The sequence below is a fragment of the Vicugna pacos genome, chromosome 17 (genome assembly GCF_048564905.1).
Source record: "Vicugna pacos chromosome 17, VicPac4, whole genome shotgun sequence".
NCBI classification, from domain to species: domain Eukaryota; kingdom Metazoa; phylum Chordata; class Mammalia; order Artiodactyla; family Camelidae; genus Vicugna; species Vicugna pacos.
In genome coordinates this window covers 31,715,497-32,292,212 of record NC_133003.1, presented here as the reverse complement: position 1 = coordinate 32,292,212, position 576,716 = coordinate 31,715,497, and the positions used below count along the sequence as shown (strand labels likewise).

At 43.1% G+C, this 576,716-nt stretch overlaps 1 protein-coding gene and 3 long non-coding RNA genes across 6 annotated transcripts; 2 read left to right on the top strand and 2 right to left on the bottom strand.

The window, feature by feature from the left end:
* The first annotated feature begins 162,022 nt into the window (after nucleotides 1–162,022).
* CADPS (calcium dependent secretion activator) lies at nucleotides 162,023–576,469 on the top strand. 3 transcript variants are annotated; one of them, XM_072941599.1, is made up of 29 exons: nucleotides 162,023–162,466; nucleotides 254,949–255,062; nucleotides 265,133–265,465; nucleotides 337,223–337,303; nucleotides 348,505–348,738; nucleotides 352,711–352,832; nucleotides 396,566–396,677; nucleotides 403,721–403,860; nucleotides 410,291–410,357; nucleotides 418,639–418,747; nucleotides 424,940–425,152; nucleotides 438,195–438,331; nucleotides 441,767–441,954; nucleotides 457,401–457,502; nucleotides 458,988–459,051; nucleotides 459,426–459,549; nucleotides 461,939–462,007; nucleotides 475,721–475,827; nucleotides 482,407–482,563; nucleotides 483,941–484,082; nucleotides 492,180–492,326; nucleotides 495,754–495,909; nucleotides 499,676–499,823; nucleotides 507,646–507,720; nucleotides 508,633–508,716; nucleotides 531,084–531,116; nucleotides 538,317–538,424; nucleotides 571,763–571,867; nucleotides 575,232–576,469. In XM_072941599.1, the coding sequence occupies exons 1-29, from the start codon at nucleotides 162,023–162,025 to the stop codon at nucleotides 575,409–575,411; spliced, it is 4,095 nt and encodes a 1,364-aa protein (XP_072797700.1). In that variant the 3' UTR covers nucleotides 575,412–576,469. The 3 variants fall into 3 exon arrangements, with proteins under 3 accessions (XP_072797700.1, XP_072797701.1, XP_072797699.1); XM_072941600.1 differs by lacking the exon at nucleotides 492,180–492,326; XM_072941598.1 differs by lacking the exons at nucleotides 461,939–462,007; nucleotides 492,180–492,326 and adding an exon at nucleotides 444,019–444,177.
* Nucleotides 198,553–201,355, bottom strand: LOC140686589 (uncharacterized). The gene is made up of 3 exons (XR_012060423.1): nucleotides 200,778–201,355; nucleotides 199,321–199,388; nucleotides 198,553–198,720 (listed from the first exon to the last, which is right to left on the bottom strand). It is a non-coding gene; the product is annotated as an uncharacterized lncRNA (long non-coding RNA).
* On the top strand, nucleotides 201,425–202,773 carry LOC140686784 (uncharacterized). The gene is made up of 2 exons (XR_012060697.1): nucleotides 201,425–201,510; nucleotides 202,356–202,773. It is a non-coding gene; the product is annotated as an uncharacterized lncRNA (long non-coding RNA).
* Nucleotides 331,243–344,988, bottom strand: LOC140686783 (uncharacterized). Its single transcript, XR_012060696.1, has 2 exons — nucleotides 344,034–344,988; nucleotides 331,243–331,723 (listed from the first exon to the last, which is right to left on the bottom strand). It is a non-coding gene; the product is annotated as an uncharacterized lncRNA (long non-coding RNA).
* Nucleotides 576,470–576,716: the final 247 nt, after the last annotated feature.

Below are 576,716 nucleotides of genomic sequence, written 5' to 3'. Positions count from 1 at the left end.
ATTTTTTTTTTAATGAATTTGAATTGAATTCTTTTGTTCCTTGCATTTGCAGTTATGATGAGTCTGGATGGTACATATCTAACCACCACTAGGCAAATGCTTTGGGCTACAGAATTGTCTTGAATTGTCATACCCACCTTGTTTCTATACCAGACACCAAGTACGAGATAGCTGAATTCGTACCCAGAGTTGTATGATTCTACAGCCCAGATCTGTAACTGTTTTGTTAGACTTGCCTTCCTATCAATTAACATTGTTAGTCATCCTACCCAAGGACGTTTGAATTTTATAAAGTGACACTTGGTTAAGAATTACATATCCCAAAGCGACATGTTCTTTTAACGGTATTTCTCAGATGATTGAAATGTCTTCCCTTCTTCTCTCCTTGTTGTCGATTGCTAAATCAAAATACATCTGAAAATCTTATGAAAAGCAACACTATAAAAGAGTTTTCCAAATCATACTGCAGGCAGAACTTTCATGCCACCCACTTACTTTTAGCCAAATATTTACAAAATGGCTGGATTTCAGGCATACAGTTTAGGAATCTCATTAATCAATTGCCGTTAGCTTCTAGTTTAGTGTGGATAAGTCTTATGAACGTAGTGCTGACATACCAGGGGTTTGGAGAAACCCCGGACTGTACAGGCCTGGCTGGAGCCCTCCATCCCTATGCCAGAGTCAAGAAATCAATCAGTCAGAGCCTTCTGATTGCTCACAACGGGTATAGCATGCCAAATTGTTTAAACACGTGGGCTCTGAAGCTGGACAGTCCTCAGGTTAAATACTAGCTCAGAAAATGAATAATAGTTGAACTTTGGAGAAGTTACTGAAGCCTTCTAAGCCTCAGTGTTCCCTTTAGTAAAATGGGTATAATCATCATGCCTATTACATAGGGCTATTGGGAAGGTTAAATGAGAGAACATAGGTAAAGAGCTTAGGAACAGTAGAAAGGCTTACTCAGCTTCAACCGTCATTAAAATACACAAGTTATGCTTAAAGGAGTCTCAGTTCACCAGAGTTGCATATTTCCCTGCATCTGATTCTTCAGAGGAGCTGAGAAGGCTCCAAGCAAGAACTGCCTCCCCTGGCCCATTTGGTGTGAAACTGAGACTAGAACCTTCTTCTCTGTACTTAGAGTTGACTGACTTTCTCTGCAGTGGAATAGCTCACCAGCAGGGCTCCTTCACAGCCAGAGAAGGGCCAGACTCCTCCAGTGTTTGGAGGTTCTTCTAAACACTAGTGGTATGTTTATGAATATACATAATATTTGCATTAACAAGGCACAGCGTACGTCAGGCAGTGGGGGCCAGTCATGGGACACTGGTGCAAGGCTGAATGGTAAGCCTTTGAATCTCATCGCTGTGCCTACATAATTATATGGTAACCATATCATCACATAATTGTAAGTGGCTAAATTTTAAACCCTTCACGAACATGAAACCCAGGTACAATGACCCACCCACCCCGTATCACCAGAAATGGAATTTATGTGTAGAGGAAAAGTTAGTTAATTAATTAATTGCATAATCCATAGAAAGCACATCCTAATATGAAGGCAACAAGGGTTTCGTCCACCACTTTGGAGGCCAGAAGGCTTCCTGGCTCCACAAGTTACACCCCTCCTCCCCAGATCTCTCTCTCTTCCCTGGGGCTTGATAAGCATCCTGAGCTTCTTTCCTCCCACACTATAGAAACTGCAGCTTGAAACACTGCAGTGTGAAATATTGATCGGATGGCAATCTCCCAAGCCAAAGCAGATCCGAGTGGGACCTGGCTGAAAATGACAAATCATCAAACAATAGGGCTGAACGAGAATTTAGGTGCCATTCAGGTCTGAGCGTCTATCCATAAATCCCCTGCGTCCTGTTTGGACTTTTCAAAAAGCACAGTGCGTCAGCTCCAGCTACAAAAACAACTTTGACCTGGGAGATTAACCTCAAAAAGCATAATTTAGGGCTGGATTAGACATGATCCCTACCTCTGGCTTTCAGGAATGAGAATCAGTCACTAGGTATTGAAGTCGTCTGACAACTCCTTAGTCACACTCAAGGTTCCATCTCAGCAAAAGGATGAGAAACGAGTTACAGACCTAGGGGTTCAGGGTACGTGCTTAAATGGATATAACCATAGGGATATTTGAGATGCCACTGGGGTCTGCGGTCTTTAGGGCCTGATGGGAGGACCGTGTTTACCGTGAACCCCCTAAGAACACTTTACTCAGTTCTGTCTGATACGGCAACAGCATGGAAAACTTCAGTAATCTTGTCTGTTTTAACCACAGTTTTCAGACTGTGTAGTTGGCGTTTGAAAGTGCACAACAGCAGCTGAGAAATCACTTGATCAACTCAGCATCTCCATGCCAAAGCAAGGCGTTCTCATTGTTATCAAAGGCAGTTTTCATTGACTTCCGTGTGGCAGACCATCTCGGATCGTTCAGTGCAAGTGTTTCGTGACCAGTGAAGAATAGGGTGGGTGGTGAGATTCGTGAGCCCTGGGGAAGCCAGTGAAGCGTACATCTGAGGTGTAGGATGTTTTAGGGAAAAGTAGTCCATTTTAATTATATCACAGATACCCACTGGGAAGAAAATGGAAAATGATGACAATGTCGAGGAAACAAGAGGAGTCAAACAATGACAGTGAGCATAATAGCTAACATTTATCAAGCTCTGTGTTATTCTAAGTTCTTTTTATGTAACAATCACAGAATATGTGAAGAAATAAGCACATTTATACACTGTGTAGATACAGTCACCCCTCGGTATCTGCAGGGGGACTGGTTCCAGGACCCCCGAGGTTACCCAAATTCCTTGGATGCTCAAGTCCCTTATATAAAGTGGCATAGTATTTGCATGTAACTTATGCATGTCTTAACTGAAATGATCTCTAGATTACTTACAATACCTCATACAATGTTATGCTATGTAAACAGTTGCTTGGATGAGCCAATTCAAGTTTTGTATTTGGGAAATTTCTGGAATTTAAAAAAGTGCATATTTTCCATCTGCAGTTGGTGGAGTCTGTGGATGCAGAACCCACGGGTAGGCAAGGCTGACTGTACATCCTTTCTTGGTGTCAGTTTGTTCTCATGAATTCAGTAGACCTTGTTGGTTGACAGTCCGGTCCCTCTCATTGAAGGGCACTGAGAGACTGAAGAAAGAGGCAGGCCACTCCAGATTGGTAGGTGGCAAGTTTTTAGCAAGTAAGGGAACTTCCTTAAAAGGTTTGTCTCAGATGCTGCAAGGCAAGTGGATCTCTGCACCCACCTGCCAGAATCTTTCAAGTTTACAGAGAGTCCTTAATGGCGTTCAGTTACATAGACTATCCAGATGGTCTCAACAATGTCTTATTCTCTCAAGACTATGTCCTCGACAATGGCTCCCACCATGGAAAAGGTGGACAGAACTTACACTCCAAGAGCAAGGGAGGGCGTGAAGAGTCTCTGATTGCCTGGGTCCCAATCGCAGGTCAACCAGTAGTCATAGTCTCTTGATTACCTCCTCCAACAGACTTTAAAAATAAAAAGCATTTAGATCCACAGGTTTTCTTAAAAGACTCACTCTAAGGGAATAGTCATACAAATGCAAAGAGATATGTGTGCAAGAATGTTCACTGCAGCACTGTTTACAAAACTGACGGTTTGGAATCATAATTGGCCAACTGTAGGCAATTCAGTGAATTATAATATTACCCAGGCATTAAAAATTATAAAGCTTATGTGCTGAACTTCCTCAAAGAACTTTCAAAATATATGGTAGAGTGAAACAGAAGATCTGTTGATAATTTGTAAACAAATGTATTTTCTTTGTGGGTATTAGATAGAAAAAAAATTTTAAGGGCATAAACAAAAGTCCTAAAACAATCAAATATTGATGTTTCATATAAGTTGTTTTCTTTATTTTCTCCCTTTTCTACTATAATCATTACTGTTATGAGTGTAACATAATGTAAGATTTAAAGTGTAAATATAATAATAATATAAACATGAACTATGTTTTCAAGCAGATAGATCTCACCTTATAGGTTTCCCTGGAATTGTTGCTAGCTTACCTAAAGGGTCTTAGAGCTTGGTGGATTTTTTCATTCTCAATCACGGGGAGAAAGCAGCTCTCAGACCTTTAACTTAATAACAGGAACTCTGAATTCATAGATCAGGTCAGTTGCTTCCTTTCACATTCTTAAAAATCTCAAGTCCTTTTGTAGGTGATACAAAGATTAGATGAGGGGGTAAGTGGTCAGAAATAATTTTGATGGAATCCGAGAACTAGAAAGGATTTTGAAGGATGCTAGTTGGACTAAAAGACTTTCAGATTAGGGAGAAAACTGAAAAACAGAGCCAATGAAATATGAAAGGACTTAAGGATGCTCATTGTTTTAAAAGCATTATTTTTATGTAATTTTTTTTTTTTACCACAACTGGATGAACTAGATATTCTTCTACCAGTCTTAAAAGAGGAAGAAGCTACAGCTCAGATCGTATAACTTTCCAAAGGTCGCCCGGTAGGAGGCATTTGGAGCTTGCATACAAGGCAAGCGTGGTAGAAATTACAGAGAAATAATAGATTTCAGTTAAGCATAGAGAAGGACAAGTAGGAAATGGGCCTGTGCTGTACGTAGGGAATTCCTGACTAGTGTATGTAGTCAGGTTCAGCTTAGATTCCCATAGGCAGTGATTCAGAGGAAGAGAGCGTAGCACTGTTGGTGGCTGTGCCATCTGAACGTACGGTTTCTTACAACCCAGAGAATTCTGTCATCTGGCCTTCTTGCCAAGAATAAAACTAGGTCCCCGCCCAACATTCAGACAAAAGGAGTTCACAACCTTCCTTAGGGGCCTGAAATTCTAAGAACTGACAAAGGAACATTCTCCATCTGTTTTTCCCTATCCCCGCTACTATAGTGTTCTTTCTCTCTCTTTTTATTCTTCTTGTCCCTTGTCCCAATTGCCTTATTCCATTTCTGCGTCCCTTCCCCTCCTCTCACTGCTCTATCTCATGCTCTACAGGAGACACATCCTAGAATGATTTCATTTTCCCCTTTTCAGTACCCTTTTTAGACTTTCAATCAATACGTAGCAGCAAGGATGCAGGAAACAGCATACAATGGGAGAAATAATGTCATAAAATACTGTGAGAACAGCGTTCAGAACTCCTTTGTTCATGGAACTCAAAGCCGAGTTCTGCTCTTTTCTCCCAGCCAATGCACCGGAAGCCATTCTTGCTACGTTAGAGCAGGAACAGTGCGCACAGCCTGCGGTCACCTTACAGTTTAAAAAAAGACAAAGGGGTAATGGCAACCAAAAAGGAAGCCAAGAGACTCACAGCCTTCCCTCAGATCTTCTCTACGGAAGCAAGAGCTCAGGGTGGTGTTTGTTCCATCCATCCATTCATTTATTCACCAGGAGTCAACTGCCAATCTCCGTTATGTAACAGATTCTACACCACAGAAACCAAGTGAGACTTGGAAGAACAAAGCTGAACAGAGAGGTTGCAGGAGTAAAACAGCCTCCAGCAATAAATTCAAAGAAACATAAATGTCACAGGAAAAGCCGCTGCTGAAAAGGTGTCATCTGTGGTCACTGTCTGAGCCATCACAGACATCATAACGTCATAGAGCGTGGTAACATGGATTCACTTGATCCTTGCAATTTTGCGAGGACAATCTTCCGAATCCCCGTTTATAGATGAATTACAGGAGACTCAAAGAGGCTAAAAAAATAGAATAAAATAAAATAAAAACCACCTATAAGTTCATATAGCCCAGAAATGGAAGGGCCTGGATGGGAATCTGGCTCCATTCTATGCTCTTAGCCCTCAAGGTGAGATGAAGGGAAAGAGAATGTCTGTCCATGCTTTCAGGGAATTTATTCTGTTGTCACCATTCTTGAGAACTGATTACCAACAATAATCCCCTTCTGTTTGCTGCCTCAAGGAAGCAGAGAAGCAAGATGAGAAAAAGGGACGGGATGGGGAGCCAAAGCAAAAGAGAGCGTGTGAGCTGGTTTCCCTTGTCCTGCAGCCCCTCCAACACACCCTGGGATGCACGGACTGGCGCACACCACGCTCATGACCGTGACCTCTCCCACCCACTCGCCTTGTTTCTCTTCCTTGAATCTCCCTCCTATATACTTCCATCCTGCAAACAGAGGCAAATCCAGATGGAAGCTCTGATTTTTCATCAAATCCATATTTAGACTCTTCCTGATTGTTTTAGTTCAGAGTGACACTATTATATGAACTAAAATTCTAATAGATCCTACGAAATCTTGAACTTATACACAAACGCGGCTCGTCTCAACAACTCCTGTTGAATAACTCAAAAAATAGAGACCTTGGTTCCTATGTCTTGATTTCGTGTCGTACAGCACTCCTGGGCACAGAGATTTTTTTAAAAGCCTTCACTGAGAGATAGGACTGAGAACAGTGGGAAAAAATCGATAGTAGAATGTGAGTGGAAGCCATGTGGCAGCTCAGTGTAGTTGGCCAAGACGTAACATTCCTAAGGGTTAGTTTCAGGCTTGTTGGATCAAAGCCATCTCCAGGAGGCACTTGATACGACTGTTAGAGCCTCTCATCCGGAGGGAATTTGACTGACAGCAGGAATGGGAAACAATCCAAGCCGTGTCGATGTCAGTGCTGGCCTGTGTCAGGTACAGCCTATGAAGCCATACTGGGGACGGAAGCCGCAGACAAGCGAGGACCACTGAGTGAAGCGGAGGCCAGTTCCCAGCTGATCAGCATGTCTCCCCTGGTGTTTTGGGGCATTTTTGTTTCTAAGTAAGCCAGGGAATTCTGAACTTGGAGGAGTTTGTGTTTGGGAGTGCAGAAGAAAATACCAATTGCCTGATCAATAAAAAAATTTGGAGTTGGATGATAGTTTTTGAATACTTGAAAGAATATCTTTTTCGAGTTTTTGGTGCTAATGCAATGCCACAGCCACTGATAGGAGACAGCTGAATTTGCATTATCACTCTCTCCATAACTTAAGTTTGAGCAGTCAACAGAACAATAACTCAAACCCTGATTTGTAGCTTCTGCCAGTTTCTGTGCTGTACGTACCCCCATCGTGACAGTCCCTCAAGGTGGAGCTGGGAAGAGATGACACCATGCATAGCCCACAGGGACAGGGGACTCAAGGCAGTAACTGGGAAACTAAGTTTTGCGTACCTACTGCTTTTGTTTTTAACTCAACTTATTTAACTCTAAGTGTATATAATTTAAATTTTAATAAAGGCTGTGTTTAACAACTAGCTTAAAAAAAGAAAAAAAACTCCTAAAAATGTAGCCATCAGCTCTTGCCAGCAGGTACAACCTATTCCAGAACAACTACTCCCTCTTGAACCAGTAACTTCCCCTCTCATTAAGATTAGATAATGGACATCATATACTTATCAAAACCTCATACCACAGCCTTTATTCCGTGCTTGGTCTGTCTCCCACGTATCCGTAGAACAGACCCTCAGGAGAGGAACAACCTTGCCGTGTTTTCCTGGATTGCACTCCCAGAACCCGACATGGCCCTGGGACCACAGTACAGTGCCCCTTAACTGTCTGTCCCCCAGCAGCGGCATGAACAGAGAACATAGCATCTCCCAGTTAATGTGAAAAAGACAAACTCATAGAAGCTGACGTAGAGAAATCGTAGGCATTTCAGGGGAAGAAATTCATAAGGCCGTCAACAGGAGATAGGCAGCCTCAGCTGGAATGAAGAAAATGTCTTTGTTAACAATTGCCGTGCACCCTGCCCACACCTGGGGACTGCCTTTCTCACCACACCTTCTCATCTGAAGGCGGTGCTTATTTGAAAAGAGCGATCCTCAAACATGTATGTCTGGAGGAGAGATTCTGACTCAGGAAGCTGTGACTGTATTGTTTTTTTAAAAAACAAGTACCTTAGATGACTCTGGTTCTGGTAATTCAAGGATCTCACAGGTAACCGTTGCAGTGTTCTTAACCCAGGCTGAGCTTAAGCGTTAACTGGGGGGTGAGCCGGGGGGAGGGGAGTGGAAGAGGGAAAGGGGATGAGAGAGGGGAGGGAGGGTACTAAAAATAGAGACACGACCTCCATTGCTTCTTCGCATACACGTTCACTGCAGATTTTTCCCTGAGCGTGATGAGGATCAGTTTTGTATCTGGGTTTCTTTGCTGCCTGGTGAAACACGCAAATACAGTTGCCTGTGGTGATGGTGAGCATGGACTGGGATGGACAGCCCCAAGCCAGCTGCATGATCTTGAACAGATTCTGCAACCCTTCCTGCCTCAGTTTCCCCCACGGGGTTGCCGTGAGGATCAAACAACTCGGCGCACGTGACGTCCTCGGAACAGTACCTGAAAATGACAAGGGCTCTGTTCGTGTTGCTGTTACGTCGCCAGTCGCGAGGCTAGCCGGGGCTCCATAAATGCATATTCTCAGAGGAGAGGAAAAGGCTGACACTAAAGAAGAAAAGCAGATGATTTTTAAAAATCTGCACCAATCCGCATCAGCCCCTGCCCACCCTAGGCCTTGCTCACTTGATAACAAATGCATTTTGGCATCTCCAGAAACCACGTGTTGCCAAGGCTCTCAGCCGCTCTGGAAAACAACGCCATTCTCTTCACGTCTTTCAAATAAGGTGAACTTCAGAGGATCTTTGATTATTCAGGAACCAGTCAAGAAAATTTCAAGCGGCAGCTAGCGCTGTCTTTCCAATGTCTTCTCAGAAAATGGGGAAATTACATCGTTTTCACTTCAAATCATTCACCACGGAATTGAAGCGGACTTGGAGAGGGAACCAGGGTCACCGAAAGAAAAATTCTAAAGGCCATTTCTATGGCACTGCTGTGATGCTGGAGACAGTTAATCAAATTCTCCCGTAGTCCCCCAAAGCATTAGGGTCTTTGATAGTTCAGTCTACAAAACAGAACAGAGATATAGTTTATCCTAAACAATATAGTTTGGCTTCAAATAGGTTTTGTACTTTATACAAATAGGCTTTTACTAGATGCATTTCTGCTATTTGTTTTCTTGACAAAATTAGGTTTGTGAGATTCACCCTTTTGCTGATTCATAAAACTAGTTTATTTCAATCATGTTTATTTTTCCTTTGTAGGAATTGACTGAAACTTATGAGTTATTTTTTGGTGGATATTTTGGATATGTCCAGGTTTTTTTTTTTGTTATTACAGCCAATACTGGTATAATTTTTCTTGTGTATACACACATGTTAAAATTATAAAGAAAAACAAGAGAATGACAGAGAAAAAAAATTAGGATAATCTTTCCTCTTGGAGGTGAGAAAGGGCAATTGGCATCAGTAAGAGGGCTGAGGGGCCATCAAAGGGAGGATAATACTGTTTCCTTAATGATAATGCTCTGTTTTCTTAAGGCCTTCCTCCTTTTCTCTATTTGTTGTTGTTTTGGTTTTTTTTTTCTTTCTCTAGTCTTTCTCAAAAATACTACAATAAAATGGATTTCATTCCTTTGTTTTGGGATTGCATTGGTACAATGTTTTTCTCCGGGAAATAGGAACAGAGGGCAGCAGACAAGGGATAAAAAGAAGAACCCTTAACCAGGTTGCTTGGGAAAAGATCTCAGCGTTTTAGAGAGCATGGCATGACGTCTCTGCCAGCGGCTCCCTTCTCAGACCCCTTTAGGTGCACTTAGCCCAAGTTCTAGCTCACTGCTCTGCCCAGAACATCTCAGTCGGTCAAGAACAATCTAGCTCTAGCCAGAATGCCCGCAGAAGAGGTTTGTGTTTTGTAGGGTTTTTTTTTTTTTTTATCACCTCTGAGCCTCCTGGGTGGCGGAGCTCCAGCTGTAACAGAGCCCGCATCAAACGATGCAGGTAGAGATAAATGCACCAGGCCACCGGCTCCGTGATTCAGTCAGTGGCAGAATACAAACCACTGGGCAAGAAGGGTTACCTCACTTGCACTTCGTTGGCCAGATTTCTCTTTTTCCAAGTCAGATACTCTTTTACCAACACCAGTATTTCTGTCTGGTTTATGGATGAAAAAAATCAAGTGACCAGAAAGGGAAGACATTTATCCAGCGTCACTGTAGATGGAAGTGATGAATCATTTCGAATAGCAATGAATTAATACTAGGAGTTTAGTACTTGGGAATGTGAGCCAGAAAACGGAAGAAGCACCTGATGCAACACCTTTATTTTGAAGATGAGGTAACTGCAGTCCAGATAGGATGAGAGTATGATCAAAGGTCACACAGAGACTGGAGCCCCTAGTCTCTCAATGGTCAACATTTTTTGCACTAAGCCAATGACTCTCAACCCTGGCTGCAAATTATCATCTCCCAGGGGAGCTTAAAATTCCAAACAAACAGAAACAAGAAGACGCCAATTGTCTAGACTCAGAACCCAGGATTCTAATAAACTATTCTGGCAGGTCTGGTCATCAGTGTTGGGTACCATCCAATGACGCCAGTGATTCTCAAACCTCAGCATATTTCAGAGTCACTCAGAGTTTCTAATTCGATCCATTCAAGGGGGGGGCCCAAGAATTTGCATTTCTAACAACTTACCCAGTGATGTTGATGATACTGATAAGTCTTCTTGGGACCACACTATGCGAATCACTGCACTGGATGAGAATGTAACTGTAGGGAAAGGCAGAACCCTTGCTGGGCTGCATAAGAATGGGCTTGGGTCTGGGGCATTCCCTCACTGAGAGACAAAACGCCCACTCAGCCTGTGCTGGGCTTGCGTAGCGTGGGAGTATCTGTCCTAGTTTAAGGCTCGATAAGCACTCTTCTGTCTCTGTTCAAAGTGTGTGCGTCATATGGCACCTGGCCAACCCCATATACCTGTCCTCTGTGGGGAGGGGACAGAGTTCCTTCCACTGTGGCTTGAGAGAGGTACATTGCCTTGTTTTGGCCACCTGGAGAGATCCCCACTGGCCATGGGGGACCAACACCTACCAGCGAAGCTGCTCTTGCTCTGTCTCTTCTCTATGGAAGTAGAACAGTGTTCAAGCCAGGGCTTGACTGCCCTGTGTTTGCCTTGGCAACCCCTGCATCAAAACACAGTGAGCAGAAGTGTTAAGAGTCTTCCTTAGGGTTGATAACCCTTGTGCGGTACTCTGCTCTACAGTAGTAGTATATAGTGGTTAAGACTGCCTGGATTAAAATCCTAATTCTGCCACATCCTAGCTGGTAGAAGATGGATAAATGATTTATCTCCATAGCAGTGTTTCTATACTAGCGTTGGAGATTAGGGTTTACTCCTCCACCACACACTGGGGGACATTTGATAATATCTGGAACCATTTTCGGTTTTCACAATGGACAGCCTGTCACCACCTGGCATCTAATAGGTAGAGCCCAGGGATGCTGGTAAACTCTCTCCAGTGACCCAGACATCCACCCGAAAAGAGAATTATCCAGCCCTCAAATTAATAGTTCCCGGGTTGAGAAGCTGTGTTCCATATAACTTTAGTCTCCACATGTGTAACATGGGGATTATGAATAATCTGCCTCATAAAATTAATGTGAAGACTAAATGAACTCTGGCACAGAAAGAACCTGGCACATAGAAAGTATTTAGGGCTAGTTATTGAAGCACCTCCCTTTTATGTATTGATGCCAGCCTTTAATTTGAATATCAAAGATTTTGATAAGCAATATGGAGAGGGGATCTAAATGTAGACCCCGGAACTAGTGTATGCAGAGGCTGGGGAGGGGTGTGGGGTTAGGGGCAGTCTGCCCCAGGTGCAGGCAATAAGGGGTACATTGTGGGCAGTTTTGAAAGAATAATAAACTAGACTAAAATCAGTCCTTTTTTTTTTTATCATCACCAAGCATCAGAAATTCTAAACAATGCCATGAATCAAATTCTTCTCCCCACCCCTGGGATTTATCACTTCCATCGCCATCCCCACCCCTTGCCACTGGATGTAATAGCTTATTAAGGAAAAAAGACAAATGGACTTATTTATAAAACAGAGACAGACTCACAGACATAGAAAACAAACTTATGGTTAACGGGGGGGGGGGAAGAGGGTGAGATAGGATAAATTGGAATTTCGAGGTTTGCGGATACTAATATACATAAAATAAACAACAAGTTTATACTGTATAGCACAGGGAACTATATTCAGTATCTTGTAACTTATGGTGAAAAAGCACATGAAAACGAATATATGTATATATATGTATGACTGAAGCATTGTGCTGTACACCAGAAATTGACACAATGTTGTAAACAGTTGATACTTCAATACAAATATATACATTAAAGGGAAAAAATGAATCAGGCACTTGCCTAAGTGCTTTACACACAGTAACTCATTTCGTAATTTGAGCAGCAAACTATGGAAAAGGTCTGCATGGTATCTCCACTTTATAGATGAGAAAACTGAGAACCAAAGACAGTTAGCGATGTGCCCACAACCACACAGCTAGTAGGTGGTGGAGAGCTGACGCCTGGACCCAGAAGCCATCTGCATTCATTGTCAAACCCCAGATGGCCTTCGGTAACCCACCACCACCGGCCACCCCCAATTACAGCTGAGTAAATCTTTTGAGGAACCTTATCTCAATTCCCCTAATACATTAGGCATCTCTCTATCAGAAAACAGAGCAGCTCCAATGTTGACTAAACTTCCCTGCAATACTAACATTAGGAGAAAGTAACCACATGGCAAGCTACTGGGGACCCAGGAATAAGCCTGTAGGTGGGAGCCCTGATTCTGTTGACCAGATTATCTCCAGCAGCCGACACAGAACAAGCACCTGAATGAATGTTTGTTGACTGAATGAATGTTTGCCGAGTTCAGGTAGAGAAATGCTCAGAGGTCTGGCTCCTACGTATGTTACTACTTGCTTGTGGCCAGAAAGCAACAGCTGGGTTTCCTCCAGATGTTTGGAGGACCCTTATCTGGGGTTATTTGTCCCTTGGTGTGAGTAAACATGTGCTCTGATTTCTTTTGTGCTGAATAATGGTTTCACGGGGTCTAGTTTCACAGAGGAAAAAAAGCAGTATCGATCATTCTATTTTAGGATTTGGTACAGAGGTTTTGGAGCAGAAATAGGCTCAGTGTAACTCCAGGGAGAAATAATTCAGATTCCCATGGAAATACTGTGCTTCTAAATTTGCTCCTGAAGACAATAGAGGGAAATCAAAAGTGTGAGTCAGGCAAGACTGTAACCAATAGCTCTAAACCAACCAAATGACAAATAAGGTTACAAAGCAAAGGGTTACACCTAGGACACTCGCTCATTAAGAAAAGACTTCAGAGGTGCCCCCACCCTCCCACCCTCCCCGCCTCCCACCCAGAGCTGGGCAGATGAGATAAATTCCCTTTCTCCTTAGGATGGAATAAAATGAGAGAAGTTTGAAAGGGCTTCCCTCTTTACCCATGGAGAGGTGGTAAATGAAAATACCATTTATCTAATATTTCGAAGAGATGAGCAGCATCATTTAAGTGTGTTTTCAGAGAGCAGAAATGCCAAAATTTTACTTTAATCATTCTTTGTGAAAATTCTTTAAAATGTATTACCCAATTTCTTACCATCTTAAAAAAAAAAAAAGGACACAGCGTTTTTGTGCTGATTTGGGGCTTAAATAATGATGATGAGTTATAGGACTGTGCGTGCTGTGTGTAACCAAACAATACTCCAGTGTTCCTGACTCATTTGTTTCCTTAAAATTATGCTCAATGGCTCCAACTTGCTGTCCTTTGAGCTCATCTACCCGTGCTGTTTCTATTACTTCCCCCATGCCTGTGGGTTTACTTCCTGTGGTCTTGCCCTGTGACAGTCTCTTCTTGCCTCTTCACTTTTGTTGACGTCTGGGAATCCAGATCACTAAGGTTATAAGAATCGTTTTGAATGGAATAGTGAACAGGTTCTAAATGAGATAGTGGAGAGCTCTCCCGTGAGTAAGGGGGGAGGATTACATCACCTTGATGATTACTATTTTCACTCTTGAGTCTTCGTAGGCTCCAGGAGGATGCGATCAAATGAACTTCAGATGAGTGTGCTTTCAACGTATTTTGTAAATAAAATTAATCTTGTCATTTAGCCTTAAAAATATAAGACATCTAGGTCACATTAGTATGCTTCTGAGTTTTACATTCAGCCTCAAATTATAAACACAGAACGCTCTTGACATGGTGAGGCAGATATTCTTATTCCGTGTTTTCAAATAATTGAAATGATGGCTCAGAGGGTTAAGTGATTTGCCAAGAGCCGGCAGAGGGTTAGATGTAGGGAATAGGCACTCAAACTTGGCTGTGTGTTAGATTTCTGAGGATGGGGCCTCATCCCAGATAAATTATATCAGAATCTCTAGATGTGGTCTATGCCCAGCGTTGTTTAAAAGCTGCCCAAGTACCATGTTCAGTAGCAGGGAAGTGTCTCAGTACTAAGCAATAAATCTAACAAAAGATGTGCAAGACTGTTTACTAAACTTACAAGCTTCTGCACAGCAAAGGAAACCATAAGTAAAACAAAACGACAACCTACAGAATGGGAGAAAATTTTTGCAAATGAACAACAAAGACTTGATCTCCAGAATATATAAGCAGCTCATACGACTCAATAAGAAAAAAATAAACAACCCAATCCAAAAATGGGCAGAAGACCTAAACAAGCAATTCTCCAAGGAAGACATACAAATGATCAAAAAGCACATGAAAAAATGCTCAATATCACTAATTATCAGAGAAATGCAAATCAAAACTACAATGAGGTATCACCTCACACCAGTCAGAATGGCCATCATTCAAAAATCCAAAAATGACAAATGCTGGAGAGGCTGTGGAGAAAGGGGAACCCTCCTACACCGCTGGTGGGAGTGCAGGTTGGTGCAGCCACTGTGGAAAACAGTGTGGAGATTCCTCAAAAGACTAGGAATAGACTTACCGTATGACCCAGGAATCCTGCTCCTTAGTATATATCCAGAAGGAACCCTACTTCAAAAGACACCTACACCCCAATGTTCACAGCAGCACTATTTACAATAGCCAAGACATGGAAACAGCCTAAATGTCCATCAACAGATGACTGGATAAAGAAGTTGTGGTATATTTCTACAATGGAATACTATTCAGCCATAAAAATGACAACATAATGCCATTTGCAGCAACATAGATGTCCTGGAGAATATCATTCTAAGTAAAATAAGCCAGAAAGAGAAAGAAAAATACCATATGAGATTGCTCACATGTGGAATCTAAAAAAAAACAAAACAAAACAGAACATAAATACAAAACAGAAACAGACTCATAGACGTAGAATACAAACTTGTGGTTGCCAAGGGAGCAGGGGGTGGGAGGGGACAGACTGGGATTTCAAAATCTGTAGATACTGACAGGCATATGCAGAATAGATAAACAAGATTATACCATATAGCACAGGGAAATATATACAAGATCTTGTGGTAGCTCTCAGCAAAAAAAAAAAAAATGTGACAATGAATATATGTATGTTCATGTATAACTGAAAAATTGTGCTCTACGCTGGAATTTGACACAACATTGTAAAATGACTATAGCTCAATGAAAAAATGTTAAAAAACAAAAAAGAAAACCATAAAGCATTATACAAGAAAATGTAAGTAAATATGCCATGTACATGAGTAGGAAGGCAATATTCTCAAGTTGTCAGTTCTCCCCAAATGTGACTGATAGATTCAATTCAATCCCAGTCAAAATCACAACAGTTTTTTTGGCCACAGAAATTGAAAAGTTGATATTAAAATTAGAATGAAAATTCAAAGAGCCAAGTGTAAATAAGACTCTCTTAGAGGAGAACTTAAACTCAGATAAGAAGACCTTTTATGAAACTGTCAGAGTTGGCCAGGGAGTGTGATATTGTGCAGACACACAAATAGGAAAATGGAAGGGAACAGAGTCCAGAAACTGACTCCCACACGTGTGGTCACCTGATTTATAGTGAAGGAAGACTAGTGAGTTGGGAAAGGCAAAGGAAGCTTGGTCAACTGGATGTCCAAATGGGACAAAATGTATCTTGACCCCCTACTTCACACTTAATATACAAATGCTGATTCCAAACGGATTTCATGGCTAAATAAAGTAGAATAACAAATCTTTTAGAAGAAAAAAGTAAAAAAAATTATTTATGACCATGAACTAGATAAAAATTTTATAAATTGACACTAAAAGCACTAACCATAAAGAAAAAAATATGATGAATCAGACTATATAAAAATTAAGAACTTCTGTTCACCAAAAGACAGCATGAAGAAAGTTTGAAAGTAAGCCTTAAGAACGGAAGAAGATATTCACAACACATAAATCCATCAGCAGCTCAAATGCAGAATGTATTAAGTACCCTCACAAATCAGGAAGAAAAAGACAGAAAACCCAATAGGAAATTGGGCAAAAGACTAGAGCAGTAGCTTCGACACAGTGGTTATATAAATAATCAGTAAGCATAGGAAAAGGTACTCAAGCTCATTAATCATCAGGGAAACACACATTGAGACTACAAAGCAATACGGCTACATATTCACCAAAAAGGTGAAAACGACAAAGATGCTCAAAACCAAGTGGAGATGAGGATGTGGAGCAACCTAAACTCTCACCTGCTACAGATGGGCATCGACAATGGTACAAGCTTTGGAAAACTGCTTGGCAATACGTACTAAGGCTGAACTTATACATGCCCTAAGACCTTGACATTTCACTCCTAACAGAAATGTATCTCAACAGAAATGTCCCTGTGTACACCGAAAGATATATCCCCAAATGTTCACAGCAGTACTATTCAAAACAGCCAAAACCAGAAAAGGGATCCGTTGCCCATCAAGATTAGATACATTTTATATTCACACAAAGGACCACTAAAAACAATAAGAATGAACATACGAATGCTCTACACAGTTTGGAGAAATCGTACACATAAGATTGAGTGAAAGAAGCCAGTTGGCAGAGTATATCCTGATTATTCAATATGTGAATTTCCACAACAGCCAAAACTCATCTATAGCGTTGGAAGTCCAAAAAGTATTTACCCTTTGTCATGGGTAATGACTGGAAAGGGGCATAGGAGGAGCTTCTGAGATGCTGGTGATGTTCTGTTTCTGAATGTGCATCCATCAAGCTGTACACCGATGATGTGGACACTTCTCTTTACGCTTGCTATTTTCAATACAATCCAAAACTCACAGAAAGTCTCTCGGTGAGTGTAATATGTAGCCACTTGAAAACCAACGATCTAGAGCTCAGATCAGGTTTCTTCCCTCTGTTTCTTCCTTCCCGCCCCCAGACCCACCCTCTCAAGTCTTCCTCTCCCTAACTCTCTGGCTCCAAAGTGTCAAGCACTCTTCTAGTTATGAAGGATACAGAGAGGAAGATGCTGTCATTCTTGCCTTCAAGAAGCTCAGTGTTGTCTTGGCTATTAACTTCCGCCTGTCACATGACAATAAGATTCACTTGTCTACACTGCAGTTGTTACCAGGTGAAGTTGTCACTAACAGTTGCAAGACATACCCCTATGACCTTCCTGAATAATTACAGTGCTAGTGTACAGGACATGAGCACATTGTGGGCAGGCTCAAATGCAACAGATATTAATTAATCACTTAGAATTGTATTGGGTACCATTTGACCCCAGGGGTAATAGAATTAATACAAAAATGAGCTCAGTTGCTGGTACGAGTTCTAGAACCCACATGATGTTTCAGTTAAATGTGGCATAAGGATCAGTCTAGTCCCAGTGGGACAGTTCTGTTCCCAGTCAACATCCCATCCTTTCCTGAATATAAATTATGATAATCCTCATTCTCTTGGTCTGTCTTTTGCAAGCAGTGTGTGAACATTAGACCTAGTGTTCCATTTATTATTTTCTCTGCCTCTCTCAACACTCTTGCTCTGAAATAAATAAATAAGCAAGCAGGCAAGGAGGCGAGCAATGTCTCTGCAGAATCTGGACTTTGCACTTCCAGAACACATCTCCATGCTCATATCTCTGTCCTCAGGTACTTCTGATAACCAAGGCACCAGCTGACATAGAAAGTCAAAGCAAATCATCTTTATCTTTCACAGCACACTCTGTCTTTTAAGAACCTGGCTATTGATTTTTTGACCACGGTCATTATTCCAAGGTTGGCCTTTATAAACAAACAAAAGATGCCACTGTAACCTTGGCCTGAATCCTGCCTTTCGTTCATACTCCCTCTGACTGCTGTAACTAGAAAGTCTAAATATTCACGTGGCAAAGGGCCTTGAGGAGTTACCAATGGATTCACCTTTGTGCATGAATTCCCTTCTGCCTGTCCCTCCTCTCTGCACTAGATAATCCACCCTGACAAGAAGACAGTGTTTCCCAAATATGGATGTTCAACGTTTCACTGACTCCTATTCGCCCTCCAGGTCCCAGACTATATGTTACTTTCCAGGACAGCCCCCCAGACTCTTCGAGGATAGTTGAGGTCCCCAGCTTATGAACTTTCACAGAATCATATATTTTCCTTCATAGCCCTTAGTTCAGTTGCAACTAATTGAATTTTGTGATGATTTGTGTCTCGCACTTCCGTAGCCCCATACTTTGAACAATGGCTGGGCTCATGAGAGATGCTCATGTTGAGTGGATAAGGGAATGAATGAAGGAATGGATGACTGTGAGCCTTCTGAAGAATGTGTGCTACTGTTTTCATTGTTCAGAGATTGCTTTTCTTCTCTAAGATCATTTTCTATTTCTCTAGACAAGACATGTTCCCTCTTGCTCCGTCCTCGGCAGAGATGAATGGCAAACAGATGGCCAGCAGCTCCCATGTCAGAGCCTTTCATATCATCATAAATCACGACAAAAATACTTATTCTGAGGTGTTTATTAAGTCTCTGGAATGTTCTCTGAAGGAGCCCTTGGTCACGGTGTCAAACTCTAACAGGAAGGGGTGGTAAGGAATAAAGTCATCTGTATCCTCTGTTCCGTGGCATTAGATTAGGCCTGGATCCTGGTGTCTTTGAGATTTGTCTTGAGATCTTGACTAAGCCCTTCCCACTCTCTGCTCTTGAGTCTCTTCTCCACATAACATGAAACTGGACTGGGTCAAACGAAGGCTGCCTTATACGTATGTAGCTCTAAACCTGTGCTCATTCATCCACTGAGTAAATGTTTTTAAGAGACTGGAATGTGCTTAGTCTGTGCCCCATTAGAGACCTGGCAGTGATTTAGAGAAGCAGGCTCCTGCCTTCAAGGGACCCCCAGTCAGGACTGGGAAGAGGAGGGCGCTTAGGGAAGTCTTTCTGACGTAGGAGTTGCCTAGACCAGTGATTTAGTATCAGTCGTAATCACCTGCAGGGCTTGTTAAAACACAGATTGCTGGACCCTACCCCCCGCTTCTGATTACCCAGGGTGGGCCTGGGATTTTGCATTTTTAACAAGTTTCCAGGTGATGCTGATGCTACTGGTCAGGGGACCACACTTTTCAGGGCACTGACCTGGGACAAAAATGAAATATTAAGTGAGAACACAGTTAGACTGAATAAATATTTGAACAGATAAATGAATGGATCAATCAATCAGCCAGTCAGGGCAAATCCATCACTACATCAATAGCATAAAGTCTCAATAAAAGGAGACGAGAGAGATGGGTTTTATAACGGCTTTTTTTTTTTTAATTGCAAAGCCATGAAAGGCTCTGTCCTTTCTCTCCCTAGTCTTTAACATGACTCATCACTAACAAAAATGGTAAGGCTGGGGTTGATCAAGCTGCTTTTCCCCCTGTTTATGTCTTGCTTTATCTGGAGTTGCAATGGGCATCGCCTCCCCTGGAGTGTAATTCAGGATGACTCATTTCCCAAGTCACTCGTGGAGAGGTCGGCCTGGCCACAGTTCACAGCTGAAGGCTTATCGAGGAGCCGTTGATCAGGACTGGCACATCAGAGAGAGACCAGCTTCGTCTGTGTTCTTTCTTGGCTGTCTCGCCAAGAGTGCAGCAAGTCAGTTGAACTAGAGGTTGAAAGCTCACACTGGCATGTTTGTGGATGGAAAATGCAGTCAGCTGCAGAGAAATTACACTAGTCCAGTAGAGTGCTTACGTGCATACATGAGCTTTGCTTGCCTTCAGACAGAGGTACCTAAGTCCTGATTCTGTCACCTAATTATCCCCATGAATCCAGAAAATTTCCCAGCCTCTTTAAAGCCTAGAGAGTTACAGGATCAACACCTCCAATCTTCAATTCCTTCATGTATAAAACAGAAATAACAGTAATAAGGTTGTTGTACATACTGTGTTTAGCACAATACTGACCTCATATTAACCATTCAACACACTTTAGCTAGCTTTGTTATTCGTTAGCTTCTCAAACTTTCTTCGTCACATTTATTAATTGTTTCATACATTATCTTCCATAAATAATAAACGTAGAGTCGGCATGTACCCTTCAATCACCTTTTACAGTGGATCTCAAGGAGGAATTTCAGGATTTTCCATTCTGAGCCAGAGAATGCAGCTAAATTCTCTTTGCCACACAGTGTAAAGGTTTCCACCCTGGGCCAGCATTCATTCCCCGTTAAAGGCACCAAGAAGAGAGCTGTAGAAGAGATAGCTGTCTTCCTGAGAATCAGCTTTAAAAGGTAAAGATATCATGCTTCCAGTTCCCCTCTCTTTATCCCCCAAACTTTTTCTCAACTCTAACAGTGTTCACTAGGATATGAACAACTGAGTGTGAAATGATCTGTATCAGCCTAGGGGAGTCATACGCCCCATGTTTCCAGTCCTGGCTCTTACCGCTACGAGCTATGTGATCTTGGAAAAGTTACTTAAGCTCTCTGTTTCTCTGTTTCATCAATGTTAAAATAATAATCTTACTACTGAAGTATTGTGAGGATTAAATCAGTCTGCATTTTCCAGTGTCTGAGAAGCACCAAGTGCTACATAAATGTCAGGTACATGAACTCTTAGCATCTTATCCTGTAGTGTGACCCTCACTTTAATACCCCTGGGTTTGTTGAAGGAATCTATGCCTTCCAGGATTGGAATGGTTTCAATTATATCCCCTTTCAACCTCCTCTTCTTCATGTAAAAGCCCTAATCCTTTTAGAGAGTCCACATTTCTTTCATTCCTTTCAATGGTATAGTTGCCTGGCAATTTCTCCTCCAGCCGCCTCTTTAGTCTTTCTGGCAATACTAAATAAGACCTTTCTAAGGTAGGCCTTTCATCTATCCGGCCAAATACAGGGCCTTGTCCTTAATAGGCACTCGATAAATATTTGTTGAATAGGTGAATGAATAAATGCAGCCTAGGCATTCGAAAGTAATCACGGTATTAAGCTAAAAATAAGGGCAGCTTTGTTCCTCTGCAGTCATGCAATAGGGCTAAATTACCACACCCTCTTCAAAGAATTGTTCCAAATCAGTCACTCATGAGGAATTGTGCAAAGCTCTATTAATCATAATGCTGTTACAGAACACAAGGGTGGGAAAGGGAACATCTCCTCTACATGAAACATCTTTTGGTTCTGATTCTGGCCAGAAATCCACATCGTCTACACAGAGCCAAGATCAAAGGGAGAACACCTCTGCTCTCATCTCCAGGTGCCTTGTTTGACTAAAACTTGGCAGAGACTCAAGTATAGCTGCAGCCCCTGTGGACTGCTAGAGAGCTTTTTAAAAAGGTAAATTCATTTATTTTACCTCCATCCAACGACATTCTGACATTCTGTGACACTTAAAAACCTCATTTCCTCACCTTGATCTGAAAGGTTCTAGATGACCTGGCTCCTGCCTGTAGTTTTGCTTAAGTATCATTTTTCTCAGAGAGCCATCCCATCATCCCATCACCAGACACACTATCTTTTAAGACAGACTTTTTCTGTGAAGGGCCAGATGGTAAATACATTATATCTCGGGGACCATATCTTCTCTGTGGCGACCACTCAGCTTTCCCGTTGTTGTAAGAAAGCATCTATAGAACATGTATCTGTTCAGGAGTGTGCCTGTGTTCCAACAAAATTTTATTTACACAAACAGGTGACCGCCTGGATTTGGCTTGTAGTCCATAATTTGCCAACCCCTTGCCTAAGATAAGACCCCCTTCCATAACTCCCTGCCCCTATATCCTCCTTTAGTTTTTGTCACGTGTTTTCACAATTATTTGTTACTTACCTGGTTCAGTTGCTAGAATATGAGTTTCATTGAGGAAGGCACCTTTGTTTTGTGGACAGCTATGTCTCCAGCACCTAGGACAGTTCCTAGCACCTCCTGGGTTTTAGTAACTGTTGAATGAATGCCTCCATCTCCTATCACTTTTGCTTCACTCACTACTCCAACCTTCCTTCAGTTCTCAGGACACTCCAGGCTCATTCTTGCCTCCTGGCCTCTGCACCTGCCTTTGTCCTCCGCCTTAGTTATCCTCCCCTCTCATCTTCACACATTTACTTCTTGCATTCTTTGAGGTCTCAGATCTTTGGAGTAGCCTTTTCCAATCATGCTAAATAAAGTTTCCCGGAAGCTCCAGCCACTCCTGTCTTATTTTCTTCTTAAAACTTATTAACAACTGGAATTTTTTTTAACCTGATTCTTACAGATTCTCCCCATGAATCCAGAAAATTTCCCAGCCTCTTTAAAGCCTAGAAAAGTATAGGATTACAGAGGAGGTTGTCAGTAAATATGTGTCTAAAACAGTGCCTTTCTAACTTAAATGTGTGTATGAATCCACTTAAATATCTTGTTAAAATGCAGATTCTCTGTTAGTAGGTCTGGGGTGGAGCCTTGAAATTCTGCATGTCTAACAAGCTCCCAGGAGATGATGATCCTGCTGGTCCATGGACCACTCTTCGAGCAGGGAGAGTCTAGTGAATATTTTTTACTGCATCACCTATGTAGGTAGGAAGTGGACCTGAGGCTGAGAGTCCAAGAAACATTTGAGATGTTTGCCTGCCTGCCAAAGATCAAAGTGAAAGATTAATCCCATCCTTGAAAGGCACATCCGATGCAAAATGTTAAGGACAGATTTTCCCGGAGTCTTGTAAGTGGTTTTGGCGTCAGGCATCTGGTCTTCAGTGGATGGGAATTGGCAACATCTCCCATATTCAATTCACCTTGAAAATGCTGAGTCACCCATGGGGAACCAAAAGGAATCTGTCTTCATTCCCTGTTCAGTTAAGTCTCTTTCTTTCAATCCCTCTGTTGCATACATTAGGGAGTTACCTGCTCTACACCTCAGGGTGGTAACCCTGAGAGATCTCACGTTTCTGTAGAGCCGTGGACCATGTTGGTGGTGTAATATGGTGGTGGCGTGACCTGAAAGAGGACTCCCCATCTCAAAGATGAAAGGAAATGTATTCAACAGGGAAACACAGTATGGCAGAGTGATTAAGAGCTATTGCTCTGGAGTCTGATTAGCACTTAATCTCTGTATGACTTGGAGCACAACACCTACAGTTTTAATGCCTCAGTTTCTTCCTCTTAAATGGGACATAATAGTATCTGATTCATAGCACTGTTGTGATAATTAAGGGAGGCAATTCTGGTAAGGCATCTTGGCATAGCTCATGGCACATGTGCCTATTAAGGAATATTCTGGTCCCCCATAGAGTATTATTATTATATTTATTGACAGTTACTTCATGTTCTAAAATGCAGCATTTCCACTTCTGGGTGTACAACCAAAGGAAATAAAAACAGGAATTTGACCAGATAGACGCATTCCTGTATTTATCGCAGCATTACTCACAATAGCCAAGATATGGAAACAACCCAAAATGCCCATCAACAGACTAGTGAATAAAGAAGATGAGATATATATACACAATGGAAGATTATGCAGCCGTGAGAAAGATGGGTATCCTGCCATTTGCAATAACATGGTGGACCTTGAGCACATTATGCTGAGTGAGATAAATCAGACAAAGACAGACATACTGGAATCTAAAAAAGTCAAAACAAAGCAAAACAAAACAACAAAAGCAACAAAAACAGGGAGTAAAATGGTGGTTACCAGGGTATGGTGGCTAAGGGGATAAAGATTGATGGTAGTTAAGGATAACTTGTAATAAGCACTAAATAAAGCATAGAGATCTAATGTATAGTATATTGAATATAGACAATAATATTGCTCTGTAAGTATGTAATGTGATAAATATCATTATGGCAACTATATTACAATATATAAATGTATCAAAGTAACACTAGGTACACCTTAAATGTACACAAGATCACATGTCAAATTTATCCAATTAAAAAAAAGATTGTGCAAATCACTTTGAACACAAAGTTCAGCAGTTATTATAACTAATAGTTAAGACACTAAATGTTTATGTACCAGGCAACATATTAAGTGCTGCTTTGCCTCATTTAATACTGAAAATAAATCTATGAAGTAGCTATTGGTATCTCCATTTTGCAGACAGGATAAACTGAGGCTTAAAATGGTGAAAAGGGTTTGTAAAAAGTCACTCAACCGGTAGCGTTGGAGTAAAGAATTGAGCCCAAATTTGGCTGGCCTCAGGGCTCCAGCGATGCGATACCACCTTGCTAGTTATATCATTCATATAAGTATAGCTTTACACATCTTGGCTCCTGAACATGAAATATTTCCATCACAGCATCAACTCCTGGGGTGGTTTTCTCTTCTGTGAACAAGAGAGTTCTAGTTGATAAATATCAGATGTCTTTCCAATTCTAGCAAGTTAATGTCCTGAGTTCTATTCTGATAGGTTTTGTTAGTTTGTTTTCCATTTGTTTGTTTGTTTAATTTTTGCTGTTGTAGATGCGTCCTGTTTGACAGAGCCTTGGCCCAGTGAACATCATCACGTCTTCAAGGCTCAGAGCTGCTCCTTGGTGGCTATGCTGTCTCTTACGTTCTAGTTATGTGTTGCTAACGATGAGCAACCATCCCCAACCATCCCAAATTTTAGTGATGTGAAACAACAGCAGATTCTGAGTCAGGATTTTGAAAAGTGCATAGTAGGGACAGCTTTTTTGTGCTCATAGCATCTGTAGCCCTAGTTGAAAACACTTGGGTCTGGGGGATGACTGCTTTGTCTAGGGGCTGGAGTCATCTACCAGTATCTTGGCCCACATGCCTGGTACTCAGGTCAGAAATGACCCAAGGCTGGATTACCTGGGACCATGGACTGCACCTATGTATGGGCTTTCCATGTGGCTCTGGCTTCTCACAGCGTGGCAGCTCGGTTCTGTAAGATGGTATCCCACGTGGGAACATCTGGAGAACAAGTGTTCTCTCGAGTCTTCCAGCTCATCTTTTGGCGCCACTTCCTTTGTATTCTATGACAAAAGTGGGTCACCAACAATGCCCAGATCCAAGGGGAGGGGAATTAGAGTCTACCTCTCGATGCAGAGAAGCAGGGTCACAATGCTAAAGAACACAAGAATGGGAGAGATTGTTGTGTCTGTCTTTGGCAAATACAGTCTGCGACAATCTTCAACTTTACACTTTCCCTATGTCATCATATTGAATATCAAACACCTTGCAAAAGGCCAGAAACTTTCCTGCCAGCCTCAAATGATCTGGCAATGAGAGGAAAAAGAACTTATCCAATGTCTTGAACACCCTCAGAAAATTTTTCTCTCTGTAGGTAGCATGCCTTAATTCATGAGCAACAGTATTTAATAGAGGCTTTTGGAATTACCAAGTGGTCTTTCTTAGGTAACGCCAAGGATGTCTTCAAGTGAGAAAAATTCATATGAAGGAACTTTAATGAATAACTCTACCATCTATTTTCATCTTCATGGCTACTCTTAATATGCATATAGTCCTCACAACCCAGTGAGGTAAATGATATTTCAAGTTCTCTATAATAAGAGGAAAATTGAGGATTAGAAACCATAGGTAACAGCTCAAGTTACACCCAGATAGGAAGTGGTAGAGTAAGGGTTCAGGCCCCACTCTTTCAGACAACCATAGATGTTGAATGACCACCTGGTAATAATCCTTGGACATCAGTTAGTCTCCAACTCTTGTTTTTCAGTCAGGACTTTTCGTTTCCAGTGACAAAAACATAACCAACATTGGCTCATGTAAGTGGTACGTTGTATCAGTTACAGGGGCTTCAGACACGGCTGGATCTAGGAGCTCCAACTGTGTCCTTGTGAGTCTATCCCTCCCCAACTCTTGGTTCTCCTTCTTCATCTTTTGCTTTCATTCTTAAGCAGTGTCCCCCCAGGTCGTGATAAAGACAGCCGCAGTTACAGGTCCGTATCCCAACATCTGAGCGAAGCCAACACATGTTTAGCTCCCCTTCTCTATAAATTCAAGAAAGCTCCTTTAATTTCTTATTTGGACTAAACTCTTACTGATCTCGGTTGAATCACAAATCCATTCCTGAATCAGTCACCTGTGAGCAGGGAGATGAAGTAAGACGGTGGGACATATCTAAGCCAGACCTTCACAAGCAATATGGGTTGTGCATAGGGGGAAGGAATATTTGCCCAAAGGAATATCAGGGTGAAGTATCTGATGGCAAAGTAATGGACATCGGGCTGGCAAAAACATCAGGCGGTAACTGTATCTTCATTTTGCAGATGGATAGTCTTAGAGCTGGAAGACTGATCCTTACTCCATTTTTATCAGTTCCTTTCCTCTGGCTCCCAGTCTTCTATTATCGCATCTGTTCTTCCCTCCTTAGAGGAAAAGAGTTGACAAACTTATTCATGCTAAGGTGTGAGTCACTCAATCACCAAGAACGCTTGCATTCTATTTTCTATAATAAGCATTCACTTATTTGACTAGGATGTATTGAGCATTCACTGTGTGACAAGCCTTTGGCAGGTAATCACTGCAGATGTAGAGGTGAGAAAAGGTACGTATGACGTACATAGATTTGAGTATGTATTAACACTGTAATGGGAAAAATAAACTATTTTCATTTTTAAAATGTTATGGTCATCAGGCAAAGGGTAAATGCTCAGGTATCTTCAAATTAGAGGAGTTCATAAACATTGCTTGGAGCTGTAACCTCTAACCCCCAGAGATTTGATTCAGTCAGTCTGGAGTTAAGACCTGGGAATCTGAATTTTTATAAAGCATGCCCAGGAAATTTTGATGAAGATGCTTCAGGGACCTTACTTTGAGGTCCCACTGGCTTACCCCAAAGGAACTATTCTCTAATGACTGTCTGTCTGGAATGTAGAAATCTCTGAATTTCCAAGATTTCAAGAGAAACCTTTCCCTTCAAATCATACTGCATATGTAGCGTCTTCTCTGGTCTTTTCATAAAGCATCCAGCCCTGCTTCCTTTGTGTTGGGATTTGCAAGGTGGATAAATGATGCTGTCAGTGCCTTGCCCGTAGTACCACTCTCTTCACATTAAAGGCTGTTTACTGTGAACACCTGAGTTTCAGTCTGAGGGTTTTTGTCTGGCTTTGGGAGCACACTTCATCCAGACATGTCCAGGTGGAAGGCTGGAGAATGAATTCCCCTAAGGCTGCCTTCAACTGATGTCAGTTGAGGAGCTAGCAGATACATCCCCCTGCTCCCCTCCTCTTTGTTGGGATATCCCATTGTTCTACACTGTTTCTCAGAATCCCCCAAATGTATTAAGCTCCAGTGGTCCACAGCAGTAACTGGCTTGTGAATGTTTCCTTTATTGGCTTTCTTCCCCACTGCTCTACTGCCTCCTGTGATTACCTTCCCTACAAATGGGCATCATTCTAATCCTTATCTCAGAGTCATCTTGGGAAGCCCAGACCCATGTATGTCTAATTGTAAAATTCCTGTGCTGTCCCTTCATTGTTGTTAGAGATATTAAGTGCTGACAGGTGCCTTCAGATTACATTAAGGAAGAGGTTCCAGTCAGGTATCTGAAAGATGCAAGCCAAGCCTTAAATTACAATGTGTTCCTTAATATCTGACACAGAAACTAGAACACGTGCCCTTCGGCTACCATGCAGAAGATGACGACTTTATTACTATTACTACTACTTTTACCATTAACTCTGGGAAAAAAAGCATTCAGCCCAGATCATGCTAGTCATTCCAAAGAAGAATGTGGGGAAGGAACAGACTGATACTAAAATGTTATTGTACTAAAATAGTCATTAAAAGTGCAAAGAGTATGTTTATTATGCAGAATGCATCCGAGCATGATTAGATGTTTGGCAGAAGAGAAATTAGGGAGGAGTGAAAAAAGCCGAGAAAAAAACCAGCCAGTCCCAAAGATTTACTCAAAATTGAATGGCTAGAAAAGTGTTTCTTGGGATTTGAATGCTGATGAATAACTGGCATCTCTGTTCTGGTAACAAGTCACCCTGATGGTAATTGCAGAATGTGTCTATTTTTGGCAATCTGATGGCCATGGAGATCCTCCCACTTTGTTTTCTATCGATTACCACCTCCACCCCAAACTGATTTAGAGGAATTCGAGAATAAACAGTAGCGTCGTCTTTTGTTCCCTGACACGAGGAGAAAAGCAAAAGAAAAATACTTGTTGAATGAATGAACACGTTAAGTAGGAAGACAAAATCAGTATTCAGAGAAGTCTGGAGTTTGTTTATATATATACACATACATATAGTGGGGAGGGGCTAGGCGAGCTCTTTCAGACAAACATTCAGAGTATCTGTTTCTGTTTTTACTAGAACCACGAGGAAGAGATCAGTTTAGAAATTTGTTTTCAGTTCTACAGTACAGACATCCATTGGGTTGCAGAGGAAAAGACACAGTTCAAAAGCTCCTGAAAACAATTGTGCTGTATTCTTTTTTTTTTTTCTGAGAATAAGATAATGCTGCTCTTCTGAAACCTTTTATTAGATATTTTCAGAAATCATGTCATTAACTCCCTCCTACACCTAACACCAGCTATTTCAGTCAGGAGTCTCAGTTTGCAAGCAACAGACATTGATGGAGTCTGTCTCACTTGAGTACAAAGTAACTCGTTGGAAGTTCTGGGGAAGACCATTCGAATTTAAGGGAAAGGCGGAAAGACAGAGAACAGGCTACCAGGAACCAGTGATGCTCTGAGAATCCTGACAGCAACAACAAACCGACAAACTCATCAGCCACCAAAGCTGGAAGGAACCATCTCCAAGTGCTTTCATGTCATGCCATTAAAGATGCAGGGTACTAGGAAAGAAGAAAAAATATTGTCAAGCTTGGGGTGCAGGCCCACCTCTTGGCAAGGGGAGAGCAGTGTACCTGGAATGTCAGTTCCACCAAAATGACATGCAATGGGGGAGAAATAGTCCTTCCAAAAGAAAATTAGGTGCTTTGACTAGGAAAAGGGAGCTATAGAGGCCAAGGGCCAGGCTACAGGTATTGATAGATGATTAAAGAGAGAAGTTTGTTTAAAAAAAAAAAAAAAAGTACCGGTCTTAGAGCTTGGTCTGTTTCATGGTCTTGCTGTTTGTACAAAATACTTCCTTTAGAGCCCGAATAATTATCACACAGCACATTAGAATTTTGGGGAAAGGCATCACTTTGGGAAGACCCCCGCCTCTTACCACTAGCATACTTTTGCCCCCAAGCCATGAGGCTTCCCTTTTCTTTCTCATTTATCCCTCCAGACTCCAAATACAGAGTCTGCTCTGCCTGTTTAGACGCTGCCTTAAAGACTCAAGTTTGAGGCACAAATTATGACTCCCTGAGTTCTAATACATGACCGGTTGTTATGTACTAGAAATTTGACATCACGTTCCTGGGTTAGGTATTTTACATTTATAGCCACCTCTATGCAGGTAAAGCCTATAGCATAAAACAGAAACTAATGATGGTAATACAGCAGCCCTTGAAAGCCCAGTGGGATATATTCCAAGGCCTTTGAAGACCACCAAATTCTCAAATACATCTCTTTGAATTATATTTCTCCCCACAAAAACACAGCAAAGCATAGCTGGGAAACTATAAATAATCCCCTTGGTCTTTAATGACTCCATAAATACGGGACGAAAGTCATTTACAAAGCCATTCGAATAAATGCTGGCTAGAGCACTCACTGAAACAATTTCGCAAATCATTTCTTCTTGTTTCCCTAATAGTAGAGAGGTCTGACTCACAGCTGAAGATGACATTCTCCTCTTTGATGTCTTCGATACGTGCAATTTCCAGATAAGAACTCCCAATTTTGTAAACCTCTGCGTGTCTACCACGGATACTGGAAGTGGGAGGGAGGCATTTGGGCTCTGGAGTTGGACTTCCTAGATTCACATCCAGGCTCTGCCACCTGGTGCTGTGTGAACTTGACAAGACCTCTCGTTCCAGAGCCTCGTTCCCCTCCCCTGGAAAATCGTGTAATGACAATCTCCACGTGACAATTGATTTTAAGTACTTCATTAAGTGCTTGGTACTTTTTAAATGCTCAATATACATTAGCCGCTACCTTTCTTTAAAGGCTTTAAAATAATTACAGCAGGAAAGCAATTGCTTTTGCAAAGATGAATAGAGAAAAACAAAGCACCTTAAAAATATATATGCTGGGTGTTCAGTGAGGCTCATTTCCCTGCAAGGTGACTCATTTCCCACATGGCTTACATTTGTGTCCTAGGAAAACTTAGAATTCCTTTATAGAATTAACCTTCAGGGTTACTTCCAAATAAGTGAAATATGAAATCCATGTGCATCCAGGATGTAATGCAAGGTTGACAAATAATTGGGGAGGAAAAATAGTAAACTTGCCAAAGGAATGTCCCCAAAATACCAACTGGCTTTGTGACAAAGACAAAAACATATTCATGTCTGTTACAAAGCAATTTAAAACATAACAGAGCTGCAGAATGTTGTGCACGGAATTATATAATCCTCGGAGTGGCTTATTAAAACTTCAGGGTTAATATACGACCAATTAGATAGTTCAGCTCACTGAAGCAATCATCCCATAATGATAATGCAGGGTTTCCCAGGAAATACATTGGAGTTACTGAAATGGAGACAGAGCATAAAAAATAAGTGAATGTCCCAAGGGTTTCTGTCTCCTTCAGAGAGGTGGCTTTAAAATGTCATGGGGAACATATGCGTGGTGAAGTCTACGTTACTACTAACACAGTAATGCCACAGTAAAAGCATTAACTGATGACAGCTATTTGGTGGCAAGAATCTCCCATTAATTTTCACGGAAAATACTCTCACAAGCTTATAAAAGAAAGTTATAAATGCTAACTCAAGCACAGAGCTTGTCTGTGTACAGAATTTGCATCAGTAGAACGTGGTACAGTTTAGAGATGGCCTTAGAGAAGATATGTAACTCCAATTAAACACGGAACCAAAAGGTGTCGAATAAATATTCCTCTCAAGGACTCCTTTCAGCCCAAGATGCCCAGGAGATTTAGCTAGAAGGAAATTTACTTGTCAGCACTTTACCCCTGTGGCAACACTACAGAGGAAGACCTTTCTCACAATAGATCTACTGCCAGACCTTCCCCACGCTGCCTGGGTCTCACTGATCCACAGCCCCTAACTCCATGTGTCATGGCACCAAAATATACCAGACTGACTCCTTCAGTCCTTTGGGGTTACCCATTCTCCTTGCAGCAGATCTTCCTTAAAATACAAATAATCCTGGGAGGAGGCAACACATTATTACTGTTGCCTTAGTGCAAATTAATTCAAAGCAACCAAATCCCATTAACACATGGGGAAAAGGCGTAGAACAGGTATCTGTGACACAGAAGGGGTGGTGGTGCCACTGGGATGCAAAAAAACAATGACGTTAAGATCGTTAGATAGATACTTAAAGAAAATGCTGTTTTACTCGGATGCCCAGTTTCCATATTGTGATGGGTGAGATTATTTTCCGCAAATATTGACTTCCCTATGTTGAGCGGAACACTGCCCGCCCGGCTGACTTTGGGCGTGGCCATGTGACTCAGTCCGCCCAACAGAAGGCGGACATGAAGTGAGTATCTCAGACGTTAGCATGTTTCTTGGTTTGCTCTCTTGAACTCCTGCCATTCATCACAAGAGGAGCATCCCCAGGTAGGCACTGACCCAGGGAGAATGAGCAGAACTGAACCCAATCCACAGCCTCGAGTGAGCCCAGCCCCGTCAACCCACCGCACAACAGGTTACCGCTCCAGTGGACCCTCGGGCCCACAGGCAAGAAAAACAAACACTTGTTAGCATGAGCCACTGAGTTGCAGGGTGATGTTTCATGCAGCATTACTGAGCAGCAGTTGGTAGATGAATAACACCAGCTAATACCATTTGCGCTCTCACGCTGTGCCAGGCACTGAACTAAGGACTTAAATTTTTTTTTTTAAATTCTTAAACCATGTGCAGGGATAGCAATGGTGCTTCTATTTAAAAAGTTAAAAGAGTGGCCCGAGGACAATTAGAAATCAGCAAAATCAAGATGGAAATCTTGTGCAATCTGACTTTCATGCCCCTGTCTTCCACTGTGCTACACCACCTCTGTAAGTGTTCATTCACGGCAGTGTTGAAGGGTCAAGGCCCCATCTTTCTACTGGTTTTGAATCTATTTGTCTTCCATTAATAACTATTTATTGCACACTTATATTCTAGACATCGAGTCTTGAATAGAGTAAGCACTCACTGCTTGAATGTCTGGTAGCTATTATCATCTTTGGCATGTGAATATGGGAAAAAAAAAGTTACACAGACAATGAGATCTTAAAACAATAAAGGGAGAAAATACTGTGGTTCTATGAATAATATATTTGATGTAATTGAAGAAAAAAAAGACCCCTTCTCATTGTTCATGTGAAATGATTGAGTGCCACCAGACAAAAGCTCAGAGACTTAATTTCACTATCAGACCAAGTAAATTTATTTGAAATGTAGAAAAAAAATATATTTTAATTCTATCACCTTACTACACTATCAGCTTTTATATTCTAAATTATCTCTTGACCTTGTTTTAAAAACAAAAACAAAAAATCTCCCATAACAACATATAATCTTCTCAATCAGTCTCTCTCTCTCTTTTCCTCTGTCTCCTGCTTCTAACACTTGGAGGAATTATATGAGGACAAGACTATTTCTCCATAGGAAAAAAATGTCTGTACCCCTAAGCTTTATTCCAGGGTGTACAAGGAAGACATTCTTCTCTCATAAGCATCTTTTCAAAGCTTTTAAGAACAAAATCTTTCTTGAATATCTACTAGGTATCAGGTACTAATATGAATTCTGGGATCCTAACACTATCTGATATAACACCTCTGTTTTACATTTAAGAACATCACAGAAATCATTCACACTGTCCCTGGTCACACCGCTAGAGACTTAGAATCAAAATTCCCCTGATCTAGCAAATCAAGCATCTTGTCTGGTCAGAACCAGATGAGGACCAGAAAAGTGATAAAGGTTCATCTGGGCCTGGAGCCAAAAATGCAAACATTTGTGAAGGTCATGGAGGTAAAGTAAGTGAGCGAAGGTGGCCAGAGATAAAACCCCTGAGGAGGGCCGCTGGTCAGGTGGAGAGCATGAATCCTGAGGCAGTCCCCCCTGACTGCCCACCACAGGTCGCTCCTGACACCCTTTCTCTTGCTAGCAGAGCCCTGACTTGGAGCAGGTCTTACTGTTCTCAGCCCCGGGTGATAAAGCAGAGTTGGTGTAAACAGATCATGATATCCCAGTGTCCTTTGCTAGCAGCGAGGGGTGGACACGTGACCCAGCTCCGGCCAATGAGATGCAGAGGAAGATTTTTAGATGGCTTCTGAGAAGTCTTTCCCTTCCTTAAAAAAGAGATCAGTGGGAACCAGTGCTCCCTGGATTGGCCCCTTTCCTTTCTTACTGGTATGATAGGGAAGAAGGAAAAACCCAAAGCACTAAGAATGGCAACAAATGATAAAAAGCTAACATTGCTGAAGCTCTTGAATGAAGCCCCCCAAACCTACCTCCAGATTTCTTAAACAAGCGACAAATGTCCTACGGTTGAAGCATCTATTGCCTGGAGCAGAGGCATCCCTAACTCCTCCAGGTCCCAACCAAAGAGGCAGCTGCTCTTCAGCGCCCGCTGACTACTGGTGATGGGAGTGTGGGGCCAGTGTTGCCACATCTTCCGTTAAGCTAGAAATCTGGATTTTTAAAAAAATGTAGGATCATTCACTTTTAGAATGCTGGCAACTAAATCAAATTAGTGAAACATTGTGCGTACCAAACAAAACATACCTGCCGGCCACTTCTGACAGCTCCAATTCTGCAGGTCTTGAGAGCTATGGATATCAAGTGTGTAACTCTGTCTTATATTAGCTACTCTTCTTTGCTGGCTGGTCTGATAGGAAACCCACAAAAGGACCATCCAAAAGCAAGTATTATGTGAGCACTAAATCCTGCAGATAGAATAAGCCAGATTTGCCTTCCTCAACTCAAGAAGAAAAGGAAGAGCTTCTCCATACATCTGGTCTTGGGTTTAGAAAGTAAGTTGAATTATTAGGTCATTGAGAAGATTGAATCTGTTCAGACATTTCAGTGGGTCTGCTTTCCAAACTGGTTTGTCATCCTTTTGATCAGATCTCAGAAACCGATCACAGAGCTGCTTGGAGCTCAGGCTTCGTGAAACGCTCATCGGAAGAGGAAGAAAAATAAAACTCTTCTATGTCAATAATCAAACCAGGGACCTGCTGCTCATCTCAGTCTTGTTGTGTGGCTTCAGATACCGCCCCAGGCTAGAAAAGAAATAGCAGGAGTGCCCTCTGTCCAGTCTAAGCACTGAAATAGATCTCTGTTGTTTTCACGTTGGGAAACTGCCCTCCCCTGCCCCGTATGGTACCAGTGGGACTGTAAATCCCAGGGGCTTGCCTACCTTACACCTGCAAGGGAAAGTACGTGCCCCAGACATGGCCAATCATCTTCCAGCCCCTGACAACAGCCCTTAATTCCCAAATCCAACTGTGCCTGAGAAATGTTCACTCCTTGGACATTCCAATGAAGTAAGCCAATGAATTCCTGGAGAAATATTGCTCCAGAGTCAGAACAAATGCAGCAATGCATGGAGCTGACAGAGTAACTAAATGTGACCTGTAATTGACTGCCTCGGATGGGTGGAAGGACAATTTTCACCCATATGCCTATCAGAAAATTCTCAGTGGAAAGACAAAGAGTGTTTATAGGAACGAAAACAAAAAGAAGTTACATGGGATCTAAAGATGACATATGATAAGAATAAAAACAAAAAAATCTCTGCTCCCTATTCTTAACAAGTGGTCTTATCTTGAACTGTCTTCTTTTTATTTTTTTTTCTTTCCCCACTGCCTCCGAATGAGGTGTGTATTGTGCAGACACAAAGGGCACGACCCACCGTGGATGCTGCTCTGCCCACAGGCATCTTGCAGGCCATAGAAAACCTGTGTCTTTCCTAAGCCTTGTTCCTTGCTCATTGTCAACAGGGTATTTCACTGACAGGGAGGAATAAATATCTCATTCTCCCTGAACCCAGCTGTGAGGGTCAGGTAGATTCTGTTCAGAATCTCAGCTCTGCCCACAGCTAGCTGTGATGCTTAGAGAAGTTTCTTAAATTCTGAGCGTCTTGGTCTTCCCAGCAGCACTAGAGGTTCGGATGAGGATCACACAAGCTCTCGTGGGTAGACGTACCCAGCACAGTGCCTCACACGTTGTTAAGAGCTCAAATCCAGAAGTGTTAGATGCTCGGTCCTCCTCTTCTCCGTTATCTTTTTTTGCCCTCAGACTCTCAGCCTCTTGGCTTTCTGCTCCTGTTATTTCTCTCTTCATCGGAGTTGTAGTGACCATATTTCTTTTGGTTCGCTCCCAGGAGAGCGCTTAGTGGAGAACGCACAGTGGGGACTCAATAAATCCCCTGCCCGAACACATGCTTCAAGCTGCCATGTTCTGTCTTCAACTGCTCTCTTGACGTCTTCACTGATGTCTTCAGCAGGCACCCCGAATTTAACACAGACAACTTAGAACTCTTGATTTCCTTCACAGCCCCAAGACGGGTCTTCCCTTAGTCTTTCCCATCCAAGGAAACGGCACCATCTTCTTCCCAGTGCCCTCTGAGTCTGCTCTTCTATTCATCCCCCATATCCAAGCCTTACTGGTCCTGCCTCCAAATACATAATGATCCCATGTTCCTCCATTACTGTCAATGCTATCACCCTCGTCCAACTCACCATCACCTCTGGCCTGGTCTCCTAGTATCCCAACTGGTCTATTACTGAGCTCTGAGTTAGCCTAAACTGATAACCATGGGACATTTCTGGTAAAGACAAAACCAGTTTCCAACATCTCTACTTATTTTTCCTTTGGACACCTTTAAGATCGTACTCAACCAAGGAGAATTCACTGCAAGCTAGAAAAGTCAAAGCGCTATGTAATGAATTCTCTCAACACAGGACGGAGTCCAGGAATTCTTGCACGTCAGAAATCTGAGCATCATGCTGGAGAAACTTGGGCTGACATAACCTGGCACCAGGTCACATATAGTCTTTCAAGCTTGGCCATTCTTTCTAGGGTGATTTTCCCACCCCAGTCACACTAGGAGGGAGACCTGGCTTCTTAAGCTCTTGAGAAGTTTACGGGCACCCGGCGAATTAATTAGACTCTTGTAAAGTCGAATCCATCACTGCCCAGAGCACTGAAAAGAAAAGCAGTAATTAATCTCAGGTTTCTACCGCTCAGACAAAGCAAGAGCATTGAGGCTGCTGGGTTACCAGACACAGAATCTTGACAATTACAGCTACCGCTTAGGAACAATAATAGTCCCTTCGACCATTTGAAATCGCCACTTTTAGTAGGTCAAAATGGTTGAATAATAGCAATTTCTGTTATTTTACCTAATAATAGCTAATGTTTATTCGTGGTTTACAATGTGGTAGGAAATATCAAATGCTTTCTATGCATTGTATGAAAGGGCGTGACGCAATTAAAGGGATTTATAATGACTGGCAGCAGTTACAGTAGTTCACAGGGCATCACTCAATCCCATACTAACCCTACCAAGTCTCATTACCTCGTTTTGTAGATCAGGAAACCGAGTGGGGGAGGCTAAGTCACTTGCCCACCTCCGATCTACTAGTAAATGGCTGGGTCAGAAACAGTGACGGGGTCTCTCAGAAGCGAAATGCCGTGAGCTTACTGCTTTACTGAGCACCTACTATGTCCTGAGTGCTATTTCTAAGTTTCACAAAAGTGCATGAAAGGTAAAGATGACTCGCCTTTTGCAGGGAAAGTAACTGAGCCTCCAAGAGATGAGGTGGTCTAAATCCAGACAAAACGTGGCACAGCTGGGATTTAAACTCAGAGCTGGTCTGAAACCATAGCCCTTACTTTTTTCCCTGTACGCCACACTGAGGTGGAAGAAACTGTTTGGGGAGTGGGGGATAGAGACACACACACATGCATGCATACACACATATATGTGTACACATAAATACGTGTGTGTGTGGTTAAGATAAATCAGCTGGATTTATAACGCAAAAAAAGCCATTTCACTGCCCCAAGGGTACAATGTCCAGGCTAAGCAGCCTGGCATTCAGGAAAGAAAGCAAGGACCCTGATGGTTCTGCATAAAAATGCAACTGAGGGCATCCTGCTCCCCAGTGAACTTCCAAGCCCTTCACTCTACGCTTGGAAGCCTTCCTGCCGCCTCCCACCTCCCCTCAGGGAACCAGCGCCGGCAGTGTGTGTGGAATGACTCACCGAAAACATGAAAATGAACAGACCTTCCCGAGGCTGCCGGCCAGCCCCGAGAAATTCGGTACAGACCATCGACCAAATGGAACTCAATCCATCTGATATTAGGGTGATGGGAATGAGGCAACTCTCAGGGGCCTTTCATTTCAATTAGTCCCAATAATGTGAAGCAAATGCTCTTAAACCACTTGAACTCAATGAGCTGCCCACCTCTTCCCATAAATACTCCACCTCCTCTCTCCCCCCGTTTCCCTTTTCACAGATGCGAGAGAATGCTGAAGTCCCAGGACAGGCTTTGACAGGATCCGTTTCTCCCCTTCACATGTTGACTGAAGTGTCTGGAGCTGCCAGAATTCTAAGACCACCGTAGGCAAGAACTCAGAAGCTTAGAATTAGGGATCACCCCTGAAACAGAAAAGGATGCTGTTTGGATAAACACATGGAATATCAAATATTTATTGTCCACTATGTGAAGACATTGGCTCCTTTTATTAATCACAGTGTTAGAGCATGACTCTGAAATTAGACAGACCTGGGTTCAAATTCTGCCTTTAGCACAAGTTCACTGTGTAGACACAGATTTTCTTAAAAACACCTCACCCGAATTCTCTCACCTGTCAAGTGAAACTTAATATCAGTTCATAGGATTTTTGTAAATATTAAATGAAATATAAAGCTTGTTAGGCGCTTAGAACAATGTCTGGGACCTAATAAGTGTTCAAAGGTGTTATGTACGATTATCATCCAGATACTAGACAATAATCTTTTTGTTGTAAGAAACATATATCCGACTTGAACAGGTTCAAGCAAAAATAACAAAAATAAAAATAATAAAATTATGAATTTGTAGATTTACTTAATGTAAAGTCTAGGGAATCATTAGGTTCAGACACAGCTGGGTCTAGAAGCTAAGCTTATATCATTAAGAATCTGAGTTCTTACCAGCAACTTATTTTTACCCTTGGAAATTGAATTCTTTCCCAATAGGTCCACGGAAAATCATAGGCCGGGCATACAGTGGGCTACAATTCCTACCTAATCATCTCTAAACTAATTGTCGTGGCTCTTTCTGACCATGCCTGAGTCATGTCTCTGAGCCCAGAGGCAGTGGGAGGGAGCCAAACCCCATCTGAACTCCATGGTCTGATAGTGGTGGGGGGGTGGTGCGGGGGAACGAGTCTCCCAAATAAAGCTGAGATGCCAGTAGCAGATGAAGCAGGAATGGGGCCAGACAGGAATGGGTTACCTGCCAGGGGAGCAGGTAACCACTCAGGTCCCCAGCAGTTAAAACAGGCTTGAGATGTAAAGTCAAGTCAGGCCAGTTTCTTGTGATTCATCACACAGAAACTAGAGAACTCTGAGGATGACAAAAGTCTCCTTCTTTCTAAAAGCTAGTCTCCGTTTTGAATCCATTCTTAATGCACTGGGTCAGTTAAATCATCTTTAGACTATTTTAAATTGTTTTCAAGCTTGCTGTACTATGATTGGCCATATACAGAATGGCATTTCCCAGGTCAGTTAAAATCATTTATAAATGTATAAAAATCTGGAGACGGATTCCTTTGTGGAATGGAAGGTTATAGCCTGCATCTCGATGCAGTTTTTTTATTGAAGTGTAGTTGATTTACAATGTTGTGTTAGTTTCTGGTGTACAGCATAGTGATTCGGTTATACATATATATATATTCCTTTTCATATTCTTTTTCATTTTAGGTTACTATAAGATACTGAATATAGTTCCCTGTGCTATACAGAAGAAACTTGTTCATCTATTTTACATATAGCAGTTAGCATCTGCAGATCCCAAACTCCCAGTTTATTCTTTCTCACCCCCTTATCCCTCTGGTAACCGTAAGTTTATTTTGTATGTCTGTGAGTCTGTCTCTGTTTTGTAAGTAAGTTCATTTGTGTCATTTTTTTAGGTTCCACATATAAGTGATATCATATGGTATTTTTCTTTCTCTTTCTGGCTTACTTCACTTAGAATGACATTTTCCAGGTCCATCCATGTTGCTGCAAATGGCATGATTTCATTCTTTTTCATGGCTGAGTAGTATTCCATTGCATATATATACCACAGTTTCTTTATCCAGTCATCTGTTGATGGACATTTAGGTTGCTTCCATGTCTTGGCTATTGTAAATAATGTATGCACATTCTTTATTTAAGTCGCATTCCTGAGAAGTAGGTATCAGTATCACCATTTTACAGATGAGGAAATTAACATTTGGCAACTTTGAGTGACTTGCCAAAGCCATGCAGATATGAACATGGCCCCCCTGTATTTCTGATCCCTATCTGTCAGATTCCAGAGGTTATAATTTCCCTACAGTAATGGGCCATCCAGCTTCTCAGCAACAGCCATGAACACTCTCATCCCTTTCTGGCTCCTTGTTTCATATTTGAGATGCTTTCTCCAAGAGAGAACATCATCCTGAATGAATCTGAGACTCTCCACACATGAGCAGTCTTTTCTATAGGGACACCAAATGCTGGTGAAAAAGCCATTTCACAATAGCTGAGGCTTTGCCACTTCTTAAAAACAAAAACAAAACACAGCCACCCTCTTCAGACTGGAATGTCTGACTCTCCATCTCAGCTCCAGGACGGGTGCTCTCACAGCCTCGGAGGAAAATCCTTTCAGCCACGTTGAGCCAGGCAAGCATGGGAAAGCAGACATGCACCTCTCCACAAAGAGCCTGTCCTGTGTGTCTGGTACTCTCATCACCATGGAAATTCCAGCTCTCACAACCACCACTTTGACATGGGCACAGATGTTGCTGAAGGGAAAAGCATCTTGCTGCAAGAAATTGTTTTGTAGTTGTCGAGGGATTATATATTTATTTACCGTCTGAGTTGACAGGCACAGTGGTCACAGAGGCACCGCCTGAATGGATCAACAGGTGTGGGATATTTCTGGGAAATTTTACAAGTGAGAGGAATTCCCTGTTCAGGAGACTGTCAGCCAGAGATGACAGCTTATCTCAGACGGCTGCTCCCCTTGAAATGTGCCTCGGATTCTTTCATGTTTATTCGAGAGGACTCCTGCCACATAATTCCTCAGTGACGTCCTCAGTTAAGATGCAGGGAGCACTGAAGCTGGATTTCCTGCCACCAGAAGAACTGAAGACCATTCTAGGATGTGTCACCCACCCTGGCTGGCTGACGCCTGACTTACCATCTAGAACAATGACTCGCTTATTGGACACAGTAACCAAAGTTATAATCTAAACAAATACATTTGCACTAAAACATGTTACAGCCAAACGAGAATCAATTAACTTTACACAATTGATTCCGGACTCTTACATTTATTATGTGTTTGTCAAAGCTACCGAGTGACACCCTGTGCCTGGCTACTGTCATCCTTGAAATAACTAAAGGTGGGGTAACAGCCCTTAACTGATGTGAAGTCCGGGTCTTTATGACACTGAAATACACCTCGGGAAGTCGTAAATTTGAGGGGTTTGTTTCTTAACTTGGGACGGAACCATCACATAGCACTTCGCATTTATTTCAAACTTTTGAACATCCTACCTTATCCTAAAGGCTAGTAAGACAATTCATTTTATTATGGAACATACATACCTGTTTTGATCACCTTCTTTTCACTCGATTGGTGAAGAAATCCCTGCTCTAGGGTCACGGAGGGGGGACCCACATGTGACACCCGACTTTGGACAGATGAGACCGACTCACAGTCTGGGGGAGGAGGACACCTCGTGCCACCCAGGGCCACCTGGGGCCGTGCCTCGGGCACAGAGCGAACAGTCAGGGCCTGTGGAAGGCAGGCTTTGTGGCATCAAGAAGGTGGGGTGACCCCCGGCCCTGAGCGGACTGTAGTTGGCTTGTTTGAGTAATTCTGTGAGCTGGCAGAGAACTGAAACCCAAGAGCAGCAGGGAAACAGCAGGAACTGACTTTGTTCCATTTGATAAGAAGCCAAGAGGACCTTTTCTATGGAGCAAAGTCGGGCCATTAGAGACCCTCCTGGTGGCACCAGGTAACAGACAGGAAGCGCATTATGTTACCTGTGAGTCTCCCGCTACAGTACCCTTGGGACATGTCCCCACAAAGGACGCAGCGGTCCCTGTTCACAGTTCCTCTCGAGAAGCCGATGGGATACACAGGCTGAAGACGCTGTTAGGTTTCAGCCAGACATGCTCTTTACCTGGAGCCAGGCCACACACCAAAGGATGCACATATTCCTTCTGCAGATCCCCTGCTCGCATCCCTTCTGGGCATAGAAGATTTGCTGGCTTGATTTTTATGCTCTTACCAAAGAAGTTCCAAGTCACCAAGTTGTCCCTCCAGGTTGCAGATGACATCAGGGACTGTCATTTGAGGAAGCCCAGGCCTGCGACTTCAGGCCTGCAGGGAGCAAGGCGGGAGGCCGTGCTGGCCTGGGCACGTTCACGGCCACGGCCACGGTGCTGAGTGGCAGGCAACCCCTCTGTGGTCGGCCTCCGGCACTGGGACAGCTCGGCTCATCCTGGTGTCCGAGGCCAACTGGGAAAACGAAGTCAGAAAGAGCAGCTCTGGAGATTGGCTGGGTACTGATGGGGAATAAAGGTAAAGTCAATTCATTAGGCGAGTTTCCATCCCTTCTTAGTCCTTCTCACTAAGATAACAAATATCAGGTACCACCCTAGTCCAAGAAGGGAGGTGTCCTCCACTGGGGTAAAACGCTTCTCAATTATGTAGTCGGAGAAACCAACGCAGGAGAGGAAATGTGCTTGGAGACCCCACAGCTGGTTAGTGGCTTTAAAAAGGGTCTCATCTTCAGGACACGGGGCAGCGTGTTAGGAGGAACAAGACATGAGTGTTGGAGTCAGTTTAACCTGAGTGTGAACCCCGGCTCTCCTGTCCACCCACGATGCCACACTGAGCACGTGGTTTGAAGTCTCTGAGCCTTCGTTTCCTCTCCTGTATGAAAAGTTTGACATAGTACAATTCGTGACACAGATTGTGTATATGTTGACCGATATATAAGTTTGTGTTTTCATTGAGATAAAATGACAGATGGTAAAATGTCAGATGGTAAAATGCCCATGATCAACGCAGTCGAGGCAGAATTTGATGCCTGGGAAGTGTGACTCTAAACTCCTGAGCTCTTTTCACTGTGTTCTCGTGTGAGAGCAGCCATGCCACAAATCAAACCTCGTAGAATGTTCTAGGATCTACAGAGTCACAGAGAGAGACGGTATTACCAGAAAAACATACTGGGAATACATTAGGACCTGGAAATTCATACTTTTTCACCAGTAACACTGACACTCTCTTTCCATCTCTTTAAGGAACACTCCCAAAGTGATGAAAGGAATATTTGTTTCAACCATAAATGCGTCTAGAGCTGGAAAGCAAAGATAGATGACAGGTTAACAGATGGATAGGTTGTAACAGATCTAAAATCATCAGAGATCCAAAGTCTTGCACCTGTAATAACACTTTATAGTTTGCCATGCATCTTCATAGAATTTAAAAAGTTCATTCAATGAATAATTATCACATGTCTACTCTGCCTACTACATGTCAGGCACTGTTCTAGGTGCCAGGAATAGAGCAGGAAACAAAAAAAGCAGAACGCCCTACCCTCCTTCAGCTTATGTCCCAGTGGACAGGTAGAGGGGCTAAAAACAAATGAAGAAATAAATTCTCTTATCTAACAGATGATGGATGATAAGTGCTATGTTGGAAACTGAGGCAGGAAGAAAGATAAGGGGCACTGAGGGTGGGGGAATGCAATTTGAAATAGGTGATCTAGGAAGGCTGCTCTGAAAAGATGATATTGAGCAAAACGTGGAAAGAGTTAAGAGAGCAAGGGTGTTTCTGTTATAGGCAACAGCAAGTGCAAAGGTCCTGGGGCAGAAGCGAAGCTGTAATGTTGTGTTCCAGGGACAGCCAGGGGGTCAGTGTGGCTGAGGGAAGTGAGCAGAGGAGAATAATAGAAGAGGCCAGTGATGTAAGGCCCTGGCAGACTGTAAGAGACTTACAGGCCTTGGTGAAGACTTTGGCTCCTATTCCAAGTAAGACGAGATGGATAGGACACAGAAGTGGCATGGTCTGATGTATGTTTTAAAGGATCATTCTGGTTGCTGGGTTGGGAATAGATTGGGAGAAGCTAGATAGAAGGAGGCAGAACCGGATAGGAGGCCAGTGCAGAATCCAGGTGAGAGATGGTGCTGGCTTAGATCACAGTGGTAAGAGTGAAACTAGTGAGAAGTTAGGTGATTCTAGAAATATTTTAAAAGAAGAACCAGCAGGACGTGGTTGTAAGCAGCTCTTCGCAGGAAACCACTCTCAACAGGAAACCCCTTTTGCTTTTCTTTTGCTACCTTGTAACTACCATTTAAATCAGGTGTGCCCTCATCCTCTACTCCACGCCTGCCCGAACACACTTTTCAAACCTTTGATCACACAATAACTTGCCTAAGCTGCTGGTTCTTTCTGTGGATCCAAGAAGCAGGAATGCAGAATAAGTGATTAACAGATGGCCACATCTCTTCCCTAGCTTCCCCTTCAGAAATCTTGCAGACAACTGTGTGAACAAGACAGCATCCTAAGACAGACCACAAGATGTTGACAAGCCTGCTCGTGGTGGGAGATGGCTACAGGTTTGATCCCCTATCTCAATGCGTAACTGAGATGACTTCCCTTTTCCCCTTTAAAAACTTTCATGGCTGAGCGGTATCCTCAGAGTTGGTTTCTAGGGGGACACAAGTCCACCCTCTGCGCAGATTGCCAGCATTCTGTTTAAAAGCAACTGTCCTGTCTACCAACATTTGCCTCTCTCCAGCGTTGATTTCTGAGTGGTGAGCAGCTGGACCTGAGTTGGGTGACACGCCGAGATAAGAAGAGTTGAGGGTGGCCCTGGAGGTTGTGGCTGGAGTGACTAGAAGGAGCGAGCAGCACCCATGAGCATGAGGAGAGGAGGGCGTGCAGAAGGCGGGGCTGGGGCGTTAGGCGTGTGCGCACATGTTTAGTTTGAAACACCTATTCCACGATCCAGTGGAGGGTTCAAGGCGTCTGCTGTTAGGAGCCTGGATTTCAGGAAAGAGGACCAGACAGGAGATTTCAGTGTAGGGATGACAGCCTGAGCTCTGGGGCTTCCAGGGTCGCTGCGGAAGGTGAGGAGGAACGTGTACTCACAGCCTCACCCCCATCATCTTCGTGACCCACCAGGCTTGCATTCTCACCAAAATGTGTTCTTTCCTGAGCTCCCTTGCTCTGCCCGGGCCAGGAAAAGCCTGGATGGGAAGACTGGCTACTGAGGAATCCTTGTTGGGCAAGACGGGGAGGACAAACCAGCAGGCACCTAGGTCAGTGTCCTGCAGCCTGCGTCCAAACCGCCACTGACCTGGCTCCCCTTAACTTCAGGCATAGCCGGAGGGAAAGGGACTGGGCTACTGGGGGCTCGGGGAGGAGAGGGAAGCCATCCCCGTCGCTCAAGCCCCCGTTCTCCCGCCCCTGCTTTCGGGACTGCTGCAGGAAGCACTGGGTACTTTTCCACTGGGGAAGCGCTTAGCGTGGATGCGGTGATAAAACTGCTCCTTGTAGATGACTCAGCAGCTCTGGTCTTCAGCCAAAGTCCTGTTCAAGAGAGTTAAAGAAGGTTCCAGCCAGGGAGGGCGGAATGCTTGCGGCAGGAACGTTCCAAGGTGTGGATGGCCACCTTTTACCTGCCCCCCACTCCCCACCTCACCCCCAAAGAGCATCTGTCTAAACACCGCTCCCGTTTCTCCAGTGCACATGGGGGGCCAGATCCACAAAATGCCATCTCAGAGGCGAGAAAGGATGGCAGGGAGAAGTCGGCGGACGCACCCAAGGCCACTCGGAGCCTCTGCTCTTGACCGCTGTGCCTTGGCTTTTCAGAGGTGGATTCCTCCTGGAGCCTCCCCTCGGGGGCTTTTATATCAGGAACTCGGAGCTCTTTCTCTTTGCCTGCCTTCCTCCTTAAACCCTGTTAGAGGCTAACTGAGGCTTCTCACTAATGGCTCAGCTGCCAACTCTTTTGAAACGAAACAGGTTCCAGCAGGGAAAGGGCAAAGCACACTTCTGGCTAAGTCATTTTTCCTGGGCAAAGCTACCTGCGATGGAGAGGAGACCTGGAACCCCAAACTTGCCTGTGTTTGGCACTCACAACGTTAGCATGACATTGCTTATTTTCCTAGGAGAGAAAAAGCAAAGTATTATCTGGAAAAAAACCCGTCTGTTTGGCTTGATACGTGGTTCACCGCTTTATCTCAACTCCCCAATGTATGTAATTGCTGCCAGAAATACAGAGGTTGTCCCAGGGGAGAGCATGTGCCATTGGAAGGAAGGAAAAGGCCTCTTAGCTTGGTCTCCCCACCTTCTCTGTTCCCGCCAGGGCCCTGAGCTGCCCTGTTCCCACATCCAGAGCAAAGAAAGATTTTTTTACCCCAAACCGGAACAATGTTTCTGTTTACAAATCCGAGAGACTCAGATACATCTGCTCATATTTACACCGCTTCTGCTGCGGCTGTAAAATTGCATATGCTGTTTTAATGAAACTTTATCTTAATTTCATTTACCAGCCCAAGGAATCATGTGATAATCGCCTGATTTCCAAGTAACTGGGCAAACATGATATTTAGGGGTTTTTTTTCTTTTCAGTTTCTCTTTTTACACTCATGACTTTAATAAAATATTCCATTTTACCTTCCTAAATGGAAACCAAATTAATACATTTACAAGCTGCTCATGTGCCTACACGTTGAGGGGAAAATAGTTGACTTTACCTTTAAGTGGTGGTGGGGGTGGGTCATTGATGGTCTTGGTGATGGTCCAGTCCAGGCACAGAGAGCCCATCAAAATGCATTTGAAGTGAAGACAGACGCTGTATAAGAAAGAGCTCAGGATCTCGCATCAGACAGATCTGGGGTGGCAGTCAAGTGCTTCACTAACTAGCCCATCATGTTATGTCAGTAACATCTAATAAGTAAATCCAATAACATCTCTGAGCCTTTTCTCATCTAGAGAACGGGATTAAAAAACTCCCACCTTCTGTGAATCTTAGTAATTATACCTACCAGGTGCATAGGATGGTACCTGGCACATTGCAGATGATTGATAAATGATAGTTCTTCCTATTTTTGTCATCACCCTCCAATTCTGTCATCACACCTGCCTATTCTGTTGTATCCAAACTGCTGGATGTGTTGTGAGAGATTTTGCCCCATTCTGGCTGGGACGATGCATTGTTTTGCTAATTTCATTACACTTCCCCTGTTGGAATAGGAAACCGGGGCCACCAGGTTGCACACCACCACTCCAGTGTGTGTTCACATTTTTAGCCCATGTGATTCTGAAAATGAGGCAGATTTGTGATCAGTAGACTTCCAAATGACACCTGCACCCCAATGTTCATAGCAGCACTATTTACAATAGCCAAGACATGGAAACAGCCTAAATGTCCATCAATGGATGACTGGATAAAGAAGCTGTGGTATATTTATACAATGGAATACTATTCAGCCATAAAAACTGACAACATAATGCCATTTGCAGCAACATGGTTGCTCCTGGAGAATGTCATTCTAAGTGAAGTAAGCCAGAAAGAGAAAGAAAAATACCATATGAGATCGCTCATATGTGGAATCTAAAACAAACAAACAAACAAAAAGACTAAATGACTTCCTAAATGTTTTCCAACTCTGTCCTTTGATGATTCTGAGCAAAGCAGTTTCCTTAGTGTTAGATCTGACTGGATAATAACTATATCTTTTATCCCACAGTAATTCCATGCAAATATATGTATGAATCTTCAAATGAATCACTCACATCACTTAGAGTGACCTAGGGCTCTCCTCTAATATTCTTTTACTGTGCAATAAATCAAAATGAGAAGACATGCAGGCATTCAGAGGTAGGAAAGAGAAAGAGAGGCTTCCAGATTCAGGGAATGGTAATTTAACTGGGTTATTCTCTAGAGGCATAAACTCTGGCTCGGTATTGTCAAGAAGATGCTGAATCCAACACGAGCTTCTTCCTAACAGTGACCTAGTATTTGAGATGGATGCTGTTACCTGCAAACCAAGGCGCCCAGATAGACGACTGAAAGATAACCATGAAGTGCCAGTAAAGATAATGACAGCTCATGTTTATTAAGTTTCTCCTGTGTGCCAGGCAGTGTGCAAAGACATTGTCACTGCGTCTCCCTGGCTCATCTCAGCAACTACATGAGATGGGCACTTTAATTATCCCCACTTAATGGACGAAGAAAGTGGGTTCCAGAAGTAGAAGGAACTTACCAAAGGTCCCTAACTAGTGAGTGGCAGAGCCAGCCAGGGCACTCATAGATCTGACTCCCGCATTCCGCATTTGCGTGCCCCATAATCTCTTGACGACGCCAGCATTAAAGCAGAGGAACCACAAGCAAGTTCCTGAAACGTGCTTCTAAAACACAGCGACGACAGAATGTTACATCAAATTAAAAGCCACGCAAAGAAAAGGAAGCTCTGCTTCTTTCCCCTTACATTTTCCCATCAAAATCCACAGTCCCATCATGGGTATTGCTCCCTTTGTTCCAGTTGCTTCCTAAAAAGGAGCTTTGATTGACAGCTTCTTGGAAGCCACTATAATTTAATCTACTTTGCCGTCTCTTTAACCATTTTACTTTGTTTCCTCTCTCAGCTGTTTCCATACGAAGGAAGACAAACCTGACTTTTCTTTTGCCTTTTCTGTGTTGTTCTATTTAGAACGTCTTGGACGGCTTTGTACATCTTTTTTTTTCCTTTTCCTCACGCCACCATTTCCAGGAAGAAAGTCATATGTTCAAGAGGATGAAAAGCAGGAGAGCTTGGCTTCCATTATTTGTTTTTTCAAACAAGAATGGAGGAACCACCAAAGGTGGCAGAATGCTTCTACTTGCTGGTGCTTTTGACTCATGCTGACTGAGCACAGAGGGCTTGGCCCTTGTCGGAACATTTGGTCTCCTGGAGGAGAGAGACGTGAGATACTCAGATAGGTAAATTTACAGTTGCATTACGAGTGTGGAAGAGGGCTCCAGGGTCCAATAACAACTCGTAACGGGGGAGCTGACCTCACCCAGAAGGCCAGGGAAGCTTTCCGAGGTAGAGACGTTTGAGCTAAGTTAACTAGAAGAGGGAAAGGCTAAGGGCAAGAATGGGTTAGGCAGAGAGGCGCTCATGCAAGGGCCCGGTGGAGAGAAGGGTTGACGAGAAGACCAAAGGGGGAGAGTGTGTTATGGCTGAAGGAGGAGACAGGGAGCCAGCCAGCCAGCCAGCCATGCTGGACACGCATGGCAGCAGGTGGATTTGGGACCTTATCTCCAGAACAATGAACACATTGAAGGAGAATAATTAAGGCGCAGGTTCACTCAGATCTGGACGGTGCAAAGGTCACTTTAGCTGTAGTGGTTTATGAAACAGTTTCCCGTAGAAAGACCTTGCTCCTCTTCTTGACTTTTGGCACAGCAAAGCAAGCCTCAGACAACTTTTTTTCCCCAGCAGACAGAGATCTTAGCCTAAGTGGAATGATCTCAGGAACCTTAGTCCTCAAAATCCTTGCTATCAAGTCGAGCAGTGAACGATCCTCCCCAAATACCATGTCATTAACAAAGACAGCATCTTAAGCTCCGAGAGGTAAGATGACCTTAGCCTGGATTTTCTTTCTCGATTTCTTGCAGTGATCAAGAACCCTGGGAAATCATCACGACTGTCAGCAGCATCTCTACATTTAAACAGATCTTCTAGAGCTTATGAAACACTTTCAGAAACATTGCTTGAAATTAATAATAATCTATACTTGTGAGAACTAATCAAGTATTCCAAACTGCCCAGATTTAATCTTGACCATATCTTGTAGGCAGGGAGGGAACGCTCACGCTCATTTTAAAGATGAGGAGTCTGAAGGGTAGGGAGATGCAGTGAATCACCGAAGGTAACTCGGCCTACAGCTGACCAGCCTGGGGCTTAACCAAGTCGGCTGACTTTGAGTCTGAAACTTCACGACTGTTTATGTCAGCAGTTTATGGCCTGCCTGAACTTAATTCTTGCCTTTACCACTTACTAACCATGAGAACTTGGGCAAGTTTTTAACTTTTTTGAGGTTCAGTTTCCTGATCTGTAAATGTGGATAATAGAACAAATTAAAAGAGTTACTAAAATAAATTAAATTATTAACTTATTAAATAAGTTAACCCATAATACACTTAGGACAACTTAATATACAGTAAAGACTCAAGGAAAATTAGGTGTTATTACTATTATATGTTCCACTATACTATGCTTTTTTTGGCTGGGGCAGGGAGGTGCCTAAAAATAATAACAATTATTTTTTTAAGTGGCTAAAATTTATCAGGCAGATATTCTTTTTTTTAACATTTTTTATTGATTTATAATCATTTTACAATGTTGTGTCAAATTCCAGTGTAGAGCACAATTTTTCAGTTATACATGAACATATATATATTCATTGTCATATTTTTTTCTCTGTGGGCTACCATAAGATCTTGTATATATTTTCCTGTGCTATACAGTATAATCTTGTTTATCTAGTCTACATTTTGAAATCACATCTATCCCTTCTCACCCCCCACCCCCTTGGCAACCACAAGTTTGTATTCTATGTCTATGAGTCTGTTTCTGTTTTGTATTTATGCTTTGTTTGTGTGTGTGTTTTTTTATATTCCACATATGAGTGACCTCATATGGTATTTTTCTTTCTCTTTCTGGCTTACTTCACTTAGAATGACATCCTCCAGGAGCATCCATGTTGCTGCAAATGGCATTATGTTGTCAGTTTTTATGGCTGAGTAGTATTCCATTGTAAATATACCACCTCTTCTTTACCCAATGTCCATAGCAGCACTATTTACAATAGCCAAGACATGGAAACAGCCTAAATGTCCATCAACAGATGACTGGATACAGATATTCTTAGTGTTTAAAGTATTGACAATGAGGTAGGCATCATTATTATTCCCTTTTTTTCTTGAACTGATGAAGAAACTTGAAACACAGAGATTAAAAGTAACTTACTCAGAGCCCCTAAGCTAAAATGTGGCAAGGCCAGTATTTGGAGCCAGATTAATCTAACCTCCAAGGCAGCAGGCATGGAAACCTTTACTGGTCTACCTGAAGGCACCTGGATCTCTTAAGTGGACCCCTAAAATGAGAAGACCCAGGTGGCAAAGGTAGCAAGAGGAAGCCAGGAGCTGAGAGCTGGGGGTAAAGAAGCCCGTTGGAAATGGACTTCCCTTCCGGCTAGCTGAGTAGCCTGAGAAAGTTCAAAGGACATATGCATCTCCAAGGGAAGAAGAGAGTGAAAATGAAAACGTAAAATGTCTTTGTCAATGAGAGATCAGACATTTTTAGATAAAATGTACTACAAGCTGAAGCTTAGGATATATTTCCAATTGAAGGGATTACCCAGTGATTTAATATAGAATTGATTTTCTTCATTTCCAATATGTATTTTTCATGTTTTTCCTTCTTTTAAAAATATTTTTAATAGAGGTACTGGGGATTAAATCCAGGACCTCCTGCCTGTTAAGCATGCGCTCTACCACTGAGCTATACCCTCCCCCAATATGTTTTTCTTTCTTAAAACCCTTTCTTGCTGTTCATCCTGGTTCACGCCATGTCGCAGGTGAGAGGATTTAATTACCATTACTTGTTCAATAGGACAGCTTTTGTTTCCAAGTCTGCATCCAACAATGCTAGTCCCAGTCTTTTAAATGGAGAGGTCATGTAAAATCAGTTTGAAGAGCAAACAGCGTATTCACTTGACTGAAGGATGAAAATCTGGCCCCTCAAACTGAGGTCCATCTGTCCTTTTGGCATTCTGACGCGGAGAGATGGTCTTGTGGAATTTCTGTCCATGCCCCTCAATTTTAGATTCATTTCCATTTTGTGCTCCATGATGGCACCAAAGATTAAGGTTTTAGATTTTGTCACAGACATGTGAGCCTCTCTTGATGGTGGGAAATGATCACTGTCAATACGGAGTGAAATAACCAGATAAGAAACAACAAGAGAATGAAACAACTATAGCCCTGTTTGAAGAAAAAAAAAGTGTCTTAGTGAATTTTTAATGCATTTTGCCCATGAGGCCAAGATTGATTTATTTTAAAAATATGTTAGGATTGGAATATAAATGAAAATGGTATATTTTCTCATTTAGAGCTTTTATAAAGACCGTATTATATGCCAGCAATGTTATCATGGTTAATTCCCTGTATTTGATGACTGTAATCATATTTTGCCTTTAAATGTTAGCTTGCCTTACTGTGAAATATGAGTATAATAAATAAACAGGCATTTCATAAAACACCCTAAATAATTCTCAATTATGCTGATAATGTAGCAGGATGTGCTTGGCTCTTTCAGAGGGAACTTACTATACATGTTCATGTCTGCGTTCATTTATCACCTCTTCTGTAGCAGATAGAATGTAAGACCAGCTCCGTTACACCTAAAATACACGCTCTTTCTTATATAAAGAAAAAACTGAAGATCCATTATTATAATCAAGACATGAGCATCGAATTTTCTTCCACTAGTAGTTATAGGTCAGAAAAATAACTTTTAATCCCTGTTAAGGTACTTGAATCTCTCTACAAAGGATTTGAATGGCCGTGGATTTCAAGATGGTGGATCAAGTTTAAGGGGGCCAGTGAGTGGTCATGAAGGTGCAGTCTTTTTCCACATGAACCTTATCAACTGTTTAAAGTGTCAAATTCAAGTTTTGACTTCATTAGAACTCACTAGCTGAGAATCATAATTCTATAGACAAGGCCCTTCTTGCAATCTAAGAAAAACCCCTGGATGTCTCTCACCCTACCCAGTAATTACCAGTTGCTAAGTTGGGTTGTATGCCTGTAAAAATAAAAAAAAATGAATTTGAGTACGGCTAAATATAGAAGCCAGGCTCCAGATTCTATTGTATTAGTATTTCACATGACTCAACCAATTCCCATAGGTTGACAACCAGTCTAATTTTAAAACTAGAGACTTTCTAGCTGTAAAAAGCATTTCCTAATTTGGGAAGGAATTTGCCTGTCATTCTCCACTCTTGGTAGTTATCATGAGGAAGTCATTTACATTTTGAACTCAATATTCAAATTAAAACTCCAAGAGTTTCCAGTTTTGTTCCAAGCCCCATTTGACTTCCAAGAAATGTGTCTAATTGTTGTAGATGTGGAGCAATCACTAAACCAGGGTGGGAGCTGAGGTGGAATTTTCACTAAGCAGAGATTTCGCTACAGTGACAAGGCTTAACTGTCACTCACACTGACCAAATCTCACAGGCATGATAAATGATAGCACCTCATTTTAATTACCATTTGTTCTTTCATGACGGTAAAAATTATTATAAATTATGCAGATAAGTAATTCATCATGGGGAATGTGCCAAAAAAAAAAAATCTAGGTCTGTGATATTAAATAATGTTGACTCAAGGCTTGGTGAAAATTAAAATTGTAGAGCAAGAGGATAAAGTTTGCCCTAATAATTAGTACAAATGAAGTCTGCCTTCTTGTTTGAATAGCTCTAGTCTTATCTACCCCTTAGTCATTGTTCACTTGTTCAGTGCAAAGAGATACTTAAAATTTCACAAAAATTTCCTTCAAACCAATTGACAAGGCATTTATTCAGTAACTACCAGCCATAAGGTGTTGAGTTAAGCTGTAGTTCATAGGGCCATTTTGGTTTCATTGGAATTCAAGGTTGTGCTGCCAACTCATTTCTTAGAAATTCCAAATTTAGAAGAATTTGTTGAAAATTTTTCTTTTACCTTATCAAAATCTGACCCTCCAGCTAGTGAATGAGATGCATCATTTCCTTCATGAATCCTTTTTCGGACCCCCATTCTCCTTGCCCCCATCCTCCTAGACACCCTGTTTTTGTGTCTTCATAGCGCTAACTACTGCTGAATAATAGTATGCCACTTATTCTGTATGATCTGCCTCTGCCAGTCTTAAGTATAATTTCTGTAAGAGTAGGGTCCCAGTCTTTTCCCCTCATTTTCCAACAGTGAGAACAGTACCTGGAACATATTAGTTGCTCACAAAATACTGAAGATTGTATGATTAAGTGAATAAGTGAGTGGAGAAAGTAAGGCTCACAGAAATTAAGTGGGACTTAATCCATGGTTCCTCGGCCAGTACAAGGTGAAGCCAGGATCAGCAAGCTAAGGCCCAGAAGGTGCCAAGATCTTTAAGTTCTAGGGAACACAGAGCTCACGGGGTCAGCTGAGAGGTGATATTTGAGTTAAGTCTTACAGAGAGCAGGATTTTGACGTGAAGTCATAGAGAGTGAAGCAGTCCCTGCAGAGGGTACAGCGTGGGCAAAGGCAGAGAGGTGGAGAGGTTCAGGGCTAGCATCTTCTGCCAGAAGGACAAAATATCAAATTGGCCGAGATAAGCAAAGAAGAGAAAGAGGTTGACACGTGAGCCTCCCACTCTGCAGCCTTCAAGCTTGTGGGAGAGTTTTTGCAACTGACACTAGAGTTAAGAGCTCCTTAATTGTGCCTTTTTTGGTTTTTTAGCTCCTCTCTTGCAATGCCTAGCCTACTTCTCTTCGGCTTCCATTATGAAGCTCTCACACAGCTCAAATTTAATTGCCGCCAGGTTGCTTTAGACCCTGACAGCCCAGTTCCAGCAAAACTGGGTGGTGGGTGGGAAGGCGTGGGAGTCGAGAGATGTGGGCTCTGAATTCACCTTGGGACCCTGAGCAGGTGTTTTCACCTCTTTATATCTCAGTTGGCTCGCCTGGTCAGCTCTGGCTGCACATTATATGTCAATGGCTTGATATGGAGAATTGGTTCCCACTCACCGCGTCCTCAAGGCATTCACTGACCTGTTTATTCACCAAGTGTTTATTGTGTCTTTTTTTTTAATGGAGAATGGGTTAGTTTTTTAGGGCTGCTTGAGTTGGGTGGCTTAAAACAATAGGAATTTACTTTCTCGCATTTCTGGAGGCCGGAAGTCCTGAGTCAGGGTGTTGATAAGGTCATCCTTCCTCCGGCGCCCTAAAGGAGAATCCTTTCTTGCCTCTTTCAGCTTCTTATTTTTTTTCTTAATTATTTTTTCTTCTTTTTTGGGGGCATGATTAGATTTTTTAATTAATTAATTTTATTGGCAGTATTAGGGACTGAACCTAGGACCTTGTGCATGCTAAGCACACACTCTACCACTGAGCTGTACCCTCTCCTCTTTCAGCTTCTAATGGCTCCAGACATTCCTAGTTTGTTGTAGCAGAACTCCAGTCTCTGCCCCCATCTCCACATGGCCTTCTTCTCTGTGTCCTGCTTTGGCTCCAAACGTGCTTTCACCACTTCCTCAGTGTGTGACCTTGGACATCGTACTAAAGGTAATTACCTGTGATTGTCCAGAGGATTAAATGAGATTATATAATACGTATATTGACTGGCACACAGCCAGCGCTCAGGAAGTACATCTTTGGAACTGTAATCCTCTTTAGTAAAGAATTTCCAATGATGGGGTTGTCTGTCCATCCAGAAAACAAATTTGGGTTCACATCAAATCACAAGGCAGAGTGAGGTGGGAAATTAAAACTCCAAAATCTTACCATAGAGAAAAGGGGCTTGAAGTTCTCAGACATTACTCTGTGCACTGATTGCATAAGCCAGATAAATATTCATTTGCCAACTTAACGACATCCAAACAGACAAAGGCTGGGTTTAAGGCTCATTCTATACCCTTGTACTTTCTAGTGGGCAATTTCAGGCTCACCCGGCTTCCACGGTTTATATACAGAATCTCAAAGATCGCCGATACCCTGATTGCAATGGTCTGGGGTTTTCTGTAACTGAAGCAGCTACAGTTAGCTTCAGAGACGCCGGACCTGGTCTCTGCTTGCTTTCCCAGCCTTCTTATTCATGAATTCATTCGGTAGGTATTCCGGAGCAACACGTCTGCTCTGCTCCGCACCTTGCAGTCTTTTAGACACCGAGCGCACTTCCAATAGCCCATCAGGTTGCTCAAATGTAGATTTTCCTAGAATGTCTGAGTTCGGTCACAGAACCCCGAGGAGCCTGATCGTGGCCTCTTTCGGCTCTTATAGGACAAGTGATGACATCTCAAGATACAGGGCAGACGTAGCAAAAAGGTTCTGTCTTCTCTGGAAAAGGACATGTTCACAATACTGCAGGGAGAGGAGGGAGAGGCAGGGTGGGGTGTCTGAGAGGAAGCGGGAGAAAGCTGCTGTTCTAGAGCTTACCAGTTGTTTTTCCTGGCATTTCATGTTCGGTCTGTGTCACTGTCCATGTTATAGGCCCTAAGATCCTGCCATAAAAGCAAATGCCTTAATTGATATGACCCCATGACTCTGGAGGTCAAGGTTAGAGCAGAGCCCTGTACCAGACCATCACCTTCATTTGATCTGAGCCTCCATCGTGATGGCAGAAGCATCTCGTAGCATCATGCCTGCCTCCCGGGATACAGTAAGTACTTGTGAAAAGAAGGGAGGATAGAAGAAAGGGGAAAAAAAGAGACTGATTATAGTGCATCAAATATTGATGACTCAGCTAAACTCCTTCCCTAGCTGTGACCTCCTAGCTTTCTGTCCTGTCGGTATTTGCTTTGTCTCAAAGCTCGTACTTTCTTGGGGTTTTTATTTTCCTCCTGGCTACAGCCCATCATGGTCTAACCTTGTGGGGGCCTCTTTATTTAACCCTCCAGCCTCGACTCCTCTTAATTGCCTCCTTCTCTCTTGGTTTCCCAGCTCAAACTCCCAAGAGATAAAGAGTCATATTTCATCTTTTCTATTTCTTAACCCTGCTGCCTCACAGGCCATTAGTAATGAAGGGCTCGACTAACTTTGTCAGCTGCTCACCTCTGGGCCAATCAGCTGCGATTAGATTTCTTGGGCAATTTGCAAGATATTTACTTGATAAACATTTTCCAAAGAAAAATGCAAAGCTTCCCAGACGAGCCTATTCAATGGTATCCTCAACTTTTAGCAGCAGTTGCTCACTACTGGATTGGCCAATATATTTAAAAAAACACAGAGGCATCTGAGACCAAAGTCATCTTATTAGAATGACAGTGAAGCCAATGAAACACATCATCCATATAGCTTAGGAGACAACGCCGGACTCATTCCAAGAAAACTGGCCCAATGGGAGTGCCTATAAAACCCTTCTCCATTCCTCTACTCGGCGTCCAGTCCACATCAGCGAATTCTTTTCCCACAATGAAAGCACCCATAGAAGAAATATTTCTGAATGTAAATATGCTCACCCCCATTTGAAGAGATCTTTGTTGGCTGCGTGATTTTACAGAGTGTAATGGACACCATTTTCCCTGTTGCTCCAGCCACTGGCACCACTGGAGAGAAGCTGGCATGGAGTTATCAGTTTCAAAGACATCACTGTCCTTTGCTTGGATAACGAAAAGGCCCAATGTTGGGCCAAAATTAGGGAAAAACATTAAATTTTCTACTTTTTTTAAATGCTGAGATATGTGTTTGAGAATTTGGGACATGGAAGGAATGATCAAAGCTGAAATGATGCAGTGACTTTGGTCCTAATCACACCAGAGTCTGTGCTCAGCACACACTGCATCCAACTCTCCAAACCTCCTTTAAGCTTACAAATGATATTTCATTTATTTTAAATCAATCAAGTGTGCCTAGAAGATTTTTACCAGAAACCCAAATATAATTACATAAACACACAGGCTTCTTAACTACACACGTGTTATACCAACAGAAAAATGTATCTTAAGTGCAATGCATAAAGAGTAATGGTTTATAAAATGCATTTTAATGTGTTATGAATAACAGTATTAGAATTAGAGTTGGATATATATACCTTAGCAAAAAAAAAAAAGAAGAAGAAGAAGAAGGAATGCACATAAAAGATATGATTAGATTCTTCCAGTGGTTTGAATTACCAAAGAGTAGCCTCTCCTCATTTAAATGAAATTTACTCTGTTTCATTTAGTCTTCATTTCAGCAACATACGTATTCAAATCCTGGAACATGGCTAACTTCATCATCACTAGGCAATGCCAGGGCCTGAGGATATAGGTCTTTTATTTATTCATTGGATTTATATAACATCTCTTTTCCAAAGAGCTCCAGGCACTGAAGAGAATGTTTAACTGATGTTAGACCGAGGTTTTCACGGAAATGAGAAGTGCAACTGTGTCTCTAAGGAGAAGTGCAAAAAAAAGGAGAGAAATTAGGAAGAGGGAGAGGAAATGGAGAAGCTTGTGATGGGGGAGGATGCAGCCCTTTTTAAAATGCCAGAATAAAACTGTGAAGTCCCATTGCCTACTCTCTGTAGTTCATCCAGAAAAAAAATGATATGATGACTGAAGTTCTCCTATGAAATTCAACACATTTGAATCTCTTTCTTAGAATGATACATAGAGTCAGCTTCTGGGAATCTCGTTTTGAACAGATATGTTACATTCACAAGCTATATGCTGAGAAAATTTGATGTTCAAATCCCGTCACATTTATGTTACCACATTTTAATACATCCTTATCCAATAAATAAAATTCCTTCCCACTTCTCCTGTATCTGATGTGACCAAATTTTTCATACCACTTAGCAAGTCCACACCACTGAGAAAGTACTGAAAGTCAGAAAGGATGACAGGTGGACAGGGGCAAAGCTCATATTCATAAGAATGTAACAGATGAAGTTAACTGGAAACTCTGCTGTGGCATGTTCCCCCCTGGCCACGGAGAGTGGGGGGGACTTGGGATGAGAGTTCCCCACATCAAAGAGTCACTGTGTCGTACGCCTCCTATGACACTTAATCTCCGCAAAACGTACCGAAGAGTGGATCCAGCCAGGCTCGTGCCAATTTCAATCCTAACAGCAAAGTGAGAGTGATGGAGTAGACTATGATGAGATGGTGGAAAATAAGTGGCATCTTAAAAATGCTATTTGTGAGAAAAGCAGGAGCTCAAATAGTTTACATGTTTTAGACCTTCGTTGATTTAAACATTATTTATTAATCACTTGCTTTACAAATTCAACACCGACGTTTCAACAAATTATGTGTAAATAATTGAGCGTAGTGCTGATGAAGAGAAACCCGAAGGAATAGATCCTGAGATTTATTTTTACTTTAACATTGAAAGCCTGGGTGGTGGAAGATTAAAAAAAAAATGCAAGGATGTACCTACTCCCAGACAAATCCTTCTTTCAGAACCGCACTGGGGACTCACAGCAAGACTAGCATTTTGGGTCAATTTAATTTAGTACATTTCACTCTTAGTTGGACGGCTATGTTGCACTTGGGGCTAAGGCAGGTCCCCAGCTCACCATTTCATTGCCTGAAATATGAGTGGTGCTAGCGAGAAGCTTGAAATGCCTACTATAAAAATACATTTTCAGTTTTTTTCTTTTAAAAAAAAAATACATGTTCAAACCAGCTCTGTTAACAGAACATTGTGAAGAAACCAGGAAAACAAGAATCTTTGCCATCCGTGAGCGTTTTTTGAATGGTTGAAAAATTTGCATGACAAGTTTTTCTTCCCATTCTTTTAGAAAACAAATTTATCTTTCGTGGCTGTCTGGAGAAAAGATCCTATTTTACTTCAAAGATCAAGAATCGAGTTCCAAATCAGAAGAATTAATTGGTAATGGTTTATTTATTGTCATTTAATAAAATACTTTTCTGATTCATTATCCGCCAGCGTACTGACCCCACAAAACAAATGTTTGAGAATATTGATGGTGAATGGAATGCAGGTCACTGAAATGAAAGAAGAAGAAAGGAACTTGAAACTAAGTCCCTATGACCAAGAGAGTCCATTAGAAAGCTCGGTTAGGCTAAACGTGGCATCCTATTACCTAAACTCAGGCATTTGGGCTGTCTGCTCCGGGTGTCTGAATCTTGAGTAAGTGGCAGGAAAGCAGGAATGGTTGATGGGAACTGATCCCAGCCAGTGTCCTGTGTCAGAGTCTCTCTGCTCCAGCAGTGATGTGTCTGAGTCCCGACCCGCTGTAGCTGCCTTAAAGTCTCTCTGTGCCCTGGATCATGCCCCTGCAACTTCCCAGAGGTTCCACAGACTCCCAGTGACCAGGAATCCTGGGCAAAATACACGAAACGGTCACCTGAGTCTTCGCTGATTTCTAAATAATGGGATGTCCAGAAGAGGGGATACTTGAATTTTGTGGGGCTTCTCTCTCGTGTTTCCTGGGGATGTTACCTACCTGCGGTTGTGTGAGTCAGAGGAAGGGAGGAGCTTGTTTATTGACTGTCAAGTGTTATTCTGGAGAATGGTCCGCGAAGGGCATGGGAAGACCGCTGGGTGTCCTTCACCCAAGCACCCATCTTGCTCCTTCTTGGTGACTGCCGACAGGCTCGCCTCTTTCAGTCCAAACTGCACCCAGGAACCTCAGCCAAGGATCAAGGCTTACCCACATCAAGACTTACTTCTCAAAAGCATTTACTCAAAAATGTCCCAGTCCAGCTTATGATGGAGAGATTGAGAACTAAGGAATGGAACCACTTGATTTTACCTATTAAATTTGGGGCGGGGGGAGAGAAAAGTGACAAAATGATGGGACTTAAATATAAATGTGAGGCTTCTGTGTTGCTCGACCATTGAAATGGTGTCAGTTTACACTCTTGTGATGTGTAGGGGAAAAAAAACAATGTCAAATCATATTAAGAAATAGTTAACTCTCGGAACATGGTTGGTGTGCCTCTGGGGGATTTAAAGACGTTTTTCACAGTTTTTTTTTTTTTAAAAAGCAATCCTGATGTTCTGAATCAAATATGGATCTGCTGCTTGTTAACTTGTGTGACCTGAGGCGACTTATTTAACCTCTCCACATGCCTCGTAAAACAGATGAGCTCCAATCTGATGGTGGTTGTGAGGGTTGGATTAATGTGTCTGACTTAGCACAGGGTCTGACCCACCATAATTACTCAATAAAACTTAACTATTATCACATTAAAGCAATCCTGAGAGTATCCTCAGGTTATGCAGCAAAACAAGTGTTTCAACAGGTCATGGATCCTGTTTTTAACTTTGACTGCTCTTACTCGCCCCCTGCCTCCACCCACCTTGTTTCCTTTTTAATTTGTTGGTGGACACTTTTCTCCTTCCCTAGAATTCCTCCTGGACGTTCCTTTCTTTTGGAGCAGAGTTAAATTCAAAGGTGAACACTGCTTTTTATTCCTTGGTTCTTCTTCGTTGCCTCTTACCTGCAATTGATCTCAGTAGAAGCTTAATTAGCCAGTTACAATCCAGCATGCTAAGATTTCTAATTAATAGTGCCTTGCCGATCAAGTTAATGTCCTTGCAAATTATCTCCTTCTAGAGATGATTACGCTTTGTAGATATAAATCCATTATTTATTATATAGGGGGCTTAGCAGACACTCGTTTTCAATCGCATGCAGAGGTGTCTCATATGGTAAGCTTCAAAGACAGAATCTAAGTGAAAAATGTGTGTAGTCAAATTTACCTCATTGACAAGCCTTTCAGTGACACTGCCCTGGAGATCAACATTCTGATGTCCATCAGTCCCACACCACTCTTTTCTCTCGAGCACCGATTCACTGGCATTTAGGAGACGTGTTGAATGAAAAATGATGACTTTTAAACACTGGAATCACATGAAGCATGGCAAGGTGCCCACCCTGGGAGATAAACACAGAAATAGGAGTTTCCCATCACAGTTCAAGCTCAATCCAAGGTAGACATTTTGATGGAACATGGCCTGATAAACAATATTTAAATTGTCCCCTTTCTCTATCACCTCCCACCCACCATCTTTCTTTGTGCCAAGCCTATAGAGATGAATTTAAGTAAGTTAGATATAGGATACAATACCACTGTGATATATTTTTAAGCAACAATAGTACTGACTGTTTCATGGCTTAATTTTGGCTCTTAGATGCTTTCCTATTTTTATATCTGTATGGCTCCTTTCATTAGTAAAAAACCTATACCCTAGCAAGAGCCTGTATGTCAATGTTTTCAGAGAAATCAAAGAAGTTTACTGGAAATCAGTGGATGGATAGATACCCAGTGGTTTGTCCAAGGTCTGAGGTCTGGTTTGTCCTCCCTCAGGAGAAGCCCAAGGTTAGTTGAGAAAATTACTTTTAAGCCCCAGTAAGTCATCTGCCTGGAAATGCTCCCTTCATCTTTTGCTCCCAGAGATTTACAAGATACTGGCTTTCTCGTAGATTCTCAGGAAATGTGTTTGTTGGATGGAAAACAAGAGAAGGGAGAGTAGGAGGGAAGGAAGAAGGGATGAAGGAAGGAAAAAGAAGAGAGAGAGTGAGGAGGAAAGGCAAGAAAGAAGGAGAGCAGTTGATGAGTTTGAAGGCTGGTTCTCCACATTTGGAACCCCATGACCTCGGGCAAGCTGCATTTCCTCTTTGATTCTCGGCTTGTAGACAGCAATAAAATGTCTGGCACATAGGGATTCAATAAATGGGAACTCTTCCTGCTGAGCACTTATCATGGGGCCACATTTTGTATTCTGATGGTTTTGAATCCTCACATATCTGCTCTATTCGTAAGAAGTAAATTTCTAAATGTTCACGTCTGCAGACTAAAGAGTTGGCCAGCAAGTAGTGTTGTTGGACAGAGTCTGCCTGCCCATAATGACCATTACAAAGCAGGCAAAATCTTCCGAAAGACCATCAAAAGACTCTGGCTTCACAGGCAAACAGCCTACAGTCAGAGAACAGTGATGTATGTAACAAAATCCTGTTAAATCATTACTAATAGAGCTGCCACTTGCTCCCACGCGCCACGCACGTACTAGTCATCCTCGCAGTCACTCAGAGAGGGAAGTGCAACTGTTCTCATTCTTCGGATAAGGAAATGGAATTCAGAGCAGTTGAGTAACTTCCCTAAGGTCACACAGGAGATAAGTTCCCCGGGGCCCACATTCATCTCACTTCCCCTGACGGCGACCACACCCAGGCTTTTGCGACCACACCGCTGGCCCTCACACGCCTGGTCAGCATCCGAACTCTACGGGAAGTATTCAGTCATGAGAAGCAAGCTGTTTATTGGAGCAGCAGCACTAGTAGAAGAGATTGAGGGGAGCTGTAGGTGTTAAAACAAAGAGCTAAACACAAAGCCCCTTCACCCCCGGGGTCCTTGGACCAGGCCTTCCCTGTTTATACAATATAAAGCATTGGCAAGTAACAGCCAAGGGCCCTGCACACGTGGGTCCTTGATTATGTATTAAGTGCCAGGCACTGTCCTCCTCACTCTTAAAGGTACAGCTAGCTCTTTGGAGCAGGTACTGAAGCCCAGAATGTTAATATAACCTGTAAGTAAGAGATAGCGTTGGCATTGGAACAAAAGCAGTCTGGCTTCAATGACTTTGCTCTAAACAGCATATGGGTTGGTGTGAGGTTTGTTTTTCTTGTGCCAGGTCTGCCTTGCAGGGCTCGTGGAGAGGTGGGATGGCACAACACAGGCAGCATGGCGTAGAGCATGAGTCAGGACTTCCTGAATCCTGCTGATGCAGAAATCAGAAAATACGGGAACTCACATCCTCCCTTCTCTAAGCCTTAATTACTTCATCGGTAAAGGGATGCTGACCATGCCCGGCTACACTGCTCCAGGGGAGATGATCACGCATACGAGAACTTGATGAGAAATGCAAAATCTAATTGTTAAAGCACGGGTGCCCAAGTCAGACTGCCTGGGTTTGAGTCCTGGCTCTACAATGTAGTGGCTGTGTTACCTTGCATAAGTTGCTTAACCTCTCTGTGCCTCGGTTTCCTTATCTCCAGAATGGGGTTAGTAATAGAGTCAACCCCATAGGGTTGTTTAGAATAGTATACAGATGCAAACAGTGCTATGGGCTACTGTTAGTATTCATTGTGAAGGCTGTATACATTTGGGAAGGGAGCACCATCATTATTTCATATATAAGTCAAATTTAGATCAGTGTAAGCAGTCCTTATTGTTACTGGAAGCTCTGTTGCTTTTTCCAAAAGCACCTGAAGCTGAGGTAACTGAGGGAAATAGCATGAGAAGGAACACAGTATGTGAAGGTCTTGCAAAAGCAGGGGATGGAGCTGGGGGTCTTCCATCTGCTCTCTGCTTTGCTGCCTGAAAGGAAACAGCGTCTGACGCGTGCTGAGCTGGTTGATGTCCGCCATTTTGAAAGCCAAGTCGACATCTTATCTGGCTCATAGTAACACATTCGTGGTTTCCCTCTTGGTACAATAAAAAGGTGACAGCCTCTGGGTTCCTCAAATGCCCTGAGCTGTTAGAAAACCATTTGCAGTGTAAGAGCAGAAGGCGCTTATAAGAAAAGGTGGGAGGCCAAAAAAAGAAGATATACAATCATTTCCTCTTTGGAAACAGCACCCCAAATTTCTGCAGTGAATGATCCCTTCCCTGCTCACAGTCAATGATTTGGGTGGAGTTAATATTACCCACCACTGCTTCCTTGATGGAGGGGTAGGAATCAACCCAGGGCTGGCCGATCAGTATATTCCGTCCCCCAGGGGACCGAGATTGGTCCAGAGATAGGCACTTGAGCCAAGTTAGGCCAATGAGAATCAGCTCTGGAATATTTTTGGATAGAATTAGCAAAGAGAGGATCTTCTGTCCACTGAGGTCACCAGCTGGATGACAGGTGGAGAGATGGGCAGCCATCATGCTACCACTTTAGGGACAATCTTATGGAACATGGAGCCAAGCAAGAAGGAAGTGGAACTTAGAGACAGTGAGATGGCCTTCATTTGAACCTCTGAATCCAGCCATAGCTGAGCCAGACCTACCTCTGGACTTCTCAGTTACAAACTCAGTAACTTCTCTTCTGCTTCCCCCCTCCCCTCCCCAGCCCACCCCCATCTTCTGCCCTCTGTTTCTCTCCCTTTCTTGCTTGCTTCTGGTTGGGATTCTTGTCAGAGTGATGTGTGTCCTCAATTTCACCGTTGTGTCTGCCTCCAGCCTTCCCAAATTTATAGAAAGGCTGCCTCTCTCAGGGACCTTCTGCCTCTCTATTCAAAAAATGCTAAGCCCAAGACGTCAGATCAATTGAAAGACTAGCTTACAGCTCAAGCAGAATCTCATTTTCCTGGGAGAATCAGTTCTCCTCATATAAATTAATAAAAATATTCATGACTACATGGTGGAACACAAACTCATTTCCCCAGGTTTATAAACCTCCAGATAGATACCCGACTCTATTACAATGCTGATGGCTTTTACAAAGCTGCGCTGAAAAGGGGGGAAACAGATGCCTCCTGTGTGATAAGCTCGTGAGGCCCTTGGTTCCCATTCATCATTCTGGAGGCAACACAACGAAGTGAGGGGAGCACAGAGGGGTCCTTTTCAAATCAGATTGCTGTTCAAGCTGAAACGGGAAGACAATAAGCCAAGTCTTCCTTGTGTCCATCTTGCCTTTAAGATGGAGAACAGACAAACCAAATTCTATTTGAAATGACAGAGGAGGGAAGAAACTACACCGAGCTGCCTAGGAGTCAGCGTCCTGCTGAGCGTTCATAAGGAAACAGCCATGGTTACTGGGTGAGGTGCATCAACTTATCTTTATAGGTTATTTTTTTAAGTTCTTGGGTGATTGGCACACGATTAAAAACTTAAAAAAACGAAAAGAGAAAGGTTTTACTTGGAAAATTCTTGGGTCTGGATTTTCTTCTTTGGCTTGATATCAGGCATTAATTTCATTTGTTCATTCACTGTTTATTGAGCAACTATTGCACGCCAAGCACAGATCCAGGTACTGGCATATGTCAGATGCCAATACAGTCAAGGCCGCTGTCTATGTGAAATTCACTTTCTAAGTGGAGACGCGTTTGAAACGGAAAACCTACAAATAATCACAAATCAAAGTAGAAGGTGACTTTCGAGAGCATAAGTGCTTTGATAAATGGGGTGTAAAGACAGAGAGACTAGTGGTGATGACATTTTTGGTAGGTGAGGTACTGATGCCTTGCTGGGCAAGTAAGAGAGAAGGGGGCCAGGCTGAGGAACAGCAAATGTAAGTGCCTAGATTTAGCAAACAAAAATATAGGACACCCAGTTAAATGTGAATTTCAGATAAACAGCACATAATTTTTTATACTTCTGGTAACAAAAGAGCTTTTTAAATCTAGCAGCTCTAAAAGGACAAAGGATCAGAGGTAGGACAGAGCTTGGTGTAATCAAGGATCAGCAGGGCTGGTACAGCTGGGGCTTGGGGGGCAGGGGAGGGTGATGGGGTGTGAGGTTGAAAATGGAAGTAATCAAGGTAAGAGGTCGGGGTCTTAGTGTTAATGTGATGGAAAGCCACTGAAGGTTTTTTTAGGGGGAATGGCCCTAATCTGACTTGCGGTTTTTAGTGATGGCCCACAGGGCCACAGGAGGTAGATGGTGGCAGGTGCGAACGTGGAAGCAGGGTGCCAGGCAGAGGCCATTGCACTGGTCCAGTTATGAGATGATGGGTCCTCAGTCGGGGTGGGTAGCAGTGGAGAAGAGAAATGACCTGCATCTGTTGTAAGACCTGGAAACTGACTCCTGACATCTTTAGGACCGAAGAGAGTTTTGGCGGGGGAAAAGGATGAGTGGGGGGGTGACACATATTTGAAGTCCGAAGAAATAAACTGCAGATTGTCAGGAACTGAAGAGATACAGGTATAAGAAACCAGCCAATGCCATGCTATGAAAATAGCTCAGGTGCCAGCAGCATGCCTTGGCCCTTCAAAAGTGCATTCTCTGGCCATCATTAAAAAATGTACAAATGATAAATGCTGGAGAGAGTGTGGAGAAAAGGGAAGCCTCTTAGAGCGTTGGTGGGAATGTAATTTGGTGTAGCCACTATGAAAAACAGTAGGGAGATTCCTTTAAAAAAAAAACTGAGCTACCGTATGATCCAACAATCCCACTTCTGGGCATGTATCCGGAGAAAACTCCAATTTGAAAAGATACATACTCTACAATGTTCATAGCAGCACTATTTATAATAGCCAAGACATGGAAGCAACCTAAATGTCCATCGACAGATAATTGGATAAAGAAGTTGTGGTACACACACACACACACACACACACACACACACAATGGAATACTACTCAGCCATAAAAAAGAATGAAATAATGCCAATTGCAGCAACATGGTTGGACCTGGAGATCATCATACTAAGTACATAAGTCAGACAGAGAAAGATAAATACATGATTTCAGTTATATGTAGAATTCAAAAAAGTGACACCAATGAACTTATTTACAAAACAGAAACAGATTCATGGACATAGAAAACAAACTTATAGTTACCAAATGGAAAAGAGAGGAAGGATAAACTGGGAGTCTGAGATTAACAGATACAAACTACTATATAAGAATAGATAAAACAACAAGTTCTTACTGTCTAGCACAGGGAACTATATTCAATATCTTGTAATAACCTATACTAAAAAAGGATATAAAAATATATAGAAAGAGGGAAAAGTATTTCTTAGAAGCATCATTTGTGATGGAGAGGTTGGAGTAATCTGGGTGTCCATCCATCACTGGCAGAAGGGATGAATGAATATGGCAGAAACCTACCTTCAAGTTTGTGGGTTTTAAATGAACCAAATGACATTCAGGGCAAATTCTTCAGTCCAGTAACATTCATGGAGATGAAAAATCCATGGACAGACAAAGCAACACTACCTGCTTTCCAAGTATTCATTAAAATACCCATTGTTACAGACTAAATGTTTATGTGTCCCCAAAATGTATATGTTGAAACCCTAACACCCAATGTGATTGTATTTGGAGGTGGGGCTTTTGGGAAGTAATTAGGTTTAGATGAGGTCATGAGAGTGGGGATAACATGGTGGGGTCAGTGTCCTTACAAGGCGAGGAAGAGAGACCAGAGCTCTCTCATTCTCCACCATATGTGGACACAGTGAGAAAACATTTTCAAGCCAGAAAGAGGGCCCTCACCAAGAACTGAATCTGCTGGCACCTTGATCTTGGACTTGCCAGCTTCCAGAACTGTTAGAAATAAATGGCAGTTGTTTAAAAAAAAATGGCCAATATCCATTACATGGATGATTGCTTTTCAGAACAGGAAAGTGACCAAAACATCATAATTCTTGGAACTGTCTGCAGTATACCGAAGAGCAAAGATCCTAACAATGAAATGGATATTTTCATAAAGCGATACATCAGCACTTATGTCCAAAAGGTCCACCTGTGTGAATAGATAAGGGAGAAAAATGAGACTTCTCAGTAGCATTTAAAAAAAAAAAAAGATGGGGAATTGAATGGCTAGTAGGCACAATCTCAGTCAAGAGTGAGCCATGGCTGACAAAACAGCATGAATCCCCTTGGAACCAAAACCAAAAGAGATTAAGGACTTAAGACAGGAAACATACCTGAGGCTCTCTGTCTGATTCATGGTTGAGCCAGGTATTTTTCCAGAGTTTATTTTTATGGCTGAAATGAATGATCTTAATGTTCTGACCATCACTGAGCTCCATTCTTCCTGGGATTATGAAGCTAAAGAATGAAGTTGCAACCTCGCAAGGAAGTCAATATTTTAGGCTCTATAGTCAGACATGCCAAAATTGGGCAAGTAATTTAACCTAAACCTTAGGTTTGGTTTTGTTTTTTTTAACATTGAAGTATAGTTGACTTATAACATTACATTAATTTGAGGTGCGCAACATAGTGATTCAGTATTTTTATAGATTACACACACTACGAAGCTAATATAAAATAAAATATCGATGATATTCTCTGTGCTGTGCATTGCATCCTTGTGACTTGTTTACTTTGGAACTGCTAGTTTGTATCTCCTAATCCCCTTCACCATTTCACCCATCCTTCCACCCCTCCCCTCTGGTTACCAGAGCATAAATCCCCTTGGAAACAAAACCAAAAGAGGTTAGGTTAAAGGAAGTTGGTAACAGACCCAAACTGATAACGTTACTGTAAGACTTCCATGAGGTAACACGTGGAAATGAAGATCGGGCGCCTAGCCTGTTGTGTGTTCAATAAATGTCAGTTACTCCTTTCACAAAGATGGTTTTGCAGTTTCTAATAGCTAGTTGTGTCTCAGAATTGAGCCCACATAGGCCAATTAATACAGATGTATTTACTGAGTTGAAAATACCTAAAACCGGGGAAAGAAAAGGAGACTTAAACACGTACACAAAGGAAAGAACCTCAATGACTCAACATGAATACATTTCTCATCTCAGCAGAAGGCTCTCTTTGCACTGACAGGCTATTATTCAAAATGTACTTATGTATCAAAATCATTGTTTCTGTGATGCTGTCACAGTTGGTGGAAACTCTACGAACATCCGAACTGGATGTAGCCACAGTCAACATGGATGCTGTACAGGGGCATTGACCTGGGCTCTGGATCACACCCCATCTCCTTCCACCTGACCTTTTCAGCCAGCTACCTGGAAATCTAGAGCCAAATGCTCATACACACAATTCACAGTTTGCCCTCACACCCCCATTTTATGAGCATTTGAGCGGACAAGGTAGAAAAGCGGTTGTTAAATTTTATGCAACAAGGAATATTTTATGGAGGAGAAATGCACCCTGTTACATGAAAACCAGAATGTTGAGAGCAGAATTTATCCTATTGATTTACTGTCTTGTGTGTGGTTTATATATTCTGCTCGATACTTTATAAAAATATTTCAGCGAAATTCTTAACTGGGTAAGAGTTGGGCTCGTCTTACACTTCCGTCTTTCATAAAAGAGAAAAACTAATCAGTAGACTAACTGGAAAAAGGCAAGCTTTTTGAACTTGGGAGCCGCAGGCATTCACTAGGGCTATAAAACAAGACACATTAAATTTTCAGGCAAAGCTCCATGAAGTGTATACATTTTTCCCCCTCAAAAAATTGTTTTATAAGAAGCCACAAGCAAGGGCGTACTTGACTTGGCTGTACTCTCTGTGGACTATCATGTAAACCATCTTTAATATCAAGTTTCTCTTTATCTCCTGCACTCAGCCAAGGCTGATACTCTCCTCCACAGGGCACTATGATGGAGTCAATAAATTGAATTTCCAGCATCGGTAAGAGGCAATCAGAAATGAGACCTAAGAAAGACTGTATTCCTCAATGCTCAAAAAGTCAGAGATGCAGTGGGAGGGAGCTTTTTGTTTTATTTGGCTTTGTTTTAATGCTTCAGGTGAACAACAAGGCATTTTATCTGCATTCAGTTTATTTGCCTCTGAACTACAATAGTCCTCTGTTATCTTGCTCACTGGCTTCTTAATGATGACTTTTTTTGTCCTGAATATAATGATTTAGTTCTTTATTCGTTTACTCACTCATTCATTCAATACATAATTGAGGACAAGATTATAATAGGGTTGTATGCTGTATGCCGGGCAGGTATAGAACGGACTGGACCCTTCCTTCCAGCAGCAGTTCTTAAAAAGTGAGTGTTTTAAAACTAAACAGTGTACTCATGATTTTATCCCCCCTGGACCTGAATGTTCTTATAGCTTTAGTCATTGAGTGGGTCTGTGGACTGGGAGTCTGGAGCCGAGTTCATGTTGTCAGATCTGTCATTACTTGCCCCTAGGACCTTAGATCTATCAGTGAGCTGGTCCAGACTTCAACATCCTCATCTCTAAAAGAAGTCGGTGGGATGAGAGATTCAGTTTTCTTACACCCTAAAATTACAAATCAGTGTGTGTTTCTAGTGCGAATCTTTTCTGTGACTTGCCCAAGCCCTCCCAACTAGAGACTGGAAAGGAGAGACTGAAAACTAAGCCCCTGGCTTTACCTACCAAGGCATCATCTTGGTAGGAAACTGACTAAATACAGCCACAGACCTAACTTTTTGGAGAGGAAGGTGGTCTGTCTGCTTGTTTGTTTAGTTGCTTGTTTAGTTGAATGAATTGACCGTGTGCAAACATGGGGAGATTTAATAAAACATATGAATTCATGGCTTCTCTTGCAAAATAAGAATCTAGACATTGAGTTACTGGTTGACCAGGGCTAATTAGCAGCAACGCTTGAAGTGATCTGTTGAGTCAAGTTTGCTGTAGTCCCCACTGCTCCCTATTGTCTTACACAGAGCTTTTTTTCCTATTTTATGTTACTTGCTTTGTCTTTAAGAGAATGCGTTTGCAAACCCTATAGGAAACCATAAACGGATATGTGAGTTTGTGTGTGGGGGTGTGTGGGAGTGAAGAGGAAGGGAATATATTTTCATACAGGATTTACAACTATAACTGAAATAAGAAAAGAACTAGGAAAAACTGGCATGGATAGGTTTTATCTCCAGCTAAAAAGTAATTAAACTTTTGGACCTAATATCTACTTACATCGCTGAATCAACAGAACAGAAATGGAAATGCCATTCAAAACTTAGTTATCATTTAAATTACTCACCAGCGGTCGCTTTATAGATATTTCTACTTTGTTTCATCCAATCCAAGAACTACAACACATATAGACATACTTTCAGATAAAACCCACGCTAACAAGGGTAGAAAGCTTGATCTTGAGAAATGATAGACTTACGGTTTGAGATTGTTTTCTTTAATGTCTGCCTTTGTAAAAAGGATCACACAGGGAATGCGATCATTTTCAATCTCCTTAAATACTTTAAACTGAGATGATCTTGCTACCAGCTCAGGTTGGTTAATTAAAGAAGGAAATACGGAAAATGTTCTCATCCCACTTTAGTTCTATAATTCTTTTTTTTTCAAAGTGTAAGCCATTTTCTTTATAGTTTTATTTAGCATTTCACTCCTGATTGCTGTCAGTGTGATTTAGTATTTATTTTCTTTCCATCTTCTATTTTTCTTTTTCTCAGTGGAAACTAAAGTGGTGAATTAAATGTTTATATTAAAGATGGAGAATGCATTTAAGAGAAGAAATCACTTTCTTCTCGTTTGAATTTGCTCCCTTCTGGACATTTTTCTTCATCGTTCGAACGAAGTAGTCATCATTAATTGCACTTCATTCTTCTTTTCTTAGACTCTCCCCCACCAAAAAAAATTATTTCTCACCTTACTCTCCACCACCATTCCCAATGTCCCAATGATGTTTAGTCTTTTCTGTCTTTGTGTTGACTAAAGAAATTAAGATTAAAAGATTGTCAGTTAACAGACTTTGTTGTTGTGACAATTTTGAGGCAAAGAACCCAGGAAAGGCACAAATTGTGCAGTGTTCCTTTCTATCCAAGGCGGAAAAGGTTTTAAGGCAAAAATACCCCTCTATCTATGTGAAGATCAGTCATTTGAATTCAGTGAAACCTTTCTCGAGATTATGACTTCTGCTCTGATGCTGAGAATTTCTACAAGTGTTATGCAAGCTCTTAAAATATCTTTGGTCTTTCCTCTCACAGTTTGTTATTTTGCATCATTTACTGCTTTCAAACAATGTTTTTCAAAGAGATGGCAGTTTTTCTAAGGAAAAGTGACAGTGCACATAAGACTTTTTTTCCCTCTCCATAGATAGGAAAGGTATAATGTTGAGATTGAGCTTCTTTCCTCTAGCGTCTGAAAGATGAGTTGCCCACGATATGCAATTATGTGGCTCAAGACAAATAACACATACAAAGCAGAGTCAAGCTGACTGAAGGAAAGATGTTGGTGACATTTCTTGAAAAGGTGCATGACGCATAAGTCAAGCAATATGACGACATCGAAAAGAATTTTAGGAAGTACAACTGCTTCTATTCAACCTTTGCTGAACCGTCCTGCCTCTTCTCTCTGGCAGTGTGTTTGTTCTTCCCTTCCCCTTCATAAAGAAGGATTTCTGGAGCAGATCAAGATCCACTCGCAATGGGGAAAAAATGTGTTCTCAAGTTTTTGGGTACCATCCCTTTCTTTCCATCCTGGTATTTAAATTCAAGGGATACTTCTTTTGAAATGGAAGTAAAAAAGAAAAGGAAGCAAATTACCAAAACCAAAAAAAAAAAAAGAATCAAGATAGTTGAGATAAACAGAATGCATAAGAAAAATAAAGACATACTCAAAATCAATGTGACTTCCAGCATACTAAATACCTAGTGTTTTATTCTATCCAAAAGACCTATATTTAGGTCTAATTTTTATATAGCATTGTTTCTAATTATTTAATGGTATTCCCTTTTTTTTACACTGTGTTATTCAACAAATTAGATTATATAAGTGAATATTTGTTAAAATCATGTTTTTTAGTTAAATTCTGACTATTGCTATTGATTCTATTTCCAAAACCATCAAATGTTTATAATTTTTTTGAAGGTGACGAGGCTGATATTTATGACAAGCTCTGTATGACTACAAAATATGTTCTCTTAACTGGTTAATTTTGTGACTCTAAGCTTTTTGCCAGGTTGTTTCTTTCTTTAAATTTCAGCTTTATTGAGGTAGAATTGACATATAAAATTATAAGATATTTAACACTCTGGTGACTTGATATACATATATATTATAAAATCTAATTAATTAATACATTCATCACCTCACATACTTATCTTTTTGGTGGTGGGGGGGTGAGAACATTTCAGTTCCATTCTCTTAGCTAATTTCAATTATACAAGACAGTGTTAGCAACTATAATCACCATGTTTTATATTAGATCCTCACACCTTTTCCTCTTATAGCTGAAAGTTTGTACCCTTTTACCAACCTCTCTCTATCTCCCCCACACCCAGCCCCTGGTAACCACTTTTCTACTCTGGATTCTATGAGTTGAATTTTTTTTTTTTTAATTTCCACATATAAGTGATACCAGGCAGTATTTGTCTTTTCTCTGTCTGGCTTATTTCACTTAGCACAGTGTCCTCAGGGTTCACCCACGTTGTCGCAAATGGCAAGATTTCCCTCTTTCTCACGGCTGAATTATATATACATATACATGTATAGATCATCTTCTGTATCCAGCCATCTGCAAAAGTTTAGGATTCTAATGGGTACACATTTTACTCAGATTTTCTTGTCCATCAATAAATATTTGGAAACACTCTTTGGAGTTCAGTTGATGGAGACAGCCAACCCCCCAAACCGAGAACCTACTCTGCTCTGCGTGAATCAGATACACTGACTAATAGGCCAACCTCCAGCTCCCTTAGTACCAGCTTTTCTGATCTCTGTGAGTTGTGCTCTGTCTGTCTTCCTTCCTTCCTACCAATGTTTATTGAACATCTACTGTGAGCCAGACTGTAAACAAAAGAAAATCCTTGCATTCCTAGAACTTCCTGTCGAATGGAAAGAGAGACATAAAATATGTAAATATTTGTTTGATGCCAGGTAAAATGTGTGATTTAAAAAAAATGGAGTTCAGGGGGCAAAGAGCATAGCTTAACGGGTAGAGCACATGCTTAGCATGCACAAGGTCCTGGGTTCAATTCCTAGTACCTCCTCTAAAAAAGTAAGTAAACCTAATTACCTCCTCACCCCAAAATAAACAAAAAAAAATCAAAAAATAATACAATAATAAATAAAATGTTAAAAAATAATTTTAAAACAGACTTCAATAAAAGAATGAGAGAGGCTGCTAGTCAAATAACTTCTGGAAGACTTCATCCATGAGAAAAAGAAGGAAAGAAAAAAAGGATTGATACCAGGAAATTGAAAAAAAAAAAGATGAGGGAAAAAACTTTTCTCAATTATATAAAAATGTCAAGATGAAGGTGAATGTTATATTGTAGGTATAGGAAAGCATCTTTCTCATAAATACGAATCCAAGCAAAATTATAAGTGGTAAATGTTCAAAAATTCTTTTAACAGACATTATTAAGGGCCTGTTTCTGGGGGGAGGAGAAGGGCACTGCCCAAGGCCCTGGAAATACAGTGTTGAGCAAAACTAAGCCCTTTGCTTTAGTGCAGAGTTGCTGTGTGCAGCTGCTCAGATTGTGTACTGCACAATTCTCAGGGGCACATTCACATAGACCATGATGTGCACCCCCTGGGGTGGTGCACCACGGCAGCTCTGATCTCATTGCCACGTACATTCTCTCGGAGGGAAGACAAAACAAAAACCAACAAATAGGAACATCACATGGAAGTGCTTCTGGGGGAAGAAATAAAGCAAGATAAGAAGGAGAAAAAGATTTAGGAGAGCTATTTCAGATTTCGTGGTCAAAGCAAGCATCTGGAAAGGCACCATTTGGGAGGAAGGCACTAGGATATCTGGGGCTGGGAGCAAGGACTCTAGGGAGAAGGTGTAGATTTTCTGGGGAAGAAGATGTGTTCAAGAAATGTCCAGGAATCCGATGAGGCTCAACCAGAGTGAGTGCGGAGGATCAAGGTGGGAGGCAAAGATGGAGAGAGAGGTGACAGGAGGCTGGATTGTGCAGAGTCTGTGAGGCCAATGGGAAGACTTTGTGTTTCACTCCGAAAAAGTTGGAAAGCCACTAGCAGGCTTTGAACAGAGGAGGGATTTGACCTGACTCATGTTCTATCAGAATCATTCTGGCTTCTGCTTTAACAAAGACTGCAGAGGTACAGGGGCAGAAAGCAGGAGACCATGGCGATAGGAGACCACTGAAATGGTAACTGTGAAAGATGTTCATGGCTTGGGCCACAGGAGGTGGTAAGTGGTTCAATGCTCATGCATTTAGAAGGTACAGTGAGATTTGCTAATGGATTAGAGATGGAACATAAGAGAAAGGGAGGAGCCAAGAATGACTCTTAAGGATTTTATCCTGAGCAACTGAAAAAGATGGAGCACTGTTTACTGAGATGGGAAGGATGGTCTGAAGGAAATTTGGAGTTCTGATTCAGAGATGGTGAAGTGTGAGATGCCTGTTCGTAATTCCAGTGGAAATGTCACCTAAGCAGTTGGATATGTGCGTAAGGAATTCAGGGGCGATACTGGGACTGGAGATGTAAGCTGGGAGTTGTTGATATGTAGTTAAAATGAAGCCTTGAGACTGGACAAGATCACCTAGAGTAATTGTTCCCAGGGCTGGTCGTACACTGTAATCACCTGGGGAACTTTCAGAAAGTATGAGAACTGAGCCTTGACTGGACTGATTAAATCAAGACTTCTCAGGGCGAGGCTAAGGCATCAATCTTTTTAAAAAGCTGCCCAGGGGATTCTTAAAAGCAGCTGGGGTTGAGAACCAGTGACCTACAGAGTCAAGGAAGAGATGAAGGGAATGAAGCCCTGGAAGACTGGACAGATTCTGCCGTTGTAGCAAGAAAGCAGCCTTCGCATGTCAGTGAATGAAGGTGGCTGTGTTCCAATAAAACTTTATTTACAAAAGCAGCAGAGCATCCCGCGATTAGTCCTGGTCTCCTAGTCAGATGACAGTGGTGAGCTGGTGAGGGGCAAAGAAACAAGAAGCCCTTGTCGTGGTGTGGGTCGCCTCTTCAGGGACACTCGTGAAGATGTCAAAGCCATTAGAAGAGCTGTCACTGGAGAATGTGGGCACCCCTTACCCATTTAAATATTTCCAAAAATTTTGTTTCATTGAATCTGTGCCTAGTATAAGCTTATAGGTTAGAATTCAATAATAGGTATGGATTTTTATAATTGCTCAAAAGCCTTTTTCAAATAAAATAGAACAGAATGAGGAAATACATAATCCGGAGTCAATCGGTGAACACGCTGGTCCGTGTTTCCCTTTGACGTTGCCTGTACTGCTGCCTTGAACGTGGAGTCAGGGTGCGTTATTCTCTCAAGAGCTCCTGTTTGGGGCTTCCCTGGAGAAGTTTAATAATCCTTCTCACTAAACTTGTTCAAATGAGGGGGAATGTATTTCATCGTATAGGTTGTCCCTGACAGTAGGGATGAATGTGTGTTGCCAATGTTGGAACCAGAAGCCTCTAGAAAATTGTGAGGAACCCACTGAAAGTGCAACTTCCCACACAAGGGGGAAAAAAATCACAAAGGAGGTGATTCTTTAGATGCCTAGACTTGCTTTTACTGTTGGCAGCTAAATCATAATGATAATCCTGGTAATTTATAGTTCTGTAGGACCTCAAATTCCTCAAAGGGTTGTGGAAACCCAAAGAAACCTTACTATTCCTCTGTGGCTAAAAAGCATGCAGTCTTCAGAGACATGAAGGAAACAGCAGCAAGGCTGACATAAATAATTATTCTACATGGTCAGAGAGAAGGACGTATGAAAGCAAATTCTAGGAGCAGAATCCCGGAAGTCTGGCCAACCCTCGACACAACTAAGGTGCCACGCTTGTCTGAGCGCTAGGATTCCATAGGTGGTCTGGGGACTCCTGCTCAAGGTCGTGAGAGGAATCGTCACACAGTAGGGCCACAACACGAATTGGCTAATTGAAAGTACACAAAGCAGGTAATCGAGTCACAACTCTACAACAAAATGCAGGTGGGTCAAAACAAGCAAGACTTGGATTCCAAATCAACGAGCACTTATTAAGCACCTACTGTGTGCCGGTGCTTAGTTGGGTTGTACTATTAAATGCTGATATTAAAACAGAATGGAGCATAGGGACTTTCAACTCCGAGGAAGGTGGAGTAGCCCCACAACAGCCAGGCTCTCCTTCTTACCACTAAACATCCTCTGGGCATAATGTAATAAACGGGATGAGAAGACTCTGAAAAGTGGAAAGGAGGCAGCAGACAGCTTAGGAACCTTGAAAATTGAGGAATGACACAGCACTTAATTCCTGAAGCTTCCTGACTGCTTCCTATATATGCAGGACAGGGCACTACGAAAGCCTTCAGCTCTGAATCACTAACCAGCACAGACAAAAAAAAAGCTTCAGAAAAGCCTGTTTTCCCTAACCGAAGGACGAGGGAAAGAGGAGACGAACAGCAGAAACACTTTTTGGTAATGCCCACCCTCCACCGACCCCAAACCAACAGAACACGTGAATCTTCCTGAAGCCCAGCCGGTCCCAGGACCCCAGCAAGCAGCAGTCTGCTTCCCCCACCCACGTGGTGGCAGCGGGGCCAAGCCAGAAGCTAGTTCTCCATCCCTCCACTAGCCCGGTGGAAGCAGGCATCTCTCACGTTCTCCGGCCAGTCGTGTTGACAACCCAAGCCGAGAGCCTGGCTCTGATGACTGACTGTCACTGTGGGTTATTTTACTTGTTTTGAGCTTCATATAAATGGAAGCACACAATGTGTATTCTTTTGCATCTCACTTCTTCTGTGTACATTTTTGAGATTCATCTAAGTAGTTGCATGTATCGGTAGGTAGCTCTTTTTTTATTAGTGAATAGTATTTTATTGTACGGATATACACAATTTGTTGATTCATTCCCCTGTTGACAGACATTTGCTTTGCTTCCAGTTTGGCAATACTATTGAAAGCTACGATGAACATTCTTGTATGATCTTTGTATGGAAGTAACTGATTTTTAAAAAATTTTTATGGGGGGTAATCAGGTTTATTTATTTGTTTATTTAATGGAAATGCTGGGGATTGAACCCAGGACATCGTGCATGCTAAGCAGACGCTCTACCCCTGAGCTACACCCTCCCCCTGGAAGTAACTGATTTTTGATTCGATCACATAGACAACATTCCAGATGTGTATCAATCTCCTGGGTGTTTTCATGTACTTAAGCCATTATCTTTTAACTCCAGTAACCACATAATTCTTAAATTTGATGTCATTCTGTGCTGTTTAAAATCAACCTCAAGAGACAGGAAAAGAAACGGAGAATTGGGTGGTGTGAACCCAGTGTGGCTAATAGATATTTTAGTTCGAACTAATTATGTAAAATAGAGACATATTTCATTGATTCAATCCACTTACTGAATCTAATTAGGTAGCGACATGTTACAGTGAGTGGAATTCCACCCTTGCCGCTGGCATGCTCACAGCCAGGGCACTTGATAGTATAAAAGTTAAATTATTTCATTTGAGGGAATCTGGGGGTTGGGGGACACCTTACTGAATTCTCAGCCTTTGACTATTATTCTTGTACGAACTTCTTCTAAAGTTGGAAGTGATGAAGTTTCATGCTGAGCAAGAAAACTGATAAGCCTTTAGGATCAATAAACCAAAGGGAATGAACAGAATTTAAATGGTCTCCATTCTTTGGAAATGCATACAGGAATATTATGTGATGGGTAGAATGTCAATGCAACATGCACAGTCCCCAAGGTGTTCTATTCTCTCCTCCATGAAAGAAAGAGAGTGGTAGGTGAGTTGTTTTCAAAGTAGACCCAATGACATGGAGAATTCATTCCTCGTAACAATTTAAAACCTAGTGTGCTTTGCCATGATGTAGAAGCTAATCCTTGCAACAATGTATTTTGAAGTAGAAATTGGAAAATTAGAATGTCTGGAAACTGTGATTCAAAAAGAAAAAAAAAGTCTTTTAAGCACATTTTAGGGAAGTGAATCCCATTATTAGCATTATCCCAGTTGCTTTCTTCATTCATAATTTTTAGTTGGACCTCTGCACCCTGACACCCCACCTCTTCCCTCAGGACCCAGTAAGCTTCCAATATGGCTAATGTGTTAGGTTTAGAATCTACCTGGCATTTCTGAAAGGCTTGGTAAACATTCTCATCTATGATGGTGCTAAAGGTCCTGCAAGAGACAAAGGGCCTCCTGTGAGATGCTGCTAAGTGCTAATCACTTTTATTAAGGAAGACATGGTTCAGCTGTCAGAGTCCTACAGGAAGGCGCCTAAGGACAATGGGCGGCATTTCTAAAGCCTTTCGACTGATTAGGCTGATTCTCCAGGGAACACCGAAGGGGGAACTTGCATTGTCTTGTTTCTGAGAAACTCTGTAGACTCAAGCCCTCAGATACTTTATCCTGACCTTCACAATATGCTTTTCTATTGATATGATGATTCTCTTAGCAGCAAATTCACTTGAAGTACAATAACGTCTTGATCAACTAAATTAAAAATAGAGGTCGCTTCCCTCTCATGCATTCTGCAAACTGCCTTTTGCCCGTCAGCTAGCAATGGCTTCCCTTTCATGTTGCATGACTTCGCAGTTTGGGGGAGCTCTCCGCATCCTCTCTGCACTCTACTTCTATGATCTGATTTTGGAGTATCACCTATGTTATTTTTGGTTTATTTTCTGGTAGGAAAGAAAATTCCCCGGTTGTCACAGTGAAAAATGTGTCCCCTATTAGACAAGAATACAGATGCCCTTTCTTCCTGTGTGAAACTTTTAAGTACCAGTTGGCCACAACACCTTAGAACTGTGACAATCATTTTAAATCACATAATCTATCATTTTTAACCCACTCATTAAGGAGTGACATGGTAGTAAGTTCCCATGGTAGTAACTTCCAAGTTGGTCATAGATCCTGTAACTGATTGTCCCTTTGAAATCGTTGGTACCTCTCAGGTTTCCTGTTCCTAGAGGTAGGACATCCCTTAAACCTTTTTTCTAAGCCAAATGTAAAGTTCACTAGCTTGACTTTCCATTCCCAGTGCCGAAGCCAGATGCGACTGTTTCAGCCTGGAGCAATCTCCTACTTCCTTCTTACTCACATCTACCAACAGATAGGCTGATGGAAACTTCAGACTGAATCTAGAATTCAGAGAGCCTCATAGTATTCTGCCCTTTTCTGCCTGCTGAGCTGGAGATCAGGACCTGAGCTGCTCCTGAAGACTAACTCATGACCAGGTGCTTGACTCCCAGCTCTGAATGGATGACTGGTTCTATCATACCCATTGTTGCCCTAGATAGAAATCCATTCTTTTATTTCTACCATGCATCAATTACTGTCGAGCTATTTATAAGAGAAAACACTATACCTGTCCTCAGGGAGCGTACATTCTGGTAGTAGAAGAAGACTATAAAGAGATAAGTAATAATTCGACAATATGCTTCTGGATTATGATAAGTGTCATGAAGAAAGTAAACAGGATGACCTGGTAGAAGATCATGGCAGGGACACTGTGATTGATAAAGTAGTCAGAGAAGATCACGGGTTATTTAGAGGAGCAAATATAAGGGCCAAGATTGTACAAATAAGGTTTTTATTGTTTTCTTATTGACATCATCTAGTACTTGGGCATTCCTCGAACACAGTTACCAAGAAACAGATGGCACACTTAAGTGGGGGTATTGAGGATTGCTTGATGAGAGACCAAAAATTTATAGGTGGGATAAAGGAAAACCAAGAAGGGTTAGTGATGGTCCCCCTACCAGTTCTAGGCATGAAGGCACAAGGAGAGGGAAGAGTTTTGGGAACTTAGAATGGGGTGCTATAGTTGTAAGAGAGATGTTCAACAGAAGCTATGGCTTAAAAAAGATAAACAGAACCAACCACAGCTGGATCATGTCTTGGCAGAGATAAAGACCCCAAACTTTCCTCCTCCTTTCCAACTTTACCCCTCTTTTACAACTTTCCCCAGTGCCCCATAATTAGTGAAATTCAGCCAGAAGCCAAAGGGCAGGGGGTCCTAGATACTGCAGTCCACAGAGATGAGCCTCCCAGAGCACAAAGTCAAGGTGAGGAAGGATGGAAATGTATATGGAGGGCCAATGGAGAATAACGGTCATAAAACAGAATGAGCCAGGTTGACGTTGCTGGATTGCAATCCACCATTGTTGAAACATGAATTAAAGGAAATATGCAATGGAAGGATGAAGGAAATTAAACCCAACTAATGCACACCATAAAACTGTTCTGGGAAGTCAGAGTTTTCATGGCATAGGGCCACCAACCTGTCTGTCTTAGAAGAAGATACAGAACTCAGTAACTAAAGTCTTTCCTGTGAAGTGTCATTCTACAGCAAATCCTGTTATAATGAGATTGCACTGTGCAATATTCTGGAAAAATCGAGGCATTCTGACAATTACCGTAACAGCAAGCATTCTGAATAAGAGGGCACCAACCATTTGAATGACTGTTTGAGACATTCAAGATGACAAGCTTTAGTAGTTTAAGCTCTGGTTTATCCTGGATGAAATAAAAATTGCCTCCTGGCTGGTCTTGCATAAATTTGGATTGCAGGTAATAAGTGACAAGATGAATTTTCCTTTCCAATCAAATCACTTGTCACCCTTCAGTCCACCTTCAATTACTTCTGCTATCTTTAGCATGCAAGAGATATATCTATTTATATACCAAATTATGGGAAACTATTTTGGGGCTAGATAGGAATTTTCTTTTCTTGATTTTTTTTTTTGGTATCCCCTGAATTTCAAAGTCATACATTTCTGGTTTATCTCAGTTGAAGTCAACTCCACAGTTTAGTAAACATTTACTGAATGCTTATTCTGTTTAGATGGAAAAGCTCTACTGTAGCCAGTGTGTTCCACACTTGGATGACTGGTGTTTTAGCCTGGTAGCAGTTGACCTATATTCTCTTTATTCAATATGATTACCAATCAATACTTGAATTTCTTTCCTTGTGGCTATTGAAATAGCATCACCACCTATTCGCCTGAAACTCCATCAATGTGTTTCACCTCTTGGGCACTAGTTGGAACTCTTTAGAGTCATCCATATATTTTTTTTCCATAGGTTTTGCCAACATGCATTGACTGTGGCCAGCTGACGTACACACTTACTCACACTGATTATTTAAAATAAAGAATATAATGGTGGTATTGCAGACTAGCAGGGCTGAGATCCTGAAAGTTGGATTTGCCTGTGTTCTGACTCCACTGTGCCATCCCAGGTACCGTGGAGACACACAGATAAGCCTTGTGCACTTCCCAAATTCAAGGAAATCTCAGCCTTTTGTGGGAGCATGATGGTACCGAATAAAGCCCAAGGAAGAGGCTAGTGAATGCCTTAAGCAGAGAAGAGAAAAGGGTTAAATCTGAGGACTGTCCTAAGGGATAGAGGGAGGAGGTGGCATCAGAGCAGAGCCTGAAAAAGGAAGTAGGATTTCACGGGGAGTAAGTGGAGGGGACGGTGAGTTCAGACAGAGCAAACACGAGCAAACTCTTGGAGCTAGGAAAGGACAGAAGTGTTCAGGGAACGTGAGGATGCTGGAAGTTGCTACTGCTGGGGTCAAGAGAGGGAGGGGGCTGCAAAGGGGCAAGAGTAAGACCAATAGGCTAAAGCAAATCTCAGTGTTAAGCCCAACTCTGCCCCTTAGATGACCTTGGACATTTTACTCAACCTTGTGGAGGCTCCCTAAGCCTCATTTTTTGAATAGGGAAAATAATATGGTCTCATAGGATGGTTGGGGGGATTAAATGAGCTGAGGTGTTCAATGAATGCTAATACTCTCCCAGCTTGCCTCATTTTTCTTCTGAAATCACCAAAGAAAGCAAAAGAATTTAAATACTGATTTTTAAAAAATGTATGATAACAGTCAGTGTCTGTTGAGTGCTCAGTGGATGCTGGACACTGGGCTAAGCATTCTGTATGTATCCTCTCCGTGAGTCATGTTCTATCATCATACTCATTTTGTAGATGAGGAAACTGAGGCTTTTGGACATGAAGTAAATGACCCAAGATTCTTATGTGATAGAGCAGGAATTTTGAGCCAGGAAGTCTGGCTCCATGGTCCATGTTCTTAAACACCACACAGAATTCTGCCCTGTTAAAGTCCATCCATTTATTCAACAGAAATCCGTTGAACGCATAGTATGCGTCAGGCACTGTCAGTGAACCCAAGAGACAAAGATCTCTGGCCTCATGAACCTGTAGGTTTTACAAGAAGAAGGGCAATAAACAAATCAGCAAGTTGCATAGCATTTTGGGAGGTAGTAAGTGCCATGGAGTGAGAAGAAAGCACAAACAGGCAGGAGGGGAGTGTGGGAGGGGGTTAGTATGTTCCAATATGGTGGACCTTCCCTAAGGAAGGTTACGGCGCCAAGGTGACATTGAACAAAGACTTGGAGGAACTGAAGGAGAGAGCTTGAGGATGTCCAAGAGACTACAAATGAGAGGGTCTTGAGGGACGAGCAGGCTGGACACGTTGTAGAAAGAGCAAGGAGGTCCACGTGGCTGGCATGGAGCGAGTGAGGAGGAGGGTGATTGGCTAAATCTTGTAACATCTCGTGGGCCCTGTAAGGACTTCGGTTTTTCTAAGCTTGAGCCGGGAGCCATGGGTGGGTTTTGAGCAGAGACATGACATGATCTCACATTATAATAGTGTCAGTCTGCTTGTATTTTGAAGACTCAGGGAGCCGTCCGCAGGAACCACCACCCCCTAGGCGAAATGAAAATGGCATAGATGGCAAGAGCAGTGCAAAAAGTGACAAGTGTGATGTGTGATGAAGGTGGAACCGGTAGGGTTTGCTGATGGGTTCCACGTGGGCTGTGAGAGAAATAAGGAGTCCGCTGAAGCCAAGGGGTTTTTTAACCCCAGGAACCAGATCTATGGCTCCCCAGTCATTCCACGTCTGCCCCCACTAAGCAGCTTACTACACCGAAAAAGGCAAACCTCTCCTAGGACTCTCACTTGGGGATAATAACCCGGGGAGAGTGGAAATACGGCTCAGAGGGACACAGGGGTGCCTGTGTAGGGGGCCAGCAGTGACTGCAAAGCAGGGAACTTTCGCTGCTGTGTTGTCCCCAAATAGAACAACAGACAGTGTCTTCAGGCTCCCTGGCCCGCGCCAAGCTATTCAGTCTGAGAGGATAGTGGGCGCCGCTGATGGAACGTAGAATATCTATCTGGGGAGTTTTGCGACCAGTTTTGCTTGAATTACTCAACATTTTTTTTTTTCAACTTCAGAAAATACAAAGGCTTACCTCCTCAGCCCAGCTTGCCCTCGGTGTCTGGGAAAAAGCCATTTCCTCCCACCTGATCTCTCCTACTTCTTCTCTACCCAATGCATGCGTATTTTCCTCGCGGAGGAGCCTGGGTTTCTGTACATACTAAGCATGTGGCTGCATAATCTTAGTAGCCACACACATCAAATGCCGGTGTTGGACCAGGTTTCTTCACACAGCTCATTAAAGGAGATGGTATATACCATTGGCCCTGGGTATCCACAGGGTCTTGATTCCAGAGCCCACGCCCCATACCAAAATCCCTGGATGCTCAAGTGCCTTGTATGAAATGGCTAGTGCAGTCGGCCCTCCAGATGTGCAGTTCTGTATCTGCTGACAGGGAGGGCAACTGTATACGGACTTGCTCTCCTGATTACCTGCTGTTTGCTCTAAGGCAAGTTACTTAGCCTAGAACTCCTTTCCTTATTTGCCCCATGAGGCCAGGGATAATACCAACCTCTTAAGGTTTTTTACAAAGAGTGGATTAAAACATGGAAATCCCTTAACTCGGGGCCTGGCACCTAAAAAGTCCTCAATATTCTTTGCTGATTTATTATGATTATGGTTATAGTGGTGATTCACCTTATTAATCAGCTTAATTAAATGCCTGGGATTAAGTAGATGCCAAATAAATGTCTATCCATTCTCTTTCTCTCTCAACAAAACTGGGATCAGAATCTTCCAAAATCAGAGCAGATTGTAATGAAACATGGAGAGAAGTGCACGGTGATATCAGACAGCAGGGGGAGTTTCAAGAGATGATGATGACTGGGCAGTGGCAGTGAGGATGCTGAAAAGCAGGTGAATCGGAGAGATTTCCAGAATGTAAACTGAACACCACCTGCTGACTGATTAGAAATGAAAAGTGAGCGTGCACACTGCCAAATAACAAAGCTTTTCTGCACATCACACCTGTTATCTGTTGCCACAGTAATGCTGCATAGTAAACGGCCATAAAGCCTCCATGGCATATAATAAAAATTAATTTCTGCTCTGGATTGTACCGGACAACCAGGTGGTCCTGGGTCAGCCTCTGCAAACCTCAGCTAGACTTCCTCACACATCTCCAGGCATGGTCTTCTGGAACCTCGATGGTCAATGATGAGGGGATGCTGACCAGAACGATGGAGTGGCAGTACCATCTCCTCGTCCGGCTGACTCACCGGACTTACACGAGTGCAGCATCATTCCAGGAGAGAAAGCAGAAGCACACAGACCTCTTGAGGCATAGACTTGGATCTGGCCAACTGTCTCTTCTACCACGTTCTATATGCCAGAGCCAGTCATTGACAACTATTGGCCATGCAATGGTCATGGATACGGGGGGGAGGAGGTTTCAAGCACTGAGGACAATTTGCACTCAATTGCAATTGATTGCACACCAACATATGCAAGTCAATGCCTGCATGGAAAGGAGAGGGTGCCACCCTCTAACCCTAGTGATGATTATGAGGGCTATTTGTATCCTTCCTAATGACTGGAAAGTGGAGTTTTCAGCTACTTTCAGGCAGGATCCCTGTCCAACCTTCACCACCATTTAGGAGACCTCCACTCCGCAGAGGCAATCTTGAAAAGCTGGATGCAGATCACACTGGTGTAAATTGATCCTATTTCCCCAGAGCCCTGTTATTTTTGTTCTCATCATTTCTGATTGATCTTGGCAGGATCTGTGAGTCTCTGCTACCCTTTAACCCCTAGCTCCGAGATTTCTCTGATCCCAGCCTCTCCGACAAGCTGATTTAGCAATGATTTGTAAACAAACACTTCCATTTATTGGAGGTGTTTCTTTGTAAAGAAATTCAGTGACAAATCCTCACTGAAGTCATTTGTCTGCTTTGGAAAATGGGAATTTTTTTTTTTTTTAATGGAGGCAGCCCTGGACATACTCGCTGCTAGATGCAGGGATAGAAATAACAGCCTAAGCACTGTTTCCACTGAGGTTTCACCTAGAATCAAAATGCCATCCTTAAACCAACGAACTGCTGCTTGGTGATTAAGTGACTAAACAGTCCCTTAAGTGAGTGTGCAGAAACCACCTTCCAAGTAGACTGACTAGGCGGGTCTCCTTACAAGCTGTAATTTTTAGGGCTATGGAAAATCCATCCACCCATCTGCTCAGTGACAGCAGAAACTGACAGCATCCGCATTTATTCCGTAATTAAATAAAGGCTTAAGTTGCAAATATCTTTGTTGGCCCTAACACAGGGACTTGCATTCAAATTAATGACATAATATGATTAAATAGGAAGCTAGGTGGATCGATAGACTGATAGTCTGCCATCTGCTTATTTATTTATTCATTCAGTCACCAAATATATTCCGAGCACCTACTTTGTGCCCAGGTCCTTTCTTTCCTCTGCCTTTTCTCTTTAAAAAAATTTTTTTCTTTTCTTTCTTGCTCCCTTTCTCCTTTCTTCTTTCATTTCTTTCTTTCTTTTTTTTTTTCTTTTGAATCCAAAGTGTCATTATGATGTTAGTTCTAAACTTTGGTGCAGAACTCTCACCAGTTAGAAAGGACCGAGTAAGGATGTCAACCAATGAGCTAGTTAGACGTGATGCAGAAAGTGTGTCTTTTTTTCCCGATACTTAGACATCTTGGGGTCTTGCTGGCACTGGAAGGACCTGCCCCTCCCAGAGTGAGTTAATTCCTAGAGAAAGCAAACAGCTAAGAGTGGACCTTTCAAATGGAAACCAACCAGTCCAGAGCCCATTCTCCCCAACCACCTCCTTTATGTAGCTATTACATTCTAAGCCAATATCTCCCCGCCCTAACCACCCCGAGCCAGGTAACAGACAACTAAGGTCAGCCCATATGCCACAGAGGCTGCTCACACTACGCAAACCAGCCAATCCTAAGCCTGTTTACCCTGCCCTGTACGTTTCTTCCTGCAGGAACGATATAAAGGCTCCTGCCACTTTTCTGCTTTGTTCCTTCTGCATCCTGACCGGTCCTGGGGCTTCCTTTTGTGCCCCTTTGTGAGAGTGGCATGCTCCCTGTTTCTGGGTATCGGTGATATTTTAAAACATCTCCCTTCACAACCGTCATTTTTGTGTCTACATGTCTAACCGCATCCAATCCCAGCTGCGTTTTTAAAAAATCTTTAACATTGGGAGTCAAACAGAAGGTGAGAAATGGCCATTTTTCCGTCTCCCAGATCCTCTTCCCAGACTCCCACGTGAGTCAGATCTGACTGCCACAATATTACAAAAATGAGCCCACTGGATACTTACTGGTGACAAAAAATATATATAGCCAAACCAAGAGATGCATTAGGAGATGCTTCGTACCCAATACCTGAGTTTCCAGAGCTTCTTACCCCATGAGAGCAAGAGCCTGCATTTCCATGTCAGGCAGAGAGCAGCGATGTGCCGAATGTCGGTTCATAATCTCTCTACACTGAAATGTTGGGAGAGAGAAAAATCGAACAAGACATATCCCTGCCCTGAAGGGGACCACCTGCTGGTGCGGGAGCGGGACAGTACACAAGATAACAGCTGTAAGCGTATTACAGCCCCACACAACTCTCAGGCAAGCCGCTGGTACAGCGGGGTCTTATACTGGATCTTGAAGGTTGAGCAGGAGATGACTTAAAAAAGGTCAGGCTGGCGATCTCAGAGAGAGGAGCATTATTTCTTTGCAAGAATACGAAGTGTGGGAAAGGGTATGTGGAGTTGGTTTTTAGAAACCTGATGGTGTCTCCGTGGTTTTACATTTTTCCTTAGCTTGTATTTTCTCCATCAGCCGTCCTGCCGCATCAGCAAATCGCCAAGAGTAGGGCAGAGTCGTGGCGCTGCAATGTGTCAGTCTCAGGAGAGAAATCATCCCTGGGGATCGTGAGTTTGCAGGTCTAGGGAAAGATCCTCCCCTCTGTCCAAAGCAGCTAGACCCTGTCTCAAGGGTCTGGGGTTGGGGGGGGGGCGGGTAGGCAAGAGAGAGGGAGCAAGGTGCATTTGCATATGTCTGGCCCTTTAAAAGTCACTGGAAATAATACCAAGGAGAGAAAAAGGAGCTGCTGGATTTTTAGCAGCTGATTTATACCCCACCATTACTGCACTTTATTCTTCACCAAACTAGTATATGTCCAACCCAAAATAATGGAAAATAAGGGTGGGAGTGCAGGGGTTAGCATTCTCAAGATGCCAGTTATTAAGCACAGCGAAGATATGTTTGCGGTGGTCCAGATCTTTGACATTCACTGGTGTTCTCCAGTTTCCACACTCCAAAGGTTTGCAAAATGTAGCCCTCTTGACAGACTTAAGGCGCTCCATCACTTTCAAATTGCCCCACCCTGTCCAGACCCAAACGCTACTCATCTCCAAAGGAAATGGCTCTTGAGAATCTGAAGATGGTTCTACATCACTCTGCAGGGCAAGCACAGGAGTAACTGGGGCCCCTGTGTTTGGCGTCGGGCAGGCATGCGGCAGAGCGTGCCATAAATAAAAACCCCGCGTCTGACCGTTGGCCAAACCTCAGCAAAGTCTGTTTTCAGCTGAGTAAAGGAAAGCCATGCCAACCTTCCAACGCGTTCTTCTGGGAGAGGAAAAATGAGCAAAATGTCTCCACTAAGTAAACAAAGCCTGGATTAGTGAAGGAGTTGCCCCCTTCCCTATGAGCCCACGAACAGAGATGTTCGCTTCTTTTCTTAAAATGTGAAAATAACGATCCTTACTTCCTGCTTTAGGGTGAGCAGTGTCTCCAGCTAAACAGCAGTCAGGGTTTAAGGTCTTGTCAGGCACTTGTCCACCAGAGGGGCTGAAAGGCCTTTGGTCCTTCGCTGGCACTTGTTTACTTGTTAATGTTTTTAGAATCTGAGGATGCTCTAAGTGGAAGAGACCTTAGCGATCTCCTTTGCAGAGAAGAGAAGTGCCCACACGGGCAAAAACATTCAGAAGATGAATCGTCATTCTGAACGTTTACCAAGCGTTCATTACGTGTGAGACACTCCGATAAAAGCCTTCTATGGCAACTCTCTGAATCCTCGCAACAATCCTGTGGGAGGCGGTCTCTCATGGTCCCCAGTTTAGAGAGGCTAAGGAAACTGTCCAGAATGATGCAGCTCAGAAGGGGAGGAGCAGGGATTCAAGCCAAGTTCCACTGGCCCAAAGACCTCTGCCCTACAACCGCAGTGCCCAATCCCACAGGGGTGCTCTGAGGACTGAAGAAAATGACACGAGCAGGGCTTACAAAACAATGCCCTGCCCGTGGTAAATTTCTCAAAAAGGTTAAATACCATGGTTGATTTTCTGTTGTTATTAATTGACTTAATGTCTTTCGATCTCCCTTGGAATAATGTGAGTTGAGAGGGGTCTACCTCTATCTCTAGCTTTGATACTACACCTGTCACCCTATCTGCCAATTTAACCTCTTAGAGATGCAAGAACCCATTCCACAGCCCAGATAAGAGGCGATCACCATATGCTCCATAGAAATGTACATCAGTCGTTTGGGACTAAACTGAAGAAGATAAGCAGAAATTATCTTACCTATGTGCAGATACTGACTACTATGTATAAAACAGATAAACAACAAGTTTCTTCTGTACAGCACAGGGAACTAGATTCAATGTCTTGTAGTAACCCACAATGAAAAAGAATATGAAAACAAATTTATGTATGTACATGTATGACTAGAACATCACACTGTACACCAGAAATTGACACAACATTGTAAACTGGCTATACTACAATTAAAAAATAAATTTAAAAAAATTATCTGACCTAAATATGGAAATAATGAGAGCGATCAATCATGATGACCTACTAGGTATTGGAATTTTATATACTTTCTGATCCTCACCACCTTAAAAGTAGACATTACTATCCTATTTTATAAATATAAACTCTGAGGTTCAAAGATCCGCCCCAGGTCACATTGCTAGAAAGTGCCTAAGATGAGTTCTGAATCCTGCTTTTTCTGAGCAAAGCACACATTGTATCATAGACACGCTTCTCCCTTGGACAGCGATTCTCAGCCCTGACAGCCCTGGGGAGGCTTTAAAACTGTCAGTGCTCAGAACCCGTCCAAAACAACTGAATCACTGCCTCAGGGGGTGGGGGCAAAACCCAGGCACCTGTGATTTATAAAGCCTTCCAGGTGGGTCTGCTGCTCTGTCTGGGCTGAGAACCCCTTATCCAGACTCTGCTATCTTCTGAAATGTGTAAAATGAAGAGTAACTTACAGCAATGCATTTCCTGTGATGTAGTCCATTCATCAGTTTAAAGTAGCTTAACTGAAGGCTCGTTCGCATTATTTACTCCCGGAGCTACTTTTCCCTGCTTGGAAAGTCATCCGTCCACATTTGGAGGAAGAATCTCACGACACTATTTTTTTCTAGATTATGAGCCATACAGTTGTTTCCTGTGACTTTTTTCAATCACAACATATTTTTGAGAGCCCCCTTTGTGTCTTTATTATCACTCCTGAGAGACATAAAAAAAGAAAATCAGCCACTGTTCCTCCCAACGAGCTTGGGGTCATCACTGCAACAAATATTGATTGAGTTTATTGACCTGGGCCATCTGGTATAAAACAGCAAATCGTGGACGTGTAACTCCTGCGTCTCAGCACCTAGAGTCTGGTACAGCGATAGGAGCTGACATGCAAACTGGTAAATAAAGATGTAATTACAAATTATGGTCAGTGTCATGACGGAAATAAACAGAGAGGGGTCTCCTTTAGACTGGGTGGTCAGCGGTCATTTCCATGAAACGGCTTCAAAATCCTGAGGTTGTTTGATAGTTGTCTGGTGTATTCAGGAGAGTTAATTTTATAACAACGAATCTACCCAGGATGTCTGACTCTTTCCCTCGGGATAATGTTTTTGAGCTGCATCCTGTTAAGTGTATCAACAGTTTCTTATTATTTGCTAAGCAGAATTCAACTGTATGAATATACCCTCTGTGATGTTTATGCACAAGAAAGTTTAAGAATCACTGAATTTGATTGTTTGTCGGCTCTTTCAGGGCAGGAAGAATGCCTGAGACATTGATTGTACTTGCCAAAAATCTTGGCCCACGGTATTGCCCTCGGCAGGCATTCAACACACATTAGCTGATTGGATGAATTTTGATGATCACGGATAAGACCTATAATTCTCTCTCTTAGTTCTCTCTCCAGTGTCCCCAGCCACAATATTCATGTGACGGCTTTTTTTTTTTTAATATAAAGTAGATGTTAATTTGAGCCAACATAAAGACAGAAGCAATTGAGCATTTTCACACAAGGCAAATGGTTCACTCAAGGGGTCACATTATCAGCGTCGAACCTGTTTGTTCTCAGGATTCTTTAAAATCAGATGTGTCCAGTGCAGACAGATGTTGCCTCATTCATCACCATGTCCATGTCCATGTCCACGGCTGGTTTTGACTCTTTAGCTTGAATGTTAGTTAATTACACAAAATTCAGATGTGCTGAGAGGTGAGGATACCCTAAGTTGCTAGGAAACCGTGGTCCCTCTTTATTCGTCTCTGCTTCCACTACAGCCCGAGTCACAGCGCCTAGCATCCAGTTGGTGCTCAGTGAAGGTTTCTGGAATTGAACTGAATGTAGACAAATTGCTTGGATACCAAATACGAATGTGCACAATCTGTTTATCCATAATCATTACTTTGGGAACATTCAAAGAAGCCCTTCCCCAGCCTGCCTTTTAATGCAGGGCGCATTTCTGAGCTGAGACTAATGTTCCGCAGAATGTCTCCCACGAAACCAGACTAACATTTAAAACAGTTAGTATGCCAGAAGCAGCCTGGGCAATGTCAGCGTGGCTTGCGATTACGAGCTGGTCTACATGAAGAAAACAAGTTCCCTTGAATAAACTGGACTGTATACAGGCTGCAAAAACCTATTAAAACAAAGGGAGACTGGCTCGATGAAGCTGAAAGGCTTGGACATATTGTTGCCGATTAAAATTTATTCATTAATTATAGGATAAAGCTGTCAAGAGGGATTCCATTTTGATAGAAGGCAGCTAGAAGTTAGTTGTTGAGTATTTGAACTCTGGAGTCAGAATTAGATCTTCCACACCCTAGCTGAGACCTGGGAGGATCCGCCTAACCCCGCTGACCTTTAGTTCCCTGACCTACAGAGAGGTGTTGATATTAACAGCCTCACTGGGCTGTACTCTGATTGAATTATATGATGCATTGTATAATGCCTTCTTAGGCAAGTTGTGGATGGAAATTCAGCACATCCCCATCATCTTGGAGCTTATTGGAAATGCAGAGACTGAAGTCCAACCCCAGACCTCCTGAATCAGAAACCCCATTTTAGCAAGATCCCAAGGTGACTTGCACGCCCATTAAAGTGTGAGAAATGCGGATCTTAAAACATGTTACATGTGCCAGGGACACAGGAAATGCTTCATAAATATTTGCTACTAGTATTGTACAGAAAATTTTAGGAATATAAATAAAATTCAGTTCTACCTCCTCCCAAGGGATAGTCAGATGCATTTCTTTACCGTATTGTATATGTCTTTTATCTTCCTAGGATTGTTCACTGTTGCAAAGATCAATGGTCTTTTAACATACGACATTCCGTGTAAACCCTGACCTTCTTGATTTTGATGATCATTTGTACAACCAGGGTTGAATAGTCGATACTGATCACCTAAAAAGCAGGCTAGGTTTCTTTGTGTATTTCAAACGTACAGCTTTATCAAAACTGGCAGGCTGATGCCCACATGAAATTGTTAATTGACCTTCTCTCCCTCCTCACACCCATGGACAGATACATCGGTTTTAAATGGATTCTTCACACTCTGACAGCTTGGTTACCAGTTTCCACACCTATAATTGACAGAAAAAGATGCAACATAAGAGAAAAAATTGTAAAAATTTTAGGAGGCAATCATTTCTAGTTTCCTTGAGCCTGTTAACAAAGATGGGAGACAATGTGTATTGGGTGAGGGGGCAGCAATGTTTTCCTCCTGGATTTTTCCCCTTTACATCAGTACACTTGTGTGTGCTCTCTGGAAACCTCTAAGAGAAATAAATGGCTCCATCTGTGTCTTTAAGGATCCTCCATCTCCCCTGAGTAGGAGCTGGGAGCACAGCAAAGACACTGCACACCCTGTGAGCTTCCAATCAAAAGTACAAACAGTCGACACGTCCCTCCAGCCTGAGAAGAGATGCTCTCCCCACCGGTCACCGTTCTGGTCCCTCCATTCCACACAGTCTCCCTTGCTTCCCTGTGTTAGGGCCCAGAATATTAGCACCAACACTCCCTTTGCCTTCAATACTCTTCTCCTAAATATCTGTTTGACTCCTCTCTCCTATTTCTTCAGGTCTCTCTGAGATGTCTCCTTATGCGAAAGGGCTTTCCTGATTACCCTTAGTGAAATAGCTCTCTCTCTCCTCCAACCCCTGCCCTAATGGATCATCCAGTCTGGTGAGAGACAGATATTAATCAAAGAATCATGCAAATATATATCCTGAAGGACCTATAATTCAAAAAGATACATGCACCCCAATGCTCATAGGAGCCAAGACATGGAAACAACCTAAATGTCCATCGACATGTGACTGGATAAAGAAGCTGTGATACATTTATACAATGGGATACTACTCGGCCATGAAAGAGAATGAAATAATGCCATTTGCAGCAATATCGATGGGCCTGGAGATTGTCATTCTAAGTGAAGTAAGCCAGAAAGAGAAAGAAAAATACCATATGATATCACTCATATATGGAATCTAAAAAAAAGGGGAAAAAAGGACACAAATGAACTTATTTGCGAAACAGAGACAGACTCATAAACATAGAAAACAAACTTATGGTCACCAGGGGGAAGGGGGTGGGAAGGGGTAAATTGGGAGTTCAAGATTTGTAGATACTAACTACTGTATATAAAATACATAAACAACAAGTTTCTTCTGTCTGGCACAGGGAACTATATTCAACACCTCACAGTAACCTATAATGAAACAGAATACGAAAAGGAATATATGCGTGTATATGTATGACTGAAACATGATGCTGTACACCAGAAATTGACACAACATTGGAAACTGACTAACTACAATAAGAAAATAAAACACACACAAAAAAGAATCACGCAAATAAATTTAAACTTAGCACTAAGGACTGAGGGAAGGCAGGCCCAGCCCTAGGAGAGTGTATCAAAAAGGGGGACTGACTTGATTGGAAGAATTGGATAGAGTTTTCCCCAGAAGTGAGAGTAGAGCTGATCATTGAAAAACGGGATAACAAAAGAATGGTGCTGAGATTTAAAACAGCCTTGAACATTTATCAACTACATATATAGAGGTTGAGTGCAACATCTCAAGGTTCTGTTTGCCTTCAATAGTCTCCATTATTTGCACTAGTATCCACAAAACACACACACACACACACACACACACACACATTTTGCTTTCTAGCTCTTATGCAACCTGTGGTATCAGCTATAATTTCTTTTTCTTACAGAAGATGTTCCTCATGCACCTTAAGTAGGTCAAGGTCTCCAGTTTTATGCTGTTGTCCTCACATTGACTCGGCAGCCTTGGTGACAGATTTTTCCCCTCCTTTTTTGGTAAGGAGTACAATGAGATTATACGGGCTTCACACACCTTGCACCACATGAATATGCAACAAGCATTAGCTCTCAGTGCAGGGATAGATCTGTGAACTCACCAGAAATCCTTTGGAAAGGGCCTGAATTAAGAACTCAATTAAGTCATTAAAAATAGGGTCTCAGTAGAACTCAGGTATATGTACCATGGAAATGAATCATTCTACAAAGATCCTACCACTGGTGGCTGCTGAGACAAAGAGCAGAACTTAAAAAGAGAAGCCATAATTCCCTCTGGGGCTACAGGACCCAGTGGATCACCTCTCCTCTTTCAGTTTGAGAGCGTGCTTAGTTAGTTAGAAATTGTGTGTTCTGGCCATTCCAGGGTAAAAATTCCAACGTTGTGAGAAGGAAGTCTGGAAATGCAGATTATTCCTCAGAAAGCACTTGTCACACAAACCACCCAGGACCTCAGAGAATTGCTTCTTTAATTGATATTTGTGTTGTTTTTTCATTTGATGAATGCTTACAGAGAAGCTGCCATGTGGTGTATACTTTGCACATCCTACCTCGTGGGAATCATTACGACAGCCCCGTGGGGAATGTGCAGTTGCTATTCCCAGTTTCCAGATAATGGAATTGAGGCTGTTTTTGCTCTGCTTTGCTAATGTATACAAAGCATATAGGTAAGACAAAGCATGATGCACTGAAGGAATCCAAGGAAACTGGGTGTCCCCAGAGGGAAGAAGCGCAGAATAAGATCTATAAGGGTCAGATCTGTTGCTAAGTTAAGCAGTTTGAATTTATCTTGAAGAAAATTAGAAGCTACTAGGGGATTTTAAAACAGAAGACTGATACGATGTTATTGCAGTTTTATAGCACATCAGCTAAAAAATCTTTTTGTTGAAAGCAAAAGAAAATCTGGTCCAAACTGGATTGGTTCATGTCATTGTGAACCAGGTGAGCTTCAGGTGAGCTTTGATCCAGGTGTTCAAAAATATGTTCCCAGGACTCAGTCCCTCTCTTTCCTGTTTCTTAACCATGATTCCTCATTGCTGGATCTATTTTGGGCAAGTCTCACTCCATGTGCTGTCAACATAAATGTCAACCCTTTTTAGACTATATGATTTCTTATCTACATCTGGTGGGGGAGAGAGAGGACCTGCTTCTCTAAGAGCTTACAAGAAATGCCTTTAAACTGAACCTCTGCCCTGATTTGGTGATGTGCCCACTTCTTGTATAGGCTAGGGGAACAGTCCTCCAACTGGTATAGGCCTGGGTCACAAGATCTACATCTGGAGCTGGCAGTGAGATCAGCTTCAGCCAGATACACTCAGTTAAGATTGGAGAAGTCCCAGAGGAGGTTCAGAATCCTGGCTTAATGTGACATTTTCACTCTTAAGGAAGTAGAAGTTGTCCACTCTACGTGCCCCGTGACAGCGGCAGGCCAGGGGTGTGGTTTTCCTGCTAGAGGTCTGATGCCGTGTGGGCAAAGCTCCAAGTTTCGATGTGACTCCGAAGGAGAATTTTATTTTTTATTCCATCTATTTTTGGGCAAGAAAATTCATGTTCTAAAAGAAGATAAATATGTAAGGTGGTGTGATGTGTCAATTAACAACTGGAGCTAAACCTTTTCACAGTGCATATATTTCTCAAATCTCCATAATGTATGCTTTAAATTTCTTACAATTTTCCAGCTCAATTATACCCATATGCCTACCGAATGTTTTGTTGAAAAGGAGTATTTTCAGAAGTAGGAAGTGTCCTACACGATCCTGTGGTTGGTTAGCCAATGGTTCAGTCAAGGGCGGAGGGAGCGAAGAATGGTACAAAACAAAGGGAAAGTAGGTTGGATATTTTTCATCATTTGTACTAGTCAGGAGAAGAAATTCATCAATGTTCCCTCAAAATTGTAGCCATGGCCAAAAGAGACCTTCCATCATTTTCCATCACCATAATTGTTTGGCCCTTTCCTACTGGCAGTAACAAGCTTTATGTTGGGAGCTCACAGCAAAATGAGCTACCATTCTCAGCTCTTACAAGAAGCAATAAATTTCAACAGAAAAAAAAAAGTATTTCTGTAAAACAAAACCAGCAAATATCTCCAACTAGGGGAGTTAGGTCTGAAAGAAAACTAGAGAAATTAAAGTTTGAGTTTCAGACTGTGAATAACATATTTTATTTTCCATGATTGATTTTTGCCGGTTAATTAGAATGATACCTTATTGACTGTACCTTTTTATCTTTCTCAACAACAACAACAGAAATTATATTTCCTTGTGGTATTATTTCTACTTTTATGCTTGAACACTTTTCATCGCAGAATCTTGTAGAAACTGGCAATTAATAAAACAGATTAAAATGAAATCTTGACAGAACACTTTCTAGAAGGATCCAAACTCTCTTGGATTGAGACGTTTAAAAGAAAAGAAATAAAGCTTAAAGTGATCGTCTTCACAGTTTTGATATTGTATTTTAGTGTCTGCCCTCATGCCAAGTAAAATACAGGTATCAAGATACAAGGGCAAAATAAACAGATTGCACCAATTTTATTGCACCTTGATGTTAAGAACATCTGCTTGATGAGGCTATAAAATTCATATTTAAATCCCACTAGACTAGAACATTAGACTGAGGAGGACGGGGATGGTTCTGCTTATTTCCACTCTATTAATGTCTTGCCCATAATAGGAGTTTAAGAAATTGTTTGAGCAGATAAATTTAAGATGAGGAAACTGATGTTCTATGAGTCAATTGAGTAAGCAAGTCTTAAAGCTATGAGAGGATCAGAATTATGCCTTGGGTCTCTTAATCTGCCCCAACCCAATGTTCTATTATCTAATTAGAATAATAATAAGAGATAACATGCCTGGACATACTACTGTATCCTCAGGATCATTTCCCCTTCTGCCTTCCCATCAGCTTCCAATTTTCATTGGAGATCCATGGGATCTTAAAAATCTGACTCCATTCTCAGCTCCGGGAGCACCTGACCTAAGTTAAGCCAGTCAAGGCATTCTACCTTCTGGTTGCAGTGATTGGTTCAGAGTAGGGATGTGACCCAGGCCAATCCGATTAGGTTGACTCTCAGAGCTTTAACAAGAAAAGTTCTCACATATGCTTTCTTTCTCCAGATAGAACGGGGTATCTGTGTGTGTCCTAGAACCCCCGCAGGGATGGGCAGAATAAGGACGGTGGTGGGTGCGGTCATTTTGGTCATTTTGGAAGCCATTCAGATGAAAATGCAGATTCACCTAGAGGGTGTAACCAAGAGAATTAAGGGAACCAGAGCCAGTGTCCACTGTAAATCTCCAGACTAATCCACCCCTAAAAGTTTGAGTTACCTTAGAAAGTTCTTCCATGTGAAACAACACATTTCCCTTTGTTGTCTGAGCTGAATTTGGGATGGAAAAGGAGTGAAGACCAACGCAGTGATATCTGCAGCACTCTTAGCATGTGCAGATGTGGTGATAAGTACTTAACATACAGTAGTTTATTTAATCTTTGCAACATTTATAAGAAGTAGTAATTGCATTATCCCATTTACCGATGAAGAAACTGAGGCTCCAAAGAAGCTACATGATGTGCCCGATTACAGAGCTATTAAGTGGGAAACTCTGGCTCAGGCAGTTAACCGCTGTTCTATAATCCCTAAAACACACTGCCTCCTTTCAGACCCTCTCTCCCACTCAGGGCCTTTTAATTTGTATTTCTTCCTGGTTAATTAAGAAGGTTGTTCTTGTCATTCATGTCTCAGGTCAGTTAACACCTCTGAAGTGGCCTTCTCTGACCACTTTGTCTAAAGTAGGACCCTCGCAGGAACTCAGTGTCCCATCACCTTGTTTGTTTTCTTCAGTATGTTCTTCTCATTGCGTGTTTATCCCCCACTGGAATGTAGACTCTGTGAAGGCAGAAACCTTGTTCACTCCTGTATTTTCTGTGCCCTGCCAAGAGCGTGGCATGGGTTGGGCACTCAATACACACATAATATTTTTGAGTGAATAGATACCTCAATTAATTAGAAATAATTATAATGATCCATTTCCTTCCTTCTGCTGCCTTTGGGGTTTTTGCTATTCTTTTTCTAATTCTTTCAGCTGGTGGATTAGATTGTTTATTTGAGATTGTTCTTTTTTGAGGAAGGCCTGTATCGCTATAAACTTCCCTCTTAGCACTGCCTTTGCTGCATCTCATATATTTTGTGTGGTCGTGTTTTCATTTTCATTTATCTCAAGGTATTTTTTAATTTCAACTTTGATTTCATCATTGACCCATTGGTGTTTTAAATAGCATGTTGTTTAATCTCCATGCTTTCCTTTTTTTCTCCTTTGTTTTTCTGTAGTTGATTTCTAGTTTCATGGCATTGTGGTCAGTAAAGATGCTTGAGATAATTTCTATCTTCTTAAAATTGTTGAGGCTTCTTTTGTGCCCAAGTACATGATCAATCCTAGAAAATGTTCCATGTGCACTTGAAATTAATGTATATCCTATTTTTGGGGGGTGTAATGCTCTGAGAATATCCACCAAATCTAATTTTTCTATTGTATCATTTAATTTCTCTGTTGCCTTATTTATTTTCTGCCTGGAAGAACTGTCTAGTGATGTTAATGAGGTGTTAAAATCTCCAACAATGATTGTATTCCCATCAATTTCCCCCTTTATCTCTGTTAGTAATTGTTTTATGTACTTAGGTGCTCCTATATTGGGTGCATAGACATTAACGAGTGTAATATCCTCATCTTGTATTACTCCTTTAATCATTATAAAATGTCCTTCTTTATGGCCTTTGTTTTAAAGTCCATTTTGTCTGAAATCAGTACTGCAACACCTGCTTTTTTGGCTTTTCCATTTGCATGGAATATCCTATTCCATCCTTTCACTCTCAATCTATATGTGTCCTTCTCCCTAAAGTGGGTCTCTTGTATGCAGCATATTGAAGGTTCTTGCTTTATTATCCAGTCTGCCACTCTGTGTCTTTTGATTGGAGCATTTAGATCATAATCTCACTCCCATTAATGTATCTTAACAAAATAAAACAAGGATGGAGAGCAATAGAGAGAAAGAGAGACAATGTAGAGCCCTAGAGACCAGGAACGCTGGTAGATTGGTTTGTTTTGCTGTGACACTCAAGCAGCTTGATGAGTCAGCAGGTCTCCATTCATCTGTGAATAGCCAAGTTATCATTTTAAATGTCCTCTGTACCCAGTCATATGCCTGGCTGCCCAAACAGCTATTTAAGGGAAGAGGGGAAGGAGTTGACTCCAGGCTGTGTGTGATTCATGAGCACAAGGAGACTGAGTGGAAGGAAAATGGAATGAAGATGAATGATTAACAAGATCAGCTCTTGGCCAGGTCCGTGTAAACTCTGAGGGCCTCTCTTTAGTATGGTCCTCCCTTAAAGCCCACTTCTGCTAGAGCAGTCTTGGAAAAACTCTTAGCCTACAGCTGTGCCCTGCAACACATCCCCCCAAGCCCCCTCAACTTCAGAACCACTGTGATGGACAGTTCCACATACATTGCCCATGCCCCACCTCCAAAGCATGCCTGGGGAAGTCTATCCACTTTTCTGTCTCTGAAGGCGAATTGGCCCTAAAATGTGGGGTAGTGTCCCAGAGCCATCCTCAACCAGTGAAGGATGGAAGCCAGAAGTCAGTAGTGCCCAGTCTCCCATTCATACAGTTAAGAATATTGAGACTCAGAGAGAATAACTTGCTTGCCCAAAGCAAAACTAGCAGGTAATCTAAGATGTGACTTTGACCCAGTCTTATGATTCCAAATCTTAAAATCTTTCCCCAGCCCAGGCAGCCTCAGCAAGCAGCTCATGAGACAACCAGGTATTTTTAGAACTTGAATACTACTGTTATTAGTCTACTGAGTTCTATAAATTTCCTACTGACTTGCAAAGTAATTTTGAGGGACAAAGATCTGGCATGTAGAACTCAATATACATTTTTTTCAATGTATGTTTAAATGATTGAAAAGATGAGTAAGTGGAAAATGGAAATACTTCCTTATTGATTCCTTAATATTGCAAATTAAAACAAAAATGATTAACTCATGGTGACAACTACCATTATAGCAAGAGACTCAAATATGTTAAAAAAAAAAAAAGATTCCAGACCAGAGCTGGAATCTTACCACTTACTAACTTTGGGATTTTGAGTAACTCAATTTACAGGGTTATGCAGAGAATTAAATGAGATAATATTTCCTCCAATGTCTAGGGCAATTTCAGAAATATAGTAGGCATTCAACAAGGAGATGTTTTAATTAATTAATTAAAATATATTATGTGCTTGTTCTATGCCAGTCACTGTGCAAGTCACAGGGGGAACCAATAAAAGTCAATACCTGCCCTCAACGAGCCCACAGCCTGTGGGGGAGCTGTGTTTAGAAATCAAAAGGCAGATGTGAAGTGCTCTTGAGTGCTGAATGTCCCCTGGCCACGTGTTACAGGAAATGTGCCCCTCGTGGCCGCATCACTCTCCTGTGGGTTCCAGGAAAATCACACTCAGCCACTGTTTTGTTCAGGGTTGTGTATGAATCATGATCTGTGCTAGGTTTCTCTGTCCCTTTCTCGTTTTGGATCAGTCTGTATTTATCAAAGCCAGCTGACTCAGGAAAGAACTGGAGCACAGAGGCAAACAGCTAGAGAATTTCCCACACTCCCCAGCTGTGGACTCTCAGAAGAGGAGTGTGTCCTAAATGGACAGAGCCAGAGGTCCTGCGTTTTAACTGCTTCCTGTCCTATGGCTCACATAAACAGCAGGTATGACTCCCAGCTTACGAGCTTAGCTGTGAAAAAAAAAAAAAAGAAAGAAAGAAAAGAAACCACGAAACAAAAATTTTAAAATCCCTCTATTTGTTTATCTTTTTTTAAATCCACTTGGTTCTAATTCAGAGTCCACACCTCCTGGCTAACTGACGGTGGACGGGCTACTAGAGATGCTGGACATCCCGGACGCTCTGTAACAACACAGCCTCAGGGAAGCTTCTCTGATCATGAACGTTAACCTGTGCTGGTTACTACTGAGGGTCCATGGTGCCTGCAGCCCACACCATCCCTCTAGTTCTGATGGCACCAATTCCTTACAGCCATGCTTGGAGCCTGAGACCTTTGGGAAGGCTGGGCCTTCTGGTGTCTTGAGGGATCCCAAGCACTCATTCCCCTTGGCCGTCTGGACGTCTTCCAAGGGCACTTCCAGGGACAGCTCAAATCTCTGCTCCTTAGGGTACACAGACACATACACACACATAACTGTCTCCAAAACTCCCCTTTTTCATCCAAAGTCAAAATGCTCTTCTTTCTACTCTTGTTTCCCTCCCTCTCCTCTCCCTGCCAAAAACAAGTCTAGTATCATCTATTCAACCGACCAAGACTTTTGAGATCAAAAGCCCCAGAGGGATCTAACTGTCCCTTCTCTTTTTTCGTTTACTTCTGACCCTTCCCAGAGGCAGGAGAGCAAGCCTTGTTGCTTATTTGGGTGAAGGAAAGGAAAAGAAAAATCCATGGGGGAACCACGTACATCAACATGTCTGTAGCTGATTTGACCACAGCTCTGTGCTACTTGACTTGCAGAGCAGTGAGCAGGGTAGTCAAGTCGGGTTTTGCCTAGCTAAATGTCTGATATCATATATCAAAGGATGACAACCATCTCATAATAGCATGTGTTTATAGATAATTAGAAGTTAGGCATAAAAGGAAATTGCCGCTGCGATGTTTGTATTTGAGCAGAATCGATAAGGGCGAGGTGTGAGAAAGACAAGGCTGCAAGAATGCATCGCAAGCCATCCAGCCTTTCCCCAGAGAGCCTAACTTGGCATCCGACAGCACACAGGGGGAAGAGATGCAGTTACAATAGCCATCATTCACTGGGCATTTACTGTATGCCAGTAACTCTGTAATATTATCATATTTAAACTTCCCAAAAAGGTGAAACGTGAGGCCCATGTGGGAAAAAAATTCGTTACTTTCACTGCCCCAGCCCACAGTCATAAACAGTGCCTGGCACATTATAGGTGTTCCATATGTATTTGTTAAAAGAATGAATAGACTGGATTATCTGAATTATCTCCACCTTATAGATTAAAAACTGAGATTCGGAGAGGGGGACGGCAATCACATAGGAAAAGAGAGAGAATTTGGACCTAGATCTGCACCAAAGATTCTACTCTTTCCAGTCTAAATCCTGGGAATTGACCAAGGAAAATGATTCAGGTTATGAAACTCAGAAATGAAACGGGAGCATCTTCATAGAAATGGTATTTCAAAATAAACTATCTGCCAACAAATCAGATAACCTAGGTGAGATGAACAAATTCTTGGACACAAACTACTGAAGCAGATTCACTCAAAAAGAAAAGGAAAATTTGACTAGACACGAAACAAGTAAAGAGATCGAGCTGGTAATTTTAAAACTTCCTCAGAAAAGAAGCCCAGGCGCCAAGATGGCTTTCCTGGTAAATTCTTCTAAACATTTAATGAAAAATTAGTAACAATTCGCCACAAAATCTTCTGAAAAAATGGAAGAGGAGGGAACACTTTCCAACCAGTGCAACCCTGATACAAAATCCTGACAAAGACATCAATCACAAGAAAAAAAAAGACCAGTATCTCTTAGGAATAGAGTCACAAAACATCCGTCAACCAAATACTAGCAAACTGAATCCAGTAGCATCAAAAAAAAAAAAAAAAAAAAAAAAGATTCAACCAGACCAAGTTAGATTTATCCCAGGAATGTAAGTTTGGTTTAACATCTAAAAATCAATGTGAAAACATCGTATCCATGGAATAAAAAAAAACACACCATAATTATCTCAATAGATATAGAAAAGGATTTTAAAAATCCAGCAACCTTTCATGATAAAAATGCACAATGAACTTCGAAAGCAAGGAAACTTCTTCAACCTAATAAAACCCACAGCTAACATCATACTTAACAGGGAAAGACTGAATGTTTTCCTCTAAGATCAGGAATGACACAAAGATAGCCATTCTCATCACCTCTATTCACCATTGTACTGAAGATTCTAGCCAGGCCAATTAGATAAGAAAATGAAATAGAGGGCATTTCTATTGGAAAGGAATAAATTAAGCTACCTCTGTTGGCAAATTGCATGATCTTATATATAGATAATCTTAAGAAACCCGCGAAAAAACCAACTGTATTCCTATACACTAGTGTAATGGACTGAATGTTTGCATTTCCCCAAAATTCTATGTTGAAGCCCTAAGCCCCAATGTGATGCTATTTGGAAGTCGGGTCTTTGGGAAGAAATCAGGTTTAGCTACGCTCATAAAGGTAAAGTCCTCGTGATACAATTAGTGCCTTTATAAGAAAAGACCCAAGTGCTCCCCTCCACCCTCTCTCTCTTTCTCTCTCTCTCTCTCTTCCGTGTAAGGATATAGCAGGAAGGCAGCCATCTGCAAGCCACAAAGGATCCTCATCAGACCCTGACCATGCTCGCACTCTGATCTCCGACTTCCCAGCCTTCAGAACTGTGACAGATAAGTGCCTATTGTATACGGTATTTTGTTACGGCAGCCCACGCTAAGACAAATAGCAGTGAATAATCAAAAATAAAATTAAGGAAACAATTACTTTAGAATGACATCCAAATGAATAAATCACTTAACAAGAAATTTTCAAAAAGCTGGGCAAAATATATCCTCTGAAAACTACAAAACATTGTTGAAAGAATTGAGAGAAGATCCAAATAAATGAAAAGACATTTTGTGTTCATGAACCAAGAAGCAATATTGTTAAGATGACGATACTCCCCAAATTGATCTACAACTTTCACACAATCCCTATCAAAATCTCAGATGTCTTCTTTGCAGAAATTGACAAGCTGATTCTAAAATTTATGCAGTAATTTAAGGCATCCACGACAGGTAAAATAATCTTTGAAAAGAACAAAGAAGACTCACACTCCCCAGTTTCAAAACTTAGTACAAAGTACAGTGATAAGATAGTGTGGTACCGGCATAGGACAGACACACAGATGGAGCAGAATTGGCACAGATGCTGAGACAATTCAGTGGCAGGGATGAAGAATTGTCTTTTCAACAAATGATGCTGGGAGAACTAGATAGCCACATGCAAAAGAATAAAGTTGTAACCCTTTCTCATCCTACCCACGATGCTTAACTGAAAACAGATCGCAGAGCTAAATGTAGGTGAGAAAACTCTTAAAGACTCTTACAAGGAAATAAAGGCATAAATCGTTGTGACCTTGGTTTAGGCAAAGGCTCCTTGGATAGAACACTAAATATTGAGGACTCTCCTTGGCTGCAAGTGATAAAGAAAATCTGTACCTGCAAGCATGGTCCACCTTGATGTTTATCAGCCTCCAATGTCTTTGGAGATAAGGATGTTCATCTCTCCTGGGTGTAGGGAGGGCACCCCTCATCTAAGTATTTTATGACCTACTGCAGGAGGGGGAAGGTCAGAGGGACCTTCCTACGGCTGCCATTTTCTCAAGCTCTTTTAGCTTAAAATATTACATACGCCAAGTTACCATATTTGGGGTCCTGGACCCCATCAACATCAAACTAACTTTATCCTTTCTCTTCACAATCTCTATAGATGGTAGCAGTCTCTGTTATTCACTTTCCCAGAAGTGATTAAATTCATTTAAGCCGTTTCAACCCTGTTCCCCGCCCCCAGTTTGGTTTGCATGTCTAGATTCATTCAAAATGGGGTAGTCAACACTTAATAAGCACCTAGTGTGTACACACTTCAGGCATGGGAAGTAGAATCCGGGGCCTTCGGTGCCTTGTGTGTACCCCTCAGGCCTGACCACTTCAGTCCTTCTGACTGGTTCCAGTGGACAGTAGTGGCTTCCTTTTAGTCAGAAATACCAGAAATTTAACAGACACCCTACAGGAGCTCTTAGCCAAAGATTAAGTGATGGCAGTTGGTGTATAAAATCGCCAGCACCCACAGCTCTCAGTGGGGTAATTCAGAGGCATATTTTCTACACGGTTTCCCAGAGAACCATAGCAGGTCTAAACTCCAGGAGGCTCCAGTGGGAATAGATGCTGCCTACCTAGTGATGACACAGTAGGACGTCACTGCCTTCTCTCCCCTGTCTTGTTTCCCCACCACCCTACTGGTTTCCTCACCTCCCAAATAAACTACAGACACTCAAATCTTTGTTTCGAGAGCAGCTTCTTAGGAAACGAAATTAATGCAAACATCATTCCTGACCACGAAGAATTTATCATCTATTAAAGATTCACTATGGGCACAAAAATCACATAAACAAACATGCAGGTTTCCAGTGACCCAAAGAGAATCTTTGGGTTTGTCCAGCCTTCCTTTGAAATCGAATAAATATTCGATTCAAATTAAATTAAAAATTCACCTTCGCAGTTGAGCACAATGGCTGTCTGTGGTTACCATAGGGGGTTGTTAGCTAATCCCATCAAAGGCTGTCCCTCTTGCTGAGAGAGCAGAGCCCCCCGCCTGTCCTCTCCACCCTTCCCCACCAGGGGCCACGTCACCATTAGCACCTCACTGATGGCAGACTCAGCAACTAGAGACACAGAAACCAGCTCGCTTTGGGAGCCAAGAACAGTGTTCCTGTTTTGGTCTTGGAATCAAAGAGAGTGTTCAATATCAGAAGCTATGATTAAATTGATAAACCTTTTAAAGTTTAAGGAAAAGTCACTTTCAGCTCTGGTTCTTTCTGAATAGCTTGGAAGGAAACACAGACACACAGTCACACAGACACACACACACACACACACACACACACACACAGTGTAAGGTTGTTCATTGTCCAGAAGAGTCCTGGAGAGTAAGAAAAATCATAAAAATATTATAATAATAGTTAACCTTTTTTTGAGTACTTACCATGTACCTACCACTCTCCTCACAGCAACCCTAAGAGTTAGGCATTTTTATCACCCATTTTATAGATGAGCACACTGAGCCTTAGAGAAGGTAGTCACTTGCTCAAATATTGGGGGAGAAAATAAATAGAAGCTCCATGAGAACAGGAATTTCGTCTTGTTTGTGACTGCATCCTGTAGCATATTGCTTAGTATGTAATCAGTGTTAGACACACGTTTATTGGATATTGGCTGAATGTTCAAACTCTGGCCAGAGGACCAAGTATACAATATCAAAGGAATGACATAGGGTGGCGACAGCAAACTTTCTCAGTAAAGGGTCAGAGAGCAAATACTTCAGGCTTTGCAAGCCGTAAGGTCCTGTCATAACTACCCGGCTCGGCCATTGCAATGGGAAAGCAGCTGTGTCACATCAAAACATTGAAAAATGCCTAGAAATATGCATACCAGGTGAACAGTAATCAATTTCAAGGAGGACTATTTTAGCAAATAGGGCTGGGGGGTGTGGGTGAGACGAGAGAGGTAGTTTTGCTTTTCAGATTTTATACTTATTACACTTTTTGTGTTGTATTGACAGCAAACACGTTTTACTTTTAAAATTACGAAGAGTTTGATAATAATGTCTTCATTCTGGTCTCGCGAGACTGGAGTGATAAGTGTCATTAAAACCAAGTAATTGCTGTAGAGCCGTCTGGACATTTTACTTCCCCTGCTCATCCACAGAGACTAGGTGTCAGAGACAGAAACTGGAGACATTGAGTGCAGCTACCTTTTTGATTTTGCCTTGAGTGCAACATTTATTCTGTGCGAAAACACGACGGGATGGCCCACGGCAACAGGAGAAGCCAATCTTTGGCTCGTTGGGGTATCACTTCCAATTGCAAATGTCACGAGGCGTTCATTCATGAGACAAATCAGCAAGGAAATGTCAAAACATCGGGAGATTGTGAGTAAATAGACTCAGACGCTTTGGTGCAAACTTGCCGAGAACAGGGGCGGTGGTTTCCATATGCCCCTCCAGACTCCACCGGTAGGAGCCCTCATGAATATTAACTACTTAGACATTTCAGGGTGAACGATGGTGGCACAACCCAGCAAGCCAGGCCAACTCGTGTAGAAGGGCCTGGCCCTTGGGTAGGAAGGATTGAAGGGAAGACAGTCCAGTTTGGCAAATCGAAGGCTTTCTCTGCGAGCCCGAGGAAATGCCCCAAGCAGAGCAATTTTCTCAAAGAAAGGTATTCCATCTCATATGATGGAACTGATGACCGTGCTTTGCAAACTGTGTAGCATCCTGTTCCTTCTTATTGTGCAAGTAGCTATGTGCATCTCATGACGGTGTCTCTACGTTTCATTCTTGGGACTCAGTGTCTTCTGTTCACCTTGTGCTTCCCTGTAGCCAGAGCTGAGCCCATTATAACAGGCACCAGGCACATTTTCTTTCTCAGGCAAAACTAACAGAGCCAACTTGCTTCTTTAAAGGTACGGGAATATTTCAGATTTTCCCTTGAGGATCTGCAGGGTGTGTAAACCTCAAGTGATCTATAGACAGAGAAGTCCTCATGGAAAACTGGAGCCGAAGGGCGTGAGCAAAACGTGGGTGCAGTTAATAAAACAAGACTGACGTGTATTGATACTTGTTGAAGTGGCATGATGGGTGTATATATAGAGACTTTTCATTCTACTTTTGTGTCTGTTTGACTTTTCCATAATGAAAGGATAAATAAAGGAAAAATAAGTGGCTGGAGGGTCTCCTGAAGAGGATGGCTGAATTCCAGCATCAGCAGGAAGGGGCTAATATATTAGCAACATTCCTGTCATTCTGTTCTCAGTTTCCTTACTTAAAAAATGGAGATAACATCAACTCACTGGCTTGTGACAATTAAAGGAAGAAATGAACGTAAAATTCCAAGCACTGTACCTGAAAGGGTGCGACTATTACTGAAATAAAATATGATAAAAATATTTTTAAAATACCAACTATTGACAGTGATTGTATTTTAATGGTGGAAACATTTTTAGTTGCTTTCTTTTAACTTTATTTCCCCACTTTCTATACTGAGCATGCAGTTGGGAACAAATGAAATCATCTTTACTTGACATGAATGTTGGGTCATCTCTATTCATATACAAAGGGGTCTGAAAAACTTGGACTACGAAACATTCAAAAACGTGCCTAATATTATAACTTTAATTCCTCCCTGTCTGAAGTGTAAAGGCTTTTTGAACAGTAACTTTGGTTGGAAGTCCCTTATAAACCAACGGAAAAAAAGCTGAATTATAACAGACCCATCTCTCCTACCTCTTGGTTCCCCTCCAAAAAAAAAAAAAAAATTTAAATTAGCTGTTGGCTATTCCTGTGTAAAACCGGTTTGTGATTTTACTTGACAAGTGATGGGTTACAGTAACTCACCCTGCAGTTCCCCAGGGATAAACATGAAATATTCTACTTCTGTCAAAGAAGCTAGATTGCTGTTGGGTTTTTTGCTCCCAAAGCGTGTATCATGAGCCTGTTGCTTCTGCTTTTATTTGGAGCATAAAATACATAGACGACTCTGACTTCCAGGAGTTTTGGTGGTTGACGCTGTTATGAAATGGTCTTATACACAGTGTCAGTTATCAGTTGTCACGGTGATGCTGCGCAAGCAGGTGAAACTGACACAGGACCACAACTTCCTTGAGAGCCGCACGATACAGTAACTGCAAGGTCAGTTACTGTAACCCTCAAACTGTCTACAGACAGAGGAAACTCAGATGGAAAACTCAGCAGCCTACAATAATAAGCACAGATGTAGCTCCTGAGTCTGCAGGGTACAGCTGATCAGGCTGGGCTAGGCTGAGCTGAGCTGGACTCACCCATTCACATGTCTGGGATCAGCTGACTCTGAGCTGCCTCAGGGTAGCCTTGGCTGAAACAAAGGGCCCAGGGGCTCTGTTCTTCTCCAAATGTTTTTTGTCTTCCTCCGGGCTATCCTAGACATATTCTCCTGATGGTAGAAGAGCAAACACCAGCAAAAATGCCCAAGTGATTTTTTTTTCCCTCATCATTTTGTTCAAAATATGTCTCATGTATTCCCCTTATTTTTTTTTTCCCAAGTGCTTTTTTAAGCATCTGTTGTGTCATGTCTACAAACATCCCCGTGGCTAACTAAAAGACAGGCCAGATTCAAGGGTGAGGAAGTAGACGCTGACACTTTAGTGAAAGGAATTGCAAAGTCACGTAGCAAAACTTGAGGCCACAGGAGAGGGTAAGGAATTGAGGCCATTCATTGCAATCAACATGCCATGTAAAATTACATAATAAGAACTAGCATTTCTCTGTGATGTTGTATATTCTGTAGAGCATTGCTATATATTTAAACACATCCTTAAGGACTCAAGAGGGTTAATTCTTTTAGGAAAGCAGCCATGAGTTTTTTCCAGGCTGAAACCTCTTTTTACTTCGAGCATCTTATCCCCTAATTTGTGCAAATATGCTATGATAGTTTGAACTTAAATTTCAGAGATCAGTGAGTAAAATTGCTTCTTTGCTTTCTGCACATGCAGTTTGTGGTTGCCTGATAAATGCCATCTAAAAACCCATCTATTATTTTCCCCTCCACTAGGAAGCCTCACTGGTCTCTCCAGATAAAATTCCTCATGCCCTCCTCTGATCCATCTTTGTGCCTGTACTTCAGCCTGCTCTCAGCCTTATGCATTGGGATCTTTCTCCCTAGAGCCTGAGCATTGAGGTTCACGGGTTCTGGGATCAGCTGAGCAGAGTTCAAATCCCAGATCTACCATTTTTCACGTGTGGAACCTTGGACAACTTGGACAACAACTTGAACAACTTATTCAACTTAGGCTAATGTGCCTCTCTTTTCTCATCTGTATCATGGGAATAATAGTTTTATTTCCTTCAAGGGGCTATTGAGAGACTTAAGTGAGTATTAAACATTTGATAAAATACAAGACATGGGGTACTAAATAGTATTACCTATTGTTAATTATAGTCTTATTATGCTGAATGCTCTTTAGTTGACTTTAGATCACGTGGAGTAAATTTATAACACTGGGTCTAGACTGCCAAAGTGCCCCTAGATCCTGCAGTCCTAATGGGGTCTTTTCAATTCCGTTGTTCAGACCAAAAGTACAAATAATAGTATAACCAGGACCTAAAAGAGAAGGGAGCAGAAAATTAAGAGCTGAGCAGTGAGTGGAACGAGCCTCTCAGGACCACCTGGCTCTGACTCTGACATGCAATTCCAGGAAGATGATGAAAATACAGGAGGATCAAAATGTACCCAATTAATATTCATCTTTATAGATCTCATTTCTAGGTACTGTTTCTTTGTTCCTCTGAGCAGAAGTTTCACGTAAGTCATTTCAATAAGCTCTGTTCGCCAAAAACCAAATAATAAGATGATGAGGGACAATGGGAAATAAAATGAAGTGGCAATAACCCATCCCTGAGGCTAGAGGAGACGATGAAATGGAATTACATAAGCCGCCCCTAAGTCCTCGGTTTGAATGATGCATTTACTTTGAGACGTCTCATCTTCAAAATGGGTGAGCGGAGGATTAGAGGAACTGAGCAGATGGCGTCTCGATAAATTAAATTAATACTCTGGAAATGAGGGAGGAGACACATTGTCTACAAAATCCAGAAAGTACTCCTGGATGAATAAAGCGTAGGCTCTATTCTGATGGACCTGAAGATTAATTTCAATGCCTGAGTCATTGTCGTTGTCTTAGCATATTTGGGGAGAAAAAGAATCCTTAACAAATGGAAAAATACACTTTAACATTTATTCACTGTGTCATAGTGCTACCAAGTAGTTCATTGAGGAGATGCAATTGGTATACAAGTAATAATCATGCTCTTGCTCGTCAAAGAAATTGACTCTGTACAATCACATAACTGGGATTTTCAATAGGTAGAATGTATACATAATAAAAGTAAAAAAGTAAAAAATACAAAAACAAAAACAAACCAACAACAAATAGTACAAAGTGATCTCCAATGAAAGCTGAGTTTCTCTCCTAACTAATTCTCCATTCTTCAAGGGAAATACTATTACCGGTTTCTTATATTTATTTTCTTTTCTTATATATGCTTGTATATTCTGATCACTCTGTTACAGCTTAAGAGAATTTTTGTCCCAGATGTGTACCTTCATTTTGCATACATTTTTTTTTCACAAAAACTGAAACTAAAGTCCTGTAGCTTAGAGAGTTTACCTGCCCCATTTACATTTGGGCAAATTGTTAAGTGAATCAGTTCGGATTAGTTTGGTTTCAAGTGACCAAAAGAAAGCTGGTTTAAGCAAAAAATATGTGTACATGTAAATATAATTAAAATTAAGGAAATAAAACATCAGCTCATGGGAAGATATCCAGGGGGTAGATCTAACAGCTTCAAACACAACTTGAGGTCTTGGCTCTCATCTTCTCTCTCTCCCTCCCTCGCTCGTTTTTTGGTTCTGTTCTCCACAGGTTGCATCCAATTTTAGATTCGCGGAGAGACAAAATAGTGGTCAGCTCCAGCCCCACATTCCACCTACTTTCAGATCAAGCAACATGAAAAAGGGTTCTTCTCTCCTCCAGCTATTCAGGGAAAGCCTAGAGCTTAATTCTGACTCGTCCCAACTGTCTCACGCGCATCCCTGAACCAATCACTGTGCCAAGTCCTTTCCCCGCTAGAAGCACACGCATCTCTCTTCTCTGCCCCTGCTCCCACAAAGCACATGATCTAAGAGGGTGGAAGCTGCATTGCCCAGAGGAAAACTCAGGCACCATTATCGGAAGAAGGATGAAATGATGGCAGGCTGCTAGAAATCACAAGAGGTTTGCAGCACTTAACCAATTAGGAGAAAGACAAGAGTAGATATCTCTCACTTTGCAGTAGAAATGAGTCGAATCAAAGATTGGGAGGCTGTAGCTTCCTCTTATAATACCACATAGTTATTTACTTTCAAATCTCATGCCTTATTACAGGATATACTTCCACTGGACGAGGAGTATACGTTCTCTCGAAAAGCCAGCCCAATGTTCCTGTTTTCTACAAAACTGATTTGAATTCAACAGCACAATAATTCAGATTTTGGTCACTTTCCAATTGCTTTCAGAATCATTCCCAGCAAACACAGGGTGATGGCTTTAGATTTTTCTCCCTTTCGGGAAATCCATTATTGGAATGCTTCTTAGCCACTAAAACTAGCAGTTAAAATTTTCCATCACCCAGAGAAGATAAACAAATACACTAAAACCGATCTGAAATAAAAGTGGTGAAAAGGATACAGATGACTTCCAGGAAAACGGGGAAATAACAGTTAAGACTCAAATAGAAGAAGTAAACCAATGGTAACACAAGGTAAAATGTCTCTTCCTTACATGTATGTTTCCAGTAACATGTAAGACTGCTTTTTATAATTAAAAAAAACTATTCACTAACATGGAAAATATATTGCTTTTAACCTCAAGACTGCAGCAGATTCAGGCAGGAACAGAGATCACCTAGTCTAGGAATGTGGATGTGTGACAGAGCAGACCCTTGGGAGGAGAATTAACTCAGGTGTTGGCTTAAACATGCAGGTGGCTGGGCAGGACCAAGATCTAATGAGCTACTGATCTGCAGATGGGATCTGAGAATGTGCATATTAATTAGCTCAATGGGTGACGCTTATGAAGCCTACACTTGAAAAAACGTTGATCATCTAACTCCTTCATTTTACAAGTAGGGCCACTGAAGTACCAGAAGGGGCAATGACTTGCCGGTAAATGGCAAAGCTGGGACTGAACCCATGTGTCTTGACTTTCAGACTCTTAGCTCTTCTCTTGCTTTCCACCTTCCTGTACCTCCATTTCCACAGGGTCACTGAGAGAGAGTCTGGCTGACCAGACTGTCCAGCTGGTAAGAAATTCTATTAGAAAGATATCTGCTGGGGAAATTACCATGTCACTGAGCTTCACCTGTCCCTTAGAGGATCCGTTTTCCTGACTGTACAAAACATCCGTCTGGTTTAATGTCCAGTTAGTTGGTTCTTAAAGTGTTCCAGATAGAGAATGGTGTTTCCTTTGGTTTCAAATAGCCATATATTCCAAAGATCCAAGATGGGACTCATTCAAGTTCAGGGTACACTGTACCTGAAACGGGTCCACCTCACTGTACAGTTGATTCCTTTTCTGCCCTTTACAGTAAAAATGAAGAGACACTAAGAAAAGTATTACATTAAAGCCTAGATTATATTTTTTCCTGGCTACCTTAGGTCTTATTTCACCATGCATAGTTTATTTAAAGTGATAATTTATCTGAAGGGATGTTTCAAACTGGAATTAAGCAGCCTCCACAATCCTTTACTTACCAATGGATAAGATTTTCTCTTCCTTCTTTTTACTGTGACTGATTCAACTTTGTATCCTTTGTATCCAGTGTAATGCCTGGTACATAATATCATGGTATTATGTAGAGGTTATACGCCATGTAGTTCAGAGAAAGGACCACTAGTGTACCAATAGGCGTTTAATTAGCTGGCTCTTAGGGGAAAAATTCCCCCCCCCACCCCAGTCTGTAGCTTTTGCTTATTTCCATGATGTAAATAGCCAGCCGTGGCCAATTTCAAGCCGCCAATGTGATGTATATAAAACTGAGCTGTGTTCACCCACAAAACGTCTCCGAGGAGGAAATGAAATCCTCCCCTCTGCGGTGCTGGGTGGATTTAATCAGCTCCTCTGCTTTCTGTGGTGCCACAGGCTTCCTACTGTTAAATACTAAGAGACACAACATGACTTGCTATTAGCAGTGTCAGCAGCCACTGAAAAAGCAGGAAAAGAAATGCCTGTAATTCACCGCTCACTCCCCCTGGGGGCACGGGAGGTAAATCCCCTCCTTCAGACCTCATTTCTGCGCGGCCGTCCGGGGGTGCCTCCTCTCTTCGGGAAAAGGGCTGAGTCTGTCTTTGCCAACATCGCACCTCAGCTAATGCCAAGTGGCACTGTTTCCCCTCCAGCCACTGCCTCCCCTCCTAAGACCACCTAAGGAAGCATCTCGCTCCTGCTCGCGGTGGACGGATCCCCGCAGGCTTAGCAGCGCTCTGTGCGAGCATCTCTCCCTCAGATGGAAAGCCTGAGGTGGGAAATGCAGTGTCTCCTCTCAGGCTGAGTAAAGCCCTTCTCCTTCAGCATAACCTCCTTCTCCTTGCTCCAGTTAGAGCTTTAGTTTGCCTTCACCTGACAGCTGTGGTTCCTGGATCTTCCGTGCGATAACGGCTCAGCAAAACCAGAAGCCGAAACCCAGTAACCAGCAAACTCAGCGTTTTAAGTCATTGAAACAGCTGCCCAGGTGATGGTGCAGCAAGCAATGAAACTGGAGACCAGCAAAGAGGCCTTTGACAAAAGTCCACATCACTTAGTTAGGTGGAGAGTGGACCACTGTCAAAAGAAAGGCTTAGCATTTCCCAGTCCTGCCTGGCTCCAAATGCCACGTCCCACCCATGACGCCTTCTGAGCACCCATGACATAGCGACCCAGGAGAGGCGAACACTTGGGATTTTTCGTCCTAAGAACAGAGCTGAGCAGAACCAATTCATGTACTCAGCCGGTCATCACCCGAGGCGAGGGAGCAGACATCCTTAGACAGGAAGAATCTGCATGGAACGAACAGTGACACTGAGAGCAGGCAGGAGTGGGCCAGTGTCTGCCCACCTGCATCTTGCAAACCCCCAGGGGTCCCTGGAGATGTTCTGAGGTTTTACATCATTAGAGACGTCAGGGCACCTGCATTCATTTTGATGTTTTAAGGCCATGAAGCAAAATAATTAGGTAAAGTGTTTTTTTCTGTTAAAGAAACAAAACAAAACAGAATACTCTTAGGACTTGCAGCTCTTATCATGGGTCCTTTTAAGGTAGGAAGTCATTTTCACTAAGCTAAAGGCCGTTGGCCAAAATAAGGGCTTCATAGCTATGCAGCTTTGTTTGGTTTTTAGTTTTATTGTTTATTTACATATTGCTTGGTTTATAATCTTACTAGACAGGATAAAGACAGAAAGTAGGAGCAAAGCAAGACAGTAATGACCGTGAAAATGATGATAAATCTACAATTTCCCCTCAAGTTGGTACCTTCTTGATTCATACACTGATTTATCTGATCAGAATTTTTAAGCCACACACGTCAGGATATCTCAATTGCCTCAACACACCTTGCTTGATAAAGGAACTTCAGTGGTGATTAGAGTTAATTTGGCTTTTGATTTATTGGAGTTAATAATAACTGCCCATGTGATGGTTTATTTGCAGAGAAATGTTGCAAAGAGAAGCCCTGGGATTTTTGTTGTTGTTGTTGTTAACTTGTCATTTGGAAACAAAACAGAAAAATATTAAAAATAAACCAGTTAACTTTAAAGTGAAAAATCCAAGCCTTCCAAACAATCGAGCCATGAAGCCATTTTTAAAAATCTATTTTTAATGCCGTAACACCTGGTAAATCCCAATCTCTATTTGAATAACCATTCGATCTTCAAACTAAATGAGGAATGATGTTCTTTTAAGATGTATTTTTGTTCCCGCATTAATTCCAAGTAGATTAACTAGTATCTGTTATGTTTTAAAAGAGAGAAGCTGGCAATTCTTTTTACATAAAGGGATTACTAACGACGGTCACTTCAAAATTTATTTTGTGATGCAATATAGACCTAAATTAAAAAATAAAATAAAATCACTTCTTGGCGATATTTCATGAAAGAAATAATGAAGTTATTTATTAACTGGCGGGGGGACTCACGAAGCATTGCTGTGTGTAGCAGACATTTGCTGCTTTGTCCCATCCAGCATCCTTTCCTCTTCTTCGGGCCATGTTGCCTGGAATCTCCTTTTAGAACTACTGCCTCCCAGACACGGTCCCATGTGGTTTAGGTGACACTGACCTGACTCCATGCCTTGTTGATGGGCACCTCGACCCAGATCAAGAAAAATCAGAATGTAGAATGTCCCCCAGTGGTTGGTTCAGCACCAGGCCATGACTCCAACTGGCCTAATGACTTTTACTTGAACCAGTAGAATAAAGAAGCTCTCTTGTGGCTGGAGCCACTGAGGTGGAAAGACTTAAGACTGGAATTCTCGTCTCGTTGCATGAGAAGAAAGCAACGCAGACAAGAGCAGAGCCAAGTGATGGATGGAGACAGACTCCTGTTGACCTTTGAGCCCTGGGAGCCAGCTATTACTGGACTCAGTTGGATTTCACTCCTAGACTTCTCAGTTACATCAGGCAGTAACTTGATAGATCAACTTGAGTAAATCATTTTATTTCTCTGGACTTTGATGTCCTCATCAATAAAATAAAGGCCTTGGACTAGATGACTGCCTAAGATTTCTTTCCAATCTTACATCTTTTGATATTATGATTGACCATGCATTAGTGACTCCACTGATAAAATTCTTAACTAGACCCAATTTCACTTGACAGATTAAGTGGTACTGACCAGCTCTGCCCTCTTCATAGATTAAAAAAAAGCAACTCGTATACAGTAGTCATAATTGTAGGGGTCTTACGAAGTCATCTAGCCCTTCTTCTGAGTCTCGGATCTAAACTGAAAATATACAGAAATTGTTTTATACACGCTATCTTCATTGTGCTGGAGCTCAAGGGCGAATGTCTGAGTTAACTTAATCAGAGATGTTATTCACTACCTGTGTTATGATCCTGAGTATTGCTGCCCCCATTTGGATGAATAAACCTAGCAGTTATCCACTTGAGTTTCATATGGATTTGATGAAATTCTTCCCATTCAACGTAGCAAACGCAGTGAAAAAGCCCTTTTGTGTAATCGCACCTAGTTTAATAATTCTTTGATCGACAGCATCCAAATCCCCTGTTAATTATTTGCCCCATAAGGCAGGGTATTATACTTCCCAGGAGATGTTTTACAGGTAGGAAGGCTTTTGAAAATATATAATATTTTGACCTTTTGAGGTAAGAGATTTGTTGTGAAACGACTCCTTTTTGTTACCAGGGTGTCATTCAAAATAAAATAATACGTTTAGACGCGTTGCAGCAATTGACTTGCTATTACTCAAATCTCACCCTCTAATTAGAAGGAGAAATATGAAGCCTCATCAGTGCATAATTTAACAAACTCAATGTCATGAAATTATCATATTTTATTCTCGCCTTGCACCAAAATTTGTGGGCATGGAGGGAAAACATTCACTTCGAAAAGGTAAGATATGACATATGACAAAAGAGCGCTGGAAAGGGGAGAGCACAGGTTCAGGCTATTCAGAGGCTTTGGCTGAGTTCCAAAAGGCAGATTTTTTAAAATATGACTCCATCTCCATATCCCATCTGCTTTGGGATGCAGTGGAAAAAGAAATGAAGTCATTTAGGGAGAGAGGGAAAACTCTGAAAACCTGGACTTTTTTTTAAGCGCTGATGGAATTGACGACGGAAACAGTGGGGAGTCCAGGAAAAATTCTCCAGGGAATTAGAATTTCACATCCAGGTAGGAGAACATGTACCCATAAAAGTGGCAGAGATCTTCCTACATTGAAATCCAAGTGTACTTTGCTCTCTCTCTCTAGCCACCATCTATCCGCATCAGGGCAGCTTCGAGGTTTTACCCGACATCCCGAAAGTGATGTTAGTGTAACAAAGTCAAGGTTATTTCGCATTCACATCACAGTCCCATCCGGGCGCTCCTGGTCAGGAAGCCTTCTACTTGGTCATTCCATCCTGGGGCTCCACCCTCCTCTAGGCCCTCGGGGTCCTCTTCACCCGGCCAGCAGTGGGGATAAGAGGACACAGGGAAAACTCATCCACGCCTTAACTCTTGGACCTAGAAATGACGCACTTCTCTACACATTCCATTGGCCAGAACTCAGTCCTTTGTCTCCATCTAAGTAAGAAGGAGGCAGGGAGGGATAGTCTTAGCTGTGTGCCAGGAGGGAAAGGGAAAGCTTTGGTGAGCGTGTCTCTGCCACACCCCCCTCCCTTCCTCTCTTCTTTGCTTTCTCCCTCCCTTCCTCTATCAACTTTGCAGAAGCAATATTGCGAAACAATTAGGAATGCAAAGAGAAATATGCCCCCAGCCAGACGACCAGGATTCAAACGCAACTTCTGCTCTTAGTAACTATGTGATCTTGAGAAATGATGTCGGCTTTCTGTGTTTACTCTTCTGTAAGACCGGAATAAATGAAAGTACTTACTCATAGCATCCTTGTGAATATCAAATAAATTAATGCCCGTAAAGAACTTAGAATGTGCCTGGAACTTAGTTACTTCTCAATATCTGTTATTAGTCAGACTTACGGGGGGCAACAGAAAAACATCTCGCTGAGTTAAGTAAAAGAGAATTTATGAAAAGACCAGAAAGGCTGCAGAAACAGACTTAGAAAACAAGTGCAACGCTAACAACCTCCGGAGGGCCAGGCGTCTGGAACCAGAGCAGTTCTCCCAGCAGAAACAGGTCCAGGCCACCTCTACTGCTGAGGTAATGATTTTCTCCAAGCCCCCCACACCCTGCAGCACCCATTCAAATTCCATGTGCTTATAAGGGACTGAACAATTGGCCAAGCTGAAGTCAAATGCCTGCTTCTGAACTTGCCAGAATGGAAACAAAGGGAATTTAGCACCATTTGCTTTTCAGTTCCCAAGAATGCACACAGTGACACATTTCTAAGAGGAGAAGAAGTTTTAATAGTTACAGTACCTTGCCATGATGGGATGCTGGACAAGCAAATACATAAATGTTTTTTCTATGACTCATCTCCTCATCCTTCCATTCATCCATCCATCCATCCGCTCAGCTACCCACCCAGCCATCCACCCAGCCAACTGCCTGCCCACGCACCCGTCCACCTATCCAGCCATTCATTCACCTACTCATCCACCCATCTAGTGATCCATCCATCAACCCATCCAGCCAGCCATCTATCCATCTTTCCACACATAGATACATATATATTTGACAAACACACATCATCAGATTTCAGTCACGTTCCTTATATCCAAGTGCCCATAAAAAATGAGTCTTTCAGAGGAAGCTTTTATGGACCTAATTCTCCCCAAGGCTTCTGTCTCCCTGAGCAGTAGATGAAAAATACTGCAGACTGAAAAGAACTGACTTGAAAGAATTAGGGCCCCTGCCTAAATGCCTAACATAGTATAAAAGAGTGACTCCAGCCCCAGGGTGAATGGAATCTTATGTTTCATAAGGCAAGATATTTGCTATGATGGCAGGACAAAATGGCCTCGGTCAGATCTTAAATCCAGGATGCATCTAAAATGAGAATGTCACTTTCAAATTCAGAGCCAAAATTTACATTAAAGGCAAAGAGTGTGTATGAATTCTATTTAAAATTCTCTTTGCAGAACCTGATTAGAGTTGCCATTGAGACCAAGCTTCTGTTCTACCTGAGATGTATTTAATGCTTTGAGCAGAGTTTAAGGCTTCCTTCTGGAACTAATCGCCTCATTTAATTTGCAATCTCTATGTTAGGAACGATGTACTCAAAATAAAAGAAAAAAAAATTCCATTATTTTCGTCAATGGAATTCTAAATTAACTGTTGGGATCTCCAACTGTGAGAGCCCCCACAGAAGATTCTGTATTTTAAGCGGGCTAATAGTCTTGGTATTTTATTTGTTTTGTTGTTTGGTTTCTTCTTTTCTTTTTTGGTGGGGGGAGAGGTAACTAGGTTTATTTATTCTTTGTTTTTAGTGGCGGTACTGGGAATTGAACCCAGGACTGTGTGCATGCTAGGCATGCACTCCACCCCTGAGCTAGACCCTCCACCCAATAGTCTTGGTCTTTCAATGCCATGTTTTTGAGGAGTTAAAATTCACTCATCCCAAATGCGCTGAAATGCGATTGTAATAGACACTTGTTTGTGTCTGCCTCCTGCATGTCAATGGTTGGGTGCCAGGCGTGGTGCTAAGATTGTTTACCTAGATCAATTCACTCAGCCCTCACAGCCTGTGGCACCGGCTTCATTGTTTCCATTCTGTATATGGGGAAATTGAGACTTGCAACATGCGGGTGCTTTCCCATCCTCACCTACCTATTACTGATGAAACTGGAAATCAAACCCAATTGTCTGATTCTAGAACCCCTTTTCAGTCATCACATAGCCTTGCAAACCCATGTATCTTTCTCTCTCATTCAAGCTGGCTCACTGGCCGCCATGCTTAGTATATGTGACCCCGTCACCTTGGTTACTGTTATATTAGGGTTAGGTGACCTCATCCAAGGTCACGTGTAATTCTGGAAATCTGGAATCGAGATCAAGAGGCTGCTGTTTGGTCTATGCTAGCTTTGAAAAATACAAGAGAGAGAATCTGGGAAATACTGGGTGGACATATTCTCCATATGATGTCAGGCTCAGTAGATGAAAAACTTGGATGGCAGCGGCTGGAAGAATTAAGAAACTATGCCAAGAGAAGTTTGGGTATTTCTTAAACCATTTTTGAATTTGTTTAAATAGCATTTGGCGAAACAAGGATTTGATGGCAGCCCCAGTGGTAACAGTGATGCTGGAGCCATCCCTTCCTAGGTTTTTTATAAACACAAGTATTTCAGTACTTAAGAAAATCTGTAGAGTCTGATAAATTAGACAATACTACTGGAACCTGTACTTGTTATTTGCGTCACAATTATGTCTGTAATTGAAATGGCTTAGCACTTCACCAACCCACGTTAGCAGTCCCAAAGGCACCGTAGTTGTAGTTATTATTCTAAGTAAAGCCCTGGTACTTAACTTACTGTTTTCTCTTAGCTTTCCCTCTTAAAATAAAGTGACTTTTCTTTATTACAGAACTTTGTGAATGGCTTCCTAATCTTTATAAATGGTGTTTCTATATTATATGTTTAACTATTATAGACATTATGTCAATCAAATACTACCCATTGTCTTTTTGGCTTTTCAGTTGTTCAAATCCCTCCTGAGCCCAGCTGCATCTCTTCCTTTGGGTTCTTTGGGTTTACCCATGTGTCTGTACAGTGTGTTTCCCAGTGTGCTCAATTGCTTTCTGTTCCTTGCAACCCCAAGTGTCCTGATCCCATAGGAACTGGGGGAGGAACCAGTATTTACCAAGTGTTTACTACCCACTAGAGTATTTCCATAAGTTTGGTAATTTAATTCTCATGACAACCCTGGGAGTAGCAAATTCAAAGCATTTTAGTGATCTGAAGTCGTCAAGATTTCGGCTGTGGCCTCCTGAACTCCAAAGCCTAAACTTTTTCTCCTACACCATGTTGTAACCTACCTCAGAAGTAAGAAGAAAAAAGAAAAATTAATAACCTCAGAAACTCAGAAATATGACTCAAATGCTGAACTTCAACCTCTGTGAATCATAAGGGTACAAATAAAATATGATGACAGTTGCTTGCTTCTAAAATGTCGCTGCCCTCTCTAGGGCATTGAATAGTAGGTGCCTACTTCTCAATGAGCCTGAGTACCCAAGGATTGTAAGAGCCTGCCCAGTTACTGTCAGAGCTCGCATAAAGCAAGAACAAATAACAAGGCCCATCTTTTTGAAAAACGTAGGCAATGAACAAGAAATGAACCAGGAACGAAGCAAAGAAGACAAAACCACAGTCGAAACTACAGCGTATATAAAGTCATACAGTGAGAATGGTGTTGACTTTCGCTCTTTGCCCATAAGGAAGAGACTCAGACCAAGTTATGCAAAGAAAGTTTGTGGTCAGTCAGGGAGACAGGGGTCTCAAACAGAAACCCAGGCACAGATGGGCCTCAGAAAGACAAGAGGGGAAGCCAGAGCATCTCAAGAGACCTTGACAGTGGACCTGTGCAAATTGTCCCACCAATGCTCCATCCCGAAGGTGACGTGACTTGACTCCTCTTTGTCCCATCTTTTGTATTTTTGCTTCTCCTCTCACTGCCACCTGTCTCTCTACCTCATCGCTTCTCTTACTCGTGGCTTCTGCTTTCCTGTGACTTCTGAGCACATGTTGCTTCTTCTACGTAGCCAGTTTCATCATGACCCAGGCTCCTCTACATGGCTTTCTTCTTCACCCGGGACAGTTACAGCCTGGTGGGCTCCATGCTTCCCTGTTCAAGGTCCTGGAGCTAGAGTCTGACTGCCTGAGCTCATCTTTACTTGGACAGAAGTTTTGTTTGTTTGTGGGCTCTTTTGCCAGCCCCTCTCTTACAGAGCTGAGAAGACCATGGATTGGCTGCTACGCTCACCCCTCCTCCAAGCATCTCTGGTAGCGTGTGTGTGTGTGTGTGTGTGTTGGGGAAGTGGTGGAGCCAGGACACAGTATAAAAATCATCCTAGCCTAAGGCTTCCTCTTCATCAGTGGCAGTGGTGGGAAAAGCTGTGTTAACAGGGAAGAACAAATCTGAATCCACATTAGATCTGCTCCTTTGGCGCTCACCCTGTGCTCTGTTTCCCGTGCTCAGTCATGCTGGTTCTGCACCTTTTGTAACAGAATGTTGCCTGTAGCCTGAAATATACAGGAGAGCCCATTCTCAAGGCTCTGATCTTTAAGGGTATAACAGTTTCCCATTCATATAGAGATAAAAAGTTGTAGCATAGAGAATCACATTTGTCTCACTGGAGGTTTACAGGGACGCCATGACCTGACCTGTGTGGACAGCTGCAAGAACAAAGGGTTCCACATCAAGAACTTTGCAACAATAAACCACACCCCGTCCCCTCTTTAGTATAAAAGGAGCCTGGATTCTGACTTGGGAAAGATGATTCTCTAGGATATTAGTCCCCCATCTTCTCAGTCTTCTGGCTTTCCAAATAAAGTCATTATTCCTTGCCCCAACACCTCGTCTCCCAATTTTTTTGGCCTGTCATGCAGCGAGCTGAACAAATTTGGACTCGGTAACAGATGTGCTTAGTCCTGGTTTTGCTTGAAGTCTCTGTGTATTAATAACACAACAGGTGATATGTGTCAGCTCCCTCTGTGAGCTTGGCACTATGCTAAATGCCTTGTGCACACAATCCTGTGAACTGCTAAATCATAACTTTATGAAGTCAGCCCCCATTTTGAAGTATCGTCCCATTTCAGAGATAAAGAAACTGAGGCACAGACAGCTTGTACTCTTAACCCCCGCTTAGATTAGGAGTTATTAGTGGAGAGACCATTCAGAACGTGGAACAGGGCAAAGGGACTGCTTGTTTTGGCTATTTCTAATCCCTGAAAATACGTGGGTATTTTTCAAGCCCGTAAACAATTAAAAGCCAAGAATGGAGTGGTTTCCCCAGTTGACATGGCAATGCCCTCAGCAAAATCCAAATAAAGGATCTGACCCCAGGGATCGTCTGGACAGAGGTCTTGTTTACAAAAGGAGGCTGGGAAAATGGATGCGGGAAAGCAACGGAGGCATAATTGACAAGGACACCCAGGTCTTCCTCTTCTAACTCGGATCCTTGATGATAAAAGGGGACAATGGGAAAAGCCAACTCAGGTTCCACCTGCCCTGAAGATGTGGTAAGTTCCCCTCCTCCAAGAAGACTTCCCAGATTATGGCAGGATCTCTCCTGCCTTGGAACTCGCACTGCCTTTACTCTGTGGTGAGCACTGAAATGTTCTCCACAAGAGAGGAAAGGAAGAAATAACCGTGGGTCCAGTGTCTGAGCTACTTCGTGGCAGCTTCAGCTGTGGCGTCATCAGGGGCCACGGCAGCTGCCACGTATTAGCATCAGCCACGCGGCCAGACGCCCAAAGCCAACAGCAGACACGGGTCTGGGGCTGTTTTTAGTCCTTGCTGCAGTGGCTGCTCTGTCCTCTTCCTTCTGGCGCTCCCAGCTCTCTCTCCTCTCTCTGGAGGGCCCGGTCCCAGGTTCAGAGGAAGCTGGCAGACGTCTGTAGCCTGGGCAAGGGTCATTATGTCTGGGTGGGTCCGCTGAGCCATCGGAGGGAAAGGAGGACAAACACAGCCAGGAATCTCGCTGCCAAACGAACTGAAACAGAACACAGCGGCATCAGGAGACGGCTGCGGTCGTGGTCACTGGGCATTTGGCGATCTGTCTGACACAGAGTGAAGAGTTAAATGAGACAGCCTGGCTCGCCCGCCTCAGCAAACGCCTCCTGTGGCGAATGGGCTGTCTCCTGTCCGCCAGAAACACACAGTCTGGTGACTGACGGCTTTCAGGCTGCACCAAAACCGCCTTAAATGAGCAGTTATGTTCAAAATCCCTCTCCTTCCCCTGCCAGCAAATAGTTACTACTCGATTTCTATCAGCTGCAATTCTTCCATCAGGGACATGCCTAGGAGGCTTCTTCCCCCCTTTCTCTCAAACTTCAGAGCACCTTTTAATGTATTTACGTGCCTGTGTTTTCAAGGAAGAAATGCCCTGCAGAAGCAGTCACACGCCTTAACACATCTGCACTGAATACCTGAGCATCAGTTACAGAACTGACAAGTGTGACGGCTTCGATGTCAAGCCGCGGTGTGTGTACGTGTGTGTGTTTCATTGAGACCAAATTCTCTTTCTGAGCCAGAGTATTTATGTATTTTAGACAAGAACCACGGAGATCCAGTAAGGGTTTTAGTTTTTGTTTTGTTTTTAATAGCACAGTGGTATTCTCTTTGGAGGAAAAATATTTTTTAGGTTTTCAAAACACAGACACCTACGCATCTTTCTTTACTTACTCCAGGGTTTCTCAGCTCCAGCACATTGATGCTTTGGGCTGGATAACTCTGTTCGAGGGACAGCCCGGTGCATTTTAGGGTGTTTAACTACCTCCCAGACTCTACACAGCAGATGTCACTTCAACTCCTCGCCAACCCCCCAAAAACTTGTGACAACCAAAAAATATCTCCAGCAGACATTTCCAAATATTCCTAAGGGGACAAAAATCGCCCTGGGTTAAGGACCTCTGACTCAGCTTAGAGGTACGAAGCTTTTTTACACAGGAGGCACTCAACGTGTGAATTTAATTAGGAGCAAAGAATACTGTTTCCCACTGCTCTTTAGGAAAATGCAGAGCTTCTAAACTTGGCTTTTTTAGCTAACATGCTCTGGCATGACTTACCTGTTCATTCAGATCTCAAACCATATGCCCCCTACTTTCTTGGCTCCAGCCACACACCCCTCTGCCAGGGGGTTTAGCACAAGCTGGTACCTCTCTGTGGAATGACATTTCCTCACCTACTTTCCATAGTCAAGTGACACTTCTTCAGGGAAATGACTGTGAGTTCCGCCCTTAATGGGTTTTCCCCTTTATTACAGCCACTCTCCACACCTCAGGTCTCTCCATCTTAGCTCTTGTCTTGGCTGAAAGTTTACATTTGTCTGTGGATTTCTGATGAATGTCTCTCTGCCCCACCAGTCTGTAAGCTCTGTGAGGACCAGACCAGGTATGTTTTTCTCTTTGATTCTCATTTTTTCGCCTCTTTGTTCCCACACCCAGCACCGTTTCTGGATCACCTCGAGGTATAAGGTATTCACATAAATGAATATATGACAAAATGACTCAAGACTGTTTCAAATATCCCACTGCCTTGTTCCAGTCGGTAAAGAGATTTGATTTCAAACAGATGCTGAGACTAAAAAAGATGGCCTTCAGAGAATACAGACTTGTGGTTACCAGGGGGGTAGAGGGTGGGAAGGGATAGACTGGGATTTCAAAATTGTAGAATAGATAAACAAGATTACACTGTATAGCACAGGGAAATATACACAAAATGTTATGATAACTCACAGAGAAAAAATGTGACAATGAGTGTGTATATGTCCATGAATGACTGAAAAATTGTGCTGAACACTGGAATTTGACACAACATTGTAAAATGATTATAAATCAATAAAAAATGTTAAAAAAAAAAAATAAAAAAGATGGCCTTTTATTTAAAAATCGTGAATTAGTACATTCAATAGCTCCCTCAAAGATGCGTGAAACAGCAAGAATTTGCACACGATAATTCAGATTAGAACCAGCTAAATCAGAAGGCCACAGAGCAGCGGTTCTCAAACTGCAGTGCATCAGAATCACCTGGAGGGCTCGTGGAACCCAATCAAATCTCTGAGCCCCGCCTCCGGAGTTTCTATCAGTAGATCTGGGGTGAGCCTGAGAATTTGTGCTTCTAACAAAGTTTCCCGGTGATACTGAGAATGCCGATTGGAGCCCCACATTTTGAGAACCACTGTCCTAGGACAAGCAGATCCATGGAAAATCCATGGGAATCTGGGCTTCTCTTAGCAGTGGTTCTCAAAGGGGGAAAAAAAACTATTCTAATAAATATTTCACAAGAAATTGGGGTTCTGAATCGTGAAGTAACCGGCCGTGACCACACAGCTAGCTAGTAAGCAGCAGAGTCGAGACAACCATCCGTTTTCTATTTGCAAAGCCTGTGTTTTTTCACTCCCATGGCCGTGCATCTCCAAGTTGCCTAATGGTAAGTACAGCTGAAGGCATTTGTTAGATACACAGGTGAAATGTCCTGATGGATCAGGCTTGGGAAACACTGCGCTAGGCCCTTCCTGCCTCCCACTCAGAGGCACCGCTCTGTGCCTGGGACTTCCTCCAGCCCCATCTTCTTCCAGAGCCGCCCCCAAGCTGTTCCCTCGATCGAGTGTGACACAAACCAACCTACTTGGTACTTCTTCAGCTGGAATCTCTCCAGAGATAAGCAAGCGTGTGTGGGAGTTATGCAAAGCTACAAGGTAAAAGGGGCCTTTTTAATTTTTCTGAGCATCGATTTCTTCCTCGGTGAGCAATTTAAGACATGAGAAACAGAGCTATTATAGACTGTAAGAGGAATTGTGTGTGTGCGCGCGTGCTTGCCTTGAACCTATGTCCCATCATAGGTCCTTCTTTCCTCCTTTTGGGGTAATTTGGTTGTTACTGAAGGCAAGTTCATGTGCCCGATGCACCACGAGGCCAGACAAACTGAAACATCAGAGTTCGGAGCAGAGAAAGGTTTACTGCAGGGTGGAGCAAGGAGGATGGGGGTGGCTCACGCCCAAGAAAACCCCGAACTCCCTGAAGGGTTTCAGCAAAGCAAACCTAAAGGCCAGGTGGGGGTGGGGGCGGGTCCCAGGGGCGGGTCCCAGGGTGCGTGATCAGCTTGTTCACGGTTCTCTGATTGGCTGATGTGGAGGTAACAGAGCGGTCAACGCTATCAACCCCTAGGCACCAGAAGTTCTCAGGGCTATATGCTCTCCATCTTCAAGTTGTTAATTTCTTCCCTTTGGTGGTGCTTTTTAGCATCTGAATAACTCAGGAAATATACATGAGATGCTGTTATCTGGGTACTTCAGAGAGGAGCTACAGCAGAGGATATGGGGAGGCTCTGACCCTGGAAGGCCCCACAGGGTCCAGCTCCGTTACAAGGTGTCAAATTTGAATGCTTTCTGGCTCAATACACAAGACGATTTTTTTTTTTTTAGTAGCATCCAGGAAGACAGCAAGGATATCCAAGGATAATTTACTCCTTTTAACGTTTTAAAAACATTATTTAAACATTTTTTATTGGAGTATAGTCAGTTTACAATGTTGTGTCAATTTCTGGTGTGCAGCACAGGGTTTCAGTCATACATACACATACATATATTCCTCTTCATGTTCTTTTTCATTATAGGTTTTTTTTTATTGAAGTATAGTCAGTTACAATGTGTCAGTCTCTGGAATACAGCACAACGTCCCAGTCTTGCATATACACACACATAGGTATTTTTAATGAGGGGTTTACAGGCTAGTTTCTTTCCTGAAAAGCAGATAAGAAGCAACTCAGACACAGTACCGAATTTCAAGAAGCTACAGTCCAGTGGAGCTTGGGTTGCCAGATAAAATACAGAACGCCTTATTAGATTTTAATGTCACATAAGTAAATCCCATGCAATACTTAGATACACTGAAAGATTATTTATTGTTTATCTGAAACTCAAATTTAACTAGATTCCTGCTTTCCCCTCTCGTATCTAGTGATCCTAAGTGGGGCCAGAATGTCAGTACCCAGGCTTTATATAATACCGTTCCAGTATTGATTAGACAGTGAAAGTTATTCCAATGGAACTACAAAGGAAGTGATTTCGAAGGAAGCAGGAGCCCCATCTGGTTGAGAAACTAAAGGAAGATGATGCAGGAGGTGGAATTGGAGTTGAGCCTTAAAGAATAAGCAAGATTTGGAAGATGTCAGACATGGGTGGGTGCTCCAAGCAGGAGGGAAAGGGAGACAGGAAAATACAGAGCCAATTTAGTATAGATTTTGTGTCAAGCAAATAAAGCTGAAAAGGGGTGCTGGGGGCGGAGGGCAGAGGGCAGAGGCCACCGCTGAGAAGGTATTTAGGGTTAATCTGTTCCATCAGCACCGGGAAAACTGATGGTTTCACAGGATCTGGACTTCAAAGAAGGTTAGTCTGACCAGGGTCTGTAGAAAGAGAAGTTCAGTTAGAAGTCTGTTGCAATGATCTGTGTCAGCTTTTTTCTGTGAGTCACAGCTTTTCAGTGGGTTGTGAAGTTAATTTAATTGGTCACGACCAGCACTTTTAAAGAATTAAGCAGGAAAAAAAAAAGATTAAGAAATAATCAGTGTATATCAACCTCCATCACTCTGAAGTGTTGCTTTAATGAGTATTTGGAGTGTGAATGTGTCAGATGGGTCATGGTGGAAAATGTGCTTTTCCCAGAGTCACAGTCCAAAATGTGTGAAGGCCATTGTTCTATGCAGAAGGCGGATCAGTTGGTCTCTTTGCCTCACGCACACCGTCTTCTCAAGAAGCCATTCTCTCCTGCTGACTTCGGCCGGGGTTGTTCACTGGGCTCCATAACCCCTAGTTCAGACCAGGGTGAACATCTGACCCAAGAGGAACCAATGTATAGACTGAAGCTGAGCCAAGCATCCCATCCCGAGAACAGGTGTTACGAGACACAGCCCGCATGTCCATGGAATTGCGGGCTGCGGTCAGAAGCACCTCCGGTCTGGTAGCTGGTGCCCCCCCGTCCACCATCGGCAAACTGAAGCAACAAGCCAAGAGGGAGATGAGCACGTGTGAGAGTCCCCAAGAGGTGGAGAGACGTGAAACCCAGCCAAGTCACTGATGGACGGAGAGTAATTTTGTGTTCCAAATTTCTGCTGCTTGTCCCTGTGTGACCAGACTATTCTTTCTGATTCTTCGATGTCTGTGAGATGACCTATTTTGTCTGCGTGCTTCTATTGGCAATACATTTCCCTTTTTCTTGAACCAGCTGGAACAGATTCAGTTCTTTGCTACTACAGTCTCCTACTAAGACACGCTACTTGGGCAATGATGATGCTAAGTAAATATTTATTGTGCAAGAAGAGGAAAGGAGATATACGCACTTACTAAAAGGACCTGTCAGCTGAATAATAATAATAATAATAACAAATTATTATTATTTATTTGTTGCCTTGGTGTGCCCCAAAAGAGCCAGGTAGATAATCCACTGGTTGTAGCCATCGTGAATGTGAATTCTCACCACCACTCTACATCTGCAAATGTCGACACTGAGTCTCCAAGTGATGAGGGAACCAGTCCCGGTCACCTTACTAGGAAGTGACAGCAGGGACTTGTGCAGGGTCATCATCCTCCATTCTTAGTGCTTGACATCCCTCGATGTGGCCAGTGAAGGGCAGAGACAGACAGCCAGGATTGGTAAATCCCCGGCCCCAGTGATCATGAAAGTAGCCCAAATTCTGGCCGTGTCTCTCTTTCCCTTTTCATTTCTTTTTCAAATTACATTCCAACAGCAGTCAGTCAGCCTTGAAGCAGGAGACCATTTCCATACAACCCCAAATGAAGTGGAAACGACTATTATATATACTTAATCTGATCAACAGCCAAGCCACACAATTCAGATTTACAAAAAAAAAAAATGAAAAAAAGAAAAACTTCTCGAGAGGTGATCTGTCTTCTCTGACTGCTAGTTTCAGTTCTGCACTAGCTCCACACGGAAGATTAAGAAGTCCCCGGCGAGGCGACCAGCAGGTGCTTAATGGTCTAACCCTTCAGCCCTCACATATTTTCTTGGTGTGGTTAGTGGCATGCCCACTCCCACCCCTTCTTCGCCTCCCGGGTCATCTCTTGCCCATCACCAGAAAAGATGATAAACGAAGTCCAAATATACAGAGAGGGAGCAGAGAAGGAAAATGCCAGTTACTCAGTCCTGACAGACTGAGTGCCTGCTTGCAAGCTGCACAGGGATACACCTACAGAAGATGACTTTAATTAGAGCCAGATTCTGTTGAAAGGTTGGCAGAGTCTCTGAAATCCTTGTTTGCCTTGAAGTGCATGGAACGCTATGCATTTATATCATTTCCATGCCATATGTGAATGGAGGAATATTAAATATTTATTCTTTGTCAGTTCCTAAATAGCACGCTGTTCAACTTTCCTGTTTACGAACACCACTCATTTATTTAGTCCATGGCTGCGTTTCCGGTGGGGTGATTGGGGGTGATAGTTGAAATACCACTTTTAGCAGATTCCTAGGTATTTAAAGAAAATGTAAACTTACAAAAGAAGGCATAGAAATCTTATACCCATAAGATAAAGGAGAGGCCTCCTCATGGGCATCTAATCCCATGGTGTGGTAGGAAGGGCCTTTGGCACCAAGAAGATGGAGGTTTGCACCAAAATTGTGTTCTTGCCACCTGTGTGACCTTGGACAAGTTAATGAACCTCTCTGATTCTTGTTGCTCATGTCTCTGAGATGCAAGATTGGTGTAAAATGAGAAGGACTGTACTGTGTCTGAAATTTTAATTTTCTTGCTAAAAATAACATCTTTCTGCCTACTTGATGCTAAGTTAGTAGGAGCCAATAATTCGTCAGTGCTTATCACATTACAGGCCACGTGGGTCTCGTTGTCACATGGTTGCCACATCTGTGTCACTTTGGGCTTCCTCACTAAGGAAGTGTCTGGGTCCCCAAAGTGAGCACCTTGTGGGAGGGGCAAGGGTGAGGGGGCGGGGAGAGTGCCAGGTGACGTGACCTGGCCTGGAAGTCACATAGCACCACTTCTGACACAGTGTATTGGTGGGGGCAGTCATGAGCCCACCCAGGTACAAAAGGAGAAATAGGACTCCATCATGGGCAGAAGAGGGACAGAGTTCTCTTTGTGGAAGATTCTGTGGGGCCAGAAACATCACTGGACCATTCTGGGGAAATACTGTCTTGCGACAGAATGTGAGCGCCATGAGGGTCAGAAAGGATGGATGCTTCGTTCTCTATGTGGTCCCTTGTCTAGGAGAAAACTGACTCCCAGAAACGCACAATGCATTTTCATGGCATGACTGAAAGGAAGTTTGTGAGACCTGTGACTTGTCAAAGCCTTGATTTATGGAAGATGAAACTGAGACCCACTGAAAAGAACGAATCTGCGCAAAGTAAAGGTTGGGCGAAATCTGAGGTTCCTGCTTCCAGCCTCATGTGCTTTCCACACCCAAAACGCTGCCTCTCTTGGATGGAGTTACTGGGAAAATCGGAGAGTTAAAAAACCAAGTTGTGATTCAATGTCTGGCGATAATGACCAATTTTGGAGCTCCCAGAGAGCTCCTGGAAGTAACAGCCCTTCTCCCAACAAAATATCAGCCCTATAAATTGCTACTTGTTAAGAAACTTGTGGGAGTGCACCAGATTCATCGAAATAGCTGGAAACCAAGAGCAATTATTATAGAACTGATCGCCCATGAGTCAACCCATTAAGATTTGGATTGTCCTGTATTGTGAGGTGCCAATGGGCCAAATGCTGTGATATTTGGAAAGGACCATCACTTGCCCTCTGAATACGATTTGAAGCAATTTGAGCCAAAAAAGCAATCTTGCATGGGATTCCTGGTGGAATTTTTTGTGGCTCCCAAGCAATACGTGTTTAGCAAGTCACTGCTAGGCTCGTTGTAACTGTCCTTGTTTCAGAAGACTGCACAGCGTTCATATCATCCAATTAAACTAGTTTATTAGCAGATTGGTATTAGATGATACTGTTAAACCTCTTCTGGAGTTCAAAGACAATAAATCAAAGATCAGAGCAATGCCCACAACATTGCACAGTTAGCGTATTAATAAGATGGAAAACAAGGCAAAAGCTTGTGAACCACAACAGCAGGACAGTGGTTAAACACACTGAATTGCCACCAAGTTCTCTGGACTCAAATAGCCCTTGCATTACCTACTAGCTGTTTGAATTTTGTGAGCTGCTTGAGCTTCCTGCCCACAGTTGATCTAATGGAGATAATCATAGCATATACTCGTGATGTTGTTTGAAGAGCATGAAAAATTAACAAACATAAAGCATCTATAACTGCGCTTGGGGTATAACAATGGCTTTGTGAACGTTAGCTGTGATTATTATTATACAAAGAATTCATCCATCTGAACATTTGATCACCTCCCAGCAAGGATGAGGGGGAGTGCTGAGACAGAAACTGCCACGTCCTGCACCTGATCTCCTGGCCTTCACATCCTCCACTATGAAGGCTCTTTTCTTCCCTTTCTTAGGAGCTGTGCTTGTAGTTAAGATCCGTTGAAAAGGTTATCCATAATTTGGTTCAATAGATCTTTTTCCTATAAACGCTGGCAGATGGAGAGGCGCAAAAGCTGGACTTCCGAGGACCAATGTCTGCGGTTCACTGAACTGGGATGTTTCCCTGAAATGAAGCTGTGGGCAGCAGGGTGAGAGGAAGGAGCCCAAAGGAGCCCCGGACCAGGAAGAATTAAAGCTCAGCAGGAAGTAGGGTCCATCTGCCTCTCCTTAGTGAAGGAAAAGGCTTACATCTGCTTCCATCCCTTGTGGCAGCTGGGTTAATGATCTCCTCTGCGTTTGCCACGTAATCCCCACATACATGGACAGAGGGCCCACCCGCCCTGAATTCTCTGCTAAATCCTCCTTTACACAGGGAAGCTGTCAAGAGTCCAAGTGTAACTTATTGCCTCTTCCTACAGACTCACTTCCAGAGCAGGGGAGGAAGACAGCAAGCCTTGACACTGACTGTGCAGAAATCCCGCCATGTTTCATTACATAAAAGTAAAACCATGTTACCTTACATAAGATTTTATGTACAATGGAATATTACTCAGCATTAAAAAAGAATGAAATATTGCCATTCGCACTGAAAATGGATAGAATTAGAGAATACTATGCTTAGTGAAATATGATACTTAAGTATAAGTATGATATCACTTATATGTAGAATCTAAAAAAGTTAGACAAATGAATGTACATGCAAAATGGAAAGAGATTCACAGACATAGAAAACAAACATGTGGTTAGTTACCCAAGGGGGAGCAGGGATGGGGGAGGGACAAATTAGGAGTATGGGATTAACAGGTGCAAATTACTATATGTAAAATAGTGGAAGAAGTTATAGCTCAGTGGTAGAGTGCGTGCTTAGCATGCACGAGGTCCTGGGTTCAATCCCCAGTACTTCCATTTAATTAATTAATTAATTAATTAATTAAAAACCTAATTAACCCCCCCAAAAAACACCCAAAAACAAAGATTAAAAAAATAGATAAGAAACAAGGATACACTGTACAGCACAGGGAATTATACCCAGTATCTTGTAATACCCTATAATGGAATCTAATCTGCCAAAATGCTGACTCACTTTGCTGTACACCTGAAACTAGCAGACTGTTGTAAATCAAGTATACTTCAATGAAGGAAAAGATTCGACATTTAAAAAGTTACTGAGCTTTCTCTCCTGCTCAGCGCTCCACTGTATTCTCGTGAACAAGCTCATGAAGTCGGTTCTATGGCTGCACCCATTTCACAGATGAGGAAACAGCGGCTCAAGGAAGTTAAGTCACTCGCCTTAAGGGAGAACAAAGCTGAGAGTCAGAATGAGGTCTGCCCAACTCCAAAGCCCATGCCATCTAGATCTGGGTGAAACTGTATCCACATGGCCTGCGATGCCCGGATGCTCCAGTCCCCACACCCCGCTCTCCCTCCCTCAGGCCATTCCAGCCCCACTGGCCTCCTCATTATTCCATGAAGATGCCTGGCCCGGCCCTGCCTGGGGCCATGTCTGTAGCTGATCTCCAGCTGGAAAGTTTGTCCCCCAGATACCCACTTCATTCACGTGCTCATCTTGGTCCTTCTTCACTCTCATCTTTCCCTGGGAATTACTTTGAACTGTTCAATACTAGGAACTGCCTCTCCATCCTCCACTGACCGTGACCTCCGTAGCTAGCTCAATTTTCTTCTCTTCTTCCAAACATACAACTTCCTAACTTACTATACAACTTTCTTATTTTCAGGTTTATTGTTTATCTATTTCTCCCACTAAAATGGAAGCCCAATGAGAGCAGGGATCCTTCTTTAATTCACGGAGGGTCCCAAGCACCTGTAACAGGACCTGGCACATAGTAGGTGCTCAATAAATAGTTCTCCAATGGAGTGAGTAGCCCTTCCCTACATGCAGATCTGCCTTTCTTCAGCCATTCTCTCTTCTTATCCTTACAAGTTTCCACATGCCTCAACTGTGTCCCACAAAAATCTTGCTAATGTCTCTAAATACTTATTTGGAATCTGAGTAGGTTCTATTGATACTTACATGGAGCATTTTCCTTCACAGTCGTTCAGACCTTCCCTTCTCACTTTCTTCTTTCTTCTCTCCTTCCCTCCCTTCCAAGATTTTACAAGCCACTTACCATATGCCTGCCAATCTTTCACTTTCTGTGGATGAGATGATGAAAACCTCATCACCTTTCACCTCTAGACGACCACTGACTGTCAGGTCAGACTCACCAGAAGGAGACCCCAAGACCAGGGTTCATTTGCAGCTGATCAGTTGATTTCTTTGGTGCTCTTAGGAGAAGCCAATGAAGGAATAGAGGAATCAGGACACGGGGTGGGGAGAAAGCCAATCACAGGTGCCATTTCAGACAAAATCTCAGCCTCACACTAGTCCTGCCAGAGACGTCTGGACTCTGAATTGCCTCTCAGAGTTTGTCTGAGGCAAGAGAGCTGGGCTTCCATACCCCACACCAGTGAGTCCTGAGCTACAGGATGCCCTGGGGGTGAGATTAAACCCTCAGGCGCCTGCATCTCTCTACCTGAAGCAGCTCTGGTAGCTCCAGGCCAAGGAGAGCAGGTGCTGGCTCACACGGCAGACCGGGGAGGGGCTCAGGTAATGGAGATTCTAGGGGCCCTGGGTGAGCAGAGGCAATGTCCACTCCCCTTCATTGTCTTTACCATTCAGTGTGGAACTTGATTGCTTTCTCTTTGGTACTTTACGGCATCTCCACCCCCACGTCTTCCAGATTTCTTCCTTCTCCCCCATGGATACATTTATCGAGCACCTATAATGGAACAAGCACTGTGCCAGGGACTGAACACAGGATCCACAGCCTGCTGCTGCTTACAGAGCCACGCTCTGTGTCTTTAACCACGTGAATGGCTGTAGCCACAGTCACCCCCCGTCTGACATTTATTCTGTTGAATTCTATTGAATATTCAAGAGGTGGGGAACTTGAGTCCATCTCTTAATGGGAAATTCTGCAAAGTCATCTTGCAAAGGTAATGGGTACCAGGAGGACATTAATGGGCATCAAGAAAATGCAATCAACCTACCACAGATACTTTCGTTTTCCCTTCTTCATTTATGTCCTCTTCCTGGCATCCAAGGCCTTCACTGCTCAATCTTCACCTTGGCTGAGCTGGTGTTTTTGCCTTTACTATTAAACAGAAGCCTTCTACCCTGACTAGCTCAGGCTCTTGGCTTTGCCTCAGTGACTCCCCGTCTCAGGTCCCTGGACCAGTGTGGTCCCCCTCCCTCTCACCCATTCAAGCCCTACTCATCCTTCTAGTCTTGGCTCAAGTCTTACCTCCCACCTGTAGCCATCCTCGACTTCTCTTGAGCTCCCTCCTGCCCCCCACCCTGAACTCTGGTTGATACTTGCAAGTCATTCAGGTCAGCCTAGGAGTTAATAAAAGTTAGATGCTCTCAGGAAATTTTTAAAAGTCCACCTGCCAACCCTAGAAGAAGATTGCAGAGAAGCAAGATCACATAGGGAAGAAATGCAAAGCCTCAGTGGTCAAACCAATCTGGGTTGAATTGCTACTCACCCACGTACCAGCTGTGTGACTTTGGACAAGTGACTCACACTCTCTGAACCTCAAATGTGTCATCTGTTAAATAACATACTGTATCATAGAGTTTTCCTGGAGAGTAAACAAGGTAATATACATAAAGCACTCAGCACAGTGCCTGACACACAGTGTTCAGTAAGTGGTCGCTACAGCTGTCGCTGCCACTGTGATAGTATCTCCTCAAGTCAGTGATTCATTCAGCGTCTGCCTTTCCTCTGATTCCTTTGTCTGATTGAATGTGGTAAGTCAGAGTCACCAAGCTATCGGTTGCCTCTTTATTTTGACGACCCTAGTGAGTTACGCTAGAAAGAACCTTTGTTTATTTGAATCAAGTGTTACTCCAAATGTCAAGATTTGCTAGCTGGGAAAGGGAGAAATCAAACGATTTTCTTGTGTGATATTAGATTTAGTCATCTTGTCTGGATTAATCACATTTCATTGGACTCTAACGCCAATCTAACCCTAGCTATTTGGCAAGATTAGTCATGATGACTGATCGCCTCCTGACACTCGAGTCTTTCATGTAGCTCCTGAATATGTGCAGCCTCTTTGTGGGATAATCTGCTTTTCTCCAAAAGATTGCCACTTTCAGATGGTTAGAAGCACATCAGTGTTCTGAGCCCAAGAAGTTTGTTTAAAACTTGATAATACGCAACACGTTTAACTTAAATCCAGGAAAGAACAAAATGATACGCAGAATTTTTCGTGAGCTAGAATTGGATTGTGTCCTCAACAGGGCTAAGAGGCACCACCAAGTAACCAAGGAACATAGATGCGAGCATCCCACATGTGTGGGATAGATGGAAGGATGGTTGGATGGATGGATGGAAGGAAGGATGGTTGGACGGAAGGAAGGATGGTTGGACGGAAGGAAGGATGGATGGACGGAAGGAAGGACGGATGGACGGACGGACGGACGGATGGACGGACGGACGGACGGATGGACAGAAAAATGAGTAAACTAGATTACAGTGAAGCCCAGAGTTTCTAATGAGAACAATATTGCAGGTCTTAAGCCCCTCTGAATCCTTTAAGGATCAAGGCAGAATATTAATTAATTTACTAAAATCCCCAGTTTACCAGGCTAGTGGCTCTTTCAAGAAAAGGAAATCAGATTATATTACAAATACTGTAATTACCTTAACAATCTTCCTCCAGGGATTTTTTTTCCCCTCTTCTAATCTATACTATAAATCGCCTCTAAATTAATCTTCTTGGAATTTAATCTTTTATTAATTTATTCCTAACACCACCTATCATTTCTTTTTCTCTCCTACTTCTTCGATTCATTCATCACATATTTCAATTAAACAGCAATAATGTTCTCTTTAAGGATGGTATTTCCTTTTCAATGGGAGTAGGTGATTTTTTCTGCTCAAGGTAGAAATGTCTTAGAAAGGACCTGTTTGATCGGAAAGTCAAATATCCCTCCCTAAAAATGTATTTACCCGTTCACTCTCTTCTTTTTGTAAGCTGTTTAAACCACTAGAGGATCTCAGGGGCAAAGAGCAGCATCCATGTTGAGATCCCCCGTGACACGTGACAGAAGAATAGACAGGTGCAGTTATTTTGAAAATAGAAATTTAGACTGATAACTGACTCTCATAGGAAGCTAAACTTTTACACGACCCTCTTCGAGTGGCTTGTTCTACAAGGAAGACCTTAAGAAATAATTAGTATCCATTTCCCAGAACATTTTATAACAATGAGAATAACACCTCCTATTTCTCGAAATCTTACTTGTCTGCCAGCCACGATGCTAAAGGTTCTCCATCTATCTGTTTATTTAATTATATTTAATACAGAGTAGGCACTGTTGGACTCCCAGTTTCATGGATGAAAAAGCTGAAGTTCAGCAATGTGGAGTCCTTCCATAAACCTGGAAAGCCAGTGCCCCGGGCACTGGTAACCACTCTGAACAACCGATCAATGAGTGTAGGCGCAGGAGACAGGGAGTGAATGCAAACATTTTAGCATTGAACACATAGCAGGCCCTGTGCTCCGTGCTTTCCAGGTATTTCTTTCAATCAACGCACCAGCGCTGCCCTTAACACAGTACCTGACTCAAAGTACCCACTTGATATATGTTGACTCAAACAGCCAAATGAGTACTTCCAACTAGAAAGCACTGGGCGTCAGGTCTGGAGGTAGCAGAGGAGTTCATTCTTTGTTCCGCAGAATTGGGAGTGACTCAACCTCCCGATCAGGAGAGCTATGACAATACTCTTCATGGACGTGGACTGTTGGATGGAAAAACAATAATGTAAAAATGTGGATACGTTTTTCAGACTGAAGATGTAGTTTCGGTTTACCTCAATAAACCACTAGAAATAATGGCCAGAAGTGTGTTAGTTAAAAATATGAAGGATGAGTGGGATCTGCGACAGGGTCCAGAGTCAAACGTTATGGATTATTTGTCAAGGCAGGGGTTCCAGAGGACAGAGAAGGTGGCTGGAATGGTCCCCTGGACACGGAGATCTGAAGGGAGCCCCACCCAACTCCAGGCAGAGAATTCAGGCATAGGGACCAGACTTGTCACACTTCGTCTGACCCAACAGCAATGGATACAAACGTGAGGCAAGATTCTACAAGACAGGGCAGACCTGCGGGCCATTCTGTCCCCTATATGTAAATTAGCTGTCAGACGCCCCTCCTACCTGCCGGCCAGTGCAGCAGCCCCGCCCCTTTCCAGATGCCCATAGGAAGCTGCCTTCTGCAAACACTTGGCTCATACTCATGCATCCCTCTCACCCCTACCCCTTCCTTTTTCTTCCCCAGGTATTCGATGGAAGGGAAAAGAGAGCCAGCAGCAGCTCCCTCTGTTTTTACGATTATTTTCTCCCTGGCGAACCTGGGGGTGATAGCAAGAGCTGCAAAGAGAACACAGCTCAGAAAATACGAAGGGCTTTGAAAATCAAATCCAGATGAGAGGCTGTGCTCCCCCATTTTACAGCTGAGAAAACGGAGGCTCAGAGGATGTAAGTAGCTCGCTTGAGGTCCTAGAGTGGGTGGCTGAGCTGGAATTTGAGTTCGGATCGCTCTCCTCCAAAATCTATACACTTATTCCATGTAAAGAGGATAAAATAGAATGCTTTCCAAAATAAATGTTCAGTTTGGAATGCAAAACAGATCTGATGGAGAGGTGGTGACAAAAATCAAGCAACAAGATTGATTATGGACCCTCTGCTTCAGCAAGGGCTTCAGCTCTAAAATAGCCCCAAACTAAAGCAACAGATTGGGGTGTGGAACTTGTAGGGTGGCACCAAACAGATTGTTTAAAGAACCTTGTTAAAGGAACTACTATCTATTCATAGAGCACCGAAGGTGGAAAGGGAGGGAAAAAAAACCTATTTCACACAAGCTGCCATGGTGGTGTAAAACTATCTGATGATTTTGGAACTGGAGTTTTAAATTATTTGTAAAGTTAAACCAGAACTAAGGTTATTTACCTAGCAAAAGGGAAGTGTCACCTGCCAGAGACATCATCTTTTTGGTGGTCACGACCTCCTGCAATCAAAGGATTAATAGGAAGAGGACAAAACTGGGAACATTATTTGCCAAGTCATTTTGTCCTCAGACGAGACACAAAAAACAAACAAACAAAAACCAAAACAAAACAAAAACCCACAGGAGAAGGCAATGGTGCAACGACTCAAGCTAAGTTCGAAGGAGTAAACTTTGATACAGTTCTGAGTAGATTGAAATCCTTTCTAAAATAAAGGAAGACTGGAGAAATTGTCACAGGATGCAGGGCGCTTGGGAGCATAACTAAAGGTTTGGGAGGGGTAATAACTAAATACAAGGGAAATTCCTAAATTGCATCCTAGAACCGACAGGGACATTAATGGGGAAACTGGTGACATCCAAATAAAGTCTGGAGCTTGGTTCATAATATGCCAACGTCACACAGTTTCTCAGTTTTGGGCGCCACACCAAGGTCATGTACAATGGGGAAAAATAGGCGAGGGTATGTAGAAACTTCCTGTAACTTATCTTTGCGAATTTTCTGTACATCTAAAATTATTGCAAAGATAAAATTTAACTTCAAATACCCTTTATAGCCCCTTGCAACAGATTTGCAGAGGTCTCCCAATTCAATGCTTTCTTGCCCTGTCACCATAGCAACGTGCATCCTATGACAAGCGATGGGGTAACAGGAGAGTAGGGAAGAAGCAAGCAGGCAAATGTGACCTTGGTTCCCAGTCAAGGCTCTTTGCCCGTAGAGGACTCCTCCAGCAAGTTTGTCTTTTTATTGTCGGTACTTGGCATCTTGGGATATTTAACACTGGCCCGTGAACTTGGGAAATATTCCAGTTTGTGCTCCTGATAGTCTTGGCATTTAGGAATGCTGCTTAGTCCGGCAGTGTTGTGCCTGCTTTGAAGAAATGATAATCAGATAATCATAAACATGATTATATGACATAAATGTACACCTCCCATGAGGACGAAGGCTGAACTTCCTGAGAAACAGACAAGGTGGGTACGCCCTAACCTTAGATACATCAGTCTCAGTATTAGTTAGAAAACTATTATGATGTCCAACTTAGAGATCAAAGAGAAAGAAATTCCTGGCTCAGCTCTAATTATTTGAGAGAGAGGAGGAGACAGGCAAAAAGCCCTTGCAACTGGGAAAAACACAGAAAGCATTCAGGATATTGGATACGGTTTCCTGAAAATTCCATTATTTCACGTAAACTCGGTAGTTAATAAATCCCCACCATGTGCTAATTGGAATCACGTATCTACATGATTCTTTTCCCCTGCAGAGTGATTAACAGTTTTTAGAAAAAGTGCCTACAATCAGCTGCCCAACAGAGGCAACTTATTGGCTGAAATGTATGGGATTCTCCGAAATGAGAGACCAAACACACAAACAAACAAAAACTATGGTGGAAGCTGAATTGAGCATAAACTGAGGAAAGTATGTAAACTTGAATATGTGATAGGCATGCTCCTTTTGATTTTAAATGTAATGTGATAGAGAATATTGTGTGGCTTTTGTGGTAACATGCCTGGGACAGAGAGGGTGCACTCCATCCTAATACAAGACAGTCATACATACAGATGGTGCCAGGAGCCCCTTGGGTACCAAAGTGCGTGGATGCCCAAGCCCCTTATATAAAATGGCATAGTCCAGTCAGCCCTCCATATCCAGGATGTGAAACCCCAGGACACAGAGGGGAGATTGTATATATTGTATATGTATATATACATACACATACACAAACATACAGATCTTCCTTGACTTACAAGGGGGTTACGCCTGATGAACCGATCATACACTGAAAATATCGTAAGTTGAAAATGCACTCGATACACTTAACCGACTGAACATCATAGCTTAGCCCAGCCTACCTTAAACACGCTTCAAACACTTAGCCTACAGTTGGACAAAGTCATCTAACACAAAGCCTATCTTATAATAAAGTGGTGAATATCTCATGTAATTTATTGAATACTGTGCTGAAAGCGGAAAAGAAAATAGTGGTTGTTTACCCTGGTGACTGTGTGGCTGACTGGGGGCTGAAGTGGCTGTCCCCGGCCCGCATCACCCGGGAGCATTACTTGCCCAGGAATAGACCACAATTCAAAGGATGGTTTGTACTGAATGCATATGGCATTCGCACCGTTGTAAAGTGGAAACATTTTAAGTTGAACCATCGTAAGTCAGGGACCATCTGTGTGTGTGTGTGTGTGTGTGTGTGGTGGGGGGTATATTTTACTATAAATCTTACTACAAATCAATGACGAATGTGATTTAAAGACTGAATAGCTCACTTCTTTCCTGCAACCTAAAAAATTAAGTCAGTTAATTTACTATTATCTCAGATTGAAATATTAACTAAATGAACTATGAAAAAAGAAAGAAGGAAAGGAAACAGGAGAAAGAGGAAAGGGACAAAGGAGGGAGGGAGGGAAGAACAGATTTGGTAACAGATACTGCCAGGGGCTTAATTTAATACACCAGCATTTATTCTCCCACTCAAAATGCTTCAAAGAGTGTTCCTTTTCCAGGAATACTGAGTTTGAGAAACACTCCCACAATTATATGATGCTTTCTAAGGTGGAAGAAATATAGTAGACTTGTGTATTTGGTCCTTGTCAGACCTTTTCCTGGGGTTTGTTACTATTTTTAGTCAGAAGATGTTGGTTGTGAAGATCAGAAGTTTATCAGTAGGACCAGTGCTAGCTTCCCAGGTGACTCTGGCCAGGAGTAACGTGCAAGGACGGCTGTTGCCCTAAGGCACATTCTCCCCCTTTATTATTGGTTTTACTTTATTGGATTTTAAAAATAAAAAGTGTAAGTATAATATGTATCTATTATGGCAAGTCACACAATGGTTAATAATGTGCCCTTGCCTCTAAGCATCTGTCCCCAGACCCTCTGGGTAACCAAGCCAATGTGAATAGGTTAGTAGATATAATTCCACACAGCATTTGTGCTCATTCATACACGTGAAACCATAAATGCTCACAAGTAGGTTTTGGACACAGTATTTTACAAAAATTGGATCATATCCATCACTCTGCTTTGAAAGTTGTTTTTTTTTTTCATTTAACGTATATATCATGAACATCTCTCCAGGCCACTATGTACAGATCTGATGTACGTGCTGTCTTTTTTTTTTAACAGCTATGTAGTACTTCATGGTATAAATGTGGCATAAATTAATTAGCCAGCCCTCTGATGGCAGACTTGGTTTCTTGTTTCATTTTCCACTATAACAATGTTACAATAAATATCTATATCCATCTCTATTTATCTATTATCTATTTACATTTTTATATAAATGATATACATAGATGCTTTATTTCTGTAAGAAAGAGACCCCAAATGAAGTTATTGGCTTAAGGAAGCAACCTCCTTTGCAATCCAGACGTAGAGGCAATTATAGCCACCAAGTAACCAATGTTCTTCTTATATTATTTGGGACTCCTTGAGGGTCATATAGTAAAATAAAAGGACAATGATCAGTGGAATTCAAAGTGAATTTATTGGCATAAACACCCTTCACATCACAGGACCAAGCAACGTCTCCATCTGAGCTTGATGGCGAGGAATTTTCACAGAGAATTCACAAACCAAAGTGTGGTGGTAACTTCTCGAGGTCCTCCCTCATGGCCCATTCTCATCACCATGACAACTTCTTAGTCAGTGGAGTAGGGAGAGCGGTTTCTAATAGCACCTTAGCCGGGATGCTTGTGTCCTCCTTGGAATGCTAAACATACCCATGACTAGTTATTCCTATTTTGAAGAATTAAAGACAACTGAATGCTAAAAAAAAAAAAAAAAGATATTAGACTCTTGGTGGGGACAGGGGCTGTGGCAGCCTTTGAAAGTAGCAGTTTTCTGAACAATTATTTAGGGACATTACAAATAACAGAGAGAAAGCCATTTTTGCCTGCAGGGTGATGCAGTGCTCTTGGAGCTCAAGAAGTCTTACTAGGAAACGGGGAGAAGGTTATTCTTTTAAATTGGAGCCCAATTGAGATATTAGGTTTCTTATAATGAATTACGATTCCTTTATAATTATTAACATTCTGTCTCAGCAGAAGCCTTGGCACAGAGATGGCTTTGAAAATGGATCCTGAGGGCTTTAAACACCCAGCAGAGAAGAATTTGTGCTGTAAAAGCCTTCCCGCTTCTGCTCGGCGTAATGGAAACTCTGGACCAGAACTCTGGAGATCTAGGTAACGTTGAGCAAGTCAGGTAAACTCTCTGAGTTTCATTTCCTTTCTGTAAAATGGGGCTGATATACCCCCCGCCCCCTTGGCTAATGCCTCCCTGCGATCAATGAAATAACACACCTGGAAGGACACTGAAGACAGAGATGGAGGTTGAGAATGCAGACTCTCGAGGTGGCTTTCCTGGTGGCTTTCCTGGTGGCTCCTGGGTCATCTTGATCCTATAACTTGCCCTTGGACCTTCAGCTTCCAAAAGGGGGATAATATCCCTGCCTTTATGACTGATTAAAGCATGAGATGGGATCATGCCTTCAACAGTGCATACAGTACCTGGTACATAATGAGATCGCAGTAAGTAAGAGCTATTATTTGTAAAGTGTCACTCGAATGTGATAGTTCTTTAAGAAAGAACTAGACTCCCCCCCTCCCGAGGTTACTTAAGGATTTCCTTCCATTCCATAGCTGCTGTTTTTCCTCTTGTGACCTTTCTGTTCTTAGCAAGACCCATTTGCCCTGTCTCTGAGAGACAAATAGGGGTCTCGGTGCTAGAATCAAGGCTGCAGAAAAGGGGTGAGAACATGAGATCCAGCTTGGAGTTTGATGGGAAGCCAACGGCAGGAGCCCCTGGGCCCCTCCGCAGGCCCCAGTGTGAACACCACATTAGCTCCCGACTGCTTGGCATCCTGGAACAAACCAAGAGATCAAAGAGCAATACATGGGATCTGACATCTGTAGAGAAATTCCCTTCCATCCACTTTGAGATGAAGGCGAAGGGGGAGTTAAGGAATCAGCAAATATATGCCCTTGGCTTCTCCCTTCACTAGCTGCCATGTCGTCTTGCTTTCTACTTGTTGTCCGCAAGGTCACGAAATAGGTATTGTTTGAATCAGTCATCCCAGGCCAAGAATGGAGGCCAATACGTGTGTGGCTGGGCTGGGGCAGGATCACTGGGCACTAGCTCCAGGGTAAGGGAGAGCTCTGGCTTTATGCTGTATGTTCAGAATAATCATCACAGGTGTGGGATGGAAGGCCCTTGTAACATGGTGAAAAGTCAGAGGACTTGGAGACCCCTCTGGAGATGCACAATCTCCAGACACTACTAATAATAATAGTTATTCTCCAATATTAAATTTTCCTCTCCTTCTTTCTAATTCCCTTTCTTAAGTCTGCTTGAAATACCACAGCCTGGTTGTCATTGTGTTTTGAAGGGCCAAGAGAAGGGCCTGTGTCCATGCTTGGAGTGAATAAAACAAAGAGAGAAACACATCACAAAATGACCCAATTGGCCCACGTTGCCCTAAAAAAAATGTACTCCGGAGCAAAGAGTGATTTGGGGGGGGCTACAAAGTCTTCAAGACAGATTTCCACCTGACCCCAAAATAACCTAGGGAGGAGATAGTGGTCTGTTGTGAGTTGGCTCAGGGTATTGTCTTGTTGGTTTGGTCACCCCCAAAGGGCAGAGAACTGTGGATCATCTGAGGTATGTAATCATCACAATAGCAACCTGAGCAGCTGCCAGTTCTTGGCCACCAGCAGATGCTAACAAGGACATCAATGCGGAGAGGAGGCAAATGGTATTAACTCCATTTTACAGGTGAGGATCTGAGGCTCAGGTCACTTATCTAAGGTCCTCTTGTAGGTATGTGGCGATCTGGGGTTCAGATCGAGGTTGGTGTGTCTCCAAAGATGGGGCTCTTCAACACACACAACATCTTGTAGGATATCAAACCAGAGTTTTATATCCAGCCCCATCTTTGCCAGAATTTCCTTCCAACAATGCAGCCAAATTCCCTGCCTTAAAACTCCAAGCAGAACTTGGGGGAAGGGTGGCATTTATGGGCTACCGACCCCTGCCTGGTGTGACTGTAGAGATGCGCAGAGCGGACAGTGTGTGACAGGAGGGGGCGTGGGAGGGCAGCCACCACCAGGCGTAGGGATGGTCCATGGATAACAGTTGGTCCCAGTCCCCACATCAAGATGGGGAACGCCGTTTGGAATTCATTTACTTCTGCCACCCAGCAGAGTTTTCTTGCAGGAATGGAATTGTTCTATATCTCTACTAGCCTCATGTAGCTCTTGAACATCTGAAAGATGACTAGTGAAGTGAGGAACTAAATCTTCATTTCATTTCATTTCCATTAAATAGCCGCACGTGGCCAGTACCATGTTGGCCAGAGCAGGTATAAACCATCTCTCTGCTGCCCAGTATGGTTCTTGTCACAAATGTGAGTCAGGGAGCTCCATCTTGCCTTCCATGTTGGCATTCAGGAAAATCAGTACAATTTCCAGGAACGGCTCTGAGGTCAGACTGCCTGAGCTTGCAGCCTGGCTCTTCCATGTCCTCCCTGTGTAACCTCTCTGTGCCTCAGTTTCTTTATCTGTAAAGTGGAAATTACAGACTGTTACTACTTCACAGCGGTATTGTGAGGATTACACGATTTGGGGTTTTAAAAGTACTTTACAAAGTACCCAGAATGCGGTGAGATGATAAGGATACAGAAATGAACTAGATATCTTCCCTACCCTCAAGAAGCTTTTGTACCACTGCTGTGCCTTTAGGATTTTTATTCATTCCACTGCCCCCAGTCTGATGAGTCTAAACAGTATGCATAGACCAGCAGCGTGGGTCTAAATGGCATGTATAGATCAGCACTATTTGCTGTGTGTGTGTGTGTGTGTGGAGAACCTAGCACAGCAGCTGACACATGGTGGGCACTCACTAAAGAACAGTTTTTCTCTTGGTGAGTGAGATTTTGTGACATGCAGAGCTAGAATGGACCAGATTTTGTGCACTCTCGGCCTCCTGAACACTGGACTCTCTAGCATTATAAGCGAATGTTACCATGATGGGGTTTTCTTTTAAAATTTTCTTCCCTTGGCCGTATTTCAAAGACTTCATGAGACGTGGAATTGCCAGGGCCCCGGGGGGTAGTGGGTGCCCCTCAGATCCAGAAGTCCATCAGGGGAACACGCAGTCATCGTCTGTGTCACCTAATCAAGTAATGCACACTGGGTAGTTTTTCTTTCTTTTTTTCCCCCAGATCCACTGGTTTCTTCTGAGGACTGAACACTTGTTTTCGCTGGGAAGCCACTCCTCCCCATTACGGCTCACGTCCTTTGGTGGGTGAGTCCGACTCTACAGGAGGGATGTGGTTTTGGGAATCAGCTAATCGGAGCCTTCAGGCCCTTAGCCGGGGCAACGGAGCATAAGTGGCTTTTGGCCCAGGTCAATCCAATGAGGTTCAAGTCAGAACTTTGGGGTTGGGGGAAACTCTTGGGAAGAAAGAATGTTTCTCCCCAAAGGACTTAAACTGAAAGGACATCATCTGGGGTTGCCAGAGGATGTTATGCGGAGAAGGCCCGAACTGTGCCATTTCCTCGGGGCAAGAGCGTTGCTCCCAGCAACTCTGCCGGGCTGGACACCAGCCGACCTGCGCTCCCATTCCCTTGGAAGCAGCCTCTGGAGCTCTTACCATGAAAGACCAAACAGCAAAAGCCACTCACGTGCTCGCCGCAGCAATTTTAAGGTTGTCCAGTGTGAGACCGACCCGAAGAAGGGATTCCCAAAAGGGCCTTGCTTATGTAATTTAAATTCTAAAAATAACCGCAGATTGAGTCTGACAGTCCCACCAGGGCTCCTGACTGCCTGACCTGGGATAGAGGGGTCAGAGATGCTCAGCGAATGAAAAACAGGCTGACAGCAAAATAGGCTAAGAACAAAATCATCACTTACCCTGGGCAGAGCAGAAGCCTGGGTCAGGGCTCCAAGTGGCACATTTGTGACTTTGCGTTTATTTAACGACTTCTCCAAGACACCTTCAGCAGCACGGGAGGAGAGCTGACCCATTCCGGGGGGTCTGGAATCAATAGACTAATAAAAGTAATCCTTAAAAATAGCTTTCCTTCTTAAAACATATTTCCCATTAAGCAGGATCCAGAAGAAAATTTTTATCTGGGCCCTGACTCATTTTCCTATGGATTGAAATGGTGATACAGAAGCCTTGGTGTACGAGATGGTGAGCTGCCTGGATACCGTGCCCAGGGGTTCCGATCCTGAGTGGAGACTCCAGCCCGGGTTTGCCAGCTCTCCTGGGTGAGCAGCTCCTCCTCCCTCAGGTGGGAGAGGGGGCCAGGCTTTAGAGGCTCCCAGGCTTCACTTTGCTGAGAGGGATGTGTCTGGTGTTCTCATCCCGTTCCCATCAAACTGAAACCAGGAACCGAAGAACAAGAAGCAGGGTCTGGCATGCTGAGAATGACACTGGGAAGAGGGCAGGGCAGTTCCCTGGGGGCGGTGTCTGCTTGCTTGGATTATCCTGCAGGTGATTGGAGAGGAGACAGGGAAGAAACGGGTCTTCGGATCAAGGCAAGCCCTTCAGGACTGGTGGCGGTTTGTGGACAATGTCATTTTCTCGGGCTTGAGTCTTTCCTCGTTCTGACTCCCTCAGAATGACCCTGTCCTGAAGACCCCATTCCTGTTGTTTTTCCCTCAAGGATTCTCTTTCCTACATATGTAGAAGGAAATATCATTCTTTTTTTTTTTTTTTCATTTTCTGCCCAGCACTTCCTGGACAAGTAATAATCTGGGATCCATGTCTCATCTCCTCCATCCACGTGTCGTAGGAATGAGAATTCCCTAAGGAGATTTTTCTCAAAGGGAGGGCGTGGACCATTTGTACCAATTATCTCCAGGGTGCCTGACAAAAACATATATTCCAGAAACCCAGTACAGACTTAATACATCGAAGACATGGGGAATGGAGCCCAGAAATTCCCATCTTTAAGATGGTTTCCAGGCATCTTTTATGCACACTAAAATTTGAAACCCCGGCCCCAGTGGTAAGAGCAGATATTTTGAGTTGCCACAAGCAGATGCAAATTAAAGGCTTTTATCTCCAGAGGAAGTCCCCACTTGGAGGAGTGGTGTTCAAGCTTGATTGGGGGAGTGTGGTGGTTAAAAAAAAGAAAGGACAGAAGAAGTGTAATCCTGCACTTTCCTTCCCACCTCGTTGTCAAAGCCGTAGGTCCAGTTTCGCTCTACACAGGGAGAGACTTACCTTGAAAATTCCAGAAGCTTCAAGCTCCTTTGTAATTTCAACTCAAAGTCAGTTTCCCTGAATCTGTGGTTAATGCTGTTCTACGGGCTTTGGAGTTTGGGCTGTCCCTTATGCCACCAGAGATGGCAGTGTGCTGTAAAAATTATTTGCTTACAGACCATAATCTGCATTTTTGGTAGGGAAGAAAATGATTATTTCACAGTCATGCTGTCTGGACTCTGAAGCTGAATAATGCCCGTGGGAAGGACAAAGAGAAAATGAAAAGTTTGCTTCAAGCTTTCTTAACTGGAATTTGGAAAGGATGGAAAGCAGAGACTGGAGGTTATCAACGTGAGATGGAGGACAAAATTATTAGCAGTTGCAAATTGAACCAAAGGGGCTTTCTGGAGAGCAGACAAGATAAGGTGTGAGTACTCCAGGATGGTATTTGAATGGTGTCTCACAGAAGCAATATTAAGGTGGAAAAGTGATGACTGATCACACAAGATCAAATATCTTTACTGAGGAACTCTCCCATAAAGTGAGAAGATTTAAAAAAAAAAAAAAGCCAAATGGAGAACCCTAAGCTCTGCTCTTGATGGTAGTAGCTATGTGTATCAGGAGCAGGGAGAAAAAAACTAGGTGGTGGGTTGATGACATCTAACAGGTTTCCTGAGCTTTACTTCTTAATCCTTGGATTGGTCCTCTGAAGTAAATACCATAGCGAAGGAGACTCGGGACTTGAAACATTAAGGAACTTGCCCAAGGCACCTATATTTGTCAGGTTACAGTGGGAAAGGATTTGACTCTTAAATTCCTTAATGATGGCCTTTGTAGAGACCGGAATCCAAAGTACAAGCAAGAAACCGTCTTAGAACCTCATTTACCTTATAGTGTATCGAGGTATCTAATAGCACAAGGTCAAATCAAGACCATGAGGTACTTGTTTGGTAAAAATGAAAGAAAACACAGGAAGCCCTTAGTGTCTGCACAGATGAAGCAGGCACTCCACAGATGGACGCCGTGTTCGTCACCATTAACATCATCATCAACATGTTATCATTACGATCTTTACCATCACTCCCCCAATAGGACAAATTTTAAAGGTTGCTGAATCATAAGACTTCTCTAAAGCTAACTATATAAAACTCTAAATTAAAAATAGAATAAAGAAGCAGGTTGTCAGTAGATTCAACAGCTCTGGGAAATTTCTACATGGTTCAGTGTGACTTAGGGAGACACGAGTTGGGATTTGAACCCAGGTCCGTCTGACTCCAGCATCCGAATAGATCTTGCCCTGTATCATTCTGCTCTTTGCCCTGGAGCCTCTGCTTACCTGTTTCTCCCTGCCCAGAAAACCCCTTCTGCCCTCCTTCTCCTTTAAAAAAGTATCATCTTAAAACCTTTCTGGCACTATCATAGGGACATTTTTCAAAATAGAGATTCTCCCCAGATCACAGTCTTTGGTACATTTTTCCATCTTTCAGACGCATTGGACTATAACCCATTGTCAACTCTGTTTTTCTAGTTCCTCATACTCTTTCATATTCCAGCTCTAGGTGTTCCTCTTAGCTGGTCCTGTAATACCCACGGCATGTAGATTTATCCTTGAACCATCTGGAGGACACTATCATTTTTTTTTCTTTTTTATTGCCTATATTCCCAACTAGACTGTGAGCTCCTTGCAAGTGAAAAACAGGACTCATTGTTCATATTCTCAGGATCGAGCCCAGAATCAGGTACATAATAGGAGTTCAATAAGGGGTACCAATAGTTGTGTTTCTTAAACCAGTGTAAAAATAATTGAACTCTAAAGTCAGGAGTTACTTAGCGAGCATTACTAGAAGTCCCCATTTACCTACCATCCATAAATGATAAGGATTCGCAGAGCCTCTGCTCACAAAATGTAACTTAAATGACAATTGATGCTGGTCCCAATGGTTAAAAAACAAAACAAAAACAAAAAACACATCCACATTTCAATTAGCAGAATGAAGTGCCTTTGAGGTCCTGGAATGCACTTTGAGGGCACATACACCAGAACTCTTGGCTCACTACGAGGTTTCACATATAATTCTTGTCACTTAGCATCCCCAGGCTCAAAAATTGGCACATGCTGAAAGGAATCTCTGGGGTAAGAGAAAATCCTGATTCCCTGATATGTTCCAACAGGGACAGAAGGATTGTGGTTTCATTTCCTGCCAATTTCTAAATTATGAATATTTTGGTATGATTATAAGGAAGGGAGACAGGCCTACCCAGGGAATCAAATAATCCAGGAACATGAAAACATAAGTTATTGTTTTCCTCTCCTTTTCCTCGCAAGTTGATTTGTTTTGCCTTCGCCAAAGAAAATAAGGTCAGGTGGCAGGAACGTTACTTTGGGAAATGTGAATCTACAAAGTCACAGCGAGAAGAGATTTGTTCTCTCTTAGTCAGTCACACCATCCAAGTGCATAACGCTGCTCTGGTTTCCTTGGAGTTACGGACAAATTATTTGATTAGTTTAAGCCCTTTTTTTATGTTAAAAAAAAATCACCCTGCTTGACCCCCCTCTCTGCCAAATACCTCTCCAGATTAGGTAAACTCTTTGGGAACCATCTCTTTGAAAGATTTGTAGTAAAATATAGACTGCTTTAAAAGAATTCCGTAATCAGAACAATAATAGAGGTGAGAGCAGACTTCTTTTTAAGTTTCTAGAGTGAAATGCAAACGCTTAAATTTTTATGGCATCTTTTTGCAGTAATCTGAAACACGATTTTTTGTTATGTTAATGAAACACATTGCTATCTGAGGACTCACCAAATTTTCCTTTCATACATAAGCACTTTCAGAATCCAGACAGATTAGGTAAGGGCAGGACTACCTTTCCCATCCCCATTTTACAAGCAAGTCTTCCAATAGCCAGCATATGTTAGTTGAATTAATGAGAGCCATAAACAAAGAAACCAAGATTAGCGATGGACGCACTCAATGGAAAACTTCATCTTACGCTAAAATCGTCTTTTTTTTTTTTTGTCCTTTGAATGTTATTGCTAAATATAAGATGAGAATGCTTTCTTGTACTTGCCTTTATGTTTCAGTCCCGTTCACAGACTTTCTGACTCACCCCTATTCATGATCAAACACAAGCCCCACAAAAGGTTTAATTGCATCCAGACTTTAATAAATATTCTTTCTGGGATCTGCAAATAAGACTATAGGAAGGTGGGGCAATCGTTTTGTTATGCAAATACAAGCTAATGGAGGCTCTTTCTGAAAGCTATTTAGCTGAGCCCTCAAAAAGCAATGTTTGAATGGCCTTTTCTTTCTTTCTTTTTTTTTTTTTCTCTTCCAGGAATGTCAAGCCTCATTACAAGTCTGGTTATAACATCCTTGTTTTGTGATCATTTGGCAAATAAGTTCTTCCTGAGATGAATTTTGCTAAAACGCATAATGATAACTTCAAGTATTTTTATAAGCTATCTCAACTGAAGTTCTTTATTCAGGGATGGAAGGTTAAGATCTTGATAACAAAGAATTTTTGTAGAAGGTTCTCCAACAGGAACTGTCATCTCTGCAGTGGGTAAGTGCTGGACACCTCTCTTCTTGGCGTTCTTCCATTCAGCAGGATATAAACTCTTGCATAACTTTGACAGTAGCTTCCATTTCCTGAGCATGTGCCAGTCATGGTGCAAGGCATTGTAGATGCGTGAATTCCATTCCCCTTCATAAAAATCCCTCTGCGTTATTGGTACTTTCATTGCCAGTTTTAAGGTTGAAGATTTGAGGATCAGAGAACTAACTACCCTTTTCCAGGTCACACAGCTGATAGAACCAGGATTTGAATGCAAGTCTGATTCCAAAGACATAACTAACTCATACCCTGTATACAAAATATGGTGTTTTAGATTCTTGGTTTGAGTTTCTTTTTTCTCTCTGGAAACAACTCAGTTAATAAAACAAGAGGTATATAGACATGTTTTACCCAGAGAGTCATGTCTATAAGGATTAAAAAAAAAGAAAGGACAATATACAAACTATGGAAATAGAGTTACCAGAGCTATTGCCCCAGAATCATATCCCTGCTCCTCCCTTGAACAGCAACCAATTATTCTTATCTAAGTTTCAGGAGGAAGCTGTAAAGAAAAATAATGAGAACCAGTTAGAATCAACTAGGCCCAAGATGGCAGAGGATCTGCCTTCCAGTGGCCCTTGAGCCTCATTATATTCTCATCGTAATGCATTAGCATGCTAGATGACACACCCACCAGCGCCATGACAGTTGCCAGTTGCCATGACAACCAGAAAAGCCCATACAAGGACTGAAAAGGGGAGATGCATCAGTTCCAGACCCAAACCACATCCCTGTTCTCAGATGACTCATGAATATTCCTCACACCCTTTCCAGTTCAGTCCCTTTTACCTTGGTCCTCCTATATATTTGGTGCCTCCATCCAAATTGGGTTGAGAAATTGATTTGTCAACTAGGTTCCTCTTCTCCATTCTTTGGCCATTGGGTAAATCCTATCCTTTTTCAGTCTCAGCATCATTTTCATTATTGGCTGCGTGAAGTGAATCCAATCAGAAATAGAACCTTCCTGGTTGGGACAGGAACTATTGGCCCAGGCTAGGACCTGATCAATTCAGTAACAATAGCAAAAGACAAAAGACCAAATATTTAACTGTGAAACTATATCAGTAATTATGGAATAAGGTTGATGTGGAGATGTTAGAATTTTTCCTTTAGCACCTAAATGCCAGTTAACCTGGGCAAACTTGGGGATAAAGACAAACTCTTAACAGGCTACAGTTTCTCTTACTTTTATAACTAGTTACTCCTGTGAGAGATTAATTTTAAAGTCACATATTTTGTATCATGAATTTGGGCACAATTTGAACATTCATCACTTTCGTCCCCCTGCTAGTAAATTATCAGTGGGGAACTGAAGACTTGGTTGCACTCAATAACCTTGAATGTATAATTGAGCCCCGTGATGAAGTTGCCCCATGATGAAGCCATTCCCACTGCCTGTGAAGTTGCCAGAGGTCATACATATGTATCAGTGGGGAAACAAATGATGACTCGGTTTTATGTGATTACTCAACCTATTGCCTGAAGGCATCATCACACACTTAGGGTCCTCCCTCTTCCACACTTTTGCTAAAGTAATCAAATAGGTTATGGCCACTGCATGGCAAATGTGCTGTTTTAATGGCTGACAGTACAAGTGACTTGGTGACTCATAGGAGTCTCATTTTGTTGTGCAGTATAAATAGTAGTTCAAGGACCGATATGGACCTATGATTTAGGTCTAACTTTTTGCAGTCTCTTCACTGTGAGTTGACTTTGAGTGTGGACTATTCCTTAAACATTTACTGCATTTCCTATGCTGAGCTGTTTGGAAGTGGAGATTGATTTTCACCAGTCTGAGGAAAAGTCTGTACACTGGTCTTTTCACAGTGTGAAGTAATGCCCTGCATGGAAAAGTTAGAACAGTATCTCTATGATAGTTGATGTGCCAATTACATTCCACGCGTTCCCCTTAGATTTCCAGCTGACTCTTCCAGCTTCACGACTTTGCCCCCATCCTTTGCTTAACTCTCTTCCTCACGCTGGCATACCTTCTCAAAATGTAAAAGTAGACTAAGATATCAGAATAGGTGAAGAGGGAGCAAGTACTAAATCTACACTGAAAGAACACACCACCAGCTTCTTCCAAGACCTGTGTCTGACTCTCACAGTCGGCCATGGGTTTCCAATGCTAAGTTGCCTTTCTCTTAAGGAGCAAGAGGTTTCTCACCGGCCTTAGTAAGCTGTGCCCCGCTCCCTGCTTCCAAAAAGTAGGGCCTCGTCTTGTTATTTGGAATAAAATTTCATAATAATTATCAACAGTCCCTCACCATCTCCAATGGCATTTATCAGGAGCTTACTATGGGCTATACTTTGTTCTAAGCACACACATGCGTTAGCTCATTATCTCCTTCACAGATATTGCCAAGAGGAGTACCAGAATTCCGAGTAAGTACAACTGATGGAGAGAGACTCACTCTTAAGAAACAAGTACGGGGTTCAGCCAGATTCTTGGTTGAAGGACAACCAGGGATCTTGAGAGCCTGAGCCACTTGGTGAAAGGTGGTAGCTTGGGTTATGATCTTGCAGAGAGAAAGGCACGCTTCTGGCTTTCTTCTGTCCCCTCCTCAAGAAGAGGGCATAGAAATCAGATTTATCAGATACTTACTGTATGCCAGTTGAAGCGTGTTAGTGAGTGGGCGGGTCACCTGTGCGCTGCAGAGCTGTGGCTGTCTTGTAAATATCTCTCTTCTCTTCTCTTTTTCCATGTGACTGGGGTGAGTAGATTCAAGGCCTGGTTTAAAGCATTTCCCCCAATACATTAACCTCTGCTGACCTGTGACCCAGATGGTAGTATCCACCCCAAGATCAGGACCCATCCTTACATTTTAGCTTACTCTCCCTTCATTCATCGAGCCTCTCTCAACCTCTTTTTCTTACTCATTTTCTTCCTCCAAAAGACTAGCTATCCAAAAGACCCATATGTTTTAGGGAAGCCTAAATTGAGGGAATTCCCCATTTTCAATTATTTGAAATTGAAATCGATTTGTTTTTATGAAAATACCGAGGTCAGCCCTCCCTATTTACAATCTGTAAAAAGCCTCCCAGTCTAAAGCCAGTGCAGTTTGTGATACCAGTTAAATATAACCAGACAGTCTATCCGGAAAATTATTTTGACAAGGTGAAGATATAATGGTAGCGGCATTTACCAAGGGAAGCCAAATTGGAGAACTGGGCTAATTAGGGGCATTATCTACCTAATATCTTACGTGGAAACAGCAGGTGGGTATTTTTTTTCCCATTTATTTGTTGGCATGTCTCCATATTACAGAGTCTGTGCAAAAGACTCAGTCCTTCGCTTTGTCCATGTTAACACCAGCATAAACTGCATTTCAGTTTACACCACATCTAGCTCCCACTTCTGTTAAAAGAAATTGCATACACAAGAAATGTGATTATCCTGGTAACTAGTTGGACTTCAAAATTCAAGTTAAATATTTATTGTAAAATATGTTCCATTTTTCTTTATCATCTTCTTAACTCATAAGGGGTTTTCCAAGACCCCTTCCTATAAGCAGTATTATTTATCATTCTAAAACATTTTGTTTTGTTTCCTGGAAGGGCCTTAGAGAAGATATTTTTGTGTGGCTTGATTCTATTATTTTAGTCTTAAGATCATGCTTTTATTCCACCCTAACCTGCTTCATTTGACTTTGGCAAAAATTGTTATATGATAAAGAGTAATGATGAACAACAGGTTTTACAAACAAACAACAACAAAAAAACATTTTCTAAGTCCCTGAAAATGCTATGTAAAACAAGAAAGAGGTCAATTAAATAAATAAGCAAATATTCTATTATTCAAGAATCTACTTCTGAAAAAAGTCTATTTCTGGATTATGTGATTTTTTTTCTTTTTCCTTCCAGTTTTATTGAGATATAATTGACATACAGAAGTGTATAAGTTTAAGGTGTATAGTATAATGATTTGCCTTACATAACATCATGCAATGATTACCCCAATAATTTTAGTGAACATCTATCATCTCCTATAGATACAAAATAAAAGAAAAAATGCTTTTTCTTATGGATAAGGTTTCTTAGGATTTACTCTCTTAACAACTTTCGTATATAACATACATCAGTGTTACGTATATTTACCATGTTACACAATACATTCCTGGTACTTACTTATCTTAAAACTGGAAGTTTGTACCTTTTGACTACCTTCATCCCATTTCCTCTTCCCCCATCCCCTGCCTCTGGTATCCACAAATTTGATCTTTTTAAAAATGAGTTTGCTTGCTTGTTTGTTTTTGAAGTGTAACTGACCTACAACACTATGTTAGTTTCTGGTGCACAACATAGTGAGTAGCTATTTCTTTATGTTACAACTACCTGTATCTATGACTCTGTTTCTGTTTTGTTTTTTGCCCTTTTGTTTTTTAGATTCCACATATAAGTGCATTCATACAGTATTTATCTTTTTCTGACTTATTTCACTTAGCACGGTACCCTCTAGATCCACCCATGTTGTCACACTTGGCAGAATTTCATTTCTTTTAACAGCTGAGTAAATTCCATTGTATATATACACCACATCTTCTTTACCTATTCATTTATCAATGGTCACTTAGTTGCTTCTGTATCTTGACTATTGTAAATAATGCTGCAATGAACATAGGGGTGCATGTATCTTCAAATTAGTGTTTTGCTTTCTTCAGATAAATGCCCAGGAATGGAATTGCTGGATGGTATGATAGTTCTGTTTTTAATTTTTTGAGAAACTTCCATACTGTTTTCCATAGTGGCTGCGCCAATTTACATTTCCACTAACAGTGCAAAGGGTTCCCTTTCCTTCACATCCTCGCCAACACTTGTTGTTTGTTGTCTTTTTGACAATAGTCATTCTGACAGGTCTGAGGTGAAATCTCACTGTGATTTTGACTTGCATTTCCCTGATAGTCGGTGATGTTGAGCATCTTTTCACATGCCTGTTGGCCATCTGTATGTCTTCTTTGGAAAAACGCCTATTCAGGTCCTCTGCCCATTTTTCAGCTGGGTTGCTGTTCTTGTTGTATTGATGTTGCGTTGTATAAGTTCTCTGTAAATTTTGGGTATTGACCCCTTATTCGACATATCATTTGCAAATACCTCCTCCCATCCAGTAGGTGGCCTTTTCATTTTGTTGAATAGTTTCTTTCTCTGTGCAAAAGCCTTTAGTTTGATGTAGTCCCGTCTGTTTAGTTTTGCTTTTGTTCCCCTTGCCTGAGGAGGAATATTGATAAGGTCAGTGTTAAAGTGCATACTGCCTATGTTTTCTTCTAGGAGTTTTATGGTTTCAGGTTTTAGATTTCAGTCTTTAAACCTATTTTTAGTCTATTTTTGTATATGGTGTGAGACAGTTGGGTTATATGATTTTTTAACGTTGCTTTTCCTTCCAATTATGTGTGTCCGATTTCTAGTCATCTCATTTATTACAAGTCTCTCTACCACCAGTTGAAAAGAAATTTTTTTGAACCTGAAATCTATTGAAAAATGCTTTTCATATAACATAAAATTTAATTTTCTTGTCATTCCAAGGGAAGTGAATACTACTATCTCTCATTTTACAGATCAGGAAACTGAGTCTGAGTCACTGAATAATTTTCTCAGACTAACTCTGCTGTTAAGTAGTAAAGGCAGAACAGCCTGGTTCAAGAGCCCAAGCATTTAACCTGACTTTAAGGATATGGTAAGCTTCAAATTTATCCGTTTTGGTGTTTGTGAGCTATTTTTAAATTACAAAAAAGAAAAGAAATATTGATTGGATGAGATGATTACTTCTAGGTAATATGAAATTCATTGTGAGATTTAAAAATATATTTAATTTGGCCAAACTATCCTCGAGGAACAAACATGGAAAAACATTAAGATGGGCAATAACTCAGTTTTATTTGATTGAAACATGTTATAAAAGTGACATGAAGAAGTGACTGTTTTTCACCAAAGTGTCTATTGATTGCCAGTGAGTCAGATATTCCCTCATAATTATGGCTTTTTATATAATCACAGCAAAGACTTCAGAAAGGAATGGGGTCTAGAAATAATCAAGGTCCAGATGATAAAACCCTAATTTATAAAAGTCATTTCCATTTCCTCTAGATTTTTACTTTAGTGGGTAGGATTAAAAAAATTCAATGTTATAACTTCTACTTTTATGATACGGTCTCCAGATGGCTGACTAAAATTTATTCCATCACCTTAAGGTTATTCAAGTTTCCTACAAAGCAGAACTGTAGGTGGGGGGCAAGCATGCAAGCACCTAAAATAGCTCATTTGAGGATATAAATACTTACATGTATCAGAATCTATGGTAGAGTTATATGTTTTGAAAGAAGAAGATGGATGTTAACAAAAGGTAGACAAATGTTAAGAGCCTTTGGATGTGTTCTTAGGCTATTTTCTTCCTTGTTCATCAAATTTGCATCTAGGAAACCCACAACTCCTAGTTTAGATGCCTAAGGAGTTCTAGTTAGCATATCTTATCTTCAGCAGTAGCAAAGAGTTACAGTATCTCCAAGGACAATGAATTGACTTTCCCCTAAGGTAAAAAATATCTTTGAAAGAATGTACATTTTGAAAGTCAGAAATATACACCTTTTGAAAAAAATTATAAAAGTTTTTCCAGTAAAATCTGCTAAAGTTTCTTTAATTGAACACTCATGGGTGTATTGCGAAGTGTTAGATTTATCTAAGCAATGTCCTATTTGATAGCCAAATCGTAGGTTTATATGATTAACAAAAGATAGACACTGAGTTTGTTTCAATGAGTAGAAATGGAAAAAACCCACAGAACTCCCTGTAAATTGGAAAAATACAAGACTAAACAGAACTTAATCACAGTGATTGAGAAATTCCAAATGGTTCTAAATACAGAATTCATAGTCACTCCTCTACCAGTGCCTAGAGGTGACACTTAAATGCCTTATCTTGCTTACAGAAGAAGTATCCAATTAGGAAGTGGCTTTGTCTGAGCTTCAAGAGTACCCCCTCCCTAGCTAACAATTCATTTCTTTGTGTGGTAAACATGCTCCCCCCCTTTGGCCAAATGTATTATTATCTGAGCTCTTTATTCCCTACTCCTCAGTTCCCTCTTCCCTTCCCACACACCACCTCCATAACACTCTGTACCTTACGTGGTCCCTTGTCCTATCACGATGGCTTTCCAAATCACTTGTTCCACTTGTAATATCTCCCCTTTTGACCACCCATTCATATGGTTCCTTTCTTTAAATTTGAACTCTCTTATTTGGGAAGTATATGATTCTTTTCCATTCCCAGCTGCTTCATTCAAACAAGCTTTTAGCAGTTTACCAACTTGAGTTTGTTGATATAGTGCCTTGAAATAAGTGCTGTCAATCTTTTTCACATGTTTATGTTGTTATCTCCCAAAGGAGATTATAGACTTTTTAAGAGAACGTCTTCTAAAAATTTCACCTACCCCAAGCACCTAAAACAATGTTCACTCTGTGAAAAGGTGTTCAATAAAGTTTTATTGATTGACTAGCCTACTATATTTCCTGTTTCAGGGAAACCAGTGCAACATAATTTGAAAATCTTTTACTTCTTTAGAAAAATTTAAAAGTGAGAACGGCCAAGATGTAACAATTTTCACATTACTGGATTACTTATCTTAAATTGATACAGAATGCATGATGACCATGAAAGTTTTGTCCTTGAGGTGAGTAGGGTGGTGAGTAGGTCAAGTCTGAGCCATACATATATTACTTAATTAAAAAAGTTAAACAGGATTGTTGGAATGAATGTGGAGCTAGATATTTTAAATTCATTTTTGGGTCTCAAACAGACTAGCTAGAAGGCTTCCCTTGAATATCAAAGCCCACAGTAAAACTAATGGTAAATTTTAAAATGCATGAAGACAGATGTGATGTAAACTTTAAATTCACACTACACTTTAAAAATAACTCCCACGAGTGTCGACGAATAATCAGAGCATTTAAAATACATAAATGTAGGAGATGGGGTGGGGTAGGGGAAGAGAGGTCTCTAGATAGCCAGAGATCCAAGGGTGGAGCGTGGTTTGTTTTCAACCCATCTGCGGGTCGCTGATTAGATTCAGCACGCTGGCCAGCTCCCCCGTCCGCCGGGTTTATTGGCTTAAGTGAAAGGTGCAGGGGAAGGCAGGCACCATCTGCTGCTTTGAATTAATAGATAACCGAGAAGCAGGAAGACAGTGCGACAGAGGCAACGCATTCGATGTTGTTGAGTGCCTTTGATCTTGGGGTCCCCACTCCTCCACCCAGGTCTTCCAGCGAGCCAGAATGGAGGAAGGGCCGAGCAACCAGAACGCTTCTATTTCTCTGGTAGGCTCACCTCAGCGTAAATTATTACCAGTTCTTGGAATTGAAGAATGTTCATCACAGCTTTTGCAAGGCAGGCAGGGGCGGGGGTTCTACTTAAATAGTTGAGCTGCACGGTCGATACACCAATCAGCTCAAAATTGGATTCACGTTGATTTTAATAAGCGTGAGCGTAAGTAAAGTAAATGTCTGGCATCAGAGTTGACACAGGTGAGGGAAATTCGCTGAGCAGCCCCACTGCCCCTATGGCCCAGGTATGAAGAAAGCTGGGGGTAGGAAATAGCCTCTTTCTTTCCCGTGTAAGATCTCGCCGACCTCCTCTTAGGCCTCTGAATTTCTTGTGTCCAACAGCCCACTTTTCGCTGGCAAGAAGTCATCACTGGTTTGCCTATTTTTTCCTCCCCCAAGAACTTTTTGTCCGTGGGAGGGGGAGAGAGGTCCAAGCCAGGAGACCTGGACAACGAGGAGGAAATTACCCACAAAGACGAGGTGGTGAAGAGGACGGGGAATCATTAGGGTCAGTACGGAAGCTCTGGGACTTTGGGGACGCTACGCGTTCTCCCCCACCTCCAGCCCTCTGCAGCCACCCTTTACGTCGCGGACACGGGAGAGTTAAGCCAATAAACACGTAAGCGCCGCTCCCTCCCCAATCGGCAAGATGCCTCTTCGGCTCTAGGCTGCATCGACAGCTTGCAACACTCGGCATCTTTTCTGGAGGCGCCTCCTTCAGCGGCTGCAGATGGCATCCGGCTGCGGGCTCGGGGCTCGCAATTGACTCTCCCCCTTGCCCACCTCGGGCCCACGGACGCACCTCTCCCTACCCCTCCTCCCCTCGTGCTCCTGGGGCTGAGCCCAGCTGGCTATCGCCGGGCTGAGGAAGCAGTCGCGGCGGCCGAGGCTGAGCAGCAGCGCTCTCGCTCCCTGATTTGAGAAGAAGCGCCCATCCGGGAGAGCCGACCCCCGGCTGCTCCCAGGGCCCCCACACCTTTTGCACCCCGGGCAAGGGGCTCCAGGCGCCCTCCTCCCCAGGCTCCACCATGCTGGACCCTTCGTCCAGCGAAGAGGAATCGGATGAGATCGTGGAGGAGGAGAGCGGCAAGGAGGTGCTCGGCTCGGCCGCGTCCGGCGCGCGCCTGTCTCCCAGCCGCACGAGCGAGGGCTCGGGCGGCGGCCCCGGGCTGGGGAGCGGCGGCGGCGCGGGCGCCGGAGCCGGGGTGGGCGCCGGCGGCGGCGGGGGCAGCGGCCCGAGCAGCGGCAGCGGGGCCGGGGGGTTGCAGCCCAGCAGCCGCGCCGCTGGCGGCCGGCCCTCCAGCCCCAGCCCGTCGGTGGTGAGCGAGAAGGAGAAAGAGGAGTTGGAGCGGCTGCAGAAGGAGGAGGAGGAGAGGAAGAAGAGGCTGCAGCTCTATGTGTTCGTGATGCGCTGCATCGCCTACCCCTTCAACGCCAAGCAGCCCACCGACATGGCTCGCCGGCAGCAGAAGGTAGGTGCGCCTGGGAGGCCCAGGATGCAGCGCCGGGACGTCGCCAGGCGGGCGGGGCGAACAATGGGAGCTGGCGGCGCAGCTGGCGAGGAGGAGCAGGAGGAGGAGGAGACCGCACCCGGGGGAAGGGGCGGCCAGGCCCTGCCCAGGCCAGCTCCGAGCGCGCCAGGAGCTGTCCTCCACTAGCCAGGGGCCGGGAGCGCAGCCCCGGGTGCCCGGGCCTCCCTGATGGAGAGCGAGGCGGGCAAGTCCCGCTTGATGGCCCGGGAGGCTCGGGGAGTGACTTGCAGCCCGCGGTGCCCAGAGAGGCCTGGCTCGCTCGCAGGGCTCCCAGCACTCTCCAGCGGCGGGCGGCTGCGCTCAGCTCCGGGCCCGCCCTCCTGGGCGTGCGCTGGGCGGGCGGGGGCGCCCGGCAGGTGGGGGCTCCGGTGCGGAGCGAGTAGAGCGCCTCCGAGTCGCGCTCAGGCTAACCTGGGCAGAGAGCCACCGCAGGGCCAGGCGGGAGAAAGCGATCCTGGAAGGCGAGGCTTCCCGTGACACTGTGAAGGGCACCCTCCTCACTCCACCCGGGTCAGCTGATCATCGATTAGGGTCGCCTCGGGGTTCCTGGACACCCCTTCCCTCTGGCCGGGCTTCCCTCCAATCTCCCTTCTCCTCCTTCCTCATTGACCCCAGAACTGGGGCGCCCCCCTGGTCCTGCCGGGGTCAGGCCCTCTATCTTCCTCTCTTTGACCCTCTTCTCCTCTTCCCAAGGTGACTTGGCCGCCACCTTCTGGCTCTCCGAGGCCCTCCAAGCCCCGCCGCTGTTAGCTTGATAAAGTGCAGCTGCAAAAAACCCCTTGTAATTATAAGCATCAGAAAAGCTTTTTGTGTCTGAGGCTGGGGCAAGGCTGAGGCGGCTCCCGGCTGCCTTTGATGTGAAAAAAGTGCCTATTTCTAAGAGCTGTTCTCCAGTTACGGAAAGGAGGGCTTGGCTACTGCAGGTTGACGGCCAGTGGCTGCAGGCCAGAAGAGAAGGCCCAGGTGGAGTGAGTGAGTGGAGAAAGTCAGCACACTGTTCTGTCTCTTTTAGATGAATCTGCAGCAGTTGAACTATCAGAAAAGCCAAGAAGCCCTCCAGCAGGGCGGTGTGAGGGGCGGTTAAAGCCAGCTCTAACCCCAGCAAGGTTGGGAGACCAGTTTCTTAAAAGAGTGGATTCCTCGGTTGCTACCAATTAAGGCTGAATTGTATGTTAACTGTCGTAGGGTGTTAGGTTTTCCTATATTTATCCACCCTTATCTCAAATTAGCACAGACTTCTCTGTTTGTTTTGCTTGTATGTGTACACACATCACCCAGAGTTGATGATTGATTTCAGCTATCACAAGCTTGGATATCAGTTTTATTGAAAATGAAACTTATTACCTGATTGAGAAAGAGCAGGTGGGCTCTACACTCCACTCTCCACCCCCTATCTGTGGTCAGTAGCTTTTTCAACCTGGATTTTGGACTACAGGAGAGCAAAAGTCGTCTCAGAACAGTAAAAGTTTTTTGGATATTCTTTTAAGGTTGGGTCTTGGGTCCACAGGGCCTGCCTGATAGTTCAAGCTTCAGGTTGGAGTTATTTTGGTAATTGTGTCTTTATAGCAGGGGAATTTCCATCTCCAAAATCTATCCCATTAGTAATTTAGTAACAGCACCCACTAAAGATGTCCTATTCCTTTGGCAATGAAAACTATTGTCACTTAAAGAAAAATTAAACAAACTTCCCCTTAAAGAAAAATTTAACTTCCCTTTGTCAGCCAAGAGGCTCTCTAGTTCTGTCCTTCAAATACATGCTGAAAACAAACACCGGAATGAGAAAGAAAGAAATCTGTCCTTATAAAGACCCAGTTCTTCTAAACGGAAACTTCAGCTGAGAAAGACCATCACGAGGCTGGTCTTTCTAATGTGATCTGGTATCTTTCACCTGTATCCATTCCAAAGCTGTGGTTTTGAGGGGCAAGTGAGTTCTGTTTTCACACAAGACCTTAACATCAGAGGGACACCAGCAGACTGATAACACTGGCATTTGGTCAAACTATTTTTAGCTGTGGCAGCAGACGACTGCTAAATACATATCTCCGAAAAGCTGCCTCAGGGCTGTTGGCTGTCCTGGGAAGGCAAATATCCATCTCCTTATTGCAAAAGAAAACAAACGCCTCTGTTACTGTATCTTTTAAGTGTTTAGTGCTTTTCTGGAAAAGGCTGTTTGGCTATATTTCTCTCCAAGTACATAGCTTAGAATTTTGACTTTTTTTTTTTAAGGAGTAATCATTAAAAAAAAAAACCAAACCTAAAAGTTTGCATAATCATTGTGGTAAAATTTAAAGCCAATAAATAAGGCTGATGAACTAGAATTAGTCTTGGAGAAATAGAAACTACTTGTAAACTTACTACCTGGTTGAGAAATTACCTAGTTGTAAACATGAGCTTGCGGTAGAATAGAAATGGATGAACTAGAAAATGAGGGAAAATGATGTGGAGAAAGGGACTAGTGTGGCATGCGGCAGGGACAGAGAGAACTGTCTGTGGCAAAGAAGTGCTGAATTGGGGAAAAGGAAAGATCGTATTGTCAAATCATCACGCTGGACACCTGAACGTTACGTAATGTATGTCAATTATACCTCAATAAAGTTGGGGGGTGGAGATCATATTGCACAGAGTATAATAGATTTTATGAAACCAAATAGTCTATAGGCTACCATTTTTCGAGTTCCTACTATGTGCAAGGAACTTCTCTTAGATCATTTTTTAAAAATAGACTTTATTTTTTAGAAGAGTTTGAGATTTACGGAAAAATTGAGAAAATAGAACAGACAGTTCCCATGGACCCCAGACAATTTTCCCCTATTATTCATATCTTACAGTAGTATGGTACATGTGTTACAATAAAAGAACCAATATTGATACATTATAGTTAACTAAAATCTACAATATGTTTCCTTAGTTTTTACCTAAATTTCTATTTCTGTTCTTAGAACATTTTAAGTTGTTCTCTTAACTTCACCAATGTAGGAATTACCATCCTCGTTTTTAGAAAAGAAAACGGAGACTCAGAGAGGTTTTGTAATTTGCCTAAAGGACTATGTAGACAGGTGTAAGTGTGGGAATTTAGGCTTGGGGGGGGGTCTCTGATTTCAAATCCTTTCTTTTGAATGCGCAACACTGATGAGGAATATTCTAAAATGAAACACAGAACACTGGCATCTGACAATGTACTTTGTGTACTTTGTTACTCAGAGTTACTTCTATTTGAGTTGAGAGAGGCCTGCCCCTCCCCCTTTGGGCACCTACAAATTACTCAACACGGGCAAAATGAACATTGAAGTACTAACTTCGTAAGGAGTATGAAAAAGAGAGATGGGCTGTTGGCTGGTAAATCTGAGCAGCAGATTTTTGTCGGTCTTTCCATGTGGTTCGAGCTGAAAGAAAAAAGAAGCATTTTAGTTCAGAAGAACAATCGGGAAGGAACACAGGGAAAAGGTGGCATTGCCGGATTATTCTGACAGTTTGTTACTTTGGTTTCACTTTTACTGAAAAAGAGAAGGCCTAGGCTTTCCAACCATCTTCCCAGTTAAAAGAAGACTTTAAACAGGCGATGTGAAAACGGATTTTATCATTTGTAGCTTTTTTTTTTCTTCTTGTGCTAAAGGCAGCTACTGCAAACAATTCTGTGTAATGTTTAGATTGATAGGGGCCAGTTTTTTTAATTAGCTAGTAATTATTCAGAGTGCTCAGATTACAAATGTCCACCATGAATATTATGTGTGCATATGTAAGTGTGTATACGTGTGTCTGTATGTACGTGCTGAGAAAGGGATGATCCTAACCTTGTGTCTCTTCTCTATGAATCCTCATGTCATCCGAGAGGACCTTATGATTAGACCAAATGTGTTCGAAGTTCAAGTTACTCATTTCTATGTGATTCAGCTTATATTTTGCCCTGAAATTATGGCTAATGTTGAGTCACTGTTAGCCACAGAAATTGCATCTTCATTCATTGACTTCTTTGACTTTGTTGTTCAGTTATGACTCAAAAGCCCATAACTTTCACAAAAATTTAGGACCCAGTGCTAGGTGGCTATATATGTGTGTGAGTGTGTGTATATTTTAAATCAATAACGGTGATTCATCCATTCAGATACGCTTTGGGGCACTTAACTACACTATTAAAAATTCTTCAGGGTTGTTTTGTCAATGCAACGTACAGTTGGCATGTAAAGAAAAAAAATTACCTTTTGAGAAAACTAAATGACTGTTAAACCAGGATTCCTTCTAAAACAATGATAGGTTTTCCTCTTCTTCAAGGAAAGAATTGAATCCTTTAAATATGCTTTTTGGCATTCCCCACCCCCCAATCTTGTTGGTGTGTTGGGCAGGAACTGTTACACACTGGTACTAAAAGAGACATTCTGAAGATGTGAAATACCAAAAAATTAATAAGAGAGGTTCTTGCCTCATTACACACTTGGAATAGCCTTACGGTCCCCGAAAACTGGACTGAAGAACAAAGGAAATTAAAGCTTTCATTCCCGAAAAATCATACCGTGAAAAGTGGTTAAAGTCAAATGATTCTGAGGTCTTTCTCCCGCAGAAGCAAATTTAACACACAATCATAGGCTATCACATTGAAATATAGCCAGTATTTGGGGCCAGTTGTTTATACAGCTTAAGTTGGAATAATTAGCAGAGTTCTACTAACTTAGACCAAAGTTCAGAAAAAAGACCAGTTATTCATTGCACTGAGGACTCTCCCAGGCTCGGTGGCAGAACCAGAAGATTGCTCTGAGATCGGCTTCTGAATTGTGAAGTTTACTTTCTCATTTGGAAGGTAACATATATACACGTCAGATTAGTTGAGAATAAGATAGTGGTTAATTGTGAGATGCTGAGTACCAGTTGTAAAGTAGGGGAGCGGGAGAGAGAATGTGTTTGCATGCACACACTCACAGAGGACTGGATATAGCAGTTGGGAAAATCTTCATGGAGGAAGTAGACTCGGGTTAGGTCTTAAAGAAATTGTATGATTTTTGTAAGCATCGGGAAAGGCAGGTATTCCAGTCTGGAGAAGAGCATGGGGTAGCAGGAATGTGGAAAGGAGTCATTGTTTCTGGGACTATTAGTCTAATTCTTTTGGTTCCAAGTGACAGAAACCCAAATGAAGTGGTTACGTAAATAAGGAAATAAGGGGGAGGGGAAAGATTTATTGGAGCATGTAATTGAAAACTCCAGTACAAGGTGGTTGACTTCAGGCATGGCTGGATCTAGGAGTTCAAATGACTTCTTTGACAGAATAAAGAAAGCTGGCTGATGAGAAAGATTATATATTGAAAACTGTGTTTAAGCTCAAACTCTGCCACTAATGAACTACTGATTGCAGGCAAGTCATCTTCTAGCTCTAGGGTAATTTCTTCATCTGCCTTATGAAGAGGGGATAAGGAAGCCTCAGATAATCTCTGTCACCTCTGCATATAATCGTTGATGTTTCTTTCTGGGTAATGAGATTACTCATGATCGAGACTTAAAATTTCATTTAAACTTGTATTTAGTATGTTTTCACATTACAAAGTAAGGCAGTGTCTTCAAAGAATCTGAGATGATTAGAGATGAAGTTAGTGTTTACCCCGTCCAAGTATCAAAATTTTTAGATGAGGAGGTGAGATCTTAAAAGGTTACAAGGCTACCAACTCCACAAGAGATCCAGCCTAGGGGATGGAACTGACCCACACATCTATTTTGTTTTGTTGACAGTGTGTTTTTCAAGTTTTTGAATTAGTTCTCAACATTTAAAGCTTTCACGACATTTCACGTAAAAAATATATACATTTGGCTTCTCCTAGAATTGGAAGATGTAGCATAGCCAAGCCTGAGTTTTTATGATTCTGCGAAAGTGATAGACGGAAGAGAACAAGTCATCACTTAAATAATGGAATGTTAATCACTTTTAACTAAAATTGTTTATTCTAAGAGGAATATCATATATACCTGGTTGGTGGGACACCAGCTATCTGGTTCTTGCCATTATGGCAGAGATAATGATGGTCTGACCCTGGCCTCTGTGATGCAGCCAAGAAAAAGATCTGGAATTGGAAACTCCGTGTTCCCTGTCTCTGGCAACAGTTTCTCTGTTAGGATCAGATTTATAGTTTGCGCAGAATTGGAGGACTGGCAGTCAGAGTTACCTTATTATTTTTTCATTTGTTAATCCAAGCGTGGGATAGAATTACTTCTCCATTGTTAGCAGGTAAAGAAAAGGAGATTAAGTCAGTCAACACTTTAAAGTTTGGTCATTGCTTTTGACATAATGATGGATAGTGAAGGACGGTGGTTAAGAGCCTGGCTCTGAAACTTGAATGCCTAGGTTGGCTTTCCTGGATGTAGCCCAAACTGGCTCTGTGATTTGGGGCAACTTACTTAAACTCTCCAGGAGTCAGTTTACTCATCAATAAAGTGGGGATAGTAGTGGTACGTCCATCATTGAGTGAATATTAAGTGAAATCCTACAGTAAAACTCTTAGAACAATGCCTGGCATGTGGTAAGTGGTATGTAAGTGTTACTTCCTGTTATTGCTACTTTGGCATGTGCAAATGTTGGGGTATTTTTGTCTGCAACAGGACTGTATGTAAAGTACTGACCACAGCAAGCCTTATATTCATTATTGCTTTTATCGTCACCATCATCATCATTATTGACGTGATAGGCGAACCCAGAATGGCAATGGTTACCACGACGGCATCATCTACCGAATAGATGGGGTATAATACGTCCCTGTTCATCTTTTGTTGAGTTACTTCATTAACTCTGCAGGCCATCAGTCTCTAGTTCAAATCCCTGGTCAGTTTTGTGACTTAGTCGCTATGTGACCTGGGTTGCATTATCCCGTCTCTTTAAGTCTTAGTTTCCTCATCTGTAAAATGGGGGAAAGGAATAGTGAGGATTATAAGAAACCATGTATGTTAATTGCTTAACAAGTCCTTACTAGGTGGTAAATGTTGAACAAACATTACCAGTCATAGTAATAACAGTGTTCTTGCATTTTCGTCCAGAATCCCCCATTGCTATTTCAAACCATAATCCCTTTGCTCATGCTGTTCCTTACGTCTGAATATCTTTCTTTCTTCCCTTGATTTGTTGGTTTGTCCTTTCATTAAATCAGGTGTTACCTCCTTCAAGAAACTTTAACCAAACCTTGTAAGGGGCTAAATGCTCCTGTAATTCCCTAGTCTGTTTCCACTTTTCCTTCTTTATAACATATTTAAATTACCTTTTCTGTATGTGCCTATGGATAGACCGTAGGACTCCCAAAGACAGGGGCCACGTCTTCTTCCTCTTTGATTCCCCATCTCCTGAAACAGTGCATGGCACACAGTAGGTGCTTGTAAACACCGGCTGTTGAAATTCTGCACTGAAGTTTTCTTTCCTAGGACGTTTCTAAGGAGAAGAAGTGAAGGGGTCTTAAATACAGTCTGCCTCTATCAAAGAGACCCAACTTATATACTTTTATAAAAGCTTCTTTAATGGAAAACAAGGAGGGTAAACCAATTAGCACATGGCCTCAAAATAATTTATGTTGCAGAAACATAACCATCAATCACTCCCAACCTGGTTGATGTGTTCCAACAATTGACGAGTTTCTAGATCCGTTATAGAGAAAGGTCTTTCAAAGACCACAAAGCAATTACGAAATTTTTGCAGTGACTGAATCCCAGTTGAACTTGAATCACTCTAGCACATGTTTAAGTGACCAAACACTAAGCCAAGGTGAGAACTAAATCTCCATACTGAGCATATGTTTTATTTGACTTAGCTCTTTCTGAAGGAAAAAAAAAAAAAGACAGTCAACAGCACAATAGTAAAAGTTAGGTTGTCAAAAAAATGATCTGTCTCAGTGTTGCCCAAGTTATATCATAGAATCTAAGTTTTATATATTTAACGTAAATAAACACTTTTCTTTAATTTTGCTCTCTTGCAAGATTTTGGCACTGTTTTTCTCATTGTAAGCTGTCTAAAGTCCTTTTCAAAGACAGGATGTAAATAAGTAATGAGTATTTGCTATTGCATTTTGGATGTGGTAATAAGCATTTAAGATGGGTGTGAAATATCTATAAAGTAAAAGTGCTTAGATATGGATTTTTCTGGCATCTTTCACTCGTCAAAGGGAAAATTACCTTTGGCAAGCCATTGCTTTTATTTAAATAAGCAGGGCAAACTTTTGAGAGGTTTGAAAAATAGATTGAATTATCAAGCCCCCAAGTGTCCAGAGCTTCTGGCTACCCTTGTAAAATTGAGAGGGATGGAGTAAACTGATAATGTACTGGTGTCCTCGGGCAGCCAATGGGAGGAAACTAACCTGTCATGTGGTGTTTCTCAGGACCACTTCATGCAGTAGGAAAGTTCTGAGATAAAGTTCTGGAGTTCACTTAGGGATTAAAAATAGAAGTCTTCTGGGAGCACATGCTAAGTTTCAAACCCTCGAGGGCCTGTCGTGTTTTCAAAAAGACAATGGGATTTTTGGCAAAAACGCAGAGTGGTACAGAGAGTCTACTGTGCCGCTTAAGCAAGCAAAGGAAAAACACTGAAAATTCTTGCAAATAATCATGCCTTCTGTTGCCCATGCAGAAGAACAGCCTTTTGGTGTGGATGGTAGGCATAGCGTTGTTTAAGCAAATGAGTTAAAATATATCTTGAACATCTACTTTGGCGATTTTATTTCTGACAAGTACAGCAACTGTTGTCTCTACAAGGCAGCGTGTCATAACATACTGTGTTCAAAACATTTCTCGGGGGCTCTTTCATATTCAAGTTTTGTTTGTTATACATCATCAGAGAACATTGTTTTAGACCACTTCTACATACAAGAAACTCACTAAATCCTGTAGGCAAACAATGGAAAGACATTTTGGACAGCTTTCCTGGTCTCTAGGAACCTATCAATCTGGTCGAGAAGCTGAGATACATTGACAGGGAACAGAGCTCATAGTATAAGGCGGGATATGGTGAGCACCTGCATCTTACGTATTAGTGTTTTTCGAGTCTCCATCCTTGGCTCTTTATGGGTTGATTGTGTGCCCCCCAAAATCCAGATGTCAAAGTCCTAACCCCAGTACCTGAGAATGTGGGTTTATTTGGAAATAAGATCTCTGCAGATGTAATTAGTTAAGGTGAGGTCATCAGGGTGGATCCTAATCCGTTAAGACTGGTGTCTTCATTGACAGGGAAACCTGGACATAGGGACAAGCATGCGAACCACCCACGTGAAAAGAAAGGCAGAGATAAGAGTGATGCTCCTGCAGGCAAGGAACACCAAAAACTGCCAGAAGCTGGGGACAGGCCTGGAGTATATTCTCCGTCATGGTTCTCAGCAGAACCAACCCCGCCAACAACTGTAAGACAATAAATTTTTGTCACTTCAGCCACCTCGTCTGTGGTCCTTTGTCACAGCAGCCCTAGGAAACTTAACACAGCCCTCTTCTCATCTCTGCCCCATCTCTCAGCAGCCTCACCACTGACGATGGCTTTAGCTACCAACATCTCTACACTTCCATTCCCAAATCTGGATCTCCAGGACACGCCTCTCCCCAGACCTCAAATTCATACATCTAGTCATCTGCATCAGTGCTGCTCAAGGTGTGCTCTCTGACTGGTGCATTCAGTTAATGTCTTGTCTTGGGTCTGCCACGAGAGAAGGAACTTGACCTAGAATGTAAATCACCTCGCAGCTTTCTTCAAGGAAGTCTTGCTACAAAAAATTGTCCGTGGAAGTGAACCCATCAGCGGTGAAGTTGCGATCATTTCCCGTACTAGCACTTGATCTTGGTGCAGACCAATAATAAGCAGTTCCCAGACCGCACAGGTCCACATAGTACACTTGGAAGAGCGTTGACCTCCATCACATCTCCCCTAGGATGTCCTCAGACCACTCAACAGTCGAATTTCTCACCAAGACTCTGCACCTCTATTTTCCAACTCATTGAAAATAAATTTATTGTCTTACAGTTCTCAAGTACAATGCTGGGGCTCCTGTGTCACCAGGCTGTTAAGGCAGACGTGCACAACTCAACTTCAGATCTTTACCGTTGGTTGTTCCCTCCTGGCTACGAAAGGATGCACATGCCTTGTTGAGGTTCCCCCTGAGCAAGATTTTCTCTCTCCTCCTCTTCATCTTCATCCCTGCAGTCCTGCTTTGGGCTCTCAAGGTGGCTTGCCTTGACTTCTGCAGTCACCTTTTAACTGTTCTCTCTGCTTCCTTTCTTGCCCACGTTCCATCCAGCTTCCAGAGTGATCACTCCGAAGCACCCATCCCATCATGTCCTTACCCTGCTCAGAATTCTTCTGCCGCTTTCTGCTGCCTACACAGAATAAACTCTAAACTCAATTGCGTGCCCTTTAAATTATATCAAATTTCAGTGACCAGTATGCTGATACATTCCTGTGCAGGTGCAGAGATACTCCAGCATACCACTGGGGAGAACATAATGACTCTTGGACAAAAGTGGTAGAGCTGGTCCTGGTGTAATTTCAGAAAATGTATGTGTTTTCTATTTCAGGTTCTAATTGACCTAAAGGATTCAAATGGAGCTCAATCTGGCCCCAAGAGGGCCTGAGCACCACAATGAGCCCAGGTTTATATCCAGCCTACAGGAGGGCAGTGGCTCGTGGTACAGTTCCGGGATCTGGAGAGAAAATTTCCGAGTGTGCCCAACCAGACTAGAGGAGATTCTTGGATTTGTTCCGACAACCATATGATTCTATCCCCGAAATTGAACCTAGGTTTGCAGTCATCTGGGTATCAGGGTATATTCAAAGTCCCTGACCTTCTTCACTCCTCCTCACGTGGGAAGATTCTGATCTTAGTGGTAAGAGTCCAGAAAAGTTATTTGACTACACTTATTAGCCATCAGAGCCCCTTACATTAAAAGGGAAATACAAAGTTCCCAACAGTGTCTCTCTTTTTGCACATTGTCGGATACCATCATCTTGTCTACCTTTCATCAGTTAATAGAGATGGCAAGATCAGGATACAAACATAGGGGTAAGGAAAGATTACATGCTCCAGCCAAGTCTTCCAAAGTCTAATAATAAACAGGGATTTTATTTTCCATTTGTCATTGTTATCCGTGTGTGTAGCTCTCCTGAGAAAATAGGTGGCTTGAGTCTGTAAGATTCAGCTATGCCTGGGTCACTAGGTCATTACACCATCTTAAAGACTTCAGATCACTACATTAATTACCAGAGAGGATCATAGCCAGCTTCCTGGAGGAGGCTGCATTGCAGCTGACGGATAGGTTTTGAATTCCCCCATTTGCATATGGGGAGGCAGGAGAATAGACATTCTAGGGACAGTGTGAGCAAAGACACAGAAGCCACACAAAACTAAAACAAAGCGTTTAGAAAGGTAACTTGGGGCCAGGTAATGGTAAACACTGAATACTAGTAGACTTTGTGTGTTGTCTTTTATATGATAGGCTGTTGGAAGCCTTTGAAAATGACTTGTACCCATGAGTAGCTCCAATGGAAATACCGTTGAACTGAGGCCCAGGGCATATCACAGATGATGTGGACATCTGAGTGATTGGCCTTGGCCTTGTCTTGACGTGATGTGTTTTCCCACAAGGCAGTTGAGGCCTCAGATTTTCTGAAGAATATTGTCAACACAAGCAGAATGTCTTATTTGCAAAGGACAAGATTTGCTCTGGCATCTTTCCGTGGCCGGGTTAGAAACAGCTTCCTGTCAGCTTTGACAGTGGCTCCACATCACTGGCCAGCTTTCCTGTTCGCCTGGCAATGGAGACAAGCAAAGGGTTTCTCCCCACCATCTACTTGCCACAGGCAGCCCGTGTACTTCCGCATTATAGACCTTCAAAGCAAGCAGACACGGGCTAAGATTTGTACTTGTTTTAATTAATCAGAAGCACATTTCCCGCACGCCATACCCCACCAAAGCAGCAGTTGTAAACAACTGTGAATCTGCCATTTAATCTGAAGAGCTTTTCATATTTTTCCCTCCATTTCTACGTGCTGAGAGCTCCAAGGTGTCTTTTAGTCAATATTCCATTAGCGCTGGAGTCGGAAGGCTGTGTTGATCTCTTTACAGAGGAGCAAAACGTAAGTCACTTGCTCTCACCTCTTTGTGTGCAGAAAACCATCAGTTTTCACTAAAGAAATGTAGGTCTTCTGCAGCTCAAGTTAAACATCATGCCAAATTAAGTGCCTGTTTCCTTCTTATGACCTGGCAACAAAAGACCAGGTTAGAAAAGACAAGGTGGAAAAGAAAACCAAATTGAACATTTTACAAATCGTATGCACCAAAATTTAGGGAGATTTATGATCTAAATTTTCCTATTCTCCACTCCCAGGAAGAACTCTGTATTTCTCTCCTGTGTGCTCATGCAAATGCTTTTATATGAGGATTTCTCTAATCACTGTCCTTTGACATCTTCTTTGTTTTCTGACAAAATCTGTTCCTCGATATTATCTTTGTCATTGAATTGTGGTTTCAGAACAAAAACAATTCACTCCTAGGATTTAAAGTAAAAATCTTAAATTTTTAAAATTTTTTTGCAAATGTGGTAGCAACAAAGATATTTAGAGAGTGCAGTAATTATTTTGATTTTATTTGCACCAAATTTAACTGCCTACTTCAAATGCCAGATCTTTGGACATTTTATTTTAGTTCTACTTTATGTATTTTCAGTACGAGACATCTGCATTGATTAGGGTGAAAATTTATACTTGTTCCATGACCCCAAACTCATTTAAGCAAAACTTATCATTATAGCGATGTGGAAAATTCTCCAGATTATCCAGTGAATTTAATCCATATGATCAGAGAATTGACACAATTCAGATGAAACTTTAAATTGTACCTTGTAAATATAAAAAAACTGTTATTTTTAGTGGACAGTAGTGGTTACTTACTTGTTATTCATGCCCCAATGCCAAACAGAATTACAATTTTTTTCAAGTAATGATTTTTTTCCCATCCCCAGACCGATACAGATTTGTCTAAGTCAATCATCACATGGCACTGTCCAGGAACTACAGTTTGTTCACGGGTGACCATGTGACCTACGTTGATCCAATCAGAGTAGAGGGAGGGGCTTGTACTCCATGCTTGGGAGAAAAGTTTTACTCTTGCTCTCCTGATGTATCTATGGAGGAAGCATGTGCCTCCTTGCTACTGGCAGCCATATTGGAACCATGAGGAGACCCAATTTAGGCTGCAGTCAGGGCTGAAAGTAGTAAAGCAGTTGAGATACGGAAATAATTTGAGTTTCTGATGACAGTAATAGGCCACGACCCGAAGTCAGACCTGGAGCCCACCTTTCATCTGGACTTCCCGCCATGTAGTAAAGTCTCTTGTTCTGTAAGTCATTTTGAGTTGGAGTTTTCTTTCTTTACAGCCCATACCAGTCTTACTCATGTTATATTTCTCTTCAAAACAGGAATTCTGGGACTTGAATTTTCACATCTTAACTCTCAAATTTATTTTGCATGTGTAGTTTCAGACATAGAGGTAGAAATACAATTTTTTTTAACTATGTGAGAAGCAGTAAGAATTATTTCCTTCTTAAAAAAAAAAGAATTAATTCCTTCTAACTCCATGTATATTTTGACCAAAAATAAAGTTTTATTGATTAGACGTAAATCATGTCTGAGCACAGGGTTAGCTTTTATTATAACTAAAATGATAAAATGAATTCAATGAAATAGTCTTTCTTACTCTGACTTCAGTTGACTTTTTTACATATTTTTCTGCAAACAAAAGTAAAATATGTTTATTACAGAAAAATCAAATAATATGAAGATACGTAAAGTAGGACTAAAAGTTATCCCCTTATCTCACCACCCAAAGACTTCCACTCTATACATAAAATATACTTACATTATCTACATGGAGATGTAAAGGTACCAATATTATATATACATGTATTTCATATACAAGTAATAATTCTGTACATGTTTTACAACCTGCTTTTTTTTTTTTTTGCAAGACAGTATGTAAAGAAAATCTTTCCCTGTCAGTAAGTATAAAAATATGTCTTCTCCTAAAGGGCTTGTAGCAGTTCAATTTATGAATGCATGTTATTTATTCACGTTGTCTATTGATTTTTGTTTCTTACTATTATATATGTTCTACAGTGAGCATCTTTCTGTGCATCTTTCTACACTTCTCAAAATGTGTGTGCCCTTAATAGAAACAGTATGTCTGTTTCAACTCCTGTTCCCAATTGTCAAAGCATCTGTAAATACTTACACTCCCTTGAGTCGGGCATAAACAGACCTGGTCCCCATGTTAAAAGCTGGCTCATTATTTTTTTCCAGCTTTGCCAACCTGATGAGTGATTTACAACATTGTGTATTTGCATTTCCTCTTTACCTGTTTATAGCGTCTTTATGTTTCTTCTTTTGCAAATTCTCTATTACAGCCCATCCATTTTTCTAAGAATTATTTGTTTTTAAAACTCTTTCTATTTTAGTGGTATTCACACTTTGTCTTGTATGTGCAATTTGTTTTGTCATTTACTGTTAGGTCTTTTTTGTGTTTCTTTGTTGTTGATCTGTTTGTGTTTAGCTGAACAGAATTTTGTAATGTAGTGAAATCCACTTTCCCATCTCATGATTTCTGGGTTTCATGCCGTGAAATACCTTTTCTACCCAAGGATTATAAAACTGTTTGTACATATTCTGTTATTTTTATGGTTTTGGTTTTTGCCTTTCTATTTTTGATTCATCAGAAATAAATAATGCTATAATAAATGAAGCATGAAACCCACTTAAGTTTCTTTTCAAACAACTAGCCATTTGTCTCGAAACCATAGAGTAAATAATCTATTTATTCACCCATTATGTTAAATGCCTCCTTATCAATACACTACATTTTTATTAATATTTGGTTGTATTTTTGAGTTCTGGGTAGGAAGCCATTAGTCTAACTTTCCCTTCCTGCACCATAACCTCTGTGATTTGATGACTGTAGCTTTCTGGTAGGTTTTAGGATATATTAATAGAGAAGCTCTTTTTATTACACTTCTTAAGAACATCCCTAAGTCTTCTTGCATTCTTTATTCTTTGGGAAAATATTTTATAGTGATTCTGTCAGTTCTAAAATAAAAGATCATTTGGATTTTGATTGAAATTCCATTCATGTCTAGATTAATGTGGGGAAAGCTGACATCTTTATGACATTGAGTAATCCTGTCTGAGAACTAAGAAAATCTGCATTAATTCAAATATTTTGGTATATCTCAGTTTATTTTTGTGCTTTTCAACCTATATATTCCCTAAATATTTGTTGTAAAATTTATTTCTAATTAAACTCTAACAAGTGGGAGGGTATAGCTGAGTGGTAGCGTGCATACTTAGATGTGCAAGATCCTGGGTTCAACCCCTAGTACCTCCGTTAATAAATAGTGATAATAATGATAAATAATAATTACCTCCCTTAATAATTATTAAGAAAATAAATAAGAATTTTTAAAAGCTTAAAAAATTTATAAAAAATCTGTAATATTTATTAGTTGAGCACCCTTAGCTAACTCCTTGCATTAACCCAAACTCCCTATTCCCTCTACAAAGCAAAGGTGCCCTGGGCTAATGGGCTGGTCTCTAATACACTTCTGCCCCCATCAGCTGAGATATTTGCTCATCAAGAGTAATTGTGCTTCTCAAACCTGTTTAGGCTAGTTTCAGTAGCTATTGTAATTCCATAATTCAATTAAATGTTATATAACTTAATGAGATAAGATTGCAAAAACAAAGGGTAGTCTTCAGGTCAACCAAGTTGATTGCTCTGGGAAGTTTCAATTACATCTGAAAATGTCATTAAATTGTAGTTGGACAAAACTATGGTCTGATTTTGGTGGAAAAGTCATAAATATCTCAAGGATTTTTTTTTTTTTTGATGAGATTGCTTTGCAATTTCTTTTAATTTTTTACTCTTAAATAAAAACTGGAAATCATAGTCCATATATCATGCTATTAATGAGGATGTCAAGCTTATACATTAAGCAAAGTTGTACCTGCATCAAAAAATCAGCAAATGAATAATTACAAATTTTAAGTAAAATTAGGTATTTGTTAATTTATGTCCTATGCTTCTCTACTTCAACTGGTTGCTTTTTTTTTAATTAACCCACTAAATACTATCCTGCTTTCATTGGATAGGAGGAATTCTACAGTATTTTTGTTTTTGTTGGCATGTACAAAAATATATTTTAAAAAATATTTGTTACTTGTCACTCTAAATAGTTTTAAGGTATTTTTGTGTTTGTTGATAATGACTTCTTTAAAATTAAAGTAGTGATTTTACTTTTCCAATAGGTTTATCTTTTCTTCTAATTTCATTGGCTAACATTGACTTCTTTATTAACCGTATACATGGCAAGAGAACAGTTTCAGCTGTATACCTTTGGAAAACTTAAAAATAGAACAGTTCACTTTATTAGAGTTACAGTTTTCTTTGAAAATAATTGGAACTTCTGTCTAGTGAAAATTGAATAGGCACCAAGCGAAGAGAGTCCAGTTACCGTGCTGAGATCTATGTCTGCTTTGAACAAAGTTCATTCCAAATACCTCATCCTAGACTAAAAGTTTAAAAGTGTATTGAATGAATATTTCCATTTTTAGCTCTTTGAAATAAAAACGTATAAAATATAAGGAGCAGTCAACTTTTAAAAGGTTTAAAAAAACTCCGTCTCCATTTAAATTTCACTATCAGTTTTTTTTTTTAAATTGAAGAATTTATCGTGCACAAAAAGGAAGTATTTTTAGGCTCAGGGTAGGCGCTTCATATTGTGAAGAAGATAAGGAAAACAGAACACCATTTTCTTAAGAATACACAATCCCCCCCCCAACCAAAAGATGTATGTGATCTTTTGCAAAGTGGTACCCAATCTTTTCTCAACCTGATCATATCCACATCCATGAAGGAAAGCAACACATAAAACTCCTAAGATAGCTGTTAATAATCGTCTTACTGATCTCCATGTTCCTTGACAGGATAGCGAACACCAATCCAAAAGGCATTTCCCAGAATCCCCTTTGTCATCAGTGAGCATCCTCCCAGAGAAAGGTGTGATTTGAAGCTTAAAATTACACTCTTTATTTTTAGAGACTCTGGAATAAAATTCGCTGGCACCAAAAAAGATGAATGTTTCTGCCGCCGGATACATTGATTGCTTGCTGTGACCTTCACAGGACAAACCTATGATAGGGACGTGCAGAGAGAAACTTACTGTTTCAACAGAAAGATGAGTAATTTTCTTCTTTCAGTTCCAACCACAAAGGTTCTATCTCTCAATTCACATAATTAAAGAAGCATTGAACTTGTGGGTTGGAGTTGTTGACAAGCGAGTCACTTTTAAAGCTTTCTGAGCTGAGATTTCTGTATTTTAGTCCTTCCAAATAAACCTTTTTTTTTCCTCTCTCTCTCTCTTTTACAAATTGCCTTGAAAATGCTGAAATGCATGCGGTGGAGCAGCAGTAGGTTGAGTGTAAAAAGACACTAAGAAAAGAGAATTCAGTCCTTCCTTTTACTTACTTTGTCATATGTATTTTAGATGTTCTTTCACAAAATAACACTGTATTCTTGATTATAGGCTATAAATACTGCAAAACAATTGATTGAGTATGATGGAATCTATTCTGACTTGACCCGGTAGAGTTATATTTTATTTTCCTGGAGGTTCTTTCTTTTTTTACTCTACCTACAGAGAGAGATGATAAAAGTGGCAGTGATCCCAGTGATGTTTTCCCCTGTTTGTTCTGTGATTCGTTTAAGAATTCAGTTCATTCCCTTTGTGCAAAATTAATATGTCAAGTTAGAGATAAAGCATTTGAATCACTGCTTAGGTAGGCTTCCTAGAGCTTGCAGCTCATTTACATATCACTGGAGAATTGGGAGAAAAAGATGCCAGAAGATATAATCAGACCAGGATCTTTTAAACAGTTTTTTTAAACGAAAGAATAATTGAATATTGAAAATATCGGTAACGTAGCTCTGATCAGAGTTATTTTGAGTTTGTAGTTATTTATGCATCCATTCAGTGCTACGTAGATAAGTAACTGACATATGAAATATTGAGTGAAAAATGCCAGAAGGAAGAGACGAAGATGGTTCATGGCTTGTGAAAGCTCCCAGAAGGAGGTGATTTCTACCCCAAGTCCTGAAATATTGCCATAATTTCAAAAAAGTGGAAATTATGGGTCATCTGAAGCGAAGTCATGAAGGTGAAGACATGCAGGACATTTTTAAAGAATTGTGATATCGTTTGGCTGGAGCACAGAATATGCTTCAGGAAATTCAAAGTACAATGGGGGCCAGCGGGGTCCAGATCATAGTAAACCTCAATCAGGCCAGTAAATTTGAACTTATTTTATGTATAAGGAAGAAAGAGCTACTGAAGATTTTTAAGAGAAAACTATGCTTCCATGAGTTTTTTTTGGGGGGGTAAGTCATTGGGTATGGGTGAGGAAAGATCAGAGAAAGGGGGTCAAGTTAAATAGGAAGTGTTAGACTCTCGATGGGGCCAAGAATTGAATTGAATTGAATTGAATTGAATTGAACTGAACTGAACTGAACTGAACTTGATTCCTGGCAGAGGAAACAGAAAGAAAATACTGATGCAAAAGTCCTCTTAAAGGCAGTGCTAGTGGGATTTTGTAACCGGAAGTGGTGGGGCAAGAATATTTTGCCATATCAAAAAGCAAATAGTTATCGACAAAGTCATCAGACTCCTAGGGTCACGTCCAAAGGACCCAGGAGCCTAGCAGAACAGGCTCTGGCTGGCCAAAGAGGGGCTGGTTGACCATTAGTCAGGATAATAACGGAGACAGTTGGAAACTCATCAAATTGATCCAAATCCATAAGTTTATAATAATACTAATAAACACTCATCTCATTGGTCATTTCTGGAGGGTGCTAGAAAACTAATATATATTGTGAAAACTGTTAAGGGAAAGAATCAAGCATTTATCCTGTCTTTCCTTATGACTGTAGTTGAGACCAACCAGGTAAGGGAAGAGGTTTCCTTACAGAATATGCCAAGTAACAAATGAAGAAGGAATGATAAGATTGCAGCCCTTAATGAATGAATAGATCTAGGCAATCATCGTCAGTGCTGACAAAATAAAAACAGAAATGACTTGGATTTGTGTGTCTCCTGATGGAAGCACAACACACTGCCTATGGAGTGGTCTTGCCAGAAGACTGAACTTGAATCTGATCAGTCATCTGGCTCGAACTATCACAGAATAGGGAGCCCAGGTGAGGGAGGAGCATGCTCCCTGACGAATGGGGAGGAAATCAGGAAAATGTGGGCTGTCGGAAACTCTCAACCCTTCTGAATAAAACACCAGGTCTCTTCAACAATAAGAACAAAATCACAGGAAAAGGTAGATGATGGAGAAGGAGGAGGAATGGGAAGAGGAAGAAACGCTGATAGATTAAAAGACATTATAGCCAATTCCGTCAAATACTTCAGGGCAGCAGGGGTTAACTGGAGTTTGGAAATCTGAATTCTCAAAGCTCATTATTTTTTTACATTGAAGTATGGTTGATTTACAATGTTATGTTAGTTTCTGGTGTACAGCATAGTGATTCAGTTATACATATATATATTCTTTTGCATACTCTTTTCCATTTTAGGTTATTATAAGCAATTGAATACAGTTCCCTGTGCTAGACAGTAGGTCCTTGTTGTTTATCTGTTTTATATAAATAATACCTGCAAATCCCAAACTCCCCCTCCAATAACCATAGATGTGTTTTCCGTGTCTGTGAGTCTGTTTCTGTTTTGTAAATAAGTTCATTTGTGTCCTTTTTTTAGATTCCACATATCAGTGACATCATATGGTATTTATCTTTCTCTTTCTGGCTTACTCCACTTAGTATAATCATCTCTAGTTTCACCCATGTGGCTGCAAATGTCATTGTTTCATTCTTTTTGATGGCTGAGGAGTATTCCAGTGTTTATATATACCACATCTTTATCCAGTCATCCGTAGGTGAACATTTGGGTTGCCTCCATGCCTTGGCTCTCGTGTATAAGGCTGTCAAAGCCCACTCTTGATGATTATGATAGTAACAGCCATGAAAGTTACCCTATTAATGTTGATGGAATCAAATATTTTTTTTCTGTCTTTCCTCACAACTGCGCATTTGACCAATGTTTTGAATGCTTATTCTGGGCCTTGTAATATACAATTACATGTATAATCTCATTGGATCTTCAAAACAACCCTATGATATGGGCATTAATTATCTCCTTTTTGGAGCTAATGGAACTGAGACTCCAAGTACCTTGCTCATGATCACATATCTGGTAAGTTGAAGATTTTTTGTGAAGGGCTACATTTTTGGCTGCCCAACATCTGAACACTTCTATTTGGGGGAAATTGTAAAGTTGCACGTCTTGAGATACGGGGCTCAGTCTTCTATGACAGAAACTCAAGAGGCCATCTGACAAGGCCTGAACATCTGACCTAAGACTGACCAGCCTGATGGGCATTTCCTTCTGAGTGTGGGGCAGTTGAAGAGAGAGAAGGAACCCTGTTGAGTTGATTCCACCCACAGTGACAGCATCCTCTGTCCAGTGGGGATGAAGGCAGCAGAATTAAAAGCCCGTCCCTGTGATGCTGAGCGTCCATGGTTGTTTCCAAGGTGATCTGCCTCTTTTCTCAGTAGCTTAGCTTTGGTCCCTGCCTGTTTTCCAAACCCATTCTGTCTTCCCGAAGACCCTGAGGCCCACCCGATATTTGTCCAATCAGTTTGTTTTCCTGTTACATTAACCAGAATTCATTTCCCTTGTTTGCATTCAAGAGCCTTGATTTGTTCGGCCAGAGTTGAACCACAAATTTGTCTGAAACTGAGCCTGTCACTCTGCCACAGGGGACTATCAGAGAGTGGTCAGCTCTTTGTCTATTTATATATTATACTAAGAATCCACTTTCTTCTTTGCATTTGGACGTTGAATAAATCCACCCACTGAGACCTTTAAGTCTCTAGTCTTCAACTAGTTCAGAGGCCAGGATAACTGGGATCTTAAAGACTTTGTTAAATTTGTGTTCACACTTAGATTATTTGCCACCCCTTCTGAGCTTGGATGCCGTGTGGCCTTGGCTTTGACAGGCATGCAGCCCGGTGTTTTAAACTTGATGGACCAAAGTTTGTGCTAATGGATGACACTCATGTTTGTTAATGTTATCAGAAAGGGTCTAATCTTAACATGGTTGTTTGGCTCTGTGTTTCCCCCCATCTTTTCCTAGATCATGGTAGAGGCTCAATGAAAGACATTTTACAAGAGCATAATAGTAACATCTACTCTTATGTATAAAATGTCTACATTTAGCTCTGGAGTATGCAATTTGAACTAAGGTTTTAGATTTTATTATAGAGGCCAAGAGCCTAGATTTTGGGACGAGACAAAGCCCAAGGGTAATGTCTTAAACTCTGGTAGAAACTTTTTAATTGTCTTCTAACAACCATTCTCCTCTTCTTGCAAATAATGCAACCTTCTTTTATTAGCTGGAAGACAAAACAAAGACACTTGTTAGCCCTCCTGCAGTACTTAGATGTTGCATTTGGACTAAGTTCTGGTCAGTGGGATGAAAGCACAGGTGTCTGAGTGACTTCTGGGAACTGTCATTTTAAAAAGCTGCCCCTCCTGTCTTCCTTTTTCTTCTTCCTGCTGAATAGAAGGCATACTCGATGGCTGGAGCTTAAGCAGCCATCTTGGATCATAAGGCTGAAGTTTGGTTTCGAAAATAGTGGAACAGCAAAATGAAAGTAACTGGGGCCCAGAAGAGGTTGAGTCCAACTCTGTACTGCTTTCCTCCAGCTTTAGTTTGTGTGTGTATGTGTGCCAGTACACATCTTGTTTACATCACTATTTTAGAATTAGTTGTGTCTGTTTGAAATACAAACATGAGATATTATCTTTGTTTAATGTAGAAAGCTCAGATATTTCTGTTTCATGGCTGTGAGTCTTTCCTATTTATTAACGTCACTAAAATGTAAAAAGACACGTAGTTTTAGCCATAAACAGAGTAAGGAAATAATGTGGAATTAATTGTTCTCTGTTTAATAGTGATTATTAATAGTCACTGAAATGTTATATGCCTATAATACTTGGAAGATAATACTTTAAACTGCATCATTTATCTCATGGGAAAGATCATTCTTGATAGAATTAACCCATTAACGTTTCTGCAGTTCAAGAAAAGAATCGGAAGTTAATTATCCATTAGAACATAGATGAAAAAACATTTTGGGATGCTAAACTTTATGATTAACCATCATTTTTATTTTAAACATACTTATCATGTGCTTTACAAAATGCCATGGCTAGGAAGACCATAAACTCTAAAGGAGGCCCTCATAGGTATTGGTCTAAGAACCTTCAAAGAACATTGGTTATGCAGCACAGATATTTGCATGGCACACATGTGTATGACTAATCTTGTGCATCATAAATGTGAGTGTAGAACTTTTACATTATCATAATTCAAACAAAGGCTATGTCTGTAGAGTGAGATGGAGGTGGCGTATCATGATCAGAGGCCATGAAATCTGGATTCCTGGCTCTCCGCCTCTTTGTTTTTGACCTTGGGAAGGGCTCTTCACTTCTCCGAACATCAATTTCCTTACCTGTAAAATGAGGCTAATTTCTTCCTTGGAAGAATTTTTATAAAATCAATTAAATGAGATAATCCAGGCAGTGTACTTGGAGTGCTATGCACATCATTGACATGCGCTAAAAAGCACTTATAATTATTGTTACTGCTAATATGGTAATGATGATTAAATGGATAATTGAGGCGATCATGCAGAAAATTAAACACACAGTCTTGCTGTGAAATTAAAAACAGTATTATCTTGATCTGTATATTGGACAGATTTACTGAAGAAAATCCTCACTCCATAGTGAGTAAGAGTACAGACTTTGGAACCAGGTGACCTGGGTTCCAATCTCATCTTGACCCCCTATGAGCTCTGTGACTTTGGGCAAATTCCTTGACCTCCTTGTGCCTCCGTTGCCTCACCTGAAAAATAAGGGTGATAGTACCTACCTCACTGGGTTCTTGTGAGAATTAGTGGAGGTGATATTTATAAAGCTCTTAGAACAATGTTTTGGCACTGGTATAAATGCTATCTTCTAGTGTCAGCTCCTGTTACTGCCCAGTGGATTCATGAACACGGTGTCCTCTGGACCAATGATGCACGAGATTCATGTAGGTTTTGTCTTCTGTAAACCATCCCCAGATGTCTGGATTTGTTTCAAGGGATTATCTGCTTCTTGGATGTGGGTTTAAATAATTTCTTCCTGTTTGGTTTTAATCTGAGGATATAGGTTGTCTAAATCTATGCTTGTGGCTAAAGTCCTTGAATAGGGGAACCGCCACAGAAACACTTTGAGTATGTGAACAGTGGCCTTCGCTTAAAGGAAATAAATCTTTTTTCTCAATCTTCATTGGTAACAGGAGAGAACCATAAGCCAGAGGGAAATAATACGTTGACTTATTTGGGAAACAGGATTCTAGTTTCAAAATGCTTTCTTAGGGAAGTCCCAGTATTATGACAGGATGCCAGGTGACTAGAGTATTTTCTATCTTATTCCCTTTTGCTATGAATTATTTTATGGCTTGCAAACCCAAGTGCCAAAATAAGTCCCCAAGAAATAAGGACTTCCTCCTGCTCCAAGGAGACAGTTGTGAGACCAAGCCATACAGCATACAGTGTTTCTTTGTTTTCTTTTCATTTTGTTTTTCTAGTGCAGCAAACTTGATGCAGGTTGTTTTATTTACAATGTCAGCGTTTAAAAGGTTACTAAACTAAAAGTAACTGGACAATAAACTAGGCAGAAGTCACTTTACAAGATGAAAGGCCCAAATGCCACTTCCTATAGAGAACCCACGGTTCAGTTTTAGAGCAAATTAAAGAAAAAGGAAACACTCTCGATTATCCTAGAAGAAACTTAGCCGCAGGTAGGGAATCTGTGTTCAAACTGTCCAAGCTGTGAGGACAGTAGGCTGCCGATGCAATTGATTTGTGGTGCATGTGACTCTGAGAACCCGGGCTGGTGGCCTGCCGTGTGTTTGCTTTGGACTAAAAGCTTTTCTTTCATCTCTTACTTACGAGACGGCAACATTTCGCGTGCTGGTTGGTGCCTAACAATGGATTTAGATGAGACTCGGAAGAGATATCTGCGAGCAATAAGGACCGTTAAAGAATAGAATGTGTTACAGGGAGAAATTGAGGAATCTCATTTACTGCCTGGAGATGGGGAATGGAGTAAATCAGGTCCCCTTGGCTCAAAAGTGAACAGGCTCTTAACATGCACGAATACAAAGCCTGTCTGGTTCTTGGAGACACTGGGATTATAAGTCCCGCAAAACAGAATTTCAGCTGGCTGATTCTATTGGGATTTCCTGACTTGGTCAATATATCAGAAAGGATTGGCAGTAATCCAGAAAATTAGATTATGCGAGCAAGTGTCTGCATCGTTTGGGACCCAAGATTCACCACCAAATACCTTGGAAAATTGCCAGTCCTTTTTTTTTTTTTTGACTATTGATTCTTTCCTTTGAGCCAGTCCTGCAGATGGAAGGTTTATAATAAAGCATAGAAACTTTTAATAAAAGCTATTCCTTCCTCAGCTTTAATTTACCAACCAACTCCAGGAACCCAGGCTGTTTATTAATAATCTCCCATCTGTACATGCGGAGAGGTACATACTTCTAGTCACACATACACACATGACATACACGTGCAAAAACATACACAATATTTTGTTTTTTAAGGAAAGAATCCTTGAAAACAGACAAGACTGATAGGGAAACTGAGTTCTCACTTATATGATTAAAATTATCACGGCAATCTTGTTGTCATGTTAAACCATGCATTTCAGGACCGTGATTGTCTTCTCATTATTAAATATCGTGGAAATCACTATTGTGCACCGTCTCATCGCTTTGAATTTAGTGCTGTTGAATAATATTATGTTAGATGTATGTGTCTTTCCCACAAAGAGCTCGATGTTTCATAGACAATTCCATTTGATACCCATATCTCTTAGGAGTTAGGAAGTGATGGGTGGTAATTATCTGCACTGAAGTGGTGGATGGACAATTTAAGGCTGAAAGAGGTTAAATCAGAACTTGTGAGGCTCATGCTGGAAGCAAAAGGCCATCATAATGAGGATAATTTGTTTTTTGTTGTTCACCAAGCAGTCCATGTGCATTATTTAATTTAATCCTGATTAGAGACCTAGTCTGGATTCGCTCACTATGTCCTCGATTTGCTCCAACTCAGTATGTCCCACACCGAGCTCGCCATTCCTGCCCATCCCCCTGAACACAGGCTGAGCCCCGCCCCCCTCTCCTAATTTCAGGTGTTGGGATCGCCATACACCTAGTCACCCAGGCTAGACACCTCAGTGATTATACTTGAATGTGTCACCCTTGCATCCCGCGTGTAACCAATCACCAAGTCAATCCATGTTTATCTCCTCAGTGTGCCGTGTATCTTTCTTCCTCATAGCATCTTCTTGGCCACAAGCCCAGTTCATACTTTGGCCTCAGTGCTTGTCATCCTCGTTTCTGTGTGTGTGTGTGTGTACCTCAAAACCTCATGTAATTGGTCTCTTTCTCTCCAGTTCTGGCCTCTCCAACCCATTCTTCACTCTCACTGCAGATTCACCCCCCTGTTCACATTGTGTAATGTTCCCTGCGGGGTTAGTCTTACCTCCTCTCTGAGCATACAGGCTCTTCCCGGTTTAGCCCCACTCTACTGCTCCCTTCTCATCTCTTCTTGTCCCATATTTTGGACTCTCGGACTGTAAATCCGCTGTGACCCTCACACTTGGAATAGTATTTCTCGTCTCTTGACCTGTGCTAGTATTTCTGCTGAAAAGACCCTGACCATTTCCTCCCTCCCCCAGAAATAGAACATCTTTTTAAGCAAAGCTTTCCCGGACGGGCACTGGAGGCTGTCTGTCCCCGCAACGGAATTGCCATCTGTCACGTGTGTCCCCAGTCCCCTCTGAACATATCTCTGTTATTGAATTTGCCAGTTGATTGTAATGATCAGTGTTTAGTTTATACTTATTTGCCCATCCCAGACTGTGAGTGAGTTCTTCCAGGGACGGACCATTATCTGACTTTTATATTTAGGGGGCCTGCCCTGTGCCTGGAGCAAAACAGGTGTCCGAAAGTACTAGAGCTGGGAGGCATCCCATTTTATATATTGGGCATCTGGTGCCCAGATTTCTCAAATGACTTGCTCATGAATTGTGGGGCAGGGTTTGCTTGTCCAGGACCCAGGGACAAGCAGTTCCTTCTTCATCCAAGATAAGGACGGTAATGACGGTTAATGAACACTCACTGTGCCCCAAGAACGTTCCTGAGCGTGTTCTAAATAGTAACTCAGTTAATTACCATCACAACAGTATGGGATGAGTTTTATTATTATTCCCAGAGAAGTTAAGCGACTTTCACGACAATCACAGAGTTAGAAATGAGCAGAAGTGGGCTTTGAACGCAGAGTCTGTGCGCTTAACCATCTTGAAAATCCAAAGAATGTAAACTTGGTGCCCCCCACCACGCGTGTTCCCATACGCTGTTTTGCCCATGGTTTTAGGGGCTGCCGGATTGCCCTAAGGACCGTGTAAAACCCTCTTGTTTCAGAACCGCAGCTAATTGATCCTAACATTGGATTTTCCATACCTTGTATAGCATCTCAAAGCTCTTCTTTCTTCCAGTTCTGGTGTGGTTTATATTTACCCCTTCCTGCTTCCTGACTTTGACTTCTTAATTTACAGAAGCATGTGAATGCTTGTCACGTATGGAGCATGTGACTTTCTCGCCCATATCAGAAAGGGACTTCCATTTTCCTAAAAGCTATTCCATGCCTGTAAGGCCGGTCCTCTGTCAGGTTTAGCACGTCCCCTTTGGAGGCTGCTGCATCAGTGCTTAATTAACCCATCGTGAGTCCCATCAGAAGAAGGGCGTTCTGTATTTGCTGACAGGAGTTTGACTTTCAAGAATTCTGTCTAGTGGTCACAGTCGTCCGCATTTTGCAGTTGAAGAAACTGAGACCCAAAGAGGGTAATAAGCCTTTCACCCCAAGGTAACTCAGTTTGTAAGTAATGAAACAGATTTGTTTTTGACAAGTGTCCATGTTCCCTGCTCTGTGACAGCTTGCTCTGTGGTCCTCCCATGTTAATAAATATCGATTACTTGGCTATATCCTTATATTTCTGGCACCGAGTCACTGGATAATTTATTGTGAAACATGATATAGGGCAGCTCACGCGATCAAAAGGAAACAACTGTATAAAGTGGTTGGAACTTTGAGTAGCCCAAGCCACAGATCAGGAGCTGTTCTACACTGTTTCTGGAAGATACAGCCCACACATAAAGCCACTGGGAAATAAACCCTGATGGGTCCACATGCCCGGACCCTAGTTAGCATTTAGAGACTCTGACAGTGTTACTGGAAGGAACCGGCTACTCTTTGTTTCTGGTCTGATTTCCGTGGGGCTGCTCTAAGTACCCTGGCGGATTATTGATGCCCTGGTTCTGTCCACTTACCCTCTGCCAAGAGGCCAGGGGGAGCAAAGAGGTTGTTCTCTATGTGGGTTGGGAACTGAAAAGTGTAAGATGAAGGAGCCCTAACTTGGCAGTCAGACGTGCGTTTTTATCCCAGCTCAGTCACAGACAAGCTGGGTGATCTTGGGCAAGCTACTTCCCTGAAACCTCAGCTTCGTCACGTGACAGATGAGAATCATAGTAACACCTTAACAAAGGTCACTGTCGGGATTAAATGCCCGTAAAATCCCTGGCACGTGGGATGGGATCAAAGTTATCAACATTATCATCATTGTTCTGCCTGAAAGAGGAGCTCTCAGCTACTCAGGCATCCCCTTCATCGTGAAGAGTTACCTACAAAATATTTGGTAAATTCAGGCGGAGCATCAAGGTGTCCACGCTGGCATAAACGTGGGCAGAGAAATTGTTCACTGTAAACATCCTGGGATGAACACGTGTGTCCTGGATTGCTTCTTTCATCAAAAGCTCTCAAGATTTACCTCCAAACCCAAACCTTAACCAGTTTAAATTCCTTCCCAGGCTTCTCCCCAGCCTTCAGGGTGACGCTTCAGCTCAAAAGCACGGCAAACGATACTTTTTAATCATCTGAATCTGGCTTCTCCAGCCCTGCTCCACACATGCGCTTTGCTTCAGCCCCACTGAGAGACGCAGGGCTCCAGAGGCACAGCGCTTTCTCGTCTTTATGCATTTGCATATGCTCTTCCCTCTGACTTGATGCATTTGCTTTTATCTATATGCAGATTCATATATACAAATATACACATAACGCATGGGCATGCAGATACTTTTTATATATATGCACATATATACATGCATACATATGTGCACACATATATTTTATATACATATACGCATATATACACATATACACACACACAGACTAATTCCAACTCATCCTTGAAAATTCTGATTGCTTTGTAATCCCCTAGCAAGATTATTCCTTAAATCTGCATTCTGGCGGCCAAAGGGACTTCCTTTGGGGATCCCTTTGAACCAATGTTTAATCTACAGTCCCCTAGAGTCTCCTAAAGAATCCACCACACTTCCTACTCTTCTTATTTATTTGTTTTTTTTTTTTTTGCCTGTGTCTCCCACCAGACCACGCACTCACAGGGAGACAGGGCGCTGCCTCTCTTGCCTCAGTTTCTGGTACATAATAGATACTAAAAAATTGAATAAAAGGAAGAAAGGAAGAAATGGTGCTAGGAGTATTTTAGCTTAATTTTTGGTTTATTTGGGTCTGAATTTGCCTTTTAAGTAAGTTCCTGGAGATCAGGGGAAATGCCTCATTTATATATATATATAATTGAAGTATAGTTGATTTCCAATGTTGTAGTAATTTCAAGCGTACAAGAAAGTGATTCAGTTTTAAGTATATATACATATATATATTCTTTTGTATTATAGGTTATTATAAGATATTGAATATAGTTCCCTGCGCCATACAGTAGATCTTGTTGTTTATCTATTTTGTACATAGTGTGTATCTGTTAATCCCAAACTCCTAATTTATCCCCTTTCCCCTTTAGTAGCCGTCAGTTGGTTTTCTGTGCCTTTGGGTCTCCTTCTGTTTTATAAATAAGTTCATTTGTATCATTTTTTTAGATTCCACAGATAAGTGATATCATGATATTTGTCTTCCTCTGTCTGACTTTACCTAGTATGATAATCTCCAAGTCCATCCACGTTGCTGCAAATGGCATTATTTCATTCTTTTTTATGACTGAGTAATACTCCATTGCACATGCGTGCGTGTATCACATTGTCTTTATCCATTCATCTGTCAGTGGACACTTAGTTTTCTTCCATGTTTTGACTATTATAAATAGAACATTGAGGTGCATGGATCTTTAAGAAATATAGTTTTCATCTTTTCCAGGTACATACCCAGGAATGGGACTGTGGGATCATATGGTAACCCTATTTCTAATTTTTTAAGGGACCTCCATACTGTTTTCCATGGTGGCTGCACCAAATCACATTCCCACCAGCAATGTAGGAGGGTTCTCTTTTTCCCACATGCTCTCCAGCATTTATTATTTATAGACTTTTTGATGATGACCATGCTGACTGGTGTGAGGCGATATCAACAGATACATGAAAAGAGGCTTCCAATCACTACTTATTAGAATCATGCCTGATTTATCTTTGAATCCCATGTGCTTAGACCAGTCTTTCTTAAACTTGGATGCACACTGGATTCACCCAGAAGCTCTAAAAGACCCAGAAGCCCAGGCATCAGGACAGTAGACAATCTTCCCAGGTGATTTCATGTGTGTCCAAGGTTAAGAATCACTGGATTAACTGGAGGCTGCTCAACAAATGCACAGTGATTGACCCATTCAATCAAAAGCCTCACCTGGGCCACATGTCTAACTAGGTCAAGGAGAACAAGGGAAGAGTGGGGAGGAGGGGGAAGCGAGAAGAAGGGCACCATTAGCTTTTGATTGAGTCACCTAAAGAGTTTGACTCCCCCGCCCCCAGGAATACAAAATGAGTTTCAAAGAGAATTTAATTTAAGCACTGTTCCCTCTTTCTCTTTCATTTCTGATTCTGTTGGTCATTGTCATGCGTAGGGGCGGGATGGGAAGCTGAATTTCCCTGAAATGTTGTGAGTGTGTCTTGAAAAGCATCACTGTAAATAGGAAGATGTCTGATGATTTCTCTGGTCAAGAGTATGCAGCTCCGTTTTGCCTCTTCTATGACTTTCCATCGTGAGGTCCACCCAGCTGTGCTCCCATCATAAGACAGCCAGGACTGGCCTGCATAATTCAGATCACAAGGCATATAAGCGTGATGGTAAAGGAAGCTGATGTTTAATTTAATGAAACTGATGTTTAATTTTAGTAGATTCTCCTAAAGAACTGAGCACAAACAAATCACAGACTCAAAAATGAAAAGGAACGAGGAGAATGTGTTTGGGTGTCATTTTACAGACATAATACAAGAAAATTGAATTTGGAAGATTATATGAATCCCTGAATCACAGTAAATTTTTTTTTGCAAATTCAATGGAAGTGTGGCATTTTACATGGAATTTTCTCAATTTGATACATCAGTTTCCTTAGCATTTACTGATTAATTTTCTGCAGAGTAGCCTGTGATACGATTTCTTTCTGTTTAGATTTCAAGGTAGCATGTCATGGGGAAAGTTAACTTGACTATCTTGAATATCTTCATTTATTTCCATGAAACTAAAAAAAAAAAAAAAAAGTGCTTTAACTTCCTTTTTTTCCAATTCAAAAGCTACCACTCAGGCATTGCTTCTTATAAAACTGGATTTGTGTTTTGCAAAGATTTAGAAAAATTTCATGTTAAATTATTTAAAGGTTTCTGCTTTATCATACTTCGTGTTTATATTCCAAACAATGAACCATGCTCCCCTCTTCCCGTATTATCCTCTCTTCCAAGCAAATGGAAGACGGAATCAAATTCTGCATTTGAACTCTGATGACAAATTAGATTATGATACTCTTCACTGCTACTTGGGTGTATTTGTATAAGAGACTTGTCATTGGGAGAACATGGCAGCCTTAGTTTTCCCAAATGCCAAAGGAGCCCCTTACCTTCCCCATGAGCTCATCTTCTATTAGTTGGCTGGACTGAACAGTCAAATTTAATTTTGATGCTTCCAGGAAGAGCAGATAGAAGGGAGGAGCAAAGGAAACATGATAATAATACTCATCTCACTGGTAGACAGTTGGTAAGAGCAGACGAGGTCTAGCTGGGCATTAGCTGACACGCATGAGATGATTGGATCCAAGCCTCGAAGTAACTCTCAACAGTAGGACCGTGATGTTTCAAATGATGCAGCAGAAACGTTGAGAAGACATGACTTGCTTGTGGTCGCAGCTGGTGAGTGGTCTGACCTCAAAGCTGATGCTCTTAACTACTATAGCCCCGCCTCAATTTGTCACTAAAGAAGGGTTAACTACGCCTAGTTGACGCAGAGGATCTCAGAAGACCAAGGGTCTAGTCCTGAATTTCCATCACCACTGTGTGTTGGCCTCAGCGATCACTTCTCCTTTTCGCTTTCTCATCTGTAAAACGAGGGCTTCTGCTCGAGTGGGTTAGACCGTTCTCTGCGTGTGAATTGCCCACTGCTGGATAACTCCTCTCCGTCCAGTTGGAAATGGCAGTTGTCTTAGGGACCGTGGGCAGGGCCGGTTGGAAGCCAGCACGTTGCCCTGAGCTGCAGAGATGGCCCAGAGCAAATGCTTCCACACCGGAAGCAGGCTCTTATCCTCAGACCTGTCTAGAAGAGGATCTCTTCGTGTTGTACCAAACTTCACACCACCAAGGAGTCCTCAAAGGTCCACATTTGTGGAAAACACGAAGAATTCTTTTACCTTCACTCGTGATTCTTTTTTCTTCTTACAAAAAAACCAAGACATTTAGGAAATACAAATAAGCCAAACAGCAAAAATATGAATTATCACTGATCCCCAGGACCTTTTTCTCTGTGCATTATAAAGGCACATGTCTATTTTTGAAAAATTGTTACTGAGTCCACACACGTTCTGCTCGCCGCACGACAGGCCAGTAAATCAGGAGATGAGGTGTTGGGGCAAGGAATAACAACTTTATTCGAAAAGCCAGCAGACCAAGAAGATAGGGGACTAATGTCCTAGAGAACCATCTTCCCCAACTTAAAATTCAGGCTCCTTTATGCTAAAAAGGGAGGGGGTATGTTTGTTTGCTGTAGACTTCTTGCTGTCAGAATCCTTTGTTCTTGCAACTGTCCACATAGGTCAGGTTATGATGTCCCTATAAACCTCCAACGAGACAAATTTTATTCTCTGTTCAGCAACTTTTTATTTCTATATGAATGGGAAAGTGTCATACCCTTAAGGGTCAGAGCCTTGAGAATGAGCTCTCCTGTATATTTCTTTTATAAAAGGTGCAGAACCAGCATGACTGAGCACAGGAAACAGGGCACAGGGTTAGACCCAAAGGAGCAGATCTAATACAGAATCAGATTTGTTCCTCCCTACTACAAAATGAGATTATACTGTATACATGGTTAATGATCTGATTTTCCCCCAATTAATTTTTTTCGTAACTGAAATAGTTTTGTCATAATCCCTAATAGGTAGATAAAAATGGAGATGCTCTCTCTTGGGGGAAAGGGTGTGGAGGGAGGGGAGTGTGCCTACCACAGCTGGAGCGCCTCTGTCCTGAAGCACTACAGGGCAAAGCCTAGACCTTAGAAAAATGAGGATCTTTCTTTGGATAAAAATAGTATTAAAAGATACTAGTAGCCATGCTTGTTACAACTATGGTTTGTTTAAAATCTAAGAAGAATAGAAAAATCTGTGCTCTCTTCCCCCCAGGCTAGAAAAGCAGCCTGGACTCTCCCTAAGACGAGACAACTGAAAGAGGGGCTAGGGACGAAAAACAGGTACCTTGTGGCTTTCCTCCTCTTCCCTAATTTCAGACATTCACGCACATCTGAAATACTCCCTACCTAGAAGAAGCAATTCCTCCACAAATGAACAAGGAGAAGTTGCTGGTGGTGGTTGTTGTTTTAAAGAAGCGGAGGGGCTCTCCGTTCCTTCCAAGTGGGGCTGGATCTGTCGCCAGCAAAAGCAGATGGCCTCTTTTCTCTGCCCTTTAGTTTTGTGACTGTGAGACGGGGAGATTTTTCGGCAGTTGCAGTAGTTGGCTTCGTCCGCGACGCCAGGCAACGCCTCGGCGACAGCAGCTCGTCTTTTTGCATTTGGGTTCTCTAGATACGGACTAAGCAGAGCTTCGTGTTTTCACATCAGAAGCTGATGATGAGCCATGGGAGGGGAGACGGAGTTAAACAGACTCTTCCCCACTCTCCATGTCTCAGTCCTGCCGCTCGCAGTGCGCTTCACGTGGAATTTATGGTGCTGGGTGAAAAGCCGGCTCTGAAATGTACCCTCTACCGTGTCCTCTGGCAGAATGAAACCACCTTCCTGGTGACATTTGATGCTGTCAAAGTAGCAGAGGCATCGTGATCTCACAATGTTCCCTGAGATCCAGGCACTGGGCTTCTGCCTTCAGTTTTAACTTTTTGATGCGTTTTCCATGTGACCTCAGGCAAGGAATTTAAGCTCTTTATTTTTCTCAGATCATAATACCACCTCATTTATCTCTTAATGCTTGACCTAAAGCACTTTGTTGAGAGATTTGCATGGATTGGCGGCTCTCCACCTTACTTGCACATTAGGACCTCTTGGGGTATTTTTTTTTTTTTAACTACCGTCACCAAGCTCCAATGATTCTAAAGTGTAGCCAGAACTTAGAAACACGAGCTCTGACAATCCCGCTCGGAATTACTCTCAACTTTCTGTGCTTGTTTTCTGTTTTCCTTCTGATAACTCCTAACCCCAACAAGTCTTTATTATTTTTTTCTTTCTGGACAGGGTTTACCTGTTGGCAATGAACGGTAAGCTTCTTAGGGAAGGAGACAGATGAGTGGTTTATCTTTGAATTCCTATTGTGACCAGAGGGAACCCGATTTCAAAACTTAAACTTAGCTCTCAGACTCAGCGGTGCAATCTCGGGCAAGACACTTAGACCTTCTGCATGTGTTTCCTTGCTTGTTTCATACAGGTAAGATACAAATACCTGTGCCGCACGGCGGTCTGGAGGCTTCATGATAATCGTTCACACTAGGCCAGTAGCACGTAGTAGGTAGTCAGCTCCGATCAGCTATGTCATAAAAGCTCGCTGAATTTAATGCCTTTGTGTAGTGATTTTTCCTTCGCTGCGTCATTCATTCACTCAGCAACAACAAAAATGTGAACACTTCTATATGGCTCTAGGTGTTTGGGAGAATATGTTCACAGGATTTACCTTCTGGAAGATCATATCTGTGACCTTGTTTAATTTTCACAAACACCTGTGTTTTCTTACATAAGAGAGCCTGAAAGTTAAGAGAAATGAAATGATTTCAGGGCTCACACTAATTTGGCGAAGGAGTCATGCCTGAAATCCAGGTTTTAAGACTTGTACCCGGTGTTCATTGAAGAGAAACCACTGTCTTGATTCCTTGCTCAGTGACGGTGACAAGGTGACTTCTGTCTTAGAAGCAGCCTCCTGCAGGGGGGTGAGATGGTAGACTAAACAGGTGTAACTAATGATTCTGTCATTGCTAAGCTGTGTGACTTTGGAAAAGTTACTTTACTTCTCTGAGTTTCAGTTCCCTCATCTGGAAAATGAAGATGATAATATTTACTTCAACGCGTTCTTGCGAGGATTAAGTGTATGTAAAGTACTGCCCACTGCGTTGCGTACAGCGCACAATTGTTGTTAGCTATTTTGACACTGACTGTTATGTCTGTGGTTAAAAGTGAGTAGTCTCTATTAAAAAACTGCCCAGGATTTGGGGGAGGCTCTACGCTCTGCCACCCTTAAAATGATGGGGTTCTGTTATCAGGCGAACATCCTGGTTATGATCTTTAAAATGCTTGTACTTGTCACCATAGTCTGTCTAGGAAGTGCCACCACCCTGACATTTGTGCATATGAAGAAATAAATCCTCCCCAGCAAGTTGGAATTGTTCCACGGGCAACAGTTGGTAAAGTCCACAATTTGCATGAGGATATGTGAGGATTTATACATCCATTTATAGAAAGACTAACTGGATAATAGAAACGTTCTATGGCCCCTCTTGCCCAGGCTTGGACCCGATGATCTTGTGTGTGTGTCTGTGGTTTTCTAATGGAAGTGAAATCTAATTAAGCCTCCACGGGACACGTGGTGGAGTCTTATCTTGGGAGAGACGAGTCGGGTCCAGCACACCCCATCAGTCAGCGTAATAGCTTTAACGTCATTGAAAAGGCCATGTCTTGAAAGATGTCTTGAATTATGTCTGTGCAGCTATAGAACCAATTTCCTGTAGGGAGGGTTTTTTATGGCTGACTGGGGTTGTGGGGTTTTTAATTAATTTACCTTCTAGCACTCAGCAAAGCCATTTTCCCTGTATTTACTCTTCTAGGGGAAAAAGGAGGAGGGGCCAGTGGCACAAACAATTTCGGCGGTTCCCTCCTGGGTGTACCAGTTGGGCTGAGAAGCATAACTAAGGGGGTAAAGGATGGCTGTCAGATGACGGTGATTACAGTGGACTCGGAAAAAGCTTTCAGCTCAGATGGGGGTAAATGTTCTCCTTTATGTTGAAGATGATCCTGATTTTTGTAAAAATGTCGGCACCTAGAGAAGCAACTTTGGTGGCTTGCTGTGCGCTAGAGGAGAGGGAGAATGATTTTCAAAGATGAGCACCGAGTTGGACCTTTCCCCAGGACCTACTAGGTGCCAGACCTCCGCCTGGCCTCGGATGGGATTGTGTGAAGATGCTTAGGGCTTCCTGTAATGAAATGATTTCAATACAGTGTAGTAGGTGCCTTAACAGAGCTAAGCATAGGCTGTTATAAGAACAAGGAGAGGGTGACCCCCAAACCTGGTGGTGGTAGACAGAAGAAAGGGGTAAGATTTTAGCAGAGGGATACTGTTTATTCACAACAGGTTGGCCATTAGGCAAGAATAGCTCTGAATCAAGTGGACAGTTGAAACAGCGTCTCCTCCAGCTTCTCTAGTCTTCATCTTGCATCCTTCTCCATATGAACTAGTTTTTGGTCCTCTATCAAAGAGACGGCTGTCACAAATGAATAGAGTATTCATTAATATTGAATGGGAAGCCTAGAGAGCTAATACTGGCTCCATGAAGCCTTGACTTGCTCATTTGTCTTGGCTCAGAACCCAAGAACCAAGAGTGTCCAGTAAACTTGTCGGCCCTCGATAAATAGTGGATGGATAGAAGCTACGCTTTGAGCTCCAGCAAAGCGTTTGCACGTTATCCATTCATTCAGTCTTCACAGTAACAGGTGACATGGATGAACTTATAATACTAGTCTCATATTTTCATGCTGGGAAACCAAGGTTTCAGAGAGTGAAAAGCCTGTACACTTTCAAAGCATTAACATCAGGCCCCTAAATCTTGATGGCCATCAGTTTCTTTAATCCTCAAACTTTTCTTCTTGTGTAACCAGTCCTAGACTATGTACCTCTACATGGCCATCTTACTCAGTTGCTTATAGGGGTCATACCTATGAAGGAAATAAAATAAGTGGGATACATTTGGGAGTGGTGGGGACTGTGGTAAAATGAATCAACTAACTATATATCAACTAAGGGAAGCTAAAAGCAAATTCTTAATAAAAAACACAGGAAGGCCAAAGCAAACATTCCCACTTACTTGTAGGATTGGGCTCATAAGCATCCAATTTGCAACCTCAACAGAAGAACTGAAATAGAAAATTTATCCTAAAGAAAATAATACGTAGAAAAGAGAATTTTAAATCTGTTGATACATATTTACATGTTATTAAAAAATATATACTTAAATAAAGATCTAATTTGGTTTCCCAGTTGTAAATGAATGAAATTAAACAGAATGTCAAAAGGCTACTGATGTGGGACATAAATCTAGACATGCCCCTTGGGTTATATAAAGCTCTCTGTGTCCATCTGCCCTTTGGTGCAGATTCTGGTAATTGATGTTAAAAGAACAAAAAAGCTTTTATGCCCAAAGTAGGATCATCTCAATGAACGACTGGCGATTTGCTCAGTTCCTTGGTGATAATCCTGTCTTTCTGCCCAGCTACTTTGAAGGGCTCTCCCTGACAGGATGGGAACTGCTTTACGGAGCCACCCAACCCTCGTTAGGCCACTACACATGCGATACCTGACATAGTGACAGAGTAGTAAAAGCGCCACCACTGCTGTCTGGAGACCAGATCGGAGCCCCTGCTCCGGCAGCGTACCCACGTGGGACCCCGCCCTGACCCGTGTCACGTAGCAGCGGCTCTCCCTGGAACGCGGGGCCTTCAACTCTCGTAGGACCCATTGGAAAACGTGGTTGGATGTGGGGTTGGCTGTGATGATGATGATAGTCAGAGCTCCGGGCCTTTCGTGGGTGGGAGGCCGGGACTCCCACACATCCTGCAGGGCTCGGGACGGGCCCCACACAATGAAGCTGTGTCCTAGCCCAAACTCAGAAGTTTCTCTTTTGAGAAATAGTGTGATTTGTTTACCCCGTGTGCACCTCATTTTTTTCTCATCTGTGAAATGTCTTACTGAGCTTATAGGATTATGATGAAGATCAAATGAGATAATACATATGAAAGTACTTTGTAAGCCGCGAAGCATTGCATGCAAGAGACGTATTATAATGATTACGCTAAGGGGCCAAGAGCAGCGAAGCTCTTTACAACAAATTGTGAACTGTACAGATCCTTAATCTCCCTCTTTTGTTTTTTTCTTTTAACACTTAATCTGAACCATCTGGGCTAACATGGTTGTTTTGATCCATTAAGATCCTCTGGTTCTCAAAAAAAAAAAAAAAAGCCCTCAGTTACAAGATACATTTGTTTTTGAAAGTATCAACTGAGATGGTCATTTATCAGTATCCAATTTAATATCAAAGCTACTCAAAAGAATAGTTTTGCGATTACTCGTAGTCTTAGAAGCATCTGCAGTTGGAAAAGTGTGCGTAGGGTACACAGTGTAACTGTTGGAAGAACGAATTTAGAGTCCAAAGGTGTCCGGTTTGAGCTGTGACCCCCACCACGTCTCCCCTGGCTATGGGATCTTGGCAAATCAATACACTTTTCTAATCTTAAGTTATCCATAAAATAGGGGTAGTAGCCTTACCTCACGGGTGTCATGATGGTTAAATGATACGTCTTCGGCATAAGGAGTGTTTCTAATAAAAACTTACTTTTATCTTGTCCAGCCCCCAACATTTGCTTGAAAAGTGGCTAGCCTACCTCAGTTTTCACACCTGCCCAACAGTGGAAACATTCATCTTATTTTTGGACTCCCTGGAAAGATATGGTTAGGGACTGTAATGTATTTCCACTTGTAGGGCAGAGATTCCTTCATAGAACTGGAGGAAAAAAATCAGGCGATAGCTCCCACCTTGCTCTGCAGTATATGGTCTTATATACTGTCAGCCATCACATCACCCACTGGAAAGCCAGGACGTCATATCAAACCTTCCATCAAAACCATTAACAGGCAGTCAGTTGATGTGACATTCTTGGCTCCCCAACACAGCTTAGGTGTATTTTTAAATATTCCGTCTGGCAGCTCAGGGGAAAACAAAAAAAAAGAAGCAAAGAACTGAATAGGCAGCAACTACCAGATTTTTTTCCAACAAAGATTCTCTCCCTACAACCTGTCCACCCCTTTCGAGGAAGGGCTAGGTTGAGAGATGCGGTACCGAAATAGCGGCGTGGCCATGTTGCCTAGCAACCACGCCTCAGGGTGGGCGCTAGACACGCCCACCGATCACCGCATCAAGGAGACCCTCCCTCAGAGAGCAGCTTCAACAGAGAGCAGAAGCGTCTGGGTTTCAGTGACTCTTGTGAAAAAATAAGATGATGTGAGAGCTTCCCTGTCAGCTGCTGGGAGCTCCAGGGATTCTAAGGTCCAGAAAGGGATGGCATTTCAGGATTTGAAATATTATAGCCCCAGGTTACTGTCTTTAGACCACTTCCTGCCCTTCTTGCATGACACCAGTTTTTTCCCCAGCTTTACTGAGGTCTGATGGACAAATAGAAATTATATATACTTCGGTTGTGCGACATGGTTTTTTAAGGCGTACAAGGTGATGGTTTGCTATATGTCTATGTATGATTTCCACAGTCAAGTTAACTTACATACCCATTCCCTCACAGTCCGCTACTTTGTGTGTGGTGAAAACACTTAAAATCTATTCTTTTAGCAAATTTCAAGCATAAAATACAGTATTCTTAGGTGACAGTCACCATTAGACCTCTAGAATTTATTCATCTTGTGATTGAAAGTTTTTACCCTTTCTTTGTCCAACATCTTCCCGCTTCCTCCACGCCACCGTGACGCCGTTTTTTAAAAAAGCTTTTCCTTTGAGATGCTCGCAGATTCACATCCAGTTGTAGGAAATAATACAGAGAGGTTCTCTATGCTGTTCACCCAGTTCCTCCCCATGGTGGCATCTTGCACAGCTATGGTACACGCCATAACCACGATGTGAGCGCAACCCATCAATCTCATTCAGATTTCACCAGTTTTACGTATGTGGGATGATACCAGTTTTAAGGAAAATCTAAACCTAGTGCAATAAACCATCCCTCCACTTAAAAAAAAAACCTTTCTTGATAACACTGATCAGTTGAACAAAGTGGTCTTGGAAATGCCTTAGGAGCCCCGTCGGAATCTGTCTGACTCTTCTTCCTCTGTCTTTTCTAGCCCTTGACTCAGAATTCTTGCCGTGGCACGAAGAGCCGTGTCTCAAGGTCACGTTAGGACTTGCGATCAAGCACGGCAGCCCTGTTTCTGTTACTTATAAGCTCACGTCCTTGTCTATAGTAGGGAAGGCAAACGTCTGAATTCTTGGAGATCAGAATTATGAAGATCAGGTTACTCTCCTGACGCTTTAAATGCTGCTGAAACCTCCCAGCTCACACGTGTGACTCTGTGTCTACTGGACTGAGGGCTGAGGGTAGAAGGAGAGTTTTGACTGCAGGTGCATGCAAAGGAGGAACCCTTGCACCTCCATGCCTGCGAAGCTGCTTCCCTTCCGGGCAAAGCCAGGCAGAGCTGTTTCCAAGTCTGAAGCAATGTTCTGTACCCACCGGTGACTGTATTGAAGGCTGCATGGAAAAAGTTTAAGGTTAGAGGCCTGAATTACCGGGATTTCAATCTCAGCTCCACTGTTGACTAGCTGTGTGACAAATATCCTCGCCTCTCTGAGCCTCTCTAGCCTCTTCTGTGAGAAATTGGAGACGCACGTGACAATTCATATTTCGTAAGGCAGTCATGAGGTTTAAATGGTGGAAATCAGTGGTTCCCAAACTAGAGCATGCATTGGCATCACCCCGAGGGCGTGTCCCAAAAGGTTGCTGGACTCCACCCCCAGAGTTTCAGACTCCATAGGCCTTGGTGAGACCTGATCATGTACATTTCCAACAAGTTCCCAGGTGTTGCTGTTGCCCATGTAAGGATCACATGTTGGGAACCCCTTGTGGTCCCCGCGTGATCGCACTTTGCAAACCCCTAGTATCAGGCACACAAAGTGCCTGATAATATACCTGGCCCTTGGTATGCACCCAGTGGTAACTATTTTTCCCTCCAAGCTAATAAGAAATGAGGTGTCCCTCTCCCCAGATTAAAAAAAAAAAAAAAAAAAAAAAAAAAAAAACCCCGATCCTGAGTTCTCTGATTTTCCTACAACTGATCCCCTGGTTAATATCTAAACAGCCAGGTAGAACAAAAGACTGTGAAATTATTAAGCATATTGGACAAGGGTTACCCAGCCAGTTTGGATATTACCCAGTTTAAAAGTGACTTCCCCCCCAAAAGCAAATTTAGGCTTCAAGGTTTCTTGCTGGATGTGTGTGTGTGTGTGTGTGTGCGCGCGCATGTGTATATGTTGGCAAGCACGTATGTACCCACACTTCTCGGCTTTTTATGTGCCAGTTTTATCCGTGACACACAATATTTCTACCAGGCAGGCCCAGCTCAACGTGCTGTTTTCTTGGCATGTGTACGTGGGAGAGGACGTGGGAGAGGGAAGACCGAGGAGACAAGCGTTCTTAGAAGAACTGCAAAGAACCTCTCGTTAGAGAAGAGAATTAAAATATTTCAGTCCCTGGGTGATTCTCTTTCTAAGTACGCCAAATGATACCAGTTTGTGATGGAATAAACTGCAGGCTATAGAATTGTCTTTTAAAAAAAAAAAAAAAGGACTCATATTTCTCACGTGCTGTGAGCAGTCTAACGAAAATCACTCTAAACGTCATTTTCTTTGCCACTGTGACTGTTTTTCGTAAGAAAGGGAATCCCAGGTGTGAACCTGAGGGCTTATTTTAATGATCTTTGGTGCCCTGGATTTCCTATCATTGCAGGTAACCCTTCATTTCTTTTTATTAGCTCGCCCTACAGACTCCTTACATGGTCTGGCTTCCAACACTGGAGACTCACGCAGCCTGTGAGAGAACTCAGATTTATTGCTGTAGCCTCAAACTTGACTTCCAGATCCAAGGTGCTGTTTAGCCCGTTGCTGCCGCACGGGGTATAATTGACTCCATTTTCAGCAGATGATAACTGTTGAATATTCATGCTCGATACAAACATCAGTAGCTTGCACTTTCTGTCAAATGTCTGGCAGGGTTTCTGAAATATATGTAGCTTTGAAAGATGACGTCCGTTTTTTTGTTGTTGTTGTTTTTTGGAGGTTATAGCAACAGGTACCAAAACACCAGCTGCAAAATGTTTCAGAATCAGGAGGTTTGAATGGTCATGGTGATCTTAGCCTTGAATGTCAGCTTGGATTTGATTCTTTGTCCGAGTCCTCCTAATCTGAGATGATTTCAGGTCATTTCCCCCTTGTGCATTATGTAACGTCTGCAAAGAGAAGTCAGATGGAGAGTAACAGCAGGAGAAAAACATGGGCGGGGTTCCTCTGGGCTGTCACGCAACTTGTAAACCTGCAACCCCCCACCGAGGTCCAGCAAAAGATGAAGCTGACAGGACTGCTGATCCCAATCGGTGCCTTCCTGGGAAAGGCAACCGGCAGGAACTGAAACAGTAATTGCTTTCCTTTAGTCAAACAAATCGTGGATGAGACGATTAAACAGATGAAGGCTTGCTTACCCCCTTCAGTGCACCAGGATGAATGTAGTCTGGCTTTCTGATAGGGCTGGAACTGTCAGTCAAAGGATTATGGCTTTAGAGGGTGGAGAGAGGAGGAGGCCTTAAAATGTATTCAAATTTGCAAACTGCAGCTGTGTATTTTAATCCTGGAAATACACATCGATCCTACCCCTCTTTGAAGTCTGCTGTTCTGTTAGCTACAAGCTGTCTGCCCCCGACCACTTTTCTTACATTCAAATAAAGGATATTTTTAAAACTTACTTAAAAATAGTATTTCATAGAATCACCCAAAGGAAAAATATAATTAAAGGTAACCATTTGTGTTACCCTCAATGAGGACAAACTTCTGAAGTGTGATTAGCTTGGAATGTACACGTCTGGTTATTTCATCAGAAATACAGCATTGTACATCTGAATTTTGGTCTCAGCCCATTCTGGATTTTGTACTTACAAGGAGGCTCTTATCCATTTAGCAGTTCAGTTGAGGGCTGAGTGTAGGTTTTTCATCTCAGCAACACAGATATGCCTGTTGGTTTAAGTCGCATCAGCTGAGTTAGTACAGCCACAAAACGCACGTTCTGTTTTCTCATTCGCTGTCATACAACTGTCTGCACCTATTAATTTTTTGCAAAGGCAGTAGATATCCCTGGAGAAACCAGCAGAAAGTGACAGAGTATATGACAGGCCATTTCTCATGTGGTAACAGGAATTCAGCATTGCAAGTTTCTGACTCTCTTCAGTCAACTTCCGGTTTCATTATCTCCACCTTGACGTCTGGGTTTTTATTCTTCGAACCCCATTTCTTTCTACCATTTTCCTGCCTGAAAACAAAAGTCCCATCAGCCAAGATTGTGTTCCTTAATGTTTCTTTATTTAATGAACAAGCTAATTCATCAACTATTATAATGAACTAGAAGAAATCCATCCATCTTTCCATTCTCCTATCCATCCATCCATCCATCCATCCATCCATCTGTCCTTCCATCCATCCATCCATCCATCCATCCATCTATCTATCCATCATCCATCTATCCATTTGTTGATTTCTTTACTCAACAAGGGCCTTCTCAGTCTCATGCTTGGTGCCCATTCACTTCCTACCCTCTTGGAGCTTACAATTCCATGTGGAAGACAAATTTTGAATAAGGATTTAGACATTTGAGGGAAAACTGCAAGAGAGACTGGCAAGGGAGATGTGAGTGGGCAGAATCACAAGAGTGACCCCCAGTGGCCCTCACCCTTATGTGATTTCCTCTGCTTTGTATGTGGATGGAAACTGTGACGATAATGTCTTTATTTTGAGGAGAGTAAATTCTATGGCAAAAGGGAAATTATTCCAGTGGACCTAACCTAATTATATGAGCCATTTAAAAAGCAAAGCATTTTCTCTGGCTGGTGGGCAGAAAGGGAGAGTCGGAGAGGTTGCAAACGTGAGAAGGATTAGATGCAACATGACTGGCTTACAGAAGGGGGTGACCTTGTGATGAAGGATACCGGTGGCTTCTAGAAGCTGAGGGCAGCCCCTAGTTGACAGACAGCAAGGAAACAAGAGGCCTCATTCCTACAGCTGCAAGAAACGGGATTGTTCCAACAGCCCGAATGAGCTTGCAAATGAATTCTTGCCCATAGCTTCTAGATAAAAGCGCAGCCCTGAAGACACCTTGAATTCCGCCTTGGGAGATGCGGTACCATGAAAAGTTATGTTCAAGTCCTAACCCCCAGTGCCTTGCTAGTAGGTACGTAAAATGTAGCAGTGTCGTTCCACGTCCTCTTCAACACGGGGTACCTATTTTTTAAATTTCAGCTCTTCCCACAGACGGGTTTGACTCACCTCCTTGAAATACTCCCCGTTTTGAAACACTTACTGTAGTTTAATTTGCATTTTCCCTCCGACTAAGGATGTTGAGCATTTTTCATAAGCTTATTAGCCACTCTTACACGTCTTCGTTGGTGAAGTGTCTGTTCAAGTCTTTTGCCAATTTTAAAGGTTGGGTTGTTTGACTGTTGATGAGCGAGTGTAGGAAGGATGGCCCTGGCTTAGCCTTTCTGGAGATTTTGATACAGTAGATGGAGTTCGGGTCCCCATGTAACTCTGAAGTCCAGACAAGTCTGAGGAAGATGTGAGCTGGCTAAGCCTTCAACCGTCCTCAGCAGCCATGATTGGAGAGTTCTCCCATCCAGAGGGCTTGCTTGGTGATGGTTTGACATTGTCAAGAAAAACATTTGCAAAAGGATTCTCAGCATGTTGTTCTCTTCTCCCTCCGGACTTGGCACTGAATTTTAATGTCAAACTTCAGCTAGAAAATGCCTGGCTTGGACCCAGTCACTTGCAGCAAACGTGGGCTGTGTGCAAGGTATCAGTACCGTGACCCCAGGGGGCCCTTGAGTCCGTGCATAGCTGCATTCTAAAGCACCACCCTGCTTCTCTCTCTCAGTGGGAAATGTGGTCACGTAGACATTCAAACGTGGAAGCCTATATGCCATTTGCTTTCTGTTCTAAGTATTGGTTTGGGAACCACATGAAATTGGTGTTAATGTTCATGCTGTACCAATTTTGTCTAGCAAACAACCTTCTTGACCTAAAATGTTAAGCTTCTACCCAAAAATCCCTTGAACCATCGCACTGATCCACAGAGTACACTGAACAAGCTACCCACTTAACGACCTCTATTTACCCTCAGAATAAAATATTAAACACTGAGTTCCACTTAGTAATTTGGTAAACCTTAGACATTTTTTCTTTAAAGGGAACTCCAGATTTGGACGTTGTTTTGACCCTCGGTTCATGGTTCTAGGGGGCTTAGGGGCTAATGAATCATGGTATTCAAGGAATCAAAAGGTTTCTACAAGCTTAGGCATCGGAAAATGTGCCGGAAGATGATTTCCCTTTTTCAGGGAGCTCTATCTACTGCCTTAAGAAGCTAATCCAAAGGTGGCCGGTGGATGACTATCCAATAAAAATGCTGATGGATGTGGCTTCCTAGAGGTTCATGCACAGGCCCTTCCCTATTCCTTTAGGAACGTGGGATGCAATTGACTTGTGATGCCCACCATCCCTGAAGAAGAAAGTGCCTTTTTCAATACTGTGTACTTGACCTTTCAAGATATGAGGTTCTGAAGTTAGACAGAAAGCAAAAGCAAACAAATTATGCAGTGTCCATCAAATCTCCTGTTATCCCGATGTTTAGAAAGGCTCCTCAGTCAACTTTAGATTCTCCACGTAAGTGAGAGGAGATGTTTTAAATCCTAGGGAGGGAAGATGCTGAAATCCTCAGAGATTCCAGATGATCTTTGCTCCAGGAGCCTCATCTGTCTTTGTGTTTATTTTCTGGCCTGGGACCATTTCATGTTATTTCCACTAGGTCAAGGCTAGGGAAGGCCAAGGGAAGTTCAACCCAGATCCTTCCCTTCACTTGTAACTCTGGTTGGAACATTTTGATCGGGAGAAAGTAGAGGAGAACCTGGGCTCTGACACAGCTTCCGGCTCTTTTGTGAATTTCCTGGTCACTGAAGACTGCGGAGATCAGAAGGCTGGGGCGATTAGCACAAGATACTGAAATGTGAACGGAGTGATGACGCTGCTTCAGCTCTGTTTGAATGGCTCCAGGAGAAACTGCATTTTTCAAAGTCCCCTGTGGAAAAAAAAAAAAAAGTGAGGCTTTCTGAACACACAGCTTCATGCTATTTTGCACTAGGGCAGGTTTCTGCAAAGGCAGTAGGGTCATCTTACCCACCAGTGCAAGGAAGTTTTCACTTAGCTATGCCTGATTTTTATTTTATTTTATTTTTTATTTTTTCTACTTGCCATCAAATGGAAATCCCTTCCGTCGTCTAACCATGGAGTACTGTGTTTGCTCTAAGTGACTCCTACACTGTGAATAGTTTTTTTTTTTTAAGTTCTCTGCTCTAATTTCTATATGATGCTCTGAAATGAGATCATTTTAACACACGTTATTTTTGTGGCAGGGGCTAATAAAATACCCACCTTTTGAAAACGATTTTGATAATGGGCAGGGGACACCCTCTAAGTCCAGAATGTATTAAATTCCTTGGTGACTGTATCCAAAACCTGCAGCGAGATTACCCTTTTCATAAAGAGGCAATGGTCCAGGAACAATTGAAATGAGAAAGGGATTTTTTGCCATCATGTATATAAATATATAGATAGATAGGTAGATTTTGGTGCATGAAACATTTTTTCGTCCTTTTGGCCTTACCTGTTATCTTATAAATATACTAAGTATTCATAGCAAGGCAGGGTCAGAGTATCACCCACTTGTTAATTTAAAGCTTTATGAAAAGCTTTATGTCCATCTCCCGTGGTCACTCTCCATGTGAGCTGGATAAGTGAAGAAAAAATGGATCTCCCTCCCAGCTCAAACTGGAAAATGAAATAAGAAATTGAAAAAAAAAAATTTCTTTTAACTCTTCAAGTTCCCCACATCGTCACGAAAACAATTTGAAGCTTTCAAGGACAGCCCATAGCTGCTCTAATTCAACCAGAAAAGTTTCCTTAATACTCATCTCTCCTTTTTTTTTCAGTGAAATTGCACACCTGAAGAAGACAGTAAGCCTGAGAGACAGAGAGACAGAGATTGAGGTAGACAGAAGGAGAGAAAACAAAGACACACAGAGGAGAGGGGAAAAACATCTTTTACTTGAAAGCCCTATCTGTTGTGTTATCTCAGCTCAGTTGGAGATACAGAGAGACGGAAAGAAGAGGCAACATACAGTGACTGATCTTTAACAGAAACACACGAGGTAGGAGTGTATGACATCAAGGTTGTCACTGTCCCCTGTGCCCAGTTATTTTTATGTAAATGATATTGAGGTATAAAGGACATGCAGAAAATTGCACAGATTTTTACACGCACACACATACAGTCTGCACCCAGACCAGAACAAGGATGTTACCTGGCCCCTGGCAGCCCCTTTCAGTCCCCTCCCCGTTATCACCCCGCCTCGCCCCATGGAGGATCACCGCTATCCTGAGTTCTACCCATGGAATAGTTTTGCCTGTCTTTGTGTTCTTCCTGGTGATGGAGAGTGTATATTTTGAACTACTTAATTGCTCCTGTGGGTGATTTGCATAATGCCTGAGAACCATCTAGACAGCATGTGTGGCCTGAGGCTGCAAATGCCAGTTGCCTGCTGCCTTTGAAGTGAGGCTGCGTGCATATCCGAAGCTGAGCCTTGCGGGATTGCATCTTTACACTGATTCTGAATGTGAAAGATGGCCTTTTGATACTCATTTGTGAGCAGGAAGAAGCCGTTTCTGAAGAGTGGTGGTTTCTGGGTTCAAACTCGAGCTCTAACAGTCACTAGGTTATTAACCTTCGGAATGTTATTTCACCTGTCTGGGTATCGCCACCTCGCAGTGGGAGGCCAACCCACAGATGAAGGCAAAAGGGCTTTTTGAAAAGGGACGTTTCAGATTATACCAGTAAAATTGTGCTCATTGTATACAATGTACTCGTGCCGAAGAGAATATAAAAGTACATTAAAAATCACCTGTATGTCCACCGCCAAAGAAAAATATGTTGACATTTTTGTGCATTTCCTTCCAATTGTTTTTGGATAATATTTTTTCATCATTCAGGTCGTACTCTATTTCCACAGTTATGTTAGTGGACGGAGGGACCTCTAAGTTAGGAAGCCCACCAAAATGTGGGTTCTTTTTGCTCACTGTGAAAGAATTTGCACAGCAGGGGCAGAGACATAAGTGAACAGCTGCTTTATTGCTCAGAAGGGGAAAAGGAAGGAAGGTGCTCAAGCGAGGAAAAGGTGTCTGAGTGGGGAGCCATCAGCCAAGATGGGCGATAGGGACAGCTCCGGCCTGGGTTGGGCCACGTGGACTTTTATGAGGTGCCTCTGCCATCTTGCCCTCCTTCCTATGTGATGGAGCCAGTCAGTCCTCGTAGGGGCGTTTCTGGTTGTTGTCATGACAGCCATCAACTGTGATGGCACTGGTGGGTGTGTCATTTCGCATGCTAATACATTACAATGAGCGTGTAAGGAGGCTCAAGGTCCACTGGGAGTCAAATCCTCCACCACCTTGTACTGGGTCGGTTCTAACCAGTTCTGGTTTCTTCTCTGCCGCTCCCTCCTGAGACTTAGATAAGAGTCATTGGTTTCTATTTGAGAGAAGGGTAGGGGTATGATCCTGGTGGGGGCAACAGCCTGGGGAACAAAAAGGAAAGTTGCTTTTAATCAGAATGCCTGCAATCTAGTGGACCCAGCGTCCATCTCAAAAAAAAAAAAAAAAATCTCCAAAGATTCTGTTCAGCCATGAAAGTCTTAAAGGGAAATGAAGGAATAATCTCAGTTAATTGCTGAGATAGGTGTTCAGAGGCATTGCCATCCCCCAGTGCCTGCAGGCTCATCCTAATTGACTTTGTGAGCCTGCTCCTCTGTGACTCAGGGACGCCTGGCAGACCATAGACAAGCGCGGGGGCCGAGGGCACAGGGTCCTGCTTCCCTTCCGTTATATAGCCTCCCTTTCATTCGACATTATTTTGTAAATAGTTTTAGAATAAAATTAAGTAAATGTTACTGTGTAAAACTGGGGAATGAAAAAAATTAACATAATTTAGATTTCATATATAATTTTTTATAATATGACCATCTATGTTGTAATCCTTTGGAGAACTTTTAGGTCGTTGAGAGGCATTTAAGCCCTTAGAGGACATTTAAGTAAATACAAGGCAGTCTGGGGACTTTAGAGCAAGATAAATATAATATTTGAAAAGTTTAATTCAAACTCCAACATAATATGTCTTTTTGACCTTTTTTTGAGGTTATAAATGAATTTGCTTAAACTGTGACACAGAGATAAAGAATGGTCTCATTTGGGAGAGAAAGATAGTTTCTAATAAAAATGAACTCGTTTGTGAGTATTTAAGAAACACTAGTCCCTGCCCTGTATGAAAGAATCCTGAATTATCAATGACAGTAAATTGTCAATAAATGACAATAAAAACATTAGGTGGCAGACCTGTGCGAGAAGGCTTCGGGAGGAGCTCGATGGGATGGGCTGTAAGCTGGACTCTGAAGGAAGGAATAAGTTGGAAATAAGTCTCTATGATGAAGGGCTTTTGACAGTCACGCAGAGCATCAGTTCATCTATAAATACTGGCTTTGGTAACCCTTTTAATACAATAAATGTTAATCCATGCTGCCAAACGCATGCATTTTCTCAAAGCTTGCAGTGTGGAGAGTGGTACTTCCGAGCGAAGTAAATGCCGAGCAGTGAAGTCTTAATGTTGGTTACGCAGTGCAGCGCACTGAAGGGAGGGGGCCGGAGAGGCTTGTCTCGAAGATTTCTCATGATTGGCAGGAGGAGTGGGCGGGCTATTGGGAAACTAGAAGAGAGAGCAATTAGGTCAAAATACTAAGCCACTCAGTTAAACATCAAAGATGTTGTGAAATATTTGACTTGATTCGTTTCAGCGCGCTTTATATCCACCTCTTTATGGAATCTACGACTCAGCTTTTTTTGGGTCATCGGTCTCCGAATACCATCTTGATAAAATAAAAATGAAAATAGAAAAATTGGAGATGATTCCCTTGTGCTGGATAGAAAATTTGATTAAGGAATTCAGTTGGCTTAATGTCATTTACCCAAGAGACGAGTGCTTTGATGAACATTTTCCAGTGTTGATTTAAATCTGGTTAGTGTTTGTAATCAAAATATTTGTGGCATTGAAATGGCAGGGTCAAACCGTGAGCTCAAAATGTCTTGTTGCCTGGAAGGCCCACCGGATGCAGTGGTACACTGTGAACACAACTGTCTGGCAAGTGCAGGGATTAATTGCCGTTCCAAAAGTCAAAGGCCCACTGAAGTCATTCTTAATTTCAAAGCCCTTGATGTGAAAAAATGAACACTTTGGGACTGCAGCCTCTCTGTGTCAATTAAGACTGCAAATGTTAGAGAGGAAATAATTATTCCAGCATCTTACTCAGGAAGAGTTGCAGATTCTTTGCCTGAACAAGGACAATTTTGGAATTAGTGTCATCTGAATTAGCGCCTTTTCAACCAGAAAAAAAGTTCTCTCTAAAATTTGTGTTTATTCTTAGGCTTTTAAAAAAAATAGTTTTGGGTTGGAATTGGAGTTAATGTTAGTCCAATTTGACTCCACTTGGATCACTAAATTCAGTAACAGACTCTGCTGTAAATGGCCTTAAACAAGTTACTTAATCTCTCTAATCTTGTTTCCTCAACCATCAGTGGTACCAATAACACATCATAGGAATATTGCGGAGATTAAGTGAGAGGAAGACTTTAAATACTTGGGTTTAAAATAGATGCTCAAATTGTCTTTACTGTCACCACTATTATTAGCATGTTGCACATTTTCTGTGCTCACGATGTGATTACTCTAGCTGCTTGTTTTGAATGATCTGTCCCCCAGTTAGGATGAAAACTTTCCAAGATAAGGGTTAGGCTCTATTCCTTCATTAGTTATTTTTATTCCTCCGTATCAGCCATCAGAGTCCCTGCACAAAACCAGCTGTCTCACTCAGATGCAGTAATTGAGGTGTGCTGAGGGAAGGGGTTATTTACAGAAGAGTGGGCAGAATGAGGGAAACCCATAAGGGATGAAGGAGCAGGGAGCCTGTAGTGCCCGCAGCGTGAAGAGGCACAGAAGGAGGGCCACACGAGGGCTTAGATACGCAAGTACCAAACTGCTATCTGCCAGGAAGGGAGCCAGCAGAACGAATACCCGAGCCTCTCTTTCATCCCGCCTTCTGATCTCTTGTTGGTGCCTCCCATTGGCTGAGCCCAAAAGGAAGCTGATGAAGACAGTGCGTAGAAACTGACATCCTTAACACACAGCAGGGAGGAGACAGATGAATGGATCCGGGAAAGAAACAGAGTAAACAGCAGAGTCATGTCATGTAGTTGCTTTACCAAGACAAGGAAACAACCTCAATGTCCATCAACAGATGATTGGATAAAGAAGATGTGATACATACACACACACACACACACACACACACACAATGGAATACTACTCAGCCATAAAAAGAATGAAATGATGCCATTTGCAGCAATGTGGATGGACTCTGAGATGATCATATTAAGTGAAGTAAGTCAGACAGAGAAAGACAAATATCATATGCTATCACTTATATATGGAATCTAAAAAATGTTACAAATGAACTTATTTACAAAACAAAAAGAGACCCACAGACATAGAAAACAAAATTATGGTTCCCAAAAGAGGAAAAGGGGGAGGGTGGGATAAATTAGGAGTTTGGGATTAGCAGATACACACTACTATATATAAAATAGATGAATAACAAGGTCCTACTGTGTAGCACAGGGAACTATGTTCAATAGCTTATAACAACCTATAATGAAAGAATATGAAAAAGAACATATGTGTATGTATACCTGAATCACTGTGCTGCACACCAGAAACTAACACAACATTGTAAGTCAGTTATAATTCAATTAAAAAAAAAACCAAATCTGATCACACTTGGCTACCCGTGAAGTTGTTGGGGTGATTTGGTCCAATAATACAGCTGCTTTATATGCCACAGGGGCCAATAAATATTTGTGGAAGAAAAGGAAAGACAAACTGATGGAAGGTGGTTCCTAAAATGTGGAAATTTCATCTGAAATGCAGATTGAGAAAGATCCTTCTTAATAACATAGGAGTTTGGAGGTCAGGTTGGGAACCCCACCAACCCCAGTCTGAATCTTGCCTTTCCCTCTTCCTAACTGTGGGATTGAGGGCAGTTACTAAATGACTCAGCCTTGGTTTCTTCCTTTGAGAAAAGAAAGATGAGGTTAATATCTACTCCACAGGCTGCTTCTGAGGAGTCAATGAGATGATGTATGTAGTCTGGCTGACATGGCAAAATGCTGAAAAAATGTTAGCAAGTGAGTTCTCAGTGCCAGGGGCTGTCACCTGGGGGCCGTTTTGCCCCTCAGTCATCACTCTGCAACATCAAGAGATGTTTTTGGTTGTAACAACGGAGGAGGGGCTGCTGTTGGCATCACGTGGTAGACACCAAAGATCCTGCTAAACCTTCTCCTTCTACCAGGACAGCAAGGAGTTATCTGACCCAAAATGCCAGGAGTACCACAGTGGAGAAAGCCTGGCCTCAGCAGAGGATGCGTTCATCCCTGTAAGTCCGTCTTTGGGTCTTTGTATTCTTGGATGCTGGTTCCATGATTACTGCTCCCTTGTTCACTCTCGGTGAGTTTGAGATTTCGATCCCCCTTCCATACAAAGATGAGGGGATGTAATGTGCATAGCGCCTCAACACTGGGTGACTTTGTCCTTCACTGTGTGAAGATAGGAAAGAAGAAGGAAGAGGAGAGAAGAAAGTAGAGAAAAAAGAAAAGAGGAAATGAAAGAAAAGAAAAGGAAAGGAATCACTGTGACATGTTATCATCTGAACTACAGCTACCCAGTATTAAAGTACTTATGTCAAATTCATATTGTAGACTTGTAAGCCAGCAACAATACCGAGCTGTTTCTAGGGGCATTTCAAATCACCAGGGAGAAATCGGTTGGAACATACTGTTATTCCTGAGCTGTAATTCCTGGTGAGGCTCTTTCCCACAGCAAACAAAAGCCACAAGCTCGTACAGCTAATCAGTCTGAAACAGACCGGCGGAATGAAATATTCACTTAAATAAGGACCACCCTTCAATATAATTTGATGGTGTTATTTTCTCGATTTCTTTTCTCTGTCCTGCAGCTCAGTGCCATTCCAGCCAGTGTGTTGCCCCTGGCAACAGTGGACCTTCCTCTTGAGAAAGTCGAGGTTATTAAAGCAGAATGCCCCTCAGCCTCCAGATGGCTCTGGGGCTTCATTATTTGTTTCCTTTCCTTCAACCTCAAAGGAAGAGTGGTCCTCCCATCTCTCCAGTTCCTTCATTCATCAGTTTTCACTCCAGTCCTCTGCTAAGGCACAGCAAGCACACAACCACTGTAGGATGGAGACGTTAATCAAGTAAGCAGACAAATTAACAAGTACCGTTTGTGACCAGGGCTGTAAAAGCAGCAGGGACCATGGCAGAAAACAAAATCAGACTCTCTTTAGGCAATCTGATCAGGGAAGGGCTCTTTGAGAAGAGGACCTATAAGGTGAGGCAAGAAGGAAAAGGCTTCCCAAGTGCAACGCAGGGGAAGGGCCTCTAGGAAATGGACTAGCGTGTGCAAAGGCCCTGAGGTAGGGGAGCATTGGGTAAGTTCAGGGAATAAACACTGATGAGTGAGGCTTCTCTGATGAGAGGATATGAGACACGGTCAACTGGAAAAGAGAGCGGGGATCTAGGAGGAGCTTGAAGTTATCCTGAAAGCAATGGGGAGATGGAAATATTTTAAACTGGGTGACTTAATATTTGTTAACATTTAGTGTGCATTTTCTGTGGGCTGAGAGCACTTTATACATAGATGATAACTCATTTAATCCTCTCATCCATTTGTGACGTAAGAAATGTTATTAGACCCACTTTTCAGATAAGAACAGAGGAGTGGGGAGAGAGCTTAAGAACTGAAGATCGTGGAGCATCTTCAGTATATACATCAGGATTTCCCAGCCTCACCACTCTCAACACATGGGGCAGGAGCTAGAGTATTGATTCTAGATTGTTTAACGGTAACCTACCCTCTACCCATCAGATGCCAGTAGCAGCCTCCCTTCTCCTCTTGTTGTGACGTCCAAAAACATGTCTAGACTTTGTCAGATGACCTTTAGTGGGGAGGGGAGCAAAATCATCCCAGGCTGAGAACCTCTGCTTTAGAGAAAGAGAAATAATTGGAAACACCTCCAATCTATCACCCAGTAGTGACTCCATTGATGTCTTCCTGGCTCCTCTCGAAGCTTTCCCTTCATTTGCCTCCAAACACCATTCTTGCAAAAGTCAACCATCTCAGAGCAATGGTTCTCTCCTTCCCCAGCTGGTGGGTACTCGACCCATCCCCACGGCCCTACCCACTGATAAACTACACATGAGAATGTGGAGTCCTGTGGCTCAGCTCTCCTGAGCATTAAACAGACTTGGAAGGTGGAAGAGCGGGCTGAGTTGGAGGAGGACACCGTTCTTTGCCGTAAAACCTCCACTTTATGAGAGCTCTTCTTGCTCATCTCAGAAGCCCCCTCCACACTCCTGAGTGACCCTGAGGCAGTGCCACCACCAACTCAGAACAAGTGCCTCTCAGCGATGCAGGGTGTGGCTGTGAATCCCTAGTTCGGAGACACAGAAGGACGCATCCTTTCTCTAGATCTGTGCTCTGGGCCAGAGAACGGTGGGAAAGAGAAGGATGTAAAAATGGAAAAAAGAATTTGGGAAAAATGTTATACCGTCATGAGCTACCTTCTGATTCTTGAGAAGTGTGACAGAACCTAACATGAGTGTCACTGCTCAAGCATCCATAAATATTTGTTTCTTTATTCAGTATATTCAATATCGGGTTGTCTTGACCACTTTTCATTTCAAAACCATCCTCCCCACCCAAGGGATCTAACTCTACCCCCATCAAAGTAAATCAGTTAGAGATTTGCTGATTCGTTCAATGAAGATGTTCTGGGCATCTCTCATGGGCTGGGAAACACCTCGCCTGTCCTCACGGAGTTTAAGGTGTACTAAAGGAGAAAGGAACCAATCAGAGTCACCTGAATAAACATAAATGACAGCTCTGACCTCCACTTTCAAGAGGAAAGTGCTTGGTACCTATCAGGAGGGCTGGTGGGGTTTGACCTAGTCTTGGAGTCGGGGGAGGAGAAGATTGCTCAGTGGATGCGAAGGCTGTTCAGGGATATGACAAATGAGTAGACGTGAATTAGGTGAAGTTAGAAACAAGGAAGGTGCTCCAGGCAGAGAGTAAAGCATGTGCAAAGGCCCAGCGGACCGGTTGACTTCATCTTAGGAAGCCCAGGATCATATGTTTTGTAGGTATGTAGGTGTGTGTGTGTGTGTGCATGTGTGTCTTAATTTGGCATCGCTGGTCAGTGCCCACACTGCACACTGCTGGGTGGGTTACAATCAACATTTGGCTGGACTTCATGGGTTCTGTGGTTTAATCGTGTTGAATGTCCTCGGATGGATAATATTTGCTTACACAGAATAAACTTTTGCTGTTCAGCTCAGCTTTGGAAGGCAAGTTTGCCCATCTGAATCTCTGTCTTTATGAACACCTCGCTGAATAGAAACCATAAAATAACGCGTGAATGCAAGCAGAGTGAGACCTTGGAGTGATGCCTGCAGGATTGTGTCCAAGGAAATAAATAACTGTAAAGAGAGAAAATTAAGATCCAGAAAGTTCTAAACAGGTCAAATGACCAAAACTGGCGATAGTGTGACATTGCGGAAATGACATCAATTTTGAGGTCAGAATTACCTGGATGATTCAAAACTCAGCTTCACTCCCCATGCAACCCTGGATGAATTGCTTCACTTGTCTAAGCCTGTTTTCTTATCTGTAAAATGGGGTGATGATACCTACTTCATAAGGAGTAAGAATGATTTATGAGAAACCCCTGGTACATGGTTGGTGCAAAATACATAGCAGCTACCATTATTGTGATTAATATGGTAATGCTGGAACTTCTGGGTTTTAAACGCTGAACAGATTTTGTTTAGAGCTTCCTGGTGTCCACAGCAAAACAGGAAAGTTACATGATTTATAATGTCAGTGGCGTCAAAGCACAGAAACTCCTTGGGCGAGATTATCTGGGAAGTTAGGCATGAAAGAAATACTTTGCCCAGGTCTTCGCTGAGACCGCACTGAGTAATCTGGAAGATAATATTTTTACCATCATTCCCATGGCAAATAAATATAAGCTGTATGACTTTATTTCTTCTTTAACATTTCAGAGTAAGCCAAAGTCAAAGAGCATTTTTTGTTGACCAGAATTATTTTTAATTCAGCCTTATATGTGCCCTCAAATTCCTGCATTGGTGGCATTTCCTAAATACATCATCTAGTCTTTTTTGTGTGTTGATAGGTACACATTTAAGTAGCATTCGTGATGCACTGTCTCTTGGTTAAACCTCCAAGCAAGTCTTGGAATTATGTATTATAATGCCCATTCTACAGGTAAGGAAGTCAGGGTTCAGGATCCAGGATTAGTCACAGAGATGGATCTAGGATTTATACCAACATCGATTTAATTCATTTAATTCTGTCCTCCTCCTGTCCCGAGCCTGCCACTAAACAGTTACAGCTAGGCTCTCTGTTTTCCCTGACAGGGAAAAACTAACAAACAAAAGGCTTTGTAAAAAAAAAATAATAGAAAAAAGGAAAATTAAATTGAGGGCTCTAGGTGTAAAATTGTTTTATTACAAAGATATCCAAGAGGAATGTTTTATAAATGAGTTTTCTAGGAGCGATGTTTTAATCTTTTTGTTGTTGTTCTGGTTTATTCCAAATCATTTAACTAAAATGACACAGATTAAAAAGGATATTAAGAAACACATTCAGCAAGATCGTGGCAGTGCAATGTATACACCAGAGTGCATGGATGGCTCTGTTTTGAACCCTGTGTATTCGAAACAAGCAGAAGTAAATGAACCTGTTTGTATTAACGAGGAAAATGCAAATCTGCAATTTGTAACTTAAACGTAATTCTGTGTTTAATTGGTCAGGTTAACTTACGTCCAGTAAACACACTCAAAGTTAACTGGCATTTGAAATGTTTGCCCAGTTAATTGAATTTCCATTTATCTACATGATTCTGAGGGAAAATGTAATAAATTAGTTATACTCCTATATTAAAGTCAAGGGACTAGTGCCATCAAAGGGACTGGCCCCCCTGAATCACACAAGAGTTTCAGTTGGATAAAGACTTTAATAACTATATATGCTTTCAACATTCGCTCCTCTCGGAAGAATGATGTTGATGGTAATGCTTCTCCAGGACGGTGACGGGTCTGAGATTTGACTCTACTTGCAGGCTGGCAGGTTAACTTGCCAGAGCATCAGAGATGCTGGCAGATGACACAAAACCCCTGTGACAGTGACGACTGTCCTACTCATGGCACAGCACTGGGGCATGCGCTTCCTTCCTATCTACACTGCTTCCCCACGTCCTGTGGGGCCAGATGGGGGGACCCAGTAGACACTGTGTGTTCAGAGGGCTTATGCCACAGCTGAGGGATGCCGAGCTTAGGAAGCTAAGCCATCTAGCGGACTTGCCCAGTCTTTGTCCTGGAGGGAGAAAATGTCTTTCTAATCCTGGTCAGGAGAAAAAAACCTTCCCTCTGCCCTGTAGAGAAACCCCATCTCTGTCTTCGAAAAATGTTTGACATAGAAACAAACTTGAAAGGGTAGCCAAGAAGTAAAGCTGTCACAAGAAGGTTAGCAATGCCATGGAGAGTTACTTCCCATCAGTGATGGTGGTGGTGGTGGTGGAAGTCGGGGTGGCAGACATTTATTGAGCCCCCTTTTCTCAGACATTGAACCAAGTTCACGTCTCATTCAATACAGAATCTCATTCTGTCCTAGAAGTAAATGATATTATCCACATTTATACATAAACATAGTGGGGACTCAGAGAGGGTTAGCAACTTTCCCGAGGCCACACAGATAGTGGCTAAGCAAACTCTCGAATGCAGGTCTCTTTGACTCCAGAATCTTTGGGGTTAAGGAATCCTGATGTTCTCTTGCTGCTTTACAAAATATACTTGCATCTCCATATTTGCGAGAGAGGAAACAAGTTGCTGTATAAAACTTGAAAAAATTGCGGTACGGTCTGTAAAGGTATAATCTGTTGTCTTAGCAGGACGTTAAGAGAGATTGGTTCACCAGTGGGCTTATTGGGAAAGTAAGTGACAGAACCCAGATGTCAATCCAGGAAGTCTGTCTTCAGAGTTGGAGCCCTTCACCGTGAGGCTGGATAGCACTGGACAGACGAACCTTCAAAGGCCAGAGCGCAGAGTTACCTCCGGGCAACTACCTCCCTCACTGGATGCTTTAACCTTCTAAGAAATGCACATCCCCTGAAAGCATGGGGGTGAAGCGTTGTCAGTCATATTGTGCTCCACCTGCGAAGTGTCGCTCTTCTTCTGGAAAGCATGGGCAGCTGAGAAACACATGACCCACGTGGGCTGTCCAGAGATGGACCATCACATCACAGTAGGATTCTGGAAAACAACAAGCAACCAGAGCTTACCCAGTGGTTCAGAGGGAAGTGTCATCGGCGACTGGCGAGTTTGCTGGCAAAGCATCTCACAGTGCCCAGAGAGATTCGTGTTTTCTCCATCCGGACCTGAGGGATTCTGATACTCTTAAGATATTCAGACAATTTTGTTCGTTCATTCTTAAGGAAGGTCTGTTATGTCGGATGTATTTGTTCTTAGTCTGGTGTAGATGCTGACAATCAAAACTGTTATTAGAATCCAGTCTGAAGTGGTACATCCTATAAAGGTGGTTTGTAGAGAGTTTTAATGGGAGAAAACAGGAAAAAGCAGCCAGCGCATCCCAGGGACGTGGTGGGGAGCTTCACACGAGTAACGCTCTTGAACCGAGCTTTAAAAAATGAAATTGAAAAAATAAAATTCTGCCGTCCCTGTTTGTGTTCTTCATTTCACTTATCTCAAACTGGAATGTTTAATTTATTCAACCGTTACTTTTATACTGGGATATAGAGAGTACCCACTTTTGTATTCACAGCCCCAGGAGAGATGCTCAGTATTTGTCAAATGAATGAATGAATGAATGCATGAATGTTAAATGTTAAATCTTGCTTGTATTCTTCAAGATGGTGTTCAGAAATTATACATGTGCATTTTGCAGTTCCCCAAAAGATTCTATTGTTGTAAGTAACTTTCAGGAAACCTTTAAGCTTTCCCTCATGGAGATACCTGTCTTCATGACAAGACAGGAGGCAAAAGTGGAAGGAGAGTTGACTGACTTACTGGTTCGTCATTCATTACATGTCTTTTACGCATCTACTGTGTGCGAAGTGCTGGATGTTAATCGGTCATATAGACGCCAACAACTTGGTCTCGCTATCCTTGAGAAATCAAACATAGCCCTGGGACACAATTTGTGGACATACTGTACAAGAAAGAGTAAAATAAAGAGGCGTAACAGAATAAAAAGTGTGGTGTTAAAAGCCTATTTCTTAGACTTTTCATTAGATCTCATACTTTGATCGTCTGAGAGGAAAAATTGGGGGTTGGATAATACAGATCCACTCTTTACATGATTAATTTCCCCACTCTGTTTCTCATCTTCATCTTAACATTTATTTTTCTCCTAGAATAACGGAGAGAAGTTACGCTGTTGGTGAAATTATAAATCTGAGCCTGCTTACAGTGTTAAGAAAAATGATGAGATATGCTTAGAAATACCCTAGGATATGTTTAATTAACTGGTGATTACTAAATACTAAAGTATTGAGAACTAGTGGCTTCATAGTAGTGGGTTGTTTATCCAAAGAATTTCACATCTTTTTGATTCCAACACTCCCTGCGTGTATTCAAATTTTACTTCTTCTCTGCAGCATGCAAGCAACGAGTTTATTAAGTAGTCTAGCTGCTTCTCAAGGATGCAGATCCTGAGTGCTTATAAAGTGTTTATGCAGGTCATTTAAGTTGAGTCCGAAGTGGTTTCCAATCAGAGCAAAATCATCTTTTAGTTTAAGTTAACAATGCCAGTATTAAAAAAAAAAAGAGTTGGAATTTATGCTCGTGCCTCAGCTGTCTCTGCCACAAGTCTTCTGCAGAAAAAAAAAAAAAAAGAATATCTTTTTAACACAGCATTTGCATCCTTTCACAACTCCTTTATTCCTCTTTCTCTTAAGTTGACCAAGTACAAATCACTACCTTTGAAGGAGATCAAAGAAAGGAAATGCTGAGGTCGCATCTCAAAAATCCAAATAATTTAATAGCTCCCCCTGGAGATTTTTACTCTCCTGAAAAAAACCCTCAACAGCTCCCCGTTACTTATAGAATCAAGTTCAAGCTTTTTAGCCCTTGACTCACGACCGTCCATCATCTGGCCCAGGCCTTCTGTTCCTCACACCTCACCATCTAATATTTAACTGCTTAGAGTTTCGCCACCATCATGATTTCTGTGCCCCTGTTCCTGCTGTTCCCTCTGCCTGGAATGCCTGTCTCAGTTTTCTTTATTTGACTGTCTCCCACTGTCTTTGAGACATCAGCCCTGCAGGAAGCTCCCCCCTCACTACCGAGGTTGGCAAAGAGCCCCTCCATAGGCCGAAGCTTCTGTTGAAATCAGCTCCACACATCTGCCTCTCCCAACAGACTAAAAATTCCCCAAGGGCCAGAATGTGTTTTATTCATCTTTGTACACCAATGCCTGGCACTTTGTGGATACTCAGTAAACGTGTATTGAATGAATAAATAAGTGAATGAGGGCCCATGAGGAAGAACTGCGATGGGAAGTCAGTGAGGCAGGAAAGGCCTTGAAAATACAATTCTAGGGAGGCAAGAGACCAAGTGTGATGGATACAGTTAATGCAGGGAGGAGGCAATTTATGTGTTGAGTCAATGTTTACTAAGCATCCACGTGCTAACAGAGGAGGTGCAGTGATGGACAAGATAAAGAAGGACCCTATTTCCTGGAACTTACTTCTAGGGCATAAGCCTAGATTATTACCAAAAAAAGTAAATGCTTTAAGGAAATAAATAGGTGAAGGTGACGAAAGGGTGATAGGGGGACAGATTTAGACTGGATGGTTAGAGCAAGCATCTTTGAGAAGAAGACTTTGGAAATGACACCTAAAAACAATGGGACAGGGACCCAGCTTTGTCAAGAGCTGCTGGGAGAGTGTTCTAGGGTGTGCAAAGGCCCTGAGGTGGGACAAAGTCAAGAGTATGAGGGAGAGAGGGTCTATCATTCTGTAGAAGTCAGACTAGGGAATTTTGAGGGACTGAGTTCAGAAGGGGGATGGTCAGCAAAAGTAAGAAGAGCTTATGGATAACTCAGAAACAAAAGACTTAGAAGCCTGCAGAGAAAGGACCCCTCGGGGCTGGTGAGGCTCTGGCAGGGAGACAGGAGTCTGAAGGCGAGCCTTGCGTAAGCTAATTACTGACCCCCATGTTCTGTAAACTGATGTGCAAGAGGAGAAGAGAGAAATTAAATTTTGGAAAATTCTTTACATAAGCTACCAAGACCACAACATTTGTAATACCCTATACCCTTTACCTCTTGCCCCTTCTTTGTAAATACAGACCACAGATTTCCTAGCCCACAAAAAGTGTATTAGCAGGGCCCTCCCCTCCCTAGGGAAGGGAGGGACAGATAATGGCATAGGGATGTGAACAATGGTCTCTGTTTTATTTTTCATTACTGTCCAGCATAGAAGTGGTAACAAAAATAGCTAATATCAGTGATGATTTTTGCAACTTACAGCACAAGGGTTAACACGTGGGCTCTGCAGTCAGACTCCTTGAGTTCAAATATTGCAGCCTGCACATACCAGCTCTGTTGCTTTTGGCAAGTTACCAAGTATGTGTGCCTTTGTTTCTTCATCTGTAAAATGGGTGCAGGAGGAGATAACAAGACATGTCCTGTGGGCCATCGTGAGATGTAATTAGGCAACAGAGGACAAGTGCTTAGAACAGCACGTTGTGCAGACTGATGTGAATACAAGCTTCCATCACTAACTTATTAAATGATCACAACCACCTTATCAGGTGGGTAAGGTTGCTGTGCCCAGTCTACCCATGAGAAGACTTCAGAGGTTTTACCCTATTTGTCAAGGTGTCATACCTACTCAGGGGGCAGAGCTGGGATTTGAACCCAGACAGACTTCAGAGCCCAAGCTTTTAATCATCACCCTCGCACTTTTGATTTAGAGTTATCATCTCGGGTTGGAAACTTGCGCATTTATTCATGCTTTTATTTTGACTGATTTTGAGTGTAGGCTTTGTTTGTTTTGTGGGTTTGTTTTAAGGGGAGAGGGGCATAAGGAGCTGAAAATCCAAGGTTCTGGAGTCTTGTTTAGATCTTGGTCTCTGGGAACAGCCCAGAGGCTCCCGCAAGCCCATTCAACAGATTAGATGGACTTGGATTTCCTCTTCTTCACAGGCTTATCCATGGGGTTACCTACAATTTATAACAACGATTCTGAGAAACAAAGTCGTCGAACACATACCTCATTCTCAGATGGTTTCAGTTTTTTCTTTAATTTTCTCTGAAAATTGGAGATCTATAAATAATAGATCTAGTAAAATTCTCTAAAAACCAGATATACTGTCCTCAGAGAATAACCCTGTCCCTAATCCGTGTGAGATAACCAAGTGTTCTGTAGGGAGGGTCAAGGTGAGTCAGGGGAAAGGCCCCAGTTTTTTGATGCAGTCATTTTCGAGCCGTGGTTTGTGTCGCAAAGGTCTGTGTTCCTGTTTTACACTCATGCTGGCAAATGAGAAAGGTTGCTTAATGGGACGGTCTGCTGCGTATATTAGCTCCAACCTCGTCCATAATTTTTAATTCAGTTCATGGATAAATTTGATCAGCAGCAACAGTGAAACTGATTCTTTATAATGTAAATCTGTGTGGGATTCTTTCCAAGAAGACTCACTTAGAGGGAGAATACCAAAAGCGCCCTGCTTCATATAAATACATTTCAGTTTCACCTTTAACAACAGCATTGACCCCAGAGAGGCCATGGAGGAAAGTGTACAATTAATACTCTTGTTCGAAGAAACAGCATATTCTATTTTGTATCTTTTCCCTAAGTGTTGTAAATGCTTGATGTCACGTGGCATTCATAAATTCTTGCAACATTTGTCTGAATGCTGAGTAAAGGAGGGACAGAAGAAGTTTGTGAAGAAATATACTTCCAAACACTTCTAAACCAGATAACTTTAAGGTAGTTGGTTTTTTTGTTTGTGTTTTTTTTTTTTTTTTGAAGTCACTTGGATACTGAGGTTTGTTTTTTTTTTTAAGGTACATGTATCTTTTTATTTTATTCACCTCTGGTGTCTTTCCAGCTTATATTTACCGAGCAGCCAAGGACCCAGCACTGTACTGAGTACTTTAAATGTCCCAACTGATTTCATCTTTCCATTGCCCTGCGAGGTTGGTGTTAACTATTGTTCCCATCTTATTGATGAAGAGACTAAGGCAGGCAAAAGAAAAATTTGCTAGTAGATGGCATAACTGGGCTTCCAATCCAGGCAGTTGACCTGCAAAATGCATGCTCTAAATCTCTATGCTGTCTTGCCTCCCCAAGATATGTTATCAATAAATGTTTGTTAAGTGAAAGAATTATCATGTGAGCCTTAGTTGGGAGAACTTACCTAGGTCCTATGATAGAGGACACAGCCTTTGAAAATTAATCAGTACAATTTTTGTTCACATTCATTGATTACTTTGTGATATTTTACTTAATGAAAAAAGGTGTGTCTGTACAGAAGATCTCTCTCTTTCTACCTGCTGGACTTGTATGAGTGCCATTCGCTGAGAATGCTGGGTGTTCGCATATTTCTGGCATGAACTGTAGTTTACATTCTCATCTGCTGCAAAGGTCCATCTCAACAAGTGGTTTAAGAGTGTGAATCTCCGGCAGCTTCGTTGTAAGGGCCTTGATAATTAAAACAACAGGAACAGGGACTGTGTTTTTGAGTGTTTGCTCTGTGTCGGACATGTGCTAAGCACTTAATGTGCATCATCTTATTTAATCTTTACAGATTGTTTCCATTTAAAGGATGGGAAACGGCCTCGGAGAAGTAGAATAACTTGCTCAAGATGACACATTTAGAAAGGGAGGTTGCCAGAAGATTCTGATCCCAAGCTCATGCCTTTATCCACCATTGCTATGCTGCCTGGTGCGCATTCTCATACCTTCCTTATGTTCCCTGATGTGCCTAGTCCAGTGCCTGGTACCCTGGACAGGTATCGGTGCCAGCTGACTGATGGAAACATCAGTTGGTTGCTTGACTGACTGATGAAATGGAAAGTTGACCAGTTGTCTCTAGACTGACGCTTCTCATATGTTAGCTTGCATATGAATCACCTGGGGATCTTGTTAAAATGCAGTATCTGGCTCAGTAGGTTTCAGGTAGGGGAATGAGATTCTGCATTCCTAACTAACTCCCAGGTAACGCTGATGCTGCTGGTCCATGCAGCACGCTTTGCATTGCCAGGCTGTAGCCTGAGTTGTCCCGTGGGGCAGCCACTAGCTGCATGTGGCTATTTAGCTTTAAAAGCAATGAAAATGAAATGAAATAAAAATTTAGTTTCTCATGCACACTAGTCACACATTTCAAGTGCTGAATAGCCACGTGTAATTCATGTCTATCGTATTGGACAAGCAGACATGGCGCATTTTCATCATCACAGACAGCCCTGCAGGACAGCACTGCTGTAGAATGTTCAGTTAGCATAGAACAATAATCTGCTTTAAGAATCCCAAATACATTCCTGTCTCATTTTATTGGTCTGAAAAAGTATCTCTCTTTTCCTCATCTCTTATGATACTTTTACCCACACATCAGATACCCCAGTCTTTGATGGGAAGTGTCAATATTGTACAAAGAATACCTGTAAATATATTTACACTTTTTTGCTTAAGATCCAACACATGTGGATCGGGGTGGGGTGGGGACAGACACTGTTTTTAAAATAACAAGCCACAGGACTTTTTGTCAAGACTCCAAAAGCACCAGGACTTTATTGAAAACATTCTAATTAGACTCAGAAAACATATGAGGGCACATCTGCAAAACCAGCCTTCTCTGGTCCTTTTTAGTCACACTTAGGACTTTTTCCCCCACACATGTCTTGTCAAAGACTCAGTTTCCACGCCTTGGGTTCTAGAGGTCATGGTCAACGTCAGCAGAGTAAGGAAAATCATTTTTGTTCATTGACAACATCCTAAAAAATCATTTTGTCCATTTCTCTTATTTTACAGATGGGTAAACAAAGGCTCAAAAGGAGATGTAACTTCCAGTTAGTGCCAGTTAGAGCTGGTCTCAGGTGCAGGGCAATATTTGCCAAGCTGACGTGAATGTAGTTTTCTTTCTCCACTTCCCCCCAACCCCCAGCAGGATAATCTGCCTTTGAATGACGTGGTGATCCCTGAAGATCACTTTTTACTTCCCCTTTCTTTGCACTATGTCAGTGATACACATGGAGACATTAGACTGGGAAACAGATTGTTCGGAATGGAAACAAATAGTGCTACAATATTTACACAAGTAATTTCTTTTTGTATCAGTGGTACCTACTCATTATAGGAACTTGGAAACTACAAATAAGAAAAGAGAATAAAATTTAAATCACCTGTAGCAGTTATTCTGCGATATTACTAGGAATTTGGTGATTATGCAGCCTTCTTATTTTTCTGTGTATGATTTATAAAAGTGTGTATCACATACTCTTTTGCAATATCATGAACAGTTTCCCAAATCATGTCATAAGATTGTGAGTCATTTCTAGTGGCCGAGGTGATATTTCACTGACTCTGAGTCACAATTGTTCAACATTTATACTGTTACTCTGTTTTATTTATTTTGAACCACCTGTGATGAACATCATTATAGGAGTAACTGACATAATTTTCTTGGTGATAAGTTCCTAAAAATGGAACTGCTTGGTCAAATGTTTTTTTAAAAGATTTGAAGCCTTCTGATGCAAATTTTCAAAGTCTTCACCAAAACGTATTCATGTATCCAAGAGAAAAACGTAGAAAAGTAAACTCCCCCAGGATATGGACTCTGGCTATTTTATTTCAGACTATTCACCATACCTAGGATAGTACCTAACAGACAGTAGCCATCAGTAAAATCTATTAGCCCAGAGCCTGGTACAGAATGATGTTGGGTAAATGTTAATTACAGTGTCAATTTCTCTGAAGTTATTACCACTCTCACTGCACAAACATTCTCGCTGCATGACATTTTTAGAGGTTTTAATTTTTATTTGGAATTAGGTCAAAAATAAACATAAAACTTGAAAACGCCAACCTAATCCCTTTTGTATTCTCCTGTGGATTATTTCCTTTGCTAAATGTCTTTGGAACACGTTCCTGGTAGAGCTGGTTTCTGCCTTTCTTCCCCGACTTTTTTTTTTTTTTTTGGACATCTTATTTGTACAATTTCTTCATGTTGTCACTGATGTCTGCTCAGGCTCAAAGGATGCAACTCTTTGGGACAAATTAGCCTGAGCAAAAGACTCCTGAATTTAGGAAAAACAAAGAAAGTGATCACAGGAGTGCCCTCTCCAATATAGGTGCTTTGTGTGTATGTGTCTGCTGGTTGGACCCACATAGTCCTCCTCTTTTCAAGGGAATGTAACAGGGTTATTAAAAACATTGGTTTTAGATTAGAACTTGGGGTCTGTCATCCTGGTTCTGTGACTTTGGGTAAATTCCCCAGTCTCCCTAAGCCTTGCTTTTCTCACTTATAACTGCAGTGCCTAAGTCTCAGTGTTGTCAGGAAGAGCCCCTGAGACAGTACATACAAGGCTCTTAGCACCATGTCTAGCTCAGAATGAACTCCCAGTAAATCATTGATGCTAGGACATGATTTCCACCAGTGATCAAACACCGAATATGTGTACAGTTTTATGTTCCCCTGGTTTGTTTTTTTTTTAAATAGACTTGACATTGGCTTTCAGATTCTGAGATTAGTGCATTACATTTTGCTGAGCTTACTACCTGGGGAAGTCTTGTAGCAGATTTTATTGAGTCCGTTTTCCACTAAAAGAAAGACCGAAAGTTGCATAGCAAATGTTTCTGGCACTACAGGGATCCAGAAAAATGTTGGAACTGGAACTCTAACCAAAGCATCGCCATCCTTACTTCAAAGTATCAGGCCACCTCTTGATAATCATGCAAATAGTGTTGGTGATAATGGTCACCACAGTGCTGATGAAAGTTTGCATTCAACGCAAATTTTTGGTTCAGAAATACGCGTTTATGCATAGTAGCTCATTGAATCCTCCACAACCACAAATGTTAAGTGCTGTTGTTCCCAGAGCTGAGAGAATTTATTAATTTGTCCAGAACCTCATAGCTGGGAACTGCAGAGCAATGAGCAGAAACCAGTGCTATGGAGAGCCAAAAGCTGCACTCTTACCTACCACAATCAGCCTTGTAAAACCAGCCCTTCAGAAGTTAGTCTCTATTCTCAGCAGAAATCAGTGAGAACTCTTTTTTTTTTTTTGATCATTGAAATAACTGCCACATCACCAGGACTGTATGTGTAGACAGATCAATATTAGAACTCCACCTCCGTTTCCTAAATTTCAGTTCTGTTTAAGATCAGTGAAAAATACCCTTAAGCCGCTAGCCTTTCAAATCTGAAGTTCAGTGGGACTTAGATGTTTTAAGCCTTCTTGGAAGACTTTTGAGTGAAAACCCACTTTCCTTTGTAAGAAGAGATTTATTTTGCCCGTATTCATTAGCTTTCTGCTTAAGCACACAGAGAAGAGCAAGACAGCAGATTATTCAAATAAACAAGTCTTCTGATTGAAAACACAGAAGGGAGGCCCTGTTGGCTGGGAAGTCTCTTTAGCAACAAGTCATGCCGTTGAGTCAGGAGCTAGAACAGGGACTAAAGGTCACACGCAGTAGCTTTGCAGGATTAAAGAACATACCTGTGTGGGTCTCCCAGGTCATTCTGATAGGTCTTGAAAACACATGGATGGCAGTCATGAAACTTACCGGGTTTTTTTGAAGTATGATTGACCTACAATGCTATATTAGTTCCAGATGCACAACGTAGTGATTTGATATTTCTCTACATTACAGAATGATCACTGTGATATTTTTAGGTACCATCTGTCACCATCCAAGTTGATTTATTACAATCTTATTGGTTACATTCCCCGATGCTGTACACTGACATACTTATTTGATAAGTGGAAGTTTGTACCTCTTAATCTCCCTCGCCAGTTTCACTCATCCCCCCCATCCACCTCCCCTCTGGCAACCACCTATTTGCTTCTGAATCTATGAGTCTGTTTCTGTTTTGTTACATGTGTTCTTTTGTTTTGTTTCTCAGTTCCACATATAAGTAAAATCATATGATATTTATTTTTCTCTGTCTGAATTATTTTACTTATCACAGTACCCTCTGGGTCATTCCATATTGTCACAAGTGACAAGATTTCATTATTTTTATGGCTGAGTAATATTTCACCATATGTATGTATATGTATATATATGGATAATGGAGAGAGAGAGAGATATATATGGATAATGGAGATATATATATCTCACATCTTTTTTATCTGTTTATCCATCAATGGACACTTAACATTTCTACTGTATCTTAGCTATTGTAAATAATGCTGCAGTGAGCATAGAAGTGCATAAATCTTTTCAAATTAAGATTTTTGCTTTTGTCAGAGAAATACCCAGAAATGGAATTTCTGGATTACATGGTAGGTCTATTTTTAATTCTTTGAGGAACCTCCAAACTATTTTCCATAGTGTCCATACCAACTTGCGTTCCCACTAACAAACAGATCCCTTTCCTCCACATCCTCACCAGCACTTATTTGTTTGTTTAATGATAGTCATTCTGACACGTGTGAGGTGATATCTCACTGGGTTTTAATTTGCATTCCCCTGCTTATTAGTGATACAGAGCAGCTTTTCATGTGTCTGTTGACCATCTGTATGACTTCTTTGGAAAAATGTTTAGGCCCACTGCTCATTTTTAAATTGATTTTTTTTTTGATGTTGAGTTGTATGAGTTTTTGTATATTTTGAATGTTAACCCCTTATCAGATATATCCTTTGCAAATATCTTCTCTCACTCAGTAGGCTGGGTTTTTTTGTTTTGTTTTGTTGATAGTTTCCTTTGCTCTACAAAAGCTTTTTAGTTTGATGTAGTATCATTTGTTTATTTCTGCTTTTAATTTCCTTGCCTGAGGAGACAAAGCCAAAAAAAATATTGCTAAGACTAATATCAAAGAGTATACGGTCCATGTTTTTTCCTAAGAGTTTTATGGTTTTCAGGTCTTATTGTTAAGTCTTTAATCCATTTTGAGTTTATATTTTTATATGGTATGAGAATATAGTCCAGTCTGATTATTTTGCCTGTAGCTATCCAGTTTTCCCAACATTATTTATTAAGAAACTGTCTTTTCCTCATTGTATATTCTTACCTCCTTTGTCATAGATTAATTACCATATAAGCATGTGTTTATATCTGGGCTGTCTGTTCTGTTCCGTTGATCTATGTGTCTGGTTTTTTGTAGCAACACCATACTGTTTTGATGACTATAGCTTTGTAGTGTATTTTGAAATCAGGAAACTTTGTTCTTTCTCAAGATTATTTTGGCTATTCAGGGTCTTTTGTGTTTCCATACAAATTTAAGTCATTCTAGTTCTGTGAAAAATGCCATAGGGATTTTGATAGCAGTTGCATTGAATCTATAGATTGCCTTGGGGAGTATGGTCATTTTAAAAATATTAACTCTTCCAGTTCATGAATACAGTGTATCTCTTCCTTTGCATCATCTTCAATTTTTTTTTTTATCAGTGTCTTACAATTTTCAGAGTACAGGTCTTTTACTTCCTTGGTTAGGGCTATTCCTAGATCGTTGATTCTTTTTGATGCGATTATAAACGGGATTATTTTCTTAATTTCTCTTTCTGATAATTCATCATTAGTGTATAGGACCACATCAGATTTCTGTACATCAATTTTGTATTCTGCAACTTTACTGAATTCACTTATTCAAATAATTTTTGGGCAGCAGCTTTAGGATTTTCTATATATAGTATCATGTTCTGCAAATAGTGTCAGTTTTACTTCTTTCTTTCCAATTTAAATTCCTTTTATTTATTTCTTTTGTCTGGTTGCTGGGGCCAGGACTTCCAACACTATGTTGAATAAAAGTGGCAAAAATGGGCATCCTTGTCTTGTTCCTGATCTTATAGGCAGTGCTTTCAGCTTTTCATCATTGAGTATGATGTTAGCTGTGGGCTTGTCATATATGGCCTTTGTATGTTGAAGTATGCTCCCACTGTACCCGCTTTGTTGAGTCTTTATCATAAACGGATGTTGAATGTCGTCAAAACCTTTTTCTGTATTGAGATGATCATGTGACTTTTTTCCAGTTTGGTAATGTGTTGTATCGCATTGATTTATTTGTAGATATTGAACCATCCTTGCATCCCTGGAATAAATCCCTCTTGATCATGGTATATGATCCTTTTAATGTATTGTTGAATTTGGTTTGCTAATATTTTTGTTAGGAATTTTTGCATATATGTTCATCAGTCATGTTGGTCTGTAATTTTCTTTTTTGTGTGGTATCTTAGTCTGGTTTTGATATGAGGGTGATGCTGGCCTTCCAGAATGAGTTTAGAAGCACTCCTTCCTTTGAAGTTTTTTGGAATAGTTTTAGAAGGCTAGGTGTTAACTCCTCTTTGAAAATTTGGTAGCATTTACCCGTGAAGTCACCTGGTCCTGGACATTTGTTTGTTGGGAGTTTTTTGAAATTACTGATTCAGTTTTATTACTGGTAATTGGTCAGTTCATATTTTTTATGTCTTCCTGATTGAGTCTCAGGAGATAATTTGTTTCTAGGAATTTATCCATTTCTTCTAGGTCATCCATTTTATTGGTATATAGTTGTTCATAGTAATCTCTGACAATCCTTTGTATTTCTGTGGTGTTAGTTGTAAATTCTCTTTCATTTCTGCTTTTATTTACATGAGCCCTCTCATTTTTTTTTCTTGATAAGTTTTTTTCTTGATAAATTTTTTTTGATAAGTCTGGCTAAAGGTTTATCAGTTTTGTTTATCTTTTCAAAGAATCAGCTTTTAGTTTCGTTGATCTTTTCTGATATTTTTTAGTCTATTTCATTTATTTCTGCTCTGATCTATTTGATTATTTCCTTCTACTAACTTTGGTTTTTGTTCTTCTTTTTCTAGGTCCTTTTAGTTTAAGTTTAGGTTGTTCATGAAATTTTTCTTGTTCCGGCATGAATCATTTGAGTGGACATTGAGAAATGAGTAACCTTCCATGAGTCACTAACTTCCTAGGTACCCTCCTAATAAAGTGACTGCTTATCTCAACTTCCTCTTAACTCAGTTTGTTCTCAGCTAAGGAAACTTAGGGATATAGAAACTGTATAATGCAGTCACAAAAGTAGAACCTGAGAGGAAGCTAGAGAAAGGATATGTTTGGGGGAAAATGCTGTCACTGTGCCCTAGTTTATTTCCGAGAGCCTGTTACTTTTCATTTGTGTACTTTGTAAACAAATTAAGGGAGGTAACCAGTGAGAAAAGGTATTGCATTCTCTGCCCTTCAGTTATTTCAGAGTTGCCTGTGTGTGTTACATACTGTGTCATTCAAAGGAGCCTTAAGGGACACCTGACCTAGTTGAGCAGCCGTGCCTTTAATAAAACTGCCAAAATAAGTTATGGAATTTCTTACCCAACTGTGAGATTCCCTCAAAGACACACTGAAGGTTATTCAAATTTTAATATTTAGAGCATCACATGGATGGTCGTGACCAGAGAGCTGGTTGCATGATAATGCTGATGACAGTGATATGATGACCATGATGGTGATGATAGTACGTAATGTTTTGATATACTTACCATGTGTCAAGGACAGAGTTGCAAAGTCATACACCAGCTTCTTTAATCTTTACAACAATCATAATGAATGTAGCATACCTACTTTACAATATAGCTTGGCTTTTCTAAGCCTTAGTTTACTTGCCCAAGACCACATAGCTGGTGGGCGATGGATCCAGAATTCAAACTCAAACAAGTCTAATTTCAAAATGAAGATCTTTAATCACTGTATCTGTGGTCTCCAAGCTATTTTTGAACACACACTCCATCTGTGAGACATTTTGAAGATACCCTCTTTTTATATTTATTTATTATTTATTTATTGATAATGAATACTGATATACTATGTACATAATAAGATATATATAAAGTATAAATGAAGAAGGATGAACAAAAGATGAAATAATGTTGGATTTTGTTATGTTTATCAATGGTACTTTGAGTATTTTTGGCATTTTTGGTCTCATAAAAAGATAATTATAGTTAATGTTTTGCTGAAAGTTATATGGTTTCATATCTTCAAAATGTTTGTCTAATGCTTTCTGAATTAGTAACTCAAAGGCTCAGTATTACATTTTTTAAACTACTTGATTCCAATTGAAAAAGATGCATTAGAAAGATCTTTAAATTCAGTAGAAGATGGGCATCTTGGGGAGCACTTCTGAAATCAAGATATCCGTGTTTCAGTTCTGCCCATCAATCATGCAGAGTTTCTGTTGAAATTCACCTGGTGAATTGCCTTTTCCAATGTCAATCTCTTAATATTCTACAAACTTTGCATCTTTCTATTTATGGTTTTAATTTGTTGAAAACATAACTAAAACTCTTAGTTTAAAACCTCTGGATACTGATTAATCAGCTTTATACATGTTTTCGCTATTTTGAAAGAGATTTTTGGAGATACATCAAGTATATGAATATGCCCTGGCATCACACAATGCAAGAATCATTTCCAAAAACAGTTCTTGCTTTAAAATCGCTCTAACACCAGTTTTTGTTTTGTTTTGTTTTAAAAGAGTTTGTCTTTATGTCCTGGTTGCTTGGTTTTTATGTCTGGCTAATTGTGATGGTTTCAAGCCGTCATGAGCTAGTATCTCAAGACCATATACATAGGGTGTAGTTCACTGTTGATGATGATTATCCATATATTACACATTTTTCTCATAATTTTGCGTCGGGGTGGGCCGATCTAGTGATAGATTTGAAGAGCTCATCTTTGTGCTTCATAATATGGCGATGAGGAGTCAGAGTGAAAGTGTTGACTCTGCCATTTTCCTATGAATTTGTACTGATTTTATGTTCATCATCTTAACCACTTAAGCAAGGATGGGAGGTGGGAACCTGATGGGCCTTTAATGGTGTTATATTCCATTCCTTCCATATGCTCTTTCAGTCTGGGGAATGGCCAGAGATCCTACCCTATGAACTGGGCAAATATTGCAATTCTGTAAGAAGGCTATTTTGGTATCAACAGCCACGACAGCAACAAAATTGCTGGATAACAAAAGCAAGGCTCAAGGTGCGTGACGTTCAAAATCCAGTTTTTCCAAATGATCAAAATACGGTACAAGCAGATTCACGGTGTTTGGAGGTTGAGACTCGCTCAGCATTATCTTGGTGGGGAAGTTAAATTGCTATAAATAGCCCTGGTCACTGACATTCTCTGCTCCTGCCCCAAACACCACTACTGCCAGAGTTAGATCTTTCACTAACGCTTAGAAAAACTGTTTGTAAATTATGGAAACATCCAGTGTACAGACAGAGGCAGAGACGTTAGTGTAATGAGCCCTAATGTCTCCATCCCTCAGCTTATTAACTCTTTCTTCGCGGCTCATCTGTTTCACCTGTACTCCCCATGCATCTCTGCTGAATTATTTTGCGGCAAAGCCCAGACCTAACATCATGATACCCATGAATATTTTAGTATGAATCTCCAAAATATTAGGACCTGTTCTTTTAAACATAACCCATGGTACCATTATTACACTTGATATATGAACAATGCTCCCAATATCATCAGATAAATCCAATCAGCTGTCAGCTTCCCTGAGGTCTCACAAATCTGTTTTAGTTTGTTCACTCAAATCAGTTTCCAAATAAGGTCCATATATTGTATTTGATTGGCATGACACTGAGTATCTTTTAATCTGTAGATTTTTCTCTTCCCCTAAATTATTATTATTATTATTTTGCTTGCAATTTTTGGTTGAAGACACCAGGTCATTTGTCTCGGAGACTTTCCCACAGTCTGGATTTTGCTGATTGCAGCCTCCTCGTGTTGTTTAACACGACCATCTACCATTCCCATAAACTGGTAATGGGATCCAGTGAACCATCACATTAAGATCTGATTCTTTTACGAGAAGATCTCAGAGGCAGTATTTGTGTTTCCATCCGTGGCCACGTGATGACTCATACTTTCCCTTTGGGGATCTTAATAGCCCTCGATGACAATGACCTAGATCCATTGTTTTGTTGGGGGTTGTGACAGGGTGATAGTCTGCCTTTCTTTTTTCATGTATTAGCTGAAATAAGTCTATACGGAAAAAGTTTCCTTTGTCAGTTGTTTACTGAGTCACAGATCGCACAAGAAATGCCAAAAAAAAACGCTTGATACTTTACAAAATAATGGATCGGTTCCTTAGCATCCTTGGAAGGCAACCAGTTGCTGGTTTTGCTCTGTTTCGTTTCGTTTGAGTGCTGTTAGGAATTTAACATGCGTGACAGCCCGTTCTGCGTAGTCATTATGTTTTACGAATTCTCAAATCACCTGCAGCCAGTGGGAGCCTCCTCTGATTGGGTCTTGAATCCTTTTAGCAAGATCCCAGCCGTCTTTGATAGCTTCCTTCATTTCTGGTAAGAGAATGGTCACCGTGTACACGTTATGCCTCAGACGGGGAACCAGCAGAGGAATGAACTTCCTTGGGAAATGGTATTCAGAGATCACAACCGAGAAATCATTTTTCATTTAAAGCTTTGGTTTATCTTCCATATTTTAAATATGTCTGTGTGTGTGTGTGTGTGTGTGTGTGTGTGTGTGTGTGTATCTCTCCCTTTAGACCAATGGTACCATACTAGACCCACATTTCTCTACCTGTTATTTTTCCTGTGAACAACATATTCTGTGGGGATCCCTGTATCAGTATCTAAAATTATTTTCCACTTCCTTTTCATAATTAAGCAGTACTCCATTGCATGGTGGTACAACAGTTTATTCAACCAGTCCCCAATAATGGACATTTGCTATTATATGTGATACTTTGATGAACAGCCTTGCATACATATTTTTTTAACTTGTCTCACTTAACTTTATAATCATGCTTAATAGCTGAAGTATGTTGCCTGAGGTTACACCACTAATTAGTGCTGAGCTGGGATTCAAACCTCACGTTGTTGTCTAGCCCTCAAACCCAGGTTTTTTATCTGCTGTCTCTTAATTATCGTAGGATAAAATGCTGGGCCTGGAATTCTATCAGTTCACTGTGGAGGTATTCCTGATTAGCTTGGCCTTTGGTTAATAAAAAATAAGGGAAGAAAAGAGTATTGGGTGATAAATGCAGAGTTCCAGGAAGGAGACAACTTTCAAGACTGGGGTCCTTGGAGGAAAAAAAAATAGAAGTTGTGGATGGTGGAAAAACTTGGGGTGCAGCATTCCCACCTGCACTTGAAACGAAGTCAGCCTTTTACCGGGGTGCAAGCCAGTAGGACACAGGTCATTGAGACTCGTCTAGATGTTAGGCTGTTGACTCAGGGCACCTCTGTTCAAGGAAAGGCACACACTCATGCACTTTATTGTTTGCTTTCTGGAACCACAGGGCTGTTCTGAAAGGATGGAAGATCGTGCTATTAGGAAGAAAAACTCCCGGAATACAGTTCGTAAGCACCAAAGACAATTTCTTTGGCTATTTTTCCCTCCTGTCCAGGGTTACATAATATGACTCTGTATGTCCTTCTAGAGAAGGAAATTTGGCTATTCTTCATAGCCGAAGGTGACCTGTGACGACTCTTTTTTCCCTTTGGAGACTACATGGAAAATTGTAAGTCAGCATTTATCTATTCTTTTAGTATACGCTAAGGAAAATGTTAGATGTGAACTCATACCATCCATTGGGTATCGTGAGGGTCAGAATGGTAGTCCCTAAAGGGCAAGATGTTTTGCTTTTTAAATTACCATTGAATCCTCAGTGTCTGGAACAGTGCTTGACACATAGTGATGCTCAATAAATGATTGAATGAATATATGAATAGATGGATGAGTGAATCTGGGCGCCAGAAATTTGGTCAGTGTTGATGTAAAACTTTAAGGATGCTACATTAGTCTGCCTTATGCAAAAATTGCCAAAGCATTTTCCCCTCTGACCTTTCTTCTCTATCTCCCACCTCTGGACATCCTCTCCTTTTTCCAGAGTTTTTCAACCAGTTCCAGAATGATGCTTCTCTTCTTCCCTACCCTTAACAAAAATCCAGATTTTTCACTAGAGCAAATGTCAGAATAGTATAGATAGGGGTTGGGGGAGATTAGAGGGAGCTGGGGAATATTAGGGTATGAATGACTAGAAATTGATATTCAGGTTTTTGGGTTTTTTTTAAAAAAGCTTCTTAGAACTAAAAGAAAATCTCAATTAATCAAATTAATCAAATCTGAGGATCAAAAGGAAATGAGGAATTTCAGTGAAGTGGAGGATGTAAAGCCTGCTCTGGTCTCTTCTCATTAATTTCTAAAATCAAAGAGGCAAACTTCCAGAAGATGGTCTCTGAGATGCAAAGATTTGGAATGCCCGGTCTCTGTATCACCTCTGCCATCTTGTGGTCTGCTTGGCTTCGTGTACTGGCTTCCCTGGGACACCTTGGGTCATTGCCACCGCCATTGGCACCAGCCCCTCTTGCCGGCACACACACACACACACACACACACACATACAAACACAGCACGTCCTGGCTCCCTGAGTAGTTACCTCTGCCCTGCCCTCCTTTGTGCCCTCCCAGCAGAATTTACCTTGCTGTTTCCAGAAGCCTTGTCCCACGTTGCCCCTCTTTATCTTTCTGCTCCAGAATTCTCGGCTACCCAGGCTGAGCACCCAGTGTGTCATTTTCCAGCCATCCTGGTGAGTCCGAAGCCCAGGAGGCTAGCATAACATACCTGCTCTCCTGTGGGTTTCCACATACAGCTTGGAAGCTGCTTGTGTTTTGAAAGGAGGAGGTTTGGGTGGCAATGGCTTCTGAATTTCTAAGTGGAAGAGTGTCCGTGGAGTGCATGTCCTGACATACTCTCAAGCTTTTCCTACCTGAAGGGTCACTGCTCTTGTGTTTGGCAGCAGCCAGCTCAGCTGTCGCAGGGCTGGTGGCTTTGTCTGCTGTGAGCCCTCAGGGGAGGGAACACTCCTAAGAGAGATTGTGAAGCCTATCCTGGGACAAGCCTGGGTTATGTGAATAGAGGTGTGTGTGTCCTTTCACCCCCAGGAGAGACCACCTCCTGCGTCCCAAGGTTCCCTGTCTCCCACAGGTTTCATTCTCATTAGTAGCCAGAGTCATACATCAAAGTGAGTTGGACCCTCATAAGCATTATTCCAACTTTTTCTTTTTATAAATTAGAAACGGAGTCCTGGAGAGAGAGAGAGGTCAGGACTAAGTAGCGCTTAACTGCCAAATTCTATGTTAAGTCTTTGCAGATTGTTAAAGTACATTTTTCAAAAAGTTAAAAACATGACTCACATATAAATACATAAGATTTATTTAACTCATTATTAAAGGGACCAGCCAGATGGAAAAGGGGTCCAAAGAGCATTAGAGGGCAAGAGATTTATATAGTCAGCCAGCAAAAGGATGCTAAAATCAGTTTGCTAAGTTAGAGTCAAAATTGGTTAGTGTCCTACAGGTCAATAAAGCTGTAACTTTTGAGATGATCCCTTTCCACCAGACAGAGATCACATGCAGTTAATCAATATTCTGTTAACCTCTAGTGTCACGGAATCTGGGTTCTAATCAACAGAAACAAGTCAGACAAAGGCGCTTCTTCAGAGCACGTGGTGACCTCAGGGTAGGTTTGTTAGGTGCTGCCCTGCAGGACAAAAAAAGGGACACAGTTATCTTTTGGTTTTATTTCGAAGCTTTAGATAGTTTGTCTTAATAAAGTATCTAATTTCATCTCCAACTACCTGGGATGTAAAGACCAGTATCTCTGCTTTAAGGCAAATTAGGTAAAATGCCCAAAGTCACATAGCTCAAAGGTGGTAGAGCAGGGAAGAACACAGAGTCGGCTTCATTCCCCACCCAGGGCTTTCAAAAGATTGTTTCCACTTGTGTTTTATGACATCCAGTTATCTAACGCAGCCTGAATACGTGACTTCTATATGCCAGGCACTCTGCTGGTGCAGGAAATTGAGTGGAGCAGACACATTCCCAGCCCTGTGGGCACATGATTATGGGGAAGATGCACCTTCAGCCAGTAAATGCAAGAATGATGAGAACTGCAGTTCTGAGGAGCCAGAGGATTATATAGCCTTATCTGGATGTTCAGGGACGGCTTCCTGGGGGAAGCGACATTTTACAGAGTTCAGTATTAAAACTGGGGAGGGAGATGGGAGGTGTGAAGCTTTGCATGTATATACTAAAGCTTTGCCTTGAGTCAGAGCTTGTACTAGAATGAATATTTCCCAGCTGCTGGATTCAAAGAAGAATTCTAAATTTTAAAGAAGTAAGGTGAATTTCCTTGGTGTTTCAGTTTCGATTCTTCCCAGTCAAAAACCATTTAATAATAAAAGGTGAAGAGGGATGACGAAGGAGGGAGAGATGTTCGGAGAGGAGGGAGAAAGAGGAGGCAGCTTGCCAGTGGTGTGCTCAAAGTAGGCTTAAGACTGAACGCTAGATTTTGGGGAATTCTGTAAGCCACGTAAGGGGCATATTGGTGGCTTGAATTCTGTCATGGTGGAGATACTTAGATCACGGAAACCTCCCGCAGAGATCTGGTTGTTAGACCTTTACCAGCACATCCCTGCGACTTTCCCAGGAGAAAATTCAAAGCCATGGATTTATTTATCATTTTCAGGAAGATAATTAGCGGCTCCTTGTCTCTGATGACTAGACATTTCTAAGAGTGGAACATACCTCTGTAGGATAAAGCACCGTGAACTCTGTATGCAAGGCTGTGGTGACCACAGACCCCAACTCTCACTTCAGTGAGGAATCCCCTCGAAATAACCGGATACTCTTGATGACAAGAAACTCTGCATCAAGGGACAATCGAATCCAGTTTTTCTAAAGTCCCAGATAATAGAAAGTCTGTCCTCATGTGGCTCCTAAATCAGCTTCCCTGTACCTTCTGCCTAGCCCTAGTTTGGTCTTCTGGAACTGTGTAGGAAAAACTATAGTGTTTATTTCACATTGCAGAATATTCAACCCATTGTAAAGAGAATAGGAAAGTACTTTTAATCCTGTGTTAAGAGTCATCATAGTCCTTCATCATAGTTCATATTCACTGTCTTGTAATAACCTATAATGCAAAGAATATGAAAAAGAATATATATATTTAAAAAAAACGGAATCACTTTGCTGTACACCTGAAACTAACCAACTTTATCAGTCAACTGTACTTCGATTTTTAAAAATCATAGTTAAACTCTTTCAGCATTCAATTTACTCCTGCAATGGCTGTCTGTGAGAAATGCTCCTTAAGTTTCTTTTTTTTTCAACATTTTTTATTGATTTATTATCATTTTACAATGTTGTGTCAAATTCCAGTGTTCAGCACAATTTTTCAGTCATTCATGGACATATTCACACTCATTGTCACATTTTTTTCTCTGTGAGTTATCGTAACATTTTGTGTATATTTCCCTGTGTTATACAGTGTAATCTTGTTTGTCTATTCTACAACCACAAGTCTGTATTCTCTGTCTATGAGTCTATTTCTGTCCTGAATTTATGCTTTGTTTTTGGTTTGTTTTTGTTTTTTAGATTCCACATATGAGTGATCTCATATGGTATTTTTCTTTCTCTTTCTGGCTTACTTCACTTAGAATGACATTCTCCAGGAGCATCCATGTTGCTGCAAATGGCATTATGTTGTCGGTTTTTATGGCTGAGTAGTATTCCATTGTATAAATATACCACATCTTCTTTATCCAGTCACCTGTTGATGGACATTTAGGCTGTTTCCATGTTTTGGCTATTGTAAATAGTGCTGCTATGAACACTGGGGTGCAGGTGTCATCCTGGAGTAGATTTCCTTCTGGATACAAGCCCAGGAGTGGGATTCCTGGGTCATATGGTAAGTCTATTCCTAGTCTTTTGAGGAATCTCCACACTGTTTTCCATAGTGGCTGCACCAATCTTCATTCCCACCAGCAGTGTAGGAGGGTAAACTTGTGCATACCTGGATCTCCACCCCCAGACATTCTCATTGAGAAGGAACAAACATCAGTATTTTTCTACAAGCTTCGTGAGTAATGCTGATACAAACTAAGAGCCCTCCAAATTTATTGAGCTCTTGGCTACTACTAGGACCTGGGGTTCAGTGATTAAAAAAAAAAAGATTTCTTCAGAGCAGTTTAGTAGGAAGGGCAGATGTAAGAGTTCATGCTTTACGTTAATGTTATAATAAATGCCAAAAGATGGGGCATGAGGGAGTTCAGACAGAGGGAATCTAGCTTAGGGACGGGAGGTGCTGTCAGAGAAAGGTGACTTTGAACATTTTGATAGACAAGTAAGGTTTAGCCAAGTGAAGAAAGTGAAGGGAGAAGACAGAATGAAAAGCCCTTAGATGACACTATAGCCAAAAAAAACCCAAAACAAAACAAAACAAAAAAACCAAAAAAACCAATGCATCAGTGGAGTTGTGAGGACTTGCAGAAAAATAAAATTCAAATGATCATTGCCCATAAGGGCAAGGTTTTAGACACAGCATAAAAGCAAGTTGTTCCCCAACTGATGACAAATATTACAGCGGGTTAAAAAGAAAAAAGAAATTTCCTTAAAGAGATCTCAGTAATAGTCCACGCAGCCTACCCACCTGCTTACCAAGGCATGAAATCAGCGCTGCCTGTTCCTGTTGTAGGAGAAGTGGCATCACTCAAGTTGAAGGAAGTTTTCTCTCTTGGCTGCTTCCGAAAGAATCCCCCACTATTTCTCTTGTCCGATAGAGCAAGGGCAATTACATTCCCGATGTCTTTAAATTATCCGTAACGCAACATCTCGGGGGGCGGGGGGATTGAGCCAATGATAAATATCATTTTAATAAGCCAGAACTCATTTGTGGATGCGGAAAGCTCTTCTGAAACCTCTGTCCGATCCAGCTGGTTCGCATTGCCGCAGGGCTTCAGACAGTGGGACCCAAGAACACTGACGGGTTTTTACTCTTTCCTGCTCTGAGTCTCAGGACAGGCTTGAGTGGGGGGATTCTGTGTTCTCCTCTGTGCAGGCTCAGGGCTGCTTTGTGCGTGTGCTGCTGTATGTGGGTCCCTTTATAGAAAATCTGCACGTGTGTAGGGCGTTTAATTCACACAGCTTATTTTTTAGAGCAGTTTTAGGTTTACAGAAAAATTGAGTGGAAAGTATAGCATCTTCCCTACCCTCTTCTTTCATTAGCATCTTGGACTAGTGTGGGACATCGCTGACAACTGACAAGCCGGCACTGATAACAATCTTACGAACCGAAGTCCATTGTTAGGGTTTGCACGTGTGTTTTTAGTGTTTCCCAATTTCAGATCACTTTCCAACGTGGTCCCATTTTTTCCCTTCTGTCACTTTGGATCACGATGGAGATTGTTACCTAAGGTCTTCCCCTTCCTCCAAATACCCCAGCAGCCTGAACAGTGACTGCCGATCAGGGGCGCGCTCTCTCACTGCTGTTGACCGACAGGACGAGGGTCTCATCTGCATCAATTTCGGTGAAGCCCCTAGTCACAGTTTGTGAGGTATTATCGTAAAAGAATCTTCTATAACCTCTACTCAGCCTGCATTCAGATTTTTTGCAGCTTTTTCTCTGGGAATACTTGCTACTGATAAGTGCCCTGTTAAACCACGTAAGGCTCAGGATGGTGTGTAGTGATGTAATGATTCCGTGTTTTGCTGTCTGGGCTCCAGCCCTGTGGAACTGTCTGTGGTTCCATTTCCAGAAGATTGTTATGACTTTATTTTTGGACTGTCCTGTCGTGGATGCTGGAAGCTTGCGCTGAGAGAACCTCTTTTTTTTTTTTTAAGTCATCATGGTTTAAATCATAAATTGACAAAAGAAATTCTTACCATGTCCCCCCACATGGGCCCCGCAATTCCTCATCTCTCTTTCTTTACTTCTTTTGTGCCCCCATCCTGGACTGCCCTTTTCCTTCATTATCCCACCTTCCCTCCCTCCTTCCCCTTCTCCCCACTAGTCCTATCTCTGCCAACTGAGATTCTGGACACTATGCAACGCTCCACCTCCCCGACCCACGTGTCATACCGCTTGCATGAAACATTCTCCTGGTTCTCCACTGTACCCGAGAGCTCACTCCTGTTCCCTGGTCCTGCATGCTCTCACTTCATGTCAGGTTGGACATGCCACGAAGGAAATGCCTTGGTGGTTTCCCATCATACTTCAAATGAAATCCCATCTCCTCGCTTTGGCACACAAGACCCTGCACCATGTCTGTTCCCTGCTTCCCTGTCCAGCATCCCGCCCTACCACTCTCCTCCTGCCTCCCTTCCTTGAGGCATATCAGCTTCCTTGATCGCTGGTCAAGTTTGGTGAGTCACTAAACCGCTCTGATCGGTTCTTAGACCGTGGTCACCATACCCTTGGGTGTCTACAAGATGATTTTCCTAACAATACTAAGACACTCTGCTTTTTTTTTTTTTGCCCCACGGTGTTAACACTGGAACTCCTGGTGCAAAAGCAACAGTGAAGAAACTGCTGGTGCATTAGGTGCACACACCAAGGCAGTGGTGTCAAACCGTGCTAGCCGTTGACTTCCTCCCCGCCACATACTCACTGTTTAAAACGGCCAGGTTCACTCGGTAACTCTTCTTGATGAAGCAGTAGGCATTACTAATTTTATTAAAATTTGACCCTGAGGACATCCTTTTGATATTCTGTGTAATGAAATGATAAATATACACAAAGCACTTAGACTTTATCCTATATGATGAGAAGGCCAGAGATGGGTGTTTACAAACATGTGTAACTCCTTAAAAAATATAGGTACCGACATCAACCTTCCTTTGTGGTCACGCAGTGGGCACGGCAGCTCTGGATAATATTGTTGTATTCTCAGCGGGAGCGGGGAGGGAGCAAGAAAGGAAAGGGTCATACTACCAGGCAGTTTTCCTTTTTATGACGATTTCTTTTTCAAAAACTTTTCCAGAAGACCCTCAATAGCTTTCTGCCTCTTTCACATGGGTGATGGGAAGAGAGTAGTTAGCTTCTGAGCCTCTAAAATGGGAAGAATAAGAGGGGGTAAATACAACTTCAAATGACTGGGTAAACAAGAGAAAAAAAGGAGCATTGAAAGAAGATAAAAGATGAATGGAAGGGAAAAGGGAAAAACTAAACCCTAACGATCATATTTCTTATTTTTGTTTACTCATTGCATCCTTTCTCTGTGCCACATATGATGCCAGGTGTCCCTTACATATATTCTCTCATCTAGTTCTCACAAAAACCCTGCCAGGCAGGTAAGATTATCTCCTGTTTTCGGAGGGGAGAGCCAAAGTTAACTCCATGCCCAAGGACTTGTTTTCACACCAGGATTTGACCTGCGCTTGTTTTGACTTCTGCATCGCCTCTCCTGAGACCAGCACCCAGAACGTGTGGTTCTCTCTGCCCTGTAGACCCCACGTCACACTTCCCCAGAACGCTGCGGGAAATCTCACACGGCCTGAAATGCAGTGGGAATTTTCAGGCCTTGCTTAATGAGGTGGATTGAACCAAGAACGCTCGCGTGGTTCTAACAGACGCTGCTGTGCCAGTTTCTTCTGCAATAATGACCTTTTATCGTTTCAGGTTTTCTGCTCTTAGCACTCATTCCTTCAGTTCTGAATTCTGATCTGATGCACAACTGGTTTCCATACGTATTGAATGCTTTTAGATGGACTTCTATTTCAGGAGAATTCTGTTTGGAAGTGGCTCATAGAAGCCTGCGTGTCTATTTAGAATTGTACAGTCAGCCACTCTGGGCCAATTATCTTGGCGTATTTGGGGAAGGTCACCTTCGGGGTTCAGTCCTTTCTAGGTCAGTTACTTTTACCCAGAGATAAATTCTGTCCTAAAGATTGGCTCTTAGACTGGTTATTTATGTGAGCTCCTAAGAGAGATTCTCATTCACTCGTTCAGTCAGTGAAAGGATGCTGAGGAATCGAAGATGAATATGATTTCTGACTCCACTGCCAGAAAACTGAGAACTAAGATTGTGCCTTGCTCATTTTGTATCTTCAGAGCTTAATGTTGTGTCTGGTATATATTAAGTACTCAGTAAGATTATGTATTCATTCAACAAACATGTGGTTACAGTCCATTATGTGCCAGGCATTAGAAGAGGAACAGTAAACAAGATAGATGTGGTTCTTGTACTTGTGAAACATATGCTCTTACGGGGAGGGAGACAATGAAGGGTAAGCAGAATTGTAACAAATAAACAGACCCAAATGTCCATCAACAGAAGACCTGATAGATAACGGTAGAGTCACACCACGTCACACTACGCAGCAATGAGCATGAACAAGTTATTGCTACCCCTACCCGTGTAACAGAATCTCGTAATGCTTGCTTGTACTGACATCAAGTTCAAAACCAGACAAAACCAATCTGTGCTGAGAGAAATCCAGCTAGCGGTCACCTTTGGAGAAAGGCGATGCCTTCGCAGACATGCAGGAGCTTCTGGGGTCCAGGTAATGGTCTTTATCTTGGTAAGAGAGTTGGTTCCTTGGGAAAGCTCACTGTGTGAAGATTTCTCATGCTCTGTACTCATGAGGTGTATTTTTCTGCGTGTATGTTATAATTCAGTCAAATAAGTTTATCTCTGAAAAGGTAAATACTGACTGTGATAATGGGTGTGGAAGAAATGCACAGGGTCTAGGACAACTTGATAGAGGATAGTTTGGGTGAGCATCGTGTTAGGTGGGGTGATGTGGGAAGGCCGTCCCGGAAGATGTGGGGGAGACTGAGCGCTAAGGCTGAGAAGTTAGCCAACGTGGCGGAAGACGGGGAGAGCAGCCCAGGCAGGGGGAATAGCAAGTGCAGAGGCTCCCGGAAAAGAAAGGACAGGGTGCATCTGAGATGGAGAAAAGAGACCGGTGTGACTGGAGCAGAGAGGGTGGAGAGCAGACTGGGCCAAGATAAAGACAGGAGCGGACAGAGGCCAACTGGGATCATTTCGTCTCTGGTCCGCCCCCTTACCATTTGACTCTTGTTTTGTCCTAGATAGTATGCTAAGATCCTTGGGGACATCACCCCATTTCCTTTTCATCTTTCCAGCAACCCTGGGAAGTAGGTTTTCTATCCCCTATTTTATACACGTAGAACCAAGACTTAGGGAAAGTCACCTTCCCAAGGTCACTCAGCTTGGAAGTGAGTGGCATCACCAGGATCTGAACCCACATTCCTTTGACCCCAAGCCCACGTTCTCAGCTGCTGTCTCCACCCCTTCCTCTGAGCGCGGGTGTTTGAGTAAAGAACTACTTCACAGAGTGATGCATGCACCGTTAGGGCTGTGAACAAAGTCCTGAACAAGTAGAAAACCCCAGCTGGGGCAAGGAAGGAGCACTTGGGCTGGATTTTGAAGACAAGGCATTCTCCCACAGGGATGCTTTCTCAAGGGAGCAGTAAGGACGCAGACTCAGAGGTGAGGGCTAATCATTGCAGCAGCGAACGTTCATTGAACGTTCATGCTGTGCCAGGTTCTCTGGTGACTATTGCACTTCTCCCAGTTAATCCTGACAACAATCCTATGAGGTCACTATTGGCCCCATTTTACAGATGAGAAAACTGAGGCGTGGAGCGGTGAGTCATTTGCCCCGTGAGACCCGGCTAGTGAGCTGACGAAATAGACACTCTGCTTGTTTAATTAGTGGTGAGGAAAGTTGTGAGCATGGGGCTGGCAGGTGTGAAGCCCAGACAGAAGCGTAGCTCTGTTGGTAGAACCCGCGTCCCAGGCTCTCCCGCACAGAGCTTGAGGTATCCAGGGAAGTGGGGGATGTTCTGCGGGGCTTCATGAAGTGTGTTCTCTGAACTTGACTGAAATGAATCTTCCTGGAGGACTTTGTTTTTGGAAGTTTTTTAATCTGTCATGTCTCTCCTCTGAAACCCTAAAGCATATTTGTGTGTGTGTGTGTGTGTGTGGTTTTGCTGTACTTTTTTCCTCTCCATCTAGATCACAAGGTCCTTGAGGACAATCCCTGATTTCCTGTGGTTCCCCAGTGCCTGGCCCTGGCCGGTGAGATGAGAGGTTGAGTGTGTTTTGTTGGCTTCAGGGCCTGGGCAGGGCCAGGCAGGTGGTAGGTGTTCTGTCAATATTCCTTGAAGGAATGAGAGCTGTACTTACTTAACAGAAGGCTGGAGTGATCATGGATTTGGCCTGGGTCAACAGTCTTCATCTTTCAGATGGTATGCCCCTCATTTCATCTCAATTACTTAAGCATTTAAGGCAAAAGCAGGGTTTTTTGGGTCTTCCTCCCCTTTCATGCCCCATCACCCCACTCCATCCCACCCCCCATGTCATGCAGAGGTGGTATGGACCCAGTCTTGGAAGGAATTCTGAGCAAGAAATTCTGCGAGACACCTCATTTGGTTCTATATGTGACAGTAGCCGTGACCAAGTAAGCCTGGCCTGCTGAAAAGAAAGTCATCATAAGATGAACAAATCAACCACCGTCTAACACTCCACTGTAAATGATTTCAAGCACATACAAAATAGCTATGATTTTCTATCTAACTCCACTGATAATTCGTGTCTTTGGGTCAGAACAGGAACACTTAAGCGGCTCAGAAGTGAGTTCATTCTGAGCTCTAGGCCTACGCTGCCCAGCGGGGTAGCCACCAGCTAGCTACATGTGGCTACTGAACACTTACAGTGGAAATATTCTAAACTGGGTTTTACTGTAAGAGTGAAGTACATCAGATTCAAAGACATAGTATAAAAGAAGAATGTAAAATGTCTCATTAATCATTTCTGTAATGATTTCGTGTCAGAGTGATAATATTTTGACACGTTGAGTCCAATGAAGTATACTGAAATTTATTTCATCTGCTTTTTGCTTTAAACGGTGACTAGAAAAAATGTAAATTGACTAGAACATGTAAAATTGCACATGCAGCTGACATTGGACGCTGCTCTACAGCTTAACAAACATGAATCTGACAAAAACCTAACTCCTCTATATTGGCCCCTAAATTCACTCTTCCCTATTTCTCCCAAAGTACAAAATTTAGCTAAAGCAATCCCGCTTCCATCTAGTTCTGTTAGCAAAAATCTGTTCTGTTTTGTTTTGTTTCCTGGTGGAATAAAAACTCAAGCCAGACTTGGTCTCCTATAGCTTTAAGCTTTATTTTCTACCAGCAAGACTTAACATTTCACTCTAATGATGAAAGCATTCTAAATGTATACAGAAATTCATTACTTAAAACAAAGAAGAACTCATGTTATGTCATTGAATGGCTGTAGCTACCCCAACGTAGCGAGTAATTAGAATTATCACCATTTTCCAAGTGAGAAAACTAAGAGATAACATGTATTTATTTGAGCCTGGCCCTATTCCAGAAAGGCTTTTAGCTCTGTGGCCAATTCAGAGAATCTAAGTGGCTTTTCCAAGATGACACAGTGGTGGATAGAACTGGGGCTGAATGATCGTCCTCTTTCTACTAGAGCAGCAGTTCTCAGACAACGTCCCATTATCAATTATGAAGTGTAACTTTGTGGAAACAATGGTTAAAACAGTAAAGTTTTTTTTTTAAGTTGAAGTACAGTCAGTTACAATGTGTCAATTTCTGGTGTACCGCACAGTGTCCCAGTCACACATATACATACATATGTTCATTTTCATATTCTAGAAGAGTAAAGTTTTTAGCTGACTTTCTTATGATATAAATTAAAACTGATTAAAGTATATTCAAAAATAATTTATCTTCCATATACTTCATTATTCGTGGAACAAACACTTTTTGAGTGCCTGCCATGTACTACAGCTCTGAGTTGGCCCTGGGGAAACATCTGTGAACAAAACAGCAAGAAAAGACAGATCATCTAACACATTTAATCATAACTAACAAGTAGTTAGAATAGACGATGTGCCCTGGAATTACTTAGCAGGAAGATGCAGGCTCGGGGTTGGGAAGGGCTTCAGAAGTTAGCACGATTCATGCTAAGACTGAAGGACCGTGAGACATAGCCAGATAAGGGCTGGAGGAGGGAGAATAAATAGGAGTCTTTTAGGAATGCTTTCCTAAGTGGGGAAGGAAGGTGGACTTGATAAGGAAGGAAATTGCATATAACCTACCGCCCAAATTATCTGTGCCACATCCTGGAAGTGTATCTTGTCCCTAAATACCACCTTTCATGTGATCATGAATGTAACAACAGTAAGGTCTGAAAACATCTGTATATTGCCATGGTGCACTTCCCCCAAGCTTTATGGAGATACTATTGAAATAGAACATATATAAGTTTAAGACATACAATGTAAAAATTTGATACATGTATATATTGTAAAATCTTACCACAATATAGTTAATTAACACTTTCATCCTCTCACTTATTACCATTTTTCTCTTGTGATAGCTTTTAAGATGATTCTGTTAACAATTTTCAAGTATATAATAGAGTATTGTTAATTATGGTTACTATGCTCTACATATTAGATCCCCAGAATTTATTCATCTTATAGCTGGAAGTTTGCACCCTTTGACCCCATTTCTTCCACCCCTTAAATCCCAGTAACCACTATTCTACTCTCTATTTTTATGAGTTCAGATTTTTTAGATTCCATGTATAAGTGACAACATAGGGTATTTGTCTTTCACTTATTTCACTTAACCCTCAAGTTTCATCCATGTTGTTGCAAAAGGTGGGGTTTCCTTTTTTATGGCTCAGTAATACTCCAGTATATGTATGTCTGTATGTGTGTCTGTGTATATAATAATACGCATGTGCATTACATATATGTACACATATATGTATACATATGCACATGTATATATATTTATGTATATATACCACGTTTTTTATCCATTCATCCATTGATGGACATTTAGGTTGTGTCCATGTTTTGGCTATTGTAGACAATATTGCAGTGAATGTGGGAGTGCAGGTATCTCTTTAAGATATCTGATTTCCTTTCCTTGAGATACATACCTAGAAGTGGGATTGCTGGATCATATGGTAGTTCTATTTTTTATTTTTTGAAGAACTATAGTAGCCACATCAGTTTACATTCCTACCAACAGTTCACAGGGTTCCCTTTCCTCTAAACCCTTGTCAGCACGTATCTCTTGTCTTTCTGAGGATAGCTGCTCCAGCAGATGTGAGGTGACAGCTACTTTTGGTTTTGATTGGTATTTTCCTCATGATTAGTAAAACTGAGCACCTTTTCATGTACTTGTTTACCATCTGTATGTCTTCTTTGGAAAAATGACTATTCAAGTCCTCTGCTCATTTTTCTTAAACACGTTCATTATGGTATGATTCCTGTACAATAATGTACCATTTGATGAATTTTGATAGATGTATACACCAACAAAACCACCGCCACAATCAAGATAGCTAACATTTCCATCACTCCCCAAGAGGTACAAACTTTGAATTCCCAGTTTATCCCTTCCCACCCTCAGGGGTTACCCCTGGTAACCATAAATTTGTTCTCTATATCTATGAGTCTGTTTCAGTTTTGTAGACATGTTCATTTGTGTCTTTTTTTTTTTTTTGGATTCCACATATAAGGGATATCACATGGTATTTTTCTTTCTCTTTCTGACTTACTTCACTTAGAATGACAGTCTCCAGTTCTGTCCATGTTGCTGCAAATGGCATTATTTTATTTTTTATAGCTGAGTAGTAATCCATTGTGTGTGTGTGTATACACATCTTATTTATCTAGTCATCTGTCAGTGGACATCTGAGTGTTTCCATGTCTTGGCTATTGTACATAGTGCTGCTGTGAACATTGGGGTGCATGTGTCTTTTCAAATTAGAGCTTTCTCCGGGCATATGCCCGGGTGTGGGATTGCTGGATCATATGGTAACTTTATTTTTAGTTTTTTAAGGAACCTCCATACTGTCTTCCACAGTGGCTTCACCAATTTACATTCCCACCAACAGTGTAGGAGGGTTCCCTTCTCTCCACTCCCTCTCCAGCATTTATTGTTTGTGGATGGCTATTCTGACTGGTATGAGGTGATTCCTCATTGTAGTTTTGATTTGCATTTCTCTAACAATTAGTGACATTGAGCATCTTTTCATGTGCTCATTGGCCATCTGGATGTCTTCTTTGGAGAGATGTCTATTTAGGTCTTCTGCCCATTTATTAATCTTTTTTCTTCTATTAAGTTGTAAAAGTTCCTTATGTATTTTGGGTATTAACCCCTTATCAGATAGATGGTTTGCAAACATTTTCTCCCATTCTGTAGATTGCGTTTTCATTTTGTTGATTATTTCTTTTGCTATGTGGAAGATTTTTTAGGTTGATGTGGTCCCATCTGTTAATTTTTGCTTTTGTTCCTTGTGCTTTTGGTGTCATAGCCAAAAAAAACCATTGCCAAGACCAATAGCAAGGATCTTTCTTCTAGTGGCTTTACACTTCATTTAAGACTCTCACTTTTAAGGCTTTGATCCATTCCAAATGAATTTTTGTGAGTGGTGTGAGATAGGAGTCCAGTTTCATTCTTATGCATGTGAATATCCAGTTTTCAACATCATTTATTAAAGAGTCTATCCTTTCCCCATTGTGTATTCTTAGCACCCTTGTCAAATGTTAATTGACCATATACACATGGGCTTATTTTTGGATTCTCAGTTCTGTTCTGTTAATCTATGTGCCTTTTTTAATGCCAGTACTGTACTGTTTTGATTACTACATCTTTGTAAAGCAGGGTATTTCAGATCATCTAAGGTGTAGGGGTGTGTTAAAAAGACATCTCTCAAAAAAAAAAAAAATGAAAACAAAAAAAAACAAATAAATGAAAAATCCAGCCATGATTTGTAGCATTTGCCTATTTCCATGGTGTAAATACTCCCGCCTTGGCTGATAACTTGTTTCCATCACTGAATGCAAAACTGGGAAGAGCCATGTGGTAGACATTCTATATCATTTCCACCCTACGAATACATGAGACGGATGTAACTGAGACAGGAGGAGAAGGGGCAGGGCACAACCACTGAAGGAATGACATAGCAACTGAGGACAGGACACACTGGTGAGAATCAAGATGGCAGAAGATCTGACTTCCAGGGGACCTTGAGCCTCATGGCACAGCAGCAGGCACCGTGACAGTTCCCAGGCTGGCCGTAAAAGGTCAAAAAGTGGACAGGGACCCGATTCCTGGAAATCCCTGTTCCTTGCCCAAAGTAGTTGGAATAATCCTCCCACTCATTAGCCCATGGAATTCCCGAGCCCATAAAACCTAACAATTCTGCACCTTGTGGTTGCTCTCTCTTGCCTTCTGAGATGGCCCGCACGCTGCCTGTGGAATGTGTATCTCCTAGGCTGTTTTCCCTTCTGAGTGAGACAGACGCCACTCTGTGTATGGACTGTGTATCTTTTTTTTTTTCTCCCCTTAGCTTTGTGGGCTTTTCTGATTATTTCCTTGAGTAAATACCAGCAGGTAACTTTGTGGAATTAATAGGTATGCACACTTTTTTTCCCCCTGTGTTTTAAAAAAACTAAGTTTAGACTTAGAGAAACATATCAAAAATAAACTTGCTTTCACTTTACTATGCCTTGTTCTTGAATTCTTTCCTGCATGAGGCAGGAACCTGTTCTCTGACAACATACCCTCAAAGACACACAATAGTAATGTTACCAAAGGCAAGTTCGTGTGCCCGCTGCACCAGGAGGCCAAACAAACTGAAACAAAGAAATTTGGAGCAGAGAAAGGTTTATTGCAGGACTGAGCAAGGACGGGGTAGGGTGGAGACTCATGTTTAAAACCCCCAAACTCCCTGGAGGGTTTCAGCTAAGCATATTTAAAGGCCAGGTAGGGGAAGGGGCATTGTAGGGTGCGTGATCAGCTGGTACACGATTCTCTGATTGGTTGATGTGGAGGTAACAGGGCGGTCAACACTATCAACCCCTAGGCACCAGAAGGCCTGGGGGCCACGTGCTCTCGACCACCAAGTAGTTAATTTCTTCCCTTTGGTGCAGGTTTTAAGCATCTGAAAAACTCAGGAAATACACATGAAATACCATTATGCGGAGCTGCAGCAGGGGGTGTGGGAGAGGGGTCTGTTCCCTGAACGCCCCAACAGGGTCCTGCTCCGTTACAGAAAATGCAGTAAAATCATGAGGAAGCACTGAATTGTGAGTGTGTGTTACCCTTGGTTTTAATATAATTTAATTGTAATTTATATTAAGTTTTAGTAACAGCTGTTTGTAACATCTGCCTCGCGAAATTCCTGCAAAGATAACCATCAGCTCTCCCGCGCCTGTCGGAGCCCGCTCCGGCACGCCGGCATCTTCCACGTACAGTAACCTTGACCCTTGTCTAGAGCAAGTCCTCACTGTCCCCTCCTTCTCTGTTTCTTGCAGATCAGCAAGCAGCAGCTGCAGACAGTCAAGGACCGGTTTCAGGCCTTCCTCAATGGGGAAACCCAAATCGTGGCTGACGAAGCCTTCATGAACGCCGTCCAGAGTTACTATGAGGTAAGATTCACCAGGCGGAATTACGCCAAGACTGTTCGTGCCTGAAGCCTGGGGTTTCTGAACACTGGTCAGTGGAACAGCAGCCTTGGCCTTCTACAGGGCCTTCCCTCCCGAGGCCAAGGATTTGGTAATTGGTTACAGTTTTAAGGAGTAACAGCATTTTATTTGGGGGGAAAAACAGTAAATAGAAGTTACTGTCTACCAGCTGATTGTTAGACCAGGCAGCGTGCTAAGCACTTCCCGGACCATTTCTAGTTTAACCTTGACAGCAGTCTTCGAGTTTGCTGCTGATGATATTATTCCCATTTTACTGACAAAATGACTGAGGCTCAGAGATGTTAAGTCAATTACTCAAGGTCACACAGCTGTTAAAATGCCTCAAACTAAGATGTGAGCCAAGGTGACTTTCTAAAGGGATGGTAACGCCTCTGAAGGGTGATGCCTTCACAGCTGCCTTGTTCTGTCTATTAAAATGGTGCTCTGAGTTCTGCAGGTTAGAACACCAGCCCAAATGCAGTGCTGCTCTTGTGAAAACCTGTAAATGAGAGACTATATCTTATCAGCTTCTTTTTTTTTTTCCTGGGGGGAGAGGTAATTAGGCTTATTTATTTTTTAGAGGAGGTACTGGGGATTGAACCCAGGACCTCATGCATGCTAAGCATGCGCTCCATCACTGAGCTATACCCTCCCTCGAGAGACTATATCCTGAGTTTATATCTTGAGTAAATTTTCACCTCTAGACCCCAGAGATTTATTTGAGTGAATTTGGAATTCCACTAGTATTTTTTTTTAATTTTGTAATTCTTTTTCCAAAATGTGCACATTGGCTATCATTTGTGCATCTTTAATGAAGTGAAAATGCCGTATCTTCCGATTGATACTGTTTACCTGGCATGCATATTTTTAAAAATGATGATTTGGTCTTTGAGAGATGCTTTACTTCGTATGACACTATTTTCAGGTCAACCAGATGTTCTCTGTGTTTGGCATCCTATGCCCCAAATGTCTCACCTATTGTTAAGACCAGATTAAAACCGTTAGAATCCAACCCCTAAGCATTAAAAAAAAACTAACAGTATCCTGCCATCTACAATTCAGCGTAATAATAAATTATAAAATAAGTGTTAGGAAATCCAATAAGCTTCTGATTCCCATCCCCCCCCCCAATTTTTTGCAATTTGCTTTGCGAATTTTCTTCCTTCCTTCCTTTTTTTCAATTATTTGGTAGAAAATTGTTTGAAAACAAAAACATAGGTGCTCCTGTTTTGTTGGTGATCCAAGCAGCTGCGTTTTCAGCCTGTTGGGTGCTCCATTCCTCAGTAGATGCTTTGCAAACATTGGTTGATTGATTTGATAAAACACTCCTTCTTATTGCTAAAGTACTTGACTTCCTCTTTCATGGAGAGAGTGGAGCAAGTTGGCAATTAGAGGTTGTGAAAAATATTATTGATTGGTTTGCTAACTAATTAGCATCTAATAGTAAAACAGCCTTTGTCTCTGGGATGTTTGCTGGGTCCATCCACAGACTCACTGTGCACACCGTTTCCTCAGTGAAATTTCTATTTGGATCTGTTTTAGAGGTCTGGTTTATTTCTATATTTGTCAAATTTGAGCTTTGTTTCATTTTACAAGTAGTATTCGTTACTGCCAGTAAGGGTCGGACTTAGTGCTTTATCTGATGTGACCTATTTTTTTTCGGTTGGGTTTGATGGAGAGTGGAGATGGGATTCGCAGGCACGGTGATGGTGTGGCTGTGAATGACCTAAATATATTGAACAAAGATTCTGTTTAGAAACCACCAGGAAATGAATTCAATTTCTCCCCCTTTTTTCAAGTTCTGAAAGCCAGTTGAGACCAGGCAGACACTTGTCAATCCTTTTCCATGTTTAGAGTCATTCACCAGTTTGTAAATTTGTAGATTGCAAATCTTAATTAGAAAGCTCATTTGACTAATGACATAAATTATAAGAAAGTGCCATTTCTACCTATTAATTAAATTAGAAAATTAATAGTCATCAACTTGCTAATGAGTCTCTCGAAATTACTGTTACATCTACATATGTTTTCGTCTGTAGTGGCTAGTTTGTTTGAAAGAACATGTATTTAGTCTGGTGAGAATACAGACATTAAGAAATTACTGAATATTTAATATGAAGATCTGAGCAACAGGAAGTAACGTGGGGTATTAATTATTTACCATATTCATTAATAGAGCTTTAGAGAGTCTTAAGATTTCCCGGGAAATCTAATCTTCTGAAGCTAAGGTCCCCAACCAGGGACTGGGATTAATACTAAATTTGGGAGTGCTCCAGGCTGACGACTCGTCCCTTTCTCTCTCTCTCCCTTCACTCTTGGGTGATGGAGAAGCTGGAGTCTCTTCCTCTGCCCTTCTCTGGGATCCGCTTGCTTTCCTCTGAGGATCTGTCTTGGTCAGAACTCTCCGGATTACAAATGACAGACAGCTAGTCAAACGGGCTTAAGCCAAAAAATGAGATTTGTTGGCTCAAGCAACTTCAGAGTCCAGGGATAGCTCTGGCTTTAGCTGTGGCTGGATCCAGAGACTCCAAAGATGCCAGGAGGCTGAGTGTCTTTCTCCCCATCCCTCGGCTTTGTTCATCCCTGTGTTGGCTGCGTTCTTGGGCAGGTTCTTTCTATGTAGAGGACCCGGGGAGCTCACATTCTACCAGCTTAGCGACTCCAGGGGCAAAGAGAGGATTTCTTCGCTGAGAGTCCCAGCAAAAGGCCTCGAGTGACTTGGTTGGACTGACATGGGCCGTGGGTCCTTTCCTGAGCTAATCACTGTAGATGGGGAGTGATGTAGCCTGGGGATCAGGCCTAGGACAGGTATGACCTCAGGAGCTGGAGAATAAGCTCAGTCCCACTGGAACCATTTGTATTGAAAATGGCATGGTTTCCATTAAGAAACTGGGGTGCTTTTTAGCAGAAGAAGGGGGAATGTATGCTTAGCAGGCAAAACCAATATATCCTCCTTCTAAATTCTCAATTTCTCTCTGTTTCTCTTTCTGTCTCACACACACATCCCACCTCACCATACCAGCACCCATAATCCCAATTTACCAGTGATCATGAAAAAAAAACTTTTTTCCTAAAGTTCCAAATTACTATATTACCGAAAGTCAGTTTCAGGCAATGGCCACGTTTTGCTAAGGCAGTAGTGCCTTGTCAACAGGAAAGAGTAGTAAAGAGCAATTTTTTTAAAAAATAAAAGGAGTGGGGAGCCACTGTCCTTTTTCCATCTGTGCCCATCCAACCTGGTCTGAACCCAGCTGGCCAGCATTCAGGCCTGGACCCAGAGCTGGGCCGGGCTAAAAGGAGAACCAGGTTCCCCATGGCTCTCGCGAGCGTGCAGGTTTATTTTGTCCTTCCCTGGTGGCCTTGATTGGCAAAGCGGATCAAGCAGGGCAGGAGATTAATCTTTTAATCTCTTTCATTCTGACTTTGACGGCTGGGCACTGAGGTGGATGCTCTGAGATCTGGTCCAGCGACTTCATTCTGTTCCCAGAGCCACGGTCCTGAGATATCAGAGAACCCACCCCTTTCTCCAGGGTCCCCATGTCTTTCTTAACTCTCAGCTCTTTTAAGACAAATGTGTAAAACATAAGCCCTCCCGTCCTCCATCCTCACCCTCACCTCCCCAGCTCCCTGCTAAATTTTGGTTCTTTCACATGCTGGTCCCAACATCAGAGAAAGGAGGTGGTGAAGAGATCTTACCAAAACTTCTCCTCTGAGATCCTGCCTGTAAGGAATCATGGGGGGCGGGCATCTGGTGGGAAGAGGGAGTGGAGAATGAGGTAGAAGACATAGCGACACCTGTTGGGAGAACGCTACAGCTGGCATCTGGACTTCCACCAGGGACACGGCTATGACTGAGTTGGTTTGGTTGTGCTGTCTTTTGATCTGACCCTCTCTAACAAAGTCCTGGTTGGTTTTTGTCGAACTAGTTTTGAATGATGTATCGGACACGATTCTTCAGTTGCTAGCACCAGAAACTGACTGTGGCTCAGTTAAGTCCTAACAATATTAACAACAACAAGAATATCAATGACTGTGGTTGTTTTGATATTAAAGGAAATAACCAAGCTGAAGACATGATGGAACTCAGGGGAGCTTAACTCCGGGAAGCCAGGTAGCAGGAGATAATGGACACCCCTTCGTTGATGTGAATCAGCTCCAAACCCACCCCGCTCTGAATCTGATCCCCAGAAGGGGAAGTCTGCTTGCTAAGCGCAGGTCCCAACCCACCACTTGGCAAAGGCAGGCCAAGGTCCTGTGATGGACAGCCCACTGAAGCTGTGTAGTGACAAAGGCGTGCTCGGACTGAGGTTCTGTTATTACAAAGGGAAGGATGGTCGACGGGCAAAAGCTGCACGTGTCCTCTGCACAGGGTGACACACGTTTCATCTTTATGATTGAACTTTAAAAAAAAAAAGTAGATGTCAAGTCATACCTGGCATTTTTCTGAAATAAAGCTTTGTATTTTCTAATGAGCAAAACCCCTGTAATTCCTCAGTGGCCTTAAAACAGATAAATCCTTAGGAAAAGAGGAACTAGCCATTCTAAAGGCATTCACGCTTGTGGGAAAAGCCAGGCACGGGAGGAAGAGGCAGAGGGCCAGGGGGTTAAGAGGATGAGTTTAGTGTCTGAAAGATGTGGGGCTGAATCCTACTTCTGTGCACACTGGCTCTGGGACCTTAGCCGTGTCTGAGCCTCAGTTTTTCCATCTGTAACAGGACCTTCCTTGCATAATTGTTCTCAAGATTAAATTACACACACACACACACACACACACACACACACACACTCAAACACACAACCTCACTGTAAATGTAGCAAGTGGAAAGTGCCCCATTGGGAATATATTACGGTTCGAGGAGAAGAATGATGGTGTAGTGCCCGCTCGCTGCGTAGAAATGATAGCAGAGAGTTGAAAGTTAGCGAATCAACCCACTCCTTACTTTGGAGCCTGGACACGGGGTACGGGAGGTGCAAGGTCAAGGCAGGGGCAAAGGGCGTAGAAGGGTCAAGGGAACTGCTTTTGCTCCTAACCTACCCCCACCTACCACCGGTCACAGCCCCAGATCTGTTCTGAAGTCTGCCCAGGATCCCTTCCTTTCTGGTGCCGAATATCTTTAAGATCCAGAGATGGATCTTATTTTATTTTAGAAATTAACCGTGCACCGTGCCTCAGTGACAGTAAAATTTGTAGTTTCCCATGCGGAAAGAAGTTTTAAGTGACTGTGAAAGTAAAACCTGCCAATTATAAGCATAGAAAATGTGGGAGAAAATGTAAATGAGATGGTTTAGAAAAATGCCTGTCGTGCCATCATCCATCCTAGACTACCTCTATTAATTGTGAGCTGTATCTTTCCAGGGATTTTTTTTTGATGTGTTTATATACATAAAGAGAACTATTTGATTTCTATGTTAAGATGGAAAATCACTAAAAAGTATTACTAACCCACCTGTTTCATTTGCAGTGTGGTTTTCAGTCTTGGTCCTCCTTCTGCAAAAGTCACACCTATGACACACTCTCAAGAGTAAAAAGCTGTATGAACTCTCATATTTCTGAGTCAGGGGTTATGTGTCTGTACCTCAACCCCACTTCACCCCTACCGTGGGAAGTCTCTGGCTCAACAGTAAATCACGGACATCTTTTGATGCTCATGAAAAAAAAAGTATCCTTTTTCATGGCTACATGATATTTTATTTTAAAAATAACAGCTGGTTTTTATTACATTCTTTACACACAGGTGCCCTGCTTCCCAGTTGACAGATATTGAGTCCTCACCCAATGCTACAAGGGAGGGTTTTGTTTTTTTTAATTTTTTATTTTGGGAGGAGGTAATTAGGTTTGTTTATTTATTATTTGATTATTTGATTTTTTAAATGGAGGTACTGGGGATGGAACCCAGGACCTCATCCATGCTAAGCACCTGCTCTACCACTGAGCTGTACGCTCCCCACCGGGAGGGTCATGATTCCCATTTGAAAAATGAGGAAACTGAAAGTCCAGAAAGACGAAGTAACTTGCTCAGCCAACAAAACTAACTGCTGGTAGAGCCAGGATTTGGTCCCAGGTCGTCTGGCACTACAGCTCACTCCACCCATCATCGGTGTGTCATTCATTAGTAGCCATCTGGATGTTGTAGTGTTTAAAAAATCTTACTTACTCTAACCTCTAGGTATTTGTCTTATTCATGTTGAAATGAGATGCTTTGGTAGAGCAGGAAAGGCTCTGTCTTGGGTTCTCCACCTGTCAGTAAGGAAGCAGGAGCTGGGCCAGCCTCCCCCGGCACCGTGGACAGTCATTAAGTACCAAGGTGCTGGCGTGTCTCTAAAACAGCCTTGAAGTGGCGGGGCTCTGGCGATGGAGGGAAGGACTGATGGATGAGGTCGAGTCGCTGAACTGACTGCCCTTCACCATTCCGTATTTATTTGTTTATCTTCCCTTTCCCATTATGACCTGTCTGGAAGTTGGCAGAGGAGTAGGGACGATTTATGGATGTGCCGTGTTGAGCTGTGCCTGGGGTTGAAGTCTCTTCCAACAGCCACCAGGAAATAAAACCGAAAACAAACTCGAAAATACCAGAGAGAGCTCTCAGTACGGGTGCATTTCAGGGGTGGTTTTAAGAGACACACGAGCACGTGGCTGGCCCAGGCCCCACTTCCCTTCTGACAGACAGAGAAGCCAAGACAGATGCGGTGCCTGGAAAATTCGTTTTCTGCTGCCACCTTCTCTCCCCGTGGCCGTCCTGCCTCCCTTGGGCACTTTGCCATCTCCTCCATCTTCTGCCTCCTTCCTCTGCCCTCTTGACCTGTCCCTCCGCTCCTTTCATTCTGGAGCCTGGCAGTCACATCTTCCCTCTGGACGGATGGCACCCTCCACTTTGCAGAGTCCTTTGAGTCGATCCTCGTCAGAGAAGGCTGGCTGGATGAACCCAGTGTGACAGCGACGGAGCGTGAGGTTGATAGAAGTTAAGTGACTTGTCTAAGGTCATCCACTGGTAACATACTTATTGAGTAGCTACTGTGGACGAAGGAAGGGACTATGGGAAACGGATCATACGTACAGGATCCAGGCAGGTAATGTGTGCGGTCATGGATGCCAGCTGGGACCAGTGTGCCAGTATCCTCATTCCTTACCTGCCGCTGTCAGGTCCCGTGGAAAATGTAGCCTCGGTCACTTGTTTTAAGAGACCACTGTATTGCACTTGCTGGTTTCTTCTTTACCTTCTTGCCTTCATCCAGATATAATCTCAGGAGGGTCTCTGCTTTGAGATGTCCATTTTGTTCGTGTTATTCGTTCACTGATTCCCTCATTCGACATAGCACCAATTATGGGCCAGACACTGCCCTGGGCACTTAGAAGAAGTAATAGGAAAAAAACACCTCAACTGCTGCCTTTCTGGGACTTCTAGTCTGGCTGGAGCCTCAGCTCTTAACCAAACAGTCACAAAGACAGATGAGAAATGGCAGCTGTGGAAAGGCTTCGGGGGAAGGGAATATGGTGCTAAGAGCTTGTGATGGGGGCCTGCTCCAGGTCTGGGGGACACTGATATGGACAGCTGGGAGGAGAGTATGACTTCACTGTTGATGAGATGTTTTAAGTCACCTCTGATGATCATTAGAGCTGACAGCCAAGAATTAACCCCTTTGCATCTCCACCACTATCACGACTCACCTGCGCTCCTACTGGTGCCTCCCAGCTGGCCTCCTGTCTAACTTTCTCTTGGCCCTTTTCAGAGCCAGAGAATATTGTTTTCCACATTAAAGCCAGACAATGTGAATCTGATGGCATCACACCCCAGCTTGAAGCCTTCAGTGGCTTCCCAGTGCCCTTCAACATGATTACCCGTATCCTTCATGTGGCCTCCCATGCCCTTGGCCATCTGGCCCCTTCTGCCCATCTTACACTAGCCATTCTCTCACCTCTCATTGCCGTAGCCACGCTGGCTTCTCCTTACTTCCTCCGATCCTCGGGGTGTGTACACATATTGCGCCTTCTTACGCTCTCTCTTTTCCTATCCGCTTTTCACATTTCATCTCAAAGGAGGTTTCCTGCAGGAACGCTTTCCTGACTGCATACTGGGATAGATTCCTGGCTCTGGGTACCCACGGAACCAGGTCCTTTCCCCTGGTAGCACTTGTCCCAGATTGTAATGGTATTGGTATGGGGTGATTAGGACGATGTCATGGAGACATGCAGGCTGGATCTGTGTCTGTTTTGCTCCCCGCTGTATCCATGGCACCCAGCATGAGCCTCCCACCTAGGGCGTCCCCAGAGAAAGGGTGAATGGGTTCAGGGAGAAGAGGATAAACCTTACAGCTGAAAAGACAACCTCATAGTTTTATCATCCAACTCCCTCAGCATACAGATAAGAAACTAGAGAATCAGAGAGAGGAGGTGACTTACCCAAGGTCACACAGCAAGTTAGTGGCAGAGCTGGGCTGGGACTATGGCTTACAGCTCCTGTCACAACGTTCCACTGCCTCTCCAGAAACTTCCTCTTTTGCTTCAAAACTTTGATATTCTTTGAGATCTGGATTTATAACTCAGGCACGGTGTGTTAGGTAGAGAAACTGTCTGCATTACGTATCACAGATTTTCGGGTGAATTCCTTAGCTCGTTAAGGCTCGTAAGGCCTGAGGATTCATTTGAAACATTTTTTTTTCTGTAATTGATTTTTCAATGAGCTCTAAGTTCTCAGCTGAGCACCAGTTCCCAGATCGGTGGAGCGGGACCCTGTGTAGCAAACCCTCAGCCCTCTTTCTTTCTAAATTAGTTCGTTCAATTGACAATCAATGGAGCCCAGCTTCCTAATAGCTCTCCTCCGCAAGGAAGGCTTTGTGATGAAGCAGGAGGACTGAGATGCCTCCCAAGCCATCGCCTAACAAGGGCGTCTTCTGAAATCTGACAGGGGAGTGAACGTTCGTTCTGCCTCCAGAAGGATATTCATGCACCTTCGGAGGTGCGACCATGACAGCTTGACGGTGTCAGATGTGTCCTCTCTGTGAATAGGAGGCAGCAGCCTCACTGCCTTGTATGACACCCCAGAATCACGTCGCTTGTGTCAGCTCCCGAATGATGGTTGCTGGAGCGAAAGCACATGGTCCTTAATGGATGCTTCGTTTCAGGACCCGGGCAGCACCAGCAAAAACAGCTGAGGCTTCTGCCCTAGGCAGGGGGGCCCCATGGGAAAGGAAGGAACCAGGGTGAAGTCCAGAGACTTTGCAGCTAGAGTCAGCCACGTTGAGTTACCAAGAGCAAGTCCCTTCCCCTCTCTGGAGTCTTGGTTTTTCCATCTACAAAATAGGTTCAGTGGAATACCTGCCTTCCTGTTTTCCCTCTCAAACTGCCAGGCTCTATTCTAGAGACGGATGGTATTTGGAGGAACAGGAAGCACATGGTCCTTGCCTATGTGGAGTTTACATTCTGCGAAGGGGAGACAGGCACTGAATACATCTTTGCCTAATCCTTGTTCAATTTTAATTGTGTGAGTATCACTGGGAGGATAAAATGAGATGTAAATAGTGAATTGCGTACTGCTTAAAGTGCTACGTACCAGACATCACGCCAGGAACTTGACATATAAAAATAATTGCAACCACAGCAACCCATATGGCATGAATAGGGGCTACTTTTCAAGTGTTTATCAGAGATTAATTCATCCAATCCTCTTTTAGAAATACCTGTGCTGGAGAGCCTACTGTTAGCCCCATTTCATAGATGAGAAAACGGAGGCACAGAGAGGTTAATTTGCCAAAAGAAATGCAGCCCCTAAGTGGCAGAGGAAGACCCCAGGCAGTCTGAGCAAGTCTCTATATTATAGGCTGCCTCTCAGGGTGCTTTCGTTCTTGCAATAATTTAGTCAAGTTCCATTGTGACTCCCACTTTCCAGGTTTGGACACAAAAGCAAAACACATAAGCGGTACTGGGGCAGGATGTGAGCCACACGGGTGACCCCTGTGATGCCCCGCCCTTAGTCCCAGGGAGTGGGTTCCTCCAGGGCCACCTTCCTAATGTCTGTCCTGGCCCTGTCCTTGCTCAGGTGTTCCTGAAGAGCGACCGCGTGGCCCGCATGGTGCAGAGCGGGGGCTGCTCCGCCAACGACTCCCGGGAGGTCTTCAAGAAGCACATTGAGAAGAGGGTGCGCAGCCTGCCCGAGATCGACGGCCTCAGCAAGGAGACGGTGCTGAGCTCCTGGATGGCCAAGTTTGATGCCATTTACCGCGGGGAGGAGGACCCCAGGAAGCAGCAGGCCCGGATGACAGCCAGCGCCGCTTCTGAGCTGATTCTGAGCAAAGAGCAACTCTACGAGATGTTCCAGAACATTCTTGGGATCAAGAAGTTCGAGCATCAGCTCCTGTACAATGCCTGCCAGGTAAGATGTCTGTCACCTGGACCCAGAGGAGGGCCACATGATGACTTCTATGTGCCCTCAGCATTGTTGCCTTCATGTGCAATTTCTTGATTTACAAAAAAAAAAAAAATTTAATTACATTTTACAACTGCCTTGATAAAAGTTGAATATAATCCAGGCTGGACTATATTCGGGTTTTTATTCTGATTTTTAAAAGAAATTTTGTGATCTCCTAAAAGTCTTGTGGGCCTGGGAACTGTGTGTGTCGTGTCAAATAGGTAAATGAGCCCATGCGTCAAAAATGCCAAAAGATCAAAATGATGAATTTTTTTTTTAAAAAGATGCTTTGTCCTTAAAATAGGTGGTATTTACCATTTGAAGGGCTTGGACTTCCTCAGTTGGGGAGACAATTGGATTTAGAACCTAGTCATCAACAGTAATTATTTCAAGCAGAAAGTTTCTAGAAGACCTGAGTGTGCCATACCCACGGGTTAGTCACATCGTTGATCTCCGAGTGGATGTGAGGTGTCTGGCTGAGACTCCGCTTGGGCCCACTTCAAAATGGGCTTACATTTTCCTCTGGATCAGAGTTCGGGGGAGTGAAGTACCCTACCTTTTCATTTCCGGCGAACCTTTCCCCATTACAGTCCTTTATTTAACAAGTATTTATTGTGTGCCTACTTTGCAGTCTTGGCCAATTTTACTGAGTGCCACCTGGGAGCATTTTTCAAAGGCCCATTTCCAGCGCCCTCCTAGAGAGTCTAGTTCTGCATTCTCAGGGCTAGGCCCGGGAATCTGCATTTTAAACAAGGGCCTGCCTTCCTGGTAATTTTACAACCCCCTTTACCTTTTAAAAGCCATTATAGAAATTCCGTTGTGCCCTGGTTTCCCTGCACCAATTCTGTCCCTAAAGTTGGTTAAGTAAAGACACTATAGTGTATTGACTAAGAGTTGTTCCTTGCTCAGAATCAGACGGGCCTGGGTAAATCTTAATATGCTTCCTCACGAAGTTTGAGGCCTGGGGAGTTAGTTAACTTCCCCGACATGAGCTTGGAATGAAATTGTTATGAGAATGCACGTGTATAAGTCCCAGAGCAACACAGGACACTTTATAAACGGTAGCAGTGAAAATAGAGTCTACCGGAAGAGGCAAAAAATCAACAGACAGCGTCAGAACCGTGTCCTAAACGTTTAACATAAGAACTATGGGATTTTGAGGCTTACTTCTTCCTACCTCCATGGATGCGCCCCCAGTTCATGGCACCATCATCTTTTATGCTGATGACCACGGTGTCTCCTCAAACGGTAACCCTGCCTCCCCTCGTGCCCCTGATGCTGCACCCCTCATGCACCAGCCAACATGATTTTTTTTAAATGTCAATTGACTCATGCCACTTCTGTGCCTAAAATTCCGTCACCCTTAGAATGACATCCCCACTCATCACTAAGGCTCAAGGCAGTACGGGAACCAGCCCGGGTCCTACCGATTTCCCTGCGTGCTTACTCACTGGCCGCCTTTCCAGGACACATCACATTGGTTCTGGGCCATTGCGTTCGCTCTTCTCTCAATTCAGAATGCTCTCTGCCAAGACCTTTGCATGAGTGGTACGGCTTAAATGTCAACATCTCCAAGAGGTTTTCCAAGACCACCCTATCTAAACTTCTCCCCGGCTTCGCACCTCACCAAGTCACTCCCTTTCCCATTCCCCTGTTGTATTTTTTTTTTTCACAGCCTTTACCACTATTTTCCATTTCTCATTCCCCCTTTTTTTAAATCTGTTATCTGCCTCACTCTCTCCACCCGTCCTTTACCAAAATGTTGGCCTCATCAGGGTGGGAATTCATCTGTGCTTTGATGCTATTATTTCCAATGCATGAAACAATTCTTGGCACATAGTGGGTATCCAGTAAATGCCTACTGAATTAATAAATGGAAGATGGCAGATTGTTTTAACTGGTAGGTAGGGTCTTGCTATCAGACATCATAGCTTACCCAGAAATTTCTGGATGTTTCAGTAAGAAGGAATCTGTTTAGCATTTCATAATATGATATATATATTTTACATCAGAGGTACACCTGACATCCTATGTAGCCCACTTCAGTTCAAAATGCTGACTGCCTGCCTGAAGGTAGAGAGTTTCTTTGATGGGTGAAGAAGTATTTTGAAATTCTCAAATAAGTCTCAATGTGCAATTCAATTCAATTGTTCCTTTTAACTAAAATATTACTGCATTCCATGTGGCACTTGTAGAATGGGGTGGCATCACCATCCACCACCACCATCTTCTCTACCGCAAGAAGATGGGCTGTCATAGCTTCAAAAAGACAGATGATCACCCACTGGGGTTATAGGTACAATGGAAATTTATAGAGATAGTGAGGTTTTCCTAAACCTGCTAGTAACACATAAAGTGATTCTAGGGATTAATATTTTTCTTATTGCAATAGCTACTTCATTGTGCATCTTTTCTGTTCTTGCTCATCCATCACTGTCACTGGAATTAATCTATTACTATGCCATTTCTTATCTTGGTGGCTTTGAACTTGTTGACTAGAGTTAAGTGGCAGGACCATATTTTACTCTTTTCTTCTAAAAAAAAAGAATTAATTTGACTCATATTTTCAATACCTTTTCTATGAGTTAGTAAAAAAAATACAATAATATAAAAGAATAATGTTATCTCTCCCCCAAATGATTGGCCTCTTATCTAAAAGAGAATTATAAGAAATATAAAGAAAATACTTCTTGGAACAGTAATAGTTAAGGCATTTAGTATTATGTTTTATACTTAAATCTACATCTGGTTGTTGCTTCAGTACTTTTACCTCAGTAGAAATTAGGACAAAGAGCATATGCAGGTAATTCACAAAAGGAGAAACACGAATTAATTCTGTAGGTATGATTATTTTTAAGTTCCATGTCTTTAGTAATCTGAGTTATATAATTGTATTGATAAACACTAAACGTATTTTAAAGGAAATATAGCATCGATCTATTTGTGACAGAAATGGGTATTCTCATAACTTACCAGTGGGATAGCTTATTATTGTAAACTTTCTGTAGAATAATCTGGTCATTTACAGCAAAATACCTTTATAACGGGCAAGCCTTTTAATCTGGCAGCTCTGCCTTTAGGAAGTTGATCTCCTTAAATGCTCAGAGATGGGTACAAGAAGATTAAGTCTAGAGATGTTCATTGCAGCATTTTATATGACAGTGAGAAAACAGAAGCAACTTTAATTCCCAACAGTAGGAGATTAATTAACTAGATTTTGATTTAACCATATGAGAAAACACTCTCCAGCCATTAAAGTAGTTGTTGAAGAAGGAAGCTTACCGCATGGGAAAAGATTCATTAGATATTTATAAGTGGAAAATGAGGCTATGAACCAGAGTTTGAAGACATACTCTCATTTTTAAGGAAAAACGTACTGGATAGGTAAAAAAATAAAATCGTAACTGTCTATCTTTAGGGATAGCATGATGGTTGTTTTTTACGGTTTTCATTAGTGCTTTCCTGTGTGTCTAAATTTTTTGCCTTAAGCATATAGGTATTTTATAAATAGAAACAAACAGCAAAAATTGCAGCCAAAAAACTATCAAAACAATGAGGTAAGAAGAATGTTATCTTCAGCATTGTATTCTTGACTTCAGCCGTCAATGTATCACCTAATGATTTTTGCCATTAAACCAACTCCTAGCTCACTTTTAAAACCTGTCTTTATCCTTAGAAGTCATATATGTGAAATGACAGTTTTGATGTACTAGGTGTTTTTTTTTTTAAACAATATGCGTTAAAGTGAAACATAATCATTAAAATAGAAGCTCTTCGCCCGTCTGCCTCTTAGATCATGTCACATCACCGGTGATGTGATAAGCATGGTTGTGGTGACCAGTGCCCCGAAATACTGACGTTGGTGGGACAGATCCCTCTGACGCCATCCCTGGAAATTAGCCCCAGACTGACCAGAACAGCTTTCCCCTGAAGTCTGCACTTCTCCTGCCCTGCAGTCAGGATTCAGAAATTACAGATTGACTCGCTCACTTTCTCGTAGATTATACTCAGCCCGGCAGAACTCTCTCAGCTCACAGGAGCAGAGATACAGAACTGAACATCATATGACTTGGATTCTCACCCTGTTTAAATTGTCTTCTGTTGTTTTCTATTTTCTGGACCTCCTTCTTCTGAGACAGAGCATTTTGTAGATGCTTCTAAGTCTGGCGATGAGCAATGTTTCTCTGAATGCATATTGACATTTTAGGGGAAACTGTAATCCGATTTCTGGGGCAGCTTTCTGATGGTTCCTGTGATGTCTCCCCGAGGTGCTGCCAGTTTTCATCTCAGATGAGAAATGAAGTTTAACAAAGAGTGATTCTATCAGTCACATATCAGTTGTCTGTCGTAACATGAGCCGTGTCTCTCAAAAACATTTTTATAAAGGCAAGGAGCCGTATAACATATGTCTCCATTTTTATGCACAGAATTTAAGGTTGAATTTGTTTATTTGAGATTGCATGGTCATATCTCATAGAAGAGTTTGCTCATACTCAACATAGTAATCCATGTAAAGTAACCTTTATTATGAAATCAGTGTTGTTCTTGTTTTCCTAAACTCTTGAGAGGAAGCCGTCAATTATGTAGCTATTTGAACATGTGAATGGAATTCCTGACCTAACTTTAAAAAAAGTAGGATAACCTCTTTGAGAATGGGTGGTATCAGCTGAGGAATGAGACTCACACAGATACGCTTTCCATTTTCATAAAGTGCAAAGATGACGATGATGATGATATTTCAAAAGTTTGAAAAACGCAGTGCACCATTTTCCCTCATTCCTTTCAGTCGCTTTCAAATCTTGAGTCAATTTGAAGCCCAATTAGGTATACCAGATAGATGCTACTTCCTACCCCTCTGCTTAAGCCAGTGAGTTTTAACTGTTTGGTTCTCAAATGTGTGGACATTTCCTCTTGAAAAACACTTCTGAGGTGTGTTTTAGAAGGGGGCCAGTCTACATTTCCCCATAGTTTAAAATGAAGATGAATTCTTCCTGGGGCAACAACCCGGCTAATTTCCAAGGGGCTTTGGATGAGTATAAATTAAGAAAGTTAGTTGTTTCTTGGTGTTTCAGTTCTGCTCTTTGAGAATGCATTTCTTGCTGTGCTATTACTGATCTCATTCGTCCCTCCTGGAAACATCAGTGGTATGACTCTGACCTTCTCCTGAGCTATCATTGTGCCTCCTGGGCAGCAGGGATAACATGCTCCAACTAATTGAAGATGACAGTATTCTCTTCGTTTATCATCTCTCAATTTCTAGAGGTTGTTCACAAAATCCAGAAGACTTGACTGGAGACACATGGGTTACAATTTCCCAATCTGTGAGCATCTTTGCATTTTCAATATGAAGTTCCCCACCATTGCGGAACTGCTCATTTCCTTCACATTTCCTTTCCTTTCCTCCAAGCCGTCAACGATGTGGCCTTTGATGAGGCGGTTATGTTATGGCAGGGCTCCGTTCCTTGGTCTTGATTAACACTTGGTACTTTTCCAAACATTTTATTAGACTCTGAAATCTCAAATTATCAGCTTTCAGCTGTGATCTGGATTCCTGGGTCATACCTGTACCTCATTATGGAGTCTTTTGTCTCTCCACGGGTACGTATCGTTTTTCCTAATCCGGAAATTTCCAGTAGATCTGTTGTGTGAGAATTTGCTTCTTGGCCAGGCTCTATTTCTTAATCACTTTCCTTAGCCCTCCGACAGCAGTACAGTTCTTTGTACATAATGGTCTTTCAATAAACGTCTATTGAAGAAGTGTTTTCAAATCTGAGGAGGTGGAAATGGCAGTCTAGGATTAAACACCTTTATTTAGCAAGAAACTTTTACTATTCATGAATTCATTCATTCCTTCATTCATTCAGCAGATGTTTTAAGTGCGTGCTGTGCACTAAGCACCACATGTGGGTACTGGGATACAGCCCCTGGGCTGTCCTGTTTTTGTCATAGAATAGCCCGTGTTTACCTTCGGTCCATCCTCCTCCCTGCTCACCACAACACGACTGCCGATGACTATTGCTTTTTCCTACTTGCATTTGTTTTCATTGTATTGCCACAAACTTAGTGACTTAAGAGAATACCCATTTGTTATCTCACAGATTTGTAGATCAGAAGTCAGGCATCACTTAATTGGGTTTTCTGATCAGGGACTTATCAGAGCTGGAATTAAGGATCTGACTGGGCTGTGTGCTCATCCACTGGCTCAGCAGGGAAGGCTCCGTTGCCAAGATCCCTCATTTTGTTGATGCATCTCAGAATCTTGCCGCCATAAAAAGTCTTCAAAGCCAGCAAGAGAGAGACAGAACGTCTCTGATGCTTCAAGTCTCTGATTTCTATACCCTCTTTCAAAAGCATCGCCTGATTAAGTTTGGCCCATCCAGGAAAATCATTCTTCTCTATCAAAGTCAACTGATGAAGGACTCCAGCCTCTCAAGGGGAGAAGACTACAGGGTAGGGCGTAACTGGGTATCAGTCTAGGGTTTCTGCCCCAAGTGTTCTTCCCCCATCCCACTGCTCTTCATAGAACTCCTTCAAGTAGCAATTTAAATGTAACCTTTTAAGAGAAGCCCCACCCTTATCATTCAGCCTAAAATAGGCTTCTTGTTTTGTTGTGGGTTTTTTTTCTGTAGCAGTGCCTTGTTAATTATACCATCACAGGAACTTTGCACAGTCCGAAATTACCTTGCATGCTATTCAGCCCCACTCCTGACCATCTCTTTGAGAACAAGGACCATGTCTGTTGCATTCACCACTGTACGGCCAACACTTAGCACAATGCTGGGCACAAAATAGATGTTCATCCAAATACTGACTAAATGAGTAAATGCAGAGGCCACGGCATTTCTGGTCTTCCGAGGCGTAAGTGCCCCTAGCCACAAAGATGTGTGTTGGGTCTTTTGTCTCTGGTTAGGTAAAGTGCAGCAACGGAACGGGCCTGTCGATCTGCGACCCGAATGGACCTGCTGATTCTTCGTTTTTATACTGTAGATTTCACCTGAGGTTCACAGTCTGTGTCTTTAGCCGTAAACTTTCCCTCCGTTCACACTCAGCCTGTCTCTCCCATCACAGGGTTGAGAAAAGGAAGAGGTACAGGAATTAAGTCTTGCCTTTCCAAGGTCACACGCTGCCTCTAACAGTCTTTAGATACTTGATGGACTGCTGGTTTTCAAGGGCTTTGCTTGCCAGATGTCCTTTAATTTCAGCATTCTTGGGACATGGAAAGCGATCCAGATGTATACACCGTATGAACATGTTCTACTCTGTTACCAGGAGCAAAATTAGAGGGCATTAAAGATGTGGAGGGCACAGGGCCAGACAGCAGTATTTAATTTCCCAGAGCAGCAATTTTCAGATGACCCCGTCGTGACTTCTCATGGTGGAGTCATCAGAAAATTCTTTCTTCTCTATCGGTTCTTCCTAGAATGTGTGGCCAGATATTTCCATCTGCCTGCACCTGCTGTTAGGGAGAGACGGACTGCAATGGAAAGTTGAAGTTGAGAGGCAGTGGGTACCCTGCATCTGAGGGACAGGGAATTGGGTATTATCTATGCAGGCTTCAGAACTGCTCTGACATTTGAGAAAGCTCTTCCCTTTGTTGTCAAAATGGAATCATAAATATGCTCCTTTATTTGAAATCTTCTCATAAGCACTGAACCACAAAATTGTAATCAGAGGTGGTAAAGAGGTACACTTTCAGAAAAGGACGTACAGAAATAGTGCTTTCTGCTTCTGCCACCTTTCCCCCAGGGACGGAAGCTATCACAGACCATCCAACACAGCGATGCAAATGGAGATAGTTTAGAAGTCTTCTGACATATTTCGCCAGCCCAGGCTCCCCATTGTAATCATTTGAATTTACCTTTTTCTTCTTCTTCAATGATGCAGACCTGCAGTTAGCAGAAACTCGGATAATAGAGCGTAGTGTGCCGATTAAATTTTGTTGTTAACCTTTTTATGTTTTATCCCTTTCTGAAAATATGCATAAAATATCATGGCCCTCTTTCCTGCCCAGCTAGTGAGTGATCCTGCATGTCTTTCATGGTGGCCTTTCAATCACGGGTGGCCTCCCATCTGTGTCCTGACTTCCCCTTCAACAGTCATCATGCCCTTTCCAGATATGAAGGCTGGACCACGTGCCAGGCACTAAACCCAGTGCTTTACATATATTATCATATTTAATCCTCATAATAAGTCTGTAAGCTAGATATTTTTATCCACATTTTAATAAGCAACTTCAAAAAGAGAGAGAAGCAGAAGTTAAACAATGTTTCCAAGGTCAAACATCCTGTCAGTCAGCAACAGAATCAGGATTTGAACTCAAGGTGGGATCACCTGAAAATCAGCTCTTTAACACAATTGCTGAAAATAATGGTGATTTTCTATCAGTATAGAAGGTTCCAGATAGTAAGCAGAAAGTCTGTTGATCCTGCCAGTTTTCTAGGAAGACAGGTATGTGTGTTTTTTGCTCAATCTTTTAGGAGTCTCCTTTTGTATAGCCTGCTCTCTTTTTTTCCTAAAATTTGTGGGAGGAAAAGAAAGATCAGCTGAGTTCTGTGTATTTCCTAAATATGATTTTGATGGGTCTGTCTTTTTTCAGGGGTGACCGATTAGATTCGTGTTTGATTCACTCATTTAGGTTCTACCATATCAGTACAAGCGTTTTCCTGATTTCATTTTTGAAAACGCGCTTAAAGCCCCACAGTGTCTGGAGGATGGCAAAGAACAGGAAATGTTCGTCCTTCTTGTCTTGTCCTTGCTAGTGTGTGATCCAGCCCACTGGGTGACTTGAACACATGATTACTTCATGTCCCATAATGTGAGCGCCTTCTGCTGGGGCTCCGTGACCCCAGAATTAGAACAGAGTTGCTCTTTGGAGAAAGAACCCCCACAAAAGCATGCATGAACAGTCACATTACAAAGGTTTGAAGTGAAGAATTAAACCAGGGCGTGGTTAATATTTTAGACTTTGTGAATCCTGCAGCCTGTGTAAGCAACTACTTAATTCTGTGACTGGAGCAAAAGTAGCTTTGGACAATATGCAGTGGGGTGGGCATGGTGATCTGTGTTCTGGTAAAACTTTATTTACGAAATCAGGCAGCTGGCAGATTTGATTCATGGGCTGCAATTTGTCAACCCCTGAGTTAAATAATATGTCACATCATAACAAAGAATTCTTTACTTTCCAAAAAGTTGCTGGGCGAGTATAAGATGTTACCTTTTCAGCCCAAAAGGTTTTCACATGAAACTTGGCCCATCCGTTCTGTGGACAGTGGGAAGTGACGGTGGTTTGCGATCTTGGCACTGGAGATAGTCATTACTTAACACTGAAGTCAAGTGTGTGCTGTCCGATTCTTTGTAGCCATTACAGTCTCTTTGTCATTTTGATTGGTTGATTTTTATAAGAGAAAAGTACATTTTAATTTTTAAAAAAGGTTAACATTGGGGTTACCTTACCACTGTGCCTCTTGTACAGGTCACTTAACTTCCTGAAGTATCAGTGTGCTTATCCGCAGAATGGGAATAACAACAGAATGTGCTTTACGGCAACTATTGTGATGCTGTGATAAGGTAATAAATAAATCACTGAGCACCATGCTTGGTATATACACATTTAAAAAAAATTTTAAACTATCATTATTATTTATTATTTTTGATTACTGCCACTTGAGCCAAGATTTTGTTCATAATTAAGGTTGGTCTTTATAGAATTTCACAGCTAAAACCTTCAGCATAGTTATAATTTAACTCCCGTGTCCTACAGAAATTAAACATTGAACACCATTGGTTGAAAAATAGGACACTAAAGTTACAGAGATTTGGGTTTGTTTTTTGACTCTGCTACGTACTGTGTGTTCATGAGCCAGACACTTAACCTCTCTGAGCCTCACCTTTTGCGTATATGAAGCAAGAATATTGATAGTACCCATCTAGTAAGATGGTTGATGCTATTATTATTAGCCACCATTAATGAATCTCATTCTTGTGTCTTAAGGAAGTTCCATTCTGATAAATAATGATGTTTAGGATTGGGCTAGTTCTCTGAAATTCGTTCTTGAAATCAAACAATTAGTCGAATCATGCTAAGGAAAAATCTGCAGAAGCCTAACGCAAGGTCCTTGCTTTCAAGAATTATACAGTGTAGTCGAAGGAGCAAAACTGATAGGCAGGCAAAATCCATCCATAATACAAAGTCAATATATGACAAAGCAGTCAATTGCAATGTATGGGGGCAGCATGATATGGTAGAGATATCATGTTTACCGACTCATCTGGGTATGAATCCAAGCTCAGTTATTTATCATCTATTTAACCTTTAGCAACTTCATTAACTTCTCTATAAAGCAAGGATATTAACAGCCACCAGGGAGAAATAAGAGCCTGCCATGTGCTAGAGATTCAGTAAACAGTAGCTTGAGTTGGTCACGGTAGTTAGTGGCAAAGGTGATGGGGCAGTGGGAATGGTGGCACAGGGGTATAAGCTTCGACAGCTGAAGGACATGGAAATCTCAGATGACAGTGGGATTTGATTGGTCAGGAACCACTCCGTGTGGAGCTACGAGGTGAGTTGGGTTAGAATGATGAGGATAGAGTTTAGGCTGAATGAAGAGAGATTATCTGAGATGTCCACTATCTTTTTTTTTTTTGTAACAGTCCAGAGAAGAGAAGAAATATTGTCATAAGGATAACAGGGTTGATTCAATAATTGGTTCCAATTTTTCACTCACTTTTATTTAGAATTAAACATCCTGCTATGCTTTATGGTCAATGAGTAAATTTATCCACCTCTTAACTTTGGGTCCAGGCATCAGATTTGCTTTGTCAATAGGCTATTAGCAGAGTTGAAAATTACAGGGCGTGAAATGTGCTTGTGTACGTGGTTTTGCTGCCATTGCACTTTGGTGATCTTCCAAGAGAAGAACATGCCTCAGGTTCACTCCTGAACACTATTCCAGCCTGGGCCTCAGTATAATAACACATGAAACAGAATTGAATTGAACTCACATAGTAGAACCAAGCTCAGCCAACCCTCAGTCTAAAGCAACCCAGAATCGTAACTTATAGTGAAGGCTAGTCTAGATCAGCAGTACCCCAGGCCACCTCACAGACCTATGAACATGACAACAAATGTTTATTTGTGTAAGTTACTGAGTTTGGGGGGGATTTGTTATGCAGCATTATTGTGGCAATAGCTGACCAGCACAACATTGAAAATAAGTATACATTATAAGTAGCAGATCACCAATAAGATACACTATATACCATGTAACTGTATCTTACAGAACCTCAAGTTGAGTGGGCTTCTGTATTAACTACTGACCTTTCTTTAGCATTTCAACTACTGAATCCAGAATCTCTGCTCTTGCCCTTCTCAATTTTCTGTTTTCAACCTAAGTTGAACTTTTCAAGACTATACTGATGTGCTGGCTTCCTGGTATCATTGCTAATTTAAAGGGCTCCTTCTACAAAATTGGAAAGAAGGAGAAGATAGGTTGGCTGGGGTAAATATTTGAGAAATAAAGCTTCATGGTTTTATCCATTATCCAAGAGTGAGGGTACAGTCTGAATAGTTTTGGGAACTGGGCAAGTGAACAAGAAATCTGAGATCCCTCTTGATTAAAAAAGGCCAAGGAAACTTAGTAAGGATTGTTAGAAATGTGCAAAGCCCTTGCCCTTTAAGACGTGCATGTATCTTAGTATGTATTTTAGCGTTGCCATGATGCCTGTGTCCATTGGCTATTGCTACATAATGACCCTCAAACTCAATAGCTTCAAACAGTAAGCATTTATTATTGCTCACAAGTCCGTGCATGAGCTGGGTGGCTTCTCCAGGCTTGGGCTCACTTAGGTGTTTATCATCAGCAGTGAGTCTGGTGGGAAGTTCAGTTCTCTTTTGGGATGAGTTGGCTGTAGATTGATTACGATGACTTCAGCTGGGACGACCTGGTTATCCTCCATACACTCTTGCTTCCTGGACTCCTTCACGTGATTACTAGACAGGGTGCTAAGCAAGGGGATGAAAGAGTAAAAAGCCTCTGGAAGTCTTAGTTCAGACCTGTCACACTGTCACTTCTCTTGGCAAAACTAAGTCACAAGTTCAGCCAGGATTCAAGAGGAGGAGAAGCAGACTCCATCTCTTGACCGCAGGAGCTGCGAAGTCACATTCCACGTAGCGTGGCTCCAGCCAGAGTGAAGGGTTGTGGACACCTTTGAATCGACCACAGCTGTTGTTCACATCATTGTTTCTGGCACATCCTAGAATTCAACCGTTTAAACCAATGTATGTCCAACATACTTTTCCTACTTCTTTTAATGAACAGGCAATAATAATATTTTTATTGCTGTAGTGAAAATAAATAACAATTGCGCCTGAAGATCGTTGACCTCGCCTAAGGAAACATGAAGTAGAATTTTTAAATGTGGAAGCATTTCTGTACTCAGGAAACTATTAGCAAATGCAGAAAGATCAGGTCGATAATGTTTTCAATTAGCAGCTGGGAGAGTCATCAACTTTTTATCATCATTTCAAATGCCCTTCAGAGGAAAGGACGTATCGTCTCTTCTGATCCTTTCGTTACTGAGAAGCATTCGCCACTCCATTATGTTGCTCTGAGATAAATAGGCGTTGCTTTTCCATCTTAAAATACTGTCTTGATGGTCATAAAATCAGCAAAACCTCATAAAACAGTGGGGTGAGAGTGAACTTAGGTGTGTAAGACTGGATGCACCATTCGTGATAAAACAGCATTCAGTCATGCATTTATCCAACATCAACGGAATGTCTATCATGCGCGAGATACTGTTGTAGAGACTGAGGATGCAGCCGTGAACGTGACAGGCAAGATTCCTGGCCTCAGGAAACTGCCATTTAGTGGGCAAGGCAGGGCAGGGTCCGTGTGCACATGACTGAAGCTGTCTCATGTGCAACGCTTTCCTGCATACCCACTGGCCAAGTTAAAAGTAACTTACCATAAAGCTGGGGCCTCAGCCTCTCCTCCTGGCCCAAACATAGAGTAACCATTTTCTGCTTTTGCTATTTATTCTTTCAATGCATTTCTTAATAGTCTCATGGAGATATATCCATACAGATGTAGATATAAATGTATCTCCATCCTTAGTAGGTCTTTAGTAATTTGGGGGCACTTTTTTTTGGGCTTATCATTATTTTGAGAGATTTATTCATATTGATCACATAGCTCTATTTATCCTCTTCTGGGTGGTATTTCATTATGGATAGATTGTTGTTTATTGACTCAAAGAAATTCCATTTTTGATATTATAAAAAATGCTATTAAGAATATTCTTGTACATGTCTCTTTGTTTACGTGTGTACAAGAATTTCTCCAGGCAACATATCAAGAAGGATAATTACTGGGACATGGGGTAATTGCATTTTAAAGTTATTAAATATTACTAAGTAATGCTTTAATCGGTTGTCCATCCCCTTGAACAGCACAAAAGTAAATACTGAACTGTTTACAAATATCCATAGTTCAAAAGTAAAATTTTGTTTTAATGGAGCACCTCGCCCTCTCCTATGTTGCTTTTGGGAAGATAAAACTTAGCAATCCCATTCCTTGGTACATACCCGAAAGAAATTAATATATTTGTCTACCAAAAGATTATCATCAAGAATACTTACAGAAGCTTCATTGCTGATAGCCGAAAATGGGAAGCAACCCAAATGTCCATCAACAGTAGAACTGATACATAAATTATTGTATATTTATACAATGTAATACTCAAGCAGTTTAAAAAAGAACATTGGTACATTCAACAAAACAACAAATTTCACAGACACTATATTGAGAGAACATATCCCAACCCAAAGAGTGTATATTCTATGATTTCATTTACCTGAAATTCCAGATCAGGAAAAGCTCATCTCCCGTGATAGAAATCGGGATGGTGCTTGCGTCAGCAGAGGAAGGAGGGGGAACTGGGTAGATAATGATCTGGAGGGACTTAAACACTAGAACGTTGTAACGTCCAAAGTGGCAGGCACCAGCCTCATGCAATGAAATTTTAAATTCAGTTCTTCATTCTCAGTAGCCACATTTCAAGGGCTCAGTAGCCACACGTGGCTTGTGGCTGTCAAAATGGACAGTGCAGACAGAACATTTCCATCATCACACAGAGTTCTTTTGGACAGCACTGTTCTGTATCTTGAGTTGGGTGGTGGTTACATGGTGCACATAGGTTTAAAACAAAAAAACAAATGCCCAGGCTGCACCCATGAAATTTGCGCTTCTCAGTATGTATGCCTCATAGATAAAATACTCTTCAAAATAAATATATTATGTCACAAAGGAGGAAAGAGCAAGAAAAGAAAGAGAAAAGAGAAAGAAAAGCAAAAAAATATGAATAAGGGATTCTCAGGTTTGAATTTGAAATTACTGTGGGACAGGAACTCAGGATTAAAAAGCACAGGAGCTTTGCACAAAAATATCAAATTAATAAGATTTTTTCAGTGGAGATTATCTCTCATTAACGTTAGTTAGGCTCCTTCTAGGTTTGCAGGTTTAGCAAATTATCAAACCAAAACTGAAAACCTTAGGCTCAGCTCTTAGGCAAGTTTCCTCAAATTCTGAGGCATCCGTGGATGCTCTTCTGGCATCGTTGCCTTTGTCACAGTTCTGTGTAACTGATCTATGTTGCTAATTACATTCCCTCTTGAAGCGTAGCTGTAATCATTTTCTGTCCAACACCAGCATAGAGATGCGTGACCCTTACCCGTGCACGGAGGCACGCAGAGCAATGGGTGAGATGAGAGTGGGCTGATTTCTGTTTTATGAAGGTTAGCTTGGAAGTGGAACTTTCATCTTTGTCACAGAAACCTGATTAGCCCCTTGCCTGTCTTACATTTGCAATAAAGAATTCCTTTCGGCATATATTTGGTTTTAGATGATCACAAAGCATTAAGAAAGACTTGTAGTCGAAACACATAGTCAGGCTTACACTGGAGATGAACACACGTCCTCCATCACGTGTCAGAACAGAGCAGAGTGAATCAGAAGAGCTGTGGGGGGACCGTGGACCACTTCTTACCTTCTCTGAGCCTCAGTTTCCCTTATTTCCTGCCTCCCTTGACTCTGCCAGGAAGAGTTGTTGTCTCCCTTCTATTTGCTCTCAGCACAAGACATGGGGACCACTGGACAGGCACAGAGCACAGTGGTCCTAGAATTTCATGCTATGCACATTGTCTCCCTCTCTGAGACCATGAGCATCTGGGGACAATGAAATCTATCTTTGCTGCCTTAGCATGGACGCCATTGCCTGGCCTGCAGGATGTCTCAAAAAAGATTTGTTAAGTAAGTGACTTGGTGAGTGAATGAATGGAAGAATGAATGCTGTATAGTCTATTGCTCTGTAACACATTACCCCCAAAAGTTAATGGCTTGTAACAACACACATTTAATATCTCATAATTCCTGAAGGTCAGGAAGCTGGGTGTAGCGTAGCTGGGTCCTTTTTCCCAGAGGTTTTTCACAGGCTACAGTCAGGGTATTGGCTGGAGCCACAGTCCTCCCAACTAGGGCTGGATCTGCTTCCAAACTCACTCAGTACTTGGAAGGATTCAGCTCCTCGCGGGCTGTTGGACTGAGCCTTGAGTTTATTGCCACGTGCGACTTTCCAGCATGGCAGCCTGCACCAGCGAGAGAGCATGTGCTAGGAAGACAGAGTCCGCTATCACTTTTATAATGTAGTCACTGAATTGCCATACTGTGGCTTTTGCTGGGTTTCATTTCTTAGAACTAAATTACCGGGTCCAGATGTCACTCACGGGGGAGGGATTACGCAAGGAAATGAAGCCCAAGGTGGGGAGCACTGGGGGCCATGTCAGGAGCTGCCCGCCACGAACGCCTACCTCACAAGACGATGAGGATGTTCAGAGTGAGGCAGTGTCTCTAGAAGACACCATATACTTACTATTTGCTCTTGCTAGATTGTTCTTTTCCCTAGAATGGACTTCTCCACATCCTGCTCATATTTCGTGGTTTGGCTTAAGTGCCACCACCTCCCAGGAGCCTTCACAGAATGTGGAAAATCTGATCACCGAACCATTCTTTTAACCAGCACTCTATTTTTCCCTCTCCGGCACAGATCACCACCCGTAATTATTTTACTTACTGTTGGTTTCCTCCTTTGGAAGGTAAACCCCATGAGGACGGGAACCCAGCCCGGCTACTCTCTCCTCTCTAACCAGTGCCCTCCACATATTCGACCTCAATAAACATGTGATGGGGAAAAACTATTATTATATCCTATTGCAGTTTATTTGCTTTGTAAAATGAGGGCCGGGTGGAGTCCTTATATTTGAATAGTTTTCAGGGACTTCGAGCGGTCCCAGGGGAGGGGACCCTGTTGCGCTGAGACGTGAGAGTATGCATCCCCACAAAGCAAACCATCTTTGGGGTGTAAGTTGTGAATAAATTGCAAGGACAGATTTAGATTAGTTAATTTGGGAGGTGAGAAAATATTGAGACACGAGCACACAAAAGCGAGTGACATTAGTGTTTGAATTTCGTCAACTCTCTTCCCTGCCCGCTCCTCCAGGCTTCACATCTCGAAAGTAGCCAAGAGCCTCACATTCCTGTGTGCCATCCGCTCCGCTCTGCCCCTGGCCTCGGCAGTACGGGCTGCCTTGTCTGATGATGGAATAGCCACCATTTATTAATAACTAGATGCCAGGAATTGTACTAAAAATTTCACATAGGTCCTTCCCAATTGTCACCACAACTTTTAGGCAAGAGACTCAAGTGTGAATAAGTTAAAATAAAAAATTCCAGGCAACCCGACTTTTAAGGCCAAGCGAATTCCATCCACGGCCCCCTCCCCAAGGCCTCTCCACTTCCAAACATATACTAGAAAAGACTGAAGATTTGGGAGTCAGAGGTCGGGGTTCTGGTCCAGGTTACCTTGCATACATCATTTTTAAACCTCTGGCAAATATGATCGTCTCTTTGAAGCAGGTCTGTTAGTATTCCAGCTCAAGCTTTGCCCACAGATATCAGACTGTCAGAAGCCTGGGCCCAGGTGGACGTCTTATACCTCTGCCAAATTCCCCTTCCGTTCCAAGCCTTTGCACTGAAAATGTTTAATGAGTCAGAATATGGCTTTTTCTATAGTTTTATCGGGAGACACGAGGCAAGTATATAACCCAGTGGCATCTCTGGCAGCTTGCAATGAAAGAAAAGAGAGATGGCTTGTTTCTCCTTCAGTGTCTTGTCTTCAAGCCTGGTTCAGCCCCCAGGGTACCCTTGGCAGGGGTGGTTGGCCAAACCCTCAAGGTGGAATGTCTGTGGGTCCTAACGGGGCTCCGTGTCCTCATGTGGTGAGAAGTGAACATGGCCCCTGTGGCCTGCACGGGCTTTCTGGGCTCATCGACTGATGAAGAGCTGGCTGTGGGGAGAGGGTTTAAGAAGGTGCAGAGTATGAGGAGCCACGGGAGTCCATAATTGGACTACAGTACTATCGGTGTGTTCAGCTGGGTAATTCGTTCTTGTGGGGGGTTGCCCTGAGCATTGCAGCATCCCCAGGTGTAACACTCCTCCATCTGTAACAACCAAGACGTCCCTGGACATTTCCAAATGTCCCCGCGGGGAGGGGCAAAATCACCACTACTGAAAACCACTGGACCCTCGGTAGAGATGTGTCATGGTCAGGACTGGCTAGCGAGAGGATGGTAGCAAACCACCCAGCATCTCAGTGGCTAAAAAAAGCAAGAAGCTATTTCTTGCTCGTGCTAATTGACCCTTGTGCGGTGACCGAAGGATTCGACTTCACAGTCACTCAGCAGAGGCTCAGGCTGATGGAACCGCCAACATTGCCAATGTCGCGGGTGCCATGATGGAGAGACTGGAGTACCCTGGTGAATCTCAAACTAGCAGTCAAACGCTTTACCCTGAAAGTTTCACACCACTCGCTCTCACAACCCACTGGTTCCAGCTAGATTGACCAAACCACAAGGAGACCAGGCAGTGTAGCCTTACCGTGAGCCCAGCAAAGACGAGGACTAGAAGTGTTTAGTCATCAGCATTAATGACCACCATGGCTGCAAAGGAAGTCTCTTTCCATGTTGACATAGAACGAGGAAGTGTTAAAGGCAGGATGTGCTAGGTTACCCAGTATTTCCAGAAAACATGAGCCACACAAAAAATAACAGTGATGCAGTAATGATGGCATTTTGGATTGTACTTATTACGTGTTGGGTAACCTGAGTATCACACAACCACCCAATGAGAGGAGTCCTTTCTGTCTCACAGATTTTGAAACTGAGCTGCAGAATGCTTAAGTGCCTTGCCTAGACTCACACAGCTAGTGAGCAGCAGGGCCGAGATGTGATGCCAGGTCTCTCTGGCAGGAAGGGCTGAGCCCTTAACCCCACTTCACAAGTCAATTCGGCTGTTGTGCCAGCCACTTCCTGCCATTACTGGGCTGCCTGCGTAAGCCGTCTCTCCAGGAACCTGCTCTGTACCTCTGAGGTTTAAGTTGGAGGCATGATGGAGGTGTGTTTGTACCAACTCGGTCCATCCTTCCACTTCCTGACAGTTTCTCTTAAAAGATCCCACCATTGTAGTGCACTTGGAAGAGAGCCTTCCGTCACGCCATCATGGGGTGGTCATGCTCAGAGAAGCAAAGAGAATGATTCCAGAGACAGCACTGAGCTCCACATTAATTTGGGTACTAAGAAAACAGACTCCTACACTAAGGCACCTAGTGGACTTTGCAACGTGAATATTCCAGGATTGCTGTTATTGCCCCACCTGATCTAGTGTTTCTAGGTCCCAGATGCTAAGGTCGAAGAGTTAATTACAAAAGCTAGCAACAATAACCGTGACTAGTATTTACTGAGAGATGGTTATTAGTGTGCATTATTTCATGCAGGTAAATGCTGTTAATATCACCAGTTTGGAGACAAGAAAACAGGAGCTGAGAGAAATGAACTAGCAGGTTTTGGGAGGGACTCCAGGTTTGACTCCAAAGTTCAAGTGTTTACCCAGACTCGTGGGTGCGTGAAGTTGCTTAACATTTTAAACATACACCTGCATCTCTTTCTAGCAACATCCATGCCCCTAGGACAAGCTGACAAAACTTATTTCAAAGAGAAGAGGGAATAAAAGACAGAGATTGATTTCATTTCTCTCCCCTCCTTGATCTAAGGGGTTACCTGAGAATTGTTAAATTCATGACGTCTAAATACAAACGTTCAGACTTTCCCAGGCAGTCTTCAGAATGAGACAACTCAGCCAGTTACTCAAGTTATTACCATTGAGAGAAGCTTTGGATTTGGATATGACGTGACACCGGGTCCGAAAGTTCCCTCAAGTTCAAAGTCCAGTTCCCAATGCTGTACTTGAGGGAGCAAGGAGAGAAGATAAGGAATAAGAGATAGGAATGAGGATACAGCAGGAAAAAGAGAAGCTCAGATGTGACTCAGTCTCTTCCAGAGAATTTAAACGACTCTATTTAAGGACAAAGTGAGATGAGTGTCAGATGTAAGAAAGACTTCCCTAATTAAGTTGGAAACTGATTGTTCAAGGTAATAAGAAGCATCTTATTCTTAACATCTCCCTTCGCGCAAAAGGCTGAGACGAGGCCAGTCTATGGAAGAAGAAGACGGCTAATGCAATAAAGAGCAAGTGAACTTTGAAGACACTTCTGGATTTGCATTCCAGCCCTGTCCCTTACCAGCAGTGTCCCCATACTAAGCCTCAGCTTCTCCACCTGCAAAAGAAAAACAGTGAAATATGCTCTCCTGGCTTTGTGGGGATATCTACGTGATCCAACAACGTAACATCTCGGTGGCCATTTATAAATTGATAAGAGCAATGCAGGCACCAGTTGAACCAAAATTGAGTTTGTGCCATTTCTTAAAAGCTACCCCTGCTCCTGGACTTAGAGGGAAAAAAAGACAAGAGCAGCAGTCAGAATATTCTCATTTTAGTTTCCCTCCAGGCACGAGCAAACGGAGCATTTGGAGGGGAAGCTTCACCAGGAGTCCCATTTTCTGTTTCCAGTTTCCACCAGATGAATCACAGGCTCCCCAGGACAGAGATAACAACGTTCACTTCTAAATGAACATCAGTCTCGTCTCTCCAGACAGTGGTTATGAAAGGTCTCCTGGGGGGTCCTCATTCAAAGTTGTGCCAGGGAGGACGTTGTGCGGGAAGACGGGTAGGATGCCCCGTGTCTCTGCAGGTGCCGCTGAAACAAGGTACTGGCCCCTTTCCCAGGCAGCTGCTGGGAATGACAGGGTCTCTTTGGTTGAAGAGGCCACCCGTTCTGAGGCCTGTGTCTGTTGCCACGGAGACAACTGTGACATCGGAGAAAAACTTAGTGTCGGGCTTTTCAAATCAGCATTTCTCTCCCAGATTGCCCAGCCGTGAAACTGTCCTTGGGGATTCGTTTTTGCCTGTTTCAAGCTTTCTGTAAATGAAATTATTAAATCTAAGTCTACCTACCTACCTACCTGTCTATGTGTATTTCTCCTCTTGTGTCTGCCTTCTTTTTCTCAACTTCATGTCTATGAGATAGGTCGCAGGTCGCTAACAGTAATTCATTCTCATTCATTCAGGTGTGTGAGTACACTGCAATTTATCCAATGTACTGTTGAACACGTGGCTTATTTCCAACTTGGGGCTAGTATGAATAAAGCGCTTCTGAACACTTTAATACGTGCTTTTTGATGAGTGTTAGAAAATCCTTTTTTTTTTTTTTTTTTTTGGTAGATACTTAGGAAGTGGAATTCTGGATTATGGGATTTGTAGCTATTCAGTCATCCTTCAGTATCCACTGGGGTATCTGTTCCAGGACCCACCCACCACGGATGCCAAAATTCCCGGACGCTCAGCTCTCGTGGTTGGCCCACTGTACTGCAGGTTCTGCCTCTGCTTGGTTGATTCTGTGGTTGTGGAACCTGCGGATACAGACGGCCAGCTGTATAGATGTGCATGTGTTCTTCCTCCATAGATATTGGCAAGACTTTTTTCCCCAAAATGTTTTTATCAATAAACTGCCGCCAGCAACGTAAGAGAATCTGGGCGCTTCGCATTGTCACCCGCAAGCAGGCCTGATCTAGGTTAATCTTAAAGCAGTGACCTTTTGTAGAAAGAGTTGCCTGTAAAAACCTGTGTAATTCCACATCGCTCTCCCAAACGCCTGCCGAGACCAGATGGAACCGAAAATAGAGCAAGAACTTGACTCTCTGAGGGATGATTCACCTGGTCTGCCTGTGCTATGAAGAATGAAAGAGAACTTTTGTTTGAGGGTTGGTGGTTTGGGTAGCAAAAGTATAAAGGAGGCAGAAGGGTTCATTACTTTGAGCTAAAGACTGCTTTTACTGTCTGTTGCCAGAATCCTGTGTTATTTATCATTGGCCATTGATCAATACACTTCATGGGTCATTTGAAGCTATGGCACATCCCCTAAATAACTAGAAACTGGGTGGTCTCGGGTCCCTGTCATTAAAGATGAAGAGAATGAGATTTCCCAGCAGAGTACGTCTCATGTCATAAGAGAATTCCATGTCTCCTCCTGTGGAGGCTGGGTCGATGGCTCCTGCCAGCAGTAGGCAGTACTCTGTCCCCCTGAAATGTGTGGTGAAAACCAGGTCTACTGAGAACCTCAGGATTGTTTTTGTTGAGTCTGTTTTATTTCATCTACAGCCAGAGTTTTATTTTGAATTTGAACATAGGAAAGTCAAGAGTCACGATCTGGGGAAAGAGGTGTGGTGCATTACTTGGGCTGTATTAAGCGCTGTAAAAGGAAATGGGTGTAATTACTCTTCCAGCTGAATGAATCCAGAAGTCCCTCTCTGGACCCAAAGTGACCATTTCTTTCACTGTCTCCCTACCAGGGTAGATCTGTGTCGGGCCAGGGTCACCAACAATAGCAGCAGCCAGCCACCATCCATCCACAAACAACTTGCTGCTCCGTCCTTCACTTATCCAAGGATGGAGCTTAAGAAATATCCACACGGCTCCTCCCTCAGCCTGCTTCTCTCCCCTGCCCATTCCTCCTTCTGGGCCTTTTGTCAGAGTAGCATCCTTCATGAGAGACATGTACTCTTTGCAGCGGAGAGTGGTGATAATGTCTCCTGCTAAGGCAGTGAGTATCAAGTGAGGTCCTGTGCGGTGGTCCTGCCACCACTGCTGAGAGTCCAGTGGTCTGTCTTTGGGCGGGCCATACCTCCAAAGCATCAATTTAGGAGCAGAGATGAGTGTCTTGTCATTAGCAGCTGGTCTAAACTTAATTACAGGCTTTACACGCAGTGAGAACCAAGTAGTGATGGCCAACACACCAGTGCTTCCCTCTGTGTTGGGCAGTGTCTAATTATTTTGCCCATATTAACTCATTTAATCATCATCCAACCCTACAAGGTGAGTGCTCTTATCAACTGTTTTACAGTTGAGGAAGTGGAGGCACCGTTGTTAAAACTTGTCCAAGGTCACCTAGCTAATTAATGCTAAAACGGTAGGGTTCAAACCCGGAGGATCTGACTCTGCTACACTCTACCTTCCCTTTGAACATTTGTGGAAGAACTTATCTGGGCTCCTGGCTATTCTAATCTCTGTTCTCACAGAGAAAGGTCTAGATCTGGGAAGGAAGGAAAGGCGGATATGTGAAACTTCCCAGGGGGCCCACAGGGCAGCCAGCCACCTGGCGAGCAGGTAGCTTTTACCGGCTCACAGCGATGTCTGCCATCACGTGTACCTGCGGTTCAAACCCAGGCTCAGTCAGGAACCCACTGTGGGACTCGGGAAAGTGACTTGACTTCTCTGTGTTTCCCCAAGTGTGTTTCACCTTATCCTGAGGATAGGGTTGTGGGTTTTCAGCATTGGAGAGGTGTGATCAGACTCGCCTTTTAATAAGGTGTCTTTTGGAGGTTTCAAGGAAAGGACTGATGAGAGAGAAATTAGTCGGGGCAGTAAGTTAGGATGGTGGTTCCCACAGGTGGGCCCTCGGACTGGTGACAGTTCTTGGCAGACATTTTCACTGATCCATCAAAAACTGAGGCCGGTAAAGACTTGTGTGTATTGCACACATGACCACGTATGTGAGAATTCCAACTTTCGCAACTGTACTTTCTTGAGAATCTGTTATTATTCAGAGATTACGGTGTCTCCTTTTTTTGGCGTTAAAATGCCTTTTTGTTTATGAAATGATGCTTATGGTATCATAGTAGCTGGTCCTTAACAGACAAGATGAAATGTATGTCAATGCCTTGGTTTGTCTTTAAATTAGTATTTTTTATAGTCCACGAAGTCCCGAACTCTGGGAACTGCTGAGTTAGTTTGGTGAAGGTGCCCGGGTGAGGGGTGATGAGTTCTTAGGGGAAGGAGGAGGCAAGTTTCAGAGTGAATGAGGTTAAGCCAGAGAGAAAAGTGGATGGGGAAAAATCGAGGAGGAGGGAATAAGGAATGGCAGCGGTCTCCAGAGAGTCTCTGGCCTCTCCCTGCCTGTGAGTGGAGCAGGGTAGCCGGGACTGACCTGACCTCCTGCTGGGCTGCCTTCCGTCCATTTCAGCCCTGTTCCATGGGTGCTCCTGGCCACCCATCCTGAGCGCACGCACATCCAGGTGAAGTGCATGCAGGGAAACAGTTGGCGCCCATCTCGTGGCACCGGAAAACCACAGACAGGGCTCCCTTGGACCCGGCAGGAGCCTTAATGAGGCCACCTGACCCGTGACGCCCTCTACCCGCTGCCCTTCCCGTGCCCAGCCCGGGACACCCGGCCCTCGGGAGAAAGCTCGGCCCAGCACCTCCGTGGATCCTGCCCCTCTCTGAGACGGGGGCCACCGTGCTGCCTCTCAGACAGAGCCCGCAGCGGCAGGCTTCTCACATTTTCCGCAGAATATGTAAATTAAATCAGTAAGGCTGCGCTTCATCTCCCGAGCAGCTCCCCCGCGCTCCCCGATAATTCCCAAGCCAAAGTGACCCAGTTTGAAATGAAAATCAGGTTTATTTTTAGCGGGATGTTTTCCCCTTGCCTCGGTCTCGGTGGATGCTGTTTCTGTTTGGCCTGATAAACATCCGAGTACATTATCCCCAGGCCTGCTGGGCCATCTGACAGCCCCTCGACAGATAAAAGGCTGCGTGGAGTCTCGCTCGTGCACATTCAGACGGCAGAGGCGAGCCCCTCACCTCGTGCTGCCAAAGGGAGGCTGTGCACCCCGTCTCCCTTTTACTCCACCTGTCTGCCCATCTCAAGGCTGCCGTCAGGGTCCCTTGACTCAGAAAAACCTTAGAGTTTAAGGTGATTTAGAGCCTGGTCACAGTCGGGTTCAACAGAGGCTACTGGCATTCATTGGAGACCTGCAACATCTTCTCTTGATAAAAATCTAGTCACTGTGAATTGCCTCTTTGCAGCCAGGTCCGAGAACATTTTTCAGCCCAGCTGAAGGCTCTGTGCTTTCCCTTGTAGCATTTTGTACAGGGAATTATTCCCAGAATTGCGCGATTAACATTTGGCTCTTTTCTCAAAACTGTAATCTCCCTGAAGGCCCCCGCCCCTTCTGACCTGCCCATCACCAAGAAATCTGCTGCCAGACCAGTGGTTCTCAGCTGGGGCAGCTTGGACACCCACCCCACCCCAATATTTTCAATGTTTGGAGCCATTTGGGGCTCAGCTGTAGGGGAAGGGTGCTACCGGATTTTTTTTTTTAAGCATAAAATGGATTTATTTCCCTGAAGCCACATCTGCACAGTGCTTGTTACCAGCCCAGAAATAAACTGATCTCTATTTACAATTCAAAGTCAAACACGCATCGTGATAAATTGACAGTTAGCATTGTTTTCTTATAACTGCATCACAGTATTTGTACCAGACCAACATCTGTCTCCCGCTTCTGATTTCATTAAATGAGTTACACTGAATACAGTGCTCAATAGCTGTTTGCGCACTCAAAAAAATAACCCAAGTTATGAACTGGATGCCTACATTTTAACCATTCAACGCCTGTAGTGTTTTCAATACCTTTATAAATCAGCAAACTGTAGAGGGCCAGTTAAAAAGTAGCTCGTTCCAGTGGCACTGTAGAGAAATCTGGCTACTTAACAGCTAAAGGCTAGAGTCGAGGTAGAGGTTAAGGGCCATAATGGTGCTAAACAGCCCACTGGCACAGGACAGCCCCTGCCGCACAGAATTACCCAGCCCCAAATTGTCATTAATGCTGAGAAATCTGTTCACATGTGGTTTTACCTAAGTTGGGCGGGCCTGCTCTCTCTGTGATTAACCCAGAACGCGGGTTTTGGAGCAATGCAGAATCAGGTTCCTCATCTCACAGTCAATCACCTTGCACAATCTCCTTGACCTCCCTGAGTCTAATTCCTGCATCTGTAAACTGAGAATAAAAACATTACCTCCCTTCTACTATATTTCTTGAAATTGCCCTAAGTGTCTAGAACCATGCCTGATGTGTAGTAAGTTCTCAGTAAAGGGTTCTCATTATTACTGTCACTGTTATTATTGTTCCTGTTACTTTTCAAGCAAGGAAGTTGGCATTCAGCCCTTCCATCAGTCAGGATGAGGTACAGTGTGCTGCAGTAACAAACCTCAGTGACTTAAAAGACAAGGGCTTGTATTTCTTTTACGGTCCGTGTCCACTATAGGTGAGCAAAGGAGCTCTGTTTAGAAATTACTCATTGATCCAGGTCAGTGGTGCAGTCCCCGGTTCAAATGATGTTCCCGCTGTGCCAGAGCAAAAGAAAGCTCTGCTGGGTCTTGCACCAGCTCTCGCCTAGAAGGGACACACGGCACATGGGCTCACAACTCACTGGCCACACCGAGTCCTATAACCCCGCCCAGCCCCACAAGTTACAAGAATTTGACTCTTCCCATGTGAGCTTAGGTAGGGAGCTGGAAAGATTTTGCTAAATAGATGAATGACTGGCGCAGACCTTAAGCATAACGGTAGGATGAACTTTTTCTTTTGGTGATGGCTGCATTTTTCAGGGTGAGTATTCTCCAGGAGAGTCTCACCCTTATTTATAAACTACCCGAGTATATTTAACAAATACTTGTAGAAGTGGGGCGCTGTGCTAGGTACGAGGTATGGAATGTTGTGCAAAACATGAAGTCCTTGCTCCCGTGTATCTTACAGACCTTTGAAGGGAACCAAGATTAAAGATCTCACCAATGAGTTTTTAGTATTAAAGTGAGATAAGAACTCTAAAGGCAAAAAACAGGTCTCTGTAGGGGACAATCTGATACTGATACAGGGGTAGCTAGTCTTAACTGATCTTTGACTTTGGTACGTAAAGGATGAGTAGCGTTCAGTAAGTGAGGTAGGGGATGAGCGAGAAAAATTTAGGACCAGGGAATGACATATGCAAAGGCCCTGGGCCAGGAAAGAGGCTAAAGGTAGGAAGGGTTGAAAGTAGATGTGTTGGCAAGAGGAGGGCAGAGGAGGGGCGTGGTGGCAGATGGAGCCGGAGAGGCGGGCAGGGACCAGGCTGTGCAGATCCCGGGTGAGGTCTGGTTGGGATCTGAATCTCTGTTTCCACTAGCAGCTGAACCCTTTGAAGCACTTAATGCAAGGGGTTGGCCTATGAACCCAGATAACGCACCCACGAGCTCTGAACTGACAGAGGAATCCGTTGTGTTTGGAAGGCCCCTGGTGCCTTTCCCTCACCAGCAATCTTTTGAAATCCCAGGTCCTGACCTTGACCTGCAGCATTTTAAGGTATACGCCCTGAGCCTCTCTCCAAACCTGAATCCCAGAGCCACCTTCTGTACAGCTGATGTGGGTCCCTTTCTGTCTGCCCTTCTCACGCTCAGGGGAGGCCTCCCACAGACTCTGAGAAGGAAATGACACATCCTCATGGCGGTGCGACTGCCTTCAGGGAGCAAAGCATGCCTCACGCCACTGACAACAGGCAGTTCCCTCCTGGGGGTGTGGGTTGCACTCAGTCTGTCAGTCGGGTAGGGTTGGGTGTGTCACCTCCTCAGCCTGGAAGGATTAGAGTTTCCAGTTTTCCTGCCAAAACTGCTGTTAGTCACCGAGCCCACCCAGTCTTGCGTCTACATCTTTACATGGATGCAAAGAATAGAGCAGCGGTTACTCAACGTGGAAGCATGCAGAATTCTCAAACTAGCGTTCGAGGAATTTCACCTGCTCATGCTTGTCGTCAAGGAGAGAGAGCCTGGCTGTGGCCCTTCAGGCTTGGACAGAAAAACAAGCAAGCCCCCTGGCCATTTCCCTTTGGGTTGAAAGATACAGTTTGGAGACTCTCTTAGGAGTAGAAATTGTTCAACCTTTGCACCCTTAGAAAAAAGTTCCTGGTTTAGAGTGGGCCCTCAGACATGTACATGGATGGATTTTTTTTTAATGCATTTGTTTGTTCATGAACATAACCATCATTTATTGAGGACCCGTGATGGGCCAGGCACGAGCTGGGCGCTGGAAATGCGACAGGTGAGAACAGGGCGGATGTGTGCTCAGTCCAGTGGAGCTCTCCTTCTGGTGAAAGAAAGTGGACAATAAAGATGTAAATAATTAAATGAGATAATTGCAGGTGGTAGTAAGTGTTATGAATAAAATAAAAGAAGACGATGGGAGAGAGGGTCAGGGAGGGGAGGAGTGACTTCTTTAGCCCAGGAAAAAATCACACTAAGAGGTGACATGTGGCCCAAGAGCTAAAGAATGAGAAGGAGGCAGCTGGGGGCTGGGCAGAGGCAAGTTTCCAGGTGGAGGGGACAGCGAGGAGAAAACTGAGCGTGGGGTGTTGTAGGAACATGGGAAACAGAGAGGAAGGTGGGAAGAAATGAAGTCGGAGAGAGGTGGGCAAGACTCAGATCTTATGGAGACCAGCACTCCATGATAGTGAATGTAGATTGTGTTTTATCTGCAACAGGATATCACTGGTGAATTTTAAGCACAGTAGTAATAAAATTTCATTTATGCCTTGAGAAGGACACTGGCTGCCTTGTGGAAAGTAAGCTGAAGGGGGAGCAAGCATGTACATAGGGAGACCAGGTGGATATCTGATCTGTGGTCAAGTGAGAGATGATGGTGGTTTGGAGATACTGGGAAGCCGTCACATTCTGCAGAAGGTACAGATACAGGAGCAGTAAGAATTACTGATGGACTGAATATGGACTATGAGGGAAAGGAGGAAATAAGGGTGATCCCCCGGGTTTTAACTATGAGCAATAGAATGAATGTAGATGTTATTGTCAGAGAAGAGAAAAGGGCAGGTTTGGGGATGGGTGGAGCCAGGGTTTCTCTTTTGTGTAAGTTAACTTTGATACTTTTTTCGGATATCTAAACGGACATCTTTAGGAGGCATACAAATAAATATGGAGCCCAGGGCTGGAGATAAAATTGGGACATTCAGTTGCATAATAAATACCAAATACCACAAAACTAGTTTGCATCGCTGCCAGAACATTTGACATTCCTCTGTTCTTTCATTCGACAAAGGATGTGTTTACTATGACAATGTGTGAGATTCTGTATTGAACTCTAGCCGATCCAACCCCATCTTGGTTTGTGATGGACAAGTAATACGACTCTTCATTGATGGTTTTTGTCTGTCTAGTCCTCGGTGCCATGGGTCTGTTGAAAGGGAGGCGAAGGAATTGGAGATACTGGCATAGAGAAAATGAAAAACCCAAAATCGATCCGTTTCGGTGTGCAGACTTTCTATGGATGTGTCTGCAGGAGTAGGTTGCCCTGCCACTGAGAAGGTCTGAAACAACCCGAGACTGAACGCCTACATCGTGGGCTTGACCGGTCCTTTCATTATCCCTGCCTGCCTGGAGCTGGTCTTCTGAGACATTAGTATTTCTAGAACCTGAATTTGTACCACCAGGATACTAGAAAAATAGGACCATCTGGGGACATGAAGATGATTTTCAGACTTCGTGATGCTGTGACTCTCTCCAAAATATCCACTAATTCAGCCAAAAAGTCAGTCAAGCGAGATGATGGAAGGTAGATAGTCAAAGCAAGCAGATGACGAGGGACCAGTCCAGCCTTCAATGAGCTGTTCTGGTAACTCATAAGTCTGATGTCAAAGATAAAGATCGTGTCGTCTCTCTGCCCCGATTCTGTCATTTTTAAAGGTTTGGTTTTTTGATACAGACAAGCGGTGGAAGGCAGCAGAAAAGCCTTCTCGTTTGGGTGACAGGATCTAATGTAATGCCACTTTCAGAAAACGGCAAAGTGCTTTGAACCGTCAGACTATGTAGCAAGCACGTGATACAGAATATTCCAAGTTCACATGAAGATCTGGCTCACATTTTTTTTTTAAAAAACTGCCCTTCAGGGACCTGGATCCTAAGCTTTCTAGATTTTTCCAGAACTTCTCCCTTCTTTCTCTACTGGATCTAGATTTACAGTAGTATAAATTGAAATGCTGTACCATGCATTGCAACCTCTTGTTTTTCTTATCTGTGAACAAGCGATACATATGAATTTGCATGGTGTGATAGTGTTCTAAGTGCTACACTGAATTTTAAACTACTAAGCAGAATGTCTTAATGTTTCATTTCAGAAGACTGTATCTTCAAGCAGCGTTTATGATATTTAATGTACATGTGTTAATATGTGGCAACGACTCCAAAGGTTCAGGAAAGCTGAACTTTGAATACAGCATGGATATGGCATCTTTTGTGACTCAGACAAATGTAATTTACTACTTAATTCTCATATTTATCAAAGTCCTTTTTCTTACAGTATTCTAAGGTGGAAAAATAAGCTTGCAAATATATAAAAAACACAATAAGCATTCAATGAATGTTGAATGAATAAATACCTCCAAAGTTCTTATATGTTATTAATAGTTATAATAGTGGTAGTTAACACCTCAATTTTTATAATATCTCAGACTCCAAGCTAAGTACTTTATAGAGGCTGTCAATATACTAGTCACAAAAATGTGATAAATGTGTGCTTTATCATTATCTTGATTTTAAAGATGGGAAAATTGAGATTAAGAGAGAGAGAGTTAAAGTAGCTTGTGCAAGGCTCTATAGCTGAGTAGAAATGAGATTCATGCAAAGGACATTCTGAGCCTAATAAATATTGCAGACATTGGCTAAATAAAAAAATTAATTTCATAACATATCTAGCATACATGCAAAACCATATATGTAATGCATATAGAGTTTAAAGAATGAATGATCAAATGAACACTAAACTTAGCTTAAGAAATACATTTCACCCTTTATATTTAACTTCTTGCTATGGAAAATCTCTCACACATGCTAAAGTGAAAAGAATAGTATAAGGCGCCCCCATGAAACTATCATTCAGCTTTTATCACCTGTCACAAAATGAGTCTTTGTCCCACCACATCCTCTCCCCTTAGATTATTTTGAGACAAGTTTCAAACATCTTATCATCTATATATATGTCAAAATATGTCTTTAAAAGATAAGAACTCTTTAAAAAAACAATTATCAGAGCCACAGAGTCATTATCACGCCTTAAACAAATTAGCAAACATTTGGTATCATGTAGTGTCAAGCGTGGTCATCTTTCCCCATTTTCTTGTGTATGTGCATGCATTTTTTTTACAGTTTGTTTGAACTGCTATGCAAATGAGGTCCAGACATTGTGTTGGGTCCTATAGTCTCTCAAGTCTCTTTTTAATCGGTAAGTAGAAACTTTACTTTTTCAAATAAAGCTTTGCTCGATTCAGAAAAAAGAGAAAGTGTCTACCTGGCAGGAGATTTTGCATCATTAAAAACTTGAAATGACGAGAATGTTGTGATCTTGGGCACCTTCTCATTAGGACTCTAGCCTAACCATATCTTGTTTAGATTTGTGAATTTGGGGTTTTCTATCTATTTAATTGGTTTCTTTGAATCACTTGATATTTTGCAGACCGGCTTTGGCTTTTTGCCTTAGAAGTCTCTTGCTTTGCATAAAACCATCTCTTTCCCCTTCTTTCCCTTCGCCTTTGGAATCGCAGCCCTGGCTTTCCCAGCATTACTTCTGGTCTCCACTCACCACAGCTCCAGAGCAGTTCCAAAGCAGTAACTGGGAGGGCAAATCCTCCCCCTGTTAGGACCCTGAAATTGGCCACTTGGGGATTCTAGTTCTCCAAATGATCTCTCTAGAATTAGGAATTTGTGTAGTAAAAAAAACGAGCAATTAATTAACCATGATATACGGCTATTGCTGTATATGCAATTCCTTCATTATGAGAAGGATTTTTAAATTCAACTACTATACTTTGTAATAGAGATGTTAAAAGACACTTCCAAAATTTGTTTGCTTGCTTGCTTTTCCTCTGTCCCACCTAACTGTGACCTTGCTTATGTCTGAGTGTTGAAGAGCTTTTTGGTATGGAACAGGATTTGGGTAGTTCCCAGCTTGTTAACTTACCAGTTGGACGAGCCTCCATTACCTCATCTGTACAATGGGACTAACACAAATATACGTTTACTCTGGTTGATTTAACCAAAGGTGAAGATGTTGCAAGGATATGGAAAATTCAGAGAATCAAAGAAATAGCCATATTAGCACCTAGCCATTTTCTAGGTTCAGAAAAGGCAGAAAGCCAGGTGGCTCTAGGGATCTAAGTAGCAGGACCTAATGAAAAGCCCCACTGGGGTCACAACCCCTGAGAAGAATCCAGTCTAACAGAAAGACTTCAGATCCCTGGAGAGTAATACCGGTCAGGGTTGGGTCACAATATCCCTCCTTGACAAGGCTCCTTAACGGACAGATGTCACCATGACTGAGCAGTGAGGGAGAAGTCATCCCCCCAGAGGAAACTGTTGCTCTTTTCCAGGAGAAAGAGGATTGGTGCAGACAAGAGAGAAAAAAATCCAGAGCAATGAAATAGATGCCCGTTATGTTACAGAGTTGTAATGAGGATTAAAGGAGGTAACACATACAAAATTCAGTGCCTGGCCTTGGTAAAAAGCTCAATAAATGGTGGCCAGTGCTATTACTACGATATAAAGGAGAAAATGAGCAACAGTCGAGCTGTGATGCAAGGCTACAGCATCATTAGCAATTCCTTCACTCCGAGGAGGTCCTGACATTACAACTCTAGGATTCTCAGAATTGGCCTGGTTTGATGTTGGCTCATTTCCATCCATTAACTTTATGACCTTGAGTCTTAACCTTTCTGGCCAGTTCCTCCTTGTTCAAAGCGATGGTGATTAATACCGAGTTATATCAGAGAACTGCTGTAGAGCACAGTTTCTGAGCAGACTGTTCAAGGACTCAGGGAAATAGGGCCACACATCTCCAGTGAAGTCAGAGAATTGAGCCAAGTTGCATTCCAACCGTAGTTTACGTATTTTTTAAGTGTCTTTATTTAGACCTACCTTCCTGCCCAAAAAAGTTTTAACTGTTCATATGATGTGTAAGTAGCAATGATTCAACTCTTAACTAATCAACCGAAGGATGCAAAATTGGTTCAATGAAATGCGGAGGTGAGCACCAAGGCTTCTGTTTTCATTCATCTAAAAAACATGCATATAACCCAAACAGAGAAGTAACCAAAGGACACAAACATTGAGTAAATACAATGTGCCATAAGCATATGAAAAAGGTTTCCGTATTGCTTATCAGCAAAGAAATGCATAGAATAGAATAGAATAGAAAGCAATGCTATGAATACATAATGTAATAAATAAGTAATAGCAAATCCTGTGCAAACCTGGTACAAGCCAAGAGGACAATCAGGTTATTCTACCCTGTGAGGAGTGTTGACGTGGGGAAAGACCTGGAATTGCATCGCCCTGACCAGCGAGCAGTGTGACCCTGGACAGTCACTTGATCTCTCCAGCTCTCAGCTTTCGTGTAGGTAATACGACCAAGCTGGCCCAGCTAATCACCCTCACTAGCTGATGACTTCTGATCCGGAAAGTCCCAGTAAGACAGAATTTGAGACTGTCTCACTCAGGGGACTTGGGAGGACTTAAGGAGGAGTCCATAAGTTGAATTTGTGAGGTCTGTGAACTCAGCTGGGACAAAAATTACATCTTTATTTTTACTAGCCTTTACCTGAAACTTAGGATTTAATTCAGTTATAAATGGAGGCAACAAAGTATACTGATATTAACAAATGCTTTCGTATTATCTTCATAGTTGCTACTTGAAATACTGTTTACATTCATCACTACATCAGAATTACCCCAGATCTTAGATTCGTTGCTAGATCTTGTTATTTAATGAGTTATTAAATAAGCACGTTTGTTACAGATGATGTTGGAAACTGTTTTGATATCTGTATATCAACATAGTTAGTTGTCTTGGTAATCCCGCGTATCTTATTGTAGGAATTTAGAAACATGATGATGAGAAGGAGTCTATAGATTTCATCAGTCTGGGCCAAGGAATTCTTGGTGCAAAAGAAATTAAGAGCCTCCACCTTGTTTCTTGTTTGCTTTCCCACTGCAGCTGATACCAGAGGCTGGCTTCCTGGGAGGGGCACAAACCTCAGAAAGGTAGCAGTTCACAGGGGGATCCTGACAGCGTGATGAAACAGGCACACAGGAAGTCAGAAGTCAGGAACTGAGGAAAGCGATGACCATGGGTGGGCAGCGATGATAAGCTTGGGTTAGATGGAAAGCATTGCATTCGTGCTTTGCCCTGATAATTAGCTTAATTAAGATTCATCCCATTATTTTCTGTTCTCTATCACCTCATGAAGAAATTACTCAAAGACGAGGTCGCAAATGCGGTGGGACGAGGCAAAGGTGGAATGCCCAATGGTCTAGAATTTAAATTAGCGATTCTCAAACCTAGCTATATGTAGATTTTGCAAATACATCCGTGAGAGGTTGTACGGGTAAGGTGTGTTACTGACTAGGAGAGGCATGAAGCAGCTTCCTAGATGGCTGGCAGTGTTTCAGATCTTGATCTAGATGGCGGTTAAATCATTAGATCTCTATATGAAAATTCATGGAGCTGTCCATTTAAGATTTGTGTACTTATACCCCAATTTAAAGGAAAAATCAATTCCCTGGCCCCACCACTGAAAAGTCTATTTCAGTTCGTCTAAAGTAGAGCCCAGGAATCAGTATTTCTTAAAAAGCTCCCCCTGCCCCCCCACCCAGTTGATTCTAATGTGCAACCAAGATTGAGAACCACCTCGAAGCATCACAGGATGGAATCGTTCACTCAATCCTGAGTGCTCATAAGGAGTGAGGAGAGGGAGAAAGATAAATCTCTGTTCTTGAGACTTTTTATGAAGTGAAATAAAGTAATAATTATCACTACCCATGTTAGCAGGGAAAGTATGGGGTTCTCCGGCCTCACTGGTTATCCTCAGAGTCACCTGGGAACGTGTTGAAAATCAGGTTCCCAGGCTGCGCCTGAGAGATTCTGATTCAGTAGGTCTGGGCTGGCACCTAAGGAATCTACTCAAGGAACAATAACACGAGATCTGGCACCTAGTAGGAGGGAAACAAATAGTTACTGAATGTCTGAATTAGTTACTGGGCCACCTGCTTCATATACAGTATCTAATTTAATAATAAGCGACAACCCTCTGATGGTATGCATTAAATAAAACTCAAGGAAACCGCATCTTGGAGACAAACAGTCTTTCCAAGTTCCGATACTTAGTAAGTTTGGGGAGTGGGGATTCAAGTCTGAACGCTGGTGAAAACGTGTAGTTTTGTTTTGTTTCCCTTCCCGGAGGGACCAGGGTTACGGGGAAGAGAAGAGGAGAGGAGGGAGGGACCTGATTTGTCACACTCTTGCTTGGACACGCCCCTCTCTGTTTGAGCAGGAGCTGGAGATAACCCCATTAAAGCCAGTATGAATGGTAGGATGCTGGAATACAGAATCTGGCCACTCTGAGTTAGCTCTTGTGAGTACCTTCAAACGCCTTTGCAGTGAAAGGGAAGGTGTATCTGGTCTTGGAGCTCATTTCCTCGCATCCCACAGAGCTTTCTTCCTGGGGGGCGGAGCCCGGGCAGAGAGAGGCTGTGAGCTAATTGTCCCGTCTGCACTTGCTCTCTGCCCCGCGCCAGTCCCTGGGGCTTGCCTGAGATGTGCTTACCACACCCCTGCCTCCTTTCTTCCTCCTGATCTGCGACTGCAGGTGCCACAGCCGCTTGGCTTTGTGCTGCATCATTGATCCCACAGTGGGGAAAATTATAGCAGGGTCACAAGTGACTCCGCCGAGTTCTCCTTCACTGTATCTGATTAGGCTGCATCCTCACAAAGCCTGGGAAGGTAGTTCCTACAGGATTCTACCTGCCCTGACTCAGGCTTTGGCTCCTTTCAGAGCTTTTGCCTTCTACAAATAGATAGCGCTCTCTCACAAAAAGGAAGCAGGGCATTGGGGAGTGGGCGTTGGGGCCAGGATGGCTGGCTTTAAATGATCACTTGCGGTGTCCTTCGGCAGGTGTCCTGATCTCCGGGTACTTCTCTTTCCTTATCTGTGAAATGGAGGTAACAGTAATAACACCCACCACATTAGGTCGTGAAGATTAAATAAGATTTTACACATACAGTACTTAGCACAGGGATGGATGCATAATAATAATAATAATTATTATTATATATATATATACACACACATATACACCCAATTGGCAATATACAGACATACATACCAATACACACAAATATTATTATTATTGTTGTTATTATTATTATTATTATTATTGTTATTATTATTTTCTGGCTACCTTTTCCTTCCTGTCCCCACTTCAACCCTTTCTCTATGCTCCAAACTCTCCTTATACCAATCCTGTCCAGTACAAATATGATGCAAGCTATATATGTTATTTTAAAATTTCTGGTAGTCACATTCAAAGTAAAAATAAGCAAGTACTTTTAATTTTAATAATATGTTTTATTTTACCCAGTACAGCCAAAACATTATTTCAACAGTGTAATGAATATAAAAATTATTTGAACGATGGACTAAGTCCCCTTGCCTCCTCTTCTTTTAATCAAGTCTTTGAAATCTAGGCTGTGTTTTGCTGTTACAGTACAACCCTATTTGGACTAGCCGTATTCCCGGTGCTCAGTAGCCACATGGGGCTAAAGGCCAATGTAACTGACAGCAAAGCCTTATCCCATCATCCTTCTTTATGGAAAATCACTAACCCAGTTCTTTGCCTTCAGGGCCCATTATCACCTTGTGATCTTTTCATTCATTCAGGAAGTGTTTACTAAGCGCCTACCACATTCCGGCACTGGGTTGTGTGTCATGGATGCAAAGTGATATAATTCTTGTTAAGGGGTGGATTGTTTCCCTGGGGAAAACTCATATTAAAAGTAAATATAACCTTATTTGGAGATAAAGACTTCACAGAGGTAATCAAGTCAAAGTGACATCACTAGGGGGGTCCCCAAGGCAGTATGACTGTTGTCCTTGTAATAAAAGGAGATTTGGGCAGACATGCAGGGAGACCACCACGGGAAGACAGACATTCTGTTAAAGCAGAGTGGGTTGGAGGGGAGTCAGGGAGGCCCCCTCTCATGCCTCTCTGTTGGGAAATGAGGAGGAACTGAGGAGAGAAGAGTGAGCGGGAGGAGATGGGTATTTTTGGACAAAGGAGGAGAATCCTTCAGTGTGCTCAGCTGCCTATAAGGATAAGGATGCTGCCTTGAGGGCAGAGGGGAACCCCAAATGACCTCACCCCAGCCAGTGTTACCTTCCTGGAATTAGAGCCCATGACACACGTGGTGAAGGAATCCTGCAAAGGCTACCATCCAATGAAGGAAGAAAACATAGCAAAGGAGACTGATTTTTACCAATTTTCTCCCAGAGCAACTCTCCTGCCTTACTCATAGAAATATGACTTCTGTCACAGACTATTTTAAATACCAATCTGGACTCCCAAACATCATCAAAGTGCAGATGTGCTGGGCTGGGTTAATTTATATGGGGCTTTTCTATGGTCTTGGTTCTTCTACTTTGCTGACTTCATTAAAAGTTATCTTACTGGACTTCCCAGAAGTGGTACAGTGAAGGGGGGAAAGGGGTCTTTCCAAGCTACAGTTTGTACACTGACTGAAAAGTTGTCAGTCTACAGGACACCTACAAATCATGTAAAAAACAAACACTATCAAGTACTGTTTAGTACCAGATCCTCCTGTGCCTGCTAGAATTTGTGGCACCTTTTCGGAAGTTCGAGAGTGCTGTGTCTGGCTGGTATTAGCTTTATACTAGAGGAGAAAGCCATTCTCCATCCCTAGCACTCATCCATTATCATTACCTGAATTTCCGTGTAACAAATCCATCATCATTAGCACCACCAGAGCGGGCAGATGAGAGAAAGCCGGGCAGATGAAAGGAAGACCAAATTAGGGATCTTAGTGGGAGGCAAAAAAGTGAAGAAAGAAAACAGTAGTTGAAATAAATTGAACCCTGATGGATACCAGCCAATTTCCTTAGGTATCATTAAAGCATATGGGAGTGAAATGGAAAAAAGAATGAGTCAAATCGAAGTGAAACATATACTCGCATGAGCATTGTTCAGACATGCATCTCCCAGCTACAGTTTGGCCGGAGTGATTGGTAGAGCAGATTCACAGGGCAGGGAAGGACTGTTCCCTGAGAGTAAAGAATGGAGTTACTCTTCATCACTCAGGTCAAGAGAAAACGTCCCTACTCAATGGGACCACAGTATCATTACATCCTATTTTATTTGCTGCAGCACAGGTATAATGATCTGTAATTGTCTTCTTGGTTTACTTTTCCTCTTTATTGCCTTCTTTCTCCACTAGAATATTAGCTCTAAGGAAGTAGAGACCTCATTGAATTCGTTCAGTACCTAAACTCTTGCCTGACACAGTACAGGTGTCCAATAAACGGGTAAAAGGAATGAATGAAGTTAGAGTTAACTCCTCCAGCGTGATCTGGCATCCCTTAGCTAAAACTTCTCCACGGTGCCAGGAATTCACTTCCGGACGCCCAGTTCTAGATGAAGGGGTCTTGCAAAGGGACGCGCTTTGCTGTAACAATGGGTCAACGGGATTGAACATTGTGCTTACGTACGCCACTGGCTCCTTGCACGTCTTTACTCATCTTTCAAATTTTCACCTTTTGCAGCTAAGGGAAAATAGGACCTGGCATTTCACCTCCGTATGATTTGCCTGCCTTTCGTCTTAGGGGCACACGTTATGTGACCTTGCCAGTTTCCCGTAGCTGCCCCACACTACCCCAGGAGCCACCGATTCAAATCTATTTTGAGCCCCGTAATTCATTCTGACTCCCTCCCTAGGGTCTGTCGCATCTACGATCCCTCTCTTCGTCTTGCTGTTACCCACTGGAGAAGAAACTGGAGTCCGAACTCAATTTCAGCGTCCCGGTGTGGGACAAGCCAAATGTCAGCAATCTTTGAGGACTGGAGGAGGATGCCCCCAGGGGCTTTCTAGCATCTATACAACAGTATCCAGCTGTCAGTGCTATTGCCCGCTCCCTGTGCTGGACATCAAAACAATACCCACTCCTTTTCCTAAAATTAACTCCAGAACCATCCTCCCTTCCCACTGAGAGATCCCTTTCTGGATTAAGTGACTTCCGGTAGCAAAATGCTTGGCATCCCTTAAGCGGTTTAATACATTATCAACATTCATTAAGTGGAGTCACTCAGCTGGAGACGTGAGCCATCTCCGCAGAGTTTTATCGATTTACCAAAACAGTTGAATCAGGATATTCACACATGAATTCATTTAAAGGCAAGCCTGCCTTAATACCTTGTCAAAAATTCTACTGTCAAAATCGCACGAGCTTTTATTGTATTTGTTACCTAACGGGGTTGTCTCAACAAAAAGGTTTGTAAGAGCAGGATGCTGTCCTGATGGTGAAGCGGGTGAGAGTTCAGGCTCTTGGGCCAGGATGTCTCAGCTCAGATTCCACTTACAGGCCATGTCCTCCTGGTCAAGTGGCTTCACTTCTCTGTGCCTCAGTTTCTTCATCTGTGAAATGGAGCTAAGGGTGGAACCTGTTGCATGGGATCATTGTGAGAATGAAATGAGAAAATTTATGTAAAGAGCTTTAAATTTACATTCATGAGAAGGATCTAAAACTTTTAACTCCTCAGTTGCACTAGCCACATTTGAAGTGTTCAGTAGGTTACCTGCGACGGGCAGCTGCCGTATTGAACCATGCAGATAAAATGTTTCTATCATCACAGAACATTCTCTTGGACAGAGATTGCCAAATACAGACTTAAAATCATCCCAGTAACTCCTGCATTTCTTTCGCTTCCATCCAGTCAGTCAAGAGGTACTCCTGGGTGCATATTTTTCCTGTGTGTTCCCTCCTCTCTGGTCTCATCACCACCAGTCCATTTATTTCTTGATACAGCTCAGCTGGTCTCCCCAGGGCCCTCCTCCTCTGTGACATCCTGGGGAGCCCCCCCACCCCGAGCTGAGCCCCACTGCACTGTCTTCATTCTCCCTCTATCAGGCTCAGCCCTTAGCACTGTCACTGGTTGCTTGAGCCGTGGTCTTTACCATCCTTAAAGGCAGAGACCATGTTTTATTTATCTTCGCGTCTCCCACAGTCCTTGACATGTAATAGGCATTCAAATGTTTGGATGAATGAATGATTAATGAATAAATAAGCCCGCCTTCCTGTGCTGGGGAACAGGAGGCTGTGTTCTAGTTCTTAGTCATTCTGTGAAGCACCTTTCTGTGCCCCAAGGCAGTGCCTGCAGGTGTGAGCCTGCAGGGATCTGCTCTGAAATTAGATGACAAGCATCTCTTTGCCCTCGGACTCTTCAGAGAGACTCCCCAGTGGTCTCATGGTCTTTTGCAGAGACCAGGAGCTGTTCTTCTATCCATGTTCTGTTCATAGCTGTGCCTTTAAGTGGGGATAGCTCTGGGCCCCTGTACTGGCATTTTTCAGTCCTGGACCCACCACTTTCCACAACTACCAACATTAGAAATGATAACTTTTCCCCCAAATAGCTGCTCTCTCTTGTCTTAGAATGTGAGCGAGACTGCAGTTTCTGGGATCCAACGAACAGTTCCCATTCTGCATCTACCACTCATTAGCTGTGCAGCCTTGAGGACATCACTTAAAAATTCTGTGCTCCATTCTCCCACCTCAACTGAGGATAATAATGGTACCACTTTGGTAGTGTTCCTGTGAGGATGGAAGGAGACTTAGCATGTGAAGTGTAAGCACGCTGCCTTGCCAGAGGCATGGTAAGAAGGAAACAGAGATTATAGTGTTAGCCCTAGAATTCCCCACGTTAATGACACCAGTGAGTCATAGCATTGGCTGCCCCATTCCTTCCTTTCCAATGCAAAACTCATCCCTAATAGGAGCGAGCCACTATCAGGGATGGAGTTATGATCGTTGAAATGAGAACCAAGATTTATGAAGGAGCCCTTACTGTGTACCAGACACTGTGCCAAATGCCTGAGCTGCATTATCGAATTCCATCCCTGGAGGAATCCAAGAGGGAGGACAATCAAGATGGGAACCACGATGCCTTTGTATGACCCAGTCTCCAAAGTCAGAAATCAGCTCTTCCGCTGAATTCTCTTCCTTAGAAGCAGATCGTTGAGCCCAGCCCGCCCTCAAGAGAAGAATTCGGCTCCATCTCTTGAAGGGAAGCCTATGAAAGACTTTGAAGACACATTTTTCCAAACCACCATAGATAGAAGTTGTGTTTCTTACTCTGGGCTGTGGTCCAGAAAGTTTAAAAATCATTTCTCTAGGTTGACTGTATTATCTGATTTCTCAGATGGGAATCATAGATCCACAGTAGGACAGAAGACCCACAGAGATCATACAGACTTTTAGGATAAGGGGTTGGCAAACTTTTTCTATAAAGGATCATTTAATAAATATTTTAGGCTTGGCCGGCCATATGGTCTCTGTTGAAACCACTCAACGCTGCTTTAATTGTGCCAAAGCAGCTTCAGAGAATATGTAAACAAACACGTGCGCCTGGGTTCCAATAAAACTGTGTTATTTATAAGAACAGCCATGGGCCGGATTTGGCCCTTGGGCTCTCGTTTGTCCACCCCTGACCTATACAATACTGATTGACCCTGGCTTGACAGTAGCCCCAAGAGGATTTTTTCTTAATGACCAATGTCTAGACCACAGCTCAGTTCAGCTACATCCGAATCTCTGGGAGTGAGAACCCAGATATCAGTATGTTTTTCAAAAGCTCCCCAGGTGATGCCGAAGTGCAGGCAGAGGAAACAGAACCACTGACATAAGAGGTGAGCATCCTCCTTGAGGAAACAGAGGCCCAGCGGGGTGAGAAGAGAAACCCTGACTCACACCCACATAGGACGGCGACGCTGGGGCCAGCTCACACTTACGAGGGAGAGGGGTCCCGGGAGCTGCCTTTGAGCAGGTATCCACGCATCAGAATCTGTGTGTGGGATGCTGCCTGCGCAGGACATCCTGGGTGGGCAAGAGGCCTGGCCCCTTGCAGCGAGGCTTCCAGAACAAGGGTGCTACTGCAAGCGTGAAGGAACTTGAGTGCAAAGACAAGTGTGAGGCCTGCATTCATCACTTAGTGACTTTGGGCAAATAAATTCACCTCCCCAAGGTTGACATCATCCGTGATGTCACAGCAGGCGTTATTGAACATTTATTGTATCAGGCAGTGTGCTAAGTGCTTTGTGTACTTCCTCTCTCCCAACCAGTAGAACAGCCCCAGGAGCTGGATGATGCTAGGGTGTCCACTTGAGAAAAAGAGGAAGCTAAGGATTAAAATATTTAAGTAACTTGCCCAAGACCCCTAGCCCAACCTAGGAAGTGATTGAGGCAAGATTCGAATCCAAGTCTTTGTGTCTCCAAAGCTCATGTATTTGACTGCCTTGCTACAACTCTCCGAGTTCTTGTGAAGACTGAATCAGACAATCTATAAAAATGTGTTGTTAACTCAAAAGCCCTGTACATATGTCAGGCATTATTATAGAAGGCCAGTTTCCACATTCAAGGATGAAAGTAGGAGGGGCCCTGGAAGTGTAATCCATCAGAATGTCCTCACTGGGCAAAGAGCCCCGTTCTGGTCGGTCAGCCCCCCTCCCCGGCCCCTGATTGATGCTAATGCCTCTCTGGACCAAGACACAGATACAGACAGGCGTGGCCCCATCTTCCCAGTGCGGTACTAATTAGCAGAGGTCATTCTGTCTCTCGCTGGGTCTCTGCCTTCCCTCTCCTGCTGCAGAACGCCTTCACTGTCGGGTAGGGGTTTCACCTCCGTCTCCTCATTGTTTTGGGTGATCTGCTAAAGAAAGGAACTGACTCCCTTTGCCAGCAGGCCTTCCTCTCTCTGCGTCACCTCCCCCCCGCCACCCCCAGCATGGTGGAGACCTGCTCCATTAGGCTGCACACCCACTGCTGTGTGGCTGTCTGCCTGTATTGGTCAGGGCCAGTCAGAAGACAGAAACCAGTCTAGGTATTTGAACAGAGAGGATTTAATACAGAGAATGGCTAAAAGTTGTTAAATAAGTAAATGTGATGATACAGAGAGAACCGGAAAGTATCATAGAGGCGGCAATTACGGGAAGCAGCCACCACACCTAAAGTTTGAGGGAACAAGGGAAACACGTTGGAATGATTCACTTAGAAGCTTAAGGAAGAAGGATACACAGAGCTGAAACCCTGACCTCTGAGGAGGGTGCTGGGCACTGATGCTGGTGTCCCCGAGCTCAGAGGCTGGTACCCAGACCTCTGAAGAGGGGACACCGGTTTCTCTGAGGGAGACGCAAGTGATGAAAACTTCACACACTGGCTTCAGCTACTGCTGAGAGAAGGCACCGCCCCTGCCAGGAAGGAGATGTTTCGCTGGGGTGCAACTCACACTGACAGAAGCAAACAGAAGGAAGCACGTCCCTTCTCTCTCTTCCACCCTGCAGCCTTCCTCTATTGTCAGAGCCTATCACAGCTGGCAAATCTGGGGGGAAAATGGTTTGCAGACTCCTAACCCCAGCATCATACAAATATGTACTGAAAATCTGCTCTGCGCTCGGTGTGATGCCTGGTGTTGGGGGTACCATTGATGGGAATGACAGATACTGGCTGTGTCCCTGTAGTGTGTAGCTTACAACTCAGGGTGAGAAACAGACAATGAAAAAAAAAAAAGTGAACCAATGAGTGCACAAAATAATCCTGGCTCATCAGAATGACCGGGAAGGAAATGAACAGATCGTGTGATAAAGAATAATGGGTGGGAGGAAATAAGTACTACTTTAGATAAAGTGGTCAGGAGGACCTCTCTGAGGAAGTGAATTTAAGCTGAGACCTGAAGGATGGAGAGGAACCGGCATGGAAATAGAAAGGGACTGAGTATTCCTGACAGAGGGAAGAGGAAGTGTAAGGACTCTGGACGGGGAAAAGCTTGTTGTTCAAGAAATGCGAGGAAAACCCAAAACTCAGCATCATTCATCATCAGGGAAATGCAAGTCAAAACCACAATGAGATATCTCCGCACACCTGTAAGATGGCTTTCATCAGAAAGACTAAAAATAATGAATGTTGGCGAGGAAGTGGAGAAAAGGGAGCCTTCATATTACTCTTGGTGGAAATGTAAGCTGGTGCAGCCACTATGGAGAACAGTATGGAAGTGCCTCAAAAAATTAAAAACAGAACTGCCATACGATTTAGCAATTCCACTTGTGGTATTTATCCGAAGAAAATGAAAACAGTAATTCAAAAAGATGTATGTGTCTCATTGTTCATAGTGGCATTATTTATAGGAGCCAAGATACGGAAACAGCCTAAGTGTCCATCAACAGATGAATGAATAAAGAAGATGTGGTGTGTGTATATGCAATGAGATATCACTCAGCCATAAAAAAGAATAAAATCTCACTATTTGCAATAACATAGATGAACCTGGAGTATATTATACTTGGTGCAGTAAGTCAGAGAAAGATAAATACTGTATGTTGTCACATATGTGTGGAATCTAAAAAAAAAAAACCAAAAACTGATAAGCAGATAAAATAGGAACAGACTCACAGGTACAGAGCACAAACTAGTTGTTACCAGAGGGAAGAGCAGGGCAGGGAGGGGCGAATTAGGTGAAGGGGATTAAGAGGTGCAATGTACCAGTGAGAAAATAAAGAAGTTGACGAGAATGTCATATATGGCACAGGAAAGATGGCCATTATTTTATAATAACTTTGTATGAAGTGTGATCTGTAAAAATATCAAATCACTAGATTGTACGTCTAAGCCAAATATAATATTGTAAGTCAACTCTACTTCAATGAAAAAAAAGAAAATATATATATTGTTTTAAAGTGAGGAAGGGAGCAACCCAAGATGATATTAGAGAGGTGAGTAAAGATCAGATTATCTGCTGAGAGGCCATGATTGTTCTAGAAACAAGAAGAGATAGTGATGGTTCTAAGGGTGACCATGACATGACTTCACTCTTCAACTCTCTCCTTTAACCCTCTGAATCTGGCATGACCCCCAAGGCATCCTCTGAATTGAGTGGTTCTGTCTCAGGCTGCAGCCTTGTATCTTGAGCTTCCCTGCGCCCCACCTGTCATCCTGCTCTGCTCTCATTTTAACTCCTTTTCTCTGACTCCTTCATGGTCTCCTCCTGGCTCCTTGCCATAGATTGAATGTGTCCCGCCAAATTCATGAGTTGAGACCCAGTCCCCCATGTGATGGTACTTGGAGGCAGGGCCTTTGGGAGATGATTAGGTCGTAAGGGTGGCATCCTTATAAAAGAGATCCCGGAGAGCTCCCGTGTCCCCCTTCTGCTGTGTGAGGACTCGGAGGGTGGTGGCCATCCGTGAGCCAGGAGGTAGGTCCTCACCAGACAGGGAACCTGCCAGTGCCTTGATCTCGGGCTTCCCAGCTTCCAGGACTGGGAGAAATCAGTTTCTGCTGTTTATAAGCCATTCAATTTATGGCATTTTTATAGCAGCTTAAACAGCCTAAGACACTGCTAAATGTCGCTCTTCCTGTGGTTCTTACACAGACTTCTGCCTTCTCTACATACAGTCTCTCAGCCTTGGTGACTCTCCTTTCAAGTGATTCCCAATTCCCCCATCCTTTGCTTCAGCCTCTCCATATGCCCCAGTCTCACATTTCCAACTAACCTGCCCAGTATCCTTAACAACACGTATTCAAAATAAGCTCATCCCTCACCTCAGCACACCGGTTCCTTCTCATTTTCCAATTTCCGATGTCAGACGGTCAGGAAGCTAAACTCAAGCCCTCAAAATGTCATCTCCTTCAGCCCTGCATCTGAGTCGCCGCCCAGTCCACCATCACGTGTCCGAGCCTGGTTCAGACCGTGTCCCTGTGAACTTGGGTCTGCCGTACTATGGCCACATGCTCACTCTGCTCTGTCTCTGAGCCCTGTTCTTTTCCATCTGGCATGGTTTCTCATGCCCAAACTGGGATATGATTTTGGTCATGTCACCCCCTCCCAAAACAGTGTTTAAAATCTTTCCCTGTTTAAAGCGCAGGGGTCATGATCTCAAATGCTGACAGTGTTCATAGAAATGAGTGAAGTGAGTCTGTTGCAAGAAAGTTCAGCTTCATTTTTCATGACCCTCCGTCTAAGAACAAAACGCAACACAACCAGGCATCTTCTGGGAGATAACGGTTCTCCATCATAAGAAAATATTGACAATAAGTCACAACTTCCTTTTTTCCCTTGGTGTGCAATGTGTTGTTGGTAGGGGTTGCGACCAACTGGAGAATAAACACCTCAACAAACAGAGACGCCAGTCAGCTCCAGCTCCAGCAGAATGATGGGCCCATTGTTGACAGGTCTTACAGATTTTTAAGCGAAGGTACACGTTTTGATTAAAAATATATATTGCACAGGACAGTCAAAGCACATCTTCACTCCAAAAGTAGCAAACAAGGGGCCCGTCTGGGACTCTAGTCTAAAGAAGAATCCATATTGGTTCCCTGTTAAAATGCTCGTGACTCTTTTTGACCAGTATTACCCTGTGGTCAAACCAGACTGTGCGTCATCCTTTGAAAGTTGCTCTGGGTTTTCCTACCACCGTCCTTCGCTTCTGCTGTTCCCTCCACCTAGAATGCCCTGACTCAGCGTGTTTCCCTTTGCCGCCTTTTGAAATCTTACCCCTCCTGCCCATCTTGGGAGCTGCTTCTTCCCAGAAGCTTTTCCAGTTATTCAAAGGGAAAGGTATCTGCCGGGAAAGATGGCCCGAGAAGCTATTAGCACGTTTGCACGAATGAATTTATCAACCTAAGACTTTCAAAGATTCCAACAGGGGTCTGATAAATTTTGGTGACTTGGCGGAAAGAAATTCTATAATGTCAAGTACGCTCGTGTCTGAAGGGTTATACAAATACATTATCAAGATAGACATTAATATGTTGTCTTTTGCTGTATGCCTTACAATCCCCCTCCTGAGAATGATGGAGAATTAACTACGTTTTATAAAGCAGGGATTCAGTTATCAACTCGGGGAGCCCTAGGGCACTGACATTCAAGTGAAGGTCTTGGCTAACGCCCAGCCTGTATTTCTGGGCGTCGGTTTTCTTCTTCTGCACTTTTACAGCAGTTGGAGGTCATTATCTCAAGATGACATTCTATCCTCTTGGCATTCGATCTTAATTGTTTATATTATGATTTTAAAGTTCATCATGTATGGTCTCTTTGGATTCACATTTTCTATTATAGGGAAGGTGTTTATAAGCCATGTAAGGTAATATTGGGAAAAAAATGGAATGGAGGAATGCATTTTTTTCAGCTCAGGCACAGCATGGGAAAATTAATTGTACTGTTTTACTGCTTGGATGAAATCTAACGTTAGCCCTTCCTTATTCAAGATGTATTTATTATTAGGACTAGGAAGTTTTTGTGCAGATAAATATCACTGAAAGTCTTAAAAGCTGTCAAATCACAGCCGCATAGGAAAGAAAGTCAAAAGATACATCACTTGTCACATTGTTACTCTTATTCACACCCTGGAAAGGGTTGTTTTGTTTTGTTTTGTTTTGTTTCTGGGATGCATTTAGGGAAAATTGCTGGCAATGTCCTCTTGTTTCTTCTCTTCCTCTCTTCCCACATCACCTCTCACTGCTCCCAGGGACCCCTTGGGGACAGTAGGTTACAGGATCCCCAGTTCTTCTGACACTAGATATTCTGAGGGCTTTGTCATCCTTTGCGCGGGTTGCTCACGAGAAGGGATGGCAGGATGACACGGAACCTCTGAGCATGGCACGTTCTAAAATGTCAGCCTGAGAAAAAGCGCTTTCAAACCTAAATGCTTCCATACAACTTAGGTGATAAGAGATGATGACTGACTGGGACAGGAAGATGTTTACCCACGGGGGAAGCAAGAACAAGGCAGGATGGCAGGCTTAGAGGAGTGGCCAGCTGGTGAAGGGCAGGGGGCACTAGAGAGAGGAGGGAGGCAAGGTCTGGAGGTTAAGGCTTGAATCTGCTGCTACCTTCCTGTTTGCATGGCACACGGAAGGCACGCCATCGGTGTCAGATGATGTGAAAAAGAATAGCAGTACAGCAACAGCATCTCCCATTACTGGTCACTTCCGGTCAGCCCATTAGCCCCAGCAAGGCTGTTAGGTGGAGACCCTTATGCCCATTTTAGAGATGAGGGACTGAGGGCCACAAGTTCAGTTATCTCGGTAGTTGTCAGCTGAGGTGACTTGCCCATCCCCAGGGGAAACCAGCCAGCGTCTAGTGACACTTCGGTTATCACAAGTCAGGCAACGGACCCCTGGTTTCCATTGAGTAGAGGCCAGGGAAGCTGCTAAACATCCCCCAACGCACAGGGCACACTCAAAAATCTTCGTAGTGCTGAGAGTGAGAAATCTGGGGGAAGTGATTGAAAAATTTTGTTACATTCTGATCTCGGCTCCCAAACATATCCTCCTGGCCACAGTACTTTTCCGCCTCCTCTCTGTAATGTGCTTGCACACCTAGCATAGTGCCTGCTCGCTAAATAGTTGTCAAATGAATGCATAATGGGATTAGATGAATGATTTACTTTGGGAGATTTTCTTTACGTTTTCGGGCCTCAATTTCCCCACCTGTAAAATGGGTATGACTGACTTCCACCTATTGCACAGCTGTCATGCAGGGGAGATAATGTCTGAAAGTTCCTTGTAAAAAAAAAAAGGATAATAATAAGGGGTTTTAATTTTTTTATTTTTAACCATAGTCATCTTAAGGTAGAAGCAAAAAAAAAAAAATTGAAGGGGTAAGCAGGAAGCAGCCATACAAACTCCTAATGCACAATGTTGAAATTGAAGGACAAGGTTTCAAAATACACGAAAGATACTTTTAACAAAAAAATGACGTAATCGTGATACCGCTGAAGGTGGAAAACATTCAAGCCAGTCCATCCTGGCCCTCAGTGCCTGGTACCCTGGGGTCTCACAGGCCCCCCTTTCTGATTATGGACCTTCTTCTCATTTAATTAAAAACAAGAAAAAATTCCTTTTGTTGGCAGCACTTAAGTGCTTTTCCTTCGAATTTATTGCCAGTCTCCCAATAAGATGCCCCCCCCCTTCGGCTGTTGATTGAAATTATTTCTACTCGAATCTGATGGCACTTTGCAGTATTTCCAGCCGCGTTTGGGACTCATTCGCAAATTCCCTGAGGAAGTCAGTGTGAACTTACACACCTATAAACCGATATTCAGGACAGTGAGCAGGGAATTTTAGCCATTTTAAAATTGCTCCCTGACATCAGTTCTCTAGAAAAACAGGAACAGATGGGAGAGATTTGCCACCCCGCTTCGGGTCCCGCCCTCAACCCTAATCTACACAAACAAGACTGTTGATCCCTCTTCTCTGCCGTAAACAAAGCTCCTTGTGCTGTTTTAAGCTGCAAGCCTTTAGCCATAAAAGAAGCAACCCGTCCCCGATGGCAGTTCCCAGGCCGTGGTGACAGCTGCTGCAGCTGAGCTGTGTGGTGGCAACCCACAGTCGGCACCGTCATCACAAACATGGTATTAAGAGATGATGAGACCAGCGTCTTCTGGGCATTACTATATGGGGAGAGGGATGAGACCAAAGGATACGTGTAGTGATGGCAAGTTCCCTAGTCCCCGATGGCCTAAGATACATTCCTGCCTAATTACCCAGTGCGTTCTCGGATGCTCCCTACGTGACAGATGCTATCAAAATGCCTAACCTTAAGAAAATGGTCACGAGGAAATACACACTAAAACATAAATGAGTTGGACTTCACTTAAACAAGATAGGTGAGGTGCCATCATGAAATACATTCCATAAACAGGACATTCAAAGAGGCGAACATAGAAAAAAAAAATAGAAATGATACAGTCTCAAGAGTATGCCATTATGAAAACGGGGGATTTTGTTTGCCTCTCCTTGTCTGCAGACTAATCCCTTTTTTTCTTACATCATGACTTACAAGGTACGTTAACTCCAATGGCCAAAATAAAAGCTTCAGAAATTCAAGGGAAATAGCTCTCAGATTCGCAGTTAACACAGAAATGTGTTCCTCTTGTTAGGGACCCAAGATGTCTTCCTGTCCTTTGATGTCAGCTGATTCACTGATTCTCAACCTGATTCTCTGAGGGATCTACAGGGAGCCCCAGGACTCAGTAGATCACACTTTGGAAATCACTGTCTAAAGGATGGTGTATAAAACACACACAGATACCGTCATTCTCTCCTACAGTCACTCCAAGCTAATAATTAAGGGGGGGTGAAGAGAGGAGATAATGACAAATTAACGTAAGTTGGATAAGAGATAGACAAGAATTAAGTGATTTAGCAACAGCAAAGAAATGTAATCCTAAAGCAGCACTAAGGGAATCTGAGTTCCCTGGGATATGCATCCTTAAATGATTCAGGAATTTGTGCCAATATGAGTCTCTGAAAGTGAGGATTTAAGAAGGAGCTAAAAGTAAGAATCGGTTGAATGTCTGAGAAGCATTGCTATCCTCAGAACTCCAACCACATTCTTCCTGGAAAAGGACTGAAGAGGATAAAACAAAGAGTCTCTGGACAGGGGTCCATCAGGCACAGCTGAGAGTGTAGTTGATGCAGTGAAAGGGGATTAAGTGGACAGAGGCCAATTAGATGTTCAGATCCTCGGCTTTCCTCTGCTGCCTAGCAACCAGCTACTGATAATTGGACCTTCATCCTCCAAGAAGGAGACAGGAAGCATATTCTCTGGGGAACCAGAAGCACTCGATAAGGCACATCAGAAGATAGTGACATTGGAGATTTGCACCAGTAAAGCACCCAGATCATCTTAAGTGATGCTCACAGTCAAAAACTCCCTCAAGGTCTCAAACTTCCAACTAGATTTTTAGCTTCCCACTCCCTCCTTACAAATGACTGGAAACAAGATTATCAGACACCTGAGAAAAGCCTCTAATATGGAAAATAGAGACCAAAAGGAAAAACCAGAGGCAACTTGGAGAAAACATCAACCATAAAGAAGAAGAAAATACCAACAGATGTTATCAGCCTTGGTGGGATCAAAGAAAATACTGCACCCATGAAACAAGAACAGTACGTTACAAAAAAAGGTGCATTTGGACAACGAAAAAGTACTCTTGGAAATAAAAACTGTGAGAGCAGCAATTAAAAACTCAGTAGAAGGGTTGGATGATAAATTGAGAAAATCTTTTAGAATATGAAGCAAAGACTTAAAGACATTGCATAAGAAAGAAGACATGAGAAAGTAAGAGAATCAGTTCAGGAGGTCCCACCTCAGAATGACAGTTCCAGAAACAGAGACCAGAGAAAATGAAGGTGAGGAAATCATCAGTGAAATAATTTCAAGGAAGTTTCACAAAACTAAAGGAAATGTGGTCCAGATTGAAAGGTCCCGCTAAGTGCCCAGTGGATGAAAACAGAACCGCACCAAAACCCTTAGACTGAAACGTCAAGACATCAAGAACAAAGAAGAATCTTCAAGCTCGATGAGGATGGGACAAGGATAGGATAGGATAACAGAGTAATTTAAATGATTTTGAGCTTTTTGATGACAACATTCTAAGTTAGGAGGCAAGGGAGGGAAGACTTCAAATTTCTAGAGATCAGTGTTTCCAGTCTAGAAAGCTACATACCCAAGCTATCAATCAAGTTTGAGGAGAGAAATTCGTATTTTCAGACGTGAAATGTGTTTCCCCAAAATTATGTTCCATGCATCCATCGTTGATTAGAAAGCTACTAAAGGGAGTGTTCTGACAAAACAGGGAAGTAACGCAAGAAAGAGGAATAGTTAAGACAAGGGAAAAGGAGAATCAGCAATCAGACAGGAGAAAAGTAAAGGAAATCCTCCCTCCTCAGACGATTGTAAAAAGGAGAATCCCAGAAGGAACTCTATGGATCAGTTGCAGAAGACAATGCGTCCTGATTGGAGAAGGTCAGGTAATTCAAAGATTTCTTTAGGAAGACGAAATTGATGGGCTAAGTAATGAATCTGAACATCCGGAGGAGAAAGTTAAGATCAGAGAAGAATGAATTTGGGATTGAATTAGTAAAAGTGGCACGCTAACTAGATTTTAACTCCTTGAGATTCTTTGGAAGGTCCTCCTGTAGAAAGGCAGTTCGTCAAAAGGCCAAACATCTGGGCGACCCACCTTCAGTTTCTTTGGAAAGCATCATAGAACTACACTTGATACCCTTGGCTTTACTGCGAATGACTATAAGAAGTGGCCTTGAATGGTCATGCATTGTTTGAGAAACCACGCTGACTGGCATCAACAGTTGTGAAGTGTAGTGTCCCCTTGGCAAACTGTCCGCTGGCAGGCTCCTCTCAGGACTGCAAGATTAGCACCTTTGAAATTGATTCTGAAAGCTAAGTAATTCACTGTGTTCCTCGTTGTTTCCTTTAGTGGTAAGGAATCAAAAGTCCTGGTTTTGCTCAATTTCAGTAAGTTTCTTTAGCCTCCATTTTTGAGTGAAATGACCATTCCGGCTTTTTCAGCTGATTCTTGTCCCATAGAGGTTTGTTGCATCCATGCCTTGTTGGAAACCACCTACTTCTTTTCTGGAAGTGAAGTAGCTGTGTTAGAAATATAAGTAAATGGATGGGGGAATTACTGTTTTTAATTGGTAGCAGAATTTTCAACTCTGTGTGATCTTAGGCCCTACTTTGATTGGAAATGAGGAGTTCAGGGACACTCTCTGCCTTGTTTGTTTCCCTCCCAATGCACTGCACAGTCTTATCCTGCAGTCGGCTCTTCTCACATTTCCCTTCACAGCAGCAGGAAGAAAGTACTTTCCCACAGCAGCTCTCTCAGAAGAGTGAAAAAGCCTCTCAACCAGAAACCCTCTGGAAAATGTCATCTTGCATGTGACTGGCGCATATACTTTATGCAAAAGTATCCCATCCATGAGCCAGTCATTGTGACAGGGTGCATGGGATCTGCTGAATGGCTTAAAACAGAGGGGACCCTCACCTGGAGCTGAGCATAGGCTCCACTTCCCCCGAAGTGCATGGGCCACCTAGGGAAATGGTACAGAATGAGGTCTGGAGCATTCTTAACAAAGGAGAATTGAGGAAAGGATGTTTGGTTGAATCTTGGCTATGTCCTTCACTTGGGCAAGTCACTTACACTCTCTAACCGTCAGCGTCCTCATCTGAATTGAGGATAAAAATCCTTTCCCCAGCAGCAGTGAGCACATTCAGTGCCCAGATCTTGGTTTCTCATACCATTCTCTCATAAAAGGAACCAGGGCTCCTTGGAAAAATGATGAATTCTAGGACTGGGGTAGGCAGTAAGCTTGATGAACCTAGAATATCATGTAGTGCCAAAATGTAAGAGGTGCTCAAAAAAAAAAAAAAGCCAGGATACTGGGCATATATATATATAAAAGGGGTATAGGAACCAATGGAAAGAATTCCCAATGGCCAAATCTGTAACAATTAGAGTAACAAATTAAATAACACACTGGGTTATTATAGTGTAACGTGTAAGTCTCCTTAAGTCCATACTGTAATAAATAAATAACTTAAGTAAATAAATGAATGAGTAAATGGAGGAAAGAGAGAAATAGGAGACATATCTCCCATGAAGAAGAATTCCAAGTGGTTTCTGTAGATAATAGTTCAGGAGGAGGTGGAGTGTAACTTACCCAATCAGTTTGGCTACAGTTGGTGGCCTGCTTTCAAAGAGAGCAGTGTGAAGCGGGCAGAGGGAAGGGAAGTAATGACCCTGGAGGAACCTGGAAGACGTTACCTTAGCCAGGTGATCAGGGTTGATATCGGCAATAAGGTTGATGTCATGTTGATATCATACACCCTCAGTACGGTACTCTTCCCATCTGTGGTTTCCCCCTCAAAACCCATAAGCCCAGTCTGTCCACGAGAAGAACTTGAATGGGGACATTCTGCAAAATACCTGACCGCTGCTCCTCCAAATTGCCAAGGTCATCAAAAGTAAGGGAAGCCTGAGAAACTGTCACAGCCTGGAGGGGTCCGATACATGACAGCAAAATGCAATGGGGTAGGCGATGGAATATTTGAACCAGAAAAAGGATGTTAGGGAACAATGAAGGAAATCCACATAAATTGTGAAGTTCAGTTAATAATATTGTATCGATACTGGTTCATTGCTTTTGACAAATGTGTCTTGGTGATATAAGATATTAGCAATAGGGCGTGGGGTATATGAGAACTCTGTACTGTATGTGTGACTTTTCTGTAAATCTAAGACTATTTTACAAGTGCAAGTTTACTTCAGTATTAAAAAGTCTTCTCTGTGCGATTATAGTCACAGTCAAATAAGTTTGTGTGCAGAACGAAGCACCTCGTCTAATGTGGGCACTTGGTGTATATCCAGCTGACTTGGCTGCACCCAGCAGGATTTATCCTTACCCGCTCTGACCTATTCTCCCCATGAGCCATATGAAATGCTAATCAGAGCTTCTCATCTCTCCTCCCCACATTTCCCACCCTACCTTTCAGCTTTAAATCTTTCAGTGGCTTCCTGCTGCTTCTAAGATAAAGATGAATAGCCCTCCCCTGACCTACAAGACCCCATGCACAACCTTTCCATGCCCCCAGGCATGGCTCCACCCCTGTCTATCACTCCAGCCTTATTCTGTATCACTCTCCCCCTCGCCCTGTACTCCAGCCACACTGGCCGGTTTCTACATTCCCTCCTGCCCCAGGCCCTTTACACATACAGTCATCGCTCACTATCCGCAGGGGATTGTTTCTCAGAGCCCGCACAGATACCAAACTCCTCAGATGCTAAGTCCCTTGTGTAAAGTGGCACAGAGAATACAGTGAGCCCTCCATATCCATGAGTTTCTGCAGATTCAACCAACAATGATTGGATTCGTGGTTGGTTGGATTCACAGTTGGGAAACCCACAAATACAAAGGATTGACTATACGATGCCTTTCAGAATGTACTTCTTCATTCTTTGCCTGGTTAATCTCTATGTATCGTTAGTTGTCAGTTGGAGAGCTCCTGGGTCAGACTTCTTTCACTGTATCTTGCTCTCACCCTTTGGAACAGTGATCTGTTTGTAAGTTTACATGAATGTGCATGTTTATTTGATAAATGTTGGCATCCTTCCCTAAGTGAGAAATTCCGTGAGGGAAGGATGACTTGGTTCATTTATGCTCATCACAGTATGTGTAACACCTAGCACGTTGCCTGGCACAGTCTATGTTTAATATATATTTGTGGAAAGAAGCAAATGGGAAGAAAAGAATCACTGCCTCTGTAATAATCTCTTTTAGAAACTTTTTTTCCCCCAGAGAGCCAGATCTCTTAAATAAGAATTTTGAAATGCTAACCTAGTTTCCTGACTTCTCAGCTTTCCACTCTGTTGAATAGTCAAATGAGGGAGAGTGTTAAAAACGGACTAGTTTGGAAATCTTATGACTTGCTGGACAGTAACAGGTTTTGGAGATGATTTCTGAAACGGTAACATTTAGAGTGGGAAATCAGCGCTTGCAGAGGCAGTGCACACAGCAGTTATGAAGAGCTGGCATCTCCGATGCTCGGGGCTTCCTTGCAAGGATTCTCAATTAAACACCTTTAGGATTTAAGCGTCTCGCATACCTGAGACTGAGCGTGTCCATCCTGGCATTTTCTGGTCATTTAGAGATTTGCTAGTTTCCTAGGAGTATAGGATCCCTATGCTAAAATAGAACAGTGAAAAAATAAGCTCCTGCACTTATCGTTAATGTAAAAAAAAAATCTGAGTTCTTTCCTTGATTCCAGAAATACTGTTACTGTGGTATCAAGGCACAGCCACAAAATCTGTGGACTGTGAAATAAGATTTCAATTATTAAAGAAGGAAGTCTCCCCCTTTGCGAACTGACTTCATCCCTTGTGCTGCCGGAAATAGCTCACTATTGTAACTTCTGATTATTTTCTTATTGCCTTTGAATTTGCTAGTTAATAAGGCAGCCCTGCAATAAATACTCTCTAATTCCTCTACAGGTGCAAACATGGTATGTCTCTTTCGATACGATTTCCCCCCACTAAGGTCCTCTGAAGATAAGAAGACCCAAAGTGTCACTCCTCTCTCTGTTTCATCCACACCCAGCATCCTTTGCTCCTCCCGCCCTATTGCATAAGTCATCCTGGAACGGAATTTAGAATAAAGAAGGGGAAATCTTAGAGATCATGGAGATATGGTGAAGCTCTTGAGTCAATGATGGAAGAATCAGAGTTCTTCAAAATAAGATTTTTATAGGGGACTTTGAGGGTAAGGTTTGAATGACAAGAATCCATCGTAGATTTTTGATCATGTCAGACAGCAAAAGTCTTGCCCACCATTTATTTCTTTCTTCAACATTCCATCAAAGATCAGAAGAGAAACCAGATATAGTTACTGCCCTCTGAAGTTTCTAGTCTCATAGGAGCATTAGATGTGTGTGCAAATAATGATAATACAAGTCCTACAGTGACAAGTGCTGCGAGGCGTCATCGGGAGGGCTCCAAACAGAAGGTTCCTTTCCTTTATTCTGTCCTCAAGAATTGATTAAACCCCCAACAGGCCAGGCTCTGTGCCAGTCTCTAAGGTTATCATGTTGAGCCAAAACAATGGGCCATACCGTCAAATGGGTAACAGACATCGATCGACAATTACACTAATGGATGTACAACTGCAGACTAACTTGGGTTCCATGATGATGGGTGCATGGTTTTATGAGAGCCTTCGGGAAAGGAGTCTGCAAGACAGGATGTGGTGGAAAGCCTGCCCTAGAGATGAAGGATGGCAGGGATGACCTTAGGGTAGAGGGCAGCAGGTGCATTCTAGACAGGGCAACAGCACACCTGAGGTGGGCTCTGTAGCCCGGGAGGTCCTAGTCATGCAGAGATGTGTTTGCATAAGAGAGACCTTCTTCAGGAATTCCCTGTCTCCTGACCACACCTCACTTCTCACCTCTGGGACTCCGTTCCAGGGCCCCCTGTTGCTGGGGTTCCCTGGGTCTAGGACAACATTACATCAAGATGGCTTTAGCTCAGCTGTCTTCCTTTGTGTGCACTTGGCCCATAAGAAACCCATGCATCTTTGCCACACCAAATAGTCGTAGTGAAACTAGACCACAGATGCTCCCCCCACCACCCTGCTGTCTTCCTCCAGTTCTCTTTGTGTTTTAGGTCTGCTCAGCTAGATAGAGATCAGCCAACTGGTTACAAGGTAGACAGAAAAAATGAGATGTCCCTCTTCTTTGCAGGTACGCCAGTCTCTCCAAGTTATTTTCTTAAAGGAGAAGCAGCAGGTAGCTCCCCAGGGAGTATAAAGAAAAGCCATTTCAATCGCCCCTAGACCAATATCCCAGGACCTATTCTCCCTCCTCTAATTTCTCAGTCTTCTGCTTCCATAGACATGGGGACAAGGTTAGTGGGGAGGGTGTTGGGAGGATGATCGGGGGCATCAAGTCAGGCTGGACAGCTCTTAATAATAAGTCCTGGAGGGGGTGCATGTTCTCTTAAAGTGTGTGTCTCCAGTTCCTAAACAACAAGAAGAGTCCCATTCAATACCCTATGGTAGACTTTTCCTTGGGTCAGTATGCTTCTTATTTGCAGTTTTGTTCACGTAGAAATGATATGTAAAAATATGCAGACATTTATGCTTAGACAGTTTTAACCAGGGAAGGGTGGGTCCCAGAATCTCAACTTCCCACTCACTGTGAGTCTTATCAGAGAAGAGAAACTGGCTTACGATATTCTTTGGTTAAAAGAAAAATGAATTCGATGCAAGCTCTTTTCTTCTGTACGAGATTAGTGTGGTTTCTCATTTCAGTGGAAGAATCCCGAGAAACACAGATGTTAGAATCAAGCTTTAATTTTTTTTTCCTTCCTTATGAAATAGTGACATTGGGAAACCTAAAAGGAGAACTGAAAATGGAACTTAGTGAGGAAGGAGAGGAAAATCTTTTGCCTGATTGGAAATGGAGTGGGGGGTTTCTACTTTGATGTTAAGATGAGTTTGTCTAAAGGGATTGTAAGATTCACTTGCCCACGCATTGTCCTCCTTACCTGTGCTTCCATCCTCCCCCGGGTTTCTTATGTCTTGGGCTCTGATTCAATTCTAGGAGTCAACTCAGGCTTTTAAATCAAGGAGTGGTGGTTGTATGTTTGGGTCACCCTTTCCCTCTGAGTGACAGGTTGGGGTCCTGGATTATGAGTATGTTACAGTCACTGTACACTTGACAGAATGTTAGAGAAGATTGTATGCATCCAGGGACCCTCCTCAGCTTTCTCCTGGAACATACACTGAACACTGTGAGGCTGATACACTCCAAACACTCATTCGAGGTTCCAGTGCTGGAATCCCCACCTGATCCCCCCTCCTTGCCCCTGTCCTACACACACCGCAATGCAGTAACCTCTAAAGCAGGGTTCCACAAACACCTGCCCAGATTATTTTTGCAAGCCTGGCATCTTCTCAAACAAATTTTTTAACCACAGCATGGACTACCAAAATTCCCATTCTCATCTCCCTCTTTCCTCGAATTATTTCTGATCCCAGCCCAGATGGTAATATTGGGAAAAGCTGACCAGCTAGAGGAGTAACATGATGAAGTTAAGCCTCCTTGTCAGTTTAGCTGCGTTCTCTTGGCCCCCGTCATCAAATGTTGTCAGGGCAAACAGCTTGCTTGCCCGAGGTCAGCGTCTACAGCAGGGCTTCTCCACCTCAGGACTGTTGACATTTGGGGCTGGATAATTCTTTGTTGTCGGGGCTGTCCTGGGTCTTGTAGGATGTTTAGCAGCATCCTTAGCCTCTTACACACTAGCTGCCAGTCGCACTCTCTCCTTCAATTGTGACAACCAAAAATGTCTCCAGGCTTTACCCAATGTCCCCTAGTGAAGGGGCCAGAAATCACCAACCCTACTCCACCTGGTTAAGTACTGGCCTATAAAGATCACAAAAAAATCCCAACCTGGTCTCTTTCAAACCTGGACCATTTTTCGGAAACTTGAGGTTAAGGAGGGACCTGACACCTTCATCTTATAAATTATGATGGTTGGTATCACGGTGTGTGTTGAGGACTGTCTCCTGAATTTCTGCAGCCCTGCTTTTATGACAAGAAACTGAAGATTGCTGTGAAATTAATCATTTCAGAAAGGTTTGCAGAGGGAGGGATAGCTCCAGTCCTTGCCTGTTCCCCAGTGCTGGCCAGTATAAATTGCCAGTGCTTGTTGACTTAGAGATTAATTTTTAATGATAGAGAAGCTTATGAATTTTTCAGAATTTTTTTCCTCGTTGGGTGCTGCAGCCTGACTTGCTATCACCAGCACGGGATCCCTTCCAACTGTCCTACATCAAAGCCACAGGCTGTCACCCAGGGCTTTATCTTGTTCCATGCAGGCTGGCTGCATATGCTGGCTCTAAATTTTTTAATCAGCCATTTTCCAACTCAACTGCACGGATCAAACTGTAGAGACAGAATCCATTAAACACCGTCTGAAACCAGCAGGGGTCTGTGGCACCGTGATTGGATACCACTCAGGCAGAATTTCATAGTAAGAAATTAGAGGAGTATACATTTTGCTAAAATGTCAGCAGAATGCCTGCAGGACTTACAAGCAGGTAAAACATTGTCAACAACAAAAGCAATGATAATAATCTCTGGACAATCCTTTCAACGTGGCGAAGGATTTCCGTGTCTCCTTTAGCATCTCATTTTCTCCAACCCCTATTCTTCTCCATTTCTCCCTTTCTTTCTTCTGTTCATTTTCAAAAGGTGTTTATTTTAGAGAAAACAAAGGAATCGACTTGTAAAAACGTGTCATTTACTCCAAGTCATGAGATAGAATGTTTACACCTTTTATTAATTAACTTTTTTTTATTCAAGTGTAATTGATTTGCAATAGGATGTAAGTTTCAGGCATACAACAAAACGATTCACAGTGTTTAAAGGCTATACTCCATTTACAGTTATTATAAAATATTGGCTATATTCGCTGCGCCGTATAATCTCTCCATTTTTTAAATCAGATCAAATGTTAATCAAATGAAAAGGCAGCTGATTCGGTCATCTCATAGAGAATAATTTTTTTGCATTTAAAAAACACGTAGATCAGCTTAGAATACTGAGGGTTCCCTGTTCCATGGAGGATAAACTATTTATAGGGCAATCACTCAATAAATATGTATTGAACACCTATTTTCTGTCAGGCACTAGCAGAGCTATCAACTTGAAAAGCATTTGGGTTTCACTTCATGTTAAAACCATTTCTCAAAAATGCGTTTTTCCACTCTGCTGCTTTAGACTACAACAAATGTCTTGCTGGAAGTCATCGTTTTACAAATCAGTTCTTCGTTGAGGAATGCTGGCATCAAAAGGGCAGGAGGGCATTGACCTGATGCATATATTTTGGGATTGCTTTTCAAAAAACACAGTTCCCGTTGTGAATTTACTTTCCTTGTTTTTTGTTGTTTTTTTTTAAGGCGGTTAATTGAAGTCCCTGACTTAATTTTTGTTTCCTTTGAGATTTTACGTTCATTCGTGAGTTGGGGAGAAATTTGCTACAATCCCTATAAGGTTGTTTTTTTTTTTTTCTAAAGGCCCTCAAAAGCATTTCTTTTGCTAAGAAAATTCAACTGAGGTGATTTTGCAAACGTCAACAAATGGACCCTCTAATCTTAAAAACTGTTTCACATAGTGTTAGTCTTACATCTGAAATGCAAATCAAATTTCGAGAGATGAGAAATCATCTGTCTTGATGGTGATCTACCGCTCAGAGGATTTCTTAGCCTGGACAGTTGTAAAGACATTAGAAATAAATTAGGTCGTGAGACCTCAGGGCCATCTTGATTTGAACCTCTTCGGTGCCTGAATTGTATATTTCATCATGATTGTTTCAGTTTACCCTGGTTAAAATGCTGTTTCTTTGCAGGTTTCTCTCTCCAAGGAGAGTACTTCTTTAATTTTCTTCCTCTAAGCCACAGCCATATTGGCCTTTCACGATGCAAATTTAATTATGTTACACCACGTGCACGTGCACTAATTTGAAATGATGTTGAATTGCCCACACGGGTCAGGTAAAAGAGTCGAGCAATTCCCAGATACTCAAGATAGATTTGTATGATAAGCAATTTCATCAGAATCCGTGGCAGCGTTTTGTGGCAGAGACAGTCGTGCTCACAACATATTTTGTCTTCTTTTACATTTTCTAGCTTCCCTTGCAGTTAGGTTAGGGCCACGTGACTGGTTCCAGCCAAGAGGCTACGAGTTGCCCCTGCTCTGTGTTCTCCTGGGACAGTGAGCCTGGAAGCCACATGCTGAGGTGGCAGAGTCAGAAAATGGTGGTGCTTCCATCTGCCTGGGTCCCTGAGTCACTGTGGAATAGTGTCCCCCGTAATCCACATGGGGGCATGCGGGGGACGCAAGAAATTAACCATGATTGTCTTAAGCCACTGGGACTTCAGGGTCAATTTGTTACCATGGAATAAATTAGTCTCTTCTGATGAATTTGTTCCCCTTTTCAAATTTACTTTTTCAATATTTACTTCTATTTTCCATATGGCAGTATACTGTGTGTGTCAGAGCAGACGGTAGCCTGGCACCTTTGCTCACCTACAGCACATGACACAGAATATTGCAAGAAGGAGGTTCTCAGTAAAGTCCGACAATGTAATTTAGGTGGGGTTTTTCTTTTTTTTTTTTTTTTGATCATTTCTTTTCTCCCATCTGTTGGAAAATTTGGAACCTCACTCTTTTTTAATACTACTTCTTTCTCTTGCCCACAGATGCTTTTAAAATAACGAACGAAAAATACATCTCCTTGGTTATGGATTTGATAGCAGGAACTAACTGTTCTCTGACAGGTCTTAATCAAGGTGAAACACACCCTTTATAAATATTTTTGTCTTTGAACAATGGTATCACCGAGGTAGACACACTCTTCAGGGCAGGCAAAATGAGATAATGATATATGTGGGTAGACTTGTGAATAGACCCAATTTCTACCAGGAACTTGTGTAATAATCAGCCTGGGACTAGAAATTGAGCATGTCTTGTATTTGTGTACACGCTACTCAGAGGGAACAGAGGTGCATGTGACAGTTACCACATACCCTGGAAATTATACCACCTCGATTTTAGTTGACGGGCAGCTCTGTGAGAGCTCTGAATGCTTTCCACTGCTTGAGATCTGTTATATGCGTGCACGCACATGCACGCACGTGCACACACACACACACACACACACAAACTCACTTGCATACACATAAAGACTCACTAAAGCCATAATTGCAGAAGCTGGAAAACTCAATTGCATTTTAACCTTGTGAATAACTTTTACACTGCTTTATCAATATTTGACAATCAACTTCACTTCCTCTTAAAATAGCGGGCATTTTTAGCCAAAGCATTTGATAATATTAATGTATAGAGGTATTTTAGACATCATTGGATGTCTTCTAGATTTCCTGTTGAGCACATTATTTCTGCCAGTTATAAATTACTTTTCACCATGATTCAGTGCTGCTGAGATAGCAGATTCAACTGCACAAAAAGGCATTTTATTTCCTATCATATTCATGTCAAAAATCTCCCGTGGCGCATTTTGAAAAAAAGTGACCGCTTTCCGTCAAATCAGCTGCCTGAACAGATTTCCAGAAATGAGCAGAAACTAAATGCAAAGCGAATCACAAGAAAAGTAATAATTTTCAATTGCATAATGCTTTACTCATTGAAGGGGTAAGCCTTCTTCTGGGGTTTTGAAAGAATCGTGGAAGCGAGCTGTTTAAAAGCACACGCTCTGGGTTCACAGGGAACTGAATTCAGAGATCCCTCTGAGCCTCGGTTTCCTTATCCATAAAGCAGTGTTGACTATAACAGTGATAGCAATTATCTCAAGGAGTAAACAAGACAATGAATGAAATATTCGATAACAGATGCCAGGCCATAGTGTATACTCAGTATTCAGTATATGTTGGCTCTCATGTGGACCCTAAGCTCAGAGAAGGCAAGTTCTGTGTTTGCCCTGCTTTTACAGCTCAGAGCACAATGCCTGATCTAAAGCAAGCGTTTAATGAATATTTTTAAATGATGAGTTGAGTATTAATATTCCGAGTTTCCAAGGAAGGTGGGGAAACTGGGCTCCCAGAATTTGATTGGTTCATCCTTCTGTTATTGACATCGCTTTCGTCATTTATCTGTCCCTTCTTAATTTCAGGGACATTCAACAGGGATTTCATAAGTTTAAACCATTTGCGTTCTGATTGCTATTTAGGCCACGATTTGCACACCTATTAAGTGTCAGACCTCACACTGAGTGCTTCGACAGACTCGTCTCATGAATTCACCAAAACAGCCCTGCCAAGTAGACGTTACTGTCAGAGTTCATTCTGCAAAGGTATCTTGCATGCCTACCATGCGTCAGTCTCTGGAGGTTTTATAGTGAACCATGCAGACAAGGTCCCCGTCTTGAAAGTATTTATACTCTTGCAGAGAACATGACCTGGAGCAAATAATGCGCATATGATGGGAGCGATAGAACAGGGGGCTCAGGATGTGGTGGGGACCTTGAGAGAGTGACCTTGGCTGGGGCCAAGAAGGATCCTAAGGAAGCAACATCGAGGCTGGAAGTTGGGTTCATGGTAAGTGTTGGATGAAGATGGCAGAGGAAGGTAGAGCAGGAGCATCAGCCTGGGGCCATAAATGAACACGTCACATTTGAGAACCTGGAGGCAGAGCAGAATGACCTGGGGCTGGAGGGCAAGACAGTGTGCGGGGTGAAAAGGCTGCCCAGGAGCCAGATGGCAGTGCTCCCCCAGCTTTGATAGGGATCTCGGATTCCTATCACCAAGGAGAATGGGGCATTATTGGAGGATCTTAAGCAGGAGAGTCATGTGGGCCAATGCATGTTCCAAAGAGATGGGCATAGAGTCATTCTTTCTCTCAGAGCGTGGTTCTCAGTATCCACATCTCCCAGGAAGGGCAGATTCTTGATTCTCACCCCAGAGCGAGTGAATCAAAACTGTGTGTCTGTGTGTGTGTATGTTTAATTGAGGCAGAGTCTGTTACAATGTGTCCATTTCTGGTATACAGCATGTTTCAGTCATACATATACACATGTATATTCGTTCTCATGTTCTTTTTCATCATAGGTTACTACAAGATACTGAATATAGTTCCCTGTGCTATATAGTGGAAATTTGTTGTTTATTTTATATATAGCAGTTAGTATTTGCAAATCTTGAGCTCCCAATTGATCCCTTCCCTCCTCCTTCCCCCCTATCCAACCCCTGGTAACCATACGTTTGTTTGTTCATAAGTTCTCTGGTTGATTTTTAAGTGCACCACAGTTTGAGAACCACTGGCTTTTGGTAAAAGGTTTTCAATCTTTGCTGCACATTGGAAACACTTCAATAGCTGGAGAAAAAAAAAAAAAAACCAATGCCTGGGCCCCAACCCAGATGCCTGATTTAGGTGGCCTGGTGCAGCCTGCATATGAGGAGGGTCCCTCATCTCCTCCAGGTGATTCTGGTGTGCAGCCAGAGTTGAGAACTGCTCGGTCAGAGAGGATGCGGGGAAACAGGTCAGTGTTCCATGATGGGAACTGTGGCCGCCTGCCTTAGGGAGGTGGATAAACAGAATAGGTGGATTCAGGCGATATTGAAGATTTGACTACACGGTTAAGAGGAAATAAACCAACCTGGTCCCATGCATCCTCATGTCACAAAACCACATGCTTCTTCCATACCCTGGACTTCGGCTGCCACGCTCCCCGCCCTGAGAGACGGTGCCCACTCCCTTCTCTGAATGGCTTCAGTTTCTTGGGTCCTCAGGGCAGTGCAGGTGACGGACCACCTACCTCCCAGCCTCAGCCGTGAAGATCATTAAGACAATCCATGAAAAAGCACAGCCTTGTCCATCATCCTGGAGGAAAACCACAGTTTCTGTCCTCAGTAGTACCAAATTCTAGCCTTGACTGTATGGCTCCACATCGTATGCAAGGCAGCACGCTACGTGCTTGAGGAGTAAAATCTTTTACTCTCATAACCAGCCTCTGCTTCTGGCACTGTTAGTATTAGGACTCCCACTTTGTAGACGAAGCAGCAGACAGAGTTCAGTGTATGGTCCAGTGTCACAGAGCTGGTAAGGGGCAGAGCCAAGATTGGAGCCCAGGTCGGACGCTTCCCAGTTCTCTGGGTCCCTGATCATTGTGCCCGGCAGCTATTCCGGCGGGGAAAGGAAGTCTAAAACGTGACACGTAGAAGGCTGAGATACCTACACGAGCTAGCCGATACATGGCGGAAGCCATCAAGGCGGGCTTCCCTGAAAGCAGGCGGACCCTGCATGATACATCAGATTTGAAGTGGGGGAAAGCAGAGAGGAGGTGATTGCAGGACTGGGGTGGGGTTGGGGTGGGACTGGTGGAGCCCTGCAGAATCATAAAGGAATGGGTTGGTTTTCTGTGCAGGGTGTATATTTGTGTATTTGCTGCTCACTCAGGGAACTGCTGCACTAGGAGCTCCTGGGATATACTTACTGCATTGGCAGAAGCCGGCTAAGACATTAAAAGGGTGACTCAGATGCACAGGCTGTCCTCATTGGCTGGCAACCTCTGGGAGCTAAGCCTTGCCTTCTGCAGTCGAGGAGAAGCCCACCCTTTAGAATGGAGACTTTGACCTGCTCAAGGTCTTCTCCTGGAGAGGAAGTCAGACCTGGTGAAGAAGGACACTCATGATCTCATTTTAACTCTTCCACCAAAGGGGCCGTAGCTGCTTGGGTGATTTTTTTTTTAATATAAAACCAGAATATAATTGAGCGTGCACAGGACACCTAACTTCACGTTTTCTCTACAAATAACCCTGGAACGGAGCCCCGCTAGAGACTCAGAGGCACGATTGCACATTTCATCAGATTCGGCCCCAGTGGTAATAATTGAAGTAACAATAAACCCGTAATGTGTTGAACCCTCCAGTGTGGAGACACCTGTTACAGTCATCATCACTATAGCCCTCTGAGGGCGTTATTTTAGAGCTACAGGTACAGATGCTCAGAGAGGTTGAGTGCCCTGGCCTTGGTCACACAGCTGAGTATGTGACAAAGATAGGGATTGATCTTCAGATTTTTCTGATTCTAAAATCCATCCTCTATTTTTCTAGGATGACGCCCTCTGTGCAGGGTCAGCTAGCTCTGAAACTGCTTCATCTTGGAAGCTTGGTTTCCTCCCTGCAAGCAGAGGAGGCCTGTTCTGCCACTTTAAGTGTTATCAGAATCAGAATCAGAGGGAGAATGAAGTCCTCAGGCTGCAGAATGCCAAGTGCTAGCAACTCCTGAAGTTTGTTAAAAGTGACTGTGTTTTCGGGCAGTCTGCTGAGTGTCGTACACGTAACCGTCTCACTTAACCACTCAGCAGTCCTGTGAGGGCCGTATTATCAGTATTATTCCCAATGCAGAGTTCAGAGTTGAAAAAATTACAAGTTAAGACCTGGAGAGATCTAATGACTTGTTCACTGTTGCTCGGCTTCAGAGTGGAAAGTCAACAACTGATCCTGGACAAGAGAGGTCTGACCTTGTTCTACACGAGAGGTGGGCAGAGGGGAGGGAGGCAGGCTGGAGGAGATAGATGGGAGGAGAGGAGTCTGGAAGCAGCAGCCAGGCACTGAACGCAGTGGTCACGTAGCCACAGTCCAAACCTCAGTGCGTTCTGGAGGCGGGAGCCCGGGTACCACACCCCCTGGCTGGGAACCGACACCGTCCCGGCTGTAACTTTCCAGACTGCAGTGCAGCAGGAAGGCAGCATTCGCCGGAGCAGTTTGTCTCTGAAGGAGGATGAAAAACATGGGGCTGCGGAGGAAAGGAGGGCCATGCCAGCTGATGGGAATGCTTTATGGGAGGCGCCTCGGCTCTCCTCCGCAGTGGCTCTTGGCAGCCTCCTCTTCCTCAGACACAAATCCCTGGGCACCAAGGGGCCTGGAAGTGGAGAGGAAACAAGAACAGAGTGAGCTAAATCCAGGTCAGCAGGTGGATTTAGCACTGCAGCTGCTGACAGGCACATCTGCCTCGGTCCCCCGTAGCCCAGAATTAAAGATGCTTTATCAGGAATGTGACTGGTTAGAAGCCAGCTAAGTTTAGTCTTTACCTAAGTGCGGAAAGTGGCACTTCCCAGGACACAGCCGCCAAGCAGCAAGACATGGTCAACTAGAAGTTAGCAGGTTGGGAACTTGGTCCCGGATCTCTCATGGATGATTGTGTGACTGTGGGCGGCTACTTTCCTTCTGTGGGTCACAGCTAATTGACTCAGTCCTTTAGTTGTCCAGGCAGTTGTCAGAGCCCACTATGTAGGTGACACCTCGTGAGGTACCAGGGATGCTAAGCATGTGTTGCGGTGCTCAAACAGGATCTGCAGGACTGATGCTCCCAGAATATAATTTTGAGAAATGCTCATCTAGGCTTTTCAGAGACTGGAACATAATTGTTTGTCATCTATCAGATGCAGGGGTTATGCACAGAGAGGTCATGACTGCAGCCCGAGGTCCCCCCAGGCTAAGGACAAATCAAGACCAGAACCCAGGCACCTCACATCTACTCCAGGGCTCCCCGTCCCCGCATCTGGTTTCTTTCATAAACTGAAAAGGGCAGGGAGGGGAGTTAACATCTAATGAGTGTTCACCCTAAAAAGGGATAATTCTAGAAGCTAGTTGCTAAGCCATAACCTACTATGGTGCTGGGCACACATAATCATTTCACTCACTCCTGTCAGCACACTGGGGTAGGTGTCTTCTCTTAGCCCCAGTTCTGCAGACAAGACACTGAGGCTTAGAGAGGTTCAGCCACTTGTTCGATCCCTTTGAGTAAGGAAACTGCAGAGCCAAGATTTGGACCCAAGTCAGCCTGCCTTCCCTTGAAGCACAAGGTCTCATTCAGGCCTCTCAGTAGCCATGCAGGGTAGAAAATGGTCCCCCACTCTGCAGTCGAAGACACTGAGACCCAGAGAGGTTAAGAGACTCGACAAGGTCCTGCAGGCAGGCAGTGGGATCGCAGGGTGCAGACTCCCTTCTGCGGGGTCCTCGACCGCGCAGTGTTTCCACCAGTGCAAACCAGCCCGGCAGTGATGCTGGTCTGAATTCTTGTATCTCCATCGACGGAAGTCACAGTCTTGAGTGGAGAAGATCCCACACCTCGGGATGGGCTTGGGTGATAGCTGTCTGCGCTAAGATGGTACTGAGCTTGGTTCTCCATCACTTTAAAAGAAAAGCCCAGGGCAATACTTTCCTTGGCTTGGCTGGCAAATCACAACGACCATGCTGCCTCTGTCTGACCTCCGCTGGTAGGAAGATTATTTGGCTAATTGGTTAAGAAGCCTTCATGCACATGTACGTATTCTAACCCTAATGAGCTGTCGACGGGAAAGGTTTGCCCTTGGTCTGGTTCACCAGCTGATCTTCCTCCAGTGGAAAAAGACCAGCGCCGTAAACAGAACCTCGTTTCCATGGAAGCTCACTCTCTGGCTTTTTCTTTCCAGCACTTGAGAGGCAATTACTTGATTTCTCTTTATTATGGGGGGCGGGGGGTTCATACAGCCAGGCTGTCGAGCTTTCTGATGGAGGTGCGCCTTCTCTCTGACACCAGGCTATGTTACGGAGTTTTGGTTTCATTTCCATTACCATCCTCCCTTCAGATCATTAGCTCTCAGGCCTTCTGGTCTCTCCTGCTAATTAAAGTCTAATAGAGCCAAGGACTTGACCCTGGAGGAGGTGGGATACACTGAGAAGCCAAGGAAACTCGTTGAGAGATGGAAGCCCCTGATCACCTCCCCTTCTGGGACACAGACTATCAGACCAAGACCCCACATCCACACCGGGGAGGGACACTAGCCCATCTAGCACCTTCTCATCTGAATCTTTGATGCCCCGTTGTGGCGTATGTCAGAAATACAGCCAGTATGGGCTGATCTAATAATACAAACACCGTTTCCTAAGGGTTTGCTGCATGTCAGGCACTGGGCAGGGCGCTTTATATCCGTGGTCTCAGTGGATCCTCATGATCGCCTTTGGTAGACTTATTATCCTGATTATTCAGATCAGGAGACCTGAGCACAGAGAGGTTGAGTAACTCGCCCAAGGTCACACAGCTACTAAGCGGCAGAGCCAGGATAAGAACATGCCATTGCTGTCATTTCTTAGGGAGGGCTCTGGCTGCTATAGCCTCCCCAGAAGAAATCAGTTATGACAGGAGACTGGGAGGGGTGTAGACATTTCTCGGCACCTGCGGTGGTGGCTCTCTGTATTAAATTGAACAAAGTAGGGGTGCTGAGTTAATTGTCGGGGCCAGTGAGAAAAACAAAACAACGCATTAAAGAAGAAAGTCAACATAAAGCAGGACAAAAGAGTTCCTGTTTGAGGCAGGGCAGACTCCATTTCAAATGGTGCGGGCCACCTTCCCATATTCCTGAACCTGACAGAGACTCAGTTTCCTCATCTGTAACATGGGGATAATACTGGTAACGACCTCATAAAGTTGTTTCCCGTGGAATTTCCCATTCTGTGGAATTCTTATTTTCGGTGAAACAGTTGTGTACAAGACAACAGTTAAATGCAGTTAAATAGGCTTATTTACTCTGGAATTTGTTTAATTCTTAATTATGCTCATAGGTATTATGAATTTTCAGGAGGGAGCAGTGTTTCTGGACCCCAGAATCCTTTTCCTGGGAGAATACATGTTCACATGTACTTCTTGGGACACCTTTGAAGAGGTTTTAAAATAGGTCCCACAGTACACAGTCTTGAAATAGGCATCAGTAAATGCTAACCCCCTCCCTTTTGTGCCCAAATTATTCAAATAACCATTCCTGTTCTTATTAGATTTAAGCTTCGTGAGGCAGGGACCGAGTCTGTCTTGTTCCTTTCTGTGTTGCAGTGTCTTGCATTGCAGGACACGCCATAAACATCGGATGAATGAATAAGGAAGTGAACCGATGAATGAATGAATGAATGAAGCTTAGTGTAGACTCAGCTTGTTCATTTTCGGTCTTTGCCATTTCTAGTTGTATTCAATGAAGCCAGTGGGAGAACTCAGACACCTCTGAGGAACTTCATAACGGGGGTGGTTCTGCTGAGCTGTGTTTTTTTTATTTTTCAGTTTTAACCCCTGCGGGCACCACATCTTCTGACAGAATCCCAGCTCTAGCCCCTAACCAAATCGTTTTGCTGCTTCCTAGTGAAGTAGTCAGATGTCTTCTTTGCATCCGTATTTGGAACATTTCTGAGTGTTCCCTGTGGGTTCGCACCCAGAGCTGAAGAAGTCTTGAGCTTCCAAGGGAACAGAATAAAATACAGTTCATTGGAGCTTAAAAACAGCATGAGAATACCATGTTTCCTGCGTATGCCAATTGGCAAGTGGTGATGGATGGACCACTGGTCAGTGTTGTGACTCCTTTCCAGGGGTTCTCCTTATTTATTTAGAACAGAAATTCCAACTCATGTTCTCTGGGCATTATGCAAAAAAAAATTAATTTTAAATTAAATAATGGTTGAATTGGTCAAAGTCTAACAGATTTCCTTACCACAGAACTTCTCAGAGACTTTGTGCAATTCGACACAGCATTGTCCAAATGTTTCTGACCACTCTTTCGGAGCTCTTCTGAACCTTTTCTTCTGGGGTATCTAATAAAATTGCTCAGCAGAACACCCTTGGGGAAATTCTACCTTCAAATATATGGCCCAAAGTCTCAATCTGTTCTTCATGAGCTAGAAAACAGTCCTGCTCATCGAAACTGTGGAAAAGAAAAGATAAAGCAACTCCTGAATTGATCAGAGTGATAAAGATGCCCTGCATAAAGCCAGAGAGATTTTCATTTGTTTTATAAAACAAATCAACCTACTCATGATGCTTCAAAACTATGACCATAAATTGTCCAGTGTTCTTATTTACATTGTATTAGAAGTAACTTCCTTTCTAAATCATTTCATAGGGTAGATGAGATTCTTTTTTCGCATGGAGCTGGGTTTTCATTTTCAAATTTCTGAATAAAAATGACTTCAAAAATAGGGACTTAGAAAATTCACTTATTTTGTAATCTGCTTTTTAAAAAAATTTAATTGAAGTATAGTTGATTTATAATGCTGTGTTAATTTCTGGTGTACAGCATAGTAACTCAGTTATATGCACACATATATATTCTTTTCATTTTCTTTTTCATTATAGGTTATTACAAGATATTGAATGTAGTTCCCTGTGCGATACAGTAGGACCTTGTTGTTTATCTATTTTACATATCATAGTGTATATTTGTTAATCCCAAATTCCTAATTTATCGCCTCCCTTTCCCCCTTTGGTATCCATAAATCTGTTTTCTATGTCTGTGAGTCTATTTCTGTTTTGTAAACAAGTTCATCTGTATCATACTTTTTTGTTGTGAATCAGTATGTTCTGAAAAGAAGAACAGAGCACTTTATTTGAATGTCACTGTTCCCTACTCATTAAACTTTTCTGTGGTAAATACATTGTAAATCACTGAACAAAGCAGAATCCATTACAGTTTGAAGGATAATGCTGCCCTTGTTTGAAAATAAAGAGAGAACTTCAATTCATAGAACAGGGATGAACAGGAATGGGCCACCACCTGTTGTACATAAAATTGTACTGGAACACAGCGTTGCTCATTCATTGACATGTTGTCCGTGTCTGTTTTCACTTCATTGGAAGAGCTGAGGCATTGCAACGGCGATCTCATGGCCCTCAAAGGCTGGAGTATTCATTGTACAGCCTTTTATAGAAGTATTTGCCAATATCGTTCATGGATTTATAGGGAGATGTGAAAGGAATGATGAGATTACGTAACCAACCCCTTGATGCTATAAATGGGAAAACTGAAACCAGAGAAGTTCGGGCACTGCCTACCAATCAGAGAAGGCAAAGGTGGATTTCAACCTAGACATCAACACCAACCGAGAGGTAGCAGCCATCTGGAGGACTGGTTGAGTAGGTCTCAGGGCTCAGAGAGGAAGGATGCAGTAACTGACTAATCTTCCATGGTCCAGGGGTGCGAGAGCAGCAGGATGTGTGTCATGAGGACTCTATGGATAATTGACTATGTTTGCTCAATTCATTACTAACAGTTGTATTACCGTCTCCCTCCTTGCGTGTCTGCCCTGTAAACACTTTCTTCATTCGACCCCAAAACGCAAAAGCTGCATCAGGCCCTCATTAGGCGCAGTGCTACCTGGAGGTTCAGAAGTGACTCTTATCCAAGCTCGTTCAAATGTCTTTCTTAGCAACGACCTGCCTACCACATCCTGAAAAGGATTTAGTTTGGGATTTCCCAGCAACTGGACTTGTCTGTCACATGATCCTTAACGTTTAGTGAACTATGTCCATGGGGGCACTAGCGGGCGTGTAAAATGGGAAGTTGTGAATTTTGTGGCTTTTGTCACCCAAACTGAACATCTCCATGTTTGTGTTTTTGTGCAGCTGGACAATCCGGATGAGCAGGCGGCCCAGATCAGACGCGAGCTGGATGGACGTCTCCAAATGGCAGACCAAATAGCCAGGGTAAGGAAACTCTGAGGACACTGGCCAGGGGGACCAGGCCAAAGCCCTGGAGTACAGGAAGCACACTGATTACTAAGGGGCATGGAAGGATAAAACTGAGGCTCAGAGAGGAAGGAGATGAGGACAGTCACCCTGATTGGGTCCCCAGCCCTCACGGCAGCTGTCCCAGACACAGCACACGTATTTCCTCTCATCAGTCCAGACTCAAACTCCAGCCTCACCTCTCTTCTGAGTCCCAGACTTAAGAGTTCCATCTGTCTGTTGAGCCTTTCCACTTGGACAGGCCCCTGCTTTTCACGTTGGGTGTGTTCAACATCTTACTCCTTATCTTCTTCCTCCCACCAAGTTCACATACCTCCCTTTACTCCTCTTCACGTGGCTTTCATCTGGTTACTGTGGATGAAGGCTCCTCGTCTTTGTCAGTTTCTGTTTCCTCCCCGCGTGGCTCCACACTCAAACTGCCACCCGGCTCACTGATTCCGCCTCTTAAGTGTGGGTCCGATCTCTTCACTGCTTTTCAGCATCACTGCTAGTGCTTCGATTGAGGCATTCATCTTTCACACCTGGATCTTAACAAGAGCCTCCTGATGGGTATCCCTGGCTCCACTTCTTCCCCTTCTCCTGTCCGTCCTTTGTCCGATTGCTGTTCTAAAACCTCGTGTACGAACCGCTCAAGAGAGAACCTCACGGTCCTTCAATAGAATCCTCCATTGTCCCCAGAACAAAACCTAACTTCTTCAGCATGATCTTCAAGGCTTTCAAGTCCACAAACCGTATCCTCCCTTATTAGTCACACCTCCCGCAACTTTCCCACCAGAACTCCCCCATTCCAGCTACACGGAATGTCTCCCTTTGAACGTCCCAGGCTCTTTCCAGCCTCGGTGCGTTTCTACCCACTAGTGTTTCCTGCTGGAATCACCTTTCTTCTCTCCTCCACTCAGCAAGCTCTCCCACTCAGCCTTCAGTCCTCAACTTAAAACCCTTTTTCTGAGAGCTGAGCCAGTCCTCCCCACTTTTGTGCTTTCTTTATGCTGCAGGTAAACCTTTATTATGACATTTCATCAAGTGGTGACTACTCATTTACGTGTCTGTCTCCCATAGACAGGATTTCTCTAGGGCTGGGATTATGTCTTCCTGTTCACGACTGTGAGCCTAAGTTGTTATCTCCTATTCTTACTGCGCTGCTGTTTGTATTATTATTAACACTAGTAATGCTAGGAGCACTTACTGAGAACTGAGTCTGTGTCAAGCATGTTAAATGGTTTACATCTACCATCTCATGCAGTCCTCCGAACAGACCTGCGGGGGTATTACCTTTCTAGTTTTAGGGATGGGAAGAATCCAGGCTGAACATGATAGGTGCTAGTGAAGAGGCTCCACCGGACCCTTAAGTCTGTCTAAACGTGATTGGGACAGGGTGACGACCTCAGCTGCAAAATTTAAAAACTAAAGGGGGAAAGTGCAGTCATCGAAGTCAATGATATTTTAATGTAATATTTTGAAAATGATAATTCATGCAAAAATATCCAGGAAGAACAAAATAGCAACACTTTAAATAACAGGATCCTACTGGTTCCTTTGGCCACGTGAGTGAGGGTAGGGGGCTGTGGGACTTGCGAGGGAGGATGCGACCCGAGCAGAGCTTGGCATTCAACGTTCCTCTTTATGGAAAGAAGTGTCTCAGGGTTTGTGCATGTGGAAAGGAATTCTACTGGAGGAGAAACAAAAGAGAGATTCCAAGAGGCAGGAAAAATCCCTGTTCCTGCTTAAGCAGTTTTATTGAAATGGTTTGCATCTTGTTTTTGGACACCTTCAAAGTCTGTAGTAGAGTCCAGTCTGGTGGCTAAAAATAGTATGCAGTTATTTGGCTAAAGGTAGTGTAAAAGGCTCTTGGGTATGAAAATTCTGCTTGATATGGGAGTAAACATCAATAAAGCTTTAGAATTTACTTTTGTAAACTCAGTGTCTGCTCAGCTGATTATCTAGAAAGTAGAGGTCATTTGGTCCATGCCCTGCCCTTGAGCAACTATGACATCCACAACAAGTAAGTGTTCATGCATGCCACTTAAAGGAAATATCTCACACACACACACACATACACACACACACACACACACTTCAAGCACTAGCCCATGGCACCTTTATTTTAGTTATTTTGTTTACTTTGAGGCTTCACATGATAATTTAAGAACCTTGTACGGGCTAATTTTAATTTTTAAAAGACATAGGTGAACAGCTGTTACTAGTGGAGCCAAGATGCTCATTTCTGAGCAGTGGATCAAAGAACTCTGTCCCCTGGCCCACACACGCCACTAGGTATTCTGATACCAAAGAGGGTGTCGTTGACAAAGTAGCACTAGACTTTCTTGGACAATGATATAGGCAATTAAAGTGAATCTTGGTCATTATTTACAGACAATGAAGAATAATTTCATAGCATATGGAGGGTATATTTAAACACTCAGGGTACTGAGGATTTCTGTGAGAGTCTGTGTACTACTGCCTCCTGTTCTCCTGGAAATTGACTGTCTTCTTTTGCAATATTCATTCATGCCAGTGGCCCCCTTGTCATAGTTAGTTGGTCCTGGACGTAAGTAAGCTCCTTGCTCACAATTCCCAATCCCAATTCCCAAGCCCACCCTGGTCACATGTGATTGGTCCAGAGATGGATGCAGCTAAACCAATGAAACCCTTCACTGGGACCTGTGGACTGTGGGCCCACAGAGCTGTGTCTTCATGTGGCAGAAGGTTGTCTACAGCCATGTTCAATTCTTCCATGGAGGGAAAAGAAGACAGAAGAGTGAAGCCAACATACCGAGAGACAAAGGGACTCTACTTATTCTGGACCCTCCACTGTATAACTGCTTTTCCCTCAGTTGAGTTGGATTCCAGGAAAAGTAAATTCTCCTTTTGCCTAAACCAGCCTGGCTGATGCTGAGGAAAAGTGAGAAATATCACATCTACTAAGAATTAAATAAAATATTAAGCTCTCAGATAGGGGCTAGTTCAATGAAGAGGTATTGAAACAAAGCACCCTGGCTTATCTTCTTTCCACATGCCCGGATTTTTCTATTTCCGGCATCACAGTGAATTTTACTGAGGGTGTGCATTTCAACCCATATGGTTGAACGTCAGTACCTATAAATATCATAACCAGAAATTCCTGGAGATAGATGTCAGCCGTCATACATAATTCACTCTGTCCTCTGAACTAAAAGATGAGTAGAGCATTTTGATTGCAAATTAGAAGCACCAACTCAAGGAAGCTTATGTAAAAGAGGGGTTCAATTCTAGGGATCAAGGAGTGTCTCGCAGAGCACACAGCCAACCCCTGGGAAGGACGTGGACCCAAGAGCCACCAGGTGATCAGGACTTTCCACATCTCTTGACTCTGTGTGTCCCATTCATTATTCCTTCTTCCTCTGCACACCATCTTTCTTTGCTTCTCAGGTAGGAAACATGGTGGTTCCACAGTTTGTATTTCCAGGACGGCCAAATAGGAAATCATTCAGCCAACCAACCTCTCTCTCTCAACTCTTTCTCCCTGCCTCTTCTTTCCCCTTTTCTCGCTACTCTCTTCAAGTTCACAACTTCAAGAGACAGGCCCCTGATTGGCTCCACTTGGTTCAAAAGCCAACCCCTGGAGCAATCGACCAGGTCACTGTGGAAAGGGGTCGAGGATCTCAGTGAACACTTGGATGCTGGAGATATTTTACACTGAGGAGGAGGGTGGTCCCTACAAGGTAGGGCCATGCGTGGGGTGGTCATTATGAATTGGGAGACACCTGAAGATGCGTACAAACATAACTAATGCTTATGTGGTGTTTACCATGTGCCTGACTCTCTTCTAACCGTTTTACACTTGATAATCCATCTGATCCCCCAATAACTTAAGGAGAAAAATGCCATCATTACCCCCCATTTCATAGAGGAGGCTGAAGCAGAGACATTAGAGGACTTGGCCAAGGTCACTTGTCGACCAGAATCTTCTTTCTTAACCAGTATGCACACTACCATTGCAAAATGCCTTCCCAAATATATTTTCCCAGTCACCCCCTTTCCCTCATTTTCCCAGTCACCCCAATCCAAGAATCTAACGTACCCTTCACCAAGGCCTTCCCCTTACCTCATCCTGACCTCTCTCTCTGCTAATCAGTCCTTTATTAAATGTTGTTGGTTCCTGGCTGTGCAATTTCACAGAAACTCTCATTTAGACCTGTGACAGACAGTCCTGGGAGTTAAGATAATTGTCCCCAACTTAGGCGCATCAAAGAGTTTAAGTGATGTACCAAAGTTCACTCAGCTAGTAAGTAGAAAGCTGAGTGCTGATTCCAAGTTGGCGTTCTTTCTTTTGAGCAGTCCGATGACAGGCAGGAAGTCTGCCCCCGGCTCCTCCCTCCCTGGTGGTCGCCCCTCCAGGAAACTGCTTTCTCTCTTCCACCTAAATTTGCTGGGTGTTCGCTTCAGTTTTTCTGCAACGCCAAATGAAGCCACAGCCGCAGGCAGAACAGGCTCTTGGAATTCTGAATCCCCTCTCCTCTAATTTCCCTGGAATCTGGGAAAGAGACGGTAGGGCCCCTGGTGGTCCTGCCTGCCAGCAGCGTTCTTATCATCACACACTTATGAAAGGAGTGTGTTTGTGTTTTCTTCCTGGGAGAGAAGGGGAGGCAGGTGTAAGGTGGCTTTCCACTACCCGCAACCCTATACTGTAATCTACCAACTCAGTCACACCAGCATCCAGCGAGTCACCAGAGACGGCTGCGTGAGCCCTCCCTGTGAACATCCCACACGCTGCCTTAACAGTTCCATGAAGAGCTCTGAATGCATTTTTAAAAAATCTGGTGGAAAAAGACTTCTTAATCCCTGCTCAAACATTGTCCCAAATCCTCCCAGGTTGATATTAAAATGTCCCCAAATTTCAACCAGGAATCAAGTTTCAGTTATTTAAATTGTGTGACTAGAAGTTGACACTGGAGCTTAAACAGGCAGATTGTGGCATTAGTGCCACTGTGATATTTGCTAATTCTTTTGGCCAAATTTTAGGGGAAAATTCCAAAATTCCTGAGCTAATTATGTAAGACAAATACCGCTTTCGTAGCATTAGTGGCAGAGGTCTGGGAGTGAGACACCATTGATTTTTCGAGCCATCATTGAAATGTGGAGCTGTCATTTAAACCCCTGCTCTCTGCAGAGGAAAATTACCGTCTCATCCCATGGTTCCCTTGCAAACACTGATGATGTGCCTAGGTGAGGAATAACATCCAAATAGTTCCCTGATGGAAAAGTTCTGTCCCATAGGTTGCCAAAAATCAGATTAAAGTGGAATCCTTTCCTACCAGGGAATGATACCACCCTTGGCTTACAAATTAATTTTGTTGTGCCGACTTCTAGCCTGCGTCATGAAGGAACGCAGTGTCTGGGAACAGAGTAGAAGTTTAGTTCAATTTTTTTTTTTTTTTTGCCAGAAAGGATGTGTGTAGGGAGCATCTGCCTGACTCTGGCCTTTTTCAGGTGGCTGAGAACCCGGGGAGATCTGAGTTCAGAGAGAAATGTAAATGCCAGGGAGGTTCATTCAAGGGAAACGAAGTCCATCTAATTCACAGAAGCTCAGGAAGTAAGACTGAGCCCCTTGAGGACAGGTTTGAGTAAAAGGGCTAGTCCGGGGAACTGTAAGACCTGTGCCCAGAATGCCTTCTAACATCTGTGATGCTGGTTTGCACAGATGACCACCAAGACCTTCTTTCTCTCATTTAACCTGCCCACCCTTCCCCCATCACTCCTACACTGTACCCCATACCCACCATCGCACTGTCCACATTGGCGGTGATGGTGGACTGGCCCCTGCCATGGAGGACTCGGCTGTCGCCAGCGCTCTGCTGAGCACGTGCGCCGTGCACGGAGGGTGCTCCGTGCTGAGAGGGTTTACCTCAGCCCGATTGCCATGTGGGGCCAGATAGTTCAGCCCTAGCAAATGGTAGCCAACCAACATGGGCTCCGGGTTTTCAACTCAGTTCTCCTAGTCATTGGTTTAACTTCTATGCCTCATTTTCATCCAGAAAATGGGAATAAATGAGAGCGCTAGCCTCATTGGTTTGTTGGAAGGATTAAATGAGATAAAGCATGTATAGTGTTTAGCTTAGTGCCAGGGACAGCTGAAAATGCCAACCGGCATCATGATCTTTACTCTAGTCACCATCATTATTGTTGGTTTTGTTGTTGTTAGAGTGGTGGCAGTAGCGTGGTGCCTGATATAAGTGCATATGCATATATGTATGTGTGTATGTATATATGCATATGGGCATGAGTATATGTGTGTATGTGCACACACATGTGTGTATGTATATGCATATGTATATACGTGTGTATATATGTACATGAGTATGAGTGATGTGTATACATATACGTATGTGTGTGTATATACATAAATGGTCAGTGGTCAGAAAGCATTAACGTTGGTTATTATCTCTTACTCTTCACAATAACTCTATGAAGTTTATGATTCACATTTCAAATATAAAAACTACAGTTTGGATCGGTGAAGAAACGTGTCCAAAGTCACACGATTCTTAAGTAGCTGGCCCAGGATTCAGAGACGAGTCTATTTTTTAGCAGCGTGGACTGGATCATGTTCCTTGGTGTCCCTTTGTACTCTGCACGTAACCTCTGTTCCTTCGGGTGTCACATGGTGACACCTGATTGGTTGCTTTCTGGCCCCAGCTTGAACACTTACCTGTCAGCTGACTCTTTCATCCCCAGGGATAACCATACCATCTGACCCGGGCTAGGACCCCAGGAAGTGTCTGAGAGGTTGTATGGAATAGGTGTGATGCTGTTGGCCAGCTCCACGTCTAGACAGAGTCCTTCTGCCACATCCTTCCTTCAGATCATCCACCACATCTTATTTGAGATTTTGTGGTCTAAGGATCCCTTATCTGAGTGGGTGGTACCCAGTGACAAGGCGGGTACCCTTGTCAGCTTTTATATGTACCCACTTCAGTCTCTATGGGTAAAAATGCGTATGAATTTATATGCAGAAAAGAAAAGCAAGTGACTGACAGAGCTCTTTGCACTTTCAAATGCTATTTTTCAAGATGTTCCAAAAATCCCTCAGTGTGGCCGAGCATCAGTAACTCTGGCAGGAATTGTCCTTGGGAGACTATCCTTGTGGTGCAATGTTATCAGCCCAAGACCGAAATAAATGGCTGGCGGAGAGTGTCTTTGGAAGGCTTCATCCATCCATATGCTTGGTCTTTCATAAAGCAATATGAATAAACAATCCTGTTGTCAAGGCTGATTTACTTTTATGCTTGGGAGTGCAGCAGTTGAGGATGGATGACTCCATTTTCCTTGTTTTGGCACAACTTCGGCTTTGAAATGTGTTTGTAACGGGTCTGTTGTGGAAGACTCCCCTTGAGAGCCTCAGCCTGGATTGACAGAATGCTGTTTCTTCTCAAGGCTTAAGTACCCAGAGCAGGAACCATGGCCTTGCTTTCCCTTGCAGACTTCAGTTTTATGGGCCTCTTTTTATGATGTCGTGGAACCATCCAAGTTCTAGGAGGAGCGATTGTTCTTTGGATTTTTCCAGTATTGTGCTGCGTAACGTTTGAGGGACACCAGCTCTGGGCTAGAAGGATGTTATCTGTAACCGCTGAGTCTTATTCCAAAACTTCAGGACTGTGGAGTCAAAAGGCCTTGAGTGAGCCCCAGAGATGGGTGTGATGAAAGGACTGTACTTGAGAGTAAGGTGTCTAGAGGCTGATTGGCAGGAAAGAACCCACATCACAGACATGGTTTTTCTCTCCATCTCCATGGAGAGAAAACTGCAGGGGCAGCAGCTTCCAGTAAAAATCATGGATACCACTTACCCTGTTCCCCCCAAATCTCATATAGTCATGAGGTCTGGGCCCCAGGACAAGAAGGAAAGAGACAGGTCAGTGTTACAGCCTTCAGGCTATTAGCTTGTAAGCTTTGCTGCTTGGCAGCCTTGAACACGAATTAACTTATCCCATTCTTCCCTTCACTCTTAAGAAGGGCCATGTTCAAAAGGAGATGGGGAAATACTTGGTGATCCTGTTCAATCAGGTAGACCTTCTTGGATTCATAGTGGCCTATTATATTTTCCACGGAGAAGAGCGAAGACCAGTGACCCTGTCTCAGTCAACCCAAGTCAATGTTGAACCCTTCCTCATCCGTCAGACTCTCAGCCCAAGGGTCACCTCCTCTGGAAAGCCCCCACTGATTGTCTCAGGAAGAGTTCACTTCTCGTCTGCTTCCATTAGAGCATCTACTTTGATGTTTCCCTGTAGGTCTTTTGCCCACTAGCTGTAAGCTCCAGAACAGCCCACATCCTTTGATCACCATCCCCCATGCCTAACACTGTGCCAGGCACAGTTTGGGTGGCCGTAAATCTCTTCTAAGTCATGGCAACCCAGCAGCCCATGGCCTTTGTCATGAAGGATACCCAGACTTCCGAGGCTCACAATTGTCCTCTGATGGAGCCCAAGGATGATAAAGCCCACTGTGCAAAATTGTCAAAGAGAAGAGTCTTGCGTTGCATCATTACGAGGTCCTGCCGAGCTCATCAGTCCATTTTCTCATTTCCGAAACACTCATCCTGCTTCTCCTCTCACATTCACCCACAGTGTGTTTAGAAAGCACCAGGCTGTAGGCTGAGCCCAGCCTTCAGGTGGGAAGTGATTACACCAGAAGGTTCTAGAAGGAACCAGCAGTCGAAGGTTGCTGGTGGATCTCAGACCCCTGTACTCATTTACATGGAAAAGCAGAATCTGACTTTTCTTCCAGCGCTTAATTTCGCCATCTCTCCACCTCCTCCTCCTAGCTGACTTTTAGCTGCATTGATATTTAATATGGACATTTTGACGGGCCATCCATATGCATTGAATGCCGACTATGAGCCAAATATTATACCGGATAACAAGAATTCACTAGGGGTGTAAAGATCGGTCTGGTCCTGCCCTGTGACTCTGCAGGGAAGAAGGACATTAAATAAATTTCACTATTGTTTCATTAATTATAATTACAATACGTGCTACCAAGAAGATGAAGGAGGTATTACAAGAAAGTATGAAAGGGGGATCCAACCTAGTGAACTAAAGTTTTGAGGCTGAGAAATGTGGAAGATGACAAGGTGGCTGAGAGTTCCCTAGGGAGGCAGGTCGTAAGGGGGAACACTGATGCTGGCCTCCAGGTGGGAGAAAGACCGGTGTAACCCAGGGGCATCTCCAAGCTCTGTAAAGGGGATCTGCTATGTGAATCTCAGTGAATCTCTGTGACTCACTGTGTGAATCTCTGTGAAGTTTCTGTGGTGGCAAAGGAAGAAACAACCGTCTAGCTAATTAGTGAATAGGGGGGAAGTATTGAAAGGGTATCCCGAGGATCCAAAATGCAATGGGAATGACTTGGCTTTATTAGAATTAGAAAACCAATTTAAAAAATTAAAATAAAAATAAATTAAAAAAAAGAAAACCAATTAAGAGTCAAAAGTTCCTTTCTGTGACTCTAGATAGCTTCTCTTCTCTTCCCTCTCTTCCCCTCCCCCCCTCCTTCCGCCCTTTCTCTGTCTCTACCTCCCTCTTTCTGTCTCTCCACCTTTTCCTCTCTCTCTGTCCGATGCTGACTCTGCTTCCACCTGATCCAGTATGAACAGTATGGCCACCACCCAGGAGTCTGTATAAACTTGCTGTTTCAGTTCCACCACTGACTGCCATCTCTGTATCTCTCAGTTCAGTTGCTTGAGACATCAAAATCCAGTTGAGTGCTGGCCACTTAGTAGAATTAGTTGGTTGAGTTTGAGTCAGGTGCTCATACGTTAGACATCTTATTTTTTTTGCCACCCAGGGTTGGCAAACCATCTCATGTTCCATGTGATTCAGGTGGAGTTCTACCCTGAGCCACAGGGATGGAAGAAATAACTCACGCCTAAACAATTCAGCATGAGGTATCATTGGCCATGGAAATTGGTCCAGAGTATGTACTTAAGCCACACTCAGGTGAGGATTCTGAGATTAAAAGATGCTCCATCTTCTGTGAGCACTTCTAAAGGAGCGTATCTTCCTTTAGATAGCATGATGTGACGTGAGATACAGATCTTTAGCAACCTTTTTGTGACATTATTGGAAACTAGACTGAGCATGGAGCGACCCCAGGGGAACCCAAACCAAGATTCGGAGGAAACACTCCATTATAGTGATATTATCTGACTCCTGAGTCCAGCCTAGCCTGAAGCTGGTTCTACCCCAGGACATTTTGAAACCCATACATGCCTTTCATTGCTTAAGCCAGTTCAAGCTGAATTTTGATGACACTTGCAAAAAAACAAAAAACAAACAAAAAGGGTCAAACAGACTTGGCTTGCCCCTCACCAGCTAAGGTATGGAGCTGGGCTAGGGAAGGCAAGTTCATGTTTCAGGTGGGAAGTGGTTCTTTGGGAAGGCGATCAATCCAAAGTACATTCAAGGTATCTAGACAACTTAGAGGTATATAGCCTGGCTAAAGCGTGTTGCCATTGCAACTTAATTCATAAGAAAGGAAAAAAAAATAGAGATCAGTTCTGATACTAAATTGCTTTATCTTCTTTTCTAAGGAATTTTAATCACGTTTTTAATCACTTCATTAACTTTTTTCAATTTTTCTTGAAAACAGTTGTTAACTGTTAACTTCTTCTTTAGAAATAGCCACAGGCCATGTTTGAAACATCTCAAATGAGCTCCTTTTGAATTATTCATGTGAGAAAATCTCTGTAGCTATCCCGAAATAGGGTGTCTTTCTCTCTCTCCACAACTTAAAAACAACTGGATGCATTTTGCTAAAAAGAAAAACTGCTTGAACAGAAAACAGATTTGAAAAGTATCATTCCATTTTTCTCTCCACAAATCAGATTTGCTGAAGAAAACTGGGGAACAAAATAAAACTCTAATAAAACATTTGATTCTTTTCTTATTATATGTCTATGTGTGTGTTTCTTACCTGGTAGGGATTATAAATATAACTGGAAGGCAGGCAGCTGTCTGCACACCTAGGCTGAACAGTTTTCTAGCGTGCTGTCTGGGCAAATTTCACTAGTGGTCAATGTCATCACCACTCTGGGCTGCGAGACGAAAAACCATCTCTGTCAATCAGGTCTCTGTTTATTCCTCTGCTCATCCCTTTCTTTCTTTCTTTCTTTCTTTTTCTTTCACAAGGAACGCAAATTTCCCAAGTTTGTATCCAAAGAAATGGAAAACATGTACATTGAGGAGCTGAAGTCGTCCGTCAACCTGCTCATGGCCAATCTGGAGAGCATGCCGGTGTCCAAAGGCGGCGAGTTCAAGCTGCAGAAACTCAAACGCAGCCACAACGCTTCCATCATCGACATGGGCGAGGAGAGCGAGAACCAGCTCTCCAAGTCAGACGTCGTGCTGTCCTTCTCCTTGGAGGTAAAAAGCCCTCAACCCCTTGAAAGTTTCCTGACATAGCAGGCACGACACGGGTGATTAGATGCATCACAGTTTGGTTTCCGCCTTGCACCCCAGGAGCAGTTATTGAAATAGCAGCTTGCCAAGGGTAGGTCAGCTAATCGGCAAGTCGTCTTCCATCTCCGGGAGCCCATCCTTTTCCAAAAGAACCACCTGCTAAATTTAGTGTTGGATTACTTTCCCCGTCTTAAAGCAGTGCGTGAGGGTTTCATAAATACCTTGTGCAATTTAGAAAGTTTAAAATTTTGGCAGCCCGTGCTACAGTTAGGAAAAAAGTCACGTAGCATCTCTTCACAGTGAGTTACCAGTTATCTCCCATTATGTCTCCCATTGCTGCCCCATAGAGAGCCCCTTGCTGCAGTGGAGCCGTATTTTAGTTTGTCTCATCACCCCAAGAAAGAGTGCATTGGTGCCAGAATTGTGGCCAAATGCTCAACGTGTCAGTGTTTCTCTGTAACTTTTACTCCCATGGTAGTTTTTACACAAATAATCAAACGAGTGGCTCTTGTCTAGCAATACCAGAATTATTGAAAACTGGTTCACTATGCTGATTCCTGGCACCACCCACAACTGTTGACCCAAATCTCTAGAGGATGAGGATATAAAATGGTGCAGCCACTTTAGAAAATAGTTTGGTGGTTCCTCAAAACGTTAAACATAAAATTACCATGTGTTCCAACAACTCCATACACATGGACTTGCGTGCAAATGTTGATAGCAGCGTTATTCACGACAGCCCTAAATGGGAACAATCTGAATGGCTGTCAGCTGGTAAATGAGTAGACAAAATGTGGTATGTCCAAATTACAGAATGCTTTTCACCAATTAAACAGAACAAGCCACTGATACATGCTTAGATCTAGATGGACCTCAAAAACATTATACTAAGTAAAAGAAGCCAGACGCAAGAGGCCACATATTGTGTGATTCCATTGATATGAGATGTCCAGAAAAGGCAAATATCCAGAATCAGAAAACAGGTTAGTGTTGCCTGGGACGGGAAGTAGAAATGGACATGAAGGACCTTCACTGGGGGAAGATAAAAATGTCCTATAACTGATTTATCATGATGGTTGCACAGCTTAGTAAATTCAACCACTGTACTGTACCCTTGAATTGGGTTAATTATGCATGTAAAATATGCCTCAATAAAATTATCAGGGGAAAAAAATCTCTCGGTGGAGTATGGCCGTGGGACGGGCATTTTAATAGGCTACCCAGGTACTTATCATGCATCCAAAGTTTGAGAACCGTTCATAACTCAGGGAAGCTCAAACCCCCAGAAGGATTCTATGATAACCCAAGATTTGGGGAAACCAAGAGAATAGATCGAATTTTCTACAGATTTAATTATAATTTGTAAAGACTAAATTAATATCCTAGAGCATCATTAAGGCTTGCTGTGAATTAACTGAAGGTAATTTGTTTGACTCACTCAGTTTGGATTGAGAGAGTCACATTGCAGTGTTTTCAACGTGTATTTTGCAGTCAGAAGAGACAGTATTCAATTAACTACAGAGCACTTGGTGTGTGAAAAAATCATCAGTGTAATTTCCCAGAAACTGCCTTTCTTTTTTTTTTTTTAATACTGCCACCTGAGGTGCTGAACACTTTTTCTTAGGTGTCTTTGAATTTGATTATTGCCAATTAAAGGTGGCAATTTATTCCCTACTGCCTCTTGTCTTCCTACTGAAAGGGGGGAAAATGGTTTGTTGATTTTCATGAAGCAGTTAAATCTGTAATTTTCTAATTCTTTATCAGTACTCAATATTATATAGCTGATTGTCTGAAATATGGATGTGGGCGAGTCCTCAACCGTACAGCCATGTGTGCATGATTCACACAGGCTGTAACTTGAAAGTACAAGTAGAGAATGAAATGCCCTAGGGTTCCCCCAAAACTTTTTAATTAGAACGCTCAGTTGTGCATCACACTTAAGACAGCACCAAGCGTCGAGCATCTATTTGTGAATGTATTTGGGAGAGACACAGTGATGGGGGTAAAAGAAGAGAGAGGACCGTCATTCCATCAGGGCACGTTGAGTTTGAATTTGCAGGTTGGTACAAGACATATTTTATATAATTAGAGAATTGCATGGCTGGAAGGGACAGCAGACAGCAGTTAACTGCAGCGAGAGGACTGAGGTCCAGGATTACGACTGGCATGGCCTCCAGTAGGGGAAGCGTGCTGATGAAAAACAATAGGTATTTGCAGAATTCTTTGCCATTATTCACTCCGTGAATCCTCGCCACCATCTTTCGAGGCATTTGCAGAGGGGGAAACAGAGCCTTGGTGGCTGAGGACCTTGCAAATACAATTCCAAACATTGAATTCTTTCTCCTCTGCCTCCTATTTCTTTTCATTTGGTGATTCTTTCCACTCAGTGGAAACATTTCCAGTTCCATACATCATCTCGTTTGATCTTCACCCAACAGCCAAGGAGAAAGAGAGAGAGAGAACACATATGATTACCCCCACTCTACAGATGAGGAAACTGAGGCTCCAGAGGTTTGAAAGAAAAGCAGAGTGGCTTCAAGATCAAGATTTGCCCAACATCACATAAGTAGTACAGTGGTTCTCAGAGTGTGGCTCCTGGATTAGCAGCATCAATGTCCCTGTCACCAGGGAAACGGTTAGCAATGAAAAGTCTGGGTTCCACCCCAGGCCTGTTTATCAGCAGTTCTAGTGGGTGAAGGCCCAGCAGTGTTTGGTTTAACCAGCCCTCCACGTAATTCTGATTCACATCAAGTTTGAGAACCCCAGGGCTGTTAAGCTGCAAAACTGACTTGTGAATTCTGGTACTTCCTTGAATCAAGCCTATTAAAGAGGTGGACACTTTTTGCACACCCTCCTCCTTCTCCTTGTGTAATGCCATTGCCTCTTTTGGAGTACAATTCAGTGATTTCTGTAATACACCTTGTTCTTTATAAATCTCTGATGCAAGTCATTTGTTTCAGATTTTTAAACCAGTGTTTCTGTCTTCTCCTCCCCTCCTCTCCCCTCCCTTCCTCTCCTCTTCTTTCTCTCTGATGAGTGATAGGGAATACCCCTGAATCTGAAAATAGCAGGTGATGGAGTGGAGTTCAAGGGTAGTGGTGGGAAATGCCAGGAATTGTAAATGATATATCTTGGTCCATCAAAACACCAGGCTTTTCCCTCAGCCTAGACAGAGAGCATGCAACTGTAGGCATTTTGTTTGTTTGTTTTTTCCCAGCAGTGTTGGCCTGCACAGAGTTCATGGATTTTATTTCTCCCTTTTAAAATTATTGCCAAAATTTCAAAATCAGATTTCTGACTTTGACTTACATTTCCATTTTCGGGTGGGAAAAACTGGAGTACTTGGGAACTCTGGACTGAGGTAAAACAAGGCAACAGAGGGCTGCAACTGAGCAGCAACTGCTTCCTTTAAATGGAGCAACCCCCCTGCAGTTTGCCACAGTCCCCACTACTCCCTATTGTGTCTCTGACTCTAACGCTGAATGGTATTTTCCCTTTATCTTGGCACTTGTGTTATCGGTTTGTTTATTATAAAGAGAAAAGTGAATTCCTTGGCCTGTGTCTCCATCAAACTCTGAATTAAAAGCTAGACTATATATTTTTTAAATAAGAGAGTCTAGTTTTTGTGGAAACGAAAAATAATCTTATGTGTTTAACCTTGAAAACAATAGCCCATTTCACATAACCTGGCTGGCCCCTGTAAGCATCTGAATGAGTGAACCTTGTGTTTCCATCTGGGAGGCAATAAGCTACACCATGAAGAATTGTATCTTCTTGCTGGCCTGTCCCAGCGTGGCTGGCAGGAACCTGATAGAAGCTATCAGATACCTGTTTGGGGTTTTTTGGTAACTTCTCAGGCGTCCGTTTTCCTCGGGGTGATGCTGCCCATGCATGGGCTTTGGCAGTAACCTCCACTGTGGATGATTCTGTTTCCAGGTGGTGATCATGGAAGTCCAAGGCCTCAAATCGTTAGCCCCAAACCGCATCGTATATTGCACAATGGAGGTGGAAGGAGGAGAGAAACTGCAGACTGACCAGGCCGAGGCTTCTAAACCAACGTAAGTGACGTTTCTCCATGGTGCGTCTTCCAAAACGTTCTTCTCATTGGCACCATTTTGGCCAACTCCAAGTTAAAGGTTTGGTTTCCCCAGAAGGTTATACAGGACATACACTTTGTTTATTTTCCAAACAAAATGACCTGACTGTATTTTCACCGGTGGCTGTAATAAGGATTCCAGTTCTTTCAGAGTGGGGAACAAGAGAGAATTTAAGAAACGATCTCCTTGCTGGAGGCTGAGAGACTTTAGTCACAACCTGCATCCTTCCTTATGATGTGAAGAGAGTTTGATATAAATTTGTTGTATTATATTTACTAAATAATATTTGGTTTATTTATAAGTAGTGTCTTTTTCAAAATCTTTCTCTGTGCCGCAGTTATGAATATCTCAGCAAAGCAGTGTGTTGCATTAGGTGCAACACGTTAATTTGTTAGGTCAACACGTATTTGTCAAATGCTCACTGTATGGGGCACTACTGCACTGCGGAAAGGAAAATAGTCACTCTTGTAGCCCTACAGGGCTTACGGTTGAATGGGGGATCAGAAAAATAATCACACAAGTATGTAGTCACAAATAGTTATCAACGCTGAGAAGGCACGAGTGCTTTGAGAGGAGACAGGAGGAAGACCTGAGCCAGTGTGCAGAGACAAGTCAGAGTAGGCCTTCTTGAGGAGCTAGAAGACATCTGGGCTGATAGTATAAAAGTTAAGCAAAGAGGTTGGGAGTAGAAAGAACATTCCAGGCAGAGTCAGCTTGTGCAAATGTCCTGTGGTCAGCAGAAACCATGCAGCAAGGAGGCATTGAAAGAAGGCCAGTAGGACTGGAGTCCAGAGAACAAGATGTGCTATGAGCTGCCGGTGAGGCGGGCAGGGGCCACACCATGAAGGGCCTTGCTAGACTGTGGAGAGGAAAGGATGGGCATACATGATTAGACATGTGTTTTGAGATTTCTCTGGCTCTGGTGGAGAGGGCCAGAGTCAATGCAGGGGACCAGTTAGGATTCTATTGCAGTGGTTCCCAGGAGTGATGGTGGTTAATTTATTTGGGTCAATAGACTCTCAGGGCTCAAAAATTCTTGAGAGATCACTGCTCTCTCCCCTCCCTACCCTCCGCCTCTCTCCTTCTCTTTTCTATCTCGATTAAACCAGCCCAGGCTAATGAGCATCTTTTTTTTATTGTTGTTAATTCAGAAGAAAGGTGTAAAAAGGATAACCCTCAACTGCTCACTGCCTCTCCTCCCTCAGAGCATTATGAGCTGTTTGGCAGAACATGAATAACTTACCAGGATGTTCAGACAAAATAGTTCAAAGACAGAACGGAATGTTTCCCTGACTAGAGAAAGTCTGAGGCCATTGTAGGCCTTTAAGTGGTTCTTTGTGTGAATAGGCGAAGGCCTCGGATGCTCAGATCTGGGTGGAATTAATGAGTGTGTGCAGGAGGAAATGGAGACCAACCAACGCAACTTCTCGCACACCCTCCTTTCTCCCTTTTTTTTAAACTTCGTTTCAAACCGAAAATGAATGCAGTTTCTTTTATTCTGTTTTACCATCATTGATAAAAATCGCCATTTCCACCCCCCCCAACTGTCACCGTGGCCTGATTGTAATCAATGCTATTATGTTATGTTGCATTATTTATATGTGCTTTTAAAAACTGTGTTGTGGAAGGGGAAGAAAAATCTCTTTGGTGTTTACGCCAACCTTTTAAGATATTAAGCCCAATATGGTGTTATATGTTACAGAAGGAAGAGGAAAGCTCTGATTATTCAAACAGGCTGCTGTTGTGTATGGGCTATTTTAACTCAACATGTAATTCATATCAGTTTATTGGGTTTAAAGGTTTCAGTTGCCAGGGTAAATGATGAGCCAATTTTCATATGCTTATGAATGTTTAAAACTGAGTTTCAGATGACAGATAAATATGGAACACTTTGATCTACCTCCTAGAAATACTCATATTTCACACGTACATTTCCTCATATCCATATGTGTGCATTATTAGTATGTCCGTTAAGAATAAACATCTCACGCTGTGAAGTGTTTTGCCTTTCTAGCCAGAAGTGTTATTTTCTTATCCCTCTCCAGTCAGTGAGCAGGCATGACCAAAACCCCAGAGAGGGTTAGAATGTAACTTTCATATGTAGCATCAAGTCAGATCAGTCAGTAGCGGCTTCCTGGAGTGCTGTGTTGAGAAGGATTCTGAAGCCAAACCTGTATTCAAAGGAAAATAGGGCATGGTTGACTGGGAAGGGGTCCGAGTGCCTTGTATTTGCCATTTCTATTGTATCTCGTGGAGATACACCCAGAGTTTGAAATCGGCCAAAGTTCATGCATCTTCCTTTATCTTCCCTTTATCCTTATTTATAAATTCTCCTTAGAACCTCTGCTCATCTGCCTTCCAAAGCCACGCTTCTTTTCCCACTTCTCTTCCTTGGCTTTTTCTTTGTCATAGTTCACTGGCGGTAGTTCTCCTCCGCCTCCGGTTTTGTCGGGTAGGATGAATGAGCCTGTCTGTGCAGGTGCATTTTCTTTCTCCCTCTCGCGTTTGGACTTACTCAGAATCCTCCCCATCATTTCTTTTCTTTGAAGCTTGCATTTCTTCTCCTCCTTCCTGCCTCTACGCACAGTTTCTCCCATTACTAATCTCTGGCTGTCATCTCTGCTGCTTGATTTTGATTATCCCCAAAAGTACCTTTGTGGGGTCATCGTTCATCCGTCCTAATAACTCCACTTCATCATCTGACAGGTTTTGCCCTTTTCCTGTCTTATTCATCTTCTGAATCTTGTCTTTGACTCTTCCCACAGCCAGCTGATGTCCATCCTTCATTCACACGTTGTAAAACCAAGATTCTGTTCAAGCCTGTTTTATTTACTGTAAAGTCTATTGCTGCTACCAAAGATTTCAGCCAGTGACTGGAACTCGAACATCTTATCCAATCACGTGTCTGCAAGGAATTTGGCTTTTGTTATGTTTTGTTTTCAGTTACAAATGCAGGGGTACATGACATAATCTAGTTTGTCCAAGGATGTTTTTCAGATCGCTAATGTGTAGAATACTCCAGGAAAAGCAAGGGCAGGGAGGGTGGTATCACCGCCAAGCAAAGTTGGGAAATGCAGGTCATCACACTTCCTTCTAAGTCATTCATGGTGTACATTGGCATTTTAAAGTCTTTGAAGACACATCATAGAACAGAAATCTTTTGAGCTTTGTTTTTTATAAGTTTCCCACACTTTGTTTTTTTTTTTTTCAGCTGACACCTATTAGCATCCATTGGAAATGCTGGTCTGTATCATCCAGACCTAACAATGGAGGGTCCACACTCTCCCTCATCTCCTTTCTCAAGGCCACCTCTTCCCTTACAACCAGGGCCCTGCCCCAAAATGGTCATTTTGAATTAGGTGCATAATATAAGACTGCTGTGTTTATGAGTTTAAATATATTTTGTGGTTGGAAAAAATGGTGTGTGTGTGTGTATGTGTGTAGCCCCCTCTCGACCTTCTTTTTATCAGTCTCTACTTCATGTGGGTTATTTTCAAGCAGACGATATATTATCTCGATTCCATTGTCTTCTTCTTCCGTGTAACGTAGAAAGACAGAATATAGGATCACAATTTTTCAAGAGATGTATTTACTTTAAAAAATACTACCTCCATTTGCAACGCACCATTTCTGCTTTTGGTGGGAAGCCAGTGAGGGAGCTGAAGCAGAGCAAGAGTAATTGAAATCCTGGTTTTGGACGAGCGATCTCAGGAAGGCATGGGGATGGAGAAGGGAACTACTCCGTGGATTCAAGACCCCAGATAGGTTTGTCCACCTCCTACGAAGTGGAGCAGAAGGACTTGTCTGGCCACAAGGCGGTGTTTTCCGAAGGGCGACTCTCTCACCTCTGCTGATAACAGGGATGATGTTAGGTTTTAGCAAGACATGGCACTGAGTGACATCAAACCATGTGAGAAGACTGTTACTCCTCTTCCGTGTAGTTTTCAGTTCTTCTGAGCAAGTCAAGGAGAAGGTTTGGATTGGTTCTGATGAATCTTTTTTTTTTAACATTTTTGATTGATTTATAATCCTTTTACAACGTTGTGTCAAATTCCAGTGTAGAGCACAATCTTTCAGTTATACATGAACATATATATATATATTCATTGTCACATTCCTTTCTCTGTGAGCTACCATAAGATCTTGTGTATATCTGATGAATCTTGAACACCTCCACCCGCCTCACATTCAGAGCCTTATGCAGGCAAAAGCCTCCGATTAGAATTTCATAGCTTTGTTTAGATCTCATTTAACCAAAAACGTTTTCTGGGTACCGGGTCCTGGAATGGCTTCATTGGAAGCGGAATGTCTTTCCTGAACGGCTCCTTTTAAATGTAGATGTAAGGGAATGATATGGAAGGCAGGCATGTACATGCTCTTAACAAGTGTATGTGAAATGTTCTCCTTATGGCTGACTCATGCTGGGATTATGGCCAAAAATAATGTATATCAAGTCTTGGCCTCATGGACCGTACCTTCTAGTAAAGGACACAGACAACAAACAAATAAATATGTAAGATAACAACAGACTGTAATGTGTGTCACCTTCCATTCATGGCTGGTGGTGCCATGTCTTTGTCTTTGGCAGCAGTGACGTAAGTTTTCCTTTGTAAAGAACTACATTAGCATTTAGAAAGTGAATTAATTTAAATAAAATATATTAAGTAAATAATAGCACAGGTGGTGCCTAAATATGAGAAAAAAAATAATGGTAACAGTATCTCATGTTGGTATGTGGAAATGGCGGAGACTGGGATAATGATATGCAAATTAACTTGGGGGAAATGGTGTAAGGAAAGCTGACATATTCCCTGCATAGAACACACACTCCCAAGGGACCATCCCTCTCAGTGGATCGTGCAGTGCCTGTGAAAGCCTGTCCCGGGGGTTAAATACTAGAGAAATTTAAGTAATTTTGCTGAAAAGAAAGGCAGTTTGAGCAAGTAGCCCAATACCCTGCTAGCTTATCTGAAATCATATTCTTCTGAATTGAAACCAAGGCTGCCACTTCGTATTCGATTATTTAACAACTTTATTACTCCCTGGAAAACCAGGGGCTTCGTGATGTATGGCTTTCATTATTGTCAGGAATTTAAAAATACAATCAAGCTGTTTCCAGACACTCTCCGAGGGAACAAGAAAATGAAATATCCTAACTGGTAAATCTGGCTATAGCCCTGGCCTTTTTTAATGGCAACTTCTCTGATAAGACCATATTTAAAAAAAAAAAAAAAGAAGAAGAAGAACAAAACACAATGACTTTCTATATTTTCTTCTAGGAAATACGTTATTTGTCCTGATGGCCAGGCTTATTATGCCCAAAGTATTCATAGAAATACAGTTCCATTAAATGGCCTCCACATTGAGTCAGTTACAAAGTCAGCCCTCCAATTTCTTGCTTCGTGTATCATCTTCTTAATGGTACTTCCTTCCTCAATTTAGCTAAAAATATTTCCTCTGTACTGGGCCTTGGAATGGTTTATATGGAAACAGCATGCATTTCCTGACGGGCTGCTTTGAACTTTTGGTATGAGCTTATGATACGAAGGGTAGGCACGTACATGCCCTCAACAGGTAAGGTGCGCGTGAGGTGCCTGACTTGTGTCCAGCTGGGGCCGGGGCTACAGCCAGGAATAACAGATCAAGCCTTGGCCGCATGTGGCGTACATTCTAGGAGAGGACACGGGCAGTAAACAAATGAACAAGCAAACACATATGGTAATAATAGAATGGAGTTTGGTTCTGTAAGAAATGAACAGGCTGCTGCGGTGAAAAGTAACCGGGATGTAGGGTACCCCCAGGGGCCAAGGAAGCGGGCCTGCTCAGAGCAGGTGATGTGTGAGTTGATACCTAAAGGATGACGAGGAACCAGCCATTAGAAGAGGCAGGAAAAGTGTTCCCAGCATAGGGAACAACAAGTGCAAAGGCTCTGGGGTAGAAAGGGGCTTGATGTGTTCTCAGACCAAAAAGAGAGCAGTGGAACTAGAGATGAGTCAGTCAGTGCTCCAGGAAAAGTCCAAAGTGCAAGGCAGGACCAGACAGCTTGGCCTTCTGGGCCACGTGAAGGGTTTGAACTTCATTCTAAGACCAGGTATGGAAGACTTTAAGCCGGGGAGGGTATGATGGGATTTCCACCTTGAAACCTGAAGCATCTTGAAGGACCGGAGTAGACTTGAAACAACAGGTGTATTGGTCAGCAAATACAGAGCACGTACTGTTTGCCAGGTACTGGTGTCAAGGCAGGGGGTAATACCCTTGCCGCTGTAGGGCCCGGAGGAAAGCTGGCTGGAAAAATCCAAGCGCCTGGGCACAGAGTGATAAATTCTTCAGGAGCCACTGTAGCTTTTGACGACTGCAAAGCCACCACGTGGGAAAAGCAGTGAAGCCTCCTGAGAATCAGCTTCTTTCTTGCCTCCTTTTCTTGAAACTCCAGCTCAAGGTCAGAGTCCATAAGGCGTTTATGTAATACTGAATGGGAGTTTGGATACCATTTCTCTCATTTTTTTTCCCTTTCTGAGAAAAAGGCTTAGCGTCTTTCAGAGTTAATTAAATCATAGACGGTACAGGCCAAGGCTGACCCAGAAATTCAATTTTGCTAGACTCCCTGAAGATGGATGGGTTGGGAGGAAGCAAAATTATAATCACAGTTTGGGATGCTCAGAGACCAGAATGCTTGGTCCAAAAGCCACAACTTTTGTGGGAAACTGCTCTGTCTTTGCTTATGAGCTGGAGGGTGAAAGTAAGCTGGCTGGTAGACGGGAGAGTAGATCGTAGAAAGGAGCAGGATGCCAGAGAATAAGTTTTGGAGAAGATGCTCTGAGTGCTGCATCCGACTCCATCCTAAATTAGCCACCCTCTCTTACGTAGGTCAGCAATCTTTTCAGCTTCACCACATCCTGATAAGTGGTACCCCAGACTCCTTCTCCCTCAACAATTCTATAGTCTTTATCATCCAGCTGATCCAGAGGAGGGCCATCATGGCAGAACTTAACACACAGTTTTCAGGAACTGCAAGTCACGTTGAGTTGGTGAAATTTCTACAGTTGGTAAGCATTCCAGAATTGGGTGATGGAGTCGTGACTAGAGTTTGGCAGTTAGACAGTGATGCTCCATCTAAACGTGAGACGTCCATGAAAGTTCTGATTTTACAAGTAGCCCAACATTGAATGGATATGAAACAAGGATGTATTTTTAATACCCTTTAAGGACTGAGTGACAGTAGGTCAATGTCCCTTCTAGTTCAGCCTGAGTACCTTGTCTGAGCTTACTTGCCAGTTATATCTGATGCTGATGCAATCTGAGAACCGGACTGACTGCCCATCACTGTTTAATGGAAAGCCAGTTCAATACGCATCTCCCCAAGTGTGAAAAACCACTGTCTTTGTTATATACTGCTCAGGGAGAATATAGGAAGGAATGCCATGTAGTTACCTGCCTGTAATCATGGGATGCAGCCCAGAAACTCTAAATTCTCACTAATCAGAAAACAAGAGAGGCTTGGTTTAGATTACATTCATCAACGCATAGACGCAGCAATAATGTTGTAGGCAAGAATGCAGATGGGAAGTCAGAGCACTGGGTGCATATCTGAACTCTGTGACCTTGAGCAGGCTACCTAGCTCTCTGGGCCTCATTTTCCACATTCTGGTGAAAATTAAGTGAATTAATATACATAAAATGCTTAGTGCCTGTCACATGGTAATCATATTGCTTCTGATTATCATGGCTTCGTTCTTGCCTGGAGAAAGAAAGGAGAGATGGGGGGCAGGGGGTGGAAAGTGACCTGGGTCCAAAATAGTAACCACTAACATCGATTCCACACTCTCCAGGTACTAGACTAAGTTTTTCAGAGTCAATGTCTTATTGAACGCCTCAGTAAAACTGTAATATAGGGGCTCTTGTGATTCCCATTTTACTTATGGAAATGCTGAGATTCAGAGAGGTTAAAGGGTTGGGCTGTAGTTGCTCAGGTAGCAAATAGTTGAGCCAGGAGCCAAACCCAAAGTCTGTACTTTATTTTTTTGTTTTCCAGGACCAATCATCTTTTTTTTTTTAATTGAAGTATAGTCAGTTTACAATGTTTTGTTAATTTTTGGTGTACAGCATAGTGATTCGGTTAATACATCTATATATATATATATATATTCCTGTTTTATATTCTTTTTCTTTTTGTTTATATATATATTTATTGAAGTATAGTCAGTTTACAATGTTGTGTCAGTTTCTGGTGCACAGCATAGTGCTTCAGTCATACATGAACGTACATATATTAGTTTCCAAAATCTGTACTTTTATCTGATTCTGCTACCCTCCCTTTCTGAAAGCACTCCCCTGGAAGAGTTAGTCAGTGCTAATTAGCACTGACTAACTGTCTTAACAGGGCTCATTTCCTCTCCATAGATTCAGTTATTTTGTGGGTTAAACCACTGCCTGTCTTTAAATGGTGATGAATGTGCTATTGCCCACTCGCACAGGTATTCGACCTCGATGCAGATGCTCAGCTCAGCAGCTCTAATTCAGCCCATTTGCCGCCACGCTGTTAGGCGCTAGCATGTGGGTCTGTCGAGATGAGCCAGAGGTGCCCCCTGCCCTCGGGGTGCGTACAGTGCTCGTGATCACCATTCTTCCTCGTGGAAATCATTATCAGTAACCATCGCTCCTGCCATTTACTGAAAGGTACAAGGTGCCAAGCACTGAGCCACTTGGTACCACGTGGTAGACAGAACTGGGTGTAAACCCCAGCTCCATCACTCACCCATTGGGTGACCTTGGGCCAGTGGATTCTACACATTGAGCTTTGCTTTCTGCCGATTTGAAAGGGAGGCAATAATACATTCTGCCCCGTGGGGTTGGTGTTGAAAATTGTATGATTCAAACTAAGGGCTGAGTCCAAGGAGTGGCAGATCATACCTCCTGAGAAGCATTGCTAATAGCCAGAACCCCACTATAATATCACTGAATCCCATATGGTAGTGTGAAGATACAGATGCTCACTTTCTTTTTATATTAAAAAAAAAAAAGAAGGTCAGAAAAGTTAGGGAGCCTGCCCTAAAATCCTATAACTCCACCCAAGTTATGTGATCTGAAGCATATGGAGAGCAAATAGCCAAGTTGGCCAAAGGAAAAGGGACACTATTGACAAAATGCTTTCTAGAGCAAGAGGACAGACCCTCAGCGTGGGCTGCCATCAATTGAATGATACAAGAGCTCATTCCCAGAGGCGAGAGGAATGGAAAAGAGCAGTATCGTCCTCGAGTCCTCATCCAGAGTCATCCAACGCACCAAATCATCTCTCCTCTTCCCGCTTGGGTCTCTTCCAGCCCCTTCTACCAGCTTCTTTCTGGATCAGAGCCTTTGTTCAAGAGAGGTAGCGTGCTGCTGAGATAATCCTTTCTACACATTGCTAAGCGTCTTATTTGTTTTACGGCAGAAACCCCCTGTGCTGTGACATAATATAGGTCACCTCACCGCAGTAATGCCGATGAGTATGGGCCTCCAAGGAAGACAGATGTTCTTCTTGGCCGGATGCCAGTCATCAGGATGTTTGGAAACCTCTGGGGCTCTGGTGCTTAAACTCTAGTATCCTTCATAGTTCCCTGGGTTCGTTGGTAAGGACGTTAAAGCTCTCGCCCCACCCCATAGCTTCTGGTTCAGAGGGTTTGGGGAGAACATGCTATTTCAGAAAGCCTTTAATAGATGGAATCTGGTTGGAAACATCTTAGTGATTCTATGGAAAAATAAGGCTCAGTGTAGGCAGGCATGAGAGCAAACGCTTTGGGAGAGACAATCCTTGCAGGAATGTGGGGTGTGAGAGGATGTTCATGTCCCAGGTCTCGGACAAGTCCCGGGGATGTGCCCCGCCAAGTGAGGGTCCTTGGCTTCGTGCAGGAAAGAATTCCAGATCGAGACATAGTAAAGTGAAAAGGAGATTTATTCAGGGAGATGCACACTCCATAGACAGAGTGTGGGCTGTCTCTGAAGGCGAGAGAGGTGGCCCCAGAGCATGGGGTCGTCTGGGAAAGTGAGGGCGGCCCTGGGACGTGGGGGTGTTTTTGTTTTTATGGGCTGGTAACATTATATGCTAACAAGTGGAAGAATTATTCTAACTATTTTGGGGAAGGGGCTGAGATTTCCAGGAACTGGGCCCCCTGCTCACTTTTTGGCCTTTTATGGTCAGCCTTAGAACTGTCACGGCCCCTGTGGGTGTGTCATTTACCATGCTGATGGATTACAAGGAGCCTATAATGAGGCTCAAGTTCTACTGGAAATTGAATCTTCTGCCATCTTGGGCCACGTTGTTTCTAACCAGTTTATGTTGTATCCTCAATGGCTGTGTCATTCTTTTAAAGGATGTGCCCTGCCCCTGTCCCTCCTGTCTCGCTTAGTGTAGAAGACTAATGAGGAAGTAACAAAGTTTATTTATATGGTTTTCTTAGCCTTCAATCCCCTAACTCTGGTGACACAGATGCTTTCTATCCCCCTGGGATGTGGAGGATACTTTCACACAGGTGATTTATTGCCCCCTGTCAGAGGGAAAGAGGGAGGTCAGAGTGCTTTTTTATATCATATTTTCTGCTACTGGCTGTTTCCAAGTAGCTTTAATTCAGAGTAATCAATATGTCCTTATGGCATATCTTGGGGCAGCCTGCTCTGAGCCCCAACAATATAGAGATGCCTTCCTCATACTTGGAAAAATCGATACATCAGGCTCGTTTTCTTATCATTTCTTACATGGAGTAGGTGGTCAATACATCTTGATTAACTCAGAGCTAAGCCTCGATGGCGGATGGGGAAGGGCTCTGGGCAAATCTAAAAAGTGGGTCCACATGATGGGCTGGGAAACCTCTTTAGAATACTGATGGCCATAATGGTGATTTCTCTGCTCAGATATCCAGTATCCAAAAGAATAGAATCATCTGCAAAATATCCAAAAGAACAAAAAAAAAAATCCGAAAAGTAAAATGAACCCATTGTGTGAGCTCTTCTTGACACCAAACCACTGTCACTTTTCAAGTAATGAACAAAATACACACACATTACACATATACCCTGCCAAGGAACCACTATAAAAAATGGGAGGTATTGACATTTAGCAAATAGGCTGCCATGCAACCTAATTAAGACAGGGTTCTGAGGTTCTGGATTTTTTCTTTTCTTTTGTAAATTTGCTAGAGAGATAGAAGGAATAAAGAGACTTCTTGTCTACCATTACTTCGCATATCAAGTAGGACAGTGGAGTTGCAGTCGCCGTACCTGAGGACTATGAGGAGAGGGGAGTTGGAGGCAGGAATCGCGATGTCTGAAGTCCCAGTTCTTCCCTGCCATGTGCTGTCACCTTGTTCTTGTCCTTGCTGTGTCAAATCACACAAACCATCTACACCCGACAACAGAACCAGGTAATCTCCTGTTGAGTCAAACGTCTCAAGACTTGAGACCCAGAAAATGCTTCTCTTCCTTTCTCACTTTCCTACTTCAGAGAAACCACCAAACACAACAAATCTCAAAGCCAGCCTGCGGTCTCCGGAAATGGCAACCTCTGGAGTTCATTGTGATCTTCTGGTCATTTGTGTTGAGAACTTATCCCATGGGTCTGCTCCTTAATGATCCTGTAAATGCTTGTCCATCACGGGGAGAATCAGATCACAGGGAGAGGAACACAAGATACTGTTCACCAGACTCCTTTGTTCATTCATTTAGCCCTTCCTTCCTTTATCTCATTTACGTGAGTGGCTTCTGTACACTAAACACTGTGCAAGGTGCTGGGGATACAGCGATGATCAAGAGAAGCAAAAATCCCACATTTGGCGCCCACAGTCTAATGGGATGGGCAGACAGTAAACGAGGCCATTGTCAATCACTGGGTAGAGATGCATCGGAGTTTGGCTGCGACCTTACTATTCCGTCAGAATTTATGTAGCTTTGCTCCAGCTTTCCCTTTGGAAGGCCTAATAGTCAAATGATATTTCAAAGTCATGTCTCACATCTCTGCCCTTTTGCATGGTCAGTGATCATGTAAACACAGAGATAACCATCATAGCCAATCAGCGGGATAATATCTGTGATACAGGCAAGGTACATCTTTCTGCTTTCTTGTTAATATCATAGCTATTTTAAAATACAGGTGAGCATTGCAAATGCATATTAAAGTCAAAATCTTTACATGTGCTTTATATGTTGAAATTCTATCAGTCAGCGGCTATATACATATATATGCACGTGTTTATTATCAAAATGTCAGCATAAGGAATAATTGGCCATTGAAATCTTATTTTATGTGAAAAAGCAAGATGTTCAGAGTTGAATAAGTAGATGAATATTAAAAGAACATAACTTGATATCTTTAGGGTGAATATTATATCTCATTTGAGCCAAAATATCTTTATAAAATTTAAGTTATAATACAGGACAGAAAAATGAAGGGTACTCCCTCTTATAATTCTAATCTCTGTAGACCCATTTGCTATCCTAGCATTCATCATGTTCTACAAAATAAGATAAGGTTTACCTTAATCTGTCACTATCTGGAAGGAGGGAAAACTTAATAATTTGCTGTCACTGTTAACATTTCCTGACACTGTCAGAGGCCGGCCCCAAAATATTCCACTTCTCCACCAAGCTCAAGGCAAAGCAAACATCTATTTGGTGTCCACCTTTGAATGAGGCACACAGCGACACCGAGGGGCTGTGTTTAGCTGGTTGTACTGAGAAATGATCGTCCCTACACCACAATAAGAAAAGTTGAAATTTCGACTATTGAAATTATAATAGTGACTAAGTTGTTAATCATTTCATTTGATTCTTACATTCTCTGGAGCTTATTTTGTGACGTCAGTACTCAGCTTTGGCCAAGTATTTGTCATTCTCTGTCCATTTAGCGTTCAGCCAAAATGTGGGTTCAGGGCCCCTCCGGCTCTGCTGTAAAGCAAAGACACGGAATGATTCGGTGGAGACTAACCAAGCTGAGAAGAAGCAGCTGTCTTAAGCAGGTTGGTCAAAACAGGTCCCCAAGAGGTGACAACTGAACAAGAAGGAGCCAGTCAGGCTAAGAGTGTGCTGGGCAGAGGGAATGGGGTTCGGGGACCCTGAGATAAGAAGGTGCCTGGCATGTTTGAGGAGGGCAAGTAAAAGGCCAGAGGGGCTGGGGCAGAGCGAGGGGAAGGGGGGACAGAGGTGGGTCACCAAGGATGGCTGAAGGCAGAGCCCACAGAGTCTGGAGGCCAAGGGAAGAAGTTTGGGTTTTAAGCCTGAAGGTAACCTGACGGTAGTTACCTGTTTAAAAGATCCTTCTGTCTGCTGTATGGAGAGTGACTTCATTCATGGGTGGTCGTGGAAGCAGGGACACCAGCTGGGAGGCTAATGGCAGTCCACGCGGGAGGTGATGGCGGCTGGTCGTGGCAGAGGAACAGGAGTGAAAGGGACAGGTTCCAGAAGGTGTGGTGTCTATATACAATGGCGTATCAGTATCAGCCCTAAAAAAGGATGAAATTCTGCCATTTGCAGCAACGTGGATGGACCTGGAGACTATTATGCTCAGTGAAATAAGTCAGACAAAGAAAGACAAATACTGTTTGCTATCACTTATCTGTGAAATCTAAAAAAAAAAATACAAGTGACTATATATACAGAACAGAAACAGATTCACAGATATAGAGAACTACCAATGGGAAGGGGGAGTGGGCAGGACAAACTAGGGGCATGGGATTAACCTGACACACACTCCTATATATAAAATAGGGGAGGAACAAGGATTTACTGTACAGCACAAGGATTTATACCCAATATCTTGTAATAACCTATAATGTAATATAATCTACAAAAAATGAATCTATGCTTTATAGTTTCAGTTGTACAGCACAGTACACCTGAAACTTATGCAATATTTAAATCAACTATATTTCCATTAAAAGAAAATGTATTGGGACCTCGAACCAAGACTTCCCTCATATCCCTTTTCTACTCTTTTCCAAGGGGAGTACTCTGCCCCCTGGCGGTTGCATGCTAGCATTTGCCATTGTTAATTACCCTCCAAACGTTGCTTCTCACGTGATACTTGCCAGTTTGTAAGCTGTGGTTCTGACAACCCTGGTGAATGACCTTGAGTGAGTTAAAGTCTGCAAGCAGGCATCTGTTACAACTTTCATGGGTAATGGATGTATCAGCTGGGAACCAGGACAGTCGGTTCCCTAGCCGGGTCTTTTTTTCTCTGCAAGGATTACTCTGCAGCTGTACCAAATTTGTTCTTTCTCCACCTTAGCAAAGACACATCTTTTACAGAATGTTACATGCTGACATGAGGGTGACATAGACACCAAACCAAAAAAGAAAATTAAGGCAGTTCACTTTCCCCCTTGAGGGTTACATTTCCTGCTTGGTTTAAAAATCAGATTGCACTGGGCTGGTGGCAACACTTGCTGCCTGGAAGGGAGGTATTAAGGTGAAAGGATTTCAAGAAATAACTTACAATGGGTCCATTGTCACTGAGCGAGGGAGCAGTTCTCTGTAAATAATGTGAGTATTGGGTACTTGAAGTCTTTCGTGAGGATAACGAATAATTATATTTAAGTAAATCAGGCTTACCTCCAACTTCAAAGCGGAATCTTAGACCAAGGACTCTCCTAACAAATGCAGCTGCTGGAAGATCTGGGCGGAAAATACATATTTTATACATATAGTATGTCCTTCGTATCTATTCTGTATAAAGCTCGGTGCTTGGGCTTATTCTTGGCTCAGTTTTAAAAAATTAGATTTGATGTTTCAGATCGAAAAAATTAATGTGTCTTTTGCCAGAACTTGAGGGAAAAATTAAATATTACTCATGATCCCAGTATGCATCAGTAAGGAATATAAATGTTTGAATTTTCTTTTTCCAGTTTGCTAGTCTGTATCTAGGAGTGTGTGTACACAGCACACTCCCCCCTCACCCACCCACAGATACAGGCACGTGATCAATAACCTTGTGTGGAAATTTTTATACTCACCTATGGTTGTTTCCTTTGGAGAAATGCCTAGAAAAATCATTCATGGCTAGTTATTTCCTATGTATTGGTGAGGAGGGTGACCATTTTCTCCCAGTATGCCCAGGACTTGCCAGTCTTAGCATGGAAAGTCTTGTGTCCTGGGGGCAAATTGGGGTAGTCAGTCACCCTATTCAAGTGAACACATATTTTCAGCTTCCTTACACCACGAGGTGGTGGGGAGAGGGCATGGCTGATTGTTACTTGCTGAGTTTATTTGTTGCAAATCCCCAGCTTCCACCATCAGGTTGCCATCCTTGTCTCTGGCAGCCTCAGAGAATTTGTGGCAGCTTTTAAATCTGAGCCTGAAATTAAGATGCGGTTCAGCTGTTTGTATACAAACAGCAAACAAGTCATTGTGCTCAAATGAAGGTCATCTTCCGGCCTCACTGAGCAATCTCAATTTGCTCCATTTGTCTGGATACATAAAAAGGCTCGTAATTAGAATTATTATGTAAACAATGGAGGGATACTTCACGTAACTAAGCAAGCAGATTCGGTTCTGGTTTTATACATCGAGGTGAGAACAATTAATTTCTTAGCTCTGTTTGTGCTGGATCTTGGGTGATTGGAGCCTCAGGAGAAAACAAAGATTAAATTATACAGGGAGAGGCAGTGCACGCGAAACAAACACAACCCATTGCTGGAACTTTCCAGGTCTTCTGCAGTAACTAGGAACAATGTTAAGTCCTTTTTTAAATAGAATTCTTGGCTTAGTCCCTTCCCATTTTTTTAACCTGCTGGGAATCTGGACACCATGTCCTCATTCGCATGCGTTAAGTTCAAGGGAAAATGGAGCTGCCAAACAAATGGTAGGACCAAGGTTAATAATACCACTGGCTTTAATTAAAGTAACCTAAGATCATCTACCAACTTTGTTACCTAATATCTAAATTTTTTTCTAGGATCTAGGAAAAAGTATTATACAGAGAAAAATATAGAGAGAGAAAAATACAGATTTATATTTTAAGTATAAATATATAGAGAAAACCGATAATATAAATTGAGAGAAATATGTGTGTGTGTGTGTGTGTATCATTTGAGGAAAGGATTCTCCCTTCCTTTTGGCTTTTATTATCTCTTTTTAAAAAGGAAACTAAGAAAAAGGATTGGACCCCCATTTGAAATGGAAAATATTCAGGCACTTAAGAAATAAGATAAGAAACCTACATAACCTTGAGGAAACTCTAAACAGAGAGAGGCAGTTAATAGGGCTCAATTCTAAACCTAGGTTGCCAGGGTGACTAAAACCATGGCTCTTGAAATGGACATCAAACACCTTGTTAAAAGCCGAGGGTAAATCACACAAAACTCCAAACCAGCAGTAGTGACACTGATTCTTAATTCTTTTCTTTGTTCTTTTCTTTTTTTTGAAACCCAGAGTGCTGATCAGAGGTACACACTTTCTCTGCAGGAGGTTACATCTAATCAAAGGACAAGTGATTAATATTTCTTCATAGGAATTTTCTTCTTCTTTTAAGAAGAAAATGAGGAAGCACACATTCAAAAATATGGTCACTTGAACCCAAACAAAGACTAGGGTTTGGAGCAGCTCTGCTGTCTGGCTGTTTGACGTCTCCAGATGCACTCTGCATCCGGATTTGTTCTACTTATTCTGTCAGACACTGCTCTAGGCACAAGGCTACAATAGTGAACAAGACAGATAGTTCCTGCCCTCAGAGAACCTATATTCTAGTGGGAGGAGATGTGAAATAAATATGTAGACAAATAAAATAACTTAAGACAGCAGTGAATACTATGAAAAAAATAAAAATGAAACAGGCTAGTATGAGGGGGAATGACTGGATGGGGGAAAATTCCCTTTAGACTGGCTGGTCGGGAAATCCCTCCCGGAGGAGGTGCCCTTGGAATTGAGACTTCAATGTCAAAGTTGCCTGGTGGGAGGTGGGAGTGTGCTTGGCGGCAAACAAAGGATCTTAGGGAGGTGATGGTTGTATTCCAAAACTGGATGATAGCTGTGTTTGCACAGTGTTGTAAATCTACTAAACATCATTGAATTGTACACTTAAAACAGATGCATTTTATGATATAGAAAGTATACCTTAATAAGGCTGTTATTTTTTAAATTACCAGGGGAAAAGTAATTCCATATATGTCCTTTTTTTAAAAAGAGCAGATATTGGGAGACTAGTGGGGAGCTTCATGCCACTGTCCAAGCAAGAGGTGATGGTGGCTTAGACTGAACTGCCAGGGGAAAAAAACAGACATGTTTTATACAGCCAGACAAAAAGGTACATGGTTAAATTAATTAGTGTGTGTGTGTGTGTGTGTGTGTGTGTGTGTGTGTGTATAAGTGATGGGGGGGGCAGGCCCCCAGGATAGGGTCTAGGTTTGGGGCTTGAGCCCCCAGGCTGTTGCAGTGTGCCGTTTCCTGAGCAGCAGCAGGACAGCTCCCTCACTTGTCACCACACCTGGTTAAGTCACCATCCATACAAAGCCTATTGCTAGTGATTAGTTATGAAATTTTGCACAGACACAAAAACCATACTCAAATAGAGATGATTTGGAGTTGTCCTTGTATTAACAGCTCTCTGATTCTCTTGCACTTTCATAAGGTCTATTGTTTTTTTTAAGTCTGGAAGAAAATGATTGCTTGGCCAGTGTGCACGGGGAATTGCATCCCATCCACATCTGACCATACCGGTGTCATGGCCCCAGCAGTGAATGCCGCTTGGGCAGTGTTCTTGGTTGTGGCCCCACAGGCTAGCACAGAGCTTTCCTCCTCCGCACACGCCGGGGACGGCGTCTTTCCAACCTGGTTTTGCCCGTGGGAGCGAGTCTCACAGCAGAACACCATCCTCATTTGTTTCTTCCTGATGGGTGATTCTGAACACAGGAAGAGAGAGAACACTTCACCTTCAATAGTGAAGACCTAAATATTTATTCAGACATTATGAGCGCGAGAAATGTTACCTGCAAACACTTCCTCAGGGCCAGGGATGGAGCAACTGTCTTACGAACACTTTGCTTACCTGAGGTTCCTCAATTCGAATTTCGTATGACAGTTTGAGGCTGCATGTATCTGCGATCGCAAATAATAATGACTTTTCAAGGAGAGAGAGAATTGTATTTCTTGCCACTGGTTTTAAAGCCACTGAATGACACAGTCCGAATGAGGGAGGCAGGGGACTAAATGCAGGTTTGAGTGATGTCCAGTGATCAAAATTAAATTACAAAAGGAGCTCCCAGGTTGGAGTCCTCCATCCCAACAGAGTGTTTAAACTACAGCTTAAATGGTGAACGTAAGCAATGTGTTTATATACTTTTTTTTAAATTCTGTATCAGCATATACTTTAAAAGAAAAAACATCAAATAATGGTTTGTTTTAAAAAGTCTCAGGCGATTCTGAGAGTGTTACTCTGTTTAGTCATTTCTATAGTTAATGGCATCCAGATAGCTGATGTCTTTTTAAAATCCCTTGGTTTGAAATTTTCAGCTCTGTAAACAGACCATAAAGTAGGTCTTATTTGCTTCCTAACAAATAAGGCAGAACAGCTTGCCCATGGGGATTTAAATCATAATTTACACTTAGGTTTATTTTTATAGACCGGCCATAAGTACGACTCGCAAAGCTGGATAAAACTAAGGCACTAGAAAATTAAAAAGAGAGATTTATTTTTCCCCTTAAAATGCAGCTCAGTTGTAATTTAAATCTAACTGCTTTAATTATGCAGAATAATTGGATTAGGCAGAGGTTTGCCTAGTTTGTCAGAATCAGAATGACAGTTCATGTTTGCTGTTCTGTCCTGTTGAAAGCAGGGTATACAAACACACACACACACACACACACACACACACACACCAGAAAGAAAGTAGAATGTAACATGGAAATGATTCAGAGGAATTAAGAGCTTACCGTTATGTAAAAATAAACCTTCATATATACATATTAATGATGAGGTTTCATAGCAAAATCTATGCCAAATTTGGCTTTGAGAAGAATTAGGACATACAGCTACTTGTAAGTCACCCTCCCTTTTTCAAATCCAGCATATTTTTCCCATTGACTGCAGTTAAATACGCAGTGTCTGGCGCTAGCTGTATCTTACTAAAACTCCAGCCGTTCCTGGCCACACTGACACGCCACCTGCACACCACCAGCATGGTTATTTGTTTTATGTATATACATTTAAAATCTACTCTCATTCTCGAGCTTACATTTTAAAGGGGATCTTTCCCTGTCTGGTTGTGAATAGAGAGAAGCCATAAAAGTAACTTCAGTGAAAACAAAACAGTGTTAGTAAATTCTAGATCTAGGCTGTTCCCTGCAGGAGGAGGCTCCGAATGTCAGCAAAACTGCCATCTCTTATAAACAAAAGAGGATAAGCAAATATAAGTCGTTCTTCTTGAGACGGTCTGCCTGAGATCATCAGAAGGAGGGGACGATAATGGCTGTCCCCGTGGCCGCTTGTTGCCCCATCTTTGGCCACCTAACGTCACCTCCGGGAAACTAGATCTGCATTTTGAGAGTCACGGTGCTCACCCTCTATTTGTTGAAGGATTTCTCTATCCTTTGAATTTCTCAGGTGGCTTTTCTAGAACATTCTGTGGTTCTTTTCCGTGCCAGCTTGCGAAGTGATGAGAAACAATTCGCGATGTTGTAGGTGGACAGCCATGACCAAAGAGGGAAAACATTTTCCTCCACTGCTGGCTTTGTGTCCCAAATTACCTGAATAAAATATCAAATGAAAGTGTTCATTCTTGAGGGGGAAGCCAAAGAACCATGGGGAAGGAAGCATTTGAAATAAGCCCTTGCTTTTCTCTGATTTTTATTTTGATATGCATTCGCCGTTTACTACAGCCTTTAAAAAAAAAAAAGATGAAGTAACACTTATTGAAGAAATTCTCAGTCCACAAATAAATAAAATGAATATTGCATTAATTCGATGAATTTCAATTGAATAGCCAGTGTGTAAAACACGCCTAGAGGCCAAAGATGAATGAAAAGCAAAGACCTTGCCCTTAGGAGTCACGCACGGGATGTAAGTCATGTGTGTTCATGATGAATGTGAAACAGAAAGGATTCCATTCTGAGGGAAACCGCAGGGTTTTTTGGGGGGAAACCAGCGAATGCCCATGAAGGAGATGGCTTTTAAAATGGCCTTTGAATGTGGCTGTCAAGTGCTTGCAAGTTCAGGAGTGTGTGGGGAATGTTGCTTCTTAAAAGATGTAAAAGGGCAAAGAGAAGAGAATGAAATCTAAAAATACAGGCTGAGTCTAGGCCAAGAAAAAAAAAAGGAGCCTTGAAAATTGCACTAAAGGAAGGCAGCTTAAAGAAACAAGGATATTAAAAGGGACAACATAAAAAACAGGACAGAGAAAGCTGGTGAACCGCCATCAGGGTTAGGACCCAGCTCCAGAGGTTCCTGTTTCATGACTTCCTCCTTGTACGTTTCAAACTCTGCAAAGAAGGAACGTGATTGGCTCAGCCCGGGTCAGGTGCTCATCCCTGGGTCAGTCAGCTGTGGCCAGGAGGGCAAGTTCATATACCAAACTGGTATATGACGTGGCTACTGGCGGCCAAACTGGTGTGCGGAGGAGGGGCCGGTGAGAAAGGATTGTCCTGAGCTGCACGCTAGTGCACACCCACCTCAGAACAATTCTGCGAGGTTGGTATTCTCATCCCCATTTTACAGCTAAGAAAAACTGAGACTCCGTACCATTAGGTACCTTGTCCTGTGGCATTGGTAGAAACTATACAAAGGAAAGGAGTTAAACAGATGTGTCTCCGGAAATTGCCAAATTCTGAGTAAAGCAGGCAGCAAGTTCATTTGAAAGGAGATGGGCAACTTAATCTCTCAACAAGAGATTTCTTAAGGGATTCTTTAAGAGGCTGGAAAAGTTTAGGAATAGTTTCTTTTATATACACACACACACACACACACACATACACACACACACACACACACACACACACACAATCTCCAGCCCTGATTTAAATGGTTCTTTGCACAGCTGTATACTTAGCAAAGAACAAGTCATTTGCATTTTTGGATTCCTCTTCCCTGGAGACAGATGGATGGGCTGATGCTGGGAAGGTATGCAGATTCACTGGGATGGCGACGGGGAGAAAGAGTGGGAAGGACAGAGATTCAGGGACCAAACATTGCATCCTATGCAAACAGTCAGAGACAGCCCCATGAGTCCTCTTCCTGACTTGTGTAATTCCTAGAACTACCTAAAATTTCCATACCATTGGATGGAGGTGAAAGATGTGGGGTAGGGCTTCTTAATCTCAGCACTACTGATATTTAGGGCCAGTTCATTTTTGGTGACAGGAGGTTGTCCCGTGCATTGTAGGACGTTTGTCAGTATCCTTGGACTCTGAAAAGTTCTAAAGGGTTAAGTTATAAAAGGGTGAAAGTAGGATAATGTCTATAAATATCAACTGACCAGATGCCAGTAGCATCATCACGCCTGGTTATGACAACCGAAAAATGTCAACAGAGTTTGCCAAATGTCCCCTAGAAAGCGGAGGGTAAAATCGGCCCTGGCTGAGAACCATTGATTTAACTAATGGTCCTTTTTTATCTGTGATGTCAAGCCATTTTATCTCCACTCACTGAGACAGTAGTTTAAGAAAAGAGATTGTTCAGCTGTGGGAAGTTAACAGTCCCTGTTCATTGGCCTTGTGGGCAATACCACTGTCGCACAACTGTATCGACGAGTCTGGCTGCCTGGTGGTTAATGCAAAAAAAAATGGCCAGTGCAAGATCTAACCCTCTTCGTATTTCTGCCAGCGAGGGACCAAGGTACAGCTAGCAAGCGAGGAGGCGAGGAATTGATTGTAGATCAATTTGGGGCTCGTTCTTGAGTCATATTATCTTCCTACGTGCCAAAAATAAACAGAAATCCATTCCAGTCTAGTTCATTTCCTGATGGTGTCCAGGGATGGAACCTGATTAGATGGCTGAAGCAGAGGACGTGGAAGGACTGTATTTCAGGATTAATGAAACACTAGGCAGTCATCAGCCACCAATAAAGACTCGTCCATTCAAACTCAGCTTACTGCCCGTCTCCCTGATCTAAGCTTCAGGTTCTCCAAGCATGAGACCTCGAATGGCCCTGCTCTGACCTTATGTCTTTGTCTGGCCTGGTCAGCTCTGGGCAAGGGCAGAGCCCTGTGGCTTAGCCAGAACGACTGGAGCCCCGTGTCCACCCCACATAGAGGAGACAGCTCCTAGAGAAAGGAGACGGAGTTTTCCTGAGATTCACTTACCTTCCACGTCACTAGCATGCTTTTGTATATAGCAGAATCCAGGTCCGTTTCTGCTTTTTTTTTTTTAAACAACTACGGTGGATTTTTAAATGATGGGTGAATGTTAACCCTAGCTACAATTCTTAATGATCAACTAACTCCACTTGGTCCAATTAACAAGGTAGTTAAGAATGCAGAGGACCTGGTGTGTTCTTGAACATTGTCAAATCAGCAGAAATGGTTCCCCAGCAGATGGAGAGGTGCTTGGGAACATGGGATTAAAAATCCACCATAGCTGAGTTTTAACCGTGTGCGCCTTGGAAGTTTAAATTCATAGCCTGGGATTGCCATCTAGTGGCTAAATGCTACCATAACTTTCTTTATCCCTGGGCCTCAAGAATCTTTTATTGGTGTCTCAAGAGCATCTTCTCAGTGAACAAATAATAAAATAAGCCAGCGTATCCTGAAGCCCAGCTCAGGGGTAAACAGCAAAGTATTGCACAAGAAGAAATGACTGGGATCCCTAAAAATACTAGTTCCTGATGTTTGGCTCTTTCCTTTTAGAAGATGTTTTCTTATTTCTTCATTAATCAAGGCCGGCTACCTACCTTTCCAGTCCTAGCTAAAATAGGAAAGCGTACAATTATCATGTTCTGGAAAACAAATCAGATGTGCATATGCATTGAGGCCTGATTATTCTGCTTTTGGAAGAAGTTTCAGTCGCCTGGAGGGGGGGGTGAAATAAAACTTAAAAACAAAGGCCTGGAGCCCAAGGAACAGTGCTGTGTCTATCCTGTGCCCTGTGATATATAAGGCCTCATCCTGACACGTGGTTGAAATGTAAGAAGTATTTGTTGTTGCGAATGGGAGGTTTGTAGAGTCAGGGACCCTTAACTCCGTCTCATCTCCCCTCCGCACCGAGCCGCGCCTCTTTGAGATGTGGGAGGGCCTGTGTAGCCCTGGGCCAGGTTCCCTGGGGATACACACCAGTGCCAACTGAAACCAACATAGGGAAGCCAATGAGAGAAACTCTGCAGGGGAGGGCTGGAATTGTTAGGCAGGGTGCAGGGGGCGAGTGGAGTTTGCATAAGAGAGGAATGAGGAGCCGCAGTCTCCGGAATGCTTTAGGAGCAAGTAAGATTAAAGAGTTGGGGGCGATGAGGTCACCATCAGGAGGGAGGTCAGGGGAGCTTGGGTCATCGAGATGCTGCCAACACGGCAAGCATTTCCATGCCTTGAAGGCTGGCATCCTGCTCTGCCCGGGTGGTACCCACAGCTCCTGGCTTCCTGTAAGCCCCTTTTGGTACATACCAGCCGCCTAGGTTCGCTCCTCTGCCACCTGCCTTCCATCCTTCCATCCAAGTCAAGGCCTCTGGACACAAGAATGATCCCAACTAGGTTCCAGAATATGATGTTTCAAGTCCACTTCCCAGAAAAACTCTGTGGCTCTCCCACATCCAGAGATTTGTCTGTACTTTGTACTCATGCGGGAGTCACAGGAAAATCTCCAGCACCTTAGGCAGAGATTGAACGACAGAAACAAAGATGCTGGACCCGGAAGGGAGTGTTAAGTTCATCCAGCCCAACTGTCTCGTTGTACTGATGGAGTAACTGGCCAGAGAGAGCAGGGAGCTTGCTCAGAATTGCACTGGACTGGAACCCGCGCCTCCAAACTCTCCATCTTGTGCTCCTTCTAATTGACCGCCCTGCATCCTGGGAGAGGCACAGGGAGGTGGAATTCCTCTTCCATTTTGGAATTCCTGCTCAGAGTCAGGGAGGCTGGGGCCTCTGCCAGAGGTACCCGTCCGGAGGCTGCTCTGGCAGATTGTGGGGCCAACACTCATAAGAGAGAGGGGCATCAGTTTCAGTGGGTGCCACATTTGTTGGATCCCAGTTTCACTTCCTACCTGTAGGGCATGTGTGGTTACACAGGTTTCTAAAAAGAACAAACAAACAAACAAACAAACAAAAAATGCTTCTGAAGTTGAGCTGTCTGGGCTGGAATCTCAGCTTCACTCCATTCCTAGTCTGGTGACCTGTGGCGAGTTTTCTGATGTTTTGAGCCCTGCTTCCCGCTCTGAACATGACAGGAATGATGGTACCCATTCTGCACGGCTGCTGCCACACGGAGACAAGATGCTGTGTGTACAGTGCTTAGCGCATACAGTGCTTAGCATATGAGGTGTTTGGTAAATGTTAACTTACTATTATCGGTATTGTTCTTTGGTTGAGTGACCTCAATCCAGTTCTCAGTGTCTTCATCTGTAAAATGGGAGCAGAACCTTACATGGATGGTGGTACCCAGCCAAGAGGCAGAGTGCTTAGCGCAGACCAGACCCATAGTGGGCCCTCAGTCAGTGTCTTTAGTGAGTGAACCGTCAGATGGCCCTAAATACTAATGGTCCGTCCCCGCCATCCCTGCCCTGAGCAGAGGCGGCTGAGTCTGTCCGGCTAAGCAATTCTCTTTTCAATAAGGTTAGACGAAACCTAACAATATAAACAGATCCCAGTTCTCCAAGAGTAAAAACCAACCAATAGCACCCAGTAAATAATGAATGCCTTCTTGTATTTCAATAACAATGCACAGCTCCAACCGCACAGAACCATCTTGCTGCCATCCGACATGCCGAACCAGTAGATAGAGGCAACCCAAGAAATCCATAATCATAACCTCAAACCGAGAGACGTCCCTGGGGGGGGGGGGGGGGAAGGGCCCAAAACACAGCAGAATGAATAATACCGGAAGGTCTCCTCTCATTAGGGGAATTGTAATGCTTCCCCAAAAAAACTAAAAAAATAGGACACCAAAAACTTCTTTCAGACCCGTGTAAATTCTCAGTATTCCAAAGAGGCGGAAAGGGGTAGCCACTGAAGCCTGCAATCGGCGGGAAGCCTTGGCCTTCCCCGACGGCTGCCATCTCTTTGATGTGGGGCAGAGGGGCTGTGGGAGCCAGAGGAAGCCTCCCCTCTTCCCAGCCTTAACTTCAAAAGTCCCCCGTGAGAGGCATATCGTTTTGAATGCAGGCCATGCTCGTCCAGCTGGGACAGGTGTGCAACCCAGAGTCCCAGGGTTCAACAGGGAGCGTCTGCCTGGCAATAGCAACTTACTGGTAAGACTGCAAACATTTTTATATTGAGACAGAAATCCACAGTATGGGGTAGAATGCGAAATGTGTCGGGTTTTTAAAATCAGTCACTGAATAAACGTGGTGCTTGCAGAGCGGCATTTCAGACAGCGCCCCCCGGCTCCTAAACGTTCAAGGATTCCCTGTATTTACCGCCACCATTGAAAAAGAACTGAATTGCAACACTGGATCTCTTGAGATCCCATTTTTTGCTGCACATGGCTTGGCGAGGAAAGGAAGGTTAGACCACAGATCATCACAGTTTTTTGTAAGGAGACGTATAGCAAATACTTCAGCTTTGCCAGTCGGGTGGTCTTTGTCCCGAATACTCAACTCTGCCTTTCTAATCAGAAAGCAGCCACACGTGATGTGTAAATGAACAGGCATGGATGTGCCCCAGAAAAACTGTTTACAAGACCAGGCAGCGGGCCAGGTTTGACGTACAGGATATAGTGTGGTGATGCCTGGGTTAGACCATTCCTGGTCAGCATTACCAAAGTAAGACTGGGTTATGGTACAGCTAATAAAGTTAGCTCCATGAGAGCAGGGACCTTTCTTATCTAGTACTCAGAGTATTTAGTACAGTGCCTAGGCCTACCAGGAGCCAATCAATGAGTCTGAATGAACAGATAAAGGAAATTTTGGATTTTCGTACTAGTCTGTATTCTATTAAGAACCCGAAGGAATAGACGTAAGGACAAAAAGTTTTGATTAAAAAGAGTTCCAAGAAATGTTCAAATAATGGAGCCGTGCCGGCCCATTTGAAAGAGCAGAATGTCAGATCATGAGGCAGAGGGCATCTGAAAGAGATGCCTGGAATATGGGAAGTAAATGGAGCAGGAACAGGCAGGTGCAGGAATACAGATAGAAGGGGCTTTGCTTTACTTCTTCTCTTGCAATTAGCAGAATCCTAATTCTAACTGAGACTGAGGAAGGATTTCATCATTGCATTTAACTGAGGAGTGAGGGGGAATGCAGGTATGGCTTGATCCATGCTCAGATGATGTCATCAAGAGTTTCGCCTTCCATCAGCTCTTTCCCTCAGGGCTATTTTTATTCTCAGGCAACCTCTTTCTTCATGGAGGCAATTTGGTCACCGCCAATAGTTCACAGGTGACATTCTATGCTTGTAGTAACCCCCCACAAAAGAAGCATCTCCTTCCCTGTGTTTTAGCCAAAGTCTTACGGCTGACTCTTACTCAATCGACTGAGTCAAGGATCCAGCCCTGAAGCACTCATCTTAGCCTAGGAAGTGCAGTGTCAAGAATGGCCACCTCGCATTTCAGGAGTGGCATCGCCTTCACCCAGACTGTAGGAACCAAGGTCAGGGAAAGGAGGTTCCCAAGGAAAGATTAGAATGCTACAGCTAGATGCAGGGGCAACAGTGTTGAGCAGGAAAACAATAATGGATGTCCATGAACTCCACCTAGTTCACTCATTTGCTCTGGGCCAACACTGCCTACTCTGTAGATAGCTCACCCATCACACCACGCCTACAAATGTCTGCCCTTTATCCAGCAGCTAAGTCCGCCATCCTCTGTGACTGCCATCACTTCTCTGTGAAAGTGGAGGACGGACGCCATATGTGTTAGACGCCATCACAGAGCTACCGAGCAGCCTTCCCCTCTCTCATCCCCGTAGCAGATACCCTCCCACGTCACACGGCCCTACTTTCCGCTTCCTGAATGTCATCACACATGCCTTTGTTCCATGTCGGCCTTCTCCACCAGCTTATGAGCTCAGGAAAGCAGGGACCACGTTTGCAATAACTCCAAGCACAGTAGGTGCTTCATGAGTGTGTATTGATTGAAGAAAGGAACCCAGAGTTTGACGTTTATCCTAAAAACAAAGGAAAACACTGAAGGAGTTTTAGTAACAATTGCTTTGAACCTCCCCTCCCCGCTATACTCCCTCTGCCCGTCCATATTTTATCCTTTCTTATGACATTCTCGTTGTACCCTCTCTGACCACCGTGGACTCTCAAATCACTGCCACCGCATCCATCTCACTCTCCTCTGAACTACACCATTCATTACCTCTATTATCCATTTATTAGCTGGCTGTATTCTGCCTTGGGACATTTCTGGCACTACGTTAAACCCTTTAGTTCCTCTGTGCCGTTCTTTCATTGTTCATGTAATTACTCAGTTCTTCAAATGAGCTAGGACAAAAACTGCGAGCCAGACATCTTTGTCACCCTCAGAACTTAACCTCGTGGCGTAAAAAGGGTAGATTATCAGTTAATGTTTGCAGAGAGATGGATCGCACGTCTTTCCCCAGGGTGGCAGGGTATCGTAAAATCATAAAATTTAAGATGTCTGTCTTTTTCTGCAGGAGTTTTTTTATACCGGGTTAGAAGGACTTCTGAATTTTCAAAAATTATTTCTGATTTTAATAAGTCTCTAAGTTTACTCAAACAATTTTAGTAAAATGTGGACATAGCAATAGATAGACCACATCTTATAATAACTACCTATGGAATTAGACAATCAAAAACTGCCTTCAGCCCTGGCAAGTCTTTAAGACATCATACCTGTAAATTAGAGGTAGTCATACTTACATCGTGGGCTTGTTGCAAGGTTTCATGCAGATTATGTCTTTACAGTACCCAGCGTCTCATCTAAGGCATAGTAAATAGTTAATAAATGTTGTTGTTGATAGGATACCAAAAAATGTGGAATTACAGACAAGATCCGCTATTACAGGTAGAGCATTGACCAAGCCAAGGTCCTCGTGATATGATAGTTGGATGAGTCTTTGGGCTTTGGGGGGAGTTTGTGGATGGAATGAATGTACTTTGCCTGTGAGAACGTCATGAATTTTAGAGGTCCAGACACAGAATGCTATGGATTGAGTGTTTGTGGTTGTGCCGCACCCCACAAAGTCTTGTATTGAAGCCCCAATGCCCCATGTGATGATGGTGTTAGGCGGCAGTTTGGTCATGAAGGTGGTACCCCTTGTAAATGGTATTAGCCCCCCTGTGAAAGACATGGGAGAAGCAGCCTTTATATGCCGTGGAAGGACATAACCAGGATAAGGTCTCTCATCAGGCACTGAATTTACTGCTAGGGGGACTTCCCAGCCTTCACAATATCCAAACAACGTAAATGTGTGTTGTTTAAGCCGCCCAGTCTAGGGTATTCGTTAGAGCAATCCGAGCTAAGACGGTGACCATACACAAAAGTGTGGAATTATATTCAAGATGTGCTACATAACATGATCCATTATTAAAGACAAAGTGTTGACCAAGCCGGGGTCCCTGGACATGACCATCAACTTTCCATCCAGCTCTTTATGATAAGGGATGAACATAAGCCAGTCATTTGTACCGTCCCGCAATACCGCTGCTGTAGGAGGGGCTGTGTATCCGTCACTCATTTGTGTCACTTACCGCTTTTTTGGCATCTTTTCTCAGTCTCCTCCAGAACATAGCTCTGTGTTTGCACCCTCTAGGAAGGAGAAGAGAAAGTTTCAATGGCCTAAGCATCGCCGGTATCTATGCCTGACATGGGACAGAAGGAGAGGGGAAAATGTCTGATGCAGACAGCTCCGCGTTTTTCATGTCAGGCGCATGTTCAATTTTTAATGATGCAAATAATTCATAAAAATTTACAAGCAATCATAATGGGTAATGAAATTATCATTCCCCTGGCTTAAAGTGATGGAATTAATGACTACAATTCTATAAATCCTCTTGGATGATTGATGGAGAGACTAAACCTGATTTTATTGTGCTCTTAGTGAACTGTCAGAGCCTAAAGCCACAGATGGGAGGGAGAGGGGGGCGCTGGCCGGCAGAGAAGAAAGGCACGTGGACTTCTTCAGGGGGGCGTACACTGGAGCTCGGTTGAAGAGCAGTGTGGTATTGAGGCCGCTCTCCTCCCTCGCAGGAAGGGATATGAAGCTGTGTGGCAGCATGCACGCAGAAGGTCACAGAGGTGTCTTATTATGTATGTAAATCTGGAAGCTATGAGATGGTTACTGAATTTTGATTTTCAACAAATTTACTTGTCGCATTTTACTTAGAGACAAATGTCTTCCTCCCCCTCCCCTATCTCCTCCTCCCGTCCCCCTCCGTTCCCCCTCCCTCTCCCCCTCCCCTCCCCTCCCCCTCCCTCTCCCTTCCTCCCTCCCCCTTCTCACTCCCCCAACTCCTCCTCCTCTCCTTTTTCCTCCTCTTCTACCTTCTCTTTCTCCACCTCCCAACCCTGGGGTTGGCCTCACGTCTATCGGTTACCTAATATCCCCACAATACTATAATGCAGTCACATTAAGGCAGACCATTCTCTGTTCAACCACATCCATTTTCTAGGAATCGGGTGTCCACTTAGGGGTCTCAGACAAGCTTCATGAACCAAGCCTTCTTGACTCTGACTGACCTGCTCCAACTCAGACAAGTGATTGTCAAGAGTTTCAATTCTGAGTTCAATGAATGAGATGATTTCATGGGAAAGCCCCCAGAACAGTGAATGGCACATAATGAGCCCTCAGTCAGAGCCTTATTATTTTCCCTCATCATTTGCTGGCTGTGGGAGGGTCCCTCATAACTTCCCACCAAGAGTCATTATTGCAGTAACTTTGACAGAATCATCGTTCTAAGAGCCACCGTTCCAGTGAGCCCATTAACAGCTCACAAGCTAGAAGAGGCAGTTCACACGTGGCCCGCATCCTGAGGAAACAGTGAGCACTCTCTCCTTCCTTCAAGGGCCACCTAGTATTGAAGGGAAATGTGTGATTGGGAGACCAAGGCCCGTCTGCCTGTTCATCTTTGTGAATCTTAATCAAAGTACTTCTTCAAGGCCTGTTTGGTGGTTTTGTATCACTCTGCTAAAGACGGTAGACTTCGCAGTAGCTCACAGACATAGCCAGACAGCAAAATCACCAAGAGAGATCATTAAAAATAAACGTTCCCGGACAGGCTACCCTCTGTGTAAATGTTTGCCTGGTTTTATTGGATGGAGTCTGAAAGTCTCTGGTTTAGTGCCTCACCCATCCTCCCTCCAACTCATGATTCTGTGACCTTTATCTTGTGCTGTCTAAACTATCCCATGCTCCTTGGCCCGTCCTTCCTCAAATCCATTTTGCACGTTTCTCCCCAAGTATCATCGTAAACTAAAAACCAGCCAGCATTTACTGAGAACTCTACCTGAAACTGTGCTGAGCTCTTACCATTCATCATCTCATTTAATCTTCTCAACACCCACCAAGAGGTAGACATTGTTCTATTCCCCCTTTACAGATGGGAAACTGGAGGCTCAGAGAGGTTAGAAGACTTACCCAAGATCACACAGCTGGTAAATGGTCTGTCATGTCTGTACCTATGTCAGTACCCGCCAACAGGAAACCCAGGCTCAGAGCTCCCGCTTCTAAATGCCGCACGATAATGATTGCATCATCGCGTATGCACACACAATCATGATTACATCACTCCCCTGCCAAAAGCAGGTGGCAGGGGTCACAAACATAAATGCTTATAAGTGCCAGTAAACAATATTGGTGCCTGAAGATGGAGGGGATAGGGAATAGGAGCTTAGCTTCTCTTAATGAACAAGATTCGTGCCTGCCCAGGTACGATGCCTTTTCACGCTGTGGCCAGGTCCTTGGCTCTTTCCTTTCTGGAAATCATCATTATGATCAACATGGAATGTTGATTGAAGTTACTGATCTATATTGATTGTTTTCAGACCTTGGCTTCTCAATTATGACAATTTCTCGGTCATAGCTCAGGCATTGATTTTTCCCGAAATTTCTCGGTCATAGCTCAGGCATTGATTTTTCCAGAAATTTCCCTTTTGGAGAAGAGCAAGTCAAAAGGTCGAGGGGCTCATGGAGCTCCGCTCAGCTTGTCTGTCTGCCCACTGCCTGCCCACCTCCTTGCGGTGTGTGGCGCACTCCAGGGTCTGTTGACCCCACCTACATCCACCAGGCGATGGCAGCCCGATTGAACTTTCATGCAACTTTTTATTACATGTTGTTTACGAGATGGTCTGGAGTCTTTTTAGTATGTTTAATATTATGTGGATGGGAGACCCAGAGTAAGTGTAGCTCGGCCCCGTGGAGGGCCCCAGTGGGCAGCACAAGGAGAGCCAGACTTGACTGGAAACATAAGTAGTGTTTTCAGCCACTAAGTTAGTGTCAGGATATCACGGACTGGCTCAGTGATGGTGATATTTCTCTACAGCTGAGATCTGTCGCTTTTCAAGAATAACTCTCTGGCTCCAGGTTGGGCCCGTGCCATTGCACTTGGCCTTGACAGCAGTTTCCCCAGTGCTCTAACACAACGCCTCAGTCCTTACTGAAGGGCATTTGGCCAGCTGGCCCGTCCACCGGTTCCCTTTGAGACCCCTGGCACTCGTGGCCACTCCCTGTGGTTTCTCACAAATGCGAATCAGAGAGAGAAAAGAACAGATCCACCAGCCAGTCCCCGGGGGAAGAGCTCACAGTGGCGTCTTCAGGGATCCCTCTCTGTGGAGTGATGGGAACCCAGCCCGTGGAAGCAAAACCAGCAACGGCTCCCATAATCCCCTCCATCAAAGGCAACGGGGAGGTCTCACAGGATGGGGCTGGGCTGCTTGGAGGGCAGCCGCAGCGCTGAATGGCCACCCCTGAGTCCCCCCACCCCCCAGTGCTGCCTCTGTGTGCCCACAGCAGCTTGAATGCCCAGTCGGACAGAGCCACAAGCGTTGGGGGCACTCAAGTGTTGCCGAGGTTGGCTTAACACTCATCACCTTCCAGGCAGGAGGCTTGATCTGGAGCGCCTTTGATGTGCTGAGGGCTTCCCCTGAGAGCACTTGACCACAAGTGGTGTGGGAGAGACCCTGGCTGCCTGCCTTGGCTTTGGGACCTAGGCAGTGCCTGTGGCCGCCTTTGCCAGCACAGTCAGGCCTTCATCCAGTTCTCACACCGTGGAGAGACTGCCTCGTTTGACACTGGCACACAGCGAGGTTGTTTTATGAGGACATAGGAGCTCGGAACTGTTTTTCCAAACCAGCAAGGTCATTAGTCGGGAGTTTATTGAGTGACAATAATAGACTTTTTAAAAGTATGAAAAGACTATGAAATGTGTCTGGTCTTTCCAGTGTGTCCTATTCTAGCTGAGGACTCCAGAACTATCTACAAGACATACAGTAGAACCAGAACGGTGTGATGAAGCACCAGATAGAGGCACTGTATCGATCAGCTATTGCCGCATAACAAAACATCTCAAAACTCAACGGCTTAAAAACCACAGTTGTTTATTTTGTTCACTCATCTGCACATTTTGGGGGGGGGAATCAGCTGAGTTATGCCAGACGTGGCTGGGCAGCTCTGTTTCAAGCTGTGGGTCTGGTTGGCCCTGGCTCCTCATTCTGGGTTGGGTTCAGGCTGCTCCAAGTGGTTCATTGTGGGGTTCAGGTTGAAGAGTTCACAGCTACCTGGAGGAAGCTCTGCTCGTGGGGATGACAGAGGCTCGGGGGAGTAACCCCAAACACTCAAGCACATTTCAAGCCTCTGCTTCCATCCTATCTGCTAATATCGTCTCAGCCCAGGAAAGTCACATGGATCATTTCAAAGTCAAGTTGTGGGTTTATATCCTCTGCCCAGAAGGACGCCCAAAGCAAATAATCACGTGGACAAAGCCCACATCAGTGGAGCAGGAAGAAAACCCTTCTCCTGGAGAAAGCAGGAGAGTGAGTCTCTTTGAATCACAATCTGATCTACCCCCCAGGGTCTAGAGAAGGCCAGAGAAGGGAGAAAAGCAGGAGGGGGTGAGAGGAAGCATCTCGGGCACTTACAGAGAAGGAAGTCTTGAGATAGTAAGAATGAATTCTCAGTTCTTACTCCTTTGCCGTCCCGTCACTGCCAAGAAATTAACCCAAATTCAAACCCCGGTTTTGTTTTGCCCAGACTGGGAAAACACAAAAACCATCACTCAGATGGTTTTGAAAACACCGGCAAGGTCAGCTCACATCTTAGTGTTTGATTCTAGTGCCGGCCCTCGGACTAAGTTGTTGAGTGTCTCTGAGAGGTCCTGAATAATTGTGGAGAACTTACCGATGATCAGGCCAGGTAGCATTTTCTCATCAAATTGTAGCAAGGAAATGCTAAGAGGGAAGCACTATTAACCTCCCCATTTTACAGGTGAGAAAATAGAGGCCACACGTCATTTAGGCAGCTGCTTAAGGTCACTTCAGGTAGAAGGACACAGCTGGGTATAGAACCCAGGCTGGCCAAGTCCTGAGCCTGCTCTCTTAGTCCTGAACCCCTCAGATAATGTGAACTTCCCTTAGTTGAGAATTTGCATTGTACATTCCTATCTGTATTACCTGGGGACAGACAGATAGGAAGTCCTACAAGGTAGAGGCTGTTAATGTGCCCATTTTATAGACAGGTAAAGTGAGATCTGAGAGACCAATAAATGTGTCTGAGATAATAAAGTTGTCAAATGGTAGAAATTAAACCACCTGACTCCAAAATTGATCCCCACTGCACCGGCTTCCTTATTTGTAAATGAGGGCCATGGCCAAAGTAATCTTCAGGGCTCCAGTCAAGTCTGTTAGAGCGAGTCCGTTGCCCTGTGTCTCCCGATTGTTTTTCTTCCTTTGGTTCATGTTTTTAGTAGAACTGGCTGGAATGCAAAGAGATTTGCAGTGCGTTTCGTAGTACCCCTGGCCGGGTTTCCTGGCAAAGTCAGCCTCCCTGACTGCATATCTGTGAGCCTTCTAGGGGCTGCATGGTGTCCTGAGGCAAGTTCAAGTTCTAAAGATGCAATTCACCGTAGCGCCTCCCAGCTGTTTAGGAATATCCTAGGTTGCCACCCTAATACCCGGCTTAGGTTACGAGAGCAAGTATAGGAAAAAGCTTAGTGTAGGAAGTTAAATAGAAGTGAGCTGGCTGAGTCACAGAGAGAAGGAGGTGAATGAACACTTTCCCAGCAACCTCTTGAGAGCGCCTTTTTAATACTGACCGGCGGTAAACAGTTCATTTTCTTTAAGGGTCCTTGGAATAAACAGATGACTACAGGAAGGCAGCTAGAGATGGAGCTGCAGGAGACCCTCAGACAGGGAGACAGACACCAGTTCCAGTGACAGAAAACTCACCGCCTTTCACAATGACAGAGGATATCTTTGGGCCACGCTGTAAACTCCATTCCAGAGAAGTCAGCACTGACACTCACGACCTGTGAGTTGCTGTCATCTCCGTGATCTGGCCCTTGACAGCTCCTCCCCACTCCACCCCAGCCCCACAAACCCCAGGACCCCCACCGCACCAGCACGGTGTACCACCCCACCCACCCGGAGCCCACGCCATGCCGTTACTTAGCCCCAACCCTGGGTTTCCCATCTAGATTTTCTGTTTGACCATCTGTGTATTTTCATATGAGTCAGTTTCCAAGGAAGAATACAATCTGAGCTCTCACAGCGGGGCCTGTCCGGGCTCTAATGGTTTTCCAGTTTCCGCTCCGGCATGTGAAGAGCTTAGAAGCTGTGGGCCCTGTCCTCACAACTAGGAAAAGGCTGACCACACTGAACATCAGTAACTCTCCCAAGATCCGTCGGAGAATTTAGGGCGCAGGGCACACCACTGCTCCCAGATTTAGAGAGACAGGCAGATACAGAGAATCACCGCCTACTGGAGCAGGAAGACCAGGAGGAGAAATTGCTCCTGGAGCCATACGGGTTCCATTTACCCCGTACCTCCCTTTCAACAAAAATGAGAAGGCCTGTGAAAAGATGGAAAATACACTTTGAAGAGACAGAGCAAGCATCAGTACCAGACTCAGGTATGGTAGAGATGCTGGAATGATCAGACTGGGGATTTAAAACGACTATGATTAATATGCTAAGGACTTCAATGGAAAAAAAGGGGGGGGCAACATACAAGAACAGAAGGATAATAAAAGCAGAGAGATGGAAACTCTAAAGAAAGAATGGAAAGAAAATCCTGAAAATCAAATACCCAGGCTTTTGTCTTTAGGATGAGAAATTATTGTAGCTCCCACCTCCTACCCCACAGCCCCATTATAGAGATAAACAAACTGGGCCTCTGCCTGTGGTTTGTCCAAGGCCACATAGCTGGTGAGAAAAGAAAGGCTGATACACAATCCCCTGTATTGGCTCTCCTCTGGCCTCCATTCGACAGGCATTTATTGAACGTTTCTTCTGCACTGGGCAGAGCGAAACATTGGGCTACAACAGTCACGGGCTTGGTCCCTGCCCTTAGGAAGTTTATGGTAGAGAATGTCCGCGTACCTCCTCCATAAACCATACCAAAGGCTGTAAGTCCCGGAGAATCCAACAGTGTTAACTTCCGCTTTCAACTTGAATCTCATCTCGAAAGGTGCATATGCGTGTGGGGGAATCCACAATTCATTGAATTCATCCCTTCGTAAATGCCTTTGGCACGTTCGCCGTGTGCCAGGCACGGCACCAGGAGCTGAGGATACAGCAGTCCTCAGACCGAGCGGGGAGCACACACCGAGCCCGGCCCTTGGGAAGCTGACATTCTAGTAGGAGGAGAGAAACCAGAAACCCAGCAAAGAGTGTAGGCAGTAATTGCTTCTTGGCGAAGCTGTAACTGTCCATTCTATGTAAGTATCCCACCCGCCCTCTTCCCGGCACATCCGATCTTCCTTTTCCCGGGTGGCTGGCGGCTCCTTTGACTAAGCTGGGGAAGCCTTGGAGGAACAGATGTGAGGGGAGATGGTTTAAAGCTGCGGTTTGGACACATTTGAGTTCAGATTGCTGGAGAGGAGATTATTTCAGTGGAAATGTCAGGTCCATCCCTCTGCCTCCCAGACAACCCAGTTTCTACAAAGCAGACGCCTCATTTATGGAGATAAGAGGTGGGTTAGCTTTTCTAGTACATTAAAGGCCCCGGATCGCATCCTATCAATGAGTTTGCATGAGACACACTGCAGTGGGCACAACTGATTTCCTGCATGCAGAATATCATACCGTCTGCCTGAAAGGCAGACCAAGAGATTTTAATGCAGCTGTCTCCAGGCAGTTATTAACTTTCCCTCTTAGCAACGGCACCGAGGGACTTTCCTACCCTGAAATGACACTTCTCCCTTGTGAAAGCTGCCTGGTTAATTTTATGAACCTCACTAACTGAACACCCAGCACACGTGAGCCAGATACCTTGAATAAATGCAAATCCAGTCTCCGTGGCATGAGTGATGGCCTTATTGCTGAGCATCGCCATGGCAACTAATGACATCATCCCCCACCACCAAACTGCACAAAATCCAATTCTCCAAGGGTCCTTATTTGCCTCCCGTGGGTGTGTTCTTGGCTTACTTGCGCACCCATTCGTAAATACCACTCTGTTGTCAGAAGTTTGCCGCGGCTGTTGACTGTCATTTTGGGAGGTATATTCCCTTTGTGGCAAATGTTGTTTTTTTTGTTCACGAGGAGGGGGTGGGGGAAGTTCTAATGAAAAGTACTGCGTGTATTTGATTAGCAACATTTGTTGATAACATATGGTCTGAGGAGGCTTCCGCAAATAAGAGGCTTTAAATAGTAAACAGAGATGTGCGAGCGATGGAGCAGATGCTCTCCAGACACACAGGATGAGGTTGCCTTGCCCGCAGATTGCTCCCCTCCTCCACCCAAGCACATCCCTCTCCCTTCGCTTCTCCCCTAGATCAAAGTGTTTGCGTTCAAAGCCCCGGTGGCACCGTGGAATAGGTTTGGAGAAATGATGTGCTGTGACTTTAAAAGTCATCTCCACCCCCCACCCCCAAATATGAATTATCTGCGACTCGTGTTCATTTATTGGACATTAATAATGATGTAGTGTGACCCGAGGCATCAGCCAGCCCAAGTGGGCCTGGAAGCAGCATTTGGGCACCACGTGTCTGATGCCGTGATACACAAGTGCAGGTTTTCCTCTACGCGGCGAGTGCCGGCAAGCGCTCTGTGAAGAGTCTGGAACGGCCCCTGGAGTCGCCGTGGGCTGAGCTGTCCTCGTAAGCGCGTGTGTACAGTTGATCTTCGTCCGTGTGCTCTGGTGAGCGCACCTCTAATCTGTTAATGAAACTCAAAGACCTCCTTTTAGACTCAGCGGGCGACTTAGCTGTGTCTCTAGCAGGGGTCGCTGAACACTGTCAGCGCAGGACCAGAAAGGAAGTAAGTTAGGCTTGTTGGCCGTCGGGTCTCTGTCGGAGCTGCTCACCTCTGCTTCTGAAGTGCAGAAACAGCGTAGGCGCTGTGTAAATGGATGAGTGTGGCTGTGTCCTGAGAAACCTGTATCAGTGGGCGTTGAAATTTACATTTCATGTAATTTTCAAGTGTCCTGAAGTCTTACTCTTTCAGCCCCTTGAAAATGGAAAAACCGTTCTTAGCTCATCAGCCCTACGTAAGCAGGTATTCAGCCAGACTTGGCCCATCGGCCTTAGTGTGCCAACCCCTGGTCTGTATTCCTGAAATGAAAGACTTTTTGGGTCTCTGATTTGAAATGGACCCGCGATGTCAACACAGTGCCTTTGACTTGGACGGACCGCTGTGGGTGATGGCATGTCCATAGTCTGTGCTTGGGTTGCTTCTGGTTGGAAAGACCAAAAGTAATAAGCAATAGTTCATTTTATAACTCAGTGGTGCTTTCCAGCATTCTACCCTTTGGCGGCCACATTGCTTCCCACCCTTGACCCCATGACCTGACCACTCCTTGACCTTCAGAGAGCTACGCCCCGCTCCTCAGAGTGCTGTTCTTGCTGCTGTCTGTCCTGGGTCCCCTCTTCATGCTGCCAGCCACTGGGTACCTGTCAGAGAGTCGGTGTGCTCCAAAAAAACATCCAATCATCCAGAAGGTAAAGCCCTCAGTTTGACTTAAAGGAAGCAGCCACACCCTTGGATATCTCCTGAGTCACATCTCTCCACAACCCCCTGAAACTGGTAGCATGATTATTCTGAATTTGTCACATCTTTCTGGTCATTAGACAAATATTTATTATGTCCCCTGTGACCCTGTGCTTGGTACAGATATTTTTTTTAAAAAGTCACACCATGCTCTTTGCCCCCTGATGTTCACCACGTAGAGAGAGAACCAGATACGCACACAGGTAATTTTCTGACTAATTTTCTAAGACTGTATTAGGTGCTCCGGAGAGGCAGCCAGGCTCTATGGTTTAATGCATGGGCTTTGGGGTCAGAAACTCAGAGGTTGAAGCCCAGCTCTGTGATAGCCTGGAACCCTGGCCCATTTACTTAACCTCTCCAAGTCCTTCTTTCTCCATCAATAAATCGGGGATAATAAGAGAATATTCCTTTCAGAGTCGTCTGAAAGATTAAATGAGGTAATCCATGGAAAGCCCTAAACCCAGGGTCTGGCAAACCGTAAACACTTGAGACCTGGTGACTATTTTTAGTGCTTTTTGTGAGCTCGCCGTACAGTGTGAGCAGAGGAGCAGATGGGATAAGATCGCGACAGTGGGACACCTCACCCACTGGACTTGAACCTTGCGTTCAAAGAGAAGTTAGTTAACCTTCCCGATGGCCGCTTGCTATAAATAACCATCAGCCTCTGGGCTTTTCACATCAAAGTGGAATTTTATTTCAGTCCTGGGAATCTTTCAAGAAGAGGTATTTATCTCAATAGCCACAGTCAGTGCACAGAACAGGAGAAGAAAAGAAACAGAGAAGACCACAACAGTGAGAAATAGATTCATTTACCCCTGGGCGGCTCCACCACGGACTGATTCGTCTGCGTGTTACGTAGCCCTCTGTGAAGTATGCTGAATGTGTGAAATACATCCAGGGCGGCCCAGAGTCCCATCCGTTTTGAAACAGAACTCTCCCTTTGAGTTACCAAGGTTAATTGGTGTTCACTGGATCCAGGCGCAGAGGAGCGAGTTGGTTGGGATGTGGGAGGGAGGAAGCATGGCGGCTTGGCTGAGAGTCTGGGCTGTGGACTCAGATTGCCATTTGCTCCCTGTGTGACATCCTGGACACGTGGCTAACCTCTCTGGGCCTCCGTTGCCTCCTATGTGACGGTGGGGTTTAGCTATAAGCATTTCACAGGATGGCCAAGAGGGTTTAAAAAGAGAAAAGACATGTATGAACAGTTAACATTTTCGAGATAGGAATTTGTGAACAGCACATAGTAAGCTCAGACTATTAGCTGTTTTTGTTATAAAAATAGTCAAGTCTTTTCCATGGCTGGAAAAAGAAACAGAGTGGATGTTTTTATAACTGTTTTTTTCGAAAGGGGAAGGGTCAGCGAGGGTGCTGATAAGGAAATCTCTTTGGGGCTCCTACGAATCAGAAGCATTGACCAAAAGAAGCTGGGAGTGGTCTTCACAGAGTCTTGCGACAGTTGTGAGGGGCAAAGGTTGGCAGCCAGCCTCCACTGTACGGCCCATCACATGGCCACACTCAACAGCCTGGGTGGCATTGGACTCAGAGCCTGATTCATGAGCTCATGACCCCTGTGGCTGCCCCGGCCCCACTCTCCGACCTACATTTGGTTTCTTGCTCTCCATGACTGTCGTGAAATTCTTCATTATTTTTATCTTTGACCTCGTGTGGGTTAAGCGAAGTCTGATGGAATAATGAGTGTGCTTTTGGGCAGAGGAAATAGAGAAAGGAAAACACAGTGTTTTAGTATCTTTACTGGTGATTTTTCCCGCTTTTTGGACAAGAAGCCCACATTTTCATTTTGCACTGGACCCTGAAAATGATGTCATTGGTTCTGGTTCAACAGGGGACGTTCTCTTTTTGCCGGCTCCCCTGGGCCAGCAGGCTGCCATTTTGAAACCTGGTGGATACATTGGGATTCAGTCATGACCTAACAGCTTGAGGGGAGCCAAGGGTCATGGTCGGAAGCCAAGAGCACAGCTGCAGGCCTGGTGGAAAAAGAAAGCAACTCACTCCCCGAATGGACAGGGGTGGTCAGGGCAGCCTCCAGCGGCCTGAACTCCATCCAGCCGATGGAGTTTTGGAGACCTCGCCCTGCCCCATGGTCTGAATCATGTTGAACATCTTAGGAGCTAAGCACCCTCGGGGAGCAGCAGGAGTTTAGGCAGACAGGGTTCATGCCCACTGAACAGGCCAGGAAATCCCTACAAACCAGTTTCAAGGACAGGGTCCCAGGGACACGGTGTGGGGGACCCCCAGGGCACTGGCATCAACACGTCTTTGTGGCTGAGTGTTTGAGCATCTCACTCCAGAACTCTCTTAGTTTCCAGCAGGAACTGTCCTTATCTCCATGACCAAGCATGATAAATGCCCAAAGAGATTCATAGCACAGTTAATCATAAATAATAGTAATGATCATGTGTTTTGCCAAAACTGTAAATCATGAGTAATCCCTGTTATTGACAATTCTGACAGTAGTAGCAGCGAGAGCTATAAAGTGGGAATTAAGGCATTTGGGTTCTAGCCTGACTTGATCACAATTCACTAGAATAAAAGCAGCAAGATCATAAGGTTCTCCTCAGTTTTCTCATCTGTGAAATGGGCACAATATGAGCAGTTCCCCCTCTTACCTTGTGTAGGGGGAAGGAGAATGTTCACCTTGCTTGCACAGCACAGGGTCAGACACTTAACAGGTGCTTAGTAAATATGTGTGGCTTGAATAACACAAAATAGAAGTGATCATCACTGTTACTGGAATGCATCTTGCACATCCTTATTTGGGGAAGGGGAGGTGGCCAAAACTTGGGGGGGCTCTGGTCCTGTCCCAAGCCTGCTGCTACATATGCTTTATAACTACTCCGTGAGATGGTATTATCTTATAGCTGAGGAAACTGAGGTCCAGGGATGTTATTAACTTGCCCCAAGTCCTGCAGTTTGTAAGCGACTCTTCAGGATATGAGCTAAGAATGCCAGGTCCAAAACCTCATGCTTTGTCAATGTCGCCTTTGCTGGAACAAAGATTCCCCTGTCTTAGAAGCTTACTGCGGTGGCTGATGGCCAACATCCGGGGCTTCTGTCTGTACCTCTGACATTTTGCTGTTGCTTGAGACCTGTGGCTTCTTGTCCTTTCTCATAGCCTCTCCCTTTCTGTCTTGTGACTGTTGCGCTTTCTCAATGACTCTCGTTCCCCTGGATCCCCATGGAGCTGGGCACCCCCATCTCCATTGTTCTGGTGCTTTCTTACAGCTCTCTCTAGATCCCCCTTGTCTTTGAGTTAAGTTAGTGGGATTTATTTGACTGAGTGCAACAGTGAGACTAGAAGTCAGGGTTCCATCATTTGCAAAAGAAATACAGAAATACAGTCAACGAACACAGAGTGAAATATTCAAGACTGCTATTAATCAAAGAAATGCCCATGAGAATGGCGATGACAAAAATCATCTAGAAGGCAAAGTGAATTGGGGCACCCAGAGAGGACAGGAAGCTGTGTGATTTGCAGTCTCGTTCCCAGATCATGGGAAGACAGCTGCCATCTTTGCAGAAAGCATTTTGGGAATAGACGTCCCACACCTTGAAAGTGTTCATTGATGGGCATGGTTCTTTCAGCATTGTAGGAGCACCGTCATGTTTGTTGATAAATGAATGAAGAAATGATCTCCCATCTATTTCCCAGGGAAATAAGCAGAGAGGAAATGAAAGATGTCCAGCCCAATCTCAAAAATAGAACAATGGTTAAATAAATTAAGATGCACCTGTAGGTGTGATATTATAATCATTAAAAATAATAGTCAGTGCAAATGAACTTATATATGAAACAGAAACAGACTCATAGACGTAGAATACAGACTTGTGGTTGCCGGCGGGGGGAGGCGGGTGGGAAGGGATAAACTGGGAGTTTGAGATTTACAGATACTGACTGGTATGTATAAAATAGATAAACAAGTTTATACTGTACAGCACAGAGAACTATATTCAATATCTTGTAGTAGCTTATGGTAAAAAAGAATATGAAAATGAATATCTGTATATCCATGTATGACATTATGCTGTACACCAGAAACTGACACAACATTGTAAACTGATTATACTTCAATTAATAATAATAATAATAATAGCTAATGAATATTCTACAGTATGGAAATTGGCCATTATTTAAGGAAAAATAAAAGACAGCTCTATATAAAATTGTATCTGTTCCTATTTCTTAGTTCTGTAAAAGATTATATGTCTGTATCATTTGTTTACTCAACAAATATTTATTAAGTGTCTTCTGTGTGCTTAGCGCTGTGGTGAGTACTTGGTGTGCAGTATAAACAAAGTCCGTGTACTTACGGAGTTTGCAGAGTATTAGGAGAGTCAGATATTACGCAGTCACATGGGTAGATCGATAATGTTAAGTCCAGTGATTGCTAGAACAGAAAATTAAATAGTATGTTCAAGAGAGTTTAACAGTGGAACCAAATTTAGACTAAGGAGATCAAGGGACATGCTCTCCAGAAAAGCACTATTTAAGCTGAGCCCCGAAGGGATAGCCTGGTGAAGAGTAGGGTGGGGCAAAGCATTGCTAACAGAGGGAACGGCATGCCCAGCCCTGAGGCGGCACAATCAGGTGGCCCGGGACCCTCGAGTAGGTGAGTGGGAGACGGTACTAAGGGGTCTGGGTTGCCCCCCAGTGCAGTGGCACAGGTGCCGCGGGACGGCGTACGGCAGGAACTCAGTGCAATCCAGTTGACACTTCCGGAAGATCATGCTGATTTCAGGTACTGAGTGGGTGGAGATGACTCTGTAAGAATCGTGATGTATGAAAAAGTCACGTCTGAAGGGCCATCAGGGGCTCATGTCAGCCCAGGATGGCACTCTACCCAAGATGCTAGGTAAGCTAGCCTCTCCACTGGGGAGATCTACTCTGATTCCCAGAGACCGGAGAGTGGGGAGGGGTGTCTCCCATGTCTTCCACCTTCCATTCCTCTTTAGCAGGGCTAAGCTCCACCCATTCCTCTAGTCAACGTATCTTTGAATGCCTAGCCAGTGGGGCTCCCCACCTCCCCACTACCAGTGAGGTTTCATTGTAAAGTCACATGTTGGCTCAGACCGAACGAAGCCCCATTTCAAAATCTGGAACCACAGTTTCCAAGAACTTGGGACTCAGAGGCTACAAGGAAATATATGTGGGGAGGAAAGAGGAGAATACTTTGTAGGGATAGCGAATGCATGGGAGAAAGTTCTCGCCAACTTGCTTTCATGCTAATTCCAAGTGATTCCTTATAGTGCTCTGTGAAGACCCATGGCAACTTTCTGAGCATCTGTCTTGCATTTGCCTAACAAGTTAATTAACACTTTTTGTCACTCTGGCAGCTTTGGAGGGGAGGGAGGGGGATGTGACAGCCAACGATGCCTCGGGTTAACCCTGCACTCACCCGGCCCAGGAAGAAGGCGGCTGAGTTTAGCATCGTCAAGACCAAGGTCTCCACACTAACGTCTCTGATTCTGTCTGCAGCTGGGGCACCCAGGGTGACTTCTCCACGACCCACGCACTGCCTGCTGTGAAGGTGAAGCTGTTCACAGAGAGCACAGGAGTCCTGGCCTTGGAGGACAAGGAGCTTGGACGGGTAAGCGCTCCCCATCCCAAGGAGCTCCGGAGAGCAGGTGTCCCCAGGCCCCAAAAGGCAGTATTGCCAAGTGGCCCAGCTTCAGGGTTTGATTATGTGGCTCTGCTCTTCATTGACTGTATGACCTTGGACAAGCCACCCCCTCACCTCTCCAAACCTCAGCTTCCCCTCTTTAAATCCGTGTGCATTGCCGAAGATCAGGAGTTCTCAACACCATGAGACCCAGATGCCTTTAAGAGCAAAGATTTGCAATGCCCTTTCTATCTTGAAGCAGAGTTCTTAGGTAATTTTAGATACCGACACTAATGATTTTAAATGAATTTAAAACCAACATGATGACATAAAGGAGAAACAAAAGGGAGGGTGTAGCTCAGTGGTAGAGCGCATGCTTAGCGTGCATGAGGTCCTGGGTTCAATCCCCAGTACCTCCATCAAACAAACAAACAAATCTACTCCCCCCCCAAAAAAACCCACTTTTTAAAAAGGGAATTAACTAATAATATGATAATTTCAAAATGTTAAGAATCAGGCACTAGAAGACCTAAGGAAGGAGTCTTTCCTTGTTCCCAAAGGGACAATCACTGTGCAGGTGAACACATTCCCTGTGGAGGGTGAGGACTCGAAAACACGAGATTTAGTAATTTATTAAACCAGTAAACCAGTCTTGGTAACCAAATTTCCTTGTGTTCCCTGGGAAAGTGCCAAAACTACTTAGAGCATATTATAAAAAAGCTTTAGGATCTAGACCCAGTTAAGTATCACCAGGCCTTTCTACCTCCATTCATATCTGGTGGGAATGTTTGAGTCAGGTGGGATGCAGGACATTCCTCCTTGGGGAGGGGCATCTCACTCGTTGCAGGATGTTTAGTATCCCGGGCCCCCCCCCACCACGACCATTCAACACCAGCACCACTTACATTGTCAACCAAAAGTGTCTCCCAAATATCTGAAACATCTCCAGGGGCGGTACCCAGCCCTTGAGCACCACGGAGATCATCAAGACGTTTCGTCTTCCATCTCAGCGAGTGACTGCACCAAACAGCCAGTATTTTCAGGACAGAAGTTGGATGTGTCACTTGCTAGCTTAAAATGGTTCCACACCTCCCCCCACCACAACTGCTTATAATAAAATCTGAACTCTGCACCACAGCACCTAAAGACTCTGGCTTCTGGCCACCTCCCCAGCCTCGTCTGCTACCACCCTCCGCTCATCCAGTATGCCGCAGCATTGCTGGCCAAAGGTTAGCCCCTCAGATACACCAGATCCCTTCCCATCTCAGGAGGCTGTCTCTCTGCCTGGAGAACTCTCCCCACCACTCAACTCCTCCAGAGGCTATTTCCTTCTCTGCACAAAGGCCATCTCCTCCTCCCAGAGCCCTTGGCTGACTGCCCATCCTCCTGCATCCATTACCGCAGCCCCCTGTTCACATTCTCCACAGAACTCACCACCAATGAGACAGAACTGACAGAAATTTTGGCTTCTGTCTCCCCCACTGCACTGTAAAAAGTGTACAGGGATAGAAACCGAAACTACTTTTTCCTTTTAAAAAAAAATTAAAGCGTAGTTGAGTTACAATATTACGTTAGTTTCAGGTGTACAACATAGTGACTTGATATTTGCATAGATTATACTCCATTTACAGTTATTATAAAATATTGGCTGTATTCCTCGTGCTGGACAATAGGTCCTTGTGTCTTATTTATTTTACCTGTAGTAGTTTGTACCTCTTAATCTCCTACCCCGATCTTGCCCCTCCCTCACCCCTCCTCCCACTATAGGGGAGATACCAGGATCATGAAGCTTAAACTATTTTGTTCACCACCCTCTACCTATACCAGAACCCAACACATAGACTTGTAATACATTTCATTTCTACTGGTTGAGTGCATAATCCCTTCTGAAAGCTGTGTGACACTAGCCAAGGCATTTAACCTCTCTGAGCCTCTGATACGTTATCTACAAAATAAAGAAAGAACACATTTTGAGGCAGGCACACAGGTACACACACCTACTGATGCCAGCAAGGACAGACTAACCATGCTTTCTTTTCCTTCTTTTATTTTTTTTTTCACTTCCTTCATCTGGCTTTCATCTATAGAATTGAACTGAAATTATATTACTAGGACATAGACCACAAATGGAAGTCAAATAAAAGTTAAACAAGGCTAATAGCAAAAAACAGTGACACCAGCAAAGAAAGGAGGAGGGGATGAAAAGAGAGGAAGAGCTTTGCCTGTTTTCTTTGAGAAATGACAAGTGTGCATTTCTGTCCCTAGGGAAAGAGAGACCCACAGAGTGGGGCAAGTGGCCTGCCTTTTCTTTTTCTTCAAAACTTTTCTCTTTCCATGAAGAATCGGGTCAAGAAGCATGAGAGCATCAGAGGCCTAGGATACGAGGGTTAAAAAGCCCCGCAAGTCTCAACCTGACTCCACTCCATGGGTTTCAGGAGCCTCTGGGGATTGTGTACAAATGTCGGGAGGCGGAGCACATGTGCCTTTTTCTCGACTTCCTAATCCAAAGCTTCTCGAAGCTGTTTCCACCGGGCTAGTGAGACCCTTTCATTTTATAGATGAGAAAACTGATCCCTGTGGAAGGCAGGAAATTCCCCCCCAAGGGGCCCAATAGTCGGGGCCCAGGTTCTGTTGCATGTTAACCACCGGCCAGGCCACTGTCCTGAGGATGCTAAGCACGGCCCCTCCCTGCGCCGTCACCAGAACCCTGAGGGAGGGTCCAGGTGTTGCTCCTCCTGTATAGACAAGCGCACCGGGGCCCAGAGGAGGTGAGTGACTTGCCAGAAATGATGTTGCCTCATCTCTAGGGCTATTTTTACTATATCATGCTGTCCCTATGCAGAAACAAAACTCTGGGTTCTGCTGTTGTGGTCAAGGCCACGAACTTGCCACAGTCCCTCCCGGCCATTCATCTCTTAACAAATGGCACACTCCTCCAGTCTCATGATCTGTTCCCCCAGATGCTAGTTGACATTCCCCTCCTGCCAGAGACACTTTCCACCTTGCAGTGGAGCGGACCTGCCTGGGCATTGTGCTGGTGGAGGCGGGCGCCCTCTGCTGGCAGCACCTCCACAGGCAGCAGCCCGGGGATAAAAGTGCTCTTTTTCAAAGTGAGTCCTCGGCCTCCTTGGGAAAGAGTTTCTATGTGCTAATTTTCCCCCACTTTAAGAAGACACCTCCACATTCAAAATCCTGGCGCTGTGTTCATGCAACAGTATTAGTTTGTTCCATTTTTATTTTTGTGTTTCATTTTTAGTAACCTTTTGAGTTAAAAAGTAACTCACGCATATTGTAAAAAATAATTAAAATGGATATATAGTGAAAACTAAAGATCCCTAGTGTCCCTTCCCGGAGAAAAGCCTTCTTTTCAATTGATTGTGTATTCTTCCCCAAATATTCTATGCATGTGCAAGCATCGCATATATGGCATATTCGTATATATATATCCCTCTTTAAAAAAAAAAAAGAGAAAGAGCACACAGTTGGAAATTGCTGGATATATACTGCCCTACACTTGCTTGAAATATCAAGATATTTTGAGATTAGTCCCTTTCAGACCATATTGGCTTCCCTCCTGTTTTCATAATTACATAGTATTCCAGTGTGTGGATGTATTATAATTTATTTAGATCGTTTCCATTCTTTGGCCGTATAAACAATGCTTCAGTGAATAACCTTAAGTTTATTTCTTTGCACATATGTGTACATAGGTATAGTATAAATTTCAAAAAAAAATCTTAATGAAATTTGAATTTTGACAGATACTACCAAATTGTCCCCTAAAGAGTGTACACCAATTTATAATTCCACAAAAGGCATGAGAAGGTGGCTGTTCCCCACACTCTTGACAACACTGCGATACTACCAAGTGTTTACTCATCGAATGTGATTACGGGACCACTGTGTCTGGTCATTCATGCTGAGCACAGAGCAAGCAGGAATAATGACAGGCGAAAAGCCTTCCCCTCACAATATGTAAGGGATATAGACATAAAACCAGAAATTACAGCGCAGTGTGGCGAGGGCTATGCGGGAAAAGGGACAACTTTTCAGGTGGGGGCATAATCTAGCCTGAGAGGCAGGGATGCCTTCCCTCATGGGGGAGAAGGCAGAGGTAAGGGGAGGCGTATCGGCTACGTCCTGGAAGGGACCGGCCACGGAAGGGCCCAGGGCAGAGCCATCCCCCCGAAGGACCTGCCTGCATGCCCAAGTAACTGAGAGACGCTGGGGCTCGCCGGGTGCAGCCTGCTGCCTGGGATGGGTTGAATTCCCACATCCGCCGTCACCACATCAAAGCACAGCACACATGGGCCTCCGCTGGGATGACAAAGTGCTCGATCCGCAGCCTGGAATGTCTAGATGCAGTGTCTGGACCACTCGTGTGCACCCATCAGGACCCTAATAATTCAGCGCGGCTGACGCTTACAAAGGGATCGCCGGCCCATCGGGCACGTGGCGGAGCGAGCATGAAGGTGGAGGAGGACTGCGGCGACCTCATCTCTCCATCCCCCGGGGAGAGGAGGTCTCCCAGGGAGCGACCACGTGGAGGAAGAAGGCTTTGTGGATCGGCCAGTAATGAGCTGCGGCCATTTGCTTGGGCGCATGGACACCGTATTGCCGGTGGGAACCGCGCCCAGGATCCATATGGTGGATGGCCAGTTAACGAGCTCCGGGTGTCCTGAGCGCCGCTCCCACTTTGATTTTGCCAAGCGAGCGGGAGCAGAAGGCGGCCCTGGGCCTTACCCGCTGCTGTTTTGGCCCTGGTGGGGTTTCTCTTACCAGCTCCTTGCCTCCCAGGACATCACTCCCCTGCCCACTTCACCTCTCAGGCCAAACTGGCTCAGGAGAGACAGCCCGCTTGACTGAGCTCGGCAGGCCCCTCCTCTCCATCCCCCAAAGGCCGAGGTCTCAGGACGTGGAACGTGATATGGGGTGACAGAGAGGGACAGGTGTTACCTTGAGGAATAACACCAGCGGTCTCCATGCATGGCCCAGTGGTACCCTGCCTTACTCACTGACCTCCAGCATCCTGCTTCACATCACAGTTCCCTGGTGAGCATATCCATCTCATGGTAGAATCGTAACTAAATTAACCTTCACAAAATGAGCAATTGGCCCAAAAGATTAAGATAGAAGAGCTGTGATCAGAAGATAATGATAGTATTTGCAAGCCTGGCATACAGCATGAACATGGTGGAGGTGACACAGGTCCTGCCAGCAGGAGTTCCGCCATCCATGTCACGAGATAAAAGCAGCGCCCGTGGACCCAGCATGAGACATCAGTTAAGACATGATGAAATGATTTACAAGACTGCTTGAACCACGGATCCACATCTGGTATCATTAACAGTGAGCCTTGCCTGCCATATATCTGGTACCTTAAAATATAGCTAATAATAGTACAAAGCCACTTCAACTAGCAAGATATTTAAAAATTGAGGTTTTTTTCATCTTTAGCTCATCTTTTTAAAACTTTGTGTTTTATGAAATATGTAATAATATAGTATATTAATACAAAGTAAACATACATAATAATGTAAAAGATCTCTGGATGTGTATTTTACTGGTATTTATACATTTATATTGATATATTTTTAGGTTAATAGTGATATATTTACAGATATTCGGCTACAGGCCTTCCTGTATTTTAATCACATCATGAGACCTTGAGAAGTCGCAGATGTTGCATTGAGCAAGAACATACAAATTTTCTTTCATCGGAGAGAGGGAATTCCATGGGGGAAGAAAGAGGGTCAGGCCTGGAATCAGAAGAGGTGAAAAATCAGCTCAGGGAAGGCACAGCAAAGTGGGCTGATGGAGTTTTTCTGCCCTGGTCTCCTACTGGTCTCAAAGCTCTTTTTCCACAATCACACAGGAAGCCACGTGCTTCCACCCGCCGGGCCAGCCTTGCGTGAAGGCAGTGAGACCAATGCAGCATCTGGAAGGCGGCAGTGCCCACCCCTGGACTCTGAGCACCCTCCATCCCCCTGCAGAGGTGAAAGAAACCCAGGAAAGGACCCTGCCCTCCCTGCACCCAGAGAAAACGCAGGCTTTGAAAACAGACCCCAGGCAACATGTGACAAACCGGGACATGCCACCATCACAGAAGCAGATCTTAGCAGGCCCAGCTTTCGTGGTGCCCCTGTTTAGTTCGTGCTCCCTTCGTCTGGGGGATTTTCCCGGTATTTCATTCCTCCTGGAGTGTACATTCCCCAGATCCATGTGGCTCCTGAGGGAGAACTCTTTTCATCGCAAAATGAAAAAGTGGATATTACTAGAGGAGTGGGTCCCCTTCTTGCTTCACCTACAGCATCTGGGACTGTGACAAGGGAGGCAGAAGACCCAAGTCACGGCGCTGTCTCTGAAGCCCCCGGCCAAAGGCACTTTCTACAAGCTGATCCTTCTTGAAGCTGCAGTGCTGGGGCAGAGTCGGGTGCTGCGTGAGAAGGTGTCGAGTCCGGGGGAAGTCAGGTTGGAATGTGAGACTCAGCGCACATCCCTTCCCGTCGTGAAGTCTCACATTTCTCATGAAGTAAAATGCCTCCATTTTCCCCTGCAGCCTCGGATGGATGGAAAAATAAAAAATAAAAAAGGCTAGAAGTTCTCTCTCATACAGAAGGCTGTTTCTTTCTTTCATATATCTGCCTTCTAATGCCAGGAGCATAATGTGGGGAGTACACTTTCTGTTCTGGGTCGCTTTAGTACTTCGGGACTTTAGGAAAGTCCAAGAGCACGAGCACAGAAATGGTAATCCGGACTCTTACAGAATTAGCCAGGGAGAGAGGGAGAGGGGAAGCAGAGAATGACGGTTCTGTCCTGAGGATGCTTGGCTGGGGTCCATAGGTAGAGCCTTGGATCTGAGTCCAGTGGCCAGACTTGTGCTTCACGGGCAGTGGAACCTTCTCACTGGCCGAGAGACCCGGATGAGACACTCAAGTTCTCAGCAGCGAAGTTTCTCATCTCTGAAAACATACTCGTTCACAGTGTTCATACTTTCTGGCTAAGATGATCGTCCTTTCTTCCCCCCGCAGGTTATTCTCCACCCCACCCCAAACAGCCCCAAGCAGTCCGAGTGGCACAAAATGACCGTCTCGAAAAACTGCCCTGATCAAGACCTCAAAATCAAACTTGCCGTCCGAATGGATAAGCCTCAAAACATGAAGCATTCTGGGTGAGTGTTCCTTCCCCGAGTGGTAACTTGGGGCACATCTCTATTCCTTTCTTTAAAAAAAAAAAAATTTTTTTTAACTGATCTTCAGAAACCTACATGGAAGAAAATAGAAGGAAATATATGAGAGATCATTGAAATACACAACTTTGATATTCACTATAAGCTTCTTCAGTTCTTAGGATTACTGCATTTGCATTGTTGCTAAGTTGTCAAGAGAGAGTCATCGCCTTCTCCTTTTCTAATAGAATTTTTAGTACAATTCAGAACTTTCCTAGAAGCGTGCTGGGTGATTCTGGTTTGGGGGGCTGTATTGGCTTCACATACCTTCTTAAAGGCATCCAGATCTTTCAGGCCCTCCACATCACGCACTCACACCTTCATTAACAACCACATCCAGGAGGTGTGAGCGGTTGCCCTAGGCGACCGTCAAACAACCTGATCACATTGAATTAGTTTTCGTGTTCGGCATAGCGTTTAATGACCCCAAAATAGAACATTTATCATTGTCTTCTGTTTCTTAAGGTTTGAGAGGAATGACCAATTGAGTAATTTCAAGTAGGATGAAAAAAAAAAGAAAGGTAAAATATAGTTTTATTTTGCAGCTCAAACAATCGTTTGTACAGGAAATGTGTCTTGACAGCTGGGTATGTGCTAAAGCTCTGTCACCTATTAAACTCAATTGCTTGGGCCTATCTCAGAAAATGCAATCACTTAACTCTGAATAGGGGGATGTTTAACCAATAGAAGGGAATGGGTTGCTTCCCAAGGGTCCTGCAGGTACCGTTTGCCAACGAGCTATCATTCTGCTCGACCCCTCTGGTTAGGAGAAATGCGTCCTTAATCTCTTTGGGAGTGTATGTGTTTTTGAGAGGGCTTAAAGTGATAAAGCTGACGTGAACCCTGAGGATCGGTTATGTGCTCGAGGTGTGGGGAATTCGGAAACGCAACACCAGGGACTAGCCACTGATTCAGACAGATTTGAACAGAAGCCCAGGAGAGGTCCAGGAGGGTGTGGTCAGGATGGGAAGTACACGTCCCATCAGATGAGCAGACCACGGCAGCGTGTGGTCCGAGAGTAAAGAATGGCACCCTGGACTCGGTGCCTCAGCATTCTAGCGAACAGAGAAGGCTCAAGGTTTGTGAAAGACTGATACTTACCAGTCATGGCACTGGAAGGGGTCAGGCATGGCGAACTCCAGAGGCAGCAAAGGTTTCCCACAAACTAGAGACCTGGTCCTGGACCTGAGCTCTGGCTTGGATTTGGAGGATTTCCATCGCATTGTCTTGAGGGCAAACTATTCCCAGAGTTTGAGATGGGATTATGGCAAAGCGCTTTGACCGGTGGCCATGTGAGGGCTGTGCGGGAGTGAGCCAAGCCCCGGCTACACACTCTGTCCTTTACCACCCGTCTGTGATGCCGGGCAGACATCTTTGCCTCAGTTACATTAGCATCTCAAGAAAATGTTCAAGCAGTGTTTCTAAGGTCAACTTTCCTTCCTTCTTATCATATTCCTGACGTATATTCCAAAAACGTTAAATGGGACAGATTTCATGTCTTAAGGAAAACACTGGCTCACAAAATACCCAGTAAATATTTGCTAAAGGAACCAGAGCCTGAGTGAGCCGGACAGAGGGAAAGGGGGAAAAATGAGGAGGGTAGAGCAGACAAGAAAAGAGAAACAAAAATGTGAATGAATATCTCTGTCTTTAAATTTGCTTTAAAAAAAAAAAACTCCCTTAAAAGCATCAGTAGCTCAACCCACTTTCCAGCCCCTTTGAAGCACCGTTTTACAAATACTCCATCAGTTAATCCCCTCAGAAAACACTTGACTCGGGTATTATTTTTCTCGCTGGACAAATTCCCATTTCCCACCTCCTCTTCATTTCTCTGTTGGCAGCTGAACTAACTGATCATAATTGAAAAAACTGAAAATAATTTTTCTTTTGATGCTTTTATAAAACTATAAACATCTTTCCCACCACCGTGACCCCCCAGATGACAGAAGACGTCTGTAACTCACTTCTGACAGCCTCCCCCCACCCCAGCTATTTCATTTTAGCGGGCTGCCATTTAAAAGTTACTCCTGCCAGGAGATACACCAGGGGGGCGTAGAGTGTTCTAAAGAGTGGACAGTGGATGTCTTAACAACGTTGTCGGACCCACTATGGCCCACATCAGGGGTAGACAACCTTAGCTGCCCGAGGGAGGATTCAAGGAAAGCAAAAATGTTTGTGGACCACATTCTTTTTTTCATGTAAACTTAAAATAGCTTTCTGAAGCCCTAGTGTGTGGGGAAGGAGGCTAGACAAATCAGAACTGTGTCACAGCTTAGAGAATGAGAAGGAGAAAGGAATTTTTAAGAAACATGGCTGAACTTGCAAATTGTAACCACTTTACTGTTTATTAAGTCCCAAAGGAAACATCGGAGTTACTGCGAATTACTCATTGTTGGCGGACTGTGGTTCCTAGAATGAGCCACTGGGCCAATCAGAGTAACTTTCTTTATTGAATAGAAGAATGTCGGTGAGCAAATCAACACTGCTTTTTGGCCTTAAGACATGAGTACTGGGGATATTTGAGAATGAGCAACTCCTCAGTGGCTTTCTAATTTTTCATGTTTTCTGTCTATACAGTGTTTTCAAGTTCAAGTGCTACATTCACGTACATTGTCTCACTGTATCCCTGAAACAGCCTCCCAAGGGTTCGGTATTATTATCCTTCCATCTTAATCGGTGGCCTCTCCCTTCACCCAGTTGCTAAGACCATCTTTGGCATCATCTTCACCATTTCTCTCTCTCTCACACCCCTCATCTCATCCATCGTCAAGTACTCTTCACTCCACTTTCAAGGTGAATCTGGAGTTCAACCTCTCATCGCTACGTCCACATCACCATTTGAGTCCAGGCCTCCCTCACTTCCCCTCCTCACTTGTGGCACTTGCCTGGTAAGCAGTTCCCCCACTGCTGTGCTTGCCCCTCTGTGGTCTATTTCCCATCCTGAAGCCAGAGTAATTTTTTTTTTTAGGCGCAAGTCAGATCCTGCCACCCGAATGCTGGAAGACCTGCACTGATTCCCCTTCTCATTCAAAATAAAAGTCAGTATTGTTTCCTTGGCTACAAGGCCCTATCTGATGAGGACTCCTCTACCAATCTGACCTTGATCACTGCTCCAGCTTCACTGGCCTCCTTGTTCTTCACCAAAGACTTCAAGTGCATCCCCACTTCTGGGCCCTTGTCCCCACTGTTTCCTGCCTCGAGTGTCCCTTCTGCCCCACCCAGATGTCCATACAACTCAGCTTAATTTCTGCATGTTTCTGCATCTTATCAGAATGCCTTTCCTGGCCCACCTCTGTCCTGTCTCTCTGTTACTGTGTTTTATTTTCACCAGAGCACCCATAGTCATCTCACATACCATATATTTCTTTATTTTTTTGTTACCTATTTCCCCACTGGACTTTGAGTTCCTGTCAGCAGGGGCATTTGTCTCCTTTCTTCAAAGTAGTTCGTACAGGACCCGCCATGTAGTAGAAGTCCAATAAATTAATTCTTGCTAAATGAGTGTGAATGAATGAATCTCCACTTAGGCAAACTAAGGCTTAGCCTGGTGAACACACTTGTCCCAAGTCAGAGTCAGCATCAGAGCCAGGTCAAGAATTGTGTTATTTCCTGCAGTTTGAAATGAAAGAAATTAACTTGACTGAGGACCTGAAACTTGAATAAAATACGGAGCTTCCCATGGCTCCACTTTGGATTCGTCCAATGAACCACAGTCCACCAAGCAGGACTAATTAAGAGCAATTCTGATTTTTCATTTATAGTTTAAAAACCTTAAAGGGAATATAACTTCTAAAACTTAGCCATGCTTCTTAAAATCCCCTTTCCTCTTCTATCTCCTTAACTGCGCCTCTGCTGCAGACTTCTTGTTCTTCAAAACCATCACACTCTCCTCCCCTCCCCCTAAGTCTCCAAGACACCACTCATACTGGCACAGACTCAAACAGAACTACCTAGAGCATTTTGGAGATTCCATTTTATTTCCCCTGGTGTCTTATTTTTCATAACTGTCAATTAGATCTGTTAGTTGATACTGTTGTTTAAATCTTCTAAATCTTTACTGGCTTTCTATAAATTACTGAGAGGTATTGAAATCTCTGACAATAATTGTGGATTTGTGTGTTTCTTCTTAAAGTTCTGTCTGTCTTTGCATCATCTATTTTGAAGCTCTGTTGTTAGATGCATAAACATTTAAGGTTAGCTTGTCTTCTTGATGAATTGATCCCTTTATCATTATAAAATGATCTTCTCTATCCCTGGTAATTGGCTTGGCCCTTAAATTTATTTTGCATGACAGTAATAAATATAGCCACTCCAGATTTTTACAAAAACTAATGTTAGCATCATAAATCCTTTTCCATCCTTTTTTTTTTTAACCTATTTGTGTCTTTAGATTTAAAGTGCATTTCTTTCAGGGAGAATACAGTTGGATCTAGCTTTTTAAATACAACTTGAAGATCTGTGCCTTTTAATTGGGGTGTTTACCCTATTTCTGTTTAATGTGATTGTTGATAGAACTAAGTTTACATTAAATTGCTGTCTGTGATCTTGTTTGTTCTCTGTTGATCCCATTTGATCTTTATTCCCTTTTTCCTCTTTTTCTGCCTTCTTTTGAAATGATTGAATATTTTTATGATTCCATTTTATCTTCTTCATTGTATTGTTATATATAAATGCCAGTTAGGTCAATTGCCTAGAATGTAATCCTCTCTGGACCTCATTTTGTTCAGTAGAAAATTGGAGGTAATGATAGCGTTTGCCTCGAGGATTGCTGTGGGGATTAAATAAGTTGATAAATGTAAAGCATTTAGGATCAGGTCTGATACATGATAGGCGCTACAGCCACGGAAGATTTGATGATGGTGTGGTTTCCATCATGGATGTCATTTGCTTTCATCCATACTTTGTATCTTTCCTCAGTCCACACTACTTCCTGCTGAGCTGATGCAAGAAGGAAGCCTGGGGCATCTGGAATGTTAACACTCTCCTTATTCTCTTTCCCTTCCCAAGGAAGGGAGGAAAGCATCCATCTAGGATAGGTGGACAGATTTGGATTAAGTAATGAAAGTGCAGGGTAAATGGCCAACCTTGGGGGCTCCCCTCATGTCAACAGGTGGACCCACTGAAGGAGTTTCATCAGAGAAAAGCATGCTAGAATTTGCAGATGGTAGGATCCGTCTCACGGCCAGGAGGAGGATGAAAATCATTCTGCTGTCCCTGAGACCTATTTAGAAGTCCGTCTATAGTTGTCCCTGGCAGTAAAATGTGGGCTGGGACTGAAGAAGTGGAGATGTGAGGTAGAAAAATGAAACAGAGTGAGGAACTCTGAGGAGGTAAAAAAAAAAAATCACCTGCACTTGGCGATTGAGGAATAAGCACGAGGAAGCAGAAGGACTCGGATGACTTGGGCTCCTGGTTCCAAGGTCTGAGCACTCTGGCCACCAGCCACTCCTACAAGCCTCTGCAATTTGTGAAACAGTATACCTTTAACTAGGTGCATACTTCATTATGTTCCAAAGTGGAAATTCTGTCTGATTCCAGGTGAAGTAGGGATTTGGAAGTCATCCAGTTGGTATTTGATAGCAGGTAAAGCCAGTTTGAGAACTCGAGGATTTGGATGGATTTGAGTATGACCAGCTCTCTCCTCACTTGGTCCAGTGGAGCCTGAGTACCACCCGCCTCACTTCCTCAATCACTGCCGGTTCAACATGTAACAGTCTGTAAGGCCAGTGGGATAATTCACAAATGAATTAGTAACACTGATCGTAAAATCTCCAGCCAGCTTTGAGGTGTGCCTCTGTAGTTCTTAACCTTTCCTTTTGGAAAAAAAAAAAAAAAGAGTTCTCTATAAAGATTCATTTCCATCCACAGAAGAGCATTTGGGGACAGGGAAGGGTGTAGGAAGGACTTCCTGTGTCGACTTGAAACCTCTTCTGTAATATACCTGCTTTTGCCAGAATTACAGCAGAAATAAATGAGGGAAGGTTTTCCCGAAGGAGACTTGACGAGACGTGAAAGAGTTGAAGTTGTGAGATTTAGCACTCTTTTTTTCTCTCTTGTGCGACAGCTTTCAGGAGTTCCCCTACCTAAAACACTTTTAGCACATAGACAAATTAAGGTGCAGTGTAACATTTTCCAAAGTGCTTTCCAGAATCAGTCAAGGACTCTGAGTCAAGTCTGATGATGGATCACAATTCTTCTAAGTGGAGGTACACTCTGCTGGCTGTCGCTTATCCTCAGCCACACAGTCCTGCATCTGCTTTCTGTTCCTGAGCTGTGTGTATTTCGTTTATACAAGCGCCCAACTCCACGGTAAAGTGAATTACACCGTGCACGCGCTCTGGCAATTAATGCACCTCTTTTTTCTTTCCTTCAGGTATTTATGGGCCATCGGTAAGAATGTCTGGAAGAGATGGAAGAAGAGATTTTTTGTACTGGTGCAGGTAACTTTTCAACTCTAATATCGTTCTTAAGAGCCACCATTTTTAAAGGTTCAATTGAATTAATTAATATTTTTAATTGATGTGACTTACATTATGTGCACAAAGCTCCAGCGTTTATTAACTCAGTGAATTTTTATATATTGGATACCCATGCAATCTCTAAATTTCTCACTACCCAGAATGGAGAGGACTCTCTAGATTTCTCTCTATTTTCTCTCCGTGCATCTCCAGGGCCAGATTTGCGAGGGAATTAGATTGGTCCAGCTCGTGTCACACACCCAACTTTTCACAGGACGGGGCCAGGCACTTTGATTCACGGTGCCACTGAACTGCGTCCAGTACAAAATCAGGATGCCATTACCAGGAAAAGAAATGGATGCTGGGCAGGCAGAAACAGCTGGTATCACCTCTAGAGAGAGCATTTAGATGGAGAGACGGGATACATCCAAAGAGGCAGTGCTAGATTACGTGTGGTTCTCCCCTTTCTGTGCTGCTCACCTGGCACTGCAGCCTGTCTCAAAATCCCCTGTGGGTCTGCCTGGCCTCCCTCGATAGACAGTGTGCTGTTTCAGGGCCCGTTACATCCCTCATTCCCCCACCACACGCGTGCGCATCCTCCAGCTGGGTGTCTGACGTGGGCATTCGGGAAATGTTTGGTGGAAGAAAGAAGGAAAAGGAAGAGAGAGAGGAAGAGCTCAGGCATTGCTTCCAGTGGTTCTGAGATAGGAAAAAAAATCTATGCCCCCGAGAGTGGCTGGTGGCACCTTCCCAGAGGAAGGGGGACAAGTGGCCTTGTCTTATGATATGGAGCTTCTCCCCCGACTCAGGGAGCCAGGAGACCAAGACTTTTCTCTGAGTATATTTGAAATGACAAACGACTTAGGGGGATGGAGCTGACCTCTTACTTTGGGGGAGATTATAGGGGAGGAAAAAAAACTCTTCAGGGAGAAAAAAAAAAAGGAATTGTGCTGAAAATATTAGCGAAGCCAGGTCTATGTGATATGTACTGAACCAAAAAGAAGAGAGTGACTGTTTTAGGCAGTGTTCCTGGAACACAGACATGTTAGGGCTTCCACGCTGAACCGTCTACCAAGAGAAGAACCACTCTGTTGCTACAAAGCATGCTCCGTGCTCACTTCTGAAAATCATAAAAGGGCGTACAAAGCCCGTCTGAAACTCAGCACCTTCCGTACGAGGGTTTCATGAGCTGTTTCATGTCCATGTGACTCTCATTAATTTTAATGTGCTCTTGAGATGCACTGGGTACATGGACCACCGCCCCCCCGCCCCCCACCAAATTAAACCTTCTGTTTCAACCCAAATCCAGTTCCTCCCTTAATAACTGCTGTGGGGATAGGACAGTGCCACCATCACAAAGGTGACAGGGGAGCCAGAATGAGAACTCAGGTCTTCTGTTGCCTTTTGTCCTGTTCACCACGACAACGTCTAAAAGCAATTTTGGCGGCCTGCCTAGAAAATACCGAGTTATTTCTGGATTCTTCACATTCTTTCATCTCCGCTGTCCCCAGTGATCCCTTTTCCAGGCGCTTTATCAGAATGATAAAGGAAAAAACTTACCCCCTCGGGAACAACCCCAAGGCCAACAGAGTTGCAGGAGAAAAGGTCACGGCCCCCGAGTCCCGGCCCAATTCAGAAGAAGCAAAAAAATGTCCCAAGTTGCCTGAAGAGAAAGGTGGCCGTCCAAGCAGGGGCAGTCGGCGTCCAGCCCCTGCCTGCAGTGTTGAATGCAGTCGTCCGTACAAAGGATTTTCAGTTTCTTTTTAGCCGCCACACCCTTCCATTGAAACTAAAAATGCAGAAGTAAAATCAGGAGGACCCGTCTGGTCAAATGTGGGGAAAAGCTGAGGATGCTGGGGAAGGAGGCACATTGCCCCCCAGCCTGCCGCCCCAACCCTGTCTCCCTGCAGCCCCAGCGGGATTTGCGTGGAAGACGGTGTGCCACCACCGCCCAGAAAGCACGGCCACCCAAGTGACTTACTCATTGTTCCTTTCATTCAGACGTTAGGTCTCATGGAGAGTTTTTTTTTATAGAGAGCTGACAACACATAATTTCCAACACAATTATGAATTCCGTTAGATTTAATATAAGGAAAATTGTTTGGAAAGCCTAAAGGTAGAACACATCCTACACTATTCTCCTCAAAAGTCATCTCTCTTTTGCCTCCCCTGTCTGCCTGCCTGTCTGTCTGTCTGTCTGTCTATCTCTCTCTCTCTCTCTCTCACACACACACATACACACAGGGAATCTACATTTTTGTCTGTAATGCAGAACTGTTACATTCTCTCTTAGTGAGATTTCCTTTTAGAGCTACTACCTTGGGGATCCACGGATAGACTGTAAATGGGCTTCCTACGAACCAGAGACAAAGGCCACCCTTAGGGGGCGTTAAGCCAAAGCAGCAATTCCCGCGTTGGAGGATGGAAGCTAAAGTTCTAATGGACGTGGCTGGAGCCTGCCCCGCCGGCTCTGAAGGGAATAAAGCAGTTGCAGGTGTTTCTGTGTCAAAGACTGCAGTGTCCCTACCCGGTGCCCTCCAAGTATGGGTCTGGACCGCCTGCACTGAGGTGTTGTTTAAAATGCAGATCCCAAGGACCATTCCGAAGCTTCTGATGCAGAGAAGCTTCTGAGGTGGAGCTCAGGATTCAGGATGCTGAACAAGCAGCCCAGGAGATACTGATGCAGGTGGTCCAGAGACCACCTTTGGAGAAACACTGCCCCAGAGTTCATTGTCCCTTTTAAACAGAAGTCTTCCCTTCCCTCTAGACCACATGCTCTCAGAGTTTATGTTCTCCAAGGAACTGAGCATCAGAGGAGCTAAACAGATGGTTATGTGCAAATGACACGACAAAGCCTCTTAGCTGTGTTCCTTGAAATTCCTATATATGCCCTATGAACATGGCTGCAGACACAAGGAGTAAGGGGAAATGGATCCCCAGCACCCTGAGTCCAGACAGGGATGAGCAAACTCATTCCAAACCCCAGGGGCCACAGTAAGGACCAAGCATGTTGATTACCATTGTTAGGAACTGCGACCAAGTAAATGCTAATGATGGAGGTGGCAGTTCCACGGAGCTCCACCATGAGCCCCCCACCTTGGGTGTGTACGGGGTGGAGTGGAAACGGCCAACTCATCCACACCAGGTTAGAAAGCCTCACCTCTATCATCTTTTTAATTTTAAAATGTTTTTCTTCTACACCCCAGAGACTTCTCATTAAGATAAGTTTTTAACTGGTCTTCAGCCAAAGTATTTTCTGAGATATTTTCCCCCTCTTAGCATCATACAAATGAGCCACAGTGTTCTGTGGTTCCTCCAGTGATGCTCACAACTGCTTGTATTTCTCTGGCCTCTCAGAGTTTGCAAACTGGTCCTCACAACCTTTCTGTACTGTCACGAGGGCAAGTCTTATCCCCATTCACACTGGAGGAAACTGTGAGGCTGAGGCTGGTTAAATGACTTGCCCAAGGTCGATGGCTCATAGGCAGCCAATGCGAAACCCAACCCAGGTCGTGGGATTCCAAATGTCTTCCATGACTCCAAGCACTCCGTTGAGACTATGCTTAAGGAGATGTATGCATTCACAACGTGCTTCTGCATCAGTCAGAACCAGCGTGGTCCCTAAATCCATATCCTCTTTCTGATTCCCTCCAGGTAATACAATGCGCGCAAGTTCTGACTGTTTCAGCTTTCAAAGAAATCTAAATCTGAATGAGATAAGATATTGTCTAATAATGTAAAATACTTCGTAACACAGCCGTTGTCACCTAGACAACAATATTAAAATAAGCTAACTGTGAAAGTGAACTGTAAGACACTGAAGTCAGTGAATGATTCGTAACTCTGAAGGAATGTTCCTTCTCTCTGTTCAACTTCACAACTGCCCTAAAGGGCATTTATGTTTATATTCTGTCTGTAAATCACAACCATCAACCCAAAGTAGCTTAGGTTTTAGAAGAGGAAGCATTATATTGGTTAGTTAATTAAATTAGTAATTCACTGAAGAGTTTTCTGGCATGGCCAGATCCAGAGTTTAAACAAGGTCATTATAACTTGGTTGCTCTATCTATATTATCTCTTGACTATGCTTTCCTCTAAGCTGGCTTCACCTTCAAGCAAGCGCTCTCCATGCAGTGGGCTCTGAAAGGTCAGGGCTGAAAACAGGTTAGCGGCTCCAGAGGAAAGGCAGCTTTTTATTTCCCACCAGTTTTAGCGGAAGCCCCGATTGAGTTGTCATTGGCCTGATGTGGTCACGTGCCCGTCCCTGCACCAATCACTGCAGCTAAGGAGATGCGATGCTGATTGGCCAGGCCTGGACTACACGTTCCACCCATCCTGCCTCCAGCTGGAGGCACGGTTAGCCTTATTGGCATACACCGTATTGGCTGGCAGTGGGAAAATCAGACTTCAGTTATCATCAGAGGCAAATGAATACTCTGCATACAAACATAAAATATGTCCTACAGATGTTACCATCATCTCCATTTTAAGATAATAAAACGGATTCCCAGCACCGTTAACTGAACTGCCCCCGGGTCACACAGCTAGAAAATCATCTGAGAATCAAAATCTTGGTCTTGATAGCTGCAAAACCTGTTCTCTCTCTGCTCTACCTGCATGTCTGTGTTAACCAGGAGTCTGGGATTTAGACTCAGTGATCCTTCCTTCACTACCACATCACATTAAAAATGGTCCTTAGTCTCCAGGAATTGTGTGCTTCACCTCATAAAATTTTTCTCTAACCTCACGTCTTGGCTCAGTCAATGCTTCCTCAAAAAAACCTTCCCTGACCACCCTACTGGACCAAATCCCCAAGCTCTCACAGTACCATTTATCTCTCTTTGGCACACTTACCACCATTAAGGTTACACATTTCTGAGATAACGTGATTAATGTCTGCCTCCCACTAGACTCTAGTTGCTAAATACAATTGAGACGCAGGGCAAGCTTGAAGCTTCCAGACAGTGCCTATATGTTAAAGTAGTGGTACTCAGACTTTAATATGCATTAGGAAATATCTGAGACAACTATGAACAGTATAGATTCCTGAAGCCCACCTTGACCTGAGATTCTGATTCAATTGGTTTGATTTAGTGGCATTTCTATAACCTACCCCCCTTACACACACACACACACAAATACACACACACACACACACAAATACACACACACACACACACTCTCTCTCACTCTAATGAAGATGACCTCAGCCCACACTTTATGAAACATTATTTCAAACCTTTTCTTCATTTAAAAAGTGGTTGGAAATGAGCTAAATGATTCCCTGTGTATCTGAGGTCCAGCCACCCAGAAAATAAAAAGGTTTGTACCCTCAGAAGTCCCATCAGCCCTTCTCACATGAGAAAGTGCCTACCAGCTGAAAATCCCAAAGATGTAAAAAGTGTAGTTCTTTAAGCTCCAAAGTGCATTTTCAGATGTCTCCTGGTCACTGAGATCACTTGATCTGTTTTCTGGTATGTAGTCCAGCCACTCTGGCAAGGCTGGCTGACCCTGTTAATGTCTAACATGTATTCCAGGCTCTACCGTGCCATTATGACAACAGCTTTCACTATCTCAGTATTTAAACAGAATTCTCCTGTGGCAGGGAAGCATGCATTTCCTTGGGAATAGCTTTCACCGATTGATGTCTTGTGGAAGCTTTAAAAAAAAATCTCAGCCAGCTCCCAAGCCCTTGCTGTTCCCTCACCCTTCAAGCGCTCTGGAAGATCTGAGGCTCCTCCAAACTTGCAATCATTAGAAACATTCAAAACTAAATCGTTTCTTCTCTCCCCCTTTTATTTCCTAAAGTTGCCGAATTTCAAATTAAACTGATCCCAATAAACCGAATCACTATGCCGTGCACCAGAAAGTAACACAGCATTGTAAACCGACTATACTTCAATTAAACAAAAAACAAACAAAAAACAGATGAGTCTAAAGATTTAATTAATTAATTAAGTAATTGGTCCTAATAAACCAATTCAAGTTTCTTTGAGGCCAGAGTTTGTCCAAAACAACTTCAGCCGAATTACCAGCAGAGGGCAGCAGCGTACAGTGCTCCAAGAAACAAGGACCTGAAACAGAAAAGGAAAAATCAGATAAGCCCCAAGCATGTAGTAACAGTAAATGCCTGAATCTTGAGATAACACCCTTCTGTTGTGATATTTTTCTGATCTCAAGTGAGTGTCTGCAACTCTCCACTTGGCTAATCATCACATTAACGGACTGTATCCTCTCCATGTTGCCAGAGAGGTAAAAAAAAAAAAAAAGTCACTGCAGAACTGTTCCAGCAATACCTGTGTTCCCTATCATGCCGGGGGCAGGAGGGTTCCTTTGTCCGTGGGACCAGTAACAGGCTGAAGTAACGTGTAAATTTGGGAGGGAGAAAACCTCTTATTGGATTACACATACCCAACTTTCTAGAACCAGTTGGACTCCATCAGTGAATGCCCACCACAAGGCAGACTTTGCTCATGGCAAGGTGAATATAACCAAGATGGATATGATCCCCTAGGCATGCCTTCCACGGATTTATAATCTAATGGGCAAATAGCTGCTTTATATTAGAATGGTAGTGCCAAATGCAAGAGACTGCTTGCATAAAGGCATATACTGAGTATTTGCTGTGTGAGTGTCACGCACAGTGTGCAAAGCCCTTCGCTGCCCGATTAATCCCCCAGCCACAATAAGACACAGGGAGAATACAGACAAGGACTCTGAGTTATACCTGTGACCACTTATGAGAGCTGCGATGGGGCCCCAAGCCAATGTGATGACCCCCCACAAAGCTTGCACTCTTAATCCTCCTTTTAAAAGGAAGATGGTATTGGTTATTCTGCTTATTACAAAGAATAATAATAATACAAATAATAATTTTGTAGGAGTAATACTTATAAAGATAATCTGAGTGATCTGGCTTTGTGTTTCCCGTGAAGCCCATGAAGACCTTGCAGGATGAGGAACAGGTCCTGCGAACTACCAGCATAAGACACCCAAGTCGGGCAGAAAGTTTTCATCAGGAACCAACAGAGGGCAGCAATAGATAAACCAACCAGTAACACATTCTCCCCTGGACTCCCTTTATCTCCTGCTGGGACCTTCACGCGAGGACTGTGCGGGAGATGTAGGCAGGGTTTGAGCGCACCAATTTCTTACCATTGGAAAAAAAAAGACAAATCTCACCCATGGAGGAGATTTAAAAAAAAAAAAATGTCCCCCGCAGGAATCAAAGTTCAGTTCGTAAATGTCTCTTTGGATAAAGGGAACCCGAGAGATGAGGGATGTGGCACTCTTTCGCCAAGACATTTGACATCCGTGGATGGTAAATATGCCCGTGAGCTTTTAGCCGGAAGCCGGAAGGATGCTTGCTCTCCCACGGGCGCCTTGCAGACAGGCCAGATGTTAGGCACGCTAAGTAGCCGCGCTGGGTCTGGAGGCAGCGGGGCGACAGGGTCCTGAAGGCCGGCCTGCAGCTGCGGGGCCGAGCCGGGCGCCGGCGTGGGCGGATGCGCGCGCGGGCCGCGCGGGCCGCGCCGTCGGGGGCCGAGGATGGTTCTACGATTCTGGCACCTAGAGATCAAGCGCTCATTGCTTGTGACAGCGTGTCACTCCGGCACTTGTCTGAGATGAAGGGAAGACTTTTCACAGCAACTGAAAGCATCCTTCCGCGGGGAGGGGGAGGGGGAGCGGAACGTGCGGCTCGGAGCTGAGAACCGGCCTGCAAACCGTAAAATAGTAAGAGAAAGGAGGGGGGCATAAAGAAAGAAAAGTCTTAACCTCTGACCAAAAGGCTTGTGTTGTATCTGAGAGCTCTCAGCCAGGGCCATAGTCTGATATTAGGTACAACCTACAAAATTGCGGCTTGTCAACCAGTTTTGACCTACACAAATGGCAATTTTGTGCAGCTTAACCCACTAAAAACAGCAGCAGTCATGATAATAGCTAAGTTTTTTTTCCACGCACCTTGAAGATTCTAAGTGCACTCCACATGCGGACTCATGCACACCTCGCCATAAGCCAGTGAGAAGATGGGGTCTCAGATTATATCCCATCTACTGATGAAGCAACAGGATCAGAGACGCTCCCTAACTTGCTCCAAGTCACACAGCCAAGAGGTGGAGAAACTCCATCTGAACCCGGCTCCTGCGTGCAGGGCCTCAGGGGAATGGACAGGCTTGAACGGGGAGGGGTTTGGGATTTTTTTTCCCCCAAGGAAGATGAGATCCAGGGAACCAGTTTCACAACCTGTGCTTTTCCTTTACAGGTGAGTCAGTACACGTTTGCCATGTGCAGTTACCGAGAGAAAAAAGCCGAACCTCAGGAACTCCTCCAACTGGACGGCTACACTGTGGACTACACCGACCCCCAGCCAGGTACCTGCTCACCCGCTCAGCCATGAGCCCGCAAAACCCCGTCCCTTCCCAGGTGAACAGTCAGCTGGTGTTTGTGGGCAATTCCTCCATGTTGAACCCTAAGTCAAGTTTCTGGGGTTACACAGCTGCCCATGACAGCCACAGCCCCCCGACCTTACAGAATCATAAGATTTACTCCATCCTGGTTGCGTAAATGCCACTTCAATCAGGGGCTTTGTTTTCGCTCAAAGGAGCCTCGTAAAACCAAAAGGAGAACATGATACATTTCTCTTTTACGTAACTGTGCCTGCATCAGATATGTCCTCCACCCTTGAATGTTAAAAAGAAATTTCTGAATGAGACGTCCTGTATGTACACCAAGGGCTGTGTGTGTGTGTGCTTGGTATGTGTTATTGTTCACCGGTGATGTGTGAGCCTGGCAGGTATTGGTGTCTCCATGTCCAAGCAAGACTGCCCTGTCCATCCACATTTGCTAAAGACAATCTGAAGCCAGCTGATGGCACTTGAAAAGAAAGTCCTCCCGAAATGGTTTTTGTTTCCTAAAAAGACACCAATCCACAGCGTTGACATCCAAGCTCCTCCGCCTTATGTAACTAAGAGAAGCACGCAAATGGTAGTATTTCTCATAAGTTCTACATTGCAGAAGTTCTATATCCTGTCCCCTCACACCTCTCCCCCCTCCACACCCATTTTTTTTCTTTTCCCAGAAAAAAATGAATAGAAATCCGCTTCAAGGAACCTTCAAAATGGGGGGGGGGTGCGAAATCATTTCAGCATATTAATGAGCAACAGGCACCAACAGCCCTCTCCCAGAGAAGTTTATTTTTATGCCAAATCTGCACAAGGGAAGCATTTCCAACCATACTGCATTATTTGGCCCAAAACCTTTTTTTCTACTCCCATATTGCTCTTCCACATGCAACAAAATACACAGAGAAGAAAAACAGAGTTTGAGAGAAGATGGGGTGTTAACCTGGAAAGGTGTGGCGAGGAAGCCCTTTGGCCCAGCCCACTTGGGAGAATTAGCATTTAGCATCTCCGTGAGACTCAGAATCCCAACCCAGCAGTCTTGGGCCAGCCACCCCACCCCACCCCACCCCCAGCCTCGGACTTCCGTAGGTAATTAGCATCTTGCCAGAGCGTGGTACAGCGCTGACCACAGAAGACATAAGTGAAATCTCTCATAATGAATGAAACAGCTTCCTGCAGCAGCTGACGGAAAGGCTGTGGTTCCTGCGTTAATGAATCTGCCCTCATGTTGCTCTATGATGGTTTGCATTCTTCTCAAACCACTGAGTTCCCATCCGGGAAATAAAGACCCTCTTTCTTAAGACCCACATTTAAAAGTGGGAGACTCAAGGGCCAATATGAGAAGGGAAAAAATACCATCTTATGCCACTAACTTCTTTTTAGTCCCGTTCACTATTCCTTGCCTCTGGATGATTGCATTTAGGTGGTACCACAATCCCACCAAGTAGGTAAGAACCAGGATTATCATCTCATTTTGTACAGGAAGATGTACACCTGTCTGACCCTTTGGTACATGCAGGAAAACGTAGCTACGTGTACAGCTAGAGCAAAGCCAGAGTTGTTACTTTATCATGTGAAAGCAGAATTCTCTTATTACAGAGGGGAGGGAGGGAGCGGGGAGAAAGTTTTTTCTGTCTACATGGAAAAGGAGTCACTGCACATATATTTTATAAAAGCTTCTCTTCTTTTTTTTTTTCACATTGATCCCCTGGGATATAATTTTATAAATTCCTTTACCAAGGATGTAAATGGAAAGTAAATTGATTATGTTCTTGAGAATAATAAGCAGCTTTTCTGCCTCTCCGTGTGCCAAGTCCTAGTTATTTTCAAAGCAGTGTTTGATTGAAAACGGAGATTTAAATACTCCCAATTGTCATGAGAGAAGTCTAACCCAGAATTTCTTAAAGAGTGCTTGTTAAAAATAGTAGTTCCTGGACCCCAAACCTAACCAAGAACCAGGAGGAGGAAGGCAAAATCCTATTTAAATAGGCGTTCTAGGGGAGTCCTTCCTACAGCAGAGTTTGCCAGCTGCAGATGGAGGTGATGCACAGTTTAGCCAGTGTCTTCAAAGAGTTAAGGAGTCTCCCCCAGCTGCTCCCTGAAAGGCGAGGGGGCACATGGAGCAGAACTGAGTCCATCTGTCCCCCTCTCCTTCTGAGCTGTATCCTGCTTGTCAGTGGAACCAACTGGGGGAGATGTTTACGGGGCAGGTAGCCTTCCCCATGGATGTCTTTGCCTTTGTGCCAGCCTAGGATCCAGCAGTCACTCAGACAAAAACATTTGCTCCAAATCCGCTCTACCTATTTAAGGGTCTTGAAAGATTGATCTGGAGAATTGGTAAATAAGTAAGTTTTCCATTCAGGCTCCTCCTTTTCATCTAAAGATGAAAATGTCCCATTTTACCTTTCCCTGGGTACAGTTCAGAGAGGATGTGGCAATCGTCTCGATTCCTATTAGATTAAGTAACCAAGTCTTCACGTAAGAGGATATTCATTCAGAATAATGCACTGGCACAATTTAAATGACTAAATTAGATCTTCGACAACTTTGCCAGCATAAATAGACCATGTCCGTGTGTGTTGTTGGAACGGCAACCCCCGGCCAGGGAGCTGGCCAGCGTTCCTTGCCTGGTCCGCTCCATCCATTGCCGGACCTGTCCTCTTGATCTTGGCAGGTCAGTCCCTGCGGGGCATTCCGTGGAGAGCCAGGCACTGTCATACATTGCGTCATGCAGATTCCGTCCCCAGGAACTGCCGCCTTGCCCAGGACCGCTGCCTTGGAGCTCGTGTTGATGTTCACGTTGCCTTCTTCCTTGGTTCCCTGCTGGTTGCTCTGCTCTCTCCTCACTCTCACTGTTGTGTCCTGGGTCTCCCGTGCTCACTGAAAAAGCTCCACGTGGCCCTCCGCTGGTGTCACTGTCACGGCTTCTGCTGCTTTACATGTTTCTCTTTGCCCCACTCACCCCACGGTACTCTCCCCTCTCTTGCTAACGATGAATCCGCAGAGAGCTGATCCTGGGTGCGGGGCGTGCTCACCAGGCTCCGGAGCAGTCTAGCTCGTGGTTCCAGTCACCAGCTATGGAGTCAGACAGCTGGGGTTAGGAACCCAGCTCTGACACCTCCAGCCCCACTTTGTGTTCATGGGCTAACCATCGCCTTCCCTGTGACTCAGTATTCTCATTTATAAAGTGGGAATAATGGTGCTTACTTTATAGGGCTGCTGGGAGGATTAACTAAAAATCTGAAAAATTCTTAGCATCTTTCCATCTCGACCTCTCTGCTTCCTTGGGCAATCCCATGAACTGACTTTCTGACAGTGGCTCTGGTGGAGGGGAGGCTGGGGACAGGCAAGGAAGAGGACACGTCCAGTGATGTCTTGCCCGGAATTCACCTGCAGTATCAAAATAGTTTATCCCAAACATTACCATGAGACTGGACTTCAGAAGGTCTCCTGACCCCACTCTTCCTTTCAGCTCCTTCGTGCCCAGTTTTCAGGGCTGAAAGGATCCCTCAAAGCTCTTCTTCCTCCCCCTCCCTGCAGAATTGTCCTCCTTATGACACCATCCATTTGTCTCATCAGGTTTTCCCGACTTGTTCACTGCACCTCATCCTACCCAAATCACACATTTATAAACTCTCTGTAAGCGATGAACCAAAATATTCCTTCATAATCATAACCACCAAAAACCTTTTATTAAAAATGCTCTCCCACGAGACCCTTCATATAAAGAAGAAGCTATTTATTGTTCTAGGATCCCTGGCAATTCTAAGTGCCAAACTGCCAACACTCCCCCACTCTTGTAGAATGGGCAGCCAGATGAATGCTCTCAGCACAATGGGGAAGTCTTAACGTCACCAGAAATTTTTTCCAACATAAATGGTTAGTGACTGGGCCTTGTTGGAAATTTAAGCATGCTCATCACTCCACTTACTCTCCTCTCATCCGAAACTGGTAATTGGGCGAGGAGGAATGATGAGGAACCTGATGAAGAGATGAGGCTTTGTTTATGGACCTAGAGTCCAAGTAACTCCAAAACACAGGCTTTTGGACGATGCGGACAGACACAGTGTAGCTCTGGCTTGGGCCCCCAAAGAGGCCTCTGCCTACTTTTCTCTAAACTTTAACCTTGAGAACTGCCTGTGGGAAAGATGAGTCTGTAGGTCATTCATTCATCCAGCAGATGTTCACAGAGCACCTACCCTATGCCACGCACTGTTCTCGATACCAGGGATGCAGCAGTGAGCAAAAGAGACCAAAAACTCCCTGTCTTTACAAAGTAAATTATAGAATTTGTTAGAGGTGATAAGAGCTATGGAGAAAAATGATGCAAGAGAGGAGAGATGAGGAAGGAGAGGCAGAGGTCGGGGAAGGCCCAAACGAGCATGGGACGTTTGAGCAGAGACAGGACGGAGGTGAGGGAGTGAATCGTGCAGATATCTGGAGGAAGAGTTCTAGGCACAGGAAATAGCAAGTGCAAAGGTCTTGAGGTGAGGATGTATCTGAAGGGTTCAAGGAACTTCAAGAGGCCAGCATGGCCACTGTGAATTGGGTGCACGCACATGCACATGAGAGCGAGCTGTAAGAGGGGAGTGTGGAGGTGGTGGAGGGTCAGTTGATGTTGGGTCTTGCAGGCCTTGTCAGAACCTCGACTGTTCCTCTGAGTGAAATGCGTAGCCGCTGGTCAATTTTGAGCAGAGGAGTGGTGTGACCTGACCCTTGTGCTAAACCGATTACACTGGCTCTCATCTTGAGGATCAGCTATAGAGAGAGGACATGGAGGCAGAGGGATCAGATAGGAGGCTATGAAAATAATCCAGGTAGGAGATGAGCATGGCCGAGTTCAGGTGGGGCAGCACGGGAGAGAGAAGAAGGGGTCAAATTCTGTTATAATGTCTTATATAATATATATAATAGTTTTATGCAATATATATAATATATAATATGAATTATATAATGTCTTATGTAACAAATGTAATATTATATATATAAAGTGTTATAATGTAGAGCCTTCAGAATTTCATTGGAATGGGCAGTGAGAGACAATAAGGTTTAAAAAGACCCCAAGGTGGGGGGCTTCAGCACCTAGAAGGATGAGCGCAGCTTTGCTGAGATGGAGAGAGGTTTGGGAGAAAGACCAGGAGTTCAGGGTTGGCAATGTAAGATTGGGGTGTCTCTCCTACCTCCATGTGAGGAAAACCACTGGGTGTGCACATCCACTGTGCAAGGGAGAGGTTCAGGGTAGAGGTAGACATGTAGGGACCCTGAACATATTCATGATATTTGGCTGGATGGCATACCCCGGGGGGGATTGGGTATAGAGGAAGAAAGGAAGAGGTCCAAGGACAGAGGACCAGGATGCTCCCACATTTAAAGGAGGAGGAACCAGCAAACCAGCCTGGGAGCCGTAACCAGGGAAGGAGGAGGAAAATCAGGTGACTTGAAGGCCACTGAAGAAATCCTTTCAAGGAGGATAGAGTAAGTTGATGGATGGAATAATATGAGACCTTTGAATTGATCATTGGCTTCAGCAAGGTGGAAGGCATTGGTGACCTTTGGCAAGATGTGTCAGCGGGGCAGCAGCCTGACTGGAAAGCCTTTGGGGACGAATACCAAGAGGAGGGAGAACTTGCTGTTTGAGGTGTAGTCCTCCGATCACCGTCATCTGGGAGCTTGCTAGAGATGCAGGAGCCCGGGTTCTAGCTCCGCTTGTAGTGAATCAGAAGCTGCATGTTGACGAGACGCCCAGGATTCACATGCACACTGACGTCTGAGAAGCCCTGGTGACGATCCCCTCACATGGTAAAGAGAAGGACAGTAGGGCAGTCGCTGTAGGGAGAGGTGGGGTCACGGGGTGTTTTGTTGTTGTTTGCTTTGTTTTTTTTTTAAGGATGGGGAGAAAAATACTAGTATGTTTATAGCCAGTAGGTAGCCCACTTGACACCTTTGCCCCCAGCAGAGCAAAAGCCAGGCTCAAAATACCTCTTTGACATTGTGACTCCCTCCCCTGGCCAAGAGGGTGTCAGACTTTCTGTCCGAAAGTCAGATAAATGGGCCCTCCCTTCTCCAGCCCAGCGAGAAACACAGAAGCTGCCTTTCTCAGAGCTCAGTGCTGCCAAGATCATTGCAGCTCCACTGAGTGGTTCTTCTGTCCTTTGAACCCAGGTCTGGAGGGTGGCCGAGCCTTCTTCAATGCAGTCAAAGAAGGAGACACCGTGATATTTGCAAGCGATGACGAGCAAGATCGCATCCTGTGGGTCCAAGCCATGTACCGGGCCACCGGGCAGTCCCACAAGCCTGTGCCCCCAACCCAAGTCCAGAAACTCAACGCCAAGGGAGGGAACGTGCCTCAGCTGGACGCCCCCATCTCCCAATTTTGTAAGTAAATATGCCGTTTGTTCAAAATAGCCTTGTAGACTAAAGTCAGTCCTCCAAAGTTGAATTAGAAAAATCAGTTGGTTTAATATTAACGATTCCCGAAATCATGTTTGCTGGAAAAAAAAAGTAGTAACTTCGGAGGTGGAAAGTTGGGACAAAAATGTCAGATGAAAGTAATTTTAAAGTGCAATACTTGACACTTTCCCTCAAGGACTAAACCAAGGAAAATACATTTTAGCTGGATTTTTACCTCTTTGTTTTCGGTGAGGGTTTGGAATTCACAGTCAAACATGTATTTGTTTGAGTCCTTCACATCTAGCAGGTTATGTATGTCCATGCCTCATTGCTTCCTATTAAAAGGAATTTTAAAATAGGGCTTGATTTGAAATAAATTTAAATCTGCAACTTAGAACCATTTAAAAATAAATGATGACATTATCACATGCAGTGGAAAAAAAAAAAAAGAAAAAAACAACACCGCGGTACTTAAAATCCCATTCTGAGCTAAAATACCAAAACCCAAAAATGAAACCGTCTCCTTAAGCAGCCCCAGTTTATATTCTAGTCTGTTCCCCTCTTACCTCTGCATCTGTTTTAAATTTCTTGCCACCTAGCATGGTTTTTTATCTTGCGACACTTCAGATGCACAGGGTAAGAGGAGAGACAGCATACACTGGGAGATGCTTATTGAAACAAAAGAAATGGAAACGTTGTAAACCTAAGGCACCAAATAAAGCCATTCATTTTGGTTATAAACATTAACCCTAAGTAGAGATGTTTGCCTTAGCCTGAATAACAGGTCAGTTAAGGACAACTCAGGTTCAGGTCACTTTTAGTAGTAACCATGGTGAGGCCTTACTTTAGCATGGAACCCATTCATTCGGTGTCGTTCGCTGAGCCACTGTCTAGGTGACGAGGCATGTGGATGAGGAAGACAAATGAGGTCCCTGCTCTCAGGATACCTACATCTCGGTCAGGGAGTCTAGGCAGCAAACAAGTTAAAAAAGAAAAAAATAAAAGAAGATAGTTGCAGACATTGAGAAATGCCATAAAGAATGTCACACAGTGGTGACTGAGTGGGGAGACGGGGTGTAAGACGGATGATCTGAGCTTAAGCCCAAATGACATGGAGTCGGCCCCACACATTTCTGCAGGAAGAGAATTGCAGCAGAAAGGAAAGCAAGTTCAAAGGCCCCACAGCAGGAACTTGACCTTTAGCTCGGTACTTGCACGTAGTCTCTCCTCTGCTGCAGTGACAGCCACTAAACAGAGAGAATCCTCTCTTCAGTGAGTAACTAGACTATGTTCTTAAGCCTTTTAACTCCTTGACGGATGGGGTTTTTTGGATGGCAACTGCCGTGCATCAGGTGCTCCCAGGAATTCCTGTCCAGTCCTGATGGTTTCTTGAAGGAAGATGCGTTCCCTGTGAAACATTGTGAATAATCACAGTCATGTGAGCTTCTATACAGGAAACCCTGCAAGGATGAGGAAGAAGTTTAAGAGGGACTCACCGAAGGAGGGACAGCTCTGCTGGCCATAACCACAACCAAGTTCTCTACTTTCTTTTTGCTCTAACATGTGTGGCTCTTAAGTTTATTTGAAAGCAAAAAGAGGGAAGACTACATCTCTTTCTAAATAGTTTAGTCATTTGTTGACATAAAGCACACCCAATATTTATTTAATTTTTTTTTAAAAAACCCTATAATGGAATCCCTTCCTTCACCTTGCCTGACAGCCTCCTTTTTCATCAATGTGGATACAACAGAACCTGTCATCTCTCTCTGAGATGGAATTATCCGTGTGTCAGGAAAAAAAAAAATGCCCAATTATAACCACCATCCAAATCAACCTCATAAAGCATGTATCTCAGGTGATATTTGGAAAATCCTGGTTTATTTCCAAATAATCTCCATTTCTTCTGAAGTCATGTCGCCTTACATTCAGTGTCTCTGTTCTGTCATCTGCCCAGATTGAGAAATTACTACTTGGTTCGTGATTAGCCCCACTTTTTCCTCTCTCATGTAGGAAGGAGTATGGACATTCAGGGATACAGTGAAATGGGGACCAGACACTAATTTAAAAACGAAGATTACTGATGGGGGCTGCGAAAGAGAGGATGGATGTCTCTTCATGGGAATAGACGGGGCTCTGGGCTTAGATTTCCCTCTGTAAGTGGGATTCATTTAGCTGTGAGATTAAAATCTAGTCACTAGGCATCAGCAAGAAGATTCAGTTGAGTACACATGAGCTTGATGTAGGTCGCTGTTCTAGTTGACATAGGGAACTTTGATTAAATGGAGTGTCCAAAGCAAAATTCTAAGGGTTAGAGTTTGAATGGCTCAGAGCATGTGAGGTGGGCTGAGAGATGAGTGAGAAGATCAGATAGTTCATGCCTCTTGGATTTATCAGTACCTGGCAGGAGAGCCACCATTCTCTTCACTGTCTTCCTTAATCACTGCCCAGGAATAGAGGTTCTCCAGACAGTGTGGGGCCCTACCGCACCTACCAGGTTCTGTAAGAACAAAGGCCACCCCTTTCAGCCATGCAGATTATGCCCTGCGGGAGGCCCTTTTCCCATAGACAGAAATGTGAGCGGTTCCTATTGACTTGTGCAGTGCCCACCCTGCACAACTGTACACTGCAACCCTGTAATAAATGACAGTCTTTACCCAGAGCTTCAATCCAATAGTGTTAAACCCGGTAATTCTGTAGTTACATTACTACCCCTGAAACCAAGCCTCAACGCTGCTAGATGCAATCTCTTGCCAGTTTGCTGGCAGTCAGAGTACCAGAAGGTGAAGTTCTCTTTCCGTACTTTAGAAGCCAGCATCAGTATCCAATCAGGATTTAACCAACCCAACGTTCTGTACCTGATCATTTACCGTTAGAGGTGTATAAAATCCACGAGAAAGATCTGAGAAGGGACGAAGAATTATACATTCTGTGGTGTCACTGAGTAATGATGCAAAGCAACCGAAAACTGGCTGGGGGTGGGAGGTGAGGGGAATATCATAATTTAGTAGAGTCTGCTGCAGAGTAGTGGTTTTATCTCAGTTACTTTTCAGCTGCATTTAAACTCTTCAGTTCAAACCTTTACTATCCAATAATTCAGTCAAACTTACAATGTTGATTTATACTTAGGGTAACCAGCTCATCCAGATTTGCCTAAGACTTGCCTCGTTTTAGCCATTAAAGTCTTGTGTCTCAGAAACCCCTTTCGTCCTGGGCAAACTGGGATGGGTTGGTCACCTGGTACTCAAAGCAAGATTACGGAGGAAATTGAAAAACAATCACAACCTAGTGAGAAACGGCAAACTTGGATCTGTCACTTATATTTGGACCTCAGTCTGTACATAGATTTATTTTAATTGTCACGACACAAACATTGTCAGTCACGGACTCTCTAACAAAAAGAGTAAAAAACAAAAAACATCAAGTATTGCATTTTAAAAAGAGTTCCTTGACTTCCCAAAGGTAAGGGCCATTGTTAAATACTTAATTCTGTGCGCATCTCATCAATCCCTGTTTTTGAATATTTGCTGAAGTATTTGGTGTTCTTGCAAGTGAATGATTTTTTAAGAGCAACTTTTCAACGGGTTAACTTTGTAATCGCTTTGTTAGTTATTTACATGGCAAAGGGAAGCTACAGAGAGATGGGAGAGGGGTTTTTTTGGGTTGTTTTTTTTTTTGGATAGAGAAAAATAAACACTCCAGTCTTGTCATGTCGCTGTCTGATCAAGGGAAACTTGAGAATGGAACATTTTACAGTTTGGGATAACTTGCGAGTAATTGTGAGTTTATTTGGGTCTTTTCTAAATTCAGTTTAGCAGACTTCTGCGTGCAGTTTTTATTTATTTATTTATTTATTTTTGCAATTTCAAAAGCTCAATTTCAAAATGCAAAGACACGTCTAAGAAAGAATGGAGTGGAGTATTTCTTTGGAATTGGAACAAACTGAAAAAAAATAAATAGATCCTGCTATTCATTCATTTGTATGTGACTCTACAATGATTTGGGGAGGGTTCCACCAAACTTTAAAACTTTTCTGTTCTTTTGTGGTTTTGTTGGTGTGTGTTGTTGTTGATTTAATTCCCTGCCCCCACCCCGTCTTTTTTTTTTTTAAGTTAAGACTTGAAAAAATTAAGTCATTGCCCAGCTGTACAACTTTTGAAAACAAATACTTGAAATTTTCCAATGTTTAAGGCCAATGTTGCTTACCTTGGAAATGACGTGCAAATCTGTAGTTGAGTGCTGCCACAATTCGTGATGCCGAGTGGCCTCTCATTGAAGCACCTGATCTCTGTCCAATCTGTTTTAGAGGAACAGGAAAAATGGGTACCTCCGTTCTCATTCGGAGTGGGAGGAGGGGGTATTCTAAGCTTTGCCACTTGATCAATGGGGTTATTTGCTGTGTCACTTGCAATGAGTCTCATTTTAATGTCTGTTTCACAACTAGAAACGGTTAATCCCATCGTAGATTCCCGAAAGCTGGATGCTTTTGAGAACTGTCCTAATTTTGCTACCACTGAACCGTCTTCAACAGTTAGGGGGAACCTTGGTGACTGTTGGTTTGTGTGCGGGGGGGAGGGGGGTTGATTTTGGTTTTTGGTTTGGTTTGGTTTCCTTTAAGTTTTTTTGTTCAATCTTTGCTCGAACCCGAGAACTGTAGCTGCTAGGGTAGAACTCCTGTCTGCTTTCCTGAGCCTTGTTGCTAGTCTTTATGTTATTCTGGTTTGTTCCTTCTTACCCTGCTAACTTCTAGCTGGACTGAAGGGTAAGTGTTCCCCTGATAGCTAGCACAGCTCAGATAATCAGACTAGATTATCTGACACCTGCAATGTGCTTCCTCCCTCTCCTCTTCAGTCTTCCTCATGTCTAGACTTTGTAGTCCAACTTCTCATGTTATTTTCCTGACCTTAGGTTGGAAATGTTAAGCTTCCATACTGAAACTAGGATGCATGTGATGTGTGCATAATTGCCTCCTCTCCTTGGCTTTCATATTGGCATCAAATGATCCTCTGAGTAAAGCCAACCATTGACATCTCCTAATTTTTTTTTTAATTCCGAGAATATTAATGAACATCACAACGAAATGGCAAGTAATGCCTTTGTTTCGTGGAATTCACAGCTACCTGACTGCTTAATGCCTGAAAACAGATCATTTTGCACTCTGATGATGTGCTGTTGGTGTTGTTTCTCCTTTCCAATTCCGAGGGTTAGAATGGTCAGCAAACCAGTGGGGTGGTACCCATGGATACCTTAACAAATAGGAAGGTGGGGTAGGAAACCCAAAGATGGTAACTGAGCAAGAAATGGCAGAATACAATTAATAAAGTAAATGCATTGTTTGAACACTGAGGAATTCATTCTACCTGGCTTGAGGGTGTGCTCTAAGACCCAACAGAGGATTAATTTTGAAAGGAGAGCTGCAATACATGGAACCACCACCCACAAAAAAAAACAGGAAATTAAGGGCACGATTGAATTCATGTAGCTTACTCACCAAAGCTGCAGGTTCACACTCTCACGATGCCATGGAGGGTTTTGACCTCTGGTCTCAAATATGTCTCTCCTCCTCTCCCAGGAACAGTGACAACAAAAACTTTTTTTGACATCATGTGTCTTGATATCCGTTTTTCTAAAAATACACCTGTAAGAGGGAAAAAAAAAAAAGACACTTTCCAACTTAGAAAAATCGTTCTCATCGCTGTTTGAGTTTAGTGGAAGAGAGTCCACAGTTCCTTTATTCATAGAGGACAAAGCTGTCTGCCAAAAAAAAAAATGTGTTGAGGGAAGACTTGACGTGAGAGGGAGCTAAAAAAATTGGTCAAGAGAGCAGGCAAATATGTACCTGAGTATTCTGGATGCTAACTTAGAAGCTGTAGGTCGCATCATTCCTCCTGACCATTTAATAATAGTTCTTTCTTCTTTTTGTTTCTTTCTTTGATTTGCTTTCTTTCCTCCCCTCCCCCCTTTCTTTCTTCTTCCTTTTATTTTGCATAAATGTGCCCCTGGCTAGCAGACAGATTTTTTTTTTCACCCCTCCAAGCAGATACTTAATTTAACTTTCCTTTCCTTTCAATGTCTGATGAGGCATTTTTAAAAGCTTACCAGAGAATGTGAACGAAGTGGGATAGGATTTTGCTATACTGTTTTTTTCAAGACTGAAAGAAAGGATGGATGCATAGATGACTGAATGAATTTTGTTGTAGCGAATACACGTGTATTTGCACAACGCATTGCTATCCTAGCAGACTTCCAAACAGTCGTTTGCCTTAATTCCGTTCTATAGTTTTGTCTCATGAGACTTTCGCTATTTTCTTCTTGTATTGTCAACTTGCAATTGCTACATTGCAGGAGTGGAATATCAGAGAATTAATTCAGTATTAATTTGCATGACCCCCAAACCACACTGGAAATGACTTTCCTTCTCACCGTCAAGCAAATGACTTCTTAAGAAAATCGACTCCCGCGATCAGGTCCCAGATTTTCCAAATACCATGATGTGATTTCAATAGACCATTTTTAATGAAAATTAAAATTCACATCTCTATTAACTACTTCAGACACATTGGACATATTATTCACTAATCGAGGGAGTATTTTCATGACCTATAGTGATTTATAGTGAGATAAATTATGCATGAGTCAACTATAGAAAATTTATTTTTGCTCATGTTGCAGGGAACTAAAAACAGCAGCAAATAAATACTCTGTAAATGAATTGAAATGTAATGATGACAGCAGGGAAAATTACAAATCATGTGTTTGTTTTGAGGTCATTGACAAAAAAATCTCTGTCAGGATTTTTCACTCAAAGCATTTGTGTTAGGAAGAATTATTTTAAAAAAATGAATACAGAAATAACCATCACATGGTTATCCCCCTGGGTGTAGTTTTAAATTCGAGATTTCCACAAAAGGCAGTGTGGCCCTTGATAGCTTCTTAAGCAACCATCCTCTCTTGGCCACGCAGGCTAGCTTGATTTAGTCAAAGGGACCATGAAAGAATGACGTCGTTTCTCAAGGGCAGCAGGCAGGGGAGGACCAATGTTTTGCTTGCTGTGCAGAGCTCAGGCAGGTCACAACATCCCCTGGTTACTTGCTCATGCCAAGAAACACTCTTCTAGAAAAATCCGTAAACAGCCAGCTGCCATCAATCATTGTCATTTCTTTATTTCATGTCTTCTGATGAGGTTGACTACTGTCATTGCTCGTTATTGTCCAAACCATGCATTCCCCCTTGTACTGTCAAGCAGATATGACAAGCACACATTTGCCATATAAGAAAGATACAAAGTCACCTTTTAATTTGCAGTTTGAGTTCACAGTGACTTTAGAGTTACATTAGCTATTCTCTTGCCTCCAGCATCCGTGAGGAGTAATGGCAGCCGTAACTGTGCTCTGAATTTCAGTGATGAAACAGCTACCTCTAGCTTATTAGAAAAGAGATTCATTAGAGAAAGGAGCGTCTCTCAGACAGTTTTATCGACAACACACTCAGCTTCATTCAACAGCAGATTTTCTTGTTTCCCTAGCCTATAAAAATTTGCAAAACGTAATAGTACAAAATAAAAAGAGAGCTTTGACCTTTTTGTCTTTGATCCCTGAGCTTTTGGAGTAACAGGAACATCTCCATAAAATGAGCATTTGAAAGCTGTATCATTTCCCCCCACTCCCAAGAAAATTCCATTTGCTAGACCTTATTGCAAACGTATTCAAAATTCTTTTCTATCGGAAACAAGATCACACAAATAAGCTTGCTATTAAGACGAGAGATCGTGAAAACAAATACGATATATGCTGTCCCAGGGTGAGGGAGAAAAAGGACGAGAATATCAAATGTGAAATGAACCCAGACCTCCAGATCAACAATTAAAAAGCAACATAAATGGTAGGATGGCCACTTGAAATTTAAATAGATTAAATGAGAGTATGAAATCTACATAATCGCATCACTTTAGAAACCTTTAATTCCCCAATATTCCTTAAATGCCAAAACAAAATTGTTTCTGTGCAAACTTGGGGGTCAAAATTTTGATTAGTTTCCCCTTGAAAGCATGCCTGCCTTCCCTAGGTGTGCACATCCATCAGCCTGCTTCCGTGTCATGGATAACCACTGACAGTGCTGTAAGTTTCTAAATATAGTCTGGGTACCAGTATCAGCTTTATTTGTCTAAGTTTAGTCCGAGGTCAGTCTCCTATGCCCATGCTATGAAGGACTTCAAAATCTTCATGCAGTTCAACCGCAGAAGTCAAACAAGTAGCATCGTTTGGAAGATGTGTTGAATTATGCCCGAGCCCCAGAGCCTAAAAAATTACGTAACCCATTTTCAACGTATTTGAAGCCATTACAGACCAAGCAGGAATTAGGAACTATTCAGCCAGGTCTGAAAAAGGTAAAGATTGATATCAATTCTTAAAAATGCCATCAATCCTTGATTTCTTAAATTTAAAAAAAAATAATGAAAGAATACACATATTAATGAAAAAAGAACATCGGATTGCATGCAACTCCCAGAAAGCAAGAGATAATCCAAACATCGCTGGAGATTTAAGCTTCTCCTTTACTCTGCTAATTCTAGTTTGCTCAGCCTAGTGTTCACATTCATTTTCGTTCTCTTGACACGTGCCGAACATTTGGCAAAGGAATTGATCCCGAGGTGTCCTGAATTCGGGGATTGACTTTCTCATACTTCTGCTCCGGGCTCTTTTCCCCTTGCTAATATCAACACTGGAGTTTTCTTTTTCTCTAATCAAACAATTCCCATTGTTTGTCCAGGGCAGAATGGGATTGCCAGGAGCTTTTTTTTTTTTTTTTTTAAACTGTTCCGCACTGAAGAGGAACAGACTGGGACAGTGCAAGAATGACTATATGGTGTTGCTTGAGAAGCACCCACAAGTTCTTTGAAACAGAATTTGGAACAGCTGGACCACTGCAGTGTTTTATTTTAAAATAGACAACATATGTAATGCATATGGTCCTAGACATGTATGGAGACACAGGCAGACAATCTGAATGGTATCCAAAGACACCTGCACCTAGAATTCTGTTTCCTTTTATAAGATTTTTTTCCCCCCAAGAGCACATGTTCCCACTTTTGGATTTGCAAGATGCCATCTGAATCCCCATGTGTGTGACTCTTAATAAAGTCAATGGGAAGTTTCCTGGGATGGAGGTGTCAGAGTAAGGCAGCTAATAAACACCTCCCAAGGAGCTGGCTCCTCTGGGCTGGCAGGGGGTATCACAGATCAGACACTTACCCTCAAGGACCATGTCATCTACCAAGGGATTTCAGTGTGTGTACATGTGTGTGTGTGTGTGTGTGTTCTGACCACAGAGAAATTGGAACATCACCCAGCAAAAACACAAGGAGTTGGTGATACAGGGCCAGAGGAGAAGCATAAAGCAGAGAGATTGGGAAGGGCTCCCAGCTTCCTAGAAACAGTATGGTTTAAGAAACAACCTATAACTAACATTAGCTATCAATGGAGAGACATTCTTGGCTCACTTAGAATGTTAAACAAACTGGCTTAAGGAACCGCTAAGAAGCCTGCCCGTTCAACTCATAGTTGAGGAGTCCTGAGTGCTTAGGAGGGGCCAGACATCTACGTTTATAGTTTCTCCTCATCCGATCCGCTCAACCACCCTCCTTGAGGGGAGACTCAAACACCATCCCCAACTTCCACGTGAGGAAAACGAGGCTCAGAAACGCTGATCGATTCTCTCGCGTCACGCAGCCTGGAGTGGCAGAGCTGGCCTCAGCGTCAGTGCTTGTGATGGGCCAAGCCTGCCCACTGAGCCACGGATACCCGAGCTCAGATAAACCGTTCCCATTGGGCTTAGTGCATCAACATTCCATAAAAATCAGGTGAAATAGAACCTGTTTGTTGAGAGGGTGAATTTGTTTATTGCCATGAGATAAATTCATTATTTGAACGCGTAGGTTTTGAGTGCCTGCCGTGTCCCAGGTACGGTCCCAGGTGCTGGGAACATGGCCGAAGACAAAAATCTCAAAATCTCTGCTCAGATGGAGCTTACAACTCACATCCCTTCCACTGACACCTTAAAATAGCACTCCCAGCCCACCACTCCTCTTTCTTTTGCCGAATATAATAAGCTCAATGAAGCTCCCAGAAATTTCATGGGAGCCAGCCATCCTGTTAAGCCCTCCGGAGCTGCTGGAACCATTAAGGTAGTGAGCCTGATGCTGAGTAGATGGTGATTTTGCGTAAGCTCGTTTTACCTGCTGGAAATTCGCACCGCATTAAGCTGCATCCCGCACACGGAAAGTGTGAAGGGATCTTAAGGACCTTAAGGATTTTATTAAATGACAACCACAGTGGAGAGGGAACTGACGGGCTCATCTCATACACAAGGAAACTGAGGCTCGGAGAGATCAACCACTCAGCCAGCATCCCACAGCTCTTTAAAAAACAGAGCTCACACCAGCCTCCGGACCTCCTAAAGCAGTCCCAAGCTTGTTCTCCAGTGTGGACTGATGGAGCGAAAGCAGGAGGAAAGGAAAAGGAGGTTTTAATGTTGACAGGGTGGCTTTCTGAAAAGGAAAACAGGTGGATTTTAAGCAGATTTTAAAAGCCCTGCTTTAAAATGTAAGTAAAAATGAAATTGTTCTTTAGATGAACTCGAAGCCAAGAATTAGTGCAGTGAAGCTGCATCGTGATGATGGGTGGGGAGAGGCGGGGAGTGGGTCTGTATCCAGGTCTCTGCAGAGGAGCCAAGCTCCCTTTTCAAATCCATTTCCTGAGTGGGCATCCAAGCAAAATAGTTCATCACAAAGTTTTCAGGAGGTTCAGCAAATAAGAGTAAGAGACTTGAAACATGGGCCTTATTTTTAACAGCTATAAGAGAGTCCCCCTTCTCTCCAAATGAAATGACCATTTGCAGCATCGTAGTTAAAGAGCAATGAAACAGCAGAGCCAAACTGGCGAAGTAAAGGGCCCGGCCCATTTGTCAGCTTGCAGCCTCTTCTGAGAAATCCGAGAGCAAGAAGCTGGTGCTAGCCCAAATGCCTCATCTCCCTGTTCAATTTGGGAGACACAGAGTGAGTGAGGCTTTTTATGAGGATGAAACAGGATGAGCAGTTCGTGGACCCCACTGTTAGTTTGTCCTGGGACTGGCAGGGTGCAGGTGAGAGGGCAGAATCTGTCCTAAGGGATGGCGAGGTACCACCTGGATTATAGGAATGCTGTCTGGCAGGGGGACATCAGAAGGTGGACTAGGTTTAAGACATTTGCCTTGGGCCAAAGGAGACAAGGACACACACACACACACACACACACACACACACACACACACACACACACAGAAGCAGCTAGCTTTTTTCCAAGTACCAACATCCTGGCCACCTCTTTTACTGGCCACCCTGAGGCAAAGGAAAAAATTAGCTTTAAGTCCAAATTACCAAACAAAAGAACCCTCCTGGATAAAGCACCGAACCTCAAACTGAAAGCACTTCCCTGAAGACAGATCTGAGACAATTAACCCAGCAAAGAGAATTCTTTCAGCTTCTCTAATATAATTCCTGCTCATGTGATATCCCTTCTGAAAGCTGGTGTTTTATCGTCCCAGTGGACTGATCTGGCTGTTAAAATCCACGTTCTTCAACTTGCCTTTTGGAAACCGTCGTTCTGCGTGTCTTGGGCATAAACAACACATCCTTTTCAAACACTGACCACTTGCTGCTTCTACGGAAGATGGCTGAAGATTTAAACATCGAACAATAGGAGGGCATACGTCTACCTGACACACTGCGTTTAGGCTGGAACGATGCACAAAATTAATAACGTGAGGAGAAATCATCTTAGCATCACACTGCTACTCTAGCCCCCATTTTCAGCCCTACCTCAAGCAGGGATGAAGGCTATGTACGGAAGTATTATTCACACACCCTCTCAAGTCAGAAATCCATTTTCCTCGAGTTCCTGACAGCATCTCTGGTCCCTGGCAGGTCCCCGTATTCCAGTAGAAGATTGCATGCAAGGGAATGAATAAACTCTTGCTCGATTTGATATAAGACATTCTTTTACTTTGCAGTCTGCATTTTGGGAGAGTGAGTGAATTATGAGGTGGAGTGAGCCGACTCCTTTAACGTCTAGGACCTTCATTCCTACCTCTTCGGGATTTGCTTGGTCTCAACCCGAGTCGAATTCTCTTGAGTTATTTTGCCGATTGAATATAGGCTATTTTAGTTACACACATATTGAGATTAATTAGTTAGCCCTTAGGAGGTTTTGCCTACAGCCTTCACCCTGTAAGGAAAAGTGTGAATACGTTGAGACTATTAATTCACAATAAATGGCAGATCGCAGCCCTTGCTGAGTAAATTTGTTTGTCTTTCATAAGGCTTTGCTCACTGAGTAAGCACACTGTAAGGCCACATCCTTGGCTATCACAGACTAAATTCCCGTTTAACTTATTCTCCAGGTTTCAATGAAAATCTTTTGTTATTATTTTCTTTTCATTTTGGAGGCTGGGGACCCAAACCTTTTGTGAAACCAAATTGGCAACGGGGATTTGGAAGGGGGAGGATATTTACAAAGATTGTCACTTTGCTGAAACTCAGCATAACCCCCATTTTTTCCCCCCAGACAATCCCAATAATTGTAGAGAAATTGCTCTAGACATAACCACTGGAATGGCAGAATCTATTAAAAACCTAAAAGCTAAATAGGCTTTTATAAGCAAAGATCCGATCTGCTTTCAGGGTTTGGTGAAACGCAGGCGAAGTTCCGGTCGTGTGCTTAGTTTTTAAAGAACAACATAAATGCACTGGAGTTGTGATCATTTGATAAACATGTTGATGCCAATATATTTTTGCCTAAATGCAATAAACTCACCAGTGAGTGATGCAAGTTGACAATGGGAGGTAAAAAGAACACGTTGGGGCTGTTGGTGGGAGGCAGCGGGGGAACAGCTAGCGTTTGTAATGCCTAGTGAATTCCTGTGTATTTGAAATGTCAAAGAAAATATGATGTGTTTTCTCTAAATTGTGTCTCTCTCTACATGTATAAATGAACAGACGCAGATAGAGCTCAAAAACATGGCATGGATGAATTTATCTCTTCCAACCCCTGTAACTTTGACCACGCTTCCCTCTTTGAGATGGTGCAACGTCTTACTTTGGACCACAGACTTAATGATTCCTATTCTTGCCTGGCAAGTATATTCTTTGGTCTACAGCAATTTAAACATGATGCCATTTTTTTTAAACGTGAAATATTTCTCTACCTTTATGTCAGAAGCTCTTTTCGCCTTTGCTGGGCCCCTTTAACAATTATAAACGTGTTCTTGATTTCCTGGATTGGGGTAGTTTTACTTACCCAAGAAACAAGACAGAACGAGAGGAAGTTATCAGTGGAGACGGATCCAATTCCCCAGCCTCCCTATCTGAGCTTCCCCCTTTTCAGCTGCTACTCGAGAAATGTTCCCAAGAGGGTAATCGAGTTTGGCACCTGCTTGTGGAGAACTTGTAAAAATTGCTTCGGTTTCTTAGTTTTTGAGACCCCCCCTCCCGCCCCACCCCACGCGATAAGACCCTGTGCTCCTGTCTCAGAAATGAAAGCGTTCTTTTTGCTTATTTTTTTAAAAGATGAAAATGATTTGTAAATAAAATTCATTTCACTTTTCATAAGCTAAAGGGGTTTGGGCTTGTTTGGGTGGCTTTTTTTTTTTCTTCATGGCATTCAAAGCATTTTTTTTACCCTTGGTGGGGGGGAATTTTTCTTTTGCTGCTTTAGACATTTAGGAGTCCAGCTCTCCAGCAAGAGCATTTCTTGAAATCCTGTCTTAAGCCTGGATTTAAATCATTTAAATGCAAAGGGCTGCTACTGTGTCCTTATTGGATTTCTGAAGATACATTTGAGGCTTTATACTGTCAAATTCGAAAGCCTAAAAACGACCCATTTCATTCCCTTCTGCAAACCGTAAATAGTTATTACATTTCTTAAAGATAAGTGCTATTAATCCCACTTTATAGATGGGAAAGGTGAGGGGAAAGGGTGAAATGACTTTACACAGAGGGAAAGCCTCGTCCCTGACTCTGGGTACTAAGGTGACTATATTTATTTATTATTAATATTATATAATTAACTAAGGATAACATATTACTGATATTAACAAAAATATAATGAAAATCTGTTTTTTTTTCTGAATGCCAGGACTATAGCCTAAATCAATTCTAATTTTTGTTTTAAATTCCTTTTTTTTCTGTGCCAGAAGCCAAAATATTAAAAATGGCAAATAAAATAGTCTTAAAAACAGAAGCAGGATTACATGGAATAGTTTATTAATCTTCGTCTCATAAAAGATTCATTGATTATCTCAGGTTTAGAATCACTTCATCAGAAGAATCTGAACTTTGCCAAATTGGAAAAGAACACATCATTTTGACTTTAAAAAAAAAAAAAAGCTTACCTTGCATTGCAAGGCAGTTTTTCGCAAATGTGTTTCCTACGATTATGTAATTATTCACATAATTATAAAATGCATTTATGAAATTTGTAAGAATATGCCTCCAAACTTAAGTCATTTGCTTTTATGTATAATTCCTAGTCTCTTGAGGAAATTTTTTTTGAGGTGTTTTATTTTCAAGACTTTTTTCAAAGCATAATTTCTTAAAACAATTTTCTTTTTCACCAAGAAATTCATCACTAAGGAGAGTTAGTAAATGTCCTCTAAAAAATTAAACCAGAAATGAAATTTTGATGTTTGCTTCCTATTAGTCACATATAGGCCTAAAAATATGGTCTAAAATCCAAAATTAATTACAAATAGAATAAAATAATTTCCTTCCCCATTTGTATACCTGTATCTATTAATCATCCTCCCAGAATTTCAGAAAATAACAGCGATTAAAAGGACCTTCTCTCCTGCCTCTATATAATCCATTTTCTCATTATTACAATCTTTTTATTTCAGTTAGTTTTGGAGACCGACCAGCAGGGATACATAAATTTTTCTGTGTCTTCGACTGAGTTCCTAATTGATATTTCTTCAACTCTTTTCAAAGCAGCTATTTTGGCATCTACAAAAGACTTGGTGTCATCTGAGTCGTAGAAAATATATTTTAATCTTTCACAGCAGTGTTGTTTCTAAGATTTAGCATTTGGGGTAGCAGATGGAGTGGCAAAGAAGTTGCCTATAGGGGCAGCCCACTGCCTCGACTACTCTCCCGCCCTCTGCAGTAACTTATAATTTGAAATAGGAAAGATGCCGTCTTCCGTTGGATGCATTGCTGAGCTGCATGTTGTCAATCGAAGATTCCCCAGATCCGCTAATACGAGACTGGAGTGTGGCAGAGGCGTCCCAGGCTGCACCGCTGTGGCCTCTACCTGCCACCCAGTCCCTCTCTTCTTTTGCCTTTTCCCTCCCAAGATGGAGTGACAGTCAAAAGATGACTCAGAGAAGACCCTCCAAGGAAAATTAAATTTATATTTAAGACAACCCTAAATTCCCAGCTTGCAAAGTACCACCTAAATTGGTTTATGTCTTGCTTCAGAAGGGTACCCAAACTGAAAGAAGTGATTTGATTTCAGGCTTGTCCCGAGGGTGACTTTGAGTGGCAAGTCCCTAGGGCTTTCTGTGCGGCTCTTAAGTGCACGGCGGAGGCAACAATTTCTACCCCGTCGTACCTCCCAGTCAGCTCTGAATCACAGATTCCACCCAGGTTCTCTTTTAGAGCAGAGTTTTGTGTGGTCCTGCGGCAAATAAATGAATAAGAAGAAAACAAATAATTGCCAGAGGAGGGGCGAGGGGAAAAGGCTCAACTAGGGCACAAGAAGCTCCTCTCTGTTTAATAGAATCATGTCTGATTCACAACTTAACAACTTAGTCATGTTATTCTCTTTGGAAAGTGATGTTATTCTCTTCATTTTAAAATCTAAAACCATTTTCCTTCCAAAGTAGAAGGATTTATGAAGTCCTGGCATGTATGTAGACCAATCCTAGTATTTCTTTATGCTCCAGAGCATTAAAAAAAAAAAGAAGAAGGAGGAAAATAAGACGACTTGGAATCAAACAGAGCTGGGTTTGAATCCTGCCTGTTTGGTATTATTTGTGAGTCACTTAACAGCTCTGATTTCCATTTTTTCATCTATGAAATGAAGATGTCTACTTTCCAAAGTTGCTATGTGGCTCAACTGAAGTTCGTTGTCATGTATAAAGCACTAGACCCATGTAAGGCATTAATATTACTATTTTTTCTTATTGGTAACCAGGACTTAACCTTACCCCCAAGTCCAATACTCTTCAAGTGTATGGTTCAGTGTTAAAGCAGTGGGTGAGGCTCTCTTTGTGGAATCATGCCCTCTGCTATCCAGATGCCATCACTTACTGTGTCACCATGTCCTTCCTGAGCTCCAATTTCCCATCCATCAAAGAGGGATCACAGTACCTACCTTATAGGGCTGTTGTGAGGGTTAAACCAGATAGCACACGTGGAGTTTGGCGCAGTGGCTGGCACTCCGTAAGCAATCAGTAAGTGTTAGCTCTGGCTATTTTTACCCGCTTCTCCAGTCACCCCCAACTCTAGCAGCTCTCCCAGAAAAACCAACCTGTATTTAAAAGAAAGTCTCTCCTTTATTCCCCAAATAGGGCTGGTTCAGTCCAGGCCAGGTGTTTGTACTAGACGAGTATTGCGCCCGAAATGGAGTCCGAGGGTGTCACCGCCATCTCTGCTACCTCAGAGACTTGCTTGAACGGGCGGAAAATGGCGCCATGATCGACCCCACCCTCCTTCACTACAGCTTTGCTTTCTGTGCGTCCCATGTCCACGGGAACAGGTAAGCACGTGTCCAGAAGTATTCTTTCAAAAAAAATTTTTTTTTGAGACACTGGCAATGGTTTATGATTGGTCCTGCTTTTAGTATCATCTCTCACTCTCTATCCATCCCCATTCCCTCAGTAGTACAGACACACGCGTGTGTGCACACGTGCACACATACACACACACACACCGGCCACGCAAACACAAAGAACACACAGGTTTGAATTTCTTCTCCTTTCAAGAGACTTAATAGACGCGGCAAACAGGACTCCTAGAGTGGTCTCTGAAGTTAGGATAGTCTGGGCTCAAATCCTGGCTCCTCCATTTGCTAGCCATGACCTGGGCTGGTGATTAAAACCTCCTCTGTGCCACAGTTTTCTCCTCTGTCAGTCAGGGCTGATAATGACCTCATAGGATTGTTGAGAGGGTGCAAGTGGTTATAAAGGGCTCGGCGCCATGCCTGGAACATGGCAAGGGCTAAATAAATGTTTGCCTTTGTTGTTATTATCATTCATTCCATAAATATTTAACAATTACTTGCTGAGTGTCAGCATCCATGGTGAGCAAAAACTAGACACCAAACGAGGGCAGAGTGATATAGAGATTGGCTCTCTGAGAAAATGGAATGAAGTCCCATGGTAGCATTTAATAAGAGAAACGCAACTCAGCTGGGATGGCAGGGTGACAGGCAGGGCCTCCCTGAGGACTGAGGACTGGAGGAGGAGTTCAGTGGTTCTGGGCAAAAGAAGCAGCATGTCCAAATGCTCTGCAGAGGAAATTCAGGATCAGACACAAGCTAGGTGAAGCTGCAAAGCAAAGCTCATCGTGAACCACGGAGCTGGGAAGAACTTCAGAGATCACAGTGTAATCATAACCCCTTCTGTTTCTAAGTTTTGCAGACAAGACCGGAACATCAGTTCTCCTAACTCCATACTAAGTATTTTCTTTCTTTAGACCTTGCCCAGCTCCTGGAGGAAAAAGATCCAGGTTCTGAATAATGCAAAGCAGCAAATAATTTAAGAACATTACCATTTGGCTTTGAAGACATGGAATAAATTTCCACAGTGCCATAGCCAGTTTACCATCCCAGTGCATGGAGCCTCACATTACTATAAAGACAAGCCTCCACTACCACCACCCCCCTCCCCCAGGAAGCCCAACCAATAGCCAGGGAAGGCACAGCCAGGGAAAACGAAGTGGCTCCAGAAACCCAGCCTGTGATGAAAAAGTTGCTACTCTGGGGAAATTCATGTGTGGGAGAATCCGGAATTGACTGCATTTTATTTTGAATCAGAATTCTGTCAGTCATCTTCATCTTTGCAAGCTATAACACTGAAATATCTGTGGGGTTCGTGCTGTGATTTTTTTTCTCTCTCTCTCTAGTACGGCTAGATTTTATGAGATGCAACTTCAACATTTAGAGCTAGATAACAATAGCATTGCGGGTTTGAATATTTAACAGGCAACAAGGTTTTCATCACCTCCCATTGTTACCGTGCTCGCTAGCCCAGCACATGACCTTTCATTTGCATCAAAGATATTCACGAAAACTCTGATACCTGGGGAGTAGCTCTGCATAATTCTGCTTTTTATAAATATGTACACTTTGATGACTATCTGTTACAGCCTCTTGGACTGAATTCTTTAAAGAGAGAGAGAGAGAAGTTGCATTATATTCTCTGGTTTGTCACACTGTATTCTACATATGTTACTGAATAAGAAAGTGTTATAAAATAATGAAGTGTTTTTGTAAACTCCCTGGTAAACATCATCATGAATTATGATACACATTGTCTGGATTTCATATTGTAAGACTGCCACTTGATTCACAGTTAGGTTTATACATCTTGTCATGGAAACAGTTTTGGATTTCTTATTTTCTTTTCAGTTCTGATTTTCCTTATGCAAGTTTGCATCCTTTTTTTTTTTTGCTTATTATTTTAGTTTGAATGCATTTGCTCTTGCTGTTTGATGCATCCTTCTTTTTCTTTCTTTTGTTTGTGCATGTATGTGTGCTCTCGATTCTCCCATGGCTGACCACACTCTGTGCATGCCCCATGCGACCACCCCCTCTCCAAAGTCAACAAATGCATGTGTACCTTAGTGGGCTGCCACCAAATACAGACCCCGAAGGGAGCCAAACTCCCTCCCCATCTGAACCAGAGGCTAAAAAAGATACCAAAAAGGAATCCAAAAAAAGAAAAAATCCCAAAACCCAGGCAAATCCAGAGCCCAAGAGGTAAGAAGTTATGTGTGTATTCGCTTGTGTTCCGCGATGTCTGTGACCTTCCCCATCCCCTCATCTCTGCTACAACTTCCACCTTAGCCAACCGCAAGCTTTGTGTATTCCCAAAGTCTCTGTCAAAAGGTGTGTGTTTAAAAATCCTAACAATGGGCAAAAATGCTATGTATTAGGACTGAATTTGAGTCAGGTGTTTAGTGGACATTGAAAACATGTTCATATTGAAAAAAACTGATTGAACAATATGTAAAGAGAATCATTAATTGCTTTTTTAAGTGGCATCTCGTTAGGGGCCTGGTACCTTACCAAGCCATTCATAATAAGCAACTGGTGCTTTATAATTTTGAAATTATGTTTAAGGAGTGAGTGAAATAGGTTGGCTTAAGTTGGGTTCATACATCTGTAGTAGGTCCAACATTTTCAGCAAACCCCCTCTGCTCTACATTTATCTCATGAAAGAAATCCAACTTCAAATAATGATTTATAATAAAGACACCAAGTAAAGTCTATCAGTAAATTAATGACTCTTAGTAGAATCATTTATATGATGAGGTCTCCTTGAAAGCACTTTTAGATTCTTTGTAAATTATGTTTATCCTCTCCTGTTTCCTGTGTCCTTTAGAGATGCTCTCTTTGTGAATTGGTAAAATGGCAAATTGGTGGCTTTTTTCCTTTTTAAACTAGATGTACAATTATCTCCAGTGTTATCCTTATGTCATTCTTCACCTTCCGTATCTCCTCCAAATTAACATTGACATTTTAAAGACTTGTTGCTGTGGTTTGTTCTGATCCTAGCATGTTGAACTACACATAGTTCGCAAGGAGGTGTGCTCTATGCTTCAGAATGAGTTTATTCATTTGAATATTTCTATGTCCTAAAATATACAGTTCACTTACAGGTAGACTGAGTGAAAATGCCAATTTTCACTTCCTAGAGAATGTAACAGGCTGTCAATCAGTGTACTTAGGTCTAGCAGTGAAGGTCAAAGAAAGCCCTGATTCCATGTGGACACCCACCTTCAGAACTTGCAGCATACAAGGGTGGAGGTGGAGTGGAGTTTTTGTGTCTCCCCATGACCGTCATTCTGTGAGGCTGCTGCAGCTTGCAGCCGGTAAGAAAGTGCTAAGAGGATGCTGTTGGTGCCGGAAAGAAGCCTCTCTGGCTGCTGTCCAAGGTGCTGCTTTGGGCATGTTCAGCGCTGAAGCAGAGCAGAGAGTAAATGGCCATAACTTGCTTGGGTCAGACCTATTCCCTATGCCTTGAAAAACTACCTAAAATGATCTTGAATGGTATTTTGAGGCTTATGTGTGTCCCATGGTCTATGTTTGCATTGCATTTTTTAAGGAAGAAGAAATCATAATATCATATATCAGTTGTGTGGTATTCTGCAGTTTATAAAGTACGTTCTGTCTCATTTGCTCTAACATTTTCAGGTTAGCTACTTTTACACCCATTTTGCAGATGATGAAACTGAATGTGAATTTAAGTGGCAAATCCAGATACTCTGTGCCCAAACTCTTCCTCTTTTTAGTACATCAGCACTGCACGTAGATTCTAAAGGTCTGAGTATTAGAGCCTGTTCTGCAAAAATCTAGGATTATCATACCTCATTTCTGTGTCTCAGTTTTCTCATCTGCAAAATGAGCACATAGAACCATGGCACCTGTAATATCCCGTCAATGTCTAAAATTTTCTTATTGGGTTATAATAACAAGTAAAATTATCTATTATCAGATTTCATAAATGAAGTTTAATTAAAATAAGGATAATTACCACAATTTAATAAGAGTTTGCTATATGCCAGGCACTGTGTGAAGTGCTGTTCACATATATTATTTCATTTTATGCTTATTGCATCGTTATGAGATCTATATTATTAGTACCCTCACCTAACAGATGACGAGTTTGAGGCTGAGATAAATTCATTCACTTACTCCGTAGCAAATACACGTATGGACCTAATTTAAACATGGATATTCTGACTGTGGTGCTTTCATTTGTAACCCCTCTGTCTTACTACCTGCCCAGCATAAGTGCTTATGTATGGTGTGAGTTGCCAATTCAGTTATCTGATACGAATTTCAAAATTTCCTGGTGAGGCATTATAGCAGTCATGTGAAGTCATTAAACATTTTTCCATTTTTGTCTTAAAGATGTCCAAAACCATTTTGGCTCATCTGGTGACTCTGGCCTTGTGGAAGAAGCCAGAGTGGATCTGGAGTTTTAGACCACCTAAGGAAGAGTCTCCTTTGAACAGTAATTAACAGCCTTTCGGTCCTGGAGGGGGAGGGAAATACATTTTCCTGCCTCCTTCACCGGGATGAACACTATTTGCATGTGGAGATGTTATCTATTTTCTGACTCAGTATAAGAAGGAATTCATGACTCATGGAAACAAATTGCCCTTTAACTGAATTTAACTGAACAATAAGCCCATTCCTGTTGTCATCTCACAGCCAACTTGACTAGGTGAAAAGTCGCTTTTTACCTAATTATTAATTTTCTGCCCATTAATAACTCAGCAGCCCGAAGGATCCCTGCCCTAGTGCAGCTGGACATCATTAGTGACCACTCAGGGTCTGGTGACTGAGTTTATCCCGCCTTCTCTGGCAGCCTGTGCCATGTCTCTGTCAAACACTATGCCTGTTTAAATTCAGAACATCTCATTCAAAGTAGACATATCTGGTCAATAGGAGGATGTTTGCTGCTCATAATTCCAAGCAGTGGAAGATATGGAACCATCCATATGTTGGCATCTTTTAGAGCAGTGGTTCTTGGCTAGGGGTGATCTCTTCCCCAGGGGACACTTGGCAATACCTGGTGACAATTTTTGATTGTCACCATGGAGAAGGGTGGTGTTATCCTCATCTAGTGGGTAGAGGCATTTAGGATGCTTCTAAATATTCTACAGTGCCCTACAGTTTGTAGGGCAGCCCCCTACAAACAAAACCCTAAAAAAAAAATCAAACGTCCAGGTGATGCGCTGAAATTTCTCCTTTTTACTTGGCTTTTGTTTTCTTTTACACAGACTTATGCTGTGTCTAAAGGCATGACAGTTGCCACCACTGATTTTTGGCCTGTGCAGGGGTTGTCACACTCTAGTTTGCATACAAATCATACGGGGAGTTTGTTAAAATGGAGAGGGCAAGGTTCCCCTCCTCAGATAATTTGATCCAGCAAGTCTTAGATGGGACCAGGCACCTGCCCTTTTAATTGGTTCCTCCCCAGGTATTTCTAAGGCATTTGGTCTGCAGATCCTGCTCGTTCAAGGTCTTGGTGGCCAAAGTTGGCTGCACAGTGGACTCACTCAAGGAGCCTAAAAAATGCTGTGCTTTAGCACTACCCGCTAAGGTTCTGCTTTCATTAATCTGGGATAGAGCCTAAGCGTCATAGTTTTAAAATCTCCCAAGTGATTCTTATATGTAGCAACATTTAAGAACCACTGATTGAGGGAACATCAGTTTGGACCAGCTCTTTAAAACTGAACCCATTTTCTCAAAGGGAGAGGAAAATAAAGGGAAAATGTGAGTACATTCAGCTGGTTGCACTTGGCGATCATCAAATCCACAGATGTAAATCGATACATCTTCTCATTTTTAAATCAGCTCCTAGGGTTGCAGTACTTAATTTTCACCATAATATTTTTAGTATTCTTTCTAGATGACATTTAGATTCACATCACTTTGGTCACTGTCCCACAGTGACAAGGCAATCAAACAGCTCCGATGATTGCAAGTTGCGTCAATGTTCCTTGGATCCATTTATTACTGGGATTGGAAATTTTTCTCATTTACATTATTATTTAACATTTCTTGAATGCCAGTGCTGCTCTTCACATATGGCCTGCGGAGAAAGTACATTGTATCAGCAATTAACAAATCCATAATGCCAACCGCCCCAATCCAAAGTAAGCTGCATGGATTAATGAGTCTACAAGCAGATGTAAGAGGGCATGAGTCCTAAAAATCTCCGAAAATGAGTCCAAGGATTCTTTAGGGAGATGTGTTTGGAGCCAAGGTGCTGCTTGTATGTGGAGACCATGTGATCCTTGTGGCTTAGATTTGAGTAACTGAACAATCGGATGGAACTCACTTTTCTTCTCTGTTACTCCATCAGGGTCCCTAAGTCAATACGTGGTTCCATCCACCCAGTTGCCCAAGATAAAAACCTTGAGAGTCATCCTTGACACTCCTCTCTCAGCACATCACAAGGTTCAATTACCATGCCCTGTCAGTGCCCTTAGGTGCCTCTCCAGTCCATCCGCATCTCCTTCTCTTCAGTGCCACTACCAGGCTTGGGTCTCTGTCTTCTCGTCCCTGGACCACAGCAGCTGCCTTGTGAACCTTGTCCTTGCCTCCAGTGTTGGTCCCTCACTTCCAATCCATGTCACATAATGGTTTCCTTTATTTCTTTTTTGCAAATACCTACCTGGAAGTGAAGGATTCATTTTGCATAGGTATATTTTTTTCCTTCCACTCCAATCTCTCCTTTCTCTCCTTCTCCTTTCCTTCCCTCCATCTCTCCCTCCCTTTCTCTCTCCCCTAGTTACACATACACCCATCATGACATTACGTCTGGTGCTCTTTAACTCCCTCCCCCAAAGAGAGAGGAAAGACCATAGCTCTTTTTTACTGACCTCTGAATACAGCAGTTCGGTGGCAGGCAGGCATGGGTAGGGGACGACAGTGACGCTTACATTCCTGGTCTCATGTCACACAGGGACACAGGCATTATTGCATTTGTTGGCAGGAGCACGTGGCTGGTTGGCCTCCCAGCTCTGAGCAGGTGGCGTTGCCCTTACAAGTGGCTGAGTCATGCTCTCTAAATTCTAGAGAACCAGCTTCACCTAATTGGAAATACTTCTAAGAAGAAGAGGGAAAAAGTCTAAACACATTTCAAGTGAACATCTGCATCCGAAAGAGAAATCCTCTTTAGAGCTTGCATTCTAGCTTTTAACCCATGTGACTCTCTTCCTGAAGGAAATTTGCCCCATGAGAACAGCAAGGTTTTCAACTCAGACATAAAATCTTATAAAATGTGCTGAATTATCTATCCCATCAGTGCGTTCATTCTGGCCCATAACAAACCATCCAGCTAATGTGCATTTTCCTTCTGAAATTCCACCGGGGTGTCCTCATTCAGTAGTCAGTGGATTCGTTGGTGCAAAACATATTTTCAGATGTCACACCCTTTTCACAGTGTGTGTTATGCCCAAAAGCCACACATATGACTGGTTAGATCACCCAGAAGTCTGTACTTAAGGTCCTCAGGTGTTCGTGGTGGAATTTAAAGCCTAATTGCCTAGGTTTGTCTAGAAATAAAGAAACACACGTCTTCTCTTCTTCCTCAAATGGCAACCACATTCTTTGAGACTGTTCGGTAGGGAGAGGCTGCTCCATCACCCCCATCCTTAGAGTGAAGACATCTCCTGATATTGTTGGGTTATAGCTACATATTTAGAAAGCAGTAAACAAATCAGAAAGACCTCACTGGTAGATTTTTGCCCTCTCCACACCTCTTTTTCAGATCGACTGAAGCCAACCTCGAGAAGCGTCAATGCACGTTTGAAATGTTGTAGAAATTGCTTGTTGTTGCTTCTTGTCTTACTCTGTGATACAAACGCTCTGATGTATTTGTTTTAGCAGCATGTCTGAGCCCCAGGGCATCAGGGCGTAATTAGAAAAGGGCATGGGCTGGAGAGGGGAGGGAGGGAAAGGGGCGAGGCGGGGTTTTCATAATGAAGCAGTGACTACGGGATATGAGAGTCCTAATTACAATGTATGATCAACCTAGAGTTGATACAGACCATCCAGAGGAGACAGTGAGGATGCCTTCTTTTGAGGCTTTGGTGCTACCTTGAATTTGGAGTGATGATCTGCTCAAGAGAGACAAAGGAAATATCCCACACTGGGATTAAACTCAAAAGTGTCATTCTGAAAGTTGTCAGGGAGAAGGATGGCTAGAAAAAAGTCAATTTAAAGAAGAGAGAGAGAGGTTAAGAGCGTGTGCTGGGTCTCGGTGTTCTCTTTAGGGACCATCGTGAGAAACGTCTATGAAAATAATTCTGTTCCACTCGGACCCTTTGAGTGCTCATATTTCGGGGCTGGAACAGTTTTGCAGCAAGGAGGATTCGGTTAGCGTGCTTGTTTGAGGACATTTTCGTGGCTCCGTAACGCGGTCTGCAGGCATGCATCCACTTGGAGAGAGAAAATATATCATGTTTACGGCGCCTGCACCGGCATATGTGGACATTTGCATTTAGAGAGAGAGTGTGTTCCCGCCTCAGCTCGGGTTTTACCCCTTGTTGGGAGCGATAGGAGCTTAAAGCTGGCTGTATGCAGACAGGTGGACCAGGCACTCTTTCCTCTTTTGTTGAATCAATCCACGCATTTCTTTCTACACCAGGTTCTGCGCTCAGTCACCAAACAGACGCAGCCTCGGAACACATCAGTCATAGTATGCTTTGAGTTCACTTAGTAACCTGACATCTTACCTTCCAAACGAAGGTTTTGTAGCCCAGCTTTACAAAATTATGTGGAGAGCCCCGTTAACAGAATAATTAAATGCTGGGACTCCGTGTGCCCACCTGGGTGTGGAGTGACAGTGTAATAACCCCAGAGAGGTCAGTTCACTTCCACAAAAACACGGTGTAGCTGGAATTCTTTGGCTCGATTGTTCACGCTTAGTTTCAAATATCGCAACAAAATGTTTCCCATTAAAAGCCTAGTGTTTAATTGGATTGGGTTAATCCTACAATAGACGTGAATTAACAAAATCCAGCTCAGAAACATTCTGGGGAAATGGAGGATTTACATACCGAGTTCTAAAGTGTGGGCAGCTGGGTGAGGGTAGTTGCAATCTGACAAAAAAAAAAAAAAAGGTTGGGGGGGACACAATTGTAGATGTATTATTATTTGTGACATGGCTCAGGATGGGAGGCTGTGAGGAGAGTGGAGATGACAGAGCTGGTGTTAACCACTGTGACAAGGACTTGAAGAGCAGCCGACCTGACATCCTTCCTCTCGTGCTGCCGAAAATGTCAACTTTGTGAAGGACAGTGAGAAAACGGTTTGCCGAAAACTTGAAAGGTGGATCCCAGAGATGCCCGCCGTGTCAGATGTGATATAGTCTGCCGTGGCCGGGGAGGCCCGCTCCTGGCTCCGATGATGGCCTGCAGGTGGCCCGGCGTCCAGTCTGCGACGGGGCTCCCGAAATGACTGCACTTGACCTGCGTATTGTCTCAGGTTTGCGGGATCTTGATCTACAAGAAGTGAGTGGTTAGCCAGTGTGCAGTTAGGTGGAACCAGCAACCGGGGACCACATTTCCTTTCGTGTGTGTGTGTGTGTGTGTGTTTCTAAAGCTAGATTCGAAGGCATCAACGCTTCTGCTAAAATTGGGAGCATGGGAACAAAGGGGCTATGTGCTTTATGAACTTCCATCAGTTCACTGTACGTACCAAAAACTAACTCTGGATAATCTATGCAAAAAGGAGTTGATTGGGACGATGCCAGGAGCCTCAAAGAAAGGGAGGGGGAAACTGAAATCAAGGAAGCTGTGGAAAATAAGCAAAAAGTACCAAAGCAATGGTTCAACCCTTACCTGCATATTAGAATAACCCGGAGAGCTGTAACATGACAGTGTGAAGGCCCTACTACAGACAGACTGAATCAGAGCTTCAGGGTGCGACCTCTCAGAGCTCCCTCTCCTGGTTCTAAGGTACAGCCAGAGATTAAGAGCTACTGACCTATGAGGACAGGCTGCTGGGATGAGCAAATTCCACTTGTCTCTTTCATCCTCGCATCATTTACTTGATGTAAAGGTCCTAGGAAGGAGCGTCCAGTTAGCTGAGTGTAGTGTCTAGACCAGCTTCGAGGTGCAGGGACCACGGGAGGTGGGGGCTGACCTGTAGGAAGTCCTGCAGCGTTGACAGCGGGAGAGTAGGCACCAGAATTTCCCCTGCCCTCCCCCCAGGAGTACCCACAACAGAGCCCAGGTCATTCCTCCAAAGCAAACTCCAGCGCTGTTAGGAAGAGGCAGTGGACCCCAAGAAGTGTAAAAATACAAGCAGAAAACATAGCACTCAGGATATAAGAGGGCTGAGGGCTCGTAGGCGTGACTCCGAGTAAAGACACATCTCGGTCTGGGATTAAAACTCCTGCTTCTTCCCTCCTCTTCTCTCATTCTTTGTGATTCCTTAAGTGTTAAAAGTATTGAGGAAAGAACACGATGCAGAGCCAGTTTTATGACAGTTATAGAATCAACCCCCAAGTGTTTCCAGCACAGAAAAACAAAAGCATGGCTTCAGAGAGACACCAGTACAATTCTTCTATTTATTTTGCAACTAGCCCTGCTTAGAATAGTACCTTGGAAACAGTGCAGATGCCACTTTGGGAAGGGATTACTGGCTTCAACAGTGGACCATTACTTCTTAGAGAAGATCTCTGGTTCCATGTTCAGTCTCTTCCAAGGAAAATTGGGAGCCCTGAAATAAAAGTACCCTTTAAGGTGTTCAGGCCACCCACCCAATATTTTCTTGCTCTAAGACAGAGCTCCTCCAAGGAAGGTTCCCCAAACCCAGCAGCACCAGAGAGCTTGTTAGAAATGCAAGTTCTCAGGCCCCACCCCAGATCTACTGAATCAGAAAGTCCAGGGTGGTCCAGCAGTCTGAGTTGTCACAAACTTTCCAGGTGATTGTCAGGCACACTCAGGTTTGAGAATCACCGTTCTAGAAAAAGTATTTCATTGCCCCGAAATATCCAACCCGGATTTTTCAGTTAGTAGACCCATAGAAATCTACCTAAACCTGTAAAATTTACATTGGCAAATTACAGGGGTCATTGGAAAAGAAATTGATGTTTGACAAGATTTTCAGTAATAATTATGAGAAATCAGACCCCTAACAAAGGGTACTTTTGCTTTCTGATTGATAGAGTGACAGCCTGTGATCTTGGATAAATTCTGTTATTCCTGCCCGTCTCTTCCTCGGTTTGTGAAATAATATTCACTGTTACCAGCATCATTTCAGAACATTTCCGGCAATTACAAACAAATCAGCGTTGGATGTCTAAGTCGTGATGTGTCTTGTCACCTGGTTTTTTTGTTGGTGGTGGTAGTGAAGCCTGTACTTTGTGTTTTACAGACGTAAGATTAGCTGGTTCCATTTATTTTAAAATGGAACTGTTCACGCTGGCATGGGCAGTCAAGAAGCAAATTTAAGAAAAGATGACGGTAATTTTTAGTTGTTCACCTTTTTTTGGATAGGGAGATTAACAGTGTTCAGAAAGTGGTCCACGGAGACATGCAAGCTGTCATCTGATACCTTTAGTAATTGTAAATGTGAATCATCAGAACAAAAGGGGGAAAAAAAACCCCACCAAACTTTATGTTTTAGAATAATAGCCTTTGTTGTGAGAATTGCAAGGTGGCCAGGCACACACTACATGTTCAGTTTTTATCATCTCAAAGCACAAATCTAAAAGCTACCTTCTCATTGCCTAATTGCCTTAGAGGGCTTGTTTCATCAGGAAGGAATGATGTTCTTCACAGAAAAAAATAATGTGACCGAATAATGGTCCCAAGCATCTCTGGGCTGCCCGTGTTACATGGTTTTCAGGCTTTTCTCTGTGATCTATAAACTCCTCTCTGAATTGTACCTTATATTTAATAGCATTTTTCTCCGGGTTAATTCCCTGCTAAGAAACAAAATGCTTAAAATGACTCTTTTTTTTGCCCCCCCAAATCGATGGTGTACGTACACACACACACACCAACTGTAGAAACGTGTGTTCAGCGCATTAGCAAGCTGGATTTTGTTTGTACAAAATCCAGAAGCCACAGCTAAAGGAAGTTGTAGATGGTTACAGCAACAGGAGACGTTACCACAGACAGTGTCACATGTATTTTGTGGGAGCCAATGAATTCGTCCTGAGATTTAACTACAGCTTTGTGGACAGTTCATGTTTTAAAAAAAATTTTTTTTAAATAAATTTTATAAATTAACATATGAGATTTTTCCTGGAAAAAAAAAAAACACGTAAGTCAATTCCAGTAGCATCCCTGGTATTTACCATTTTGCCTTTAAATTCAGGAGGGGGTGAAGAAGTGGACTGCAAGGTTTTTACTGTTTAGGAATGTTTTCTACCAAATGGAGGAGGGGAAGTTTTCCTATTTTTTAAGTAGGGCATTTTTAGTACTTAAGAAGAAGGGAAGCTGACCAATAAACCCCTAACAGGAGGTACAGTGCTATGATTTGCCAAGTCTTTTGTGCAGTCAGACTGGTCTAGTATACAGGATTTTCCCAACTTATGCTGGATCCTTGAGAAGGCCTATAAATAAGACCATTTGTTTGGTCTCAAGATGACTTGCATTTGCAAACTGAAGAATGTTCCAATAGAAGTTTCATGGTGACGCACCAATCTGCAAACTGGCTCAGCCAGTAGTCAAAACAAGTCACTACAAGATCTGGGGAGCTGAAGTCTTTGAATGGGTCAGATTATCCCACGTCTAATTTGGCACAGATAAATTTGGGCTATAAATATGCAGCCTTCCTTTGTATTTTCAACTTGAATGGGCTGAAGGAAATGAGGAAAATGTGTGTGAACCTAAGGGTGATTCAGAAACATGAGATTACTGTAGTGAAGCTGAAAGTTACTCATTTATGGTAGGGTCATTCTGTTTATTAACTGAGCAATAGTTCATTTCCGAGATTGGAAAATATCCTATTCTTTTTTCTGCCTTTATTGGGATATTGACATATACCACATGTAAGTTTAAGGTGTACAATGTGGTAATTTGATACATGTATATATTGAGATGATTACCGTAATAATCACCTATACCCCCAAGTATAATTACCTTGTGTGTGTATGTGTTGATAACATTTAAGATCTACTCTCTAAACAAATTTCAAGTAAATAATATAGTGCTGTTAATTACAGTCACCATATGGTAGATAAGAACCCCAGAACTTACTCCTCTTATAGCTGGAAATTTGTACACTGTGACCCACATCTCTCCATTTCACCCACCCCGCAGCCCTGACAGCCACCATTCTGCTCTCCATTTCTATGAGTCAGCTTCTTTAGATGTCACATATAAGTGACATTATGCACTGTTTATCTTATTCTGTCTGATCTATTTCACTTAGTATAATTCTCTCAAGGTCCGTCTATGTCATCACAAAAGACAGGACTTCCTTCTTTTTAATGGCTGAATAATATTCCATTGTGTATATATCACATTTCCTCTATCAATTTATCTGTCAATAGACACTTAGGTTGTTCACCTACCTTGGCTATTGTAAGCATTGCTGCAGTTAACATGGGGGTGCAGATATATCTTCAAGATAGTGATTTCCTTTTTTTTTTTTTCAGATATATACCCAGAAGGGGGATTGCTGGATCACATGGCAATTTTATTTTTGATTTTTTAGGAACCTCCATACCATTTTCTATAATGTCTGTAGTAATTTACATTCCCACCCACAGTGCACAAGGGTTCATTTTTCTCCACAGCCTCACCAACACTTGTTTCATATCTTTTTGTTTTGATAACAGCCATTCTGACAGGTGATATCTCATTGTGGTTTTGATTTGTATTTCTGTGATGATTAATGATGTTGAGCATCTTTTCATGGATCTGTTGGCTATTCATAGGTCTTCTTTGGAAAAATGTCTATATTCTCTGCCCATTTTTAATCAAATTATTTGGAGTGGGTTTGGTTTTTTTTTTTTTTTTGCTATTTTTTATGAATTCCTTCTATGTTTTGAATATTAACCCCTTATCAGATAGGTGGTTTGCAAATATTTCTCTCATCCCATACGTTGTGTTTTTATTGCACAGTGCAGAAGCTTTTTAGTTTGCTGTAGTCTCATTTTCTATTTTGCTTTTCTTCTTTCGCATTTGGTGTCCTATCCAAAAAAATCATTGCCCAGACCAATGTCAAAGAACTTTACCTCTATATTTCCATCTAGGTTTTTTACAGTTTTAGGTCTTATATTGAAGTCTTTAATTCATTTCCAGTCCTTTTTTATGAGTGTTATAAGATAAGGGTCCAATTTCATTCCTTTGCGTGTACATATCCAGTTTTCCCAACACCATTTATTGAAAAAACTGTCCTTTCTCCATTGAGTATTCTTATCTCCCTTGTCAAACATTAGTTCACTGTATATGCAAGGGTTTATTTTTGGGCTCTCAGTTTTGTTCCATTGATCTATGTATCTGGTTTTATGCCAGTGCCATACTGCTTTGATGACTATAGCTTTGTAATATAGTTTGAAATCAGAATATATGATGCCTCCAACTTTATTCTTCTTTCTCAGAATTGCTTTGGTTATTTGGGTCTTCTGTGATTTCAGACAAATTCTTGGATTTTTTTCTTCTATTTCTGTGGGAAAAAAATCCCATTGTTTTGATAGAGATTGCATAGAGCTCATAGGTGGCTTTGGGTAGAGTGGCCATTTTAATGTAATTAATTCTTCCAGTTCGTGAACACAAGATCTCTTTCCATTTATTTGTGTTTTCTTCAAGTTCTTTCATCAATGTTTTATAATTTTTACAATGTCTTGTAATTTGTTCTTCAGTTAATACATGAGTGCTTAAATTAATCTGAACGTCTGTAATTGTAAGCTGGAAATTGAGTCATTTAATAACATTTAGCTCTGGGAAGGATAAACACTCACAAGACTCCTGGTTTTCATAGGAGTTTGTGTGCATAATGCAGGAGTCCCACGCCTAAGCACCTACAAGACAGGCAGGTGATGCAAACTAGAGGTGTGGACCTGCCGAGTGCCTGCCTCAGCTAAGAAAGAAGCTCCTTATTGCTGCTTGCCAATTAATGCCAGTTGTTCCAAATTTTCAAGGGACTTGTATTACAAAAACTTTCCTAATTTAAAAAATGTTGGCAAGCAGTTCAAAATTTTAAGAAGCTGTGAGCCAAACAGAAGAGGTCTAGAAGCTGGATTTAACCTGCAAGCCACCACTTTGTACATTTTACCATTTCACAGTAAATGAGCGACAGTTCTGCAAATGTCTTCAAACGATAACCTCAGAATACCCCATCCCCTCCAGTCGCCGGCACTGAAAAGCGGGACTTCTCCTAAGGTCACATCGATCATTGGAGTTGTTCTTCTAAAATGGACAGTTTCCTCCTGCTAGAGATTTGATTTGATGGTGTCAGCATATGAGGTTCCCGTCACCTCATGACATGTCTTCTTTCAGGCCTGATGGGATTGGAACTGTGACTGTTGAGGAAAAGGAACGTTTTGAAGAAATCAAAGAGAGACTCCGCATCCTGCTGGAAAATCAGATAACACATTTTAGGTAAGGATCTGGGGCGAAAGGGCTTTTTAGGAGGGTGAGACTGGGAACGGGCAAATTAAGGGCTTGATTTGCTAAAACTAAAGTTATCAGGGACACACTGATAGTTAGAAATAGCTGAATGAAAAAGCAAACCAAGACAGGGTTCCCCAATAGCCAGGAGACTAGGAAATCTTAAGGTCATTTTATTTCCACTGAAAGGACAAAGCTCTCCTCGTGTAAGCTGACCCCAATCATCAATCTGTCTAAAAGAATCTACTACAACATTGGATGTGATGCTTTTTCAAGGCTTCCAAACAAAACAGTGCAAAATCCTGTGAATCAATTCACTTGAACAGAGAAGGAAGGCAGTGGTACCCAGAAGAGCATCTCCACCTTCTCCATTACCTGGAAACAGGACTAGCTGGCTATGCACAGGAAGAAATGTGCATCAGCCTTGACACACTCAAGGCAGCCAGTGGACCCAGCATTTGAGCCTTGCACAGCACAGCCCACTTCTCCCTTAGAGTAAATGACACATTTTTAATGCTGCCCTGGTGGTTTTGGACCAGAGATCTTGGAATAGGAGCTCATAGATAATAAGACCTTTTATAATAACATAATAAGTAGTTCCTATTTATTAAATCCTTCTGTGTGTTAGAGAACTAGAACTCATTTTTTTTAAATTCTCAGAACAATTTTTAAGGTAGTTATTATAATCTCCAGTTTAAAAGGAGTAAACTGAGGCTGAGAGAGGTTAAGTAACTTGCCCCAGGCCACTCAGCCAGCAAGTGGAAGAAGTGAGATGCATACACAGGATATTCTGGGTGTCCCCAGCCCATCCTGCTCCCTTTGTGCCACAAGGGGGAGTGTCCCGAAGGGCTTGTGACAGCCTGAAATAGTCATTAGAACTCTCAGTGGTACCTGATACGGTTCTATGTCTGTGCCATCAAAAACCTCCTGGATAAATCTTTATTGGCCATACACCCTATGCAACGTTCATTGCCGGTAACAAAAGATCGAATAACAGTTAAAACCTACCATCAAGGAAGGGCAATTAGTAGAATCACAAATTTGCTCAAAATACACTCTTTTATTTCCTATCTTAATTTTGGGGGTGGGGATTTAAGTAAGTGTGTTTGGATTTGTGCCTGTTTCAACTAATATTGTTTTAATGCTGGTCTCAATAATAATGTATAAATTTATATTTGAGCTAACAAATGCTTCTCCTTCACAATAGAAATCTAAACAGAGCCTCATGTCATCACTCAAAATATTCTTTTCTGTTGCAGACATTTGTGGAGTCTCTCTTCAGTCATTATTCACACATACACGTATATACATTATATACACACATATATGGTGTGAATTCAGATTAACATAACACAACGTGACAAAATAAAAAGCGCTTTCTGTTCCTCAGAGAGTTGCTATAGGGATCAAATTGCACGAAATATGCTAACATGCGATTGATCTGGGCAACCTGAACATTTCTTCTGTCTTTTTTAGGTATTGCTTTCCGTTTGGTCGACCTGAAGGTGCTTTGAAAGCTACTCTCTCACTCTTGGAAAGGGTAAGAATGAAAGTAAAAGGCAGATGACATATACACAGAGACACGGACATAATTATCATGAAATAGTGTGGTTGAATGACCTGGTTTGTAGTTTTTAAAGGATTTGTTTACCGTTCATCAAATATCAGAATAAATATGAAGAATAGTTAGGATATATTGAAGATCCGTTCCTCGCCCTTCCCTGGTTCATGGACAGGCTTTGACATCCTAACTCTGCACTGGATTTTTTAAAATTTTCTCTTTAACAATGGCTGTTGGTCAATTGAGTTGCAAGGAGGCATCCACAACAAATTTTAAGTTGAATTCTTTAAGAAGTATAAACGAGTAGCACACTTGGTTGAACCATCTTGCTGACTTTGTTTTTCCACCTGCAGGTTTTGATGAAAGATATTGTAACCCCAGTGCCACAAGAGGAGGTAAAGACAGTCATCCGTAAATGCTTAGAGCAGGCTGCTTTAGTCAACTATTCTCGGCTATCCGAGTATGCCAAAATCGAAGGTAAGGCCCCCCCTACTCTGTCCCCAATTTTCCATTTAAATTTTGTTATGCCTCCCTGGGGAAGTCTCTCTCTTTTTTGACGGGCACCAGCAAGCAATGGTCCATCTGAGTATGTTAAGCTGCAACTTGAAAGTATTTGAAATGTGATAGCTTCCTTGGCTGTGGTCAGGTAGATGAATGGAAGAGCAGGGGCTCAGGAGACAGTCTCTATAGGGAAGAAGATTGAATATAGGATGTGAGCAGTTAATTAAGATCCCTTCAAAGAGTCTACGTTGGCCCTAACTTTGCTCTGTGGCTAATGTTTTCCTCTGAAAGAGTTCTGTAGGATTGCTACCTTCTTTAAAGAGAGGAAAACAAAATATTTGCTTGTCTGCTGTTGATAGCACTGGAAGTGAAATAAGAATTGAAGGAAGCAACATCAAGATTTTGCTTAACCCTCTTCTTGCCCCTTGAAAGTATCTTATCTTTTGGTAGCTTTTCAGACTTGCTGGCAGGTTAGTATCCAGCTGTCTCTGATGGCTCCTGGTTCGCTTTAGATCATGTTCATTCTCGTTGCTCCAAACCCAGGATGGGTGTCATCACTGCCCTCTCAAGTTTTAGGCAAGCGGTCACTGATGACCGAGCAATCACCCAAAGGCACTTTGAGTCCACTCTACTTGAGAAGATATGGTTCTTTGGGACCTATTCATTTACAAAGGTATTAATCACTTTTCATTGTTACCCTGTTGGCTTCTATAGGGTGATTTGAAAGCCACACCCAACTTGACCAGTGGTGTAAGTTGTATAAATGTGGAAGTTCTGTGTGCACAACTCAGTGTGTCCGTATTCTGGAATCTGATGTTCTCTCACATGTGGAATCACCCAGCTGAAACCAGCAAATGCCCATTGTCTGCCTTCAGGACATGACTGGGAAAAATTAAAAAATAAAAATAAAAGAGACCTAATCACCTCCCCAAACCGCATCACTTACCTTGCCGAAGTCCTCGTTTCCTTGGAGAATTAGGTTAAGATCATGTCAAATTCGCAGTGTTTCGTACATTACGCGTCCTCCCTCTCTCAATTTTGTCTGTCTGACGATGCAAATTGTGTACCAGTGGTAATGAATTCATTGTTATGCATCCAGGGAGAAACACTTAAGAATTGGGCACCAAAAGGATGTTTATCAACTCTTGACTTGGTAATGAGTGACAAAAATAGAGGAACAAGAAGATCGTTACAGGGCTACGTTAGCAACTAATTATCCCAGCATTTGCCTCCCCAGGACATAATGATTGGTTGTATTTGGTAAAGTCCACCAGGCACCTAAATAATTCTAGGCAAGGCCAGAGATGGGATAGGATCAAGAAACGTTCGGTCGCCATGTCTGCTGCCTCGTACGTAGGTCTTGGTCTAGCTATTACTAGGCTTTTGGTAAGATCTGCTCTCTTCTTTCAGATAAATATATCCAAAAACAAACTTTAAGACCTGTAAGTAAAAATGCATTCATTTCCAAAGTAGATCAGCTGGTCTGTAATTTCCTTTTGTGCCTCAATTCTTCTTGGTTGTGTTAATTATCTTCTGCACTGTGACTTTTAGGTCTGGGGATTCTTTGAAGAAACCAATCTTTTTTATTTTTTTTTTTCCAAACTCTCTTTTCAGAGAAGTACCTCATTCCACACTACCTGCTCTCTTCTGCTTCTCTCCTTCCTTGTCCGTGATTGGCTCAGCCACTTTTTGACGTTACCGCTGCAAAAGTGGCTGTGACGCCAATTTCAAAGCATGCTGGGATTGTTAATTCAGACAACCCAACATCCCCTGGCTGCATGTATCAGGTTTTCTTTCATGAACATAGTCCACCATAGGCTGAGGACACTGCAGCTTTAAAGATACCACTACCAGACGGCTTCCTTTTGACGAAGGGTCTGGGCCCAGCCTCAGAAAAGAAATCTTCCGTTTTTACATTTGAGCCCCTCTGTGACCGTTAACAGCTTAGGTCCCTGCGAATTTCGGAAAGAAGTTGTCGTAATATTGCCGGGGACTATGTTTATGAAGAAATACCTCAAGAGCCTTAGATACTAAAGTCTGAAATCCTTAGTATCTTGGAGCCTTCGATCAATGAAATTCTGTTTCCCTTTATTCATGATGTTTTTGGTCATTGTATTCTTGCAAATAATTCTAAAGAGACGTGTAAAATCATGGTCACAATCTCTCTCGTGACTCACGGCATGCTGAATGGTTAATCCAGTAGATCTCCAATTTTGAAACGCCTTTTTCTTTTATCCTGTGTTTATCCCAAAATATTCTGTGGCTATTTTCCTTTGAGCTAATGTAACGTTTTCCTCTAACCTATGACCTTTGACCTCTTTACCTCTGACCTAAGCCTCTTGCATGCCCAAATCCTCTTTTATAGGGAAAAAGAGAGAAATGTATGAGCATCCTGTCTTCTGCTTGGCCTCCCAAGTGATGGATTTAACCATTCGTGAGTACCTACCACCTCCTCGCCATGCTGTCTTCACTCCTTCTGTTTTCATTATTTCAAGAAAATCCAGATCCAAACCAACTCACTCTCCTTGCTTCAAGTTTTTTAGCATTGGCTTGTCTGTTGATTCTGTCTGTGAAACCCAGTGTGAGAAGTCCAGTCACTTTTTATCAGCCTAACACAGGTTAGACAATTATGCCATTTGTTTGTGATCAACTCAGATTTGTCTGTTAAGTGTTTCAGTTATCCTCTGTCTGTGACCTGAATGCATTTTTACTTTGCTTGTGTGTAACCCCAATCTGTAAAGGGCTTGTCACTGGTACACAATCAAAAGGTAGCAGCTAGGTGGGGAGCAATGTGTCAGGTGTCAGGTAAAGGACAGCTGGGGGCAGACCCGTGCCTTCTTTTCCATGTTTTAAGATGTCCAGCTATTGTGGGTATAAGATCACACAAGGTGGTCCATTCTCTGTCAAAATTAGATCTTCTGCGCCTCCTGTCTGTTCTCTCTCAAGCTGGGAAGCTTTTCCTTGTTCTTTCTGGAGATTTTTGACTTGTCCTCGTCCTCAAAGCTCTGGCTAGAACATATGACTTAATTGTCACTTGGATGGTTCATGTATGTTTCATAGATTGATTTCACATGAAACTTAATTTTACTAATTTTCTATTTGTGCAGCATTTTCCACCTCTGTGAAGGAGCCTTTTTTTTTTTTTTGCTGGCCCCCACACTTCCGGGCGGTGGGACCCCCCCAAGGGCAACCTTTTCTTTCCAATATCATGTATCACGCAGAAGTTGGGGGGCATTTGGGTTCACTTGCTCATTAATCCTGCATATGTGTTCTTGTCTCTCTCTCTCTCTCTTCTCTCCTCGTCGTGCGCTCTTTTTCAAATAGAGAATCAGAAGGACGCAGGTGAACCCGTTGTCTATGCATTATAAACTATCAGGACTGTGGAGTTATATTCAGTTTTTGTTTTGTTTCCGTTTTTCAATAGCTCCTTAACGTATGTGCTCCCGAAGACTGATGCGGAGTTGCAAGAATCCTTAAGGAGTTAATTTGTGCTGTCTCACTATATCTCATGCCCGCTGGATGTTGACCTCCTCCTAGAGTAGAATTTCGTAAAAAAGGCCTCAGCTTTGAAGGAACAAAACTCTGATTTGCTGTGGAGCTTCATTTCCTCTTTGGTTTCAGGATTCCAGTGATTTGGCCTCACGGGCTTTTTTTTTTTTTTTTAAAGTTGCCGACCCAAATTAATCTGCCTTTTTGTTTTTCATTTCTTTTTTTTTTTTCTTTTCTGTTTTCTGCCCTATTGAGAAGTTTGTGTTCTTTGATGAATGTGTATCAGCCAAACAGAGAGGAGTTGTGTCTGTGTTGTTCTTGTGTGTGTCATGTGATGAGGAAGGATGCACGCTCAGGTGCCCGGACAGGGGCCGTTGCTGGAAGTTTCCTGAGAGGAAAGCTCTTAAAAGTTCTCTGGCTTGGGGTATTTTCTTCTCGTTTGGTCCTGAAGCTTCTGAGCATCTTCTGAGGAGAGCTCTTAACTTAAAACCTTAATCAATATCTAGTATGGGTCATTGCTTTAAGGTCTAAAGGATTCTCAAGATAATTATCATTTAATCAAAGTTGAACGTATTTCAGATCAATTCAGAAAGCATTTTTGAGCACATGCCAAGCACCAGGCTACCAATAAGTATTTGAAGACCCACAAACCTATATTCAAGACATACGAGCCTTTCTCTCCTTGGAAGGGAAGGTATTTATTCATTCACTCATTTATTCATTCATTCATTCATTAGACAGGTGCTTAGTGGGAGCCTACCATATGCCAAGTACAGGGGTAAAAGCCAGGGACTGTGTGAACAAGAGGGAAATAGCTGGAGCATATGTGTAAGCGGGTGAATAAGTGTGAATTGCAAATTCAGTACGCAGCAACACCGATCGGCAGAGTTATGTCTAAGAGGGCACTGTCAGGAAGCCATGGGAGTCTTCACGAGGGTGGTAAGCTTGAGCTGCATCCTGAAAGATGAGGTAGAATCAGTGAAAGGGAGATGGGATTGGAAAGAGGAGAGGCGTCGTAGATAAAGAGAGTGGCATGTGCAAATACCTAAAACCGTAGAGCTCATAAAAACAGCTAAAGCTTATGCAGTGTGTATTTCAGGCCACATACAACTCTAAGTACTTGACATGCGTTCATGCATTTAATCATTTTGAGTCCATAAAACCCCTCATGAGGTAGATGCTACTATTATTCCCATTTTACAGATGAGCAAACTAAAGTATGGAGAGGTTAAATAACACGCTCCTAGAAGAGCAAGTGGGAGCACCAGAATCTGAGTCCAGGTAGAGGCCACACTCTTAATGACTCTGTAATTCAGTGTGGTTGCAAAAGTGGGTGAAATGATGGCAGAAATGGGTGCTGATGGTGGCAACAGAGGCCAGAGGCATGACCTCAGAGGCCTTTACGTGCTTTCGTGATACAGAGTTCAGACTGTGTCTCATGGCCCAGAGTTTCCTCACCTGGAATCTATACCAACTTTTGCACGTGTATGGATTTTTCACAAGAAAAAAATCACACCTGTCTCCCTTCCATAGGTGACAGGGAACCAGTGAAGGCTCTTTAAGCGAGGGGACGCCTTGGTGACTTGCACTCCAGGAAAAAAATCATCCTGGCAGGGATGGAGAGAAAGGATTGAGGAGGAGGAAGAGAGTAAAACTAGACCTCAAAGTTAAGGCCCAAGCCGAGCTGGGTTTGAAACTTGATGCGTCCAAGGCCTCTTCCAGGCAAAGCAGATCTCAATCTCAGTCATAATCACTTCTTTCCTGACCTTTCAATCCTTTTTCTTACCTTCCCCTTCCCTTTTCAGTTTCCACAGAGGGAACAAAGCATGAATACATGGATAGGTATGCCAGACCAACTGTGGGACGTGGCTGGGCACAGCTGGACTTCCGTGTGCACATTGGGGTGGAATACAGACCACTAAGGGGTCCTTTAGTCAGGCCGTGCCTTGAGAGGCTATGGGACCCTGCAGATGGCATTTTGGTGGGCTTACGCTTTCTGTCTGGTAGCGTTATTAGAAATTCTACGTTCAGTTCAATGACAGAATCTCAAAAAAACAGAAAGATGCAAAAGGCTGTTACTCTACTACAGAAAAGCTGTGACTGCTGCAAATGAATTCTATTCTTTTAGATGTATTTCCGTTTAAACTGTCACACGTTCTGAACCCAGCAAGCTCTGAGAAAGTCTACACTCCTGTTCTTGAACAAATACTTGCCTAATTTTCTGAGCATCGTAACAATTCTGCTGGAACTTGAAATACGGCAAGGATTTGCAAAATTAGATGGATTGATAAATAGACAGACAGACAGACAGGCGGACATTCAGACAGATATAGGTAGCACACCTATGGGCCCAAGCACTGTGCTGAGGACTTTACCTGGGGGGCCTGATTCAATCTTTCCCTTATTTCCATAGAAAAGGCTTCATTATTGCCCCTCTTACAGATGAGGGGGCTAAGATTTGGAAAGGGTAGGTGACATTCTCAAGCAGAATTTGAACCCAGATCATTCTAAATTCAAACACCATGCTTTTTTTTTTATTTTTTTTTTTTGTCTCTTCCCACCATATGGCACTTGGACAATACCCTTTCACTCAGTGGATAAACTCAAAAGTACTTACAACTTTTAATCCAGGAAGACCACCAAAGAACAGAGCGGGCTTTTCTGGGACCAGATAATTGCCAAGATCTTTCCACTGTGAAGTCTTCCTGAGGGCAGTTGAGATTCCCTGAGATGGCCAGAGAACTGAGATTTTTTTTTATCTCCCCAGTTGAGAGAAACCTTCTAGAGCAGGTCAAATCCATCCAAAGGACTTCCCAGCAGATGCTGTAACGTTGAGGTTCTGTATCTTTCCCTCTCTCCATCAAATTTCTAGGTCCAATTCCAGCTGAAGGAGAACAAGAGAGAGCCCAGCTTGCCATACTGACAACACACAGCGTGGAGTCCCCCACGCAGGAGGCCCGTGAGGGCAAATCCCATCTCAGCAGGATCCAGGCCAACCGAACACAAGGACCATCTCGCTCTTGTCTCATACACGAGGGACTAAATGTTCCTCTTTTCGTCCTTCTGGTTTTATGATACATAAATCAGGGTTTCCAAGCCCACATTATTTTGTAGACTAGTACCTCATCTATACGTTATAAAAAGTGAGGAAGGCAAGGAGAAACATATTTCAAACACTGTCACAAAGGAGATCTTGGAGAAAAAGAGGGTGCGTTAAAAATATGCCATGAACCAATAAATATGAAACTAGTGTCTCTTCTACCAGAAAAAAAGACAAGCTGCTGCTGCTGCTGCTGCTGATAATGATAACAACTGTCATCTATTGAGAATTTAGAGGGAGGGTATAGCTCGGTGGTAGAGAGCACACTTAGTGTGCATGAGGTCTTGGGTTCAATTCCCAGGACCTCTTTTAAGATAAATAAACAAACCGAATTACCACCCACCCCTGAAAAAGAGAATCTAGTATGAGCTAAACAGACGCATGAATGTCATTTAATTTTCACAACAGTTCTATGAGTTTTATTACCATCTTTAGTATATGAATTTATTGCAATATTTCATTGACTCCAAAAACCATCAGTTGTGAGATGCCCCATTAATTTATGTACCCCTAAGAATAAAGCAATGTTGCCAACTAAACTGTGATACACCACCAAATGTAAGATGCATCCATTTACACTCCATGAAATAAGAAATCACTCTTTCGTCTATAGAAATACGGAGAAATGGAAACAGATGTTAAGTGACAGGACCCAAGGTCACACAGCTGGTCAGTGACAGAGACAAAATTGGAACACGGGCCTAATTCCAAAGCCCACACTTTGAACTTGTGTACGATGAAATAATTGTGATTATTAGTGATAAAATTCTAAGGCCAAAAAGGGGCTTCTCATTCACCTAATCCCAAACCTTCATTTGATAGATGGGGAAACCAAGGCTTACACAGAAGAAGACAGTTTCAGGTTAAGATGGGCAGTGAGTGACTCTAGTCTGGGGTCCTGCACACTCTTCAGGGCCTTCAGCCACCCCCGCCCCCTCACTGGGCTGCCTTCTCTTTCAGCCAAGAGATAACGGCCCCACTCCCAATCCATTGACTGGCCTGAGTTTCCCGTATGACAGCTAAAGGTGTCCAGCATCCATATACTAGAATTCTGTATGCACAGCTCCAAGAAAATGGCACCCCAGGGCTAGCCCGAGCAATTGACATTTGTTATATCAAAAATTTAAATCACAATCTCGGCTCCCATAAGTTGTTTAAAAACGTCTTTGAGTCTCACTTTTATTTTCTGCAAGAGGGGCTAATCATGGTTCCTCCTCCCAAAGGGTTGTTGCAAAAATTAAAAGACAGATTCCACACAAAACTCTTAACACAGTGCCTGGCACATAGTGAACACTCATTATTTTGTGCCTATATCTATAATTTTATGTATGTTGTTATTATAAAAATATAAATTATGTTATTATTTGCATATTATTATTTAAAAGGAAACTTCCAAATCCAAATGTGCAATATAGACATATCGTTTGATCTCAGAAATGGAATAGAAAACAATGTTTCTCAAAATTTAATGGGGATCTTGTTAAAATGTAGATTTTGACTTGCCTGGAAATCTGCATTTCTGACAAGCTCCCAGGTGATGCCGATGCTGATACAGGGGTTGTAATTGGGATGTCAGCAGAATATAGGGAGCAGTTGATTTATCTTTTTATCCTAAATTTCAAAGTGAAATATTGCAATCTAGTTGCATATATGTTTGTTAAATACCCACTAAGTTCCAGGAGCCGTGCCAGGTACCAGGGAAGGGAGCAATGAGGAAAGGCAGTCGAGGCCCCTACCCTTGGGGGGAGCTCACAGTAAAGTGGAGAACACAGGCATAAAGCAAGTCATTTCATTCTGGTGAACTGTGCTGTGGAGGGAAATGCAGGATGCTGCAGGAAGGCAGCACCAGGGGACTTCACCTACGCTGGGGTCTTTGATGCATGGCAGGGAGCAGGATGTCATGGAGGTCAAGAGCTGATTCCCCAATGTGTTCCTTGCCTCGTTGAAGTGTTTGTCTCTGCTCATCATCCTTCCCGATACCCCAGGATCCTGCCCCAGAGAGTTTGTGGCCATACATGTGAAAGTTTATTTGGGAACTAGGTAGACATTTAGTAGTACTATTAAATCAGTATTCTTGCCATAGCAAGTGACAAGCAAAAAACAAAAACCACAACCTTAAATAGCTTAAGCAAGAGAAGGTAATTTTTGTCTGTGTAGCTGGGAAGTGTATGGAGGAAGTGGACTCAGACACAAAGACTTTTTGTGTGTTTCGATCTCTCCAACTGCTGACAGGTTTCTTTAATGTGACTGGGGGTCATGGCTAGGATCAACATAGCCACAGATAGCACCAGGTTTTTTAATATGTAAAAAAAATTTTTTTTGAAGTTTAGTTGATTTACAATGTTGTGTTAGTTTCTGGAGTATAGCACAGTGATTCATATATATATATATATATATAAAATCTTTTTTAGATTCTTTTTCATTATAGGTTATTATAAGATATCGAATGTAGTTCTCTGTGCTATACAGTAGGACCATGTTGTTTAGCTCTTTCGTATACAGTAGTTTGTATCTGATAGCACCAGGCTTTTTTCCTAGCTGATGACCCTACAGGAAAAGGAGCTTTCCTCTCTAAGAAACTGTAGAAAATTCCAGTGAAGGGTCTCATTGGCCCAGTTTGGGTCACATATTCATTCCTGAGCCAATCATAGTACCCATGACGATGCAGGGTACTGCGGTTGCCGTAGGTGGGCTCACATGACTGCCCCTATAGGGTTCATTGTTTGGCATTCCCACTAGAGCCACATGGGGTGGAAGAGAGGCTGTTCTCCTGAGCAAGATGACCCCACATACAAGAATAACAGATGTCCACTACTGTGTCAATCTAGAATTAAGCTTAGTTTTCTTAGGTGCAGCAGCTCAGTTTCAAGGACAAGATCTGACTCGAGATCCAAAGGTACCAAATTGGAGAAGAAAAAAATCATAATAGCATTTTTCTTTTTCATGGATATTATTTAAGTACAAGGAATTTTAATGATCTTAAATCATTTTTTCATTGCCTGAAGATGCCGGAAGTTCTTCTCTGGTTTGGCAGGTTAAGTTAGAATGTTTGCTATTCAGCAATTCAGCTTAATACCTTTGTTAAGTAACCGCGGGTTCTGGGTAAGAGATAAAAGTTGCTGTATAGTTTTTATGCGTGTTGCAAGAACAGAGTATTTGGTTTTCTATGGAAGCACAGTACTGGGCAGGACCCACTGAGGATTTCCATCCACTAATATTTGAGGACCTGCCCTGGGCAAGGTACTGTTCTAGCCCCTAGAAATACAGAATCCACTGGGCACAGGGGGAGACAAGCATGCATATAATTAGCTCTTTTTGAGGGGCCATTAGTGTTCAAGGAGAGGTATGGACGGAGGAGCTGAATCTTTGCTATGAAGGCATAAGTCTTGTTATGCAGTAGGTGGGGGTGGACATCTCTTAAAGTCTTTTGAGCTGGAGTCTGACAGGTGCTTTACAGAGATCACTGTGGCTCTGCTGCATGAACGGTAAACTGCAGGGGAAGGAGGGAGCTAAAGGCTGGCGTGGAGTCTTTAGCAACAGTTGAGATGGAGATGATAAGACTTGAGTTGTATGTCTACTCCCTCGGCAAGAGTGTAGGCACACGATCCCGAACAGAGGAAGATAAAATCCAGAGACACATTGGATATAGGATGGACGGGCCATGCCACCCGTGCGCTTATGGGGAAGAGACAAAGACGGTGGCAGTGAAAAGCGTAGAGAAAACAGTGCACTATTCATCCACCAGTCTTTATTACCATCTACATTACGCTGTCCTAACGATGGAGTCTTCTGAAAGGGAGTGATGAAGATGCAAGGGGATCAGTACATGTGGTAGACGGCCCCACTAAAGAAATTATGTTGAATTATAACCCCGTGCTAAACGTCTGGTCTGCGGAACCATCATTTTAGGGAGGCAGAGTACTCTGAAAAGCCTGTTGTGGCTATCTGCTTAGCTTTCTGTTCCTACTTTAGCTTTTATCCACCCCTCCCCCCAAATCATAGTGAATTCTTCCAGACTAGTTATTTTCAGTAATAGCATCATACAAACACTGGCATCTTCAGTAATACATAAATAGGTTGGAACTTGGTTGTAAGTGGGCTTCCCATCAACCACATCCATCTCTTATGGGGTATTTCAGGGACTGGCAGTTCTCTCGCTGGAACCAGAGATGGTCAGGTTATTTAAGGGCTAATTGGAGAGTCTCTGGCTCCTGGATGCTTCTGTTCCTTGGCTTAGCTGAGCATGCAGAGGAATTCTCTTTTTATTTTTCTGCAGTCACATTTAACTCTCTCTCTGGAAGCCAAGCAGATTTAATTGTGTAAACATGAGCAGTGGTAATTGGGTAAATGAAGTTGGAAACCAAGGTATGATGTTTTTGTTTTGCTCTGTGAGGGGAAAAAAAAAACAGGGAGCTTGTTTTTCTGTGGTGGCAAACCTCACTGTCAGAATTCTGGACAGACAGTTGGCAGGAGGGAATCCCTTTACGAACTCTCATCAAGACCCATTGAGCTGAAATGTGTATCTGCTGCCTCGCCGGTTATAGATCAGCGTGGGGACATTTCATTGTTTTATAAAGCACCAGTCTAAGTGGTTTACACGGGCACCATTATCTGGGCAAGAGTAAATGAGGAGTTTCCGTGAGAATTGCACACTCAGATAACACACACTCATTGAAAGAGCCAGGAGAGGTACTTAACTGTCCGCTCAGCTGTAGGTGGAAAACCAGCTCTTAACAAAACAAAATGTGGGCTACTTTTTTGTAAAGAAAGGGTTAGTAGTTGCCTTCCTTTATAGAGCTGTCAGTTAAAACTGATTTTTCCCAAATTCTGTTTACACATGATCTTTCCCAAACAAAAGATTTAAGTAAGAGGAGTTGGGTACATAATTTTTTTTGTAAGTCCTTGATTTAAAACATTGAGATGATCCCACAAGAAAAGGATGACATCAACTTTTGCTTTTAATAGAGAGTTTTGACAGAATACTACATTTATCCTTACTTCTCATGTTGTTTCTTTTTTTAATTAATGTTGCTAGAATTGCATTTCCTATAAGCCTGCAGTAAAACTCATTTTCCCAGTTGAAAATTCAAGGAAACCAAGAAGCAAACTTGGCAACAGAGTTTGTCCCCCTCACCCGACAGGTCGCTTTATAAATGAGAACCATTAGAAAGGGCCAGGTCCAAGGTTAATAAGACACTCATTAAAGAGAGAGAATTTGAGAAGCCGATGGCGCTCAGTGCCTGTGTGGAAGGAGAGGCTATTGTTACAGGATGTTTGCTGTGCTGATATTGAAAACCACATGACAGATGGGTCAAATGCTGACTACGGTATTCTAACATTTGGAATAGCAACTAACATATTTGATAAGCTGGCAAGTTTTTATATATGATTCAACCCACAATATAAAAGCCATGAGAATTCCAAATTGAAAATAATTAAATGAGCTGGAAACAATCAGATACCACACATTTTTTTTTTTTTTTTTTTTTTTGCTCCCTGAAATGACAGATTTTGACATGTTGAAATTCCACGAAGGGAGCAAGAATATTCCCTGGCTCACTTGAGCTAATAACGGCCCTTCATCTGCTTTTGCAAAGCGGTTAATTCCCGCCTTCTCACAATGTAAGGGATAACGATAAACATTTGCAGGCGCGTTAAGTGTTACCGAGATCCATCCCGTAAACTGCTGTTTGCTCACATCAGCAGCCCCGCAAGGTATACCAAAAAGACGTTAATATTCTCAGTGTACAGAATAGGAAACTGAAGTACAGAGAGGCTTAAGTGGACAGTCCAAGGTGACCTGGACGATTAAGTAGCAGGCCGAGGGTGAGAAGCCAGCTCCTCCAACCGTGACTGCATCAAGGGCTGTTTCCGAGCATCCGGAAGGAGGAGGCAGCGATTAACGTAGAGATGTTCTTTATTGTACAAAATGTCTATGGTGCTGCCACCATCATTCATGTGTATCCATCTGGATAAAGGCATCCCATATTTGCATTCAGCCTCTGAGCGTCTCAGCCCGGTGGTGCTGGTGACGCTGGTAAGAGTCCCATCCCTTGTCAAACAACGTCACACCTCTGTCACATTGCAGTCACGCCAGGAAAGCAACGGCTCTCCATCCGCGTCTTATCATTTTTGCCTGTCTGGTTGTTCTTTTCAGAGTTTGTCATCTCACTTGTCACCCTTCGTGATAGTCACTTTGTCTCTTTACTTTTTTACCGTCTCTCTCCACCTACCCGAGCAGCTCCCCCGTCACCTCCTGGGCCTCCTCCACCCACCCAAACGCAGACCAGCATGTTATATCAGAGGCTCAAAGGCATGCCTAGGCCAAAATCAAGTACCGTAAACTTCTACCTTTCCTTTATTCGACAGCTTTCTAGTTTAGTTTGCTTTTTTGTTCATTTCTCTGGAAATTTTGTGTAGAATACTAACCTGAGGCTCAGACTCTCGAGTTTGACACCGTAGGTTTTAAGAGACTCGAAAAGAGAGCATTTATTTCCAAATGTCCACATTTTTTTTTTGTCTAGCGATGTCTGACATATGCAACATTTTCAAATCTCAGTGTCAGCACAAAATAACATTGTTGCATAACATTTTGCATGACGATTTTTTTCTATGTTATGAGCTTCAATTCTGTTGTATGAAATGTTAACTAAGTATATTGTATTTTTAATTCTCCTTCATCAGTGCTCCAGCTAGTATAAGATTGGGTGATAAGAATATTGCAGTTTGTTTCCAGACAGCAGAAGTGACCAAAAAAAAAAAAAAAAGAAAAATCATTTCTAAACACAAATTTCTCCTTGAACTCTGTTGAGGGGGAGGGAGGAGGTGCTCAAGGATTTTGCACAATATTTTCTTTAAAGACAACATCTCAGAGAGGTTGCTTTTAGGATCTTTTTTTTTTTAATTTTTAACTACTTAGCTAGTGAGTTAGCAGTGCAAGTGGAGAGGAAAATAGAATCGTGTCTCAATAAAGTAGCTCGATCTGTAGATCATGGGATTGCAGCTAATTAATAAGAAATGAAAAGTCTGGCTACATGGGTTAATTGGAAGATCAAACGTTCTAGATTAAAGGGAACTTACCCTGCTTACTTTAAATGGTTGCATGTTAAAGTACAATTGCAAAAGCTTTTATTAAACATACTGTCTGTATATATACATGAGGCATACACATATCAGCGTGCATGTGTACACACTCATAGAATGACTGTGTGCACACGTACACTTTATGTGTATCTATTGATATATATTGTAGTCAGTCTAAGAGCCCTGCATATTAAAACAGATCTTCAGGTGGTCCCAGCTTACGCATCTTGGATCTCTCCAAACACAAAAATCATCTACAGCTTTTTAAATAAAAGTACCTAAAAATACTGATGGGAATTATTTCCACTTCTACATCACGCATCGCGTACAGGCAGAATTCCCCTGGATTTGGTGAGTGTCTCTCCGGAAAGGACAACGTTCTGTCTTTTTCAAAGTAAGAGATTTCAAAGATGTGCCCCAAGTGGGATTTCCTGCAGATTTGTGTTAATGGGCAGGCTTGCCTGGTTACTAGAAAATGTATGTAAGTGTGTGATGTGTGTATGTGAGTGTATGTGTCAAATGGGTAATAAGCATAGGATGAGGAATTTGCAAATTGATGTGTAAATGTGAGTATCAACTAACCAAAAACTAGTAGCCTCTGCCTATTTACTATCAAAATGCAAATACCTCATTCTACACATATTACCCCAACATATATACACAGTATGTTTGTAGAAATGCCTGAAAGGCTACTCATGAAATTCTGTTAGTTCATTGACGAAATTATAATCAGACCAGGTACCCCAGAAGCACGGAAATCAATCTTGTCACTCATTCTTTCTCCAAATATTGATCACTCTGGACCAGGCAACGAGCTGTCAGCCCCTAAGCTCTGCACATCCCCTTACTTTGAGTGTTGGATTTTCTCCGCCTAATCTGCTGATTTGTTCCCCTGTGGATCCCACCTTCATGTCCTAACCTGGAACCCAGTCACATTTCCCACCCCCTCAAGGCTGGCAGAGACAATGGAGCATTCCATTGGTCTGAGTCCAGAAAGCCCCTTTTTCACCCCAGTCATCAAGCCGTAGTAGAGTGAGACATTCTACACTTCAATAATCTTATCCAGTTCTATCCATCACTCTTAGGACCCACTGGCTGGACCACTCTGGATACTGTTGCACTGAACTTGTTTTTTGTTATCAGATACTAAATTATGAATCATCTGACATGTTTGCCCCCTATTTAACAAACGCACAAGGGGACAATGATGAGGAGCTGTTTGTTTTTTTAGTTAGCAATCTCCTACAATTTTGTTTACTCCCCGACACACATACATACACAAAAATTAAACCAGCAACAAGAAACCAGCCCTTCCTGTGAAGTATTGAGTGACCTTCTCTAGCAAGAAAAAAACCCTGAAACCAAAGCATATCTGCTTCAGATAAAGAGATGAAAGTAAGTTTTAGCCATGCTTCTATGCATGTGTATACCTCCCTACAGAATCGGGCTAAAGGACCCTTATTTCTGTTACCCACCATGGGCTCTGAATGACTCTGAGGCATCAAAGTCTGGAGGGGTCTAAGCATGAAATACACGTTCTCCTGTGAGTTTAGACTGAATTCAGGCCATTTCATTGGCTGAGAAAACTTTTACGTTTCAAATACTACTCTTGCCCCCCACCCCAGGAAAAATAATTATAATTTTTGGTAACATAATGACATTGCCAAACCTTCAGGAATTTAGCTTCATAAAGAATACAACAGAAACCAGAGTTCAGTTTGTTCTTGAGTCAGATAAAAGCCCTTTCAATGCAACAGAAACTAAAACAAAAAATCGGGATATTTTGTTGCCACCTAACTGATAACATGTCAGCTGTACCAGCCAGTGGCACAGAGCGCTTCGTCCAGTAATATGCAGCCAGCACGCTTCATAATTCTATCCTGCCTCCTCCCTGATGGCTCGGAAAGTCCATTAATTATCAGCCTCCTCCCTGGACAACTTAAAACAGCCAGACCTTTGAGTCTCCTTTTTTTTAATAAACATTCCAATACCTATGAAACATGCAGACCTATGATGAAAAACAATTCTGAAGTATCAAATATTTAGGGACAAATTCAGGAAACAAAAGTAGCAGCAATCAAGACCAAGCTTCCGTTACATCTTCCCACTTCCGGTAGCACGGACACTGTCTAGAGAGTGATACAAGATAGTACGTTTATGCTGTCTTTAAAGAACATGGGTACAAATGTCGCTAAATTTGAAACGGGCTGTCATAGTCTTTATACAGCTTGCTAAGCACGTCTGAAGCTGGAGCACTACTTTTTCTTAATCCGTATTATTATAAATGATGGCGATCATCATCATAATAAAATGGCTTTATGGTTTGCTCACTACTAATTATGTGGCACTTAACATCTGCATGAAACTTTTTAAGAACTTGGTAACTATTTGGAATTTCTTATCCACTAGTTCTAGTGGCCGCAAAAACCAGCCTGACGCTTTTGCTGAATTGTAACACACATTCTTGTACTACAGAAAATGTAGGCCGGTTAATCACTCCTGCCAAAAAGCTGGAAGACACAATACGTCTTGCTGAACTAGTCATTGAAGTTCTCCAACAGAACGAGGAACACCACGCGGAGGTAAGCGAGCGTGGAGGGCGATGTCCCTTGGTGTCCCTTAGCTGAGGGTGCAGACCTGATTCTACCAGTGACCTTGTGAGAGAAATGCTTTAACACCCATTTTCTTTTAACTGGCCTTGGAAAGAGAACGAAAGTGGAAGCTTTTCGAGCAGGAGCCTTCGGAAGGTTGTTTAAAACAACCAGAGAGGGGTTGCATTGTTGTACGTTTCAGCGTAAGTTTTCAGATGTTCCTAGCAACCAGTCGAAGAGGTGAGTATGTTTTCAAGATGATTATTCAGGCAACATACGGTTATTGTCCGGAACACATGAAATACTTTTTGGTCTTCTGTGGTTGTTTCTGTTGCCACCGCTGTTGTTTTGATTTATTTTATTTGGTGTGTGGATTGAGAGCCATGTTTTTGAATTTATCTCCGTAACTTTAGTCCTGCCTGCACTGGAGTTGCCTTTGTTCCTGGGATGCCAAACGCAGTGACAGAACCTAGTTAACTCTGTGTTGTTCAACTTGTTGATTCTCCAGCATACATCTAGATATAGCTTACTTTTTTCCTCAACCGCTGTCAAAATGATTATTTTGATCATAATTATAAACCGAGGGATTTCAGGGCTAACTAAATCCCAAACCTGTATGGACTTAAACAACCCAACCCTTCCAAGAAAAGGTTCTACGTTTTCATTATGATCAAACTGTTAAATCACTGCTTGTTTCAAGACGGAGAGATTGAAAATCCTCTTTTAAAATCGCCTTTTGGAAAACGAATTCTCACTCTTCCTCTCCAATCACACCTACAGCAAGAGGGGAGAAAAGGAGGGGGGAGCCTTCAATACAAGTAATTTCAGAAGCACCTAAAATGATCATTCCCGTGACTAAATGAGAATTGGCAGTATAGTTAAATAGTATATAACACACCATAAAGCCAGTCGTCACGACTAATGCCTGATTGCATATTTAAATTTCCTCCCTGTTTCTCTACTGTTCCGTTCAATCTTGGCTGATCGTGGCAGGGGAAAGAGGTATGTGACCGAAACGAATGAGTCAGCCCCCTGCTGTCGTAGTCTGTGCATGCCCTTCCGGTACCATGTCTTCTAATGGGGACTCCTCCCGGTGCTCCTGCTTCCTAACACTGACCCGAGGAATGTAACAGCGATGTCCAGTGGACTGCTTGTGAAATGAGTGGGTGGCCCTCCACGGCAGGGGAAACGTGGGTGATTCTCTTGTGCGTGCATGAAGCAACTGGTATACCTACCAACGACTGCAGTTACATCCCAACACACGCCTCCTACCTGCCTTGATTCCGTCCCCTTAGCCTGTCGTGGCTCCTATGTCCGTCTGTACTTCCCTTGATCGCAGCAGATGGAGTACCGACCGTGGTAACCCGTCGCTAGCCAGAGTGACACTAATCTTCCTCTACAGCTGTCTGTATGTGAATCACATATACAGTATTTATATATAGAGAGAGTGCCAAAGAAGCACCATGTCCCCGAAAGCCCTCTGAGCCAGGGGTGAGGACCCCTCGCGGCAGGTGTAACCGGCTCCTACAGCACCCAGCAGATGCACAGCCAGGAGTGAGAAGAGGGGCCAAAATCAACACCCTCCAACCGTAGCAACATAGGACTCACCTTCAGACATGACATTAACTGGGCTAGAATTTTTTTTTTCTACTCTTTCCTCTACAATGTTCTTTTCAGGTTGAGGGCATCTGGGGTTCAAGTGATGGTAAGTGTGTTCTTTTCTGGGTGTCCACACCGTCGTCTCCAGACGCGTGGAGGGGTCTGGCCAGCCCTCCCTCGATTTGTGGTTGAGGCTTTTCCCAAGATGCCAAACCAAATTTTTGAAGATACGGGTACAAAGAAGATGGTTTCCCTCATTTATAGTTAGTTGTTCCTTAAGTGACTAGTGGAAGAAGAAAAGTGACACATGTACTTGTTTTCAAGTTATTTTCTGAAGGCACAGCAGGCTAGGAAAGGATGGATATTTTTCCAAATTACTCACAAGAGGTACCAAAGAAAAGCTGATATTCCAAAGAAGGTATTTTTTTAGCTTTTCAAAAAAAAAATCCCTTTTTTCACTAAGTCCTAATCACCATCTTAAAGTAACCATCATCACAAAAATGTTCTAATCTTACCAATTCAAAATAGGGTGGAAATAAAATCACTTCTGTTCTCCTTTGCTGGCTTTAGAAGTTAGGGATGAAAACTTCAGCACACTTTGGAATTCAGACACCCAGTTTGCTTTGAGAAAAATGTACAGGATTATTTCTTGAATTAGTCGTCTCACCCAATCACAGGATCTCATTACTTAATCGGTCAAAAACTACCCATCTGCTGAGTGCTGGGGAAGCCACCTCAGCGCTTTCTTGTTGGACAAGGAGGCACAGGCAGGCTTGGCCTCGAGGCAGTAGAATGCAGCGTGGCTAGGAGTTCCGGCTCTGGGTTGACTTTGAAGTCCAGCTTGGCCTGTTTCTTGCTTTGTGACCTCAACCTAGTTACTTAACCTCTTTTAATCCATAAATTGGAGACAGTCAGACTGCACCACAGATGGTTGTCAGGATGGAAGGCCAATAATAATGCATCTGGGGTTAGGCTCGGTACGCAGTGAGCACTCGGCAAAGCTTGGCTCTTGTCTTAATAGAAACAAATTGCTAAGGAAGCAAAATATATAAGCATGTCATCCTAAAGAGGGATAAAACCTACGTGGATAGTACCAAGCGAATGATACAGTCAGGATATGTTGAAAGGAGGTTGGGCTGGTTTCCAGGTAGAGTGGCCCAGAAAGTCACCACCCCCTGTTCTCAGCGCTCACGTACAGACTGCAACCACCTGGGAAGCTTTTAAAAATGATTCCAAAGAAGGTATTTCCTCAGTTTTCCTGATGCCCCGATGTCACCCCAGCTCAATGAATTGGAATCTCTTAGGAAGGGGCCGAAGATTGGTAATTTTTTAAATGGCCCAGCTGATTCCAGGGGAAGAAAGCCGGGTGAAGGGCCCCTGGGGCTGCAAGCAAAGAAGTAGAACTGGCCCTGACACACTGAGGACGAGGTTTTCCTCCCGAAAGGATGAAGTATGAAATGTTTTTCTCTACTGGCCAGTCCTCACTGCCATCTTCTCTGGGTGCTCAAGAAACTCTAGAAAATCACTCCATCCTCAGCGTGGATCTTGGCTGTGCGGTCATGCTGTTTGGTGGCACCATGCAAATAAAAGTGATGAGGAGAATTGCCTCCCTGAAAAAAAATAATAATAATAATAACATAATATAATAATAATAATAATAGTCCTTAAAACCATTTTCAAGTCCAATATAAAGTCATGCAATGTTGCAGGAGAAAAAAATTCCCACCAACTAAGACTACGTCATATACACACATACACAGTTTTCGCACGTCTCTCTCAATTACAGCTTAATTCTCTTAGAGCCTGAGTTATGCGCGCACACACACACATACACGCACACAAGGAATTATGCCTTCACGTCCCGTTGCTTCACTTTGCCAATCTCTCTCTCTATGTATACGTATGTATATGTATATATGTATTGTGGTACACAGGGGGTACATATATACATGTAGTTTGTGTACAGAATATACAGTGTGTTCCATGTGGTTGACTGTGCTCCAAAAGCATACATCTTTGCCTTTAAATAATGAAAAGCCCTGGGTAAGTATTTAGAAGCCAAAATACAGCTCCTTGTGTTTGGAAAAGATTTCCGAAGACATTAGACGCCCGTAAACATTGAGTTAACTCGTGTGCAAAAAATAGCATTCACCTGTATGAGCAAGGATAAAATAAATACATATAATTGTGGTGGTGGTGATTTTATTTTGAAGCTTGGCCTGGCCCAACCCAGACACACAGACTCTGTTCATTTGATTAAAATGATGATAGTGGCTTTTTTGATGGTTACTGCCCTTGCCAGAATCTTTTTCTCCTTCTCAGAGAGCCACATTTGATTATGAGGTTCTGAAAGAATTACCTTAGGTGCAGAAAAATAAATTTGGACTTCATTTCTCTGATAACCCCCTATTTAAAGTCTCTTCCTTAGCTAGGACTTCACCTGAGTTTCTCTGCCAGGCATCAGTGGTGATATTTCGTGTCACCATAGTCAGTGTTCTTCGCAGGGCTGCCTACCTGTCTGACTATTAATGCAGCAACTTAGATCATTGCTCAATAATTTATCAACTTCTAACAAGGGACTGAGTTTTCTGTAGGTAGCAGAAATGAGTGCTTCTAATGGCCTCTGGTTTGCAACTTTCCCAATAAAGCTGTTAAGAGCCAGGTATGAGGTTGGGCTGAGAAATGTTTAATTTCAGGCATTTAGGAGTAGCTGTTTTGTTTCGTTTTGTTTTGTTTCGTTTCATTTTGTGTCTGTTTTTTGTTTTTGTTTTTTTCTTTTTTCCTGTCATCCTGGAGCAAAATTGTGTCTGGGAAGGCAGTTGAGTCTCCCCAGTAACTGTTTTCTTGGACTCACCCTGAAGATGTAAAATGGATCAAATAACTAAAGAATAAGTACCAGCCAATATCGGTGTGAATTTCGCAAATATCGTGCATCAGGACTAACGAGAGTCAGCCCTCCATGTAGGGTTGGGGTCGGGGGCTGCAAGTGGAACTCCAGCAAGTTTTAATATTCGGAAGGACCCTGCCCTGAGTGACACGGCTAAGAGCTCTGGGGGTGGATGGACGGTTTCTTTCTCTGCCAGATTTAGCCAGATCACGGAGCAAGCCCCAAACCCCGAGGGCTCTCGTCCCAGGGGGTAAAACTACACAGTAAAACCTCATTGATTCAGACCCAAGTACTTGTAATTTGTGACAGTTCAGTTGCAGATCAGGCTCGTTTAATTTCTCTTAAGTGAGATGTTTGATGGGATTTCAACGTTCTCTAGAAATTCTGAAGGCTCTTCTTCCCAGTTTCATCCCAGGATCCATGAAATGAAAGCTTCCATCTCCTTGACTTCAACTTAGAGGCCAACTTATCTATGCCTATTAGAAGTTTAAAAAAAAAAACTTTTACTTTTATGGTACATTTATATGATAACCAATGAATACCTTTTTCTTTGGTGCCCAAGTACGGACTGCATTGGAAAGCAGCAAAATGATATTTCTCTTTTTTTAGAAAGCCCAGCAATTTAGGTTGTTTTCTGCTAGTGGACCAGCATCTCTCTTCTCCTATCACTCTGAATCAGTGAGGTTTTACTGTAAATTAGAACGGAAACAGCAGGTGTCTATTTCCAGCCAAGCTGACCTTGCAGAATGGTCCATGACTTGATTTTTTCCATTTAATTTGCAAACCAGCCACCTGTTGATAAAGGAGAAGTAAGTAAAATGAAGTCTCATGAAAGAAGAGAGGTGGACCCCTATTCTGCCTCCTGGTGGCTGTTAGAATATCCCCCAATAACTAATAGATCACAGAAGAGCTTGGCCATTGAGCAAACTCCCTCATTTATGGAATTATTTCCATAATCATCTTTCATGTTTCCAAATGCCTTCCCATCTTTTTTTTTTCTTTTCTTGTTTTCTTTCTTTTTCTTTTTCTTTTTTTTTTCTTTTTTTTTCTTTTTCTTTTGGTGAATGCTCCGGAAAGTGTTTCCCATGTAAATACTTTACGGCACTGGGTGGGGAGGCGGGGGACAAGATGGAGCTGGCAATTTGTTTTTTGTTTTTCTGCTCTCTTTGAAATCAGCAAAAAATAAAAAATAAAAAGGGCCTGTTGACACCGCCACTCATTCTGCATGCTCCCTGCCAGAACTGACAAGTCAACATGCATGCATGCCTTTGAACTGCATTCACATCTGGCCCATCCGATGTGAATGTCACCTCTGAGACCCTGCACAGTGATTTCCAAGGACCCACGTGCATGAAAATGAGTTACTTCACTGATATTTTTGGTTTTCAATGTACATATGTGTCCAACCCTCAGAAAAGTAAGTCCTACTCTTACTGAGTGTCTCCTAGCTTCAGCCTGAGCTTTCCTACAAACAGGATGCAAAACCAGAGGCTCCCTGCTGCAAGAGACTCCACCTCCAAAGTCTGTGACAATTGCAACCATGGTTGCCTTCGCCTTGGTCTGAAATAGGAGTAACATTTCCATCGTGTAGGGAAACATGAGTTGCTGAGCCTATGTGAGACCGCAGACAATTAAGCCCCAGATGCGTAGAGATAAGTAAATACTAATTGCCAATTTTCAAGTTAGACCAGCAGAAAACCCATAAACACAGTGAAGAAACTCCCAAATTCTAATACCTTAGAGCAAGAACTAGCCGACACGAGTGATAAAGAGCATGACTCCAAACATACTGAGTTATTGTAAATTGAACAGAAGTTCCACGCCTGTCATTTCTCCAGCTGCGTCCTCTGACCGGTAGGTCAGAAAAGGACTTCCTAAGGCAGGCCTGGAGTCATGAGAAGCATCACCTTGGGACACATCGAGGCCCAATTGTATCCAAAAATGCTGTTCTCTTTACAATAAAATGACCAAACCCTGCTGGATGCACAATGAGTCTTGAACAGCGAGGGCTTGACTTCACGTCTGAGGTCAGAGATGGATGCTCATCGCCTCTTGGTCTGTTGTTTCTCTGCCAAATTTCAAAGGCCTTCGCGTGGTGGTCAGACTTGATGGTGGAGCACGCCGAGACGTTCCTCTCGCTCTTTGCCGTGGACATGGACGCCGCGTTAGAGGTGCAGCCCCCAGACACGTGGGACAGTTTTCCACTGTTTCAGCTCCTGAATGACTTTCTCCGTACCAATTGTAAGTATCATCTTTGACTGTTTGACTTTCCAAAGTAGTGTGCAGATAAACAGATGGCCAGAACATCCCCCTCGGCAGACAAAAGGCTGGCCACAGCTCTTCGCAGTTTTCAGATTACTTTAAAAGCAAAAAACTTCAGGTGATGGAGAAACAGGGTTATATTTATTAAAACCTTTAACATCTTCAAATTTCAAACTACTTTCGAGGCTGCATCTCAGTTATACATGCTGTCTCATAACAAAATCCTGTAACTTCCTTCAAAGTCAAGGTCTCTGGAAATATACTCTCACAAGTAGATCGATCTTTTTAAATATGAATTGTTTTTAACATCATTTGTAACAAATGGCTAGACTACCATGCAGCCTTTACAATGATGCTCTTAAAATAAAATTCATGTACTGACAACAGAAAGACAGTGTGAGAAGCAAGTTAGTAAATAATACTGTTGTATGAGTCCATTTATGCATATAATGTAATTTAAATATTTGTAGGCAGATAATGTAGTGCAAATACAATTATTCCTACAGGCTACTTGAAAAGAACAGGTTATCAAAGAGATAAGCAACTTAATTTTTTTCATACAAATGTGAAGGTTTTTCCCAATAATTGTATGTTAGCTTTCCTACTGAAAGTCAAATAGCATCAGAAAAGAAAAAAAAAAAACTTACAGCTGACGAACATGCCCTTTCTTCCAATAAGTGTCCTGTTGCGGGGGGCCCTTTCTTGACGAGGCAGAAGAACCCAAGAGCAGTGAGAAGGTGGTACCCAGGCCTGTGTGTTTTATTTGCTCTCGAACGAGCGAATTGACTTAACTTCTACCCATTTTGAATTTTTATTAAAAGACGTTTCCTGGATGAAAAACAATTTCTAGCTAAGTAACAGCCCAAGCCTTTCAACGTATCTTCTGGGAACACATGGCCATAAAAGAGACTCTTCTCCCGGGGGAGATGGATGAAGAAAGGAAGGGGGACAGAATGTTCTTTCTTCCCGGTGTCTGAAGGGGAAGAAAGGGAGCAGGTGCAAAGAACACCTTAAAAAAAAAGCCTCAATTGTTGCTGCTTTTGTCGTTTTTTTAAGGGAGAATTGGGTTTTTTTTTTTCCTTTTTAGGAGAGTGATACAAATGGGAAAAAAGGGTTTGAATTTCGTTTTGCTTCCATGCAGATTTAAGCATGAGCTTTGATACTGTTCTTGTACTTTTTTCTTCTTCTTCTCTTTCTCCCCCTCCTCATCCTCTTCCTCCTTCTCCTCCTTTTTGGCTTTTTTTTTTTTTTTAGAAGCAGTATATTTAATGTAGAAGACAGTCCTCTCTATTGTGTACATAGTTCGCTGATGAAGCAACTGTGGATTCTTACCAAGCTTTTGCTTATCTCTTCTAGATAATCTGTGCAATGGAAAATTTCACAAACACCTGCAAGACCTGTTTGCCCCACTTGTGGTTAGATATGTGGATTTGATGGAGTCCTCCATAGCACAATCCATTCACAGGGGCTTTGAGCGGGAGTCATGGGAACCAGTCAAGTAAGGAAACCTCTTTTGATACCATCGGAGTTTGGGTCCCAATGGCTGGAGAGTCATGCAGAAATGGATTAACGGTGTCTTATGGTTTTCACTGTTAACATGGACAGAGAGCAAACACCGTACTTCCTTCCACCTGTGATGGTCATGGCCTCCTTGTCCAAAGAGGGGAGTGGGGGACAGGTTGAGAAATGTTTTGTGCAGTGGAATCTTGGTTTTATTATACAAGATAAATAAGCAATACGGGGTATAAACCTGGCTGTGATGTTTGTGCTGTGTGTCTTATTCCAGCGGTTTTGTTCCTAGGGATTAATGTTTCCCAAAGTGCATTCCATCGGGGTCTAGGCAAAGGGTCAGCAAACTTTTTTCTGTAAAAGGCTAGGTGGTAAACATTTAGCCTGTTCAAGCTTCATGATTTCTGTCAACTCTCAACTCTGCAACGTAGCACAAAGCAGCGATAGACAAGAGGTAAATGAACAAGTGTGGCTGTGTTCCCATAAAACTTGATTGACATAAAAACAGGAAACTGGCCTCTGGGCCAGAGTTTGTCATTTCCTGGTCTAAGCTTTTGAGACACTCCTCAGAGAAAGGATTCTGTGGCCAGATACATTTAAGACACTCTATGTATCCCACTCTGCCTACGCCCCCCCCCCCACCACCAACACCCGTCTCCGCAAAGCATCCCAGCATAATTCAAAACTCTGAGAATCAAGTAATACAGAAACTCGTTTGTGCCCATCCCGGAGTTTCCTAAATGTACTTGACCACATCACTCATTTTTTTTAATGAAGTATCTATCCTGTAGGGCTAATTACAGGAAATCCCCTAGGTTGTGAATGTGGCAATTTCCACGATTGCGTGGCAAATAGATTCCATTTCAAATGTCCGGCAGATTTGGTGCCACCTCCATCCTACTGCAAGGAGGAGGGCCATCACTCAAGGCTGCCAAGGGTCAGCCTCAGACTCCCCTTTTCTAGAGAAGTAGAGAACTCCCAAATGGAGAGCATTTTCTGGTATGGTTTGAAAAACTTCACTAAAGCCTGATCATCACTTTGCCCTGTTAGATTCTTTTTCTTTTTCCTGTAAGAAAACCATTTTATTCCTTCTGGCCCTTTCCATTTGTAGGATGGAGCAACCAGGATGGAGCAAATTGGGGTATGCACAGCACAGTTTCAGGCACTTTCACAACAAATATTCAAGAGATTTTTCTCAGTTTGGAAGCCTTGACTTGGGCCTGTCTTTACACAGTTTTCTGAATTGAGACCCTCTTTCTAATATTACATCGAATAAGACAGCCCACCACCTCCTTCCACATCTGAGCCACAAAAGAGGTTTCTTGGTTTACGTACCAAAAGCAGGTCAATAGGCAATGGCTCTTCATTTGCAAATACCAAGAAATCTAAATTTTAGCTTGTTATTCTCAGGTTTATAACATTGTATTAAAATGGCCCTGCTGACTTTTCACTCACGAGGATAAAACTGGGACCCTTAATGATAAAGCATTAACGAGTGACTGTGTTTCTTTAAATGCTCACTCTCATCAAGACAGTGGTACTGTGCAGAACAGTTGTGAAAAAGGAAAAGGTTAAAATGAGTAATATTCACATTTTGAAAATAGCTATGGTCTTAAAATAGCATTTTCTTACTTGAATTTAAATGTGGAGGCTGATACCACCAACACACATGGGAGGAAGCGATAAGCACCCTTCACTCTTTCTTAAAGGGCCCTAGAGTTAGGGCCGAGTTCTCCATTTACTAGCCAGAAGACAAGGGTTTGAACCTCTGTAATTGTCTTCTCCTCTGTAAAACATCTTTAAGAACGTCTCTACTCAGTGTCTGAGAATTGTCATGGAGCTCTGTGATGATGTCCCTAAAGTCATCTTACAACCTGTTACATTCTTCAGAAACAAGCCAATGAGTGCTATTCCTTTTTGAAGCATTACGTAGACTTGATCAGTCAGAAGTAAAGGTGGAATCAAAACCATTTTCACAATTGGAAGTCTTAGTCTGGGAATGATTTAGACTAAGACTTCCAATTGTGAAAATGGTTTTGATTCCACCTTTACTTCTGACTGATCAAGTCTACGTAAGTTTTTTTAATGAGTGAAAAAACAAAATTTGAATACTTGGATCACCCATTTAAAGATCTGAAAATTAGCGAAGGATTAATAGTTGTGAATAATAACCTGAGAATGTTTTGTGGGAATGTGTTTTTTTTTAAGTAGCTTTTCGCTGTCCCGAACTGTGCTCTTGGCTCGTGAACAGGACTGTGGTTTGTTTAAATCATGCTAAACAGTTCGTGCTTTTCAGAGTAGGTGGAGGTATTGGAGAAAGTGCCAACGAAAACATAAGCTAAGTTAAAATTCTTTGAGATCACATACATGTTATTAGCTGACTTGCACACAGAACGTGGATGCTGTGGGACAGATCTGCAGAATAGCCGGCACAAAATGAAGGGTATAAAAAAAATTGGGAACACGCTTACGTGCTAAGAGGAACGAGTCTAAATACTTTTTACTGTGCAAAGAGAAACAAAGTATGAACATCCATCTGATCGCTAGGTAGAGGGTTGATCAAGAAGCAGAGTTTTTTTTTTCTAAGTGAAGAATGATCTTTTTGGAATGTTTTTCATCAAGCTTACTCAAAAGTAAGATGCCGACTAGATAAATAGATTGAATTTGCTTCCTCTTCTCGAATGTTGCGACGTGACCCTCCAATACACAGCACAGACTTTCTCTCAAACACTTAGTATACTCAAATATTTCTGCTCTTCCACTTTTCAAAAGTGGTTCTTACGGGCACTTGATGATCGGTAACATGACTGAGAAATGCACCACCAAATCTGCTTGCAGAAAAACCAGTACAGTTGACCCTCGAACAACGCAGGTTTGAATGGCACAGGTCCACTTACACGTGGATTTTTTCAGCAGTAAGTATTACAGTACTACGTGGTCAGAGACTGGCTGAATCCACAGATACGCAGCTAAGGATAAGGAGGAACCACAGAGCCAAGGGCTAAACATAAAGTTATATGTGGATTTTCAACTGCACTGGGGTCTGTGGCCCCCCTACCCACCAACCCCTGCGTTGTTTAAGAGTCAATAGAATATTTAACATGTTAAAGGAACAGAACTCTGACAAGAAAATGGTACCAAGATATTGAAGTTGCTAAAAACGAGGTTTAAATATTCTTCATTCTTCAGATCTTCTTTCAAAATACGGTCCTGTAAAAGAAAAACAGATGCCATCATCATTTGGGTTTGATACAGTTGAAGTTATGTGATTAGGGAGGGAGAAATGGCTTAAGATCTCACTGCTGCTTTTCTCTGGAAAGATGACCTTCTGTCTCTGTGAGGAGCGGAGAAAGAAGCTGCATCTCTGCTTCCAGGAAACCAGATGATAGTCACAATTTGAATCTCTCTGCATGGGTGGAAAATGCCATCCCATAGCTTCCAATCACAGCTGAATGTAACCAGCCTCCTCAGGCCAGGCCCTTGCTGGAGCCCTTAGCCCCCATGGGGGTATCCATCAGGACACGTCACAGGGCCACCACCCACGCCGAGCTGATTGTTCACAACCTTCCCGGCAGCCCTGAGTATGAGCTTTTGGTCCTACCTAGCAGATAGACAACTTATGTACCAGCTCTTGGGAGTTGGTGTGATGCTAGTCGAGTCATCCTGGCTTCTATGTGGAAGAAAACTTAGAAAGCATCCAACCCAAAGCTTGCCAAGTCTAGACAGCCCTCTGGACCACTCTTTCCGTGAGAGATCATCTCTCCATCTCCACTTAAACGCTCCCAGGCACGAGGAATCCGCTGTTCACAGTTCCCCATTCCAGGTCAGGATGACTCTGAACTGATATACACTCTGAAAAATGTGGGTTTCTCATTTCTCAAAACACACTCTCTCTCTCTGCCTGAGATATCCACATGGAAAAAAGTGTTTTTAAAATAATGTCTTTTCCCAGATTGGCCCAGATGTCAATACCTTAATGATGATAAAATGTCAGACCACAGATACCTTAGCAATGTGTAGGTGGCCTGATATGAAATAGGCAAGTACTAGACTAGATGTCAGAACTTGTAACTCTGCCACTAACTTGCTGGGTGACTTGGCAAGTCAGATGACCTTCCTGAGCCTCAGTATCCTCCTTTGTAAAACCAGAACTTTGAATACCCAAGAGTTCCCAACACTAACATTCTGGGAAATGTGGTTTTTCCGTATTCAGCCCACATACGCATTTAATCAGCACTGCCCCCCCCCCAGCACCTAGAACAGGACCGGGGATATAACACGCATTCAATAAATACTTACTGATTCACTGACGTTTATTAAGGAACCCACACAGGCTGAGAATTGTAAGGATACCATAGGAAAAGTATGGGGAGAGAAAAGCAAAAAAAAAAAAAAAAAAGAAAGAAAGAAAAGATGTTTTCCACTGATCATGTCTGAGCAACATGCACCTAAGAAAAATGACTTTAAATGTTTACCGATGTACAAATGTACAAAGAACGTAAGAAAGAGTTATGAGCGTGCAGGTGGAAGGGAATGAACCCCCACTGAGGTCATAAAGGAAATAGCTTGGGGGCTATTTTGCAAGGGGTAGGGGTGCAAGGAAAGAGCATAAGCGTAAGGAAAATTGGGGGAGCAGGGGGTAAGCAGTAGAAACCGTGAATGTTCGGTTGGGGCCAGTATGGATTATACCAGAGGCAAGCCATAAAGTTGGAGAGACAGTTGGGAGATTCTAAAACTCCCATGAAGTTTAGAGCTTGATTCTCTAGGTCACACACTCTAAACAGGGGCTTTACAGCTCCCAAGGATGGTGAAAATTGGTTCTTGGAGGCAGGGGAAAGGCAAAGAAACAAACAAACAAAAATCTTACACTTTTTATGTATTTGTGTAAAGGTCTATGCACAGTACATGAACAGATATCTTGGTGGTATTCAACTTTCATGGAGAAGGCAGTTGTGGGGGTCTGGTGGTGATAATAGATAAAAGCTTGAGAAATACCCCCTTAAACTCTAGGAAGATATCTAAGATTGCCCCGTGCCCCAGAGTAAGGATGAGACCCAAGAGTGAGTAAGCAGTGGGAGAGGGTTCACGGTTCCGAGCACCAAGAGAAGGCGGGACGTACTTCATCTATTCAGCCAACAAATGGCTCGCTCAATGGGAGGCATTCTGTGTCTGAAGTCTAACCCATCCACAAATCTAAAGCAGAAGACTTTAAGACCCAACCGTGTCCTCTCTGCACAGAGACATCACCTTATTAGAATGGATCCTAGAAGTAAGGAATGACTTTACCGTCCATAGAAATGAGGAGACATGCACACGTTTGTGGCTTTCATCCACAGGAGAGAGAGCAGACTCTTTTAATGCAGTGCTCCGGGGTGGGGGTGGGGGGTCCTTTGACCTGAATGGGAGCGATCCTTTTTCCGCAGTCCCCAAGATGAACGAGTCTGATTTTTAACATACATCAGTTGTTAAGGTTGCAGTTTACACTCGTACACTATCCAGAGATACCCAATTATAATTTTCACAGAGAAGCATGCTGGACTTATTTTTAGGTAGTTGGTAACGGGTCCTCTAAAATGATAATTTGTTATATCCATCAGCAGCTTCAGGCCTGGTCTGACCTGAGTGCTCCTAGAAAACTCCCCCTTTTCACATGTGTATTAGTCACATATAATGCTTGAAATTGCCTCTTTGATTATTAATGTAAGTTATTAATATCCAGCTGAATTCTTAATAACATCAGTAATACGCTAACTACACTATTTTGCTAAAAGCAGAAATAGCAAGCATGTTTCGTCCGCCTTTTAAAAGTAGATCATGATAATATATCATAGGAAGGAAATGTTCCTGTGAATCCAGTGCAGCAGTCCAGCCAAAACGTCATATTTTACAAATACAATATGTTTTGATTAATATAAGTTTTTTTTTAATCTTCACGTGCAAAACAAAGCTCATTTCTAATTTGTGTCCCCACCATCCGCTAATATGTTTAAATTAAGTTGCTTTTGCATACATTTATGTGTTATTCATTCCTAGCTACTTTTCAATTTGCTCAGAATTGACATTTTAACTTTCCAGGCTGCCATCTCGAAAGATCTCCTAATTCCTTGATCAATATTCAGCGTGTGTATCATTTAATGATCACATTTGCTTATATAAGCTTACACATGTCTCAGTGGAAATCGCCAACGATTTTGTTACATAGCAGTGTTTAAGACTGAGAACCACCAGGGACCGAATTCAAACGCAAATTCCCCAGATAAACAGAGAAACATGGAAGGAAAAGTTCCATTTTCCCTTCCGCTTAATAGTCAGCTTTAGCTCATCTTCCCTTGACTGTTCCCACGAGAGCGCCCTTTTGTCCCTAGTAGAAAAGTGTCATTGGCTTTCCCCAGTCGTGAAGTGTAAAGGACCAACCTGTGAGATACCTGTTTCCCTTAAGGGAGAGAATACCAGCTTAGCACTTTTGCATTCCAAGTGTTTCCATCTACCAGCCAGGGCTGTATTCCCATCGTGAAAAGGTAGCTTGATTCTAGAGGGAGACAGGTGTCCAGACTGTGTCCAGAGTCCACAGTTTTGGACTTCTCGGGAGGTTTGGCCCCCGAAGCAAGCCCAGAGGCAGCTCCAACCCTTTCAAGAGTTGTGTTAGTCAAATACAGCTTGCCCGGGGCAGAGCTGCTTTGGCAAAACTTGCTCTTCTCCTGCAAGATCCAAAAAGAAAACCTCAACTTCTTTGCCAAAATGCTGTCAACTCCACTTAAACAGGAAGGCTCCTCTCAGATGCAGTTAGGCTGGGCTCCACTGTGCCAGTGACTTTGGCTGGATGGAACACCCTTAAAATGCCACTACAGAATCATGCGGTGCCAGCGTGCTGAGCAGTATATGGTACAGTCCCTCCCAAGAGATATGGTCGATTCGCTTGGGGGTTTTTGTTTGGTTTTATTTTCTCTCTTGACTCATAAAGCCATCCATCTCTCTTTCATCCCATCAGTTTGATGAATCTTTGTTCAAAACACAAAAAGCTGATAAGAGATCACCTTTTTAACTGTTTATTAATTTTTAACTTAAATGTTAACCTTTTTACAGAAAATATGAAGTTTGATTAATATTCACAAGTCGAACACATCCATGTAACAATCACACAGATCCGGAAAGGGAGCACCCACAGCCCCCCCACAAGCCTTTGTCGTGCCTTTTTCCAGTCTTTATCTCAATTTCCAGGGTAATTGCTTATAACAGAAGGCTGCATTTTAAATCCACTCGTGGTCAAAGAATTTATTGTAAGAGCTGAATTTGGGGATCCTTTTCTTCCCCCCCCCCCCTTTTTTTTTTGGAGTGTAAACATTTCTCCATTTTACCTGGACTTAGTTTGGAAGGGGATGTTTCCATTTTCTTTAAGTGCTCTAAAACATCGTGCAAACTTCATCATTCTTCTTGATCCAATTCCTTTATCTTGGCCGTCAACTCTGATGCTTCATCGCACATACACCTGTCTTCAGAAGTAAGCTGCAGTTGGAAAGAATTCCATTTCTGTCCATTACCATTATGTATGCATTCAAGTGGGTGAATTTCCTGTTCTGTCTTGTATCTACTATCTGACTTAAGAAATGTGCCTCTATCAAAAATCATTTGTAAATAAGAGTAAGAAAATGAAAGCTCTCCGCCATTTCTTTGTCCCAGCCACCTCACTGCAGCCCTTGCCACAGCAATGCCAAGAATTCCATGAACTTCAAGTTCTTAGTACGAGACAAGGTCTAGACCCACATGGCAATGGATCTGAAAGCTGAAGGCCCCTCACAAAGACATCTAAATAACACGATCATTGTATATAGGGGTCCATGAGTGTCCACGCTTTTAAGTCGCTCTGTGGTTCATTTTTTTTTCCCCATTCACTTTTACCTTTTCTTTCTAAAGACTGAGCCACACCACAGCTCCCCATCCGTAAGCTGCTTTCTGAAATGTGTCACTTAAGTTTTCGCTGTTGTCTTGCTGTGGATTTAGCCGGTTTATTTACAATTGTCGTGTGCTTCTGCCACATCTGCATTGTCACTGTGATGGTATTTTTTCTTTCTGTCTGTTTCTTCCACAGGAGTTTAACCAGTAATCTACCCAATGTGAACCTACCCAATGTGAACCTTCCCAAAGTACCAAATCTACCAGTTAACATCCCTCTAGGCATCCCACAAATGCCTACTTTTTCGGCACCGTCATGGATGGCTGCTATATATGATGCTGAGTGTGTATTCAGTTCACATTAGCTCTAATTTAAATTTAAGTGATCTTGGCATGGATATGTATTGTTTATTTCTATACATCCTATATAACAGAGATGGAGATGGATAATTAGACATATTTTGCTGATCATACAGAGACAATATTGTTTATTTCTGGCATCCAACGTGTTTGTAAGGCGTTTGCTATATATACAGCGCTAACAATTTGTCTTACGCCCACTGAACATTTGAGGACTGTGTTTCACTTCCTGAATTCTTTTGCAAAAGAATTCTTTCTTCCCATGTTTTGGTTTGTTTTGTTTTGTTTCTTTAATGCAGGTGACATGATTTGGGGAGTTAATCATCCAGAAATAGTCTGGGAAACCTCTTTGCTGGGCTGGCCAATCATTTCTGGCTTGATCCAAATTAGAGAGGAAAGCACACCTACCTAGAAGCTATTTTTTGGCTTGTTGGTTGGTTTTTGTTTGTTTTTTTTTTAAATAAAAAACATCCTAGAGACCATCTAAACCATAAAGCATATTTCTGGTGTCAGCAAATGGCAAGAAGTATTAACAGTATGTTCAGGGCTAAATGAAAATGTCTGAATGGACCCAACCTTAGTAATGTAAACGTTATTTAAAGATACGCTCCAAGGCCATAATTCAGTTCGGAGCCCTGAGAGGTAGCAAGATCTGTAAATTTAAGAATGCAAGATTCAAGCAACAGATCATTAGATTTCGGGGTAGCCGCATCACCTGCGGTCTGGATGTAGGGCCAGTCTCTCCGCTCATCCGTACAGATGCCAGCAATGGGAGGGGTTTGTTTCTCTTGGAGGTCAGGTCACCCCTTTAAAGCCAGCGGTTTGAAGGATAGGGGTTGAGAAGCCATTTCTTCTGCTTGGGAAATGAAGCCTTTCTCCTCCTTTCCTTAGCAAGAAGATCCAGCACCCCAAAATCCTACCTCAGGGAAATGAAATTAGAACCACATGCATGATTTAATGAGTGAAAGAAGGCTGAGCGATTCTCGACCCTCCTTTGATCCTTTTCTTAGACCACAGCTAATTATAGGCCAGATAAGCTTTTTTCTTGAAAGAATAAATTGGCACATTTTCAAAGGGAAGTGTTATTATCAAAGGAATAAAAAATGATCTGAAACTGGCAGTGATGGTTTGAAATCTCAGAATCGCATTTATCAAGATGGATTTCAACATTTTTATTTCTGCAGTCATCCAGGTAGGGGCCAGGACTTGAAAATGACGGCTCTACTTGATTCCTCCAAAGCGGCCTAATATATATATATACTTTTTTTTTTTAACCCTATTCACTCACAAGTCCACAACAAAATCATCTGGTCAATGTGTCAGAATTTTTTTTTTTTTAAAGACAAATTAAAACCTCCAAAATTTGTATCTGGAAAAAAAAAAAACCTTTTTAAAAAAAAAACCCATGAATCATATTCATGCTAAGATGACTCTATTAAAAGTTAGATCAGGTAGTCTCTGTTAAAAATTTAAAAAAATAAATATCTGAAAGCTTCTCTTACCTCCTTCTGTGCATGCTCTGTGACACTGTTTTTGAAAAGATATGAATCAAGACATTGTAATAAAGCAGATAATGGTCTCCCTTCCATTAATTAAGGCATAAGTGGGAACACATTTTGGTAACTGCTCAGCAATCAAAATAATCTTGGTGCTATTGCCTTAACATTAACAGTTTATCTTAAAAATAAAAAGAAAATATTCTTTTCCTCATGTCAAAACTTAATAATAAGCTCTTCAAAGAAAAAAAAAAAACCCTAGAAGAATTTTTTGAAACTCTGAAACCAGATGGGTGTCAAAATGTTGTTGTAATAAATACCAATTATTGCATTCATATGTACTTAATGATTTAAAACATACAACCGTGCAGTTCCAAAACGGGGTTTAGAACTAGACAAAGTTGGGGTTTCTTTTTCCCGAGCAGAGGACAGGACAAGGGGAAGGCTGGACTCTCCATGGAGAAACCATGTGTTCCCCCATTTTTGAACAGCACTGAATGGCAGTACCTGGAAAGAAGGCGTAGATTCTCGGTCACCCACCAGGAAATGCCTGATTCTATATCTTTTCATAATTTCAGTTTCCTCCTTTGCCACCTTTCATTTTAAGGACGTGTTTCCATGTTACCTGCTCCTTCGTGTCAGATACATCTTCCGTACTGACCTCAGGCCGGTCTGTCCTTGAAAGCATTACCCTGTTGGTCCAGGCCGTAGACGCCCTCCCGGCATGTTGGGAGTTTGCCCCCGCCTCCCCGCAGTAGCTGTGTATGCATTTATGCACTATAGCTGTATCTCTCTCTCTCTCTCTGAAGCATTAATTCAATGCAGCTGGCATCTGTCACAATAGAAACACCCACTCTCATCTGTTTCTATAGACGATGTCAGAACAAGTGGTAATGCATGGTATGTTGGACATTTGATAAACTGCCGTGTTAGCATTAGTGGTATGCGAGGAAGAGGGTGGAGGGTGGCCACCCCTCAGAGCTCCAAAGGGGGTTGTCACAAAAGAGAAAGCCAGCCACAGAAGGGCGAGAGGGCGCGAGGTGAGGCATTTCCCGTACACAGGCTTTCCGTCGATGCCCCTGGTAAAAGTGTCTTAGACGTCATTGTACAGAAAGGAATCGAAACCAATTTCTCCATCTGTACAGAGGACTGGGTAAGATGGTGCAACGGTCAAAGAGCTCAGGTTTTGAGCCCTAAAGCTTTGCAAATATCCCTTGTCCACTCACCTCCGCTCCCCACCGACCTCACCTTGTCCTGGGACGGCCCGTGCCACGGGCCGGTCTCTGACAATTGGACTAATCACCAAACCGAACAAGAATCTTGGATTCAAGGTCTCCAGGTGAACTCGTCTTGATTTGAGTCACCCCAGTTTCTTCCCAGCTCTTCAAGGCAGAAAGCGGGTCCTCGCCCACCACTTTGTTAGCACTGTCCTTTTAAAACTGAAAGTCTTGTGCAGTCTCCAAGAGGGAGGCCCCTGCTCTGGAGAGGAGCCGGGGGAATGCATGAAACCCTGACCTTGAATAACTGCATGTTGCCATGTAGTTATTCTCCGCTGAGACTTAACTTCTCCCGTGGTTCGTGGCCTTCATCCGAATCATCACATGTGTTAATGTGGTTATTAAAAGAAGGCTGATTTTTACCATACATGGTTCTCCTCCTGGGGCAGCACCTCCCTCGGACGTCTCTCTGGTCTGGAATCATTGGCCCAACGAAGCCGACCAAGTCATGTATGGTAAAACTCAAAATCGGCCGGTGGAGATCTCCCCCACCTCCACCGCCAACACGCGTCGTTTTGTATGTTGAAGCCACTGTTTGCCTTAAGCCCCCTAGCCCCTAGCTGTTTTTGTGTTAGCTTTCTCAGAACCCTAGGCCGGCAGTGGGTGACTCTGATTTTTCTGATTCTTATCCTGCCAGTAACGGATCAGGGACTTCAGAAGATCTGTTCTGGAAACTCGATGCCCTTCAGACCTTCATTCGGGACTTGCACTGGCCCGAGGAAGAGTTTGGGAAGCACCTGGAGCAGCGGCTGAAGCTGATGGCGAGTGACATGATTGAATCTTGTGTCAAAAGGTGAGCCTAGGTGGCTGGACAGGGCCTGCACACCTCGCGCCCGGGACCCTGACTCAGGGACAGGAAGGTGGCCACTCTGAGAGGTGGCCATGATTTGGAGGGTTTTGGGGAAGGTGACGGTTTGTCCGAGTCAGCTGGAGTGGTGGTCACCCAGTTGTAGCTTCTGTTCCAAACCCACTGTGGCTGCCAGTTTTTCATTTAGCTGCACGAGAAGAGGGTCCTTCTTGTGTCTGTATCCCCAGTATCCAGAAGAGTCTGGCACAGAATATTTAATTGATGAATATTTGTTAAACGTATGCGTGTGAGCGTGGATGGATAGCTGGATGGGAGAAAAAAAAGGCAGCTCCACTTCTGGAGCCGGTGTATCCAGGCCAGGGAGCAGGGATCCCTCGACTTCCCAGCACCGTGGGCAGGACCCCTGCAGCATCACTCACTCTGTGTCCTGGCTCGAAGTGGAGCACACACTCCGTGCCCAGAATCTAGCCAAGTATCAACAAAGGAGCAGGAGGCATGACATGTGCATTTTGATTTTCTACAAGTGGCCCATTTTATGACCATGGCATAGAGGTTTGAGGTGGGAACGCGGTCCTTGAAGTTCCTAGGTAGACTTTGCTGAGAAAGGAGAAGAAGAATGAGGGCAGTACACATCCATTCAGCAAAGCTTGTCTGGGCTCCTCCCGTGTGCCGGGCACGGGGCTAAGTTCTTGGCGAATCAAGAAGAATGAGAGATCGCGTCCCTTCCCCTCAGGGAGCGTCTCCATCTGAATGTCAGAGACAGAACTGAAATCCGTCTGATTTGACATCATTATCATCACCCTCTCTATCCCCAGACACACATCCAAGTTCTTTTCCAGTTCATAACTGTTCCATAATTTCTCCGCATTCAAAAAAAAAAAAATCCCCCAGGCAGCTCCAGCCCCTCCAGGTCTCCAGATGTTGTGTAGTTTAGTTGATGGATCATTGGTGTGTGACGGGGGCTGGGTTTGGCTGAGAGCGGTCGGAATCTGTGATTTTCTATCTTGGAGGAAGAAAAGAGAAGTAACAGCATCAAAACTGGAAACCGAAAGGGCAAAAGAACAACACGGTTGCAGGTAGGGGAGCGTCTCCGCAGGAACTAGGGCGAGAATCGTGCTGTGGAGAATCCGGGCAGGTGTCCAATGGCTCTTCTGGAAGCTTAAAGGCCCGGTGATGGAGGTTTTTGTGTTTTGCTCTTTTTCTTCCCACTCTTAGAACCAGAGGCAGGCCTCGCTCTCAGACTCAGAGGTCAAAGTCTTTCCTTAGGGGTTTGAATTTCCACCATTTCTTATATGGTCTGTATCAATTTTAGGAAAAGTAAGTCTTTCCCCAGAGCCAAACCATTCCACCAGAAACTCCTCGCAGGGCAGTCCCCCTTGATCTGTACCAGCGGCTACAATGCACTAGAATGAACACTTAGTGGCTTCTGATCTGTGCTCACAACTGTACGGACAGACATGTATGCTCTTCTCTGAGAGGCCAGAGTCCTGAGTAGGGAGTAAGAAACAGGGAGAAAGAGACATGGATGTGAAAGGTGGACGGTGACTCTCTTGTCTCCCTTACCACGTGTCTTTACAGATCAGCCATCTCAAACTGGGGGAGCCACTCCAAGGAAGGGAGTGTATCTTAATTCATTCTGAATCCTGACCCTCCCCACGCCCCAGCCTCATGCTTGGCACAAAGCAGCCGTTAAGCAACGTTTTATTAACAGAAGTTGATCAACTGCTCGTGTACACCTGGCCCGGGACACACAAATGTCCTTTTAAATTTAGGCCCCAGATAAAAGCAGCTAGGGGCCAACACAGGAGCAGGTATCACCCTCAGGCCTCCAGATTCAAGGGAGTAAAGCATGAGAAAGTCCGGGGATGTTTTAAGACTTTCAATCCACACCAAGAACCTAGAACGTTTGCTTTCCTCTTTGGGACAGAGCAAGAGGGCCTTGTTCTAGAAGGACACGAGCATGATTTCTTGGATGTAAATATGCAGTGCCAAAAAGTCAATCAGGCGCTCCTTATTTCCAGGTTTCTAAGCAGTTTAAATCATTCATTTGATGGACTCACAGAGCCTCTGGTTTAGTCCGTGTCACGCACCGTGCTCCACAGCAAATCAGGCAGCCTAACTCTGCCCTTGGAGACAAAGTAGATGAAGTGACCCCTCAGTCGTATTCATCTTGCATTCAGCATCCTCTCTTCACAGCCGCGCCCTCCCAGGCTGGGAACAGCTCTCCCGTGAGAACAGAAGACGATTACTTCATTGTAAGGGAGTGATTTAGCATTTCCATGTCTCAGATTGGGCCGGAACTGGCCCCCAAACCTCTGAAGATCAGCACAGGGACCTGTCCAACGCAGTCCCGGCCCATCAGGCCTCCTTTTCGCAAAACCAGAAAGTGATGTATTTGCGACGTAGCTTAAAATGATCATCACGATTAGAAAGCTACTTCAGTGCGCCGAGCCTTTAGAAGCCAAGATACATTTATCTTTAACATGATCATATAATATATAGGAGTGTTTTAAGGGTTGGGTTTTTTTTTTAAGTTTGTTTTTTTTTTTCCCTTAAGAGCTGGGCTTCCAACCTTAGAAATTATACTTGGCTTCCCTGCATGCACCCAGGGTGTGTTAGCAAGCTGGCATCCCTTCCTGAGCGAACTAGCTGTGTGGTCCTCCCTGTGCACTGTTAGAAAACTGCTACAAATACCTCTTAAAGCAATGCTTTCCCGGTGGCTGCATGATCTCCAGAACCCGACAGTGAACGAGGCAGAAAGGACGCACTGGGCGAAGGGAGCTTTTGCAAAACCTCTTCCCGACCAGGTGCTTTTCTTTAAAAGCACGTGCTGATGTGACCCACTTCTCCGAAACCTTTTAAAAAATCTAACCAGTCCCCTTTACGATGTTGATATCAAGGGTGAAATCTCACCCCTGTGTTACCCGCTGGCCATATGCTGGACTAGGTTTGTCCTGTGAGCAGTTAGCACATTGGTTGGGTCATAATTTGACCTACGTCAAAATTAGATCACATTAAGGTTCCACCTTTGCATATTTCTTGAAATGGTAAGTATATTATAGTTTTACTTACAAAAATAATATTTCCTTATTGCGAAGTAATACACTGACGTTGCAAAAGCACACAAACAGACCTTCTGCAAGTCCCCTAGTGTGACTGCTCCTAATTTCACCCTCCTCCCCAAGGGTAGCCATCTTATTTTTTTTAGTCTCTAAAGCAATAGAATAAGCTTGTTGGATTTTTTTTTTCACGTCACTCTCTTAAAATCAGAAAGAAAGAAAAAAGAAAGATTAACTGTCATTTAAGATATTTCCCCCCATGAGATTTTCGAAGATTAGAAGCTCCTTTTTTGTTTTTTGGGTTTTTTTTTTTTAATGAAGTGATTGAAGATAAGCAGTTGCCGATGTGAGAGAACTTTTACATGCTATAATGCTGCTGTAATTGGAGTTTTGTTCATTGATTCATTCTCCTGCAATTAGGGTTCTCCATAGCGTGTGAACTATAGACAGAAAAACGCCAAGCTACAGGTGTTCCACGTACTGCCGAGAAAGGAGGGGTTTGCGTGGCTGTCTCTGTGAATAGGCCTTCCTTAGCCGGGAAAGTCATTTGAAAAAGAACACATGTGAAGTCATTGTCGATTGAAACTGATTACAGCCTTCAATTCTCTTTTTCACTGACCTCTCAGAAAATGTCTCCTCCACCTGCTGCCATCTGAATGCTGAATTGGTCTTTTCCTACTTTGTTTTAATAGAACCAGGATTGCATTTGAAGTTAAGCTGCAAAAAACCAGTCGATCAACAGATTTTCGAGTCCCACAGTCAATATGCACCATGTTTAATGTTATGGTTGATGCCAAAGCTCAATCAACAAAACTTTGCAGCATGGAAATGGGCCAAGAGGTAAAAAAAAAAAAAAAAAAAAAAACAGATTTTTTTTTTTCCCTCCTCTTATCGATCACGTAGAAGAAAACTTCACAAATTCCTTCCATCTACCCTGGTCTGCTAGTTTCAGAAATATACTCTTAACATTTGTGGATGAAGCCACGGATGAATGTTTGGGATCTGTTTGTTAAGTAAATTTCTAAGGCATTTGCTGATGGTGATGCCAGTCACTTAGAAGTGATTCTTGGCTGGAGCTGGGGGTGGCCATAAAGTTCCTTGAAGTCAGATGAAGTTCGATGACCTTAGTGAACAGGCTGGCATCGCCAACAGATCTGTTTTCCAGGAAGCAAGTCATTTTCACATTTGAAGTGCATTTTGTCACTTGGAACATCTGGACAACAGAGGAACACTCTTCCTTACATCAGGCAACTTCCGGGATGTATAATGTTCTGTCACCCTGCTACCCAGTCCCCCCAGCCAGCAGGCTTTGAATTTCCAAGAAATCACAGACTTTCCGTTTTCTTTAGACGGAATTGATTGTGAATCTTCCCTGACCGAAAGTTTAGTCCTTTGCAAAGTTTCCAATTCGCAAGTGGTATTTAAAATGTAAAGGAGAAAGAAACAGCAACTTGGGCTTGATTAAAGACTATCGTGATCATTTTTCTCTGATGGCCTTAAGCCAGCTAGATATTCATATACCAATTTAGAATTAATTCAGAAACATTTCTGGCAACTCTCGTGTTGTTGCCAATTGGCATAAATTGCTCCTAAATCAGATCTTTCGATACCAGCCTTAACACGCTCAGAATTTTTACTAAATTATATTTGCTCCTTATTCGTTATTTATTTTCTCTTTCGGCACCTTCCATTTTTAAATGTGGGTTGGTGGTATTCTCTTCCTGGCAAGATCATCTCTAACCTTCTTTCCCCTCCAGATCGGCTTCCTCAGCCATCCCCGTTAGCTTCTGCTCCTGACTGGTTGTCTTAGTGGATACCTTTCCCCAGGGAGTGTATTCTAGGCCCTGGGGTCAAGTGCAAGGTGCTGGTGATTCTCTGCCTGGCTCCATTTGCCGCATGAGAATGAGCTGGAGCAGTTGTTCTCAAATTTCAGACTCTGTCAGTCTTATCCAGAGAGCTTCTTAAAACCCAGGTTATTGGGTCCCACCTCACGAGTTTCTGATAGGTCTGGGGTGTGGTTCAGGAAATTGCATTTCTGACAAATTCCCCAGTGATGCTGATACTACTGGCTGGTCTGGAGACCACATTTTGAGAACCCCTGGTCCAGAGGCTCAGTGTCCACAAAGAGTTAAGGAGAAGGGCTGAGGTACAAAGGACAGCCTCCTGAGGAAGGTGTGGTTTGGGTGTCCAGACACTGGGACTCTTGCCCTGGCTATGCTGCAACCAGTCTGGTCAAGTCACTCAGTCTCTTTCAACCTCAGTTTCCTCATCTGTAAAATGATAGCATGCTTCTAGTTTTATTCGGGCTGTTTTTAGTTGTGGGATCAATTCTGCAAACCTTACCAAGAAGACCAGGTTTCATTTATTTATATGAAACAAATAAAATCAGAGTTGTTCTGGATGAAATGGGGGGGGCAGGGGATCAAGGAAGAGGGAACCCAGAGCTCAAGCTACCATATTTCTCTTCACCTCTGCGTTTCTTCACTGCCCCCCAGTCCCCCCACCTACCCACAATTCTCTGCGGGACTCTGAGCAATCTCTTAGGCTTCACAGAGCCCACTATAAAAACCCTGTTTTTGGTGACCTCTGAAGTTCATTAAGACCCCACTGAGTTCAAACTTTCCTGAATCCCTTCCCTTCTAAAATATTCTCCTCTTGAGCTTCTTTTTTTTAGATTGAGGTAGAGTTCGCATATCATAAAATCACCCTTTTAAAGTGTACAGCTGAATAGTTTTTAATATATTCACAAAGTTATGCAGCCATCGTCACAGTCAATTGTAGGACATTCTCATCATCCTAAAAAGAAACCAGACCCATTAGTAGTCATTCCCCAACCCTCCCTCCCCAGCCCCAGGTAACCACCACTCCACTTGCTGTCTCTAAGGATTTGCCTCTTCCGAGCAGTCCATATAAAAGAAATACCATGTGTGGCCTTTGGCAGCTGGTTTCTTTCACGTGGCATCATGTTTTCAAGATTCATCCATGTTGTGCATGCTTTTTATAGCTACGTAATATTCTGTTACGTGGATATACCACATTTTATTTGTCACGTCATCCGTTGATGGACATTTGAGTTGTTTCTACTTTTTAGCTGCTACGAGTAATGCTGCCTTGAATGTTCCTGTACAAGTTTCCATGTGGACCTATGTTGTCAGCTTCTTGAATAGGTGCCAAAGAGTGAAGTTGCTGGGTCACACGGTAACTCTATGTTTAGCTAGTCGAGGAATAGCCAAACCATTTTCCAAAGTGGCTGCACCATTTTGCATTCCCACCAGCAGTGGGTGAGAAATCCTATTTCTCCGCAGCTTAGCCAGAGCTTCTTTTTATCTAGCTTTTTTGTTCTGGGCAGCCTACTGTGTGTAAGATGGTACCTCGTTATGGTTTTGATTTGCAGTGATGTTGGCCATCTTTTCATGTGCTTTTGATTGCTTATAGCTCTTCTTTGAGGAAATGTCTATTCATTCAAATCCCTTGTTTATTTTTTAAATTGGTTTGTCCTGTATCATTCAAGGGCTCCGTATAGATTCTGGATACTAGACCATTATCATATATATGATTGGTAACTATTTTCTTGCCTTTTGTGGGTTGTGGTTTTGTTTTGTTTTGTTTTGTTTTGTTTTTCCACTTTCTCGGTAAGAAGCACAAATCTCTTTTTTAAGTTTTACGGAGTCCACTTTGTCTTTTTCCCTCCCAGCTGCTTGAGATGTCCGCTTTAACTGAGTTTCACAAGAATGACACCGTTCTCAGTAGGGCAGGGTTGGTAGCTTTTACAGTCTCTCTTCAGACTGATTCCGTTGTGGCCGTGTTTATACAGCTCCCACATACCTGAGCAGACGGCTAAACAATCCCATCAAAGAAGCCCCATCACTCTGACCTTTTTTTTTTAAACTGGGCTTTGGAGAGAGTGGACGGGATTGGGTAGGGTGGAGGGGAGGTGGTCAGAAAATCTGATGAAATGCATGAAGCCATATCTCAGGGGGGAAATACTTCCATACAATTTCACTGTGTAATGGCAGGGGACCTGTGGGTGGACCTTGGTAGGCCAAACTATAGTTGCTGGTTGGTACTGAGAAATCACAAGTGGATATTGTCCCAGTGGACCCTGTCTGTTATCTTTGCCACTCACCACTTCTGTGCTAGAGTAGAATGACCTTGGCTTAAACTTGAAGTCTTGATTTTCTAGAATAAATTGCCCAGTGGCTTAATCCCTACATCACATGGACTCCACACCTTAGCTACCAACCTGTATGACGTTGAGCAAGTCACTTACTCTCATAACCTTGCTGTCATCGTGTGTCTCATGAGAGAGAGAGCATGCAACTTACAACCTTAGAGAGGTATGTGGCTTGTCAAATTTGGGGATAAGCCTTCCTAATTTCTGGATGTAAGATGAGAATGCTGGCTTGGATATTCCCCAAATAGTAACATTTTTGAGGCAAAACGGCAGTGACTACTTCTTTCTGGACATTGTTCTATTTGATAGAGTAGAAAAGACTTCATGAGTTACCCCCCTCCCCGATGATTCAACATATTGGGGTTTTTTTTTAATGAAAACATTAGCTGAGACTGATAAACATATCCCATGTTGCCTAAACTAGTTCACACCCCCCCCCCAGATTAAATGATCTTTGTGAAGGGCCATCCAGTACTGTGTTCTGGTCTGTGATTCTTACCCTAAGCCTATCCATTTCTCAAGCCACGCCAGAGACTTGCTGGGCCATTTCTCCTTCGTATAGTTGAATCAGAGGCACCTAAGTGACCAGCTTGTGAGAAATGAGGCCTCTTCTGACCTTAAAATGCCAAGTGACTGAGGACAGTCAGAATGAAGCCAGTACATATGTAAATATATACTTCCTCTGAAGGACCTTGCTCTGTGGCTGCGACCTTGAGTAGAACTGTCATGGAGAAGTTCCTGCAAATGGTCTCTCCTTCCCTCTTCTCACTTTGTAGAATGGGGATATTCATCTCCAAAGTCGAAACTGAATTGTTAAAATGAGGTTGGCCAAGGGTGGCTAGAAACATCATGAAACTGGGAGGAGAAAAGCCCAGTGTTTTCATGTAGTTTTCACTTTGTGATATTGGATCATAAACTCATATTATAGATCTAGTTACTAACACCTGCTCTCACCTGGGTTCCAACTCCCTCACGGTATTTTGGGCTAGAGACCAACCAGGTGGCACAGTAGTCTCCAATTTTAAGATCACTTCCTGAATTTCATCCCTAGGGTGAAGTCGCAGTTAAAGGCAGCTGTTGCAACATTTGTTAACCATACTTTTCCATCTTAAATATTTATTTGTTCATTAAAATTTGTGAAGGCACCCATAGAGGGGAAATTGTGTATTAAATAGTTTCTCACTTGGTCTAGTGTGTTTTCATCTCATTTCCAAGGTCAGATGGTCTTAACAGAAAGACAACATACACACAATCTGTTCCATGACAAGGCAAAATGTGCAGCACAGGAAGTCGAGTGGAATAATTTTCACAAAGTGATTGTGAGTTTGTTGCAACTGAGCTCGTCAGTAGCAAAAGTAAAGTCTGAAAACTTTCCATGCCATTGAAGATGAGTAGTTTCCTTGCGATCGCCAGCATGTAGTGCCCCAGAATATAACTTCAGGATATTGTTATTTTTATGAGGGTCAAGGCAACCTAAGAAGGCCAACAGAGAGGAACGGAAAATGCAAAAATAGAAAGGATCCCTCTTGGTTCCCAAATTAGAAGGCAGATAGACTGCAAGAAATATGACTGCAAGAAATTTTCTGACAAGATAGTTTAGTTAAGGGGGTGGTAAGTAAAAGATGCCCCAGTAGTATTTCTGTCTCCTTTATGGACCTTTTCATGTGCATGGAGCAATGTATCTCCTAAGAAAGAGTGGAGCGAAAGCAGAGTACTCACTATTGCTCCAGAAAAGCAAATCCCTCAAATTAAGTCTCAGGAGAACCTGATCAAGGAAATTCATGTGTTTTGCAATCACTTGAATAGGAATGGGGGCTGCTTTGACATGTACCCCTTTGCCACATGATAAGCAGAGTGGATATTACCCTGACCACCTGTCTTTCCCAAAGTAGGTTTTACTTAACTCGGGTTATAATTTACATACAATGAAGTGTATAGATTTTAGATGAATTTAGAGAAATGTATGCAAACATGTAATTACCATGCTAATCAGTTAGTAATTGTAATAGTCATTCTGACGGGTGGCACTTCTGAGTTTCTAAACCATGTTTCCATGCATGGTTTCATTACTCCATTAGGTGGAGATGATGATTGTATTCCCAACAGGGGTAATTCTAGCCACGTGGAGGAGATGAGAAATAGACCAGTAGAGATTGACAGGAGTGGAGATCATAATATTATTCACTTAGAGAGAAAGGGAGGTGCAGTGGGACCGCGTGGAGGGAAGGTGGGCCGTGTTTGGCATGGAAATATTGCAGATAGGAAGAGGTTCCCATAAACCCCCACGTCTCCATATACTTCAGTTTGGATTCCTTGGAGGATGAAAAGGTTGTTTATCTTTCAAGAAAGGGTGACCATGGTTAACTCCTCAGACCAAGAGTCTCCATCTTTCTTGGTGCATTGTGTGACCGCTCTTGGCTCCCTTGGCCACTTCGGCCAAGTGTTTCAAGAGATTTTTCCCTTCTTTGCTTGGTTAGAAGCCCCTCACCTAATATTTCATATGATATTGTTTTGCCTGCAACTAGCTTTTCTGAGTCAGTGAAGCCTCCTAATTAATTTAATAAATGTGAATCATATACAGCAATTCCAAAGAAAATCTAGCAAAGTGAGGCAGTCACCTGCGGAGGGAAGGTGATTCTGAATCTTATCTCAAGACCGAAAGATGAATTGGGAGCCCAGGAATGTGTCAGTATTTCTGAATTCTTTGGCTCTGACATCTTTCTTTGTGTTTCGGGCGCAGAATTCTGCAGATAGTTTTCACGCTGACCTTCAGGTTTCTGCCACTTACAAGTAAATCCTTTCATGAAGCCAGCAGTAGACACATGATGGGTCCTGATTCATCAGGACAGAATGTGGGCCATTTCCTCTAATCAGCTAAAAGGAAACTACAGTGAGATGACTGAGCAATAAGGCGACGCCCTCTCCCTACCTTTATCTTCTTGACCTTCAACAAATAATATTTGAATTGCAATTATAGTTGGCAAAATGCTTTCACACCTAGACCCTCAATTTGATCTTCAAAACAGATCTAAGAGCCTGAGAGTAGGACTGCCAGGAAAGGACTTCACTCTGGTTTTTAAATACTAGTACCACTAATAATGTAATGGTGATAGTATTAAAACAGAACAAACTTGCTAAGTATCTTCATGCAAGATTTGCCTCATTCCCTTTCCAAAATCAGTCATTTGTCCTGGCTTTCCTCCCCTTCTCATTGGTCCTGGGTGGTAGTAGAATTATCTGGGGGTTTTTGTTTGTTTGTTTGTTTGTTTTTTACAGATGAGGAAACTGAGCTGTATTTTTTTAGGCATCATGACTTCCCATCTTTGCCCTGGGGCTTTATCTAGGTCTTCCAATTACAATCAAAACGTCACCCATGACTTTAAATGAATTAACCTCATTCACATCCCTTTGCTCGCTTTCGATTGCCAGTTATCAGAATATCAAACCACATTACTATGGCTTATTATTTCTGTCTGTGTTCATAGCTTTTTGGATGGTTGGTTTAATTTTGATTGTCTCACGTGTCCTTTTGTCCTAATTTTTATTTGCACTGTTCCTTTTTCTTCTCCATTCCTCATTAATCATCCTTCTGAAAGTTTGCTAAAGAGTGGGTAAGTGTATTTTTCCTTTCCAAATAGCAATGTTTTGCATTGTTATTTTTTATTAAGGAAATATGGAATAATTCAAATGGATACTAAAGTGATCTTATAAATGTCAAGGAGCTGGCATACGGTATCTTCTGTTGAAATCGCTTTTTCTTTTTTCCTGGCAACTACAGCAGATTTTTGTTTATGTGGGGGTTTGTTTTTGCATTAGTGTTTAAGTTTAATTGACAGCAGCAGTTAGAGAAATTGAAAAACTTAGCAGCCGTCTCAGGAGAGGCTCTAAGCCTGGGTCTGCTTCTCCACGAATGAAGGAAATGTGTGGCTGACACAGGGTTCAGAAAGAGACACTTTGCTACCATACTGAGTCAACACCTGGAGACAGAACTGGGGAGCTCTCAGGCATTAACCAGAAAGATCTGATGATTTGAGAACACGTTTTGCAAAATCAATCAGTATCTTGGTCAAATTCCCTTTGGAATTTGTGACTCCGTAAGTCACATCCCCCAGCAGTTTCCCAAAGATAATTTTCATCCCCTCTATTAAATCATCGTGGTATCTTGTTTTATCAGACCCAGATCAGCAAACAGCCAGACCAGTAAGCCATCTATGCTTGCTGTTTGTAAATGTGTGTGTGTCTACACATGTCAAAGCCAGCAAAAGCTTTGGGTGAGGAAGAATGCGCCTGGTAATTTTTTTAAGAGCTTCAAATCTCCCTTCATCAAAAACCTGGAGTCAGAATCTTACAGCTGCTTCTGTGACTATAGAAATAAACTGGGTCTGCAGGCCAGGCTTTATTTATAAATTGCGTTGTCTAAAAATTACCGGCAGACGCAATGCCATCACCTCTCAAACATGCTAATATTTGTCTTTCTGTGTTCTTTAGCATCAGTACCATTCAAAAATAGACGAACTAATTGAAGAAACTGTTAAAGAAATGATAACACTCCTGGTTGCAAAGGTAACCTTCAGCTCCAGGTGAAATGTTTCATTGTGAACATTGCTTTGTTATGTCTGCATTTCCATTAAAATGTAACACGTTAAAAAGTTGCGCTGGGGACTTGTATTTCTCAGGAAACAAGACTGTACGTCACCCATCCTCAGCGCCGAATGATTTTTTCTGATGATTGCAAGCCGTGTGAAGATAAATTGATGAAGCGACATAGGTTACCTTAATAAGAATTTGGCCCCAAACATTGCACTCGGTTATGCGAAAGAAATTTGTTTTGTTTTTCGGCATTGACAAAGTTAGATTTTTTTTTTCAAAACAGAAAGTTAAACGGTAATAAGGAATTCTGCCATCCTGAAAACCCCCTTTCCCCTAGTTTCACATGCAGTGAGAGTCATAATAAAACAGAAAAGTCAGATAAAGCTATTTCAGTCACCCTCATGAATTATAGAATTTTAACTAAGTAATGCTGAATGGGAAGACATTTATATTTGCCAGTGCTAAACTTCTGTTTCCCCCAAATTACTGATAAAATACAAATAAAAATAGATTGGATTAAATGTAGTGCTAATATGTAACGTAAAAACTGCTTTGCGCAGTTTTGGATTTTGAAAAGTGCATTTAATATTATCGCGTGCTAGATGCAACTCAATAATATTTTGTCACTTTGCACTTCTGTAACACTCTATATTTGCAATCACATAATAATGAAGAGAAAGCCGAATAAGTCAAATATTTCTATGTGAAGGGAGTCTATTCCTTTCCCCAAAGACGGGAACCGAATAATAGAACTTGAACATGAGCGAGGGCTCATTGCTGGTCTCCGGGCGGTTGGGAAACGCTGCTCTTTATTGTGAACAGTCACAGTTTGAAGTAATCATTCTTTTTCCTTTTTTTTTTTTTTTTTTTTTGCTGTTTTACTAGTTCGTGACAATCTTGGAAGGAGTGCTGGCAAAATTATCCAGATATGACGAGGGAACTTTGTTTTCTTCCTTTCTGTCGTTTACCGTAAGTAAAGAGCTTTCTTTTCTGGTTTTTGTTCTAGTTTGGGTTTGGGTTTGGGTTTCTGGGAGGGGGGGCTGTTGTGTTGCATCATTTGGGTTTTGGTTTGTGTATTGTGTTAATTGCAGTTTTTACATTAACTACCGATGTGTAATCGTGACACCAGTAGAATGAGCAGAACATTTCAGACAATGCGTAATCCCAAATCCTTTCTTTTTCATTTGTGGCTATATAACATGTATGTATGTATAGGTATGTGCACAGATGCACGTATGTCTCTATATGTATGTACATATGTATCCAAAGAGAGGGTTGCCGGCCTGCACCCACCTTAGCTGTCTCGGGGAGATCACTTCATGTTTCCGGGGTACAGCTTTGTCATCTGCAAATGAGGAGAATTAATGTTAGAGGCTACAGATGGAGCCTTCCAAGTCAGACAGAGCTTGTAAATAGGTTTGATTTGGTCCTCACTGCATCGGGTATGCGTTCTTTCCTGAATTAGTGGCCCGCATTTAAGAATCGAGAGAACTCACAGAGATGTTCGTATTCCAGGGTGTCTCCGTAGGGCGGGCGGGCGGCAGCGCTGGGTCTGCATGGGCGCAGCGCACCAGTCCGCGGCGGCTGCGGCGGGTCATCCCCACGGACCAGACGCGTGTTTGTCAGCTCCCGGCAGCCCCTTCCTGGCTGTTTCGCTCATTCACGTACCTGCCTGGGTTTGGGGGTGCTGGAGTTTACGCCCTCTCGAGCAGATGATCCAGTCTGTACGCGTGCTGAGAACTTCTGATTCTGGGCAGAACTGGGCGTGGGGCTGGAAGTGAGTTAGGTGTTGGGCAGAAGCCCGCCGAATTGTGTGTAGGTGAGTGATCACCGGAGGTGGTCGCTGTCCACGGGCTGCTTCGTGGGGGCCCAGTTCTCCCATCGCTCCTGTGCCAGGCGGACTGCAGCTGCCTGCTGTCCTGCCATTTCTGATGGCAGGGTTCTTGCTGGCTCTGAGGCCAGCTGCTTTCCTGTGACAGCACCAGAGGAAAGGCAGTCAGTTTAGGACTCACCGTCTCTGGTCTTTGAAACAGCCTTATGGTGTGAAGAATCCCCTAGAGAGGCTCTCAGTGCCAAGACGAGGCCCAGGGAGTGAGTAGCACATCCTCATCTTCGGAATCCAACAGAACCGGGTCCAAACCCTGTTACCAATATTGTCCAGCTGTGTGATCTAGAGTAGGTGTCTCACCCTCTCTGAGACTTGGTTTTGGTTTGGGGGAGGTGTACCATTGTGTCACTTTGTTTCTGGGTTGTGTGTTCATGGTGGTCACCTAGCAATGTTGTTTGTGAGTGGGAAGTGGGTCATGTCATCCGTAACGAGCTGTTGTGAGGATAATGATGTAAGTGTCGATAGAGCTTAGCGTCATCCTAACACGTAAGAGGCTTCACTAAATGGCAGCTCTTATTAATAAAAGGTAACAAATATGATTATTGTACAGTGCAGACATAAGTGCACGTAGTTCTTTCCAAACATACCCGACTTTGGTGTTTCCCTAACCCACATGTTAAATTTCCTAGGAATTAGGGAAAATGTAGCCAGCAAACATTTAAAGCAATTTTTGGATTGTGTATATGCACATGGTCTACACGTCCAGCTTTTTCTGATACGTAGCTCTGATCTTCCCAAGTATACGGATTGAACTCAATCCTGAAAATGTGATGACCTTGGTCCCTAGAATTAATTGGTGAAGGTGGGGTAGGAAGAAGATGATGACAGTAGGAATTCTATCGAGTCACTCAGTAGAACCACCCATAATGTGTCACAGTGGAAAGGAAACCTGTCCAACCCACTCCTTTGATAAAGAAAAAACACCAAGGCCCAGAGAGGGGGAGTGAGCTGTCTAAGGTCACACAGCCATGAGAAGACTGGGGACAGGAACCCAGGTCTTCTGCCAGCTTCTCCCCACCACTGAACGAACAGCTTCCTGGAGAGAGTGGGATTCAGCTGGCAATTGCCTGGCACTAGGAGGCAGATGGGCAAATGAGTGGGGAAGAGTTATAAAGAAGGATTCAGGGCACATGAGTGGGAAATATTAGATAATCTTTCATTCTTCAGTGAAGTCATGGCAATGGTGAAATGAGGCAGAATTAGACGCAGCATCTCTGGAAAATGTTCCCCTGACACCCACAAAAGATACCACTTTCTTTGAGTCTTCACTTTAGGCAACTGTTTTTATGGTCCTGGATTTGAACCAGTACAAACCAGAAAAGCCCCTCTGCTCTTTATCTAGCAGAATTCAATCCACCAAGCCGCTCCCCCCCACCCGCCACAACCCCCCACCAATGACTGACTTACCAGGGGAACTAGTGAAAGGTGGTCCGGCGGCAGCCGTATCAAGGACCAGGGACCAGGGAGATGCTCACGGGAGGTTGGAAACAAAGAAGACCTAGCACCTTCCTGCAGGAAGGAGCTTTCCAGCTGAATTTCTCATCCTCTCATCTCCCTTCTCGGAGACATTTTGCAGCCGCACAGCAGGCCTCCTGAAGTCCCCAGAACCTCAGAACAGGGGCTGTTGCTGGGCCTGTAACTTCCCTTCCTTAGTGACACTTCTCCCACACACTTGGCTCCCCCAAGGCCAAAAGCACCCACTTATCATTTGCAGCCTGTGTTCCCATCCCCGCTGGTGTTCTAGTGTTGGAGAACTCAGGCTGCACTTCGAGGTGGCAGGAATCTCTCCACGCGTGCATTTGAGCTCCTGCCCAAATTTCCAGGGGCCTCTGAAGACTTCCCTGCAGCCCATTTGTGTTAATTACCCCCGAGTGGAGTCGGGGTGTGAGGGCTGAGCACAGGCAGCCGGTATTGTGGAAAGAGGCTTGAAGTCAAGGATAAGAGAACCAGCTGTGGGTCCAGGGACCCTGGACAAAGGCCTAGAGATGGTGCCGACACCCTGGCAGGATTTCCTTAACTCCGCTCCCATTTCGGATTTAGTTCTTCAAGTATTACTGTGCACTTACCACGTCCCCACCTCAGCAGGGCTGCCAAGTCTGAGCCATGTGCTCTGTCCCCCAGAAAGCTGACAAGTACCGACAAATATGCCACCCTTTTCCCCCTCTTTCTCCTGCTGAGCGCCTCCTTTCCTGGGTGGGCTTGATTTCATGGTCCAAGCCAGACATTTTGGAAGACGTCTGCAGTGGCACAGAGCAGGCAGGAATATTTATTTCTCGTCTCCATCTGCATTGCTTCCTCTCTTGGAGAGGAGCTGGGAGGGGGGAAGGGAGGGGTAGGAGATGTGGCTTCTGCGTGCCAGCCCGAGAGGCGCCCAGGCGCAGCCCTCCTCTCCTCCCTCTCCAGCCCCAGCAGCAGTAGCAGCCTGGGATTTCTGGAGGCAGGCGCCTTTCGAACTTTTGAAAGATCAGCCCAGTTGGAAGTCGCAATTAGCAACTATCCGCCCATTTCCCCCGACTGCAAGATGTGCTTTTGTGTGGGTTGCCTGCTTGGAAGAGTCCCTGTCTGGTGGGTTAGCCTTGCGCTGTTCTTTTAGGGGGCCAAGAACGGGGACAAGCAGGTGTCCAGGTCCCTCTCCCAGCAAGTTAAAAATCCTTTCCTTGGTCCTATCCAGGGGTTACCGAATAGGCTGTTTCTGGAATCTGTTCATTCTTTCATTCATTCCTTCACCCAGGATATATTTACCGAGCACCTGTGTGTCGTGGATTGTGCCAGGTGCTAGAGACACAGCCGTGAGCGAGGAGGACATGTTCCCTGTCCTTTGGGAGCTCACGTTTAGAAGAGGAGACTGAATTTAAAAGGAAAGGAAACTATAGAGTGAGGGCATTGCTGTACAGGCCACGAACTGGAGCGAGGGAGGGAGACGGAGAGAAGGCAGGAGCGGTGTTCCCTCATCTGGGATGGCCCTGGCCCATCTCCCCAAGGAGGAGACATGAAGCTGAAACTTAAAGGGGCCGGCCATGAGTAAGGAGGAGGGGAGAACCTTCCAGACCGAGCAGCAGCCACAATGGCCATGTGGCAGGAAAACAGGAGGCATTTTTGCAGGATATTTTGGAAGGGGCATGAATGGGATTTAGGGACTGAGCGGATGTTGAGCGTGAAGACTCAGTTGGAGGGGGCAAAGGTGCAAAGTCTGAGAAATGTGATGTATTGAAGAGCTCAGCTGAGCCCTGTGAGTCCTGAGATCCAGTGGAGTCCACTGAAAAAAGACGTTGTGAACGAGGGGACCTGGGATGGGACCCCAGCTCTTCCCCCCGCCAGTGTGACCTGGAACACGGGACCACCCCTTGGCTTTTCATTCCCTTCAGTGTAATATGGCGATGGCTGTATTAGATGAACTGAGAAGTCCAAAATAGCTTCAAATCCTGTTCTTTAAGTGCTTGCTAAGTGCCTGGCACAGGGCTAAGTGCTTTAAATGTTTTTTTTTCTCCTTGAATCCTTTCAACAATCCCACTCCAACGAGTCTCTTCTGCAGAGATGAAACTGAGGCTCCGAGAGGTTAAGCCCTCCAGCGGGACCAGTGTACTCCCCCCCTGCAATCTCTGGGGCCTCCGAGGGAAAGTAAAGGTGTAGAAGGAGCCAAGTGCCAGCCCCGGCAGACAGAACAGGCACATCAAGTCCCCTGATGCCCCCTAGAATTCACTCCGGGTTCCCCCCACCAGTCAACTACACCCATGGGAGATGGTCACAATATAACATGGAAGCCACTCAGATCAGGAAGGATAAAGTGTACGTTAGGGCTGCCGGGGACCCAGCCCTACGGTATATCCAGTCTCCTAGGTCTCAAACTACCCTCATTCACCCTTTTTTCCTTTTGCCAGCATTTTAATTATTCTGCCACTTAGAAATGAAACAAAGTAGACATGCTTCTTCCTGCTGGAATCCACGACCGGGGTGGATGTTAGTGTAGATTAACCAGCAGCACGAACTGCTTTTGGGCAGAGATCATGATGTCAGGCCAGAGAACGAGACTGCCACCTCGGTCAAAAGCCAGAACTGGATCCAGGGAGTTAATTCACTTCTGTCCGCAGAGCATTTTGGTGGGGAAGCAGTTCAAATGGTACAGTGGGGTGAGTGTTGATGGTGATCTGTTAGCGTTGTCTCTGATGGTGTTCCATTTTCACTTTGGCTTCAGGGAGTGCCCGGCATGGGAGAGATGGCTTTTGATAGTGTGGATTGGTGATGGCATTGCAGACAGAGAAGTCTTGCTCCACCCTCAGAGGGTGACCTCATCAAATTATCAGGCCCTGACTTCATGAGATTCAAGTCTGTTGGCTTCTGCACTTCAGAGTAGAGATGCCTGCCTTGGACAGGAGCCCCAACCATGGTGGTAGAGGCTTAAATTACTGAACATACTATGTGCCAAGCACTGTGCTGGGTGATCTGTGTGCATTTTCTCATCTGAGCCTCACAATCACCCTGTGTAACAGATATGATTATCATCCCCATTTTACAGATGAGGGAAGTTGAGTAATGTGTCCAAAGTCACACAGCAGCTAATATTCCACCTTAGATTTATTCCTTTATTATCGCCAGAATGTGACTCACCACAGAAGCACAGAAACCCACAGACGAAGTCAATGAGTGACTTTTCCAAGAGCCATCCACTAACCGTTATCATTCCCGAGGGAGTCACCTGTTTTTCACATCCTACCAGCAAAAATATTTTATAATTTACCCCGCCAGCCAATCAGCTTTGCAGTAAAACCAAAGGAACAGACATTCAGAATTTCCCCACTTCCTTTATGCTATCCAGACAATCTTTAGCTTCCTGCTACTCCTTCATTCAGCACATGTTTATGGAGGACCTACTATGTGCTGGGCACTGGGGCCTTAGCAGTGAATGTGTCATATATCCCCATGAGGGAGGCATATTCTCAACAAGTATCTTACAAGCACTTATTCAGAGAAAGAGAAGTTGCTGCGGTGGGACCACGGCCCAAAGTGACCCAACCTCGCCTGGGAGGCCAGGGAGGAAATGGCATTTGGGCTGAAATCTAACAGAGAAGTGAAATTTCACCTGGCAAAAAAAGAAAACAAAGGGTGTTCCAATGTACAAAGACTTGGAGAAGAAAGGGGAGGTCTGGCAAATTCTGGAAACTGTAAATTCATTGCAACTCAGGGAAAGGCCAGAGCAGAAGGAAGGAAATGACAGGGATGGAGTTAAGGAGCTGATCAGGAGCCTGATCGTGAAGGACCTTGCCCACAGTGATGGGACTGAAGGGTCTGCCTGGGGACACTGTGAAAATGGATTTGGTTGGAGAACTTAAGAGAGGTCCTAGAGAGACCAGCTACCTGTAATAAGCTGGTGTTGCGTTTGTGATCTAATTTTGAGGCTCTGAGCCACCAGTGAAAGGCCAGGCTTATTTTGTCTAATGTATTTTGTTCCCTTGGACCAAACAAAAACACCGTGCCCTGAAATCCTCAGGAACTGTAAAGCACTGATCTGCCACACCGTCTATGGACTTCTTTCATCAGCCTCCCCCCAGTGTTTCAGAACTTGACATCCATTTGCAGGTCTAAGATGGATAATTTTACCACCTAGCAGGTCATCATCCTCATTTCCAGTTCATGCCCCGAAAACACAGCCGACAATTAACGTACCTGCCATCCAAGGCAACCCTTCAGAAGCTTTCAGAAGAAGGAAAATCAGCACCCAGAGGTGACCATGCCCCTTAATACTCTTTAGTAAACAGATGAGTGTCATTCAAAGTGACCATAAGACAGACACAGTATCTTCTTCATACTCTGAGGCGCTGAACTACAGGGTCACAGAAAGATCAGTTATGCAAGAAATACCTAATAAAGTTGTCCATGGCTTCAAACAGGAAATAATTGTTCTGAAATGAGAAGTTAGAGATTCTGACCTGACCTCCAGCTGCATGTGGCAGCTCATCACCAAAAAGTGAGAGGGAGAGATGTGACTGTGGAGCCCAGACCACAGAAACGTGAACACATGATTGAGCATTTGTGAGTCTCAGTTTCTTCATCTGTAGAATGGGGATGCTAATGCCCACGTCAGGGAGTCCATGGGATAATTAGATAGAAAGTGAGCGTCAGCCTTGCATGATACCTGGCATGTTGTGGGGGCCCCATAAATAGCCATTCTGTGCCTTATCTTCAACTTAAACCTGTAGGAAGATTTAAGTGACCGACCCTAGGGCTTTTGAGCAACAATTTTTCTCACTGATTCTGTCCTTAGTATAGCAATCATTTCTCCTAAGCAACCCAAATTAAGAGCCATAGCAAGGTCAACCTGAACTCTCTCATAACTTCTATTTCAGCACACTCTTATATTCAAAAATTTGATTCATCTATTTTCCACTAAGTTTAATGTACTTGTTAGCATTTTGTGCTTTGTTTTAATTCTTCAAGAACTTTTCATTCATCCATGGTCTCTAGAATTCATCTCTGTTAATCAAAACAGCTGCTTAACTGGAATTGAATATCCCATTCTATTTAAGCATATGTTAAATTTATCTCAACATATACCAAGGTTGTCTAGTTCTGTCTGGTTCTGTCCCTTACCAGAGTGTAATCTTGGACAGGTTAATTAACCTCTGGCCTTAGTTTACCGACCTATAAAATGGGAATAATAATAAGCCCTGTATTATGTGGTATTGTTAGACATAGAGGAAGGAGAAACATGTTATATACCTGGAATAAGATAAGCCTTCAATAGTTTTTTTCTGAGTATTGGTATGACTGTGGTTGTTACTGTAGTTATGGCACCAAATACTGAGTGTTAGAATCAGTTACTCATTCCGCCACCATGTTTTAAATGACTGCTCTATGTAAATTAGTGAGCTAGAGTTGTAGATTGGGAAAGACTTTTTTAAAAAAAAATTCTTATCTCTGTCATTGGGAAGTTGCTGTCTAGGGTGTATACGACAGAAGGAACTTTTGAGATGTTCTGGTTCCAGTGTTTCCAGTGATGGGCTCAGTTCCTACCTGCTGTTGAGAGCCAATTCGTTGTAGCTGTTTTCATGTCAGCATTGAGTGACGGCACATTGGCAGCTTGAAACTGACCAGAGTCGAAGTATTTGCACCACGGAAATTGGCAAACCACCAACCAGGGCTGCTCCTCTCCTTTTCCCCCTCCTCCCCTCTCCCCTCCCTCTCCTCCTCTTTCTCCTCATCCTCCTTTTTCTTCTTTACAAGAGCCTTTTTACTTGCCTGAGTGTTTTCCAAGCGTAGGATATGTACCGAATGGTACCTGAGATGATGTTTGATGCTACAGAAACTCAGTATTAAATAACACCAATCAAATTCTGAGGGTGCTACTTCTTTTTAAATTTTATTTTCATCCTTATCTTTCTATCAGGGAGAAAGCATCCACTGAGTGCTTACCTGCCTCTCACACTTGTTTAGAATTTCAGGTCTTCATGTGTAATGACCAGAGAGACAGAGACAGGGAGAGCCATCCTCCTGTTCAGCACCCTCGGCAGGCAACCACTCTACCTAGAGTGTAGTAACTGAATTTTGTTTACATTGTGTTTATTTTTGTGCTCCTCTTATGGAGAATGATAGTGAATTTCCATTTATGGTAGTGATACAACATTTCTTTTGATAATCAAGTATTTAAAAAGCAAGCCAATTTAAAGGAGAATATTAAGTCAATAAGGAACTATAGTACAGATGGCAGATGGGCAATAGCCAAATTGGGAAGGTGGTATTGATGCCAGAACTTTGGGAAGTTGTGATACACTGTAGCTGCCCCATTTTGCGATTGGGTAAACTGAGACCAGAGAAAGAAAATGACTTGAACAGCTCCTGTAGTCCGAGAACTAGATGTCCTGTCTTATCCATGGGTTTGTTTTCCCCCCTTTACCTAAGATGAGCAGGGGGGAAAGGTGGGGGGGGGAAAGAGCCCTCCCCACTGTGTAGCAGACCTAGGCTGGCTATGAGAGGCCAGTTGTCGCTGGCAGCAGTGATGTAAGCAGTCTACACCCTTGTGTTCAGGCTGAGGCAGCTGCAGGGAGAAGGGGAGGGCAGCAGGGGTGACAGGTGGTCCCTTCGTGCAGATGCATGACTAATTGAGTAATGACAGTAGCAGCCTCATTGACTCAGCACCCCGGCCGTGTGGAAGCAGGGACACGAGTGAGACATGGCCCTTGCCCTCTTCCAGCTTGCTTTCGATTTGGCTTCTTAGAATTGAGAGATGTTTCTAAGGCAAAGGAAAAACCCAAAAATGTCAGAGGTGGGCAGAGGCCCCCACTTATAATCGGTCAAAATAAGCCTTCCTCCCTGCTTGGAGATTTTTACAAAATTAAAACTTTCTAATCAGTACTTTTGAGTTTCTCCTAGAATGAGAGGATGGCACATAAAGAGACGCATAGAAGAGCGGCTCAGAGGGTAAACCCTGCAGTCCCGTGGACCCACAGTCACATTCCAGCTCCATGATGCTGCCAGCTGTTGGTCTTTTAGGAAGTCACTAAACCTCTCTGAACCTCAGTTTCCTCATCTGTAAATGATGATAATCATCACGCCCACCGCTGTGGGCGTGAATTACTAATAAGGTGCTTAGCCTCGTGCCAGGCACGTAATAAGCATACACCCATCCTTCAATCTCAGCAGCATGCAAAGGGTGGGTTTGGAGGAGCCCTTGAGCCTTGCAGAAATGCTCTGTGGGAATGAAGGGCTGGGAAATGAGAAGTGAGGGAGAGTGGAAGGAAAAACAGGTCTACTTTCAATCGGGCATCTGCTCAGAAGCCCCAGGGGGGAAGAGAGCTGAGAACATACACTTCCTGGACCCAGTCTCAGAGCACAGTACCCTGAGCAACAGGAGACGTGAACAATTCTCCTCGTTAATGAGGCTGCAGCGCCTAAGCAGCGCATGGAACGGAATGCTTTTGCTTAATAGAGATCATCTCCCTGCCTCTTGCCCAGCGCCCCAGCAGTGCCAGCCTCTCTGTGTTTAATGAAAGGTGGGGACTTCGAGTCGAGTGGTGAGATGGGCTGGAGAAGGTATTAGTGCCCTCATTACTATGATAATAGTTTAATCACAATCAATATTTATGAACATGCACAGAGCCGTGCAATCAACCAGCAGCCCCACACCTCATGTTCTTCCCTAAGGATGCTTTCCCGGAAAGCCTGGACTCTCTCCCACCTTCCCCCGGCCTCTTCTGCAGCTTTATTTACAGTGATCCTCAGAGGTCATTTCAGAGTAACCGTGACGGTTACATCAGTCATTACATACAAGGTCTTACTGTGGTAATGAGTGATGATCATCATGGTATAACACTTTGTGCTTTGCAAAATACATCCAAAAGCCATCGTCTGGATTTCATCTTCAGATTTTGGTAAAATAGCTCGTGAAAAAGTAGGGCAGGGCAGTTGAGGGTGGGGGACAGCAAACTGTAGCAGTGGATCCTCTGAAGTCAGATCCACCTGGGTTCACATCAGAGCTCTACTCCTCCTTAGCTGTGTTCCCTGGGGAAACATCTTAACCTCTCTGAGCCACAGTTCCTTCATTTGTAAAATGAGGAGACAAGTTCTTAAAAGAATTGAATAAGATAGTGTGAGTTAGGCATTCGGTCATTGGCAAATGCATCCATATTTTTATATATGACTGCGTATCAGATATTAAGTATTTCTATGTTGCCTATGAGAAGGCTGAACAGTTGCTTTTCCAAAGTTCGTATAGCCAGTTGTAGGAAGAACAATAGTGAGAGTCCAGACTTGGAATTCAATGTTCTCTTTCTATTATCTGAAAAAGGAAAAAAAAGTTAACACTGGTTCCATTTATAGGCAATTTAGAGAAATTTTATTTTAAAACATATTGAAGTGATGCTTAACGCTTTGCTTTCCAATGTGAATCAAAGTCTGAAAGCCAGTGTTATCTTTCTGCAACGGCCATCTGATGACCTATCCATAAAAAAAAAATGTTGGTGTCACAGTGGCCACCCCTGTAAAAACAGCGCTTATCAAGCCTGGCCCTCCTAAAAAGGCAAGTGAGGGGAGATGGCCCGACGGTGGGTGTGCGTCTACGCGGCATTTACCCGCTGCTGACGGGGGCAGAGCCCTTCACCATCGGCCGGAAACACCGGTGATCTTCGGCAAACGGTGAAGACGCCTCAGCCCCTCTGACGGCAGAGCTCTGGCAAACCATCATGCTGTGTATGATTCCAGATCGACTTCAAGGGTTGCGTTTTTCTCCAGGGCTCAGAAAGTGTTGGAAGGGGCTTACACTGTAATTGTCACTTGGCCCCAAGCAGGAGCCCCCGAGGTTTGCTCAACTGCTCACCCGCACACACAGTCCCAGTACATCCACCCACTGGCACATTCTGTCTCCCCCAAGCCGTCAGTCCCTCGCTTGGCACTTGCAATTTATTCCTCTTCCCAAGATGCACTTAGAGCATCCAGATTATGTATTAAGGGAGGGGAGAGGTTTGCTACATTTTGCTTCTCAGAATTATGATTTCAGTCAACCACAAACCTTGAAGAAGTTAGCCTGGAGAAGGAAGATACGTTCTTCCCGCCAATGCTAGAATGCTAAAAATTCCATCCTTCATTTTGTTCTTTTTGCAGTAATTGTGTTTATGCAAGAAAGAGACATACGTGGTTGCAAAACGAAAAAGCACAGAAAGACTCATAATAATTTTTTTTAAAAGCAGCAATCCCCTATCCCATCCCTTTCCACCCTCGACCCCTTCCCCAGAAGGGACCCTTCCAAACAACTTTGCTTTAATGTTCCTAGCTCTTAAGTACCATTTCTTCTATTGCTATTTCTTGATTTATCCATCGTAGAGATGATCTGCCTCCCTGCTGTAGTGGACAGAGCATCACCCTCTCCACTTCTCCTCCCCCTGCTCCTGTTACAGTTCCGTCGGCATCACCATTCCTCTCTCGGCATCCTTATGACTGTACCGAATGCCCACCCACTTGTAGTTCTTGTTCTCCGCACCCCTGCCCTCTTCCTTCCTCTGCTGCTGCTTCCAGCCGATCTCCTATTCTCACATGGGAACGGAATGACACATCTCTTCATTCTTCTCACTTCAAAAAATGTAATAACCTGTATTTATGCATGTCTCTGGAGTCTAGACCAGCAGTGTCCAAGAGGACTTTCTCCGGTGATGGAGATACTCTGTATCTGAAATTTCCACCACATGTGACTCATGAGTACTTGGAATGTGGCTAGTGCAAGGAAAATTTGCATTCTTAATTGTGTTCTGTTTTCATGTGTTTCAGTTTAAACAGCCTCCTGTAGCTGTCCGACAGGGCAGGGCCAGACCTAGCTTAATATACAAGTCTGACTCCCTAGGGCAAGCTGATTTTCCAGCAGAAATGAGAGTAATGGCTGACACATAGCCCTTTCTAACTATGCTCCAGGTTATTAACTGTTCCGGAAACTCAGTTAATAACGCAGTAACTCCATGAAGAGTGCTCTTACCCCCATTTTAAAGATGGGGAAAGTGAGTCATGGAGAAATTTAATTGTCTTGTAACTGATAGAGCTGGCATTTGGCCCCGCACAATCCAACTACAGAGTTTATAGCCTCCACCATTTCCCCGCACGGCCTCTAGTCCCCATTATAATGCCCGCATCCTTTTCCAGGTACTTCCAATCTGCTGATGGATGACGCGGTCATGTTTCTCCCATGTTATTGGCCTGAGTGATGCTTATCACAGGGGCTGTGTGCATTTAGATGTAAACCCTGCCCATCCTGTTTCCACCACATACACAAATAAAAAAAAAAAGCATGAAGACTGGAGAGTGAGGAAAAATATAGGCAAATAAACAGGATTCAGGACAAGTGAGCAGACTTTGCTAACAGAAATAGATTTTGCTGATAGAAGCACTGCTCCTTTGGCCTGTGATTCCAGGAGCAGTAATAGCTAACATGTGCCGAGGACTTCCCGTGTCCTTGGGCGTGTGTCACCTTCGTTGATCCTCACAGCAGACCAAAGAGGTACCGAGGAGAAGGCTGCAGCCAAAAGGTGCTGGAGTGTTCAGTGAGGTGGTCCAGAAGGAACACCGAAAACGGTGCCTGTCACAGGATAAACACACCACACGTCCTGCGTTCTTGTCACTCTGATATCCACCCTCTGGGCCTCGCTACATTGTCTGGTACCTGTGTGAATGCTCTTTATTTATCTCTAATCCCCCCCCCTTTCCCTGTTACTACAGCTTCTCCTGGAACCTCATTTCCAAAGCTCTTATTAATACAAAAATATTAGTAGTATTTTGTTGTTGTTGTTTTACTGGTAGAATATTTATAACCTTTTCAAGGTGTGGGATGTGTTCTCTCTCCCACCCTCTTCCTAGAAACTGCCTTGGGCACCATCTAAGAGTCAGATTGCTGGAAGGAATCAGGAGAAAACACTTAGCTCTATGCCCTATTATAATAAAGACCAGAGGCCAACACGTTAGACAAGTCATCAGTCAACCAGTTAACGATCAAATTAGGGTGAGAAATTTACATTTTGTGATTTCCCACCTCCCGCCCCCACTCTCACCCCACTGGCTCCCACTTAAGTGTGGTCTAAGGCAGAGGTCAGAAAACTTCTTCTGGAAAGAGCCAGAGAGTAAGTATTTTTGACTTTACAAGCCACATAATCTCTGTCACAGCTACTCAGCCTCTGCCCTTGTAACGTGAAAGCAGCTATCGACAAGATACAAACGAATGGGCATGGCCGTGTTCCAATAAAACTTTATTTATGGACACTGAAATGTCGATTTCCTGTAGTTTTCACATGTCAGAAAATATTCTTCTGTTTTTTTTTTTAGAAAATATTCTTCTTTTGCTTTTCTTAGACTTTTAAAAATGTGAAAACCATTCATAGCTCATGAGCCACACAAAAACATGCAGCAGGCTAGATTTTTTTTTAATTTTTTTTTTCTGAAGTATAGTTGATTTATAAGGCAGCAGATTTAGATTTGACCCACAGGTCATAGTTTGCCAACCCTTGTTTTATAAACAGTAGATGGGACCTCAGCTGGTACAGTCAACTCCCAGCTAACAGCAAGTGAGTTAAACACCGGTAGTAACGCGAGCTAATACAGCTTGAGTTCTTACTGGGTACCGGGCATTGCATTGAGCACTTGGCATGATGTCAACCTGTTCAGCCTCACAAGAACAGTATCTAAAGAAGAGATACTGTTGTATGGCTGGAGATAGCTCAGTGGTAGCGTGAATGCTTAGCGTGCATGAGGTCCTGGGTTCAATCCCCAGTACCTCCACTAAAAAAGATTTTTAAAAATAAAGAAGATACTGTTTTTATCCTCATCTTACAGATGAGATTATAGAAGCTAAGGGAGGTTAAATAGTTTTTCACAAGCTCATTCAACCAGTAAGTGATGGAGCATAATTCCAACCGAGATCTGTCTGATCCAAAGCCCCCATATGTCACGTGGATAGGCTCCCCTGCTCCCCCATCCAGGTGATCACTAGGTACGAAACGGCTTTAGAATGACACATCATTTTCACAATATCAACAACTTGATGTCGTGAAAGGACTCTGCACTTAATAGCCAGACCCGAGCTCGGACTCCAGCTCCACCACTCACTGGTTCACTTCTACAGAGTTGCTTAACCTCTCTGAACCTCAGAGCCCTCATTGTGAAGTGGGGATGGTAAAAGGAGCCTTTCAGTGTTCTACAGGGATGATTAACTGAGTTAATTATACATAAGCTGCCTAGCACAGTGCCCCATACTTCCACGCTCAATAAATATCATTGAGGATCAGGTGAAAATCAGGTGACTCATTGGTATTTTTATAGCCAGGAGAGCCAGGAATGCCCAAATCCTAGACCATCAAGCGACCTCCCCACAGCATCCTCCAGGGAAATACATGCAATGGAGAAAGTTAGGAGAATATGAGACCAAGTAACACCTTCCTGAATATCCTGGTTGTCTATTGCTGCATAACACGCTACGGCAAAGTTCGTGGCTTAAAACAATCTGTTCAGTTTGCTCACGATTTTCTGGGTCAGGAATCTGGGAAGAGGTTGACCAGGAGATTCTTTGGTTCCATGTGGCACTGATGGGGGTCACTTGCTTGGCTGAATTCAGCAGGTGACTGAGCTGGGCTGGGGCTGAATGCCTGATAACTTGACGGGTCTCCGTGTGCCTTACTCCTCCCCCATACGGGGTCTCATCCTGCTGAGCCTCTCCACATGCCTTGGGCTTCTGCTGGCGTGGTCGCCTCAGCAGAAGTGAGGAAGCAAAGCTGCCAGTCCTCTCCAAGCCTAGGCTCAGGACTGGCATAGGGTCACCTCCATCATATTCTCTCGGTCACTGCAGTCACAGGCCAGCCCAGACTCAAGGGGGATGGAGGAAGAGACCCCACTTCTCAATGCGAGTGGCGCACCCACACAGGGAGCAAAATGAGTGATGGCAAGCATCTCCGGCCACCACATTGCGGACTGGCTCTCAGGTCCATGTTACAATGCAGAGAACGCTACAGAGCCATGCTGGTCTCCAGGGATCTCTTTGTTCAGTGCTTAGGCCTGTGGAGCCAAGGAGAAGTAGAATCAGAGAGACCACAACCCGGTACGGGGCCAGCAGAGAAGAGGAGGTGGGATGGCCGGGGCTCTTACTGGAGGGTTGGTCACACACCTTATGAAACATTCTAACCATGAAACAGAGCCATCGTACCTACCTGTGCGGATATTTAAGCTTTAACATCCCTGCCCACTAGCAAACATAACCCATCCTGTGCCCTGGAACCTGAACCATCAAATCAGCCCTTTGGATGTAAAAGGGAAAGAGAATGTGAAAATAATAGCCAACATTTATTGAACACATCGTATGTGCCAGGCCCCATGCACAGGCTTTTACACACATTATCTCACGTCATGCTTTGCACGCACTCAATGAATGAATGAATACAAGTCACTTTGAATAGTGTCCTGCATGTGTTAAACACTTAAAACTATCTTTTTTATTAATAATCTATACAACCGGCCTGTGAGGAGGTAATGTCGTTATCTCTATTTTCCAAGAAGGAAGCTGACGCTTAGGGGAGTTCATTACCTGGCCCACGGCTGGTGGCTGACGGAACCCAAGGCCAGCCCAGGTGTCTGACTCCTCAGCCCACCACTTAGCTCTACCCTGTGCTGCCCATAGTGTAGGAAGGCCAGAGACCCTTTAAGATCTCACAGCAGCAACGAATGCCATTTCCTTTTGAATTGATAGCGCCCAGTTGCATTTTTTCTTAAGTGATTCCTTAAGTGTTGCAGCTTAAAAACCATCTTCAAGAAAGCGCTAGAAAAACCTCTACCCTGGGTCCTGAGTAAAGTGTCCCATGCTCAGAAATTCATTCTTTCAACACATTTTTCTTGAGCCCCTGCTATACACCAGGCCGTGCAGATGGTGGGGACAGAAAAAGAAGTTCTTACTCCTCTTAGAGCCTACATTCTAGATGTGAGGATGGTGACAGATGATAAGATTCAACGAATAAAGATAAAATTATTTTATAGATGGTGGTGGCACTCGGTAGCATGCTTACACACTGACCTGCTTCAACTCTCAAAAAAAAAAAAAAAAATCCAGACCTCTAAGATCCCTAAGTGAGAGAAGTGGCGAAAGGAACCAAACAGCATCGTTCTGTTTGTAGCAGAAAGTTCACAAGCCAAACGCTGGAGTCAGAGCTGCTGGCCCCTTGAAAGAGCGGTGTGGTCTGCAGCTTGTAGGCAAAGACTGAGAAAATCAGCTCAGAGCTCTTGTGAAGTCAAATAGGCAGGGGTGGAGTCAGCTTGTGGGGAGAACAAATCATTTCCTAGGTTGGCTTTTTCCTTTTTCTTTCTTTCTTTTTTCTTTAAGGGACCATGGGGAGAGAGGAGAGCTCAGGCAGTCACTAATGCAGTGGTATCTCTTCAGACTTCTTTTTTCTTCCATCTTTGAGTCTTACCCACCAGATTTCTGTTTGCAAAAAGGGCCCTAATCCACTTTTTTTTTTTTTGTCCATGCATTGATTTAATAGTATCAAACCCTGAGGTCCTCGTGGTCTGCACCTGGGTTGCCTTTTCCCCTAATGAAGCAAGAGAAGTGGTTTAAGCCCCTGCCGCGTTCCCTATCAAAGCGCCACAGTGATTAACTGAGGTCCCCTTATTAGGACCAGGCAGAGGGAAATCCCTTAGTCATGAGCATTGTGAAAAATCCCAGAATGGTGAGTGTTCAATGAAAAGATTACCTTTGGGCACCTGAAGAATAATGGAGGACCTCAATGGAGTAAACATTAAGCCCGTCTACACACGCTAAGTCAGGTGGAGGGTCGAAGTAATTAGCTGGGACATTCAAGCCAGAGAAACTGTTTTGGACCTTCTGCCCTGACTGCGGCGGCACAGATAATTATTCACATCTCTCCAGCGTTTTTCCTGGGGAAGCCATTTTAGGTTGTGTCCACACACACAAAGAAACAAGACTTTCAATGTGGCTGGTTAATAAAGGTGGTTTGGTAGGTTTCTGCTTCGGGGATGGGAGGTCCCAAGCTGTAACTTGCTAGCTGTGTGACTCTAAGTCCAGTTGCTTTCTCGCTCTTAGCCTCAGTTTCTTCAACTGGAAAATGGGAATGTTAATAGGACCTTCTGCAAACATGGTTGTGAGGCTTAAATGGAGCAAATGCCGTCCTCCTAACGCATCACTGGTCATGTAGGAAGCACTCAAGAAATGTTACTTATAGTTATTGAATGGGTTGTTGAATGGACGTGACTCATTCTGGGTGTTTGGAGGCATTGTGCATTTAGGCATCATCCAAGGAGGGGACCAGGAATCAAGGAGCTAATGCCTGTATCTCCAGCCCCTGATGCCCTGCTCTGTATCGAAGAATTGGTCTTTGCAGCAGGCCTATGACAATACGAAAGCTGATAGCTGGTTGCTCACTGACAGCTCGTCTCTCCTTTACCCTTGGTCTCCATCAGCCTCTCCTAGTTCGTGTCTCTTTTTTGAACCTCCCTTCTGAGAATTGGCTCTGTCTGGTCGAGGGGTGGGGAGGGGTGTTCACAGATACTGCTGGAGAAGGGGCAGTCTTTGTCCCACCAGAGGGGACAGTGAGAAAGCAGAGAGTCTCAGGAAATGAAGTCTGGCTGAAGTCACAGTTCTTGCCTCTCCCTTGAAAGGAATTGAGTCCCTCCAGAGAAAGGATGCCAGACCAGGTGTCTGGAGCAAAGCCTTCTCCCTCAACCTTATTTCCTGTGCCCGGGGCACGTGGCTTGGACCCAACGAGCAGTAAGGACACGTCGTTGAAAATAACAGAGCACCCTGGCTTGGGGAGCTGCCGTCTCAGTCACACCCTGGCTCACTCAGCCTGAGGGAGGGAGCGAGGTCTTTGCTTCCGCCTCAGTGTTCCGGACAGGAGTCCAGTGCCTGAGCTGTTCACAGAATTGGCAGGAGATCGGCCAGACTGAGAACCAGCTCAGATAACCTGCTGGTAACCTGGGGAGATTCCAGCCTCCTTTTTAGGGCGAGCAATTGCCCATGGGCTAGAGGTGAGCAGTGTCACCGTGGCCACCAGGACGAGGAGCAGGTGCTTTATCTACACCAGTAAGCCAGTATTTCCAGTAAGAGGAGGTACATTTGGTAGCTTTTACCAGGTTCCCAGCTCTTTTCTACACACTGAGCTGGATGACCTCATTCAGTCCTCTCCGTGTTCCTTTGAGAAACATGACAATTGTCCCATTTACAGAGACCGTCTCATGAGTAACGTGGTCAAAGTCACCAAGCTAGAAGATGGCAAAGCCTGACTTCACACCCTGCCAATCCTCAGCCCATCCTTTTAGCCACATCACCGAGCAGATTTCTTTTAAAGTTAGGAAAGAAAATGACACACCAACACACACACACTCTTGACAACCATTGGTGGCAAAAATGCGTAACGGTGAAATTTTACAAAATAAGGGGTGCTTTTTCAGGAATTTCTGTTTTATTCCTCAAAACAGCATCTACCTGCAATAGGTACTAATCTTGTGTAGGTTGTAAGAGCTCTTGTTTATTTGATCTAGACACAGTGCCTGGTGTGCGCTTGGATTTTCTGACCCTTGGCGATCATTCCAAACCCCTAGTGGGCTGCAAGGATCTGGTCCTTCCTCCCTACTTAAGAGTATGGCTGGCAAAAAAAAAAAAAAAAAAAGAACAACAAAAAAAAATAGTCCTGTGGATACTCGAAATGTGATGCTTAAAGGTGGCACTGTTGGCATTAGGCAGGGGTGCATTCTAGGGACCAGAGCTCTGGTCCTGGTTCTGCCTGTTTATTCATTCTGCTGCATCTCGACGTGTGCTATTGAGAAAACAAAATTGAACTGATGGCAGCTTTCTACCTCCTAAGGAGTCTAGCAATAGAGAACACAGAACAGGAAACAGCCCTAGAGGTACCCTCTCACATAGGAAAGGGCTCACATTCAGAGTATCTTACACACTTTCTGCTTGAGCTCCTCCAGCAAGGTCTTGACCACCAGAGACAGCCAGTGCCTGGCTGGACTGAGATAGCTGTTTGCACCTCTTCCTGGGGCCCTGTTGTGTTACTCATTCGTCCTGATTCTCTGCCCCAGAACCACCGTGATCGAATTCAGTCCTTCTACATTGAAGGTCCTTGATTAACTACACGAAGATGATCATTTTCTTTGCCATTATCCCTTCCTTTTCCAGGCAAGTTGCCGTCTCATTTACTCTCCTTGTAGAAGGCACTTCCAGATAGCCCTGTAAACTCAACATCATTCTTGAAGTTCGATGGCACATCTTTCTAAGTAATAATAGGGCTATAATTTACTCTGAGCTGTTTTCACCTTTCATTATAGCAACTAACAAACTGAAGGCCACTGCAGATAGGAGAGGGGATGGTTTGGGTCATGACATAGAGCTTGCCTCGTCTTCCCAAACTGCTTTGACAGGAATCGACTTTGACTGGTGTCATTCTCTCTGGGTTGGAACCACATGTTAGTGGTAAGAGTAGGCGTGTTTAAAGGTTGATCATTTCAGCTGTAGCAAAACTCCTACCAACTGCCAAGCAGCAACTCTGCAAAGGAGGCAATCTGTAGCTGAGAAGCATTATTTTGTCAACATGTGCCCTGACCACTGATGCTTAAATTCCTCATACTTTCTGCCATAGGTGAGGAGATCAGGAGGTCGAAAGGGAAAATTGGGGGCGCAGGAGACCCACGTGTGAGTCCAGGCTTCTCTGCCTTCTGGCTCAGATCATGAGCAAATAAGTTCTTAAATTCTGTGAGTTTTAGTAGTCTCAGTCATAAATAGATACGACTAACAGCCCCCCTTTTGCCAGGTGGCTTAAAGAAGGAACTCTTCCTAAAAGTGCTCTGCAAAGTGAAAAACATCATACAAATGTTACATATTAATGTACACGGAGGAGACGTGAAAGGAAAGACACTTTCTTGCTCAAACTAAATTCTAGACCAGGAATAAAGAGGAGAGATTTGGGGCTAGGAATCACTTAGTAACAAGTTAATTATGCAAAATCTAGAAAGCTTTCCAGGTAGCCCCTTAACGTCCCAGAGGGTTTCTTTTACCCACCAGCCGTTGCAGCCATCCAGCTATGTACGCAATGATGCTGACTTTCAGACCGTATCATAAAGTGGCTTTTCCATCCGGTCTCCTTGTTCTTCAGTCATCCTGAAACGATCCCTGGTCACTAGCTTCTTCTCCTTCCTTCCTTCTACAAATTTTTCCTGAATGCCCTTTCTAAGCCAAGTACCAAGTAAGCCACCAGGGAGACAGCCATGGGCAAGACATGACAGTCCGCGGGAGACAGGCATTGCACAAAAATTACTGAATTGCAGTTGCAATCGGTGCTGCCAAGAAAAGAAAATGTTGAGTTCTCAGAGAACCTGTAACAGGAGAATGTAAGGATCATCTTGGGTGTTGGCGATGATTCCAGGAGATAGAGTGCGTTGCCCTTGCAATAATTAACTAATCAATGTGCGTTCCACCCTTTCAACTTTAGGACACATGTTCTTACATGTTCTGTCACTTGATGGGCTCTCACATCAGCCCTACAAAGTACACAGTGTTCTCACCCTGTTCCAGAAGTCAAGAAACCCAGGCAAAGTGATGATTCCCAAGGTCAACTCGTTCTGTCCCTTACAGAATTTTTGACTCTAAATCCTGGGCTCTTTCCACCCCACTCATTGGCTCACTGGCTTCTCTTTCTTGAGAGTTGACATTTTGGGAAAAGTGACTTTGAGAAAAAAAAAGATCAGCAGGGGAAAACACTCACCTTTCCTGGGAGACACGTGGGTGGAGAGTCCCGAGGTTGGTCTCAGTCACGTGGCAAGAGGAAGCCCACTGAGATGTGAAAAGACATCCTACGTGCTTGGTGTGCGTTGCAGTCTTCACAGTTGCCCACAGAACTGAAAACCCTCTCTGACCCCATAGGTGGACCCTGAAGTCTTACCTGTGCCTAGAGGAACAGGTGTGACCTCTGTCAAAATGAAACACACAGAATATCAGTCACCTTTCCTGTAGGAAACCTAGCTATTCATTGACTTCTCACAGCATCCAGAGTCCCCTCGATTTACATGTGAATTGATCCTCAGAGCCTCCATCTGTTCCCTGCTTCCTGTGTCCTAGGACTCTGTGTGCATTCACCCTTGTATGGACCTGCTGAAACAGGCATCTGTTTGCATCTGCATTGTGCAGATGAGATAACTCAGGCTCAGAGAGATGAAGTAACTTGCCCAAGGTCACACAGCTTGTAAATTGGAGAGCCAGGATTGGAACCCAGATCTGACTCCAAATTCCATGCTCTCACACACTCTGTTCTACCACACTCCCTCCCCCAAAACTAAAATTAAATTTCAGACCCACTTCCTGCACTTCCCTTCTGGGGTTTCTAGTATTTAAAACCAGGAGAGGCTGCAACAGCCTCGGGCCAGTTTTGAAAGACTCCCACCCACAGACATCCATCCCCCTCTGGGCTAAGGGTGCCCACCCACCACATCCCCTCCTCTTGAAGAGAGGAAAGGGAAACTGAGAACTCAAGGATTCATTTAGGACCAACCTGCAGCCAAATTACACAAAGACCCCAAGGTACAAGAAGTGACAATGGCCTTAGTTGCTTTGCTAGACTAGTGAGCCCTCGCTAATCGGTTTGGGTTTAGCTACAGTCATTTTTCTCCCTTTTAAAGGGAGGGAGGAAAATGCAAATCTCTCACGGCAGCTCCAGAATTTCAGTCAGTAAAACTTTGCTCTTTCCCTCTCCTCTTCTCCCTCCCTCCCTCCCTCCCTCTCTCTCTCTCTTTCTCTCCAAAGAAGTGGTTCTGGCTTGTGGGGGGGAAAAATAGCAAACAGATTTTAGTTTTTTAGTACCTTTCTGTGTTTCCCGGTCAACTCCGTGTGCCAGCATATTGTCCTAACTCTGACGGTGACACAGCATTGAGCTGTGAATAATTAAACATAAACACCAGCCTCACTTCCATCCTCTTCTTTCCTCCTTAGGTGAAGGCAGCTTCCAAGTATGTGGATGTACCTGTGAGTATCTGAACATTGCTTTTGTGGGGTTTTGGGGTTGTTGGTTTTTTTTTTTTTTTTCTGGCTTTCATGGGAATTTTGACTGCCGTTTTCATTAGTTCTTGCTAAACTGTATCTTCCTGACTTGAATCACCAGAAGAAAGGAAGCCAAGAATATTTCATGGTACAATTGTTTTGAGACGAGAAGAGGGTATGGTTTCTTTCAACAGGAAAAGAGATCCAATTTGAGGGTAAACCCAGTTCACTTTCGTTTTCGTCTTTGTTGGTTTCTCGGGTCTATTTCATTCTGTCACCCCTTGGGCTCCCCTCCCCTCCTGCGTGCACACCTTGGGAGTAGGGCCTTGAGCTAGAAATTTGCACAAGGGTGCCAGTACTTTTTTTTTTTTTTTAAACAAATTCTGAATTTGTTCATTTTGGGGTCGATTCTGCAGTTATTTTAAGGAAACCTCACAAAACTGCTTATAATTAGTGCAGACCTCATTAATGGAGAGAGCTCTCAAAGTTCACAGATAAAGCACTCAAAGTTGCCCAAAATTTACATTTAAATTGAGGTTAAGTACTACACATGAATGCTGGAGTGTGGGATTACCTGGGATAAATCGGGGATACACTTATAGGCCGACTTTGCTCTGCCTATTAGCAAAATAAAATTGGAGAGATTTAAATATATTCCAATAAAGGGGGAAAGAAAATGATTCTGTTTCTCCATTTCTAACAAAAGAGGTGCGAGTCTCTATTATGAAATATTAAATTTAGAGAGCTTATCTCAACAGCCACCACGGGTCTTGTAGTGAATGTTTCTCATTCTGAACGTGGTTAAGTACCCTCCTTGTTCAAATACTTATTTGTTGAAATTTGTTTTTTTTCTAAAAGGATTTATATTAACATTTAAATTTATTTCCCCAGGAAGCTAAGTGTATAATGGTTTATTGGCTTATTTCTCAAAGGAGGGCAAAATGGAAAACTGGAGTGAATTTAGCATTAGAATATATTTTGTTTGTTTAATGAAAGAATGTACAATCAACAATTATGCTTTGAATTTATATAATACTTGTCCTCGGGGGACCTCTGACTCCTTCGCGTAGATAGTCCTTAGAATGGAGAAAAGAAAAAGCGCACATACCTGGAGCAAGGAGAGAAGTTAAGTAATTTATTTTCCCAAGCCCCAAAGTATAAACTTTCATTTCTCAGGGAGCGAACAGCTCAAATACTCTGAACCTGTTTCTCCATCCTTAAAATAGAGGCAATGATACCCACGTCACAGATTCGCCGTGAAGACTTAATCACACACACACGTGGGACATTCTGCACCATACCTGGAGCTCACTAGATATTTCAGCAGCAAGAGTGGGGCCTTTGGGTTGAGAGAAGTGCGGGGCCGGGGGCGGGGTGGGGGGGCGAGTCTCTGCTCTATCGCACAGTGTGAGATGGGGGATGAATTTGCTGACATCAACCCTGGCTACACTGGTCTTCAACAATAATAGAAATTGAAATTCTAGCCTCCAACCCAAAGATCTGGTAGCTGAAGTCTCTTTTCTGTTCACCTTAAAGCAGGGGAATCTTACCAGGGAGCTTTGAACAGGTGGCCAGTAGACAAGACCCAAATACTTGGAAAAAAGTGACCTGGCAACTGGTAGTATCAACTGAAAATATTAAGGAAGTCAAATAATTTGGAGGGAGGTCAAAAAAAAAAGTCAGGTCTTGACAATTTCATTTGGTTCAGCCTAATTCCTACAAGCTAGGTGCAGAGTCATTGTAAAGATGAGATAAAAATGGACTCTCCATCAACGTGCAAGGGAACAAAAATGAATTAGCAAAGTTTCCTCCCTCTAAAGAGGCACCAGAAAATGATGCAGCACATCCCCAAATGTGGTCCATTTACCACCGATGATATACAGTATCATCCTAACAGCGACTGCAACCAAACCATATAAAGCAGCCACTGTGCACAAGGCACTGTTCTAAGCACTTTATATTTAATCTGCACAACAGTCCCACTTTAAGGATGAAGAAACTGCAGCACAGAGAGGTTCACGTGCTCAGGATCCCACAGTTGGTAAGTGGCAGGGCTGAGACTTAAACACGATGTCATCTGCAAGATGATTTCCATCAGTGCAGAGACAAACATCTTTATTTGGATAATCGAGACATTATTTTACTGAGTATTAGAAAAAAATACGACTGAAACATCATATGTGCTCTTTCACCATGATTTCACCAAGTAGTATGGCTTAGGACAAAGCTAAACTTCAACTTCATCAAACTATTTTTATAGCAAATAATACTATAATAAATGTTTTACTAAATAAATAATTTTTTGGAAAATAATAGTACATTAACTCACAGGTCCTATATGCACATTGTTTATTTCTCAAAATTCTCCTCCTATGAGGGGAGTAATGTTATCATCCTGTTTCACAGCTGAGGAAACTGAGGCACAGGGAGGTTAAGTGACACGGCCAAGGTCACCTGACAAGTAAGAGGGAGAGTGAAGATTCAAGTGTGAGCAGTTTGATCTGTAGAGCCCGCTGACACTGGCTTGGAAGAGTCAATCGTGCCCATTTCTTTCCAACTCTGCCTTCAGAGAGGGCACACTGGTAGCTCAGATTCAGCCATGGAGAGAGTATTTACACCATGGAAATTGGCAGGCACTGCAGATCAAGGTTTGTTGTTTCGTCTTGTTTTTGTTTTTGCTTTGAAGAGTCAGTTTACCAGCTCCCCCTTGACTATCACCTGATGAGTCAGTGGTCCCCAAACCAGAATGTGCGGAGGTGATACCTGGCAAAAGCTTTTTGGTTTGTGTTCTGTTTGTTTGTTTGTTTTTAAATAGAGATTCCCAGGCCTTTGCCTCTCGAGATTCTGACTCAGTCATTCTGGGGTGGAGCCTGGAAATCCCTGTCTAAAAAGCTCTCCACCCGAGTCTGATACATACCGCAAGGTTGGGAACCATGGACTAAATCAGTGATTTTTAACCTTGGTTGTATGGAAGCATCTGGGGAGCTTTTACAAGGACTAGTGTGAGGCTGTTTGCCAATTTAAAGCAAAATCTCTGGGGGTGGGAGTCTAGGCATTATTTTTTTTTTAATTGAAGTACAGTCAGTTACAGTGTGTCAGTTTCTGGTGCACAGCAGTGTCCCAGTCATACATATATTCATTTTCATGTTCCTTTTCATTAAAGGTTAATACAAGGTATTGAACATAGTTCCCTGTGCTATACAGAAGAAACTTTTTAAATCTATTTTTATATGCAGTGGCTAACATTTGTAAATCTCAAACTCCCAAATTTATCCCTTCCCCACCCCCTTCCCCCAGTAACCATAAGATTGTTTATTATGTGTGCAAATTTGTTTCTGTTTTGTAGGTGAGTTCATAGTGTCCTTTTTCATTTGTTTGTTTTTTAGATTCCACATATGAGTGATACCCTATGGTATTTTTCTTTCTCTTTCTGGCTCACTTCACTTAGAATGACAATCTCTAGGTCCATCCATGTTGCTGCAAATGGTGTTATTTTATTCTTTTTCATGGCTGAGTAGTATTCCATTGTATAAATGTACCACAGCTTCTTTATCCAGTCACCTGTCAATGGACATTTAGGTTGCTTCCATGTCTTGGTAATCGTATACAGTGCTGCTGCAGGCATCGGTATGTTTTAAAGGTTCCCATGTCCTCATTTGCAGCCAGGTTTAAGAACCATTGGATAAAATCACCTTTCTGCTTGTTTCTAGCTCCAAAGACTCTGAGTTCACCTCTGTTACCGTGTAAGGTTTTTGGCCCATGGTCTATTGGTTTAGTTCCTTGTGGGTACTAGCAGTTCGTTACCTCAGAGGTTATCTCTTAATTGTCTACACTAGTAGAAAGAAGCACTGATACTAGACATTCAAAATATTGTGTAATCCCCAGAGCATATCTCTTTGTCTTAGATGTAGTATCCGACCCTTCCGTGCAAAGCAGACTTGCATTCCTAATTAGGGCTTGCTTTGGATGCTGAAAATTTGAATTCGTTTTCCTCAAGCTCAGAAATATCCTGAGAGGAGCAAGCTCTGGTTAAAACGCCCTATGTTTTCCAAGCCACCAAGTGGCTTCCTCACAAATGATGTTTTCCATACGTGGATAGAGTTAATCAAACAGAGATTTATTTATTCGTTGTGTGCTTAATTATTTTCTAAAACCTACATCCTACATCCTGTTCCATCAGTCTCTCCAAACCACATTTAAAATAAACAGCGTAACTGTGAGATATTAAAAGCCATCGCCTAAAGTTGTTCCCATTGTGTGTAGACAGCAATGTGGTATAGAGCTTAATTTATCTCTTAGCCTTGGTTGTTTAGTCAAAACTATGTTCCGTCTGTAACTACAAGTTAGCTTGTTGGTCTGTAAACAGGTTTTAACCATTTTGGTTGGAAATCGACTTAGAATGCACTGCACAGCCTTCCCTGCCTTTTAAAATAGGAAACTGACAGTAATTTAACCTTTTTTTTTTTTTTTCTGTGATCAAGGGTCACCACTGTGACTGTGTCTTTCCCCAGTGGCCACATAGTGGCCCACTCCCCCAAGGGGCTCCTGAGGTCTAGGGAACTCTGCCCTCGATGGCCCCAGACCTCATGCTGCTGGGTCTACATGTCTGGTCTATAGGTGGGCAGCCTTTTCCCTCAAGCTCAGGGCATCAGGAAGCGAGTCGGTGCTCATTTATCAGCACACCTGTTCCCAGTAGGATCCCTCATCCCTCTTCCTGGTCCACCAAAGGCGGGAAAATAGACTTGTTGGAATTGGACATAAATCTGTTTCAAAAGGAAGATGGTTGTGAGCAGGGACCTGAAGACTCTGAGAAAATTATACACATTTTCATACCAAGACTCCGTCTTTTTTTTTTTTTTGATGTTGGTTTCTCCAAAGCCCCTTTTTTCTTCTTGGCTCCAAAGTAGATTCCAAAGGTAGGTCAGGCCATGAAGTGATATAATTTTGTGTGTTTGGTGGGGGGAGGGGGAGAATCACAGCAGCTCATGTTTGTATAGCAGTTTATGGCTTTAAGGCATTTTCACATCCATTATTTTAGCTGTTGATTATGATTATCCTCGAAGGTAAGTAGGGTAAGTCCCATTTTGCAGATGGTATAACCAAGGCCCAGGGAAATTGAAATGATTTTCACAAGTTCCAATTTGTGGGGAGATCCAGTAAAAATCCACAGTGTGACTGAGAGGCTTAGACAAGGAGATGGAGCAAGAGCTTATTCATTCATGACTTCTTTCCTTCACTAAAAATTTACTGAGCACCTACTCTGTGCCAGGCATCATTTATGTGCCAAGGATACAACTGAAAATAGATCAAATAGACTCCCTGTGTTCATGGAGCTTATGTTCTCGTGAGAGAAGACAAAAACCAAACCAATAAATATATAGTACAATGTTGGATATTGGTACGTGCTCTGAAGAAAAATAAGAGTCAAAAGATGGAGAACCATGGAGTTTTGTTTTATTTTTTTAACTATCTGGGTAAGCTGAACCACGCTGATTTTTTCTTTCAGTCAAGTTTTTTGAAATTTAAATGCCCCTTTGAGGACAGTAATTTAGTGAGAAGAGAAGGAGAGGTGAAAATAATGGTTATTGAAGAGCACGGTTAGCAACAGATCTGCTGAATTTGGCTTTGAATCTTAGCTCTAAGATGGCTGCGTGTGTCCGGGAAAAGGCTGTTGTCTGCCACTAGCATCAGGGAAGAAATGGAAACAGTAATAATAAGTTTCTCAAGTGCCCCAGGTAGGGGTCCCCATCCCTACTGAGGATGCCTTTGGAGGCAGGGCTGCCAAAGGGAGAAAAGGAGAGAGATGCCAGTTGAGAACTGATAGCTGTCACTTCCTTCTCATTGGAGAACCTCTATTGTTTCGTATCATAAAACTGCAACAATTATAGGACCATCACACAACCTGCTCAATCCATTTGCTGAAAATTGCTTGAAAGTGTAACAGTTGACTACTGTGGCTTTGGGTTGTCCTCATTGTTTTTCAAATTAATACCTTGTCATTGTTCCAGCAGGTGTTAAGAAATGTTACTAGCATCCCAGGGGCCAAGCATTGGCCCTTTGCTTGATAATTGTTTGCTTTGTATCAGGAAAGGAAAAAAAAAAAAAAACAATCCTACTGTTTCCAAACCTCCCTCATTTTCACCCTGGAAATTACACAGAAGTGTTAACTAACTTCAATTTGCAGTGCCTGACAGTCACGTCTTGTAGAGAAATGATACTTTGTGATCTAAGGTAAATCACAGTAATGAAAACTCATCTTTTTAGTTATTAGCAAACATACATCTCTACTGTGGAAATTTAAGGGGTGTATGGCAGCTCTCCTAATGACCCATATTACAGTGTTTTAATAGGTTTCTTTGGAGGTAACTTTGATTGCAACATCTCAAGCAGTGTGCATTGTTACTTTCTTTTTTTTTTTCTTACAATAAATCATTTTGCAACTACTGGATGAATCACCTGCTTACCTCTCCAGAAAATCTCTTTTATTTAAAAATCAAATTCTTCCCCCTCCCCATCTTTTTTTAATCCTTGGACTATGAGGCTGTATTGGGAAGCAGAGACAACTAGTTGAATGTCTCCTCTGAGGAAACTGATTAGGAAATTAGGAAATACTCATTATATACTCAAGTTAAAGTACCCCCAAAACTATGACTTGGGTCAGAGGGGGTACCGGTTAAAAGAGTGTTTCTTTACTTGGCACTACCTCAGTTTTTCGAAGAGGGGATCAGGGAAGGCTGTCAACTTTCTAATGTTAAGTTAAGATCAGAGAGTAGAAGACGGAGTATGTTTGAGTATTTTGCAATGGAGGTTTCAATCCAGAGAAAAACCAGAGAAATATCTCTGGGTTATCCAGTGAAGATTTATCCATTAGAGTATCTTTGGTGGAAAAAAAAAATTAATAGTAGAACAACAACAAAAAAAAAACCTATAAACATCTTCTTAGCCAGGTTGGATTTCTGGAAAGAGCAGGAGATTGGAGTTACCAGTTCTTGGACTCTCCGGCCAGGCTGTGGGTAGCAATATTGTGTGCTGTGGTTAGCTCTCAGCTCCTGCAGAGAGCCTGAAACTCCGGCAAGTGCTGTGCGGGGAGGGTGGGCTGAGGCACGGGGCGCCAAACTGCACGGGGAGGCGAAGAAGAGCCACTGTCTGAGAATTCCATTTTCATGTTTTCCTGTCTCTTTACAGAAACCCGGGATGGACGTGGCCGATGCCTATGTGACTTTCGTCCGCCACTCTCAGGATGTCCTTCGTGATAAGGTCAATGAGGAGATGTATATAGAAAGGTTATTTGATGTAAGTAAATGCCTTCTCCTCCTTGAAAGCCAAGGAGGAGACCCTCCAAAATGTGACAAAATAAGAGACAGGAGGATAAGTCACATTTTGAGAAAATGGATCGGTCCCGATGCAAGCAAAACCTTTTCCTCGCCCTCTGCCTTAGGCTCTTCTCTGTCGTGTGTCTGTTCCGAACCCACCCTGGCGTGGCCCTGTCTCAGTCCCAGTCTGTGTGATACACAGGACGGCGCACAGCCTCGCAGCAGCCAGGCTCGTTTCTGCTAGAAGCTTGTGAAGCAGCTTCCTCTCACTGGCAAAGACCTTCCTTGGTCATGGTTCTCCTCCTTGCAATCTGGCCTCGCTTTAGGGAGATGTTCCCTGTTGTCTGGGAGGCTGGGACCAGCCCCCTCTCCTGAGGGTGGGACCTCCTTGCCACCAGCTGGGGTGTGGAGCTGTGCGGTAAATGTTGCACTGTTACCACTTCCAAGATGATTCGGTTTCTGGAAGACGAGAAATCCTTACTTAGCCCTGGGTTTTGGCAAATCCTTTATGATCGTTCCTTGGTCATTTGCAGTTCTAAATTGAGGTGCCCCTCACCCTAACCCACCCACTTGAGAATTTGGGAGAAGAAGCAGGTGTACAAAGAGCAGATCCAGCAGGCTGCCAGAGCCAGACCGAACTGCAGAAAAAGCAGGTTTCTGAGGGTTAATAGTTACCAAGCAATCTTATTTCCGCTGGGACGACATCTGTACTTCCAAAGCAAGCCACTGAGGCAAAAGAGCAAAAAAAAAGGAATCTGCTTCGGTCTCTTTCAGGCCAAAGCAGGTGGGACTGCCTAATTTAGCCAGAGATTCTGTTGCAGGTGTCCAGTGTAGACCCGGCCCGAGTTTGCCAGTGTAGACCCGGCCAGAGTGCATGGACGCGGACGTATTTGTCTCCATGTGGCTCTGAATGTACAGCCTACTTCTGTCTCGTGCAGCGTGATCATCTCCTGTCCAGGTTTCTGTATTTTTAGTGCCAGCCCGAACATTAATGTTTTGGTCTACTATGGAATCCGTGTTTCTATAATTTTTCTGTGACTGTGTTCAGCAATTTACATTGAGTTTGTGTGCGTGTGTGTGTGTGTGTGTTTGTTCCGTGGCTCAGTGAGCTCATTGTTGGCACCGCTTAAGAATCTGCAGCTCCTGACTTTTATCTGCTTTGTCTTCCAGCTCATTTGCTTTCCTCGTGTGTTGAAAAGGCTCCTGTCTTTTTTTTTTTTTCCCTCCCCCTCTTTTCCAATCATCCCCTCTCTGTGCTCAATACCGCTGTCCCCTCTGCATCACCTTTCTTCGAGAAAACCCTTCTTACTTTTGAATTCCCACCCGTCCTCTCTCGGATTAAAATGGAACTTATCTCTCATGTCAAATGTTTTATCACATTATATCAAGTGGCATGAATTAGAATCAAATAATCTTCCTGTGTACATCTTCTAGCATGGCCCACATCCACTGAGAATGCCTCATACATGCATAAAGCTCACCGGCGGGTCCTCTCCCTTCTCTGCATGCGTGCCTTTTTGAAAGTACCGAGCCTAGAATGTCTGGGGCGCAATCACCCAGCCGATAGGCATTGAAAGCCGGCAGGCAGCCCCCTCGGGTCTGCAGTGTGGAGCGTGGACGCTCTGCCCATCTCCGCTGAATGAAATTCCAAGCCACTAATTTTCGAGAAGCCCGTGGGTTGTTCTTTTCAATGCCTAGGTTGCCTTCTTTTTTTTTTTTCCCCTTTGATCGGTATCTTCTGATTCTCAATTTTGTGTGGCCCTCGCGTGCATATGCGTGCGTGCTCCTGTGTGAGCGTGTGTGTGAGTAACCCCGTGCTCTCGAAAACTTCTCGAACATCTAGTCCTGAATTTGACATTTAATCTGCAGTGAAGCCTGTGGCTTCGTTGACAAATAACCCACCCTTCCCTCTTTATTTTTTTTAATGAGCAATACAAGGGGGAAATTTTTTTTTTTTAAGGTAGCTTGGTTGAAGACAGCAAGGCAAATTGTCCTTTCCTGGGGTATTTTTAAAGGCAAAGTACAACGGAGTCTTTATTTTAAAAAGTAAGAGTGTAGCCTTGGCTAGCACAGATGGTGAAACTGGACTTGCCTGACTGTTGAAGAACACGCGCAAATTCAAGCCCTCTGGTCATTTCTGTGAATTCGTAATGAAAAGAAACATCACCGAGAAGATGTTTTTCAGGATGCAAATTATGTTTAGGGTCACTTAAAAATTCACAAGAATGTCAAGTCCCTTGTGGAGTAACACTGACCGGCATAAAGTGGCTTCAGTAACATTATAGGAATCCCCACAATTTAGTCTCATGTTGTCCCAATGATGTTTGTCCCAGGGGAGTCTTAATTACGCTCCCCTGAGTATCGGATTTTAAAACTTAACCATTACAATCATTCACTGAACCTCACTCCCCTGCCCCTGGTGGGAAAAAAATCTTTCAGTAGCTTATTTAGACATAATGAATTTCTTTGCCATTTACTTCCTTCCTTCCCAAATAACCTGCTCCCCTAATTTACAGAATATTGGTGCTAGGCAACCTAACTGATGCAGTGCAAAAGAAGTTCTTGAATCTGTCATGGATTTAAAACATTTGTCATTCGAAAAAACCCAAAGCTTCTCAAAAAGCTTCATTACCATGCAGCCCCAGTAATTTAATTCAGTACTTACTGTTTTTCTATAATCTAGCGGCAAAACATCAGATTACCAACATGTTTGATTATTTTCGGCTTCTGTTTCCTCAAGCATGGTGTTTATTTCTTTGCATATTACGCTCTGCAAGGGACTCGTGTCCACCAAGCTAAACAAGGGAATCGGAATATTAAGGCGAAAAGGTTCTGCGAAGCCTCCCACCCTAAATTTCTTGCTAGGATGAGCTGATCCTTTCAGTTCCGTTCCTAATGACAGTGGTCCCCGGGCAGGTTCCTAAACAATTGGCAGAAAGCTAATGAGAAAAACTTGTTGATCTGAGAGGTTCCTCTTCCAAATTGTTGCATTTTGATAAATGGCAAAAATGAATAATAGAAAATTAGCATTCTGAGGGAGGAAAAAAAAAATACATATTCTCTCCGAGATTGTTTGCTGTCTGGGGGTTGTTGATTTTTGACTGTTGTGTCATTCCCTGGTTTTTAGTTCCTGCTGGCATCTGTCACTCAGAGGCAATGTTCTCAGAGTTCCTGTTGTGTTTTTAGCTGTGTTTCAAAGTCGAAGTTTTATTTACCTGATAAGTCCTTCGAGTTCTTGCTGTTCGGGGTTGTTCCCACTTTGTGCCTTTCTGAGTGTACCTCGTGGAAAAGGCTGGATGGCATGAGTGTGTGTTTGCATCTGAGAATATTTGGGCTAATAGATGGTCATTTAATGAGCACATCTTTGGTGAAAACCAGGCCACTATCTCAGTGTGCGCACGCTCGCTCGCTCTCTCTGTCTGAGCTGGTTTTTCCTTTGCCTCGTCATTATACTTCTGGCTGGAATTGGGTGCTTGTGGGAGATTATCGGCATAGCATTTGGGGCTCTATATTTAATGTTCTGCATTTTTATCTATTTTATTATGTAACTTAAGAGCAGCTTTCCAAATTCATCTTCACCAAATTTTTTTTTTTTAAGCAGGCATTTTTCTAGGTTGGTTGAAGAAATCCGTCAGATATAACATTGCCTCACCAGATCTTTTTCATGCACTGAAAGTTCCCCTGTTTATTAATCATTGATTTACATAGTCCTTCTATAAAATGCTAGCAACTTTTGAAGTCATGCATCTAAGAAAAAGATAAATGGTCCCAAATTAAGTGTTGCCTGGAAAAGAATCCTCAAACTGCTTTTCTTGGTATTTCAGATAGGCAGCTGTACATTTTTTCATCTGTGTTTTTGTCATTTTTTTTCCCAAAACATGACATGCCATTGTAAACTGGTTTCATTTGCTGCAAAAATAACAGTTTATAATGATTGGAAACAAAAGAGTCGGAGGTTTAGAGCAAAGGAGTGTTCCAGTATGTACCATAACAATGAATTTAAATTATATTAAAGATGCTGAATTTTTAAAAGAGAATCCTGTTGCTGTCAGATTCAAGTGGGAGCTTGGCCACTTTGAAAATTATTGCTGACTTTTAAGAGAAAATATAAAATATGGAGATGAAATAATCTCCATATTCCAAAAGCAGCAGCCCAAGAAATAACTCGAAGCCAGTGATTTAAAGCTTGAGTGTCCGTCAATCATGCAGATGGCTTTTCCCCTTTCTCTGGCGATTAATTCACCATCTTCCCCGAAACAAAAACACGCTTTTTGAAATTAGAGATCAGATCATCAAGAGAAGCACCTAAGATTTCAAGGTCTAAACAAAAATTAATTTATTTTCTTTCCTCCTTGTACTTCTTGAAGACACAGACTGAGAAGAAAATCGGGATTAAAAGAGATGTGCTTAGGATGAATTCATCTGCTTAAACCTCACAGGCTCGGGGATGAGTGATTAAAAAGCCATCTCGAACTTGGATGGCATCCACGTTGCGAGTAATACCGCGTCCGTGGGCCCCCGTGTCACTGTGAACCAGGCCCGGGGAACATTTGACGGGAGATGATACATGGATTATATAGGTCAATTATACACTTAATCTGCCTTCTGGGGGATTAAGTATTTGCAGATTGACTCTGCATTTGGTTTCTCCGTGGCAGTTATCAGATCAGGAAAGGGCCCCTCACCAAACCGCCTCGTAAGCGCTTAATCAGGCAGCCTGGTCAGGCTCTGATGGGGCTGCCTGCTCTGTAGTCCCCTGCCTGGCACAGATTTTAATTTGCTGTTCCATTATCGAATCATATATTTGTCCACTTTATGTGTCAGCACAATAACTGAGTGTGAATATGTCCCTTTAATTTGAAAAATGGAAACCTCTGCCTGTTAGAATATATTTGCTGTCCTTCCACGTGAAGCGTCCGATAAGCTTATTTTTAATAACCTGATTGAATTACAGGAGCATTACCCATGTGAACACATCTCAATCAAAGTAGGAGCCGTCTTGCTCAAGGAAGTAAGTACGGAAGAAAAGACAACAAGGAATACGTGATGTTTTAGGTGATAACCTTGTAAGGCAGATCGCTTCTGTCCAGGTGAGGGAAACCACTTCCAAAGGCACAAAACTGCTTCCGAAGGTGCAAAAGTGGGGAGAGGCACCCAAGATTCGCCAGCAGAATACAGCTTGCAGGTCTCAGGGCGGTGGGGGGTGGGGGTGATTCTAGACAATCAAGGCACATGGCATTCAAGACACTGAGACCCTGAGTTCCGTCCTCCGTAAGCGCTAAGCGGGGTTGCCTGCCGCTTACTGGGAGCGTTCGTGTGGTTCGCGCCGGCCTTGCTTCCGGAGCCTTCAGACTTCACCCTTGATCCTTACGAGCTGGGTGACCTTGGACAAGGTATTTAATCTCTCGGAGCTCCAGCTGATTCAGCCACGTAACAGAGATGGTCATAAGCAGAGCCTTCTCGTGGAGCCGAGATGAGGGTGGAGGTGCCGTGGGCTACTGCACACATCAGGCTCTGAGGAGGCGTTTGGTAAGTGGTCGCCGTCGCCGTCGCCACCACCCTCATCACCATCATCACTTTGTCATCATCATCCTCATCACTGCAATGGAAAGGCTTTTTTTTCTTGTTAAACAAAACTCTGTCCCCGTTCCAAGGTGTTGTAAGACTCTCCCCATCACTTTCAGCCGTTAACGCCAAGCTTGCTTTGAATTATGTGACGTACAGCAGCCTGGTACCTTTTTACCTTTGGTGATACGTAGTTCTGAAACAGGCAGAAGAGCAGTGGTCAGGACTGAGGCTTTGGTGTAGGCCAGACAGGAGAAGGAATCCTGGGCTTGCCACTTCTGAGCTGTTTAACGTCAGGTGAATGACTTAACCTCTCTGAGCCTCAATTTCCTCAGCTGTAAAGAAGGTGACTTCTTACAGTTGTTGGAGGGCTAAATACCAGAATGGATGTAGACGGGCATAGTTAAAAATTCAGCAAGTCTTTTATCATATCATCATCATCATCTTGTTGAACTTTTTGTTCCTTGCCATGATTTTGAAATGACCTAGCCCTGTGCCCTCAACAAAACCACAGTGCCCTGGAAAAGAAATCAGAATTGACCTTCTGAACGTGAAGAATATTTGGGAGGGGTGGGGAGGAGTAGTTAATACCTTTTATTATCACAGATGAAATAAATGTACATTGTAGACATTCAGAAAATACAGCTAAGCAAAAATAAGAAAGTCTTATGTTCCCAGCACGAAGAGATTATTACTTGAGTGTTTATTCTTTGGATCTTTTTCTATGTGCTGATATGCAGTATGTACTTTTAACCAAAATAAGTGAGCAAAAAAAAAAAAATTGCTGTTCGTAAGTTAGTGATCTTGATTTTCCGTGCCAGCAAGTGTTCATCTAATACCCTGTCCACGTTCCAAATTTCCCACTTGACCCCAAAATACTCCGTGCAGTTGGTCTGGGCAACCCAGGCTCTGAGGCCGAGCCGTGCGTTTTATGTGGCTGCGATGTACTTTGAATGTGTCTTTACCAGCACTGGCCCTTTTTTCGTGATCCTGACTTGTTAAAGGGACCGCCGTGCCAATTGTTCTGCAGACTGGAGGAGTTTATTACCATCTAAACATAGAACTGATTTGAGAAGAAAAAAAAAATTATATCAAGCTGAATTCAACCAAGTAGCTCTTTTAGACATAATTAGTAACTCAGCATAATTCAACCAGAGCTTTTTAAAGCTGTTCTGTGTGCGTAAGGAGAATTTCTAAAGCTAGTTAAAAAAAAACAACAACAACAACAAACAAAGATAACAACCAACAAGAAATCCAGAGGCCAGGGTGGAAGTTGGCCGTGTGAGGAGCCACAGGGATTTTATTTCCTGTGTTAAGGCACGATGTCTGAGCTGGGTGGGTAAATCTGAAGTCCTGGGCTAGTATTTCTTTTTCTTTTTCTTTTTTTTTTTTTTTAATAGACTTTATTCTTTTAGAGCAGTTTTGGGTTCACAACAGAATTGGGCAGAAAATACAGAGAGTTCGCACATAGCCCTCCCCACCCACACATACATACTCCCCTACCCTCAACATCCCTCCTCAGTGTGGCGTATTTGGTACAATCGATGAACCAACATGGGCACATTATTATCACCCAAAGTCCATAGTTTACATTAGGGTTCACTCTTGATGATATACATTCTATGGGTTTTGACAAATGCATAGTGACATGTAGCCACCACTATAGTATCATACAGAATAATTTCATTGCCCTAAAAATCCCTTGGGCTCCATCTATTCATTCCTCTCTCCCTCCCTCTCCCCAAACCCCTGCAAACCACGGTCTTTTAATTGTTTCTGTAGCTGGTCTAGTATGTCTTGTCTCACTGTAACTGCTTTGGGAACTTCCTGGACTAGGAAATTGGACCCTGCCCACCCCACCCCACCCTACCTTCCCCTCCCTTAGATCATTAGGAAGGTTTCTTGGTTGATTCTGCTAGGATTTTCCCTGCGGTCATCAATCCGAAATTAAGCCCTTTAAGTCAGTCTAATGCTGCGCTTTCAGTACTTTTCAGATCAAACTTTAATTGAACTATGGCCTCGTCCCTGTCATCCTCCACCAGGAGGCAAAAAGAACATGTTCTCCAGGCTGCTAGGCTAGCCTTCAGAACCTGTGTGATTTTATATATATAAAGGAAAACAAATACAGGAAATATATACAGGAAAGCAAATCCGAAATGTACCAGGAGAGGCTGTTAGCAAAGGAGAGACAACTGATTTTTTTTTCCACCTAATTTTGAATCCCAAAGCAAATTCTGACAATTAAGCCATGACCTGGGCCATCCGTTAGGACTGTAGAGGGGTCCTTCCCCAAGGAGGATATGGAAACTGGACACAGAGTCAGAGGGAGATGAGATATGGAAGACCTGTCCTCACCTTGATTTATAACATGAGAAGGAATATGTACACCCAGATACACACACACACACACACACACACACACACGCAGGCACATATGATTAGGGCTTGGGTTCTTGGATGTGAACCTTGGACTCGGGACCTTTCCAGTGCCCCTTAAAAACCCAGTGTCTTCATGACTTCCCTGGTTCCCATCATCCACGTCTGCTTTGAGCAGATTTGCTCTTTCCTTCCCTATTAACGTGAAGAAGACTTAGTACTGCCTTTGTTGGGATATTTGAAATTTTAACAAAATATTAAGCCGGAAGAGCAAGGCGTGAATAATAGAAGGTTCTGATTGTTGACATGGCAGAAAGCAAGCTCTAATCGGATGGGAGGGGATGGAAAGTCGTGTGTTTGAGGCTTCTGATGCCCCACTGCAATGAACCTCATATTCACATGTGGCTCCTGTCTTGCCCCGTGGCCGTCACAATAAGTAAGTGGTAACAACTGATTGGTTTGCTTTTGGAGCCTTAGAAACACAGTTCTTGTCCACATGGACACGGGAAGGCTTCTTTCTGTCCATGCCTGGGTGATTTGAGGTTACGGCCATTGTACACGCAGAAGAGATAAGGGGACATTAATAGATTTGGATTATTTGAACTAATTGTATCAGATGGGTTATTACCAGCCAGAAGGAAGGGTTTTTTTTTTTTTTCTTAGCATCATGCTTACAGATTTCTGTCTCAGGGAACATGTCTTCAAGCAGTCCTTTCTAATGTAGCTGCTGCTTCTAAAGCCATTCATGGAAATAGGTCTCATCTCCTTTCAGGCGAACCTTGCATAAAACCAGTCTTGAATTTTCTCTGGAGCTTGTGTGCGACGAAGAGTTCTGCTAAGAGTCTCTATCAGAACAGCTTTCTGTGTTCCAGGAGACATTTGGTGAACGCAGTTAATTTGTTTTCTTTCCCAGCCGAGAATGTTCCAATAATCATTCTAAGAAGCCAGGCTGATTGCTCTGTTACATTAAGGTCACAGTATCCTTATTGACACGACCCGCCCAGTACTTTTGTGTCTTAGAAAAGATTTGTTATTTTCTTGTGGCAGACTTACAGCACGGGGGGCAGTAAGTGACAGACATGTATACGTGCATGCGTGTACACACACACACACACACACAGTAGCCATGGCACATTTTGTGGAACAAATATTATCACACTGTGTTGCAAGGTACGAGATGTACTAAATCGTCAAATACTTCCCATTAATTAACCGAATAATGGTTTTTCTCCTTGCCAGGCCCTGTAGAGGCTACTATCAAAAAATTTCACTGTCCATACCTAAAGTCATAATCATCTGGCCCAAAACTTTTTTAATGAATGCATTTAAAATATCATCTAGGTTCTTATTCAGAATGTGGTCCCAGGACCCTCGGGCATCAGCCTCCCCTGGGAGTTGATAAGAGGTACAGAATCTCAGCCCTGACCCCGGCCGAAATGAATCTGAGTCTACATTTTAACAAGATCCTCTGTTGATTCAAAGGCACATTAAAGTTTGAGAAGCACTGGATAAGATCAGTGGCTTTCTCATTTGCCCAAGATTCACAGTAAGAAGCAAAGTTTGCATTGCAACTCAGTACATACATAGGTGTACACACACACGCACACACACGCACGCACCCAAAACAAAAGTTTACGGAACAATATTTACACTCTGTGTGTTGCAACCTTATGTCTTCTGTTCCATCTCTCACGGATCTTGGTGGTAACCAGGGAAATGACTTTATCACCCACTGTAGCATGTGTAGGTTGTAATAGAGGGGTGGGCAAGATCACTCCTGTTTGAGATGCACTGATCTGGATGAACCAGAAGAGAGGTTAATGCTCCAGATACACAAGGGAGCTCTACTCCTTTGCACGTCGCATGTCCCTCTGCCGCCGCCACCACACGCACCTGAGTATGCGCAGCAACAATAACAAAGTGTCCACTTGTCAACCCAGGAGTTAGCTTGGCGCTGTGCCCGTCTTGGGAGTAGATTATGTCTGGGGGCTTCATGTCGTGACAGGGCCAGCTTGTGAGACATCCGAGACTCTTTCTGCCTCACTGTCCCTCCCCAGTGCAGTCCCCCTCCTGCAGAGGGGCTGGAGTAGTGTGTTAGATCAGCCGAGCGGATTCGTGCACTTTGGCTTCCCTTGATTGCTTTGCTTTGCTTTGCTTTGCTTTTTTTTTTTAATCGAAGTGTAGTCAGTTTACAACCCTGCATCCATTTCTGGTGCACAGCATAATGTTTCAGTCATGCATATACATCCCTATATTCGTTTTCCTATTCTTCTTCATTATAGATTACTAAAAGATATTGAATGTAGCTCCCTGGGTATTTTCTTTTCTATTTTTTTTTATTATTCTTTGCTTTTTCTAATTCTACCCGGACCTTGGTTAAAAAAAAAAAATTTGCTTCTACCAGGAAGCTACAAGTTATTTTTGAGTGTCCAAAAACCTGAAAAGAAGGCTCAACATGAATACTTCATTCATTCCCAATTCCCAATTCAGAAGAGAACAGTTAACAGCCTCCTGTTCTGTTAAACTCCTGCCGAGTTAACGAAAAATCCAGTTAATGGAGTCTAGCGACTCGCTACCAGTTCAAATATCCCCGTGTCAGAAGGCTTATAGCTGAGAGTGTAACTTCCCACATTGGATTGCCCCTCGCCTGCCTTTGGCAAAATTTTCACTCTGACCATCCCTGGACTAATGCCCGTTGTCCCAGCAAACCTCCAGGTCTTGCCCAGGATGGGATTTTTATTAATTACCAGATCTCCATGCCAACCAGGATAGAAAAGCCCCTCTCATTTTTTGGGTAAGGGAATTTTTTTTTTAAAAGAACAAATGCTTTGTAGAGTAAGCAAAGTTAAATTCATGAGTTTTCATGTGAAATTCTGTCCATGTTTGCTTTCCTCTTGCCTTTTCTTTAAATTTTAAGAAGTTTCTATACAACTGTTAAAGGCTGTACTCCATTCACAGTTATTACAGAATACTGGTTATATTCACCGTGTTGCCTCATACATCCTTGAGCTTCTTACAACCCCTTTTAAGGAAGAGAACCATCACTTTTTTTTGTTCAGAAAATGCATTATTTGGCCTAGGAAACCATCCTGTTAAAGAGAAAAGACGCAGCTATTAGGTTCCTTGCTTGTCTGGGAGTTCAGTGTTTTTCACCCAGAGGTCCCATTGCTGAATGTCTGGGGACATTTTTGGTTGTCTCAAATGGAAAGGTGCTGTTAGCATCGAGTGAGCAGAAGCCAGGCAGGCTGCTAAAGATCCTTCGATGCACAGGACAGTCCCTGCAGCAAAGAATTATCCAGCTCAAAATGTCCATAGTTTAAAAATCCTTTGTCTTTAATGATACCACCTATTTGAGTTTAAATCATGAGCCTTGTCTGTGGCTCATTCTCTCACCGAGGAATTTCAATGACTGTCTCTAAAGAATACTCTACTTGGCAGATTTATCAGAAACTAAGTCTCAGAAATCCCTTTGACAAGCTTCATTCAAAGACATATTTTTTAGGGTCTAGAAAATAAAAACCAAAGAATCATTAACACCTACCTTTCTCAGCTTGAACTTAACACTCATTCATGTGTAGTTCCCTTGAAACTTAAGTATTGCAATAGAAACTCCAATCTTGTCGGTTAAATGAGTAAGAACAGCTTCCTTCTACAAAAAAAGTGCCCTTTGGAGTCTTTAAGGAACTGGATCTTTTACATCAAGCAGGCATTAAGAGCACGGGCTTTGCAGTAAGACATCCCCGAGGTCAGTTTCTGGGTCTCACTAGCTGTGTGCCTTTTGGGTAACTTACTTAGCCTTACCAAGCCTCAACTTCCCCCTCTATAAAAACGAAGATTAAAAACGGGATGTAGCTCTTTGGATTAGCAGGACTAAATGAGGTAATGCGTAAACCATAGTAATGGTTGGCACATAGAAACGACTGCACAAATGTCCCTCCTTGATGTTGTCATCTCCATCGGCAGCGGTGGTAACGCGCAAAGCCAGCGCACATCTTTGCCTAATGCTAAGGCAGGCTCTGCCCATGGAGAGAAGAAAAGTAGTGACACGTTCCACATGGACAGGAGTTTGAAAAGCCAGAGATGGAAACGGTCAGAGGATGTCATCGCAAGGACCAAAGAGCCCAGGTGTGCCGCAGGATCCCTAAAGAAAGTCTGTCTGAAAGACGAGCAAGTTCCCCATGGGACGAAGTCTCCAAGGTAGCGGTTCAGAAGAGGCAGCCCAGATCTACTGATCCAGGCAGCCCAGCTTGAACTGGGATCTAAGGAGGAGAAAGAGATAGGAGTCTATGCTCAGGCACTACGCAGGGAGACATCATTGCTTCCTGCAGGAGCATCCTTGACTCACCAACTCTGTAGCTTCATCAGCACTGGGATGACTTTTCTTTGGAGGGGAACTTTCAGAACTTAAACCTGGGTTATGATGACTCTAATCTATGCATCTGCATGTTTGCTTCGTAGGCATTTAGCAGCCCCACAATCTGCGGGCTAACTTCTTTTTATAGGAATAGATACTGTTCTGTCTTTTAACATGTGCTTCTGAACCAGGGGTGTGCATCAGAATTACTTAGGTAATTTTTAATCCATAGTTTAGTCATACTTTTTAAGTTTTTAACCTAATGTCCTTTTCCTGTTCCGGGTTCCTATCTATACTAACTCGTTATATTGAGTTGTGTATCACAATAGGTTCTTCTTTGATAACCTTCGCCATTTTGAGGACTTGTGGTCAGATATGTCGCAAGTACCCCTCTGTTGATAAATTGTTGGTTGTTTCCATCATAATTAGTTTGGGGTTTGGGGTTATGTGTGTTTTTTTTTTTTTATTTTGAAAATATATTCATCCCAGCTGTATGCCACAGATTCTGAGTTAGTAGATCTAAGATAGAGCTCAAGCTTCTGTATTTTTAAAACAAGTCCAAGGGTTTAATCCAATCAAGAACTGTTGATTTAGAGCAGTGTTTCTCCACTGTGGGTGATTTTTGTCTCCTCAGAGTTTATATGGAAATGTCTGGAGACATTTTTGACAGTCTCGACTCAGGGAGGGTGGGGAGGGGCGCTACTAACATCTGATGGATAGATGGTAAACATTACCGTGCACGTGACAGCCCCCCCAACAAAGAATTATCTGGCCCAAATTGTCAACAGTGGTAAGGATGATAAAGCCTGATTTAGGGGCTAAAAGATACTGAAAGAGAGGGTGGGAGGGTATAGTTCAAGTGGTAGAGTGCATGCTTAGCATACACAAGGTCCTGGGTTCAACCCCCAGTACCTCCTCTAAAAATAAATAAAATAACTACCTCCCCACCTAAAAAAATTTTTTTTTAGTTCTACAAAAAAAAAAGATAACTGAAAAGATACTGAAAGACATGTTAAATTCTCTTATTTCTATTAATATCTTCCCTACGTTGTGGCTTCTAAAACAACTTAATAATCTTGTTATTTTTTTATCTATAGCAACCATATGAGGAGACAGATGTTACTGTTACTTTCATTTTTAAGACAGGCACCGAAGGTCCTAAAAGAGCTTGCCCAGGACCCCAAAGGGACCCCATCTCTTGAAACTATGGTTTTTCCATCCCCGCCCCCAAGAGCAGTGGTGGTACCTACCTTATTTCCCATTGCGTCCGCCGTGTTCTGGCTTGTGTAAACCCTCAGTAGCTTTGTGTTAAGTAGGCATTGATGAATCCCCAGCCCATCTTGTGGACCACGTCAAGGATTTTGTCTGTTTCCAATTCTAACCCAAAGATAGTCATTAAATCCTTTAAGTATCTCACTATGGGTTTTTGCGATTGTCACTTGATTTTTTTTTTTTTTCAGAAGCCTTGAACATGCAGTGTTCTGGTAAATTTCATGGGGAATGAATTGTTTTGGCCCATTTGATTTTTTTTTTTTTGGTTAATCTGAAGATGAATTGGAAAATCTTTTCTCTTTCAACCCCTGCTGTTGGAATAGTTTCTAAAATGTCTGAGTTCTATTTTTTACCTTAACTGAGCATTTGAAACAGAATCTGATTCTCTGGGGCAAGATCTTTCAGGGCGCTGGCTTTACCATGCTGAACCCCAAGTGACACTGTCCAGTCATGAAGAGGTAAAAGGAGTGACTTTTCTGGGATTGCACTATTCATAACTTCCCTGGACTCCAAACACAGTGCTCCTCGCCCACCCTGTGCCTTAGGAAGATGAGGCTGAGATGTTTATTAGCCCAAAACGCATTCTGAAAGCTACTCTTTGATTCAGTCCCAAAGAGGACTTTTAGAGGGAGGGAAAAGGACAGCTTTCTCCTAAAAGGCAAGGACCAACAGGGCGAAAGATTCCCATTGATTGAGGGGTTTGATAAATGGCTGTTTAATAATAATGATACAATTTATTTAGACTTTCTTTTATGTATGTTTCCTGACGGTACATTGGCAATAACCACATCACCTTGTGAAAGATGTTATTTCTTTGAAGTGCCTAATGACCCCATTTTACAGGTATGGAGACTGATAAGAGCCAATCCTGATGGGGCACACTCTGTGTCCCAGGTACCATTGTTGGCACTTAAATGTAATCATTCGTGTAACTTCCATAACTTCCTTGCGAGGTAGGTTCTTACAGATAAAGATGTTGAGTCACTGAGAGGTAAATAGAGTTCTCTAAATTCGGAAGCCTGGGAAGTGATCAATCCTGGATTGAACTCCTTTCCTTCTGATGCAGAGTAGACACCTAAGCGTAATGTCTTTGGGGGAAAAAAAAAGTCAACCCTAGTCAAAGATGAGCCCCCAAACTCCCACTCCACGGAGAGCTCTGCACGCCCACCATCACCCACCGGGGGCGGTCCTGGAACAGAGTCTCTGTCTCCTGTGTGGCACCGCCACAGTATTCAAGACAGAAACTGCAGTTATGGACCCCTGATGGGAAGTGGTTTATTTAGTTATGGTCTGTCCACTAACAATGATGGGAGTTGCCTATCTGATCAGGCAGACCCTTAATGAAGCTTCAACCCTGCGTCCTCCTCAATGTGAGGACATCGTCACTGGGCTAGGGCCCCACCAACCCCAGCAGATCCTAGACCTAGAGGTGGGAGACCCCAGGAAGCGCTACTGTGCCCACGCGAGGGTGAAACCCCATCCTCAGCGGAGAGGGCCCATAGCACGGTGGGGAAGCTTGCACACCATATGTGCTGCAGAAACCGCTGCTCCCTATGCCCAGCCGAGGGGCGGGCTTCAGCTTTCCGTCTATAGCTCCCTCTGCGTTCCGTCTAAGATCTTTTATCCCCCAAGAATACAGTTTTGTGGTTTATTTGGGGCGAGGGGGAATGATGGTAACACGATACCGCTCCATCCCAGACAGTTGATAAATGGTTTAGGGTGGCAGCTTAAGTTCCTTAAGCAAATCTTGACACAGTGGTAGAATTCAACAACAATGCCCAGGATTTTCCTGCGAGGCCCCGTGGACTCGTAGCTCCGTTTTCAATGGCACTGGGAGGTTCCACAGGTCAGCAGTGCTTCACAGGAGGGGAAAAGTAATCCAGAATTACAGAATAACGCGGTCATACAATCCATGCATAATACAAATGCAGTTGCAACTAAATCATTACGTGGTCATTATCCAATCATGCCTCCGATGTCAGCGATGTGAAAATTTATGATCGGGTTTCACCAAAGTCCTTCCTTGACTTTTTTTCAGCCAAAGCTGACAATAAACAATGTGACAAGGTGATGAAGGAAAAAGGAGGGAGGGAGGGAGGGAGGGAGGGAGGAGAAGGAAGGAAGGAAGGAAGGAAGGAAGGAAGGAAGGAAGGAAGGAAGGAAGGAAGGAAGGAAGGAAGAAATTGGGTTTTTTTCCCTCTTGAAGCTTTTAAGAGCTTATCAGATAGATCATCAGCTGTCAGCCAACCCTTGAAAGTCCCAGATCCCTTGGCCAGTGGAAAAGTTCTCTCCATGCATTGTTTTCTAAAGAGTTTGTTTATTCAAAATATGTCTGTGCATTGTTTTCTAAAGAGTTTGTTTATTCAAAATATGTCTGCTTTAGGCATTCAGTTTTCTAAGTGAGTGGGGGCTCACGGGTAGCAGCTGAGGTCAGCACCGAACACGATTTAATGAAGCTCGCTCCTGCCTGTGGTTTCTGGACGCCACCAAAGAGCAGTGACCGCGCTGTGGCTCAGGGGGAATGGGGACGTGGACATGCTGGAATCCTTTTAAAGGCTCCCCACTTGGCTTACACAGCGTTAGAGACGTGGAGGCCTGTGTTGCGTTTGTTGCTGCACATCAGAAATGAATTTGGGCATTCGGCTTAAAGAGCTCGAGATGCACAAAGACGTGCCGTTAGGTGTTTAGCGCAGTCTTTGCAAGCGTGGCCAGGCAAGGGGGTTATCCGAAGAAACATGTAAATAACACAACCTGCTTGACAAAGGAAAAGAGTAAAATTAACCCGAGACATCCGTGGCGTAATACTGTCTTCTGGCCTCAGCTTTGCTTTTTATAACTTGAGACACACAGCCTCGTGGTCCAGCACAAGCAGCAGGAACTGGCTCAAAAAAAAAAATGGAAAAATTTTAAAAATCCCAAACCCAGGGCACCCTTCAGTCCCTAGGAAGGAACGCTGAATCAAGTCTTCAACTCCCCGCACAATATTATTATTACATCTAATGTGATCATAGCTAAATCATTGGCTTGGGCACAGCCCCCCCCCGCCCCCCATTCCCCCTCCTGTTTTTGGAGGGGGGAAGGGGGAAAGCATTGGGAGGGACGGGGGAAGCAAGCCAATCAAAGTTAAAATAAAGTCTCTTTCTAGCAAGACTACTGTCTATAACATGTTGTTCCTTATAGAAAGTGGGATATGGTGGCATTTGCTTGATTAACTTGCTCGACAAAAGTGACAGCTGCTGCGGGCGCCTGCGGATAAGCTGCACGGCGCAGTTCCGCCTTTGTACATCTGTCAGCAAAAAGGGAAGAATAAAGAGTGAAAAGAGACAAATTGGTCCCAAAAGACACTCCATTCAACTTCGGAGGTTTGCCCCATTCAGGCACTCGCTGTGCGCCTCAAGTACTGAGAGCTTATTCAATTTCATTCACTCTTTCGAATGAACCCACAAGTGTTTAATTTCTTATTCTGTCGCCTCAAAAAAAAGGGGGGGGTGTAGGGAAGGGGGAGGGAGCCTTGTGGACGGAAAGCATTAATGGCAAGGCAGGGGGATCCAGCCTGCACATATTAACTCATGGCTAATTTACAGTTTAACTCTTATGTGCTCAGGTCCAAGACCCATCTGAATGCTTCAATGGGGGGACCTGCCGCAGACGTCTCGTCTCCTGGCTGGTGGACCCAAAACCATCTGTGGATGGTCAGGGCACCCAGCCGGGTCGAGTGTGTGTCTTATGTTAGGACGATGGTCTGACGTTTCTGCCCTTTTTAGAGAAGAGATGGGGTGGCGGGCTCCCCAGGATAAACTTTGGGTAAGTGATCTGGCAAATGTGATTTTTTTCCCCCTCCCAGAAAGATCAAAAAAAAAATTAGAGTTACACTCAGTGAGAAGTAGTAAGAGGGGAATATGGTTTCCAGAGATTAAAAATAAAGCAAGAGGAAAGGGGGCCATTGGGAAGCAGAGCCCAGCTGTACGTGGTGAAAACACATGTTAACTTTGAAAAAGCAGCACTTTGTCTTTCTTTTCTTCATCATCGAGCCCCAGGCATCAGAACCTGTTTTCTGATCTCCTTTCTAGGGGCAGTCACTGTGCACCCCTAAATATTTCCTCCTAAGAGGTGAAATCTGACCAGTCCACCTGCCACGTTCTGCCCAATCTCCTGCCATCTTTTTCTCCTGCCTTCATGCGACTCTGGCTTCTCCTTGAAACCCAATGCTCCTGAACCAGCATCTGAGTGTTGTCCCATTGACTGCTTTTTGGAAACGTCCGTGCCGTCTCTGGCTCCTAAAACAATCATACCCTTTCCTTATGAGAAGTCATTCCGCATGGAGCCCAGGTTCCCTAAGCTGGCATAGATCTCATGTTATAACCACTTAGAGGCTTTGGAAAGGGGTTCTGAACCCAGTTATAGTTGTTGGCTTTTGTGGTCTCGGGACCCTGGGGCTCTGGACAGCGCCTTCTGGGTGATAGCTTAGTGAACTGTCATCATCTGCTTGGGAACTAGCTAGGTGATTTGACCTACAGCGTTTACCTGTTGACTTGAATGCTTTCCAGGGAATAACATGGAAACTATAGGAACGTACAGATCGTGGGGGTTTTTTGTGTGTGGTTTTATTTTTTTTTTAAATATTGAGAGTAGAGATTAAAACAACCTCAGTCCAGGAAAATAAGTCCCCGAGGTCAATGTGAATTTTCCTGCATAAGAACTTCAACTTTGACTCACAAGACTCTCATGAGTCATGACGAGAGAAAGTTTAATGTGTGCAAATTATGGAGTTAGCCTTAATGTGATTAACCAGCCCCGTTTGAAAAAGACAGAGTTGGCACCCCGCTTCATCTCTCTGTTCTGTACGTGAGCTACCACCCTTATTTTAGAGTCTGATTTCTATAATCACTTCTATATGGTATGCAAATGTCTGATTCAGTTGCTTACGTCAATCTGCTTGTGAATTAATGCAGCTAGCTCTACATGCACTTCCCTGGTCCTAAGGAGCAGTCAGGGGGTGCGCAGGTGCTGTTTGTGAGTAATCTGATTTCAGTTCATGGGACGAATCTCTCTCCTACCTCTGAAGTCCTTGTGTGTGTACCAGAGAATAGTTTTCAGATGAATTATTCCCGCTCTTCACATGGATAATAGGTGGTAGGATGTGCCACGAAAACTGGAATTTCGTTTTCGGCACAATTGAGCTGTAAGTGATTGAGATGACTTGAAAGTGGGAATTGGGATTGGAACTATACATTTTCTCAGAAACAGTGGGTTCCTTTGAGAGGACAGAGGCTGAAGGCATGGGGGTCCATTTTCTCAATGCACAGGGAGGCCCAGGACTAAATCCCCAACATATCCAGAGAAAAATAGGCCCCAGAAAAAGGTATTGTTAACGGTGGTGAGTTTGTTCACGTCCACACTGCACACCTGCCTTGGGCAGCCCAGGTGGCAGACCCAGCCTGGCTTGAAGCGGATTGGGGATTAATCACATTGGGCTCATTAGTTCTATCTCTTGGAAAAAGAAATAGCCTGAGAAAATCCAGGTACCTAAGAGAGCTTTTTCCTTTTCCCTTAAAGATCGCAGTTTCCTGAGTCCGCTTGCCGAAAGCTAGGTATCAGCTTCTGTCATTTGCTAAAACACTAAGTCCTGGACTCAAGTTTGTCCTGGTTTGTCGTGACAGGTCCTGCTGGTCAACCAGCTGTATTAGAAAACAGCTGGTGTTGGTCCCATGGTCCATCTTTCATTCAGGTTTGACCACTGCTTACATTTTTATTCAATTACTTAGATGTCCAGCAGTTTCAGAAGTCATGTTGTGTACAGGCAAGCACAGATCTCATTTTGATACCGAAATTGGATTCTTTCTTTCGGGACCGCGGGGCTTTGGAGGCTAATCAAGAGAGACAGAGGACAAAGGTATATTTCGCTGTTTGGGCACCTGAAGTTCAAAGGTGGGGGCATTTTGCGGGGAGTCAGGCCTCACTCTTCATTTAATTTGAAATGCAATAGGGCCTGGTGTTATAGGAGAAAAACAAAATCTGCATTTGGGGAGCCCATGGGCTTCATAGTTTCTGGAGAGTCAGAGCAGGAAAAATAGAGTGGACATTAAAAGCCAATTTATTACATACGGCTTAATGCATTTTCTTTTCTCTCTTTTTCATAGAGAACAAATTCCTGTAAATATGAGATGCTCTAGAAATGTAAAGTGGGGTTTAAAAAGTAACTATTTCTTGAGGTGGTTAGGAGAATTAAATGAGTTTAATCCATAGAAACTGCTCAGAATAGTGCCTGACACAGAAAAGGTGCTCACTAAATGTTTACTCGTTATTTTTTTATTATTGTTATTCGTTGTTACTAGGAATGTCACTATAAAATTTTTTTTTTCCCAAGTGGATTCAGGGGAACAGAAGTACCCTGAAAGACATTACTAGGTGGCTCATGGAAAGTGGTTCTTTAGTCAAATAGGTTTGGAAAATATGAAGCCAAGTTCAGTGGGTTTCTTGACTGCAGGACTTCTCAGAGCGTTTAATATGTTAAGGTAACCGCGTGACGCTGAATCACCCGTCTTCTTCAGACAGAGTATACAGAATGCGTAGACACATCACAAACACAGTCACAGCCCAGGGGAGAATGCAAAGCTGGAATAGTTTAAGCAAGTATCATTTTTGCTTCCTTTTTAAAAACTTGCAGTTAAATCCCTCTGGGTAGTCAGTGGTCCCGTCTGCATCTAGCCCCACCGATAGGATAAAATAGCAAACATTTCCCAGTAAAAGCCTCCCATTTTCCTCCTCCCAAACTTTGGAGCTGGAGGCCCAAGTGGGACTTTCCGTGCAGCTGGGAGGCTGCTGGTCTTTGATGCACACGTGTTCATTTCCTTATTGGCCATTGTTCTGCGCGTTCATCATGTTTTAGAAGGCATCCCACCGCCTCAAATCCATAAACTTCAGAACCACCTTGGATTTGAAAGGTGAAAAGCCCTAACTCAGAATTTCAAAACAAGTTCTGATCTTGGACAAAGAGAAGAGTAGCCTCCCTCCTGGAGCTTTCCCGTCCAAGTATCTGTCACCGTTTAAATAAATAAAAAGACACCAGCTCTTTCGCTTGGTCCGGCCGGGCTGGGAGCCTTGAGATAAGAGGTCAGTGGTGTGAGTTACTATGGTAATTGAGTAGTATCAGCAATAGTTTTGCTCTCCTGAGCATTAAAGCCCGTAATAATAGGCACACAACAGTGGTTAAAGCAAGCAGGTAGGATTACTGTGTTCTTTTGTCAGAAGTATATAATGTCTCGTAGTCAGTTTTAAAGACTTCTCAACCCTCAAACCCACCCCACCGTCACCTGCTGCGTAATTTTGTATACTTAATCTCCTGCCCTCAACTCCCAGATCTCTGCTAATTTGAGGCAAATGGGTATTTCTGACGTTAAATAGGGCAGCGAGGAAGCTCTGACCTAGAAAACCCGCATTCTGAAGCACCGAGAATATTCTTTCACCGATTTTGTTCAGAGGCTTTTGAATGACGAGGGGGAGGGAAAAAAAAAAAAAGCTCTCGCTGCCACGGGAGGTGGCAGCCTCCCCGAGGAAGGGTTTTTGCAGAACAAGAAAAAATAAAAAAGAAAGAAAGAAAGAAAGAAAAAGGAAAGAAAGAGGAACTCGGCGAGCATCCCCACTCCCAACTTCCCCCATAAAACTTGTCACTTCGCATCGCCATCCGCTACCCCAACAATAATCACTCGGTGCCTATTGCTAATTGCAAGCACAGCTGAGGCCCAGCGGGGGGCCCTTTGCACAGTCTCAGGCCTTTATACGAGACCCAATCTGTTGTATGGTACTTGTTCACACACAAAAAAATCTACCAGCAAAGGCAGAAAGAGGCAGAGTCACAGGTTTCTTGTAATCCCTCCGCCTCCCCGCTGACAGCCCGGCCCTAGAAGCATTCCTGGTTTTGTCCTCCGCTTTACAAAATCCGAAGTGACCTTAAGCTACGAGCATGTCAGCTTTTGAATGTCGACTCGCCGGCTCCTTCAGGTGCATTAAGGAGCGAGGGGGGGGTGGGGGGCTACATCTGGCTTCGGCGTGTCTGTTTGCAGCACCCCTGGGGCGAGCTGTGGCTTCCTGTAACATGTAAAATATGAGTGTGAACTCAGGGTTCATGGCAAGGAACAGGAGGTCATGCCTCCATTCAGTTCTAAGTAAAGAAACTGGGAGTTTGCAGATGTTTTTCTGTACGTGTAATGACACCAACCCCCCGCCCCCCGAGCCACCGAGCCACCGAGAGCCGTTTTTTTTTTTTCTTGATAAAATGTGCCACAATCAGTGTGCTACTTGCAGATTTATTCATATCAATTTTTGCGATTTATATATTCAGAGACAAGATTGCTATTTCGGCAACTTTATGTTGGATGTCGTGCGTTTGCGTCTCGAGAAGGAGGGAAAGAAGTATGGGGCGGGGAGGGTGGGCAGAGAAAGAAAAGAAATTAAGTCTGTTCCTCGGGCCACCAGCTGGGGTGTTGTCAAGGAGACAAAGCGTCCAACGGGAGGGTCCGTGTCCCTCTTTTGCCCAGCGGTCACTTCCTGCCCAGGCTTGGAGGTGGGAAATGTATAGCTTCTGGCCCAGAAGAAGGCCCATTCATGGCTCCTGTGAGGAGGTGCAGGCTTGGGGGCTTGGGGCGGTTGTCCCCTCGGTAGGTGAGGTCCAGGCCACCCGAAGAAAGGCCTTCCCATCCTCCCTCACGGTCAAGGACAGGCCCATGAAGGTCCTTGGCCTGGGCCCCCATGTGAGCCTGGCAGGGGGCACCCACCCCTTCCTGTCCACCTTGCCACCCTCTCAGCTGGGGAAGGAGATTAAGCCTCCTGTGAAGTTCCCGCTTGCAGAAATTTCTGTTTCCAGCCCAAAGCCTTGTACTGGATTTTCACCAGAGGAAGACATTGGTGGAGCAAACGCAGAGATTAATCCTCCTTACCCTGGGGAATAAATGCTCCTCAGTGGGGCAGTGTTAATTGCCGAGCTTGGTGCAAAGATCATTTTGAGGCATTTAAGAAATACATGATTTTTATGAGTATAACCGTTCCATGTAGGAGTTATTTCTCAGCAAAGGGCAAAAGCTTTGCCTGCCTCGCATTATTAGCCTAATTCTACTTAATTGTTTCCTAAAATAAGGGCTTCCTGAACACACATTCCAAACCGTAATAAATCTGCTGTTGGGGGAATTGATTCTGGATGGGGGAGCCGCTGCCCTTTGGGGCAGAGGGAACCGGGGTCTGGGGGAGCTGAGTGCTGCCTGATCAGATCTGGGCTGGGAACGTCGTGGGGCAGGCGGGAGGTCGGGAAGGGGACGGCGAGTCTCCGTGAGAACATATGAGGTGACGTGTCACGCAGTGTGAAAAATGCATCCTTTTTTTGCTGTTTGGACCCAGTCCTCTAGGAGGATTCTCTGTTCTCGTCTCTGGGCTTCATTTAATTCTGTTTCACAGATTTAGAAATGTTGGCCCCGTGGCATGTTTTAAATAAGCCCGATAAGTGACTGAGCAAATGCTCCCAGATTTTGTTCTTTGTTCGTCGCAGTCTCAGTACTCGGCCTGGAGGAATTGTCTCCGTCCTGGTATTAAATGGAAGTCCCAAGATTCCTCATGCACGTCTTTTTTTTTGGCTTTTGTGAAACACAGTTAGGTGTTCCAGATTAGAATATGTCCTTTGCTACATAGCCATGCTCTCTCTCAAGCAGCTTCCCTTTCAGTATGGAGAGCGATTTTTCATTTCCCTTCTTTTCGTTTTAATTGTGGTAAAATTGATCAGGTTAACCGTTTCAGAGGGTACAGTTCAGTAGCGTTGCGTGCATTCCCACTGTCGTGCAACCAGTCTCCAAAACTGGAGGTTTTCATCCAGTGCTTTTCATCTTGCAAAACTGAAAGTCTATATGCATTAAACCATAGCTCCCCATTCCCCCTTCCACCGCCCCTGGCAACCACCCTTCTTTGTTCTATGAAGTTGACTATTCTAGAAACCTTATAGAAGTGCACTCATATCGTATTTGTGTTGTTTCACTGGCTTATGTTACTCAGCATAGTATCTTCAAGGTTCCTCTATGTTACAGCGTGTGACGGGGTTTCCTTCCTTTTTAAGGCTGAATAATGTTCCATCGTGTATATATACCACTTTTTGTTTATCCCTTTCTATGTCAATAGACACTTGAGTTGCTTCCACCTCTTGGCTGTTGCGAATAGTGCTGCTATGAACATGGGCGTGCAAATATCCCTTCAAGATCCTGTCAGTTTCTTTGCACCTATACTCATAACGGAACTGCTGGATCGCCCTCTTTTTCGAATAGCATTTACTCAAGTTGTGGAAATGGTAGAAGAGGGGTATTCGAGTATAAGCTGAGACAGCCTTCACAGTTGAAAATTCACTTGGGCGCCTCCACTTTCCCATCACAGGCCTTCCTGTTTTTAAGTTAATATCAACGAGCTGATCTTTGATTTCGTTTTCTCATTCAGAGATGGTCAACTTTCCAGCAATATCTTAGCCTTGTGGAGGCTGTCCCACCTCCTTGCAGGTGACCACACTGAGACATGGGCTGGATACAAGGGGACTGGCGGCTTGTTGGGTTTCGCACAGTCTAATCGATTCAGAAGCGACAAACTTGTTTCTGATCTGGCTTTGGGTAGCTTGGCTAGCTTACGGAGATTACCAGCAAGTTCATCAAACCATTAAAAAAAAAAATTTCTTCCAAAGAGAGGTCCTTGTGTAGCCCATATAAGCTAAGCTTTGAGTTAACTCTCCTGCTGCCTAATTTGCTTTCAGAAAGGATCCTTCAGGACTCTGACTTCCCTTGTGTTCTCTCCCAGGCACCTAACAGAGATGGGCCTGACCTGGTTAGAAGGCTGCCGTGCATTACATCAGGGGTCCAAGTACGGGTTCCTTGTCTTGAGTGTCCATTTGAAATGTCACGGCTAAAGGCACCCGTTGTTGGCGCTTTCTCCGCATCGCAGCTGTAGAGAGTTGAAATTTGCTCTTGAATAGATGACTGCCTTATTTTAATAAAAGAATATTAAGGTATCATTTAGGCCCTTTCTCAGGAGGTTGAAATCAAAGTGCTCCCAAGTGTTAGGGTCTGTACACGTTCCTGTAGAAGAAGCAAACATTTTAAGCAGTAACCATTTAAATCAAAGTTTTAAAATATAATTATTTTGTTTGCACTGCATCTTCCTTGTGAAAAGAAGCTCAAGATGAAAGGGTAGCGGGGGCTCTCAGCCCTGAGTTGTGGGTAACGATGACCTCTGGATCATCCATGATCCTCTGGATCCACGGTTTCAGCAACATGCCTCTGACTTCCCATCAGTCTGGATTTCACCAGACTCGGGGGAGTTGCTATTCCAGAGTTTAGACTCTTGAGAAGCCACAGAACTAAGACAGCTTCACAAAGACGTTGATGAAATGGATTTTAGGCACCTAGGGAATTACAGATGTTAAAAACAAAAACAAAAACAACATACCTCCAGCTCAAAAAAGACATTTGAGACAGCCTGGAAGGTCATCCTGGTTAGCTGTACCCTCTGATTTTGGTGTCCGGCTATTTTTAGTGTCTTTGTGCTCTTGGCTGGGCGTCCTGACGCTGTGAATGGGAACTACCTATTTCTAGGAGCAGTTGTCTCGGTGGATCAAAGCTTTGAATTATAGTAGCGCTCGAGGAAGGCCAGAGATTGTATCTTTCACCTATGTCCCCATTTTTTTTTTTAAGTACTCAGGTGATAGGCCCTTTTAGAAAGTTTTATTCCCCTTGGGGACCTCTGACAAACCCTAAAACTTGTATGCAATGCTTTAGTGCTTGCCTACTTGGCACAGACGTCCTGAACATGCCAAGATTTCTTCGTCAAACCCTCTCTGAGTCTGGATTAGAACACCAGAGACCACCAGATCCCTCCCTATGCTTAGCCCCAAGAGACCCATGAGGCTGTGGAATCGTGGCTGAGGCTAACAAAGCTACAGGACTTTGGCAGAAGCACAGAGAAACCCTCCGTGATGTTGTTCACATGCTCTTAAATTACCCAAATTGTAAGGAAGAAATATGCATTGAAAGCTGCAAATGTAAACGATTTCATTACAGTATTTCAATACAGCAATTTAAAGAGGTTGTGGGGTTTTTTTTTTTTTCCCCAACGAATAATAACCCATGTTTGTCACCAAAAGTAAAGTGAAGAACTTAGTCACAGGGGTGTGGTCAAGGTATTATCTTCCCCTTTGACTCCTTGCCAACAACAACAAAAAATGTCCTTTCTTCATTAGACACCCCAGGCAAGTTGCCTCTGAGACAGTTCCTCTCATGTACAGCTGTGTCGAGTTGGAGAGGGTACTTTCCAAAGAAAAGATCAAAATCGTCCAGCTTTCACTGTGCTTCTTCAGTCCAGAAATACAGGTCAGTTACCAGGAGGTTACAAATTACCTGTTTGCGTAGACATCTTTGGAAGCGTGGAAGCTGCTCAGAAGGTTTTGCACAACCCTGAATAGCTCGCACTTGGAGAGATATTATCTCTTATTTGTGAAGCAGGGTAAGATAACATGGCTTAGATAATAACAGCTAACACTTAATACGGGCCTATTGTAAGCACGCCACACATTTTAACTCATTTAATCTGCACAAGCCTAAGTGGTTTTTATTATCATCCCCATTTAGCAGATGAGCAAACTGAGGCACAGGGAGGTTAAAGGATTCATCAAGATTCAAACACAGGACAGGCTTGATTCAAATCCATTCTCTTAGCCACTGGGCTGTACCGCCTGTCAGTTTCTTGAGTCCAGGCTCCATCACTTGCTAACCGCTAGATCATTTGACTTCTCTGAGCCTCAGTTTCCTCTTCTCTGAAGTGAGACCATAGATGATAATAAAGGCTCAACTGTTTCAACTTTAGCCATGAACTGCCCAGGCATTTAGTGCTCTGCCTGCCTGGTAGACATAGCATGAATATGCTAGTTTCAAAGGAAATAAATATATTTGGAAATGAGCCAACCATAGAACTCAGATCCTTGTGAATTTCAACTATCATTCATGCTTAGGCTCTGCTGGACTGAGTCACAGATTTTAATCAAAGAAGGTATATGAAGATCTGTGTTTGTGCATGGTGTGGCTGTTGGTCCTTAGGCTAAGAACATAATCTCTAAAAGAGCTCAATTTCACCATATTGGGCTAAATATTACCTTTTGCTATAGGCATAGGGCAGCACGCCTTGTTCAGCATGTGTGTGTCTGTGTGTGCGTTTTGCTGAAAGAGATACACTGCAGTATGTGTGTTAGACTTCAATACAAGTTCTTCTTTAAAAGAAAAAAGCAACACAAGAGCTGAGTTTTGAGCTAGACTACTTTCTTTGGATTCATGACTCTGCCTCAAATTGTTTCTCTTACAGCACTTTCTGATGACATCTCCTTTCATTTAACATGAAACCGTATTTCCCCAGGGCTCTATTTTACTCTCCCTGTTCACCAAGAATTGTAAAGCTGATGATGTATCATTTTTCAGAGCTGAACTTTTGATCAATGTCATAACTTTTGTATCTCTAAAAGTCTGTTAGGAAAATTCAATCCATTGTGACAAAGGCAATTTTTTCTAGTTGTGTGGCTCTTTGAAAACGCTAACTGCCGACAGTGAGAATTTCCTCTCAGTAGCAATTGCTGAGTTATGAACCTAAAAGAAAATAAGAAGAGTTTAGGTAGGGCTACAGGGGAACATTACCGATATGCTGATGCTAGCTGAGAAATGGCATTCTTGCCCTGGTCCAACTTTCTCAAGTCATTTCCCTTGTCAGCAATGACTGTCTCTCATCCATTAGTTCGTTAAGGCTGGTGAGTGGTTTTCCATGGGAAAACCCATAATTTCCCCAAGCACACTCTGCTTAGCAACTCTCTAAGCTCATAAAAAGTAGAATCTTTTCAACACCAAGCCAAGCTCGGGCTCTGGGGTAGACAGGTTCAACAGCATTATCCTACCCACACCCTTCTCCTTTGAGAAGTTCAGAGCTGAATGACTTTGCTGAAAAGGCACCTGGATGCCAGAGGTGTTTCTACACAAGCAAGCCGTTGCTTTTTGAAATTTGGGAGCTGAACGTGACAAGTCATACGGACCTAGTGGTAAATAACCAGCTTGAAGCCTGTCCCACCACAGGCTACCTAGTGAACCTACCCACGTGCCTTTTTCTCCTCTGCAAAACGGGGCTGTTCATACTGTTGCTACTCTTAAGTGTTCAGCTGGATGATGCAATTAGATAATTCTTGTCAGATGCTGTGCACAGTGCTTGTACATTGTAAGGACTCGGTGTTCAGTGCATTGGTAACTATTTTTATTAATGTTGCATGTGGTGTGTGTGTGTGTGTGTGTGTGTGTGTAATCCTGGACGTACTGTTGTCCTTTGCTAAAAACCGTAGACTCTAAAGTCTTCCAGAGTGGTCTAGTCTGATGGGGGGGTTGTGTAAGTTGAGGGAACATGTTGTCCTTGTAATTAGCCAGTCTGATACCGCACTGAATAGTTCTGCCTCCTTTTCAGCCTCTGTTCCTTGCTTCCATTGCCACTCGTGGATGCGACATGGCTGGCTCTGAAAACAAATGAATCGTGAATAGTAAGGTCCCTTTAGGACATCGAATTAACATCAAGATGGGGGGAAGGGTCTGGGAGTTTAGACTCATCTAGGGGGCTACGATGGTGGAGGCGTAAAGGCAGCAGCAATAGCAGTGGTCACACTCTGTCCTGCTGATGAGGGATTATCCAAACCCAAGTGAAAGTCCATTCTCTGTGAACCCGATGTTGTCCGGTGAGGTGTGAATTATTCATCCTATCTCACAATCCTGCAGCACTACCAGGGGATAGAATTCCCCGGGGGAACAACGAACCCAGAGGTGCGGACTAGGAAGAGGTGAATGAATCACTTCTTAGTTGCAGAATTTAAGGGGGAGCCAAAAAGACGGTTATTGAGATAAGTATTTTAATATGGTTTAAAAAATCAAAATGAATGCCAAAAAAAAAATCCGTGAGACATAAAATATGAAAATACTAATTAAAGGCTGCATCCAATCCTGCACTTGTAAGATCTTGCCTCATCCTAATCCTAGCTGGAGTGAACCCCCACGTTATAGAAGAGACACGTTATGTATAAGAATTTCCCTGCATGAAGTCGGAGTAGTTGCAGGGCAAAATGTGGGACCCGAGTGGATCTGCATGTTAATTATCTAAGCATCGACTGGAAATGAATCAAGAAGATTCTTCCGTATTGTATGTTTAAAGGATGCGTGTTGTGTTTCTGAGAGCAAGATAACAACAGTGGCTAGATTTTATTGAGCGCTTACTATGTGACGGTCACTCTGCTAAATACTTTCCCTAATTGTCTCTTTTAATGCTCGCAGTAATCCTATGAAGTAGGTACTGGTATTAACCCCAAGAGGAGACTAAGGGTCAGAGAGTTAAGTAGCTTGCTCGAGGTTATCCAGTTAATAAGTAGCCAACCCCAGCTGAAGCTGTAATGTAGCCACACAGGGTTTGAAAAAAATCACTCAGTATTTGTCTGAATCCTTTTAATCCAATATTTAAGTCTAGGTCCATACAGTTTCAAATGTGTATAATGCACCGAGGGTGGTTTTTCTAGGTTTGGGTGGGGACCTGACACGAAACAGCTCTACAGTGGAATGGCTTTGCTAAGAGCTGGCCGTGTCCTGGAAGACTTACGCTTGAGATTCTGGAGATCCTCCAGCAGGAATCATTTCTTCTCCCAGAGCATGGCTTTCTCTCATCCTGTGCCCTGCTTTCTTCCTTTCTTTGCCGCATTTCTTAGGTTGAGAAAGAGAGAATAGATGGTGACGGTGATGATGGCGAAGATGTTAGGGGTCATGGTGACAATTGTGATGATGGTGGTCGTGATGATGATGGTGGTAGCTAAATTTATTGAGGTCTGATTATGTGCCAAGGACTATGACGTGCACTTTTGTAGCACTACTTCATTTAGTCCTCAAAAAGCCCGTGAAAGCCTGATTAATTCCCATTCGCGGATCAGGAAACTGAGTCTCTGAGAATGTAAAGTAACTTGCCCAAGATCACAAGCCCAGGTGACAGTCAGGTGAGGCCTGTGCTCTTAACGACTATGTTGTGGAAAGAAAGAAAGGAGAATTAAATGGCAGAATTTTACATCATCTTTCCACGTTCTCTTAATCACAGCTTCCAGATCTGGTTGTAGCTACTCAAGAAGTTTTCAGCTTTCCAAGGACCCGAATTACCCTGCGGGCCCTAGCTGTGATGGGCATCCTTTTGGCTTCCAGCTCTAAACCTTTGCAGAATTCTCCCCAGAGAACATACTTTAGAGGTGCCCAGGGTCCTGGGGATTTTATGTCTCAAGGGATTTTATAGAATTAAAGTAACCTTATATGAGAAGTTTCCAATTACTATACCTGAATTCAGGCAGGACAGCCAAGGAGTTCTGATTGTACTGAAATACTTACTATATTTCATCAGTTTCTAGTTCGAAGCGTTTAGTGTGCATTTCACCAAAATTTAAGTGCCCAGGTGTCAGGATATCTCTGGAAAAGGCGTATCTGAGCCAAAGACAAAACAAAATGGGGAGAAGTTAAAATGTTTTATGAATTTCCCCTTTTGAAGAATCATAACAAATCTGCTGTATTCGCATCGATCTCAAATAAAGCAAACCTGATTAATAAGCACTGTGAACTGCACGAGGAGAGGCAGGAACAACCCAGACAGCCAGTAATGTGCCGGTAAAATGTTTTCACGACTGGCGTTCTGGGAGGGAGAATGCCCTGGTCTGTGGCATTTGCCAGTCTCCGTGGGGTAAAACCTCCCCGTAAGGCTTATTTCTGGCTATCAGTGTGATATCCCTGAGTGTAGAGGTGGGCAGAGACCCCCAAGATCAACTCTCAGGCCCAGCACACGATTACGCCCTCCTAGGGGGGAGTAATCAGGTGCTCAGCTGTTTCACTCCAGTCCCTAATCCTGGAAAGCTGCCACTTCCGGATTCACTAGCTGTGTGCCCTTGGGCAAGTCTCTTCAGCTCTCTGGGCCTTTGTTTCCTCCTCTACAGAGGATGCTGTGGAAGGCCCCTTTCACCTCTCACATTTTAAAGTTCTCGAAGGCAGCGACTCCTGCTTTCTCCAACATCCAAGTGCCTTTAAGCGCCTTTCTGGGAAACCAAGTTAGCACTGTGCATCAGCCAAAAGTGCCTCCAATTCCATCTACTGAGCATAAGGTTTGGAAAGGAGTGACTTACTCCCTTTGCCTCTTTCCATGTGTAGCCAATGGGGCATCATACATTTTTGACACTTTTTTGCTAGATGTGAGATCCAGGAGGAAAAGCATGGATGTTCCAGGGCTTTCTTGTTCTCCTGGGGTGGGAATCTGTGAGTGTGATGAACTGATCCATCGCTGTGCGCATTTCCTACCTCCCTACCCTTTCGGCAGCGGAGGACGAATACTGACAGTGTTCTCCCCTTTCCTTGGTGTTTTGTACTATCCAGAAGCCATTTATAAGAATGGGAACTACTTATATCAGATGGGGAGTTCGTTAGTCTTACCCCCCCACCCCCACCCAGAAAGGTGGCATGTCTCTCAGCGAAGAGAAAAAGGCACGTTGCACAAGGCTTGCTGGCAGGGATAGAAGCCAGCGTCGGTTTGCCTGTTGTCACAGCCAAAGCAAAATGTCACCTCTGCCTAGAAGCCAGAGTGCCACATTCCTCTTTTGTGTCCCTGAGATGCACCCATCATGAGGCCCTCAGTCTTGTAGGTTTGGCCAGGAGGTCACCCGGGTTCCTTGAAGGTCAGTTTCCAACCCCAGGAGGCGGGGGGATGTGCATTGCTCATGACTCTCAAAACAGATTGTTTGAGCCCCCGATTGCATGTGGATAAAGCCAGGAAACGTGGAGTTTGAGGCCTGGGGTGAACACAAGAGAGCCCCCCACTATTGCTGAGAGTAAGTAAGGACTGTGAAAACACCCGTGATCCCGTCCTGTTCCTGGCCCTGGCCCTTTTCTTAACAAACCCAGATGCAGTGATGACAAGAGCTCCAGAATCCCAAGGCAGGAGGTGCCGAAAACACCCCCGAATAATCACAACCGCCCCCCCCCAAAAAAAAAGTTTCAGGGGAATGTTCTCACTCCTCGAGGGGAAAACCTGTCGGCGCCTGGGGCAGTCTGACCAGGACAAGCCCCCTCCCGGCATGGAGTGAAGTGCAGATAATCAAGAAAAAAGTCCTCCCCCCACCCCAGCTCCCTTGGGGAGGGGACAGAAGGTTCCTGAAACTGACAGTTTCGCCTCGATGATCTTTAAAAGAGCAGAAGTTGGCTGTGAGGCTGCAGTGCCGCCTTGATTGGGGTGGTGTGGTCTCTTGGCGGCTGGGCTCCAAGGAGAGCCACAGTTGTCTCTGATGAGGGAAGAGCCTAGAAATGAAAAGATTGCAAAGAGGGCTTCTGAACGCCATGGCTGAGACTCTGTCGTTCCTTGCAAGGTGAAACTTGGCAGTCCTGCCTTGCAAGTAAAAACCCAAATTAATTTTTTTTTTTGAAGAAATTAAGTCAGAAACGAGGCTTCGGAAAAACTGTGAGTGTTAGGCATAAACTGATTTTGGATGATCTTTAGGTGAGAAAGGGTGGAGTTACCATCAGAAACATGTTTTTATTTATGCTTTTAAAATCTCCACTGGTGTGCGTGCGCGTGTCGGTTAGCAGGAGAGTGTGCCCCGTTTCCATCCCCTAACAACGTCTTCTTTTTAACATCTTCTCTGTGCGCGGTTCACATCCACGCCCTCTAAGTAAATATCTAGGTCCCCCACACCTTTTCATTTTATTTGTAAATTGTTTGGTATGAGCGGCAATGCGTAATGAAACCTGGTGAAGTTGAAAAGATTAGATTTTTTTTTTCCGTCCTGACACTTCATAACACTGTTCATATGTCTCCGAGTGAAATTTATGAATATATGAGCAGTGCTGCAAAATTATACCGCACCAGAGACTTCCTGCACCACAGGGGTGACAGTCTAAAATGACACAGCTTCAAGCATTTTTCACAGACAAGAAGCAAAATTTAACCCCCTTAAGGGGAAGTATGATTTCAACAGCTTGAAATGAGCTCATTTGTAGATGGTTTTTTTCCCTCCCATCTTCCATAATTTTTTGGTGTTAAGATTAAAACAGATTGCACAGTCAACGTAAGGCCACATACGCTGCCCAGAGTATGATTTGGCCCTTAAAGAGAAACCCCGTTTCATTGTCTTTATCCAAATGCCGCAATAGGGTCAGTGAAGGCGGACTTTGCCCTCAATTCCCAAGGCTCTCAGCCTGATTCTCAGGACTGTCCTAAACAGACAGGGTCTGGATTTTTCAAAAGGTAAGTAGCAAGTGGCATCAGTTGAGTCAGTGGAGAAGCACCCATCGTCCTGGGCACCCGCGACAATGGCTTTAGGAAATCAGTGGTAACTTAAATCTCAACTGAGTAAAACTAACCAACAAAAAGGAGAATCAGAAGAGCGAGAGATGGTCGTTAGGGACTGGTTGTACCTGAGATGTGTATAAAGAGTTCTGCTTTAGATTCAAAGACCAAGCCGGTCTCTTTTTGGCTGATCTGGTACCTTGGGATTTTGTATCAATTGCTGGGCACAGTCTCCCTGCTCTCAAATTCTTCTTAACCGTTTTGTTTTCCTCTTGAAACAGAGCAGGGTGCTCACACGTGGCCTGTTCCCTCTCTGCTCTTTAAACGCTCCATGACGTGTTGGCTGGAGAACTTTTGTCTCTTTTTTTCAGCAATGGTACAACAGCTCCATGAACGTGATCTGTACCTGGTTGACGGACCGGATGGACTTACAGCTTCACATTTATCAGTTGAAAACACTAATTAGGATGGTAAAGGTAAAAGAAAACATAATGATTCTTCTTTGCAAATAGCTCCCTGAAATCCATTTCCTTGGCAAGATGCAGGACTTCCTTGACACAAAGGATATTAGTTTACGTATAAAACAAGATGATTCCTAAAACAGTTATCTTAGGTGAGAAAAACCTGATGAAATCACTTTGGGATGCATGGTTAATTTATTACTCAGACATCAAAGGGAAATTTAATTTAAAAAAAAAAAAGAAGTTGGTATTTTATCCAGACTAGAAAAATACTTTATGTATTTGCCATGTAAAAATAGACTTTCAAAAGTACCCTTGGCATTAGACTTTCAAAAGCTGGCTTTTGGGTACCACTATGCTAATCACATCAATTACCCATTTTGTGTATGGTTTAATTAAATAAAATTTTGCCACAATTAATTTAATAGAAATATTTACCTCCGGCTATTTCTAAATATGTCCTGTGATCATTATCAGGATGCAAATCAATATTGTTCTGGTAGTTAATTGAACTAGTTTCTCTTACAATGCGTGTATACAATCAAATGTAAAGGATCACAAAGGTGAGGTAACATACCCTGAACGCAGCTCTTTTCCCCTGTTCTTGTGTGTGTGCCTTGGACTAATGATAATTATTTCAGCGTGAAATCTCAGTGGTTTACATGAAATAATAAGATCCCAGAAGGGGGTAAATACGTTTTTGATCATTTCAGTTTCCATTTGATGCTTCACCATCGAGGGTTTGAAAACATGCGTGTGCAAAAATCTCATTCAAAGCACAAAGTCTTTTTAAAAATATTTTAACAGTGAAACGTAGCTGCATTTCCATTTCTGAACAGTTTGCCAGAAGTCCCCGCAACCCCCGGCCCCTGCTATTCCCCCACCCACCCCAATCCCGCCCCATTTCTTAGTCGCTTTCGGATTAGCACCATTTCATTGAAGGTGCCCCTCTACCCCAGTGCTGACTTAAAACCAATTACTGTTCCGTTGAGTGTAATTAAGGAGAATTATTATCATATGCATTTGATCTCACAAAGCGTCCGCCCAGGGAAGGTTAAGAGACAGCGGTGCACTGCAGCTCATAAAAAAAAGGAATGTATGTACTCGGACTATGCACCTAGCCTAATTTTCATGTTTTTTTAGTGTCAGTTCCTTAAGGCAAGCTCGCTAAACATTGCCTGACCACTTGAATTCCATTTTCTGGGCATAAATACTCTTTAGGGGAATTTTTTTTTTTCCATTTGACTCTTTCTGGGTAGACATGAAACGAAGACAATTCATTTTAATATTTTAAAATTCCTTCCCATTCCTTCCTGATATTCCCAGATTTTTGTCAAGACTGTTGGAATTACCGACATTTTATTAAGGAAAAATTGTGAGTCAGAGGAGAAGTGTATTCCTAGCCTTCTGTCAAAAACGACACAGACATGAGCCACAGGGAAGGGACACAGAAACGTCACTGCCAAAGGAACCCCTTCACTTTTGCCAGAAGTGGGCCTCGCTTAACTCGGGCCACCACACAGAGGGGTGGAGCAGAATTCACCCCCTCTTCACTCAGCACATGACCCAGAGGACTTCTTCTCGGGGGCAAACTCCCAGTGATAATTGGCTTTCTTTCCTGCCTTTACATCCACTCTGGTTATTCATCTGTTCATTCATTATTCAGCAAGCATTTATTCAGCCATCCAACATTAGGCTCATGTTAGTTGGGGCCCTCCTTGTGTATTACAAGACGGAGGATTGGAAAAAGCGACTCTACGTGGTCCTCAGACATTTAGAGGCTCCTGGGGAAACACGCTGCTCTGGAATTTGACAAAGAGGAGAATAGTCAAGTGATTTCTCCCTTTCTTTTTCCCAAAATATCCTGACAGTTGAGCCTAAATGACTGAAAAGTACAGACAAATCCAGTAAATCCTCGAGCTGTCTGGACTATGCTATACCTAGCATTTACCTAGCCTTCTACCCTCCCCGCTCCAGGGAAAGACACAGTTAAGGTGGCTACCTGGGAGAGCCCTGCAGCTTGGGCCATAGTTAAGATGCCCTTTTAATTTAGTGGCGAGACCAGATTACTATTTTTTCTAATCTTTTTTGTTGTTGTTGTTGTTGAAGTATAGTCAGTTTACAGTATTGTGTCAATTTCCCTAAACCAGATTACTTTTAAAGAGGGAAAGATCATGCTACGAATGATCAGCCTGGGACCATAGATGTAAACTGGCAAGGGGAACAGGTGGTCATCTTATCCAAAATCTTATGATATTATTGGACTTCACTGAGCAGAACAGCATTCGCTAGTTAATTCTGCCGTCATTCCCGCGTATGACCTTCAGGAGAGTTGACATTGCAATTGACACCAGGACTACATCAGATGGGCTACGAATGCCGTTGAAGTATGGTAGTGTCCCTTCCCGTGCCCCCTTAGCGAGTTTCCTGTACCAAGAGGAGACACAAACAGCAGAATCGGTAGCCGAAATGATATGCAGTGTGAGGAGAGGAGTCATAGTTAGAGAGAGACCTTTTTGCAACAAATGTTTTGTGAAGTAGACAACAGCCAGATGCTTCTGGTCATGTTCAGTTAACGCGAAGGGATTTCTAGAGAAACAGTCCCTGGGATACCTAAGGAAATCCAAGAGAAATCGCCTGAAGGAACAAAGGAAGAACTTGCCGTATAGTCATACCAAACCCCTGTGCTTGACAAAGAGCCAAGTTCCCTCCCTGAGACCAGGAAGTTGTGAACAGAATAGAGGCGCTTCTTTGCCGCGGAGACGAGAAGTGAGTCACATGCCCGCAACATTTTAATGAGGCATTAGCGCTCCGTCTTCCCCATGATTGTTGCTGCCCGTCTGAGGTTTTGTATACCAACATGCACACGTCTGTCTTGTGAACGAGGCAGAGGGATATGCAGTCACGAGCCTCGCAAATGCTTAAGAGCAGGCTGCAAAAGAACTCGCAAAATCCCATAATCACTTGATTCATTATTTATGTGCTATAGCTGTCTATCCTGTTATATTACACTAACCTCAGAGAAAGAACCAGACCAGAATGAAAACAAAAAAAAAGAAAAGAAAAGAAAAAAGAAAAAAAGAGGGAATCAAAACAATTATGGAACATTTCCCTGTACGGAACTGAATAAACACAAGCTTATGTTCTTTGCTTTGTCTCATCTAATACAGTTTATCCTGTCACAGTTTCTCATTTTCTGTCATTCACCACCTCTCAGTTTTCAGCACAAGTGAAATCTGAGAGCGTGGTGGCTTTTCACGTGACAGCGCGGGCCGCGTGACACTTAGCCGAGGTCGGTGTTCTCACACTTGCTCTGTGCCCTCTCCCTCCCCGCGTGGAGCCGAGATCTCCCTCATCATGGCATCTTTTCCCTCTTTAGAAAACCTATAGGGATTTCCGGTTGCAAGGGGTCCTGGACTCCACCTTGAACAGCAAGACCTACGAGACCATCCGGAACCGGCTCACTGTGGAGGAGGCCACGGCGTCCGTGAGCGAGGGTGGGGGCCTGCAGGGGATCAGCATGAAGGACAGCGACGAGGAGGACGAAGAGGACGACTAGAGCGCTCGGGCCCGGAGTCCCCTGGGGCAGAGTCCTGTAACCAATGCATGTCCTTAGTCTGTTAGTTAACCCCCTTAGGGAATTTTCTGTCAACGACCATGCCCATGAGATGTGTCCGGATAACAATTGCCGTTTTAGCTACATGGTCCCCAGATTAGCAAACGACCTACAACTCCACGATTTCCTGACTCCATGTCTCTCTGTTTACAAGCAATAGGGAGCACCATTCTTTAAATACCATTTATGGAGACTACATAGCTCAGTTGCCAGGTGTATCCCTGTTATCAGCAAAGTTCAATGATGCTTCATTAATGTGCTGTGTGTGCGTTGATGGTAGGTGGATGTGAGGGCAAATAAACCTAGTACTTTCTTTGTGTCCCGTCCGTGGGTGCCAGTGATGTAAATGAGTACAATAAACTAATTTAACTAAGACACGTAGATCTGCTTGGTTTTTCGAAAACCAAAAGGCAAAGGCTCCAACCACCAACTTTTGGCTCTATCTGTTCCCGGAGCACGGCAAAATGAACCCCCACCTGGTGTCCTTGTTAACCCATCCTTTTATTTATCCAGATAGTTAGCCGAAAAAGGATGGCTACATCCCAATGGAATGAGCGTCCAAATTGCCACGGCAAGGGCGAGCCTATACTTAATCACATCGAGTGCAGTTCAGAGCAACGGTCTTCTAGCAGAGTTTATCCTATTAAATGTTACGTTTTGCTCTTCTGTTTCGATAACCGTGGATGTAAAAACAAACAAACAAACAAAAAAACCCTGAATATTTAAATGATGACCCTAGACTATAAATGTGTTTATAATAAGATATGGATATTTCCTTCAGTAGATTGTAACCAGACTTTATTTTGTTCCACACTGTTTTTTATATCTGTCATGTACATTGCATTTTGATCTGTAACTGCATGACCCCAGGGTCCTCTGCAGAGCTGTTTCTTTCTGTGTAAAGTAGTGGCTCCATCTTGCTTTTGCCTTATATAAAGCCTACAGTTATGAAAGTGTGGGAAACTGTGGCTTCTCGAATAAATAACTCTTCACATGTCCTAGGAATACGGCTGAGCCTTTTTTTTTCCCTCTGTCTCCTTTGAAAGCCAGAACTGAAGCCCACGAAGCAGGAAGACATGGAAAACAGGAGGGAAGGAGTAATTTTCGTAGAGTGTTCTCGAAACCGTTGGAGTGGGTGGTGTTCAAACACTTGTCTCCACGAGAGACAGCCGAAAATTCCATTAATTCAGCCTCGACTAATTCAGAAACTGTGGGCATTTGGACATGTTGGGCAGATTACACTTGCAT

Coding starts and splice junctions, on each gene's coding strand:
- CADPS (XM_072941599.1), top strand. CDS start 162,023: ATGCTGGACCCTTCGTCCAGCGAAGAGGAATCGGATGAGATCGTGGAG. Junction 441,955..457,400: donor TCCCATGTCCACGGGAACAG/GTAAGCACGTGT, acceptor GTCTTCTTTCAG/GCCTGATGGGATTGGAACTG. Junction 508,717..531,083: donor CTTCCTTTCTGTCGTTTACC/GTAAGTAAAGAG, acceptor TTTCCTCCTTAG/GTGAAGGCAGCTTCCAAGTA.